This window comes from Antechinus flavipes, chromosome 2 (assembly GCF_016432865.1).
Source record: "Antechinus flavipes isolate AdamAnt ecotype Samford, QLD, Australia chromosome 2, AdamAnt_v2, whole genome shotgun sequence".
In the NCBI taxonomy this organism is placed as follows: Eukaryota; Metazoa; Chordata; class Mammalia; order Dasyuromorphia; family Dasyuridae; genus Antechinus; species Antechinus flavipes.
The window spans coordinates 179984915-180561630 of record NC_067399.1 but is presented as its reverse complement, the minus strand read 5'-3'; positions in this window follow the sequence as shown (position 1 = coordinate 180561630).

Below are 576716 nucleotides of genomic sequence, written 5' to 3'. Positions count from 1 at the left end.
AATGGTATACTTTGAGAACCTTGGAGCATCATATTTAAACAACCACTTTAAATAATTAACAACTTTAGCAAAGTTTCAAGATACAAGATATCTTCATATCATGAACAAAGCCCAGCAGCAGGAGATTGAAAAAGAAATTGCATTTAAAATAACTGTAAGCAATATAAAATATTTAGGAGTCTACTTGCCAAGACAAATCCAGCAACTAAATAAACACAAATATTAAATACTTTTTACAAAAATAAAGTCAGTTCTAATAATTTGGAAAAAATATCAATTGTTCATGAATTCTTTGAGCCAATTTAATAAAAAAAGACAATTCTGCCTAAATCATTTTAGTTATTCAGTGTCATGCTAAAATTATCTGATAGGGCTAGAAAAAGTAACAACAAAATTCAGATGGAAGAAGAAAAAAGTCAAGAATATCAAGGGAATTTATTTTGAAAAGTACTTTTCTTCAGAAATTTGTTTTTTACTCTCATCCCAAATCAGCATTCATATGTAAAACATGAATAGAAATTCATCCCTTTATAGAAACTTTATTGTTGTCTCTTAAGGAATCACCCTCCAGACTATTCCTCTTTAAATATAATGACTTTTTTTCACCTTCAAGTAGACCATTAATAATTTAGCTATATTTCATTCATGTATTTTTCAAGTCAACTGTTTTTCATATGAACTATTTCACATTTTATTTTTTTCATTCTTTTGACTTTGGTTGATTATTTCTTATTGCCTCATCCAGTCTTTAGATTTCAATTGACCAATTCTAATTCCTCTTGGTATTTCTCAAACTAGTTTCTATTAGAAAATAACTAAACAAATCTGCTTAGGATAATTGGCTTTCCTCTCACTTCTGCAATTTTACTATTTTGCCTTAGACCTATATATTTAAAAAGAAAATATATATGTATATATAGCCCCTCTGCATACACACATTTGTCTGGATATGAATATTTATGTGTATATATCTCTATATACCAAAGTTCTATATAGACAAAAGTTCTTTCTTCCATTTCAAGGAGATAACCTGCTAACAATCATATACAAAAAATATATACAAGATAGATTATAGATAATCAATAGAGGAAAGGCATTAGGGATCCAGAAATGGGGATGTAAAATAACTAATGACTCAAGTGACAGACCTAATGAGCATCAACCCTCTTTTGCACCTATTTTAAAAACAATATTGATAAAGATAATATCCTTTAATAAACCTCATTGTGCATTTACAAGTTCTCTTAATGTCACCTATTTCTTCCCTTATTGTGATAATGAATTTATCATATAATCACTCACATCAGAGGATAGTCATCAATAAATGTAGGAATATTGAATAGGTGAATATAATTAATTTTGCATTTTAGTTATTTATTGTATAACCTAAGTGAAACTTGTCATTTAAAAAAATAGGGTATTAAATTACTTAAGTTAGCTAAAAGAATGCTGTATACAGCTTTGTGCATTAGCCAGATAAAATCATTTAGCAGATAAATTGCTTTTGTCATATTTTTCTCCTTCTTAAATTGACTGTTTATACTAAAGTACTCCCAAGAATTACAGGATTCTAGATCCAATCACTTCTTACAAACCTTTGGTCAGGGACTCTGAAATGAATCTTCTCTTTTCAATCTGGGAAGAATTTACTCCCTACTTGTTTAATAACTAATGATTTGTTTACTTTGGACCTGAAATACTGTTTGGGATTTCTTTTTGAATATTCTTTTTATTTTATTTCTTTTCATATTCGCAGAACACTTTTAAATACAGTGCCCGATTTGGGATAGATTAGATGCTTATGGACCTTCAGAATCCTAGTAGGCTATATGTGCTCGCTCTGAATTTGATTTTCTAATCAAAGAATTGCCAAAGGTGGTTCACAATTAAAGTTAATTACTAATATGGTATATAATATCCTTTCCTTATGTTAATTTAACAATATTTGAGAAGACTTACATGATAATATTGTGTAGTACATTGGTGGTACTTTCCTGGGATATTGCATACTTATTCTTACTTAAAAAATGACTGTTCTCTCTAGTGATCATATGAATGGTCTGCTACAATAATTTTAATGCAAAAATGTGTCTACTAGACCATAATACATAAGAGTCTTACAATTGATAATCCCTGTGGTCACTGACTACTTCAGGAATTTGGTATTACTGTGACTTGTGGAAGCTTTTGGGGAGAGCTTTATGAGTTATCAAAGTGTCTTTTAAGTGGTTGATAAGGTGTGGGAGATATACCCAAAACCTCATTCCCAAAACATGAATACAGAAAAGCAATACTGATGACAACATTGAATGTATGAATAATTTTCTTCAAGATATTTTTTTTAATTTTTCAGGAGTCTAATCTGAGAAAAAATATCAGAAAGTGGTTGTTGCAAATCTAGAAGGTATTACTTATTCTGGAGGAAAATTATTTTCTTAATAATGAATTGAAAGCTTTTATAACACACATGCTTTTCTTAGAAGATCTACATTTCATTAGTACTTCAAGGGTTCATGGTTTGGATAGTGTTGACACTCATTTCATGGATGAAAACTTTCTACTGACTCTCTATGTTTCACATCCAAGTGTACATTCTTGTTACTTCTTATTACTTCTCCTCCTATGTTGCAAGCTCCTAAAAGGCAGGGAATATATTATTTTTCATATTTCATGGGGCTATCATAAGCATGATATGTACCCAATAAAGGCTTTTAAAATTGAATTACTTATTTAATGTTTGTACTTTGATAGATATACATAATGAATTGCTACAGTTAAAAAATAAATGTATTATTTATTGAACAATCCACTGAGCCTCCTACATTGTTGGTATTGTTGTTCAGTCATTTTAGTCATGTCTTGCTCTTTGTTACTTGGTTTTCTTAGCAAAAAGACTGGAATGGTTTGCCACTTCTTTTTTCTGGTCATTTTACAGATAAGGAATTGAGGCAAACAGAATTTAATGATTTGTCCTTGGTCACACAGCTTGTAGTCATCAATGCCAGATTTAAATTCATAAGTCCTCCTCACTTCAGGCCCAGTTTTTTATCCATTATGCTATACTTCACCTGATTTTAAATTGACAAGACAAACAAAACACTATTATTTTGGTATTTCAAGTCTATGTTTGCTAATATATGCAAAAGTTGAGAGATCATCAATTTATTTTCATCCTACCTTATTTCATAAATACAAAAAAAAATTACTGTTATCTATCCTAGAACTTTTTTCATTTCTTGAGAACTCCCTCTGGGGGAATATCCAATTACCTCTGAGACTTTCTAAGTCTGGAATATCCCTGTACACTTTTCAAACCTCCCCAAACACACACAAATATTTTCCTATTGGTGAGTTTCTGTCGAAGCTTCTGTTTCGTGGAAATGCTTAGACCAGACTTAATTTTCACTCAAGATGCTGTTCATGTCTTATAATCTTTAAAATGATGTCTGTATACCTGAAACCTTTATGCCTCCACTTGTTAACTATTTGATAGCATAGCTCTCTTTTATCTATTCTATTTCCCCATTGGGATCTTAGTTTTTTGCACATTTCTTTTCCCCCTTTTTTATTTGTACCCCATTGTTTAGCACAGTGATTAGCAAATAGTATGCACTCAATAAATGTATATTTCCTACTATATTTCGCTCAGTGGAAGACTTTATTGGAAGCCATCTTAGCTAGGTCCAGTGAAATAAATTGTTTATCTAGAAAACCATTTAATATTAACACAATAATTTCTCTTGATACTAATATAGCTACTCATATGTAAATAGTGTTGTATAGTTTATAAGATGTTTTCTTCATTACTATCTTCTGCAGAAGTAAGTAAAGCATTAATACCCCCATGTTAAAGATCAGGAAAAAAACCACAAAGGTTAACTTGGTAAGAATTTGTGCAAGCTGATAAAAGGAAGAGTAAAGTGTTAAGGAGATATGTTGTCTGTTTACAGATTTAGAGCTAGAAGGGATTTCAACTGTTATCTAGTTTAATCCTCATATTTCATAGAAAAGAAATTGGGGCCAAGAAAGTTTATTATTTGATGTGCTTGACCCATGCTTTAAGCTGCAATATCAGGTTTTAAAACCAAATTGTGTGATTCCAAATGGAATAGAGTATATTGCCTTGGGAAAAAATGGTTTCCTCTTTACCTAAGGTCTTCAAACATAGGCTAGGTTACCATTTTTTCAGGGACATTGAACATGATTTTTTTTAAATCAGGCATGGTATGCACAAGATGGCTGCTGATGTCACTTCCACCTCTTACTTCAGTATTTTCCTTAACTTATTTGTTCCTCACAATTTGTTCCCCTCCTTTGGGGAGATAATTAAACGGAAGCAAACTGATTCCCTGAGTTTAGATTTAGGAAAATCTACCAAATTAATAGGAACCTGACAGAGACAGAGTATGTGTATGTTTTAACAGATTAATCTCAGAAACTGGTCAGAGGGCACTTAAGAAAGCAAGCAATGTCCTTGCTACATGGACATCTAATGCCAGAACCTACATTTGGCTTGTAAAAGACCTAAGATCTAAATAAATGCTATGTTATTTCCTAGAACTGAGATAGTATATTGTTTCCCATTGGCCATATATACTGATACCACATAAATCCAGTTTCATATTCTCAAAAAGTGTATGTGTATCTAGATTCAACACTATCCAAATCTAATATGATTAGAATTATTTAGTAAAAAAAAGAAAAGAAAAAAAAAACTTGATTTGAAGCCAGAAGACTTGCTATTTCATACCTGATTTTATTATCCTTGTGAACCTCTGATAGAAGTTATTTCCTGATTTGTATAACATACATAATTGCACTTCAGTATCTACTTCACAAGATTGTTCTGAAGAAATGCATTACCAACCATAAAGCATAACAGATCTGTGTGGGTTAATATACTCTCTATGTTTATCACACTCTGGGACAATGAGAGTGAGAAAAGAATTATACTCAATATCTCTGCCATTCAATATGTTAGCTGCCCCTGCCATTTTTGTGTCACTTGCAAATCTGATGAATCACTGCTTTTGTCCAGGTCATTTGTAAAACAATATTGAATTTCACAAGACCAAATTTGAATCCTTGGGAAACTCCACTGGGAATCTAATGTCATACTGACATTAAACTATTCTTTAATTTAAGTCATCTAAGTAGTTATAGATACTTTGGATTACTTGCCATTTAATTCATATCGATTTTTACTAGAAGAAAGCTCCAAATAATCTATCAAATGCTTTACAAAAACCCAATTAAACCATATCTATAGCTTATTTGTCTATAACACAAAAGGAAGTAAGTGAATCCAGCACAACCTGTTCAAGGATAAGCTATCTTGGTTCTTTGCAAATATCACTTCCCTTTTGAAATATTCACTAAACATCTCTTTAATGAACTCTTTTAACTCATTGATATTTAGTTTGTGGCTTCTCTCTTCCTTTTTTCCCCCTGGAAAATCAGGGTATATTTATTTCTCATCACTTGTGGCACTTCTCTCATTTTAATACCTTCTCAATTTTTTATTGAATGGCTAAACAATCAGAGTCATGAATTCTTCTATATCTAAAGATATAGTCCATCCAATCCAGGTTTCAATTATTTATAGTGTACCAGATCGTTTAACTTAGACATCAGTTCACTTCTACTAAGTTTTAATGAAATATATAATGAAAATTAATTTTATTCAGTAGAAAAAAATAAAAAAGAAATGAGTATGTCTTCCTTCTCTCTGTTATGAGTTATAAAGTTATCCTTTTCACATCAAGCAAAGGTTTTACCTTTTTAAAATTACAAACCTCTTCTCTCCACAACCTTCTCCAAAGGAGACTTTAATTCCTATCAGAAGAGAGAGCAGGAGGTAAAAGGCAGGGACTGACTCTTCTATTAAAAAGAGAGAGAGAGAAAAAGAGAGAGACACAGAGAGAGAGAAAGATAGAGAGACACACACACACACACACACACACAGAGACAAAGAGGCAGAAAGATAGATAGAGAGAGAGAGAGAGAGAGAGAGAGAGAGAGAGAGAGAGAGAGAGAGAGAGAGAGACAGAGAGAGAGACAGAGAGAGAGAGAGCATTTGGATGTCTTTTCTTAAGAACTACTTATTCATATCCTTTGGCCTTTGGCCATTTTTAACTGGGAAATTGTTTTTACTCTTTTAAATTAGAATACATTTCTTATGTGGATGGGAAAAGATTACTTTTTAAAAATCATACTTGTTCCATTCCCCCCCCCCCTTTTTTTACCTTTGTTGAATTATTTGGGTTTGTGCAAAATTTCTTAGTTTTATTTTCCTATTTTTTTCTCAAATAATATTTTTTGTATATTTTCTCACTTTGTTGTTTTGGGACTGATATTTAGGCTTTTAAACATAGTAAGGAGTTAAGAAAAAAGTAATAAAAAGACAAAAGAGAGCTAAAAATTGTGCAGTTTGAACGGATCAAATTTTTATCTACTTAAACTAGTTCTCCCAAATTTAATAATACACTCAAATAGTCTAACCATAAAGTCTTTTTTTTTTCACATTTATATATGTTAAACATATAGTGCTAGTGTGTAACCTCCCACCCAGATTACTGATTGTCAATCTAACTTAATGTTGGGCCTTCGGACATCTCCAGCCACTGCTTTGTTGAGCAGTGGTTCTTTGTTCAACAGAGCACCAGAACCCTGGAGCTTGCAAGCTCAAGTCTTTATTGCACGTGATCACATCCTGTACTCCACTACTTCCTGGTCCCCACTGCATATATTGGGTCTATGAGGTCACATGCAGAGCCAATAAGAGAAGGAGACATTTCCTGTTGATAATGCATTCTCAAAACAACTAGAGTTCCTGCTCAAGAGAAGACGCAGTGCCTGCTAGCTGCAGAGATCGTATCCAGGTGCCTCAACATCAAAGCCTTTTACTTCCTTGTTGCCTTATGCTAAGTTCCTCTTCAGATCCTTAGAAATCTTTTTTTCTTGTTTAGCAGGGACCACTCATGGCATCAAAGTAACGTTGACATCAGCAATGTTTGCTTAATTAGTGAGATTACAAGGTGTATAAAAATAGGACAAAGACAAACAAAAAGAAAAATGGTAAGAGCTGGTCCTAGCAAAGACCAGAACCAAGAAAAGGTAGCATGGTGTTCACCCCACTCAAGAAAGCCACGTTCAGAGAGATAAGATGTCATCAGTCATGGACTAAATGAATACTGAGGTAAAGTTGGGTGGTTTCAATTGTATACACCCATTGGTAACCAGCAAAGTAAGACATAAGAGAGGGGTATATACAAGAAAAGTCATATTCTGTAGCACCGTCTCACTAACTTTTGCAGGTGGGTGTGTTGGTTTTTCACTCACTAATTTAAAGGCATAGCCTACATGTTGAAAGCAGGGCGAAGCCTCTCCTCAGCCCACTCTGACTAGTGGGAGGCCGTGGAAGAAGTGCCCAAGTCCATTGTCCAGTTTTGTCAGCTTCTAGACATTGCATCAACCAGGGCAGTCCAATTCAGCTGTGACACTGGTGTTGTTGTCACTGTCTTTGGTGTTATGGTCATGAGGGACATAGCATCATCAGTGTCTGAAGGGCTGCTGACATCCGGCTGATCCTTCTGGGCCGTTGTGGGGGATGATGTTGTCTGGTTCTTCTCTTCTTGATTCTCCAAATTGTGGTGAGCTTTTTTCTTCTCAAAACACAGCCAGGTGATAAGAGTTGAGATCTTTTATTATCTCCAATATAGCCCGGTTAGCTTAGAGGCCTATCTCTCTGCTTGGTTCCAAGAGCTCCCTCTGAATGTCGCCAAATCCAAAGGTTCTGTCCTTCAGCCTCTGCCTCTGCTTTCTTCAGCCTCCAGCCAGCTCCACTCTTCATGTCATTCCGGTGAAATCTCTCAAAGTGCTCTGTGTCTGCACCAGAGTGCTCCTCTCCAATGCAGCTGAACTCTCTTCTGCGACCAGCCAGCCAAGTGGAAAATATTCTCTCTTGCCTTGCCTCGGAGAGAGGGCTTCTGGCGTAATTCCACTGAAATCTGACCGAGAGCCTCTGTCTGTTTCTTTTATACAAGAGGGAGGAATTGTGGGATACGAGAGAGAGGGATTATGGGTTTTCTCCCATAGTGCTCTCTGGCCCAAAGAGCTTCAAGGGAGGTGTGAACTCACAAAGGTACAAAGTTTACTTTGTGAATCTGGCATACTTGTGAACTCCAATGAGTAAAGGTGCAAACACAAGCATTGTACTAATAGTTCTACTTAGTATCTTGTTTCAGGTTCTGCCCAAAACATCTTCTTGTAAGATTAGATCAACTCTAATTAGTTAGCAGTTTGTAAAGATTCCAGCACCAAGTCATAGATGTTCCTGGTTGGGATCCACTCCTCCACTGATGGGACTGCATCTGGAACAATAAGAGTATACCTGGATCCCCAAACCTAGATCCAACCCGGGCTCTTCCAGATACCATCTAAGCCCTTTCCCATTACTTTGGAGAGAGGGCTCTTTGTCCTTGTTGGCCAGTTTATTGTTCAACTGTGCTTTTTGCATGTACAAAAAAGCCTCTTTGGGGTAAGATTCACAGACTATGAAAATTACAGGATATTGTATGTATATTTTGCTGCATCTAAGTGAGCCTTCGTGAGACGGGTGAAGGGTTGTGCAAATGCCAATACTCCCTTTTCTTGTTTAGACAGGAGCATCTTGAGGGTACGGTTAGTTCATTCAACAATGGCTTAGGCAGTAGGATTATATATGCCAGTGGAATGAGCAATGCCTAATTCAGTGCAGAAGGACCAAAAGGCAGAAGCTGATCCAGTAATGGCCTTAAGTGCACATGGGACTCCTACAATGAAAAAGCAATGATAAACATGGCTGATTGTAGAGGGCCAGAACTCTGAAAAGGCATACTTAAGACTCAATATGACTGATTAGATAATGATTCTCTAGCTAATGATGTAATCACTCTAGTTAAGTACATATAATTAATGTGCTATGGTGATATAATGCTACACTTTGCACTTTCACAGTAATAGCTACAGTGGTCCATTCTCAGTGTGGTTGTGCATGCTCAGTGTGAGGTAGTGATATAATCCTACTGGAGTATTTAAAGGAAGTCTTAGACTCAGAACTCTCTCTCATTTGCAGCTCTCATAGACACAAAATGAGATGCCAGGTTCCAGACTCCATCTTTGACCAGCCATGTGGCCCTCCTGCCTCCTTCACTCCTCCACTAAGACCAAGCTCTTGGGCTGATCTTGAGGTACTCCTGAGAGCCAGTCCGTACATTACATTTTGGTGCCCATATGTGGGGCTCTAGGTGAGGTCCTATACAAATCAGCTCAATTTTAATCAGAAACACAGGCCCTTGCAAAGAAGGCCTTGCAAAATCAGCTAAACTGACAGGATTGTCCCAGTTCAATGGAGAAGTTCCCTGTGATATGGAAATAGGGTGAGTATAAAAATGGACAAGCAGGAAACTTTGGTAAGAGATAGTCACACTTGTTTTATAGTTGAAATGAAGCAAATACTAAGAAAAGATTTTCCCACACACCAAGGGAAGCATGTAGAATGTATAGTTAGGTTAATAAAGAAGCAAAGTTTATTGGTAACATGGAAGCAGATCATTGGACTCAAATAGATTGCTCATCTCCTTAGTTCTCTAAGGAAGAAAAATTAGAGCCAGATATGTGGGAATTAGTGGGAAAACAACTAATTGAATATTGCGAAGCTATGGGTACCGATTCAATTCTTGAAGAAACATTCCTTATGTGCAATATAATGCAGTTGGCTTTTTAAAAATTTTATAATAACTTTTTATTGAGAGAACATATATCTGGGTAATTTTTAATATTATACCTTGCACTCACTTCTGTTCCGATTTTTCCTCTCCTTCCCTCCACCCCTTCCCCTAGATGGCAAGCAGTCCTATATATGTTAAATATGTTGCAATATATCCTAGATACAATATATGTGTGTGCAGAACCAAACAGTTCTCTTGTTGCACAGGGAGAATTGGATTCAGAAGGTAAAAATAACCCTAGAAGAAAAACAAAAATGCAAATAGTTTACATTCATTTCACAGTGTTCTTTCTTTGGGTGTAGCTGCTTCTGTCCAACATTGATCAATTGAAACTGAGTTAGGTCTTTGTCAAAGAAATCCACTTCCATGAGAATACATCTTCATACAGTATCATTGTTGAAGTATATAATGATCTCCTGGTTCTCCTCATTTCACTTGGTATCAATTCATGTAAGTCTCGACAGTACTCTCTGTATTCATCCTGCTGGTCATTTCTTACAGAACAATAATATTCATATACCACAATTTATTCAGCCATTCTCCAATTGATGGGCATCTACTCAGTTTCCAGTTTCTGGCCACTACAAAAAAGGTTGCCACAAACATTTTGAAACATACAGGTCCCTTTCCCTTCTTTAGTATCTCTTTGGGGTATAAGCCCAGTAGCAACACTGCTGGATCAAAGGGTTTGCACAGTTTGATAACTTTTTGAGCATAGTTCCAAATTGCTCTCCAGAATGGGTGGATGTGTTCACAATTCCACCAACAATGTATTAGTATCCTTGTTTTCCCACATCCACCCCAATGTTGCACATTATCTTTCCCTGTCATTCTAGCCAGAGTGACAGGTGTGGGTGTAGTGGTATCTCAGAGTTATCTTAATTTGCATTTCTCTGATTAATAATGACTTGGAGCATCTTTTCATATTGATAGAAATAGTTTCAATTTCTTCATCTGAGAATTTTCTGTTCATATCCTTTGACCCTTTATCAATTAAAGAATGGCTTGATTTCTTATAAATTTGAGTCAATTCTCTATATATTTTGGAAATGAGGCCTTTATCAGAACCTTTAACTGTGAAGATGTTTTCCCAGTTTGTTGCTTCCCTTCTAATCTTGTTTGCATTAGTTTTGCTTGTACAAAGGCTTTTAAATTTGATATAATCAATTTTTTTTTATTTTGTAATCAGTAATGGTCTCTAGTTCATCTTTGGTCACAAATTGCTTTCTCCTCCACAAGTCTGAGAGATAAACTATCCTATATTCCTATAATTTATTTATAATCTCATTCTTTATGCCTAAATCATGGACCCATTTTGATCTTATCTTGGTATATGGTGTTAAGTGTGGGTCCATGTCTAATTTCAATGCAATTGGCTTTAAAGAATCACACAAGTTCTTTTCTTTTTTTTATAATAACTTTATATTGACAGAATCCATGCCAGGGTAATTTTTTTTTACAACATTATCCCTTGCACTCGCTTCTGTTCTGATTTTTCCCCTCCTTCCCTCCACTTCCTCCTCTAGATGGCAAGCAATCCTATATATGTTAGATATGTTGCAATATATCCTAGATACAATATATGTTTGCAGAACTGAACAGTTCTCTTCTTGCACAGGGAGAATTGGATTCAGAAGGTAAAAATAACCTGGGAAGAAAAACAAAAATGCAAATAGTTCACATTTGTTTCCCAGTGTTCTTTCTTTGGGTGTAGCTGCTTCTGTCCATCATTTATCAGTTAGGTCTCAGTTAGGTCTCTTTGTCAAAGAAATCCACTTCCATCAGAATACAACCTCATATAATATCGTTGTTGAAGTGTATAATGATCTCCTGGTTCTACTCATTTCACTTAGCATCAGGTCATGTAAATCTCTCCAAGCCTCTCTGTATTCATCCTGCTGGTCATTTCTTAACAATAATATACCATAATATTTATATACCACAATTTACCCACCCATTCTCCAATTGATGGGCATCCATTCAATTTCCAGTTTCTAGCCACTACAAACAGGGCTGCCACAAACATTTTGGCACATATAGGTCCCTTTCCCTTCTTTAGTATCTCTTTGGGAAATAAGCCCAGTAGTAGCATTGCTGGATCAAAGGGTATGTACAGTTTGATAACTTTTTGAGCATAATTCCAGATTGCTCTCCAGAATGGTTGCATTCGTTCACAACTCCACCAACAATGCACCAGTGTCCCAGTTTTCCCATATTCCCTCCAATATTCATCATTATTTTTTCCTGTCATCTTAGCCAATCTGACAGGTGTGTAGTGGTATCTCAGAGTTGTCTTAATTTGCATTTCTCTGATCAATAGTGATTTGGAACACTCTTTCATATGAGTGGTAATAGTTTCAATTTCATCATCTGAAAATTGTCTGTTCATATCTTTTGACCATTTATCAATTGGAGAATGGCTTGATTTCTTATAAATAAGAGTCAGTTCTCTATATATTTTGGAAATGAGGCCTTTGACAGAACCTTTAACTGTGAAGATGTTTCCCAGTTTGTTGCTTCCCTTCTAATCTTGTTGGCATTAGTTTTGTTTGTACAAAGGCTTTTTAATTTGATATGATCAAAATTTTCTATTTTGTGATCAGTAATGGTCTCTAGTTCATCTTTGGTCATAAATTTCTTTCTCCTCCACAAGTCTGAGAGATAAACTATCCTATGTTCCTCTAATTTATTTATAATCTCGTTCTTTATGCCTAGGTCATGGACCCATTTTGATCTTATCTTGGTATATGGTGTTAAGTGTGGGTCCATGCCTAATTTCTGCCATACCAATTTCCAGTTATCCCAGCAGTTTTTAATCAAATAATGAATTCTTATCCCAAAACCTAGGATCTTTGGGTTTGTCAAACACTAGATTGCTATAGTTGACTATTCTGTCTCGTGAACCTAACATTTTCCACTGATCAACTAATCTATTTCTTAGCCAATACCAAATGGTTTTGGTGACTGCTGCTTTATAATATAATTTTAGATCAGGTACAGCTAGGCCACCTTCATTTGATTTTTTTTCATTAATTCCCTTGAGATTCTCAACTTTTTATTGTTCCATATGAATTTTGTTGTTATTTTTCTAGATTATTAAAATATTTTCTTGGAAGTCTGATTGGTATAGCACTAAATAAATAGATTAGTTTAGGGTGTATTGTCATCTTTATTATATTCGCTCGGCCTATCCAAGAGCACTTAATATTTTTCCAATTATTTAAGTCTGACTTTATTTGTGTGGAAACTTTTTTGTAATTTTGCTCATATAGTTCCTGACTTTCCTTTGGTAGATAGATTCCCAAATATTTTATGGTATCAACAGTTATTTTGAATGGAATTTCTCTTTGTATCTCTTGCTGTTGGATTTTGTTGGTGATGTGTAAAATGCTGAGGATTTATGGAGATTTATTTTGTATCCTGCTACTTTGCTAAAATTATGAATTATTTCTAATAGCTTTTTAGTAGAAATTCTGGGGTTCTCTAGGTATACCATCATATCATCTGCAAAGAGTGATAGTTTGATTTCCTCATTGCCTACTCTAATTCCTTCAATCTCTTTCTCGACTCTTATTGCAGAGGCTAGTGTTTCTAATACAATATTGAATAATAATGGTGATAGTGGGCAACCTTGCTTCACTCCAAATCTTACTGGAAAGGTTCCAGTTTTTCCCCATTGCATATGATGCTTACTGATGGTTTTAAATATATGCTCCTGACTATTTTAAGAAAAAGTCCATTTATTCCTATGCTCTCAAGTGTTTTTATTAGGAATGGATGTTGGATTTTATCAAATGCTTTTTCTGCATCTATTGAGATGATCATATGGTTTTTGTTTGTTTGGTTATTGATATAGTCAATTATGCTAATAGTTTTCCTAATATTGAACCAGCCCTGCATTCCTGGTATAAATCCTACTTGGTCATAGTGTATTATCCTGGTGACGATTTTCTGTAATCTTTTTGCTAAAATTTTATTTAAGATTTTAGCATCAACATTCATTAGGGAGATTGGTCTATAATTTTCTTTCTCTGTTTTCAGCCTACCTGGTTTAGGTATCAGTACCATGTCTGTGTCATAAAAGGAGTTTGGTAGGACTCCTTCAATCCCTATTTTTTCAAATAGTTTATTTAGCATTGGAGTTAATTCTTCTTTAAATGTTTGATAGAATTCACATGTAAATCCATCTGGTCCTGGGCATTTTTTCTTAGGGAATTGGTTAATAGCTTGTTCTATTTCTTTTTCTGAGATGGGACTGTTTAGGATATTTACTTCTTCCTCTGTTAGTTTGGGCAAGCTATATTTTTGGAGGTATTTTTCTATTTCATTTAAGTTGTCGAATTTATTGGCATAAAGATGGGCAAAGTAACTCCTAATTATTGCTCTAATTTCCTCTTCGTTAGTGGACAGTTTTCCCTTTTCATTTTTAAGACTAACAATTTGATTTTCCTCTTTCCTTTTTTAAATCTGATTTACTAAGGGTATATATATTTTGTTGGTTTTTTCATAGAACGAACTCTTCATTTTATTAATTAATTCAATAGTTTTTTTTTTTTTTACTTTCAATTTTATTGATCTCTCCTTTTATTTTTAGAATTTCAAGTTTAGTGTTTGACTGGGGGTTTTTAATTTGTTCCTTTTCTAGCATTTTTAGTTGCAAGCCTAATTCATTGATGTTCTCTTTCTCTATTTTATACAAATAGGCCTCTAAAGATATGAAATTTCCGCTTATTACCACTTTGGTTGCATCCCATACATTTTGGCATACTGTCTCATTCTTATCGTTTTCTTGGGTGAAGTTATTAATTATGTCTATGATTTGCTGTTTCACCCAATCATTTTTTAGTATGAGATTATTTAGTTTCCAATTTTTTTTGGTCTACTTTCCCCTGGCTTTTTGTTGAATGTAATTTTCATTGCATCATGGTCTGAAGAGGATGCATTTACTATTTCTGACTTACTGCATTTGAGTTTGAGGTTTTTATGTCCTAATATATGGTCAATTTTTGTATAGGTTCCATGAACTGCTGAAAAGAAAGTGTACTCCTTTCTGTCTCCATTACATTTTCTCCAGAGATTTATCATATCTAACTTTTCTAGTATTCTATTTACCTCTTTGACTTCTTTCTTATTTATTTTGTGGTTTGATTTATCTAATTCTGAGAGTGCAAGTTTGAGATCTCCCACTATTATAGTTTTGCTGTCTATTTCTTCTTGCAACTCTCTTAATTTCTCTTTTAAGAATTTAGATGCTACACCACTTGGTGCATATATGTTTAATATTGATATTGCTTCATTATCCATGCTACCCTTTAGCAAGACATAGTGCCCTTCCTCATCTCTTTTAATTAGATCAATTTTTGCTTTAGCTTCATCTGAGATCAGGATGGCTACCCCTGCTTTTTTGACTTCACCTGAAGCATAGTAGATTTTGCTCCAGCCTTTTACCTTTAACCTGCATGGATCTCCCTGCTTCAGGTGTGTTTCCTGTAAACAACATATTGTAGGATTCTGGCTTTTAATTCATTCTGCTAACCGCTTCCTCTTTATGGGGGAGTTTACCCCATTCACATTTATGGTTAAAATGACCAATTCTGTATTACTTGCCATCTTGTTAACCCCTGTTTATGCTTTTCTCCCTTCTTTTCCCCTCCCCCCCTTTCCAGTATTAAGCTTGTGAGCACCACTTGCTTCTCACAGCCCTCCCTTTTTAGTATCTCTCCCTCCACCTTAGAGTTCCTCCCCCTATCTTACCCCTTTCCCTCCCAGTTTCCGTATTCCTTTCCACTTAGCTTATTCCTTCCCTTTTCACTTTTCCCTTCTCACTTTTCAATGAGGTGGGAGAAGTTTCACCATAAATTGAATATGTCTAAAATTTTTCTCTTAAAGTCAATCTGAAGGCAGTAAGATACCCAATATATTCATCCCCCTCCATTCTTTCTCTCAGATATAATAGGTTTCCTTTGCCTCTTCATGAGATGTAGTACCTCCACTTTACCCTTTTTCTGGTACAGTGTTCTTTCCACATCTAGTTTCTAGAACAAGGTATATACATGTATTCTTTATACATCTTTATAGCCAAAATATAGTTCCCAAGATTAATTTTTACCTTTTTAGATTTTGCTTGAGTTCTATATTTGTAGATCAAACTTTTTGTTAAGTTCTGGCTTTTTCATCAAAAATAGGTGAAATTTGCGTTGAATGTCCATCTTCTTTCCCTGGAAAAAGATGCTCATTCTAGCTGGGTAAGTTATTTTTGGTTGCAAAAACCAAAGTTCCTTAGCCTTTCAGAATATCATATTACAGGCCCTTAGATCCTTTAATATGGATGCTACTAGATCCTGGGTGATCCTTATTGTGGCTCCTCGATACTTGAATTGGGTTTTTCTTGCTGCTTGCAGTATTTTTTCCTTCGTCTGAGGGTTCTGGCATTTGGCCACTATATTCCTTGGTGTTTTGATTTTAGGATCCCTTTCAGTGGGTGATTGATGAATCCTTTCAATGTCTATTTTACCTTCTGTTTCTATGACTTCTGGGCAATTCTCTTTGATAATTTCATGGAAAATAATGTCCAGGCTCTTTTTTTCATCATACTTTTCTGGGAGTCCAATGATTCTTAGATTCTCTCTCCTGGATCTGTTTTCCAGGTCTGTTGTTTTCCTCAGAAGGTATTTCACATTCTTTTCCATTGTTTGACTTTTTTGTATTTGTTTGACTGATTCTTCTTGTCTCCTCGAGTCATTCAATTCCATTTGTTCAGATCTGATTTTCATTGAAGTATTTTCTTCACTCACTTTTTAAATATCTTTTTCTAATTGTCCAATTGAGTTCTTTTGTTCCATGGAATTTTTTTCCATTTCGCCAATTTTGTTTTTTAGAGAGCTATTTTCTGTTTCCAGTTCACTAATCCTATTTTTCAAGGATTTTATTTCTTTATCCACTCTCTCTTTAAGTGAGTGGGATGACTTCTCCAGCCTCTCTTGCCAAGCCTCCCTCTCCCTTTCCCATTTTTCTTCTAGCTCTCTTGTGAGAGCCTTTTTAATTTCTTCTATGAGGTTCATCTGTGCTGAGGAACAGATGATCTCCTCCTTTGGGGATTCACTTGGAGACGGTCTGTTTTTAGTCTCCTCAGGGTTTAGAGTCTGCTCTCTATCCATATAGAAGCTCAGGGGTTAAGGTCCTTTTCAAGTTTTTGCTCATTTTGTCAGAGTAGATTCAAAGACACACTAGCAAAAAGAAAAAAAGAAAAAAAACCTAAATGGAGTCTGCTTTTTTGGGGGAGGGGCTGGGTGGTGTTACTGAGCTTCCTCTACAGACTGCGGGGGCAGCAGCGAGGCATTAGCAGGACGGTGCTGCGCCTGCACTCTGAGACTCCGAGAGCGTGCTGAGACACTGTGGGGGAGGGGTTGCCAGGTCTGAGATATTCCAGCTGTTTGGGGTTGTATTCTTCACTCCTGGTGTTTTTAGCTTCTCTGCTGGGCTGCTGGCTTGCTGCCAGGGCAAAGTATCCAATCCTGTAGCAAAGCTCCCCCTGCAGAGACCGCTGAGATCACACCCCACTCCACTCCAGTCTTCTCAGCTATGAGCTGCCTCCCGTGCTCTCGCTGCCGCTGCCTGCCCTCAGCCTGTGCATGATCTAAAACCGTCCCTGCCCTCAAGCAAAAACAGACCTTTCCTGGGAATCTTAAGAATGTCTTCTCTTGGTAACTATTTGTGGGTTTTTTTTAAATCAAGTATTAATTCAGAGGCTTGTAATGAAATGGATTCTGAGAGAAAAACGCGGAGCTTACACAGCTGTGTGCCTCCTCTCCGTCATCTTGGCCAGAAGTCCCCCACACAAGTTCTTAAAAAAAAAAAAAAAAAAAGGACAAGTTTTAAGAACAGTCAGACAAGGAAGTGTGAGGAGAAAGGGAGGTGGGTATGGTAATGACAAAGCAGCTGAAAGTCATGGAGAGTTGCATCTTAAATACTATACCAATGCTTCTCACTTTCAGCACCCAGTTACACCCAAGCAGGCACCCTTAGGGCATTCCTCATTTCCTGACCCTCTCCCCTCAATTTCACCTTCATGGTTGGAGGGCGGGGAAGGGCAGTGATACTGTCAGCACCACTCATGAAGGAGCTTTGTCCATCCCCTATGACATTATTACAAGGGCACTAATAAAAGCTAAAAATGAAGGACAGGATATATCTGATTTAAAAATAGAAGCATACTGTTTGATTGAAGAATCTGACTCTTCAGATCAAGAAAAAAGAAAATACACTGCATTTGGAAATAATCAAAGTTCTGAAAAAGGCTTGCACACTTTATATGTCTACATTGTCTTATGTTAAGATGTTTTTAGAGAATTTGGCTTTTGAAATTTTAACCCCTAATGATTGGAAATTTATAGCAAGGACATGTTTAGAACCTGGACAAAACCTGTTGTGGCTTTCTGAGTACAGAAACCTCTGCAGAATACAAGCCCAATGAAATAGGCAACCTGTAGTTAATATACCAGTCATTTTTGATCACCTAGCAGGTTTAGGTCCTTATGCAGACAATTTAGCAAAGATTAATTGCCCTTTGACAGCATATGAACAAATTGCTTCTGTTGCTATCAAAGCATGCGGTACCCTCCCAGGAAAACAAGATAGAGGGGAAGTCTTCACAAAAATAGCACAAGGTCCAAATGAACCCTTTACTAATTTTGTGGGACATCTGTAGACAGTTCTCATACAAACTATTGATGAAAATGCAGCAATAGAAATTATGATAAGGCAACTTGCCAGAGAAAATACTAATGAAGTTTGTAGAAGGATTATCCTAGGACTACACAAGGATGCTCCTTTAGAAGAGATCATAAGATGATGTGCCACAATGGGCACAAATACCTTTTAAACCCAGGCTACAATGCAGACTTCTCAAGATGGAAAGACAGGGTCCCTTTTGCAAGGGACTTCCAGAGAGACTATCAATGCTTTCAATGTGGTAAAATAGGGCATCTGAAAGCTCAATGTTGCCACAGAATACAGGTTGGGAAAACAAGACCCAAAACCATATATCCAAAATGCAACAGAAGTTTCCATTGGGCATCAAGATGTAGAATGACACAGGGAAATGGGAAGTGAGGCCCAGCTCCAGGACTTCAGGCAAAAAACACTTGGGATAGGATTGCAGCTGATGTTACACCCAGAGAGTATTTAAAAGTTCAGTATTCAGACATGACCAATCATCTGAGAAGCAACCTCATGGGAGAAAGGGATTACAATTGGGGAGAATAGAGCTGTAGGCAGCTGGGACTAATGAGATATCCCCTGAAGAGGTGAAATCTGTCCCTGTCTGGCCTATACATCCTTTGCCTCCATACACAGTAAGCTTGACCATTTCACCTGCTGAGAGTGCTTACAAAACAGTGTCCATCCATACACTGATGTGGGAAATTGGGGAATGTGTAGCTAATATCACAGTCAGTGATACAGGTAGGCAATGTGTGACTTATCAACCAGAAGAAGTAATAGTATCAGGGTTATTGATACACATTCCTAAAAGGAAATCTGGTGATATTTACCTAGATTTTGATTCCCAGCAACAGAATCCAGGAATATTCTAGACTGCAACTGTTACACTTGACCAACCTATGCCCACTAGCTATGTAAATGGCACATCATTAGAAGGGTTAGTAGACACAGGTGCAAATCATACAGTCATTAGAGGTGACAATTGGCCCAGTCACTGCCCAAAGATTAAGGTACACATTTATATGTCTGGCATAAGAGGATCAATAGCAGCTAAAGTTAGTGCTACCCCTTTAAGATGGATATTTGAAGGTGAAACAAGAGTATATACTCCTTTTGTAGTTGAAAAAATTCCCACCAATCTATGGGGAAGACATATCTTACAACAGTTAGGATTACAATTGCGTACTTTGGCTTTTTAGGCAGGGCTGCTATTGAAGGCCTTCCAACACTCTCATCTGTTCCCTTTCAATGGAAAACTGATACACCAATGTGGGTAGAACAGTGGCCCTTAGGGAGTGATAGAATTCAGGCCTCATTAGATATAGTACAAGAGCAACTTGATCAAGGACACTTACAATCTTCTCTAAGTCCTTGGGATTCTCTTGTGTTTGTTGTAAAAAAGAAATATGGAAAATGGAGGATGTTGACTGATCTGAGAAAAGTAAATGAACAGATGGAAACTATGGGAACTCTTTAGCCTAGACTTTCATCTCCTATTCAATTGTCTAGATGCAGGGGTCCTCAAACTCCAGCCTGCTGGCCGGATGCGGCAGCTGAAGGCGATTATCCCCTTCACCCAGGGCCATGAAGTTTCTTTATTTAAAGGCCCACAAAACAAAGTTTTTGTTTTTACTATAGGCTAGCTCTCCCTGAGGGACAGTGAACTGGCCCCCTATTTAAAAACTTTGAGGACCCCTGGCTAGAGAATGGCCTTGTTGGGTTATAGACAATAAGGGCTGTTTCTATTCTATTCCTCTAGATAAAGGATAAAGATAAAAAATATTTGCCTTTTCAGTGCCCAGTGTTAATTTAGCTGAGCCTTATTAAAGATATGAATGGACAGTTTTGCCCCAAGGGAATGAAAACTAGCCCTACTATGTTTCAAATATATGTTGCTGCTGCTCTTACTCCACTAAGAAAAGCATTTCCAAAACTAATGTTGTTAACATTACATGGATGATATTTTATGGTGTGCACCTGAGTAGCAAATGTTAGAAGCATGTTTACAAAAGACCACAAAAACACTAAGGACTACAAATTGCATATAGCGCCAGAAAAAATTCAAATGTATGCTCCTTTTCAACATTTTGGATATGAAGCATATCCTAACATGCTTACAGTACAAAAAACTTTCTTTAACAATAGAGAAGTTGAACACTTTAAATAACTTTAAGAAATTGATAGGAGATATCTAGTGAATGCGTTCAGTGTTAGGCTTAACTACCTATCAATTACAATCATTATATGACATTTTAAGGGAAGATAATGCTTTAAACTCACCATGCCAGCTTACAAAAGAAGCACAAGAGGCTTTGAGAGAAGTTGAACTGAATTTATCCAATATGGTTGAAAGAGTTATTCAAAAACCCTTGGAAATATCAGTTTTTGCTACAAAAGAGTCACCCATAGCAGTCCTTCATCAAGGAGACAGTGTGATAGAATGGGTGAAACTTCTAGCACAGAGACTAAAGCCTTACTCCTTACCCAGTGCTTATGGCTAGATTCTTATTAAAGGTCATTAAGTGAGTAGTACAATTATATGGAATAAGACCTGAGAAGATATACACACATCTTTTATACTGATGCACAAATTAAGGTATGCTGTGAAACCATCCCAGACTGGAAAATTTTATTGATTTCAGCTCCAAATTTTATATATGGGTCTCCATTGAAGATAACCAGACTATTACATAATTGGCCATGAAATTTTGAAGAAAAAGTTTCTAAGGTTCGTCTTGAAAGACCAAGTTTCTTTACAGATGCACCCAAACATAATATTTTTGCTATATACTCTCATGACTTAACTATGAAGAGAATAGTCAGAATTTCCTTTCAGTCCACTCAACAGAATGAATTGTATGCAGTCATGATAGCTCTTACTTATTATCCAGGATATGTAAATATAATATCTGATTGGGCCCATTCAGTAAGTGTGGTACAAAGAATTGCCACAGCCCAAATAAAATTTGTAGCTTCTAATATATATCAGCTCTTTAAGGAACTTCAGGAGCAAGTGAGAAAGCTTCCAGATAAGATTTATGTCTTGCATGTTCATGGAAATTCAAAGGCAGATTGCCTTCTAACCATGTTAGCCAATACTCTTTTATTTCAGGTAGCCCAAGAATCTCATCCTAACTATAATTAAGCTGCTCAAGCTTTAAGTTTACAATTTGAGATAGCAAAAGAGGAAGCTAAGAGCTTAGTAAAAGTATAGTTTGCCTTCTTTTCCATGCTTCTGTGATCCTTCCAGGAAAGAACTCTTGTGGTTTGAAACCAATGAAATTTGGCAAATGGATGTGACCCATTATAAATCTTTTGGTTGTCTCCCTTTTATTCATGTGGTAGTAGAGATTATGTAGTAGATCATTATGCAGTGATATTTAAATATCCAATGATAACTAAATCCAATAAACAGGATACACAAAAAATAAAGTTTGACTTGTCCAGTATGATGTAGGGAAAATTCTTGTTAAATAAAGGTTCAATTCAACTCAAAAAGATGGTGGATAGAAGCCAGGGAGTTTCCTGAGCACTTTCCAGTTTCCCTCAGAAACAATGCTAAATCAAGCCTTTAAACAAATTCTGAACTGACAGACCCTACAAAAATTAAGAATGAAAAAATTTTCTAGCTTCAGATATATTGGAAGGACTTCATGAAAATTCTGTCCCTGTTTGGTAAAAAGGAAGCATAGCCCAGTACAGGTGTATTATAGGAATTTATCAGGAGAATTTTAGCCACAGCACAGATAAGTAGGAGAAGTCCCTCTGTCCTAGGACAGTAGGCCAGTAGCTGAGCAAGTCAGCTAAGAGACCTCTGACCCAAGTGCAGAAGGCAAATTGCCAGCCCCTTATCATCAAAGTAACAGGCAAGGCTAGACCATGCCAACCCAGAAGAATGGCAAAGCTAGCAACATTTCCAACCCCAGCATAGAAAGCCATTGATGAAGCCTTCACCCCCTTTCAAAAGCATATTGGGGCAGAAAAAATCAAATTTTTAAAAATGAACAACAACAACAAAACAAGAGCCCAGTCCATAGAAAATTATTATGGCAACAAGGAAGATTAGAACCTTAGTGTGAAGCCTTAAAGGGGAAAATGAATTACCCTCAGACTTAAAAGATCCTTGTGGAAGGGCTCAAAAAGAATTTTAAAAATAAAGTAAGATCAAAGCAAAAAAAATGAAAAGAAATGTGATCTATGCAGAAGAATTATGAAGAAGAAGTGAACAATTTGGGAAAAGAAACACAAAATTTGATGGGAGAAAACAACTCCTTAAAAATAGATTTGGCAAAATGGAAATATATACTGATGAAAACAACTATTTCAAAATAGAATTGGTGAAATGGGGAGATAAATAATATAATGCCTTAAAAATAAAATTGGAATGGGAAAAGGAAGTAAAAAATGTTTACCAAAGAAAATAAGTCAATAAAAATTAGAATTGGATAAGTGGAAGTGAATGATTCAATGAGACATCAAGAATCACTTAAACAAAAGTTTTCAAATGAAAAAAAAAGACAAAAATGCTAAATACTCATTGGAAAAACAACTGACCTGGAAAATATATCCAGATGAAATAACTTAAGAATTTTTGGACTACCTTAAAGTCATGATCAAAAAGAAAGCACTTGGACAACATCTTTAAAGAAATAATTAAGGAAAACTGCTTTGATATGCCAAAACCAGAAGCTAAAATACTGAAAAAAGGATTCCCCTCCTGAAAGAGACCCCAAAATTAAAACTCTAAGGAATATTATAATTAGAGTTATCAGGTAAAGGAATAAAACTGTTAGTAGCCAGACAGAGACAATTCAAATATTGAGGAGCCACTAATAGGATTACCTAGGATTTAGCAGCCTCTACATTAAAGAATCAGAGGACTTGGAATAATATATTCTGAAAGTCAAAGGAACTTGGACTGCAACCAAGAATTGACTACTCCACAAAATTGAGCATTATCTTTCAGAGGAAAAGATCAACATTTAATAAAAGAGGGGATTTTAATCATTTTTATGAAAAGGTCTGAGGTGAACAGAAAAATTGGTCTCCAAACAGAGGATTCAATGGAAGCAAAAAAAAAAAAAAAAAAAAAAGGTAAACAAGAAAGGAAAGTATATATTTAAAGGTTAAACTGTTTGCATCCCTTCACAGGAAGATGGTACTTATAACTTGTAAGAATCATATATGTTTCAAGGCAGTTAGAAGGGATATACATAAACAGAGGGTGTGGGTATAAACTGAATTTAATGTGATGATATAAAAATAGATTAATGGGTAGAAAAGGCTTTTACTGGGAGCTGAAGCAAAAAAAGCAGGTTAGCAATTCTGAACTCAGGTAAAGCAAATATAAATCTAATTAAAAGAGATAAGGAAGGAAATGGCATCATACTTATCTTGGCAATATATTCTGTTCTCATCTTTTACCTTTACTCCCTGTGTAATTCTTTGCTTCATATATGTTTCTGTATTCAACATATTTTAGTGTCCTAGCTTTTAATCCACTCAAATTTATGCAAGAGTTAATTTAATTCACATTCACGGTTATGATCATTAACTCTGTATTCCCCTTCATCCTATTTTCTCCATTAATATTTTTCTCTCTTTTTTCACTCTTCCGTTATCAGTGGTATTTTGTTACTGATCCTCACCTCCCTCATCTGTCCTCCCATCTATCAGCTTTCCTTCTTCCCTCTTCTTTCCCTTTTCTACCTCTATTTTTCAATATGTTAAGATAAATTTGTATACACAATGAGTATGTGTGTGTGTGTGTGTGTGTTATTCACTCTTTGAGCCTAATTTTGTGATATTAAGGTTCAAAAATGTTCCTCTCCCTCTTTCCCTCCTCTGTAATGTCATTTGTGCTTCTTCATACGATATAATTTAATTTATTTTACCTCTCCTTTCTTTTTCTCCCAGTACTATCCTTTTCCACTCCTTAATTTATTTTTATGTTATTATATTAAATTCAATTTATACCTACACCCTTTGTTGATGTGTACTCCAACTTCCCTGAAAAAGATACAATCATCATCTGTGATTATATACCAATCAAACTAATACAATTATTTGGAAAAACAAAAGATCAAAAATATCAAAGGAATTTAAAAACTGAAAGAAAATTGCCTAGCAAATGAAAATGAAAACTATCTCATTGGACCAACAATTGACCTGGAAAATAGATCCAAGAGAGACAAATGCAAGTATTATTGCATTATCTGAAAACCAAGATGAAAAAAAAAAAAGAGCTTAGATGACATCTTTCAAAAAATTATCAAGGAAAATTGCCCTCATGTCATAGAACCAGAGGGTAAAATATCCATTGAAAAAATCCATCAATAAAAAAAAAACCCAAAATAAAAACTCCAATGAATATTGTAGCTAAATTCCAGAATTATCAGATCAAAGGGAAAATACTGTAAGCAGCCAGAAAGGAAAAAAAAAATCAGAGAAGAGCCACAATCAGGAATTCTCAAGACCTAGCACCTTCCACTTTAAAGGATAAAAGGGCTTGGAATAAGATATTATCTTATGTAGGGTAAAGGAACATGGACTACAGTTGAGAATCAACTATCCAGCCAAAAAAAAATCTAGAATTGTTTTTTCAGCAAAAAGATGGAAATCCAATAAAAGAGGGGGGTTTTCATTTATTTTAGAGTAAAAAGGTGAACAAAAAATGTTAGTTTCAAATATAGGACTCAAGAGAAGTATAAAAAGGTAAAAAGGGAAGGGGAAAAATCTATTTTTTGAAGGTTAAAATATTTATATCCCTATATGAAAAGGTGATGTATTTAATTCTTGAGAGCTGTATCTTTGTTAGGGGTATACTTATAATATATAGATATAATTTGACTTTAATTGATTGTTGGAATCCTTACAAACTGCTAACTCATTAGAGTTGATCTAATCTTACAAGAAGATGTTTTGGGCAGAACCTGAAACATGGTACTAAGTAGAACTAATTAGTACAATGCTTGTGTTTGTACCTTTACTCATTGGAGTTCACAAGTTTGCCAGCTTCACAAAGTAAACTTTGTAACTTTGTGAGTTCACACCTCCCTTGAAGCTCTTTGGGCCAGAGAGCACTATGGGAGAAAACCCATAATCCCTCTCTCTCATATCCCACAATTCATCCCTCTTGTATAAAAGAAACAGACAGAGGCTCTCGCTCAGATTTCAGTGGAATTATGCCAGAAGCCCTCTCTCCGAGGCGAGGCAAGAGAGAATATATTCCACTTGGCTGGCTGGTTGAAGAAGAGAGTTCAGCTGCATTGGAGAGGAGCACTCTGGTGCAGACACAGAGCACTTTGAAAGATTTCACCAGAATGACATGAAGAGTGGAGCTGGCTGGAGGCTGAAGAAAGCAGAGGCAGAGGCTGAAGGACAGAACCTTTGGATTTGGAGATACTCAGAGGGCCCTAAGCTAAACCAGCTGTGTTCTGAGAAGAACACGAATTCCAACATTTGAACATTCCCCAGTGTTCATTGTGAAAAAGAAATCAGGAAAATGGAGGATGCTCACTGATTTAAGAAAAATAAACGAACAGATGGAAACTATGGGAACTCTTCAGCCTGGACTTCCATCTCCTACTCAGCTTCCTAGAGAATGGCCTCTTTGGGTTATAGACATCAAGGATTGTTTCTATTCCATTCCTCTGGATAAGGAGGATATGAAGAGATTTGCCTTTTCAGTGCCCAGCATTAACTTAGCTGAGCCTTATAAAAGATATGAATGGACAGTTTTGCCACAGGGAATGAAGAACAGCCCCACGTTGGGTGCCAAAATGTTGTGAGTTCAAATGTTGGAATTCTTGTTCTTCTCAGAACACAGCCGGTTTAGCTTAGGGCCCTCTGAGTATCTCCAAATCCAACGGTTCTGTCCTTCAGCCTCTGCCTCTGCTTTCTTCAGCCTCCAGTCATCTCCACTCTTCATGTCATTCTGGTGAAATCTTTCAAAGTGCTCTGTGTCTGCACCAGAGTGCTCCTCTCCAATGCAGCTGAACTCTCTTCTTCGACCAGCCAGCCAAGTGGAATATATTCTCTCTTGCCTTGCCTTGGAGAGAGGGCTTCTGGCATAATTCCACTGAAATCTGAGCGAGAGCCTCTGTCTGTTTCTTTTATACAAGAGGGATGAATTGTGGGATATGAGAGAGAGGGATTATGGGTTTTCTCCCATAGTGCTCTCTGGCCCAAAGAGCTTCAAGGGAGGTGTGAACTCACAAAGTTACAAAGTTTACTTTGTGAAGCTGGCAAACTTGTGAACTCCAATGAGTAAAGGTGCAAACACAAGCATTGTACTAATTAGTTCTACTTAGTACCATGTTTCAGGTTCTGCCCAAAACATCTTCTTGTAAGATTAGATCAACTCTAATGAGTTAGCAGTTTGTAAGGATTCCAACACTTGATGATTTTAAAAAAGTAGGGGTAGAAAAGGGATTGTACTGGAAGAAGCAGGAAGAGTAGGTAAAATAGGGTAAATTACATCACATGAAGAGGTTAAAAAAAAAAAAGAATTTCACTCTTTTCCCTGGTCTATTCAGGTCAGTGGGCAGAATTCATCTAGTAATGTTTTTCATTTTAATTCCTATTCCTCTCTTTAGTAGCTCACTATTTCAAATTCTGATTCTAATTCTGGTTGTTGAACTTAACTTATTTATCCTTAAGTGTCATGAATGTCATTGATTATTCCATATTACCAGATGAATGCTTAAGATATTCAGGGCCTTAATAGTGATGGAAATGTGATCTAAGAGAGCTGTTCTGGAACTGTTCTTAAATACTCCAATTTCTTTCCTCAAGGGAACTCAGCACATTTGCAAGATTCAACCTTACACCTTTTCGAAGGTTAATTCCTTTGTTTACTCACTTGGAGAGGTGATACAAATAGGTTAATACTCATCAGCATAGAAGATAAATGGGGAAAATTAATATTGATCAAATTAAGTTTGGTCACTACTGTAAAGCAAAATTTGACTTTCTTTAATTCCTTATGATAGAGGACCAAGGCACTCTTCTCTAATGACCAAATTTTCCTTTTGGACTCAACTAGGAAGTGTTAATATTCATTGGAGTTTTTGTTTTGGCCCAATCTAGTCTCTAACATTTGTTGGGTTATTCTCATGAAAATATGTTATTCTCATAAACTTAAACTCCAAAAAATTATCCTGCCCCATAAAGAAAAATATAGAAGTTGGGGAAAGATGGGTATATTGAATCACTGATCATACTTTTAGGCATATGATCTATAAAGGATTAAAATAAAATAAGTCTCACATATACCAAACTTTCTGTAGTAACCAGTTGGTAGCCAAACACTGTCTAAACAAATTATGATCTACAAAACGTAATGATATGTTATCATATTATAAGAACTTAGAAGTAACTGAGTGGTACAGTTAATAAATTGCTGGACTTAACATTCTTGGTTAGGAAGACTTGAGTTCAAATACAGCCTCAGATACTTCCTGGCTATGCCACCTTGAGCGAGTCATTTAACCTCAGTTTGGCATTGGATCAATGATCAAACAGAGAAAGAAATGACAAAACAACTTTAGTATCTTTTTGATGAAAACCGCGTAAACAGAGATCTACGGAGTCATTAAGGGACATATGGGACAATAAAGGCAAAAAAAAAACCAAAACTGACTTTTTTTTTTTTTTTTGCTGAGTCAATTAGAGTCAAGTGACTTGCCCAAGGTCACACCGCTAGGAAGTGTTAAATGTCTGAGGCCAGATTTGAACTCAGGTCCTCTTGACTTCAGGACTGGTTCTCTATTCACTGTATTACTTAGCTGCCCCAACACTGATTCTTAAATGGAAGTAGCTGGATTAAAAATTTCCCTCTGAGCCTCACTAGCTTGGGATTTGTGAATGTCCTGTAAACTCCCTGAGCTTCAGTATCCTCACCGATAAGATAAAAGATGTTGAATCAAGTGTCCTCCAAAGTATTTTCTTGTAATAATTCTGTTTGCCTCAGTTTCCTTATCTGTAAAATGAGGAAGATAACAGAAATTACCTCCTGGAGTTGTAACAATCAAATGATATATTATAAAGTGACTAGCACAGTACTTAGCATAGAGCAAGCACAATACAAACATGTCATCTCCATGTCACCATCATCATCATTTTTCATTATTATTATTATTTTATATACTCTTCTTATTTTAGAGTCTTCTGTATTCTTGGTAGAGAAATATGGTACTTTGGGATAGCTAAGTGGCACAGTGGATAGAGCACCAGCCCTGAAGTCAAGAGGACCTGAGTTCAAATCTGGTCTCATACACTTAACACTCCTAGCTGTGTGACCCTGGGCAAGTTACTTAACCATAATTGCCTCAGAAAAAGAGAGAGAGAGAGAGAGAGAGGAGAGAGAGAGAGAGAAAGATATGATACTAGACATTTCTAAAATACAGAATAGAAGAAGATGAGTATAAAGAAAGAAAAAAGAAAGGGAGAAAAGAGCAAGCTGATTGTTTACCAAAGTGAAGGATGAAGGACTACCATTTATTTTAGCAATTTAAAGGATTTAAAAGGGATTTTTGAAGAACATAGAAAGATAAGATTAGAAGGACATTGCATCAGTTTTATGGGTCTTTATGTGAAGACTTTAGTGTTATTCTTTTTTCAGAGTGCTTAATTAAACTTTATGGCTATTCTATCCAATTAAGTGAGATTAAGTTCTTAATCACATTTAATTAGAGTAACTATATCTTATGCAAAAAATATAATATGCCTATAATAATGAAATGCAATATTTTCAAAGACACCACTAAATCTGATGACAGACAAGGAGGTGATCATATTAGTGTAGTGCAGGTTTTGGCCGTTTTTCCCAATTTGAAAAAAATTGTTAAGTCCCAGAGATCAATAGTGTTACTTCTAATGAATTCTCTACATGTGATATATTTGAGTTTGAATCCAAGTTTTTCTGACTACATAAATTACATTTAAAGGTTATATTATAAAAGTTTAAAGTTTTTTAAAAATTTCAAAGAAGAAATCATACCAGGACTTATGAGAAGCTCTAAAGAATTTAATACTACTACACACTCATACACATATTTAAATGATTCCAGTAAAGATGAAAAAAAAAAGATGCAAATGCAAGGGAAACTTCAAGAAATCCAGGTTAAAAATAAAAGCACAAATGAAGATAACCAAAGACTGAATAATAAAATATAAATGATAAGCTGAAAATGACAGGAAATATATATTGGCCAAAAAATACAGGTTTTAGCTATGTTAGAATTTTAAAATTGAGGAAACTGAAGCCAATGGAGGTTAATAAGTGTCTAAGGCTAGTTTTGAATACAAGTCTTTCTGACTCTAATCCCAGCACTCTAGCTATACCTCAAAGACTTGTAGAAACTTAAGGTAACCTATTAGGGAGAATTATAGAAGTAACTAACTGATGTATCCAGAGCAAATCATAACTCTCGATTTCAAGCCTTAATGTTATCATTTGTCTTCAGAAAAAGTATCCTCTGCTATGAAGAGTCACTTATCTTTTGGAAAGTTACTGTTTTGAGGACTCAATTGCATTTTGCTACTTACTCTTAGACTACTGATACAATGCTATTTTATTAAAAGCATAGAATTGAATCCACTGATTTTCAAATATATTGAGTCTGGATCACTAAGGTATAAGGGATTTCTCCCTCTAAAATTATTGCTGAGAATAAAAATAAAGTTATGATTCTAAGAAGTTTCCATCTTTCAAGGTGCAGGTAGCAGTAAAGAGTTAAGCAGTCCAATACATTCCTTTTTCCAGAAAGTTCTTTAAAAGAACATTCTTCTTACCTCCAATAAGTTTTCAAACTGCTGAACTTAATCCAGTAAGATCAGGTCCCAGGAGCAGCAGTCTTCCATTCAGCTGAATGAAGTTTGATGTTTCTCCTCTTCTTTCTCTGATCAGCATCAATATCCCTTTGGTATTTCTCTGTTGGTTACAGATGGTGAAAAAATCCTTTCTCAAGGCAGAATCTTCTTGATTAAAATTACATTTCTAGTCTATACAATTTTTAAAAAAAAGTTAAGTAAAACTTAAGTTTTAAAAAAAGGCCATAGGAAGGTAAGTAGGAGGGGGACAGCATAGAGTCAGGAACACTCATCTTTCTGAATTTAAATCTGATTTCAGACAATTATTAGCTATGTGACTTTGAGCAAGTCAGTTAACCTTGTTTACCTCAGTTTCCTCATTTGTAAAATGAACTGGAAAAGGAAAAGACAAATCATTCCAGGTTTTTTTTTTTTTTTTGGCCAAGAAGACCCCAAATGGGGTCAAAAAGAATTAGACACTACTGAAAAGTATCAACAACCACAATTAAAATCGTAATTGTGCTCAGTAAATCAGGAAGTAATATTTGCTAAATCCTCATCTGTTCAAAGGTTTATGATGGGAAGAGACAAGATGACAGAGAAAAAAGATTCTTGATTGAGCTTTCCCAAATCTCCCTCCAAACAATTTAAATAATGTTTCAAAATGAATTCTGGAATGGCAACACATACAAAAGGAGGCAATAAAAATATTTTCCAGGAAAAGATAATGTAGGATGGCAGGAAAAGTCTGTATCAATAGGATGAAAGCGAAGTGCAATATAGCCCAGGTTATGACAATAAACTACCAACTGACCTTAGAAGCAATAGCTTCAAGAACTTTTGGCCCATAAATAGTAGGAGAGTGAGATATCCGGTCAAAGAAGTTTATGGGGTCCATTTTGCTGGCACTGCTGCAACACTTTACAACCTACAGTGGGTTGGTTGGTCAACCATGGCAGTTGATATGTTTCCAGTTGTTTAGATCTGATTTTATTTGTGTGGAAAGTGTTTTGTAATTGTGTTGGTAGTTTCTTGGTCTGTCTTCACAGGTAGAATCATAAATGTTTTGTATTATGTACAGTTATTTTTAATGGAATTTTTCTTTCTATCTCTTACTGCTGTATTTTGTTAATAATGTATGAAAATGTTGATTTTTGTGGGCTCATTTTATATCCTGCGAGTCCTAAAATTGTTAATTATTTGAAATAGTTTTTAGTTGATTCTTTAGGATTCTGTAAGAATACCATTATACTATCTTTTTTATAAAGCTTTTTCTTTTCTTCTTTTTTTAAAGCTTTTTATTTTCAAAACATATGCATGGATAATTGGACAACATTGACCTTTGCATAGCTTTGTGTTACGGATTTTCTCCTCCTTTTCTCCATCTTCTCTCCTAGATGGAAGGCAATCCAGTATATGTTAAACATATGAAAATATGTTAAATCCAATATGCATAAATATTTGTGTAATTATCTTGCTTTGCAAGAAAAATCAGATTCTCCCCCCCAAAAAAGCAAATGAGTTAGAAAATAAAATGCAAGTGAACAGTAACAAAAAGAGTGAGAATGTTATGTCCTGATTCACATTCAGTACCCACAGTCCTCTCTCTGGGTATAGATAGCTGTCTTCATCATAAAATCATTGGAACTGGTATCCACCATCTCTTTTTTGGAAAGAATCATATTCATCAGAATTGATCGTCATATAATATTGATATTGCTGTGTACAATAATCTCCTGGTTCTGCTCATTTCACTTAGCATCAGTTCATGGAAGTCTCTCTAGGTCTCTCTAAAATCATCTTCTTGTCATTTCTTAAAGAACAATTATATTCTATAACATTCATATACATAACTTATTCAGCTATTCTCCAGTTGATGGGCATCCACTCAGTTTCCTGTTTCTGGCCACTACAAAGAGAGCTGCTACAAACATTCTTTCCCTTCTTTAAAATCTCTTTGGGATATAAGCCCAGTAGTAACACTGCTGGATCAAAGAGTATGCACAGTTTGAGAACTTTTTGAACATAGTTCTAAATTACTCTCCAGAATGGCTGAATCCATTCATTACTTCATCAACAATGTATTAGTGTTCCAGTTTTCCCACATTCCCTCCAACATTCATTTTTTGTATTTTCCTGTCATCTTAGCCAATCTGAGAGGTATATAGTGATATATTGGAGTTGTCTTAATTCTCATTTGTCTGATCAATAGTGATTTAGAGCACCTTCTCATATGATTAGAAATAGTTTTAATTTCTTTATCTGAAAATTGTCTGTTCATATCCTTTGACCATTTATCAATTGGAGAACCATACCATTATATTATCAACAAAAAAGTGATAGCTATGGTTTTTCAAGGTCTATTCTAATTCCTTCAATTTATTTTTCTTTTTTTATTGCTAATACTAAAATTTATAGTACAATATTAAATAATAGTAGTGAGGATGGGCATCCTTGTTTTGTCCCTGATCTTACTGGGAAAGGTTACCCTCATTACAGATAATACTTACTGATAGTTTAGATAGATGTTATGTATCATTTAAAAGAAAACTCCATTTATTCCAATGTCCTATATTTTAATAGGAGTGTATACTGTATTTTTTCAAAAGCTTTTTCTACATCTTTTGAGAATGTCATATGATTTTTGTTGATTTTGTTATTTATATAATTAGTTATGCTGTTAGTTTTTCTAATATTGAACCAGTCATGTATTCCTAGTATACATTCCACCAATTTATAATGTATTATCATTATGATAAACTGCTGCAGTCTATTTACTAATATTTTACTTAAATTTTTTGCATCAATATTTGTTGGAGAAATGGGCATATAATTTTCTTGCTCTGTTTTGGCTCTTCTTTTAGCGATCAGCATCATATTTGTGTCTTAGGAATCTGTTAAGGCTCTACCTTGTTTTTTTCAACTAGTTTATATAGTATTAAAACTAATTGTTCTTTAAATGTTTGTGAGAATTCACTTGTAAATCCATCTGACACTAGATTTTTCTAGGGCTTCACTGATGACTTGTTCAAATTATTTTTTTCTAAAATTGGGTCAAGTATTTTACTTCCTCATCTCTTAATCTGGTTCTGGTGCTGACAGTTTGTCTTCTGTGCTGATAATGGAGGTCTCACATCTGGCCTGCTGTGCCAGTAACTTGCTGAATCAGCACTGAAGGTCCTTAGTTGCTGATCTGTGCTATGGCTAAGAGTCTCTCACAGCATTGCCTGAACAAAATCTGGGCTGGGAAAGTGTTCCCCTTTTATCCAAGTGAGACAGATCTTTTTGGAAATTCTTCTGATGTATCTTAACTTAGAAAATTGTTTTGATCCATCTTTTTGTGTTTAAAGGTTTGATTTAATGTAGTTTTTAAAGGAAGTTGGGGAAAGCTCAGGCAACTTCCTAGCTTTTTTCACCTATCTTGGCTGTGAATTGCCTCAACCTCCCCAAAATTCCTTAGTATAGACTTTCATTATCCTAAATGAACTAAATGAAGGTTATGTTTTCAAAACTATGGAAACCATTTAAAATTTTATATATAAGTAAAGGATTTACTGATCTTACCCTTTAAGATAGTATTATAAACTAATTTATGTCTTTGTATAATTTTTTATAAAAATTTTAATAAGTATATAGTCAATAATTTTATTATTATTTTCCAGGGGATTATGAGTTTTGATATAGAAGTATATTTGAACTTCTTGTAAGGAAAAGACTTCATTGTTTTATAAAATAGTAGTAAACTATAGTTCCATAGCATAAATGATTAATGAAAGAATAATACTTAGTAATTAATGAAGAATGTCAACATATCCCTGTATTGTTGCAGAACTCAGAAAGATAAGAATGAATATGATAACAAGTAAAATTTAATAACAATCCAGATTGAGAAGCAAATTATAAATGTGATAAGTAAATGAGGTTTAGCTTCAAACTCTGTTACATACATGTATTAAGAGAATTCAAAGATAGCACCAAAGATTCTACATATAAAAATTGGATGAACAGTGACACTATTTGATAAAAGCTGGGTGGTAGAAAATAGAAATTATATGGAGACAAATCTGTTTTACAGTGGGAGGTCCATGATAATCTATAGGTAGTTTTATATATATATACAGAAATTGAGTACACACTCTAGTACTAGAGACAAAGATTTTTGAATCATCCAAATAGAGGTATGCATGGTCAAAACAATGAGCAGGTGACCTTTGGAAAAGGGAAACAGTGAAAGAAAAGAATAAATACACTGTAACATTTATAAATTTATTGATTGATAATAGAACTTTCATTGGGAGCATTTCTTTCTTGAAAGCACTTTAAATCTAATTTCATTATCAGCCTATCTGTTCTTTAAATATAGATGTAGATTCCACAAGCATATTGCAAATGGAAGGGTGGGGAGCAGTAGTTAATATCCAAAGGGAGAATCCTGGAGTCTAAACATTGAAACTCAGAATCAATATTTTAAAGAGATAGTCAAGTTTTCTTAATTATTTAGATCCCTTTGTTTTAACAAACATTTTCTACCTAATATTCAAGAAAGCATATTATGTATGGAATGTGACTCTTGCCTCAGAATTGAATATAAAGGACTGGAAAGTAGCAAAGTATGACAGTTATCAAATAAATACTAATAAAATAAGGCACTATCAAGATAAAAATATTGTCTTCATTAAAGTTCTCACCCCAACCCTCATACTCCATCATTGAGTGGAGATGACACTGATCTCTTTGTAGGCTTTATCAATGGTGCATAACCTACAGCAGGTCTCTTAAGCAGGAAGCATTTTGATTGCTTATCTGGTGATGGCCCCTGTGCTGCTATCCAACATTGTGAGGAAAAAACACAACAACCCAGTGGATGTGATTGTAGAGTCATGAACAAAAGTTACAGCTGTATGGTGCAGTAGTTAAGAGTGAATTTAAGAGGACTTGAGTTCAGACCCTGCCTCAGACACTTAGCAGCTGTGTCACTTAACCTTTCATCTTGTCTATCCTTGGTTTTGTTGACATTTCCCAGGAGTTTCTTCTTTTTCTCCTTCATCGTCAATGGCTATCTCTATTGTCATCCCAAAAGGCTCTCTCAAATTTAGATATTTGGAATAGAAGGCTAACATTATTCCACTGTGCCAAAACCTACAATGTATTTGTGGTTGATTCATAAGAATTATGAACCAAGTAATATAATGTATCTTTGGAGGGATATATTCTTTCCTATTGATGAGTCAGGGAATGCTTTATGAATGAGGTAACATTTAAGATGTATCATGAAGAAAAAATAATATTTCAACAGGCAGAAATTGGAATAGGAGACAGGTTACTCTGTGCATAGAGAACTGAGCTTGGGGTCAGGAAGACCTGAGTTTAAATTTGGCCTCAAACCCTTGCTAATTGTGTGATTCTGGATTTGGATCTTGAGCAATGTTTATTTTAATCCACTGAGAAAGGAATGAAAGACCATTCCAGTATCTTTGTGAAGAAAACTCCATGGATAATATATTCCATATTGTTACAAAGACTCAGACACACCTGAATGAATAAAAACAAGAGACAGAAGAAGGAAGCCTTTCCTACTATTGGGAATGTTGTGAGCCAAGACACTAGGTCTAGGGATTACATTTTATGACTAACGTAAATCACATAATGAGACTACATTTTTGGATATATAAAGGGCAATAGTAGAAATAAAACTAAAAAGGTAGATACACACCAGACTTTCAGAAGATTTTGAATGTCAGCATAAAAAGTTACCAAGTTAGCAAAAGGGAACTACTGAATTTTTTTGTCCAGGGAGGACATTTTTAGAAAACATGGAGCTTCCACATGAGTTTATGATATAGTAGAGGAGAGTATGAAGTATTTAGAAAGACCTGAGTTTAAACTCTGCCTCAATTCCTTAGTAGCAAGTCACTTAACCTTTCAGTCTCTTTATGCTCCTTGTTTTTGTTGACATTTCTCAAGGTATTTTTTTTTTCTTTTCTGTTGCATCTCTAGTAGCTAGCTAGCTGCCTTGTCAAAAGATTGGCACAAACTTAGGCTTTCTGTAGCTAAGACTAATATTATTTTCTCTGGAGTTAGGCAAAAATGAGACCATTTTGGATATTATTAAAATAGTTTAAGTGTTTATCTTTTAATTTAAGTAGGAATGACAAGGATTATTAGATGTAAGAGAAATTGCAAGTAGAAACCACAGGACTTGTAAGTCATTGGATGTGGAAGCAAAAGGAGAGAAATGAGTGGAAGGCAATCTTTATTGTTTTGAGCCTGGGTAACTATGATGGTAGTATTAACAAGAAAAAATTATTTCTTGAATGAACACACTTTAATTTAAAATCATTTTAAAATTTAGACCTTCATCACCAATTGATGAATCAATCAATCAACCAGAAAGCACTTATTAAGTTCTTAAATCTATGCTAATCACTGGGGATACATACACAAAAGTGAGATAGCCTTTCCTCAGTGGAACTTAAGAGTGCACATCCTTTTCTCACATTATTTAAATTGACATAAAGGAGGGGAAGAAAAGAGAGGGAAATTTATAGCAGTGTATCTTAGAGGGTTAGGTTTTTAGTCACATGAATCTGAGTCTTGGTTCTCTCAAATACATAGTAATTGTATGACCATAGGAAATAAATGACTTAATAAGAGTAAATTAAAAAAAAAAAAACTGCTTACAATTCTGAGCTTACTACTGTATAACTATGTGCTACAGAGAATAATATAATAATTGAGACAGTCACTAAGTTAAAGCAGTTTTCATTCTAGTAATGGGATTCAAGACATATAGAGAAATGGTAGTAATAGATGTTCACAATAATGGATAGAACAATGGAGGAATTCATTTATTTCAAACCAATAATTCTACACTAACAAATAAAAGTTTTTAGTTTAGTTATGAACTGGTTAAATGTTATTTTAAAACATTTTGTAACCTTACCAACCAATTCATTTATTTATAATGCAAATAACTGGAGCCAAATGATTTATATTTGGTATTTTTAGAAGTAGTCAATATACTGTTAATGAATTAAAATTATAAATCATGAAATAATGTAATTTCAAATTATTTACACTAAAGATAACATCTCAGTATAATAGCTAACCAAAAAGAGTATCTTAAAAGCTCCTTGCGTATTTGCTTCGAATCAGCTTTGGGTCTTTATTCCGTTTTGTTTTTTTTGTTTTCATTCTTATATCTAAATGCAGCATTATTACTAAGTACAAGTTTCTCTTTTCCACTGTAAATGGTGCAAAGTAGTTAGGACATATGGCAAGCTGAAGTAATTTTCATAAAAAATTCTAGAGTTGTCCTAGAAAGAATCTTTCTGTATGTGTTGTGTCTACATGACTTTTTGGGAATGTTTACTATTTTTGTGTTTGATTGTTTGGAAAAATCACTTTTACTTAAATAAAATCATATCATAAGAATTAGTTTTCTTTTAATTTGCCTAATGCAGTATTCAATTATGGACTGACAATATTGATAGCCATACTTCTTCTCATTCCCTTTTTATTTGTCTCCAATTGTAAGAAGACATTTGCACAATAATGTTGGCAGATATAGTGTGAAGATGATAGAAAGGAAAAAAAAAGATTTATACATGATACTAATAATTTCATTTAAAAATTCTTTAACAAATCCCAATTTCCTATAGAAAAAGTTGCAACTACATATTCCAGTATTTTGGCCTAGTCTCAATCTATTTCTTGAGTTATTTTCTATCATTTTCTCCTCACATTGAATTTTTCACTATTCCTTGAATCTATCATGCCTTTGACCACCTCTATAACTTTCTAACACTGTTCTTTGTGTTTGGAATGCTCTTGCTCCAGGCTTTGTCCATCATTATCATATTCATATTTTGAGATTTAATTCAAATGTCATTACTTCTATAAAGCCTTTGCTGCCTGCCCAGAAGAAAGTAATCCATAATACCTCTATATTTACATCCTCTATTCTTCCTGTTTCTTCTTTCTCCTTTTCTCTTTCTCCCAAAATTTCAATCTCTGTGAGGCTTCTCCATTAATAATAATAACAATAAATGCTTTGTAATATGACCATATAAATCACATAAAATATATGGGTATCTTAGTAACCCTAAACAGCATCTTCAGACCATGAGTTACAGGGGAGATAGTTTGAGGGATGGCATATATAAAAAATCAATGGCATGATTATAAATATAAATGTCATTCTCATTCACAAACTAAGAAATGCAATTAATAATCAGCCTTGGAGTCTGAATATCAAGGTTTATAATCCCACCTTCAATATATTCTGCCTGTTTGATCCTGGGGAAGTTAACTAGCCTCTTAGAGCTGCTACACTACTCTATAATACTATAATTTGAAAACCAGGTACATAGCTTTCTTGGAAGACCCATTTTTTTTTATCTTAAACTCTTTATAATAATGAAATAATACATGGGTCAATGTATCTATATATGTATGACTTATAAATATATGATATGATATAGGCATGATACATATGTAAAAACTTAGACACCCATTATTTTATATACACACATATATATATATATATTTACTGTGTACACATATATATTTATGTATACACAAATATATGTGAAAATGTATGAATATTTGTGTATATTATATATGTTGCATATGAGCAAATGTAATAAACATATTTGTATATATTTAGATTAGTCATGTGATTTCATTGGGATAGGGCAATCTGTCTGCCTTTATGCAGTGAAAAATTAATTAATGATTGATGGTTATAAATTGGTTAGAGGAATTCATGGTCAATGAGGAAAATTTTTAAATTATTTAGTATAGTGCTATAGGCAGAGAGTAAGAAGTAGAAGGGGGAGAAGCAGACATCAAATGGGAAATGAAATATAATTAGTAAACCAAAAAACTAAATTAGAGGGTCATCAAAAACAGAAATGAAAAAATACTATACTATGTACTAGTAGGAAGGGAAAACTGTAATCGAGATGACAGGAATAACTAAGACCAAGAAGGAAGCAAAAAAACAAACAAACAAACAACAAACAACAACAAAAATGGAAGAGCGAAAGCTCAAGTTACTTAGAAGCTTGTATATACTTTTAGTATGATGCTTGAACACAGTATCTGCTCATAAATACTTACCCTGATTCTTCTTCTTGATTTTCAAGAAGTCACCTTCTCAAGAACCAAGATTCATAGATCTTTGTCAGAAAGATATTACAATTTGTATCTGGGCTTACAACTCATGTTTTGTGCCTTCAAGCTAAAGGATAGCCATTTTGTCAACTTCTGTTCTTATGAAAGGATTTTATTCAAAAATCTCTATTGTATGGGATAGTGACATGATTCAGTTTCTATTATGTTAAAATTTGCTTTGTTTTCTCATTTATCATTCTCAAATATGGTGGGGACAGATTCTAATTAATTGATCTTCTGCTTCCACCCTATTTGGAGATGAAATTACAGGATATAATAGACAAGTAACAATTACAATGATATGCTTGTACTTTAAAACTCTGGCCAATTTGCATCATAAAAATATGTCTTTTTCAGATTTTTATTGGCCAATTTGCATTTGAAATACTTTAGAAACTCTTCTGAATATTGCAAATATTGTAAGACTGGATGGAATTGCCCCTGGAGTGGGATAGGCTACTTGGAGTTTAAAAGCAATGGTACTGATAGCAATGGAGTAATAACAACAACTTCTGAGTTTATTTTAAATATCTTCCCTTATGCTTATATGAAGCATAAAGAGGTAAGAAGCAATTCCTCTCCCTACTTTTGCTTACTGTTTACAATGGTGTCATGCACATGCATCATCAAGGAAATTTTGAAGTCATACTTTTGAAGTAAAGTATGATGTATTTTCAAAAAAAGTCAAGAATTGGATACCTGGGATGTTGCTCAGGAGATAGCAGTTTCCAAAGTGGAGAGTATAGATTGTCTTAGATCATAATTTTTGGCAGTGCATTATTGTAGATGTGTCCTAGGTTTTTTGTTGTTATTGTTATTGTTGCTACTCAGTAAATTCTTCTGAAATTAGCTAAATATGTCATCTGACAGTTGAAAGTAAGCTCATCCGTGGGGTTCATGAGCTTTAGAGGTATGGACCTCTAAACCCTTGAAAATGGAATACATGCCCCCTAGGAAAATAAAGGATTAGCTTCAGAGGAATGATTACAGAAGATGCAAGGAAGTCCAAAATCCACTGGGTAGGGTTCCTATATGGGGAAGGATAAAGTAAGAATGGTAAAAACAAAAGGGTTTCAAGCAACATTGCTGGAGAGAACAATAAATTTGATGAGATCACAGATTTATTTAATATTTAAGTCTGATTCTTAGGAATCACGAACAAACAAGAAAACACACCAAAAAACAAGGTATCAAAACTCTTAGTGTAATTTAAAACTTTAATAGCTTACAATAAGCTTTTAAATTTTAATATCTTAAAATTGCACTCATAGTTTTGGTACAACATGTATATTCAAATAAAAACAAATAATTAATTGAACAAATATGTTCACATTTGATTCAAAACCATTAATGTTGTTATTTATATATTCAACAAAAGTTAATTTTAACAAAATAATAACATAAACATAGATAATCTGATTAATTTGTTTCTGTATTACTTTTTGATTTAGTCACTATCATCAGTCATCATTGTCATCTTGCATTAGTGGAATACATTCTAAATTCTTTTTTATTCACTGCACAATTTTTCCTATTATATTTTCCATGTCTTTGTTTTCTTCATATTTATCATTTCTCATGGCACAACAATAGGTTATAGTAATATAATAGAAATGGTTTAACCCTTTCCTAAACATTGGATATCACATTCCCCCCCTCCAATAAAAAAAGAATAAACTTTTCCTATTTTCAAAATTAATTCAACAAACACTTCTATGGGCAGATTGAAGCCTATATCTGGAAATTTTTCCCTTCTCCTGTAATTCTTTCAGTGGTCTTTTTTTCCAGATTGCTATATTACAACATATGTTTTATGAAATATTCAATCTTATATTTCTCCCATGAAGTGATGACCAGAAATAACTTTGATACATACCATAAACTTCTCATCACCACATAAACAACTTTTCAATGGCAGCACCTTGCCCAGTGGGTAAAGCTCTGGAGTTGACTGAGTTGCAGTACCAGAATTATTTAGGTTAGGCTCTGAAGTCAATATGATAGGGCACAACTTCCCAGTCACTTCAGGCAATGTGAAAATTGCACAATTTCATTGTAAATTTACAGAATAAGAAGTCTATCTGGGACAAAATACAGTGACATAGGAAAAGAAGCAGTTTGAGTGCCCTTTGCAATTGCTAGATGAAATAGAAATGGTATTTTGAGACCTGCCACTCCAAGAAGAGTGTGGCTTGTCCTGACTGAATATTGGATTTTTGATTCATTTTATTTAGGTTTTGCTTTCTGACCACATATATCATAAAAGTCATTAATGGAATTATTGTTGTTGAAACTAGGAAAGTAAATGAGAAACTCATGAAGCCTTTAAAGTAAAGAAATGACAGCCAGGGACAACTTTAAGAAATCTCAAAAAGAATGGAAGAAATAGTAGGTAAAACAACAAAGGAAATATGGGGAAATAAAGGAACTTTAAGAAGTGAGAGACAGGGAAGACTTGAGACATCCAAGACTTTTATAGGAAATGAATGGTTTTAACTTACAAATACAATGATTCAGCTGATGGAGTACTGAGTTTGGTAGTCAAGAAGGCTTGAGTTAAAATTGACCTCAGATCTTTACTTGATGTTTATCCCTGAAAACATCATTAAACCTTGGTTGCCTTAATCTAATGAAGGAAATGGCAAATCATTCCTGTATGCTTGCCAAGAAAACCCCATAAACAATATGGTCCACAGGGTGAAGAGGGGCAGGCACAATTGAATAATGACAAAATATTTTAAAGTTATTTATTTGGTACAATGTTCAGAATGCTAATCCTGAAGCCAGGAACACTCACGTTCCTAAATTCAAGTATGGCCTTAACCATTTACTGGAAAGTCACTTAATCCCATTTACCTTATTTCCTCATCTGCAAAAATGAGCTGGAGAAGGAAATGGCAAATCACTCCAGTATCTTTGCCAAGAAATACCCATATGGAGTCAAGAAGAGTAGAACGTGACTGAAAAGACTGAAGAAAAACACCACATGTTAGCATTTTTAAAACAAATATATTTTCCACAATACTCCTATCTCTGCCCCTCCTTATCCACTTGTCTCTTTTGCATTTCTAAATTATTTAGTACAAAGAGATACATTTCAAGCTCTTTCATTTTGTCTTTCTCAGCAATACATTTTCTTTTATGGCATCGTGTTCCATCAGTTTTGCACAGTTTCCTTAAGTCGTAATGTAGCATTCTCTGACATTCTGCTGTGTGCCAAGGGCCTGACCCTGGAAGTATGGCATCAATATTTTATAACTGTAATTGTTACACACAAGGGAAAAATATTTTGAATAGATGAAAAAAAATTTGCAATGTATGTCTCGAAAATCAACTTGTGATATGAGGGATTGGAACAGAGGGTCAGAAAGTTGGGCAAACCTTTTTGAGGACAAGCATAGGGCAAGATGTATAATAAGCCACCCATGAAGTGATGACCAGGAATAACTTTGATACATACCATAAACTTCTCATCACCACAGAAATATTTCATATATTTCACATATTTCATATATCTCCACACTTTTTACCATTTTGTTATTGCTATTGTTGTTGAATGGAAAGGATAGTTCTTTCTTTAGAAAACTGGTGTTTGAATCCCGACTACAGCAGTTATTAGTTATTTGGCCTAGAGAAAGCCAATTTTTGAGCCTTAACTTCCTTCTTTATAAAATAGAAACAAAAATCTGAACCTTTTCTTTCTCTGAAGAGTTTGTGAGGACCAGACAAGATCAAAACACATGTAAAAGCATGTCCATGCCCTAAAATGCTATACAAAGATAAAAATTAAAAAACCATTACTATTTTCTTTGTGGCTTAAATATTCTTCATTGTCCTGATACACATGCTTCACAACTAATGAGAAGTTTCTGTGGCTTTGGAGTTTAGAAAATGGAAGAGGTGACATAGTAAATTAATCAAGAGTAGAACCTGTCATTGAAGCAGGCCTTGGGGTAGGTAAAGAAGAATGAAAAATAGACAAACAAGCAAACACCATCAGCCCTGAAGTCATGAGGACAAGAGTTCAAATCCCACCTGAGACATTTACTAGCTGTGTGACAAAAATAAGAAAAAACAAGCAAAAACAAACAGCATGACCTAGAATAATCTGAATGAGAAAAGTGTTAGTCATAAATCGAGACACAAACCAAGTGGGTATAGCTTCAACTCCTACTTTGGTGCTTTTGCACAGAAGCTGTTCTCTTTTCTTAGGATCTCTACCTTTAAGTTCAGCTCATGTGCCATATGCAATAGTACATCCTTATTTGATAGTTTTTCCTCCTTTTATCATATATACATTTACTAGGTTACACATTTATATATCCTAAGGCACATTTTGGATTTGGTGGAAATTGAATCAAACTAGGAATTAAGAAAACCTAGTTTAGCGTTACATCCATTTCTTTCAGGTTCAGTGGCTTCAAAATTTTTCTTCACTGTCAAATCTCCCAACCACTCCTCATCCCTTCAGCTCATCTGAACTCTTCTTTCTCTCCTTTTCTTGATTAAAAAACACATTGCCATTTTCTCTAATTCCTTCCTCCTTTATTTCAGGTTCTGATAATGAGGTATCCTTTCTCACAAAGACCAAAACCTTGCCTTTTTCTTTGATTCCATTCTCTTTCATTTTCTATTAATAGATTTCCCTTTCTATCATTCACTCTTGGAAATCTTCAATCTTTTTCTATTTTCTGGTTCTCTTCTTATTAATATAAACTTTCCTACATATTCACAATCTTTAAGAAAAGACTTACTAAACCCTACCATCTCCTCAATTTATTGTTTTATATAATTACCTTATTTCTCATCCAAAATATTAAAAAAAAACTTGCTAAAATTACCCAAATTTCCTAATCTTTAACTTTTCAGTCCTTCGCAATCTGACTTTACACCATACCATCCAATGAAATCACTTTCTCAAAGTTACCAAGTTTGTCTTGTTAATTATGAAACTATTTATCATGTTTAATCCTTCATCTTAATGCTCCATCTGATTCTGTTGACTATTCTATCTTCCTGTACTTTTCTCTCATTTTCCATTATAATATTCTTATCTAGTTTTCCCCTTATTTGTTTAACCAGGTCATGTTTCTTAATCTTTCTGGAATCTAAGTATTTAAGTTGTAGAGAAAATATCAATCTAAATGAGTAGAGGGAGTTTCTTTATTGTGATGACTGCATATTTTAAAATCAGAGGGAGTCACGAATTCAGGTTAAGGGAAAATCCTTTATTCTTTGCGGAGGTGAGGGGGGAATGATAATACGAAATGAGAGCAGTTGTGACACGAATCCGGCCAGCAGTGCCCTGTCTCTCTCACTCCACCCACCAAATTGTCTCTACATCATTTCCTATACAACACAGCAAAACTTACACAGAGAGTGGGTGGGGCCATTCTTTCTCCAAGCATATATTAATAGAGTGTTGTCCAATTGCTATTTAGCCTCACGTGCTTGGGACCTCAGTGCATCAACTCAAGCTTCAACTCATTACACTTTACCTAGAATTTTTCTAAACCATTAAAATGACAAGGAGAATCATTATCTTTATTCATCTTCCCTTACTATGCAATAAGCATTGTATAAAACACTGGGGATACAAAGAAAGCACAGAAACCAAAATAAATAAATAAACAAAACATTCCCTAAACTCAAGTAGTTTAAATTCCAGTGAGATTAAAACATGTAAATAATTAGGTAAGTGCATACATACATATGTACATGGTTGTGGTATCATTTAATGATAAAAAGAGTAACTTTGCTACAATACTACCAAATTATTGCTAAGATGGAGGGGAATGCAGAAATACTCTCATCTTTAAGAAGTGAAAAATAATTCATTGCCAAGCATAGGGTTCTTCTATGTGTAGTTCTCTAAAATTTATTATAGTGCTATAGGCGGATAGTAGGAAGGAGAAGGGGGAGAAACTGGAAATGAAATATAGATAGCGAAACAAAAAACTACCATAGTAAAATAAAAAAATAGAGAGAGTCATCGAAAGCAGAATATATGAAAGTACATGAAAGCCTCTAAGTGACCTGATCTTTGGCTATTCCATGTTTTTTTCTGGCTTCCTGCTTTGTCTTGGTTATTTCTATCTTCTTGACCGCAGTTCTCCTTTTCTACTAGAACATAGCATAGTATTTTTTTTTATTTCTATTTTCTCTAAAAAAGTCCCATTCCTCAAAAGTGTCTTCTGCTTGTCCTAATTCATTTAAAAAAGTCTACTTTTTTCAAAGGAATGTGGCTTATTCTTGGACAACCAATCATTAGTTGCTACATAATTTGCATCATTTTTAAAAATAGAGTACTTCCTAGCTCTTACAGTAGTAATATATATATATATGTGTGTGTGTGTGTGTGTGTGTGTGTGTGTGTGTGTGTGTAAATTATATGTATATATGTTTGTGTATCTATAATTATAGATATATAATCCTTATATTATTTAAAGATCTCCATACTTCACTGTTGCTATTACTTGTCCTTTATATTTTTTTCATTTTATCAAGTGGACTGGAAAAAATACTGTCCTCATCAATTCAACTATCATCTTTGTATCAACTATTAATATAGTACATTACATATTGTATGCACTTAATAAATACTTGTTATTATTTCACATTGTTCACTTCTATTATGATTCACAACTTTTAAAATTACTGACAAATATAGACTTATGTATAGATCAAAAGTTCTTAGAATATCAAGTCAAATGCCTTCATTATACATGGGAGGAATTCAGCTCAAAGATCTTGTGAGTGATAGAACCAGGTTTATAATTCATTTCTCCTCATGCTTTGCTTAATCAGTGCAGAATTTATATCTCATTAAATGTTGAAGCAGTAAGGAGAATGTCTAGAGGACAAACCCTGAAGTCAAAAAGGGATGGTTTCAAGACATGCTTATTGATTGCATAAGCATGGGAAAATCAATTAACTTTTTAATAGCTCAAGGCAACTCTAAGACTGCGATTTACAAATAAGTCACAAATTTGTAGAAGTAGAAGGCAGTTCCATGCCTGGAGTTTCCTGAGTAGGTGAAATCTCAGTTTTAACTCACTGCAACCACTCAATATTATTACACTAATTACAACATAATTGCCAACAAATTAACATATTTATGGACTATATTTTATGCACATACATATATGTGCTTGTATCTATGCAGATACATACACACACATATATATGGTATATATATGGTATACACAGTATATTATTATATATATTTATACTATACATATATATGTGTATACACATAAGACTACATGGAATTCTAAAGCATGGAAAATATTATCCTGGAACTTGAGAACTGATTGGACTTTAAGTTTCTCATCCATGAAATAAGGTGTATTATTGTAGTGGAAGTCATTTGAGGTCACTTCAATCTATGATATACTATAGTTCTATGATTGCTATATTTATACCTAACTGAAGTACAAAATGTGTCTTGGAAGGAGATTACACCCTGCTAAGTGGGTTTTGAAAAGGATGCTTCTCACACAACAAACTGACCCAGCTCTCCCATAACATGATTATCATTATGCAAGTATAAGGAACTGATGAGAAACTTTCATTGTTAGACAGATGTTGGTAATTATGTCAGCAACCAGATAGTCAAGGAGTTCATGTGAGAGTGACAGTGATTTTCCTGAGAAAATTACCAGGTTGGTCCCTACTTTAGAAATGTGGGTTATTCAGAATGCATTCTTATTATTTAAGAATGTGTGTTTATGAGAGAGAGAAAGTGAAAGTAAAAGTGAAAAGGATAGAAAGAGTAAAAGATTAATAATATAACAGATATTGAAGGGATCAGAGCTGCCTCCAATTTTGAAGCCTGGGGCACTCTGTTTTCTAGATGATTAAATATATTCACTCAGCCAGTTCTGTACTTACACAAGCAGTCAGTTTCATTTAAAATAAAAATGCATTATTAAAGCAGAAGACTTCCTCTGTCCAAAAGCCATATCAAACCATTCCATCCTCTTCAAGGACATACAGCCTATCATAAGCCAAGTATTCTCCAAATGTCTCCTTTTTATCCTCTCTGGGATCTTTGAGGTAAATATGTCTGTCATCATCTCTACATTTTACAGAAGAGAGAATGGAGCAATAGAGAGCATTAAAAAATGAGCTATGATAAGACAGAAACAGTATAGTACAGTGGAAGGATAGTTGAATTTATGGTTAGGGGATCTGTATTTTGATCTGAACCTAGAGCTTACTGTGTGATATTGGCTCATTTATACAACCTATTTGGGCATCACTTTGCTAAAATGAGGAGGTAAGATTAGTTGACTTTCTCTACTATGTTCATGTTCTCTTGTATGGCATTCATATCTGTAAATTGTCCCTGTTGATAGGCATATATTTTATAGCAAATGTTTCCTGTATTTTTTAAAATAAAATTATGTGTATATATACATAAACACATATATACCTATATAATACATGTATATATTAGTATATTCATATAAATACACTTCAATAAATACATTTATTTTTTAAAATACAGGAAACATTAAATGTGAAAGAACAAACTGTAATTTTCTATTGTATTCAAGGGCATGGAGAATAAATATATTTACAAGCATGTGCAAGTAAAGTACATATCTATATATAAGTATGCACACATACACAACTTTTAAGAAATTACAAATAAAATTATACTATTCAACAGGAATATGCCTATTTGCCTTAATTTTACTTCCAGTTTTAAAATCATTTTTCAGTATTGTCTGCTATTTCATGACTACATTTTTTTCCTACCCAAAGATAGTAGATTGGTTTGCCATTTCCTTCTCTAGCTCATTTTACAAATGAGCAAACTGAAGCAGTTAGATGACTTGTCCAGGGTCACACAGCTAGAGTCTGGGGCCAGATTTGAACTCAAGAAATTGAATCTCTAAGTCTGGCTCTATCCTCTGAACTATCTTTCATAAATTGTTTTTCATGTCATTTAATGACTATATAGAAGGAAGTCTATACCATAATGGTGTCAATTAATAGTATGTGGCTTTTGTTTGTTGTCATTTTTATAAGTCTTGGATGAAGGCATAGAAGAGACATTTATCGAATTTGCAGTTAATATGAAGTTTGTAGGTAAAGTGCAGTTCAGCACAAACAATTCTATATTTAGGGCCAGAGAGACTGAATTCAAATCTTGTTTCTTCCAATTATTACCTCTATGGACTTATTTAAGCTCCTTAAGCTCCTTAGATTTCAGTTTCCTCATCTATAAAATGATTTTGTACTAATTGATAGCTCTATGTATTTGATCCTGTGATGGGAGGAAGGATTGCTAATATATAGTATCACAGACTCATTCTACTAGAAAATCTTGCAAACTAGAACTTTGAATTAGACACAATAGTGTAATTATAAACAAGCATTGTTTAACATCCCACCTTTTTTTTTCCTTTCCAGATACTATTCTTGTGGATAAAGTAAACCTGGGATATAGATAGTAGTATAGCTGGGAAGATTTGGAACTGATAGAATAAAGAGATATCAATAAATCAATATCAATTTGGAATGGTGTCTCTACTGAATAATCCCATTTGTCAGCCCAGTCAGTCAATCAGTCAGTAAAAAATTAGCAAATATTATTTATTATTGAATTTTATAAAATTAAAAATATTAAATTTATTGTTATAATTAAAATACATTTGAAATAATCAAAAGAAGCAAGGTACTCAAATGAGGAAATGTGGAAAGATTTCCTGTAATAGATAGGATTTCAGCTGATACTTGAAGAAAATCAGAGAAACTTTGCAACAGAGATGAAGAAGGAGAACATTCCATACATAGGAGCTAGGCAGTGAAAATGTTCAATGTTAGAAGATGAAATATTTTAGGATGACATTTGAGAACATTATGAAGATAAAATCAACAATGCTTAGGAATATATTGGCTATAGGTAGTAAAAGAGAACAAAGAATCAAGGATAACATCTATTTTGAGAGTCTGGATAACGAGTAACGGGTAATATTGTTGTCCTCAACAATAGTAAAAACATTTGGAAGGGGGACCGTTGTAGGAGTGAAAGTGATTACAGTTTTGCATATGTTGCATTTAAGATATCTATAGTATATCCTGTATGAGGTATCTAATATCCTTTTGGAGATGTGATACCGAAGATCAGCAAAACATTAGCACTAGATAAATGAGTTTGGGAATAACTATCATAAAGGTCATAATTAAAATCAGTAAATGAAACAGTATAGAGTGAAAAGAGAAAACAAGATGGACAACCAGGAGAGAGTAGTGCCCTAAAAACAGAAAAAAATCAAGGAGATGATACAGATTAAGACTGACAAAGACAGCAGAAAGGTCAGGAAGGATGAGGATGGAGAAAAAGCTATTATATTTGACAATAAAGTAATTTTAATTAGTACCTTGGAAAGAAGTTTTATTCAAGGATGAAGTCATAAACTAAACTATGTAGAGTTAAGGAGAGAATGAGAGGCAATAATGATGTATATTGAAGGGGATGTGGAAAAAGTGGGAAAATGATGCATTGTTGATGGATTTGTGAAATGATCCAATCATTCTGGAGAGCAATTTGGAACTATACCCAAAGGGCTATAAAACTATGCATACCCTTTCATACAACAGTGTCTCTAAAAGAGAGAAAAGGACCCACGTGTGCAAAAAACTTTTGTAGCAACTGTTTTTTTGGTGGCAAAGAATTGGAAAATGAGTATTATCAACTCAGGAATGGCTGAATAAGTTATGGTAGATGAAAATAATAGAATATTATTGTTCAGTAACAAATGATGAGCTGGCTGATTTCAGGAAGACCTGGAAAGATGTTCACTTATTGATGCTGAGTGATGTGAACAGAAGTAAGAGAACATTGTACACAATAATAACAAGATTATGCGATGATCAACGGTGATGGACTTGGTCCTTTTCAATAATGAAGTAATTCAAGGCCATTCTAATAGACTTGTGATGAAAAGTACCCTCCACATCCAGAAAGAGAGTTATATAGACTGAATGTGGATCAAAGTAAAGTATTTTCATCTTCTTATAGTTGTTGATGTACATTTTTTTCTTGTGTTTTTTATCTTTTGATCAGATTTTTTTTTTTGCATAGCATGATGAGTATAGAAATATGTTTAGAAGAATTGCACATGTTTAACTAATGGCATGTTACTTGGTGTCTTGAAGATGGGGAGAAATTTGCTACATAAGGTTTTGAAAAATTAAATGTTGAGAGTTATTTTTGCATGTATTTGGAACAAGAAAATATTATTAAATTTTTAAAGGTACACAATCTAGGCAAAGATAGCCTAAATTAGACAATATTACATCATTTGATTTGCAATATTAAGGAAACTAGAACCAGATTATCACTTCAATTGTTGAGGCATTGCCTGTTTAAAAAAATAAGGACTGCAACTCCAAGAATAGAATTAATTAAATAATATAATAGAAAATGCCTTATAATGGACCCTATTAAAAATAAGAATTTAAAGAACCACAAAGAATGTCTTCAAAGAATTGTTTTGATATTTTATAGAAGATTTATGGAAAGTTGTGTACAAGAGTTTTACATTTTGAGAAGGTCTGGTGTGAACTAGAATTTGTAGTGATTGAAGAATTTCCCAATCCAATTTAACCAAAAAAAAAAAAAAAAGAATTTCATAAGCTGTAATTATTCATTGTGCTAGATGGGTTTTAAACTTTAGTTTTTCTCTCTGTATTCTATATGTATTGTAGACTTTTGGGGGGCTGAAGGAAGGTAGTGAAACAACCCATCTTGTTATACCCTCTTAATAAATATCCATTTTAAAAGTTGTCTTACCACCTAAATGATAATCAACTGATAATCAATGTGGTTGAAATAAGGTGGGGAAGGTGTGGAACACCAGTGATGCCTGATTTAAAAGCAATTCTTAACTCCTGAAGACCCTTTCGAATACTGATGTGAGAAATAGCAGTTGTATTCTGGGGACCAAGTCTGTTAGTGCAAAGAGAGATTTGTAGAGTTATTATAGAGCCAGTGCCACACACACACACACATATACACACACACACACACACACACACACACCTGTGGAACTTAATTCTTGCCCTGAAGGTTCCACATTCTAATAGAAGAGACATCTTAACAAATACCTGTGTGCATACAAGAAATATACTGTGAAGGAGTAAGTGTTCTTAGAAGTAAGTGGAGGGCAGGAAATAACTTCCTGCAAAAAATGGGATGTGGGATATAAAATGAGCTAACCTTGAATGAAACAAAAAAGAACCTAGGAGTCTGAACTAAGGAAAGGCAGAATTCTGGAAATGAGTGACAGCCAATGTAAATCCATGAAGTCAGGAGATGGAGTATCCTATGTGAGGAAAAGTACACGGGTTGGTATATTTTGTTCATAGAGTGCAAATGGAAAATTAGATGTAAGAAGAGTGGATAAAAGGGGACACCATCACAAAGGATTTTAAATCCCAGAATTTTATGTTTGATTCTGGAAGTAAAAGGCAGATACAAAGTCCACAATGTATTGCTTTTGTATTCCAGTTATCAGCAAACTCTCTTTTAAATTTTACAAGTTAATACTCATATCTGTAACTCATGTGTGTCTTTGATAATGATTTGCTTTATAAAGATTAAACAATTCATTGATAAATGTTTTCCATTTGACATTCAGTGTTTTGGTATTTCATCTCATTTCAAATAAAAGCAATGTGATGCTGGAGCAGATTTAGACTCTGCCAACTTCTATTTTAGGTGGGAATGAAAACAAACCTATTTTTTTATATCCATATAACTAAGGAATTGTGGTATAGTTAGTGTGATATACAAACCTATATTGGGAGTAGATAACTGACAATACTAATTGTTAAAATGAACTCACAACATTGAATGTTTCTTCAATAAATCCAACTTTAGAAGTGTAATTTTACTAAAATAGAAGCCTGAGCAGAATGGTTAAAACTGTTCTATGTAGGACATTGAAAATTAAGCATTTAAGAAAACTAGGATAGTAGAAAAGTCCTATTTTTATATTTGGAACAGTTTTTACAAACATGAAGAATGCTATTGTATAAAAATATATTTTATATAAGAAAGAAAAGTCACTTTCAAAGATTATCATTTCTGAAGTAAAAAAGTAGGGATGGCAACTTCACTCCCACAACCCCTAACTGTTTCTTTCCATAAAAGGCTTTTACTTCCAAGCAACTTCTGCCAATATTACTGGCTGCCCTCAGGTGATGGTTCAAAGAGCATTGTGTAGATCTTTAAACAACAAGATGAAACATGAGAAAAATCAATTTCAATGCCCTAAAGACATAACTACCTATATAAGATGGCAGTAGACCCCAGTTGCTTCACAGCAATGAAAACTTGAATAAAAATCTAAAACAATTAAGTGACCTGTGGAATTCAGAACATGGATAAAGTAAGCAAGAAAAAAAAATCAAGCAAAAGATGAAATTTAAGTCAAGCACAAATATTTATTGTGATTATTTTACTCAAGTTTTATTTCACATTGTGATATGGATACGATACTGGTTAAGGCCTAGTACCTTTTACACAAAGCCTTTTGTTCAGTGTTTTTTTTTTTTTTTTTTCAGTCATAGAGAACTCTTTTTCACCCCTTTTGGGATGTTCTTGGCAAAGATAGTGAAGTGATTTGCCATTTTATAGATGACAAACTGAAGCAAACAGAGTTAATGGATGTGTCCAGGATCATACAACTATTAAGAGTCTGTGATTAGATTTGAATTTAGGGAGATTATTTTTTCTGACTCTAGGACCTTTACTATATCCACTATATAAACTAGCTGCCCTCACAAAGCCTACCTACTGTATTTATATAGCAGACAGCACATTCTACAAGCATAGTTCTCTCAGGCTTAAAGAGGAAAGACAAGGTTTAGCACTGACTATGTGGATATTGATCAAGGGAATATAATAATCATGATGATACTGATTAATAATGACCAATATTTATTTAGTTCTTTAATGTATGTAAAATGCTTTATATAATTTTGATCTTCATAGCAGTCCTGTGAAGTATGGGCTATTAATCATATTTTACAGGTAATAAAACTGAGGTTGAGAAAATTTAGGTTTTTTGGTCACAATCACATAGTTCTGAGTATCAGAAGTGAACTTTAAATTTAGGTTTCTATGTCTAGTGCCATATCCACTATTCTATGTAACTGAGAATACATTAATTGTCTCATTAAAATTGGATGTCATAATTTGTTGTTATTACTAATATGAATTATTAATTATTATTATTTTTTATTGTTATATCCTTTATATAGGACATCAAGAATTATAAAGTGCCTTATGTGTCATTGCTTTAATTCTCAAAATTCTATGACTTGGGTAGTATTATTATTCTTATTCTCTTCATATATAAAAAAAAAGTTAGACTCGTTGAAATATAAATTACCTAAAATTAGACCATCAGTAAAAGATTTACCCTTTTTTCCTCAGATGTCAGATAATTTGAATATCAAATAATATTTAGTCCCTCAGTAGTTTTTTACTCCTTCCACTAATATGATTTATCATTAGTCTCCAAGTCCATGATTCTTACTCCTGATCCTAATAATGGTCCTGCTAGAGCCAAAGAAGATTACAATAAGGACAAACAAACAAATATAAATGCAACTAAATATTATTGGTTTTGAAATAGAGGATGCCTTTCTTTGTTGTATGGGCCAGTCCATGTGCAACTTCATGCCAGTCCCTAGCAGGATCCCCAATTTTACCTAGGCTATCTTTTTTAACTGTGAAAATGGCTTAATTTATTGTCTTGTTATAAGACCTATTGTTACATATGTACATTTATAAATGAATATGTATTATAAATAGATAGAGACACAGAGGTATAAATATTGAGTAGATAAGTAAACAGATAGATAGATAGATAGATAGATAGAGATAGATCAACTCTCATACCTCTCCCTTTTCCCCTCAAATGTAATAGGCTTTTTTTTTTTGCCTCTTCATGTAATGTTTATGCCATTTTACCTCCCCTTCCCTCTTATTCCAGCACAAGCCCTTTTCTACCTCTATTTTTTAACATCGTCACACTAAAGTCAAATTATGCCTATACTCTTTAAGAATACCCTCAACAAAGAGACAATTCTCAAGAGCTAGACAGATAATCTTCCCATATAGGAATGTAAATATTTTAACCTTTAAAAAGTATAGGTTTTTTTTTTCCTTCCCTTTTTACCTTGTTATGTTTCTCTTATGTTCTGTATTTGAAGATCAAATTTTCTGCTCAGCTCTGGTCTTTTCATCAAAAAGAAATGAAAATTTTCTATTTCAATGAATATCCATCTTTTTTCTCTAAAAGATAATGCTTAGTTTTGCTGCATAGTTGATTCCCAACTACAGTCCAAGCTTCTTTGCCTTTTGAAATAGCATATTCTAGGCCCTTTGAGCCTTCAAAGTGGAAGCTATTAGGTCTTGGGTAATTCTGATTGTAACTCCTCGATATTGAATTGCTTGATCTGATAATTCTGGAATTTAACTACAATATTCCTTGGAGTTTAAATTTTGGTGTCTGTTTCAGGAGTTGATTGGTAGATTCTTTCAATGACTATTTTATCTTATGGTTCTAGAATATCAGAGCAGTTTTCTTCGATGATTTTTTGTAAGATGCTGTCCAAGGTTTTTTTTTTTTTTTTTTTTTTCATTGTGGTTTTCAGGCAGTCCAAAATTCTTAGGTTATTTCTGTTGGATCTATTTTCCAGGTTAGTTGTTTTTCTAATGAGTCATTTTGCATTTTCTTTTATTTTTTTCTTTCGTTTTGGTTTTATTTGTCTGATTCTTGATGACTCATTGATTCATTCACTTCCATTTGTTGAAGTCTAATTCTTAGTAATTTTTTTTTTCGGTTAGTTTTTTTTTTAACCTTTTTTTACATTTAGCCAATTGAACTTTTAAATAAGTTGTTTTGTTTATTGCATTTTTTTTTCCTTTTCACCAATTCTCTTTTTCAGGGAGTTGTTTTATTTTTTCATTTCGCCAAATCTATTTTTTAAGAAGTGGTTTTCTTTAATGTCTTTTTTTCCATTTCAACTATTGTATTTTTAAGCACTTTTTTTTTCTTCTAGACAATTTCCATGTTTCCTTTTTCAAACTCTCCGACAAAGTTCTCATTTCCTTTTCCAAGTTTTCTTCTAACTCTCTTTTAGAAGCCTTTTTGAATTCTTCCAAGAGATTCCTCTGATTTGGAAATCAGTTCATATTTCCCTTTGAGGTTTCATCTGGAGGCATTTTGCCTTTAGTATTGAGATTTGTTCTTCCCTGTCTTCAGTGAATGTCTTCATAATAGCTATCTATTGTCAAGGCTCTTTTTGCTTTTTTGCACATTTTTAAATGGTGAGGCTTGCTTTTATGATGAGAGGGAAATTTTCCTTAGCCTCCTCTATAGGGTAACAGGGGTTTTATGTTGTCTTGGTGTAGTGGTTCTGCAGGGTTCCTCCCTGAACTGGGTGGGTGTGGCCAAGTCCCAATTTTTATGCTTCAATTCAAGGGCTCACTATTTGCCTTCTGTAGTTTCATTGAAGTTCTCACAGCTTGTCTGCTGATCTATTGGCTTCTAAACCACGACAGCTATTTTTGCTATTGTTGCTGTATTTTGGCTAAGAGTCTCCCACTAAATTCCCCATGTGAGGCCTCTATGGTCTGGGCCTCCCTGCACTGAGCTTGGGCTGGGCCATGTTTCCCTCTGCCTGATTGAGACAGACCTTTCCTGAACTTCTTCCAAAAAATCTTCTGATGGAAATTTGTTACACTCCAAATATTTGTATATTCTGTCACTCCAAAACCAATTCAGAGGTTTAATATGGTGTTGATTGTGAAGGAAGTCAGGAACACCTCAAGCAAAAGTCTGTGTACTCTCTGCAATCTTGCTTCCACAATAGATTAATCAATGGATGATCTCTCCCCTTTAACTCATTATCAGTGGGTTTCCTAGGGACATTTCAAACTATATAACTTCACACCATTGTAAACTTAATGTATCTAAAAATAAACTCATTATTTCTTCCAAACATTCCTTCTTGATTTCTAGGTTAATAAATTTTGCATAGTCTTCAACTCCTTCATGTCCCTCACTCCATAGAGCTAATAATTGTCAAATATTATGGTTTCTACCTTCACAAGACTTCTTACTTCTGATTCTTTCTCTCCATTTCCACACCTATCCCCTTAATTCAGACCATCATCAGGCCTCACCTAGATTATTATAGGTATCTTACTCACCTTGGTGTCTGTGGTTCAAATTTGTTATCACTCCATTCCATTATTTCCAAAGTAATTTACCCTAAGTATAAAACTGATCATGTGTTTCTCTTAAGTCGAATGGTTTCCTATTATCTCTAGGTAAGTCCTATGTGACTTGGTCCTCACATAGCTTTTTAGCCTTATTAAGCTTTTTCCCTGCTTCTTTACTCAACAATCTAGCTAGACATACCCCCTTTCAGTTCCTTATGTATAATACTGCATATCCTATCTCTATGATTTTGCATGGGCTGTCTCTCATGCCTTGAACATACTGCCTTTTATATGTGCCTCCTAGACTATATCTCTTCCTATAAGTGCTGCTCAGTTACTATATTCTGCATATAGCCTCCTTCTGCTAATACTTTCCTTCCTCAAATACCATGAATTAACCTGCTTTTGAATATTTATATTAATTAAGATTATAAATCATAATTTTGTTAATGAACAATATATATATAGTTCTTGCCTTCCTTATTAGAATGCATAATCTTCTACAAATAGATACTGTTTTATTCTTTCTACTTTTTTTCCCATTGCCTAACATATTATCTGGCCATAGTAGTTCTTTAATAAATATTTATTGAGAGATTGATTGAACTTGGGATTTTTTATTGGCCTGTTAGTAGGATAATATCTGCCTATAATGAACATATATGTGTGTGTGTATGTGTGTGTGTATGTATGTGTAAATATATATATAGATAGAGAGAGAGAGAGAGAGAGAGAGAGAGAGAGAGAAAGAGAGAGAGAGCTAGTGAGTTAACTAAGTGAAAGATGATATTAATTAAGGAAAAAAAGAGTATTAAAGAGTATTATCATCAGATTGGATGAAAAACTATTAATATTTTGAACACAAAACTTCTCTGGGAGTGGAGTAGTTCAGAAAACTTTTGGCTGTCCAAATTTTTTTCACATACACACACACACACACACACACACCAAAAGAAAAGGCAAAACAGCATCTCAGGGCTGCAGAAATCAAGATGAGATAAAATCGTTATCCTCCTAAAACAATCTGAGAAAATTCCAGCTAAGACCCAATTTCCAGGGCTGAAAGTCTGGCCCAAGTCAAACACCCTCAAGCTGACTCTGAAGAATGAACAAACAGCAGGCCCACAGTTAAGAAATAGCCTCAACCTTAGAAACTTTCATTTTTAGTCTGTGTTGGGGTGTGATAGCTTAATAGGAGAAGACTGATGGATCTTACACTACTAAGGGACATTAAGTACAGGTGTGCTGACTAGACAAATCCCAGGCTGTGGCTATGGAAAGAAGGAGCTACCATACACCTGATGAATGCAAGTTGATGGGTTATCTATTGGCTGTGGGCATTTCAGGAGAACAGACTCCCTGCTTTGTGTTTCCAAGCATAGTGGACAGTGATAGTTTGAAGCCACCAGAAGGATTGCAGGGAATAAGATCATTTTTACAGTGTAGTTTGAGGCCCTAGCTGTGGTTTGGAAGTGGAAAGAAGATGCCAAGATGGGCCCAGATAGACCTCAGAAATTAAGAGTAAGAGGACCTGAGATTTGGGGTATTATTCCTTATACCTCAGAATACAATTTTATTACAATAACATACTGTATTACACTAGTATAGCTCTTAAAATAAAATCAATCAGTCAGTCAATAAATAAAAATGAGTAAGCAAATGAGATAGAACTCAAACATCTAGTTATGATGGAGATAGAGAAGATATGGGTTCATAATAAGAGGAAGATAATAGAACTAAAAGCAACAGCAACAATAATAACAAACTCCTTTTTCCAATGAGAAACATTAACTTTAGCCTTGCACAAAAAGCCCTCTTGGAAGAACTCAAAAAAGGACTTTTTATAATCAAATGAGAGAGACTGAGGAAAAATTGGGGGAAAATCAGAGTAATACAAGAAAATTTAAAAAAAATATGAAAAGAAAGTCAACAAACATGAAATAACGAATCAAAAACTTAAGGAAGAAAATAATTCCTTGAAAACTATAATTCGTTAAGGGGGAAGCTAATGACATTCTGAGGCACCAAGAAATCAAAACAAAAGCAAATATATATATATATATATATATATATATATATTAACTATAAACTATATAAAGTTTAAACACTTTATCAGCAAAGATTAAGGAGAATAGATTAAGGAGAAATAACATAAGAATAGTGATACTATCTGAAAAATATGATAAAAAAGAAATTTGAACCAATATTAAAAGAAAGTACCAATAAAAATTGCAAACAGAAATAAAGAAAAAATCCACTAATCACCACTTAAAAGGGATTCAAGCAGAAAAATTTACAGGAATGTTATAGCCAGATTTCAAAGATCCTGAATTAAGTAGAAAATAGAGTAAACAACAACAACAACAAAAGGAAAAAAAAGGGCAAAAAAAAAAACAATTTAAATATCATGGAGATTAAATAAGGATAACATAAGATCTAGCAAGTACTACATTGAAGAATCTTTGGTTTTGGAATATTTTAAAAAGTAAAAGATCTGGGGTTAACTCACTCAGCAAGATTATGTATTGTACAGAATGAAAAAAAAAAAAAAAAGAAGGGACACAGCAAAGTTAAAAATTTTCAGGATTTTGTAACAAAGCCAGCAGAACTTAAAAGAAAATTTGACATTTAACATTCAGAAGAAATATAAGGGTAAGTATCAAAGATCAATTATAAGAAACTCAATAACGTCAAATTGTTTATTTTGTATATGTGAAAGTATTAGCAGTACTCATGACTATCAGCATTATTTGGGTATTTTGAAAGAAATATTTGGGCTGAGCTAAATATAATGGAGTGATTTAAAAAAACTGTTTAGGGAGAAATAAAAACAAGTATTTACCTGATACAGATGAAGCATAAAAGGAAAAAGTGATACAGATACATAAAAAGCTAGTAGTGGGGAGAATGGATTAAAGAGGGATATACACACATACACACACACACATACACACACACACATATGTATGTATAAAAGTCTTCAAAACTAAGAAAGAAATGAGGGCAAGGGTACAGGGAGGGGGAAAGGATAGAGGAAGGACTTTTAGAGAAATGGTCAGGTAGAAATAGGATTGAAAGGTAGTGTGCATCCAAGACTAAAAGAACTTTAGAATTTTTTGGGGGGGAGGGGGGATACTTTCATAGATAATCTCTCAGATAGGATGTGACTAGGTTGGAATATTGCTATGGTATAGGAAATGATGACTTGTTTGATTTAGAAAAACAGGAAAAGACTTGGGACCTATGAAGAAAGAAGCTATTCACGTTCAGAAAAACAGATGATAGGAAGTATAGTACTATCTTAAATATTTGTTTATGAATGTATGTGTATATATGTGTATTTGTAGATATCTATGTATATGTATGTATATACATACACTCACACATATAGATAGATCTATATCTACATATATATACACACACATATATATGTGTATATATATAGCTCCATGCTAAAGTTTAACCTTCTGGGGGAGAGGATAAAAGAAAAATATATCCATGCTAATGTTTAGCCTTCTAGGGGAGAGGATAAAGGAAAAATAATCAGTGGAGTATGAAATAAAATCAAGAAGTTTTTAAAATAATATATAATATTGATATAAAAGCTTTCTTGAAATAGAAATTTATTGCTACATATTGTATCCTTTCCTATGCTCTTCTGTGTACATGATCATTTTTTTCTTTTCTCTTTTTATATTTAAGTTTAAAATTAAAAAAAAAACTTAGAAAAGGGAAAATAATTAGTGTCAATATACACCATAGTGAAATTTGAGGTCCTTAAGATTAGACTAATACATTTCAAATTGCATTACATTACATGCCTTTTTTAGGATAGGCAAGCCAGTCTTTCTGAAACATCGGGTAACCTTGAAATAGAGCAGAAGGCACTTAGTGAGGGGGAAATCAAACTGCTACCAACATCATGACTATCATCTCCCTTCAAATCAGATTGAGATAGCTCAGGACCCAGAAACCAAGAGTTTTGAAATAATAGGATACACATATTACCAGAATGGCTTACAGATCAGCCCCCATAGATTTCACTAAAAAGAGAAATCATTGTAGTAATATGATCTCAACACCACCAATAATAGTTACTGATCATTATCACCAATACATCAACCTAACACACAACACACAGGAGCCCTAGGAGTGATATTATATGCCAAACCAGTTTTTCCAACTTAGTCTTCATAAACATTATCAATGAAAACAACTACAAGATGTGGTCAGCCATCTTCTGCTACCAACCAACTACTATTCATAATAAAGGCAAACCAGGATAACTGAAAAAGCAAGGCACTCTAAAGGTGAGAGAAAAGCCTACCATATATCATGAATATCCAAGTACTTCCACTATGCTGATTCAGATTATGAAAGACAGCCTTGAAACCTGAATCCAAGAGCTTTATAATGATTTTTGCTTTTTACCCCAAACCATGATCTTGGGCAGCAATATCTGTAGAGATATAGCTAGGCAACTGCTCCTATAAATGTTATACTCATATCTATTAAAGATTCAGAAGAGAAAGTTACACTGTTTTGTTTTGTTTTGTTTTTGTCTTGTTTTAGTAGCAAAGTCCCTGGCATTCTCAGGTGGTTCAATCTCAAAACCAGTTATGATTTTATCAATGGAAATGACACTTTAAGAGTCATTGTCATTCATATTGTTGGTAAGGACAAAGCTTGCTTTCTATGAATCTTGCAACTGAATCCTTTTGTATGTCTTGTCTCACTCATTAGAATATGAGTTTAAGAGCAGGGACTGTCTTTTTTCATTTTTATCTCCAATTCTATTAACATTATAAATAATTAATGATAGCTTTATGTATTTACAATTGACTCATTCAAAATCATATGATAACATAAAAGGGGAAGCATAAAGGACCTTGAGTTAGAACTAGATTAAGTAATGTCCATATGATTTTGACCTTTTATATGTTTCTCATATATGACACTCTTATCTCCCTTCTTCGTCCCTTTGCATAGACAATCACTCATACGTAGAAATAAATATTCCCTACTGATTTCAAAAATGTAGAATTCCTAGTTAGTTTCAAAGTTAAAGCTAGTCACTATCTAATACATGAAGTCACTCCTTATCACTTCAAGTACTACCATCGCATACTCTACCAAAATTGTCTTTATTTATTGTGAAGGTATCAATATAAATACATATTGTTTCCCCAACAAAATTTAAGTATCTTAAGGAAGGGACTATTTTATTTTTATTTTCATATCTTCAGGAACTCTCAGCAGTTCTCAATCAATAGCAACTGATTGAAGACTGATTATATTTTTTTAAAAAAATTAATCCTATAGAGACTAATCTAAATTCCCTTAATGCAACAATTAATTAGCTAATTTGTCCATTTAGATCACCTTACAGAAGTTTTATTACTGCTAATAGTTCATTTCTCTTCACAGAATGTTTTAGTGGATAAAACACTAGACTTAAAGCAAAAATTTTCTGAATTTGAATGCTACTCTGCCACATGTTAGAATGATTTTGATGAATAAGTCATTTCCCCTTTCTTTGTATGAATTTCCTCATTTGGAATGGGGATGCTAAAATCTATACAATCTCATTCAGAAAGTGATTGTGAGAGTCAAATGGTTAGCATATTTAATTAACTTTGAAAAGTATATTACAATCTATTATTATTACAATTTATTATAGTTCTAGTCAACATTACACAATTAGAATTACAAAGTTATTTTTCATTAATAAGCTCTCTTTACTTATAAAATCTTTTATAACCATTTATTATATATGTTAAGCCAGACCTAATCATATAAATCATATATATAATAATCATATAAAAGTTTGTTTTAAAGGGCCATTTTATCCTTATAAATACTTATAAAGTATTATATAATTGGAAGCATATATGGAACACTATTTACTCAGTTTGCAACATAGGTCCAAATCAATGATGAATTATGATAAAGAAAGTACTTTCTGGGAATCAACTCCTCATCTTTCTGAGCTGAATTTATTTTCTTAGTCACTAAGGAACCATTTCTAGACTCCAAGGTGCCATTTAGTAAATCAGGTCCTCAAAGTGGTTGAATTGTGTAATGTCCAGGCTTGCTCTCTGGAGGTCTTCAGGATCAGTCAGAGTCACAATCAGTCAAAGCCCTTGGTCTTTAGCGGGAGAAGTGAAGGAGGGAGGCAAGCTGCCACATGGCTTGTCAAAGATGGATTCTGGGCAGGAGTCTGGAAGCTGAAGTCTTCCCAGATGAGGGTACTGCAGCATAGAGACTCTGACTCTCTCCCTTAGCTCTCCAATCCCTCCCTACAATTAACTCACCACACCACACTCAACAGGAGCCAATCCTGAGGAAAGCCATGACATGTCCATATCATCTAAGTATATATTTATAGAACCATTATCTCACATTGAGTAGATACTTAGCCTTAAGTACTCTACTGTTCTGGATTCAAGTACACATTTTCAGAGTTCCAGCCCTCTATACCTTTGTGGGGAATGCTTTTAGGCTTTTATTGTCTTTCAAATAATTCACTCAAATGTTTGCATAGTGGGACAGTTATGACTTTTAGGAGGTTATCATTCAAACAGAAGTGTACTTGGAATCATCATCAGAATTCCCTTTCTAAAATTCTGATGACAAATAATTGAGGATTCATTGGGTTGTAATAGGCTACAAAGATAGATTAGCACTACAACAAAGCTACGACTGTTTAATATTCACCAAGGGCCCAATTTCTTGTTTTCATATTTCATATAGAGCTACACACTTAAAACAATAAACTAAATAGGATGGATCATGGAGATGCTTAATGTAAATGAGTTTAATTTTCCAAGTTTCTTAATTAGAAATTTAATACTCATCCCTTCTCCTCAACCCAAATTAAAACTCTGTTGTTTAGGTCACTAGAATTTTCAAACTTAACCTTTCACAAATGTTTATAATTTTGTTATTTACACTATTAGAAAATAAAAGGAAGAAATATTCTCCAGACAAAGCAAAATTCTTTACTTTCCAACTTTCAAACTGTAGAAATTGGTAGCAAGTATATTTATTGTTATTAGTAGATCTCAAAATCTAACATCACACACAATCGAAAATCTAATATCACAGAATCAGGGAACCATTGTTGGTGCTCAAGGAGCAAGCAAATATTTCAGTAATACAATAGATATGTGATCTCTCTCTTTAATATGATAAAACATTTATGCTTTTCCACACTAGGTAATTTTGAACTTATCACTGCATAATGCTTCATAAAAGAAGGACCTACTAAATGCATTGGAAACATTCCTCATATTCTCTTAATATTTTATGAGTAAGCAAGGTTCCAATTAGTAAGAAAAACAAATTGCCTGAAATAGTCACATTATTTAAATTTACACTGCATATTTCTAGAGGGTTGAAACCAGTGAATATATATTTTATAACTATGCTTTTAAGTAGTATGAATTCAAATACATGTAATAACTTCAGGGTTTTGTTATTAGTACTAATTGAGACCAAACTGTGCAAATGCACCATTAGTTTTCCCTAGTGCTTAATATATGACTATATCAACTCAGTTTTTCCACTCCATAGAATAACCAGCAATACCAGTCTACAACACCATTCTCCAAGAATTATTCATTTAATGCTGAGAAGAAGGGACAGTGATAAAGTATGAGAATGCCATATTGTCTATAATCTGTCCGTAAGGGGTTTATGATAATACTGTGAAGGCAAAAAAGGAATTCTGAATCTTTAGCCATTTGGATCATAAAGAAACTACTTGATAGTCAATGACATTAGCCAATATGATATAAATAATTCTATAAATATTAGAAGTAAATGGGAAGGTATACAGCTAAAGGATATTCACATTTGGAATTGTGATAATGATTGACAGAGGTAAGAGTAAAACCACTTCATGTTCTAGTATTAACACAAGATATTATAGATTGTAACAAATCAATAATAGTGCTACTTCACATACTAGAAATGCTTTAGTACTGAATGTGCTGACCTCTGAAGTACAAAAATGATGAGCATGTAAGTATACTTTATTTTAAGCCATATAACATTTTTTAAAATAAAAGAATGTCAAGAATTCCAAATTCCCTTATTTTGCAAATGATAGAAAACTTCAAAATGTGGTAAAATGAACCCAAAGTAGTACAAAAAACAAAATAAAGAATTTAACATGAATCATAAACTTTGCTACATAAGTTTTAGTAAAGAAATTATAGATGAGCAACAATAATCAAGGAATGAAGATGTAAAAAACTTCTGATCATTCAAATGGTGAGAATTTTTTTTTTAATGTAAAGAAAAAAATGTACAAAGAAAGAAAAAAAAATGAAACTTTTTCAACATTAATATAATGAATGACAGACCACTAGTTTCAAGGGAGATGACTAAATCTAACTTTTCTGTGAAAATTGAAAATACTATAATCAAATAAGATAAATAACTATGAAGTCAATTGCTTCAGAGTAACACATAAGTTACCAGGATTTTATTCTCTTCCTTGCGGGGAAGAAAATTTGAAAATAAATATATAACTGTGCATACCCTTTGACCCAGCAGTGTTTCTACTGGGCTTATACCCCAAAGAGATACTAAAGAAGGGAAAGGGACCTGTATGTGCCAAAATGTTTGTGGCAGCCCTGTTTGTAGTGGCTAGAAGCTGGAAAATGAATGGATGCCCATCAATTGGAGAATGGTTGAGTAAATTGTGGTATATGAATGTTATGGAATATTATTGTTCAGTAAGAAATGACCAGCAGGATGAATACAGAGAGGACTGGCGAGACTTACATGAACTGATGCTAAGTGAAATGAGCAGAACCAGGAGATCATTATATACCTCAACAATGATACTGTTTGAGGATGTATTCTGATGGAAATGGATCTCTTCAATAAAGAGAGCTAATTCAGTTTCAATAGATCAAAGATGGACAGAAGCAGCTACACCCAAAGAAAGAACACCAGAAAATGAATATAAACTACTTTCATTTTTGTTTCTCTTCCTGGGTTATTTATACCTTCTGAATTCAATTCTCCCTGTGCAACAAGAAAACTGTTTGGTTCTGCACACATATATTGTATCTAGGATATACTGTAACCTATTCAACATGTAAAGGACTGCTTACCATCTGGGGGTGGGGGTGGAGGGAGGGAGGGGAAAAATCAGAACAGAAGTGAATGCAAGGGATAATACTATAAAAAAATTACCCTGGTATGGGTTCTATCAATAAAAAAGTTATTAAAAAAAAGAAAATAAATATATAAACAAAAAGCCAATAAATATATAAACAAAAGGCTAAATACATTGAGATATTGCCACCCTGAAATCAAAGCAATGAACATTTTTGGATAATAATGTTAATATATACTTTTGGAACCATAACAAACTTAGAAATAATACTGAAAAAACCCCCATACAATATTAACAAAATGAAAGAAGCAAAACAAACAGTCTGATTTAGAAAATTTAACATTTTATTAATAGAAAAGAAAATGGGTAAAATACAATTATAAGAAACATGCTAGACCATGCATGCATTTAAGAACCCATGATAAAACATCATGAACCAAAAAAGACAATGAAAATCTTTTTAAAAATACTTTTAAAACAATATATTATTTTATAGAGTAATACTAAAAAGCTAGCAGTAAGCGTACTTCATTTGTATGTGTCCAGTGTAAATGACACTGTTCAACTTCTCTGTATAAAACCTTTGAAATGCCTAAATTCCATGAATGTAACCCCAGTTGTACATTAGTAATATTTGCATGAACTCAGTCAAAAATATGGTAACAAAGAAATGTTGGGGGGAGGAATGTGTAAATTTCATTAGGGGATAGGATTTTTTTTCTTAAGTAAACTACTAATAGTATAAAATATTTAGGAATCCATCTGCCAAGGAAAAATCAGCAACTATATGAGCAAAACTACAAAATACTTTCCACACATAATAAAGTCAGACCTAACCAATTGGAAAAATATGAAATGTTCTTGGATAGCGGTTACCAAAACCATTTGTTATTGGCTAAGAAATGGACTAGTTGGTCAGTGGAATAGGTTGGGTTCAAAGAACAAAATAGCAAATAACTTTAATAATCTAGTGTTGACAAATCCAAAGACCCCAGCTTTTGGGTTAACTTTTTGTCACTGTTTGACAAAAATTGCTGGGAAAATTGGAAATTAATTTGGCAGAAAATAGGCATTGAACCACACTTAACACCGTACACCAAGATAAAGCCAAAATGAGTTCATGACCTAGGCATAAAGAATGAGATTACAAATAAATTAGAGGAACACAGGATAGTTTACTTCTCAGACCTGTGGAAGAGGAAGTAATTTATGATCAAAGAAGAACTAGAGACCATTACTGATCACGAAATAGAAAATTTTGATTATATCAAATTAAAAAGTTTTTGTTCAAACAAAACAAATGCAGACAAGATTAGAAGATTAAACTGGGAAGACATTTTCACAGTCAAAGGTTCTGATAAAGGCCTCATTTCCAAAATATATAGAGAATTGACTCTAATTTATAAGAAATCAAGTCATTCTCTAATTGATAAGTAGTCAAATAAATGAAGACAATTTTCATTCAAAGAAATTGAAACTATTTCTAGCCATATGAAAAGAAGCTCCAAGTCTTATTAATCAAAGAAATGCAACTTTGAGATACCACTACACAACTGTCAGATTGGCTAGGATGACAATGAAAGATAATGCTGAATGTTGGAGGGGATGTGGGGAAATTGGGACAGTAATACATTATTGGTGGAATTGTGAATACATCCAGCCATTTTGGAGAGCAATTTGGAAATATGCTTAAAAAGTTATCAAACTGTCCAAACCTTTTGACCCAGCAGTGTTACTACTGGGCTTATATCACAAAGAGATCTTTAAGAAGGGAGAGGGATGTGTATGTACAAGAATGTTTGTGGCAGCCCTCTTTGTAGTGGCCAGAAACTGGAAACTGAGTGGATGCCCATCAATTGGAGAATGGCTGAATAAATTGTGGTGTATGAATAATAGGGAGTATTATTGTTCGGTAAGAAATGACCAACAGGATGATTTCAGAAAGGCCTGGAGAGACTTAGACGAACTGATGCTGAGTGAAATGACCAGGACCAGGAAATCATTATATACTTCAACAACAATACTATATGATAATCAATTCTGATGGGCCTGGCCATCTTCAGCAATGAGATGAACCAAATTAGTTCTAATGGAGCAGTAATGAACTGAAACAGCCACACCCAGGGAAAGAATTCTGGGAGGTGATTATGAATCACTACATAGAATTCCCAATCTCTCTATTTTTGTCCACCAGAATTTTTGATTTCCCTCACAGGTTAATTGTACACTATTTCAAAATCTGATTCTTTTTGTACAGCAAAATAGCTGTATGGACATGTATACATATATTGTATTTGACTTATACTTTAACATATTTAACATGTATTGGTCAACCTGCCATCTGGGGGAGGGGTGGGGGGAAGGAGGGGAAAAGTTGAAACAAAAGTTTTTGCAACTGTCAATGCTGAAAAATTACCCATGCATATATCTTGTAAATTAAAAGCTATACAATTTTTAAAAAGGAGATAGGATTTTTGTGACAATTCAAAAAAGTTTCCTGGTACCAGAAATTTCTTAGAAGTATACTTAAGAAGACTGACTTAGTCCTAATGTAGATTACTCAAGAGATGATTAGAAACAACACAACCCCTCACAGAAAGCTATTAAAAACTTGAACTTTCCTCTATTGGGTTTGTATCCCAAAGAGATCATGAAAAAGGGAAAAGGACCCATATGTGTAAAAATGTTTACAGCAGCCTTTTTTGTAGTAGAATGGATGAATAAGTCGTGGAATATTAATGTGAGGGAATAATATTTGTCTATAAGAAACAATCAGCAGCATAATTTCAGAGAAACCTGGAAAGATTTACATGAACTGATTCTAAGTGAAGTGATAGAACAAGAGAACATTGTACATAGCAACAAGTTTATAAAATTATTAATTCTGATGGAAGTGACTCTTCAACAGTGAGTTGATTCAGCCAGTTCCAATGATCTTAGTTTTTTTTTTTTTTTAACCTTTTGGAAAGGAAGGAAGAAAGCCAGTTTTACTTTGTAAGGCATAATTCTCTTTATAATTTTTCCCAATTATATATCAAAAAAAATTAGCATTCATTTTTACAAAATTTTGAATTCCAGATTTTCCCTTCCATTGTTCCCTCACTTGTCATTTTCTGAAGATGGTAGGTATTTTGTTATAATTTATACATGTCTTATCATGTAAAACATATTTCTAAATAAATAACAGTTGTGAAAAAAGAAAAAAAAAAGATTTTTAAAACAGGACTAATAGAGTAAGTGGAAAAAAGTTTAAATCAGTATTCAGATTCCATGAATTCTTTATCTGGTTATAAATAGCATTTTCCTTCATGAGTCTCCAATGGTTTTATTATGGAGAGATCTGCACCCAGAGAGAAGACTGTGAGGATTGACTATGGATTACAACATAATATTTTCACTGTTTGTTGTTGCTTGCTTGCATTTGTTTACTTTCTCATTTTCCACCTTTTAATCTGATTTTTCTTGTGCAACATGATATTTTGAAATCTCTATGATGAGAGTATTGTGGCCACCAGGTCTTTCTTGGTAGATATTTGGTAAATTCAAGTTTTTCTTTTTAACTCTATTTTCATACAGCTTTTTTTATTTTCAGAACACATGCATAGATAGTTTTAAATATTCACCCTTAAAAAACCTTGTATCCAAATATTTTTCTCCCTCCCTTCTCTCCACTCCCTTCCCTAGATGGCAATTAAGCCAATATATGCTAAACTTGTGCAATCCTTTTTTTACTCATTTCCACAATTATCACTATTTTAATGACCTAGAAAAAATACAACAAAGTTCATATGGAAAAACAAAAGGTGAAGAATTTCAAGGGAATTAATGAAAAAAAAAATCAAATGAAGGTGGCCTAGCTGTACCAGATCTAAAATTATATTATAAAGCAGTGGTTACCAAAAACCATTTGGTATTGGCTAAGAAATAGATTAGTTGATCAGTTGAATAGGCTAGGTTCAAAGGACAAAACAGTCAATAATCTTAATACTCTAGTGGTTGACAAACCCCAAAACCCCAGCTTTTGAGATAAGATAATTTTTGTCTCACTGTTTGACAAAAATTGCTGGGAAAATTGGAAACTAGTATGGCAGAAACTACACATTGATCCACACTTAATACTGAACACCAAGATAAGGCCAAAATGGGTTCATGACCTAGGCATAAAGAATGAGATTACAAATAAATTAGAAGTGGATTTCTTCAACAAAGAGATCTAACTCAGTTTCAATTGATCAAAGATGGACAGAAGCAGCTACACCCAAAGAAAGAACACTGGGAAATGAATGTAAACTGCTTGCATTTTTGTTTTTCTTTCCAGGTTATTTATACTTTCTGAATCCAATTCTCCCTATGCAACAACAGAACTGTTCGTTCTGTATGTGTATATATATATATATGTATATATATATATATATATATATATATAGTATCTAGGATATACTGTAACCTATTTAACATGTATAGGACTGCTTGCCATCTGGGGGAGGGAGTGGAGGGAAGGAGGGGAAAAATTGGAACAGAAGTGAGTGCAAGTGATAATGTTATAAAATATTACCTAGGCATGGGTTCTGTCGATAAAAAGTTATTAAAAAATAAATGAATTAGAGGAACACAGGATAGTCTACCTCTCAGACCTGTGGAAGAGGAAGTAATTTATGACCAAAGAAGAACTAGAGACCATTACTGATCACAAAATAAAAAATTTTGATTATATCAAATTGAAAAGTTTTTGTACAAACAAAACTAATGCAGCAATAAACTGGGAAAACATTTTTGCAGTCAAAGATTCTGATAAAGGCCTCATTTCCAAAATATATAGAGAATTGACTCTAATTTATAAAAAATCCAAGCCATTCTCCAATTGATAAATGGTCAAAGGATATGAACAGACAATTCTCAGATGAAGAAATTGAAACTATATCTATCCATATGAAAAGATGCTCCAAGTCATTATTAATCTGAGAAATGCAAATTAAGATAACTTTGAGACACCACTACACACCTGTCAGACTGGCTAGAATGACTTGGAAAAATAATGCGGAATGTTGGAGGGGATGTAGGAAAACAGGGACACTAATACATTGTTGGTGGAATTGTGAATACATCCAGCCATTCTGGAGAGCAATTTGGAACTATGCTTAAAAAGTTGTCAAACTGTGCATACCCTTTGACCTAGTAGTATTACTACTGGGCTTAAATCCCAAAGAGATCTTAAAGAAGGGAAAGGGATATGGCACCCCTCTTTGTAGTGGCCAGAAACTGGAAACTGAGTGGATGCCCATCAATTGGAGAATGGCTGAATAAATTGTGGTATATGAATAATATGGAATATTATTGTTCAGTAAGAAATGACCAGCAGGATGATTTCAGAAAGGCCTGGAGAGACTTACACAAACTGATGCTGAGTGAAATGACCAAGACCAGGAGATCATTATATATTTCAACAACAATATTATATGATGATCAATTCTGATGGACCTGGCCATCTTCAGCAATGAGATGAACCAAATCAGTTCTAATGGAGCAGTAATGAACTGAACCAGCCACACCCAGCGAAAGAACTCGGGGAGTTGACTAAGAACCATTACATCAACTTCCCAATCCCTATATTTTTGCCCGCCTGCATATTTGATTTCCTTCTCAGGCTAACTACAATATTTCAGAGTCTGATTCTTTTTATACAGCAAAATAATGGTTTGGACATGTATACCTATTTTGTATTTATTTCATACTCTAATATATATAACATGTATTGGTCATCCTGCCATCTATGGGAGGGAGTGGGGGGAAGGAGGGGAAAAATTGGAACAAATGGTTTGGCATTTGTCAATGCTGTAAAATTACCCATGCATAAAACTTGTAAATAAAAAGCTGTAAAATTTAAAAAAAAAAGCAAAACTGGCTTCCTTCCTTCCTTCTCATCTTTACCTCCTTCCCTCCCTTCCTTCCTTCCTCCCTTCCTTTCCTCCTTCCCTTGTTCCTTCCTTCCTTCTTTCCTTCCTTCGTAGTTTTCTCCCTCTCTTTCTTTCTTTCTTTCTTTCTTTCTTTCTTTCTTTCTTTCTTTCTTTCTTTCTTTCTTTCTTTCTTTCTTTCCTTTCTTCCTTTTTCAGAAGGTGTTTATTGGATTCTTTCAATGCCTATTTTACCTTCTGATTCTATTACCTCTGGACAGTTCTCTTTGATGATTTCCTGTAAAATAGTATCTAGGTTCTTTTTTCATCATAATTTCTGGAAAGTCCAATAATCCTTAGATTATCTCTTCTAGATCTATTTTCCAGGTCTGTCATTTTTCCAAGTAGCTATTTCATGTTTTTTTCCAATTTATCTTTTTTTTTTTTTTTTTTTTTTTTTGGTTTTGCTTGACTGATTCTTGCTGTCTCAATGAATCATTGGTTTCTATTTGTTCAGTTCTGATTTTTAATGAGTTATTTTCTTCATTAGCTTTTTTTTTTTTTTACTTCTTTTTGTATATGTCCAATTGAGGTTTTAAATGAATTGTTTTGCTCTATGGAATTTTTTCCATTTCACTCATTTTTTTTTTTTAGTGAATTATTTTCTTTTTCCAATTCACAAATCCTACTTTCTTTTGAATTCTTTATCTTTTCCAATTCACAGTTCTTACTTTCCTGATTTTTTTTTTTTTTTTTTACTTTCTCCAATTCACAAATTCTGTTTCCCTCCACTTCCTGGAAATTTTTTACTTTTTCCAATTTATATTTCAGCAAGTTGTTACTTTCTTGCAAAGCTTCTCTTTCCTTTCCCCATTTTTCTTCTAACTCTCTTTTGAGACTTTTAATGGTCTCTTCTAGGAGAGCATTATGTAAAGGGGGGCAGGTAACATTCCCATTTTCGGTATTGTCTCGAGACTGTTTCCTATTAGTTTCCTTGGCATTGCAAACATGCTCTTTTTCTGTATAGAAGCTATCGATCATCCTTTTGATTTTTTTACTCATTTTTAAAAGCCTTTAGGGTCTGCTTTCATGGCAAGGGGGTTACCAGCTTCCTCTGCAAAGCAGGGAAAGATGTAAGTAGGCTTCAGGCAGCTAGGTATGGAAGTGCTCTGGGTAAAAATCTACCTCCCCCAACCAGAAGTGATTCAGCATAGATGAGCTACAGAAGTGCCCGGTGGAGAACACCACTGTATGGTTTAGTGACTGCCCTAAGATTAGGGACTAAGCAGTGAAAGTGTCACTACCCCAGGCCAAAGCCTAGTATTAGTGCTGACCAGGGAATAGCCCAGACCAGAAGTGTCTCTGCCTGGAAGCAAATTGTGCTGCAGCAGTTCTATTGCCCCAGGCTGAGCCCCACACTGTGCAGGTTAGAGGCTGACGCAGGCTGTGCTCCCTGCTGTGCAAGTTCACAACTGCCCCAAGGAAAAGCCCCATAGTGGAGGTTGGAGCTGCAAGGTTGTGTTGTGATCTGTGCTGCCACTTCCAGTTGGTTTTGGGTGGGTAAAGCCAGATCCTGTTAGGCTCTGGTATTTTTTTGCTTGGTTTTGAATTCTCTGTTGATCTACTGTTTTTGCAAACAGGACAGAGAAATCAGTCTATGCCAATGTCATCTCTGTAATTTTTCTAACCACAGAGACCACTCCCGCCCAATCTGCACAATATGCTCCTCTCTAGTTCTCTCCCTGCTTGCGCTGATCTTTTCCCCGGCTCCTCAGGACAAACCTTTTCTGATGAAATTCCAGATTATCTTCAGCTGGTGAGTTGTTGTACTTCTAGTTTTCGTGGGTTTTACCAGTCAATCACTATTTTTGAGGTTGAATTTAATGTTGGTCATGAAGGTATCAGAGAGCCTAGAAAGTCGCATGTGCCTTCTCCGCCATCTTGCCTCTGCCCCCCAGTTTTTTCTTTTTAAGGCATAATTCTCTTTATAAGTTTTTTATACATCTTTTTACATTACTTTCAGTTTATTTATATAATTTATTCATAGCTAATTAACAAAAAAAGGATCATGGCAATTAAAATGGATAATTTTGATTACAGTAATATTTTTTAAAGGTTTTACACAAACAAAGGTAGAGAAACCAAAATTAGAAGAAAATTAGGAAGCTGGGGGGAAATAAAGCAAATTTCCTTAATAGAGACTTCTTTTCTCAAATTTACAGAGAGCTTAGACTTTTTTTTAAAAGTCATTCACTGATAAATGGTCAAAGATAAAAACAAGAAATTTTAGCATCAAAAATCAAAACTCTCAATGTTCCTATAAAAATGTTCTAAATCACTAAAAATCAGAGCAATGCAAATTAAAACAATTCGAATTGCCACCTCACACCTATCAGATTAGCTAATGTGACTGAATGAGATGTAGAAAATTATACCCTTGAAGGATGACCAAAGAACTATAACTCTCTGTATATCCTTTGACTCAGCAATATTGCTGTTAGATGTATATTTCAAGATTATAAAAAATATTTATAACAGTTCTTTTTGTAGTAGGAAAGAATAAAAAATGAGAAGTTACCCATCAACTGAGAAATGACTGCATAAATTGTCATGGAATGGTGGAATGATACTATCTGACGTAAGAAATGACAAAGAAAATGGCTTCAGAAAATAAAAAAAAAAACTTTGAAAGACATATGAACTCATGCAAAATGAAGTGAACAGAACAAGAAGAACAGAACATGTAGTGTTCTGATTATCAACTGTGAAAGAATTAGCTACACTGATCAGTTCAATGATCCATAACAATCTTAAAGGAATCATGATGAAAAAAGCTATCAATCTTCTGAGATAAAACTCCTGAACTCTTGAATGCAGATTGCAACCTAATTCTTTTCCTTTCTTAATTTTTTGTAACAAAACTAATGTAAAAGTTTTGCATGATTGCATATACCTGCCTATACATGCATATATGTGCATATGTGTACACATGACTATCATATGTATTGGTTTTAAGGTAAGTTCAGAAGATTCTAGCTTAGGACAGGCAGAGTCTACATAAGCATTTGTAATAAAGATATATCTAAATTTGTACATAAAAATTTGGGATTTGTGTACATCACAAAATAGTTTTACTATGTGAACTTCTGTGATAGGTAAAGAGAATAAAAGGAGTTGGTCCCTCTATTGTTAATAAAGGGACCTCAAATCTGCCCTCCAAATCTGACCATATTTACCCCTAAGTGATATTTTACAAGATCTTCCTTGCAAATTTTGAGATTATTTGAAATTATTTTGGTATCATAGAGAAACATTTTTAAAACAATTGTCTACTTATTAAGATGAAGGAAGGCATACATAGAAGAGGAAGGCATGCTTATCAAATTCATTTGTCAGGATATTAATGAAGATCAATATAAAGAAAATAATTTAACTACAAATAATGAGTTTCTCCAAATGTTTTTGTTTATGGATATCAGTATACAAATTGCATAAAAAAGAAGAGAAAAAGAAATGGGGAATTCTTGAAATCCATGTTTAAAAGAGACCAAGCAAACAATCTCCATCAAAAAACAAACAAACAAACAAACAAACAAACCAAGGCAAACAAACAACAACCAAAATAAACAAATCCACAGCAACCCCAAAATAATTTCCACAGAGAAGTGTATGAATACAGATCTCTTATTTCTCAGGTTGTAATATGTAATTTTGTGGACAATGTATTGTGTAATTCTGTGCCCATAATTGAATAGGAACATGACATCATCAGGAAATATCATTTTTGATAAAATATACCATGCTCTCAACAAAACCAATTTGCTCTTTGCTATTGAAATTATAACTTTTATAACATTGATATTCTACTGGTGATGCTTTATAATTAGATTATGTATCTGAATTATAGGAGATTTAAAGTATCCCATGTGATGTGTGCAAGTGGAGGAATATATTATCAATAAATTCTTCATAGAAAGAGACATAAAAACATTGTTTTCTTATATTTTAAGGGCTACTTTTGTAGGTTAGAAAAGAACTTAGCTTCTCTTGATCTTTCCACAACAAAGTAACAAATATTCTTTAAATGACCAGTTATGTTGTTAACATTATTAAAGTTTCATTGAAATGGGAAAAGTATCCAATAAAATGTATATTCAAGTCATGCATAATGAAAATATAGTAAAACCATTTTAGTCTCAAGATGATCAGAAGATGTTGAAATATAACTGTTTCTGACAGTCTTTGAGGGATTCTGATGTTTTTATTTTTTCATATAAAAAGCCAATTCCTATGTTTTGGAGAACAATTAGTGAAATTTGAATCTAAGATCTTTCTTATAGAGAAATGTTTCACCTTCAATATGATTTAATGATGATCTTATTGATTGGGCAGGATATATGCTGAGCCTATGGACTATTTTTCTGATGTCATGATTAGTCTTTTGGGTATTTTAACTTTGGCACATATTCAATAAACTAAAGTTGATATGATCTCAATCAGGCATCCTTCCCACATCAGATTCTTACATCTATCTTCAAAATGACTTTGAAGAAATTAATATTAGCTTGAATAAGGGAAAAGCAAACAAAATAACACTTGTCACAACAGTTAAAATGGGCAAAACTTATTAACATTTAAAAAGGCAAGATACAATGTTAAAAATGAAAATTACAGACTTCAAAGAAAACTATTAACTCAATGTGCAGACATAAAGAGTTTTATTACCCGAACATTCTGGACCCATGGGGATTAGGTCACTTTCTTCAGATGTTCTGCTCAGTGAATTCCTCTTTGCTGGGCCCAGACATGCATTTTAGACTAGTTATGTTATTGAAGAAGGCAAGTGTCCAAATAGGGGAGCTAGACTTTCTTTTTTCAGACACTTTGCCTATCTTTATGTTCACATCTTCTGAAAGCCAATGCAGAGACTATACTCAACTTCCATGTAAGATTTCTGGAGTAATTATCAAAGGTTCCTCTCTTTCGTATCTAGTCATATCAATCAGAAGAACTCAAGATCAGCAAACCTCTAGAACTGAAATGGTGGCCTCCAAGCTTGGATAATTTTTGTTTGTTTGTTTTTATATTATGTACCAAGCTTTAGGCTAAATGTTAAAAATGTTTTGTTGTTGTTGCTGTTGTTATAGCTTTTTATTTACAAGATATATGCAAGGGTAATTTTTTATCATTGACAATTGCAAAACCTTTTGTTCCAATTTTCCCCTCCTTCTCCCCATCCCCTCCCCCAGATGGCAGGTTGACCAATACATATTAAATATGTTAAAGTATAAGTTAAATATAATATATGTATACATGTCCATACAGTTATTTTGCTGTACAAAAAGAACCAGACTTTGACATACTGTACAATTAACCTGTGAAGGTTAAAAACAAAAATAGAGGGATTGGGAATTCTATGTTGTGGTTCATAGTCATCTCCCAGAGTTCTTTCCCTGGGTGTAGTTGGTTTAGTTCATTACTGCTATATTGGAACTGATTTAGTTGATCTAATTGTTGAAGAGGGTCACGTCCATCAGAATTGATCATCATATAGTATTGTTGTTGAAGTATATAATGATCTCCTGGTCCTGCTCATTTCACTCAGCATCAGTTCATGTAAGTTTCTCCAGGTTTTTCTGAAATCATTCTGCTGGTCATTTCTTACAGAACAATAATATTCCATAATATTCATATACCACAATTTATTCAGCCATTCTCCAATTGATGGGCATCCACTCAGTTTCCAGTTTCTGGCCACTACAAAGAGGGCTGTCACAAACATTCTTGCACAAACAGGTCCCTTTCCCTTCTTTAAGATTTCTTTGGGATATAAGCCCAGTAGTAACACTGCTGGATCAAGAGGTATGCACAGTTTGATAACTTTTTGAGCATAGTTCCAAATCATTCTCCAGAATGGCTGGATATACAATTACACTAACAATGTATCAGTGCCCCAGTTTTCCCACATCCCCTCCAGCATCCAGTTAATGTTTTTGTATTCAATTGTTTACTTTAGATCAGGAAAGAAGAAACAGAAGGAAGCTAAAATGAAGAATCATTCTCATCTAGACAGACTTTATTTGTTATCTATTACAATTATATGGAGGATAAAAGAGAAAGATATTCTTCTGTCCATCGTTTATGGGACAGCTAGTAAAAGACAAGTATCACCCCAGGAGAGTAAAAGAGAGATAATAGAATCTCACTCTTCTTTCTAATTAGTACTAATGATTAATACTGTTGATATCATGAGAGAGGGATAGAAATAAAATAATACTACCTAATATTTATTTCATAATAAAAGTGATTAGTTCATTTTGTACTGAGTAATAAGCACATCTGATTATATGATATAAGGATTGACCTTATATCAATTATCCTAATAAGCACAATGATTCATAAGAAGTTTCTCAAATATTGCAATGAGATAAATAAATTTCTATCTCTTGTAAATAAAAAGATTATTCATAATAGTAACCTCTTACATATGTTACCTGAAAAATATGAGAGTTAGTCATGTAACAAGGGAAAAGGATGATAAAAAGCCCTAACATTGCACTAGTAATCATTAAATGAAAAACAATTTAGTAAAACACTAAAAGTTTACACAGTTCTATAAGTTTACAAATCCATAATTTGGGTAAATTTTCTCTTTGGGATCTCACAGGAATCTTATGAAGAAAATACTATAGTAAGGTATCAGTGACACCATATTACTTACCATGTTTCCATGATCATAGATATTGATTGTTACATATTTGAGTTGAAAAAAATTTCAAAATTAATGATTTATTGCTTGTGCTATGCTGGAAAATCTCTACTTTGTTAAAAAGACAATTTATATAGGATTTATGTATCTTAAAAAATGTTGTATATGGTTAAAAAAAAATAGCTTCATGTGGGTTGTGAGAAGAGTCAATGGCAAGAGTTCAAAATCCCTGAAAACAGAGATACAGAGAAATATCAACCCATAAAATTATATCTCAATAAAGTATTTTCTTATTCTTATTCTTTAATGGTAATGGTATATGCCCTTTTGCTATCTCTAATTATCATGAAATAAACCATAAAAAATTGTATGATGTGATGATATTACATACAACCTTTACTATTTGGGGCGGTATTTTTAGTGCAGATTTTTAAAATCATCATTATTCCAAAAGTCATTGCTATTGCTGTTTTAGAATCAACGGTCCTAATTATCCCAAAGGTAATAAGAATTAACAAGTATGAATCACAGTGGCTGAGTAATTTACTAGAAAGAACACTAGACAGGAAACCTTTGCCATGTTGGGTCTAATTTAGCCTCTTATACCAAGTGAATTGTAATGCTTTGGGTATCATTTTTACATCATAGTAAAATCCAGAGGTTATTGAAAAGGTCTAAAATTTATTTTATTTTCATAATCTTTTATTGTGTGAAATCATTGTACTTTTGTGATTCCAGTTAGGATGAAATTGGATGCAAAGGGAATGCAGAGTAGATTTTTCATAAAATCAAAGAGACTATGCATGATATTAGCATGTAAATTATGTTCAGTATGATGATTCTCTGGTTAAACTCATAAAGACTGGCTGATTAAAGGAGATAAAAATAAGTATCTCTAATACTTGATAGCACTTTAAATGAAAGTTCTTAAACATACATTTATTTTAGATTTAATCAAACAATCATTGTCAGTTCTCAATTCTACTCTCTTTCTCCCTGGAGACAGAATATTCATTTCCTAGAGAAGGGGAAACCAAATGTCTTTAAAAAATGTTTCCTATGGAGTTAGGAGAAGTAAGCTTTACAAATTGTAGGGAACCTTAATTCATTTTATTTAAGGAAAGAAATGTAAGTGTTCCTAAGGAGAAATTCGTTAGGTGAATAGGGGAAAGTAATAAGCATTTCTATGTGCCAAGCATTGGGCTAAATGTTTTACAAATATGAATTCATTATTCATTAATGTGATTTATCAAAATTAATAAAAAGTAATGAGTGCCTAGTTTGTACAAATATTCAAATAAATGTTCAAACACATTTAATAAGTTTTAATGTCATAAAATTATAATATCTTATATTTATATGCTACTTTAAGGTATACAAAATATATTTAACAAATATCTCATTTTATTTTCACAATACTACCAAAAGATAGATGTTAAAATTACCCCTAATTTACAAATAAGGAAACTGAGGCATAACCAAGCTAAGGGATTTGACAAGGATTATAACATTCCTATGTGTCTGAAATCAAATTTGAACTGAGGACTTCCTGACCCCACGTTCAACTCTTTATACATTGAGCCATCTCATTGTATGGCATATTAATGCATAAGCTATATCTTCTTTTTTTTATTTTATTTTTATTTAATAATTACTTTATATTGACACTCGTTTCTGTTCCGATTTTTTTCCCTCCCTCCCTCCACCCCCTCCCCTAGATGGCAAGCAGTCCTTTATATGTTGGATATGTTGCAGTATATCCTAGATACAATATATGTTTGCAGAACTGAACAGTTCTCTTGTTGCATAGGGAGAATTGGATTCAGAAGGTATAAATAACCCGGGAAGAAAAACAAACATGCAGATAGTTCACATTCGTTTCCCAGTGTTCTTTCTTTGGGTGTAGCTGCTTTTGTCCGTCATTTATCAATTGAAACTCAGTTAGGTCTCTTTGTCAAAGAAATCCACTTCCATCAAACTATGTCCTCATACAATATCGTTGTTGAAGTGTATAATGATCTCCTGGTTCTGCTCATTTCACTTAGCATCAGTTCATGTAAGTCTCATCAATACTCTCTGTATTCATCCTGCTGGTCATTTCTTACAGAACAATAATATGAATTAGATCTTTTATCAAAGAGATTTACTTCCATCAGAATACATCCTCATACAGTATCATTGTTGAGGTATATAATGATCTCCTGGTTCTGCTCATTTCACTTAGCATCAGTTCATGTAAGTCTCATCAATACTCTCTGTATTCATCCTGTTGGTCATTTCTTACAGAACCATAATATTCCATAATATTCATATACCACAATTTATTCAACCATTCTCCAATTTATGACGATCGATTCATTTTCAAGCTTTTTAGCCACTACAAACAGAGCTACCACAAACATTTTGGCACATACAAGCCCCTTTCCCTTTTTTAGTATCTCTTTGGGGTATAAGCCCAGTAGAAACACTGCTGCATCAAAGGGTATGCACAGTGTGATAACTTTTTGAGCATAGTTCCAAATTGCTCTCCAGAATGGCTGTATGTGTTCACAATTCCACCAACAATGTATCAGTGTCCCTGTTTTCCCACATCCCCTCCAATATTCAGCATTATCTTTCCCTGTCATTCTAGCCCATCTGACAGGTGTGTAGTGATATCTCAGTTGTCTTAATTAGCCTTCCTCTGATTAATAATGATTTGCAGCATATTTTCATATGTCTATAAATAGTTTTAATTTCTTTGCCTGAGAATTGTCTGTTCATATCCTTTGACCATTTATCATTTGGAGAATGGTTTGATTCCTTATAAATTAGAGTCAATTCCCTATATATTTTGGAAAGTAGGCCTTTATCAGAACCTTTGACTGTAAAAATGTTTTCCCAGTTTATTGTTTCCCTTCTAATCTTGTTTGCCTTAGTTTTGTTAGTACAAAAATTTTCAATTTGATATAATCAAAATTTTCTACTTTGTGGTCAATAATGATCTCTAGTTCTTCTTTGGTCATAAATTCCTTCCTCTTCCACAGGTCTGAGAGGTAAACTATCCTATGCTCTTCCAATTTATTTATAATCTCATTCTATATGCCTAGGTCATGAACTCATTTTGACCTTATCTTGGTGTGTGGTGTTAAGTGTGGGTCAATGCCTAGTTTCTGCCATACTCATTTCCAATTTTCCCAGCAATTTTTGTCAAATAATGCATTCTTATCCCCAAAACTGGGGTCTTTGGGTTTGTCAAACACAATATTAGTAAGGTTATTGACTGTTTTATCCTTTGAACCTAACCTATTCCATTGCTCAACTAGTCTATTTCTTAGCCAATACCAGATGGTTTTAGTAACTGCTGCTTTATAATATAATTTTGGATCTGGTACAGCTAGGCCACCTTCATTTGATTTTTTTTTTCATTAATTCCCTTGAAATTCTTGACCTTTTGTTTTCCCATATGAACTTTGTTGTTATTTTTTTCTAGATCATCAAAATAGTTTTTTGGGAGTCTGATTGGTATAGCGCTAAATAAATAGATTAATTTAGGTAGTATTGTCATCTTTATTATATTTGCACACCCAATCCAAGACCATTTAATATTTTTCCAGTTGGTTAGATCAGATTTAATTTGTGTGGAAAGTGTTTTGTAGTTTTGCTCATAAAGTTTCTGATTTTCCCTTTGCACATAGATTCCTAAATATTTTTATACAATCAGTAGTTACTTTAAATGGAATTTCTCTTTGTAACTCTAACTGTTGGGTTTTGTTAGTGATATATAAGAATGCTGATGACTTATGTGGGTTTATTTTGTATTCTGCAACTTTGCTAAAGATGTGGATTGTTTCTAATAACTTCTTAGTAGGATCTCTGGGGTTCTCTAAGTATACCATCTTATCATCAACAAAGAGTGATAATTTGGTTTCCTCAATGTCTATTCTTATTCCTTTAATCTCTTTCTCAACTCTTATTGCCAAAGCTAGCATTTCTAATGCAATATTAAATAGTAACAGTGATAGTGGGCAACCTTGTTTCACTCCTGATGTTATTGGGAATAGTACAGTTCGTCTCCATTACATATGATGCTTACTGCTGGTTTTAAATAGATGCTACTGATTATTTTAAGGAAAAGTCCATTTATTCCTATACTCTCAAGAGTTTTTAATAGGAATCGATGTTGGATTTTATCAAATGCTTTTTCTGCATCTATTGAGGTGATCATATGGTTTTTGTTAATTTGATTATTAATATGGCCAATTATACTGATAGTTTTCCTAATATTTTTTTTAATTTAATAATTACTTTATATTGACAGAATCCATGCCAGGGTAATTTTTTTAAAACATTATTCCTTGCACATGTTTCTGTTCCGATTTTTCCCCTCCCTCCCTCCACTCCCTCCCCTAGATGGCAAGCAGTCATATATATGTTAGATATGTTGCAGCATATCCTAGATACAATATATGTTTGCAGAACCGAACAGTTCTCTTGTTGCACAGGGAGAATTGGATTCAGAAGGTATAAATAACCCGGGAAGAAAAACTAAAATGCAGATAGTTCACATTCATTTCCCAGTGATTTTTCTTTGGGTGTAGCTGCTTCTGTCCGTCATTTATCAATTGAAACTCAGTTAGGTCTCTTTGTCAAAGAAATCCACTTCGACCAAAATATGTCCTCATACAATATCGTTGTCGAAGTGTAAAATGATCTGCTGGTTCTGCTCATTTCACTTAGCATCAGTTCATGTAAGTCTCGCCAGTCCTCTCTGTATTCATCCTGCTGGTCATTTCTTACAGAACAATAATATTCCATAATATTCATATACCACAATTTACCCAGCCATTCTCCAATTGATGGGCATCCATTCATTTTCCAGTTTCTAGCCACTATAAACAGGGCTGCTACAAACATTTTGGCACATACAGGTCCCTTTCCCTTCTTTAGTATTTCTTTGGGATATAAGCCCAATAGAAACACTGCTGGATTAAAGGGTATGCACAATTTGATAACTTTTTGGGCATAATTCCAGATTGCTCTCCAGAATGGTTGGATTCGTTCACAACTCCACCAACAATGCATTAGTGTCCCAGTTTTCCCGCATCCCCTCCAACATTCATCATTATTTTTTCCTGTCATCTTAGCCAATCTGACAGGTGTGTAGTGGTATCTCAGAGTTGTCTTAATTTGCATTTCTCTGATCAACAATGATTTGGAACACTCTTTCATATGAGTGGTAATAGTTTCAATTTCATCCTCTGAAAATTGTCTGTTCATATCCTTTGACCATTTATCAATTGGAGAATGGCTTGATTTCTTATAAATTTGAGTCAGTTCTCTATATATTTTGGAAATGAGGCCTTTATCAGAACCTTTAACTGTGAAGATGTTTTCCCAGTTTGTTGCTTCTCTTCTAATCTTGTTTGCATTAGTTTTATTTGTACACAGGCTTTTTAATTTGATGTAATCAAAATTTTCTATTTTGTGATCAGTAATGGTCTCTAGTTCATCTTTGGTCACAAATTTCTTTCTCCTCCACAAGTCTGAGAGATAAACTATCCTATGTTCCTCTAATTAATTTATAATCTCGTTCTTTATGCCTAGGTCATGGACCCATTTTGATCTTATCTTGGTATACGGTGTTAAGTGTGGCATGGGCCCACACATTAGGCATGGACCTAATTTCTGCCATACTAATTTCCAATTATCCCAGCAGTTTTTATCAAATAATGAATTCTTATCCCAGAAGTTAGGGTCTTTGGGTTTGTCAAACACTAGATTGCTTTAGTTGACTATTCTGTCTTGTGAATCTAACCTTTTCCACTGATCCACTAATCTATTTCTTAGCCAATACCAAATGGTTTTGGTGACTGCTGCTTTATAATATAATTTTAGATCAGATACAGCTAGGCCACCTTCATTTGATTTTTTTTTCATTAATTCCCTTGAGATTCTCGACTTTTTATTGTTCCATATGAATTTTGTTGTTATTTTTTCTAGATAATTAAAATATTTTCTTGGAAGTCTGATTGGTATAGCATTAAATAAATAGATTAGTTTAAGGAGTATTGTCATCTTTATTATGTTCGCTTGGCCGATCCAAGAACACTTAATATTTTTCCAATTATTTAAGTCTGACTTTATTTGTGTGGAGACTTTTTTATAATTTTGCTCATATAATTCCTGACTTTCCTTTGGTAGATAGATTCCCAAATATTTTATGGTATCAACAGTTATTCTGAATGGAATTTCTCTTTGTATCTCTTGCTGTTGGGTTTTGTTGGTGATGTATAAAAATGCTGAAGATTTATGTGGATTTATTTTGTAGCCAGCTACTTTGCTAAAATATTGAATTATTTCCAATAGCTTCTTAATAGAACCTCTGGGGTTCTCTAGGTATACCATCATATCATCTGCAAAGAGTGATAGTTTGGTTTCCTCATTGCCTACTCTAATTCCTTTAATATCTTTCTCGACTCTTATTGCCGAGGCTTGTGTTTCTAATATGATATTAAATAATAATGGTGATAGTGGGCAACCTTGCTTCACTCCAGATCTTACTGGGAAAGGTTCCAGTTTTTCCCCATTGCATATGATGCTTACTGATGGTTTTAAATATATGCTCCTGACTATTTTAAGGAAAAGTCCATTTATTCCTATGCTCTCAAGTGTTTTTATTAGGAATGGATGTTGGATTTTATCAAATGCTTTTTCTGCATCTATTGAGATGATCGTATGGTTTTTGTTTGTTTGGTTATTGATATAGTCAATTATGCTAATAGTTTTCCTAATATTGAACCAGCCCTGCATTCCTGGTATAAATCCTATTTGGTCATAGTGTATTATCCTGGTGACGATTTTCTGTAATCTTTTTGCTAATATTTTATTTAAGATTTTAGCATCAATATTCATTAGGGAGATTGGTCTATAATTTTCTTTCTCTGTTTTCAGCCTACCTGGTTTAGGTATCAGTACCATGTCTGTGTCATAAAAGGAGTTTGGTAGGACTCCTTCAATCCCTATTTTTTCAAATAGTTTATTTAGCATTGAAGTTAATTGTTCTTTAAATGTTTGGTAGAATTCACATGTAAATCCATCTGGTCCTGGGGATTTTTTCTTAGGGAGTAGGTTGATAGTTTGTTCTATTTCTTTTTCTGAGATGGAACTGTTTAGGATATTTACTTCTTCCTCTGTTAGTTTGGGCAAGCTATATTTTTGGAGGTATTTTTCTATTTCTTTTAAGTTGTCGAATTTATTGGCATAAAGTTGGGCAAAGTAACTCCTAATTATTGCTCTAATTTCCTCTTCGCTAGTGGCGAGTTCTCCCTTTTCATTTTTAAGACTAACAATTTGATTTTCCTCTTTCCTTTTTTAATCAGATTTACTAAGGGTTTGTCTATTTTGTTGTTTTTTTCATAGAACCAACTCTTAGTTTTATTAATTAATTCAATAGTTTTTTTACTTTCAATTTTATTGATCTCTCCTTTTATTTTTAGAATTTCAAGTTTAGTGTTTGACTGGGGGTTTTTAATTTGTTCCTTTTCTAGCATTTTTAGTTGCAAGCCCAATTCATTGACCTTCTCTTTCTCTATTTTATACAAATAGGCCTCTAGAGATATGAAATTTCCCCTTATTACCACTTTGGCTGCATCCCATACATTTTGGTATGATGTCTCATTATTATCGTTTTCTTGGGTGAAGTTATTAATTATGTCTATGATTTGCTGTTTCACCCAATCATTCTTTAGTATGAGATTATTTAGTTTCCAATTATTTTTTGGTCTACTTCCCCCTGGCTTTTTTTTTTTTTGTTGTTGTTGTTGTTGTTGAATGTAATTTTCATTGCATTGTGGTCTGAAAAGGATGCATTTACTATTTCTGCCTTACTGCATTTGAGTTTGAGGTTTTTATGTCCTAATATATGGTCAATTTTTGTATAGGTTCGATGAACTGCTGAAGAGAAAGTGTTTTCCTTTCTGTCTCCATTACATTTTCTCCAGAGATCTATCATATCTAACTTTTCTAGTATTCTATTTACCTCTTTGACTTCTTTCTTATTTATTTTGTAGTTTGATTTATCTAATTCTGAGAGTGCAAGGTTAAGATCTCCCAGTATTATAGTTTTACTGTCTATTTCTTCTTGCAACTCTCTTAATTTCTCTTTTAAGAATTTAGATGCTACACTACTTGGTGCATATATGTTTAATATAGATAGTGCTTCATTATCCATGCTACCCTTTAGCAAGATATAGTGCCCTTCCTTATCTCTTTTAATTAGATCAATTTTTGCTTTAGCTTGATCTGAGATCAGGATGGCTACCCCTGCTTTTTTGACTTCACCTGAAGCATAGTAGATTTTGCTCCAACCTTTTACCTTTAACCTGCATGTATCTCCCCGCTTCAGGTGTGTTTCCTGTAAACAACATATTGTAGGATTCTGGCTTTTAATCCATTCTGCTAACTGCTTCCTCTTTAGGGGCATTTACCCCGTTCACATTTATGGTTAGAATGACCAATTCTGTATTACTTGCCATCTTGTTAACCCCTGTTTATACTTTTCTCCCTTCTTTCCCCTTTACCTCCCTTCCCAGTATTAAGCTTTTGAGCACCACTTGCTTCTCACAGCCCTCCCTTTTTAGTATCCCTCCCCCCGCCTTAGAGTTCCTCCCCCTATCTTACCCCTTTCCCTCCCAGTTTCCATATTCCCTTCCACTTAGCTTATTCCTTCCCTTTTCACTTTTCCCTTCTCACTTTTCAATGAGGTGGGAGAAGTTTCACCATAGATTATGTCTAAAATTTTTCTCTTAAAGCAAATTCTGAAGTCAGTAAGATACCCACTATATTCATCCCCCTCCATTCTTTCTCTCAGATATAATAGGTTTCCTATGCCTCTTCATGAGATGTACTACCCCCACTTTACCCTTTTTCTGGTACTATGTCCTTTCCACATCAGTTTCTAGAACAAGGTATACATGTATTCTTTATACATCTTTATAGCCGAAATATAGTTCCCAAGATTAATCTTTACCTTTTTAGATTTCTCTTGAGTTCTATATTTGTAGATCAAATTTTTTGTTAAGTTCTGGCTTTTTCATCAAAAATAGGTGAAATTCGCTTACTTCATTGAATGTCCATCTTCTTCCCTGGAAAAAGATGCTCATTCTAGCTGGGTAAGTTATTTTTGGTTGCATACCAAGTTCCTTAGCCTTTCGGAATATCATATTCCAGGCCTCCCATCTTTTAGTGTGGATGCTGCCAGATCCTGGGTGATCCTTATTGTGGCTCCTTGATACTTGAATTGGGTTTTTCTAACCACTTGCAACATTTTTTCCTTCGTCTGAGAGTTCTGGCATTTGGCCACTATATTCCTTGGTGTTTTGATTTTAGGATCCCTTTCAGTGGGTGATCGATGAATTCTTTCAATGTCTATTTTATCCTCTGTTCCTATGACTTCTGGGCAGTTCTCTTTGATAATTTCCTGGAAAATAGTATCCAGGCTCTTTTTTTTTATCATGCTTTTCTGGGAGTCCAATGATTCTCAGATTTTCTCTCCTGGATCTGTTTTCCAGGTCTGTTGTCTTCCCCAGAAGGTATTTCACATTCTTTTCCATTGTTTGGTTTTTTTGGATTTGCTTGACTGATTCTTCTTGTCTCCTCGAGTTATTCAATTCCAATTGTTCAATTCTGATTTTCAGTGAAGTATTTTTTTCACTCACTCTTTTAAAATCTTTTTCTAATTGTCCCATTGAGTTCTTTTGTTCTGTGGAATTTTTTTCCATTTCGCCAATTTTGTTTTTTAGAGAGCTATTTTCTGTTTCCAGTTCACCAATCCTATTTTTCAAGGATTTTATTTCTTTATCCACTCTCTCTTTAACTGACTTCTCCAGGCTCTTTTGCCAAGCCTCCCTCTCCTTTTCACATTTTTCTTCTAGCTCCCTTGTGAGAGCCTTTTTAATTTCCTCCATGAGATTCACCTGTGCTGAGGAACAGATGATCTCCTCCTTTGGGGATTCACCTGGGGACTGTCTGTTTTTAGTCTCCTCAGGATTTAGAGTCTGCTCTCTATCTGTATAGAAGCTGTCAAGGGTTAAAGTCCTCTTCAGTTTCTTGCTCATTCTTTCTAATAATCAAAGACAAACTAGCAAAGAAGAAAAGAAAAAACTGGAATCTTTCTTTGGGGGGTGGGGGGTCGGGCTGGGTGGTGTTACTGAGCTTCCTCTACAGATTGCAGGGGGCAGCAGTGAGGCACTAGCCCTACTGTGCTGCGCCTGCGCTCTGAAATCCCAGAGCATGCTGAGTCACTGTGGGGGGAGGAAGGGGGGCGGCAGCCAGGTCCCGAGAGACTCCAGCTATTTGGGGTTGTATTCTTCACCCCCGGTGTTTTTAGCTTCTCTGCTGGGCTGCTGACTTGCTGCCAGGGCAAAAGTATCCAATCCTGTAGCGAAGCTCTCCCCGCAGAGATGGTCGCGATCACTCCCCTCCCCCTCTCCAGTCTGCTCCTGTGCTCTCACTGCCGCTGCCCGCCACCTGCCCCCAATCTAAAACCATCTCACCCCTCCAGTAAAAACAGACCTTTCTTGGCGAATCTCAAGGATGGCTTCTCTTGGTAACTATTTGTGGTTTTTTTTTTTTCAGTCAAGCATTAATTCAGAGGCTTGTAATGAAATGGATAGTGAGAGAAAACGCGGAGCTACACAGCTATGTGCCTCCTCTCCGCCATCTTAACCAGAAGTCCTAATTTTCCTAATATTGAACCCACCCTACATTTCTGATATAAATCCTGCTTGATCATGGTATATTATCCTGGGAATGATTTTCTGTAGTCTTTTTGATAATATCTTATTTTAGATTTTAGCATCAATATTCATTAGGAAGATTGGTCTATAATTTTCTTTCTCTGTTTTCAACTTACCTGGTTTAGGTATCAATACCATGTCTGTGTCATAAAAGGAATTTGGTAAGACTCCTTCATTCCCTATTTTTTCAAATAGTTTATAACGCATTGGGGCTAATTGTTCTTTGAATGTTTGGTAGAATTCACATGTAAATTCATCTGGTCATGGGGATTTTTTTTTAGGCAGTTGATTAATAGCTTGTTCTATTTCTTTTCTTTAAATGATCTATTTATGCAATTTATTTCCTCCTCTGATAATCTGGGAAGACTATATTTTTGGAGGTAGTCATACATTTCCCTTAGGTTATCAAATTTATTGGCATAAAGTTGGGCAAAGTAACCCCTTATTATTTCTTTAATTTCTTCTTCATTGGTGGAAAGTTCTCCCTTTTCATTTTTAAGATTACTAATTTGATTTTCCTCTCTCCTTTTTCTAATCAGATTTACCAAAGTTTTATCAATTTTATTGTTTTTTTTCATAAAACCAACTCTTAGTTTTATTTATTAGTTCAATAGTTTTTTTTTACTTCCTATATTATTAATTTCTCCTTTTAATTTTAGAATTTCAAGTTTAGTAATTGATTAGGGGTTTTTAATTTTGTCTTTTTCTAGCTTTTTAAGTTGCAGGCTCAATTCATTGATCTTCTCTTTCTCTATTTTATTCAAGTAAGCCTCTAAGGATATAAAATTTCCCCTTATTACTACTTTGGCTGCATCCCATAAATTTTGGTATGATGTCTCACCGTTGTCATTATCTTGAATGAAATTATTAATTGTGTCTATAATTTGCTGCTTCACCCAATCATTCTTTAAGATGAGATTAGGTATTTTCCAATTACTTTTTGGTCTATTTACACCTAACTTTTTGTTGAATGTAGTTTTTATTGCATTGTGATCTGAAAAGAAAGCTTTTACAATTTCTGCCTTTCTGCATTTAATTTTGAGGTCTTTATGTCCTAATATATGGTCAATTTTTGTGTTGGTTCTATGAACTGCTGAGAAGAAAGTATACTCCTTTCTGTCACCATTCAGTTTTCTCCAAAGATCTATCATACCTAATTTTTCTAATATTCTATTTACCTCTTTAATTTCTTTCTTATTTGTTTTGTGATTTGATTTATCTAAATCTGAGAGTGCAAGATTGAGATCTCCCACTATTATAGTTTTGCTGTCTATTTCTTCTTGCATCTCACTTAATTTTTCCTTTAGGAAGTTAGATGCTATACCACTTGGTGCGTATATGTTTAATATTGATATTGCTTCATTGTCTATACTATCCTTTAGCAAGATATATAATTTTTTGAGGGATGATAAGTAAGGTACTATGGAATAGTAAGTGCAACACACAGTACAGGAGTCAATGACATCAGTTATACTTGGAAAACAGAGAATAAGATACAAGGTGCATATTTTTAAAATATACAACTGTTTAATTAAATCCCAAGACCCCTTAAAAGGTATGGAATATGTCAATTGTGCCAGAAATGATCTCATCATTACATTTTGTCTATCTTTGCCTTAGGATCTTCAGATTTGCTGAAGTCCAATAGGACCTACCTTTGTATCATGAGATATACATGTATATTAAAACTTGTCCGTAACTGATTATTCTTTTAACCTGCTTTGTCCTACCAAAAACCAAAAGGGCAAGGAGAACGCTGTTACTTAATTTACTACATATAAAAATTATATCAATATGTAGTTGTTTGCATATTTTCTCCTCCATTAAACTGTGAATTTTTTTAAGAGCAAAGACTTCCCCCTCCAATTTTTTTCTCTCCTCTCTTCTCTTGTTCTTTGCTTTTAATTTTTTCTTCATTTTGTCTGAATTGCACCCAATAAGTACTTAATAAAAATATTTTTTCACTTTATTTACCTCTACCCAACATGACTGATGATAATTTCTGAGAAACAAATTTATTGATTATAGCTAGGAAATAAGCAAAGTGAGGTCTGTAGTTTTCTTGGAAATTAAAGACTACCCCCTCAAACAGTGAATGCATTTAAGTCTTTGGAAAGGGGTATCCCTGAGAATAGAAATGAATTCTAATTGATTGACAATCTGAAGCATTGAACATATGAATGAGGTGGTAGGCAAAAGAGTCATCACTTTGTCCTGCTAAAAATGTAACCTGGTCATGAGTCTCAGCTGCCTCCAGCAATCTGGACAAAATAATCCATCTCAATCCAAACTACTCTTGTTGGTTTTTCCCTTCATAAATGCAACCACCTATAATTCTAATATAAGATTACTAGGACAGGGGCTTATTTATTAAGGAAAAGTATTCCTCTAGACTGGATTTTGTTTGCAAAATCTTCAGTTTGGGGCAGGGGTGTCTCATCCAAGATTGAAAAGCATGTACCTCAAGGCAATCTCATCTATCAACAATGTTCCTCAGAGTTTGACTGAATAACCCATAGGGTCTAATTTCTGAATGAGGAAATAGGAAGGGAAGACCTTAATCCTAGTTTGATAATTGGTTATTCATAACAAGAGGAAAAACAATCATTTCTCACACCAGGAACACATAGCTAATTAGCTCCTGAGGAATATTTGCTACCTTATAAAATGATAAGGATAGTATAAAGAATAAGCAAATAAGAACACCAAAAGGAGAAGGGCCAGTGTTAGGCATAGCTTCAGGATATGGAGGTGAAATGGGTAGTTATAAGTCAACATGAGGTGATAATGTAACCTATAATTCACTCTCATAAGGAGGTTGGTATATGACCCATTTGATTTATTGCTCTTATACTTTGGAATCATGCCTTGTTCTTTAGGCCATTCCACAGTGACTGAGGGTACCCAGCCTGGCCCCCAAATTGGAGATTATTCTATCACAAAATTTATTTTAGCACAGACAAAGACAATATGTGTTGAAATAAATATATATCAAAATTAATGTAAGTGCATAATGAATACATTCATATATGAGCTATTTCTTGAGAAAAAGTATAAACATCTTTCTCATTTTCAGACCTGTAGGTGGTACAGTGGATAGAGCACCAGTCAGAAGTCAGAAAGATTCATATTCCTAAGTTGAAAAATATCTGGCTTCAAACATTATTCAAAGATTATTATTATGTGACCCTGGGCAAGTTATTTAATCATGTAAAATGAGCTGGAAAAAGAAATGGCAAGTCACTCCATAATCTTTGTTAAAAAAAACACAAATGGAGTCATGTAGATGTATAAACAAATTGAAAAACAAACTTTCTCATATATAAAGAATAACTAGAAAAGAAAATGTGTAAAGAAGAAAAATATAAAATAATACCAAATGGGATGGGAATGAGAGTCTTTAGTTTTTGAGAGTGTCACTGACACCCTTCAATAATTATCTGCTACCATGGCTAATAAAATGATTACCCAGAAAAAAATAAAATAGATGGGATCCAGATCACATTAAAATTTAAAAACAACAACTTTTTTTTTTGAGGAATTTTGAGATACCTTAAAATGTATTTATAGTTATCACAATATATAACTATCACAAACATATGTACTAGCACAATTCTTTCCCCATTCCATCTTTCACATTATTCCTCAAATTATCAAGACATTGATTTTGGCCACTTTGACCTATTTGTATTTTTAATGGTGTTTCTAATTGAGAGATTGAAGGGAAATACTCAGTATACTTTGATAATAAAGATACATCTTAAAATGCATTAGACAAGCATTTGTTTAACAAGATTTCAATTTGGCAAAACATTTTGGATAATTTCCCTTCAAAGCATGGTGAGAAGCAGTTCAATTTTATTAGAGAGAACCCTTTCCCCTATTCTCCCTTCTACTCTCTGCCCCAGCACTATGAGCCTAGAGATAGACTATGGAAAAGAATATTTACAGTACTTAGAAATCAGACAAGGAGACAGAAATGGCTTTTTTTTTTTTTTTACCAAGGGAACTTTTAAGTAATTTAATACCCTGAAATGGATAAACTGTGTGTTGCTTTCTCATGTCTGAGTCTTTATAAAAAATAAACCTCAGGACTTTCACATTGATGTGTACACATCATTTAGTCTCCTCATGGAGAACTTGTTTGTGGACATTCAGTGCCTGGGCAACAATAACCACAATCATTTTAATGGAGTAGTGTTTGAAAATGAGCCAGTACATTATCCCTTGTGTATTATCTGCTTGTCAGTAACATGTGCTTATTTTTTCCCCTCTCTAGCATTTTTGTAAAAGACAGATTTCAGGTAGACATTGATTTACTTCCATCAAGGGAAGAAATGAATCTAAAATGAGTCACCCTGACAGAAATGGTTTCCTTTTAAGAGAGAAGATTCTTTTTCTGAGTCATCTTCATGTGGCAATTAGAGAAGTAAGATTGCAGAGCTCTATTGGTTTTAAGAGAAAAACAGCCATGGCGTTTAAAAATATTAAAATAAATGATTTGGGAAGCTAATCAAAGCATAAAATGATATGAACTCAAACTATTTCTTAATTAATTGTTGAATAATTTTAGCTCTAGACTACTATTTGTAGAGCCATTTCTATTAAGGTGCCAAAACGTGCAGGTTTTAATTTTCTCCTGTCATTAGCTGTTTTAAAATCTGGGCTTATTGGATCATTTTTTCCTCTTAATTATCTTTATTCTTAGGATTATAATCTTAATCATTATATTTCATAAATTTATAAGGCCTTTTCATACCCCTCCACTTCTCAGACATAACTTTTTTCTCAGCACTAAAATTGGGCACCAAAATAAGCCAATAAATAATTATTTCATGTTGGAATCTTTACAAACTATTAAGTCATTAGAGTTTGTTGGAATCTTTACAAACTTCTAACTCATTAGAGTTGATAGATTATTGATCTGATCTTACAAGTAGATGTTTTGGGCCAGAACCTGAAACAAGGTACTAAGTAGAACTAATTGATACAATGCTTGTGTTCACACCTTTACTCATTGGAGTTCACAAGTATGGGAGAGTCACAAAGTAAACTTTGTAACTTTGTGAATTCACATCTCCCTTGAAGCTCTTGGGGCCAGAGAGCACTCTGGGAGAAAACCCATAATCCCTCTCTCTCTCGTATCCCACAATTCCTCTCTCTTGTATAGAAGAAACAGAGGCTCTTGGACAGATTTCAGCGGAATTATGCCAGAAACCCTCTCTCTGAGGCAAGAAAGATCTATTCAAGAATATTTTCCACTTGGCTGGCTGGTGGCGGAAGAAGAGTTTTCAGAGGAAGAAGCTGCGAGTCGAGAGTTCAGCGGAAGATTGTGAAGGCTCTCTCAGAGGCACAACCAGATTCATCTTCATCTCACACCTCTGTGGTGGCTGGGCTCCTGCACTTCCCCCTCTGAGACCAAGCTGGTCTGAAAGACTCGCCAGAAAGCTAGCCGAGCCCCAAGTGAAGGAGACAAGAGATTCGTTCCATCTTTGTGCTGGCTGGAGGCTGAAGGAGGCAGAGGCTGAAGGACAAAACCTTTGGATTTGGAGACATTTGGAGGGCTCTAAGCAAACCGGGCTATATTAGAGACAATAAAAGATCTGAACTTTTACCAGCTGGCTGCATTTGGAGTAATTATTGATTCGAACTGATACTAAAGCCGCCTCCAGAAAAACCTTCCCCAAGAAACCTACCCTCTCCCCCAGAGAGAACTATTCTACTTATTTTAAAAGAAGAAGATCACCACAAGAGTTGATAGAGACAATAATTATCTAATTTAGTATGATTGATGTGATCTTACAAGGAGATATTATGGGCCAGAAGAAACAAGGTACTAAGTGGAAGTGAGAAACAATGCTTGTGTTCACACCTGTACTCATTGGAGTTCACATGTTTTGGGAGATTTCAGGGTTTAGTATGAGATATCCAAATTCACACTTCCCTTGAAGCTCTTAGGGCCAGAGAGCATTCTGGGAAGAAACCCATAACCCCACTCTCTCATATCCCACAATCCCTCTCTTGAAGAAGGAGCATAAATAGAGCTTCAGTGAGCCAGTCAAGGGAGTTTTCAGAGTGGAGAGAATTCAGTTCAGAAGAAGTCGTGAGTCAGAGTTGAGCTAGAGCCAGGAGTTTTACTTCAGAACATTCCCAAGGGTTGGAGAGAAGCACTCTGGGACAGACACAAAGCATTCTGGGAGATTGAGAGCCAGAAGCTCTCTCTAGGAGGCAAGAGAGATTCATTGCATCTTCCACCTTGGTCATGGTTGGAGGCTGAAGGACAAACCTTTGGATTTGGAGACATTCAGAGGGAGCTCTTGGAACCAAGCACAAAGATAGGCCTCAACTAACCGGGCTATTTTGGAAGGAGAAAATAAATGTTTGCATTTTTGCCAGCTGACTGCATTTTGGGTGATTGATTACTCTTAATTGAAACTAAGGCTGCCTCCAGAAAACCTCTCCAAAAAACTCACTCGCAGAGAGAATCATTATATTATTTTAAAGAAGAAGAACACCACAATTTCATTTTCAGTTTTCACCTAGTGCTTGAATTTTCACAGTTTTTTAACCTACAGATTTTTTGAAAACCACATTAGTACCGATTTGAAACATTCTCACTTCTGTTTCACATGAAGCATACAATAAACTTTATTGTACAACTTCCTATTGCCTACCTTCTCTAATGAAGTATAAGAAGTATAGACAAAGTACACAAATAAAAGATCATTAGATTATTTGATAACTATAATATTTGCTTCTATTCTCTATCATCTACCTATATTAGGCATCTGGGTAAAGTTAAAAAACACAAATTGAAGTGCATATTTCTAGGTTCATTATTTTTTTTTCCTTATCAGTTCCTCTATGACTTAAGTGTACTGATTCAGTTAGAGAAATTTCATCATAACAAATACATATAGTCATACCTATCTCCCCACCTTCTCCCATATCCTCATGCCTTATTTTATTTTTTTAGTAAGTTTATTTATCCTTAATACAAATTGTTTTTTGAATCATGTTGGAAGAGAAAAATCAGAGCAAAAGGACAAAAAAAATTATGGGAAAGAAAAAAAAAAAAAAAGAAGAAGAAGTGAACAAAGCTCCCCGTGTCTTATTTTGACACCTCTAGACTTTCTTATGGGTCTACTTCAGATGATTTGCAAAATGTCTGATATCTTCACAGTAATTTGTGGCATAGAGAAACCAGGTAATATCCAAAAGTTTAGTTAAACAATCTGGCTTTGATCCAGAGCAACCAAATTTGGAAGGTATTGACAAGATTTTAAGTTTTAGAAATACCTGGCCTTTGTTCCTATTTCACAGATAATTTTAAGTGGAAAACCATAATATAGTCATGACTGAAATGTACTTCTACCTCATGGTGGCCTCCCAGACATTCAGGGGTCTCTGTCTTTCCCATATACATACATCATGTTATTTTTGAGTATCCCCTACCCATAGTTTACTTTTCAAAAATAACTTCAACATAGGTTTTTTTGTTGCTTATTTTAAGCACAAAAATGTCTGTTTTTGAACAAGATTAATTGCTATATTATCTATTGTGATGATAATGCAAATTTGTGTTGATCATGTGGGCAAGAAAGAGAAATTAAATCACTTGTAATTATTTATGGTTTCATGATTGTATCCTTACTTACTCTTAGATATAGTCTTACAGAGGTCCTCAAACTACGGCTGACAGGCCAAATGTGGCAGCTGAGGACGTTTATCCTCTTCCCTCAGGGCTATGAAGTTTCTTTATTTAAAGGCCCACAAAACAAAGTTTTTGTTTTTACTATAGTCCAGCCCTCCAACAGTCTGAGGGACAGTGAACTGGCCCCCTATTTAAAAAGTTTGAGGACCCCTGGTGACAAACACCAAGATTACATTTTTAAATAATTCCATTACCTGCTTGTTTAGGTTCATAGAATAAATATTTTCAAAAAGTTATTATCACTACTAAACTATAAATTCCTTGGGAGTAGAGATTATTTCACAGTCACATTATCTATTGCATGCAATTAAAACTTTAGATAGAAAATTAGACTTGGAGTCCAAATAGGTCTAAATTCAAAAAGATACAGAAGGCTCTCTGATCTGAATCAGTCATTTAACTTCTTCCTATGTTAGTTTTCTCATCTTTGAAATTGAAATAATAATAGCACTTAAGACACAGTATTGCTTTGAAAATAAAATGAGATATTATTTTAATACACTTTGCAAATCTAAAATTTTCTATTCATATGCTATGTAATAAGTATTTAATACATATGTGTTGTTTGAGAGATTAATTGAACTAAATTGAACTAAAAAATGGACAAAATATCGGCAATGAAATTATGGAAATGATGTTTTAGTTAATCAATATATTTAAAGAATTGTCCCATGAAAGATTTATGTGTTAGAAGATTTGCAACTGTTTAAATACTTCTAATAAGTATGTATTCTTTCTAATAAGTATGTATTTCTATAAACCTTTGTAAATGTGAAATACCATTACTGTCATCCTCTAAGATTTTCCTTAATTAATCATATTATATTAAAGATGCCATGAATAGACCTGAAAATTAAAGAAGAGGAATTTATTTACCTAAACTTGCCTTACAAGTGAGTATTTAAACAAGTATGAGATTTCCAACAATGTCATATAACTACCTGTCTTTGATATAAAAAAGGGAAAATCTTTTTAAAAAATGAACTTGTTTAAGTATAAATTCTCTACATGCAGTATACTTTTTTATATTTTTTATTATAGCTTTCCATTTAGAAGTTATATGCATGGGTAATTTTATAACATTGACAATTGCCAAATCTTTTGTTCCAATTTTTCCAGCCCTTCTCCCCATCCCTTCCCTAGATGGCAGGTTGACCAATACATGTTAAATATGTTAAAGTATAAATTAAATACAAAATAAGTATATGTGTCCAAACAGTTATTTTGCTATACAAAAAGAACCAGGCTCTGAAATAGGGTACAATTAGCCTGTGAAGGAAATCAAAAATGCAGGTGGACAAAAATAAAGGGATTGGGAATTCTATGTAATAGTTCTTAGTCATCTCCCAGAGTTCTTTCGCTGGGTGTAGCTGATTCTATTCATTCCTGCTCCATTGGAACTAGTTTAGTTCATTTCATTGCTGAAGATGGCCAGTTTCATCAGAATTTATCATCATATAGTATTGTTGTTGAAGTATATAATCATCTTCTGGTCCTGATAATTTCACTCAGCATCAGTTCATGTAAGTCTCTTTAGGCCTTTCTGAAATCATCCTGATGGCCATTTCTTACCGAACAATAATATTCCATAATATTCATATACCGCAATTTATTCAGCCATTCTCCAATTGATGGGGATCCACACAATTTCAAGTTTCTGGCCACTACAAAGAGGGCTGCCACAAACATTCTTGCACATACAGGACCCTTTCCCTCTTTTAAAATCTCTTTAGGATATAAGCCCAGCAGTAACACTGCTGGATCAAAGAGTATGCACAGTTTGAAAACTTTTTGAGCATAATTCCAAATTGTTCTCCAGAATGGCTGGATGTATTCTCAATTCCACCAATGGTGTCCCTGTTTTCCCACATCCCCTCCAACATTCTACATTATCTTTCCCTGTCATTCTATCCAATCTGACAGATGTGTAGTGGTATCTCAGAGTTGTCTTAATTTGCATTTCTCTGAGTGATAATGACTTAGAGCATTTTTTCGTATCGCTAGAAATAGTTTCAATTTCTTCAGCTGAGAATTGTCTGTTCATATCCTTTGATCATTTATCAATTGGAGAATGGCTTGTTTTCTTATAAATTAGAGTCAATTCTCTATATATTTTGGAAATTAAGCCTTTATCAGAACCTTTGACTGTAAAAATGTTTTCCAAATTTACTGCTTTCCTCCTAATCTTGTCTGCATCAGTTTTGTTTGTATAAAAACTTTTCAATTTGATATAATCAAAATTTTCTATTTTCTGATCAGTAATGATCTCTAGTTCTTCTTTGGTCATAAATTCCTTCCTCTTCCACAGGTCTGAGAGGTAAACTATCCTATGTTCCTCTAATTTATTTATAATCTCATTCTTTATGCCTAGGTCATGAACCCATTTTGACCTTATCTTGGTGTACAGTGTTAAGTGTGGGTCAATGCCTAGTTTCTGCCATACTACTTTCCAATTTCCCCAGTAATTTTTGTCAAATAGTGAGGTCTTATCCCAAAAGCTGGGGTCTTTGGGTTTGTCAAACACTAGAGTATAAAGTTATTGGCTGTTTTTTCCTTTGAACCTAATCTATTCCACTGATCAACTAGTCTATTTCTTAGCCAGTACTAAATGGTTTTGGTAACTGCTGTTTTATAGTATAATTTTAGTTCTGGTACAGCTAGGCCACCTTCATTTGATTTTTCCCCCCATTAATTCCCTTGTAATTCTTGACCTTTTGTTTTTCCATATGAACTTTGTTGTTATTTTTTCTAGGTCATTAAAGTAGTTTTTTTTTTTTTTTGGAGGGGGGAAGTCTGTTTGGTATAGTGTTAAATAAATAGATTAATTTAGGTGGTATCGTCATCTTTATTAGATTTGCTTGCCCTATCCAAGAGCATTTAATATTTTTCCAATTGGTTAGATCTGATTTTATTTGTGTGGAAAGTGCTTTGTAGTTTTGCTCATAAAGTTTCTGATTTTCCCTTGACACATAGATTCCTAAATATTTTATACTATCAGTAGTTACTTAAATGGAATTTCTCGTTGTAGCTCTAACTGTTGGACTTTGTTAGTGATATATAAGATTGCTGATGACTTATGTGGGTTTATTTTGTATCCCGCAACTTTGCTAAAGGTGTGGATTGTTTCTAATAACTTTTTAGCAGAATATCTGGGATTCTCTACGTATACCATCATATCATCAGCAAAGAGTGATAATTTAGTTTCCTCATTACCTGCTCTAATTCCTTTAATCTCGTTCTCAACTCTTATTGCCAATGCTAGCATTTCTAATACAATATTAAATAGTAACAGTGATCGTGGGCAACCTTGTTTCACTCCTGATGTTATTGGGAATGGTTGCAGTTTGTCTCCATTACATATGATGCTTACTGCTGGTTTTAAATAGATGCTACTGTATTTTAAGGAAAAGTCCATTTATTCCTATACTCTCAAGAGTTTTTAATAGGAATGGATGTTGGATTTTATCAAATGCTTTTTCTGCATCTATTGAGATGATCATATGGTTTTTGTTAATTTGATTATTAATATGGCCGATTATACTGATAGTTTTCCTAATATTGAACCAGCCCTGCATTCCTGATATAAATCCTACTTGATCGTGGTGTATTATCCTGGGGATGAGTTTCTGTAGTCTTTTTGCTAATATCTTATTTAGGATTTTTGCGTGAATATTCATTAGCTAGATTGATCTATAATTTTCTTTCTCTGTTTTTGTCCTACCTGGTTTAGGTATCAGTACCATGTCTATGTCATAAAAGGAATTTGCTAGGAGTCCTTCATTCCCTATTTTTTTCAAATCATTTATATAGTGTTGGAGTTAATTGTTCTTTAAATGTTTGGTAGAATTCACATGTAAAATCATCTGGTCCTGGGGATTTTTTCTTAGGGAATTGATTAATAACTTGTTCTATTTCTTTTTTTCTGAAATAATATTATTTAAGCAATTTACTTCCTTCTCTGTTAATCTGGGCAATCTATACTTTTTGGTATTCCTCCATTTCACTTATGTTATCAAATTTATTGGCATCAAATCAGAAAAAGTTATTCCTAATTATTGCTCTAATTTCCTTTTCATTGGTGTAAAGTTCTCCCTTTTCATTTTTAAGACTAACAATTTTATTTTCCTCTTTCTTTTTTATAATCAAATTTACAAAAGGTTTATCAATTTTGTTGTTTTTTCATAAAATCAACTCTTAGTTTTATTTATTAATTCAATATTTTTTACATTCAATTTCATTCATTTCCTTTTATTTTTAGAATTTCAAGTTTGGTATTTGATTGGGAGTTTTTTAATTTGTTCTTTTTCTAATTTTTTAGTTATATGCTCAATTCATTGATCTTCTCTTTCTCTGCTTTATGCAAGTAAACATCTAGAGATATAAAATTTCCTGTTATTACTGCTTTGGTTATATCCCACAGATTTTGATATGTTGTTTCATTATTGTCATTCTCTGGATGAAATTATTAATTGTGTGTATGATTTGCTGGTTCACAATGAGATTGTTTAGTTTCCACTTACTTTTTGGTCTATTTTCCCCTGGTTTTTATTAAATGTAATTTTTAATGCATTGTGATCTGAAAAAAAAATGCAATTACTATTTCTACCTTTTTGCATTTGATTTTGAGGTCTTTAGGTCTTAATATATAGTCAATTTTTGTTTAGGTTCCATGAACTGGCAAAAAGAAAGTGTACTCCTTTCTGTCTCCATTCAATTTTCTCCAAAGATCTATCATACCTAATTTTTCTAATACTCTATTTTCCTCTTTGCCTTCTTATTTATTTTGTCGTTTGATTTAAATAGTTCTGTGTAGAGAGCCAGAACTCTGGCAAAGCATACTTGATGCAAGGTGTTAACTCAGAGGACTTGGTAAGACAATGGTTATTTAGTTTAGCTTGGTGATTAATACTTCTCTAGTTGAGTACATTACTTAGAACTTAATATATTTCTACAAGATTGACACCTATTATACAAGATTGACACCTACAATGATGTAATTATAACAGAGTATGTAAGAGCCAACAAGGATTAGACAAGGAGACAGATTCAGAGAAAGAGAGGACTGGAGGCTGGAGCTCAAGGTGTTGGAGCCAAGAAGAGACAGACACTCCATCTGACACCACCATGGTAGCAGGCCTATTCTCCTGCTTCCCCCACTGAGACCAAGGCCCATCTGAAGGGTCTCTAGAAAGCTAGCCAAGCCCCAGGCTAGGAGACAGACTGTGAAGGAGACAATAAAAACTTTTGGATTTTATCACCTGGCTATTCTCATGGTAATTATTCTACTGAAATGAAGGTTGGTCCAAAGACCTCCAGAAAGCTAACCAGAACACTACAGTTTTGAGAAGGCAAGGTTGAGATCTCCCACTATTATAGTTTGCTGTCTATTTCTTCTTGCAGCTCTCTTAACTTCTCTTTTAGGGATTTCCATTATATATCACTTGATACAAATATATTTAGTAATGATATTGCTTCATTATCTATGATACCCTTTAGCTAGAATTTCCTTCCTTATTTTTTTTAATTAGATAAATGTTTGCTTTTGCTTGATCTGAGATCAGTATTGCTACCCCTGCTTTTTTTTTTTATTTCACCTGAAGCATAATAGATTCTAGCCTTTTACCTTTACTCTGTATGTATCACTCTGCTTTACATGTGTTTCTTATAAGCAACATATTGTCAGGATTCTGGCTTTTAATAATACAGTTTGCTATCTGCTTCTGCTTTATGGGAGAGTTCACCCCATTCACTTGTATGGTTAAAACTATTAATTCTATACCTTCTGCCATCTTATTATCTCTCAATTATGCTTTTCTTTTTCCTTTTCCCCTTTTCCTCTTCCCCAGTTTAACTTATGAGCACCACTTAGCTCAAGTAGCTGTCCCCCATTAGAATCTCTCTCTCTTTAGAGTCCCTCCCCCTTTCTTTTACACTTTTCTTACTATTTGTCTTTTCCTTTCTATATAGCCTACCTCTTCCCTTTTTTGCCTTTCCCCTCCTACTTTTCAATAACGTGAGAGAAGTTTCTCTGTAAACTAAATATATCTAATATTTTCTCTTTGCGCTTAATCTGATGAGAGTAAGATTCACACAGTGTTCACCTCCCTCCCTTCTTTCCCTCAAATGTAATAGGTTTCCTTTGCCTCTTTGTAAGATTCAATTTCCCTCAAGTCAACTCCACTTTCCCCTTTTTCTGGTATAATCCCCTTTCCACCTCTAGTTCCTTTTTTATATTATAACAGTAAAATCATATTATACATGTCTTCTTTATGCATACCCATAACAGAAATACAGTTCTCAAGATTCTTTTTATCTTTTTATGCTTCTCATGAGTCTTATATTTAGAGATCATTTTTTTTTTATTTAGCTCTGGTCTTTTCATCAAAAATAAATGGAATTCACCTGTTTCATTGAATGCCCATCTTCTTCCCTGGAAGGAAATGCTCAGTTTGGCAGGGTAGTTTATTCTTGGCTGAATTCCAAGTTCCTTTGCCTTTTGTAATATCAGATTCCAGGCTCTTAGATCCTTTAAAATGGAAGCTTCTAGATCCTAGGTGATCTTTATTGTGGCTCCTAGGTATTTGAATTTTTTTCTGGCTGCTTGTAAGATTTTTTCCTTAGTGTGATAGTTCTGAAACTTAGCCCCATTATTCCTTGGAGTTTTAATTTTGGAGTCTCTTTCAGGAGGTGTTCAGTGAATTCTTTCAATTGCTATTTTACCTTTTAATTCTATGACATCAGGGCAGCTCTCTTTGATGATTTCCTGAAAAATAGTGTCTAGGTTCTTTTTTTTTTTCATCATGGTTTTCAGGGTGTCCAATAATATTGAGATTGTCTCTCCAAGATCTATTTCTATTTTCTGGGTCAGTTGTTTTCTCAAGTAGGTATTTTACTTTTTCTTTCTTCTTTTTTTTTATTATTTTTAAATTTTTTTTTTGGTTTTGCTTGACTGATTCTTGATGTCTCATTGAGTCATTCATTTCCTTTGTAATAAAAATCAGTTCTGATTTTTAGTGAATTATTTTCTTCATTTACTTTTTTTTAACTTCTTTTTGTATTTGTCCAATTGAGTTTTTAAATGAGTTGTTTTGTTCTATGGAATTTGTTTCCATTTCACAAATTCTAGTTTTTTAAGAAGTTATTTTCTTTTGCAAATTCACTAAATCTGTTTTCCTGGGAAATTATTTAACTTTTCCAATTCACAAATTTTGTTCTCCTGGGAGTTATTTACCTTTTTCATTTCACAAATTCTGTTATTCAGGGAATTGTTTTCTTTTTCCATTTTGTCAAATCTCTCTTTTACTGAGTTATATACTTTTTCCAAACCCTCTTGCAAAGTTTTCCTTTCTTTTCCACAATTTTCTTCTAGCTCTCTTTTGAGATCCTTTTGAATTTCTCCTAGGAGAGCTTTGTGTGATAGTGACCAGATTATATCACCCTTTGGAGCTTCATTTGGAGACAATCTGCTTTTAGTATCCTCAGGTTTTGAAATCTATTCTTCTCTTTCTTCTTTTTTTCTTCTCTTTCTTTTTACAAGTTATATGCATGGGTAATTTTACAGCATTGACAATTGCCAAACCTGTTGTTCTAATTCTTCCCCTCCTCCCCCTATCCCTCCCCCCAATGGCAGGTTGACCAATATGTGTTAAGTATGTTAAAATATAAATTAAGTACAATATAAGCATACATGTCCTAACAGTTATTTTGCTGTACAAAAAGAATTGAAGTTTGAAATAGTGTACTATTAGACTGTGAAGGAAATCAAAAATGCAGGTGGACAAAAATGTAGGGATTCGGAATTCTATGCAATGGTTCATAGTCATCTCCCAGAGTTCTTTCGCTGCATGTAGCTGGTTCAATTCATTACTGCTTGCCCTGTTTGTAGTGGCTAGAAACTGGAAAATGAAAGGATGTCCATCAATTGGAGAATGGTTGAGTAAATTGTGGTATATGAACGTTATGGAATATTATTGTTCTGTAAGGAATGACCAGCAGGATGAATACAGAGAGGACTGGCGAGACTTACATGAACTGATGCTAAGTGAAATGAGCAGAACCAGGAGATCATTATATACCTCAACAACGATACTGTTTGAGGATGTATTCTGATGGAAGTGGATCTCTTCGATAAAGAGATCAAAAATTGATCAAAGATGGACAGAAGCAGCTACACCCAGAGAAAGAACACTGGGAAATGAATATAAACTGCTTGCATTTTTGTTTTTCTTCCCGGGTTATTTATACCTTCTGAATTCGATTCTCCCTGTGCAACAAGAAAACTGTTCGGTTCTGCACACATATATTGTATCTAGGATATACTGTAACCCATTTAACATGTAAAGGACTGCTTGCTATCTGGGGGAAGGGGTGGAGGGAGGGAGGGGAAAAATCAGAACAGAAGTGAATGCAAGGGATAATGCTGTAAAAAATTACCCTGGCATGCGTTCTATCAATAAAAAGTTTTTTAAAAAAAATTCATTACTACTCTATTGGAGCTTATCAGGTTCATCTCATTGTTGAAGAGGGCCATATCCATCAGAATTGATCATCATATAGTATTATTTTTGAAGTATATAATGATCTCCTGGTCCTGCTCATTTCACTCAGCATCAGTTCATGTAAGTCTCTCCAGGCCTTTCTAAAATCCTCCTGCTAGTCATTTCTTCCACTTGGAGTCTGCACTGCCCCATGGAGACCCACTCTGCCCTGGGACTGCATAGCATACTCTGGTGTCCTGGGCCTGGCCACCTCCCTCTGTGTCCTACCAAAACAGACCTTTTCTGGCAATCTTCAAAATTATCTTCTGCTGATAACTTGCTGTACTCACAATATTCATGAATTCTACCAGTCTAGACCTAATTCAGAGGCTGAATTTGCTAATTAATTGAAGTTCATTAGAGAAGGTCAGAAAGAGATGCGTGTCCTCTCTGCCATTTTAGTTCCATCCCCCGCACCCTCCATGATCAGATCTTTTTTTTTTTTCCTAGAAGCACCTTTCAATTTTGTAAAAGTTGGTCTCCAAGAAGAAACTGTTAATGTTGGTACTGAGTTTCAGTTTCACATATTTTAAAGTTTTATTGAGGTCATTTACATATTTCTATATATAGTACATTTGTTTTTCTTTTCATTAAAGACTATGTATCTAGTCCCTTTCCATTCAGTTCATTCAACTTTAAAGTTTAAACTTTTATGTGTCCTAATGCTATGGAGAATTCACAAGTTAATGAATTCTTACAAAGTGAACTGTACCAGAGATTAAAAAATACAGAGTTTAAAATAGCAAATATGCAGTTCCTTATTTTAAAAATGTCAGTTTTTATCAAAGGGAAATGATCGTAAAAATATCTTTCAATGGACACTCATGATGTCAAGAAATGGGAAAAATGTGTAAAATCTAAAAATAAACTTATTTATTTGAGAATGTCACTTTTTATCTAGCTGAGCTGTTCATGCAAGGAAAATTATAATTTTCCTAAACAGATGGGTCTCAAAATCGATTTAAACAACCCCAGAATTTGTAGAATTCAGAAGAATTCAAAGTAGAGTCTCTCAAATATGTGAACGTGATTAGTCATCTCTAATTAGTACACACACCAGGATTCTTTCACAAATTCAAATTGAAAGGGGGGAGGGGGGAAGTGGAAACTATAAGATTTCCACAAGTCCAGTTACACATTAATATAGTGTATAGATGTTTAAAGGTAAAGATGGATCATTAAAAAAATGAAAAACACATATTCCATCTTGGATTTTTAGTACCAGATGAGCCTCCCCAAGTTGGCAAGACTGTCCTAATTTTATAGATTTTGAATCCACTTCATAAAGCATTTAAAGCCCCCAAAAAGCTTGTCAGAGTTCAAACTTTGGACCACCAATCAGGTCCAGACAAATCATTCAACCAGAAATAATTCATGGTGAGAAATAGTCCTTAAAGTTACATTGTGCTGTTGTTTTCCAGGAAGATAAGGATGACTTTTTCATTTTCTAGTTCACATTTACTCACTGGCAATGATATAATTACCATCTCATAAAAAAATTAGCTTCCAGGAATTTGTGACCAGAGAAGAAATGGAGTACATTATGGAATACAAAATGAATAACTTTGATTATATTACATTAAAAATATTTTGTACAAACAAAACCAATGCATACAAGATTAGAAGGGAAGCAATAAACTGCAGGGAAAATTTACATCCAAGGGTTCTGATAAAGGCCTTATTTCTAAAATATATAGAGAATTGATTCAAATTCAAAAGAATTTAAGCCATTCTCCAATTGACAACTATGAACAGATAATTTTCAGATGAAGAAATTAAAACTATTTTGAGTCACATAAAATGCTTTAAATCACTGTTGATCAGAGAAATGCAAATAATGTCAACTCTGAGGTAATATTACATACTACATACATACATACTACAACATACGTCTCAGATTGGCTAAGATGAAAGGAATTATAATTAAGAATGTTAGAGGGGATGTGGGAAAACTGGGACTCAAACATTCTGGAGAGCAATATGGAATTATGCCCAAACACCTATCAAACTGTGCATACCTTTTGATCCAGAGGTGTTTCTACTTTGCCTGTATGCCAAAATGATTATTTAAAAAGGGGAAATGGCCCATCTGGGCAAAAATGTTTGTAGTAACCCGTTTTGTGGTATTAAGGAACTGGAAGCAGAGTGAATGCCCATCAATTGGAGAATAACTGAATGAATTATGATATATGAATGTTGAGGAATATTATTGAAATGATTAGCAGGATGATTTCAGAGAGGACTGGAAAGATTTACATAAACTGATGCTAAGTGAAATGAGTAGAAACAGGAGAACATTGTACATGGCAATAACAAGATTATATGATGATTAATTCAGATGGATGTGGCTCTTCTAAACAGCGAGGTGAATCAGACCAGTTCCAATAATCTTGTGATGAAGAGAGCCATCTTTCACCCAGAGAGAGGACTGTCAGTACTGCATGTGGATCATAACATAATAGTTTCACTTTTTTGCTGTTATTTGCTTGTATTTTTGTTTTCTTCCTTATTTTTTCCCCTTTAGATCTGATTTTTGTTGTGCAGCATGATAATTGTGAAATCTGTATAGGAGAATTACACATGTTTATCATATATAGGAATACTTGCCATGTAAGGCAGGAGGTGAAGGGAAAATAGAAAAAAATTGGAACATTAGATTTTGCAAGTGTGAATGTTGGAAACTATCTATGCATATGTTTTGAAAATAAAAAGCTTTAATTAAAAAATTAGCTTCTGTTTGTAAAGTGTTTTGAGTTTTAAATTTTTCTTACAGTAATGCTGTGAGCAAATAGAAAACAGGTTAATATCCCTATTTTAAGGAATTGAAAAGTAAGAGAGCTACATGAGGCAACATAACAAGGGTCAAAATTAGCATTTGAATTTAAGTTTTCTGATACCAAGGAAATTGCCCTATAGTGGCTTTCTCATTTTTAGGACACATTCTCTTGGTTTTTCATTCAATTATATGAACTTTGCCACACTTCAAAGCCTGGATATACTCTAACTGCTATTTTTTGACCATGATGATTCAACAGTTATTGTCATGTGATGAGGTGGTCTTTTAATTGGCTGCTTAGTAGAAAGTATTTGAATATTCTAAAGGAGCTTTCATATCCTGTCCCTCAGTGTTATTCATTCTTTCTGGCTGCTTGGTTTGAGGATCTTGTTTGAGACAGTTGAAAAGGGCAATGGCAGAAATCTTACTCCTATATAACCTTAAAGTTATAAAGAGCTTTTTTAATGTGGGATAGAAAGGACTATTATTTTTGCTTCCTTTCCAAACTACATGTTTAAACAGCAAATTCATGATACATTTGTTGTTGTTTAATAGTTTTAAATTGCGTCTGACTTTTTGTGACATTTTTGATGTTTTGTTGACAGAAACACAGGAGTTATTTGCCATTTCCTTCTCCAGCTCATTTTACAGATGAGGATCCTGAAGCAAATAGGGTTAAATGACTTGTTCAAGGTTACACAATTAGCAAGTGTCTGAGGGTGAATTTGAATTCAAGAATAGGAGTCTTCCTTACTCCAAGCTTGGCTTTCTATTCACTTAGCCACCTAGTGCAGTTCAAGAACCCTTTTGAAATCAGAAATGAGTTCTTTTTATTCATATAATTCATAGCAAGTCAATTATGGTTGAAGAAGCAGCAATAGAAGTGAAGTTATTCCAAGAAAAGATGCAAAATTGAAGAAATAAAAAGGTCAAGGAAAAGATTCTACTTGCAACATGCTTGATATTTGGCTGGATTCTGTGCCATAAGGCAAAAATATGAACTAGTTAAGCCTAAATAATTAACAAAACATAAAACAAAATAAAACAAAACAAAACAAAACAAAACAAACAAACAAACAAAAAACTCTCTATATTCCCATTGAAGCTTAGGTAGTGACTTTCCATCAGTATGATGTTGCTAGATTTTATTCTAATAATTTTATTATACTCTATTTTACTTAGCATTCTTTTTTTTATGTGAGAAAATAAATGACTTATTCCATATCACATTCAGGTTTTTACATTGGGAATATTTTATTTTATTTTATTTAGAACCTATGACCATTTGTATAATTAGCAACTCCTTAAATAACAACTTTTCCTGGAATAATAGCAGTGAGAGTGAAGAGCCAATTAATATGAACATTCTTTTATTCTATTTCCTCTATTAAAAAGTCAGCCTTCCCCCAGTGCTGAATCCTGAGCAAACTTTGATAACAGGTATAGATAATCAACTGACAAAAGTTATTAGTTACCATGTTTTCAGCCCAGCAATGTCTGAACTGGCCTTTCCTCCCTATCCACACATATTCAATAAATTCCATAGGCTCAACCTTACTTCCACAGTCCAACATAAAATCCTATATTTAACATCTAATGTTTTTCATAAACTGGATCTTTCTTACTTTCTAGTATTCTCTTATTTTATTCCTCTCCTACACCCTCTACAACTCAGGCACATTGCCTTACTTATTGTTCCTTGCAGGTAACACAGTATCCCACTTCTTGTGGGAATACTGGTCATCCTCATAATTCGAATGTTTTCCTTCCTTACCTCCAAGTCCTGGCTTCCGTCTAGTTTCAATTCTATCTAGCTTGTGATGTCTTTATTGGTTCCCTGGGCTAGTAATGTCATCCCTTTTGGGATATCCTTTCATCAACACAGTAGATTGATAGAATTTACAATAAATATAGATAGATAGATAGATAGATAGATAGATAGATAGATAGATAGATAAATGTAGGGATCAGATAGATAAAATATTTATCTAGTAAATTTCATGTAGTCTCCTCCATTAGAAGGTTATATCCTTGTGGAGTAGATTTTCTTTTTTTACATTCCCAAATTAGCACAGTATTCTTCATATAGTGAACACTTCAGTTATTTTTGGCTAATTGTTGATTGACTAACCAACTAACTTTACAACCATACTAGTTGTCTCATAATCCCATGTAAGAACCTAGGAGATGTTCCAGGAAAGATCTATTTGAAGGTCAGGGAAAAATGGTCACACCAACTAAAAATTATTCATAACAGGTTGGCAAGATCAACCAACTCACAGCTTAGAAATTTCATAAAAATGGCTATTTTTGTTAAACTATATATGTTAGCAAATTATATTAGTAAAAGCTATTACTTTTTACTCAAATATCTTCAGTAAAGATGTTTCCATATGTACATGTGTGACCTTAGGCAAGTACCAGAATGTGTCTGACCCTTGGTCTTAACATGTATATAAAATAAAGTATTTGTACTGAATGACTTTCCAATTCTAGAGACATAATATATATTTTCTAGATTCTATTAAATGTTATAACATGCAACATTACATGTTAGTAGTTTCCTGGTTTTTAGGAAAGTTTGAAAATATGTTTGATAAGGTATCACTAATATTTCCCAATGATATTTAAATGAATACTACTTGAGATTGTCTTCATTTACACTGATGGATTTATTTATATTTTTTCTGTTTCATTGTTCTGTACTATTTTATATTATTTTATATTTCTATATATTTTTTGCTTTGGGGTGTTCATATGGCAGAGTAATCTTATGCAGCTTAGTTACATCACACTTAGAATGAGGATCTAACTATTAATTTCACTCCAGTTAAAAAAATTCCTTATTTGATTGTGTTTGTTTCATATGATGGACAGAAAAAAATAACAAACAAAAATTTGGGTTTCTAAATTGTTGCTATTTCATAAGATTGACAATTCAAATGATTAGTTCCTTAAATTGTAAGATGATATAAATTCTAATAGAACTGGGGTAAAATCTGGTACTGCCTAAGAAATAGAGTAGTGGATCAGTGGAATAGGTTAAGTTCACAGGACAAAATAGTCAATAACTATAGTAAACTAGTGTTTCACAACCCCCAAAACCCCAACTTCTGGGATAAAAAGTCACTACTTGACAAAAACTGCTGGGAAAATTAGAAACTAATATGGCAGAAAGTAAGCATTGACCCATACCCAATACCCTGTAGCAAGATAAGGTCGAAATGGGCTCATGATTTAGAAAAAAAGAGTCATATTATAAGCAAAGTGGAAGAACATAGAATAGTTTATCTCTCAGATCTGTGGAGAAGAAAGGAATTTATGTCCAAAGAAGAACTAGAACTCATAATTGAACAAAAAATAGATAATTCTGATTATATTAACTTAAAATTTTTTTGTACAAACAAAACTAATGCAGATAAAATTAGAAGGGAAGCAATAAACTGGGAAAATATTTTTACATTAAAAGGTTCTGGTACAGGCCTCATTTCTAAAATATATGGAGAACTGACTTAAATTTATAAGAATTCTTGTCATTCTCCAATTGATAAATGGTCAAAGGCTATGACCAGACAATTTTCAGATGAAGAAATGCAAACCATTTTTAGTAATATGGAAAGGTGCTCTAAATCACTATTTATATTATTCTCGATGGGTTTTCTGGTAGTCTCTGAATAGCCTTCTTTTCAGCCAAGTGAAATCATGGCACGAATAGCCAGTTGTTAAAGTCCAAAGTCCAAATTCTTTATTATCTCCTTCAAAGTTCTATCTCCTTCACTTGGGGCTTGGCTAGTTTTCTGGTGGCCTTCAGATTGGACTTGGTTTCAGTGGAGAAAATGCAGGAGGCCAAGCCAGCCACCACAATCCTGATGAAGATGGAATGAATCTCATTCAGTCCTTGCTAGCTATTATATGTATCATTATCCTAGGTATGAATCTTGTGGAACTATATTAAGTATTAAATACACGTACTGAACTAGAGAATTATTAATCACCATGCTAAACTAGATAACCATTGTCTTTATCAATGCCACTGACTTAACATCTTGTAAGAATCCTTGTTTCAGAGTTCTGGCCCATAACAACTATTGATAAGAGAAATGAAAATTAAGACAACTCTTAGATACCACTACATACCTCTGAGACTGGTTAAGATGAAAGGAAAAGATAATGACATATCTTGGAGGGTATGTGGGAAAACTGAAACACTAATACATTGTTGGTGGAATTGTAAAGTGATCCAACCATTCTGGAGAACAATTTGGAACTATACCCAAAGGGCTATCAAAGTGTGCATACTCTTTGTTCCAGAAGATCCAGTTCTACTGGATCTGTATCACAAAGAGATCATAAAATAAGGAAAAGGACTCTCATGTGCAAAAAAAGTTTGTTAAAAACCTATTTTTAGTGACAAGAAATTGGAAACTGAGTGGATGGAAAATGGCTGAATACTTTATGTTATATGAATGTTATGGAATATTATTGTTCTATAACAATTAGCAGGATGATTTCAGAAAAGCCTGGAGAGACTTTTGTGAACTGATGCTAAGTGAAATGAGCAGAACCAAGAGATCATTATACACAGCAACAACAAGATTATATGATAATCAATTCTGATGAACATGACTCTTTCCAACAATGAGATGACTGATGCCAGATCTAATGATCTTGTGATGAAGAGAGTCATCTGCACCCAGAGAGAGGATGTGGGGACTGAGTGTGGATCACAACATAACATTTTCACTCTTTTGTTGTTTGCTTTGATTTTATTTTCTTTCCAATTTTTTTCCTTTTTGATTTGATTTATCTTGTGCAGTAAGATAATTGTATAAATATTACACATATTTTGATTATAACATCTATTTTTACCATGTTACAATAAACTAGATTATTTACTATCTAGGAAAGGGGGTAGGAAGAGGGGAGAAAAATTAGAACACAAGGTTTTTCAAGAGTTAATACTGAAAAATTATCCATGTATATCTTTTGAAAATTAAAAAGCTTAATATGCTCCAAATCATTATTAATCAGAGAAATGCAAATTAAGACAACTCTGAGATACTACTACACACCTGTCAGATTGGCTAGAGTGACAGGGAAAGATAATGTGGAATGTTGGAGGAGATGTGGGAAAACAGGGACACTGATACATTGTTGGTGGAATTGTGAACACATCCAGCCATTCTGGAGAGCAATTTGGAACTATGCTCAAAAAGTTATCAAACTGTGCATACTCTTTGATCCAGCAGTGTTTCTACTGGGCTTATACCCCAAAGAGATACTAAAGAAGGGAAAGGGACCAGTATGTGTCAAAATGTTTGTGGCAGCCCTGTTTGTAGAGGCTAGAAGCTGGAAAATGAATGGATGCCCATCAATGTGGTATATGAACGTTATGGAATATTATTGTTCTGTAAGGAATGACCAGCGGGATGAATACAGAGAGGACTGGGGAGACTTATATGAACTGATGCTAAGTGAAATGAGCAGAACCAGGAGATCATTATATACCTCAACAATGATACTATATGAGGATGTATTCTGATGGAAGTGGATCTCTTTGATAAAGAGAGCTAATTCAGTTTCAATTGATCAAAGATGGACAGAAGCAGCTACAACCAAAGAAAGAACACTGAGAAATGAATATAAACTGCTTGCATTTTTGTTTTTCTTCCCGGGTTATTTATACCTTCTGAATTCAATTCTCTCTGTGCAAGAAGAAAACTGTTTGGTTCTGCACACATATATTGTATCTAGGATATACTGTAACCTATTCAACATGTAAAGGACTGCTTGCCATCTGGAGGAGGGGGTGGAGGGAGGGAGGGAAAAAATCGGAACAGAAGTGAATGCAAGTGAATGCTGTAAAAAATTACCCTGGCATGGGTTCTATCAATAAAAAGTTAAAAAAAAAAGACAATTAAAAAGCTTTAATTTAAAAAAATAAACAAAACATAAAAAAGAACTGAATTATAGAATATAAGGCAATTGTAGTTGTGAAAATGCTATTCTCATTTCTGTCAATTAGTATTTGTTAAGTTAAAATTTTGTACTGTGCTAAGAATACCATGTAAATGTTCATGTTTCTTTTTCAATTTAAGATTTCCAGAGTAGCTTCTCTTCAATATTTCTTTGTGCTACATGAAATGTCATTATCTACATTTTATAGGTAAAGAAACTAATGTTTAGAGATGTAAAAATATCCCCAAATTCACATAGCTCCTCTAGCAGGAGATGAATCTTCATCTTTGTGTGGGTCTTCTAAATGCCAAATCAGGCACTTTTCCAGTGTACCATGATGTTTTTGCTTTCTTAACTCCTTTATGAGCCATCAATTTAAAGCTTTTTCCCAATTCATTTTTATTGTTCTATAATTTCAGCAAGAACTTGTTAAGATCTATGTAATTCTAAAAAGGATTAGAGAACATAAAGTAATAGTTTTAAGTTAGAAAGTACCTTAGAGGTTATGTAGTTAAACCACATTGTTTTATTTTCTAGGAACTCCAAATCTAGAACAATATCACTCTGTCCTATGAGAAGTTTTGCATATTCATTTTTAAAGGTCTGAATTTTTGATATGTGCATTTATTCACATTCAAATTCACAGTAAACATATTTTAAAATAGAAACAATTTTTTTTCAGTTATGATTATGTACTGATCAATACCTGTTCTATCAATAATATAACTACCTCTTCAGGTCAGGTCTCATTATAGCCAGGGTGGGAGGATATTCTAGATTTTTTTCTTTTCTATAAAAATTAATAGGCTTAGTGAGCAATAAATTAGAATACCAGAGAGGAAACCATATTTTAAATTATTCTCTAACTTAATACTATTTTTTTATTTTAAAAATAATTTCCTCGGAGGAATTTTGTCAAATTCAGAATACTAAAATGCTAAATTTATGATAAAATAACCAAGTAGTCATTTAATTTTTTTTCTTCCTGTATTCCCCAATTCCCGCAAGATTTTTGACTTATACCATACTAAATTAATTGAATTTATATACACAGGTTTAGTTGAAATGGAGAGCATAAAATAGTGTTTTAGAATGCAGTGTTTTCAATAGGATACTACTTCCCAATAATTTTCTTTGTTATCTTTCTTTCATTCATCTAGAGCTGGAAGAATCAGTGATGGATTTTGTTTGCAAAGACTGTGGGAGAATCTTCATTGTAATTTGTTCAGTGCTAGTGGACTCCATTATAAGAGATCTCCCTATATTCTTACCCAAACCCCAGAATCACAGAGATTGCCAAAGGAATTTTAATTTTGAGGGGGATAAGGGTGGAATACAGACAAGAAAACTCTCTCCAAGATCACTGAATTAGATCCTGATTATAGACAGAATTAACCAATTCACAGGAGGAGACTTTGGACAATAAAATATTCAGTGAAAATAGGATGGGGTCTAATCTACATAGCTGTAAAATTTTAATTGTGCTTGAGGCAAGGAAGGAGCAGTTAAATGGGAAATGATTCCATTGATGATAGAGGTGAGAGAAGCAAGAATGAGGAGATTGTAGCCAATATGGCTATGAGATTGTACTATTTAAAGCCTTATGAAAACTTAACTATCTAGTGTAACTCTTGGTTATTACAAATGAGGAAATGATGAGCCAGAGTATTTAAATGGCTTACCTAAGACTACCCATGAAATTAGCATAAGAATTGTGATCTAAACCAAAATATAAAGATTCACATACAACTATAAAATATGTAATTATATATAGCTTTAAATATAAATATATAGATCATATCTTCTCCCTGGTTTTGGTATGAAGTGAATGATTTGGCATTGAGGAATTTGGACTCATATCTCTAACATACCTTTTAATCCAAAATCTACAGTCCTAAGTGACCACTATATGCACAGCACAAAAACAAGGGAAAATAAGACAATTCTTGTCTTCAAGGCAGTGAAGAATACTGTTTTTGTGATCACTATGATCATCAAACACTTGCTCCTTAGACTACATAAAATATTCTTCCTTCCCCTCTTTACAAAATGGTGATTTAAGTTAACTTTACAATGTCCTTTTTCCCCAAATACCTTTTTCTCTTAGCAGTTCACTGACAAATCTCCACATTTCATAACTCTCATCATTCACTACCTTGCCTCTAATTCACATGAAGTTGAAGGAAGCTGGAGAAAATCATTTAAAAATGTGTATTAGAGTCAGTATAAATTAATTTACGTAATCTCAATTAGATCCTCATTTTACCTAGACAATCATATTGTACCTCCCGAATTGACTCACCATTCCAGAATACAATAACTCTTTTTAAAACTTTTCATCCTTTCTTATGTCTACCACAACCCTGCATTGTTTCTAATTTTTTTTTTATCTGAGAACCTTGCTTCATATTTCATTGAAAAAAATGAGACCAGTAATTGAAAGCTTCTTCTTCTTTCATCCCCATTATCTCATTTTATCCAGAAGCCTTCTTCATTTGCTCTCTTCTTTCATTTCTATCTCATATAGAGACATGCAACTTATACTTTTGGCAAGGAAAAAGCTTCCATATATATGAAGTTTCCCAGTCCATATCACCTTGTCAACATACCTTTATTTTGGTGTCTGAAACTGAACATATACTCTAGATGTCATGTAAGCAAGGCAGACCTATTATTTAAATAATTCTATATTTAATGATTCTCTTTAAGCATCATATTAACATGTCCTGTTTCCCTTGAAAACCACATGAAATCAAGCCTCTGAACAGAATGAAACCACTCTCCAGACTGAAAAAACTTCAAGAAAGGTCAGTTTTACTGGGCTGAAAAGAAATTTCAGCCCAGGTCAGATAGACACTGAAAAAAACTGGTGAGAGCATCTTAATCACAGCAAATCAGCAACTAAGACCTTCAATCCTGGCTCAGTAGAGAAGCAAATTAGTGAGGCAATTTCTGGTTCCAGTTCAGAAGGTAAACTCTGGGAAAACACACTGCTTCCTGAACAGAGCAGGCAAATCTGCCCCCTATAAACAAAAGGGACCCCTGTACTCAAAGCCAAGGATCAGAGTTGCACAGGAAGCTATGAGAGAGTGCTACTTTTACTCAAGAAGCCTTTACCTCCACCTTAAAAGTTAAAAAAAAAAAAAGATGAAATACCAAGAGAAAAGGAAAGAAAATGAGCGAGAAACAGAAAAATACTTTGACACCAAAAAGATATGCTGAAAGGGCAGACCAAAACATAAGCCCAGACAAAGACAGAATATGCACAGAAGAAATCTCAAGGAGTTAAATGAATCGATCTCAAGCCCAAAATGACTTCTGGGAAATGCTCATAAAAGACTTCAAAAGTAAAAGAAGAGAGGGAGAGAAAAAGTGAGAAAAGAAATGAAAGGTATTCATGAGAGCTGGAAAATGAATGGATGCCCATCAATTGGAGAACAGTTGAGTAAATTGTGGTATATGAATGTTATGGAATATTATTGTTCTGTAAGAAATGACCAGCAGGATGATCAGAGAGGCTTGGAGAGACTTACATGAACTGATGCTAAGTGAAAGGAGCAGAACAGGAGATCATTATATACTTCAACAATGATACTGTATGAGGATGTATTCTGATGGAAGTGGATCTCTTTGACAAAGAGAAGATCTAACTCAGTTTCAATTGATCAATGATAGACAGAATCAGCTACACGCAGAGAAGGAACACTGGGAAATGAGTATGAACTGTTTGTATTTTTGGTTTTCTTCCCAGGTTATTTTTACCTTCTGAATTCAATTCTTCCTGTACAGTAAGAGAACTGTTCAGTTCTGCACATATATATTGTATCTAGGATACACTGTGACATATTTAACTTGTATAGGATTGCTTGCCATCTGGGGGAGGGGGTAAAGAGAGGGAGGGGAAAAGTCAGAATAGAAGTGAGAGCAAGGGATAATGTTGTTAAAAAAAGTTACCCAGGTATGGGCTCTGTCAATAAAAAGTTATAATAAAAATAAAAAAAGATAAAAATTATATGTCATATAAAAAATTAAAAAAAAAAAAGAAAATTGAAGCACTTTCTGGAGAAAACCGATTTTTTTTTATTCCAAGATAGAAGAAATATGAAAAAAAGATATTCTTGGTAGGTTCAAAGTACACAGTGGGGATGGGTGGATCATAAGAAGGATGAAGGAGAGTATTGAAATGAAAAGGAAGGGAGAGGAAATATTGATTTATGTAGTTTAAATTATCAAGATTTGGAGGAATATGAGTTTCCTAGTACAAAGGAACTTGGATTCTGTATCATACGCTTACTAGCTGTGTGATCCTAGATAATTCATTTAAAGCCTATGGTCTCAGATTCATCTCTAAAATGAGGGGGTTTGAATAAATGGCTTTTAAGGTTCCTTCTGGCTCAAGATCTATAATCCTCTGAAAATTACAATTATAATACCTTGATGTTATCTAATTTCAACTGGTCCCTAATTGTTATATGAAAATCCTTGAACTCTTTTCCAACTGATTTACTATGACAATCCCAGAACAAATGTTAAAAATGTAGTATTTTCTCAACCAACAAACGCATTCTTTCCTTACAAACTTGAAAGCCTTATTTTTTACAAAGAAAATTAAAGTTATCTCTCTCTTATGAGTTTCTCTACTTTCCAATCCCATAACACAAATTCCCTCAACATCTCCAAGTTTCTTCTCTGTTCCATTTTCCTAGAATGATATGGAACTTTTCCTTGTCAGGGTGAAATTTTTGAAGAGGAATCAAATCTAACTAAACTGTAATTGGAAACACACTTAACTAAATAAATGAAAATATAATACAATGTAAATAATATTATTTTGTAATTTTAAGTTAATATTACAACTCACAGGAATCCATTTCATTTGAGATTGACTATACTGACCTATTGATCTATCTGATACTTATCTATTTATCTGCTGATGTGATGCTGGCATATTTTAAAATCAGCCAGAATCAGGAATTCAGGTTAAGGGAAAATCTTCAATCTTTATTCTTTGTGGAGGTGAAGGGGGATTGCGATAGCAATATGAGCATCTGCAACAGGAACCAGCCAGCAGTCTCTTTCCCCTCTCTCCCTGCCCCTCTGCCTCCACCCACCAAAATTGTCATTTCTTATATAACACATCAGGACTTGCACAAAGAGTGGGTGGGGGCCATTCTTTCTCCAAGCATATATATTAATAGAGTATGGTCCAATTACTATTTAGCCTCATGTGCTTGGGACCTCAGTGCATCAACTTGAGCTTCAGCCCATTACATTCTGACTCCTTATAAAATTACCTTTCCCTCCAAAATGGCCAAATTACCCTATTTACATTTCTCGTACCACCTTCTTCTAATCCTTAATATTCAAAACCATATATGCTTCCTCAAATTTTCCTCTTCTTTACATCATTTCTTACCTGAACAGTTGTCCAATTCTGCTAACTATATTGCAACTAACATCTCTTGAATTTATTCCCAATTTCCCAGTCACAGGGACATCCACCTGCTTCAGAGTCTTAAAACTATCCAACTTTAATACTAAAAATTGAAGTAGTTTTAAAATTGGTCTCCCTTCTAGCAAACTCTTAACTCTCTAATCTATGTTCAACACAACTGCCAAATTCATATTCCTAAAACATAGATCTGATAATGTCATTTCCCTTTTTCAGAGGTTCCACTTGTATTCAGAATTAAAACAGATTTCTCTGATCAGCATTTGAAGCCCTTGATCATTTAGTGCTAGCCTATTTTCTTAGATATATATTTCCCTTTGTTCCATATTCTACTCACATCAGCATATTTATTTATCCTTATATGCAATATTCTGTCTCCTATCTTTTTGCTTTTTCATAGGCTGTCTTTAGTGTTTCTTGTAAACAAAGCTTTTCTTCATAAATTACCCTGATTCACCTATCAGATGAATTTTTTCTTATCCCCTCCATTGTTAATTTCTTAGCCTTTTACACCTCAAAATTAGTATTTAATATATATTTGCTTAATGATTTTCATTTCATTTGACTGTTAGAATATAAGCATCTTAATGGCATGGACTGTTTCCTTACCACTTGGATCTCTAGGACATAGCACAGTATCTTGCAAATAATAAGTATGTAATAGATGTTTAAGGAATTAAATTGATTTAAATTAAATTCGACAAGCAAGCAATTATTAAGTGTCTATTACAAACTGATAGCTGTGTTAGGAGATGGGGATATAAAGACAAATGCAAAACAAATGCTGACTCTAAGCATTTAAATTTCCATGGGGGAAACAACAAGTACACTGATAAAGAAAGACACATTTATACAAATTGAACTGAAGGATGTAGTGGAAGGACTACTGAATAATCAAAAACATTTTACATCTTCCCTGGAGAAGGGGAGTGGTATCTGGGTCCCATACAATGAAGGGGATTCCAGGAAGCAATGAAGAGAGATAAAATAGCCTTCCTGGCTATCACCAGGTATAGGAAACTGCTTGTTATAATGAATAGAATGCATAGAATCAGTAAGACAAGTTACAATCCTGCCTCTTATTAGCAGCAAGACATTCCCTCCACACATTTCTGTAGCTTCCTTTAACTCTGGTATATTCCCCTTAAGCCTCCATTTTGAAGATTGGCCCACACTAGCCTTGTTTCACTCTCTGAATCTGTTTATATTCATATGCCCAGTGCTCAACACAATATCTGGTGCATTTTAAATAAAGGCTTATTGAATTAACTTAACTAAATAGATTACTTATCCAATCTCAGCCTCAGTGTCTTCATTTAAAAAACAGATATTATAGTGCTAGCAGATGTTTCAAGGTTGTTGTGAAGATCAAAATATATATATATATATATATATATATATATACATATATATATATATATGTAAAACACTTTTCGAAACTTCAAGTGCTATATAGATGATAAATATTGGATATGGCTGTAATTAGTCATAATTTATATCATATTTATATAAACATAGTTATATGTATTGTAATACTAGAGAAACTGAGGTAAGATAGAGATTAGAGAGTTTTTAATATTTTATTTGAAAGGAAGAGATTTATTAGGACCAAATGGATCCATGGTTTGGTCCCAGGGCTGAATAAGGCTATCATGTCCAAGAATCCAACCTCCAGCCAGCATCCAGCCATTGTGAGTTCTCAATGACATATTTATTATACACAGTAGCTAAACAAAGGCAGTGGGGTGAAGTCCAAATTCTGGTGGTTCTCCAGGCAGGAACCATTAATTCAGTTCTGACAGGTTGGTGGGGTAGGACCATAAATTCTAACAAACTAGGAGTTAAGAAAGTGTCTGACTACAGACACAATGTCTGGAGTCCCCCTTTCTGAATTTACACATTGACAATTTATAACCTTAGAGAAATAGCCCTGAGTTATATCAGTTTTTATGAATTGGGGGGAGGGGGTTGCAAGTAAGGAGATTGAGGCAGAACAATTAAGGAAAACAAGGCAGGACCAATTAGGGAAACTGAGCAGAACAATTAGGGAAACTGAGTCAGGATAATAAAAGAGAACTGTGGCACAACAGTATAAACATAGTATTGAACTATCCTATATAACGTATACAAAAATAAATATTAAAATCATTGCTTCTGAATAATTGTCAGGGTTATTGTTGTATTACATATCATATGATTCAGGTGATATATAAAATCGATGATATTATACATGTATGTGTGAATGTGTATATATTCACCAGTAAGCATAATATTCAAAGGTGAAGATGAAAGATTGAAATATCAACAATGGGAGAAGAGAGCAACAGAAATGCCACACTGTTCTTGGTGCTCTTCAAAACAAACAAACAAACAAACAAATAAAAAACCCTCCCATTTCCCATTTTTATGCCTTTGCAATGGCATTTGTCCATAACTGAAATTATTTTCCCTTCTTTTCTCCTACTCTTTAGGAGCCAGAAAGGAGGTAGAAAATAAAAATTTTTAGTTCTACCTTTCAGTGTGTCCATTCTTGGTGAAACTAATCTATTCTAACTACTTGTCTATTACTGCCACTTACATAATGGCTTTCTATTTAATTAGAAAAAAATGAATTATATCCTTGAGTAAACTATGCTAGAACAGGATCTGCACCGATTTCAGAAAAATCAGTACAATTATATAAATTACTTATGACCCATTTACTAGCAATCTGTTCAATGGAAGCAACAGTAGAGACTGAGAAAAAAAGGATAAATGTTTTTAATGTATGTTCACTCACGTTACCTTGAAGGATGTAAGTATTTAATCAAGATGAAATTGTGTGGTTATGATCAAAAGTTCTCAGAGAGAATGCCAATGACTTATTTATTTTATAACTGGCCACCTACATCCCTAAGTCACAAATATAAGATTTTTCAAATGATTATTAATATGGGGGTTCCCAGTAGGGGCTATTTAATTTTTCTTAAAGGAGATTCAACTATGGTTTCATTTGTGTGATAAAAAACACTCTTTCTAAATCAGACCATATAACTCATGCACATATACCAGAGAATAATAGTTTTAAAACTATATAAAACATCTCAAATATCATGTACTCCAGTGGACCCTAATATTTTGTTCTGAGGACCCTTTCAACAACAACAATAATAATAACCTGTTGCAAGCCTCCAGTATAATTGAATATACTACTCATAACTTTCTTTTAGACATATATGTTAAGATCATAAATTAACTATACTGATACAATCTGCTCAAAAAGCTGGAAATTTTAATTTACATATACACATATGCATATATGTGTGTATACATTTATATATAAATTATTTCACAGTGAAAAATACAACATATTTGAGCAATTACTAATCATTTAAGAAGCATTTTTTTTTAGCTTGAACCACTTGGAACCAAGAGATTAGTCTGCTCATTATTCAGCAGGAACCACCACTATACTATTCCATTATTTCCCCCACACAATTTCCTAGGCCCCTATGGAATAAATTTCCTAGTAATGTTACTAGGAAAGTAATGAGCAAGAGCATTCTGATAGAAAACAGTACATTTATAAGATCACATATTTAGGAATTGAATCAATCTTAGAAAGCATAGAAACAATGTGAAAAAAAAAGGCAGAAATGAATTTCCCTCTATTAAATTATGGCAATCTGGAAGGTAGTTGGAAGTGGAGAGAATAATGATTATTAATTGTTAATTTATCAAGTATTTAACTGGATTTAAAATTTTCCTATTCAAAATGAATAAAAGTATGAATTGAAAAACTAATTTTCACTGTTGTATATCCCAATAACTCTAACATTGACCCATTTCTATGTTACCAGTAATTATGATTTAGGTATCATATTAATCCCAGAACCTTCACACTATTAATTAAGCACATGCAACATATCCCAATTTCTTTGGAAATATAGTAATTGATTTAAATACCAGTACTTTAATCTTCAGTGTCAAAATCCACGCAATTAAAATTGAAAAAAAATTCTTACATATTGAAAACTCTGTTTATGGTAAGATGTTCATTGTGAAGTGGGATAAAAACTATGAATAGCAAAGACCATAAGTAGCTCATACTTACAAACAAAAGTTATAGAACCACAAGATTGAATGCTGAAATGTTACATTTTTTAAAAGTTTAATCCTTTATTCAGTCAGCAGAAGCATTATGGCCTAGTGGAAAGAAAATTATGTCTGTCTTTAGTATGATGATCTGGATTCAAAATTATCAGTGTATCCTGGGCTAAGTAATTTAAAACCTTGGAGCCCAAATTATGATTTCAATAAATTAAAGACCTGGGTCTTTTCTATATCTTTAGGAATTATGACCAAAATCCTTTATGGTAAGCTTTTGCTCTACCTAGAATTGTATTTGTTTTTCACTGATAATCAAGTAAAGTTAATAAGAATATGTGTTGTGCTAATTGTTGGCCATGAACAAATAGACACAAGATAAATTTGCCTTTGGAGGAAGTCATAGTCTAATTGGGGAGACAATGTGAAAATAATTATATGAGGACAAGATGTACACAAACTAAAACTTCTCAGAGAGAAGATAATAGAATTCAGAGGAATTGAGAAAGGGTGATGGAAGAAGATAAAACTTCATTTTAGCTGGGATTTGAAGGAAGCAAGGGAAGCATAGGAGGTAGAGATGAAGAAAATGGGGTAGCTGAAGAATATTCCCAAACTCAGGAGATGAAGTTATTTTGTGTGAGGAACAATATGAAAGTCAGTGCTATACAGTTGTATAGCATTTGGAGCATGATGAAATATATAAATACTGAAAAAGTAGGAAGGTGTCTGCTTATAAAGGCCTGTAAATAAATACTATTTAATCCTGAAGGTAATTTGGAGCTACTAGATTTCATTGAATTGAGAGGAGGAGTTATGACAGTGTCAGGTTTGATATTTACATAGATCTCTTGCATAGCTAAATAGAAGAGCAAAGTGAATCAGGAAGACCATGGAGGTTATTCTGACAGCGTAATATAGTATAACTAGTCATTGTATGATTACTTTAGGTTTTTAAAAGGGTGTGTTACATATATATATATGTACACACACACACACACACACACACACACACACACACACATATATATATATATATATATATATATATAATTTTATCCTCACAAAAATTCTGTGAAATAGCTATTTTGCAGATGAAAAAAACTGAGATTAATATAAACTTGTTTCAGCAATAATTCATCTAGTAACTCATCTGAAAGTGGGGATTTAGATTTAGATGTTCCTGGTTACAAAATATTCTATCTTTCCTGTAATGGGCTGAGGCTTGAGTTGATGCACTGAGGTCCCAAGCGCATGAGGCTAAATAGTAATTGGACCATATTCTATTAATATATATGCTTGGAGAAAGAATGGCCCCGCCCACTCCTTGTGCAAGTCCTGATGTGTTGTATAGGAAATGATGTTTTTGGTGGGTGGAGGCAGGGGAGTGGAAAGGGAAGTGGAAAGAGAGATTGCTGGCTGGCATCTTGACACAGTTGCTCGTATTGCCATTGTGACAGCTCTTCACCTCCAATTCCCCTTTGTTAGCTGGCTTCCTGTCACAGCTCCCCATATTGCTATCACAATCTTTCTTGCCCATATTGCTATAGCAATCCTTTCCTTTTTCTTTTCTTCTTTTTCCTTTACTCAGAGATTTAACATGAATATACATAAATATGTATATGTATATGTATATATGTAGCTATAATTCTAACTGTTTGAAATTTCCAGTAAGCATTCAGAAGTCTTATTATTTCCCATTTATTTTAAAAATTAAATCTTCAAATACAGGAATAATATCCTTATCCCCAAATGGCTAACATTATGTCCATATAACTGATATGTTTCTATGCTTAATAAGCTCTGATACATTAAATCAAATACTTAAAGATGTACTTTTATTATAGAATGAGGCCCTGATTTATATTCAATTTTTAATCATTGCTGAGTAAAATGATCTGAATTTAATGGGCGGATATAATACTTAAGAAGAAAAGGTAATACTATCAACATCTTTTGCTTAGAAAATATTTGAATATTTGAAGGTTAAAAATAATGTACCATTAATACTAATAGACAACAATCTGTCTGTGTCTGTCTCTTTCTTTCTCTTCTCTCTCTTTCCTTTTTAGTATCTCCTGTTTACTTCTCTGCAGTCTTCAAATATTCCCAACTTTTACTACAATAAAATAAATAAATGAAAACACATTTTCCCTGGGCTATGTCATTTTCTTTATCTGTCTTACTATTGCCAGCCAAATTCTCAGAAAAAGTTATTTAGATTTGTTGTCTATACTTCTACCTTTTGCATTCTGATTTCTAACTTCCTTATTCAACTGAAACAGCACTTTCCAAAGTTACCAAGTATCTTATTTACCAATCTGTTCTTTGCCCATTCTTTTTTAACTATAGTTGACCTATCTTTGGACACTCTCTCTTCTCTGAGTTTTTGTGACTGGTACTTCTCAGTTTTCTTTCTTGACTCATGATTTACATTGAACCTCTTTAAATCTGGATAAATTTGGATACAAAAACCAATTCTTTTCTCGTTCTATACTATCTGCCTTAATGACTTCCTCTTTTCCCATCTTCTTTGAATACACACACACACACACACACACACACACACACACACACACACACAAAGAGAGAGAGAGAGTTCTCAAATTCACCATATTCAAAACTGAACTTAATACCTGTTCCATACCCAGTCATCTTCTAACTGTCTTTATTTCAATTTAAAGGAACACTAGTCTTGCAGTTTCTCATGAGTAGCCTTGACATTTTTCTTCAACCTCATTTTCTCACTGTTGCTCATTCTATGTGATCAGTCACTTGGTTAAGATTGGCATTTATATCTCAATTACACTTATTGAATTTTAATTTTCCTCTATTCATAAGTCACCTCCTTTAATTCAAGAACTCATCATCTTCACTTATATTCATGTAACAGTCTTTGCATTGATCTGCCTGTCTCAAATATGTCTTCATACCCATTCATCCTCCAAATTGTTGCCAAAGTGATTTTCCTTAACTGTAGATATGAACTCAAACATAGATGCTTTGATCATCTTTGGTAATCTATGTTATTTTTAGGATAAAACATAAATTCAACTGTTTAGTTTTTAAAGCAATCATAAATTATTCCAACTTATCCTTCCAATCAGTTACATATCACTCTTCTTGCTTCATTCTATAGTCCTTTTAAATTAACCTTTTCTCTATTCCTATGTCTCCCATCTATGCAGAAGCCACCCTCCATTTTTGGAAAGCATTTCTTCATCACTTTCATTTCATAGTATGATTTTCTCCTTCAAAGCCCATCTCAAGGAAAATCATTCAATCTACAGTTTTTCCTACTTCCTTACCTCCTTTACTAATAAACATTTATTTTCTAATTCCTCTGTACATACTACTTATATACATATTTTGTTTCCTGCAGAATATGGTTTCTAAAAAGAAGAGATTAATTTTTATATTTTGTGGTGTTCTTTTCTTTAGTATAATATATGATGGTTCTCTGGGACCAGGTTTCTTGGGGAGGTTTTCTGGAAACAGCCTTAGTTTCAGTTCAAAGTAATAATCACTTCAAACGCATCCAGGAGTTATAATCCAGTCCTTTATTGTGTCCTTCAAAGTCTTGAGCTTCAGCCCCTAGTTCCCTCCAAATGTCTCCAGCCAGCACAAAGGTGGAATATAGAATGAATCTATCTCTGCCTCCAAGAGTGGGCTTCTGTGTCTCCCAGAGTGCTCTTTGGCCCTGAGAGCTTCTTGCTTATATGCTGTACACTGAGTACACACCAATCATTATATCACTGGGAAACCATTATTTGTTGTAGGATTAAATCAATTCTAAATTAGATTTAAACATTGTTTCCTCAATTCCACTTAGTACCTTGTTTCAAGTTCTAGCCCATAACATCCCCTTGTAGGATCAGATCAATCATACTGAACCATGCTAAATTAGACAATTATTGTCTCCATAAATTCTAATGACTTAACACTTTGTAAGGATTCCAATAATCTTTGTATTCCCAGATGTTTGACATAACACACATATATAAACACACATACATACACACACACATGCTTACATACACAAGTACACACATGCATATCATATAAAGAAACATGTATGCACACAGTATATATGTATATATATATAAACATATGTGCAACTCACATGGACATACATATATAAACATACACATGCACACACATGCATAATGACTACTAGGCTACCTACACCTTTTTGTTCAATCAGTTCAAGATCTGGGTGATAATATTTCTTTCCTTCTTAATAAATCCTGACCATATTCTAGGTATTTTCAACAAATATTCATACTTCCTCAAACACTCTAATATAACATCCTTCATTTCAATAATTTCCTATTATCTACTTCTCCACTTCAGCTAAGCTACACCCAAAAAAGTTCATATTCATGAACTGCATATTCAAGAAGTAACATTTCCTTATCTAAAATGTATTATCATTTCATTTCCCCCTCTGCCCTATAGTACAAAAACCTGCTCTTCCAGATATTTTATTTACTTCTTATACCTATCCCTAACTAGTTCTGGATTGAACATTAGCTAGAAGTACCTCTTTTGCTACCTGTATGATTCTGTTCAGGATATTTGTCAGAGATATGCCAAAGCAAAAAAAAAAAAATTCAGTAGAATATTGATGCAGTTATTTTCTTGATCCAGCACATTGGATTTATGTCTGCTCTTCAAGGTCTTTTAAACAATATTAGTGTTGATCCTAGAATGATCTCATTATGGTTATTTTTGCAAGAGGTGCTGATCTTTGAAAAAAATAAGTAGATATATATCCTTCTCTGGCTATGCTTTTGAGACCAACTAATTCTATCAAAACCTTTGCCTGACCAAATCTGGTAAGTTGCTGACGTGTTTAGTCAAACCACAATGTGATAAGGTAAAAATCTAGAGAGGCTGGACATATGAACAAACTGTTTTCAAAGTTCAAAAGGTTGTCCTACATAAATGCCCACTTCAAGATATAGATTTTGCTAAACCTAAAACTAAAACTAAAAACTAAACTTCTGATTCTATAGCCAATTTAGATACAGTTATCCCCAGAACGTAGAAGGAAGTCTTTCCCATAGTTGGATAAATGTAGGAATTTACACTGTGATGATGATAATGATGATGACAATTAGCAGCTCTATAAGTTTTGCATAGCACTTTATAAACATCATTTTATTTATAAATCACAGTGATCTTATGAGGAGAGTGTTATTATTATCTATATTTTCTAGACAAGAAAATAAAGCCTGAGAAAGAGAGATTTAATGATTTATGAAGCAGGATTTGAACACAGGTCTTCTCAGGTCCAGAACTTTACCATGCACCATGTAATTGACTATTTCATGGGTATAAAGATATCTCATGGTGGTAAAATTTAGGTTGATGTATTCTCTCTGATATACATATAGGGCATAACTTGTTTCAGATCACACAAACATTCAATGCCAGAATTAAACCTTGGTTTCCTGGCACTAAGACTAATCACTGCACCATGCTGTCTCCCATAAACATAGTAGATGCTTAATAAATGTTTGATGAATCAAATTATAGAAAGTTCTGTTCTCTAGACATCATCTGTGCCCCAGGCCCTGAAACATCCATAACCATACTCAGCTACAATACCAAGTGATATATGGTTCAAATCAAAACTCCACAAATGATATAATGAAATGAAATTCTTTTGACTAGTAATTTTCTCTTCCATATTTGTTCCTTTCCATTTCCTATGATGCTGGTTGTTTCCAGGGCAAGTGGACTGAACTATGGTCAATTTGGGCAGTCTTACTTTTAGGTAAGATAAGAGTATCTGTCTGATGCCGATGTGATGTTAGGAAATTGCTCCACCCAGTGTATGAGTTCACAAGTCATATTTTGAGCTTGAGTTGTTTATATTCACCTTACTTTGTGATCTAAAAGAACATGAATTCCATGAGAATCTTTGATTCTCTCTCTTTGTAATGAAGTGTACATGTTTGATGCCTTAATTATTTCTGCAACATATCTTTTAAACAGAACATGGGGAGATAAGACAGTGATAAAATTTGGTACTCTCTTTGGTGGTCAAGAAAAAGTATCTTACTTCCTAGCCTGATGAATTATTTGTAGGTTACTTAGAAACCTGATATTTAATAAAATGATTTGACCTAAAAGTCTGGTAGGAAAGATTAGAAAAGTAAATAGATACAAACTTTATATCAGTTGTATCAGGATCTCCTATGGCATGAAAATCTTTATATTTTGGGGTAATGTTTTATTACACAGCAAATAAATGCTCACCAAAAATGTTATTTATAAATGTTAAGTTATTCTTACTAGCCAAGAGATTTAAAACAAATTTCAAGCACACAGTTAACAAGTACCATGAGAGAAATATTTAATAATAAAATATTTAATTGAAGAAAATGACTATCAGAGAAATAATTCTTCACCATGAAGGTCTCTAACTACAAAAGTTCCCAATGCCACTATTGCAGTAATAATCTCTTATGCTATGTTGCCCTCAAGTCTTTATTTTCTCCAGAGAGCAATCTAATTATTCTGTAGCTTCCTAAACCAAGGTCACCTATCCCTTGTATTTTGCTGCTCATGGAGTCAAGTTGACTACTCTTTGTTTTATCTGCAATCATATATCCCTAGTCCCCATCTAGCTTTTCTTGCTCTGTACTTTCACAGACTCCAGAGGAAGTTATATGGTAAAGTGAATAGAGCTCTGGACATCCAGTTGAGAGGACCTCAGGTCAAAGGTGAATTCATATTTATTAGTTGTATTAATCTGAGCAAAACTTTTAACCTCCGATTGCCTCAGTTTTGATAGCACATATCTTCCAGAGTTGTTTTGAGGATAAGATGAGATAACATTTGTAAATCACTTAGAATAATAGTTGGCACATTGCAGACATTTTATAAATATTAATTCCCTTCTCCTTTATCCCTTTTTCATCATATATGATGCTGTAGTCCTTGAGTTGGAGCTGAAGATTGGGTTGGATCTAGAATCTGATGACACATAATGACATCTGTCAAAACTTCCCATTTTGCCACAACTGAAATGTGTGATACATTTCTCAGATTGACTAAGATGAAGGAAAAGATAATGAGGAATGTTGGAGGGGATGTGAGAAAATTAGGAGATTAATTCATTGTTGGTGGAATTGTGAATAGATCCAACCATTCTGGAAAGCAATTTGGAACTATGCCTAAAGAGTTATCAAGCTGTGCATATCCTTTGATCCAGCAGTGTTTCTCCTGGGAACTCCTGGGTTCCCAAAAGTATATTAAAGAAGCAAAGGGACCTGTATATGCAAAAATGTTGTAGCAGCCCTCTTTGTAGTGGCCAGAAACTGGAAACTGAGTGGATGCCCATAAGTTGGACAATAGCTGGATAAGTTAAGGTATATGAATGTTATGAAATAGTATTTATTGTTTTATAAGAAATGATCAGCAGGATGATTTTAGAGAAGCCTGGAGAGTTTTACATGAACTGATGCTAAGTGAAATGAGCAGAATCAGGAGATAATTATACACAGCAACAAGATTATACAATGATCAGTTCTGATGGATGGCTCTCTTCAACAATGACATGATTCAGACTAGTTCCAATGATTTTGTGACAAAAAGAACCATTTGCACCCAGAGAGAGGACTGAGGAAAGTGAGTGTGGTTCACAACATAGCATTTTCATTCTTTTTGTTGTTGTTTGTTTGAATTTTATTTTCTTTCTAATTTTTCCAATTTGATTTGATTTTTCTTGTGCAGCAAAATAATTGCATAAATATGTATGTATATATTGGATTTAACTTATATTTCTACCATGTTTAACATATATTGGACTATTTGCCATCTAGGGGAGGGGATGGGGGATAAGAAGGAAAATTGGAACATGAGGTTTTGCAAGGGTTAATGTCACAGAATTATCCATGCATATGTTTTGAAAAATAAAAAGCTTTAATAAAAAAAAGTAATATGTGGGTGGTGAGGTCTTGACAGCTGTACTGGTGACAAGAAATTGAGGAGTTATTCAAAGTTTGCTTCCATATGAAAAAGAACAACAAAAACAATTAGCACAGAGCTAATTTTTATCAATGGCACCTAACCTGCTTACTCTATTGCACAAAATTGAGCTTCTCCATTCTCTTTAGTTACTAATGAAGACACTGACAAAAATGTCTAATTCAGGTTCTTCACTCTTCCAGGGAAGGGGAAATGAGACAGTATTCTCAGAATGTAGCTAAACAGGGTATATTCCAAGAAACAATTATGATTAATGCAACTGGATGATCAGCCAATCAATAAGGACATATTAGTTATCTATTGTGTGCCAAGTACTGTACTAAGTTTATGGGAAAATAGTTGCTTTTGCCAGGGATCTCATTTTAATGAGAGAGGCTCTATGAAAACAAATATGTAAAAATAAGCTATACACAAGATAAGTCAGAGGTAATCTCAGAAGGAAGGGACATTAAGGGATATCAGGAATCGTTTCTCAAAGAAAGTAGAATTTTATTTGAGATTTGAAGGAAGCCAGAGAAAACAGGACACAGAGGTGAAGAAAGAAAATTCTAGGCATGAGGGACAGCAAACAAAACAAAATATTCACAGTTGGGAAAGTGCTGTTTTCAAGGATGTGTTCATTTTAAGTAAGCCTGTTTTATAAGATTGCAGATTATGTAAAATGAAGTAAAGAGCAAAATGACTGGAAAAGTAGTAAGGAACAAGGTTTTGAAAGATTTTGAATGATAAATAGAAATTTTGTATTTTATTTTGAAAATTTTATTGAATAGGGAGGTAATATAGTCAGATCAGACTTTTAAGAAGATAAATTTGACATCTGAGGGGGGAGACAAGCTAGACTTGAGGTGAGATAACCAATGAGTAAACAGACATAAGATGATGAAGGACTGTATCAGGGTGGTGACAGAGTCTCTTTAAGAGAAGAGAAGGGACATATATGAGAAAATTATGAAAGTAAAATTGGCCAAAGATTGGTTAAGAGGCAGGTAAGCTAAGAGAGGATGAAGAGTACAGAGTGATATTTAGTTCGTGAGCCTGGGTGAATGATAAGCTAATGATTCCCAAAGAAGTATTAGAGAAATTTAGAAGGATTTGAGGGGAAAGATAAGTTGCTTGATATTGGAATTTACTAGTTCCCTGTTTTCACAAAAAAAAGAGAAAAGAAATAATATGTCAACTATATGTTGTAGTGACAGCTATGTGTCTTTTATATTTGAGTATCTTCCCTCAAATTCAATATCTCATCAGCTATCTTAGTCATATGTAATATTTCCCTAGTTGCTATAATCTTGCTTACTGGCATTATGACGCCACACAATTTCAGGAAATAAATATAACACTTCCCCTCCCTGACATAATTTATGCCTTGTTCTGCTTTCTCTTGTCAGTTTAGGCAGGGAAGAGAAAAGACTGGGGGGAAGATCAGAGCTCAACAGAGCTTTCCCAGACTATCACACAAGGCAAAATATAAAAAGTACAAAAAGATAAAAAGATAACTGAATTCAAATCACTGAATTTCTATCTCTGCTCACAAATTTACCAGAACTATTAAAAAATTTTAAAAAAGCAAAGGACTGGGCAAGCTTTTATTTGTAATCAACCACAACTTTTCAGGTTAAGATTTACCAATTTCTTTTTTAGCATAGCACAGTGGAAAGATGATTTGTCTTTGGAGAACATGACTTGAATTTGAATCCTACCTTTTATACTTGTTACCCGAGTAACCTTGAGAAAATCACATACTAAACATGATTGTGATGATAATGATAATTAGCATTTATATTGCCCTATTAAAAATTTCAAAGAATTTTATAAATATTTTCTCAATTTATCTTTGCAATAACCACAGGAAGTAGATGCTATTATTATTATTCTCATTGTACATATAAAGAAATATAAATAGAAAGGTCTTAAATGACTTTCCAAGTTCATATAGCTAATATGTGAGGTCATATTTGATCTTATGTCTTTTGAACTCTAGGTCTAGTATTTCATCTACTGTGGAAACACTTCAGCTTTCTCAGGCTCAGTTTCCCGATAAAATGAAAGGGTTGTTATAGATGATTATTAATAGATTCAGTTATATCAAATAATTGAAACTCATCCTCTCCCCCTCTTTAATTTATTAAAAAACACAATCCTTTACATGATGCAACGTTCCTCACTATATATTACATATATGTACGTAATTCTTGACTAAATTCCTTTAGAAAGCTAACTATACTGTGTCTTCATGTTCTTTCTCATTTGATTCAAAAAAGTCTGTAATCTTGCATCTACTCTAATTATTTAACTTCATCTCTTTTCCAAAATTATCTCTTTATCTCTTCCTTTTTGAATATAATGATCTTTTCTTAGTGTATGTAATTCTTGACTCTTCTGTAACATTTAATTTTAATGATTGCTCATTTATATTGATTCTTTCTCATTTTACTAATTCTTTATCCAAGCTCCTACTCTTAGGTGTCCCCCAAATCTCTGTTTTGGGCCCTTTTCTTCCTTCTTCCTATGTTATCTTGTTTAGTGATTCCATAAACTCCCATGATTTCCATTTTGATCATTGTGTACCCACACATCACAATATCCAGCCCTGATATCTCTCCTATGTTTCAACTTCATATTTCCATTTGCTTTTTGAACATTTTGAGCTGGATAGCTCATATTAATTTCAAAGCAGAATTTTCCCTTTCTTCCAAAATTCTCTCCTCTTTAAAAATTCCCTATTGGTATGAGAATACCACTCTCTGCTCAGTCATGTAGTCTCATAACTTCCAGTATTATTTTCTACTTCTCTCTCATATCTGATTAACATGCCCAATCTTTTTTAAAATTTTGTGTTTTCTATATTCAAAACACCTATTATATACTTTACTTCTTTATTCAAAATTGCTGCCTGCTATAGGCCCTTGTCTCTTTAACCTTGGAATACCACAATAGCTATCTATTTTGTCTCCCCACTAGAATCCATGATGATTTTTTTTCCTAAAGTGTGGGTTGAACCATATCATATCCCTACATAATGAATTCATTAAATACCGCATATATTTACTCCTTTCTACTTACTCTAAGTTTCAGCATTACTGAAGTTCTTGCAATTTCCTAGTACATGAGATTCTGCACCTTGGCTTTTATCTTTTTTACTGACTTTTCGTCACACTAGGAAAAGTATCCCTCCACACATTGTCCTCTTTACTTGCCTGAATTCCTTCAATACTTAGTTCAAATCCCACATTCTTCAACTCACATTCCATGCCCTTTATCAGTTCTTTCTGAAAAAGATAACTTTCCAATTATATCTTGAATGTATAGTTTGCACATTGTCTTTCTCCTTAGAACATGAGCTACATGAGGTCAAAGTCTATGTCTTTGCTTTTACCTTTATTCCTAGCCTTTTATAAAGAGATTGACATATTTTGAATAATAATGTCAACAGAAAGGGTTTTTTTCCCCTTATAAGAATGTAAGCTCCTCAGTTTGGAACTATGGCCAAAGAACTATAAAACTGTGTACACCCTTTAATCCAGCATTATCTCTACTGGGTCTGTGTCCTAAAGAGATCAAAAAAGAGGGAAAAGGACCCACATATGCAAAAATATTTGTAGTAGCCATTTTTGTAGTAGTAAGAAACTGGAAATTGAGTGAAGCCTATCAATTAGGAAATGGCTGAATAAGTTATGGTATATGAATGTAATGGAATATTATTTTTCTATAAGAAATCATGAGCAGTTTGATTTCAAAAAGGTCTGGAAAGACTTACATGAACTGAAACTAAGTAAAGTGAGCAGAGCTAAAAGGATTTGTACACAGTAACACAAGATGTAATGATCAACTGTGATGGACTTAGCTCTTTTCAACGAGGTGATTCAATACAGTTCCTAAAGACGTCATGGAAAAAACCATCTGCATCCAGAGAGAAGAGACTGAATGTGGATCAAAACATAATATTTTCCCATTTTCTTGTTGTTCTTTCTTTGCTTGTCTTTTTTTTTCTTTTCTTTCTCATGTTTTTTTTTCCCTTTAGAACTGATTTTTCTTAATCAATATGACAAATATGGAAAAATGTGAATAATTGTACATATTTAATGTATATTGGATTGTTTGCAGGGTTTTTGGGGGGTACAGAATGGTGGGAGGAAGAAAAATATAGATCACAATGTTTTGTAAAGGTGAATGTTGAAAACGATCTATGAATGTATTTGGAAAAATAAAATACTACTAAAATGAAAAAAATGAAAGCTCCTCAAAGACAAAGACAAAGCTCCTCATTCTTACTGTATGTTTGACCTCAGAGTTTATCACAGTTCCTGACACATAGTATATAGTTAATAAATGCTTGTTGGCTGACTAACATGAACTTGGAAAGAAAAAATATAATCAAAAATTTTATAAGCAAAAAAAGAATCATGCTGATCATGTGAACAAAGCTGAGAGATAACTATAGAAGAGCACACTCTTTCTACTGGAATTTGTATGATGTCAAGAGAATGTTATGAAGATCACTTTGATTTTAAAAGAATACCTTGAGATGAACTTATGAGACCATGGGAAAAATAATCGCACAAGATGCTAAGATTTGGATAAGCTTAAATTTGAATGGTTAAATACAATACCTACACAAATGAGATGAAAAATTAATTGGAGTCTTTAAGTATTTCAGATTACCTCATTCAATTATTTTTCAGAAAGTTTTTCCCTCCCATTAGCATCATATGACTCATTAAAGCAGTCTTCTAGAAGACAAAAAATTTGTAAAAGTTTTAACTGAAAGTGTGAACAAGGGGAGTCTCTCAATTTCAAATGGTAGACACTAGATAAACATGAACAAAAAAATCTACTTAGAAAAGTATGGAATACAATTTGGACCCCAAATCCCAGTGGAACCCTTTTATCTATACCAGTTTTCTAAAGAGCTCATGAATTCATAAAACTTAATAAAACAAAGTAGGGTCATTGAAGACTTTTTCTAGATAAAACCAGTGATATCATAATGTTTCCCAGCAAATTCTTGGTCTTTATTATAAAATCTGAAGAAAAGAAGGCTTAAAGGGACAAGATAACTATTGTTGTTGGGTTTTTTTTCACTTGAGGGGTCAATTAAAATTCTTTTTCAAGGCCCTAGAGAACAGAGCTGAGAACAATTAATGAAAGTTGTAATGAAATATGTTTTTGTTAAGGACCACCTTAATATTGCAAAGGCTTCCAGAGCAAGCAACATTAATTAATCTATTAACTGATTAATAATGATAATTCACATTTATTTTGCACTTACTTTGTATCAGGTATTGTGATTGATGCTTTATAATTATTATCTCATTTGTTCCTTGCAACAACTCTGGGAGGAAAAAACAATTACTTCCTTTTTTAAAAAGAGGAAACTAAGATTTAAAAGAGGTTATGCGATTTTTCCAAAGCCACACAGCTAATAATTATCTGAGAACAAATTTGAACTCAATCCTTGCTGACTCCAGATCTGGTCCTTTAATATCCATTATCTATTTGCCTCTCATATAAGGTTTTAAATGAATTGCATATTATTTTAAAACATATTCACCATGTCAGAAGTAGGAGCAGGATGAATTAAATCACCTTTGAAATATCACTTGCATCAGAAATTGTGTGTAACACTGTGAATAAAACCACAGAATGACAAGATAGAAGGAACAAAAAGATAAGATAACTCTGCCATTTTACTGCTAAGGAAACTGAGGTCAAGAGAGAGAATTGTACCTCTTCAAGATTGTATTATTATACTGTAGGATTTGAGCATTCAAGACATTATTTTAGTGTGTTAAGTGGTTGTTGGCTTTTCTGTTTTAATCTGGAATAATGTAAAAGAGCCACATGGCTCTGCTAATGTGATTTTTTTTTCAAACATATATATATATCAGAACAGAGCTAGAAAAGGAGATTTTCAATGATATTCTGAAGTACTGGAAATAAAGATCAAACAAAAATCACATATTGTCAAAATAGCATTTCCCTTAATTTATTAGTAATAATTTGCTCAGTTATATTAGAAATGCTAGTTATAGCCATAAGACAATAAAAAACTGAAGAAATAAAATTAGCTAAAAGAAAACAAAATATCACTCTTTGAAGATTATATGATGGTATATTTAAAGAACTATAATCAACTTTAAAAATTTGAAACAATTAACAAGTTTAGGAAATGTATATGTTACAAAATGAAACTATATCAATTATCAGTATTTTATATATTACAAAAAAAAAGCAAGGAGAGAAAAAGAAATCCATTTAAAATAATTACAATAAATATAAAATAATTGAGAGGCTACCTATCAAGAAACACATAGTAACTTTATGAAAACAATCAAAATATTTTTCATACAAATAGATTCAAATAATTAGAAAAATATTAATTCCTCATAGATAACCCAAGCTAATATAATAAAAATTGCATTTCAATCTAAATGAAGTTAGTCAATGATATACCAATCAAAACACAAATCGTTATTTCATAAAGCTACAAAAATAAGACATTGCGTCAACAAAGTGAAAAGCTCTAGAAAATGCAGGGAATCAATATTTTTAAAATGAAATAAGGAGACCTAGTGGTGCCACATTTCGAATCATATTACAAAGTAATGATCATCAAAAAAATCTGGTAGTGGATGAGAAACAAAGTGATTGATTAGTGGAATAAATTAAGTGTTTAATATTTAACAGTAAATGACCACAGTAGTCTAGTGTTCTATAAACCCAAAGATTAAAACTCTTATATACAATGACTCATTATTCCACAAAAAAATATTTTTGAGAAAACTGAAAATAATTCTGGCAAAAATCAGACATAGACCAATAGCTCACACTGCATAACAAGATAAACTCAAACTAGATAGGTACATGATTTAAATATAGAGTGTATCATAAGCAAATTGGGTATGGGGTATAGATGGAAACAATTTTCTGTCATATGTAGGGATAAAGAAAGAATTTATGACCAAGCAAACACACAGGAGATAAAATAGATACTTTTGATTACATTAAATTAAAAGGGTTTTGCAAAAGCAACAGCAATAGCAATGCAGCCAAAATTAGAAGGATTGCAAAAAGTGGACAAGGGGTGAGTAGATTTTACAACAACTTTCTCTGATAAAAATGTCATTTCATATTACAGACAAACAAGTTTATGTGTGTGAGTATTTATATATGTGTGTGTGTGTATATATTTATACATGTATGCATGCACACTTATACATGTATGGAATCATGGCTAAAACTGAGATTAGTAAAGCTACAAAATATATGTACATATAGACATATATGGAACTGAGTCAAATTTATTCACATTATCAGCAATTCCCAATTGATACTTGGTCAAAAGAAATGAACAGGAAATTTCTAGAAAACATATAGTCAAATTGGTTAATTAATTGTCATATTAAAAATGCTCTAAATCCCTAAAAGAAATGCCAAATACAAACTTTGAGGTAGCACTAAGTACTTATCATATTGACTAATAAAACAGAAAATGAAAATGACCATTGCTAGAGGGGATGCAGGAAAAACCGGTATACTGATGCATTGTTGGTGAAGTTGTTAACTGATCCAACCATTCTGGAGGACTATTTGTATCTATGTCCAAAGGGTAATAAAGATGTGCATTCCCTTTGACCCAGCTATATACCTATTGTCTATACTCCATAGGGATAAAATTAAAAAAAAAACTACAAAGACATACACACACACACACACATATGTATATATATGTAACTTTTAAATTGAAGGGATGCTCATCAACTGGGAAATGGTTAAACATATTGTAGTATGTGACGGTGATAGAATACTATTGTGCTATAAGAAATAGTGAAGGGGTCAGTTTCAGAAAACCTGGGAAGACTTCTATGAACTGATATAAAGTGAAGAGACCTGACCTAAGTGAATATTATACATATTAATAGTAATATTATAATAGTAATCAACTGTGAAAGACTTAGTTATTCTGGTAATACAATGATCAACACCATTTCAAAAAACTTATGGTAAAAAAAGCCAGAGACAACATGTGTAATAATATTATATTACTTGCCCTCTAAGTTGGTTGGAGAGGGACTGGGAAAATGAAGAGAATTTGAAAATGAACTTTTTAAAAAATTAATATTAAAAAAGAAATGAAGTAAAAGTAACAGTGTAAGGGGCAGCTAGGTGGTTCAGTGGATAAAGAACCAGCCCTGAAGTCAGTAGAACCTGAGTTCAAATCCGACCTCAGACACTTAACACGTTCTAGCTTTGTGACCCTGCACAAGTCACTTAACCCCAGTTGCCACAGGGGAAAAAAAGTCATAGTGTATACAGCCTTTGTTCTTCCTGAATATGAGTTATTCTCCAGATGAAAGAGGAAAACTAGTTTTAAAAAAACAGACAATAGTTATATAGTTGATTAATTAAAAAATAAACTGGGTTCCAGACATTTCATATTTTTCATTTATCCAAATTCTAACCTGGCATCCCTTGTTCTGGCATCTGGACAACAGCATGTTATTTATTAACTAGTTGCTTCGTTCTAGTTCTGCCCATAGTGGTTATTTATCAACATTCTATCCACAAACTATTACAAGAATAAATAATACATAAATTATTGTTTGTAGAATCTCATTCATCAAATAAACTTTCGTATTTACAAGATCATAGGAAGAATGTAAAACACACAATTCTGCTTCTTTTCTTTCAACAACAGAAGCTTGTATTTTCTCCCATAATCCACAGGTTATTGCTTGTCTCATTTGAAGTGTCTGCGGTATTTCCTTCAGTCCACATGTATTTTTTTCATGTATTCAAATATCAATCTGGCATCCCTGGCTCTAGCATCTAAATGATGGCTCTCTTAACTAGGCAGAACAAAAGTTGAGCTGACTCTCAATAATAAATTAATGGACTGCCTTGTCCTGCCAATAAATATGCTACCAACTAAAGACAAAGCTCTTGACCTGCAATGCCTTTCATCCATCTTTTAAGGTATGACTTTGAGTTTATAACCAAAGTGTCATAAATGAGGGCCCTTCAGTGGTTGCTTAGTGAAAGGGTAGTTCAAGACTTAAAATGACAAAGAGAATGACTATGTAATCCCAAGGAAACAGCTAACAGAGATAGGACTTTATAACTTGTTTAAAATTCTAATACAGTTTAGAAAGCCATAATCTGAATAACTGCTTGATTTTGCCTAAAAACAGAAGTTAATGAATAAAGAAAAAGGGCTTGTATGGCCTTTCTAGAAACCACCAAGAAATGGAATTATGACTATAGTTCAAATTCTGTAGGATTTTAAAATTTTAATTGAAGAAGTCTACAAAACGTATGTTTAAAAAAGAAAGAGAAAGAGGTGGTGTAAAAATTTATATGTGTACTTGTATTTAAATTTTTGTCTTAATAATTGAGCTATTTTATAAGAACTGCCTTATATATTTCATTATCGAATCATGGCATGGAGGTGATTTCCAAAGATTTTCTCATTGCATCATAAACATGGAAGGTTCTATAATGATGTAAAGGTTTTGATCATGGCCCCAATTTTCTAGAGGTAAATTCACCTAAAACTAAAATGTTTTATCACTTATAGCAGGGGTCCTCAGGGATCCTCAGACTTTTTAAACAGAGGGCCAGTTCACTGTCCCTCAGACTGTTGGAGGGCCAGACTATAGTAAAAAAAAGAAGCTCTTTTATGTCTCATTCATCCCACGAATAAAAATTAGAAGTTATGCAGAATCACGGACATCATTGCTTTCTTCAAGTGGCAAGGAAAAATATGAAATTTATTTTATGGAGTTTTGCAAAATGGTGATGCAGATTGTCTCACATTTCTTCAATCCTCCATGTAATTCTAGGTCCTGAAAGACTCACTGTACTAAATAAATCGGCCTTCTCTGGACACATCTCTTTGACAAAAGAAAGAAGGCATTCTTTAACAAATTCTCCCTCCACGAATGGTCTGCCAGTGCGTGCTATTAGCTTGGCAACTTGAAAACTTGCTCGTAGTGATGAAATATTTAACTGCTTCTGCTTCACAAAAGTATTTTGCTGAGTTGTCAATGTATTTTTCAGTTTTAATATTTTATCTTTTCTCACTTCTCCAACCAAACAATTATATTTATCTTTATGTAGAGTTTTACAGTGTCCAGGAAAATTATATTCTTTGAACATAGACACTATATTCTGGCATATCAGACATAAGGCTCTTTCCTTGTACTGCATGAAAAAGTAATCATAAGTCCACTGTTCTTTGAATATCCTATACTCCGAGTCAATTTTTCTTTTTCTTGACATCATTATTTCCTAGGAATTCCAAATTGCTATTAGTAAAATACCAATATAGATATTTTTTATCTATATAAAAAACAATATACCAGCAATAACTTTGCCCACAGAGAGACATACAGACTCAATGCCCAGCTTCCTCCAAGCTGCCTCTGCTCTGTGATGCCTCCATTTCCCCGCACTCTCTCTCCCGCTTTTCTTGCTCCCGCTTCCAACCTTCACTGCGGCAGTGCATTCCCCCTGCAGTGGCGGGGACATGTGCAGCATGCACTGTACATCCCACGCCTGTCTGTTGTGGTGGCTGCCATTACTGTGCAAGGCCACGGGCCCTCAGTTCTCCGTCTTCTGCATCTCTCTCCCTTCCCCACACCACACACCCAGGCCTGGGAACTCACCTCACCTCGGTATCACCTCACACTCTGTCTCCACCGCCTCAGCCCAGTGCCGGAAGTGTGTGTTGCTAATGAGAGTTTAGGTCGAATGTCACTTCCGGTCTGATTTTGCCATAACCCTGCGGGCCTCATAAACATCCTCAGCTGCCGCATCTGGCCCATGGGCCATAGTTTGAGGACCCCTGACTTATAGGATGGATTTTTTTGGCACTTGTAAATCATAAGAGGAGAATCAAAAAATAGTCTTTTCCACAATCCCTCCACTTCTATAGTGACGTTGATAGTAAAAAGGGACAGAACATTATACACTTTTTAACATATTTTCAAATATTTACTTAGCTCTCTTTTAATGACTGATGAAGTGGACATAAAACTAAACTTAAAAATTATTTATATCAATGACGATATCTTCATTATAAATAAAAGCAGAAGAAAAGGAAGTGATATCTATATGCAAAGATAGTTCTTAGGTTCTCTGTGAATAGGTAAATAAATTCCAGAGTAGATTTTATCCTATTTCCAAAGGCAATGAATATAAGCATTCAATAGGATCTTTGCTTCTCTTATATCACAATGCTTATGATTAGCATTAGCAAAAGTATTATCCTGAAGATAATTGGAGCATGCATGCACACATCTGTTGCAGAAGATGAGTAGACCAACAAATTATATGAAGAACTTAATAGCTTTTGAAATGAAATCAACATATATGTTAAAAGTCAATGAATTCAATGAAAACTGAGCAAAGGTAAGTAAACATATGCATGCATGTACATATATAATATACATATTATAGGTACATATGCATATGTGAGTGTATACATATGCATAAATATAAATGCCTCAAAGGAGATATATATGTAAATATATATAAGAATGTGAGCATATATATTTTATCCCTTTATGTATATTTACACAGATTCTTCAAAATAAGAAACAAAAATAGTTGAAGATTTATAAACTACAGGAAAGCCATACATATATAAAATTTTCCTTTAAAACAGTGAACATCAATAACATCACAAAAATTGAAGGTAATTCTACTTTACCTGAGAGGAAGTAACTAGTTAGCATTGGAATTGAAAAAAAAAATAGATTATGTATCTACAATCAGACCATCATCTTGCTCAAACAATTATACCAAAAGAAGCAAATTAGGAGAAAGAATAAAAGAGATGGCATATGGCATGTTGTTGAGACAATTACAATCTGACCTATTTACATAATTTCTTAGTTAAAAAAGCCTAATGTATAAAGGAATAGCCCTATATAGGGAAAAAAAAATCTTATGAAGGAGACTGAGGCGGGGAAATAATCAGTATCACCTAAGACAATAAAAAGCAATGTGGAAGGGAAAACTTTTTTCCAGAAAGGTTGTTGAGCCCCCCAAAAATTATCCCTAGAAAACTTAAAGTTGAAGCTGAAAAAAAATCAAAAGAATATATGAAAATGTAGAAGAGCTCAACGACTTTGTATTATTTTCATTCAAGAAGTAATAGTGTCCCTGACATTTGAATTCTAATATCATAATCTCTAAATATACTATGCAATAAGCAACATAGTGGCTAAAGGGGGGAAAATTTAAAAAAAAAAAATCTCCTACTTCCTTCCCCTCTCTTTTTATGTGTAAGGTAAAAGAATAAGAAAGCATCACAATTGCTCATTTGCTTTCACCACCTCTTCTTTTCAATCATTCTTTAATCTCCTAATCTTTGTGAATTCATGGACTATCGCACTCCAGCACTTTATATCCTCTACTATCTCCTATCTATTCAAGCTCATTGCTTCCATAGCACTATTTAATTTGTCCCTTCCTCTGCCTTTCCCTTTTCCTTTTGCCTTCAATCTTTCCAAACATCAGTTTTTTCCCCCCTAAGGAATCCTGTCTTTTCATTACATGCCAAAAAAATATTTAAACTTCAGTATATGCAAAAAAGCATTTTAGCTTCACCACCAGTATTTTATTAATTAATATTCTGAAAATTTTTTTGAATATTGGCTGATTTTAACTCCTTGATGTCCAAAAGATTGTCAAAAGTCTTTTCTGCATCATACTGAACAAATATCAATTTTGTGGAGCTCAGCTTTCCTTAAAATTCAACTTTTATACATTGTGGCTGGATAAACTAAAGCTTTAACTACTTTGTCAACAAGGTGATGTCTCTGTTTTTTAGTATGCTATTCAGATTTGCCATAGTTTTCTTCCCATGGAACAAGCATCCACCATCTGCAATGATCTGTGTGCCCAAGATTATAAAATCAGACACTTTCTATTACTTCTCCCTGTATTTATAAGGAAGTGTTTTGGGTTTTTCTTCACTTTATGACATCAGAATGCTCTCATTTGCCTGAGATTGGTGATATTTCTCCTAGCAACTTTAATTCTGACTTTTGAGTCATCCAGCCTGGCATTCCAAATAACATACTCTTCATGTAAATAAAATGAATCAGGTGATAATATACAGTCTTCTTTTTCTGCTCTTTGACCATACAATTGTTCCATGTTTTGTTCTAACTGTTGCTTCTTGGTCCACATACAGATTTCTCAGCACACAATTAAGACTATATGGTACTCCTATCTCTTTGAGGACTTTCCACATTTTATTGTGATCTACATTGTCAAAGGCTTTAGAATATAGTAGCAGAAGTAGATGTTTGTTAGTTAGTTTGTTTGTTTGTTTTTTACTTGAATCCCTTTGCTTTTTCCATAATCCAATTAATGGTAGAAATTTAGCTTCTAGTTCCTCTGATTCTTTGAAAACTTCCTGCTCTTCTGGTAATTTTTATTCACATATTGCTTTAGTCCAACTTGCAGAATGTTAAGCATAAATTCCCTGGAATGAGAAATGAGTTCAGTTGTTTGGTAACTTCACCAATTATCTCACCCAATTTATAGAGGAAAATAAAGGGGACAAGAGGATTATATTCTGTCTTGAATTACTAAGTTATTGTCTGTTGAAAACATATTTTATTAAAAACCCATTTTTCCTTAGTAGAAGCTGGCAGGTCTTGTGACATTTTATAATTGTCATTCTTTGGTAATTGATTACAGTATTTTTCCCTTGGTGTGGGAATTTGGAATTTGGTTTATATTATTATTTGAAAATTTCTTTTGTTGATTTTTTCAGAAGGCGACTGATTCATTTTACAATAATAAGTCTATTAATATATCTTAGAAATGACTACTCCTACTCTGTAAATTTTAAGAGACATGGGTTCAAGGACCACAATTTTATAAGTATAAGGATGATTTCTCAATTTATTGATGACAAAATTTCCACCCTACAAATTATGGCACTGTCACCCTAACCTGAGGTTAATTCTAATCCCTCATCTTTGAGAGATAATGAGTATTGGCTTTAGTTTCTTGGTAATGCTTTGTAACATTAGGAATATATGATTTTTCTGCTAATTAAACTAGGATGGGCCATTATAAATTGGGCAGTTCCTTTTATGGATAGGGTAATCTTTATTTTGTGGAGCAATCATTTGTGAGCATTTGGGAATAATATCATAAAAATATAGGCAGAATTATCTTGGGACAGCAATAGTTGTGACTAAATTAACTATTTTTTAAACTATTGTTAACAAATTCTTCACCTGGGATTATCCTTGGACTAATGGAAGATAATATTGATGTAACTTTTTTGAAAGGGTCATATAGACTAAGACTTAAAAGACACTCATAATAGGGTATTTTCTGCTTGGTGATTTGATATTGATAAATATAGTTTATATGATCATGCAACTTAAATACAATCTGCATGATAGGAAGAAAGGCAAGCTCTCAGGGATATAAAATTATACTTATCCACTTGGAATTTTAGGATAATACCAATCCTACAAGACTTAAGGCTTAGTCAGAGATTAGTATAGTCATATAAGTGGGAATTATATAGAACTTGCCACAGGATGTGTTTTTGATGTTTTACCTCTCATCAGTGCCAGTGAGATCTAAGATTTTAAGTCATATCTTAAGTAGGAAGAGGATACCTTAGTTTCCTCAAGAAGACACAATCCAGACTCTCACTTTCCTAAAGTATTATCACACTGAATTAGACATATATGGTGTTTCAATTTCAGAGGGAGTTCTCTTGATCCAGTGAATATGAGCAATCATCAATATAGGGGAATATATAAGCCAGTACCAGATATTTGGTAAAGTCCATGCTTTCCTGATTATACTAGAGGAAATATTTTCTTTGGATCAAGAGCCAAGATAGATGAAACAGATGTTAATATTTGTTAATTCTATAATCTCAGGAATTATATTGACCTTAGTTTAGTAGTAAAGTAGTGAAGTTAGAGAATCTCAAGTTGATATAAAAAGGCACTGCTTTCAAAGGGTCATTTCTAATTCTCTTGTTGTTAGTACCTTGCTCCAAATCATTATATGTGTGTGTGTGTGTATAATTTATGTGTGTGTTCTGTATATATGTTTATGTATTTATACAAATACACACACTCATATATATGAATACAGATATTATAATACAATATATACGAGTATAATATATACCATACATAGATATAATGCATTACATCTTAACATAATGCATTATATTACATAATATAGATGTAATTATATTACATAATATAACAATTAATATAATTTAACATATATGGATATCACATATAAAACACATATAAAACATATAAAAATGTATAATAAATACATATGTGTATACTATCTATAATAGATACATATGCGTACACATATATGTTTTAGCACATAATAAAGGTTTATATTTCAATCAGTGAGTACTAATAAGGAGAAAGACTATTTTAGGGATCATGCATATAACAGAAAAGACTATTTAGAGAATATTTGATTAAGCTATAGACTACAAACAGACATGCATATGTGTATATGTGTGTATGTCTGTAGGTATGTATTCTAAATATAAAAAGAGATGGTGTAGAGAAAAAAGAACCTATCTTGGAGTCAGGAAGACCTTCCTTTGTCACATGTTGGCTATATGATTTGGAAAGGTCCACGACTTGTCAGTATACCCAAATGATTCTCTAAAACTATATAACACATACAGAGGATATCAATACTCATTGTTAGGAGTTTCCATATTGAAAGAGCCTTATTCCATGAAATCAAAGAAATCTAATCTAGAATTCTAAATTAACTTATCAATGAATATAGTAAACATTTTTGGTTGAATTAAACTCCTTGATAACAAAAGCATTCCACTTTTGTACTTATATTTCCAGTTTTAACCTAATTCCTGGAAAATACTAAGTTTTTAAGAAATGTTTATGATTGAGTCAGTGAGTGTTAGTGAAAAGGAAAATGGTTCGGGGAGGTCACTTTTTAAAGAACAGTTTGTCAGGTAGGGCAACACAATGGGATGAAAAATCAAACTGAACAGTTTTGGAGGGATAATCAACATCTATACAAAAATAATATTTATTCTTCAGTAGCCTGAGGTGTACAATCCATGCTTTAACTACTATCTGAGTTGACATACTTTTTTAAAACTTGAACCAAAGGGGGGGGGAATCAATTTTTCTCAAGATTTCTTCTTAAATAGATCACTTAGAAAAGTAACCTGAAGAAATAACTCGATTTTTTTTTAATTCCATGAGCCCAGAAGATCTTGTTTAGAGTGGTGTTTGTCTTTTGTTCTTGAAGAGGAACATGACATCAGAGAGGTGATGCCACAGCATGCAAGTTAATCGGATTTAAGTGAAAGAGGACTGGGCAAAGCCATCCACCTCACTTTTACTTCCAGAGCCATCTGGGTCCAGTATCAAATATAGATTGTCCTGAATGTTATGGGAGACCTTGGCTTTTTTAAGCTGACTTCTTCCACAGCTCTCAGTTTGACTGAGGCCATGTCCATTCAGTGATCAAGACTACCTATTTTATGAGAAGTCCCCATAAGACAAATTTATTAAATTTATGCCTCTCCCTCAAGTACAAATGCAATAAGAAAGGAAAATGCAGGATATGAGTGCATCTCTTTTATCAAGAGCATGAAAGTTTTTTAAAAATTTGTTTTATTTATTTTATTCTGATCCTTAAAAAAGAATCATTTTCATAACACTTTGGAAAAGGTGAAGGAGATGATTTTACAGGAAACTGCAAATGCATTATGTTGTATGTTTTTTTTTTATTTATGGGAGACATATGAAGGAGCAATTTTCTTTCCTTTTTACTTTCTCTTATTTTAAAGGACACTTTTTAATATTATTTTGATTTTCAATATTGTTTATAAAATATTAATAACCATCTAATTAGATGGTTTGTTCTGCAGTATGTATATGTATCTACCATAAATAGCATGCACACAACTTTGTTCTGCAATTCATTTATGTTATTAAAATATATTGTACTCAAATGTATACTGATTTTGATAATTAAAAAAAATTCTGTCTATGCAAGAAATTCTGACTATATTATCCACTATATTCAACAAAGATAGCAGAATCAATACATTTGACACTTTAATATATATTCACATAAAATAAAAATATTATAAATAATATAGGTATTTTCAATTACCCAGCTTGAGAAGTAGAAAGAGATGTTTGGTGTATCAATCAACAAGCATTTTTAATGAGAACTCTATAAGAAAATACTCTAATTTGACATAGTCTGAATTTAGAGATGACAGGGGATTGAGACTCAACTCTGCCATTAATTAGTTGTGTCATTATGCTCAGTCATTTGACCTTTGAATCTCATCTTTTCCATGTACAAGCAAGGATATATTTTATTTTATTTTATTTATTTATTTTTTTAAATTTTATTTTATTTAATAATGACTTTGTATTGACAGAATCCATGCCAGGGTAATTTTTTACAACATTATCCCTTGCACTCGCTTATGTTTCATTTTTTTCCCCTCTCTCCCTTTACCCCCCCCCCAAAGATGGCAAGCAATCTTATATATGTTAAATATGTTGCAGTATATCCTAGATATAATACATATTTGCAGAACCAAACAGTTCTCCTGTTGCACAGGAAGAATTGGATTCAGAAGGTAAAAATAACTCGGGAAGAAAATCAAAAATGCAAATAGTTCACATTCGTTTCCCAGTGTTCCTTCTTTGGGTGTAGCTGTTTCTGTCCATCATTTATCCACTGAAACTCAGTTAGGTCTCTTTGTCATAGAAATCCACTTCCATCAGAATACATCCTCATACAATATCGTTGTTGAAATGTATAATGATCTCCTGGTTCTGCTCATCTCATTTAGCATCAGTCTATGTAGGTCTCTCCAAGCCTCTCTGTATTCATCCTGCTGGTCATTCCTTACAGAGCAATAATATTCCATAACATTCATATACCACAATTTACCCAGCCATTCTCCAATTGATGGGCATCCATTCATTTTCCAGTTTCTAGCCACTACAAACAGGGCTGCTACAAACATTTTGGCACATAGAGGTCCCTTTCCCTTTTTTAGTATCTCTTTGGGGTATAAGCCCAATACAAACACTGCTGGATCAAAGGATATGCACAGTTTGATAACTTTTGGGGCATAATTCCAGATTGCTCTCCAGAATGGTTGGATTCGTTCACAACTCCACCAACAATGCATCAGTGTCCCCGTTTTCCCGCATCCCCTCCAACATTCATCATTATTTTTTCCTGTCATCTTAGCCAATCTGACAGGTGTGTAGTGATATCTCAGAGTTGTCTTAATTTGCATTTCTCTGATCAATAGTGATTTGGAACACTCTTTCATGTGAGTGGTAATAGTTTCAATTTCATCCTCTGAAAATTATCTGTTCATATCCTTTGACCATTTATCAACTGGAGAATGGCTTGATTTTTTATAAATTTGAGTCAGTTCTCTATATATTTTGGAAATGAGGTCTTTATCAGAACCTTTAATTGTAAAGATGTTTTCCCAGTTTGTTGCTTCCCTACTAATCTTGTTTGCATTCGTTCTGTTTGTACAAAGGCTTTTTAATTTGATATAATCAAAATTTTCTATTTTGTGATCAGTAATGGTCTCTAGTTCATCTTTGGTCACAAATTTCTTTCTCCTCCACAAGTCTGAGAGATAAACTATCCTATGTTCCTCTAATTTATTTATAATCTCATTCTTTATGCCTAGGTCATGGACCCATTTTGATCTTATCTTGGTATATGGTGTTAAGTGTGGGTCCTTGCCTAATTTCTGCCATACTAATTTCCAGTTATCCCAGCAGTTTTTATCAAATAATGAAATCTTATCTCAAAAGTTAGAATCTTTGGGTTTGTCAAACACTAGATTGCTATAGTTAACTATTCTGTCTTGTGAACCTAACCTTTTCCACTGATCAGCTAATCTATTTCTTAGCCAATACCAAATGGTTTTGGTGACTACTGCTTTATAATATAGTTTTAGATCAGGTACAGCTAGACCACCTTCATTTGATTTTTTTTTCCATTAATTCCCTTGAGATTCTCGACATTTTATTGTTCCATATGAATTTTGTTGTTATTTTTTCTAAATCATTAAAATATTTTCTTGGAAGTCTGATTGGTATAGCACTAAATAAATAGATTAGTTTAGGGAGTATTGTCATCTTTATTATATTCACTCAGCCTATCCAAGAGCACTTAATATTTTTCCAATTATTTAAGTCTGACTTTATTTGTATGGAAACTTTTTTGTAATTTTGCTCAAATAATTACTGACTGTCCTTTGGTAGGTAGATTCCCAAATATTTTATGCTATCAACAGTTATTTTGAATGGAATTTCTCTTTGTATCTCTTGCTCTTGGATTTTGTTGGTGGTGTATAAGAATGCTGAGGATTTATGGGGATTTATTTTGTATCCTGCTACTTTGCTAAAATTATGAATTATTTCTAATAGCTTTTTAGTAGAATCTCTGGTGTTCTCTAGGTATACCATCATATCATCTGCAAAGAGTGATAGTTTGATTTCCTCATTGTCTACTCTAATTCCTTTAATCTCTTTCTCGACTCTTATTGCAGAGGCTAGTGTTTCTAATACAATATTGAATAATAATGGTGATAGTGGGCAAACTTGCTTCACTCCAGATCTTACTGGGAAAGGTTCCAGTTTTTCCCCATTGCATATGATGCTTACTGAAGGTTTTAAATATATGCTCCTGACTATTTTAAGGAAAAATCCTTTTATTCCTATGCTCTCAAGTGTTTTTATTAGGAATGGATGTTGGATTTTATCAAATGCTTTTTCTGCATCTATTGAGATGATCATATGGTTTTTGTTTGGTTGGTTATTGATATATACACATTATGTTAATAGTTTTCCTAATATTGAACCAGCCCTGCATTCCTGGTATAAATCCTACTTGGTCATAGTGTATTATCCTGGGGATGATTTTCTGTAATCTTTTTGCTAATATTTTATTTAAGATTTTAGCATCAATATTCATTAGGGAGATTGGTCTATAATTTTCTTTCTCTGTTTTCAGCCTACCTGGTTTAGGTATCAGTACCATGTCTGTGTCATAAAAGGAGTTTGGTAGGACTCCTTCAATCCCTACTTTTTCAAATAGTTTATTTAGCATTGGAGTTAATTGATCTTTAAATGTTTGATAGAATTCACATGTAAATCCATCTGGTCCTGGGGATTTTTTCTTAGGGAGTTGATTGATAGTTTGTTTTATTTCTTTTTCTGAGATGGGAGTGTTTAGGATATTTACTTCTTCCTCTGTTAGTTTAGGCAAGCTATATTTTTGGAGGTATTCTTCTATTTCATTTAAGTTGTCAAATTTATTGGTGTAAAGTTGGGCAAAGTAACTCCTAATTATTGCTCTAATTTCCTCTTCGTTAGTGGTGAGTTCTCCCTTTTCACTTTTAAGACTAACAATTTGATTTTCCTCTTTCCTTTTTTTAATCAGATTTAATAAGGGTTTGCCTATTTTGTTGGTTTTTTCATAAAAACAACTCTTAGTTTTATTAATTAATTCAATAGTTTTTTTACTTTCAATTTTATTGATCTCTCCTTTTATTTTTAGAATTTCAAGTTTATTGTTTGACTGGGGGTTTTTAATTTGTTCCTTTTCTAGCATTTTTAGTTGCAAACCCAATTCATTGACCTTCTCTTTCTCTATTTTATACAAATAGGCCTCTAGAGATATGAAATTTCCCCTTATTACTGCTTTGGCTGCATCCCATACATTTTGGTATGATGTCTCATTATTATCGTTTTCTTGGGTGAAGTTATTAATTATGTCTATGATGTGCTGTTTCACCCAATCATTCGTTAGTATGAGATTATTTAGTTTCCAATTATTTTTTGGTCTACTTCCCCCTGGTTTTTTGTTGAATGTAATTTTCATTGCATCGTGGTCTGAAAAGGATGCATTTACTATTTCTGCCTTACTGCATTTGAGTTTGAGGTTTTTATGTCCTAATATATGGTCAATTTTTGTATAGGTTCCACGAACTGCTGAAAAGAAAGTGTACTCCTTTCTGTCTCCATTACATTTTCTCCAGAGATCTATCATATCTAACTTTTCTAGTATTCTATTTACCTCTTTGACTTCTTTCTTATTTATTTTGTGGTTTGATTTATCTAGTTCTGAGAGTGCAAGGTTGAGATCTCCCACTGTTATAGTTTTGCTGTCTATTTCTTCTTGCAGCTCTCTTAATTTCTCTTTTAAGAATTTAGATGCTACCCCACTTGGTGCATATATGTTTAATATAGATACTGCTTAATTATTCATTCTACCTTTTAGCAAGATATAGTGCTCTTCCTTATCTCTTTTGATTAGATCAATTTTTGCTTTAGCTTGAACTGAGATTAGGATGGCTACCCCTGCTTTTTTGACTTCACCTGAAGCATAGTAGATTTTGCTCCAACCTTTTACCTTTAACCTGCATGTATCTCCCCGCTTTAGGTGTGTTTCCTGTAAACAACATATTGTAGGATTCTGGCTTTTAATCCATTCTGCTAACCGCTTCCTCTTTATGGAGGAGTTTACCCCGTTCGCGTTTATGGTTAAAATGACCAATTCTGTATTACTTGCCATCTTGTTAATCCCGGTTTATGCTTTTCTCCCTTCTTACCCCCTTACCCCCCTTCCCAGTATTAAGCTTGTGAGCACCACTTGCTTCTCACAGCCCTCCCTTTTTTAGTATCCCTCCCCCCACTTAGAGTTCCTCCCCCTATCTTACCCCTTTCCCTCCCAGTTACCGTATTCCCTTCCACTTAGCTTATTCCTTCCCTTTTCACTTTTCCCTTCTCACTTTTCAATGAGGTGGGAGAAGTTTCACCATAGATAGAATATGTCTAAAATTTTTCTCTTAAAGCCAATTCTGAAAGCAGTAAAATACTCACTATATTCATCCCTCTCCATTCTTTCTCTCAGATATAATAGGTTTTCTTTGCCTCTTCATGAAATGTCGTACCCCCACTTTCCCCTTTTTCTGGTACAATGTCCTTTCCACATCTAGTTTCTAGAACAAGGTATACATATTCTTTATACATCTTTATAGCCGAAATAAAGTTCTCAAGAGCAATCTTTACCTTTTTTAGATTTCTCTTGAGTTCTGTACATGTAGATCAAATTTTTTGTTAAGTTCTGGCTTTTTCATCAAAAATAGGTGAAATTCACTTACTTCGTTGAATGTCCATCTTCTTCCCTGGAAAAAGATGCTCATTCTCGCTGTGTAAGTTATTTTTGGTTGCATCCCAAGTTCCTTAGCCTTTCGGAATATCATATTCCAGGCCTCCAATCTTTTAATGTGGATGCTGCCAGATCCTGGGTGATCCTTATTGTGGCTCCTCGATACTTGAATTGGGTTTTTCTAGCTGCTTGCAGTATTTTTTCCTTTGTCTGAGGGTTCTGGCATTTGGCCACTATATTTCTTGGTGTTTTGATTTTAGGATCCCTTTCAGTAGGAGATCGATGAATTCTTTCAATATCTATTTTACCCTCTGTTTCTATGACTTCTGGGCAGTTCTCTTTGATAATTTCCTAGAAAATAGTGTCTAGGCTCTTTTTTTCATCATACTTTTCTGGGAGTCCAATGATTCTCAGGTTGTCTCTCCTGGATCTATTTTCCAGGTCTGTTGTCTTCCCCAGAAGGTATTTCACATTATTTTCCATTGTTTGATTTTTTTGGATTTGCTTGACTGATTCTTCTTGTCTCCTCGAGTCATTCAATTCCATTTGTTCGACCCTGATTTTCAGTGAAGTATTTTCTTCACTCACTTTTTTAAGATCTTTTTCTAATTGTCCAATTGAGTTCTTTTGTTCTGTGGAATTTTTTTCCATTTCGCCAATTTTGTTTTCCAGTTCACCGGTCCTATTTTTCAAGGATTTGGTTTCTTTATCCACTCTCTCTTTAACTGACTTCTCCAGGCTCTTTTGCCAAGCCTCCCTCTCCTTTTCCCATTTTTCTTCTAGCTCCCTTGTGAGAGCCTTTTTAATTTCCTCCATGAGATTCATCTGTGCTGAGGAACAGATGATCTCCTCCTTTGGGGATTCACCTGGGGATTGTTTGTTTTTAGTCTCCTCAGGATTTGGAGTCTGCTCTTTATCTGTATAGAAGCTGTCAAGGGTTAAAGTCTTTTTCAGTTTCTTGCTCATTCTGTCTAATAATCAAAGACAAACTATCAAAGAAACAGAAGAAAAAAACCCTTGAATGGGGGCTGCTTTCTTTGGGGGGGGGAGGGGGAGATAGCAGTGAGGCACTGGCCCTACCGTGCTGCCCCTGCTCTGAGATCCGAGAGCATGCTGAGACACTGTGGGGGAGGGGTGGCCAGGTCCCAAGAGACTCCAGCTGTTTGGGGTTGTATTCTTCACCCTCGGTGTTTTTAGCTTCTTCCCTGGGCTGCTGACTTGCTGCCGGAGCAAAGTATCTAATCCTGTAGCAAAGCTCTCCCTGCAGAGACTGCTGCGATCACGCCCCACCCCCTCTCTGCTCTGCTCGGCTCTGAGCCGCCTTCTGGGCTCTCGCTGCCACTGCTGCCTGCAGTCTGCTTCTGATCTAATAACCATCCCCGCCCTCGCGCAAAAACAGACCTTTCTTGACAAGTCTCAAGGATGGTTTCTCTTGGTAACTAATTGTATGTTTTTTTTTTTCAGTAGAGCATTAATTCAGAGACATGAAATGAAATGGATAGTGAGAGAAAAACGTGGAGGTTACACAATTGTGTGCCTCCTCTCCCCCATCTTGGCCGGAAGTCCAAGGATATATTTTAATTAGATTTCTTCTCAGGTTCCTTTCAGCTTGACACAGTGATTAAATAATTTAATCATGTTTGAGTATATGTACAACCAATTTTTATTCTTCAAATTTAGTATGTTATATGGATCTTTTTATTTCAGTCATTTGGACTACTGCTTCATGTATTTGATGGGTTTTCTTCTTTAGAAAGTAGCACCCAAAGAACTGGAAATTGAGGGGTTACTTATCAGTTGGGGAATAGCTGAATAAATTGTAATATGGTATGTGTGGTGGGATATTAACATTCTGTGGGAAATGATGAGCAGCATGCTCTCAGAAAAAAACTGGAAAATCCTCCATGAATTCATGTAAAGTGAAATTTATTTGTACAAAGTAATAGCAAAGTTGTGGGATGATGAGGTATGAATGACTTTTCTCTTTGTAGCTATATATGACCAAGATTGCTCTGAAGATTTAAGAATGGAAAATGCTATCTATATCCAGGGAAAGAAGTGATTATGCATGAATACAAATTAAAAAGCATACTTTGAAAAAAAACCCTTTATTTTTCTTGAGGGCTTTTTTTGGGGGGGAGATCTATATTTTCTTCATAACATGACTTTTATGGAAATGTTTTGGATTACTTCATATATGCTTTTTCAATGGGTGAAGGAAGGAAGAGAATCTGGACCTCAAAGTTTAAAAAAAAAAAACTGTTAAAAAATTGTTTTACTTGTAGCCAGGAAAAATAAAATATTAAAGAAAAAAAAGAAAGAAAGAAAAGGGAGAAAGAATGTCATTGCAACTATCCTATGATCAAATGAATACAATATTCTTCTCCCTTTAATAGTCATCATTTGTTTCTTATACCATTACTCTGCTTGAACACCCAAATTATTAAGGATTTTTGCCTTCAAATCACTTTGGATTCTCCAAGACAAATTTACCTTGGGAGAGATTAAGGTAAGAATGAGAATACTAAATATGCTAAATTCTTTTCTCACAAAACAAACTATATAGTAGTCAATATACAAATATATAGATTTATCATCAATCTTTATCCTATTAAGTGTGAACATAATTCAATGCTCTGTTCTGGGCTCTCCTCTTGTTTCTCTCCATCTTCCTTTAATTACTATGTCAGTTATGTCTTCAATTGTTATCTCTAAGCATAAAAATCATAGACCTATATCTATAGCATTCTTCTCCTTTTTGAACTCCAGTCACAAATGTTTAACTACCTGTGTATCTCTATGTTGATATATTCTAGAGGCAACACCCAACATATCTAAAATAGGAATCTGTATTTCTCTCTAAACCTACTCCTTTCCTAACTTCTTTATTCATGTAGAAAATGCCACAATCTTTCAAGTCCCTTCACATTTGTAGCCTAAGAATCATCCTTTATTCTTTCCTCACCCTTCATATACTATATTCAATTACTTGTTAAATAATACATTTCCATATCTTTTTTATTCTTTTTCTTGCTTCACAAAGCAATTGCTCTAGTTCAGCCAAGATTTTGAGTAGCTTGCTATTTGTTCTACATGGTTCTACTCTTTTCATTTTTACATTCCACTTCCACATGGCTATTAAATTACAGTCTTAAAACTAACACTGACTATGCTACAATCCTACTAAAACAATATCAAGTTATTCCTTGTCACCTCTAAAACAAATTGCAAAGACTTTAAAGTATCATTAAAACCATTCAAAATAATTTCTTGGCTAAATATTTCCTTCTACTATTTTAGGAAATTACATGCAACCTCCTGCCCTGGATTTCTACATTTCATAGTAAGAATTTTTCATATCAAGATATCCCCAGACTCAATCCTTTATTCTAGCCATTTGTCTGTCAGATTCTGTTCATACCCTCTTCTTTCCACTCCTTTTGACTTTTTACTCTGAGAATAATAATCAAAATAACTCTGCCATTCTTTGAAAGAATGGCAGTAAGCTGTCTATGACTTCACTTACCATTATTTAATTTCCCTAACCAAAATACCTTTTTTTGTCCATCTATATGTATTGTCTTCTCTTTTCATTTTTTCTAGAATAGAATGAGTATAATAACTCCTTCTTTCCAGCATTCTTATGATAAACAGATATGTAAGTAAAGTAATTTAAAATCTTTGAAGCAGTTATGAGAAAAACCACAATGCAATAGAAATTTTCCTAACATAAGAATTATTATCAGTAGACAAAATGTGATATGGGGCATGTTTCTTTGTTCTTGGATTTTTGTTCCCTCAGTTTCAAATTAGTCTATTTATATTTGGTGACATTTAAACTTCTTGCTATCTTGGTTGTTCTATATTCTCTTCTGAGGGCTAAAATATCATAAATCCCAAACTATTACTTTGTACCTAAGGGCAAGTCATCTGATCTCTTGAAGTTTAAATTTTCTGACATCTACAAAAAGGTAATAATAGGCATAATGCTTGTTGGTCTAGTGTGGTGATTGTAGGAAAAAGGATTTTGTAAAGTGTGAATCTCTTTCCATGTTTGCATTGTAATCATTCCAAAAATAATTTTCAATTAATATCTTGTTTCCCTGAATGCTTGAAGAGAACTAGGTCATATGACTCTTTTAAAACACCTTCCAAAAAAATAATACTGCACTCAATCCATAATGTTCTATACCATGAATAATTGACAATTTTAATGTTTAATGTTAGTGTAATTCTACTGACAGCAAATTCTTCTGGGAAATGTAGTTTTTACTAATTAGTAAAAGTTTGAAGGAGAAGTGAAGGAGCAAATTGTCATAACTCACAGTTGTCTTTGTCTCTCTGAGTCACTGACTCAGAGAATATGCAATCTGTGGAACATTGCCATGAAAGTTTCATTCCAAAAGTTTGAAATTTGATGGAGAGGAGAATCTCACAAATTCAGGCCTTCCCAGTGACTACTTCATGATTCTTTAGTTACTCCTTTTATATTGTAAAAGTGAAACTTCCCAGAAACCCACTCAGAGAAACCTTCACTAAAAGCATGGCTGAAAATATGCCCCTTGGATCACCATCAAAAGTCTGATTTTCTTGTTTCACTGGAGCTTGTTTCATCAGATCTTCTATGTGGAAAGAGACACAGAGAAGGTACCTGTGCTACCTTCAGGGCATTGTAGAAAGCAGGAGGTCAAAAGGAGATAGAAGTTCAGAGAGATTGATTAGTAATATTTTCCTGCTCCCCCCATCTATATAGGTGCATATTTATGTGTGTGTGCATATTTGCATGTATACATTCACATATATGTGTGTGTGTTGTGTATGCATTAGTTAAAGGTGGCAGAGCGTTTAAATGATTTTCCACTAATTGCTAGGTCTGAGCATTTCTTCCCTTTCTTTAAGAAAAGGCTAAAGAAGTAAAGGAGCAAATTGTCACAACTCACAATTGTCTTTTTCTCTCTGAGTCACTGACTCAGAAATATGCAACCTGTGGAGCATTGCCATGAAAATCTCATTCCATAATGCTCAAAGAAATATGTAGAATAATTCTCTCCATGAATACATGTAGATCTATTTTATAGTTCCCAAGTCTAAGTAATAAGCTTATAAATGTTGACAAATATTTTAGGAATTATCTTTAAATCACAGCACATACAGAGAATCCTCTGAAATTTTGTAGGAAGGACTGCTCCATAATAGAAGGAAAAGACCTAAAATATTTTGCTTGTAGGGTTTTATGGCCAAAGTGTGGAATTAAGCTTCACTAATGGAAGTGTTTTGTACATAATGCCTGCCATTCAAGAAGATTGAACAGCATCTTAGAAACACTGACTTTGAGTGCAAGAAGCTTATCTATTTGATTGTGAATTTGATAGCATTTACAATGTTCAAACTCATTTAGTTCCATTGCCATTATATTCATTCAACCAACTTATATTTAATTTCCTCTGACAAAAACTGATGTTTATATGGCTTTAAAGGGCTGTAAAGCATATTTGAGCCTTAAAACAGTCTTGTGAGTAAAGTAGGTACTCAACGCATTAAGACCAGGAATAAGAAGTCACCTCAGAGACTATGTAATCCAATCTCTTCATTTTACACTTAAGGAAACTGAGACTCACAATGTTTAAAGTGTATAACCCTTGGTCATATCACAATTTAAAGACAGGATTTCCTCTGATCTCCCAGTTCTCTTGCTCCAGAAGTAGTGTGCATTACCATTTTATTGATATAGAAGTTCAGAAAAGTTATTATTTACTACTCAGATAATAAATGCCAAAATTGATATCTGAAACCAGTATTGTCTGCTACAAAATTCTGCCTCTCCCTGAAATATTCAAATTTCTCTTCAAGGGACAGCTAGATGGCACTGTGCATAGAGCAACAGTCCTTTTATCAGAAGGACCTGAGTTCAAATTTGACCTCAGACACTTAACACTTCCTAATGGTGTAACCATGGGCAAATCACTTGACCCCAATTACCTCAGCAAAAACAAGCAAACAAACAAATAATAATTTTTTTTGAAAAGTGAATAAATAAATAAAAAATAAATAGAATAAAATAAAAGATTCTCTTCAAGGTGAATTGTAATGAGAGAGGACAAAAATATTAATTAGAAATGGACTCTATTCAGAAGGTTGTAATCTTCTAAAGAAAATGAAACATCTAATTTTTAATCTTGACTTTGATAATTACATTGCTACATGAGTCCCCTCTCCCCAATATTGTAAAATGACATAGTAGGACAAAATGCTCTTCAATAACCCTTATAGCTTTAGATTTTATAAAACATGAAGACAAATATCCATAAGAGTAAGAATGATGAGTAAATCTCCCAGGTTTCATTTTATCTATTTCTATATCTATAGACATCTATCATGTCGTTTAGTTGTTTTTCAGTTAAATCTGACTCTTTCTCATCTATTTTGGGGAGTTTTCTGAGCAAAGATACTAGAGTAGTTTTCTGTTTCATTTTCCAACTCACTTTATAGATAAGAGAACTGAGGTAAACATGGTTAAGTGATTTTCACAGGGCAACATATCTAGTAAGTATTTGAAGTTGGATGTGAACTCAAGTCATGCTGACACACATTCTATTACTGAGTCTCACAACACTATTTACTGAGATGCTTAGCTAACATAGTTCTTATATTCATTATCTCTTGCCTAGAACAACCACAGTTCTTTTCTAAACCAGTTTCCCCACCTTAGCCTATCCTTCAGTAATAAATTTTATAAAGCACTGTAAAAATAATTTCATTTTCTCTAATTCTAATAATTTGAATGAATTGGAATTCAAATTCTAATAATTTGATAATCTTCCCCCCCCACTTTGATCCCACTAAAACAAACAACTTAACATATTTTCCCTACTTCCCAACCTCATTGCCTGATTTTCAAAGACTTTCATGGGTTTTCCTTAACTTACCTTTCCATTGGTAGATAAACTGCTCCTTTCAAGGTAGTCCATAATTAAGCTACATCACAGTATTGACAATTCTTCAAACTCAGTGAGTTTCCTATAATCCTGCCTTAACTTACACTATTCCATGTATATGAAACCCATTCTATCATTCAAAACACCAAGAACTTCAAACTTCTATACATTTAGTTTCTTTCAAACTCTATGCTGTCCACTTAATTGTTGTCCCCTCCAAGAATCTTTTTCAGTCTTCACTTTCCAAAGGCATCTTTTCCTCTTCTGTATAAACATTAGTATTTTCTTTTTGTTGTTCTGCCTTAGATAATTTATACATTTTGATTACCTGTCCACATGTTAGGTAATGTATTTGTATCTCTACATATTTCTATACCTATCTGTTTTGCTATGAAAATCACAGAATGAAAAATAACACAAAATATCTCTTAGTCTTAGAGAGCTATTTTCTGTTTCCCTAGAAAGAGCAGCAGAATAACTGAAAGGAAATCAAATGAAACCAGAAGAGGAAAGCTTTAAGTTCTTACTGTGTGCCAGTGCTAAATACTTTACAATTGTTATCTCATTTTTTTCCTGATAATAACTTTGGGAAGAAGGTGCTTTAGTTATCTTTATTGTACAGTTGAGGGAAATTAGACAGACAGGGATTAAGTGTGATCTGGATCATACAACTAATATCTTAAGGACAGATTTAAATTTAGGTCTTGACAGCATTATCACTTCTCTATTCACTAGATCACCTTGCTGTCTTTGTATACAGAAGTTGCTAAGATTTACAGATGCATTTGTCTGGTTATAATTATTTGAATACACCTCCCAACATCTGTTTAAACTACTAAATGATGTATGTGGGCAGAAACATTGTTTAGTTATGATATTTAGTATTTTTGCACATATAATGGACACTAAAAGTATTAAATGAAGTCCATATGAGAGGAAAATAAGGGGGTTGAAAATCTACAGTAAGGCAGTATTCTATTTAAAGAGCAATACTTTTATTCTTCTGAGAGTATATCTATAGTTCTAATTTAAGCATCAAAAAAATTTATAGCATCATAAGTAAAATTTAGAAACTTGAATCACTTCAAAGGTATATCTTTGACCCACTAATAACATAGGCACAATTATGAAACTTCACTAGAACTATTCATAATGTAGGAAGTAATGGTTACCTAAACCAACAAGTAAAATAGGTTTTATAATTGTACCATTAGTACAATTATGTTTTTGCATATAATTTTCAACTATGTTAAAAACATTTTAAAATTACCTTTTTTCAAGCAAAGTGCATAGTTACATTAAAAGCATTTTAAAACGTCTGTTTTTTTCAAGACAATATGATAAGATACTTTGCTTACCCTTGAGGAAAGAATAATTCAATTGGAACAGAAGCATTCTACTCAGAAAGTGATGTAAAAGCAATTAAAAAGCAAAAGATGAACAAGAATATGTGTCTTATTTACTTCAAATATACAAAGTTAAATGATCAGAACTGACCAAGATTAAGATTGAAAGGCTTCCAGAGGAGTTAGTTTTTAGATAGATATTTAAAATATTTAACAGCTAAAAAGAACTATTGCCCTAACCTAATACAGCCTTTTCATTTTGTAGAAGATGAAAATGGTGCTTAGAAAGGTTTAACTAAGGTTGTATAGTTAGTAAGTAAAAAAGTTATTGGACTCAAACCTAGGCACTCTGATTTAATGCTTTTTCCATTGTACCATAAAAAGGGACATATAATTAACTGATTTCTGGAAAAAGCTATAAGCTGGCAAATATATACGATTAGTATTATTGTCACCTTTTTGTCAAAATAAAAAAAATTGATACCAGTGAGCTAACAAAGATAAAAAAAATTAAAATTGATTAAATTAAGAACATGATAATGTTGGAAAGTCACCTGTTATGTGAAGTTAGTTAACAAACATTTGTTAAATTATTCCTAGGTAAAAAGAAATGTACTAAACTGAGGATGCAAAGCCAACTCTCCCTCTATTGGAAAAAACACACAAAAACAAAACAGTTCTACTCTAAAGGCGACTATAGTCAAATAGGGGAAGCAATATGCAAGCAACTTCTTACAAAGAAGATGTACAATAGTTAAGTTGGGGGTAACAGGGAAAACTTGTTAGCACCAAGCATGCTTTTGCAAGGAAATATTATTCTGTTTTGGACTTAAATGAAGTTATAAAATCTGCAGTATGGAAATGACAAAGCAGAGAATCTTGAATATTGGAGACTGTTAGGGAAAATGAATAGAGAGAAAATGAAAGATGAAATATTTTGTTTAAAGAAAGGCAAGGATAACAGCATCACTGAGTAGCATTCATCATTGTCGATTTTCATAATTAAAAAAATACCAAAATGACATTATAATGTTTGGATCAAAGCACAATGAGTTTGACTATGATTGATTAGAGCCCATGATTTTGTAAAGCTTTACCACAAATCAGGCACAAATAACCTGTATGAACATTAGGGAAGGAGATGTCTCTATTTTTTTTAATATTTCACATTTATTTTAAGTTATTGCGATTTTATTTTCCTTACAAAACACTTTACCTTCTTTGATGTGGGCATATCATAATGGATAATCCTGTGTGTGCCAGTGTCTCTAGTATAAAAAGAATAGAAAAGGAGGAGTGAGTTAGATTATGAAAGGCTTTGAATGCCACAGACATTATTTATATTTTATCCTAAATGTAATTAGGAGGTTCTGGAGCTTATTTTAAGGAAAGGGTAAAAGTGTAGGAACTTGTGATTTCATAAAATCCATTAGATACTTAAGTGAAAACCTCAATCTTCCACTCTCATCCTTAGACAAATCAAATCACAAAACAAGTAAGAAAGAAATTAAAGAGGTAAATAGAATATTAGAAAATTTAGGTATGATAGATCTCTGGGGAAAACTGAATGGTGACAGAAAGGAGTATACTTTCTTCTCAGCAGTTCATGGAACCTACACAAAAATTGACCATATATTAGGACATAAAGACCTCAAAATTAAATGCAGGAAGGCAGAAATAGTAAATGCTTTCTTTTCAGATCACAATGCAATAAAAACTACATTCAACAAAAAGTTAGGTGTAAATAGACCAAAAAGTAATTGGAAACTAAATAATCTCATCTTAAAGAATGATTGGGTGAAACAACAAATTATAGGCACAATTAATAATTTCACTCAAGATAATGAAAACAGTGAGACATCATACCAAAATTTATGGGATGCAGCCAAAGCGGTAATAAGGGGAAATTTTATATCCTCAGAGGCTTACTTGAATAAAATAGAGAAAGAGAAGATCAATGAATTGGGCCTGCAACTTAAAAAAAAACTATAAAAAGACCAAATTAGAAACCCCCAATCAATTACTAAACTTGAAATTCTAAAATTAAAAGGAGAAATTAATAATATAGAAAGTAAAAAAAAAAACAAACTATTACATTAACAAATAAAACTAAGAGTTGGTTTTATGAAAAAACCAATAAAATTGATAAACCTCTGGTAAATCTGATTAGAAAAAGGAGAGAGGAAAATCAAATTAGTAGTCTTAAAAATGAAAGGGGAGAACTTTCCACCAATGAAGAGGAAATTAAAGAAATAATAAGGGGTTACTTTGGCCAACTTTATGCCAATAAATTTGATAACCTAAGCGAAATGGATGACTACCTCCAAAAATATAGGCTTCCCAGATTATCAGAGGAGGAAGTAAATTGCTTAAATAGTCCCATTTCAGAAAAAGAAATAGAACAAGCTATTAATCAACTGCCTAAAAAAATATCCCTGGGACCAGATGGATTTACATGTAAATTCTACCAAGCATTCAAAGAACAATTAATCCCAATGCTTTATAAACTATTTGAAAAAATAGGGAATGAAGGAGTCCTACCAAATTCCTTTTATGACACAGACATGGTACTGATACCTAAACCAGGTAAGTTGAAAACAGAGAAAAAAAATTATAGACCAATCTCCCTAATGAATATTGATGCTAAAATCTTAAATAAGATATTAGCAAAAAGACTACAGAAAATCATCCCCAGGATAATACACCATGATCAAGTAGGATTTGTACCAGGAATGCAGGGCTAGTTCAATATTAGGAAAACTATCAGTATAATTGGCCATATTAATAACCAAATTAATAAAAACCATATGATCATCTCAATAAATGCAAAAAAAAGCATTTGATAAAATCCAACATCCATTCCTATTAAAAACTCTTGAGAGTATAGGAATAAATGGACTTTTCCCTAAAATAATCAGTAGCATCTATTTAAAACCAGCAGTAAGCATCATATGTAACGGGGACAAACTGCAACCATTCCCAATAAGATCAGGAGTGAAATAAGGTTGCCCACTATCACTGTTACTATCTAATATTGTCTTAGAAATGCTAGCATTGGCAATAAGAGTTGAGAAAGAGATTAAAGGAATAAGAATAGGCAATGAGGAAAGCAAATTATCACTCTTTGCTGATGATATGATGATATACTTAGAGAACCCCAGAGATTCTACTAAAAAGTTATTAGAAATAATCCACACCTTTAGCAAAGTTGCAGGATACAAAATAAACCCACATAAGTCATTAGCATTCTTATATATGACTAACAAAACCAAACAGTTAGAGTTACAAAAAGAAATTCCATTTAAAGTAACTGCTGATTTTATAAAATATTTAGGAATCTATCTGCCAGAAATTTTATGAGCAAAACTACAAAACACTTATCACACAAATTAAGTCTAATCTAACCAACTGGAAAAAATATTAAATGCTCTTGTATTGGGTGAGCAAATATAATAAAAATGACAATACTACCTAAACTAATCTATTTATTTAGTGTTATACCAATCAGACTCCCAAAAAAACTATTTTGATGACCTAGAAAAAATAACAACAAAGTTCATATGGAAAAACAAAAGGTCAAGAATTTCAAGGGAATTAATGAAAAAAAATCAAATGAAGGTGGCTTCGCTGTACCAGATCAAAAATTATATTATAAAGCAGCAGTTACTAAAATCATCTGATATTGGCTAAGAAATAGACTAGTTGATCAATGGAATAGGATAGGTTCAAAGGACAAAACAGCTAATAACTTTAATAATCTAGTGTTTGACAAACCCAAAGATCCCAGTTTTGGGGATAAGAATGCACTATTTGACAAAAATTGTTGGGGAAATTGTAAAGTAGTATGGCAGAAACTAGGCATTGACTCACACTTAACACCATACACCAAGATAAGGTCAAAATGGGTTCATGACCTAGGCATAAAGAATGAGATTATAAATAAATTGGAAGAGCATAGGATAGTTTACCTCTCAGACCTGTGGAAGAGGAAGGAATTTATGAGCAAAGAAGAAGTAGAGATCACTATTGACCACAAAATATAAAATTTTGATTATATCAAAATGAAAAGTTTTTGTACAAACAAAACTAATGCAGACAAGATTAGAAGGGAAACAATAAACTGGGAAAACATTTTTACAGTCAAAGGTTCTGATAAAGGCCTCATTTCCAAAATATATAGAAAAGTGACTCTAATTTATAAGAAATCAAGCCATTCTCCAATTGATAAATGGTCAAAGGATATGAACAGACAATTCTCAGATGAAGAAATTGAAATTATTTATAGCCATATGAAAATATGCTCCAAGTCATTATTAATCAGAGAAATGCAAAATTAAGACAACTCTGAGATACCACTACACACCTGTCAAATTGGGTAGAATGACAGGGAAAGATAATGTGGAATGTTGGAAGGGATGTGGGAAAACAGGGACACTGATACATTGTTGGTGAAATTGTGAACACATCCAGCCATTCTGGAGAGCAATTTGGAACCATGCTCAAAAAGTTATCAAACTGTGCATATATCCAGCAATATTTCTACGGGGCTTAAACCCCAAAGAGATACTAAAGAAGGGAAAGGGACCTGTATGTGCCAAAATGTTTGTGGCAGCCCTGTTTGTAGTGGCTAGAAGCTGGAAAATGAATGGATGCCCATCAATTGGAGAGTGGTTGAGTAAATTGTGGTATATGAACGTTATGGAATATTATTGTTTTGTAAGAAATGACCAGCAGGATGAATACAGAAAAGACTGGTGAGACTTACATGAACTGATGCTAAGTGAAATGAGCAGAACCAGATCATTACATACCTCAACAATGATACTGTATGAGGATGTATTCTGATGGAAGTGGATCTCTTCGATAAAGAGAGCTAATTCAGTTTCAATTGATCAAGGATGGACAGAAGCAACTACACCCAAAGAAAGAATACTGGGAAATGAATATAAACTGCTTGCATTTTTGTTTTTCTTCCTGGGTTATTTATACCTTCTGAATCCAATTATTCCTGTGCAACAAGAGAACTGTTCGGTTCTGCAAACATATATTGTATATAGGATATACTGTAACCTATTTAACATGTAAAGGACTACTTGCCATCTGAGGGAGGAGGTGTAGGGAGGGAAGGGAAAAATCAGAACAGAAGTGAGTACAAGGGATAATGCTGTAAAAAATTACCCTGGCATGGGTTCTGTCAATAAAAAGTTATTTAATAATAAAAAAGAAAGATTAAATAAATCATAATGAACCATGCTAAACTAAGTAGCCATTGTCTCATCAATTCTATTGACTTAATACCTTATTTCAAGTTCAGAGTTCTGGGCTATAACATCTCCCACTTTCTTTTGTTTTAGAACATAGGGAGTCATGCTCTCCTTGACTTCTCAAGGAGATGAAAATCCCAAAAAAGGATGTGATCACACCCTCCCTAACATCTCAGGAAAGGAGATGAAAACCAAAGGAAAATGGGAAACCAAATCACATTAGCTGGTTTCTGAAGGGTCTTAGTTGAAACAGGTATACATAATATCAACATGGGAGGTATTACAAATAATGGCATAAATTACATAAGCACATAGTAACACAAGTTAGTAGTGATGTAACAAATAACATCAATCAACATGAGGAACTATACATGTCCATAAGTCCTAGAAATAGCCTAAAAGGAATCTATTGTCCATTACTTCATGCATCTAGGGAATCCAAGGATTCCTGCTGGTTTTGAAGTTCTGCAACAGTCTTACCAACAATTTTTCATCTCAAAGAATCCAATGATTCCTTCTAGTTTTGAAGTTCTGCAACAGTCTTATGAACAATTTTTCATCTCAGGGAATACATTGATTCCTGCAGGTTTTAAAATTCTTTAACAATCTTATTATCAGCCATGCTCTTTCAGTGTCATTTGTTTCTTAGGTCTTCTCCTTTGTTTTGAGGTTATTCTCTTTTTCTGTCTCTCTCTGATGGACAAAGTGAATACAGCTTGTTGGCACCCATCTGGCTCCTCCTCCATACAAGCAAACCCTCTCCCCCAAGCAGTTAACCTATCTAGTCCCTTCTATTTACCACTTTCCAGATCTCTCCTCATCATCTGGCAAATACATTGAAACTGCTTGCACTGGACACTGCCCTTCTGTCTGTTCAAAAAGCCTATATTCTCTACAATTATAATCCCTTTCTCCCATCTGATTACTTTTTGGCTGATTGATCATGTAATCCCTTTCTTCCATCAGGTTGTTTCTCTGCTGAACTCCAGAAAGAATCCTGAACTTCTAAAGACTCTCTGAGTGTAACCTCGGCTATCATCATACCGTACCACCTGTTTTTTGTTTGAAGTTTTGGAGCTGGACCCCACCTTTCATTTCCATTGGCCAATCTACATTCTGAGGCCCAGTGGAAGCCTAAGTTGCATTTTGGACATTGGGTTTTGGGTCTTATTTTTTCACTGTCCTCTCACTCTATCTCTATACCTACATTGGGCTTTCAGATCCCCTATTTTTCCACACTGAAAGCACTGATGAATCTCTCTAGAAGTCCCTTGCCAAGAGGGACCCTGTTTTTCCATGTTCATCATCATAGCCTGGGTATAATAAGGATTTGTCCCACCATGGTATAGTGTCTTATGATCTCCTTTAAAGAAGCATCTTTGTGTAATACCCATATAATTCTTCTGCAAACCTCATTATCATTTTCCTTAGCCAGTTGTCTTATTACAATTCTTGTAGCTGCATTTTCTTCAGTGGTTCTTGTGACAGCTGTTTGCAGACATCCCACCAAATCAGCAAGAGTTTCATTGGGATCTTGCTCTATATTTGTGATGGCTTCCCTTCCATCTTTTCCTGGGAGGGAGCCCCATGCTTTGATTGCAGTAGTAGCAATTTGCTCATATGCTGCTATGGGGTAATTGATCTGTGCTGAATTGTCTGCATACTGACCTTTACCTTCTAGTTGGTCAAAGGTGATTTGTATATTAACTCGTTTGCCTATTTAGTTGGGCTTGTATCCTGCAAAGTTCACTATATTCCAAAAGCCACAAGTTTTGTGCAGATTCTAATCATGGCCTTGCTATATATTTCCAATCTATAAGGATTAAGATAGCATAAACCAAATTCTCTAGTAACATCTTAACATAAGACAATGTAGCCCATAAAGAGTGCAACCCTTTTTCAAATCCTTAATTTTTTCCAGATCAAAAGAAGTGTATCTTCTCCTTTGTTGATCTGAACAGTCAAGTTCTTCAATCACAGGGTATGCATTTATTAAATTAGATATACCTTGTCCTTTTTTTGCTTTAACTAATGCCTTTTGTAATCTTGTCATAGGCTGCTTCATAGGTGGTGCTGATTGTATCACTGTCTCTCCCCCTCCTCTTTCTCCCTCCACCCATGAAGGTTTAATTGAGGAGGATAGGTCAAGGAATGGGGAATGTCCTAATGGCTACTGCTGTGAAGCACCACACTCCTTAATTTTATCAGCTTCATAATTAACTCCATTCTTGTCCAATTCTTCATGGTTTTTACCTAGTTTGTCTGGATCCTCTCCCTCCTGCACTTTCTTCTTTTCCCTTATTTTAGAACATATAATTTCCTAAAGCCAATTGTATTAAGTTATATTTATAGAGTATTTCTTTGGAAATTGAATCAGGTCCATTATCATTGTAGTATTCACATAATTGCTCTCCTACTAATTTCCACTCATCTGGATCTAATTCTTTTTCCTTAAGAGAACCAAGGAGATGTGCATTTTAATATTTCAAAGAGTTCAATGATCTGCATCCAAGTTACAATCAAACCTTGGTTTTTCATAAGTATAACAATGCTCTCTACACATTTTCCTTGAATTGGAAAAGGCTCCTTTCTAAACATTTGTTCCATTTCAGCTGCAATACTAGTTTAGCCCTTTACAAAGTTTCCATCTTATATTAACTCTAATTTCTGGGTCACAGATGAAGGTTTTTTAATCCCATTCAGGCGCCAAAATCTAATGTTCTTGATTTCAGTTTCCTGGGATTTCTGGGAGCAGCCTTCATATCAGCTCAGTTACCACCAGAGTAGCCAGGAGTTAAAGTCCAAATCCTTTATTATTTCTTTCAAAGTCTTGTCTCCTTTCCTGGGGCTGGGCAGCTTTCTGCAGAGTCTTTCAGACTGGCCTTGGTCTCAGTGGAGAAACGCAGAAGGAGAGTCTGCCACCAGTGACCTGACTGAAGATAGAATGAATGTCTGTCCTTGGTTCTGAGAGCTTGAGCTTCCACCTGTCTTCTCTGCCCTCTGAAACTTTCTCCTCTATGGCTCTCAGTCCCTGCTTATATGCTCCACACTGAGTATAAACCAATATATCACTAGGAAACCATTATTTGATGTAAGATTAAATCAATCATACTAAACCATGGTAAACTAGATAACCATTGTCTTATCGATTCCACTGACTGAATATCTTGCTTCAAGTTCAGCATTCTGGCCCATAACATTCTTCACTTACTTAATAAATGGTGTATAAAAAGTACATTGGGGCTCAGAATAAATTTAGAAGTTTGAAAAGCAGTTAGATTATAATATATACAATCAATTATATATTCTTTGTGCATGGCATGGACTCTTTTGGTACTTTGGTGAAATCTAAGACTCCTCAGAATATGTCAAAATGCATAAAGCAGAATGTGTAGGATGACAAAGGAAACAAAATACATCTAAATGAAGATGTTTCTTTTAATTTCCATCCACATTTACAGATCTTGTAAACAAGGTTGAAAAACCTTGAAATAAGAATTTTAAAAGGTCATAAAATTTAATTTCCTCAACACCTGAATCATCTAAGTCCTAGCAGTCTATAGAAACCTCATAGGAGTTCTAAGAAACATATAATTTGATTTATTTAACTTTTCTTGCAAGCAAGTATAGGAGTATAGTCATTAACCCTAAGTTCCCATAGTTGCAGTAGTCCAAGTTACTATTTTCAGATCAAAGAATTTCATGGTATATCCCTCCCTCCCTCCCTCTTTTCCTCCCTTCCTCCCTTCCTCTCTTCCTTCCTTCTTTCCTTCCTTATTCCTTCCTTCCTTTCTTCCTCCCTTCCTTCTTTTCTTTTTTTCCTTCCTTACAATTGTGTGGGACAGTGACCTTAAATCAGAGACTCTTGAGGTAAAAAAGCAAAAAAAAAAAAAAATTGGATTTATTCCAATCTTGAAGAAAAAGGGCAACACACAACAGACAAGATGTCAGTAGAGGCTTGCAAAACACAAACTTCAAAACACTGTAGTGCTAGAGAAACTGAGGCAAGATAAAGATTAGAGAATTTTTTAATATTTTATTTGGATTCCTGAGAGGGAGAGATTGTGCTGGGGGCATGCTGCCCCCAGGGCTGATATCCAAAGCATCCAGCAACCAATGTGAGTTCTCAATGATTATAAAATAAAATATTAAAAACTTGCACATGGCTCAGCTACAGGGGAAAACCAAAATAGGGGCAGAGTCATAACACTGAGACAGGGAAGGGACTATCAATTTGGTTCTGACAGGGTGGGAGGAGACACCAGACATTCTGATAAGTTGGGATAAAGAAGAACAATGATAGGGTAGGTGGTAGGACCATCAATTCTTGATGACAGGAGGAGTTAGGAGCCAGGAAGTCTAAACTCCTCTTTATCTTGAGTTTACACATTGATAATTTGTAACTTTAGAGCAAGTAGCCCTGAATTATATCAGTCTTAATGAACCTGAGAGGGAGAGTGGGGGTTGCAACTAAGGGGATTGAGGCAGTATAATTCAGGGAAACTGAGGCAGAACAATTAGGAAAACTAAGTCAGGAACTTAAATAAATAAATAAAAGGGAACTGTGGCACAACAATACAAGATTAAATAGAGCCTGAAAGCAGAAACTCCTTTTTCTCTCCTCTCCTCTCCTCTCCTCCCCTCATGTCCCAGACCTTTTTTCCCATTGTCTGAGGGAGTCCAGGTTTACATTCTAAATGAAGAAATCTATCCAATTAAAAAAAAAAAAGATTATTAAACAACAAACTCTTCCCTAGGGAACTGCTATAAAAGATTCTTGGATGAGAGAATTCTGTTACCTGAATTCCCAAAGCCATAATCCCCTTTAAAAGAAGCACTTAAATGTTAATTAAGAGGTGAAGGGAAACAGGAGAAGGTATGTTCACCCAAGACAATTGAACACCTGGTGCATTTTAGCTATAGTTCAACTTGTTATTGGAAAGTTTCAAGTCACAGTTAGAATATAGTTCAGGGTCTCAGTCCCATGAGAGATATGCACTCAGTTTATGCCATTCACTTCTTTTCTATTTGTCTTTCTTCTTTTCTTCCTTAAACACAGGCATAGACAACCTCACCAAAAGCAGTTATTTATTCCATCACTGTGATTTCAGATGGTAGAGAACTTGATAGACAATTAAGTACAATAGAATTAACTATTCTCCTTACCCCAATAAACCATGTGCAAGTCATATAAGAGGGAGTGTAAACATCCCTCTTCCCCTAACCCACCCAGGATATTTCATAATTCAGCTATGAGAATTACCCTTTTTATCAGGGCATTAAAAAAAAATTACTATTACTGTTCATGAAACAATCAGAATTTTGTGTATTTGGTACACAAATTTGGTAAAATTTAGAGGAAATTGGAAGTCACTTTAATTTACATGTTTGGTACAAAACTAAGGAGGTCAAAATAATGTCTTAGAAGCAAGCCTTCAAGTACTTTCTTTTTTTAAATAATTTTATTCATTTTTTTAAATAAAAAAAATTCATTTGAATTGTTCTTAAAAGTAGGCAGTTGTCTCTTAAAGGCAGAGTTTTCACTAGCTCCAGGTCTTTGGCCATTATTTGGGATTTATACAAACAAATGTTTGCAATTTAAATCCTTTCTTCTTCCCTTTCTTCCTCTCCCATCCTACCTCTCTGTCTTTGCTTCTGTCCCTGTCTCTGTTTCTCTCTTTGTCTGTCTGAATGTCTCTCTCTGTCCCCCTTCATATCTCTCTCTCTCTCTCTCTCTCTGTTGTTCTCTCTCTCTCTCTCTCTCTCTCTCTCTCTCTCTCTCTCTCTCTCTTGTTCTCTCTCTCTTTCTCTCTCTCTCTCGTTGTATTTTTCTCTCTTCCAGGAAGGCAAAGGAAAAGGAAGGAAATTCATTCAAAAATGTTTGATAGAATCAAATTTTTGCTTTCTCCCTCCAAAAATAGTCATTTGTACAACTAAATATTGTGGTCCCCTCTCCAAATAGAAAATATATTGATGTACGTGGCCTCAGAAAGATAAATATGTATATTATAAAGGATTGCCCTACTTTTGCAGAGGAATAGGAAAGCAAAGATTGTGCCTGTGTAAATTTAATTTTTTATTGGCTCCATAATATTCTATTTCTAAATATATTTAAATTTGCTGGATTCTAAATATGGTTTATATTCAAAAAATAAAAGTAATTCACTCTGCCTTTTTTTCCTAACCAGTATATGAATCTTTCAGCACTATTTTTTCTATTTCCATTATTTTGTTCTACTCTGTTGAATTTTCATACACCCTCACATACAGCCTTCACTTTACTTTTCTTGATTAGCTCACCTTCTGCTCACCATCTCTCACATTTTACTCTATGCAGATAGTACCCTCCTCCCCTGACCAGCTCAGACTAAAAGAAAAATTATAAGGTGATCTAAGAAACTCTACCCTTCCCCCAGATTTCTGGGTTCTATGTAGCAGAGTGTTTCCTAGAAATATAAAGGGAGATTTAACTGAATGGAGCAATAGAGTAGAATGTTTGATGACTCCTTTGGTCTAAAAGAAGTCATTATATTTTCCTTCTTGAATTATGAAAAAAGATTTTATTTAGTCAACTGACTCATAGAAGTAAGCTAGACAATATGTGTAAGGACAAGTGATAATGCTTATGAACATTTTTATATCTCTGGAAGATAGATAATTAGTTATTATCATATTTTGATGATTGGGAGAGAACACATACTGTCTTGCCCATTAAAACTTTTATCCCTCTAAAGAAATATAGTTAGTCTGACAGGATACTATCCCAGATAAAACAAAACTCTCACTGCCTATTTGTCTGTTGATTTTCCTTAGAGAACTTTTGTGGTGAATTTTGGTAGACTTTCCTTCTAGTAAATCTGTTATGAAAATTGCAACTTTGAATCCAGGAATAGAGCCTAGGTGGCAAAGAAAATTAAGGAAGCTAACCCAGCTCTCCCAGTTTCCCTTGAAAACTACATGAAACCAAAAATCTGGACAGAATTTGAAAGAATGAAATCACATTCCAGCTCAAGAGAGACTGGAAAAACTTCAAGAAAGGTCAGTCCCACTGAAGTAAAAAGGGTGTTTAACCCAGGTCAGATAGACTCTAGAAAAGCCAGTGTAAGTGTCTTAATTATAGCAAATCAGCAACTAAGACTCTCAGTTCTGCCTCAGTTTCACAGCTTTCAATCCCTGCTCAGAAAGCAAACTCTGGGACACTAGGTTGTTACCTAAACAGAGTAGGGAAATTTCCCCCCCCCACCACCCTCATAAACACAAGGGACCACTGTGCCATAAGTCAAGGCTCAAAGTTGTTCATGTAGGTTGGGATAGCACCACCTTTATCCGAAGAGAAGAGCTTCACCTTAAAAGTAAAAAAAAAAAAAAAATGAAATACCAAAAGAAAAAGAAAGAAAATGAGCAAGAAACAGAAAAGAACCTTGACCAGAGAAAGATATTATGGTGAAAGGGCAGGCCAAAATATAAGACAAAGACAGAATGTCCATAGAAAAAATCTCAAAGAGTGATATGAATTGTTCTCAAGCCAAAAGAGACTTCTGAAAAATGCTCATAAAAGACTTCAAAAGGCAAATAAGAGAGGCAGAATAAAAATGAGAAAAGAAATGAGAAGTATGCATGAGTAAGTTAACAGCTTGGAAAAGGAAGGGGAAAAATTGTCTGAAGAAAATCACTACTTAAACAGTAGAATTAACCAAGTGAAAAAAGAGATACCAAAACTAACTGAAGAAAATCACCCATTAAAAACTAGAACAGGGCAAATGGAAGTTAATGACTTCCATAAGCATGGAAGTAATGCTTATCATGAGATAGCATGAATCAGTCAAACAAACTAAAAAGAATGAAAAAATAAAAGAAAATATGAAATACTTCATTGGAAAAACAGCCAATTTGAAAAATACATCCAGAAGAGACAATTTAAAAAATATTGACCTACCTGAAGCTCATGACCAAAGATCATTATGGAAAACTGTTCCAATATTCTAGAAATAGAGGGGGAAATATTGATTAAAAGAATGCATTGGAAAGAGATCCCACAAGGAAAACCTCAAGTTTCAAAATTCTAAAACAATTTCAAGGACAAAAAATATTGCAAACTTCCAGACCAAAAAAAAAAAAAAAATCAAATATCAAAGAGCAACAGGCAGGATTGCCCAAGATCTGACAGATTCCCCAATAAAGGACTGGAGGGCATGGAATACCATTTTCTGAAAGGCACAAGGCATGGGGCTACAACCAAGAATTAACTACCCAGCAAGATTCAGCATCATCGTTCAATGTAGGAGATAGAACTACAATGAAGCAAGAGGCTTTCAATAATTTCTACTGAAAAAACAGAACTAAATCCTAGATGGGAAAACAATATGTTAAACTTTTGAGAACTATATCAGTCATGAAGAAGAAAGAGAGGAACATCATATGGACTGAAGGTATGGTTGTGAATGACTCTGATGTAATGACATCAAAGAAAAAAGACTTTAAATGGTGGGAAATGGTCTATATTGGAAAAAGAGGAAAGGGAAAGTATAATGGGACAATTAAATTCAAATGAAGAGATACAAAAAACCTTATAAAATAGAGGGAAAGAAAGAAGGGAGATTGTCTGAAGTTTAATCTCATTAGTTTTGGCTCTAAGAGGCTCTAAGTTGGGTATAGAAATTTATATTTAAATTTATTAATTTTATATGTGTGTGTTTATATATATATATATATATTATAGATTATATATTTAAATTTATAGAAATAGACATATATAGAAATAGGAGAATGAGGGAAAAAAAGGAAGGTGCAGAATAAAAGGGAGAAAAGAAACACTAAGCAAAAAAATAAGAGCAGGGGTGTTAAGAGTTCAAATGTTGGAGTTTGTTCTTCTCAGAGCACAGCCGGTTTAGAGGCTTAGAGCCCTTCGGATGTCTCCAAATCCAAAGGTTCTGTCCTTCAGCCTCTGCCTCTGCTTTCTTCTGCCTCCAACAGAGATGGAAGATCTCTCTTATCTCCTTCTGGGGAGCCCAGCCACCAACTTGCTGCGGAGAGAGGGCTTCTGGCGTAACTCCACTGAAGTCCGTCAAAAGTGTTCTCTGCACCAGAGTCGTTCCTCTCGAGTCTAGCGCGATCAGCCAGCCAAGAGGAAAAAAATGTATTCTGGAATGGCTGTCTCGCCTTATATGTGAACCTTCTGAGAGAATGGGATTATGGGTTTTCTCCCATAGTGCTCTCTGGCCCAAAGAGCTTTAAGGTGTGGACTCCCTTGAGTAAAGGTGGGAACACAAGCCTTGGTCTTGATTAGTTCTACTTAGTACCTTGTTTCAGGTTCTGGCCAAAACAACTTCTTGTAAGATTAGATCAACTCTAATTACTTAGCAGTTAGTAAGGATTCCAACACAGGGGGAAGGTATGATAGAAGATTAAATAGTGGGTGAGGTGGGTTAAAAAAAAAGGGTAGAAAGAGAGAACAAAAGAAAGTAGACTGGAGGGAAATACAAAGCAGGTAATCATATCTATGAATGTGCATGGAATGAACTCTCCCATAAAACAGAAACAAATAGCAGAGTGAATTTTAAAAAATGGAATCCTACAATATGTAGTGTACAAGAAACACTTTTGATACAGAGAGACACATACAGAATAAAGTTAAAGGCTGGAACATAATTCATTATACTTCAGTTGAAGTAAAAAAAAAAAAAGGCAGTAGAAGCAATTATGACCTCAGATAAATCAAAAGTAAAAACTGGATCTTATTAAAAGAGATGGGTATGGTGGGTGGCAGCTAGTGGCACAGTGGATAAAGCACCAGCCCTGAAGTCAGGAGGACCTAAGTTCAAATCTGACCTCATACACTTAATACTTCCTAGCTGTGTGACTCTGGGCAAATCACTTAGCCCCAAATGACACAGCAAAATAAATAAATGAATACATAAATAAATAAGCAAATAAATAAATAGAGAGAGAGATAAAGAGGCAAAGTACATCTTGATAAAGGGTACCCTAAATAATGAAATAGTAATGATACCAAATTTGTGTGCACCGAGTAGTAGAGCAGGCATATTCCTAAAGAAAATATTATAGGAAGAAATAGACAGCAAAACTATTGCAGTGGGGAACCTCAACTTTCCCTGCTCTGAGGCAGAGAGATCTAACCACAAAATCAACAATAAAGAAACTAAGGAGGTTTATAGAATGTTAGAAAACCTAGATTTGATAGATCTCTGAAAAAAGTTAAATAGAAAGAAATACATTGTTTTCTCAACAGTGCATATCTACACAAAAATTGACTGTATATTAGGGCATAAAAACCTTGCAATCAAGTGCAAAAAGGCAAAAAATGGTAAATGTTTACTTTTCATATTACAATGCACTAAAAATTGTTTTCAATAAAGAGCCAGACTAAAAACCAATTAGAAATTAAATAATCTAAGTCTAAAAATGAGTGGGTCAAACAACAAATCACAGAGAAAATCTTTAATTTCATCCAAGAGAATGACAATAATGAGAGAACATATAAAAACTCATGGGATGCAGCCAAAGCAGTTCTTAATGGAAATTTTATATCTCTCATTAGTTACATAAATTGAGAAAGAGGAGATCAATGAATTAGGCTAGAAAAAGCTAGAAAAAGAACAAATAAAAAACCCCAATTGCATACCAAATTAGAAATTCTGATAAACAAAGCAAAGATTAATAAAATAGAAACTAAGAAACCTATGGAACAAATAAATAAAGCAGAGTTGGTTTTATGAAAAACAGCAACAACAAATAGATAAATCTTCAATTAATTTGATCAGAAAAACAAAACACAAAAACCAAATCACTAGCATCAAAAATGAAAATGAATTTAAATAAATAATTAGGAGTTATTTTGCCCAAGTCTTCGGGAGAAAGTTTGACAATATAACCAAAATAGATTAATAATTACAAAAATACAAATTGCCCAGGTTAAAATTAGAGGAAATAAAATACTTAAATAATCTCATTTCAGAAAAAGAAATTGAAAAAGGTGTTAATGAACTCCCTAAGAAACAATCTCCAGCACCAGATGGTCATAAGTGAATTCTACCTAAATTTAAAGAGCAATTAATTCCAATACTATGTAAAGTATTTAGAAAAATATGTAAAAAAGGAGCTGTCAAATTCCTTTCTTGACACAAATAAGGCACTGATTCCTAAATCAGGAAGAGCCAAAACAGAGAAAGAAAATTATATACTAATCTCCCCAATTAATATTGTTGCAAAAATTTTAAATAAAATATTAGCAACTTATTTGTAGAATAGTACACTATGATCAAGTAAGATGTATACCAGGAATGTGGGGCTGGTTCAAAATCAGGGAAACTATTAGCATAATTCACCATATCAAAATCAAATAAAACTAACTGAAAACTTATGATAATCTCAATAGATGCAAAAAAAGCTTTTGCCAAAATACAGCACCCATTTCTATTACAACATTAGAGAGCATAGAAATAAAGGAAGCTTTCCTTAAAATAATAAGCAATATCTATCTAAAATCTAAAGCACGTATTATTTGTAATGGAGAGAAACTAGATACCCAATAAGATCAGAGGTGAAACAAAGATGACCCTTATTGTCACTATTATTTCACATTGTACTAGAAATGTTGGCTTTGGCAATAAGTACAGAAAAAGAAATTAAAGGAATTAGAATAGGTCATGAGGAATTAAAACTATCACTCTTTGCAGATGATATGCTTAGAGAATCCCAGAAAATCATTCAAAAATCTACTAGAAACAATGAACAGTTTTAGCAAAGTTGTACATATAAAATAAACCCACACAAATTATCAGCAATTCTTTATATTGCTGACAAAGCCTATGAGTGAGAGATAGAAATAGGAATTCCATTTAAAATTACTGAAGCAAAATAAAATATGTGGGGGTTTATCTGCTAAGACAAACACAAGAACAATATGAACATAATTACAAAACACTTCTCACACAAATAAAATCAGATCTAAATAATTGGAAAAACATTCATTGTTCATGGCTAGGCCAAGCTAATATAATAAAAATTACAATTCTGCCTAAATTGGTCTACTTGTTCAATGTCATACCAATCAAACTGCCAAAACATTATTTCATGGAACTAGAAAAATTAATAACTAAATTCATCTGGAAGAACAAAAGATTCATAATATCAAGGGAATTAGTGAAAAAAATGAAAAAAGGATGGTGGCTTAGCATACAAAACTTAAAACTATATTATAAATTTACAAAATATTTTATACATGAATAATGAAATATTATCATTCTAAAAAATGATAAACAAGCTTATAGAAAGGTGTAGAAAGATTTATATAAACAGATACAGAATGAAACAAGTGGAATCAGGAATACATTTTACACAATAACAGCAACAATGTGTGATGATCAACTATGAAAAGCTTGGTTCTTCTCAGTGTTTCAGGGATTCAATGCAATTCCAATAGACTTTGAACAGAAAATGCCATCTGCATTCAAAGAAAGAATTAAGAAGACTGAAGGTAAATCAACCCATGCTATGTGTTCATAATATGTTCAATGTTATTTTTTTTCCCTTTTGTTCTTTTTTCCCTCTCCCAATATGATTCATAAAGTAATATGTGTTTTTACAAAAAGAAATTACAACTTCTTTGATGATACCTAATCATAAAATAATGTGATGAGTATATATTAATTGATCCAAAATTTCTTAGTATCAAGTGTGAAAGTCTGCATATAAATGAAGCCTGAGATTTAATAACTTGCAATAAAACATTTACATTCAAAAATGCTATATTTGCTAATAATATTTTTGGTTAATAAGCATAATTTCAATCTTCTCCAAGGAGTGCAACAAACATTGTATTTATATAAGCAAACAGTTTTAATGTGGTCTGAAGTTTTCAAAATGGTAAGCAACTGCCTAGTGAAATGACTTTTAGACTACAACTACTTACTGACAAAAATGATATATATAATCTATGAGCCCAAGCAGACTTTCAGAAATGTTCCCATCCAAGACAAATAAAATGAACTTAAGGATGAATAATATTATTCAAAATTTCTTCAAAACTTCCAATCTTCATAATTTTATGATAAATCTTCTTTCACTGTCATTGTGCTGCTTTCATTGACATTGATATAAAAACATCTGTGTTTTAGGAGATTAAGGACTCATTAAGCACACTTAAGGCGGGAAATTCACTACCCTTTGGCACATCTGGTTATAAAATTTTCTAAACAAGATAAGGATAATAAGGAGAGAAAGAAGAAGAAAAGATCATGACGATAAGCTCAAAATCAGACATTCCAGCTTTGTATTGACGTGAATTACCAATGATTTCAGTCTACTAAGTTAGCCTTTGAAACTAAGGATCATCTCCCTATAATCAAGAAGCAAGTACTGATTAATACTTGTACCAGGCCTTGAAGATAACAATGCAAAGAATGAAATAATGGCTACTTCTAACGAATTCACATATTAATGGGGAAGAAGTTAAGAATGTATGCAAGTATAAACCATATATATATATATATATATATATATACACATACATACATAAAGCTTAGAGATAGGATAATTTGAACAGTAATATTTTAAGAGAAAAATGATCAGGAAAGATTTGTCAAAATAGGTGGTGCTAATACCACATCTTAAAGGAAGGTAATCTTTCTTTCAAATGTAAATGAAGAATGAACACATATTAGGAATTATGGATAGCCTAAACTGAGAAAGGTATCTGAACCAAAAGTGTTAGGTAATTGACATACACTGCATAATAAGTAGTTATATCTACTGACTGAGCTAGCCGGGTGACTAGTGATAGTCTTTTCTTCTCTTTTCTTCGGCCATCTCCATGCCTCATTCTTGGAATCCAGTCCCTCAGGATTGTACTTTTTAGAATCTTTTTGTTCTATCAAGAGTCAGCTCAATTAAGGCCAATTCTTCGTCTTCTTGACCCCTACTTGGCTGATTTGTGTATGTTTTCAATGGATTGTCCTCTTGTCCAACTTCCATTCACACCTAGCAAAACCTGACCACAGGTTCACACTTTCACCCTTCTCTGCACCTATTTAATTGTGGCTGAAGAGGAAGCGAGAGAGTTTTGCGACCTGGCAAAGTGCGTTTGTTAGGAATTGACACAGTCTGGTGTAACCTGGGCAACTGAGCAGTCTCTATGAGGTAGTCAATGTTCACTGAAGGATCTTAAAAAAAAAAAAAACCCAAATGGGATCTGGATGTCCGGCACAAAATCGTGTTGATAGTGAGTGTGCCTTCCGTCCCCCCACCCCCCTTCCTCTCCACGACCCAGGATTTGGCGCCTTTTCCATCTTTTTGGACTCTAGCTGATGCTTCCATTCCCTGAGTACAAATGAGCCTTTCTTGTGGAACCGGTATGAAAGCGGAGAAAACTCCAAAGCAATGATCCCTTGCACGAGTAAGGCAAGAAAAAAATACAACATGGTTGGTACTTTAATTTTCCCTACATCAAAACCCACCTTCAAGGGCTTCTCTTTTAGTTGTCACTTGATCTTCTTCTATGCTTTTTCACTCACATCTCATCAGCTCCCATGAATTTAATTACCATCTCTATGCTGATGCTTCTTAAATCTATCTTTATTACTTTGATCTCTTTGCTGACCTCCAATGTCAAATTTACAACTTTCTTTCTGACATTTTGGGAATTGAATATCCAGTAGACATCTTAAACTATAACCTAGTATTTATCCTCTATTCTTCACTTTTCTTACATCTTAGGTACAAGATGTTGCCAAGGCATGTTGATTTTGCCTTTACAGCATCTCTCAAATATATCTGCATCTCTTCTCTAACACTGTCACCACTCTAATACAGGCCCTCATCACCTCACACTTGTATTATTAAAATAGCATTCTGGTGGATGTGCCTGCCTCATTTCTCCCCACTGTAATTCATTCAGCATTTCCGTACTTAAGAGATTTAACTAAAATACAATTTTGATGATGTCATCCCCTGCTCAACAAACTTTCTATTGCCTCCAGGAGTAAATTCAAAATGTTTAATTCACATTCAAAGCCATTTATAACTTATTCCTCTCCCACTTTTTCCAATCTTCTTATACTTTACTCCCTCTACTGCTCCACAAATCATCTCTCAACTCTGGGAATTATTTCTGTGCATAGAAATATTTTCCCTTCTAACTTCTTATTAGAGAGAAAGATGGATAGATGGATATAGATAAATATCTATCTATCTTATGTGTGTAAATAAAACATTAGAATGGACTTTTCCTCAGATTAATACCAGATCAAGCCTCTAATGGATTTTGGAGTGAAAGAACCCACATATATTTCAAGCATAACAAATTTTCAGCAGCAGATTTTTAGAAAAAACTTCAAGAAGGGTTTGTCTCAATCAGACAAAGAGAAGGGTTGAAGCCCAGCCCAGGAACAGCACAAGCAGGGGAACTTAGGACAGAGAAGCTTTCAGGAGCTGGAGAAATCTAGTAGGAGATTCATAGCTAAAATATAGCAGCATTGGTCACTCTGTTCTGGTTCAGAAGTCAGTGGATCAACAGACTAGCTGTGAGATCTCCAATACAACTAGAGAAGGCAAATAGTGAGCCCCTGAACCCCAGAATAACAAGTTGTTCTTGGCCATACCCACCAGCAGAAGGAACCCTGCAGTGCCATTCCCAGAGCAGTGTGAAGCTGTTGTTGCCTGTAGAGGGAGCTTAAAACAATCTCCCCTGGGACCTAAGAACAAACCTCAATCTTTAAAAAGAAGAAAAAGAGCAAAAAGAACTTGAACCATACATAGATTATATTTGAGATAGCTCAAATCCTGAGCACATTAAATGCAAAACATATCCAAAGGAACCTCAAAGGGTGATATAAGTTGGTCGTCATCTGACAAGATTCTCTTAGAAGAATTCAAAAAGGATCTTAAAAGAGTTCTAAGAAAAATGAGGAAAGAAAATGAGAGCTCTGGAAAAGGAAACAGAAATTGTCTGAAGAAAAATCACTCCTTATAAAACAATTTTGACAACATAGAAAAAGAAAACAACTCCTTGAAAAACAGTATTTGTGAAATGAAAAAAAAAATTCAATAAACAAAACAACTTGTTTAAAAGTTTAATTGACCAAATGCAAAAGGAGATTAAAAAGCTAACAGAAGAAAATTCACTAAAAATTAGAATTCAACAAATTGAAGTGAATGACTCAATAAGACATCCAGAATCAATCAAACAAATACACAAAAGAAAAAAAGAAGAAAATGCAAAATACCTCATTGGAAAAACAACTGATCTGTAAAATAGATCCAGGAGCAATGCTCTAAGAATTATTGGACTACCTGAAAACCACAATGAAAAAGGAAAAAGCCTAGACAACATCTTTCAAGAAATCATCAAGGAAAACTCTCCTAATATCCTAGAACCAGAGTGTAAAATGGCCATTGAAAAAATTCATCAATCACCTCCTGAAAGAGAACACAAAATGAAAACTCCAAAGAATATTGTGGGAAAATTCCAGAATTAGGAGGCCAAAGAGAAAATACTACAAGGAAAACAATTCAAGAAACAATTCAAATATTGAGGAGTCACAATTAGTATTATCCAGAACTTACCAGCTTCCACTTTAAAGGATCAAAGGGCCTAGATTATATTCTGGAAGGGAAACAAACTATGATTACAGCCAAGAACCAACTATCCAGCAAAATTAAGAATTATCTTTCAGTGGAAAAGATGGACATTTAATGAACTGGAGATTTTAATTTCTTTTTGATGAAAAGACCAGAGCTGAAGAAAATATGATCTTCAAATGTGAAACTCAAGAGAATCATAAAAAAGAAGAAAAATAAGTTTCTTAAAGATTAAAATGTTTACATCCCTATAAGGGAAGATGATGTGCTTTAACTCTTGAGAACTGTATCTTTGTTCAGGATGAAAATATAATATGAGTTTACTGTGATGTACTACTGAAAGAAGAGAAAGGGATAATAAAATGTGGTAAATTAAACCACATGGAGAGGCAAAAAAAAACCTGTTACAGTTGAAGGAAAGAAGGTGGGGGGTGGGCCTTGTGTGAACCTTAATTTAATCAGAATAGATTTTCTATCTTTTACTCTGTCATATGTTTTTGGAAAGTAGAGTGGAATTTATAAGTAGTAGATAAGAAGTAGAGAGAAGACAATTTTATGAGGAAAACTTGTTCTTATGTCACTTCTGACATATTACATGTATTTTAGACCAGTGGCATCAAACTCAAAGAGAAACAAAAGCCACTATCTGGACATAAGGATTCCTGCAGGCCACATTTTGACATTTTAAAAATGTGTTGTTATCTATATTTTATTATATTTTTATTTATTTTGTTAGATATTTCCCAATTACATTTGAATCTGTTTCATGAGTTATTGTGACCCCACCCACCCTGAAAGAGACCTTTTGATACTTCTGATTTAGACCCTTATTATCATTCCAGAAAGTTCTCTAATATTCTTGAGTTACAGAGTTGTCCATCTAGATCAGTGAAATTGTATTTTTTTCCAGACAAAAAGTTCAGGTTTACTTACTGTCCCTTCATCCATCAAAAGATCTCCTAGGTTTAATTGTTTCTTTTTAAAATTATTATTTGTATGAATGTAGTGAAATATTTCTATAGTTCATTGTTTAATTCATAGTTGAGATTTTTCCCTATGAAAATTCAATTGAATATTCATTTATCAAGCACCCATATTACTGTGTGTTTTACTTTCTAAGACATAAGGTAATAAAAAACCAAAAATATGATAATCCTTGTTCTCAAAGTCTTTACATTCTAGAGAAATACAAAGGGACAACAATATATAAACACAGTGTACATTAAATGCTAATGAAAACTAATATTTAGAAGATAAAAATGAAGATAGGACGTGGATTAAAGAAAGCTTACCTGAAGAGAACTAGGGAATACAAAAGTATAGGTAAGAAGAAAAAATAATAGGGGACAGCTTGCACAAAAGAGAAGAGGGTGGAGAGTAAGTATGTTATATAAGTAATAAGCTAGTTAGGTAGCTCTGTCGATAGAGGTTGGCATTGGGAATAAAGAATCCCCTAGTTCAGTTAGTTTCAGAAACTACTAGATACTATGGTTTATGCTAGGAAATCACTTAACCTCTGTCTGTCTCAGTTTCTTCATTTATAAAATAGGGGAAATATTAACACCAGAAATCAGGATTGTTGTAAAGATAAGTTGAAACAACATTTATTAAATGACTAACAATGTCTAAAATATAGTAAGCACTTAATAATTTTTGTGGGTTTTTTGTTTGTTTTTGTTTTTACTTAAATAACTTGAATCACAATTTCCCTGAAAAAAAAAGTCATATGGAGGAAACACACACACACACACACACACACACACACACACACACACACACACACATTACCATACTTTTAATACTAGCACACACAGAGATCTGCATCCACTATATCTGATTCTCTTTTTCTTCCTTTAAAATTTTTTAACGTTTAAAAAACATTGCCTTATAGCCTATACTTACCAGTTTGCTTACAAATTAACTGTTTTGGCAACAAAATATCTTCTTCTGCTCTGTGTGTGTGTGTGTGTGTGTGTGTGTGTGTGTGTGTGTGTGAGAGAGAGAGAGAGAGAGAGAGAGAGAGAAAGAGACAAGAGAGACAGACAGAAACAGAGACAGAGACACAGAGAGAGACAGAGAGAGAATGTCCAAAGGGCTATCAAACGGCCCTTTGATCCAACAGTGCCTCTATTGGGCATGTAACCCAAAAAGATCGTAAAAAAGGGAAAAGAACCCACATGTGTAAAAATGTTTGTGATAGCCCTTTTTGTAGTGGCAAGAAACTGGAAACTGAGTGGATGTCCATCAGTTGGAGAATATTAGAATAAATTATGGTATATGTATGTTATAGAATATTATTATAAAAGAAATGATCAGCAGGATGATTTAAGAGATGATTTAAGATTTAAGACTTATACAAACTGATGCTAAGTGAAGTGAGTAAAATCAAGAGAACATTGTAACAGCAACAACAAAATTATACAATAATCAGTTATGATGGAAGTGCCTCTCATCAATAATGAGGTGATTCAGGCCATTTCTAATGATCTTGTGATGAAGAGAGTCATCTGCATCCAGAGAGAGGACTGTGGGGACTGAATGTGGATCCCACCATGGTATTTTCATTTTTTTGTTATTGTTTGCTTGTATTTTGTTTTCTTTCTCATTTTCCCCTTTTGATCTGATTTTTCTTGTGCAGCATTATAATTGTTGAAATATGTATAGAAGAATTGCACATGTTTAACATATATTGGATTACTTGCTGAATAGGGAAGGAGGTGGGGAGAATGAAGGGAGAAAAAATTTGGTACACAAGTTTTTGCAAAGGTAAATGTTGAAATCTATCAATACATGTATTTTGAAAATAAAGACATATGTATCTATCTATATATCTATCTACATATATATGTATACGTATACACACACACGGACACCCACACACACATTTGTGTATAGATAGATAGATAGACAGATATAGATATGTGTGTGTGTGTGTGTGTGTGTGTGTGTGTGTGTGTGTAAAGAGACAGAGACAGAGAGAGAGAGAAGAAAAAATGCCTATCAGTATCACAATTCAGCACTCCCTTGCACCAGCGTCTCTGAAAAGATTGATGGTAAGTCCGAAGCAAAGAAAAAGAGTAAGTTAAACTGGGACTCATAGAAGCCCTGCTGACCAAAAAATCATACCCAATGAAAAAATCAATAGAACTGATTGGGCATCTAAAATGGATGCTGAACGCAATCATCAGGAATGCTTACAAATCAAACAAGAGCCAAAGAAAAATAAGTCACTGACCGGCACCATATCTGGTTTTTGAATTGACACAGAGAGAAGAATTCAAAAGAACAACACAAGGCAATGAAATTGAAAACTTTTATAATAAAAGACAAAGTCTCCAGGAGATCTTTAGTCCAAGTCAAACACCTTCAAGACAGATATGGGTCAAGTGTTTATTTTTTTTTAAACACAATTTGGGACTCCTTATTATAAACCTAAAGAATAAAAAATAGAACATCTTACTCAAGTCTCTATGTTATGTGTGCTTTTGGTTAATTTTTTCCATTGTCTTCAACCTCCAACAATATCATCGTGGGCTGTGTAGTACAAAGGACTTATACCACCTGCCAACATAATGATGAGACTAGATCTGAGCAGAAGAATAGGCATTTTCCTTTGTAGTGCTCAAGCAGTCTTCCTTTTTCTTTTTTCTAAGATCCCCTTATACTATTGTTTGTGTTATATGAAAAAAAGTACTCTTATCAGCAGAAAGACCTGTGGAAGCATGACCTAAATATTATTTGTAAAACTCCCATTTAGAAACAAATATGTTCGTGATATCTACCTCATAGAATTGTGAGTAATGCATCAGTGATGCAAATATGAACTATAAATTCCTTATTATTATGATTTATATTAACTCTAAGTCATATTATTGACCTGAATAATCCCTAGTTAGAATATCAGGATAAGTAAAGTAGATGAGGGACAGAGGGCCAATTGAGCTAATCAGACAAGTCACTCCTCAGTATTTAAAGACATATGAAGGGATATACCCAGATACCTAAAGAACATGTGTATACATCCCTATCAAATAACCACATCAATCAAGTTAATTAGCAAGCATTTATTTAATATTCAATATGTACCAGATACTGTGTTAAGCTCTCGGAATACAATTAGAAATAGAAAGTAAGATTGTCCCTCCATTCAAAAAACTAATATTGTAATCTGATATTCTAAGGGGAAGAGAATTCTGAAGGGTGAGGAGAAAAGGTATTCATTTGGGGACATAGCAGAAAAAGCAGACTGGAAACTTATGAGTGAGGTTCAGAGATGAATGGAGTGACTTTAGATCAGGGGTTTTTAATGATTTTATTTTGTGAAGAGTCTGGTGAAGCCTGTAGAAAATCCTTTCTGAGCACTTCATGGCCTGAGACCAATTCTTGGAAGCTTGGGATGCAGGAGCTTTGAGTTTGTGATGTTCTGAGTATTCATTTTGAGCTTCCTTGTTATGATGGTAACTTTATGGGGTCAGATTTTTTTTCTGTTATTTGTTCATTTTCCCAGACTATAACTTGATTTCTAGCTTTTTGTAAAAGTTGGACTTTACCTCCAGAGTGGAGGATGCATTATCCCAAACTTCGGGGGTTTTGTTCAACTGATTTCAAAAAGTGTTCTAGGGACCCATAACTTTTCAGTGTATTCAAATAAGTATGATATAACGTGAGGCATTTGTTTCTCTCATAGCCTATTCTTATTTCTGTGATGATCATAGGCTTTCTTTTCTGCCCTAGAATTGAAACTGATCCCTGCTTTCCTGTGACTGCAAACTAGAAGCTGTTCTAGTGCTTCTCCTCATCCTAGGACTGCATCTTCAGGACTGTGACCCCAAACCAAGTATGACCAAAGCAAGAGAATCCTGCCTCAATGCTTGTAAAGTGGCCCCTGTCATCTCTTTCTCCTCAGTTTTTCTACTCCATTACCATCTATGAATTGAGAGTTCTGGAAACTGCCACTGTAGTCACTAATTCAGTTGCTGTTTGAGTCTGAGACAATGCTCGCATAGGCTTTGTAGGTCTAAGCTTCACTCTTACCCTGGTGCAACAGACATTTCTTGCTGAATGTCTAAATTGTTCAGGGTTTAAAAATTGTTTCACTCTACTTTTTTGTGTGTTCCAATGCTGTACAATTTATTTAGAGTCCTTATTTAAAGACATCTGGAGAGGGACAGGGGAGGGAGGAGAATGGGAAGAGTCCCTGTCTTCTGTCATCTCAGTTCTAATTTATATTTTTTGTAAATAAATATCCTTTCACTTAGATTGTCAGATTTAATGGTATACAGTTGGGCAAAATATTTTAAAATTATTTTTATTTTTATTTTTCTCTTCATTGGTGGTGATTTCACCCTTTTTATTTTCTGATACTGGTTATTTGGTTTTATTCATTTGTTTTATTTTTAATCAAACTAAACAAAAGCCATGTTCTCATAAAATCATCTTAGTTTATTTTTACTTCAATAATTTTCTTAGTTTCAATTTTATTAATTTCTGTTTTGATTTTCAAAATTACGATTTTGGTATTTAATTGGGGATTTTTAGTTGTTTTTTTTTTTTTCTAGCTTTTTTAGCTTTAAATTGCATGATGAATTCATTGATCTCTTCTTTCTTTACTTTATTCATGCAAGTATTTGGAGAAATGAAACTTCCCCAAAGAACTGCTTTGGCTACATCCTATAAGTTTTAGTATGTTGTCTCATTATTGTCATTCTCTTGGATGAAATTTTGTGTATGATTAGCTATTTGATATTTCTTTAGGATTAATTTGTTTAATTTCCAAATAGTTTTAGTTCATCTTAATTATATTATAAATATTATTAATAAATTATATGCTTTTTTATCATGATCCAAAAAGGATGCACTTGATAATTCTGTCTTTCTGCATTTGATTGTTAGATTTCTGTGCTCTATACACAGTCAATTGTGTCTATGTGTAACATACCTAGAAAAAGATATTACTTTCTATTCCCACTCAATTTTTTTTTTCCAGAAGTCTATCATATCTAAATTTTCTTGAATTCTATTCACCTCATTAACTTCATTCTTGCTTGTTTTGTGGTTATATTGTGTAATTCTGAAAGGGAGAAATTGAAATTCCCCATTATTATGGTTTTGTTGTCTATTTCTTCCTGTTCCAGCAGATCCCAAAGTCCTGCAAAAGTCTTATAATTTCTCAGAAATCCAATGATTCCTGAGGGTTTTGAAGTCCTACAACAGTCTTATCATGTCTCAGAGAATCCAGAGGGTTTTGAAATCTAACAATTTTTGATGTCCATTAGTCAAATACCATAACTGCCATGCTCATTCAGTGGTGGGCACAGTCAGCAATGGAACCACCTGATGTTTCTTGGGTCTTCTCCTTCTTTTCAAGGTCTGTTCCATCTCTCTCTGATGGACAAGGCACATAAGGTTTGTTGGCATCCATCTGATTCCTTCTCCATCTATGGATATAGAAGCAAACCCTCTCCCCCAAGCAGTTAACCTATCTGGTCCCTTCCAATTACTTTCTGGGTCTTTCCACATTACCTGGCTATTATGTAAAGATAGTGGAACTGCTCACATTGGACACTGCCCTTCTGATGGGTTATAAAACCTGTCTGCCAGAGCCAGTGCATCTTTGTCAAAAATCAAGAAATTAATAGTATAAAGAGCTAGATTTAGAAGTTCTCTAGGGTTACCTGTAGCTCCCCCTTTCTTTTGTTTTTGAAGAAGCATCTTAATGTCTCTGTTTCTCCTCTCTACTATTGCCTGTTCTTGAGGATTAAAGGGTATGCCAGTAGCGTGTAAAATTTACATTGTGCACAAAAGTGTGCAAAATGTTTAGAAGTATATGCTGATCCATTGTCTATTTTTATGGCTTGTGGCACAGCCATAATTGCAAATGTTTGTATAAAGAATTCAGTGACCACTCAGGCTGTCTCTTTTGCTGCTGGTATTGCAAAAGTGAATCCTGAAAAAGTATATAACACAGCATGGATAAATGACAGATGACCAAAAGATTTATAATGGGTCACATCCATTTGCAAAATTTCATTGGGTTTCAAACCATGAGGGTTCTTCCCTGGAAGCAGTGTAGGAGCATAGAAAGGAAGACAATCTGTACAGGATTTTGCTATGCTCCTTGCTTCCTCTTTTGTTATTCCATATCGCAAACGTAAAGCTCGGGCAACCTGATGATATTTAAAATGAGATTCTTGGGGCTTCTTGAAATAAAGGATTATTGGCCAACATAGTTAGAAGGTTATCTGCTTTTGAATTATCATCAAGAATAGGACCTGGAAGTCCACTATGAGAGTGCACATGCAAGAAATACATTTTATCTGGATGCTTTCTCACTTGCTCTTGAAGTTCCTTAAAGAGCTGATATATATTAGAGGCTACAAATTTTATTTGGGCTGTGGCAATTCTTTGCACCACACCTACTGAACAGGCCGAATCAGATATTATATTTATATCTCCTGGACAATAAGAGCTAGAAAGATTGCAAACAACTCATTCTGATGAGTGGACTGAAAAAGAGCTCTGACTACTCTCTTTATAGTTAAGTCATGAAAGTATACAGTGAAAATATTATGTTTGGATGCATCTGTAAAGATAGTTGGTCCTTTAAGAGAAATATTAGAAACCTTCTCTTCGAGAATCCATTGCCAATTATGTAATAATCTGGTTATCTTTAATGGAGACCCAGTGTAAAATTTGGAGCCATGGCTCATAAAATTTGCCACTCTGTGATGGTTTCACAGCAAACATTAGTTTGTGCATTAGTATAAAAAGGTGTATATCTTGTCAGGTTTTATCGCAGATAATTGTACTGCTTCCTTAATGGCCTTTAATAAAATTCTAGCCACAAGCCCAGGGTAAGGAGTAAGGCTTTGTTCTGGTTGTGCTGGGATGTTCATCCACTTTATCACATTGTCTCCTTGATGAAGGACTGCTGTGGGTGTCTCTTGTGTAGCAAAAACCAATATTTCCCAAGGTTTTTGAGTGACTCTTTCAACCACATTGGATAAAGCCAGTTCAACTTCTCTCAAAGCCTCTTATGCTTGTTTTGTAAGCTGGTATGGTGAGTTTAAAGCATTATCATCCATTAAAATGTCATATAATGGTTGTAATTGATAGGTAGTCAAGCCTAACACTGGATGCATCCATTGGATATTTCCTATCAATTTCTGAATGTCATTTAAGGTTTTTAGTTTCTCTGTTCTTAAGGAAAGCTTTTGTACTATGAGCACCTTAGGGTACACTTCATATCCTTTTTTTTTCTTTTTTTTTTCCTTTTTTATTTAATTTAATTTTTATTTAATAATTACTTTATATTGACACTCGTTTCTGTTCCGATTTTTTTTCCCTCCCTCCCTCCCTCTGCATCCTCCCCTACATTGCAAGCAGTCCTTTATATGTTGGATATGTTGCAGTATATCCTAGATACAATATATGTTTGCAGAACTGAACAGTTCTCTTGTTGCATAGGGAGAATTGGATTCAGAAGGTATAAATAACCCAGGAAGAAAAACAAAAATGCAGATAGTTCACATTCGTTTCCCAGTGTTCTTTCTTTGGGTGTAGTTGCTTTTGTCCGTCATTTATCAATTGAAACTCAGGTCTCTTTGTCAAAGAAATCCACTTCCATCAAAATATGTCCTCATACAATATCGTTGTCGAAGTGTATAATGATCTCCTGGTTCTGCTCAATTTTCTCCAGAGATCTATCATATCTAACTTTTCTAGTATTCTATTTACCTCTTTGACTTCTTTCTTATTTATTTTGTGGTTTGATTTATCTAATTCTGAGAGTGCCAGGTTAAGATCTCCCACTATTATAGTTTTACTGTCTATTTCTTCTTGCAGCTCTCTTAGTTTCTCTTTTAAGAATTAGATGCTACCCCACTTGGTGCATATATGTTTAATATAGATAGTGCTTCATTATCCATGCTACCCTTTAGCAAGATATAGTGCCCTTCCTTATCTCTTTTAATTAGATCAATTTTTGCTTTAGCTTGATCTGAGATCAGGATGGCTACCCCTGCTTTTTTGACTTCACCTGAAGCATAGTAGATTTTGCTCCAACCTTTTACCTTTAACCTGCATGTATCTCCCTGCTTCAGGTGTGTTTCCTGTAAACAACATATTGTAGGATTCTGGCTTTTAATCCATTCTGCTAACCGCTTCCTCTTTATGGGGGAGTTTACCCCATTCACGTTTATGGTTAGAATGACCAATTCTGTATTACTTGCCATCTTGTTAACCCCGGTTTATGCTTTTCTCTCTTCTTTCCCCTTTCCCCCCCTTCCCAGTATTAAGCTTGTGAGCACCACTTGCTTCTCACAGCCCTCCCTTTTTAGTATCCCTCCCCCCGCCTTAGAGTTCCTCCCCCTATCTTACCCCTTTCCCTCCCAGTTCCCGTATTCCCTTCCGCTTAGCTTATTTCTTCCCTTTTCACTTTTCCCTTCTCACTTTTCAATGAGGTGGGAGAAGTTTCACCATAGATTGAATATGTCTTAAGATTTTTCACTTAAAGCCAATTCTGAAGGCAGTAAGATACCCACTATATTCATCCCCCTCCATTCTTTCTCTCAGATATAATAGGTTTCCTATGCCTCTTCATGAGATGTACTACCCCCACTTTACCCTTTTTCTGATACAATGTCCTTTCCACATCAATTTCTAGAACAAGGTATACATGTATTCTTTATACATCTATATAGTCAAAATATAGTTCCCAAGATTAATCTTTACCTTTTTAGATTTCTCTTGAGTTCTATATTTGTAGATCAAACTTTTTGTTAAGTTCTGGTTTTTTCATCAGAAATAGATGAAATTCACTTACTTCGTTGAATGTCCATCTTCTTCCCTGGAAAAAGATGCTCAATCTCGCTGGGTAAGTTATTTTTGGTTGCATACCAAGTTCCTTAGCCTTTCGGAATATCATATTCCAGGCCCTTCGATCTTTTAATGTGGATGCTGCCAGATCCTGGGTGATCCTTATTGTGGCTCCTTGATACTTGAATTGGGTTTTTCTAGCCGCTTGCAGTATTTTTTCCTTCATCTGAGGGTTCTGGCATTTGGCCACTATATTCCTTGGTGTTTTGATCCCTTTCAGTGGGTGATCGATGAATCCTTTCAATGTTTATTTTTTCCTCTGCTCCTATGACTTCTGGGCAGTTCTCTTTGATAATTTCCTGGAAAATAGTGTCCAGGCTCTTTTTTTCATCATGTTTTTCTGGAAGTCCAATGATTCTCAGATTGTCTCTCCTGGATCTGTTTTCCAGGTCTGTTGTCTTCCCCAGAAGGTATTTCACATTTTTCTCCATTGTTTGATTTTTTTGGATTTGCTTGACTGATTCTTCTTGTCTCCTCGAGTCATTCAATTCCACTTGTTCAAGTCTGATTTTCAGTGAAGTATTCTCTTCACTCACTTTTTAAAAATCTTTTTGTAATTGTCCAATTGAGTTCTTTTGTTCTGTGGAATTTTTTTCCATTTCGCCAATTTTGTTTTCCAGTTCGCCAATCCTATTTTTCAAGGATTTTACTTCTTTATCCACTCTCTCTTTAACTTTCTCCAGGCTCTTTTGCCAAGCCTCCCTCTCCTTTTCCCAAGCTTCCCTCTCCTTTTGCCAAGCCTCACTCTGCTTTCCCCATTTTTCTTCTAGCTCCCTTGTGAGAGCCTTTTTAATCACTTCTATGAGGTTCATCTGTGCTGAGGAACAGATGATCTCCTCCTTTGGGGATTCACCTGGGGACTGCCTGTTTTTAGTCTCCTCAGGATTTAGAGTCTGCTCTCTCTCTGTGTAGAAGCTGTCAAGGGTTAAAGTCCTCTTCAGCTTCTTGCTCATTCTGTCTATTAATCAGAGACAAACTACCAAAGAAAAACAGAAAAAACTGGAGTCTTTCTTTGGGGGGGGCTGGGTGTGTTATCGAGCTTCCTCTACAGACTGCAGGGGGCAGCAATGAGGCACTAGCAGGACTGTGTTGTGCATGCGCTCTGAGATCCCAGAGCGTGCTGAGTCACTGTGGGGGGGGAAGGGGGAGGCGGCCAGGTCCCGGGAGACTCCAGCTGTTTGGGGTTGTATTCTTCACCCCCGGTGTTTTTAGCTTCTCTGCTGGGCTGCTGACTTGCTGCTGGAGCAAAGTATCCAAACCTGTAGCGAAGCTCTCCCCGCAGAGACGGCTGCGATCACTCCCCACCCCCTCTCCAGTCTGCTCCCGTGCTCTCACTGCCGCTGCCCGCCGCCTGCGCCCGATCTAAAACCGTCCCAGCCCTCCAGTAAAGACAGACCTTTCTTGGTGGATCTCAAGGATGGCTTCTCTTGGTAACTATATGTGGGTTTTTTTCAGTCAAGCATTGATTCAGAGGCTTGTAATGAAGTGGATAGTGAGAGAAAGCGTGGAGCTTATGCAGCTGTGAGCCTCCTCTCCGCCATCTTAACCGGAAGTCCACTCAGTTTCTAGTTCCTTGCCACTACATAAAAGGTTGCTACAAAAATTTTTGTACACGTAGACCCTTTTCTCTCTTTTATGATCTCTTTGGAATATAGACCTGGTAGAAATACACTGCATGAAAGTGTACAAAGTTTTATATCCCTTTGGATAAAATTCCAAATTGTTTCCAGAATGGTTGGATCATTTCACAACTTCACCAACAATGCATTAGTGGCTAGCCTCTGCAATAAGAGTCGAGAAAGAGATTAAAGGAATTAGAGTAGGCAATGAGGAAATCAAACTATCACTCTTTGCAGATGATATGATGGTATACCTAGAGAACCCCAGAGATTCTACTAAAAAGCTATTAGAAATAATTCATAATTTTAGCAAAGTAGCTGGCTACAAAATAAATCCCCATAAATCCTCAGCATTTTTATACATCACCAACAAAACCCAACAGCAAAAGATACAAAGAGAAATTCCATTCAGAATAACTGTTGATACCATAAAATATATGGGAATCTATCTACCAAAGGAAAGTCAGGAATTATATGAGCAAAATTATAAAAAAGTCTCCACACAAATAAAGTCAGACTTAAATAATTGGAAAAATATTAAGTGCTCTTGGATTGGCCGAGCGAACATAATAAAGATGACAATACTCCCTAAACTAATCTATTTATTTAGTGCTATACCAATCAGACTTCCAAGAAAATATTTTAATGATCTAGAAAAAATAACAACAAAATTCATATGGAACAATAAAAAGTCAAGAATCTCAAGGGAATTAATGGAAAAAAAAATCAAATGAAGGTGGCCTAGCTGTACCTGATCTAAAATTATATTATAAAGCAGCAGTCACCAAAACCATTTGGTATTGGCTAAGAAATAGATTAGTGGATCAGTGGAAAAGGTTAGGTTCACAAGACAGAATAGTCAACTATAGCAATCTAGTGTTTGACAAATCCAAAGCCCCTAACTTCTGGGAAAAGAACTCATTATTTGATAAAAACTGCTGGGATAATTGGAAATTAGTATGGCAGAAATTAGGCATGGACCCACACTTAACACCATATACCAAGATAAGATCAAAATGGGTCCATGACCTAGGCATAAAGAACGAGATTATAAATAAATTAGAGGAACTTAGAATAGTTTATCTCTCAGACTTGTGGAGGAGAAAGAAATTTGTGACCAAAGATGAACTAGAGAACATTACTGATCACAAAATAGAAAATTTTGATTACATCAAATTAAAAAGCCTTTGTACAAACAAAACTAATGAAAACAAGATTAGAAGGGAAGCAACAAACTGGGAAAACATCTTCACAGTTAAAGGTTCTGATAAAGTCCTCATTTCCAAAATATATAGAGAACTGACTCAAATTTATAAGAAATCAAGCCATTCTCCAATTGATAAATGGTCAAAGGATATGAATAGACAATTTTCAGAGGATGAAATTGAAAGTATTACCACTAATATGAAAGAGTGTTCCAAATCATTATTGATCAGAGAAATGCAAATTAAGACAACTCTGAGATACCACTACACACCTGTCAGATTGGCTAAGATGACAGGAAAAAATAATGATGAATGTTGGAGGGGATGCGGGAAAACTGGGACACTAATGCATTGTTGGTGGATTTGTGAATGAATCCAACCATTCTGGAGAGCAATCTGGAATTATGCCCAAAAAATTATCAAATTGTGCATACCCTTTGATCCAGCAGTGTTTCTATTGGGCTTATATCCCAAAGAAATACTAAAGAAGGGAAAGGGTCCTGTATGTGCCAAAATGTTTGTAGCAGCCCTGTTTGTAGTGGCTAGAAACTGGAAAATGAATGGAAGCCCATCAATTGGAGAATGGCTGGGTAAATTGTGGTGTATGAATGTTATGGAATATTATTGTTCTGTAAGAAATGACCAGCAGGATGAATACAGAGAGGACTGGCGAGACTTACATGAACTGATGCTAAGTGGAATGAGCAGAACCAGGAGATCATTATACACTTCGACAACGATATTGTATGAGGACATATTTTGATGGAAGTGGATTTCTTTGACAAAGAGACCTAACTGAGTTTTAATTGATAAATGACAGACAAAAGCAGCTACACCCAAAGAAAGAACACTGGGAAATGAATGTGAACTATCTGCATGTTTGTTTTTCTTCCCGGGTTATTTATACCTTCTGAATCCAATTCTCCCTATGCAACAAGAGAACTGTTCGGTTCTGCAAACATATATTGTATCTAGGATATACTGCAACATATCCAACATATAAAGGACTGCTTGCCATCTAGGGGAGGGGGTGGAGGGAGGGAGGGGAAAAAATCGGAACAGAAACGAGTGTCAATATAAAGTAATTATTAAATAAAAATTTAAAAAAATTAGGCAGGGCTAACACTGGGACAGAGGTCAGTGTATTTTCTTTGAGGCAGGTACAGGGAGAGACAAGATCACCTGCTTTCTCTCTTCTGTGAATGAATGGGAGGAGAAAATTAATTCATGGCCCAAATACCTACAAATATGGGTTTTAGATAAAGAAATTTTATAGCTTCAGGAGCCTAGAAAGTTATGTTGTGGTGTGCAAAGGAAAGCATCTTTAAGATCTAAAGTACAGGGAGACTAACAAGGAACTAAAAAGCTTGTACTTAAGGAATTTTCAATCAGAGGTTGCAATCCCTCTCTGACCTCTGGCTTCATTGGGTATTAGTGCCTATGAGGCAATATGTTGGCATCCCAGAGGCAAACTAAAGCTGGGATTGATGAGTTTGTATCCCTTCAATTCCTGATGGTGATGAGGTTAGTGACAATAAGAGAGTTGCTAAAATCCCCTTTCAATCGGCTGCAGGTATAAAATGAAAGAATTCACTTATTCTGAATTATTATTAGCAAAATGAAAGTTTATTGTTGGATTTTGCTAAGAGACTGACTTCTATTAGGGAAATGGAATCTGGCACTGAGAATGCCTTCTCAGCAGGCAGGGTCCTAACAAAATGCTAGGGACTTCTGGGTCCCAAATAGGAATCTACTTTCTCCCAGATTACAAATGAAATATGGGGGGGGGGGCTTTGAGAAAAGCACAAAAAGTACTCCTGGAGGTCTGAGAAGAGACAGTTGAGTCTCCAGTTTCACCATTAAATCACCCTCACAAGGGGACAGAAATGATAAGAAAATGATAGGAAGAATTGATAAGAAAAAAAAAGTGTTTGAATAACAGGTTACCAAACTGACAAGAGAGAGGGAAGGTCTCAAAACAGTTGAATTCAATGGATTTACCTTTCTCATCCAAAGTTACCCTGTATTTTACCATTGTGATGGAGTAAGAGCAAGCCTGGCCAAACCGTGGGCATCTTCTCTCCTGGTCTTGGGGAGATTGGAGAACAGAGCATTGGGAAGAAGCAGTTCATTCTCACTATGGGCATTTCTTTTAGAGGGAGTGGTCAAAGAAGGAATTGAATAGTTGTAGTTAAATGTTATGTGAATTATTATGCTGGAATGTTAACTTTAAACTCTATTTCAATAAATTGTGACTTTTCTCTGTTCAGGAAAAAAAAAAAAAAAAAAAAAAGAAATGACCAGCAGGATGAATACAGAGAGGACTGGCGAGACTTACATGAACTGATGCTAAGTGAAATGAGCAGAACCAGGAGATCATTATACACTTCAAAACGATATTGTATGAGGACATATTTTGATGGAAGTGGATTTCTTTGACAAAGAGACCTAACTGAGTTTCAATTGATAAATGACGGACAAAAGCAGCTACACCCAAAGAAAGAACACTGGGAAGCGAATGTGAACTATCTGCATTTTTGTTTTTCTTCCCGGATTATTTATACCTTCTGAATCCAATTCTCCCTATGCAACAAGAGAACTGTTTGGTTCTGCAAACATATATTGTATCTCGGATATACTGCAACATATCCAACATATAAAGGACTGCTTGCCATCTAGGGGAGGGGATGGAGGGAGGGAGGGGAAAAAAATTGGAACAGAAACGAGTGCAAAGGATAATGTTGTAAAAAAAAATTACCCTGGCATGGATTCTGTCAATATAAAGTAATTATTAAATAAAAATTAAAAAATAAATAAATAAATATTTTTTAAAAAATCAATCCATTCTCCAATTGATAAATGGTCAAAGGATATGAACAATTTTCAGATGATGAAATTGAAACTATTACCATTCATATGAAAGAATGTTCCAAATCATTATTGATTAGAGAAATGCAAATTAAGACCACTCTGAGATACCACTACACACCTGTCAGATTGGCTAAGATGACAGAAAAAAAATAATGATGAATGTTGGAGGGGATGTGGGAAAACTGGGACACTGATGCATTGTTGGTGGAGTTGTGAACGAATCCAACCATTCTGGAGAGCAATCTGGAATTATGCCCAAAAAATTATCAAATTGTGCATACCCTTTGATCCAGTAGCGTTTCTATTGGGCTTATATCCCAAAGAAATACTAAAGAAGGGAAAGGGACCTGTATGTGCCAAAATGTTTGTAGCAGCCCTATTTGTAGTGGCTAGAAACTGGAAAATGAATGGATGCCCATCAATTGGAGAATGGCTGGGTAAATTGTGGTATATGAGTGTTATGGAGTATTATTGTTCTATAAGAATTGACCAGCAGGATGAATACAGAGAGGACTGGCGAGACTTACATGAACTGATGCTAAGTGAAATGAGCAGAACCAGGAGATCATTATATACCTCGACAACGATATTGTATGAGGATGTATTCTGATGGAAGTGGATTTCTTTGACAAAGAGACCTAACTCAGTTTCTTTTTTTTTATGATCACATCTTTTTTTCTGCTTTTATTCTCTCTTATGGTTTTTCCCTTTTTTTTTTTTTTTTGAGTTTTCTTTCCAAACATGATTCACAAAGAAATTTTTAAAATATGCATGCATTTAAAAAGGTTAAAAATTTTAAAAGTTAATATACATATATAACTTAAAAAAACACTTTTAAAAAGAAAGAGAAATAGAACAACAATAAAACCTACACTAACTCAGTTTCAATTGATAAATGATAGACAGAAGCAGCTACACCCAAAGAAAGAACACTGGGAAACGAATGTGGACTATTTGCATTTTGTTTTTCTTCACGAGTTATTTTTACCTTCTGAATCCAACTCTCCCTGGGCAACAAGAGAACTGTTTGGTTCTGCAAACATATATTGTATCTAGGATATGCTGCAACATATTTAACATATATAGGACTGCTTGCCATCTACGGGAGGGGGTGGAGTGAGGGAGGGGAAAAAATCAGAACAGAAGCGAGTGCATGGGATAATGTTGTAAAAAAAAAATTACTCTGGCATGGATTCTGTCAATATAAAGTTATTATAAAATAAAGTAAAATTTTTAAAAAAATTAGTCAACATGAAAAAAATGCATTAGTGTCTCCATTGTCCCACATTCCCCTCCAACATTTATCATCTTTTTCTGTCATTTTAGCCAATCTGAGAAGTGTAAAATGGTATCTTAAATTTTGTTGTTGTTGTTGTGTTCTATTTGTTTTTCCTTCTACTATATCAACATTACTACTCTTAACTTCTCCACTATTCCAGCTTCTTTTTACTTATTCTTATGTATATGTTCTTCTATGAGAAGTAAGTTTCTTGAGAATAAGAACTGTCTGTTTGTATTTGTATTCCCAAATCTTAGTACAAGGCCATATACACAGAAGGAAATTTAGAAATGATCTTTCATCTATCTATCTATCTATCTATCTATCTATCTATCTATCTATCTATCTATCTATCTTTTTATTTGTCTGTTTATCCTTTCAAATGAACCCAGAAAATTCAAAGAAATTTTTAAAATGTTTCTCTAATTCTCCCTTGATCTTTGATGCTATAATATGTAGACCACCATGCCATTTACTTTTCCATCTCATAAGTCTTCTTGACCAAACTCCAACTCTTTTCATGCACCCCTGTCTCCTAGTTCTTTACTCTCCTTAACTTTTAAAAGCTCTTTCCCCATTTTGTTTCACACAAGTACAGGAAAAGCCATACTAGTCTATCCTCTTACTGAAGTTGAATTTTTCCCAGGTACCAGAATTCTTCCTTATTGTTCTGTTTTAATTCTATTTTTATTAGTTTTTCAGGTCTTCAATTGGATTTCTTTGAAGTTCAGACTAATTTCTTTCCAGACTCTAATATGAAGAAGCCTGGAGAATTTTGCACTGTCAGGTGGTCGAAGTGAAGGAATTCTATCTTCCACATTGATGTCCCTCCCAACTGGTCCCTCAGAGGCTATGAACACTGAGCCTGATGGTTTGAGCAATGGACTTGAGTCAGGACTTCTATTCTTAGCTCTAAACTGGATGCTACATAACTTTGGACCAATTACTTATATTCTCTGAGCACTTACTTCTCTACTCTCTTTTTTGTCATAAGAAATTTGAATAGCAGGAGGTAATATGCAGGCTTGAGCTCTCTGAAAACTGCTGCTCAGACTATCTTTAGAAGTAAACAATCTTCTACTGGAGCTGGCTCATCAACATCCAAAGCACTTTGGAAGCTGGGTGAAGAATTTGAGCATCTTGCTTCATCACCACTTCTCAATGTTGTAATTAGTTAAATAAATAAATGAAAAGATTCTGTAGAGAATTGAAAAGATTCTATGGAGAACTTTCAGTGAGACTGCATTAAAATGTAGTCAGATTGTCAGAATGGAGTACAAATATAAATAAAAATATCTCTAAATTATATGTGAGACCAATATAAAAAAATAGACACAGGGAAATGAATTAAAATATTTAAAACAAGGACAATATCATCCTCTCTATAACTCTCCTCTCTTGCTGTCAAGTGAAGGTAAACATTACCTAATAAAAGCTGAATTAAAGTTGGGTTCAATTTGTAGCAATGTAGTTAAGAGAAAGAGATAGGAAAAATTGTCATCCCAGGACCTGATTTTGTAGATAGTAACAGTGAGGCACAGAGAGGTAAACTAATTTGCCTGAGATCATATAGAAGGTAAGCAACAGAGCTGGGACTGTAATCTTCCTTCCTTCCTTCCTTCCTTCCTTCCTTCCTTCCTTCCTTCCTTCCTTCCTTCCTTCCTCTGTTCTTTCTTTCTTAAAATTTAAAGGGTAATTTTTGTTTGAACATTTTTGTCTTAGCTTTGCCTCTACAACTTTTTTTTGACTTTATGTTATTCAGTTGATAAGGACTTATTAAGCACTTCCTAAGAGTGAAGCAGTATGCTAAAGGGGAAAAAAAAAAAACACAAAACTATGCCAGTGGATAGCTAAGGCACATCATCCTTATAAGCCTCAGTTTGCTGACCTGTAAAAATTATTTTGCCTATTTTATCACATAGTTATGAGTATGAAATGATATAATAGAGGAGTCCTTTGGTAATTAAAAAGTACTCTGTAATAGTGAGATGATGCTGCTGCTGATGTAGCTATTCAATAAATATTTTTCATTAATATTATATTCATAACATGAGCAAAAAAGGAAGAAGAGGGATTAGCAAGGAAAATTTTTTGTGAAAATGTCAAACTTTACACATGAAAGAAATGATAGAGAAATTAAAGAGAGTACAGACTTGCATCCTTTTGGGTATAGGAGACTATTTGTTTGACAATCAGTTTAAACTTTTACTTTTCTCATACAAAGTTTAGTATATCTAAGATACAGATAACCTCCTTAAAGGCAGATACCATACTGTATTGAATATTCCATGATTTAAGTCTTTGGAGGAAATACTTGAGATGCTCTGTGGAATTTATGAGCCTAGAAACAATATAAAGATAACAAGCAAAGCAGTTTTTAAAATCAAAAGCAGGCTGGGGAGACTAATGAACTTTCGAGAATTCTAGATTTAAATTGACATAAACTTTTTGAGTAGTCACAAAGGCATTTGAGGGAAACAGTGATAAGACACCCACCAAGTTATGCTCCAAATACTAGTGTGCAATGAAAAGGCAGGGCTAAGGTGGTGGAGTAAAGATAGGGACTCACCTCAGCTCTCCCCTAAATTGTTTCAAATATCTTTAAATATTTGATTGTGAACAAATTCTGCTGGAGCAGCAAAACCTATAAAAAGATGGAATAGAACAATTTCCAGCTCAAGACAATTTTGAAAGTTGACAAGAAAAGCCTGCTGCATCAGGGTAAGAGAAACCAGACTGGGCCAGCAAAGATAGGGTTCCTGAACATTGAGGTGAGATCAAGGTTACTGAATCAATGGCCTAAGTAGTAACTTCTCAGGTCACAGATGGGATAAGGTTCACACAAGTCAAAAGGAAATTTACAAGGGTCTCTTTACCAGCATCAGGAGCAGGACCCTGTTGCATTACCTATAGTTGGAGCCAGAACATTGTTTTGAGTCTTAGTCCCAGTGCAAGGAGCACAACAGAGCTTGTAGCCACAGGGAAAGAGGGACCCTGGTCAGAGTTCTAAGGTTTAAAAGAATGCTTGTACCTGGAAAGATTTAAATGAACTGATGCTGAGTGAAGTGTGCAAAATCAGAAAAGCATTATATACAATAACAGCAAAATTATGTGATAATCAATTATAAAAGACTTAATTCTTCTCAGCAATGTGGTACTCTGAGATCATTTCAATAGACTTAGAATGGAAAATGCCATCTGCATCCAAAGAGAGAACTATGGAGAATGAATATGAATCAATGCATAGTATTTTCCACTTTTTTTTTGTTTGCTTGTTTGCTTTTTTCTTTTTTATGATTTTTTACCTTTCAGTCTGATTTTTCTTACACAAGACAAATATGGAAATATGTTTAAAAGTATTGTACATGTATAACACAAATCAGATTATGTGCTGTCTTGGGGAGAGGTAATAGAGAGAGGGAGAAAAAAAATTGGGATGTAAAATCTTATGAAAACAAATGTCAAAAATTATCTTTATATGTATTTGGAATTTTTATTGAGAAAGATTGTAATGTCTGGCCTAGTTCTCTAATGGGACTTGGAACTCTGAAGGGCCTCAGGACTAGCCCAAGTCCTTGGTCTTTAGATGGAGAAGTGAAGGAAGCAGGAGAGCCACTTTTTGGCTGATCCAAAATGGAATGTGGAGTCTGATGTCTTCTCTCTGGCTTAAAGCTGCTGTTGAGTTAGCATGGCTGAAAGAGAGAGAGAGAGAGAGAGAGAGAGAGAGAGAGAGAGAGAGAGAGAGAGAGAGACCTTTGTGTCTGTACCTTCTTTAAAAACTAGGACGATTATGTCACTATCTCACACAGAGCATGCCCTACTATCCTTGAGCATGTGCCAACTTGTCAGGAGAGCCATTACATCACCATTATTACCTTAAATATATGTACTTCAATAGAGTGAATACGTCAATAGCTAGAGAATTATTATCTCATCAATTTCACTGAGTCTTAAGTATACCATTTCAGAGTTTCAGCCCTCTATATCTCCCGCTTTCTTTTGTTTTAGAACACAGGTAGTCATGCCCTCTCTGACTTCTCAGGGAGATGAGAACCTCATAAAGAAGGTGATCATACCCCCCTGACTTCTCAGGAAGGGAGATGAAAACACCAAAAGGGAAATGGGAAGTGAAAACAGATGTTGTAATGGTTTTCCTCTGGGCTAAACTTGAAACAGGAATACATAAATCCATCAGCAGGGGAGGTATTACACAAGCACATAGTAATATAACACAGGATAGTAGTGATGGATCCCCCCCACACACACACAGCTGGAGTAGGCTCCGTGGGGTATAACAAACATGAATTATACATACAAGTAGTAATATAACAAACAATATGAATCTACATAGTATTGTAAAAGATTTCCAGAAGGAGGGTATGTAAATAACACTCACACATACACTTCCTTCAGCAACTGAAAGATAATCCAAAAACAATCAATTGTCTGTTATTTCATATGTCAGGGAATCCAATGACTTCTGCAAGTTTTTGAAGTCCTGCAGCAGTCTTAACATGTGTTAAGAAATCCAATGATTCCTGAAAGAATCCTGCATCAATCTCGTTAAAAAATTTTGACATTCATGAGTCAGTTGGCATAACTGTCATGCTGTTTCAGTGGTGGGTTGTTATGAGTTCAAATGTTGGAGTTCTTGTTCTTCTCAAAACACAGCCGGTTTAGAGGCTTAGAGCCCTTCGAATATCTCCAAATCCAAAGGTTCTGTCCTTCAGCCTCTGCCTCTGCTTTCTTCAGCCTCCAACCAACACAGAGATGGAATGTCTCTCTTGTCTCCTTCTGGGGAGCCCAGCCACCAACTACAGTGGTCTGAGATGAAGATGAATCTGGTTGTCCACTGAGCTCTCACTCGTAGCTTTATCCTCTGAAAGCTCTTCTCTGCCACCAGCCAGCCAAGTGGAAAAAATGTATTCTGCAATGGCTGTCTCACCTTATATGTGAATCTTCTGAGAGAATGGGATTATGGATTTTCTCCCATAGTGCTCTCTGGCCCAAAGAGCTTTAAGGGAGGTGTGAACTCCCTTGAAGTTAGAAAGTGTACTTTGTGAAGCTAGCATACTTGTGAACTCCAATGAGTAAAGGTGTGAACACAAGCCTTGTATTAATTAGTTCTACTTAGTACCTTGTTTCAGGTTCTGGCCAAAATCTTCTTGTAAGATTAGATCAACTCTAATTAGTTAGCAGTTAGTAAAGATTCCAACAGTGGGTACAATCAGCAATGGAACCCCCTGATATTTCTTAGGTCTTCTCTTTCATTTCAAGGATCTTTTTTCTGTCTCTCTCTCGCCAATGGAAAAAGTGAATATGGCTCATTAATTCCTTCTCCATCTGTAGAGATACAAGCAAACCCCCTTCCCCAAGCAGTTAACCTATCCAGTCCCTTCCATTCTTCACTATATGGATCCCTCCACATCACCTGGCGATTATCTAAAGCTAATGGAACTGCTCCACTGGACATTGCCCTTCCAGTGGGTTATAAAACCTATCTGCTGGAGCCAGTGCATCTTTATCAAAAATTTAATAGTTTAGAAAGCTAAATTTAGAAATCCTCAAGGGATCCTGTGGCTCCACCTTATTTAAATATATATATATATATATATATATATATAGCTTTTTATTTACAAAATATATGCATGGGTAAATTATCAGCATTGACAATTGCAAAACTTTTTGTTCCAAAGTTTCCCCTCCTTCCTGCCACCCCATCCCCCACATGGCAGGTTGACCAATACATGTTAAATATGTTAAAGTATAAGTTAAATACAATAGATGTATACATGTCAAGTTATTTTGCTGTTCAAAAAGAATTGGATTTTGAAATAGTGTACAATTAGCCTGTGAAGGAAATCAAAAATGTAGGCGGACAAAAATAGAGGGATTGGGAATTCTATGTAGTGGTTCATGGTCATCTCCCAGAGTTATTTTGCTGGGTGTACCTGGTTCAATTCATTACTGCTCTATTGGAACTGATTTGGCTCATCTCATTGTTGAAGAGGGCCATATCCATCAGAATTGATCATCATACAGTATTGTTGTTGAAGTATATAATGATCTCCTGGTCCTGCTCATTTCACTCAGCATCAGTTCATGTAAATCTCTCCAGGCCTTTCTGAAATCATCCTGCTGGTCATTTCTTTTAGAACAATAATATTCCATAATATTCATATACCAAAATTTATTCAGCCATTCTCCAATTGATGGGCATGGTGTGGATTATTTCTAATAGCTTTTTAGTAGAATCTCTGGTGTTCTCAAAGTATACCATCATATTATCAGCAAAGAGTGATAATTTGGTTTCCTCAATGCCTGCTCTAATTCCTTTAATCTCTTTCTCAATTCTTATCGCCAAAGCTAGCATTTCTAATACAATATTGAATAGTAATGGTGATAGTGGGCAACCTTATTTCACTGCTGATCTTATTGGGAATGGTTCCAGTATCCTCATTACATATGATGTTTACTGATGGTTTTAAATCAATGCTACTGATTATTTTAAGGAAAAGCCCATTTATTCCTATACTTTCAAGTGTTTTTAATAGGAATGGATGTTAGATTTTATCAAATGTTTTTTCTGCATCTATTGAGATGATTATATGGTTTTTGTTAATGTGGTTATTAATATGGTCATTTATACTTATAGTTTTCCTAATATTAAACCAATCCTGCATTCCTATTATAAATCCTACTTGATCATGGTGTATTGTCCTGGGGATGATTTTCTGTAGTATTTTTGCTAATATCTTATTTAAGATTTTAGCATCAATATCCATTAGGGAGATTGGTCTATAATTTTCTTTCCCTATTTTCAACCTACCTGGTTTAGGTATCAGGGTCATGTCTGTGTCATAAAAGGAACTTGGTAGGACTCCTTCATTCCCTATTTTTTCAAATAGTTTATATAGCATTGGGGCCAATTGTTCTTTAAATGTTTGGTAGAATTTACATGTAAATCCATCTGGTCCTGGGGATTTTTTCTTAGGGAGTTGATTAATAGCTTGTTCTATTTCTTTTTCTGAAATGGAACTATTTCAACAACAATTTACTTCCTCTTCTGTTAATCTTGGAAGCCTATATTTTAGGAGGTAGTCATCCATTTCCCTTAGGTTATCAAATTTATTGGCATAAAGTTGGGCAAAGTAACTCCTCATTATTACTCTAATTTCCTCTTCATTGGTGAAAAATTCTCCCTTTTCATTTTTAAGACTAACAATTTGATTTTCCTCTTTCCTTTTTCTAATCAGTTTTACCAAAGGTTTATCTATTTTATTGTTTTTTTTTCATAAAACCAACTCTTAATTTTATTTTTTTCTTTTAATTTTTTTTAACTTTCAATATTATTAATTTCCCCTTTTAATTTCAGAATTTCAAGTTTAGTATTTGATTGGGGGTTTTAATTTGGTTTTTTTCTAGCTTTTTAAGTTGCAGGCCCAATTCATTGATCTTCTCTTTCTCTATTTTATTCAAGTAAACCTTTCAAGATATAAAATCCCCCCTTATTACTGCTTTGGCTGCATCCCACAAATTTTGGTATGATGTCTCATTGTTGTCATTATTGATTGTAGGTTCCTCATCCTATTTTTGTATGTTTTCATTTAAACATGTAATTTTTAATTTATTTAAATTTAAATATAAATACTTTGAAGGGAGTGACTGTCTGCTTTTATTTGTATTCTCTGAATTTAACACTATTCATGGTACATGGTAAGTCCATGGTAAAGTTTTCCTGTCTTCTTTCATTGATTCCTTCCCTCTTTTATTTTTTTTTCTTTTCCTTCTCCCACTATAACATATCTTCTCACTAGTGATTTTCATTTTACTAAAAATTTATTTATTCAAAATTCTTTCTTCAAATAACTAATTCACAAAAGACTCTTTAAATATTAAATAATTACTATGTGCCATGTACTTTTCAAGGCACTGGGGATGAGACAAGAATGAAATAAAAATGCTTTTATATGTTCGCATGGTTTTTTTTTTTTTTGGTTTATATTTTCCATTATAATTGTCTACATTGTGGTGTTCTTTTTTCTTCTTTAAAATAATATAATAATGGTTCTTTCTGGCAGCAAGTTCAAGTCCCTGTTCAGGTGCCAAAATATGGTGATTTTCTTCTTTAAAATAATATAAAGATGATTCTCTCTGGGAGAAAGCAGGTTTCTCAGGGAGGTTTTCTGGAGGCAGCCTTAATATCAGTTCAGATCAATAATTACCCTAAATGCAGCCAGGTGATAAACGTTCAGATCTTTTATTGTCTCCAATATAGCCCAGTTAGCTTAGAGGTCTATCTCTCTGCTTGATTCCAAGAGCTCTTGCAGCTTTGTCCTTTGCTTCTGCCTCTGCATTCTTATTCAGCTGAATTCTCTTGACTGGGCTTATATATGACTCTTCTGAGAGAATGGGATTATGGGTTTTCTCCCAGAGTGCTCTCTGGCCCTAAGAGCTTCAAGGGAGATATCTCATACTAAACCCTGAAATCTCCCAAACATGTGAACTCCAATGAGTAAAGGTGTGAACACAAGCATTGTATCAATTACATAGAGTTAACACTAGGATTCTAATATCTCCCTTGAGTTATCACCTTGTTTCAAGTTGAGTTAACACTATGATTCCAACACTATATATTTGCTTTTATATGTTCATATTATTTCCACTCAATAGAATATGTGCATCTCGAGATCAAAGATTGTGTTATTTTATTCTCTTCATATTCAGCACGTTAAATAATGCATACTATATAACATTATAAAGGTTTTTTGGTAGTTAATATTTAAATTATTAATTAGACTTGATAATAATTAATTGTCAGTGATTTCTCTCAATAACCAAAGACATCTCATGGAAAACAGGAATGCCTTAATTTTTTTAAAGAATGCCCCTTATAAGAAAACTCAACCCTGACTGATTGACATTTAAATGATGATATGAACTAAAAGTCCTCAGATTCTCCAGTTAAGAACCTGACTTGATCATGAGATTTAGCTACCTCCTGACTTCTAGACAGAGGAATCCAATTATATCCAGACCACTCTGATCGATTTTCTCTTTCATTAGCTGGGTCACCCTAAACATCATGGACATGCGATCCTCTACTAAGGTCAAGAATCTGCTTAGATAAAATTCTGCTTATACTTTGAATATAAACAAGATCTTCTCATTGGGTGAGGTCCTGCTCAAGATTAAAGAGTATGTATACAGATGATTATGGCAAACTCCTCTATCTGCCATGTTCTTCAGAAACTGGCTTAATGGAAGTGGCTTCTGAATGAGAAAATAAGAATTTAATCCTAATTTAATAATTAGTTGTTAATGCAATAGAAAAACAATAATTTATCTCAATAGTAAATTCATAATAAATACTTGGTGAATGAATACATATACACAGAATGAATGAATATACACAATACATATATGCATATAAATGATGGATATATATGTGTGTATATGTGTATGAGTGTGTGGAGAGAGAAGATACACAGAGAAATGAGTCACAGAGACAGTGAGAGAGACAGACACAGAGAAAGTCAAAAACAACAAAAGAGAGAACATGAGCACTTTAGTAGAGCTTTTGTTTGTTTGCTGTTTTTTTTAGGAATTTAGGGATGTTCAAAGTGGAAGTTATCAGGGAGTCCGGTCTTAAAAGAAAGAACAATTTAAGGAAAAGGCCCAAATACAAAAGATAGAATATTATATATGAAAAACACCAATGGATCATGTTAACTGAAACTTTAAAGTGTGCAAGATAGCAAAATGTTCATAAAACTGAAAAAATTAGAACTAAGTTATGAATGGATTAAATGCCAAAAAGTGGAATTTGCAATTTATCTTAGCTATAGGGAGATACTAGAAATTTCATGAACTAAGAATTTCATGGAATGCTAAGAATAATACTTTAGGAATTTCACTTTGACAACTATTTTGAGAATAGGAAAATAAAAGATTGGAAGCAAGGAAACTATCTGAAAGTGGTTGCAAATCTGCAAGTGGAAGAAATAAGGACATATGAAGAATACTGCATATCCAATCAATTGACAAATCTCCTTGAGAGGAATCAAGTATAACTATGCTCCCTTTCTCAGAAATAGAACAAGTTAGAAAAAGGAGAAGAATTGGCAAAAAAGACCAAAAAAATCATTTTGGATATGTTAAGCTTGAAATACATAGAAGCATCCAAAAGCATATGTTCATGTCAGAATAGAGTTGGGGCAGGAGGCCAGGGTTGGATATACAGATGATGACATCTACATAAAGAATATAGTTGATCCCAAGGGAACTGATGCTGTCACTAATAGTGTAAAGAGAGAAAAGAACTCATCAAGCGTTGGAAGTACACTTATATTTTGTCAGTAAAGCATAGGTAATGATCCATTCAGGAAAATTGAAAAGCAATAAGTAGAAGATGACAATATCACAAATCCCAGGGGAAAGAGAGAATGTTTATAGGAATAAAGGGTGCTTAATTAGGTCAAATGCTATAATAGTCTTAAGAAGGATGAGGATTGGGAAAATACCATGAGATTCAGCAATTAAGGAAAATTGGTAAATTTATAGAGGATAATTTCTATTGAATGACAACATGGGAAGTCAAATTAAAAAGCTGAGAAGTAAGCGGCTAGTACAATCATTTACTGTATATTTTAGGAAAGTGAAGTTTATAAAGTTGTCATGTGATGTAGTGCCACACTATTCAAATCATGTGGTTGATCAGTGGAATAGATTAGATACACACAACACTGATCAACCACTCTATTTCTTAGCCAATATCAAATGGTTTTGATGACTGCTGCTTTATAATGTAGTTGGAGATTTAGCACTGCTAAGTCACCATCCTTTGTGCTTTTTTAAATTTTTAATTTAATCTTTTAATTAATTTTAAAATTTTAATTAGTAAGTTTATTTATTTTTAGTACACATTGTTTTATCAATTAAGTTGGGAGAGAAAAATCAGAGAAAAAGGGAAAAACCATGAGAGAGATTAAAAAAAAAAAAAAAAAAAACCAGAAAAAAGAAGTGAACATAGCCTGTGTTGATTTACAGACTCCTTAAATCTTTTTCCATGTGCAGATTGCATTTTCAGTCTAAAGTCTATTAGAATTACTTCAGATTACTGAATCACTGAGAAGAACCAAGCCTTTCATAATTGATCGTCACAAATTCTTCTCATTGTTGCTTGCAATGTATTCCTGGTTCTGTTTGTTTCATGTAAATCTTTCCAGGCCTTTCTATAATCAGCTTGTTCATCATTTTTATAGAACAATATTATTCCATAACCTTCATGTACCACAGCTTGTTCATCCATTCCCCAACTGATGGGCATCTACTACTTCTCCAATATTTTGCTAACAAAAAAAAGAGCTGCTACAAACATTTTTGCATGTGTGGGTCTTTTTTCCTCCTTTATAATATCCTTGGGATACACACCCAGTAATGACACTGCTGGAGGAAAGGAAATGGACAGTTTTATAGCCCTTTGGGCATAGTTCCAAGTTGCTCTCCAGAATGATGGGATCATTTAAACAACAACCCATTAGTGTCCCAGTTTTCCCACATCCCCACCAACATTTATTCTTATCTTTTCATCTTAGCCAATGATCTAAGAGGTATGAGGCCATACCTCAGAGTTATTTTAATTTGCATTTCTCTAATCAATATTGATTTACAACATTTTTTCATATGACTATAGATGGCTTTAATTTTGTCATCTGAAAAGATCTTTCATATCCACTGATCACTATCAATTGGGGAATGACTTATATTCTTATAAATTTGGCACAGTTCTTTATATATTTTAGAAATGAAACCTTTATAGAAATACTGTCTGTAAAGATTTTTTCACAGCTTTATATGTCCCTTTTAATCTTATTCTGTGGTTTTTGTGCAAAACTTTTTTAATTTAACATAATCAAAAGTGTCTATTTTGCCAATTATAATGTTCTCTAATGCTTCTTTGGTCATAAATTGCTCTCTTCTCCAAAGATCTGATAAGTAAATTATCCCTTGTGCTTTAAATTTGCTTATGCTATCATCCTTTATCTTCAAACCATGTATCCATTTGGTCCTTCTTTTGGTATGAGGTGTTAGATGTAGATCTATGTCAAATTTCTGACATATTATTTTCCAGTTTCCCCAGCAATGTTTGTCAAATAATGAGTTCTTATTCTGGAAGCTAGAGTTTGGGGATTTATCATATACTAGGTAGCTATAGGCCTTGATTATTGTGTTGTGCGTATCTAATCTATTCCACTGATCGACCACTCTATTTCTTAACCAATATCAAATGGTTTTGATGACTGCTACTTTATAATAGAGTTGGTGATTTAGTACTGCTAAGTTACCATCCTTTGTACTTTTTTCATTAATTTCCTTGATAATCTCAACCTTTGATTCTTCCAGATGAATTTTGTTATATATTTTTTTCTATTTGTAGTTCTATAAAATAATGTTTTGGTTGATTGGTATGGCACTGAATAAGTAGACCAGTTTGGACAGAATTTTTATTTTTGTTATATTAGCTCAGCCGAGCCATGGACAACTGATATTTTTCCAATTGTTTAGATATGACCTTATTTGTGTGAGAAGTATTTTGTAATTGTGATCATATAGTTTTTGGGGTTGTCTTATCAGGTAAATGTGCAAGTATTTTATTTTGTCTACAGTAATTTTAAATGGAATTTCTCTATCTCTTCCTGATGGATTTTGTCATTAATATAGAGAAATGCTGATGATTTGTGTGAGTTTATTTCATATCCTCCAACTTTGCTAAAGCAAATTGTTTCCAGTAGGTTTTTGGATGATTTTCTAGGATTCTCTAAGTATATCGTCACATCTGCAGTGATTTTTCCTTATTTTTATTTCCTCATTGCTAATCTAATTCCTTTAATTTATTTTTCTTTTCTTATTGCTAATGCCAACATTTCTAGTACAATGTTGAATAATAGTGGTGATAATGTGTGTTCTTGTTTCACCCTTATTTTTTTGGGAATGTGTCCAACTTCTCTCCATTACAAATAATGCTCGCTTTATGTTTTAGATAGATATTGCTTGTTATTTTAAGGAAAGATCCATTTATCCTTATGTTCTCTAATGTTTTTCATAGGAATGGGTACTGTATTTTATCAAAGGCTTTTTTGCATCTATTGAGATTATCATATAATTTTTGTTTGCTTTGTTATTGATATGGTCAATTATGATAATAGTTGTCCTGATATTGAACCAGCCCTGCATTCCTGATATAAATCCCTCTTGATCATAGTATATTATCCTGCTGATAAGTTGAGATAATCTTTTTGATATTTTTTGCATCAATATTAATTAGGGAGATTGGTCTGTAATTTTATTTCTCTGTTTTGGTTCTTTTTGGTTTAGGTATCAGTACCATATTTGTGTCATAGAAAGTATTTGACAATTTCACATACTTTTACATACTATTGGAATTAATTTTTCTTTAAATGTTTGAGAGAATTCACTTGTGAATCTATCTGGCCCTGGAGATTTTTTCTTAGGGAATACAATAAAAACTTGTTAAATATGTTTTTAATGATATTTTAAGTATTTCATTTCCTTTTCTGTTAATGTGGGAAATTTCCTTTTTTTTTTTTTTTTTTGGTAAATATTCATCCATTTCTGTTAGATTGCAATACTTGCTATCATAGAATTGGACAAAATAGCTCTTAATTATTGCTTTAATTTCTTTTTCACTGGTGGTAAGGTCACCCCTTTTATTTTTGATGCTGGTAATTTGGTTTCTTTCTTTCATTTTAATGATCAAATTAACCAAAGGCTTATCTGTTTTTATTATTTTTTTCATAAAACAAACTCAGTTTTATTCAATAGTTCAATAATTTTGTTAGTCTCTATTCTATTAATCTCTCCTTTAAGTTTCAAATTTTCTAATTTGATATTTGATTAAGGAGTTTTTAATTTTTTCCTAGATTTTTTAATTGCATGCCTATTTCATTGATCTCTTTCTAATATAATTATCATATAATTTCTGTTTGCTTTGTTATTGATATGGTCGATTATGATAATAGTTTTCCTGATATTGAACCAATCCTGCATTCCTGATATAAATCCCTCTTGGTCATAGTATATTATCCTGCTGATAAGTTGCTATAATCTCTTTGATAATTTTTGCATCAATATTAATTAGGGATATTGGTGATAGAAAATTTTGATTATATCAAATTGAAAAGTTTTTGTATAAACAAAACAAATGCAGACAAGATTAGAAGGGAAGCAATAAAGCAGGAAAAGATTGTTACAGTCAAAGGTGTGGATAAAGGCCTCATTTCCAAACTATATGGAGAATTGACTCTAATTTATAAGAAATCAAGCCATTCTCCAATTGATAAATGGTCAAAGGATATGAACAGACAATTCACAGACGAAGACATTGAAACTATTTCTAGCCATATGAAAAGATGCTGAAGTCATTATTAATCAGAGAAATGCACATTAAGATAACTCTGAGATACCACTACACACCTGTCAGATTGGCTAAAATGACAGGGAAAGATAATGGGGAAAGTTGGAGGGGATGTGGGAAAACAGGGACACTGATACATTGTGGGTGGAATTGTGACTATATCCAGCCATTCTGTAGAGCAATTTGGAGCTATTTTCAAAAAGCTCTCAAACTGTGCATACCCTTTGATCGAGCAGTGTTGTTACTGGGCTTATATCCCAAAGAAATCTTAAAGAAGGGAAAGGGACCTATATGTGCAAGGATGATTGTGGCAGCCTTCTTTGTAGTGACTAGAAACTGGAAACTGAGTGGATGCCCCTCAACTGGAGAATGGCTGAATAAATTGTGATATATGAATGTTATGGAATATTATTTTTCTGTAAGAAATAGCCAACAGGATGATTTCAGAAAGGTCTGGAGAGACTTATATGAACTGATGCTGAGTAAAATGAGCAGGACCAGGAGATCATTACACACTGCAACAACAATACTATATGATGATCAATTCTGATGGACCTGGCCCTCTTCAACAATGAAATGAACCAAATCAGCTCCAACAGAGCAGTAATGAATTGAACCAGCTACAACCAGTGAAAGAACTCTGGGAGATTACTATGAGCCACTACATAGAATTCCCAATCTCTCTATTTTTGTCCGCCTGCACTTTTTGATTTCCTTCCCAGGCTAATGATACACTATTTCAAAATCTGATTATTTTTGAACAGCAAAATAACTGTTTGGACATGTATATTAATATTGTATTTAATTTCTACTTTAACATATTTCACATGTATTGATCAACCTGTCATCTGGGGGAAGGGGTGAGGGGAAGGAAGGGAAAAATTGGAACAAAAGGTCTGACAATTGTCAATGCTGTAAAATTTCCCATGCATAAAACTTGTAAATAAAAAGCTATAATAAAAAAGATTTAAAAATGATAGTATAAACAAATTCAAAGAACAAAGATAATCTACTTCTCAGATCTGGGGACAAGAATGAAATTTGTGGCCAAAGAAGAACAAGAGTATATTATGGAATGCAAAATGGATAATTTTGATTAAGCTAAAAATATTTTGTACAAACAAAACCAATGCAGACAACATTATAAAGGAGGAAATAAATTGGGAAAAAGTTAACATCCAAGGGTTCTAATGGGGACCTCTTTTCTAATTTATATAAAGAATTGACTCAAATTTATAAGAATACAAGCCATTCTCCAAATGATGAATGCTCAAAGGATAGAACAGACAATTTTCAGATGAAGAAATTAAAACCATTTCCCATCATGTGAAAAAATGCTCTAAATCATTCTTGATCAGAGAAAAGCAAATTAAGAAAACTCATAGGTATAACTGCACACCTTTCTGACAGGGTGAGATGCCAGGAAAGAATGATAATGAATGCTGGATGGGATGTGGGAAAACTGAGACACTGGTGCAGTGTTGGTGGAGTGAACTGATCCAACCATTCTGGAGAGCATTGTGGAGCTGTGCTCAAGTAGCTATCAAACTTTGAAAACCCTTTTGTCCAACAGTTTCTCTACTGGCCCTTTACCCCAAAGAGATTATAGAAAGAGAAAAAGGACACACATGTGCAAGGATGTTTGTGATAGACCATTTTGTGGTGGCAGAGAACTGGAGGCTGAGTGGATGCCCATCAGTGGGAGAATGGCTGAATTGGTTATGATGTATGAATGTTATGGAATATTATTATACCCTAATATAACTATCTTTGCTTTAAGTATACTTTTCTCAGAGTTCCCTAATACCTGTGGTCCTCTACATTTCACATTTATTGTCATAGTTTGCTTGCATTTTGTTTTCTTTCTCATTTGTTTTCCTTTTTCATCCGATTTTTCTTGTGTAGCATGATGGTTGTAGAGATACATATGGAGAAATTGCAAATGTTTAACATGTTTTGAATTGCTTGCCCTCTGTGGAAGGAGTGGGGGTGGGTGGAGAAGGAAGAAAAATATTCCCGCATAGGGTTTTGCAGGAGTGGCTATTGAAAATCATCTGAGCATGCATTTGAAAATAACATAAAATAAACTTTATTAAAAAAATAACTCATCTACCCTTTGCTACTTACTCAGCATGTTAGTATTATCTTTAAGTAAGATACTGCACTCTTCTTCATCTACCTATCCAGTTTTTTTTATTATTATTATTTCATAGCTTTTTATTTACAAGTTACATGCATGGGTAATTTTACAACATTGACAATTGCCAAACCTTTTGTTCCAATTTTTCCCCTTCTCCTTCTCCCCACCCCCTCCCCTAGATGGCAGGATAACCAATAGATGTTAAATATATTAAAGTATAAATTAGATACACAATAAGTATACATGAACAAACTGTTATTTTGCTGTACAAAAAGAATTGGACTCTGAAATATTGTATAATTAGCCTGTGAAGGAAATCCAAAATGCAGCATGCAAAAATATAGGGATTGTAAATTCAATGTAATGGTTCTTAGTCATCTCCCAGAGTTCTTTCTCTGGTTGTAGCTGGTTCAGTTCATTACTGCTCCATTGGAACTGATTTGGTTCATCTCAGTGCTAAAGATGGTCAGGTCCATCAGAATTGGTCATCGTATAGTATTGTTGTTGAAGTATATAAGGATCTCCTGGCCCTGATAGTTTCACTCAGCATCAGTTCATGTAAGTCTCTCCAGGCCTTTCTGAAATCATCCTGTTTATGCAGTTATTAACAGACATCATTTCAATCTCAAAAACTTCTCATTTCTGATCTTTTCTCTTCTTGAAGAGTTATCACTCTAACTAAATTCTTTTATTTGTTTTCTTTCCTCAAATATCTCCCCATTCTAGACCACCCTATTAATTTATTCCAGGGATTTGGCTTCTGTGCAGAAAAGAATATATCACTACCTAATTCAATAAACTCTAGTAGCTTACCTTTTAAAGCAAGCAGAGACTCCCATCATTAGAAACTATTTTCTCCTTACTTTCTGCAATCAAATCAAATTAGTTTTTTTTTTCATTTTTCTGTCCAGATAGCACTTATTTTCCTGTGTACATGACTCTTATTGGCCATTCCCCATGCCTGGAATACCGCTACCCTACCAATTATGCTTCAAAGAATTCCTCATATTGTTCAAGATGCAGCTCAAATATTATTTTCTGAATGAATCCTTTCCTTATCCTGCAGAATTTCTCTTTTAAACTACCTTTTATTTTACTACTTTGTATTTATTTGTTTTATTAATTTTATTAATGTTCTGTATATATTTGTCTATGTATTTATTATCTTCCTTGTTAAAATGTAAGTAACTTCCAATATTAGAACTATACTGTCTGGTCTGAAGACAAACAATGTGTATATTTGAAAGGGTGTAGAAGACTTTTTAATATGTTGAGATTTGAAAAAAAAAATCCTCCTCTGGGAGACAGGGGAGGAACTTTTAGAGGTAGGGCTGGAGGAGGAAGGAGCTCTGTAATGTTGGGGGAATTGAGAAGTTGCAGAGATCCCCATAAATTGGGAACGACTGAACAGGCTGTGATATATGTTTAGGATATGATATGTGATATAGTACTACTGTACTATAATAATTTATAAACTCATTGATCTTAGAAAAACATGAAAAGATGTGCATGAAATATGAAGAGTAAAATGAGCAGAAGCAAGAGAAAATTGTAGAGAGTAGCAACAATGTTGTTTTAATAACTATGAGCAACTAAATCACTTTAGTTTAAATACACAAATAAAAAATAAAGACATATAAAACCTATTATTTGGAGCCAGAGAAAGAACTGAAGAACGGAAAAAAGTATAAAACTTACATATATATATATACACATTAATATATACACATATACATGTACATACATAACTGCATATATGCATGTACATACATACATGTGTGCCTAAGTATATACATGTACATATGCATGGATGTGTGTGTACCTCAATTCCCTAGGCCTCAGTTTTTTTATATACAAAAGCATAGACCTCCAATGTCCTTTCAACTTTATAACTAGGATTATTAGAGCATACCCCAGTAATCTTTGGCATACATTTTAATGTGTTACTTTGATACATCTGAGATTGATAAAATGGTAGCTAGAGTGCTTTTGACCTACCAGGAAGAATATTATGATAATATATAGGATCTTAAGTCATCTGTTAGTTCCTAGAATAAAGCAAGTAAAAGGAAAAGTATAATTTGTTTTATTTTGCATAACCTCCCAGAATGTAATAGATACTTAGAACCATAGAATGGCAAAGCTGACAGGAATTTAACAACTCATCTTATCCAAACTCATAATTTTATAAGTGATAAAACTAAAGTTCTGAAAGGTAAAGTTACTAAAGTCACATTAGAGAGTAGCCGACACAAAACCAGAAGCTTGATATCAATTAAGCCAAGCAATACTTCGGCATAACACATAACAGGATAGTGAAAAGCACATGAACACAAATTGAGATGTGGTTTCAAAACCAACAATTATTAGATATATGATATTGGATAAGACTTTAGGTTATCATTTCTTCATCTATAAAAATAAGAATAAAATATATTTATCTACTTTACAAAGTTACTATTGGAAAAAAATTTCTAAGTATTGCAGTAATTCAAATTGTTATTATTAAGTTAGAATGCCCATCTCAAAATTATTTATTATCAGTATCTCTTATTCCACATTTTTTACAAAATAGCAACAATGAAAGTTCACTGATCAAGGTGTAAGTTCTTTGGTAAAGGTCTAAAAAAGATCAGTAGTTTCAGCAAAAATCAAAAATCAACAAAGAAACTACAGTAAGTACCTTCATCAACATCCCAAGATTAGGAACAGTGTCAAGAGCCTGGGGAATTGAGTTCAGAACCAAAGTGAAACTATTACATCCAACAATGAAGGAGGGATATAGCTTGCCCCAGCACTAACATCCTAATCTCAAAAAAAAAGCAATTGACCAAGCAAAAAATGAACTCCAAAATAGTCTAAGACTAGTTGTATTTTCAAATGAATTTAAACAATTATTCAATTTATTGCAAAAAGTAAATAGTACTTGCAAAAATTAGAAATTGATATATTTTATTCTTCTACATTCCTTTTATGATTAATATATAGTTTTGTCACTTAAGGGAGAGATAGAGAAAAGAAAATAGATTAATATCAAAATTCAATGCCAAAGTAAAAACTGAATAAAATAGTAGAGTACAACAACATACTAAAAATGTAATATGATCTAGTTTTATCAGAAATGAAAAAATATTTTGCTATTAGGAAAACTATAATTTGATAGATCATTATTAATATTTTTAAAACATATGAGATAACAACTCATTCAGAAAATAATTTTGATAAATTACCACATCAATTAACTAGCAGAAAAAAACCTGATAAGCACAGGAATAAATAGATACTTATGGTAAATCATATCTAAATAAACAAAGAATCAGTGCTATATGTAGGGAAAGAACAATAAAAGGCTTTACAATAATATCAAGGGTTATCAAGAATGTACATTATCACTTTAATATTTCATATAGTTCTAGAATAGCTAATAAAATAAAGAAACTGAGGGAATAAGAAAAAAACAAATTTTAAAAATTCTATTTGCAGGTTACATAGCAATCTACTTTTGAGTATGTTAGAAATCCAACTAAAAATAAGTAGAACTATTATTGGTGTCATTTTTTATTGACTTCGATCCTTCAGAATTTCCCCTTTCTCCAGAATACCTTGATTTCATTTTTCGCATATATTTGCCTCCCAGCTCTATGCCATTTTCTTGCAAACTCCTTTTTTAAACACAAATTAAAATTGATTTCCAAGGGCATCACATATTGTCAATAACTGCACTGTTACACTGCTTTATGGGACAATAAGTTGGTATACTAGTGGTTAAAAGCCAGTCATCAAGTTCATAGTTAATACACCAGGGAGATAGGTTATTGCATCATAAAACAACACAGCAATACTATTTTAAGTAAATACTAGGTAAAGTTCCTTAGTGTTGCACTTCTGATTTATTGGGTGAAAAAAAAAAGTCATTATGTTTAAAGAGTATCTGATCCAATGTCACTGGTAGGAGCTCGTTCTTCTACAGTTCTTAGGACAATGAAGTCAGGCTCAAAACTTTCTTATGACTCCTTAATTTTCAGTAAACATTCCAACTTATACACCTACTCCAAAAAAAGGTTATTGAATTGGAAATACTGTTTTATTAGAAATAAATTGCACTTAACTGCATTTAGAAAGCAATCTACATAATCAAAAACACCTGGTAAATTGACATTAGTCAAAGCTATCAACATATTCTATGGCAAATGGAAAGTGTGTTGGAAAAAAAAAAAAAAAAAAACTTGTTGCATTTACATATTTGCATGTGTAAACATATCAAACCCTTAACTTCTAGGATTTTTAGAGACCTTCAGAATTCATTTTCTCTCTATTTTTATATTCATTGAAATTATGAGAATATAGTATATCTTGACATAGTTATCAAGCAAAATATTCTACTATATTTGTCCATTCCAGCTAACCTTACAATCCAAACTCATCCTGTTCACCTACATATATGCTATGCTCTCCACAAACTACAATATTACTTTTATTTAAATCTTATCCTGATGTCTCCCATTTCTATACCTTTATTTTCTGGTACAAATTTTCAGTACAATTGTCTCCTAGTTATTATTGCAGGTTGAAATAAAACTCTTTCTTAAAAACCACGTTGGATTTACCTCTTCCATGGAGCCCTTACTATATTTTTCTTCAAGGAGGTGATAAGGGCATGTTACATGCATTTTTCCTTTGCTTTTGTCATTTTGTACATTTTATGTGGTTGTGTGTTAATGCTGTGGGTTGTGGGTTGTGTGGGTATGTATGGTTGTGGGTTAACATGTCTTTTGGTTCCTATTGGATTATAAGCTTCTCAAATATAGTGATTTAGTCACTTCACAGATCTGAGAGATAGACTATCCTTTGTTTTTTCTAATTTGCTTATAATATGAATCTTTATGTCTAAATCATGAACCTATTTTGACCTTACCTTGACATATGGTGTTAGGTATGGGTCAGTGCCTAGTTTCTGCCATACTAATTTCCAATTTTCAAAACAATTTTTTTTTTTCAAATAGTAAATTCTTACCCAGAAGCTGGAGTCTTTGAGCTTATCAAACATGAGATTACTATAGTCATTGATTATTGTATCTTGTGAATCTAACCTATTCCACTGATCATCTACTCTATTTCTTAGCCAGTATTAAATAGTTTTTATGACTGCTATTTGGTGATATAGTTTTAAATCTGTTACAGCTAGGCTACCTTCATTTCTATTTGTTTTTCATTAATTCCCTTGAAATTCTTGAACTATTGTTTTTCCAGATGAACTTTTTTATGATTTTTTTCTAGCTCTCTAAAATAATTTCTTGGGAATTTGATAGGTATGGCACTGAATAAGTAAATCAGTTTAGGTAGTATTGTCATTTTTATTATATTAGCTTGGCCTACCCATGAGCTATTTTTTCCAGTTGATTAGATCTGACTTTGTGTAGAAAAAGTTTTGAAATTGTGTTCATATAGTTTCTGACTTTAACTTGTAAGGTATTTTATATTTTATTTTATATTACCCCAAATATTTTATATTATCTGCAGTCATTTTAAATGGAATTTCTCTTTGTATCTCTTGCATCTGGACTTTCTTGATAATATATAACAATGCTGATGATTTATGTGGATTTATTTTATATCCTGAAACTTTGCTAAAGTTTTGAATTATTTCTTGCAGTTTTTTAGTTAATTCCCTTGGATTCTCTAAGTATACCATTATATCATCTGCAAAGAGATATAATTTGGTTTTCTCAATACTTTATCTAATACCTTTAATCTCTTTTCCTTCTCTTATTGCCAAAGCTAATATTTCTAGTACAATATTACATAGCAATGGTAATAGTAGGCAGCCTTGTTTTACCCCTTATCTTACTGGAAATAGTTCTAGTTTGTCCCCATTACAGATGATGCTTTCTGATGGCTTTAAATAGATGCCACTGATCATTTTAAGGAAAATTTCATTTATTCCTGTGCTCTCTAGTGTTTTTTGTTTGTTTGTTTGTTTTTTGCTGAGGCAATTGGAGTTAATGACTTGCCCAGAATCCCACAACTAGAAAATGTTAAGTGTCTGAGACCAGATTTGAACTCAGGCCCTCCTGACTTCAAGGCTAGAGCTCTATCCACTGTGCCACCTTGCTGCCCCTCTCTAGTGTTTTTCATAGGAATTGGTGTTATATGTTATCAAATGCCTTTTCTGCATCAATTGAGATAATCATATGGTTTTTGTTAATTTAGTTATTGATATAGTCAATTATGTCAATAGTTTTCCTAATACTGAACCACCCTTGGATTCCTAGTACAAATATTACTTGGTCATGGTGTATTATCCTGGGGACAACTTGCTATAATCTTTTTGCTAATATTTTATTTAAGATTTTTGTATCAATATTCTTTAGAGAAATTGGTCTATAATTTTTAATTAAATTTTTATTAAAGAAAGATTTTTTCCCCTATTTTGACCATAACTGCTTTAGACTTCAGCACAGAGTCTTTAGTAGATTAATAGCTTGTTCAATTTCTTTTTCTAACATGGGACTATTTAAATAATTTGCTCCCTCCTATGTTATGGGCAATGCATGTTTTTGGAAGTATTCATCAACTTCACTTAGATTATCAGATTTATTGACATATAATTGAGCAAAATTATTTTTCTTCATCCTCTCTGAGATTATAGGCAATATGATATGAGTTACATATATGCATTCATATTAGTCATTTATTAGTCATATATTAGTCATAGTAAGGAATAAAACTTATGGAAAAGAGAGAAAAAAGAAAAATATTATGGTTTGGGCTATATACAGATTCTATCACTCATCCATTTTTTATCATACATCTTTGGGTTTGTCTCAGATCATTGTTTTCCCAATAATAGATAAGTTATTTATAGCTGATCATACAATATTACTGTTACTTTGCACAATGTTTTCTCCTGGTTCTGTTTATTTCACTTTGGATCAGTTCATATAATTCTTTCCAGGTTCATCTGAAATCATCCTGCTTGTCATTTCTAGTATTTCATTGCAATCATATAAACCAACTTGTTTATTCTCTAATTTGTGGGCATCACTTCAATAATAAATTCTTTATCATGATTATGGGAGTTGCTTTAAATAAATTTGGTTCCTTTCTCCTCCTTTCTGATTTCCTTGAGATATAGACCCAGTAATAACACTGCTGGGTCAAAGGAAATGCACAGTTTTATATAAGCCCTTTAGGCATAGTTCCAAGTTGATCTCCAGGATGGGTTGGATTATTTCACAACTCCACCAACAATGCATTAGTGTCATGGTTTTCCCACATTCTCTCCAACATTTATCATTATCTTTTCCTGTTATCTTAACCAATCTGAGACATGGGAAATGGTATCTCAGGGTTGTTTTAATTTTCATTTCTCTAATCAACAGTGATTTAGAACATTTTTTAAAACAATTGTGGATGGCTCCATTTATCAATTGGAGAATGGCTTGAATTCTTATAAATTTGAGTCAATTTTCTATATATTATAGAAATGAGACCCTTATCAGAAACATTGGTTGTCAAAATTTTTCCCAGCTTTGTACTTCCCTTTTAATCTAGTCTGTGTTTGTTTTGATTGTCTAAAAAACTTTTTAACTTAATATAAACAAAGTTGTCCGTTTTGTCTTTCATAGTGTTCTCTAATTCTTTGGTAATAAATTCCTTGCTTATCCAAAGATCTGATATGTAAATTGTTCCTTGCTCTCCTGATTTGCTTAAAATATTATCCCTATCCCTAAATCATGTACCGATTTTGACCTTATTATTGTATTGGGCATGAGATATAGGTCTATGCCAACAAACAAAACAAAACAAAACAAAAATAAGGAGCTTTGTAGTTGTGGTGAATGGCATTCTTATCGTTATTACTAAATGAGTACCTGAACATTAACAAAACTTAAAACTTCTCAAAATCTTTTGGAACACCTATTAAAAAATGAATAAATACAAATAACCATAGAATGGTTAAATATATGGTAGATTGAGAGGAAAGGAATCAATAGCCAGGATGATGAAGAGAAGCTTCATGGATAAGATGATATTTGAAAAGTATCAATACAAGGACTTAAATCTGAGTCATCTGATCCTAATACTATTTCTAATACAACTTAATACTAAAAAAAAACTCAAACAAATAAAACAACAATAATACTAACAAAAATACCTCAAGTGAAACAAAGAAAGAAGTTTCTGTAATATGACATGACTACTGCAAAATCCAGCACATGCAAGTTGAGATGCTATGTATGAGGAATAAATAAAAGTTCAGTTGGGTAGATTATAAAGTGAGAAAAGGAAAGTAGTAGTGAATGATATAGTAAGAAAGGTGGAGCTGGCTTCTGAAGGACTTATGTACCTTTACAAAGCAGAATGTATTTCAGGCTAGAAACAGAGAACCATTGGGATTGACCATAGGAGACATGGTCATAAATATGGAGAATGTCTTAGAGAAAACAAACAGAAGTGAGAACCAATTAGGAAGAGATTGCAATAATTTAAATAAAAAATAATGGGAGCATTAACTAAATGGCAGCTGTGTGAATACAAAGAAAGGGTCAGCTATCAGAGATTTAATGAAAGTAGAAAGGGAAAAAATTGAGAATTCATGGTGTATGTTGGATTAAAAAGCTTGAGGAATCCAGGATAATGCCAAGATTATGAAGCTGGACAATTAGAAAAATAGTAATTCCTTATCATAAATAGGTAAGTGTGGAAAAGGACAAGAAAAACTTTCGAGATGAATTTTGAATATATTGAGATGCCTCTAATTTCAAATGCCAAGTGAGGGACTGAAGACAAGATACTTTGGGGGATATATGTATATATAGTTATACATGTCTTTATATACACACACATATATATTTGAGTAATATAGATATGATAGATTATAGTATTAATGCAGGTATAATGCAGGTATATAAATAGAATGTATGTACAGTAAGAAGAGAGACTAATGTAAAACCTTGGGGAACATTCTCAATTAAGGAACATTCAATGGATAATGTGCCAATACAGAAGAATGAGGAAGTGCTAGATATGGAGAAAACGAACTCATAAGTAGTATTGAAGATGTATAAGAAGAGATAGGGCAATATAATGGAGGATGAATAATTTCTTGTCTGGGAGTATGGCAAATAGGAAAACAGGAAAATTTTATGAATGTGAAAACATTTAGGATCATAATATCTTAGTGTTGAAAATAACCTTAGAGATAATCTATTCAATTCTTCCCTGATAAGAAAATTATAACTCCTCCATGATAAGAAAATTACAGTTCCAAGGTATTGTGACTTATTTTCCTAAGATTAAGAAAAACCATAAAAAACCTTGGTTTTCCTTAACACTTAAATGTTCTATTTTTATCTTTTCATTATCTTTCTTTCCCATTAAGATAAAAACCTTTTGCTTTTCTGTCCTTATATTCTCTCATAGGAATTTTATTCACTCCCATAGCTTTAATTGCCCCTCTATGAGGACAATTTCCAAATTTGTATCTCTACTTTTTATATCACTTTTTGCTCCAAACCCACATCTCAAACATACAGGAGGACATTACTTGATTGTCACTCTGGTACTGCAATCACAGCATATTCCAAATTTCCCCACAAAACTTTCTATTTTTTTGATCTTCCTTCAAAGGAACTATGCTTCATGAGGTCTCCAAATTTGTTGACTTTCTTTCCTTCCTTTCTTCTCTTTCCTTTTTCGTATGTAATCAGTTATCAAGTTCCTTCAAGTTGATTTGTGCTACATATCTAGCTTAGATTTTTTTTCTCTTTATAACGACTGCAACCATTTTAATTTAAAGTGTCAACATCGCATGTCTAGGCTACTCTAATACTTTTGAAGTTGCCATCAAGTCAGCTACCTGAGATTACAAACTAGGTACTTGGAATTTTTTTGTTCCTCTCATCTTTACCTCTTGATTTCCTTAGCTTCCTTCAAGTCTTCATTAAAATATACTTTATACAGAATGCCTTTCTTAAACTCCTTTAATTCTAGTTCCTTTTATGCTTATTATTAATCAATAAATATTTATTGTCTACTATGTGCTAGATATATATCTCTCCCATTAGATTGTGAGCTCCCCAAGTACTATTATCTTTTTTTGTAGTTCTATTGTTCCATAAGTTGCCTGATCAGATTCTTTGTTTTTATTTAGTTCTCTTACTTGTATTTGTCTCCTTGTGATCCCAATAGGGATTTTCTTCACAAAGATACTGAACTGGTTTGCCATTTCATTCTTCAGCTCACTTTGCAGCTGAAGAAATTGAGGCAAACAGAGTTCAGTGATTTTCCCAGGGTAACAAAGTTAATATCTCTAAGACTGAATTTGAATTCAATTATTCTTAACTTCAGGCTCTATTCACTATACTACATAGCTGGTCAGAAGTATTTAATAAATGTTTATTTACTGATTCATTACTTTCTTTTTTCTTTAATTTATCCTTTATCCCTGCTGAAATTAATTTTTCATACATACATACATACATCTATACATCTGTTTATCTTCTGACTGTCAAGTAAAGTTCAAGCTCTTTAGCCTGATTTTCTAGGCCTTCTTTTATTTGAAAACAACTTGCCTTTCCATTTAATCTTATTTCATTAAATGCTATGGCCAAACTAGATAACTTTCTGCCTGCCAAACATGCATTGTATTTTTGTGCCTCCTTCCCTTTTCACAGAGTTTTCCTAAGACTAAAATGTTCTCTCATAATTTTCATCTATTGGAATCCTATTCATTCTTTAAACACTGTGCATTTCAGCAGACCTTGCCTGATCTCTACCCATTTTCTTCTCCCTTCATTACTTCTCCTGATTTATAATGACCTTCATCCTGATATATTTTGTTATTGCATTTGCATCTCTTTAATGCACTAATTGTATAAAATTCTGTATGTTTGCAGTGTTGCTGCCCTGTTCCCTACTAGCTAACAAGCTTCTTGATGGCAGGAATCACCTTATTAATTTTGTATCTCTTTCAGTACTTAGTATAGCACTGTTTACATAATATAAGTGCTTAATAAATACTTTGATTTATTTGTTAGCTGCCGAGATTCCAAACATAGTAAACAGCAGAATCAGAATTTGATCTTAGGTCTCTGGTTTTCAAATCTAGTTTTAACTAGAATCTGCTAGAATTTGAAGGCAAAAATTGCATAAGCAAAGCTAGATAGTAGGGTTGGGGGACTGGCGTTGTTTGCAAAGAAAACTCTTATAAATGATAGTCATCCCTGTCAGAGATAATTATCTGAAACTATTTTATATTATCCTGATTAAAGGAAGAGTTCTATGACATGGAACACAGAATAATTTCTGTTAGCAAATTAAACTAATTTTAAATCAAATCTTCAAATTGCCGTAAATGTCCTTATTTAGTGCAGAAAAAAATTTTATTATATTGTCAAAATATATATGTTTTCCAGCAAGAATAAAGTGCTCACTTTATCTAATATGACACTAGCAATAAAATATGGAAAAAAATTCATTTCTATCCCTCCTAGGGATAGAGGTGCCTTCTAAGCCCCTATTATTACATCATAAAATTACATTTATTAAAATTTAATATTCTAGAAGTGAAAACAAACCTCTTAGAAATCAAGTTCTTTCATTCAATTTGATATTGGTTGAGTGGTTAATACTGGAAAATATTTTTGTAGAATGAGAAATTGGATTAACTTTGCAACCACAGGATTGTCTCAAGTACCAGATCCTCATTTTCTAGCTCTGTCATCTCCTAGCTTCTCAGTTTTTTCATATGCCAAATGGAGAAAAGAAAATTTAGTTAATACTAATTACACTGTTGTGAAATTCATTTATATTATAAAAGATGACATAAATCATAAAATCATACAGATTTAGAAATAAAGGATACTTAGAGACTAATGAGACCAATAGATGAGGAAACCAAGTCTCATATAAAGTATTTTATACAATATATTACAACTAATAAGTGTTTGAAGCTGGATTTGGGAATGTTTAGTTCAAGTTTTTGTACACTGCACAATCTAGTTAGTGCTCTCTGATAGCAATCATTGTATACAAATCTATTTTAAAGACTATGAGAAGTACTATGATGTCTAATGCACGGTTTTTGGCCCTCCAGGGGGAAAAAATGAATGTTAATTCATAAACAAATGAATTAAAAACCTATTTAACATAAAACAATATAATATTTGGGAAGGCAATGTTCAAACAAAGAAACTAAATATGAACAAATTAGTAAGCATCAAAGTAAGAGTTAATGGAAAGAGGAAGAAAGGTAGATAGTATATACTGGGACAATTTAGGCTTCAATTCATTAAAATTAAAAATCTGAACATTGGTTTTACAATTTTACAAAAATTTTAAAGAAATTTTTTAAAAATTCACAAGAGGAAATATTTTATACTTCATGGTACTGCAGAATAAATGCATCAAAGATGCATACTTAGGCAGTTGTTTGGGCAGTGTGTTAAGCATAGGAGCTGAAATCTGGAAGACCTTAAATCAAACCCTACCTGAGGGGCTTAATTAACTAATTAACCCTGATATAACCCTGGTCAAATGTGATCCTCATTTAATTTTTTCTGCCTTAATTTCCTCATATGTAAAATGAGGGTAATACTAGCACCTACTTCTCAGGGTTGTTATGAGAGTAAATTTAGGTAATACATGTGAGGCATTTTGCAAACTATAAAAGCATTGTGAAAGTTTGCAGTTTATTGTTATTATTTTATTATCATTATCATAGGTTTTGAAAATTGATGAGTTCCAAGGTGCCTTCCAATGCTAAATCTATGATTGGATTTTTTTTTATGACTCTAAGATCAGTTGATACATCTATGGATATTTATTATAGGAGATCTGTCTTCAGATATCAAAAGGGCTTCCAAATGAAAGAATATATTTGAGTACATGAGACAAAATTTGAAGCATGGGCAAAAGTTACTAAAATAAAGCTTTAGAATCTATATAGAGGAATAATTTCTTAAAGCATCTAAAAAGTAATATGGTCTTCCTCAGCACATATTATGAAACACCCTCACTTCAGATTTGCAAGTAGAAGCTGGATTACCATACATTGGGTATGTTATAGAAGGCATTCCTAGTTAGGTAAAGTTTAGATTGGATAATCTCTAAAATTTCTGATATTCTATGATTCTCTGGCAGTTGGGAAATTAAATAAGATAATATATGTAAATATGCTTTATGATTAAAAAGATTGCAAAAGTATATAATTTCTATTATCTAAACATGGAGACTGAAAAATAAAAAATGCATTCAATAATGTGCAGAAGGAATTAATATTATTTTAAGGTAGCCCAGCTGTGGTAACTTAAAGAAAATAGTCAATTATGATTACTAACTTTCAAGAAGTAGAAACAGCAGCTCTATTTTAAGCATTCCAATCTAGTGGAAAGATAAGCACAATATCCTAGGTAGAACTGCCATGCTTCTAATTTATTCTTAGTACACTGGCTCTGTAGGACCTCAGTAATTTCATTACTGCTAAAGGACAAGTCTATCAGGTATTCAGCATTTATTAATCACCTACTAAGTTCTAGACACTGTAGTAAAACGTGGAAATACAAAAAGAGGCAAAACACAGTTGTTGTTGTTGTTGTTGTTGTTTTTTCCTTCAAAGTACTTTTATTCTAATAAAAAAGAAACAGGTCAGAGAAAAGTCCATAGAATAAGATCTTCAAAAGAGCTGGAAGGGATTTTAAACAGCATTGAGTTCAATATACTCATTTTATTGATAATAACTTTGAATTGCATATTACTTAAATAATTTTGGAAGAATCATTGAGCTAGTAGAATTTGAACGCAGGTTATCCTGTCTTTTTAAATATTTTGTGCGAATTACTCTACAATCTTACAATCTGAAAACATCTCTGGATAAGGAAAACAAAAGCAGGAATATATAAATCATAAGAATAGTAAGTCTATATTGTTAAAAATTGTTCATTTTATGTTATATAAATATATTGCTCCTCATAAAGTAGACAGCTAATAAAAGTTTATTGAATGAGCACAATCAATGAAATATGAATGGATAAAAGGATGGATAGATGGAACACAGGCTTATGTAATGTAACATATTCATTTCATTCTATATAAACATAATTCCTTTGGTTAAGGCTCCAGTAATCATATCCATAAATTCTTTTAATATTTGTTCTATTGTTATCTATCCACTCCCTTGAATAAAGACATTAAGGACTCATTAAAATGTACATATGCAATATGACCTTCTAAAAATATTAAGACATTAACAGTTTAGTACTATATCATTTATCAGCAAAATATGCAGGGAATGGTACAGAGACTAGGAAAGATTTGATAGTGAAAAGGAAGGAAGACACTATCTGCATCCAGAGAAAAATAAATAGAAGTATATAAAATGATTTTACATATATATGTGTGTGTGTGTGTGTGTGTGTGTGTGTGTGTGGTGTTTGTATGTGTTTAATGGTAGCCATCTTTAGTGGGGGGAAGAGAAAAAAAAGAAAAAAGAAAGCACCATGATTACTATATATTTAAGAGAAATATCAGGTTTTATGTAATAGACTTTTTTCTATTCTAATATAGTAATACTTGTTTTATTTTTAAATTCACAATAAAATAAAATAAAATAAAACTTTTAAATATTGAAAAAGAAGGAAAGAGAAAAGATCATAAAATTCCAAAGGTGGATATTCTGAGGTGAGAGACCTTAAACAGAATTAAGGAGAACCAGAAAGGGGAGATGCTTTGAGAAGATGGGAAATATGGAATAAATGAAAGGAAGATTAAAGTTTTATTCTAGAAACAAATTTGCCTATTCCTCAAATTTTATTTGATTTTGTTTTTTTGTTTTTCCTAGTACCCATGTTTTTGTCGTCATCATTTGTACACAGGCATGCTTGTGTCAAAATCCATGAACACAAAGGTTCACTCTTTATTCTAACTTATAAATTCAGTTATTTATATACCTATGATAAATAAATGTTCTCTATCAAGGAAAGTCACCAACCTCAATTATTGAGGGATTTAAATAAAATAATGAGAAAGGAAGGGGTCACTTCCTAGCTAGCATGATGATCTGTAGTGCCAATGATATTGGAACCAGATGACATTCCACCTCCCTAATGTAAATGCTATTACAGCTGGCTAAATCACTATGTTATTTACTTTGTCTGTAAATATTCAAGTTCTCCCAACAATTGCTAAGTGTATGTGTGAAAGCGAAAAGTAAGCTAGGCATCTAGATTTAGAACCATAAAACTAGTTATGGCACCCACTTACTAGCTATGGGATCTTAGATCTAAGGCACACTGTCTGAAACTAATTTCTTATTTGTAAAATGATGATAATAATACCCACACTAATTACTCAGTGGGGTTATGAGTGAGAGTCAAATGAGATCAGTATGGAAAGCCCCTCGTAACTCCAAATCATTTCACAAGTACTCTATTAATTATTATAATTCCTTGCCTTCTGTTTTTGACATTCATATTATTTTTGTAACTATGAAGAAAAGAAGAAAAGGAATAAGAAGGGGAGGGAGAAGAGGAAATCAAAAAATAAAAGGAGAGAGTAAAAAAAGAAGGTAATTAGTGCTCCTTCATTTAACATTTGTTAAGCATCTATCATGAGCTAGTCACTAGACATAAAAAGTATGCTTACCAAGAAAGGCAAAAATAGCATGGTCCCTGTTTTTAAAATATCATAATCTATTTGGGAAGATAGCATGCAAAGAATTGTACATATGAGACAAATATAACAAGAAAAGCTTAATATTGATGCAGGAGGGAAAGGGAAAAATAGGAGCAGTCTCTTATCAAAGACAAGATTTGAGCTGAGAAGAGAAAGAATTCTAGACATGAGGAACAGCTAGTGAAAAGGCATAAAGTTAGTAGATAAAACATAGGAGGAAAAGGAAGAAGGCAGTCTTTCTGGATCATAAAGTAAATGTATATGGAGAAAAGTAAAAGATAAATCCTGGAAAGATAGGAAAGACTATAAATAGAAATTTTAAAAAAGTAAAGCAGTATCTTATCTTTGATCCAGATGGCAATAGAAAGATGCTTGAATTTATGGAGTCAGGAAGGAGATAGTGACATTGTTTGAAATAAGTTTTAGGAATATCACTTTCCCAATTTCATGAAAGATGTCCTCTACTAAGGAGAGAACTGAAGGACAGAGACAGACAGATAGATAGAGACAGAGAGTTAGAGAGATAGAGAGGCAGATACAAAGACAGTTAATCCGAACATACACCAAGGAAATTTACCTCTTTTTTTGGAAAGCTACATAGAAGATTTCTTTTTTGATAGACAATCATTCTCAAGAAGACAAAAAATAGCTTCATTTTCTTTTATCTGTTTGGATTAGTGTATTATCTCAAAGTTTGCCTAGATGACAAAAAGTTGTGAGCCTCAAAAAAAAGAGATTGAGGATGTGATTGATTACTTAAGGTTTCTATATCATCAGATAAATGTGATGAAAATTATATGTACTTCATAAGTAAGTTTTCAATTAAATTCTTTAAAGTTGCACAACAATAAAGCATATAGTCCAAAACTAACTAAAAGTGAAAATAAAACACACACACACACACACACACACACACACACACTCCCACAATTCTCTCTAGATAAATTGCTAAGTACCATTTTGGGGAGATACAACAATTATACTGCTTATGTTAATTTCCATTCTTATTTTGTATATAGTAATCCAGCATATATCATTTCATAACTATTCAATCAAGCAAAAGTTATCTCATAGCAACTGTTTTGACTAGTAATAGTAATATAATTAAAAACTATCCATCTAATTATAGCCTGGGAAAATGAAGGCAAAAAAACAGAAATATTAATCATTATCCAGTGGACGTCTACAATTCTAGAACACGCATGAAAGAGAACTCTGGATGAGAATCTCTCTCATGAGTTCCTACTGATGAATAGAGTACCATGATTATATCTTGGATGTATGCCCATGTTGTAGTTCCAAAATCAAAGCCTCAGTAGGCAGAGGAGAAACTCATATGTCTGGTATTGTTGAACGTAAAACTCTATAGAAATGTGAATTATAATAATTGAACAAACAAGAAACATCAAATATTGGATCTGTTTTTGTTTTGCATCCCATAAGACACATGTGTGTTCTCTGACATCACATTGAGAGGAAAGTGCTTTATTTTCTCTTTATATTAACAAAACATACTTTACCTTGAATATGACCATGCTGTGAAGAAAATAAAAAGTGATGTCAAATATATGAAATAAGGTGGGTCTTTTGAATTACGAAGTCAGAAAATAGTGGGGACAATATGGACTCTAAATCTAAAGATGATATGCTGTCCCTGCCTATGAGATTCCTAATTTAAAAGTGAAGTTAATCATGTATATACTACCTACATTACTTAGTAAATCCTAATGTTCCATAGACTGTTGATTGATGGTGATGATGATAACAGTAATGTTCATTGTAAGGACTGATCTATTGCTAGGCCCTAGTTAAGAGAAGTAACTTCTTATTCTAAAACTGATTTAATGGATTATGTACCAGGGAATTCCTATGTAAATGACTTATTTAGTGAGATTTGTTTATGCAAGGATACAAGGTTCTCCTGATTGTGATCAGTTTTAATATACTTCAATAATCCAGGTATGTAAGGTTAGCAACTTCTCTTGATTACAAGGTTCCTGTGACTGAAAAGTAGGATCACAGTCTGAGTCATTCACTAAATGACTCTCTCTCAGATCTCCCTCCCATTTGATTTTTTTTAATCTGCCTAGCAACAATAATTAAATATAATATCAGAGACCCAGAACACTGGTGCTTGCCAGTAGAGTTATGTGTCTTACTGTAAGCCTACAACACTACCTTGCTTGTGGTGGGTCATAGTGCTAGGGAATCACATGATTACCTATCTGTGAGTATTAAAATACATAAAATGATCTTCTACATGTTTATATTATGGCATTCATAATAAAGTCTGATGGAATGAAACCACTTTCCTCCAAGAAAGGTCAGTTTTACCTGGGAGGAAAGGGCTGCTCAGAACAACTCAGATGAGATCTCTGAAAACTGGGAAGAGGGTGTTAATCACAGAAAATCAGTCATGGCTAAGAAGCAGATCAGATAAGTAGAGCTGCCTCTAGTCCTAGTGCCAAAAACAAATTGCCAGCCTAGGAAACCAGGCTGTTGCTTGGAAAGAACAAGTAGGCCTACCCTCTGCTGTGAGAAAGACACCAAACACAAGGGGTCCCTGTGTTCATAGCCAAGGCTCTGATGGTACAATAAGTTTGGGACCGTGCCCCTTGCATCCCAGGAGCAGAGATAGATTGTAAAAGTTGCAAAATAGAAAGAAAAGCAGAAAGAAAGAAAGGGAAGACTGGAAAAGAGAGAGAAAGAGAAAAAGAGAGAAAGGAAGGAAAGAGGGAAGGAAGGGAGGAAGGAAGAAAGAAAGAAAATGATCAAGAATTAACCATAGAAAGCTACTATGATGACAGAAGACCAAAACACCAACTCAGATGAGGACAAAATATTCACATGGGAAATTTTAAAGGCTGATATGAAGTAGTCTCAAGCCCAAAGAAGCATCCCATAAAAGATATTAAAAGGAAAATAAACAAGAGGTGTGCAAGAGAGAGTCAATAGTTTGGAAAAGGAAAGGAATCCCTTAAAAATACAATTGGTCAATAACTATAGCAATCTAGTGTTTGACAACCCCAAATATTCCAGCTTGTGGCATAAGAACTTACTATTTGTCAAAACTGCTGGGAAAATTGGAAACTAATGGGGAAGAAACTAGGCATTGACCCAGACTTAACATCAAATGCCAAGATAAGATTGAAATGGGTGAAATAAGGTTGCAAATTGGAAATGGCTAGATCCATCAACTGGGACATAGATGAATAAGTTATGATATATGCATGTAATGGAATATTATTGCCTTTTAAAAATGATGAGTGAGCTATTTTTAGAAAAGCCTCAAAAGATTTATATGAATTGATGCTGATTATATGAATTGATGCTGATTGAAACAAGCAGAACTTGTAATACACTGTACACAGTAACAACAAGATTTTGTGATCATCAAGTATGATTGACTTGGTTTTTCTCAGATTTTCACAGATCCAAAGCAATCACAATATACTTTGGATAGGAAACATATATTGTTGTTTTTTACATGTAATTGTGGGGAAAATTTTAAATCTCTTTTTGAATTCATGCCTAGTCGTGACCTATCAAAGGATATGCATGATTGTATAGACCATTGAGCATAATTCATATCTTTTTATCATTTATTAATTGCAACATGGATTTTTTAAATATAATTTTTACTCAGTTCCTTATCCATTTGAGAAATGAGGCCTTCATCAGAAAATTTTGCCTCAAAATTCTTTTCATTATTAGTTATTACTAACTCCATTTCTCCACATTTATTCTATTCTCTTTCCAAAAGGAAAAAAAAAAAACCTGTTGCTCCTCAAAAGTGTTTTCCTTTTGACAATCCCCTCCCTTAATATGCCATCTCTTCTATCACCCTCCCCCTTTCTTGTATCACTTTCCCCTTTTTACTTTCCTGAAGGATAAGATAAATCTCTATACTTATATTAAGTGTGTGTATTATTTCCTATTTGAATCAATTCTGATGAGAATTCACCCTCTTCCACTCCATTGTGAAATCTCTTTCTTGCCCCCTTTTATAGCAGATAATTCTTCACTTCTTCCTTTCTCTTTCTGCCAATACATTTCTCTTTAATTTGGCTTTTTAATAGAGATTATCCTTTCATGTTTAACTCACACTTTTGACCTCTATATATTCTCCTTTTATTGGCCCTAGTTGAATAGTTTTCTTAGTTTCATTTTATTAATGAAATATATGCACAGCATGAATCTCCATTAATGTTCATCTAACCAAAATTAGCTAATACATAGTTGTTGGCTTAAATTTGTTTTGAATTGACACCAACTCAACTGAGCATCAATAATAACTATGTCGTTGAATTGAGCAATATTATTAACCAAAACTTATATGGATATTTATACCTAAAGTATTTTTTTCTTACAGAAAATATCTGGAGAAGATAATGCAAATAATCCAATAACTATTTGAGAGATTTGGAAACTGAGATACAAAGGTAAAACAATGGCTTAACTAACTTGTTTGATCCTGCAACAAATAAACCCTAAATCTAGCACTTAAACCTAAGTCAACAATATTGCAATACTGTTACATTACTGGCACACAGTAAGATGTTTTTTTTTTTTTTTTGGTTTGGTGCCATATGACTAAAAATCATGCTCCTGGACTATCAAAAAATTTTGAGAATAACCTTCCAACAGATAAGAAGCAGTTGATGTCTAAGATCAAAATATCACAATTTTTTTTTCTTTCTTTCAGCATTGCTCAAAAGCAGGGTGAAAATCACAAACTTCTAAGGGAAAAAAAGAGTGCCCAAATTGTGATTAAAATGTTGGCACTGTAAGGCCGAAAACAAATGTATAATCAAAGGAACTATTCTCCCTGCAAACACTAATTCTTTACCCAAATTGCTCCCTGAACAAGCTAATAATACATACAAAATTGAGTGAGCTGCAGGCATTGTCCAGCCTGGTTGGTGTGGTCATTTAACACATTAATCCTAGATTAAACCAAGCTGTGAGAAGTTTCAGTGACACCAAGGAACAAATTCGATATTTTCTCATGTATTAATTAAAGTCACTACTTCAGCTACATTGTAGGTCTTTGATTATTGCCCCTACTTCTCCTTAATTCTCTACTCATTTTGACAGTTTTCAAACATCTAAATAAAAGGCAAATCTAATAAGCACAAAATAAAATTTTTCTAGGTTAAAAAAGGACATTTTTTCAACTTATTCAAGATTTTATGTTGTTTTGTTTTCCTTCACAGTGATATTTGAACTGGCTGTGAAGAACTTTTGAATTTTTGGTAATTCAAATATTTTCTCAAGCATTGAATGACATTTTGTTTATTTCAGAAATTATGAAATTCCCTTTAATTCCAACTGCATCTTTGATTGAATTTATTTCTCTCAACAACAACAAAATAAGTCATTTTATTTTTTGAAATAGTTCATAGCATCTCAGAATCACTAATTTGGAAATACTTTCTGAAGTCACCTTGGTCAAACCGTGTAATAGCAAAGAACTAGAGTGGATGACCATCACTTGGGGAATGCCTGAATAAATTATAATATGTAAATGTTATGAAATATCATTGTTTTATAAGAAGTGACCAACAGGATGATTTCAGAAAGAAGCATTATGAACTGATGCTAAGTGAAGTGAATAGAACCAAAGAATATTCTGCACAGCAACAAGATAATGAGATGATCAATTCTGATAGACATAGCTCTTTTCAATAGTGAGGTGATTCGGTCCAATTACAATAGACTTGTTTTGAAGAAAACCATATGAATCCAGAGGAAGGACTATCATGACTGAAATGTGGGTCACAAAATAGCATTTTCACTTTTTTGTCATTTGATTGTTTTTTTTTTTTGTTTTCTTTTTCATTTTCTTTTGCTTTTTGATCTGATTTATCTTGTGCAGCATAATGAATGTGGAAATATTTGTAGAAGATTGTACATATTTAACTATATATTGCATTTATTGCTATCTAGGGGGAAGGTAGGAGGAAAGGGAGGAAGTAAAAAATTGGAACACAAGGTTTTGCAAGGGTGAATATTGTAAACTAACTTTGTATATATTTTGAAAATAGAAAGCTATTATTAAAAATGTACCTCCACGGAGAACTTGAAGCTCTTTTTTAGTTATTGGTTGTATTAGTTATGTCTATGTCTTTGTGATCATTTTGGCATTTCCTGGGCAAACTTACTGGATTGGTTTGCTATTACTTTCTCCAAATCATTTTACAGATAGGGAAACTGAGGGAAACAATGAGGCCAAGAAAGAATAATAATCAGAGATTATATAAGTAGTTTCTACTAGAAATTCCTGATTATGAATATTCTTTATATATTATAGAACTCAAAAAATGCAATTTTCTTCATGTGATCTGACCAGAGAATCAATCAATCAGTAAATAAGCAAGGACACACACACAGAAAAAGAGAGAGACAGAGAGAGAGAGAGAGAGAGAGAGAGAGAGAGACCGAGAGAGAGAGAGAGACCGAGAGAGAGAGAGAGAGAGAGAGAGAAGAGAGAGAGAGAGAGATTGGCATTGGATCCATTACACAAAACTCCTGAAATGCTTAAAATAAGCCTGAGTGGACAAGTGTAAATAAAATAGAAGATGGTATGAGAAATTAGGAAGAGTGTTAGATTTGGATACAAAGGTTTGACAATTAGTGGCTATGTTACTAATCTCTCTCAGGTTCAGTTTTCTCATATGTTTAGTGAAAGAATTAGACTAGAGAATTAGATTAGATAAACTCTTCTCCCACTCATTAAGTCCATGAGCCAAATATATGGTGAAGAGCTTTCTCTTTGTAAAATTTCATTGTCTTTCAGGTGAGCAATAATGATTTCAATCCCAGAAAAATTAAGAGACCCCAAGGGGTAAGAAATTAAAAATAGTTATACTTCCACAACTTCCATCTCTTTCTTGGTGACAGCTATTGGCATTACAACTGTTTTAAATGTCAAGAACAGTTTTCTGGATTCCATATGGTCATAAAAGAACTGAAACAAAAAGGCTTTTCTTCTTAACAAAAGAGAATAAGATCTCTTAAATGGCTTTTAAATTTTTTTCATCTTTGTGCCTTTTATTTTCAACTATCAGCATTTACTATTCAAATATAATAGGGCTATTTATCTATGCAACCTTTTTATTACCTCAGTCTATGTCTCAAACCTAGAAGGTCTGAAGATAAATGACTGGCTCTCGTTGATCAACCAGCCATAGTTTCCCAGAGGAAGTTTTACTTGGTTCCTGCTTGAGCCCTGATAGGTTCAGAATAAATGTATTGTTCCTGTTTTTGCCAGAAACCTCAGTCTTCCTCTCAGATTGATATTATTGTTTTTTGTGGGTTTGTTTTTGACTAGGTAAAAGAATCAATTTTCTGTTTCATTCCTTACCTAGCCTTTTGAACTCTGCCCAAGTCAAAATTAGACCTCTTAAAGACCTTAGCTGAAAAAGAGGGTATTTATGGGGAGATGGAAGAATAGGTCAGGAAATTCCAAGCTTTCCAGATTCCCACACAAAAAAAGATAAAATTGCCCCTCAGATGAATGTAGAATAATTAAAACATATATTAGTTGGGGAAGAATAGTGGTTCTTTTGAGACAATGGGGCAAAATCTGAAAAAAAAAAAAAAAAAGATACCAGAAAGGAGATTAGGCCCTGTGAAGTGTAAACACCTTCAGATAGCTTCACTGAAACAAGATGAGAACCCTGGGGTTAGCTGGGTTGGGAAGTAACCTCAGTCCATAGGACTTCTCAGACAGTATAGGCCCTATACTACAGGAAATCAGGGGTTTGACGCAGGGAAAATTGAGAAAACCTCTATGGATAAGGAATACCACATCCATCTATACTACAGATATGTGACCCCAGGCAAAAAGGAACACACATCAAGTGACTACAGAAGCAATGGAGTAGAAATTGTGTAGACTGGGGGTACTTATAGGAGATAGAATCTTAGTTTTGGGATTCTAGGCAAGAAAGAAGAACTAAAGGATTTCCCAAGGCCAAAAGTACTATTCCCTCTGCTACAGGGCTAGAAATAATTATACTAAAAAGCTTTTATTTAAAAAAAAAGAAAAGGCAAAGGATAAAGAACCTAAATGTAGAAAATTATTGTCGGAATAGAAAAGACCAGAATTCATCTTCAGAAAGTGATAATGAAGTTTTAAAAAAATCATCTTCTACCCCAAAGGAGTAATATTAAATGGTTACCTGCTCAAAAAAAATCATAAAAAACTCAAAAAAGACTTAAAAAAAAACAAACGTGAGAATCTGAGAAACTAAAAACAAAAAAGAACAATGCAAGAAACAAGAAGATTGTGGAAAGTCAACCAACTAGAAAAATAAATTTAAAGTCTTAAGGAAGAAAATGACTCTGAAAAATTCGATTTGGGCAGGGAGAAGTCAGTAAAGTTTGTTGTTTGACCAACTAATACCAAAGACCAAATAATACAACAAAATATAAGGAATGAAAAAATAGAAGAGCATGTGAGACATCTTATGATAGGGAATATTAGATCTGTAGAGCAGATCAATGAGAAGAAATAAAAACAGAAGAATAATTAGACTACCTGAAAACTATCCAAAAAAATCCCCCCAAAACAAACAAAAAAAAAAAAAAAAAACTTCATACAATGATAGAAGAAAGAATTAAAGACCTGAAGTGTTGTGACAAGAGAGGAAAGCAGAAATAGAAAAAAAATGCACACCACCTGAAAGAGAACCTTAGGAGGAAAAGTTATAAGAAATCATTGTTATAGTTCAAAACTATCAGATAAAAGAGAAAAAAGAAATTTACAAACAACAAGAAAATTCAGATATGCTGCCGCCATACAATTGGAAACATATAAAACCTATCAATGGCTCAATAAAAGACCACAAGTCTTTGAATACTGTATATTTAAGATTAAGACAAGTAGAGGTACAGCCTAAAATGTTATGTCCAGTAAAACTAAGTATAATATTTAATGAAAAAATGTAAATTAAATGAATTACCAGACTTTCAGGATTTTGTTTCAAAAAAGCATGAACTTAATAAAAAATCTGAAATATAAAAGCCAAGAGAAAAGGTAAAACTGAAAGACTAATTTCAAGAGACTTAACAAGGACAAACTGTTTTACATTTTAAACATGAAAATGTAAACTACATGTCTAAGACTGACATTTGTAATTGGCTAGTTAAAAAGAAAGAGCTGAATATAAAATGATTCTAAAAAGTAAAACTGTAGGAAAAGGAGAAAACAATAATTATGGTATAGGGATAAGGTGTGTGAGTAAAAACTGACACAAAGGAATTAGATGATGGAAGAAGGCTAGTAATTTTGAAATCCTATTCACATCAGAAACGGATTTAAAAGGAGACAATACAATATATTTAAAATGGCATAAACATCTTCTAAATTCAGAAAGAAACAAGAGGCTAAGAGGATCAGGAGTCTGGAGAGGATAAGAGAAAGATAAGACAGGGGTGTAGAAAGGTGTAAAAATTTATGAAAATGCATTAAAGAGGCAGGGAAAGAGTGGGAAGAAAGAATAAAGGAGGGATCCGGGGGGAAGTAAGGCAAGCTAAAAGGTAGAACTGAAGTAGAAGAGTTAGCAGGGATAAAAATTAAGAGATATATACAAACAATTATAATGTTTAGGAGGAGAATTTATTAGGAAAAAAGTAAGGATAGTAATTAATGGCCTTAGATAAAGTCAAAGTTAAAAGAGATTCAATCAGAAGAGATATGAATATTATATCTCAGCCATATTAATGTTGTTTTAGGCTATTCAAAACAATTAGTTTAAGATTGAAATAGTCCTTGTTTGTGGCAGCCCTCTTTGTAGTGGCCAGAAACTGGAAACTGTGCCCATCAATTGGAGAATGGCTGAATAAATTGTGGTATATGAATATTATGGAATATTATTGTTCAGTAAGAAATGACCAACAGGATGAATTCAGAAAGGCCTGGAGAGACTTACACGAACTGATGCTGAGTGAAATGAGCAGGACCAGGAGATCATTAGATACTTCAACAACAATACTATATGATGACCAATTCTAATGGACCTGGCCATTCTCAGCAATGTGATGAACCAAACCAATTCCAATGGAGCAATAATGAACTGAACCAGCTATGCCCAGTGAAAGAACTCTGGGAGATGACTAAGAACCATTGCATTGAATTCCCAATACCTGTATTTTTGCCCTCCTGCATTTTGGATTTCCTTCACAGGCTAATTGTACAATATTTCAGAGTCCGATTCTTTGTATACAGGAAAATAACGATTTGGTCACATATATTTATTGTGTATCTAATTTATACCTTAATATATTTAACATCTACTGGTCATCCTGCCATCTAGGGGAGGGGGTGGGGGGAAAGAGGGGAAAAAATGGAACAAAAGGTTTGGCAATTGTCAATGCTGTAAAATTACCCATACATATGACTTGTAAATAAAAGGCTATTAAAAAAAAAGATTGAAATATTCTTGTGACATAGGAAATGATGAGGTAATAGATTTACAAAAATATGGAACGTTTTGAACCTAGGAAGGATGATGTTATTTACCTTTAGAGAAACAGAGGACAAACAAGAGAATTCCATTGTTGCGTATGAATGTATATGTATTTATATATGTATGATTGTAAGTATGTATATGCAGGCATGTTTGTGCATATGTGTGTATGTACATATATAGAGTATGTGTATATACATACATACCCATAGATATATACATGCATGTGTATATACTATATACATTTACATTTATGTGTGTATACACACATACACACATATATATAAATATACATAAATATATGCATACTTAACTGTAGATTACTTGGGAGAGGTGGTGTGAAGGAAATGGGAAAAAAGAATTAGATAAAATCACAGAGCAGAGAACAAAAAAGAAAATACAAGGAAGGAAAGAAAAGATGAGCAATTCTTGTTAAAGTGTGTTGTTCTACTATTATGTATGATTACTTGAAATGGAAATTTATTGTTATCTATTTTGAATCCTATTAAACTGCTGTGCCCATGACAGTGCTTTTTTTTTTTTAACTTTTTTCCCCCAATTTTTAAAATAGATAAATATAATTTTTTAAAGTGCCTTAGCTTAAAAAGACCAGGGTTTCCCACTGCATTCAGGACTATTTCTAGTCATCCTGATCTGTATCTTGTCACCAGACCTAATGAGCGAATATTCATTGAATGAATTGACTGATCAGTGAAGGAGTTTTTTAAATGGCCTAAACAAAGATACAGATATCTTAGCAATCAGCCATTTAAGAAAGAATCAACTTCTAAGAGCATTGAAATATGAACTAGGAGATCTGGCTCAATCAATAAGCACTTGTTAATATCTTACTCTGAGGAGGGGAAATATGCAAGCACCAAGGATACAAATACAATAATGAAATAGTGTCTATTCTCTCTCATGCAGCTTAGCCTCCATTAGATTTGAGTCATTACTTTACAATGGTAGCTATGTGAACTCTGGGAAAGCTGATCTACTTTAGTGTAGTGTCTAGCATATATAAGTACTTAATAAATGATTAACTGAATGATGGGATCTCCCTTTCCTCAGATGTAAAATTAGATAATAGTACTAATGACAACAATTTCTTTCTAACACTGTTAACCTTTAGTTCACATTAGTATAAATGTTATAACAGAATGAAGGTTAGTATGAAGGTTAGTTTTTAAGATGAATGCAATTAAATCAAGAGATGGCATTGATGGTTGATTGTATGTCTTCTATTTTTATTGGTGGCTTACAATTTTACTATTATGATTTCTAGTATAGGTAATATCCAAATGCATATTACATTTATTAAAGAAGGGATCCCTCAACCACAAAACTAATACCTAATCAGGGTTAAGGTAATATCCAAATGCATATTACATTTATTAAAGAAGGGATCCCTCAACCACAAAACTAATACCTAATCAGGGTTAAGTAGCTATAAACTTGTACTTGTACACACATAAACACATTCCCACATATTCCCACATATGCATGTGTATGTATATTGGTTAATATGTGTGTGATGCAACCAGAAACTGCAAGATTAATATCGTTTCGTATTTTATGAATATTTTTCCATTTCATGGTAGCACATAGGCCTGGGTGTTACAGTCATTGTGGCTTTCATTGTAATCCATCATGCTATTTAAAAGCTGATTTGTTTTTATAAATTATGGCTGTCAGGATCCACTTTAGCCCTGCACATTATTTTCAGCACAGAGAAAGAAAATTTGTGTCATCCGAGCTTCCCAGAATAGTAAATAGGGCCACTTCTGGCATTTACAAATGCTGCCAATGAATCTGACACTCATGAGACTTTCCCCTACCCCTTTAGAAAGGCTGGACAAAGTTAAGCCCCTTTTATAATTTTTAATTTAATTATGGACATAAATAATTTATACACTTAAACATTTCCTAATTCCTTTTTCATTGAGTTTTATGGCCTCCCCTAGCACAGCTTCCTCCCTGCCTGACAGGCTCACTACCCTGTGTGAAAATTAACTGGACAGCCAGATAAAATATGAGCTGAGCACTACTAGATTTTAGAGAATTATAGGGCACTAATAGCACCTCTACCATGGAAGGCTGGGTGGGGATTTTCCTGATAAGCTCTGATTAGCTAGGCTATACTTTTTAACTCTTTTGAGTTGTTGGCCTAGACTACACAGAAAAGTGGCAGATAGTTTGGCTACGAGTCTTTTCTTGGGGAGGTCTGAAGACCTGCAAATAGATATTTCAGTGTAATAAAATGCTAAGAGATGCAATGCCAGACTTTAACACTCTGGATGCTTTAGTGAGGTATATCCTAAGAAAAACTGCTTATGGTTCAAATTTCTCTCCCCACCTACATTCTTCCTTACTACAGATAAGTGGTACAATAGATAGAGGGAAGGATTTAGAATTAGATTGTGTTCAAATTTGGCCTTCAATACTTACTAACTGTGGGACCCTGAGCAAGTCATTTAACTTCTGTCTGAAGCAGTTTTCTCAATTATAGAATGGGGATAAAACTATCACCTACCTCCCTTGGTTCTTATGAAGTTAAAATGACTTAGAAGAAAAAATCACTTAGCACAATGCCCGTCACATAGTTGGCATTAAATAAATGCTTGCCCCTTCTTCTTTCCTCCCACCAGTTTATGCCTCAATTTATCCTACACTTTTAACTCATCTTCCATTAATCCTACTGAATTTTTAACTGAAATTAAGGACATATTTCATTTATATGTTAACATAATGATTTGGAAGACTGAAAATCTTTAGTCCCAAAAGAAAAAGAAATTCTTATTAACAATTACCAAATTGGGAGGTTAGAGCAGAAGACCTATTGTTAGCTCTTTAGGATAGTCAAGTACCAATCTATTATAATAATTACTGACAGTTTCTTATTTATTTTAAGATTATTTAATTGTGTATAATTTTAACATATACATGAACGATAACCTTGTTAAAGAAGTTTTAAGCTTGGTATGTCCTGTGACTTCTTTTCTTTTAGGTGCAATCAGGATATACTCTATCTACTATTAACTTATTCTCTTAAATATTTTTAGCGATAAGATAGTAGACCTGTAGGTCAGTTGTTATTGATATTTTCTCAGTGTCTTTTTGTGAGGTCAGGGATAATAAAATCAATTTCTTAGCCAGCTTTAAAATCAATATCTCAACATCCTCAAAGTTATAGCCTTTATGCCAAACAATGGAAAAGATTCTTTGGTGAATCCTGGAGTTCCATTCAATAGCTGAGTAGAACAAGGAAGAAAAATCTAATCTCTTTTATTTGAAGTAGTCCATCCCTTCCCCCCATCTTTCTTTAATGTCATTTTCCTTAATTGTGCAGCACTTTAGAGATTTTAATGGCAAAGTTAAAACGTGATTCTATTGTACTTGAAAGAAAAAATATTTTGTTGAAATCAATACAAACAACAATAATACAAGTTAAAAAATGAGTACATGAACACAAGTCTGCTGTCTATGGGAAATCATAGAAGGTATCATGGCTATGGTAGCAACTGATCAGACTTTTAAGGAAACATAATTCAAATGCAGAATGAGAAGGAGGGAGAAGGAAAGGGGGAGAGAGAGAGAGAGCAAGAAAGAGTGAGAGCAAAAAAGCAAAAGAGCAAGTGAGAGCAAGAGAAAAAGAGAGAGAGAAAAAATGTGATGTTTGAAGCACAGAAAAGACAGTAAAGCAATATGACTATGTCAGCCAACAAACAATTCTTAAGTACTTATTATATTACAGAGATTAAACTAAATGCTTAGGACACAACCGACAGCAAAACAATCCCTTCTCTCGTGCGGTTTACAATCTAATGAGCAAGAAATATGTAAGTAATTAGGCACACACATGACATATGCAGAATGGAGCTAAGGCAATCTGAGATAGAACAGATGAGTCTCCCTGCAGAATGTGAGATTTGAGGTGTCTAAAGTAATCCAGGGAATAGAGGTTAAAACAAAACTGTAATGGGCTGAGGCTTGAGTTGATGCACTGAGGTCCCAAGCACATGAGGCTAAATAGTAATTGGACCATACTCTATTAATATATATGCTTGGAAAAAGAATGGCCCCGCCCACTCTGTGCAAGTCCTGATGTGTTGTATAGGAAATGACGATTTTGGTGGGTGGAGGCAGGGGAGTGGTGAGGAAAGTGGAAGGAGAGACTGCTGGCTGGCATCTTGACCCAGCTGCTCTCATTGCTATTGTGACCGCCTTTCACCTCCGATCCCCCTCTGCTAGCTGGCTTCCTGTCACAGCTGCCCATACTGCTATGGCAATCCCCCCTCACCTCTACTGAGAATAAAGATTGAAGATTTTTCCCCTTAACCTGAATTCCTGACTCCGGCTGATTTTAAATACTCGGTATCACATTTGGCACCCAAGTGTGGGAACCAAGGACCCTACTTTACTGAAGAAGTCTCCAGTGACCAGGAACTTAGGTGAGTATAACAGACTAAACTAGTAACCCTTTTTGGTTGAAATGGGACAGATCCTACGTAAAGATTCTCCATCCCCCACCCCAACCCCTCCACCCCCAGCCCCTCTGAGACATGATAAGATCGTTATAGGATTTGAAAACCCTCAGGAATCATTGGATTCTCTGAGACATAAGATTGTTGTAGGACTTGAAAACCCTCAGGAATCATTGGATTCTTTGAGAAATGATAAGACTCTCATACAAAACTATGGAATTTTGTGTAGAACACTTCTTTGAATGTTGGATTGATCCTTTAGGAAGATTTTATTTGGAATTTGTGGGGAATGGAATAGATTTCCAGAAGCAGATGAACAAGACCTAGATTATATGACTGAGGAAATATTGTAGCAAGTATATTAATAATAATAATATCATACAAATATCAAAGATTTAAAGTATAATGTTGTAGCTTTGTATTAAGATCCTTTATATATGTCATTTCAGTCTGATTTCATCTTATTAACCTTTGTTAATCTATTCTCAAGTTAAACTAGATCAGATGTTTTTTCTCTGATCTTATTCTGCTTTCTTTTATCTTCTTCCATTCCAGGGGCTTAAGTAACTTGAGACAGCTATCAATGGTTATGCTACATAAAAAATGTCAAGTTTTTGGCTAAGAGGTTAAAAATTTCACAAGCTGCCCTGAGAAGTTAAAAATTAAGAAACAAACAAAAAGTCATTCTTCTCTGAAAAAGAGGTTAATTTTCAAGAACAATCTACCTCAACTTTTATCTCAGGCTAAGAGCAAACTCATATCTCCTACTGAGAGCTATTTCTCCAATCTATATTATAGCTTCTGCGGAATGATATTGGGAGAAGGAAGTTATTTCTTGACACCTCCAACTTTCTGTACTTTGGGGAAAACAATGCAAAACAAAACAAAAAACAACAGAGAAAATAATGAAGGAGAGAGATAGGAATATGATCAAGTTATTTTTCTAGGATCTAGGGGCACTGAAATATTCTATCATGAGCCCAATTATTTTCAGATATTCAAATGTAAGTTGGTGTTTAAATCCATGTTTGCTTGTTTTTGTTGTTTTGTTTTGTTTTTGATTTTCCAAATCTAATATACTTACATTGGTTTTCTGAGCAAAAATGGGGAAGATGGCATATCTAAGAAGAACTGAAGGAGAGATTCAGGATGGTACCTATCTAGCTTTCAGATCAGACACAGTTAACGTAAGGCACAAAAAATTAAAAATGTCCAGGTCAGAACAGCTGCCAAGTTAATTTTCAATTTACTACTTTCCTTTATATGACAAGTGACGACAAGGATGGATTCCTGTGGCTCCATTATGCCTTCCATCTACACTACCATGCCAGGATGAGGGTGAAAATATAGTCTGTTGCGATGTTTCCAATCCACCAACTACATGAATTCTGTAGGAATATGCAAATTGCTATCTACAGCTGCATGAAAGTTACAGAATAAGGAAGGAATAAACTGCTCACTTAGGTACAGTCCAGATATCATCTAAGAATGAAATAGGCCGTCCAGTGTGTCACTTCTCTTTAAGTAGAAAAAATGAATCTAGTAACAGAAGAGCAGAACAATTGGGGAAAAAAAGAATATATTTTGTCAGTTTCATTTTTCCCAATCCAGTTTATATAAAAATAAATGAATAGACTAATAAATCAATTTGAGAAGTTCCCCTATCAACCTCTCAGTTGAACCTAACCAACTATTCCTTGCTGCTCTGTTTGATTCTGGCCTCTTCAGGCTGGCAGGCACTTAACTGTTCTGTTCTGGCTTGCCCCACCCCTCCTTCATCTCTGCAGGCTAGGAAAATATTCTGTTAGCTCCCTTCCTTTGTTAGACCAGTAAACATATGCCTAGCTATGGACCGTAACTGTGCACTTTGTTATAACTATCTTTTTCTATTTGTATGATGTCTTGTCATTTTGTCAGTGTTTATGTCTTTGTAAAGTGTAAAATGCCTATGTCATATATGTGTTGTGAATTAGATTCTGTCACCTTGAAAGATTTAAAATTCAGCCAGCCAGGAAAAAAAAAAAAAAAAAAAAAAAAAAAAAAACAACTCCTAAGGGTTATAGCCAGAATTTAAGACACTGGGAAAGATTAATTTTCACAATTGAAACAGTTGTTCCAGTAAGCAAGATTAACTCTCACTTTATTCTTTTTTGTGAGAGATTATGTTATAAAATGAGATAAAAATTTGTAAGACAATTTCCCCACTGTGATTTCAGCTTTGCCTTTGTAGAAATCTCCTTCTTCCTCCCAAAAATGTCATGTAAAGTTTATTAAAGAGCCATTAAAATATATTTGCACATTTTTGAAGGTTTAAAGATAAATCGCATCAAGATTTCTGGGAAGACAAATGATAAATAATCAAAATACACGAACACTTTTCAGGTGAAGTTATAAAAGCTATATATTGCAATATGAAAAAAATGCTTTAACTCACTATTGATTGAAGAAATATGAAGTAAAATAACACTGAGGCACTACTTCATACTTATTAGATTGGATAATAGGACAGTAAAGTAAAATGACAAATGGCTGAGAGGATGTGGGAAAAATGAGTCACTGATATATTGTTGGTGGAGTAGTGACCTGATTCAACTCTTTTGTAGAGCACTTTGAATTATGGTCAAGGGTTTATAAAACTATGCATAGTCTTTGACCAAGTAATGCAATCACTAAATCTATATGCTAATATATATATTTCCCTCCCCACTGAGGTACTTGGGGTGCTAGGGTCACACATTTAGGAAGTATTAAGGACCTAACATCAGATTTGAACTCAGGTCCTTCTGACTTCAGGGTTGGTGCTCTATCCGCTGCACCATCTAGCTACCCCTGTAAGATATTTTTTCTAAAACAAATTAAATAAAAGGGTAGAGCCAAGATGGAAGAGAGGAGACACATCTTTATCTGAGTTCTCCTGATCTCCTTCCCTCCATCCCTAGAATGAGAACTTTGTAAGAGGATTTGGAAAAGGAAACACAGAAATTATATGAAGAAATCTCCTTAAAATAGGCTTTTTTAAATGGAAAAAGCAAATACCTCCTTACAAAATAGATATGACAAAATGGAAAAAGAAAACTACTTGAAAAACAGAATTTGTGAAATGAAAAAAAAAAATCCATTGACCAAAAAAACTAATTTAAAATCCAATTGGCCAAATACAAGGGAGCTAAAAAGGTAACTGAAAAAAAAATAATTAAATAAAAATTAGAACCGAAAAATGGAAATGAATGATTCCATGAGACTTTAAGAATCAAACAAAACCAATTTTTTTTTCAAAAAATAGATGAAAATGTAAAATACTTCATTGGAAAAACAACTAACATGGAAAATAGATCTAGGAGAGAAAAATCTAAGGATTATTGAACTTCCTGAAAAACAATGATGAAAAAAATCTTTGACATCATCTTTCAGGAAATTATCAAGGAAAACTATCTTGATGTCCTAGAAACAGAAAGTAAAATAGCCATTGAAAGAATTCACAGATCACTTCCTGAAAGAGACCTCAAAATGAAAACTCCAAGGAATAATAAAGCTAAATTTCAGAACTATCAGATCAAGGAAAAAATATTGCAAGAAGCCAGAAACAATTCAAATATTGAGAAGCCACCATCAGGATTACCCAGGACCAAGCAGCTTCTGATTTTAATGATGGAGGGACCTGGAATCTGATATTCCAAAAGTCAAAGGAACTTGGATTACAGCCAAGAATCAACAATTCAGCTAAATTGAACATTATCTTTCAGGGAAGAAGATAGAAATTTATTGATACAGATTTATTGATACATTGATCATTTATTTCTGATGAAAAGACCTCAGCTGAACAAAAAAATTTCATCTCCAAATACAGAACTCAAGAAAAGCATAAAAAGATAAAAAGGAAAGAACTCTTGAGAACTATATCTTTCTCATGGGTATACTTAGAGAGTACGGTATAATTGGATTTTATTTTGATAATATAAAACCGATACTAGAAATGGAAAGGGAAAAAAGAGAGAAATGGAGGTAAAATGAGGGTAATTGCGTCTCTTGAAGAGACAAAGAATACCTGTTATAAAAAGAAGAAAGAAGGAAAAGAGATGAATATTGTGTGAATCTTACTCTCATCATATTTGGTTCAAAGAGAGAGAATATCATATGTATTTGTCTTCACAGAGAAATTTGTCTGACTTATAGAGAAGTAGTAGGGGAAAGGGGAAAGGAAAGAGAGAGGCTGATAGAGTTGAAAACAGAAGCAGTAGAGGAAAGATATGACAAAGGGGGAAGGGCTCTAAAGGAGAAGGCTTTTTGAGGGAGGTAGTAGTGAGAAGCAAAATACTAGGGAGGAGAAAAAGGGGAAAATGAAAGAGAAAATTATAACTTGGGGATAAATAAGATGGCAAGAAATGCAAGGTTAGTCATTTTAACTGTGAATGTAATTGGGATGAACTTTCCTATAAAATAGAAGTGGATTGAAAACTAGATTAAAAGCCATGTTGTTTACAAGAAATACATTTAAAGTGCACAGTAAAACATACAGATCAAAGATAAAATACTGGAGTAGAATCTATTATGGTTCAGATGAAGTAAAATTAAAAAACAAAACAAAACATGGGTAGCCATCCTGATCATAGATCAAGCAAAAGAAAAAATAGAATTAATTAAGAGAGATTAGGAAGGAAACTATATCTTGCTAAAGAATGCCGTAGATAATGAAGCAATATCATTGCTAAACATATATGAACCAAGTGGTGTAGTATTCCTATTTCTAGAGAAGTTCAGAGAGCTGCAAGAAGAAGAAATAGACAGCAAAAATATAGTAGTGGGGGAATCTCAACCTTGCTCTCTCAAAACTAGATAAATGAAACCACAAAAGAAATAAGAAAAAAGTTAAGGGGGTAATTAGAATTTTAGAAAAAAATAGGTAGATTGATCTTTGTAGAAAATTAAATAGAGACAGAAAAGAGTATACTTTTTTCTCAGGGCTTCATGGAGCCTATACAAATATTAACCATATATTAAGGCATAAAAACCTCAAAGTCAAATACAGAAAGGTAAAAATAGTAAAAGTGTCATTTTCGGATCATGATGCAATAAAAATTACATGTAATTAAGAGCCAGGGAAAAACAGAATTGTTTTAATTGGAAGTAATTGAACACTAAATAATCTGATTCTAAAGAATGAATGGATGAAACAGCAAATAATAGACACAATTAGCAATTTCATTCAAGAGAATGGCAATAATGAGACAACATATCAAAATTTATGGAATGCAGCCAACGCAGTTCTTAGGAGAAGTTTTATATCTCTGGATGCTTATTTGCATAAAATATAGAAAGAGAAGTTCAATGAATTGTACATGCAACTAAAAAAGCTAGAAAAAGAACAAATAAAAAAACCCAAGTAAATACCAAATTTGAAATACTGAAAATAAAAGGGGAACTTAATTAAATTGAAAGTTAAAAAAAAAAAAAACTATTGAACTAATAAAATAAGAACTGGTTTTATGAAAAAAAATCAACAAAATAAATAAAGCTTTAGTTAATTTGATGAGAAAAAGGAAAGAAGAAAATCAAATTGTTAATATAAAAAATGAAAAAGATGAACTTTCCACCATTGAACTGGAAATTAGGAACTATTTTGCCCAAGTGTATGCCAAGAATTTTGGTTATCTAAGTGACATGGATGATTAACAAAAATATAGATTGCCCATATTAACATAGGAAGAAACAAATTATTTAAACATCTCCCTTTTAGAAAAATCAATTGAACAAGCTATTAATCAATTCCATAAGAAAAACTCTTCGGGGAGACATGGATATGCATGATGTGAATTCTACCAAATATTGAAAGAACAATTAATTCCAATGCTGTATGAACTATTTTTAAAAATATGAAAACAAGAAATGCTATCAATTTTGTGTGTGTGTGTGACACAGACATGGTGCTGATACCTAAGCCAGGTAGGGTTCAAACAGAGAAAGAAAATTATAGAACAATTTCCCTAATTGGTATGGATGCAAAAATCTTTAATAAAATATAAGTAAAGAGATTACAGCAAATTATCCTCAGGATAATACATTATTACCAAGCAAGATTTATACTAGGAATGCAGGACTGGTTCAATATTAGGAAAATAATTAGCATAATTGACTATATCAATAATCAAATTATCAAAAGTCATATGATTATCTCAATAGATGCAGAAAAAGCATTTGACAAAATCCAACGTCCATTCCTATTAAAAACACTAGAGAGTATATGAATAAATTGAATTTTAAATTAAAAGGATCAATAGCAACTATTTAAAGCCAACAGCAATCATAAGATGTAATGCATATAAACTAGAACCATTCCCAATATGATCAAGGGTGAAACAAGGTTACCACTGTCACTATTATTATTAAACATTGTATTAGAAATGTTAGCTTTGGCAATAAGAGAAGAAAAAGAGATTAAAGGAATTAGAATAGGTAAGAAGGAAACCAAATCATCATTCTTTGCAGATGATATGATAGTATACTTCGAGAACCCTAGAGAATCATCTAAAAAGCTACTAGAAACAATTTATAACTTTAATAAAGTTGCAGGATACAAAATAAATCCACATAAATCATCAGCATTTTTGTATATTACCAACAAAGTCTAGCAGCAAAAGATACAGAGAGAGATTACATTTTTTAAAAATTGTAGATGATATAAAATATTTGGGAGTCTACCTCCAAGGCAAAAGTCAAGAAATATATGAACACTATTACAAAACACTTTCTCCACAAATAAAGTCAGATCTAATCTCTTGGAAAAATATCAAGTGCTGATGGGTAGACTGAGATAATATAATAAAAATTACAATACTACCTAAATTAATTTATTTATTCAGTGCTATACCAATCAAACTCCCAAGAAATTACTTCACAGAACTAGACAAAATAATAACAAAATTCATCTGGAAGAACACAGGATCAAGAATTTCAATGGAATTAATGAAACTAAATGCAAATGAAAGTGGCCTAACTGTACCAGACCTGGATCATGGTACATGACCTATCAGTGCTTATTATTTAAGCAGTGGTCATCAAAATCATTTGGTACTGCCTAAGAAAAAGGGTAGTTGATCAGAACAGATTAGGTTCACAGAACACAATTATCAATGACTATGGTAATCAGTGTTTGACAAACTCAAAGACCCCGGCTTTTGGCATAAAATCTTCTGGGAAAATTGGAAATTAGTATGGCAGAACTTAGACAATGATCCACACCTAACACTGTATATCAAGATAAGATCAAAATGGGTTCATGATTTAGACATAAAGAGTGATATTATAAGCAAATTAGAAGAAAAAGGATATTTTATCTCACAGATCTTTGAAGAAGGAAGGAATTTGTGGCCAAAAAAGATGTGGAGTACATTATGGAATGCAAAATGGATTATTTTTATTATATTATGTTAGAAAGATTTTGTACAAACAAAACTAATGCAGACAAAATTAGAAGGGAAGCAATAAACTTGAAAAAAAATTTGCATTCAAAGGATCTGATAAAGGCCTTATTTCCAAAAATATATAGAGAATTGACTCAAATTTATAAGAATCCAAGCCATTCTCCAATTGATAAATGGTCAAAAGTTATGAACAGACAATTTTCAGATGAAGAAATTAAAACAATTTTAGTCATATAAAAAGTGCTCTAAATCAATATTGATCAGAGAAATGCAAAATACTTCTCAGATTGGCTAAGATGACTGGAAAAAACAATGATGAATGTTGGAGGGGATGTGGAAAAACTGGGACAATAATATATTGTTGCTGCGATTATGAATTGATTCACCCCTTCTGGAGAATAATATGGAACTGGGCATATTCTTATATTCGGCAGTTTTTCTAGTAGGCTTGTATTCTAAAGATAGCATAAAGGAAGGAAAGGGACCCCCATGTGCAAAAATGTTTGTAGCACCCTTTTTGTAGTGTCAAAAAATTGGAAACTGAGTGGCTGCCCATCATTTGGAGAATGGCTGAACAAGTTATGGTATTTGAATATTATGGAATATTATTGTTCTATAAGAAATGATCAGCAGAATGATTTCCCAGAGGCCTGAAGAGACTTACATGAACTGATGCTAAGTGAAACGAGCATTACCAGGATATCATTATCTATGGCAACAGTAAGATTATCCAATGATCAATTCTGATAGATATAGCTCTCATCAACAATGACGTGATTCACACCACTTCCAATGATCTTTTGATGAAGAAAATCATCTGTACCCAGAAAGAGGACAGTGGGAACTGAATGAGGACCACAACATTGTATTTTCACTCTTTTTGTTATTGTTTGCTTGCATTTTGTTTTCTTTCTCTTTTTATTTACTGATCTGATTTTTCTGGTGCTTCATAATATTTGTGAAAATATGTTTAGAGAAATTGCACATGTTCAATATATATTGGATCACTTGCTGACTGGGGAGAGAGTGGAAGAAGGTAGGGAAAAATTAGAACACATGGTTTTGTAGGGGTGAATGTCGAAATTATCCATGTATATATTTTGAAAATAAAAAGCTTTAATAAAAACTAATTAAAATAAAAATAAATCAATAAAAGGAAATTAATCCAGATATACAAAATATTAATAGCAGCTCTTTTCTGGAGGCAAAGAATTGGAAATGAGGGTATGCACATCAACTGGGAAATGGCTGAATGAATTGTGGCATGTGATTATTATGGAATAATATTGTGCTATAAGAAATAATGAGCAGGATGCTTTTACAAAAACCTGGGAAGACTTCCACAAACTGATGCAAAATGAATTGTTCTGTTTATAAGTTAACAACAATATTGTAAGATGATCAATTATGAATGACAGCTTCTTCTCCCCCATGTCCTTCTCCCTATCCTTCTTTTTCTTCTTTCTCCTTCTCTTAGGTTTCCTTTTACAACATGGCAAACATGGAAATGTTTTATATGACTGCCTATGTGCAACATATCAAATTGCTTGTCTTTTTAATTAGAGTGGGTAGAAGGAAAGGAGAGAAATTCAACTCCCCAAATTTTAAAAAACAAATATTAAAATTGTTTTTATATGAAAATGAAATAATGAAAACAATATTTGTTTGTTTGTGTTGGAATCCTTACTAACTGCTAACTAATTAGAGTTGATCTAATCTTACAAGAAGATGTTTTGGGCAGAACCTGAAACAAGGTACTAAGTAGAACTAATTAATACAAGGCTTGTGTTCACACCTTTACTCATTGGACTTCAATGAGTTCACACCTCCCTTGAAGCTCTTTGGGCCAGAGAGCACTATGGGAGAAAACCCACAATCCCTCTCTTGAAGGAGCATAAATAGAGCTTCAATGGGCCAGTCAAGGAAGTTCTTCAGAGTGAAGAAGCTACAAGTCGAGATTTCACCGGAATGACATAAAGAGTGGAGCTGGCTGGAGGCTGAAGAAAGCAGAGGCAGAGGCTGAAGGACAAAACCTTTGGATTTGGCGACATTCGGAGAGAGCTCTTGGAACCAAGCAGAGAGATAGGCCTCTAAGCTAACCAGGCTATATTGGAGATAATAAAAGATCTGAACTTTTATCACCTGGCTGCATTTGGGAAGAAGATCACCAACATGTTTGTTTGTTTGTTTTTAAAGAAACAAGCAAGCAAAGATTGCAGCAAAGAACTGAAACTTTTCAGAACTGCACTCCTTTCTGAAATACATTAGCAAGTCTGGGATTACTGTTCTGTAGAATTTGTTTTAAGGAAAAATTGGGATTAAATTTTATAAAAAGTCAAAAGTTAACAGCAAGATTAATAGCCTTTCTATTCTAAAACAGGAATAATAAATAAAGGAAGACAGCTAATTCAGAAGTAATCCCAGAATGAAAAAAAAAAAAAAAACGGTAAATGATTTGCACTTTATAGCAGAGATTCTTAAACATTTTCCATTTGCAACCCCTTATTACCTAAGAAATTTTACATGATATAGGTATATAAAATAAGTATACAGATCAAACATTTACTGAATCATAATTTTGCAGCCATATATTCAATTATGAGACTCAATAGGAGATTATGAATTACTTATAGCAACTTCTTGTTATCCTTTTTTTGACATTTCTGAGCATGAAATTAGAGAAAAAAAATGCTTAAACCAAAGATTTCTTGTAACTTCCCTAGATCAGAGGCCCTCTCCCTCTCCAAATAAAAGTAATGAAATAAATTCTGGAAAACTGCAGGGAAGCTCAAATCAAGTTTAGTTTGCAGAAATTTATTAGCTGTATAATATTAGGTAAGTTATATTACCTCTGTTTGTCCCAGTTTCCAGATCTGTAAAGAGAAAAATGATAATGTTACTGACCTCTCAGGATTTTTGTGAAATCAAAATAATATAATAATTATAAAGTGCAGAACACAGTGACTGGCATATGCTGAGCACTACATTATTATTTCTTTAATTGAACATAATTTTTCCTTACCTGTTAACTTTAAAATGGTCTTAAAATGCCATAAGTAACAAGATCCTTAATTTTTATTTCCCCACTAGATGGAGGGCTCTAGTACATGTATCCTTGTTTACAAGTCATTTCCCTCACTTTGAAATTAAATTTCTTTTTGATTCCTCACTGTCTTGTCTGTAGTCATCTCTATTTGGTCTTGGCCGTCTTCTTGGCTAAAAAAACATAACTAGTGAAGGGTAAATGGAACTTAGTCTTAGGGCACCAAAACTTGGGGTAGAGGTTCTTAATCCCAAAGGACCAGTGAATAAATTTTAGACAGCCCATGAATTTAGATGGGGGGAAAAAAGAGTTATTTTATTTATATTAACCTTTGGCTTCCTTTTTAATACTATGTATTTTTTAAACCTTTAAAAATATTACTTTGAGGCAGACGGGTTTCTAGTAGAATTGAAAGTATATTTCCTAACTCTTTCCAAAACATCATTGCTGTCTATTGTCCTTAGCACAAGTTTACACATACATACACACACCCTTACATATATGTATGTGTGTGCATACACACACATGTGTGTAATATGCATGTAACACACACATATGTGCATACATATATCCATTCATATGTGTGTGTGTGCTTGTATATGTGTATGTGTATTAGTTCTGGTTTCTGTTGACCCAGGAAAATTGAGAAGACTTTATATCATACTTAAGATGCCCATTTATGTCAGTTAAAGGAGTTAACCATATGCAGAAGAAATCACAGATATTAGCATATGCAGGAGAAATCATAGGTGTGGAGGCAAAAAAAAATGGAGGGGAAAAAGAATAATAAGCTTTGGAAAAAATTAAAACAATATTAAATGTGAATTATAAAAGCAAGTAACACAATATAAAAATTTTATATTAGTAAAAAGAATCCTCTCCACACTACAAAAAATGAATCACTGGAAATCCACAAATCCAATGAGCAATTCTGATTTTTATCTGTTATGATGATTTCCCTATTAGTTACTTTATTCAATGAATTACCAAGCTGCCTAAGTGATTTGATAGAAGGAAATCCTTGTTTCTGCTAAGGATGAAATCAGATGAGCTCTGAGGTGTCTTCAGACTCTAGACTTTAATGATTTAGACCTTACTTTGACAGAATATATTTCAGAATAAGATTTTAAGAGACAGAGAAGCCAATTATTGGGGAAGGAAGGAAAAAGAGTAGATACATGGCTTTTGTTGGAAAAGAAGGACATGGTAAAAATCAGAGATGTTAGAACTAAAAGACACCTTACAAATCTAGTTCAACTCTCTTATTTTATGGATGAAAATATGAACATCCAGACAAGAATATTGACTTTTGTATGATGACACACATATGTAGTTAAAAGCTGAGACTGAATTCAAACCCTATTCATTTGAGTGTAGATCTAGAAATCTATTTATTATTCTTTGTTTAATTGGAAATAGAAACAGAATGAAGAAAAAGACAGCAAATTCCATGATTTTCTTTTTCTTCTGAGTATTCTGGACTATCTTTGATTAAAAGGAATATTATATATATATATATATATATATATATATATATTTCTTTGATTTAAAGGAATAGTATATATATGCTTTTGAAAAGGAAGGCCCTGAATTTGATGGCTATTGGAATTATTCCTCTAGTTGTGTTGTGTCTAATGAATGCTTTAAAGTCAATAGACAACTAACAGAACTTGTGCAAAGATTACCCATCATCCTGACACAGAAATCATGGATGGATTACCCATCATCCTGACACAGAAATCATGGATGGAACTGCTCACCTGACTGCTCATCAGATGGCTTCTGCATGGTTGTTCACTGGTACAACTGAGTACCACTCAGGATAGAAATGACAGCCACCTGCTGGGTTTACTGGCACATGAGAATGTCAGAGACTTCTTCACTACAGTGTGTTGCCATCGGTATTTGCTTAGCTGAGTAATCTTTCTAATACTTATGGAAATAGGCCTTTTTCTTTTCTCCAGCAGACATCAATAGATGTAAACACCCTTGAACTTCTTTTAGTTGATTTCTTTTTTCTACTAATCAAAAGACAAGATGTATCTATCTAACTTTGCAAAACCTAATCAACCTTTGTGGAAAAAAGAGATTGTATTTTTCAAGCAGCTGGTTTAGAGTTCTATCAGACCAATGGTTTTCTCAAATTTCAGAATAGATTTTTGAGGCCTTCTCGATAGGTGCTATTGGTGAGAAGCCCCTACTTTTTCAATTGATTTTTTTTTATTGCTACATCATATTAATTTCTGAATGTATCTCTTTTTTTTCATATCCAATAAGGAATGCTTTTTATTTTTTAAGGCATGCTTTTTAACAAAGATTTTTTTAAATGAAAAAAGATAATTCAGCAAAATCAACGATGTCTAAAAATGTAAAATATTATTTCACACCCATTATCCCTCACCTATCAAAGAAGGGAAAAAGATCTAATTTTAGTCTTCTCTAGGGATAAAAGTTACACTGAATTTGCCTTTAAATGTGTTAGCCATTTATAGATTTGGGAGACAAGGTTCACAATTCAATGTTTTAGAGTTACTTTCTAACAGTATTACTGCTGGGTTTTTAATCATTCACTGAAAAACTCTTTCAGTGGCTTGCTCACTAAGTGATAAATATTGTTATATCAAAAGCTTAAACTAGAAAGGCCAGAATTTAAGAATACTTCAATAGACCTCTAATGTTGAATCAAATTAACTTAATATATATGGCTATATATATATATATATATATATATATATATAGCCATAATGTAAACAAAATAGAGGTGGAATAAAATACACAAACACATATTTAAAGTAAAAATTTTAAGGAAAACTTATATACCAGCTCCTTTGTACACAGTACATTCCATTTTGCATAAGCTCATGGAAATTTTTCCAGGTTTTTTGGGGGAGCATCCTGCTCATCATTTCTTCTAACACAATAGTATTTATAACAACAATCATATACAAACATACCACACAGTTTCTTCCATCATTCTCTAGTTGATGGACAACTTCTCAATTTCCAATTCTTAGCTTCCAGAAAAGGGCTGCTATGAATGTTTTGTATATATAGCTATTTTTAATTGTATATATCTTTTGTAATACAGACCTAGTAATAGTATTGTTAGGTTAAAGAATATGTGTAGTTTTATAACCTTAGGCATTAGTCCAAAGGACTTTACAGAAAAGTTAAATCAGCTCATAAATCCTCCAACAGTGCATTAATATCTAATTTACCCAACAGGGCCGCTACCATTTGTTATTTTATTTTTCTGCTCTATTAGCCAATTTAATAGGTATGAATTAGTAATCAGAATTATTCTGTTCTGCATTTCTGCAATCAATTGTGAGTTAGAACATTTTTATATGATTATAAATTTCTTGGATTATTTACTCTGAAAAATATTCATATATTTTGATCATTTATCAATTGGGGAATGTTTCTTATTTTTATAATTTGATTCAGTTCTCTGTATCTTTGAGAAACAAGACCTTTATCAGAGAAGCATGTTCCAGTTTTTTTGCTAATTGTATTAATTTCCATCCTATCCACCCCACCCTATTTATTCTATTCTCTTTCTCCTTTCATCCTATCCCTCCTTAAAATATATTTTGCTTCTTACTTCCTCCTTCCCTAGTCTGATTTCCCTTTTATCACTACCCTTTCTTTCATGGGCTTCTTTTCTACTTTCCTATAAAGTAAGGTAGATTTTTACATACAATTGTGTGTGTGTGTGTGTGTGTGTGTGTGTGTGTGTGTGTATTATTTCCTCTTTGAGCCAATTCTGAAGAGAGTAAGCTTCCTCATTTACTCTTACCTCCTCCTCTTTCCCTCCACTGAATTGGCTCTTTCTTATCTCTTTTATGTGAAAGAATTTGCCTTCATTTTACTTCACTTTAGCTTTTTCCCAGTGCATTTCTATTTGTCATCTCTTAGTTTAATTTTATTTGCAAGATATTATCCCTTAATATTCAAATCATATCCATGCCTTCTTCTACATATATTCCTTATAATTATCCTAATAATAAGAAAGGTCATATGCATTACAAGTATAATTTTTCCATGTAGAAATGTAAACAGTTTAACATTATTAAGTCCTTTATGCTTTTCTTTCCACTTTACCTTTTTATGTTTCTGTTGAGTCTTCTATTTAAAAGTTCATTTTTTTTCCCTATTCAGTTCTATTCTCTTCATCAAAAATATCCATTTTCCTCCCTGAAAGATTATAATGAAGTTTTCCTGACTAAATGATATTAGTTATAATTCTAGATTTTTTTGTCCTCCAGAATATATAATTCAATCTCTTTTATTCTTGCATGTAGAAGTTGCTAAATCTTGGGTTATCTGACTATAGCTGCATAGTACTTGAATTGTTTATTTATGGCTACCTGCAATATTTTCTCCTCTGTTTTGCCTGATCTTTTAAGCAAACAGCCTCGTTTCCCATGTTTGCCTTCTCAGCTGCGACTAGAAGCTGTGCCCCTGGTCTGCCCCTCTACTGAGCCAGGACTGAAGGTCTTATTTGCTCATTTACTGTGATTAAGATTCTTGTCACCGACTTTCCCAGAGTCTGTCTGAACATAGCTGAATACCCTTTTCACTACACTGAGACTGGCCTTTTTCAAAGTTTTCCAGTCGTCTTAAGCTGGATAGTGGTTTCATTTCATCAGACCCTGTTAAGAGGCTTGATTTCATATGATTTTTGAGGGAAACTGGGAGAGTTTAAGCACCTTCCTGACTTTTTCTGTGATCTTGACTCTATCCCCAGAAGTTTTGGAAGTCCAATAATTCTTTTCCAGAGTAGTTGGTTTTTTCCAATTATATATTTCGCAATACATTTTATCTTTTCATTCTTATTTTTAAATTATTTCTTGATCTTTCATAGTCATTAGTTTCCATTATAATTTTTAAGCATTTATTTTTTATGGTAAGATTTTCTACCTCATTTTCTTTTTCTTTATTTTTTAAATTTTCTTTTATTGCTTTTTTAAAATTTATTTTATACGCAAATTTTTCAATCTCCCATATCCACCCACCCATCAAACAATTTCTTTTTTTATTGTTTTTTTTCTGGTTATACATGTACATTAATTTTTGATACATATTTCTTATGAATCATGTTGGGAGAGAAAAATCAGAACAAAAGAAAAAAAAAAAACCTTTGTGCCTCATTTTCCATTTGTCCACTTCTACTTTTTAATAAGTTGTTTTTCTCCATTGAATTTTTGTACCTGTCTTTCATTTGATCAATTCTGTTTCTTAAGGCTTTTTTTTTTCATTCATTGACTTTTCTATCTTTCTTTACCATTTGGACTAATGTTTTTTACAAGATGACATTTTCTTCATTATGAGTGTGTTTTGTTTGTGTGTGTGTGTGTGTGTGTGTGTGTGTGTGTGTGTCCTTTAATAAGCTGCTTTCATAACTTTATTACTTCATTTTCATTTCTATTTTTTACATTTTCTCTTTTTTTGTTAAGGGACAAGTCAATTCTCTGAGGGCCTCCACAGCTGCAAATCATAACATCTGAAGGAGTTACAAGGCAGCCTTTGCTGACACAGGTGTTGCCGACTGGAAATGAGATAAATTAGAGGGAGAAGGGAAGAGGAGGAAGAGGAGCGAGGTCAGAGAACAGCAACTGCCTCTTAATTTCCTTGTATCATCCTCTCACAAGAGAAGATCCATTCTGCAGGTCTAGGTTGGATTTCCAGCAGCCACTGTCAGGTGGCTCCCATGTCTTCCAATACTTTCTCTCTTACTTAATTTTCAAAATGCTTTTTGAATTCTTCTATAACCTAAGATCAATTAAAATTTTGGGGAATCTTGGGATGTAGGGACAAGGACTTTATTATCTTCTTCTGGGTATGTGTTTTGATCTTCCTTTTTTACCATAGTATCTTATCAACAGTCAGAATCTTTTTCTGTTGTTTGCTCATTCCTCCTGCCTATTAATTAATTAATTCTTTATTAAAGTGGGACTCTGTTTCCAGTGTGGAAAATGCACTCTTTCAGATTCCTGTTTTCAGAGATTCTTATAAGGTTCTATGAGTTTTCAGTTCTTCCAAGGCGGTATGATATAAAAAGAGTTATATTTACTACCCTCCTGGCCTATGTTCTACTCTGCAAAAAATCACCGGCACTGTTTTTCTTTCCTGGAATTGTAAAGATGATTTCTGCTCCATTGTGCCAGTGAGATCTGATATGTTAGTGCTAATCCTCTCCCTGGGACTGCCATTTGTCATTGCAATCAGCATCTGAGTATGGACAAAGCTATGGAGTCCTGATCCCATTTCTGTAATCTCCTTTTGACCAGTTATCCAATCTCCTCACCATCTCTAAACTGAGAGCTTCAGAATTAGCCACTGATGCTGTTAATTTCCTTGGACCCAAAGGCTATTCCTGGCTTGCTGAGGTTGTGTTGTGCTTTGCTAAACTGAGTTCCACTCTCACAGATCTTTCTCTGCTGAGTTTCTAAGTTTTTTGAACTCTAAAATAGTTTCACTTCATCTTTCTGTGGTGCTGAAATCCAGACTTGTAGTTTCTTCACTCTGAAGAACTTCTTCGACTGGCCCATTGGCCTATTTATGCTCCTTCCAGAGAGAGGGATTATGGGTTTTCTCCCATAGTGCTCTCTGGCCAAAGAGCTTCAAGGGAGATATGAACTCTTTGAACTCCAATGAGTAAAGGTGTGAACACAAGCCTTGTATTAATTAGTTCTACTTAGTACCTTGTTTCAGGTTCTGCCCAAAACATCTTCTTGTAAGATTAGATCAACTCTAATTAGTTAGCAGTTAGTAAGGATTCCAACACTGTGGATTGCTACTCTAGAATTTGTTTAATGTCATTGTTTAAAGGTTTTGGAGAGGTTTGGGAGAGAGCTTGAGTAAATCCCTGCCTTCCTTTGGTTCTGCCTCCTACATCTATTTTCTTGATGGTGAAAAGTTTATTTTTTTAAGAAATTATATAATTATGCTTATATTTTATTCATTTTTATTATACTTTCAGTTTTATACTTAAATAAATAATTCTTAACTATGTATCTCATCAAATCTTCTGTAAATTGGCCTTTCTTTCAATGATGTCCCAATATTTTTCTTTTTTTTTTTTAATTTTTTATTTAATAATTACATTATATTGACACTCGTTTCTGTTCCGATTTTTTTCCCCCTCCCTCCCTCCACCCCCTCCCCTAGATGGCAAGCAATCCTTTATATGTTGGATATTTTGCAGTATATCCTAGATACAATATATGTTTGCAGAAACGAACAGTTCTCTTGTTGCGTAGGGAGAATTGGATTCAGAAGGTATAAATAATCTGGGAAGAAAAACAAAAATGCAGATAGTTTACATTCGTTTCCCAGTGTTCTTTCTTTGGGTGTAGCTGCTTTTGTCCGTCATTTATCAATTGAAACTCAGGTCTCTTTGTCAAAGAAATCCATTTCCATCAAAATATGTCCTCATACAATATCGTTGTCGAAGTGTATAATGATCTCCTGGTTCTGCTCATTTCACTTAGCATCAGTTCATGTAAGTCTCGCCAGTCCTCTCTGTATTCATCCTGCTGGTCATTTCTTACAGAACAATAATATTCCATAACATTCATATACCACAATTTACCCAGCCATTCTCCAATTGATGGGCATCCATTCATTTTCCAGTTTCTAGCCACTACAAACAGGGCTGCTACAAACATTTTGGCACATACAGGTCCCTTTCCCTTCTTTAGTATTTCTTTGGGATATAAGCCCAATAGAAACACTGCTGGATCAAAGGGTATGCACAATTTGATAATTTTTTGGGCATAATTCCAGATTGCTCTCCAGAATGGTTGGATTCGTTCACAACTCCACCAACAATGCATTAGTGTCCCAGTTTTCCCGCATCCCCTCCAACATTCATCATTATTTTTTCCTGTCATCTTAGCCAATCTGACAGGTGTGTAGTGGTATCTCAGAGTTGTCTTAATTTGCATTTCTCTGATCAATAATGATTTGGAACACTCTTTCATATGAGTGGTAATAGTTTCAATCTCATCCTCTGAAAATTGTCTGTTCATATCCTTTGACCATTTATCAATTGGAGAATGGCTAGATTTCTTATAAATTTGAGTCAGTTCTCTATATATTTTGGAAATGAGGCCTTTATCAGAACCTTTAACTGTGAAAATGTTTTCCCAGTTTGTTGCTTCCCTTCTAATCTTGTTTGCATTAGTTTTATTTGTACAAAAGCTTTTTAATTTGATGTAATCGAAATTTTCTATTCTGTGATCAGTAATGGTCTCTAGTTCATCTTTGGTCACAAATTTCTTTCTCCTCCACAAGTCTGAGAGATAAACTATTCTATGTTCCTCTAATTTATTTATAGTCTCGTTCTTTATGCCTAGGTCATAGACCCATTTTGATCTTATGTTGGTATATGGTGTTAAGTGTGGGTCCATGCCTAATTTCTGCCATACTAATTTCCAATTATCCCAGCAGTTTTTATCAAATAATGAATTCTTTTCCCAGAAGTTAGGGGCTTTGGGTTTGTCAAACACTAGATTGCTATAATTGACTATTCTGTCTTGTGAGCCTAGCCTTTTCCACTGATCCACTAATCTATTTCTTAGCCAATACCAAATGGTTTTGGTGACTGCTGCTTTATAATATAATTTTAGATCAGGTACAGCTAGGCCACCTTCATTTGATTTTTTTTTCATTAATCCCCTTGAGATTCTCGACTTTTTATTGTTCCATATGAATTTTGTTGTTATTTTTTCTAGATCAATAAAATATTTTCTTGGAAGTCTGGTTGGTATAGCACTAAATAAATAGATTAGTTTAGGGAGTATTGTCATCTTTATTATGTTCGCTCGGCCGATCCAAGAGCACTTAATATTTTTCCAATTATTTAAGTCTGACTTTATTTGTGTGGAGACTTTTTTATAATTTTGCTCATATAATTCCTGACTTTCCTTTGGTAGATAGATTCCCAAATATTTTATGGTATCAACAGTTATTCTGAATGGAATTTCTCTTTGTATCTCTTGCTGTTGGGTTTTGTTGGTGATGTATAAAAATGCTGAGGATTTATGGGGATTTATTTTGTAGCCAGCTACTTTGCTAAAATTATGAATTATTTCCAATAGCTTTTTGGTAGAATCTCTGGGGTTCTCTAGGTATACCATCATATCATCTGCAAAGAGTGATAGTTTGGTTTCCTCATTGCCTACTCTAATTCCTTTTATATCTTTCTCGACTCTTATTGCCGAGGCTAGTGTTTCTAATACGATATTAAATAATAATGGTGATAGTGGGCAACCTTGCTTCACTCCAGATCTTACTGGGAAAGGTTCCAGTTTTTCCCCATTGCATATGATGCTTACTGATGGTTTTAAATATATGCTCCTGACTATTTTAAGGAAAAGTCCATTTATTCCTATGCTCTCAAGTGTTTTTATTAGGAATGGATGTTGGATTTTATCAAATGCTTTTTCTGCATCTATTGAGATGATCATGTGGTTTTTGTTTGTTTGGTTATTGATATAGTCAATTATGCTAATAGTTTTCCTAATATTGAACCAGCCCTGCATTCCTGGTATAAATCCTACTTGGTCATAGTGTATTATCCTGGTGACAATTTTCTGTAATCTTATTGCTAATATTTTATTTAAGATTTTAGCATCAATATTCATTAGGGAGATTGGTCTATAATTTTCTTTCTCTGTTTTCAGCCTACCTGGTTTAGGTATCAGTACCATATCTGTGTCATAAAAGGAGTTTGGTAGGACTCCTTCAATCCCTATTTTTTCAAATAGTTTATATAACATTGGAGTTAATTGTTCTTTAAATGTTTGGTAGAATTCACATGTAAATCCATCTGGTCCTGGGGATTTTTCTTAGGGAGTTGATTGATAGTTTGTTCTATTTCTTTTTCTGAGATGGGACTGTTTAGGATATTTACTTCTTCCTCTGTTAGTTTGGGCAAGCTGTATTTTTGGAGGTATTTTTCTATTTCATTTAAGTTGTCGAATTTATTGGCATAAAGTTGGGCAAAGTAACTCCAAATTATTGCTCTAATTTCCTCTTCGTTAGTGGTGAGTTCTCCCTTTACATTTTTAAGACTAACAATTTGATTTTCCTCTTTCCTTTTTTTAATCAGATTTACTAAGGGTTTGTCTATTTTGTTGGTTTTTTCATAGAACCAACTCTTAGTTTTATTAATCAATTCAATAGTTTTTTTACTTTCAATTTTATTGATCTCACCTTTTACTTTTAGAATTTCAAGTTTAGTGTTTGACTGGGGGTTTTTAATTTGTTCCTTTTCTAGCATTTTTAATTGCAAACCCAATTCATTGACCTTCTCTTTCTCTATTTTATACAAATAGGCCTCTAGAGATATGAAATTTCCCCTTATTACCGCTTTGGCTGCATCCCATACATTTTGGTATGATGTCTCATTATTATCGTTTTCTTGGGTAAAGTTATTAATTATGTCTATGATTTGCTGTTTCACCCAATCATTCTTTAGTATGAGATTATTTAGTTTCCAATTATTTTTTAGTCTACTTCCCCCTGCTTTTTTGTTGAATGTAATTTTCATTGCATCGTGGTCTGAAAAGGATGCATTTACTATTTCTGCCTTACTACATTTGAGTTTGAGGTTTTTATGTCCTAATATATGGTCAATTTTTGTATAGGTTCCATGAACTGCTGAAAAGAAAGTGTATTCCTTTCTGTCTCCATTACATTTTCTCCAGAGATCTATCATATCTAACTTTTCTAGTATTCTATTTACCTCTTTGACTTCTTTCTTATTTATTTTGTGGTTTGATTTATCTAATTCTGAGAGTGCAAGGTTAAGATCTCCCACTATTATAGTTTTACTGTCTATTTCTTCTTGCAGCTCTCTTAGTTTCTCTTTTAAGAATTTAGATGCTACCCCACTTGGTGCATATATGTTTAATATAGATAGTGCTTCATTATCCATGCTACCCTTTAGCAAGATATAGTGTCCTTCCTTATCTCTTTTAATTAGGTCAATTTTTGCTTTAGCTTGATCTGAGATCAGGATGGCTACCCCTGCTTTTTTGACTTCACCTGAAGCATAGTAGATTTTGCTCCAACCTTTTACTGTTAACCTGCATGTATCTCCCCGCTTCAGGTGTGTTTCCTGTAAACAACATATTGTAGGATTCTGGCTTTTAATCCATTCTGCTAACCGCTTCCTCTTTATGGGGGAGTTTACCCCGTTCACGTTTATGGTTAGAATGACCAATTCTGTATTACTTGCCATCTTGTTAACCCCGGTTTATGCTTTCCTCCCTTCTTTCCCCTTTCCCCCCCTTCCAAGTATTAAGCTTGTCAGCACCCCTTGCTTCTCACAGCCCTCCCTTTTTAGTGTCCCTCCCCCCGCCTTAGAGTTCCTCCCCCTATCTTACCCCTTTCCCTCCCAGTTCCCGTATTCCCTTCCGCTTAGCTTATTCCTTCCCTTTCCACTTTTCCCTTCTTACTTTTCAATGAGATGGGAGAAGTTTCACCATAGATTGAATATGTCTTAAGATTTTTCACTTAAAGCCAATTCTGAAGGCAGTAAGATACCCACTATATTCATCCCCCTCCATTCTTTCTCTCAGATATAATAGGTTTCCTATGCCTCTTCATGAGATGTACTACCCCCACTTTACCCTTTTTCTGGTACAATGTCCTTTCCACATCAATTTCTAGAACAAGGTATACATGTATTCTTTATACATCTATATAGTCAAAATATAGTTCCCAAGATTAATCTTTACCTTTTTAGATTTCTCTTGAGTTCTATATTTGTAGATCAAACTTTTTGTTAAGTTCTGGTTTTTTCATCAGAAATAGATGAAATTCGCTTACTTCGTTGAATGTCCATCTTCTTCCCTGGAAAAAGATGCTCATTCTCGCTGGGTAAGTTATTTTTGGTTGCATACCAAGTTCCTTAGCCTTTCGGAATATCATATTCCAGGCCCTTCGATCTTTTAATGTGGATGCTGCCAGATCCTGGGTGATCCTTATTGTGGCTCCTTGATACTTGAATTGGGTTTTTCTAGCCGCTTGCAATATTTTTTCTTTCATCTGAGGGTTCTGGCATTTGGCCACTATATTCCTTGGTGTTTTGATTTTAGGATCCCTTTCAGTGGGTGATCGATGAATCCTTTCAATGTTTATTTTTTCCTCTGTTCCTATGACTTCTGGGCAGTTCTCTTTGATAATTTCCTGGAAGACAGTGTCCAGGCTCTTTTTTTCATCATGTTTTTCTGGGAGTCCAATGATTCTCAGATTGTCTCTCCTGGATCTGTTTTCCAGGTCTGTTGTCTTCCCCAGAAGGTATTTCACATTTTTCTCCATTGTTTGATTTTTTTGGATTTGCTTGACTGATTCTTCTTGTCTCCTCGAGTCATTCAATTCCACTTGTTCAATTCTGATTTTCAGTGAAGTATTCTCTTCACTCACTTTTTTAAAATCTTTCTCTAATTGTCCATTGAGTTCTTTTGTTCTGTGGAATTTTTTTCCATTTCGCCAATTTTGTTTTTTAGAGAGCTGTTTTCTGTTTCCAGTTCACTAATCCTATTTTTCAAGGATTTTACTTCTTTATCCACTCTCTCTTTAACTTTCTCCAGGCTCTTTTGCCAAGCCTCCCTCTCCTTTTCCCAAGCTTCCTTCTCCTTTTGCCAAGCCTCACTCTGCTTTCCCCATTTTTCTTCTAGTTCCCTTGTGAGAGCCTTTTTAATCACTTCTATGAGGTTCATCTGTGCTGAGGAACAGACAATCTCCTCCTTTGGGGAATCACCTGGGGACTGCCTGTTTTTAGTCTCCTCAGGATTTAGAGTCTGCTCTCTATCTGTGTAGAAGCTGTCAAGGGTTAAAGTCCTCTTCAGCTTCTTGCTCATTCTGTCTATTAATCAGAGACAAACTACCAAAGAAAAACAGAAAAAACTGGAGTCTTTCTTTGGGGGGGCGGGGGCTGGGTGTGTTATTGAGCTTCCTCTACAGACTGCAGGGGCAGCAGTGAGGCACTAGCAGGACTGTGCTGCGCCTGCGCTCTGAGATCCCAGAGCGTGCTGAGTCACTGAGGCGGGGGAAGGGGGGGGCGGCCAGGTCCCAAGAGACTCCAGCTGTTTGGGGTTGTATTCTTCAGCCCCGGTGTTTTTAGCTTCTCTGCTGGGCTGTTGACTTGCTGCCGGAGGAACGTATCCAAACCTGTAGCGAAGCTCTCCCCGCAGAGACGGCTGCGATCACTCCCCACCCCCTCTCCAGTCTGCTCCTGTGCCCTCACTGCCGCTGCCTGCCGTCTGCGTCCCATCTAAAACCGCCCCAGCCCTCCAGTAAAGACAGACCTTTCTTGGCGGATCTCAAGGATGGCTTCTCTTGGTAACTATTTGTGGGTTTTTTTCAGTCAAGCATTGATTCAGAGGCTTGTAATGAAGTGGATAGTGAGAGAAAGCGCGGAGCTTATGCAACTGTGAGCCTCCTCTCCGCCATCTTAACCGGAAGTCATGTCCCAATATTTTTCAAAGAAAAACTGCTTATAATCTTTCCACCATCTTCTTCCATTAGAGTTTATGAATGAGTTTATGTTCTAAATGAATGTCCTCAGTTGTCATATACTTCCAGTTTGCACGTAAGTTTGCAGACTAACATAATTTTTAGAGTCCTTTGAGTTATGTTTTTACTATTGATTTTCATTAACTGGACTACTGTGTGAAATTAATGTGACTAATATCTATGTAATTTCTTCCCTCCATTCATAATCCATTTTTTATGATCAATAACATGTTTAGAAAGGTCAGAGTAGATTAGTTTTAGGCATTTAAGTGACATAATATATGGGATTTTGACTTGTAGTCTGAACGATCCAAGTTAAAATTTTGTTTCAGGCATTTACTACGTGACCCTGGATAAGACACTTAAGCTTTCTATTTTTTTGCAATTCTATAAAACATAAAATTCTATTAAAAATAGTGATAATAATAACATCTAAGGCATCTAGATGGTATGGTAGTTAGAGTACAATACCTAGAGTCAGAAGACTCATCTTCCTGAGTTAAAATCTAGGTTCATATACTTACCAGCTCTGTGATCTTGGGGAAGTGACATAAAGGTATTTGCCTCAGTTTCCTCATTTGTAAAAGAAACTGGAGATGAAAATGGCGAACCCTTCCATTATCTTTGTCAAGGACATTACAAATGGGATCACGATGAGTCAGATGCAGTTGGAAACCACTGAAAAACTACAAATAATATCTCCCTCACATAATTATTGTGATTTTCAGGTGAGTAAGAAAATATGTATAAAAGGGCTTCGAAAAACTGTAAGTATTACAAAAATCATAGGGATTATCATATTTTGGGGGGTTTGTGCCTAATATCTTTTCTCATTTTTGACATTTTTCTTATAGTCTTACCTCTAATAAGTTGATCTTTCCTAAGAGGCTATTGCGTTAGGAATGATTTTCACATTACCTAAGATTTGGAAAGTGACCAAATACCTCTCAGGTGGGGAATGGCTGAACATGCTGTGCTATATGGTTGTAATAGAATAATATTGTGCTATAAGAAATGAGAAGCAGGAAAATTTCAGAAAAACTTGGACAGACTTACATGAACTGATACAAAATAAAGTTAGCAGAAATAGGAGAAAACTGTACACAATAACAATAGTATTGTCCAGTGAAAATTGTGAATGACTTGACTATTATCAACAATACAAGGATGAAGAAAATACAAAAGGATTTATAGTGGAATATATTATCCATGTCCAGAAAATACAGACTGCAGCAAACTATTTTTATCTTTTTGTTTCCTCCTTCCCTCCTTCCTTCCTTCCTTCCTTCCTTCCCTCCCTCCCTCCCTCCCTTCTTCCTTCCTTCCTTCCTTCCTTCCTTCCTTCCTTCTTTCCTTCCTTCCTTCCTTCCTTTTTATTTCTTTCTTTTTCCTTGATGCTGTGCATGTCCTAATTAAAGTATTTGACAACATTGATGAAAACATCCTACCAAAGAGCATAGGAGCAACCACACATCCTTGTTTCACTCCATCTGTGAATGTGACAGTTCAAGAACATTGTTCACTATCCAGAACCTGGGTAAATATGACATCATGAAATTGACATACAATACTGACAAACTTGTTTAGGCAAACATATTTTTCCATAATTTTGCATAAGACCTCACAAACAGTAGTATAAAGGACTTGCCAGATCTAGAAATATGTTGTACTGTTCCTCAGTTATCTAATGGCAGAGGTGGTATGGTGGGGAAAGAAGTAGAAGAAGAATTTGGAATTCAAAATTTTAAAATGAATCTTAATTCAAGGGTTCTGATAAAGGCCTCATTTCTAATATATAGAGAGAATTGATTCAAATTTATAAGCCATTCTCCAAATGATAAATTGTCAAAGGATATGAACAGACAATTTTCAGATGAAGAAATTGAAATTATTTCTACTCATATGAAAAAGTATTCTTAATCAGTATTAATCAGAGAAATACAAATTAAGACAACTCTGAGGTACCAATACACACCTCTCAGATTGGCAAAGATAACAGGAAAAGGCGACAAATATTGGAGGGGATGTGGGAAAAGTGGTTCACTAATACATGTTTGATAGAGTTGTGAACTGATTCAACCATTTTGGAGACCAATTTAGAACTATGCCCAAAGGGCTATCAAACTTCCCATACTCTGATCCAGCAGTGTTTCTATTGGGTCTATATCCTAAAGAGATCATACAGAAGGGAAAGGGCCCCACGTGTGCAAAAATATTTGTAGCAGTCCTTTGTGTAGTGGCAAGAAACTGAAAACTGAGTGGATATCCTTCAATTGGAGAATGGTTGAATAAGGTATGATATATGAATGTTATGTAATATTATTGTTCTATAAGAAATTCGCAGGATGATTTCAGAGAGGCCTGAAGAAACTTACAAGAATTGATGGCAAGAAAAGTTAACAGAACCAGGAGATCATTGTACACAGCAACAGCAAGATTATACAATGATCATTTCTGATGGATGTGGTTTTTACAATAATGAGGTAATTCAGGCCAGTTCCAATGGACTTGTGATGAAGAGAGCCATCTGCACCCAGGATGAGGATTGTGGCAACTGAGTGTGGATTACAACATAATAGTTTCACTCTTTTTGTTGTTGTTTGCTTGTATTTGTTTTCTTTCCCATTTTTTCCCTTTTTGATCAGATTTTCCTTGTGCAGCATGATAATTGTGTAAATATGCATACAAGAATTGCACATGTTTAGCATATATTGGATTATTTGGTATCTGGGGAAAGGAGTTGGGGGGAAAGGGAGGAAGACAATCTTGAAAAACAAGGTTTTTCACGGAATAATATTGTAAACTACTTTTGCATGTATTTTTTTTTTTCTTTTTCTTTGCTGAGGCAATGGGAGTAACTTGCCCAGGGTCATACAGCTAAAAAGTGTTAAGTGTCTACAGCCAGATTTTAAACTCAGGTCCTCTTGACTTCAGGGCTGGTGTTCTATTTACTGCACTATCTAGCTGATCCTTTTTGCATGTGTTTTGAAAATAAAAAATATTATTAAATTTTTTTTAAAATTTTGAAAAAAATAAAATATAGTTATTTACTTTTTATGCCGTGCCCAATTAATTAATCTACACACATTGATTGAGAGCTTTCTGTTTAGCAAATACTGTATGGGGCATTAGGGATACAAATGCAAAAATGAAAGTCACTGCTGTCATAGATTCCATTGGGATAAAGATAGAAATATTAATTTACTTATGTACAACATACATGTAAATCAAATTACAAAGACATTCCAGTATAAAGGTAACAGTCACAGATTATAGAAGTGCTCATGTAAGAAGTAGTACTTAAAATGAATTATGACTGAAGCAAGAGACTCTTAGATATTTGCCATGGCTGGTTCTTTTTATTTTTTTTTCTAAAGAAGACATCCATAAAACATAGATTTGATGCAGTATTTTAACATACAAGTCTTTAGTTTTTCTCATTCCATGTTTTCTGATCCGTATTTTCTGACTCTTTTATTTTGCCATCATTTCAGATTCCGATAGCACAGAAGTCAGAACACATGTTGTATTAATTGAAAGCTATTATCACATTCTCATTCTTCAAAGAATGTGTCTAGCTTTTGCAATAAATTTTGCCTTACTTTCCATAAATATATATATGTTATATATATATATATATATATATATATATATATACATATATATATACACATATATATTAACTATACTTAATCCATAATTTTATTATTTTTAGGAAAAGAAGGGATGTACTTTCAAGTTAAATATATAAGAATAAAAATGGGAACTTGGTTCATCACACACTATATCTTTTTCATGATATATTTAAATTCATACATTAAGAGTATAGGAGGCAAGATTGCAGAGAAAAGCCAGGATATTGCCTGAGCTCTCCCCAGCTTCCCTCAGAATCACTTGGTCAAGTCTCTGACTGGATTTTAGAGTGACAGAATTGATAAACATTTGGAGTATAACAAATTTCCAACTTAAGATATCTTGAAAAGACTTCAGAAGAGGTCTATCTTAATTGTGCAAGGGGGAATGAGACCCAGCGCAGGTACAGCACAGGGGAGTTCCAGTGTGGGGAATCTAGCTGGAGGCACTTAGACAAAGTATAGCAATGTTGGCTATTCTGTCCTGGTTCAGATGCATAGTGGATTAACAGCTTAGTTGTGAGAGCTCCAATGCAACCATAGGAAGCAATTGTGAATTAACAAACCCTAGCATAACAGATGGGACCAGGTCAGACCAACCCAGCACAGAGGGAAAAACCTGCAGCACTACCAGCCTCAGTACATTGGAAAATCAGAGAGAAGCTCCATTCCTGTTACAAAAAACAGATTGGGATAATCTCTTCTGTGCTCTAGGAGCAGAACTCAGCTTTTAAAAATAAATCAAAAACAAACAAACAACAACAACAAAAAAGATCCCTGATCATAGAAAACTACTATGGCAACAATGAAGTTCAGAACACAAACCAAAAAGAAGACAGCAATGGCAAAATGTCTCAAAATTAATATTGATGCAAAAATCTTAACATATTAGCAAAGAGATTATAGCAATTTATTACTAGTATAATATACTATTACTAGGAATGCAGGGCTCAATCAGTATCAGGAAAACTATTAACTTAATTGACCATATCAATAAAAAATCAATAGAAATCATATGATTATTTCAATAGATTTAGGGAAAAAATGAAAAAATGCAAATGTCATTCTCAAAACAAACACTATAGAACATAAGAATAAATGAAGTTTTCCTTAAATTTATAAGTAGCATATCTAAAACCATTAGCATACCTTATGCGTAATACAGATAAGCTAGAAGCATTCTCAATAAAATCAGGGGTGATACAAGGTTGCCCACGATCACTACTAATATTCAATATTGTACTAAAATTAGCTTTAGCAGTAAGCAAAAAAAAAAGAAATTGAAAGAATTAGGGTAGGTAATGAAGAAATAAAACTGTCACTCTTTGCAAATGATATGGTGATTATTTAGAGAATCAACTAAAAAAATTACTAGATAATTTTTTTTTGAATTCATAACTTTTTATTGCTAGAACCCATGCCAGGGTAATTTTTTACAGCATTATCCCTTGTATTCACTTCTGTTCCGATTTTTCCCCTCCCTCCCTCCACCCCCTCCCCCAGATGACAAGCAGTCCTTTACATGTTGAATAGGTTACAGTATATCCTAGATACAATATATGTGTGCAGAACCGAACAGTTTTCTTGTTGCACAGGGAGAATTGAATTCGGAAGGTATAAATAACCCGGGAAGAAAAACAAAAATGCAAGCAGTTTATATCCATTTCCCAGTGTTCTTTCTTTGGGTGTAGCTGTTTCTGTCAATCTTTGATCAATTGAAACTGAGTTAGATCTTCTCTTTATCGAAGAGAACCACTTCCATCAGAATACATCCTCAAACAGTATCATTGTTGAAGTATATAATGATCTCCTGGTTCTGCTCATTTCACTTAGCAGCAGTTCATGTAAGTCTAGCCAGTCCTCTCTGTAGTTATCCCTCTGGTCATTCCTTACAGAACAATAATATTCCATGACATTCATATACCACAATTTACTCAACCATTCTCCAATTGATGGGCATCCATTCATTTGCCAGCTTCTAGCCAATACAAACAGGGCTGCCACAAACATTTTGGCACATCCAGGTCCCTTTTCCTTCTTTAGTATTTTTATGGGGTATAAACCCAGTAGAAACACTGCTGGATCAAAGGGTATGTACAGTTTGATAGCTTTTTGAGCATAGTTCCAAACTGCTCTCCAGAATGGCTGGATGTATTCACAATTCCACCAACAATGTATCAGTGTCCCTGTTTTCCCACATCCCCTCCAACATTCCACATTATCTTTCCCTGTCACTCTAGCCAATCTGACAGGTGTGTAGTAGTATCTCAGAATTGCCTTGATTTGCATTTCTCTGATTAATAATGATTTGGAGCATATTTTCATGTGTCTATAAATTAAAAATTACTAGATAAATTAACAACTTTAACAAAGTTGCAAAAAAAAATCACCTAAATCACCAACATTTCTACATGTAACCAATAAAGCTCAGCACCAGGAGATAGAAAGTGAAATCCCATTTAAATCACTGTAGATAATATAAAATATTTGGAAGTCGAAGTACCAAGATAAGGCTAAGAGCTATATGAACACAATTACAAAATTATTTTCACACAAATAAAGTTAGATCTAAATAACTTTGAAAATTTCAATTCCTCATGGATAGGCCATGTTACTATATTAGAAAGGTCCATTCTATCTAAATAAATCTACTTGTTCAGTGCCATATTAATCACACTATCCAAAAATTACTTTATAGAGCTAGAAAAAATAATGACAAAAATAACAGAATTCATCTGGAAGAACAGGTCAAGATTTCAAGGGAATTAATAAAAAATTCAAAGGAAAATAACTTAGCTCAACCAGACCTAAAACTATCATCAAAATCATTTGGAACTGGCTAAGAAAGAAAATAGTGGATCAGTGCAGTAGGTTAGATTCACAAGATAAATATTGAATGACTGTAGTAGTGTAATGCTTGATAAACCCAAAGACTTCAGTTTCTGGGATAAGTATTCACTATTTGACAAAAATTGCTGGAAAAACTGGAAATTAGTATGGCAGAAAATAGACATTGACCAACATATAACACCCTATACCAAGGTAAGATCAAAATAGGTTCATGATTTTGATTTAAAGAGTGATGCTATAAGCAACTTAATAGAGGAAAGTTATAATCAAAGAAGAATCAGATAATATTATGAAATGCAAAATTAATAATTTTCATTACATTAAATTTAAAAGTTTTTGCACAAACAAAACCAATGTAGCCAAGAAGGGGAATAGAAAACTGAGAAACAATTTTTACAGCTACTGTTTTTCACAGACCTAATTTCTAAATATATTTAATCAGAACTGACTTAAATTTGTAATACAAGTCATTCCCCAAATGATAAATGATCAAATGATATGAAAGAAAATTTTCAGATGAATAAATTAAAGTCATTTCTAGTCAAATGAAAAAATGCTCTAAATCAATATTAAGTAGAAAATTGCATTTTAAGTTAACTCTGAGATATCATGTCATATCTTTCAGATTGCTAAGATGACAGGAAAAATAATGATAAATGTTGGAAAGAATGTTGGAAAACTGGGACACTAATGCATTTTTGGTAGAATTATGAAATGATGCAACCATTCTGGAGAGCAATTTGGAACTATGCCCCCCAAAACTGTGTTTTTTTTTTTTTTTTTTTGCTTCAGCAATGTCTCTATTGGGTCTATATCCCAAAGAGGTCATAAAAGAGGGAAAAGGGCTGGCATGCAAAAATATGTGTAGCAACTGTTTTTGTTGGAGGAATTGGAAATTGAGTGCATGCCTATCAATCAGGAATTGGCTGAATAAATTATGGCATATGAATATAATAGAAAGTCATTGTTCTATAAGAAATGATAAGCACACTGATTTCAGAAAAACCTGGAAAGACTTACATGAACTGAGGCTGAGTGAAGTGAGCAGAACTTGGAGAGCATTGTACCTAGTAACAAGATTATGTGATAATCAACTGTAACAGGTTTGGCTCTTCTCAACAAAACAATCCAATAGATATGGATAGAAAATGACATTTGTGTCCAGGCAGAGATCTATGGAAACGGAATATGAATTGGAGCATAGTATTTTCACTATTTTAAAAATTCTAGTTACTGTTGTTTGTTTACTTATTATTTTTTTCTTGTGGTTTTTGCCCTTTTGAGGTGAATGAAAATATGTTTAAAAGATTATACATATTTTACTTATATTAGTTTGCTTTCTGCTTTGGGGTTGGTAAGGCAGGAAGAAAAAAAAATTGCAACAGAAATTTTGCAAAAGTGAATGTTGAAAACTATCTTTACATGAATGTGAAAAAAATACTATTGAGAAAAGAAAAAATATAGATAGGAGTCATAGGTTAATGCATCAGTCTGAATGGTGTTAGCTAATTTAAAAAATCGTTTTTGAAATCACTATCTAAAAATAAGATATAAGTATTCTTTTAGTTGAATTGCACAAAATAGTGGAGGCAGCTTTAAATTTATAGAATTTTAAGAACAGGAAAGGAATTTTGGAATTAGTAAACAAAGCCTTTGGCCTTCCAAATTTCAAGAATCCATGATCATGTTTATATTCATTCCCTTTACTAATACTTTTCATGTTCCAGCTATACATTTAAAAATTCTGCTCCTATAAAAATCTAAAAAGTGAAAATCCCCCAACCATATATTAATACAGTGCTAATTAATTATGTATCTAATCTTCAGATCTTTGAGGTCATAGACATGCCTTTCTATTTTGAGGGTTAACAATCATTTTAAGCTTCTCAAATTTGAGTATTTAAATGCAAAGGATGACATTTATGATAATCTTACAACTAACAGTCCTGACTTGAATAGGAACCTGACTTGTTTTCTTACTCAGAATTGAAGTATGGATTGAATTTCTTCCTCCAGAGAGGATATACTCCAAGGGGTGTGATTTATTTCATGGTCCTGCAAGGGAAGTGTTTCCTGAGGCTGAATGCAGAAACACCATCAGACTATGTGTGGTCATATTTTTCAAGCCTGTTTTCCAACATGAACTTGTGCTAAAATGTTCTAGGGTTTTAAGACAACAAAAGGCCCATGTTTCCTCACTAATGAAAGCTACCTACCCCCCTTCCAATCTACATAATCCCCGTAATTACATGCAAATGATGTGATTTTCAACTGTTTGGATAATCTGTTCCTATAATTAAGTGCAGTACAACAATGTTTTAAACAGTCATGCAGTTGTCACATGAATCATATGCATCCTGTAGAGCACCATTATCACAAACAAAACTCCCAGGACACAACAATATTGCACTAATCTTTTGGGGTTGGATTCAACAGTTCAGGCATAAATAATTCAGAGAACCATGGGAAGGACCTCAATGATTTCTTTTCTTAACATTATAAAGAAAAATGTTAACCTAGGGCTTTTATTATCAAGTATCTTAAGTTCCTGGAGAGACAGCATTTAATAAAGTTGTCAGGGACTGGCATTGGTCCAGTGAGAACTCTCAACTTAAAACCACCACAATTAAATTGGTTAATGAAGATACTCTGGCTTTGTCAAAAAAAAAAAAAATCTTCATAGTCCCATTTAAAAAAGGTTTAAAAAAAAGGTAATAAAGGAGGGTCTAAAGGAGGACAAGTTAATTCAATTACTAATTTTTTTTTCCTTTTGTTATTCCAATGGGGGAAAAAAAAGGAAGATCATTTCTTCATGATCAACATTCTGCACATTTCCCTAATTAATGCAATTTGATGAAATGAAACAAATTCATGATGTCATTAAGTGAGTTGTGCTTAATGAAGTTAGGCTATATGAAACATTAACTGCGGTGCAAAACCCATTCTGCTGGCCTGGGAAAGGCACATTTATCATCTCAGTACATTTACTCTGAAAGTACCAATCATGGAGCTTTATCACTATAATCATCATGTCTTGATAAATCAACATAAATTAACATTTTGATCAATGTTTTCATTAAACCCAGGCTTTAAAAACTGATCCTTTTGCTTGGCAGCAGTAATACTTAAGCATAGCCTGCCCTAAGTCAAAACTATATGCTCTATCTAGTATTCAACTATTACCTTTCAATTTAGATGTCTTTCTTCATCTTATCAGATATCTACAAGGTTTAAAATTTCTACAAGGTTTGTCTTGCAAAAGAAGAATTGTAGATAATTCTAGTTCTCTCATATGTAGTAGACAAGGGGACTTGTTTATGTTTTATGCAAAGTAATGCACCAAGAGAGAGAGTAGTTTTTTAGTATGTATAAGTGTCTTTTCTCTAAGGATCTCTGCTTTTGGGACTAGAAAGAAGCTTAGAGATTATCTTGTCTGATCCTTACTTTGTTAGAGAAAAACTGTGCCTAAGAGACAAGAAATGGTATGCCAAAGGTTATGGATACTTTCACATCAATGAAGGATTTCATACATCTCCAAATGTTTCCATTTGTATTGTCATCATTGTATTAAAAAAGAAAATACTCTTCACATTTCTATACCATTTTAAGTTTTACAGAACAGTTTCAAAATAATTCCCCATTATTTCAAGCTGTACAAGACAATGAATTTGAGAGGAAAAGATTTGGAAAGGATTTAAGGTTTGAAAATTTGGGTTCGTACCTTAAGTCTTCTGATTTTTCTGGTCCTTAATTCTTTCATCTCCTCAAATGAGTGGCTTTGACCAAATGACTCTTAAGTTCCTTTTCAGCTCAAAACACTACAAGGATAAATATGATTTTACAGTTAAGAACCTAAAGTGGTGGCACAGTGGCTAGGAAACCAGCCCTGAAATCAGGAGGACCTGAGTTCAAATGAGGCTTCAAACACTTAACACTAACTATGTGACCCTAGGCAGATAACAAGCCTAATTGCCTTATTAAAATTTAAAAAAAGAAGAAGCTAAAGCTCAGAAAGATAAAGTGAATGGATCAATAATAAAAACATGGTTGGACATGTCAGAACTGGGATTCAAACCTATATCACTTGACTCTAAGTAGAGTAATTTATGAACATTCCAATTTTTTTTTCCTTTTTTAATCACTAAAAAATTACCTTACTACCATTCAGTTATTCACATATCTGTTTCCGCCAAATACAAAAAGTAATTGTTATTTTTTTTTACATTTATTATCTGTCCTCTGTTCCTTCTAGTGATTCTTTTTATGAAAAAATAAAAAAAAAAACAAAGAATTTATATTTATGTTGTATTTTACATTTTTCAGTGACTTATATTTGATTATTTACAATAAATCTTTTTCATTTACATAAGAGAAATTTAATTAATTAAGTTTAAATTGAATGGTTTTAAAGTTTTTTTTTTTTTTTTTCTGAGAGTGAATTTTTCTTATTCTGTGGTCTTTGAGGTAGCACAAGTACTATGATCCTCATATCAACTTTGATAATGACTCAATTTTAATTGTCAATTCATTTTTATGTAATAGTCTAGATCATATGATGCCTTCATCACTTTGATTGCTTTTCTGTGTTTTATTAGACCAACTTTTTTTTATTTTAGTGGCCTCATTGAGGAAGTTCTATATGGTAATTAACACAATGCTATCAAGAAATAGGGACATCTAGATGACTATAACATCTATAAGGAATTTATCTTCTACAAGGATTCTATATAGAACAATCAGCAATGATAGTGTATTCACTTCTGGGGTTAACATACTTTTTGGCATTTCTCCAATCAATAGTTATTTGGAGCATTTTTTTCATATGACTAGATTGCTTTGATTACTTTATCTAAAAACTGTTGATTTTTTTTTTTATCATTTTTCAATTGGGGAATGGCTCTTTATAAATTTGACTCATTTCTCTATATATTGAGATGAGGTCTTTATCAGAGAAGCTTGTTTTATTTTTTTCAGTTATAAATATTAACTGCATTTTCCTTTATACTCTTTTTTCTTGTTTATTATATTCTCTCTAACCTTTCACTCTGTCCCTTCTCAAAAGTGTTTTGCTTTTATTGCCTCTCTCTATCCACCATCCCTTTCATTTCCATTCTTTCATGCTCTCCTCCTACTTTCCTCTAGAATAAAAGATATTTTTGCTCAAATGAGTATGTGTGCTTTCCTTTTTGAGCCAGTTCTCGTAAAAGTAAAGTTTAAGTGTTCCCACCCTATCTCCAATCTTCCCCTTCACTATAATAGCTCTTTCTTGATTCTTTTATTATTTAACACAATTTATCATTTTCTGCCTCTCCCTTTCCCTTTCTCCAAGTGCATTCCTCTTTCTCATCACTTAATTTTATTTTTAAAGCTAATATCCCATTATATTGAACTAACACCTAACTATCCTACTACTGAAAAGGTTTAATGTATTATTTTCTTTTATTATTTTTGCTTCCTTTACCATGCTGTTGACTTTTTTTCATGACTTTCTAACATCACTATCATATCTCTTCCCAGTTCTCCTCTATTTTTTAAATTGATTTTAAAAATCTTTTTCAGGCTCTTCTGTGGCTGAAACCCTATCTTATTTTTCTTGACTTTTGATATAGAAATGTTCACTTTGCTGTCTTCTTCTGAGTGTATATTTTGATCTTCCTTGTCACCATGGTAACTTTATGTTTGTAATTTTTTGTTGTTGTTGTTTTTCAATTTCACAGCCTTTTTCTTGACATAATTTTTTGCCCTGCTGGGTCTCTGCTTCCATAGTAGAAGGTGTACTGTGCCAAGCTACAGGGGTTTGTGCAGTTGTTTTTAGAAATACTTCTAGTCCTGTGAATTTTTAGTTCTTCCAAGGAGTTATGATGTAAGGAAAGGTGTATTTAAGACTGTTCCGGCCTGTAGTTTGCTCTGCAAGTGACCACAAGCACTCTTTTCTTTCCTGAAACTGCATGTGAAGGTCCCTGCTGCACTGTGGTAATAAGGTCTGATGTGCTAAATGCTCTTCCTCACCCTGAGACTGCCACCTGTCACTACAACTTCAACCTGAGTATGGCTAAAGCAAGGGAGTTTTGCCCCCAATGCCACCCAAAAGATTCCTGTAATTTCCTTCTGACCACTTGTTTGACCCTCTTACTGTCTATAGGCTGAGAGCTCCAGAAGCAATTGCGACTGCTGAGGATTCATTCAGTCCCAAAGGATATTTCTGAGTAGATGGGGTCTAGTTCGAGTGGACTGCACTGGACTGATCTTTGCTCTTACCTTCATTCAACAGACCTTTCCTGCCAAACTTTTAAGTTGTTTTTGCTCATCCTTTTGTGGGATTTTCCTCTCCAGGATTTATTTTAAGGCATTACCTAAAGGTCTTTATAGAGGTTTGGGGAAGAGCTCAGGCAAGTTCCTGCTTTCTCTCTGCCATCTATAACATTATTTTGTAGTCAAAGATGATCTGCTCTACACCTTTCACTTATTTGTGTAACTGAAAGGATGTAGCCAACTATAGAAAAGTATGTAAAGATATCAAAAGTGTACCTGGCAAGGAAAAAACAAAACAAAAATACCTTAATGTGGGGAAAAAAGAGAATAAAGAAAGATAAGAAATACTGCCTCAGACAACATGAATAGCCGTAGAGGATAACAAAAGCTGACAAGAAACTTGGTTTAAGATCCAATGAAACCTTATTAAAATATGATTAAGGGCACAAAAGAGGTGAAAACCAGTCTTTGGAAAATTCAAGAAGTAACAGGTCACTTCTAACTACAGGAAATGCTTTTAGTTTTCATTGAAAATAAGATACTGAAGTATAGTTTGGAAATGCTATGGGAGTGAACAGGGGATTTTGCCCAGTATGAGGCCAATCTTCACTAGGGGATGTACTTGGTCAACCTACTTTTGAAAACATTTGTCTCCTTCGAACATATGATCCTGACTCCAATTCAGGATATTTCATGACTGCTCCATTGTGGAAAAGCTTTATAATTAACCAAAAAGTATAAATGGGGAAGGCATATAAAATATTTTTTTAAAAAGAAAAAAAAAGAAACATTTTTTTTTGTTTTTTTTGTTTTTCTGGTGGTAATTGAGGCAAAAAATACTATGTCTCCAGTTGGAAAAAGTATAAGGATCTTATTTTCCTACCTGAGCTTCCATGTAGTGTGTGAATGTATTGTTGTTGTTGCTTTATTTGTTTTATTTGTCTTTATTGTGTTTATTTGTTCTGAATTTAAGTGGAAGATTATTGGAAACCAAATGACCTTTTGACCACAAATGATCAAAAAAGAAAAAGAAAATCTTACCGATTATTGAGAAACTAAGATTAAGATGTTTCCAGCCCAGAGAAGCAATGTTCACAATGAAACTAAATAGCAGAGTAACTTGGCAGAATAAGCACTTCATCCTGCAAGCAAGGGAGTGGCTTAGCCATTCACTATGTTATGTTCTCACCCAATGTTATCTTTTCCACTAAATCTTGACCTCTTTCAAACTTCCTAATTTCTATCAAGAATATCATCATTTCTCCAAGTTCCAAGTCCTCAAATTAGATGTGATTTTGACTCCTCACTCTAATTCTTCATATTGGCTGTCATTTTCACCTTTTGAATATCTTTTGAATACTTCACCTTCTCTCCTGTGATAAGGCCACCAATTTGATATGGAACTTCATTTCCTCATCTTGCACTATTTTTCTTATAGTGAGCACTTGCCTCAAGTCTCTCCCCATTTTGTTCTATTTTTTATTCAGCTACCCAAGTGATTTTCCCAAAGCACAAGTCTTGACCATATCACCTCCAAGTCAATAGATTTTTATAGCTACCCTTTCCCTACAGAATCAAATTCAGAATCTGTGCTTTGGATTTCACAGATCTTCACACCCTTCTTCCACAGTCCTTTCCTGGCTTTTTGATCCTTATACATTTCAAATTATATTTCATTCCAGTGACACTGACTTCCTTGTTTTTATTGTTTAGTCATTTTTGACTAGCATAAAAAATCATGTTTGATTTTTCTTGATGACATTTGGAATTTTCTTGACAGAGATAATGGAGTAGTTTTGCCATTTCCTTCCCCAGCTCATTTTACAGGTGAGGAAATTGAATCAAACAGGGTTAAGTGACTTATCCAGAATCACACAGCTAGAAAATGCTTGAGATTAGATTTGAAATAAGATTTTCCTAACTCCAGGATCAGCTCTCTATCTATTATGCCATCTAGCTGTTCACTGACTTTCTTGCAATTCCACAAACAAGTTATTGCATTTCTCAGCTTTTGATCATTTTTATTGTTCTCCATGCCCAGAAGTCTCTCCTTCTTCATCTCTCTCTAATGAATAACTTGAATTCCTTCAAGCCTCATAACCCACTTTCATCAGGAAATCTTTCCCAATGCCTCTTTATTACCCTGATTTTCCTGTATTGGTTATTTGCTATTTATCCTATATGTGGCATGTTTGTGCATATTTGCTTGTTTGTTGACATTCCTACTAAACTATTACCTCCTTAAGGATATGGGATATCTGTAGCCTTTATTTGATCATCAGTATTTAGTATAGTGCTTAGTTCATAATAAATGCTAAATAGATATTAATTGAATAACTGGTTGACACCATGAAGTTAACAATGTAGGAAATATTTTATAATCATCACTTTAAGTTTGTATCTAATATATATTGCACCCAAATAATGTAGAAAAGAGAGTGTTCTCAATGGGTCTGTGAATGTGTGTTATTAAATGTTATTTAGGTAGCTATATTTATATGTTTTTTGTTGTTTGCTTTTTGCTGAGGCAATTGGAGTTAAGTGACTTGCCCAGGGTCACAGAGCCATGAAGTGTTAAGTGTCTGAGGTCAGATTTGAACTCAGATCCTCCTGACTTCAGGGCTGGTGCTCTATACACTATAGCAACTAGCTACTCCTATTTATATCTTTATACAGTAATAGTCAATATGATATAAGTGAATATAATATAAATTTATAATTACATTTAATATATTTAATAAAATAACATAATATTTAATGCTATATATATTATATTTCATATAATCTATCTATAAAATATAATCATCTCCATCCTTGAGATACCTCCCTCTCCATTACATACATAAAAAGAGAAGATACAAACTTAAAATGATGATTAAGAAATATTTCTTACAAATTGTTCACTTCATGGTTTCAGCCAATCATTCAATAAACATTTATTAGGCATCTACTATGTATTATACACTATACTAAGTGCTGGGGATACAAAGAAAGGCAAAAGACCTTCCATGTCCAAAAGGAAGTTTCAATCTATTCAATCTAGTGGGAAAGACAACAAATAAGCACATATATATATATATATATATATATATATATATATATATATATATATATATATATATATATACACATATGCAATGTGTGTATGTATTTGTAAAAGTTAATCATTTAAAACTAGTAAAATAATAGTGGAGGATTAATCACTGGAATTGATATTAGCACCATCTGTGAGTTAAGAAGTGAAGCCAATAGCATTGAAAAGGTATTCCAATGCCCCAGACATATCCCTAGAACCTGGAAGAGTCAAAGATAATATAGCAAATACATAAGGAAATACATAATTCTAAGAAGTATTTCAGAGGTATTATTGAAATGACTTGGCTACCAAATTGTTTGTAAAGATTCAAAGATGAGTTTTTGTTTGTTTGTTTTATTTTGTTTTTTTTTTTTACAAGTATACTCTTATACCTACCACTATTGGTCTTAATTTCCTTGTTTTTCTTTTTTTTTAACCATTTAATTTTTGAGAGACTAGATATTAAGATCATAGTATTACTGCTGAGAAAGTACTTTAGAGATCATGACATACAAGCCCTTCACTTTGTGGATGGGAAAACATTTCTATAGAGGTAAAAATGACTTGGTCAAAGTTATAGAAGTTCCCAAATAGCAGAACCAGGATAAAAATTCTGGTGATATATTACAAAATCGAATGATTCTCCATCATAATATACAGAATGAAGGAGGGAAAGATGATTGATGATGCAGAAATGTTCTCAGCTGTACTTCCATTATTTTATCTTTCATCTTTGGAAGTTCTACTCTTCTGATCTTCTGAGGAAATATGCAGAATAACATTCCTTTATGTGATGGAAAGAGTCTTTATCTTCCTGATTTTCTTCTTATTCCATGTGTACCTAAACAACCATCATTTCTACCTATTTGCAGATTTGTCTTTCACTGAATCATCTAAAAGAAAGGAGGAGAAAAGAAAGAAAAGAGAGTTTAAGGAACAAAATAGTAGCCACTTGAACTCTGCCATAGTACTGAAGTATACATGATTCTATGTTTCAATATGACTGTCATTACCAGCCTTCAGGTGTTTTATGGGTTAAATAGACAGTCTCATTGGTGTGAAAAAGATACTCAGCTCAGCTCAGACAGTGTAACAGATCAACAGCTGAGACCCTGTGTCCTGGCTCAATAGCAAAGCAGACCAGTGAGCAGTCTCCAGTCCCAGAACAAAAGGCAAATTACCAGCTTGAAAAAAACAGGCAACAAAAGGAAGAACTAAGATTTAATAGGATTGCTGTGAGCCAAACAAACACAGGGAGAATCTGTGCTCAAACCAAGGCACAAAGCTGAGGAAGAAAGGAAGAAAGGAAGGAAGGAAGAAAAAAAACAAAGAAAAAGAAAGAAAGAAAGAACAGAAAGAAATAAAAAAAGAAAGAAAGAAACTGGGTTTTGAACATGAAGATCACAGAATAATAGATTTAAAACATTTAGAAAACTTAAGAGTCATGTAAGTCAAACTTAATTTTTCTGATAAGGAAATTGAGAGCCAGAGAGGATTCACAGCTTGTTCAAGGTCACATAACTATCACATGTTAAAAGTGGGTTTTGAACTCAGGCCACTTGACTCCAAATTTAGACTTTCGGTTCTGCAATACATTCAAACGAGATAATTTTATTTCCTATGCTGGGTAAGGATTAGTTAATTAAAAATTATGAAAAGTATTTGACTCTAAGCAAGCAGCTTGCAGGCTGTCAGCAAATATGACATTTAGTTCTATTTTCCATAGTTTAGTGAAGAATTTTTAAGAAGTCTACAGGCAAAGGATTTTGTGTTGTCAGGGAGCTTTTTTAAATACTCCAAATGTGGTTAATGTTGAAAATATCACCTTTCCTCTTTTTTTCTATTTTTGCAAAAAAAAAAAAAAAGATTTTCATAGAATGTAAGCTTTGATTTCAAATTGAGACCAGTAGACAATCATTGATGATAGTCCATATACTGGTTAATATGAAAAGTCTTATTTTTTTGTTTTTTTTAAATTTAAGAACATATTTATGTCAAGAAATCTGATATGTCTGTGTGAAAAGATAGGTGGTTCATTTAAGGTTAAAAGAATCAACAAAAAAATAACATAATATACTCAAAAGAATGCTCCACTTGGATTCACAGAATCACAGAATGTGAGAGTTGGAAGAGACATCAACAGGCATCTAATCCAACTTATAACCCTAAGGAATCTCCATTATAATGTAACTAGCAAGTGGTTATCCAACTTCCACTTGAGGACTTCCAAAGAGAAATAATTTTTCATTTTTAAGGCAAATAATTTCACATTATTAAGACAGCTAAAATTGTGTGAAAGACTTTAGTTTCATTTTGCTTTGTTTTCCTTATATGAAATATAAGTTAATCTCTTTGAAACTTCCTGGTTTGAAGTCAAGCAGAAAAAGCCTTTTCCACCTTCAAAACATAGACTTTCAAATAAAGGCTTGAAGACAGATATCATGCCTCCATCAAGTCTTCTCTTTTTGAGGTTAACTATCCCACAGTTCTTTCAATTACTACTCCCATGACATTGATTCAAATCTTTTTATCATCTTAGTAGCCTTACACTGTATACCCTTTAGCTTATCAATGTTTCCATTAAATTGTAATGTGCAAAACTAACTGCAACAATGCAAATGCTTTTTTTGTTATGGCAGACTACTATGGAACTATGATCTACCCTGTTTCTAAATGATGAGTATATAAACAAAGATGAGCCCCAGCTCTCAAGGTCAAAATTTAATAGGTGAAGCAACATACATTTTTCAGCCATTTCCAACTCTTCAGGAACCCGTTTAGAATTTCCTTGGCAATGATACTCGAGTAGTTTTCCATTTCTTTTTCCATCTCATTATACAAGTGGGAAAAGTGAAATATAATCGAGTGACTTACCCAGGGTGACACAGCTGGTAAGTCTCTGAGACCAGATTTCTACTTGTGAAGATGAAACTTCCTGATTCCATGCCCAGGACCCTATGGACCTAGATGGTTTGAATCTACGGATACAAGTTTGAATGTACAGAAAAATATATATTCAGGATAAATTAGATAATTAATAGAATAAATACACTGGAATTTAAGAGATTAGGAAAGGCAACAAAGCAAAAAGCAACAAAAGCTATGAGGTGGAAATGAAAAGAAAAAATTCTAGGCATCAAGTATAGTCAGTGAAAAAGCCTGGAGCTGGGAAATGTAGAGTCTTATATAAGGAATAAAAATGAGGTCAATGTCCTTGGAAACCAGAACATTTAAGGGTAAATGTGGTATAAATAGAAAAGTGTGTGTGTGTGTGTGTGTGTGTGTGTGTGTGTGTGTGTGTTTGGGACAACAGGTTATGATGGGCTTTGTATACAAAATAAAGAATGGATGATTTTGATTTGATTTTATTTTGAGAGAGAGGGGGATATCTTTGGATCTATTAATTAGGAGGATCACTTAGACAAGTGAGTAGAAGATGGAATGAGGAGATATTTGAGGCTGGGAGACAAACAAACATGGTAATGCAAGAGTCCAAACATGAGTAAATGAGAATCTGAATTAAGGTGGTGACAGTGGCAGAGAAGAGAAGGAGTTGTGGGGGAAACATATCATAAAGATAAAATTGAGAGCCCTTGACAAAAGATGGCTTTTAATAGGAATGTTAGCAATAAAGGAGACTTGAGGCCACAGAGATGATGAGTTCAGTTTTAGATATGTCAAAGTCAAGATATCTTTTCAACATCAAATTTGAGATATCCACTAGAATGTTGGAGACATGAGATTGGGTGTCAGGATAGACATTAAAACTATATTAGTACATTTGGGAACACATCAAATAACAAACTATTAGAATTAATGAGATCAACAATAATAGAAATGAAAAAGCCATCAGACAGAATTCTGTGAAACATCCTCAGTTGAAAGGTTTTTTTTTTTTTTTTTTTTTTTTTTATGGCATAGAGATATACTAAAAGAGGACATGAAAAGGTATGAAAAGGACAATCAGGTAGGTAGGAAACTGGGGGAGAATTGTTTCACAGAAACTTAGTGGGGGAAATCTTCAAGAGAAAAACAGTGATCAACAGTGTCAAAGACTATAATAATTGTTCTTTGTTCTCAAAGAGAACCAGAGTGACATGGTACTATCAAATCCCACTACTGCTTCCAGCAAAATGATTCTATGGCATGAGCCACCTGGGGGTAGGATTGTGACTACATCTTTCACTGTATCCATACCTGCTGCTTTCTTACTTGCCCATCACCACAGGACTTTGAGATAAGTAAATATGGTAAAGTGGTATGGGTGATGTCTTTTGATTTATGCATAAATTGGAGTTAAGTGAAGCAGAGATGAATAAAATCATTGCCCTTACTATCTCCTCCAGAGTCATCAAAATCCAATAACAAGAAAAAGTCAAGATTACTGGCTTGAGATGCAATGGATGATCTTAGTATCTTTTATATCTAATAAAGCTCTAAGTGCTCTATAGTATTTGAAATAAATACCTGTCTTCATGGCTCTTGGAAAAAAAAAATTGGTCTCATTGTCCATTTCACCAGGGGAAGACTTCATTTATTTGGAGCAGACATCTCCTTAACTCACTGAAGGCTGTAGGACTCCTTGGTTACCCTCTACCTTGTTTAGTCTGTCTGCTAAAATGATTTACCAAGGTATGGTTGCTGTATATGACAGTTTCTTAGAGCCACCGTTAATATTTAGGTGGATCGGGTAGCGACTAAAGGTTCAAAGTGTTTAGCAGCCCTCACACCAAAGGTACAAGTCCTTTACAAACACATCCTTTTTTTTTCCTTTTATCAACATTGTCAAAAGCCATAGAGTGCTCAAGAAGGGTAGTAACAGATAATGTTGAAGGGAGTTTTGGTTTGAGTGATATCCAAAATTAAATTATAGATAGAAAATTAAGGAGAAAGTTAAAAGAAAGTAATTAAAGACAGCTGTGGCAGGCAGAAGAGTAGAGTTTAGCTACAAAAAGAGATTTAGAATAAAGGGCAAAGGAGATGGATTGCTCCAACATGAACATTCTTATAATGGGGAAGATATGATTAAAGGCAGTAGCAAAGTAGGCAGTAGATTGGAAGAGATTGAAGATAAGTGAGAAAGTGAATTTGTTAGAAGAGATAATCATTTGTGGTAGATCAGGATAGAAGGGAATCCTTTGTTCTGATACATAGGTTTGCCTTGAAAAATGAAGAGATTCCTTTTTAGGTTAAGGTATAGGTGAAGATAGATGGTGGCAGAAGGAACATAGAATATGCTCTATGATTAGGTGAAAAAAGAAGTACCTGTCAACAAATGGCCCAAATTTTTTCCAGTTAAATATGCAGCATTGTTCTCAAAAGAGTAGTAGGAAGGGGAGTTATGAGAAGTTTGAACAATGATGAAGAAGATTCAAAAAATGGCAGTAAATGTGAAAATGGTCCAATTAGGGAGTTGTAAAAGGGTTGACTTTTTGCAATGAGGTTTCAGTTGAAATTATGTGACGCACATTTGGATTGGATCCAGTCACACAGGTTCATCATTTTCAGGTCTATGAGAAAAAAATACACACACACACACACACACACACACACACACACACACACACACACATATATATATATATATATATATATATATAATATATATATATATATGATGGGCAGACGTAACAGGACTAAGACTTGGCAGTATAAGTAATAGGATGAGGGAGTAAACCATTCAAAATAAAATGATACTTTGGAGCTAATTCATCTGATTAAGATGGGGAAAACAGGAGAGTATGGCCAGTGAAGTCTAATAATCTAGAGAAAATTAAGGATTCAAAATATTGGAGATTGTGTGACTTGCTGGAGATGAGAATAAGATAATAGGCTCAGTTGGAGGGAATGAAATATACCAAATCGGGAGATGGAATGAAGTAGCATGAGTTTTTTTTTTTTTGGTTTGTTTGTTTGTTTGTTTTTTATTGTTGTTGTTTTTTATTTGATTATTTTTAGTTTGGATTTCTTAAAAAAAAAAAACATTTCTCAATTTCTTTTGTGTTCTTGATTTTGTACTATAAAATTGCATAGTAGGCTCAGATAAGATTTTTTTTAATTACTTTTGGTTTTATTGTGGTTTCACTTTAATCATTTGCTGTTTTGTTAAATTGATCTTCTGTCCTCTTCTTTTTAATCAGGCTGGTTACAGTTGAGAAATTCTCCATGCTACAGAAAGTTGTAATTGACCAGAGCTAGGGGAAGAAATGAGGCCTAAAATTTATTGAGGCAGAGGGTTTTCCAGGCCAGAGTTTAGGACCAAGAAAAAAGTCTTACCCAGAAGTCATCAAGTTTATGCAAACTAAGTTCAATTCTTCCTAAAATTTTAATTAAAGCATTCTCTAAACTTAACTGAACTGGGGACTAAGACTTGAACCACCAACACAGGCCTCTGTTTGCTTAAGGTTTAAGAAGTTTAGCCACAATGGTTTGGCATCCTTAAGGGTTATTTACTGCCTTGAAAAAACAACATATCATTCTGAAGAGCCTCTCTCTATGTGATAGAAGGGAGGTGCATCTGTGTGAAACAACGTAGCATAAATGCTCAATACCCTTTTCATATTATTGCTTTTGTTAAATATCATATGGCCTATGAATGCTCATTTTATGCCATTTATGAGTCCGAACAACCAAAATGGCCCGAGTCAAGATTGACCCAGAGCAGCCTTCATGGAAGGTGAGAAACATTTGGAGGGTAAGGCTAAATAGGAGGGGAGATATTGGTCTATGACTGGAGGGAAAAAAAGGATGAATTCTTGGTTTAGGAACATAAAGATGGTAGTATCATACAAACATCAGAAGCAAGGATCAGTACTGACATGAAACAGAGTGTAAGGAGGGAAGAAATCACTTTCAGATTAGAAAATTCCTATTTGTTTCATGGTTCATCCCCGATTGAAGTGAGCTCTCATGCATCTGTGATCTCTCAACAGATTTAAAAAACTGCCCAAATGAAATCTTTCCTAATAGCTCCAAATATATGTGCTTTCCCTGAAAAGTTACTTTGATAATTTGTGTATACTCATTTATATACAGATGGTCATAGTTTCAGAGAATTAGGAAATCATAGAGAACAAACTCTTCATTTTACTCATCAGAAAAATCAAACTTAGAGTTCTTAAGTTATTCCTTCAGGTTCACATAACTAGGAAGTTCCTGACGTGATTCAAACCCAAGTCAGCACTCTGAACTGTATCATGCCTCCTACCCTAACTGAGTGAATGTAAGTTCTTATTAACTTGCAATTGCCATTTTTACTTTTGAATCCTTAAACTAGTTCTTGGTGCATTTTGTTTGTTGTTTTTCAATTGTATCTGGCTCTTTGTGACCTTATTTGAAGTTTTTTTGGCAAAGATTCTGGAGTCATTTGTCATTTCCTCTATAGCTCATTTTACAGATGAGGAAACAGAGTCAATCAGAGTTAAGTGATTTGTCCCAGTCATACAGGTAGTGAGTTTCTGAGGACTGATTTGAACTCAGGAAGTTGTGTTTTCTTGACTCCAGGCTTGCCCCTTTATTCACTTAGCTGCACACCTGGCACATAGTAGATTATTACAAAATGCCTGATGATTTCTTTGTTATTTGACTGAGTATCACATTCTGCTTTGTGTCAATTCTATTCATGTCCAGAACTTTGTCTAACCCACTAGTCTCCAGTTTCCTGTTGGCAAGGACCATGTTTTATTCATTTCTTAATCATGAGCAACACCTAGAACAAGTCCTCATACTTAATAGGCACTTAACACTTATTTGTTGAATTAAATTGGATTGAAAAAGGGAAAGGAATAGAAAAATGCTGAAAAACAGATGGAAAAAATCAAGATGAAGTCTCAAATTTGAATTTCTATCATTCTTTGCTATATAGATTATATATCTCAGCTGATGTGCCACAATGTAGCTTTTAAAAAATCCATGTAATTTAATAAAAATATTTTCAAGACATATGACATCTCAAGGAATGTATGATCTTTTTTTTTTTGATTAGTTTCATTTATCCAATTTCACTTTCCTTCCCTTTATGAAAAGAAGGGAACAATCATAAGAAATATAGTTAATGACTAGATGTTTCCCAAGAATGTTACCAAATTTCTTGTTTTCCTCTTCACACATGACAGAACTGCCATTAACAGTGTGACAGAAGCTCTGTTTTATCTTAGGAAACACAGTGTACTTGTGAACCGACCACTTTCACATTGATAATTACATCAAGTTAGACTGATATCTTTCTGACCTTGTGATCCAGAATGTTTAGTCCCAAGTTCTTTTTTGTCAGGTAACAAGAAATTTAATGTATACCAGAGCATGCATATGAATATTATTCTGCCATTTTTTTCTAAAATCATGATGAAACTTGACCCTGAGCTTTTAATTTTTTGAAATATTTTCAGATGTGCAATATTGTTTAAGCCTCATATCCTAGTAAAAGTAATACTACTACTATATTGCTAATGGAAATACTAAAACACAGACTGGCTAAGTGTCTTGCCCAAGATTTCATAGCTAGTTGAAGGTAGATCGAGGATTAGCACATGGACCTTCTGAATCAGGGCTTCTTAAACATTTTTCACTCATGATCACTTTCCATCTGAGAAATTTTACTTGATTCTGGTTATATAGATATATAAAATAAGTATACAAATAAAATATTTACTGATAATAAATCAGAATTTTGTGAACCTCAACAGTTTCAAAAAATTCTGTCTCCTGTGCAATGGGAAAATATTGTCTTCCCCCTGTCATACAAACCATAAACTCTGCAGAGCATGTAATAAATTAACATATTTTCAATGTCATGTTACTTATAGAAGTGCTTACAGGAAAATTAGGGACCATCTCCTCTTTGTCTGGGTCTCTCTTTCCATCCATCCCGAATTTTTTGTTGTTGAGACAATGAGGGTTAAGTGAGTTGCAGATGGTCACACAGCTAGTAAGTGTCTGAGGTTGCATTTGAACTCAGATCTTCTTGCCTCCAGAGCCAATTCTCTATTCATTGGGCCACCTAACTGCCTCTTTCACTCAAAATTTTTGAAGATACTCAGTTTTCTTTCATATATAGCAAATGATAGAAACTTTAGGTAGGAATGCCTTCTACTATATATCCTAAGTGGGATCCTTCTATCTTTGCCTGAATATCTTCAGGAATGGAGAACTCACTATTTATTCTCTGAAGCAGAACATTTCACTTTTGGATATATTGATCTGAAATCTCTTTCTCTGCAACTTCTGCCTGCTGGGACAATAAAGAACAAATGCAGGCTTTAAAAATTAAAATATTTAATTACACTGTTCATGTTCCCCCTAACTCTTTTCTTCTTCAGGCTAACTACACACTAACTAGTTCAATGGAGTCTGCTATGGCATGTTCTATATGCTTTCACATTACTTATACTCCTCTGGGCTATATGTCAATCTTTCTCCCAAATTGAAGTTCCAAGAACTGAATCCAAAAGTTTAAATCTGATCTGATTAGTGCAAGATATAGTAGAGCTATCACCTTCTATATTCTAGATATTAGCTTCTCTCACTCTAGCATAAGATCAAATTTTCATGTTAAGCATGAATTGATGATGTAGTATTTAAATGAATAAATGTTCGATTTAGGCATCATCAGTCATTTCATTCTTAACTTTGCCATTTAATATTTGTGGGAACTCTGCCAGATCAATTAACATCATTAGACTTCATTTTATTCATCTTTAAAAATTGGATGGATACCAGGTTACATCCTTACCACTTCTGGACCTACAATCCTAAAAACAATCCTGATTTTCCCCTCCCTCTAATACATACCTCATCCACGTACCATTCCTCACACCTTCAAGCTATTCCAATTACCAAGAAGAATTTCACTGAGTGTTTCTATCAATGTGCTTATGAGTTATTTCCCTAGCAAACTTAGCACCAACCAGTTTCTTCCTTATTCTGTGTCCTACTGGATGCCTCAGATCCATTTTTCATATGCTAAGCTGTTGTGTTGGGTGTCTGATAACTTATTTGATTTTCCAAAAGCAATAATAAACCAAATAAGGCACTAAGCAAATTCAAAAATTTATGTCCTGTTCTGAAATGGCATGTATCTGATGAATAATGGTAGCTAGTGAACCCAAGAATAGCCATTCTGGGCATATAAGATGCCTGCTTGTGCCAAGGATTAATGACTTCTATTCTCAAAATATGACTTTCTTTAAGTACAGAGAAAACAGGGCCTCAAATGGATTGAAGATTAGGGGATAACTGGGCACAGGCTGACATATGATGTATTATAATGAAACAGAGCTTTGAATCACCCCAAGGTAGGTCCAGACTATTTATAACCTCATTAACAGTAGTATTGTTACACAAGGTAGAATAGACTGAAATAATAGTTGTCTCCAAAAGGATTTCACAAATGTACATTTAAATGTGAGAAATCACCACTGACTTTTCTTCTAAACAGCTAATTCAAGTGATTTACAAAGCCAATTTCTTTATTGTGAATGTTCCTCTGTCAAATTGCAGTTTTTTTCAAGGCCATCTGCGTTATATTCTCAAATGATCAGCTGAGCCTTCTAAATTGAATTCAGTCATACCAGTTTTTCTTTCAGGGTACAAATTGGATTCCTGGAGTCTGTGCCACCTTAAATTCAGCTAAGAGATTCTGTTTCACATGAAGACCCAAATGGGGAATCCCACTTCCCAAGTTGCTTTCTGAGAGAGAGAGAGCCAGGAGAAAGGAAACAAATCCAACTTTTTTTTTAAAAGAAGTGTGGTTCACTTGGAGAATTACCAAACAGTTAGAAAATGAGAAGAAAGAAGAATGAATTGATCTATATCCAGAAGCTGATTATGACTCAATCAACACTGAATATTTTTTAAATCATGATGCACTGAAAAAATGAAAGTTATCTTCAAATATATCAGATTTCTCTCTACCACAAGATTTTTTCCTTACCTATGTAATGAGGATAATAATATGTACCACCTGTCACATACTTTATCAAATGAATACAAAAGACTTTTAATGCTTTAATGGGCCATATTCATATCAACTATATTCATTCCCTTTCAAAATATTATCTGTGCCTGTGTAGATATGTGTGTATGGATGTATACATGTATACCAGAATTGAAGAGATAACCTCCCAAGATATAAAGAGTGAAAATGGAAAAATAATTGTGTGTGTGTGTGTGTGTGTGTGTGTGTGTGTGTGTGTTCACTAAGAGAAACAATTGAATTTTTAATGGAGCATCTAAGAGTTTTGCTAACACGTGTTCTATTTCCCAAAAATAATAATATTCAAGAAAAAAGAATTATGCAACATGTTTCTTTTATATGAAAAAATAATCCTCTAAAGAGGAGCTATTCTGGCAGTTTTGGCATCCAGGAAGTAATAAATGGGACAGGTCCTTTCAGGGTCTTTTTCTAACAATCAGCACTACTTCCACACTGCCCAAGATAAACAAAGTCCCATTTAACTAAGTACAGAAAGGATCAAAAACAGTTGATTCAAATATTCTTCCCTCCCTTCTGAGTCCCACTGTACCCACAGAAATTATTTAGTACTCTAGCTTCATAGCATTATGTTTACTCAGTCATTCAGTTGCATCAAAGTCTTTGTGACCCCATGGATCAGACAGTCCAAGATACTGAAGAGCTTTGTCATTTCATTCTCTGGTGGATTAAGATGAATAGTGGTTAAGGGACTTGTCCCAGCTCATACAATTATTAAGTGTTTGAAATCAGATTTCAACTCAATTCTTCCTGACTCTAGACTCAGTACTCTATCCATAAAGCCACCCACTACCTCCTAGTAAACAGAGATTAAGTGACTTACCTCAAGTCACACAAATAGTACATACCTAAAACTTGATTTGGACACAGATTTTCCTGTCTTTAGACACAGTGCTCTATTTCCTGAGTTATCTAGCTGTCTCAGCATCATAGTGGTATCTTATAATATCAAAAACCTAAATAAAAATCAAAATTGGGCCATTATAAACAGAACATCCTATATTCTGATGAATATCACTTTTACTAAGAATAAAAAAGACAATTCCTCACATTCTGTTGTCATATTTTGATCCTATCAGTGAAAACAAGTTTACATCTCATAATGCTAAAATAAAAAATTTGAGAAGAGGATTCTGGGAAGATAACACAGTAGGTCAGAAAATTCCAAATTGCTCAGATTTCTTCACAAAACAAAACAAAATAGTGCTTCAGATTAAATGTACAGAGGTAAAAATAAACAAGAGATAGGGCAAAAGAGCAGTCCTCCTGAGAGAAGATCCAAAGAAAAATTAAGGATGGAGGTTTGACTTGATTGAAATATAAACACTTCCAGACCAGCTTCACTCGCCAGAAAGTAATTTCCTCAACGAAGACAGTAATGCTAAATGATAAACACTATATGCAGAAAGTCACAGGGACAAGAATAAACATTTAATTGATTATTAAATTTTCTGGAAATTCACATTCCAGTTAAATAAATTTGAATTATTATTATTTATTTCATCTAGCTCAAGCCCCAGCACAGTTGTTTGTTGTTGTTGTTGTTGTTTGTTTGTTTGTTTGTTTGTTTGTTTTTGGGACTTCTAAAGATCATTTAAATTAAGTTTGCACCTCACTAACATACCCAAAGTATATCATGCATTGAAATAGTAAAATATTTAACTTGGATGAAATCATAAGGCAAAGCAATAGAAAAATTATTTTAATAGAGCCTTGATTAAGTGTAAATCAATACCCAATTCCTAGCAAGTTATCTTAAAGAAAAAGTTCTTTGAGAATCATTCCCATGAAATGGACAAAGCATAAATAGTCCTTAGGACAATATATAGAAGCATAACTATCTTCACACAAATCTTAAACATTTACTTAGATTGTTAAGCAATCTCTTTTTCTTGCATGGAGTATGAGAAATATTTCAGAATCCCTATGTTCACAAGTATTGACACTGTACTCTCAGATACCAATCTGTCATTTACACTATGTTTCTATGATGTTCCCAATACCATTGAAGAAAACCTTTTTTTTAAAATACCCAGTTTCTAGAAAATCTCCATTGCCCTTCTGATATGCCTTTCTATGTTTTCAGAGCATAGACATCATTCTTGGAACTTCTAAGAAATATAGCCATTAGATCTATAGTCTCATAGAAAATTCGGTCCTGTCCCCAATGAAAATGACTACATTATTATGATAATGTTAATAATAATTTACATTCTATGTATTCTATGCATATAAAATTCTACGGATATAAAATAGTTATAGATTCTTTTTTAACATTATTTTATTTTTCCAAATACAAGCAAAAATAGTAACTAACATTTACCTCTGCAAAACCTATGATCCAATTTTTCCCTCTCTCACCCCTTTTCTACTCCGCAAGAGAGCAAGCAATCCAATATAAATTTAATATGTGAAATTCTTTTAAATATATTTCCTTATTTGTTATGTTGCACAAGAAAAATCTGATCAAAAAGGGGAAAAAAACACTAGAAAGAAAAATAAAGCAAGCAAAAAATAACAAAAAAGATGAAAAGACATTCTTTGATCCACATTTAGTCTCCATAGTTCTCTGAATGACAATGGCCCTTTCCATCACAAGTCTATTGGAATTGGCTTGAATAACTTCATTGTTGAAAAAAAACAAGTCCATCACAGTTAATCATCATATAATCTTGCCATTGTGTACTGTATTCCCTTGGTTCTGCTCACTTCACTTAGTGTGAGTTCATGTAAGATTTTCCAGGCTTTTCTGAAATCAACATGCTTATCAATTTTTATAGAACAATTATATATATATATATATATATATATATATATATATATATATATATATTTCTCAGAACCTATATAACTGTGACTAATACAAAAGGATCGGAATAAAAAATATTTTATTGCAAAGAAAACAGAAGGCAAAGAAGGTAATGTGTTTGTAGTATGGACTCTAACCATCAAGACTTGTGAAACTATCATACTGTCTTCCAAAAATATGCCAGGAATATCTCATGGAATACAAAGAGTAGAATTTTCTCACTTGTCCTTTTATATTCTCCTCCTAGTTGGGGCTTTAGTGAATATTGTGAATTGCCTATAGTGCTTCCTAACCCCATTCATTCTCATTCATAAGAACATTTTCCAGTGCTTGTAGTAAATGTAGGTTCTTAAGTGAGGTGACAAAAAGTACTATAAATATGATTCCTATGATGATGTTCCCAAACTATAATGGAGAAAATTCTCTTCCTTTGGCTATATTTGTTTCTTCCAGGAAAGAGATGAGCAAATGGATATAGTCCATGTAGGTTGCAGTTACTAAAATGGTAAGAAAACTGAAAAACTTACATACAAAAATTATAAGAAATTAAAATCACCTCCAATTGAGAATATTTATTATAAAGAAGAAAAATACTAAAGAGTTTAAGGGCATAATAGCATTCTTCAATATTTAAAGATGTCACATTAATGAGAGATTAGCCTTATATAGAAACATGCCCCCTGTTCCTAATGGAAAATAATCATGACCATATATGCATATCTTTAAGGTGTACAACACTATTTGTCTACATTTTCTTATTTGAGCCTTATAATAACTCTAAGGTGGTATTTTTAATATTATACTACACTATCTCTCTAGCACTAAGGTCAGTAGATCAATGAATCAGTCTGATAGCATCACTGATAGCAACAGGAAGTAGCTCCACTTTTCATATCTCCTTTCCTTTGCTTACTATCAGGTGACTAAAATAAGTCCTGCTGTTGCTTAGATCCCCCCTCCACCCAATTGTAGCCTAATATCACTAGGAAAATCACCAAGGACTATATGTTTTATTCAGAAGTACAAAGAAAATGAAATGTGTTGAATTTTAATGTCAGGAATGAATGTTGCTGCAGGTCTGAAGTCCCTAAAGATGTACAAATGTACAAATAGTTTTGACAGTATAATATACTGGAAAATAACTGGATTAAAAGTTAGCAATTATAAGGAAAGAGTGGGGATCTATTGAATTAATTATCAATTATCTAACTAACCTTAAAGAAATTAACAAAAATGATCTATTACTGATATTTTTTATCAGATAGCATTTTGATTGAAACAATCATTCAGAGATGAAATTATTGTTAACATTGAGTCATGCAATCTATCAATCAAGGACATTTGACTAGGTAAGAAAGAGGAAATCCTTATATTGAATGGATGAAATGAAATGATAATATACAGGAAGACTTTTTGAATTGGCTAAAGACATTGTTATACCTGGTAGGTTTTGTATGAAATAACAGAAACCCTTATAATCTGGATGATTCCAGTGGCAAGCAAGGGTAAAACAATTCTACGAAAGGATTTAGGAGGAATCATTTGGAGAGAGAATTAAAGTCAAAGATCTTTGGTTAAAAAAAAATACACCCCCAAGTAGAGCATGGCATTGTTAAATGGATAGAAAATTTGAACTTTATTTTTTTTCCTAGGAACATTGAAAAAACAACAGAGGTTAATGACAGTGCCTGTCTTGGAAGTTAAGGGCAAATTGAGAAAATGTAGATTCAAAATTCTAAGTATCCCAGTAGGAATCTACAATATATCTAAGGGAAATTTCACAAATAAATGGCTAAAGATTGAAAGTGACCTTAGTGTATGGAATGGAGAGATAAGATGAAAAACTTCCAGGAATGTTTAAATTCTTTTTCTGTATTTTATTATTCATTATTTCTATGTCTCTGTGACATGCATAAGTATGTTGTGTGTTAGCCAATATTTACTTAAACTTTAGATATATTTACTTAATCTGAAATGGTGACTTTTATCACTATTCAATGTTATCAATATTTAGACTATAAGTTGAATGCTGTTAGCATAGTAATCTAAATTTTGAAGATCTCATGGATGGTTCCTCTTGGAACCAGGGAAACTGAAAGCATTCTGTTCTAATCTGTTTTTGGCACCAATGTCTAACATTCAATTAAGGAGAGAGGGTACCTATTTCTTAATGCTCCCCAACTTATGATGTAATCCTTTGTAACAAAACCTATAAAAACTATATATCTTTACTAATTCTTTAGCCCTTCTACGAGCTTTCTTTCTTGTCCCCCTTGTGGTGGAATTGCTCATTCTCATGAGAATTTATGAATAAACAACAACTTTTATGCTTTTTGCTTCAAGAGGTCTCTGAGTAGTCATTTTTGGATAAGGTTTATTCCTCACACTAGCAAGAAGTTAAAAGTTATCATTTTGCCACATAAACTTGCTAAGGTTAAACTCAAAACTGATTAAAAAAATCTCACAGGCTTAAAGGGGAGAGTGTTTTTTTTCTTTTCTTTTCTTTTTTTTACTGTCTGATCCAAGAATATTATTTTAATAAATATTTTTCTAAAGTCTATTTATGAGTGACTAATATCAACCCATGATAATGCTGGGTAGTGGACAAAGGATCACTCAGGAGATAGAACATGAAAAAGAAACCCCAAAGCCCCTCACAGTTCTTTAGAGGATTGAGAGAAGTAATTTTCCTTCTGTAAACTTTTAGTTTTCTCCACTTGCTGCTTTTTTTTTTCTTATACTTTAGCTACTTTGGGCGAGGAGGGGAGCAGGTAGGTAGCTGAGTGGATAAAGAGCTTACTAACTATGTGATACTGGGCAAATCATTTAATACTATTTCCATCAGTTCCTCATCTGTAAAATGAGTTGGAGAAGGAAATGATAAACAAATGACAACCTGCTCCTGTACCTTTGTCAAGAAAACCGCAAATAAATCTTGAAGAATTAAATTGAAGAATTAAATGTGACTAAAATGACTGGGCAAAATAAAAAACAAAAACCACTTTCTTTGGTAATTTTTCTGGTAGATATATGGAAACAATCTTTCCCTCTCCTAATCCCCTTTCTTTTCTGAATAAATTTCTACAACATGGTCTCAGTTCTACTAGTCCTACCTTTATGTAACATTGAACAATTTTTTTTTTATTTCAGTATCAGCTCTGTTACATATTATCTGGGTGACTCAAGGCAAGTAATATGATCTCTTTGACCATCTCATTTCTTCATCTACAGCACAGATAATAATAACTCTTGCCCTTTGCACTTTAGAAGGTTGTTGTGGGACCAGAATAAGATAATAGATGCCAAATGTTTTGAATAGCTAAAAGCTACTATGTGATACTAATATGTGATATTAATATCATTAATCCTGTGTGCTCTCTGTTTTAATCATGTATCCTGCACATTCTGCACCTAGCTTTCTAGAGTTGTAAAAACAAACCAAATAAAAACCTTTTTTTTTTTTGCTTTGTTTTGTTTTTATTTTATTTGTGTCTTGGTAGCTTAAATATGTATAAATCTAATGAATGGCAATATATCAAGTAAGGATAATTTTGTTATATTTGAAACATGTAGGAATTCACACACTACAATGGAACAGAATGCCTCAAATTGAAAATTGACCTACATAAAATAAAATAATTCTTAAAGTTCTTATTATACATGGACTATCTTATGTGTTTAATGGGATAGTAATGTTGATGATGATGATGATGATGATGATGACAACTCACATTCTTTCATCAATTTAGGGAAGGAATTCTTAACTTTTTGTCATGAACATTTCTGGCAGTGTGTCAAAACCCACATGGATGAATTTCTCAAAATGTTTTTAAATATACAAAATAAAATGTAAGCTTAGAAAGGAAACTACTTATATGGGAATATATCAAAATTTTAAAAGTACATATAGTCCTGGTTAAAAGCTCTTATTAAGTTTTTTTATTTTTTATTTCCACATTATCTCATTTAGTTTTTTCATAACAATGCTTTCAAGTAGGAACTATTTTTTTCTTATTCTATCTCATATTAAAATATAGTCTCCATAAAATAAATTGCTTTAATGTGTACATTTGTATCCCACCACAGTGTCAGACTCATGGTAAGCTTTTTGTAAACACGTGTACTGACTGATTACATTGAGGAGAAAATGGGGGCTGAGATACATTTAGTGACTTCCAAGGGTCCCACAGTTACAAAAGTACCTGGCATAGGGTTTAAACCCAGTCCTTCCTTACTCCAGGTTCAGTGTTCAAAATTATTCCACAATGTCTCAATATGCCATGTTGCTTCTATATTAAGAGTGTCTCTGGTCACAAAAATCAATTCAAGTGGCAGTAACAAGAGTTTCAGAGTAATATATTTTAAGACCTAAGGTAAAGTCAAATCACAGGAAAAACCACATGGAAATGTGAGATATGAATTACTTTAATCATCATTTTTGCTTTGTAGTAAATAAATTTAGCAATAATTCAGAGATGATCATCAAAATTATCATTTGGAATTGATATTTTTGACTTGAATAAGTCATTAACAATAGAAACAATAATCTTTTGGCATGATAGGTGAAGCATTTACACAATTTTTGTGCTAAAAGAATGGAGCAGTTGGGAACATGATTATGAAATGCTCTCATTGTCTTTTTTCTCTATCTGGGGTAGGGGGAAGATAGCTATTGCAATTCTTTCCATATAAAATTTAGTTCCTTTTATTGAACTCTCCTTCCCCACCCTAAGACAAGGCTACATCTAAATTAAAATTTTATCTACTAGTTTAGTCTCAAGAAATGCTCCTTTTATCTTCCAAAGAATAAAGATAGAAAAATAAATTTCACTAATATCTCAATAATGAAACAAGGTGAATTTGGTAATATTTTTTTCCATGAAAAATTTACTTCTGGTAATGATCCAGTTAAAAATTCAATATGGAACCCTCAATATTCACATACACAAACAAATGGTATTTCAATAACTAAAATTTATAATTAAATAAAATATGGTGTACATGTTCATAGAGCATTACTTCAGCATCTTATCTAAAAATGTAATATATGGTAATAGAACACTGTTCTAAAATGTGGGCTCAAGACTTAACTGATGAATGGAAATATATCAAGTAAGGATAATTTAAGGATAAATTAATTTAATCAGTCATTGTTTATGTAGGAACTTGGATAAGTCATAAAACATACGCTCTAAAATGTATCAAATAATTCCTATACTGTCTGTCTTTTGTGCCCCTAAGACCTAGCCTTCATCTTCAGAGATAATTCTTGGCTACTCTCTAGAAATCTGAGTTTTTGATTGGTAGGAATTCAACTCAATTGACCTGAATTTATAGCCACTACAGATAATGCCACTATAATAACCACCTGTTCCTTCTAAGCACTTCTTTAAAAAAAGTTGGTGAGGAATTAAATACCATGAGTCAAACACGAGGAAATAATGGAGTGTTCCAGAGGTTTGTTGGACACAGAGATAGTCATTCCCTTGATTATTTCATCACCTAGAAATAAATCATTTCCAATTTTGTGAAGATATAGGCAGATTATTTATCTTAAATATTTTATAAAATCTTATGTTAATGACTATAGGACCATTAATTTAGCATTTTGAATGGATTCTTTCACTATTTTTATATATGTAGAGTTCATACCCTTCTTTTAAGGTTTGGCAAAGATATCTCCTCATTTGCAAAATACTCCAATTAATGATTAAGTGATAATAATACTAGATTTGGAATCTTAATGATAAGATGTAAACCTGTTTTATTTCTCATTGCCTTTCTGCTCTCATATAATTTTCTGTACTACTCTTGGCCTCTGCTTCCTTTGAAAAATAAGGGACTTATGCTAGGGTTTTTTTGAAATCCTTTACAATTCTAAATGCATGATCCTAGAGTTTTTGCTGAGGGCTTCCTATTTGTACTTGTGCAACTATTCCTTGCTTCTTAATTTTTATGCAAATGTCTTTCCCTTTCCCCTAGATTATAAACTTTTTGAAAGCAGGATACTTGTCATATCCAAACCAACACATAATACACTGTCTTATACATTGTAGGATTTACATAATAATTTTAATAATAATTCAAATAATACATATTTAAGGAAATGCAGTACAACATTTAGTTTTTGCTATACCACATGTAATGACAAGGAGAGAGTATTAAAAAGTAATCTTTTTTTCATGATTACTAATTCTTTCTTCTTCAAGCAAAAGATTTATGTGTATGTATGTGAGCATGAGTGTTTGTGAACATGTTTGTGTGTCTAAATGTTTTGCATGAGTTTCACCTTAGAAATATTGGTTCTTTCATGTGTTCATAGACCTGAGAGTTAGGAGCATTAAATTTTGTCATAAATTGTCTATGTAACCTTGGACAAATTTATTTCCTCTCAATCTTACTCTTTTCATCTCTAAAATGTTATCATTAAAGTTGCTTTTTAATTTTAATCATAACAGTTCCTTTTTTACTTTGAAACCTGGTATTGGTGTAGAATTTTTCCAAGTATCCTAGTAGACTGCCATGGTACTGTCTTCTTTTCATTGTCACAACTGCATCAGATTATCTTCTTTATCATTTACTATGTAGTGTTAACTACATAGTTAACTGGGAGTTAGTGAGTGGAGAAATTTTTTTTTTAATTTTCTTTAGCTAAAGTATTTTGTCTATTTATGGCTTAGATCCATATATTAGATGCATTAGTCTGGAATAGATAGAGGCAGGCTGGAGTCAGGAAGAGCTAAGTTCTTGTTCCAAATCTGATATACATGGCCCATTAGCCTAACTTCAAAGAGTTTTTCCTGGTCATCTTGAGACCTTGGCTTTTTGCTTTGGGCCATCATTTCCACTGGAACTTTGAACTCTGCCCTTAGAAGCACATTAAACTGACTGGCAAATTTTACCTTATTTGAGTGAATCTAGTCCTTCTCTATACTTCTGAGTCATCTCGACATGGTATTTCTCTCTCTCTCTCTCTCTCTCTCTCTCTCTCTCTCTCTCTCTCTCTCTCCTTTAACATCTTTCATTTCCAGTTTCCTTCTGTTGCCGTTCAGTCATTTCAGTTGGATCTGACTCTTTGTGACCCCATTTGCGATTTTCTTGGCAAAGATTCTGATTTGTTTGTCATTTTTCTTGCCAGTTCATTTTGCAGACATGAGGGAAACAAGGTTAATTGACTTAATCAGGGTCAGCTAGCAAGTATCTGAAGCCAGATTTGAATTCAGGAAGATGAGCATTTCTAACTTCAGGTCCAGCACTCTATCCATTGGACCAATTCACTGCTCTCAATTTCCTTACATATGTTTTTTACTCATTGAGGCTTGTCTTTTTTCCTTATATTTGTATCTGTAGTTACCATAGTGTCCAACACATAGCAAACAGTAAATGCTCTATGTATCTATCATTTTTAATCTATTTTCTACCTATCTCCATATCTATTTTCACATTTAAACAATTATAGCAAGATTCTCACTAGCAATTATGCCAAAGACATAAGATATAGAAAATTTATTTCTCTGTAGGGGGATAAAGAATGCCTTGGTGCAGAAATTCCCTATTTCAATGATATCACAAGTTCATTTAATGGACTATGGCTTCAGTTAGAGTGACCACTTTCCTTCAAAAAGCTCTTCCCCATTACATCCTTATTCTTCCCCATATGTCTCATTATATTATAATATAGAAATGAAAAAAAAGACATAGAATTGAAAGTTAAGATGTCTGAGGATTTCTAGATGTGATGGAATTAAAAGACATTCTTTTGGTTACTAATCTACTATTTACTGATTCTCACAAACAAACAAAACCTCCCAGAAAGGGTAAAAAGCAATCTCTTCTACAAGTAAATCAGATGTATGTTATATGATTCTCCCCACCACCACTACTACCACAATCAATGAGATAAGAATTTATGCTGAAATAATAAATCTGAAGTAAGAGGAAATGAGTTCAAATTCCACTTCGAGCATTCATTACTTACATGTTATTGGAGAATTCATTTGATGTCCCTGAATTCCAGCTTCCTCAACAGTAAATTCAAAGAGTGATAATAGATAACTTTCTGGGTTTCCACATAATTTTCACCTCTAATTCTATAAAAAGCTATTATCTTTTAATCAAGGCATTGATCCCTGAGTTTTCAGACTTAAGAGATGATCTCAAGGTCCTTTAACTTCTTTTTGTATTTATTTTTTTCTCTGTCTTTGTGTCTCTTTGTCTCTTTGTCTCTGTTTCTATCTCTCTGTGTGTCTCTCTCAGGCTCTGTCTCTATCTCTTTCTGCCTCTCTGACTCTGTTTCTGCTTCATTCTGTGTCTCTCTCTGTCTCTGTCTTTATGTCTATTCCTCTCTGTTTCTCTATCTCTATCCGTCTTTGTCTCTCTTTCTCTGTCTCTTTCTCTGTCTTTTGGTGTCTCTGTCTCTTTGTGTCACTATGTCTTTCTGTCTGTGTCTCTGTCTATCTTTCTGCCTCTGTCTTTACCTCTGTATCTCACTCTATTGTCTCTGTCTCTTACTCTGTCTTTCTGTGCCTCTGTTTCTGTCTGCCTCTGTCTCTGTTTCTGTTTCTATCTCTCTCACTGTTTCTGGCTCTGTGTGTGTCTCTCTCTATCTCTGTTTCTTTCTCTGTCGCTCACTCTCTCACAAAAAAAAAAAAAAAAAAAAACTCAATAAATTGTAACTTCTGACCTAAAAAAGAATCCAAGATTATGTTTGGATGAGATAAGTACTTCAGTGACAGCACTTCATAATATCCATAATACAATAGAAATATAAGCAATTATCACTAGTAGCAGAATGGTTTTAGTCTTATCTTATATTCAGATTTTCACTCTGCTTTGGATTTTAAATCATCCCCTGGAAGGCAAAAGAATTTTAATTTGTGTTTATAATTTCTCTACACTTTACTATAAAAAAGTTTCCTTCAGGATCCTTTACATGGGCTTAATAGTGAGATAGTCTTAGACCATAATAAAAACCATTTTCTAATCATTTGAAGAAGGTCTATTTCTTCATGAATCATACTAAATAATACATTCTTAAGGATTTGTTCTAAGGTCTCTGTAATCAAGAATATAATATTGAATTTGTCCTTTGCCATTACTTAATATATGTCATTTGTGTCATTTACAGAGAATCTTTTTTTTCCTGCTCAATCAAAAAAAAATCAAGAATATTAGAGTTGAGGAAATTTGATAGATCTTCTGGTTAAATCTCATTACATTAGAAATAGAAACCAAAGAGAAGATGAGTGAGAGCTAGACATTATCTTAGAGATTATCTTAAATTTATTCACTTGTGAGTAACTAAAATCCAGAGAGATTAGTGGTAAAAGCACAGTGAAATAAGGTACCCTTTAAAGAATCTGAAGAATTACAGAGCACTTTCCCCCATTCAGTCCACTGAATTAGATAGTGCAAGAAGTATGCTTTCCATTTTATTGAAGAGGAAACTTAGATGCAGAGAGATTATAAATTGCCAATAACGTTGTTTTTCAGTATTTTTAGTTCTATCCAAATTGTCTTGACCCTATTTGGCATTTTCTTTGAAAAATGTTAGAGGTGTTTGCCATTTCTTTCTTCAACTCATTTTGCAGATGAGGAAACTAAGGCAGACAAAGTTAAGTGACCTGTTCAGTGTTACAAAGTTAGTAACTATCTGAGTTCATATTTCAATTCAGGCTTTCCTGATTTTAAGCACTCTATTCACTGTGTCACCTGGCTGCTCTAGTTAATGATAATATAGTGAATAATTGGTAGAGTGAGGATTTAATTGCATCCAGATTTCTGACTTCAAGGTCAGTGTTTCTTCTTTACCACACTGCCTTTCTTGGAGGTCTATCCATCTATTCCAGATTTCCTAACTCTCTCTTTTTTAATATTTATTGATTTATTTTTAAAATAATAACTTTTTTTTTATTTTCAAAACATACAAAGGTCGTTTTCAATATTCACCCTCCCAAAACCTTGTGTTCCATTTTTTTCTCCCTCTCTCCTCCAGACAGCAAGTATTCCAATATATGTTAAACATGTACAATTCTTCTATACATATTTCCACATTTATCATGCTACATAAGAAAAATCAGATCAAAAAGAAAAAAAAAACAACAAACAACAACAAAAAAGGTGAAAAAATATGTTGTTATCCACATTCAGTCCCAATATTCCTCTTTCTGGATGCAGATGGCTCTCTCCATCACAAGAATGTTGAAAATGGTCTAAATCACCTCCTTGTTGAAAAGAACCAAATCCATTACAGTGGATTATCACATAATCTTGTTGTACAGTAATGTTCTCTTGTTCTACTCAGTTCACTTAGTATCAGTTCATGGCTTTTATGAAATCATCCTACTGAATGTTTCTTATAGAACAATAAAATCCTGTTACTTTCATATACCATAACTTATGTAGCCACTCCCCAACTAATGGGCATCCATTCACTTTCCAGTTCCTTGTCACTATAAAAAGGGTGGTTACAAACATTTTTGTACATGTGTGTCCTTCTCCCTTTTTTATGATCCCTTTGGGATACAAATCCCTAGAGATACTGCTGCATTAAAGGCTATGCACAGTTTGATAACCCTTTGGACATAGGGCCAAATTGTGCTCCACTATGGTTGGATTAGTTCACAACTCCATCAATAATGTATTAGTGTCCCAGTCTTCCCACATTACCTCCAACATTTATTTTTTTCTTGTCACCTTAGCCAATCTGAGAGGTATATAGTGGTACCTCAGAGTTGTTATAATTTGCATTTCTCTGATCAGTAGTGATTTAGAGTACTTGTTTATAAAAGTAAAAATGATTTAAATTTCTCCATCTGAAAATTGTCTGTTCATATCCAGTTATTTTTTAAAATTTATTTTAATAAGCATTGCTTTATAAATCATGTTGGGAGATCAAGATCCTTTTTGAATTCTTCCAAGAGAGCCTTGTGAGATGAATACCAACTTATATCACCCTTTGAAGCTTCATCTGGAGATGTTTTGCCTTTAGTGGGCTCAGAGTTTGAAGTCTATTCTTCCTTGTTTCTATAAATACTATCTATAGTCAGAGCTCTTTTTGCTTTTTTACTCATTTTCACATGTTGGGGGCTGCTCTTAGAGCAAAAGTGAAATTGTCCCAAGCTTCCGCTACAAGTGACAGGGGTGTCTTGCTACCCTGAGGCAGATGCTGCCAAATTCTTTCTCATGCTGGATGGGCATTGCCAGGTCCTACTTGTAATGCTGGGATTCAGGGGCTCATTGTTTGCCTTCTGTAGTAGTATTGAAGGTCTCACAGCCAGTTTGCTGATCCACAGGCTTCTGAACCAGGATAGTATAGCAATGTTTCTGTATTTTGCCTAAGAGCCACCTCCCCCTTACCTCATTGAGACTCTTCCTCAAGTTCTTCCAAAATATCTTCTGGTGGAAATTTGTTACAGTTCAAATATTTGTGGGTTTTGTCACTCTAAAACCAATACAAAGGCTTGATCTAGTGTTGATCTGAGGGAGGCAAGGAAGAGCTCAAAGACCTATCTCTTCTCTGCCATTTTGTCTTCCTCCCACCTAACCCCCTCCCCAGATTTCCTAATTCTCAATCCTGGGCTTTTACCACTAGGACATCTGAATTTATAGGAGCAACTTCTTGTCTACTATCAATTTCAAAGCATCACTGACTTGAAAGAGATGTCAGAGACCATTTATTATAAGTGAGAATTGAATAATGAATCTATCTCTATTATGCCTGGAACATTCTGTTGACATCCCTATTTCCCCATTAGAGCTGCTCAAAGGCAGTGATTGTTTTTAATCTGTTTGTGTATCTCCAGCATTTATATCATTGCCTGACATATAGCAGGCACTTAATAATTCATTATTGGCCAACTGATTCTTTTCCTTACAGCTACTCAAAAGCTGTTTTTCTGTAGCTTCTAACCCCTAGATCCTAGTTCTGTTCTCTGCAGACAAGTAAAACACATTGAATGTTCTTCTATATGGCATAGTACTGATACAAGGAAAGAAAGAACAGTTTAAATTTTGTCCCTGACTACCTGTATGACTTTGGATGACTCATTTCGTTTCCCCATTTATATAATGGGCATAATAACATCTACTTCCTATGATTATTATTACAGAATAAATGAGATCATACTATAAAGTACTTGGAAAACTTTAAAATCCACATAAATACTAGCTATTATTTATCTGTAAAATTGAGAAGGTTAGATAAAATAATTTCAAAGGTTCTTTCTATCTCTAAATTTATGATCTTATGATAAGGGATTTCTTTTTCTATTTTTTTAAAACTAGAATTGCTAATAAAGACTTTCTGAAGTATAAAATGCTGTATAAATGTTTAATAACATCTATGAAAATGTACTCTACCTCATTAACATTTAACGTTTTTATGGTTCTTTCACTCAGAGCTACTTCTTTTACCACAATAACTACATTTTGACTAATAAACCCCTTATAACTTAGCATTTGAAATGCTTTACTTCTATATAAATAGGCACCATCTAAATAAAGGATTAAATCTGCCACTTTAAAAATGGCTACACTTTATATTTCATAACTAAGATTCCAGTCATGAGATGTAACTCATAAGGAAGCTCTACAAGTTTTATTTGTTTCTTTTGTTTTCTACATGCATAATTTAACACATTCAAGAAAACCAAAATATAAGTTAAAGGGCCAAGTTATTTGGATATGTAAGGTAGTTTGAGATCTCAGTAATCAGAGTATTTGTGGGCAGTAGTCCCAATGGGAGTCAATTTTGGGACATGACAGCCAGAAAAAAAAAATGCAAACGTAGGTTGTATGCATAGAATGTAATATCCAATGTGGCAGAAGTGGTAGTCATGTTGTGTTTTCCCTGATCAGAATAATCTGAAGTAATGTGTTCATTTTTCAGTGCAACATGTTAAAAAGAGCAATAAGAGACTATAAATGCATGTAAAATAAGACACAGGGTAGTACAAAGACTAAATACCACGACATTCAACATTGGTTGAAGAGGTAGTTGATGGCCTTGAAAGAAGCAATTAAACCCTCTCATCTGGGAAAGGTTTTGGACTTATTCTCTTGGATACAAAAGGTATCAGGAATAGAAATTTCAGAAAGGCATTTTTTATCTGGGAAAAGAAAAACAACTTCTTAAAAACTAAAACAATCAAAGTATAATATTCTTCCTTAGGGGATATCGAGTCATCTGGATGGTATAGTAGACAGATTATTGGATTTTGAGACAGGAAAATCAGCATTCAAAACTTGCCTTAGACACAAATTAATTTTATGATCCAGAGTAAGCAATTTAACAACTCTCTGCCTCTGTTTTCTTATCTGTAAATTGAGAAAGTTAGACTAGATGTCATTTAATGTTCATACAATTCTAAATCCATGATTGTATTTTAATATTAGAGGTTTCCAAGTAGAGAATGCTCTATCATTCGTCATGAATGCTTTAGAGGAAATACTTATTCTGATTCACACAGAATTCAACGTTCTCTAAAGTTCCTTCTAGCTTTACTATTCAACAATTTTGTTAATATCATGAGATTTATAAGAGAATGTCAAAGCATTTCAGAATATTTCCACAACAGTTTTTCTAAATCTGGCTGGGAGCCCTGAATGTATTAGCACTCTCTGGGATCTTGAAATTACTCAGTATTAATGAGTAAATATGTATGATTACTTGCATATAAGTTGTATTCTATCTATCCACTCATCCCCAGCCTTTACATATATACACACATATACATATATATATATATATGTATATGTGTATATATATATATATATATATGTGTGTGTATATAAATATATATGTATATGTGTGTATATATAAATATATATGTATGTGTGTATATATAAATATAAATATAAATATATATATATATATATATAATTAGCACCAGTAAAAAAGAATCATTCATTTTTTCACTTATTTTTGGCCATTTTACTCTCAGTGCTTTCTGTTCATTAAAAGTTACTTAACTTTTTTTGAGACTTGATTTTCTCTTCTAGAAAATCAGGAGAAAGGACTAGATGACATTTTAAGTCTTTTCAAGTATTAACCCTATGTATAACCTGATGATCTATGATTCCATCAATGGTAGAAAGATCACTAGACCCCTATACCAAAATAAGGTTAAAATGGGTTCATGATTTAGACATAAAGAGTGATATTATAAACAAATTAGAAGAACAAAATATAGTTTACCTCTCAGATCTATGGAGAAGGAAGGAATTGTGGCCAAAAAAAGAACTGGAAATCATTATTGAATAAAAAAATAGATAATTTTGATTATAGTAAGTTAAAAAGGTTTTGAACAAATAAAACTAATGCAGACAAGATTAGAAAGGAAACAATTAGTTGGAAAAAAAATTTTTACATTCATTTCTAAAATATATAGAGAATTGACTCAAATTTATAATAATTCAAGCCCTTCTCCAATGGATCAAAGGATATGAACAGGCAATTTTAAGATGAAGAAGTTAAAACCATTTCTAGCTATATGAAAAGTGCTCTCAATCACTATTGATCAGAAAAATGCAAATTAAGATAATTCTGAGTTACTACTACACCCCTCTCAGATTGGCTAAAATGACAGAAAAGGACAATAATGGTGAATGTTGAAGAGGAAGTGGGAAAACTGGGACACTGATACATTGTTGATGGAGTTATGACCATCCAACCATTCTGGAGTACAATTTGGAACTATGCCCAAAGCACTATCAAGCTGTGCATATCCTCTGATCCAGCAGTGTTTTTACTGATCTTGTATACCAAAGAGATCTTAAAAGAGGGAAAGGGACCTGTATGTGCAAAAATGTTTGTGGTGGCCCTTTTTGTAGTGTCAGGAAACTAAATTAAGAGGTTGCCCTATCAGTTGGAGAATGGCTGAATAAATTATGGTATATCAATGTTATGGAATATTATTGTTCTGTAAGAAACAACCAACAGGATGATTTCAGAAAGGCCTGGAGAGACTTACATGAACTGATGCTAAGTGAAAGGAGCAGAGCTAGGAGATCATGTTACACGGCAAAAGCAAAATTATATGATGATTAATTCTGATGGACGTGGCATTTCTCAAAAATGAGATTATTCAGACCAGTTCCAATGACCTTGTGATGAAGACAGCCATCTACACCAGAGGACTACATAGCATTCTCACTTTTTGTTGTTGCTTACTTGCATTTTATTTTCTTTCTCATTTTTTTTTCCTTTTTGATTCGATTTTTCTTGTGCAGCAAGATAATATGTATGCATATATTGGACTTAACATATATTTTACCACGTTTAACATATATTGGGTTACTTGCTATCTATGGGTGGGGAGAAAGGAGGGAAATTTGAACACAGGGTTTTGCAAGGTTAATGTTAAAAATTTACCTATGCATATCTTTTGAAAATTTAAAAGCTTTAATTAAAATAATTAAAAAATAAAAAAGAAAGATCATTGGCAATCAAGTATGAAAATCTTAAGTAGAATTTCTTTTGCTGTCTAGTCTTGTCTTTTACAAGCTACTTATTTGCCAAAGATTACACAGGTTATGAATATTTACCATGTGTCAGTAACTTTGCTAAATTCCAAGAATATAAAAAAGACAAAATATAGTCTCTGCCCTAAAAGAGCTCACAATCTTATTTCAGTTTCACAGATCTTGTTTCCTATACTATCTGTGTCAAAAGATGGTTATGATGAGATTATTTTCTGTCCTATAAAGTTTATTATAATTATTCTCTTTTAATAGAAAGTGTTTATTAAACCAACCCCCATTTTCTCAAGCAAATAATTAGTTTTAATAAAAATAATCTTTTTAAATAATGTGAAACACCCCATTCTGCTACATTGGGTTAAATAACTGAAGCATTTCCCACCCAAAATATATAGCTACATTAATATCCTAAAGCATTAGATTTCTAAAGAATATAATTATTATGGTGAAATAGGATTAGTGAACACCTAGACTATGGCCCCAGATACTCAGAGGCAACAAATTATGCCAGCAATAATTGCATTAACATGGCCAGAGGCAGTTAGCACAAATTCTCATGCAGCATAAAATTTTTACATTTTATTATATCTATGTATACATTCAAAGTCCAAAACGCATTAAAAAAATGGCCAGGGTTTGCTTACATTGGTGAAAGAGAGGAAACAAATAACTACAGGTCACTGTGAATGTTGGTGGGGACTTCACAATGAGGTTGATCACACAATTAAATAATACACAAATTTTTTTTTAAGCATACTTATTACCAGGCACTGTGCTAGGCCTGGCAATAGAGACAAAATTAAAACAATCCCTGCATTTAATAAAACAAGGCAGTATGTGCATTTAAATGTGTGCCAAGGAAAGTCAAAATAAGTATTAGTAGTTTGGAGAGAAGGAACACCAAGTGTTGGGAGAGAGGATTAGGAAATTTTTCTTGTAGAAAGTGATATTTGAGTAAATAGAAGTTTGGACCTGCAGTCAGGAAAAATACAGTTCAAATCCAGTCTCAGGAACTTATTATACAATCCTGAATATATCATTTTAGCTCTACCTGACTCAGTTTCCTCATATAAAAAGGACATAAAAATATAACCTAGTTACAATGTTGTTATGAAAACAAATACTTATAAAGTGTTCTGTACCATATTATGCTTATTAAATTATTATTGTTATTATTAAAAGCATAAATGTCACTAAATGTGGTGTCCAGAATTTAGCACAGCATTGGAGATGTTACTTAACCAGAGCACTGATGGCACAGTAGGACCATTAGGCAACTAGTTGGCATTTAGGGTTATGGAGTTAAGAAAATTCAGTTTCTTGAAGCCAAATCTTGTCCTCAGGCATTGACTAGCTGTGTTACCCTGAACAAGTTATTCAACCTTGTTTTCTCCAGTTTCCTCATCTGTAAAATGATTTGAAGAAGGAAATGGAAAACCACTTTAGTATTTTCACCAATAAAACTCTATAAGACATCTATAACCCATGAAGAGTTGGACACAACTGAAAATGACTAGCCAACAGCAATAATAAAGTTTATGAATATTCCATGTATAGAAAATTTTGGTTTCAAGGATGAGTTAGCATTGGAGTACATGGCCTTTAATTTCCTTCCCCATTCTATAATATTATAATTCTGTATTACACATTGTGGGTTTTTAATTTTATCCTATTTTATATTGTTTTCCTACAGTTATCACATATTAGATTCCTTCTCCAGCAACAGATGCCATTAGTTTCTGTAGACAAAACAAATACACATATATATGTACATACAAGCATACTCAGTATTGAGCCCTCTGAGTATCCTCAGATGAGAGATATAAAACAATTGCAAGGCCAGTCTTAGAAGCCTCTCTGATTTAGAAGAGTCTAATGATGGATTCTTTCTCTCTCATAGCCTTCAAGAATATTGAGTCACCTCTTTATAAAAATGAGATATGGAAATGGGACTTTCTTAAAGGAAGAAGACAAATATACCCAAGTATTGAAATAATAAGGTACAAAATGTAATTAAAAAGCCAAAACATGGTGCAGACTCCCATGACAAAATTGCAAATCTTCAGAAAAGGAGGGGAATAAATTCAATTCATATTTGAACACCAGCAGTCAGGTACCTAAAATACAATCTATACCTAAACAGGAATGCATCTACAAATTCCTGAAGAGTAGTGTTCTCCAGGATTCAAAAGAATTCCTTCAAGCAAGAGGAAATCTACTGTTTTCTAGAGCTGTCCTTTTCATTTCTGCCTAGCTCCATATTTAGAAAGTATCATATTTGCAAGTACCAAAAGAGTTTAGAGAAATAGCAGATCTTTACATGTCAATCTGGAAATATCACAAATTGTGTAAGCAGCGAGGTAAAACATTAGATAGTGCCCTTGGCCTCCAGTCAAGAAAAGATGAATTCAGATCCAGTCTCAGAAATTTTTTAATTGTTTAATCCTAGACAAGTCACTTAAACCTATTGATTTCACTTTACTTATTTGTGAAATGAACTGGACAAGGAAATAATAATGAATTTTATTATCTTTGCAAAAAACAAACAAATAAAAGATTCAAACATGATTGAAAACAACTAAACAACAGCAATAATAATTAAATTATTTTCTGTGGACTAAATAAATTATATTTCTTAAATAAGCAGTGCTGTTGATAGAAGGCTAGACCTATAGTCAGGAAACACTCATTTCAAATGTGGCCTTAGCCACTGGTTGGATGATCCTGGGCAAGTCACTTAAACTCTCCTCAAAAATAAAATGGCATAATAATAGCACCTATTGTTCAGGGTTATAGTGAAGATTAAATGAGATAATAAAGTGCTTAACACTTTAGTTTGTGCTATAGAAGTTTTAGGTATTATTATTGTTATAATTATTATTATTCTTTTCACTTGTAAATTGATGCTGTTGTAAGTTCCCTGATGACTCATTTTGTTTCATTTTGGGTTTGAATAACACCCAGTACAATGTCTGAAACATAGTAGTAAAGTGATGTCTTTACTATGCTGAAATCTTAAATTAATAAGCTGTAAATTCATTTAAAAGTTGAACTTTTGGTTCAGTAGCTTTGTGGTATCATATATTTTTATTTTTTCAAAAAGTAAATATTAATTAAATCAACATTTATTAATGCCATATCTCCATGTTTGCATATACATGCACATATGTACACACATTTGTATACATATGTGCATACATACACATACAAAGCATTACACTAGGTTTCATAAAGAAAAATAAACAATACGCTTATTATCAAGGGGGCATCCAAAACATTTTTGCATATTAGGAAAGCGGCTTCATACTCATAAATTTGAGAGGCATTTGATGATATCTTTCAAGTTTTTGGAGAGGAGGGAAGAGGAAGAAAGAACTTAACCTACCTGATGGTAAACATGAAACTCTCAGGGAAATAAACAGACTTTATGAATGAATTTCAAACCTTACTTGATGCTTTGGGACAGGCCTAAATAAAGTTCATCTTGTGACTTAGATTTGAAATGCGAACAAAAACATACACCTTTTAAATTTAAAATTCAGTCAAGAAGTTGAAATAATAGCATCCAAGCAACATTCGTTAAGGACACAGCACCAATTCATTTGTCTATAGTGTCTTTGTCTCTCTCTGCTTTGATTATCAAAATGTGCCAATCACAAATGTGTGTCAAATCCGAGGAGGCAGCTGATTCCTTTTGTTCATACTTTTATACTTAGTATACAAAAAACCAATGGTTTAAGTGTTGGTCTTCTACATCAATTAAAATTGGAGGACAGTTTATTTATTTAAAATAAAATAAAAAGAAAAGAAAAGAAAAACTAGGCTACTCTATATGGGCTAGACATTGTTTCTAGATAACAGAGTCTATTTCCTTCTAATACTAAGGAATAAATAATGGAGGAATAATGAGAAGACAGAAGTGGGGGGAGAGTGAAAAATTGCTAGGAGTTATGAGAATGGAAACTGAACAATGTCTGTGTGGAAAAATTGTAAGTTTTCAAGTTCTGTATTATTCCTTGAGGGTATGAATAAGAGAAGAAATGCTTTGCATCTAAGGTACTTTGTTTTTATATCCCCATAACTTCCATAGTAGTTAGTCTATAGAACAAAATAATCAAAATATATTCTTCCAACTGTAATGATGACACAATGTACACAGAGATTAGAAGTACTTGTTAAACAAGGGATAGGAGATATTCAAAATTCCTTGTTTTGGAAAACACAAAGAAGGGAAAGATGTTTTTATTGATTGAAACTAAACCTTACAAACAATCTTTATGTAAAGATTACATATCATATATCAATACTGATGGTACTTTGGAATGGTATTATATAACAAGAATACTAATTTTGTTAAGCAACCATTTAAAAGAATTTGCCTCACTTAATCTGGTTATTATTATTTTTTTCATTTCTATGTTCTCACCCCATTAAAGTTTATACAGTGTTAAATTTATTGGGAGAGGCACAGATCTGGATTTCATTGGGCCAAGGAACTCCTTATGATAAAACTGCCTCTACTGTCTACTTCTCTAATATTTCATCATAGAGAGTTACCAAGGGCACTAAGGGCTTTAGCATAGATATACTTTAGAAGCACTCAAACTTCCATTTTTTGATTCAAGGATTAGCCATCTATATCTTCCAACATCCTGTCTCTCAATTTTTTGCAGTTATGAATTTTAAATATTCATTACAAAGAAAATCATATTCAACAATCTATTCTATATTTTGCTAATGTATCAATCTTTGAATTTTGAATGATTCATCCCCTTTTGCTTAATAATCTCCCAAATATCTAATACCTATACCATCTGCACAATTAAACACATACAAACATGAGACAAATACACACACACACACACACACACACACACACACATATATATATATATGTATGTGTATATATAATGCATGTTAGGCAATTTCTATCTTTAAAATTACTTCACATTTTATTTAAATGTTATAGGGGGAAAATCATTAAAAATGTTTTTCATTATCATTATTATTTCAAACTCTGAGATATATTTGTTCATGATGATTGAGGGTAAGAAAAAAAGCACTAAAATTTAGAGTAAAATTCAAACAGAAAATTAGTAATTAAATAATTATGGGAAAACATGCAACATTACTGGGCATTTTTCTATCTACTTCTCAATATATGGATGAGGCAAATTTTTTTAAACAAATAGAATAAACAACTAGATGGCTTGTTCCTGTAACTGAAAGTTACATTGATACTTAAACCAGACTTTGTCCAAGGGCAAAATTCTTCATAACTGTCATGAAATTATGAAAAGTTCAAAATGTGCACATATGCTGAAGAAAAAGTTTTATTCTTTTTTTGTTTGTTTTTTATTATTATAGCTTTTTATTTACAAGATATATGCATGGGTAATTTTTCAGCAGTGATAATTGCAAAATCTTTTCTTCCATTTCTTTCCCCTCCTTCCCCCCACCTCCTCCTCCAGATGGCAGGTTGACCAATACATGTAAAATATAACTTACTCCACTGATCAACTAGTCTATTTCTTAGCTAATACCAAATGGTTTGGGAACCATTGCTTTATAATAAAATTTTAGATCTGATACACCTAGGCCACCTTCATTTGATTTTTTTTTCATTAATTCCCTTGAAATTCTTGACCTTTTGTTTTTCCATATGAACTTTGCTGTGATTTTTTCTAAGTCATTAAAATATTTGGGAGTCTAATTGGTATGGCACTAAATAAATACATTAGTTTAGATAGTATTGTCATCTTTATTATATTTTCTTGCCCTATCCAAGAGCATTTAATATTTTTTTTCAATTGGTTAGATTTGACTTTATTTGTGTGGAAAGTGTTTTGTAGTCTTATTCATATAGTTTCTGATTTTCCCTTAAGTTACTTACTTTAAATGGAATTTCTCTTTGTAACTCTAACTGTTGGCTTTTGTTAGTGATATAAAAGAATGCCGATGACTTATGTGGGTTTATTTTGTATCCTGCAACTGTGCTAAAGGTATGGATTATTTCTAATAACTTTTTAGTAAAATCTCTGGGGTTCTTTCTCTAAGTATACCATCATCTCATCAGCAAAGAGTGATAATTTGGTTTCCTCATTACCTACTTTAATTCCTTTCATTTCTTTCTCAACTCTTATTGACAAAGTTTTTTTTTTCCTAATTTTTCATTTTTTTGTTTTGCTGCCTGATTCTTGATGTCTCAATGAATCATTCATTTCTATTTGTTCAATTCTTTATTTTAATGTGTTTTTTTCTTCATTAGCTTTTTTTAAACTTCTTTTTGTATACATTCAATTGAGTTTTTTCTTTTTTTATTATTATATCTTTTTATTTACAAGACATATGCTTAGGTAATTTTTCAGCATTGACAGTTGCAGCCAGATCTTGAGTGACCCTTATTGTGGCACTTCAATATTTGAATTGTTCTTTCCTGGCTGCTTGTGATATTTTTTTCTTTAGTCTCATAGTTCTGAATTTTGGCCACAATATTCCTTGGTGTTTTTATTTTAGGGTCTTTTTCAGAAGGTGTTTGATGAATTCTTTCAACACCTATTTTACCTTCTGTTTCTATTACTTCTGTTCAGTTCTCTTTGTTGATTTCCTTTAAAATAGTATCTAGACTCTTTTTTTCATCAGAATTTTTGGGAAGTCCAATGATCCTCAGGTTATCTCTACGAGATCTATTTTAAAGGTCTGTTATTTTTCCAAATAAATATTTGACTTTTTCTCTAATCTTTCATTTTTTTGATTTTGCTTGACTGATTCTTGATGTCTCAGTGAATCAGTCATTTCTATTTGTTCAGTTCTGATTTTTAGTGAGTCATTTTCTTCATTAGCTTTTTTATGTCTTTTTGTATATTATTTTAAAAAATAATAATCAGTCAAAGAAAAAAATAAAAACTCAATGAGTTGTTTTGCTCTATGGGATTTTTTTCCATTTCATTAATTTTTTTTTAGTGAGTTATTTTCTTTTTCCAATTCACAAATCCTACTTTCTTGGGAATTCTTTACCTTTTCCAATTCATAAATTCTGTTTCCTTGCACTTCTTGGGAGTTTTTTACCTTTTCCAATTCACATTTCAGGAAGTTGGTGCTCTCTTGCATAGCTTCTCTTTCCTTTCCCCATTTTTCTTCTAGTTCTCTTTTAAGGTTTTTAATAGTCTTTTCTAGGAGAGCCTTTTGGGTTGGGGACCAACAACTGTCTGGAGCCTGTCTGTTATTAGTCTCCTCGGGCTTGAAAACCTGATCTCTTTCTGTATAGAAACTATCAATCATCCTTTTGATTTTTTTACTCATTTTGTTAAAGCCTGTAGGGTCTGCCTTCAGAGCCAGGAGGTTACCAGCTTCCTCTGCAGAGCAGTGAAAGGTGTAGGGATGGGTAACTGTTGGGCCAGCCGGCTACAAAAAGCAGGGAGGTACTGGAGTGCTCTGGGAAAGAGTTCCCCACCCGGAAGTAACCCAAGCTCAAGTGTCCTGCAAAGAACCATGCTGTACTACGGGTTAACGACTACCCTGAGGCTAGAAGCTGGGCAGTGAAAGTGTCACTACCCCAGGCCAAAGCAACCTGTGGGGCTGTGGGTATTAGCAGCTGACCAGTGAATAGTCCTGCAGGGATGACCCCCTCATGGCACTAGCAGTGTCTCTGCCTGGGGAGCACAGTCAAGCTGCAGAAATTCTATTGCCCCAGGCTGAGCCCCGCACTGTGCAAATTAGAATCTGCCCTGGGCTGTGCTCCCCGGGCATGTAGATTTGTGATTGCCCCAGCCAAAGCCCTTGGTGCAGAATGCTGCTGCACAGCTGTGTTGTGCCCAGTGCTAGTTCATTCACTTCCGGTTTTGGGTGGGTATAGCCAGATCCTGTTAGGTTCTGGCATTTTTAGAGTATCCTCTACTTTGGCTTTAATTTCTCTGCTGGTCTACTGCTTTACAACCAAAAAAGAACAGCCCAATCTATGGTAGAGTCCTCTCTGTAAATTTTCCAACCACAGAGATCATCCCCATCCCTAGTCTGCTCAATATGCTAGCGTCTGGCTTTATCCCAGCTTGTGCTGGTCTGCTCCCGCCTGCTCAGGATAAATCTTTTCTGGCAATCTTCTAGATTATCTTCAGCTGGTAAGTTGTTGTACTTCCAATCTTTGTAAATTTTACCAGTCAAATGCTATTTTTGAGGCTGATTTTAATAATTAGTTAATGAGGGTATGAGAGAAGCTCAGAAAGTCATGTGTATCTTGGCTCCACCAAAAGTTTTATTTTTAAATAAGACATCCAAAGTGAGTTTATTTTACTCAAGATTGAGGAACCACTAGATTTAAATTAATCAGTGACTGATGACTAAATGTGGTAAGTCTGAATTAATGGTACAGGGACTAAATTTGGACTTAGAAAATTCAAGGTCAAAAAGTCTTTCTAGGTATTAGCTTTATCAACTTAAGAAAGGAAAGATTTAGATTAATGATCTCAGAATAACCTTCTCAATTTAACTGTTTAATTTCATGAAAGATAAAGTACTTAATTATACCATGTATGTTAATTTCTTTGAAATGGCTGGTTACTATTATTATATATGTATAAGATATTAATATATCTGTAGAAGTAGTTAATACTTACTCATATTACTGATTATTATTTTTTAAAAAGAAAAAGCATAGAAAAGCATTTTTTTCTCTTTTTCTCTTTCTTTAGTTTCTCTCACATCTGCCTCACCATGACCCCACTTGAAGTTTTCTTGGCAAAGATACTGGATGTTTTGCTACATCTTTCTCCAACTCAATTTACAGATGAGGAAATTGAGTCAAATAGGATTAAGCAAAGTACCCAGTGTCAGACAGTCCATCCATATTTGAGACTGGATTTCAATGTAGGTCTTATCCTGGTTTGCAGTCTATCCACTGAATGACCAGTTGTTTTGTATATATGTAATAAACAGAGAGATATGGTTTTATACACACACACACACAACTATATATATTTATATAGTTAGTTATTTTATGTTTCATTACCTCATTAGCATGTGATTTCCTCAAGGACAGATTTTTTTTTTTTTAACTTTTGTTCTGGCCCCAGTATTTAACATTTTGTCTCATATGTGGTGCTAAAAAAAAAAAAAAAAATCTTGACTAGGTGACTTATGGCCTCATACCTCCTATGACTTTGGGATTCTTATTTAACATTCCTAACTCTGTTTCTTCATATTAAGATGACTTTGAACTAGATGATATCTAGAACTCTTCTAGATCTACATCTATTTTTCAAAAATTGATAACAAACTCTTCTGCCAGTTGTGGATGAATCTTGCTTGTTTTCTTCAATTTTATGTAAAAGACCATATATGCCATTGCTATAGTTAGAGATATTTTAGAGTGATTTAAAAAAAATAAGCATGAGGTTCCCAGTGAAGAAGAGCATGTACCAAATCATGGAATCATTTCTCCTCCCATCCCTCCACCCCCCATCACTTGTTTTTTTTAAAGACCTGAATCTCTGAAAGTTTAATGAGATGCCCAGACTCATTGAGCCAGTACTTGCCAGTACTTTATGTGCTATACTGTATAGATCCTCCTTAAAATGAAAGACTTAGTCTAGAAGAGCTCTAAAATCTCTTAAATATTAAATATTCTCTTCCTATAATCCAGAATTTGTACTATAATTGCTGGAAGCAATGTGCTTCAGGGAGATAGTTATAATTACCTAAACTATTGTGATACTCATAACATTCTTGCATACTGATTGAAAAGTCAATAAGCTTTAAAATTTATCCTTTCACAAAGGGTACTTTGGGAAAATATGATAATCACACTTAAGTCATATTGAAGATGACTTTTTGTGGTTAAAGAAAGACAGAGGACTCAGGATTTATTTATTGCAATACTACTGGCATTTTTTCCCCTGTGTTTGGGAATATGAATTCACCTGTTTGTATTTTGTCCTTTCCACTATCCAAATTACAATTCAAACTCCATATCAACCAACCAACATGCTAATTCTCAGGATGCTGAGACATGGCTATGTCCAGATGTTAAGTGCCTGACTTAATTAAATTCATGCTTATATACATTGATTGCACAGAATCAGAATGTTTAGCACACATTCAGGAAGAGTTTGAAAACATGAAAATCATCCCTAAAGACTAGCTAATTTATGTTTTTATTTTTTTAATTCTATTTTTAATCATTTTTATTAGGGTGAAGGATGGAAAAAGAGAGAATGAATACTAACTCTATATATTTTTAATTATATTTATAATTTCTAGTACAGTGAACTACAGTTTTTGTTGTTGTTGTTGTTATTGTTGTTTAATCATTTTAGCCTTTTTCCTATAATTTGTGAACCCTTCGAGTGTTTTCTTGGCAATGATACTGGAGCAGTTTGCCATTTTCTTCCTCAGCTCATTTTACAGATGAGGAAACTGAAAAACTGAGGTTAAATTACTTGCTCAGGGTCACACAACTAATAAGTGTTCAAAGCTGGATTTAAACTCAGTTTTTGTTTTTGTTTTTGTTTTGACTGTAGGGCCAGCACTCCTGCTATTGTGCCACCTAGCTGTCAACAAGAACAAAAAATTCTAAAGTTGGATGGAAGTAATTACAAATATAAATGTCAAATGTCATTTTAAAAGAAATCTATTTCATCATCATCAGAATCCAGTAAGTGTAGAAAGGTCACTCACTCAGAAGTCTGCAAAGATCTGGATTCCAAAACTGTATTTGAGACTTAGTCAGTCTTGTGACCATATTTGAACTATCTCATATTTTAAATGCAATCAAAAGCTATTTGGAGTAAAAGTTGGTTAGGAGAGTGTATGACTCCTTGATTAGTGAAAACACTAATATTAAAACTTTGACGTAATATAATGGAGGAAGCCAGGACTCACAGGGTCCAAGATGTACATCTAATTTATAAAGAGAAATACATAAGAATTTATGATGTCTTCCTGTGTTAAATGGGCAAAAAACTTTTTCATGTATAGATATCCTTTGAACCTTTTGCAGGATAAAGTAAAGAAAAAAGCATCAGAATAAGGGTCAAAAAAAAAACTCTTTTGAGTCCTGATTCTCACTTAATATTTTTAAATTTATTTAAAAAGTTAATTTTTTTCTTTGAACTTTAGCTTTTCAATCTGTAAAATGGATTTAAAGGTTTAGAAAAACTAGTTTAAAAAATTGCAAGGATGGGCAACTGAGAACACATACGTAAATATTTTGTAAGCTGCAAATTGCTAGCCTTAAATTGTCATTAAAATAAAAAAAGTAAAAATAAAAAACCTAGTTTCAAGTATACATTGTCTGTGTTAACCTGAGCTAATCTCTTAACTTCTCAGTGACTGTAACAGCTTTTTTAGTGTCATTAGTTGTAGACAAATTATTCATTTACATTGGTTGAAAAGAGTTTCTTGACAGGGATTTCTTATACCAATGGATTAAAAAGTCTAGACCAATCATCTCCCAAAAATAATCACTGCTAAAATGCTTGAGAAACAAATAAGAAGAAAACAAAGCTGAAGAAAGATCTTGACATGAAATAAAATATGTCTGTCAAGTGAAGATGCTAGATTATAGAATTGCTATGTTCCCCACCAAGTCCAAATATTACTACTGTTTCATTTTTATATTATTAAATATTGCCTCAGGAAGTAGTATCTCCTAGTGGGTAAAGAGATACCATTGTATTGGTAGATAGAGAGAGTTTAAAATTAGGAAAATCTAGGTTCCTATCAGACTCACTCTGGCCATGTGATCATGAACAAATCACTAATATCTCCATGGCCCCAACAACTCTCTAGGATGCTCAATTGTAGAAACATTCTAGATCTGCATTGGTGTAGGAATTTTTGACACCAATTTAACCATGGAAAAATAATTCATAACACATCTCAACTCTTCCCAAAAATTCCCCTCACAAAACATTGAAAAACAATTAAAAAGAAAACAAATCTGAGGGGGGGGGGAACTTGACAAGAGATCCAGCTAATATAGATTGCCACTTAAAACATTGTAGATAAAATGTGAAGGAAATAGAGAACAGAGGTTGAATGAATCAATGTTAGGTTCAAAAATAGTGATCTCTTCTCATTAGTGATAATTGGGAAACAAATATATTTAAATACTGTCTTCTTAGTATCCTATGTACTCTATAAAGACCTGGCAAGTGGCACATATGAAGATAAAGCTTAGATGAGTATTTAGATCTGACATAAAGATTGTCAGAAAACAAGTGCTGGGTGTCTTATAATTTTCAAGAGATTCGAGGGTTAATTTTCAGTAGATGTTCAAGGGGGAATGATTTCAAATGAATAAAAATTAACATAGGACATTGACACCCTTTTACTCATTCTCTCCCATAAAAAGGGGGAACAAGAAAATATTGACATCTGATCCTTGTTCTTACTTTTTTTCTCTTTATAAATCTTATTAAAGTAGTTTATATAAGGATTAGGAAAATAAAAATATAAAGAGCACACATTTTTGAAAATACCATAAGGAACATGTAAGTTTTCATAAAGAATTTTTCACAGCAGACCACATTTCCAGTCATGTACAAGTGATTGACAAATATGATGAATAAGGCCCTATTCTATATACTATTTATTGAATTTTTTTAAAAAAGTTAATTTTATAGGAGAATATAAAAAAGAAAAAACTCTCCTAAAATAAAATGTCTTCTGTAAACAGGTTAAACATATAATAAATATTGTGCCAGCTATGATTATAAAGATGGCTTTTTTCAATAAAACAATGTGTATTAATATTCTGTTATCAAATAGTGTAAAGCAGAGAAACACATGCCCATCTACTGTGTCTTGGAGAATGTCTTAAACAATATCCAAAATAATAATAATAATAGCTACATACTACCTAGTCTATCTCACAGATTGTGTCATTGTTTAGTAGTACAATGTTCCTAAAACTATACCTCATGAACTCACTCGCCCTTCTCTACTTTGATATCTTTAATAGTCAGTCATTTTACAGAATTAGCTCAAATAAGAGGATTTATTGAAATGGCATAGCATGGACAGGAGTTTCAAAACTTTCTCCTAGCATCACAGCCTCAAATTTCCATAAATATACACAGATTTAGTAAAATAGTAGATGCATACAAATAGAGTATTCTAGTAGAGGGACACACATATTTGGCATATATGTGATCATGGCAACTCACACCCAAGGGCCCACAATGTCCTTTCTCTCTTCTTTCTATGCTTAATATTTCTTTAGGCACAATAGTTCCACTGGGCTCATCAAGTAACTCTCCAGATAACCTGGGCCTACTGCTCTCTATGCGCATCAACTCAATTCTACAGCAAAACCATCTGAACCAGTTCCCTGATGAAATGAAATGACTTGCTCATGTTCACACAGTTAGTAGTTCTAAATAATTCCCTATAAGAATAAGGTATTCCAGTTTTCCGATGACCTAATATTAGCTTCCAAATATTCTTAGTGAAATTCATAGTCCTTAAAAAACGATTGCCATTCATTTATATAAATGAGGGAGTAGTCTGCTGTCAAAATTCTTCTGTGAAAGCTTGTATCTTCCCTTATAGTGTTCTAATTTTTAAAAAATGCTCCTGATACTTGTATAGACTATTTTCATGAGATTTTATAAGATAAAAAAATACTGAAAACTCAGTAATGTTAAATAAATAGAGCTTGAAAAGAGAAATGGTGGGTGTAAGTGAACTTAGCATGTTTTCAATGATGACAGAGTTGTGAAAATTGATAGAAAAGCCAATATTTAAGATGTACATCATTATAAAGGGAAATATGAAATACTCATGTTCTGAGAATTAAAGAAAACCAGAGGTAACTGGATTGTTAGTAGAGTAAGCTTTCCAGGATGTTGGATGGCTCTACTTATAGAAAGACATGGACAAAAAATGAATAGGACAAATATGGCACAATGGGATTGTAATTTGTACCAGCTGACTAAATTATATTAATATTTTTATTGATCAATGACATCAAAAATTAGCAGAAAGTAGTAACTATTTGGAAAGATGATTGATAGGTTCTTCTTGATGAAGGCAATAAAGGGATTGTTGGAATAGATTTTATTGTGTATTCAAATGCAATAGTCATCTCACTCTGCAGGATTCATATTGAACAAGAGCAGCATGACTACTAAGAAGATAAATGCACTTCTTATGCCAAGATTTGCTGCAGAGAATAAGATGGAAAGTGAATTCTTTGAAGGATTTGATAGGGCCCATTGAACTGTTAACATCTAGCTTGGTATTCAATGATTTCAAAAAGGGGGTGAATATGGTAAAGACAGTGAAGATATATAAGGAAAAATATGGTTTAGGAATAATCAAAGAATCTAAAAACCTTTTGTTCTGGCACAGAGTAGGCACTTATTAAATACTTATTGTTTAGTTGATTGAATATTCTGAAGTAAGCAAATATGCCACCTAAATATAATGAATATTTAATTTAAATGCATTTATAATATCTTCTTTTTTATATCATAGTTACTTATATTTACCAAACACATCTTAGACTCAGCTTTTTCTTTTGACCAAACACACACAAACATACACACACACAAGATGGAACAAAATCATGTAATTTGAAATCATACAATGATAGTGATTTACAACATGTATAATATATTACCCAAGGGAGTAAAGTATATTCAATATATGTTCTCCTGGACCTTTAATTAAAGGGATTTTTTTTTTACTTCTTTTAGTGATTTTTTCATTTATAATAGGTATTTGTTGTACCCATTATTATCTTGGTTATTTGTTTCATTGTTCCATTACATGAAAAGAGTTCCATGTTACTTTGAATTTGTCATGCCCATTATTTCAAATTAAACAGTAATATTTCATTATGTTCATATTTTAGTGCTTTTGTCATCTGAACTTAAACTATTAAATAACTTTTTTTATTTACCACCACAGAATTCTATAACTAGGAATTTATTTAATATACATATAAATAACATAATATAAAATATATATAAATAAATACAAAAAATACATATAAAATAAAACATAAATAAAAATAGATTTATGATATATTAAATATATTTTGTCCTTTTCTTTCTTGGGAATATACTCCCAGTAATTGGATTTATGAGTCAAAGGGTAAAATCATTTTTAAGCATAATTTTACATTAAATTCAAGATAAGTGAGCTACTTCATATCACTACCATTGTGCCAATGCATTCTAAAATTTTTTGCTTTTACCATTCTCGTTTATTTATCATTTTTACTAATTTTAATGAAATACATATTTTTTTTACATTTTTCTGATTAGTCAAAGTGAATCTGTTTCTATGGTGATTTTCAATTTTTCTTTTTCTTATACTTCAGACTTTTAAATATTAATGAATGATTCTTGGTGTTATGCATTTATTTCAATTTCATTCAGATCCATGAAAAACTTTTATAATTAATATTCAACTAAATATTTTCCCTTCTTGGTCAATTATAATCTTCACTGAGTTTATTCATGTACAAACATCCTAAATTTATGGGATCAAACTTGTCTATATTTTCTTTCAGTATACACTTTATTTCTTGTAGGTTAAAAATTCCATATCACATACGGTTGTGAAAGACATGCATCTTCAGTTCTCTTTGTTTTGAGCTTTTAGTCATATAAGGATAGAAGTCATTGGCCTAAATATAATTTCTACTAAGCTGCTTTTCAATTTAGTAGCATTTTTTTTTCCTCCCCACAATATGGCAATGTGGCTTTCAAGGGTTGTATGATTCTCCAACTAATATATTTTACCAAGAATTTTGCTTTAAATCCTATTCTTTTACAAGTTCTGATGCCTAACTCAAAACATTTTAAATTATTAAACAATGATATTCATGAGGTGTTTTCTTCCTTGCCAAGCTAGCATAACCAAGAAAATCTCCCTTTTTTTAGAAGGCTAAATTCTGTTGTCACATTGCCTAGGAACTCTGTGTTCATGTATACACACATACACACACACACATACACACACACACACACACACACACACACACAGAGATACCACACATAAATACACAATCTATGTAGGAGCTTCAGGTCTAAGGACATTTTCCCTTAGGTTAGTCTTCAGAATAAATGACCATGCAAATTTCTTCTACTGTTAGCCTCTATATAAGATTTGATCCATACTCTTTGCCTTGTGAAGTATGCTCTTAAAATCTCCTCAGTTCATGTGAGCTCAACTCAAACATTTTGATTAAGTTCTGGGTAGTCTCATTTATATTAAGTGTATCCGTTAGCACTTAAAATGTGGACAAACCCAAGAAGAAATCCCTGCAGTCTTGCAAAAAATTAGGCAAAAATTTAAATTACCAGTGAATCCATAAAGTCCTCATTATTGTTGAAAATATTGTGCAGTAAAAACTGTTTTCTGGACTATTGTATAGATCAGAGGATGTGCCTAAACATTGCCTTAATGAAGAGAAAAATCAACTGAATTATAAATATTGTCTGGTTAAATTATTTAGCTAGTTCAAGGTTTCTGGAATGACTTTTTAAAATGCTAAAAACATAATCATTTACAAAAGTTATCTCATAATAGTCTCTCAGAGACATAAAGCACTGATGCAGTTCTCTAGGGCTTTCTTTTCGTAATTTTTCTTGTACAGCTTTTTCTTACTCAGCAAAAAGACAGGTTGTGATATTGATCATCCTCTCCTTTGACATATTATCTTTTTGAGTGACTACCAAAAAATTGACAGTCACGACAATCAGTCTTCTGTTGTTTGTTTCTATTGCCAACATGAGATGATGAAGTAAAACTATATTAAGAGAAGAAAATAAGCATTCAGTATAGTCAGTAAACAAGGATTTATCAAAAGTCAATCACTACTAAACTAAATGTGTGTGTGTGTGTATCTAGCTATATATAGATATACATATACATTCAGAGAGAGGGAGAAGAGAGAGAAAGAGAGACAGAGACAGAGACAGAGAGAAAAGAGACAGAAACAGAAAGATAGAGATGTGGGGAGGAGAGGGAGTTTATATATCCCTGAGCATCTTTAATATTTATTTTTAAAATGTTCTTTTTATTCTGGTTTTCTATGTTTCCTAAATATCAGATACATTTCTCGTCCTATTCTGTAGACAAGCTAACAGAAATCATATTGAGGAATCTGGACCAAACTATTGGGATTCTAACCTTGTTAGGTTAATGATGATCTAAGTAAAATAGTTGGGTATAGGAACAGTGAATAGATTCCCAGCACAAATGTAATTCATTAGCTACTGAGGTAGTATTTAAAACTCTTAAGAGAGAAAAAGAGAAGTATATCATTTATCTGTACAGATTTGTCACAGGAATGATTAACCCCAATTTTCTGAGGGACTATTAGTCATGAAGTGGACACATTACTCAACATTAGAAGATTGAACTGAATTTTGTTTACATGTAAGCACAAGATTTAGGCACTATTTTGGTTTCATAAATCTTTATAATAACCCACAATAAAAAAACAAAAAAAAACCCACTAAATTAAGGGTCAGGAAAATTTAAATTGAGTTCTAGCTTTATCACTTATTAGCTGTGTGACCCTTCCACATCTTATGTTTTCTGTCCCAACCTTAGGAAAGTCACTTGACCTACTGAGCCAAAGTTGCATCATCTCTAAAATGAGGGTGTTGAACTATATCACTTCTAATGTTCTTCCTAGCTCTAAATCTCTATTATATGATGCTAAGTCATAAGGCCTCTTTAATATCCAATATATTTTCTCTATAAAATAAAGGAGTTGGACTATCAAATCCTTTCCAGTTCTGAATCACAATAGTCAATGAACTTGTACTTAAATCCTCATAGGCTTGTGAAGAAGATAGAAAAAAATAAGTTTTTTTTTTAATTTATGAAAGACTGATTAAATCATTTTTCCACTTTTGTCCTACAGAGTAGAATTAATAGATGAGATGAATATTACCAAAAAAGTTAAATATGTTTTATATATCAAGCTTGAGGCAAAGATAGTAGTGGAAAAGAGAATCTTCTTACCAACTATAGTTAGCCCAAGTAGATAATCTGCTTTAGGAAGTAAAGGGCTGTCTTGACCAGCAGTCTTCAAGAAAAGTTTATGTGGGGCAGAGAGGGTGGGGGGAGAAGAAGAGGAAAAATTGGAACAAAAGGTTTTGCAATTGTAAAAGTAAATAAATAAGTAAACAAATAAACAAACAAACAAATAGGTAAATAAATAATAAAGAAATGAATAAATAAAAAAGAAAAGGCTATGTGACCACTTGGCACTATGGGAAATTCTTTTGGAAATGTGAAAATATAGGCTCGACAGAAGAGACACTGAGGTCTCTTCCAAATCTGGAATGCTATGATTTTTCAGAGATCTTTCCATTCAAATTCGAATTAACAGAATCTCAAAGAAGTTTTCATTGAAGGTCTTTTGTATTTTGCCACTAGACCCAGATGGCGCTGGAGAGGAAAGTGAAGCAGGTGACCTTGCACAGCCTCCCTCATTTAAATCTAATTTACTTCCATGTCATGGCATCACCTCCCTGATATCATCACACTCTTTGAGAACAAAGGATGAACACCAACCTTTGTGAGTAAAGCTGGCCCAGAAATTGGATTTGGTCAGTAGGAAGACTCATTTTTTTTTTCCTTCCTTCCTTCCTTCCTTCCTTCCTTCCTTCCTTCCTTCCTTCCTTCCTTCCTTCCTTCCTTCCTTCCTTCCTTCCTTCCTTCCTTTCCTCCTTCCTTCCACCCTTTCTTGCCTCCCTCCCTCCCTCTTTTCCTCATTCCCTCTTTTCCTCCCTCAGTATAGAGAGGCTCTTCAAAGCAATTTTTTTTCTCCCCTGCACCTCTGAACCCTCCCAAGATATCTTGGGGTTTTCTAGCTAGATTTCTTTTTTAAGGACCAAACCTTAAGCCAAAACCTGATTCTAATTAGTCACCATAGCTCCTAGGCCAAGCCACATTTGGTCATTGTTTGGGTCCAGATTGACTCAGATTGAATGTAAATACTGATCATTTCTGCTGTGGCCAGCAATGCTGAGGGTCTTCAGCTCCCAGATTCATGCATTTACTTATTCATATTTTTTTTGGACTAAGTGAAAGAGGAGATTCTTTGTCTCAATTATCATTTAGCCTTCATCACTGAATGGGTGTGGTCTCTGCCAGATTGAGACATGTTAAAGACCTTAGTTTAAAAAGGCCAAGGTCATCCAGGGTCATCACCAGTCATCTTGATTTACATTTTGCCACTGGACCCAGATGGCTCTGGAGGGGAAAATGGGGCAGGTGACCTTGTATACTCAAATGCAATTCAAGTGCATGTCATGGCATCACCACCCTGATGTCATGGTCCTCTTCAAGAGTGAAGGACAAACAACAACATCTTTTCTTGCTCAGCTCTTAAAAGCAATCTCTGTGTTAATAACATTTAGGATTACTGCTATACATTCTATTTAAAGAACACTTTCCTTGTGTGCCTACAGCTCTTCTTGCTGGAAATAACTACCTACTTCCTCTACAACTTTCACACCTGACTACCTTAGATTTCACTTTATGCAGTATCTGACACTTAGCTGAACTAATGGCCTCTTTTTAGCTCTATTCTTGTTAGTAAATGCCAAATGCCACTATTACAAATGTAGCAAAGACAGCAAGTCAAGCTTAATTATTCAGCCCAGTGTAGTCAATTACAGTTTTCAACTTTTTTTTTTTTGACTTGGGCACCAAGGGTGTATTATTTCTCAATCAATTAAGATTCATCAACTCAAGTCAGATTGATAGCAATTTGGAGTACATTTTATTATATGAGGAATATTTTTATATTGGCTTCTATTGTCATGGAAATTAGGAGATACTCAAAAAGTAATAAGATTAAATCATATACTACTTTTACTGTTGAAAATTTCATGTAATTTTAGGATATTAAAGTTGGAATATATAACCATATTCCTCATCTACTCAAGAACCTTCAATGATTCCCTATTGGCTCTAAGATACAGTATGGGCTCCTACTTTGGGGTATTTAAAGTCTTTGTTATCTAACCATTATCAATCTTTCTATGTTCATTGCCATTGTTCCCCGTCATTCTAGGTATTTTCTAACTAAGCTATTTTTAAAAAATATGTTCTAGTTAAGTAGAACTATTTATTGATCTCCATAATATTGTCCTTTTTCATATTACGTAGATGCATTTCTTTCATGGATGTAATGCTGTCCTCTTCACCTCTATTGTTTAAAATTCTAGTCCTCTTTAAAAGACGGATTAGGGCACCTTTTTTGCATATTTTCAGATATCTTGATTGTTACAGCTTATTTCCCATCTTCAAAATGATTTTGTACAAATTTTGCACATTTTTTATTTGTTTAAATGTACAATATAGAATATAAGTTCCTTGGGAGTAGTGATAATTTGGTTTTGGTTTTTGTATTATGTCATGTAGAAACTAATGTGGTTATATAACACAATTTCCTTACTCAATTTGAAAAGGACTTAAGAATTATCTAATATAGAGACCTTCTTCTAAAAATGGGTAAATTAAAACTTAGGAAAGGGAAGATAGCTTTGCCAAAGTTGAAATTAACAGACTTGTAATTGAAGTATCCATATAAATGGACCTTCACTGTGGCAAGGCCTTCCTTTTAAATTTCCATAATTGTGTCACCATTCCGTTCATCACAACATCTCTTTCAAAATTTTTATTCCTCTAAACAAGTTCTTATAACTTAATCAGTTGTACTGGGTACCATTACACAAATTTCCAGCATTAGATTTCATTATATACATACATACATATATATATATATATATATGTATCTGTCCATGCATATATGTGTGTATATAAATACACATACTTGTGAATGCATAAATAGAGGTTGATAGATAAAATTTCCACTTAAACCCCTCCCCAAATCATCTATTTTAAAAATTGCTATGCTATACAGAAATAAAATGTGAGATAGATACTGATCAATAATAAACTTTCAAGTCACATATTTACTTCCTTATATTTCAGGGACACCACGTTTATATTGAACAGTGAAGTGTCTTTTAAAAGTGAACTCAATTTAATTCAAACAAGCAAACATTTATTAACGTATTATAATGTGTAAAGTGACAGGTGTTGCAGTCCATAGAGTGCTGGGCCTAGAATCGGGAAGACTCATATTCCTGAGTTTAAATCTTGCTACAGACACTTACTGAAATGTTGTGACATGTGTAAAGCATTGTTTTAATTATCCATTTGGGAATCATCAGAGGCACCATAAATAGAGCACTTAGTGTGGAATACTTCATTTTTATGAGTTCAAATTCAGCCTTTGATTCTTACTATTTGTATGACTCTGGACAAGTCATTCAACATTTTTGCTCATCTGCTCCTTTGCTCATCTGCAATATTTCCTGGAGAAGAGAAACATCCAGTATTTTTTCCAAATAGGGTCATGAAAAATCAGATGTGAAGAAAATGATTTAACAACAGCAACATTAATGCAATTTGGAAGAAAAAATGAACTTCCTTGTTTTGAGCTTCTAAAGTGATCTTTATCTGGATGTTTCATTGTGTGACTATTCTTGGCAAAGATACTGGAATGTTTTGCCATCATATTACAGTTCATATTACAGACGAGAAAACAGAAACAAACAGGATTAAATAACTTGCGTAGGGACTAGCAGCTAGTGTCTGAGGAAGATGAATCTTCCTGACTCCAAGCTCAGCATTCTTTTCACTGTACCACCCAGTTGCTTCAAATTTCATTGAAAAAAAATTGAGGTCATTTAGTGAGAATTCTCTTTCCCATGTTATATAATTCAGTTACCTTCTATTACTAACTATTCCTTTATCTTTGTCTCAAAAAAAAAATAGTGGCACTTTTCCTTGTCAACTCAACTTCTTTAACATTAACAAGTGATTCTATTGTGTACAATCTTCTCAGTAGATTGCTTCCTCTATTTTCCCCTCTCATTCTTTCCCTATTTATTTTCTGCTTTATTAATGTCTCCTTAAATGTAAAAACAAACAAAACCTTATTTGATTTCTTCATTAGTATAATCTTTTCTCTTCAAAGAAGTCTGAATACATCACTATGTTGAGATCAAGGTATGATGTGTCTGACTGTAACTGATCAGACCGATCTGAAATTATCAGGCTTTGCCACAGATTGGGCACAAATAATCCATATGAAATTTTGGAAAGGAGAAGTCTTTGAATATGTACATCTCTCATTGCCACTGCAATTCTGTTTTGCTTTTAGAGCATAGAACCTTTTTTGACATGGGCAAAGCTTCTGGGTAGTCCTGTGTCAGTGCCTCTGAGGGCTCAAAATTAATTTCCAATTTCTTCAAAGAGATCTTGAAAGTGTCCTTGTATCAGTTCTTCTGACTTCCACTTGAGTGTTGATTTGTATGAATTTTCCATAAATAGATTTTTAAGTAAGCACACACTTGACATTTGAACAATAGTGAAGCCCATTGGAATTGCGTTCTCTGCAGTAGAGTTTGAATGCTTGAAAAATCAGTTCAAGAAAGGACTTCAGTGCTTGGTATCTTATATTCCAGGAAATCTTCAGAATCTTCCTAATACAATTCAAATAGAAGTGATTCAGTTTCCTGGCCAGATGGTATGCTGGTGGATAGTGAGGAACCTCTGTTTCTTGGTGTAAATTGTTAGGCCAAAACTAACACAAGCTGAAAAGAATTAAACCATACTTTCTTGCATCTCACCCTGAAAGATTTAATTGACTACATAATTAAGGTAAAAATGGCAAAATGGTACAAGTGATGTATTTTTACTGGCATATCAATTGAATTTAAGTGAGGCAGAGTTGTACAAAGTTCCTAGTTTCATTTTCTCTTCTAGGGTCATCAGAGTTCAGTGTCAAGACAAAAATCAAGATGACTATCGATGATTAAGTAAATGACCTTGAGATCTTTAATTTCTGAACAAGCTCTTATTTTGCCCCACAAGGCCTATTTACAGCTGCCTTCGAGGTCACTAAAACAAATTATTCTCATCTGCCCATTATATCAGGAAGAATTAACATACATGGGGGAATACCCTTCCTTTTAATTCACACAGGTTTGAGATATCTTGTTAACCTTAATCTTGTCTAATTTGTTGGCAGAAATGGTTTACCTGGATATGGCTAATGCACATGCTATAGTTTCTTGGAACCACATATGATAGAATTGGGTAGATCAAGTGAGCTGCTAAGGGGGAAAGGAGTCCTGGAAAAGAGCCGTCCAACCAAAGGAACTAGTCTTCCCTGAACATCCTTATGCTCTGTTTAGGACTATATCTATCTATTGAAAATCTTTTCATTCTTTGATGTCTAAACTTCTTAAGAAGATTATCCATAATGCCTAACTCTGTAAAGTCAGACTTTCTACCTTATTTTTCAATATGAATCCAGTTCTTCTATTATTTTGATTTTTTTTTTTTTTTGGCTAGGCAATTGGGGTTAAGTGACTTGCCAGTATCACACAGGTGCAAATGTCAAGTGTCTGAGTTCAAATGTGACTTCAGGTCCTCCTGACTTTAGGGCTGGTGCTCTATCTACTATGCCATCTAGTTGCCCCAAACCCAACTCTTCTTGACTCCATTCAAGAATTGAAAGATTCCTCAGTCCAATCCCAGTGTTCTATCCACTCTATCACCTAAATGTACATTTGTGATATTCACTTAATAAATGCTTTTGACTTAAGGTAACCAAGTCATTCCTTCATGCCAAACAACAACAAAGAAGAAACACTACAGTGAATGACTTCTTAGTTTCTCTAGGATCAACTATCATTTCCTTTTTTCTCTTATCCTCATTCAATTTAAACTTCTAAAAATATTTTAATGTACATAATTATCAACACAGTAATATATGTACATAATTTATAAATAAATAAATATTCAGTTAGTTGGCCTGCTTTCTCTTGCAGTTTGTCTCTTTTTGTCTGTCTCTCTCTGAAGACATGTTGTAGAATTAAAAATTCATTTTAAAGTAAGTATACTTAATATGGACATGACAATCACCTTCAAATATTTGAAGGACTATCATATGGAAGATAAATCTGATTTGTTTTCATTGGTTGTGTTGACAAGAACCAAGGGGAATCTAGAGAAGATTTCAGTTGCAAATAGGAAAAATAAATAAGTAATAATGAGATTGGTCCAAAGATATAAGACATCTTTGGAAGAAGATGGATTCTATCTCCCTGGAAAAATCGGAGAATGACATTATAACATGTGAAAGATATTGTGAGAGTGAAATAAGAGTCAAAATAATGTTTACATTGTACTGACTACTGTATATCTTTCCCTACACCCTAAACTGCTTTCCTCCCCAATTCCCACTAGTTCTTAACTGTCTTATATTGAATGATTTTCCATTAATTCTCAGGTAATTAGATCCCTGCTTAATTGTTACCACCTTGTTTGAAAAATCACAAATAATACCCCCCAAAATCTTAACAGACATTCCAAAGTAGAATTACATTTTTGGGATTACTGGGATGGGAAAAAAAAGCAAGGGGGTTAAAGAAAATATGGCTTTCAATAATTCATTTAAAAATATATCATCCAAAGAAATGGTATGATATTTTTTCCCCAAGACAGTAAAATGCCAAAAAAAAAATAAAAAGTTTCTCACTCCTTCCACTCTAGCTACTCAGTTTGGGTTTTATCCAAAGAGGTTTGAATAAGTAACACTAAGTCCTCTGAAATCATAAGCTAAATACTCTTACTCAGCTTCTCAGGGGAATCCCTTGATCGAAATTCATTGGTTGCCATCTGTCTGAAGCCAAGTTCTTTGAAGTAGCAGCTAAAATTAAATCAGTGAAGAGACAGACTCCCCTTCCTGGGATGCTGTCACCCCCTCCTTTAATTGAGGGCTGAGAAACTTCACCTCCTCCCTTTAAAAAATTTCCCTTCTGTGATATTAAACTATGCTCTGAGTCCATCCATAGGACAAACATGTCTGTTCAGTTAATTTTCTTTTTTCCTTCTCAAAAAAAAGAAAGGAAGAAAAAAGATAAAGAAAGGTTGTAGGCAATTAGAGCTGATTTAAGGTGTCCTTTCCATTAAAGGTAGGGTATTTTTTTTGGGGGGGGGTGTTTTGTTTGGAATCTATCCCAGGGCTACTTCTTAAGAATCAAGATTCTTTGTGTGTGTGTGTGTGTGTGTGTGTGTGTGTGTGTGTGTGTATCTGTGTTTCTGTGTATGTGTGTATGTATGCATGTGTTTGTATTTATGAACAAAAATATAAAATTATTCAAAGGAGACCAAAGCAATAAACATTTAGGGAACAGTAGGAAATAATGGATAGTTGTAAATGTGTTAAGCCTCTCACTTCTAGGAAAACAGAGATAAGAGAAGATAGGAATTCTATTCCTTCAGAACTTATGCATGGTGAGAGGTCCCAATAAGAATGGTTCCAAAAGACTTCTTCATAAATCTTTTCTCAACAATATACTTTTATTATCAAAGCAATTATATTAAAAATGGCTAATATTAATATTTTTGAGATGGCTAATTTCTTCTAATTTGTACAAACATGTATTCATATCTCTCCCAATTCCAAAACCCCAATTCAAGAATTGCTCTATTTAGGAACATGCCTGATAGTAGTTAGTAAAGATTTTTGATTCAGTCATTGATTGATGAATTGGCAGCTAGATTTTTGCTACTTGAAATAATTCAGAAAGGTTGGGATCTTTATAAGCCAATTTGTAAACAAATTGAAATTCCCCAGGTCTAATAATACTTTTCTGAATTTAAAATGACAAACCTTGATTCTTGTATTCTACCTCTTACTAATTTTGTTTGAATGGCTATTTTTTCTTTATTTTGTTCATTCTTTCTTGTCATCCATCCCTATCTGTAGTGTCTCAAGTGGCTTCTGTTTGAGGCTTCTAGCTAGAATTTTGGATTCTTCTTTAGAAGTAGTTTTATTTTTATATTTTTAATCAGTTACCTCTGATCACCATCAACCTCTCTTCATTGATGATATTTCTCACTGGACTGCACTACAATTTATGTATGTACTCCTTCCTGAAACTTCCCTCCCTATGAGACACCAGTCAGTAGGATATAGTCATTGAGGATATTGGATTAGATAATTTCTAATATATTTTGCAGTAGTTTTTATTGTTTGCTTATTTGTTTGTTTTTGATATATCGGTTTGTGGAGGCTTAGTGGGTCATTGCAGAAGCAGACTACCAGGACCCACCTCTGGGTCCCATCCTCCTTCTCATGGGTTTTTTGCCATTCTAAGAATCCCATAAAATCCATGTAAGAATAGTCCTTGACCATTAAGGACAGAGAAACAACCCAGACATTTGAGATGACATAGAAACTTTAGGGAATATTTGCTATAAATACTTTCAGCAAAAAAAGAAAAAAAGAAAAAACTTTCAGTAAGGATACTAAATTATGAATGCAGTTTCTCCTAGAGAACTGTAATAAATTAGTTTCTTTAAAAAAATAGAGAAAGGCATAGATTTGTATCTTGGTTTGTCTAAGTTATATTAAAATTATGATTTAGTTCAATTCTGTTAGCTCAGGGATTTAGGGAAGGAATTTTCAAACTTTTAAAACCACATAATCCTTGTTTTGCAAAAGACTAAACTTTGATCATGTAGAAAAGTTTTAATGATCCATTAAATGGTAATGCAACAAAAGTGTACAATTTGTGGTTAGCAGTCTATTTGAAGAGGGCTAGGAAAGGCAGTGAGTCTGAACAACCAGAATTCAAGTCTTCATTCTGACACCAAGTGGCTAAATGCTCTTGGGCAAGACCGGTTTCTTCCCCAAACCACAATCCAATTTTTAAATTGCAGTATAGGTACTTATCTACTTTGCCTTGAGGGATTTTGATCACCTAAGACATCCACACCACAATGAAATTACAGATCTTCAAAAATGAAGTCCATGGTGGAGAATGGGGGGAAGAAGATTGATATTGTAATGATAGTCATAGCAATTTAATAAATATATAATTGGTCAAGTTGGGGTGAAATGTCATGGATAATAATGATATATTTCTCCTTTTTATACTTTACTTTATCCTCACAAAGCTAAAATAAACGAAATAACACAAATAAAATGTTTTGCAAACCTTCTAGAATTGTAATAATACTCATGATATCAATATTATTCCAGCATTATATCAATGCATAAAGTCTTTATTTGGAATCTTTCCTTTGATTATTTATTTTCTTGTTGAAGTCACCCAAATATCAAAGTATTTTTTACTTGGAGTACTTCATAAAATTTTATCATGTAATAAGAATATTTGTAGTTAAGCTTCTATAATCTTCATCATGATATTTCTGTTTACATGTATAATCTTTACCATCAAACAATCTCATATCATGAAATGAGGAACCTTGATTCTTTAAGCAAAAAATAAAAACAATTGTGTTACTTTATTTGCCTGATTCCCTGTAGAAACCATGAGCCAACATTTCTTTTACATAATCTGATTTGTTTCAAAATGAAATTTTATTGACTAAAATTTCAGTTCCTTCAATGACATATTGATGTTCCTGTGTTAATTGAAGAATGAAAGCATACAAGAAGTGGAGTAGAATAGCATGAAGGTAACATTTGGAGCAGTCATTATCATAGTGATAATATGAAACAGGTCCAAATTAAGACCTGGATTTGGAGTATAAGAAGCTAGGTGCTCATCCCTGTTCTGACATACATCACTTGCATAAATGTAAACAAGTCACCTAACCTTCCCAGTGATTCTTTTCCTTATTTATGAAATAAAGGGCTTTCACTGCATAATTTGAGCAATGTTCAACTTCTAGATCCAGAATCCAGTGATAATATCTTGAAAGAAATGAGTATTCTGCTTTTATATAAATATTTATTAATTGTAATTCACTTTTTTCTTTTTATTATTCTTATTATTCTATTTTATTATTATTTTTATTACATCTTCAAAATCAGTTAACCTCTGAAAGGCATGACTGACTGATGAAATTGCTTCTTCCCCTCAAACAACATGCTCCAGAAATTTAAGCAGGATCCCACCCAACTAGAACACCTGATTTCTAGTTGGAGTATAAATAAAATCCAATCTGGGTGAGCTAGTAAAGGAGAAAACTATCCAGAGAAGTATGAATAGAGATGGCTTTCCTATCCACACTGCTGGAGACTGCTGAGTTTCATGATCAAGCCACTTTAAAAACAGAAGGAATGAAAAACGTTCAGCCCATCTAATCATTAAATGTTCACCATTCAAGGCTGATTTTTACTTGTTAAGGGAATTTTCACTTAGAAGGTATTTATATAAAGCATTTCAAAGTCTCCTTTAACATCCTTGGTTGCTAAGAGAAATCACTGACCATCAATTTATTGTTGCCAGCTAGCATAATTATTAAATTGACCACTAATTACTCAGAATATCTGCCTCAGGGTTTTGATTAATTACAATATAAAGATCTGTAATGAAGGATTAGACTCATTTTATTTGACCCCAATAGAAACAATGGGTGTAAGATATAAAAAGGTAAATTATGGGTGGAAATAAAGAAGAATTTCTGAAAAAGTGAAGATATTTTCAAACAAAAACTGAGTATTCTATCTTTGAGTGATGAGTTTCTACATAGAAATCTAAGCCAATGCTGGTTGACCATCCATCACATATTCTTTTGAGGGTGACTTTGCTGTGCTGTGGTTTCTGAAATCCTTTTCAACTCCAATTTTGGCAACTCTGATTCTTTTTTCCATTAAAAAATGAGCTAGATTTCCTTTCTGGTTTATTGTTTAGTTGCCTTTGGAAAACAAAGTACAATGAGTGTGAAGATCAGGAAGGCAAAGAGAAAGGAATGAGTGTTTATATAGTATCTATGATGTATGTGTCAAGTACTGTGCTAAGCACTTTACATTTGATCCTAATGTTATACTTGAGAAAATTGAGATAAACAAAAGTTAACTGACTTGCCTATAATCACACGTGTGGGTGTTTAAGCTTCATTTAAACTCAGGTCTTCCTGATTCAAGGCCCTGAGCTCTAGGCTCCTAACTACTGAGATTCTCCTAGATTCTAGCTATAAATAATGGAATTTGGAGATGGGAAAACACTATAGAGACAAATTCAGAAATGTTAATGTCAACACATCTTTATTCAGTAACTTCACAAAATTATTAAGCACTGAAACCTTTTGTAATATGTCATTAAACCCTCTAATCCTAAGGAACAAAGCTTGAATTTTGGATTTAGAAAATGATATTAAAGAAAAAAAAATAGGCAGTGTGTTCAATTCCTATCATCTTTTGGGAGCTAGATGTAAAGGAGAAAAACAAAGAAATAAGCAAACAAATTTTGATTCTACCACCCAAGACATTATACTAGTGACTTTTTTTTTTCTAAGTTGTGACTCTGCCCCACCTATTGCCCCTATTGTGCAATACATTAGTAGAATAAAAACTAAGGCTATTTCTAACTGATGACAGTCAAGTAACCCCACAAAATCAAATGTTTAGAATATATAGTGATATTATATATTATCTGATTCAGTGACTTTTAAATTCAAGAGTTCTATCAATAAATTTCACAATGTTTGTAATTGTATACTCAATCCCATATATGCATAGTGTATACATTCACACATATATTCAAAACCATTGATCATTTTTAAAACCCTATATCTTTTAAGAATGGATATATAATGCAATGAGGAAAAACTGGAACCTTTCCCAGTAAGATCTGAAGTGAAGCAAGGTTGCCCACTATCACCATAATTATTCAATATTGTATTAGAAACACTAGCCTCTGCAATAAGAGTAGAGAAAGAGATTAAAGGAATTAGAGTAAGCAATGAAGAAACCAAACTATCACTCTTTGCAGATGAAATGATGGTATACCTAGAGAACCTCAGAGAATCTATAATTCATAATTTTAGCAAAGTAGCAGGATAAAAATAAATCCCCATAAATCCTCAGCATTTTTATGCATCACTAACAAAATCCAACAGCAAGAGATACAAAGAGAAATTCCATTCAAAATAACTGTTGATAGCATAAAATATTTGGGAATCTATCTACCAAAGGAAAGTCAGGAATTATGTGAGCAAAATTACAAAAAAGTTTCCACACAAATAGTCAGACTTAAATAATTGGAAAAATATTAAGTGCTCTTGGATAGGCTGAGCAAATATAATAAAGATGACAATACTCCCTAAACTAATCTATTTATTTAGTGCTATACCAATCAGACTTCCAAGAAAATATTTTAATGATCTAGAAAAAATAACAACAAAATTCATATGGAACAATAAAAAGTCGAGAATTTCAAGGGAATTAATGAAAAAAAAATCAAATGAAGGTGGCCTAGCTGTATCTGATCTAAAATTATATTATAAAGCAGCAGTCACCAAAACCATTTGGTATTGGCTAAGAAATGGATTAGTTGATCAGTGGAAAAGGTTAGGTTCACAAGACAGAATAGTCAACCATAGCAATCTAGTGTTTGACAAACCCAAAGATCCTAACTTTTGGGATAAGAATTCATTATTTGATAAAAACTGCTGGGATAACTGGAAATTAGTATGGCAGAAATTAGGCATGGACCCACACTTAACACCATATACCAAGATAAGATCAAAATGGGTCCATGACCTAGGCATAAAGAAAGAGATTATAAATAAATTAGAGGAACATAGGATAGTTTATCTCTCAGACTTGTGGAGGAGAAAGAAATTTGTGACCAAAGATGAACTAGAGATCATTACTGATCACAAAATAGAAAATTTTGATTATATCAAATTAAAAAGCCTTTGTACAAACGAAACTAATGCAAACAAGATTAGAAGGGAAGCAACAAACTGGGAAAACATCTTCACAGTTAAAGGTTCTGACAAAGGCCTCATTTCCAAAATATATAGAGAACTGACTCTAATTTATAAGAAATCAAGCCATTCTCCAATAAATAAATGGTCAAAGGATATGAATAGACAATTTTCAGATGATGAAATTGAAACTATTACCACTCATAGGAAAGAGTGTTCCAAATCACTATTGATCAGATACCACTACACACCTGTCAGATTGGCTAAGATGACAGGAAAAAATAATAATGAATGTTGGAGGGGATGCAGGAAAACTGGAACACTGATGCATTGTTGGTGGAATTGTGAACGAATCCAACCATTCTAGAGAACAATCTGGAATTATGCCCAAAAAGTTATCAAACTGTGCATACCCTTTGATCCAGCAGTGCTATTACTGGGCTTATACTCCAAAGAGATAGTAAAGAAGGGAAATGGACCTGTATGTGCCAAAATGTTTGTGGCAGCCCTGTTTGTAGTGGCTAGAAATTGGAAATTGAATGGATGCACATCAATTGGAGAATGGCTGGGTAAATTGCGGTATGTGAATGTTATGGAATATTATTGTTCTATAAGAAATGACCAGCAGGATGCATACAGAGAGGCTTGGAGAGACTTACATGAACTGATGCTAAGTGAAATGAGCAGAACCAGGAGATCACTTTACACTTCGACAATGATATTGTATGAGGATGTATTCTGATGGAAGTGGATTTCTTTGACAAAGACTCAGTTTCAATTGATAAATGATGGACAGAAGCAGCTACACCCAAAGAAAGAACAATGGGAAACAAATGTGAACTATTTGCATTTTTGTTTTTCTTCCCGGGTTATTTTTACCTTCTGAATCCAATTCTCCCTGTGCAAGAAGAGAACTGTTCAGTTCTGCAAACATATGTTGTATCTAGGATATATTACAACATATTTAACATATATAGGACTGCTTGCCATCTAGGGGAGGGGGTGGAAGGAAGGATGGGGAAAAATAGGAACAGAAGCAAGTGCAAGGGATAATGTTGTAAAAAAAAATTACCCTGGCATGGATTCTGTCAATATAAAGTTATTATAAAATAAAATAAAATATAAGGAAAGCTCTATTCCTTTGCTTTCTAGCTTTGAAAAAATAAACAGAAATTAGTATTTCATTTTGTCAAAAAAAAAAAAAGAATGGCTATATAAATTTGAACAGAATACCAAAGAGGTCCAGAAAATGTTAAAAAGTCATGATCTGATCTAACCTTTTCATTATATAGGTAGCAAGCAAGAAGTCATTTAGTAAATAAATATTTAATGAGCTCCTACTAAGTGTCAGGCACTATGCTAAGTGTTGGAGAAAGAAAAGAGGCAAAAGAGAGAGTTAGTGTTAAATGTGTTAAATGTTAAATTTCTAATGGATAAATAAGGGCGCATAATAAGTACCTATTATGTATCAGACATTGTATTTTGTCTTTATAAATGATATTTCATTTATTCTCACAATAATCCTGTGAAATGATCTCCATTTTACAGGCTAGGAGACTGAGGCAAACTTCCCCAAGGTAAGCCAGCTAATAAGTTTCGGAGACTGATTTAAAACTCATATCTATCTTAATTTCAGGCCCTGCACTTTTTATATAGTGAGCTCCCTATATGCAAGCATCTAAGTACAAACAAGCTTTATACAGGGAGAAAATAGAAGTAATCAATGGAGGGAGAGCACAAGAACCAAGGAGAAGCTGAAAGGTATTCTATAGAAGTTGAATATTTAGCTAGGACTTAAAGAAAGCCAAGAAGCATGGACTGATGAAAACAGAAATTTAGCTCAGAAACAAAGTGAGAAGAATAAAAAAAAATCAAATAAAAGTAAAGTGAATTTGTGAAGTTAAAAGTGGGAAAACGTCATAGTGAGTCAAAACAGTAAATATGAAAAGAAAGAATAGACCAGATATTTCTTTTTTTCCCTTTCTCTTTTGCTAATTAATGATTATAAATCATACTTTAAAAAAAAAAAAAAAAGCAAATAGCTGGTGTCATTCCATACAATATCTTGGACTAGTCAGAACTTTTCCTCTTTCTACCCTAGATCTGCCCCAAATTTATCATGAATAATTCATCACTTCTATATCTTCTGAAGAAGTGTCAAATTGCCCTTTTGGCATGTCTGCAGTTTCCAAAGAATGTGTTCACACCTCATTATCACTTTGTGTTGGACTCCTGAGATTACTTAATTGCCTTCAAATTCAGGTCTTTGTCAGTTACTATACTATCAATACTCTACTGTATATAGAGTCTGAGGAATATAAAAGAGATGCACATTGCAAGTAAAGTAGAATGAGGGCAGTTTTCCTTAACAAATACTTATATTTCTTGTCTTTCTGTGATAGCTATCATTACAGATCTCATTTTACCCTTCTAAAAGGAATTCAAGATCATGAATATAGATAAGTATACCTATGTTACTCATATAAGCAGTAGTTGCCATATTTTTAATCCAAAATCACCAAATGTTGCCTGAGAAAGTATATTTTTTTGATAAAAAGAAAAAGAAAGACCATGAATAGATGTGCTTTTTCCTGAAATAATAACTGTATAGAAAAATCTCAGTGGTATGGTTCTTTGTGACTTTAAGAGCTGAAGAAAATGGAAGATTCTATGTTTTTTTTTTTTTTTTTGAGTTGAATAATACATTTGTGCAATCAAAAAATTTCCAAGGCACTAGAATATGTCTCACATGTTAAAAATCATACAATTATAATCAAGAAGGACTTTTGATGTCATCTTATCTAAATCCCACATATTAAAAATAAGGTAGAAAATTCCAAATGAGAAAAGTGGGCCATAGTCAAAGAGGTAAGTGTGTAAAAGTGCCAGTATTTAAACCCATTTCTTCTGACCAAAAGTTCATTGCTGTTTATCTTATTCCATACTATTTTTTATTACAATGTTGAAACTATGTGTGGGTAGGAAAAGGAAGTCAGCAATAAGAAGGTAAGAATAGCTGTTAAACACTAACAACGTGATAGAAGATGTCAAATAAACTATACTAGAGATTTCTGCTTGTCCTTAGGCTTTTAAGTATTTTTATCAATGATTTAAAGCATATGGCATCTTCATAAAAAATAAGATAAGTTCAAATATTTACATTTTGTTACTTTTATTTTGTGGTTCGTGAAAAGTTTGAGACAAAAGGAAATCTTCAATGCAAGATCTATTGACAGTAAGATAGATAATAATATCCATAAAATATGGGGTCAGTCATTAAATTGGATAAAACCTCAATCAAAGCCTAAAATTCCCTCTATAGAACTTCTGACAAATTCTTCATTCAAGCTTTGCTCAAAGACTTGTAGAGAATGGAAATCCAAAAATTCCTGTGGCTACTTATTTTACTTTCAAATATTTTCAATTGTTAGATGGTAGAAGTACTTTTTGTTTTCTCTTTATTTTTATAACATCAGATTTGAGGGAGGAGTAATACTTTTGGTGTAAGAGCCTTTCTAAGGCTGCTTATCCACTCAACTCTCACCTATGGTTCCAAGTAGCACCCAACAGGGGTCATAACCCAATAAAATGTTCTCTGCTGATGGGCTAAATTAGGTTAAATGATAACTGACAGTTTCAAATCTATCAGTGAGCTGGAGCATTTACGGGACTTCCACTTGTGGAATGGACGGATGAAAACAATTTATTCCAATCACCAGGAAAGCAGCTGAAATCAGGTACTATGGAGCACTTAGAGCTTGGTCAGACATCAAAGACATCAAGGTTATCCTCTATATCACAGATTATCCCGACTTCTGTATTGTCACTAGACTTTAATGACTGGAAAAGTAAATAAAGCTGTTAACTTTGAAAAACTCTACTTCACTTAAATCCAATTCACACATGATGTCATTATTCTTATACAAAATGAAGGACAAGTAATAGGAAGGAACAAATAACAAATAACAGATCTAAACTCATCAGTATAAAAATTATTTACATTTCTTCTAATTCTACCTTTGGGATGAAGCAGAACACATATCTAAATACGTTTCTACATGACTACTTTAAATACCAGGCGACAGTTACCATAATTTTGCCTAAGTATTTTCTGGTTAAATTTATCCATTTTGTTAATCCTCATAAGGCACTATATTCAAGTATATCAATTTTCTTTCTGAAATTTATTGCCAGGAACTGACAACAGTATATCAATATTTCTAAACAAGCCAAAGCATAACAGGAATATGATCTTTCTCATTCTGCATATTATCCTGAACTTTCTGTTTTCTTTATACTATTTCATTTGGTTGCTTCATCAGTTCCCACATAGATGATTTCCAAATCAAAATATTCTGTTCTGAGTGTCAGTTCGGCATTACCAATTTAGGTTAAACAATTCAAATTGGGTGTTTCATAGACATTTCAATTATCAGCATGTATAAATCAGGACTCAATATCTTTCCGCCTGAATTCACTCATCTTCTGACCTTCCTTATTTATATTGAATATCACTAATTTTCTAGTTACCTGGGTTAACACTTTCAGCACTACTCTTAACTCCTCGCTCTTCTTCATTACAAATAATTCATTGTTAAACTTAGTTTCTATGGCTCAAATATCCCTTATATTCTTCTCCTCATCACTCAAAAAATATCATCTTTTATCTAGGATATTGCAATGCCTTCATTCTTTCTCTTTCTCCCCACCCATCTTTCTGTCTCTCTCTGTGTCTCTCACACACACATACATGCACACATACAAAAAGTAAAAGATAATTTTATTCTTATTTTTGTTGTTTCATTCACCAAATTCTCCCCCATATTTTTGTCCTTTCTCATCCAAGAAAGTTATTCTATGTAACTAAGAAATACTTTAAATGAATAATAGGAAGAGAAAAAAACATCAAAATTGATCAATACTCTGGAAAAGTATTAATTCCCCATATCCATAAACCTAATCTCCACCTTTACAAGGGAATGGAGTTTCTTCTCATCTCTATTAATTGAGGTTATTCTTATGCTTTTTGAATTTGCCACATATATCTTCAAATGTTTTGTGGATGATTTTCTTTCTTTTTCCATGATATGATCATTGTATACATTGTTTTCTTGGCATTACTTATTTCAGTTCACATTAATTAGCTTGTGTAATATTTTTCATTTACTCTGCACTCATCACACTTACTTCTCATACCAGAGTAATATTTAATTATATTCATCTATCTCAATTTATATAACCTTTTACATTATTGGCATCTACTCCTCCCCAGCTTCTTTGCTATCACAAAAATGCAATTATATTTTTGTGAAAATATATATATATATTTCTTGTTATCAATGACCTCCTTAAAGTGTATGTTTACTAGTAGAATCATTGGTTCAAAATACATATCCATTTTAGTCCTACTTTTGTATAATTTCAAATTGCTTTCCAAAATAGTAGTTCTAATTTATTGCTCTACCAATAATGTATTACTGTGTCTATCATTTCCCAACCTCTCCAAAACATAAGTTTCCTAACTAATTTTTTCCTTGAGTCAAATCTTTTCCTACTCTATTCTATCTATGCATAATTACCAAACATTTTGATCTTAATTGTTGATATGATAGAACCAATTCTCTACTCAATAATCTCTGATGGATCTCTAATGACTGTAGAATAACATAGAAAAGCATCTGTTTGACTATCAAATCTTTAACAAGCTGTCCCCAACTAACTTTTCTAGCCACATTATTCCTTATTCCTTTTCTCATGTTATATAGAACATAAAAATTGACCTTGTTGTTATACTTTACACCCAGAATTTCATCTCTCTTCTCTATACCTTGGAATATATTCTATCCCAATGTCCAATTTACAGCACCCCTAGTTGCCTTTGAACCTTAGTTCAAGTAACACCTTATATCAAGTATCACATGATACTTGCATTCTTAGTATCCTTCCTTCCTACTTTGCCTCATATATATGGTTATTTATTTTATGTATGCATATATAAACTCTTTCCTTTCTACCTTAAGCTAGATTCTACTAGATTCTTACTATTGTTGGTAGGCTGGCTACAGAGAGAAGAGCTATCTGAATTTCCTCTCAAAATCTTGGAATAGATTTGAAGGTTTAGGGTTCACATTCAAGTTTAGTTATGTCTCCTATAAATATCCTAATATATAAACTTTATGAATACATAGAAGTAGATTTTCTGTGATGTGATTAGCTGTTAACTAATGAATGTAGGCATGAATTTCTACATGCAAAGTATATATGAGTATTAGGCTAGCATTAGTACTCTCTTTCTTTGTAGTCCTCACAAAGTTGTCTTTGCTTGTGGTTCTTTTTTAGTCTCTAAGAGTTAATCCCCATGTATAGTTCTAAATAAGGTTGTCTTTCAGGGGGGTAGGGTGAATGGAATGACATCTTTCTGAGTTCAAATCCAGCTTCAGATATTAGCTATGCGATTTGGGATGTCACCTAACCCTGCTTACCTTATCTCTAAAATTAGCTAGAGAAGAAAATGATGGACCACTGCAGTGTCTTTTTCAAGAAAACCCCTAATGGGGTCATACATAAACAAACATGATGGAAAGCACCAAACAACAAAATTTGTCCTCAGTGATATACTTAATAATATTTTCCACTTATTAGTATTTTTTTCAATTATGTTTATATAGCTTTCAATATTAAATCATATATGATTTTGAGTTCTGAATTTTTCTCTTCCTTCTTTCAATCTTTTTTTTTCCAAGAAAACAATATAATATAGTTTATGCATGCATAATCATATTAAATATGTCCACATTAATCATCAAATCAAAACAAAAGGAAAAAATTTGGAAAACAACAAAAGTGAAAGTAACATGCTTTGATTTGTGTTCAGGCTCCATAGTTCTTTCTCTGCATATGTACAACATTTTCCATCAAGAATCTTGGAATTGTCTTAGATCATTGTATTGCTGAAAAGAATTATCTGTAATAATTGATTATTGCACAATGTTACTTTTACTGTATACAGTGTTCTCTGATGCTGCTCATTTCACCAAGTATCAGTTTATCTGAGTCTTTCCAAGCTTTTCTGAAATCTGTTTGCATATCATTTCTTATAGTATAATAGTGTTCCATTATATTCATATATCATAACCTGTTCAGCCATTCCCCAAGTGATTTACATCCCCTCAATTTTCAATTTTTGACACCACAAAATATGCTATAAATATGTTTGTACATGTAAGTTCTTTTCCCTTTTTTATGAATTTTTTTGGGGAAAACTTATTGAAGGTATTGCTGGATGAAAGGGTATGCAAAATTTTATAGTCCTTTGGGTATAGCTCCAAATGGCTCTCCAGAATGGTTGCATCAGTATGCAACTCCAACAAAAATGCAATATTTTTCCAATTTTTCCATATCTTCCCTAACATTTATCATTTTTCGTTTCATAAATATGAGATGGCACATCAGAATTTTTTAAATTTGCAATTATCTAATCAATAGTGATTTAGAGCATTTTTTCATGATTGTAAAAAGCTAGATTTCTCCATCTACAACTTTCCTTTTCACATCATTCTTTTATTAATTTGTCAATTTTACTTATCAATTAGGGAATGATTTAGATTTATAAAAATTTGTATCAGTTCTCTACATATTTTAGAAATGAAGTCTTTATCAAAAATACCCATCTTTCTGCTTTCCCTCTAATCTTCTTTACATTGGTTTTGTTTGCACAGATTCATTTTGATTTAATGTAATAAAAATTATCTATTTTTTATTTCATAGTGTTTTCATCATTCTTATGAAAAAAAAAATCTTCCCTTCTCCATAGATCTGACAGGCAAACAGTTCTTTGTTTCTCTCATTTACTTGTGGTATAAACTATATAGTCATTGTGATCTCATCATAACATATAGTGCAAGTTTTTGGTCTATGTCTCATTTCTACATTACTATTTTCTAATTTCCCCAGTTGTTTCTGTCAAATAGTGAGTTCTTATCCTAGAAGTTGGAGCATTTGGGTTTATTAAACAGCAGATTACTATATTCATTTACTTTTGTGTTTTGGGTGTCCAACTTTTCCATTAGTCCACTTATATAGTAGCAAATAGATTCGATGATTGCTACTTTATTTTTATAACTAGATTGGTACAGCCAGTCTACCTTCTTTTGATTTTTTTCTTCATTAATACCCTTGTATTTTTGACTTTTTATTCTTCCAAATGAATCTTAATATTTTTTCTGGCCCTATAACATATTTTGGTAGTTTGATTGATATGGTACAGAATAAATAAATTAATTTAGGCAAAGCTGTCATTTTTATTATATTAGATTAGTCTACTGTGAACAGTTGATATTTTTCGAACTTCCGGGGGTGGAGCCAAGATGGCAGAGAAGGCACACATGACTTTCTAAGCTCCTGTCTTAACCATCACTATCAATATTATATTCAGCCTCAAAAACAGATCTTCACTGCTTAAATTCATGAAGATTAGAAGCACACAATTTACCAGCCAAAGTCAATCTGGAAGCTCGCCAGGAAAGGTTTGTCCTGAGGGGCCAGTAACAGACTAGCACAGGCAGCAAGAGACTAGCATCCTGAGCAGACCAGGAGCAGGGGTGATCCCTGTGGCTAGAGAAGTTATAGGGATCACTCTGCTATAGGCTAACTGCTCTGTCTTGACTACAAAGTAGTAAACTGGCAGAGAAATTAAAGCCTAAAACAGAGGGTTCCCTAAAAAAACGCCAGAACCTAATGAGATATGGCTGTAACCCCTTAAACCTGGAAGTGACTCAGGCAGACTTTACTGCAGCCCTGCGGCCACATCCTGCAGTTCGGGGCTTTTACGGGGCAGTTACAAATCTGCATGGCAGGGGGGCACAGCCTGGGCAGCCTGTAATTGGCAGAGTGGGGGGCTCAGCCTGGGGCAATAGAACCTCCCCAGCTGACTGTGCTTCCCAGGCAGACACTTCCTGTCCCTGCAAATCCATTCACTGTGCAGCTGCTAATACCCATAGCCCCAGGGCAGGATTTGGCTTGGGGCAGTGAAACTCTCACTGCTCAACATCTAGCCCCAGGGCAGTTGTTATCCCACACAGTGGGGGTTCTTTGCAGGGCACTTTCCCAGCTCAGCCCTGCAGACCTGAGTTACTTCCAGGTGGGGAACTCTTTCCCAGAGCACTCCAGTACCTCGCTGCTTTTTGTAGCCAGTTGGCAGGACAGCTACCCATCTATACACCTTTCACTGCTCTGCAGAGGAAGCTGGTAACCTCCTGGCTCTGAAGGCAAACCCTACAGGCTTTAACAAAATGAGTAAAAAAAAATCAAAAGAATGATTGATAGTTTCTATACAGAAAGAGAATAGCTTTTCAACCCTGAAGAAACTAATAGCAGACAGTTTCCAGACAATTGTTGGTCCCCAATACAAAAGGCTCTCCTAAAAGAGACTATTAAAAACATTAAAAGAGAGCTAGAAGAGAAATGGGGAAAGGAAAGAGAAGCTATGCTAGAGAGTACAGAAAAGGTACGTAACTCACTAAAAGAAAAATTTGATAAAGTGGAAAAAGAAAACAACTTCCTAAAATGTGAATTGGAAAAGGTGAAAAACTCCCAAGAAGTGCAGGGAAACAGAATTTGTGAATTGGAAAAATAAAATAACTCACTAAAAAAAAAAAAAAAATTCCATAGGGCAAAATAACTCAATTGGACATATACAAAAAGATGTAAAAAAAGCTAATGAAGAAAATAACTCACTAAAAATCAGAACTGAACAAATAGAAATGACTGATTCATTGAGACATCAAGTATCAGTCAAGCAAAACCAAAAAAATGAAAGATTGGGAAAAAATGTCAAATATTTACTTGGAAAAACAACAGACCTGGAAAATAGATCTAGGAGAGATAACCTGAGGATCATTGGACTACCCGAAAACTATGATGAAAAAAAGAGCCTAGATACTATTTTACAGGAAATCATCAAAGAGAACTGCCCAGAAATAATAGAACTGGAAGGGAAAATAGGCGTTGAAAAAATTCATTGAACACCTTTTGAAAAAGACCCAAAAATAAAGATTCCGAGGAATATTGTGGCCAAACTTCAGAATTTTCAGAGTAAAGAAAAAATTTTACAAGCAGCCAGGAAAAAACAGTTCAAATACCGCGAAGCCACAATAAGGGTGATGCAAGATCTGGCTGCCTCAACATTAAAAGACTGAAGGACCGGGAATCAGATATTCCGAAAGGCAAAAGAGCTTGGAATGCAGCCAAGAATAAACTACCCAGCTAAGCTGAGTATTTTTTTTCCATGGAAGAAGATGGACATTCAATGAAATAGAGGAATTGCATTTGTTTCTAAGGAAAAAACCAGACTTAAACAAAAAATTTGATCTCCAACAATAGGACTCAAGAGAAGTAGAAAAAGGTAAAAGGAACTCTTGAGAACTGTATTTCTGTTTGTGGATATACATAAAAACCATATGTATAATTTGATTTTACTGATATAACATTAAAAAAGGGAAGTAGAAATGGAAAGGGGATAGTGGCAGAAAAAGGGAAAAGGGGAGATAAAAACAGGGAAACTACATGCGACGATGAAGTAAAGGAAACCTATCATATCTGAGGGAACTTAGAGAGGGGGAAGAACATTGTGTGAATCCTACTCTCATCAGAGTTGGCTCAAAGAGGAAATAATTGACATATTTGTTTTACAGAGAATCTTCTCTCACTTCATTAAAAAGTGGGAGAGGAAAAGGGAGAAGGAAAAAAAGTAATAAAGGAAGGGTAAAAGAAAGGGGAAGGGATTCAAAGGGAGGAGAGAGGGATACTAAAGAGGGAGATCTGTGTGACGTTAGTGGGACCAATAAGTTTAATACTAGGGAAGAAGGGAAGGAGGGCAAGAAAAAGAAAAGTATAATCTAGGGATATTAGAATGGCAGGAAATAGAGAATTAGTCATTTTAACTGTAAATGTGAATGGGATGAACTCTCACATAAAGAGGAGGCAGATAGCAGACTGGATCAAAAGTCAGAACCCTATAATATGTTGTTTACAGGAAACACATTTTAAAAAGGGAGATACATACAGAGTAAAAGTAAAAGGCTGGAGCAGAATCTATTATGCTTCAGATGAAGTCAAAAAAGCAGGGGTAGCCATCCTGACCTCAGATCAAGCAAAAGCAAAAATTGTTCTAATTAAAAGAGATAAGAAAAGAAACTATATCTTGCTAAAGGGTACTATAGACAATGAAGCAATATCAATATTAAACATATATGCACCAAGTGGTATAGCATCTAACTTCCTAAAGGAAAAGTTAAGAGAGTTGTGAGAAGAAATAGACAGCAAAACTATAATAGAGGGAGATCTCAATCTTGCACTTTCAGATTTAGATAAATCAAAGTACAAAACAAATAAGAAAGAAATTAAAGAGGTAAATAGAATATTAGAAAAATTAGGTATGATAGATCTCTGGAGAAAACTGAATGGTGGCAGAAAGGATTATACTTTCTTCTCAGCAGTTCATGGACCCTACACAAAAATTGACCATATATTAGGACATAAAGACTTCAAAATTAAATGCAGGAAGGCAGAAATAGTAAATGCTTTCTTTTCAGATCACAATGCAATAAAAACTACATTCAACAAAGAGTTAGGTGTAAATAGACCAAAAAGTAATTGGAAACTAAATAATCTCATCTTAAAGAATGATTGGGTGAAACAGCAAATTATAGACACAATTAATAATTTCGCTCAAGATAGTGACAACAGTGAGACATCATACCAAAATTTATGGGATGCAGCCAAAGCGGTAATAAGGGGAAATTTTATATCCTTAGAGGCTTACTTGAATAAAATAGAGAAAGAGAAGATCAATGAATTGGGCCTGCAACTTAAAAAGCTAGAAAGAGACCAAATTAAAAACCCCCAATCAATTACTAAACTTGAAATTCTAAAATTAAAAGGAAAAATTAATAATATAGAACCAAAAAAAAAAACTATTGAACTAATAAATAAAACTAAGAGTTGGTTTTATGAAAAAACCAATAAAATTGATAAACCTTTGGTAAATCTGATTAGAAAAAGGAGAGAGGAAAATAAAATTAGTAGTCTTCAAAATGAAAAGGGAGAACTTTCTGCCAATAAAGAGGAAATTAAAGTAATAATAAGGGGTTACTTTGCCCAACTTTATGCCAATAAATTTGATAACCTAAGCGAAATGGATGACTACCTCCAAAAATATAGGCTTCCCAGATTATGAGAGGAGGAAGTAAATTGCTTAAATAGTCCCATTTCAGAAAAAGAAACAGAATAAGCTATTAATCAACTCCCTAAAAAAAAATCACCGGGACCAGATGGATTTGCATATGAATTCTACCAAATATTCAAGGAACAATTGGCCCCAGTGCTTTATAAACTATTTGAAAAAATAGGGAATGAAGGAGTCCTACCAAATTCCTTTTATGACACAGACATGGTACTGATACCTAAACCAGGTAGGTTGAAAACAGAGAAAGAAAATTATAGACCAATCTCCCTAATGAATATTGATGCTAAAATCTTAAATAAGATATTAGCAAAAAGACTACAGAAAATCATCCGAGGATAATACACCACGATCAAGTAAGATTTATACCAGGAATGCAGGGCTGGTTCAATATTAGGAAAACTATCAGTATAATTGGCCATATTAATAATCAAATTAACAAAAACCATATGATCATCTCAATAGATGCAGAAAAAGCATTTGATAAAATCCAACATCCATTCCTATTAAAAACTCTTGAGAGTATAGGAATAAATGGACTTTTCCTTAAAATAATCAGTAGCATCTGTTTAAAACCAGCAGTAAGCATCATATGTAATGGAGACAAACTGCAACCATTCCCAATAACATCAGGAGTGAAACAAGGTTGCCCACTATTACTATTTAATATTGTATTAGAAATGCTAGCATTGGCAATAAGAGTTGATAACGAGATTTAAGGAATTAGAGCAGGTAATGATGAAACTAAATTATCACTCTTTGCTGATGATATGATGGTATACTTAGAGAATCCCAGATATTCTGCTAAAAAGTTATTAGAAATAATCCACACCTTTAGCAAAGTTGCAGGATACAAAATAAACCCATATAAGTCATCAGCATTCCTATATATCACTAACAAAGTCCAACAGTTAGAGCTACAAAGAGAAATTCCATTTAAGTAACTACTGATAGTATAAAATATTTAGGAATCTATGTGCAAAGGGAAAATCAGAAACTTTATGAGCAAAACTACAAAACACTTTCCACACAAATTAAGTCTGATCTAACCAACTGGAAAAATATTAAATGCTCTTGGATTGGGTGAGCAAATATAATAAAGATGACAATATTACCTAAACTAATCTATTTATTTAGCGCTATACCAATCAGACTCCCAAAAAACTATTTTGATGACCTAGAAAAAATGACAGTGTTCATATGGAAAAACAAAAGGTCAAGAATTTCAAGGGAATTAATGAAAAATAATCAAATGAAGATGGCCTAGTTGTACCAGATCTAAAATTATATTATAAAGCAGTGCTTACTAAAACCATTTGGTATTGGCTAAGAAATAGACTAGTTGATCAATGGAATAGGTTAGGTTCAAAGGACAAAACAGCCAATAACTTTAATAATCTAGTGTTTGACAAACCCAAAGACCCCAGTTTTGGGGATAAGAATGCATCATTTGACAAAAATTGCTGGGAAAATTGGAAATTAGTATGGTGGAAACTAGGCATTGACCCACAATTAACACCGTACACCAAGATAAAGTCAAAATGGGTTCATGACCTAGGCATAAAGAATGAGATTATAAGTAAATTAAAAGAGCATAGGATAGTTTACCTCTCAGACCTGTGAAAAAGGAAGGAATTTATGACCAAAGAACTAGAGATCACTATTGACCACAAAATAGAAAATTTTGATTATATCAACTTGAAAAGTTTTTGTACAAACAAAACTAATGCAGACAAGATTAGAAGGGAAACAATAAACTGGGGAAACATTTTTATAGTCAAAGGTTCTGATAAAGGCCTCATTTCCAAAATATATAGAGAATTGACTCTAATTTATAAGAAATCAAGCCATTCTCCAAGTGATAAATGTTCAAAGGATATGAACAGACAATTCTCAGACAAAGAAATTAAAACTATTTATAGCCATATGAAAATATGCTCCAAATTATTATTAATCAGAGAAATGCAAATAAGACAATTCTGAGATACCACTATACACCTGTCAGATTGGCTAGAGTGACAGGGAAAGATAATGTGGAATGTTGGAGGGGATGTGGGAAAACAGGGACACTGATACATTGTTGGTGGAATTGTGAACACATCCAGCCATTCTGGAGAGCAATTTGGAACTATGCTCAAAAAGTTATCACACTGTGCATACCCTTTGATCCAGCAGTGTTTCTACTGGGCTTATATCCCAAAGAGATACTAAAGAAGGGAAAGGGACCTGTATGTGCCAAAATGTTTGTGGCAGCCCTGTTTGTAGTGGCTAGAAGTTGGAAAATGAATGGATGCCCATCAATTGGAGAATGGTTGAGTAAATTGTGGTATATGAATGTTATGGAATATTATTGTTCTGTAAGGAATGACCAGCAGGATGAATACAGAGAGGATTGGCAAGACTTACATGAACTGATGCTAAGTGAAATGAGCAGAATCAGGAGATCATTATGTACCTCAACAATGATACTGTTTCAGGATGTATTCTAATGGAAGTGGATTTCTTCGACAAAGAGATCTAACTCAGTTTCAATTGATCAAGGATAGAAGCAGCTACACCCAAAGAAAGAATACTGGGAAATGAATATAAACTGCTTGCATTTTTATTTTTCTTCCCTGGTTATTTTTACCTTCTGAATCCAATTCTCCCTGTGCAACAAGAGAACTGTTCGGTTCTGCACACATATATTGTATCTAGGCTATACTGTAGCCTATTTAACATGTATAAGACTGCTTGCCATCTGGGGGAGGAAATGGAGGGAGGGAGGGGAAAAATCGGACAGAAGTGAGTGCAAGGGATAATGTTGTAAAAAATTAACCTGGCATGGGTTCTGTCAATAAAAAGTTATTTAAAAAGAAAAATAAAAAAAAGATATTTGTCCCATTGTTCAAATTTTACTTTATTTGTGTGAAAAGTATTTTGTATTTGTGTTCATATAGTTCCTCGATTTTTCGTGGCAGGAAAATTACAAAATATTTTCTATTATGCAGAATTATTTTTAAATGGAATTTATTTTTCTATCTTTTACTGCTGTCTTTTGTTGGTAATATATAGCAATGCTTATGATTTGTGCAGATATTTATTTTATATCTTGCAATTTTGCTAAAGTTATTAATTTTTTTAAGTAGTTTTTTTTTTTAAATTTGAGTCTCTAGAATACTCTCAGTATGCTATCATATCTTCAGAATGATTGCTTTGTTTCCTCAATGCCTATTCCAATTCATTCAATTTCTTTTTTTTTCTCTTATTGTTATATGTAACATTTCTAGTAAAATATTGAATAATAGTGGTGATAATTAACATTCTTACTTTGCCCCTGATCTTATTGGGAAGATTTCTAACTCATTGCTATTACATATAATGCTTGGTGATGATTTTAGATAGATACTACTTATCATTTTAAGAAAACACCCTAAATCATTTATTCCTATGTATCTTACTGTTGTTAATAGGAATGGGTATATTATATTTTATCAAAAGCCTTTTCTGCATTTACTGAAATAGTCATGTGATTTCTTTTAGTTTTCATATTGATATAGTCAACAATGGTGACAGTTTTCCTTGTTTGGAAACAGCCTTGCATTCCTGATATGAATCTTATGCTATCATAGTGTAATCTCTTTGCTAATATTTTTATTTAGAAATTTTGAATGAATATTCATTTTAAAAATTGGTCCTTAATTTTCTTTCTGTTTTGGTCTTTCCTAGTTTAGGTATCAGCATTATATTTGTGTCATAAAATAATTTTGATAGGATTCCTTTTTCACTTATTTTCCAAGTAGTTTATATTATATTATACTTAATTGTTCTTCAAATGCTTAGTAAGATTAACTTGAAAATTCATCCATCATATTCCTCAAGATTTTTTTCTTAGGGAGTTCATTAATGGCTCATTCCATTTCTTTCCCTGAAATGGTGTAACTTAATTAATTTATTTGCACTACTCTTAATCTGAATCATATATATATATATATATATATATATATATATATATATATATATATATATACACACATATATATGTATGTATATATATATGATGTTGTCATATATATGTATATATGCATACATATTATGTGTGTATATATGTGTGTATATATATATATATATATATGTATATATATAATTTCATCTATTTAATTTAGATTGTCAGTTTTACTGGTACACAGTTGGAAACAGTAGCTTCTAAAATTACTTTAATTTCATCTTCATTAGTGGTAAATTTATCTTTTTCATTTTTGATACTGGTAATCTTTTTTTTTTACCAAATTAACCAAAACTTTATCAATTTTATTGTTTTTTTCCCTCCCAAAACCACTTCAATTTCATTTAATAGTTCAATAGTTTCTTCTATTTTTGATTTTCAGAATTTTCAACTAGGCAATTAATTGGGAATTTTCAATTTATTCTTTTTCTACCTCTTGTTGCATGTCCAATTCATTGAGCTATTCTTTCTTTATTTTATTCATGTGAGCATTTAGAGATACAGAATTTCATCTAAGAATTGCTTTGGTTGCATCCCATAAATTTTGATATGTTCTCTCATTGTTTTCATTCTCTTAAATGAAGCTATTGATTGCTTCTATAATTTGTTGTTTGAGTCATACATTCTTTAAGATTATACTATTTAGTTTCCAAATAGGTTTTAGGCTATCTTTCCATGGCCCTTTATTAAATATAATTTTATTTCATAATCATCTGAAAAGAATGCATTTAATATTTCTGCTTTTCTGTATTTGATTGTAAGGTTTTTAAGCCTTCATACATGATCAAATTTTGTGTATCATATATCACTGAGGAAAAAAGGTATATTCCTTTCTATCTTCATTTAATTTTCTCCAGAGGACTATCATATCTAACTTTTTAAAAATTCTTTTCACTTCATTAGTCTCTTTCTTGTTTATTTGATAGTTGTATTTATTTAGTTCTTGAGGTCTCCTAGTAGTATAGTTTTGATATCTATTTTTTCCTGTTACATTACTTCCTAAAAATCTGAATGCTATACCACTTGTGCTTATACGTTTAGTGTTGATATTATTTCATTATCTATGGTACCTTTTATCAACATATAATTTCTTTCATTTTCTCTTTTAATTGGGTATACTTTTGTTTATGCTTTGTCTAAAAACAGGAATTACTCTGGTCCCCCCCCCTCTTTTTTTTTTACATTAATTGATGCAGGATATATTCTGCTCCAGCCTTTTACCTTCACTCCGTGTATTTCCCTCTGCTTCGAATGTGTTTTCTTGTATACAGTCTATTATAGGATTTTTATTTTTAATCCATTCTACTATAAGCTTTCATTTTCTGGGAAGGTTCATTTAATTCACATTCACAATTATTATTACTGCATATTTCCTTTTATCCTTTCTTTTCCTTTTACTTTTTTCTTTCTCTTTTCATTATGTATCTCTTCATGAGTGTTTGTTCTGTCTACTATTTTCTTTAATTTGTCTTCCTGTCTATCAGCAACCCATTTCCTTTTTCTTTTTCCCTCCTACTTCTCCTGAGGGCAAATCTGTACCATCCTGAGTGCATATGTCTCTCTTGGCTCTCTTTGAGCCAAATCTAATAAAAAAGCAAGATTCAAGCAATGCTAATCTCTTCCTCCCTTCTTTCTATATACTCCAATAGGTCTTTTGCAAATCTTCATAGAATTTACCTTATTCTACTTCCTCCTTTCCTCTATTCTCTGTACAATCTCTTTTTAACCCCTTATGTTTTATATCATCACATTTAAATTACTTTTACCTGCAACCTCTCTCTATGTATAGACTCCTTTTAATTGCCCTAAGAAAGATACAGTTCTCAATAGTTACAGTCATCATTTATTTGTTGCTATGCAACCAGTTAAAACTTATTGAATTGCATTTTTTTTTCTTTTCCTTTCCTTTTACATTGTTATACTTCTTTTGAGTCTTGTATTTAAGACTTAATTTTCTGTTCAGCCCTGGTCTTCTTATGAGAAAAATTTGAAAGTCTTCTATTTTTTTGAATACCCATATTTTCTCTTAAAGATTATGCTTAATTTTGCTGGATATTTCATTCTTGATTATAATACAAGTTCCTTGCTTTCTGGAATTACAAGTTTTCAAATGCTTTAATGTAGAAATTGTTAAGTTCCATGTAATCATGACTACAAATCCTTGATATTTTTTTTTTCTTCTGGATGCTTGCAGTATTTTCCCTTGTCCTGTTAATTCTAGAATTTGGCTACAATATTTCTTGGAGTTTTCATTTTTGTGTCTCCTTCAGGAGATGATTGGTGGATTCTTTTAATGACTATTTTACTCTCTGGGTCTAGGCTATCCAGGGCAGGTTCTAGGCTATCCAGAGAGTTTCCTTGACAATTTCTTTTTTTTTTTTATTATTATAGCTTTTTATTTACAAGTTATATACAAGGGTAATTTTACAGCATTTACAATTGCCAAACCTTTTGTTCCAACTTTTCCCCTCCCTCCCCCAACTCCCTCCCCTAGATGACAGGATAACCAATACATGTTCTTCCTCATTTCTTCATAGATTTTGGAGGGTACTATTATATATGTGGGGGGGGTAGGGTGTGTGTGTGCATTGTTCCCTATTAAATTCATTCCGGATGTGAATAGATTTCCAGAATTACTAGCTCCCCCCGCCCCCCTCCCAAATGCCTCTGTGCAGGTTCTTCTACTGTACTTCATTAGTACATCACAATTACTATTTTTACTCTTTCTTAGACAGTTTTGCTTTTTGAGTCAGATAATATTCAACTCTGCCCTAATCTTTTTTTTGAACTACCCAATTACTAATGTCAATTTTAAACATATGGTTTACATTTCCATGTAAAAAATATAAACAATTTATCCTTGTTTAGTCCCTTTTGATGTTGGCTCTAATAGGTTAAATTTTCTATTAAGTTATGGTTTGGTTGTGACAAAGTCCTGAAAATCTGTGATTTCATTGGATTTTTTTTTCATTCAGTATTACCATTAGTTTGTTAAATATGATAATTTTGACGAAAGATACAGTTCTTTTGAGTGTGTGTATGTATGTGGATTGTTTAAATTTCTATTTTCCTCTCCAGGACAATTTTCTTTGATTACTTCTTGTATTGTTTAGCTTTGTTTGTTTTGTTCGTCTCTTTTGGGTCATAGTTTTCAGGTAGTACAATTATTTCTGTTCTCTGAAAATGAATCCCACTTTCCCTATTCCTATAGTAATATTTTTGTGATTTGGTTCTTTCTTCTTTGTTCTTTTTTTTTTCTTTATGAGAATATGATTGTAAGCACTTCTAACCCTAGCTTCACTTCAGCTCTCCCCTGTGACCTGGAACCCCAAACCAAAAGCTCTACCTTCCTGCAAGTGCCTACTACAGCCAGCATCATCCCTATTTCTGCACCTATCAGCTGGTCTGGTACCTTCTTACCAGGACTGGGCTTCAGCTGCAATGCTGAGCCTTGCATTTCTAATCAGCAGTTCTCTCAATCTTTTTGGACTCAATTTCCTGACTCACTGCCCTATTTGGGAGATAAAAGTCTCTGTGATTTAGATTGAGGCTACCTCTGAATCCAGCTAAAGTGCAGGACTCCCCATTTGATGATTTTTCATTCACAGTGGTTAAACTTCTGTCACAGGATCTTTCTTTAGGTCTTCTGGGGTTGTCTCAGGAGGACTCTTGTTCTGCCTCAAGTCTTATTTGTTTTATGGTGGTCTATGCTCAGCCTGTTATTTATGAGGGAAATTGTAGGACTTGGAATTTTCTGACTTACTCCATTATATTCCCAGAATCCTCCCTCCAATTAAATATTAAAAGTGGGATTTGAACATACCTTTTCTGATTGAAAATGCAATATTCTACACATTTTTTCTACTAAACAAGGAGGACTACTCAATTCCAGGTAATGGACAGGTCAAGTTAATCAATATTTATTGAGTCTATTATTATCCCTTTAAGAATTTTAATCCATAATTTTAGTAAAGTAATATCTGTAACCATTTGGTTTTCTTATATTATAAGAGAATTAGATGCTCTGGGAATGGAACAATAGGCATTTGGTTTGTCCAGAAAAATATAAGGTAAAACCCTAATTAAGCAGGGTTAACATAAAGGTCATAGAGGCATAGTAATGGTTGTTTAAAAGAGAAGAGGACAATTATGAATGAAGTAAACAAGAACTGGCTATTTCATATAATGACCAGTTCCATTGCACAGAAACTTTAATCTACTGAAAATTTATTTTCTTTCCTCATTTTTTCTCTTTCTCTCTTTACTTTTTTCTTCCTTCCTTTCTTTAGCCCTCCAGCCTTCCCTCCCTCTCTCCCATTCTCTCTTTCCTTCTTTCTTTCCTTCCTTCCTCCCTTTTTTCTTTCTTTCTTTTTTCCTACTTTTCTTCCTCCCTCCTTCTTTCCCTTCTTCCCTCCCTCTCTTCCTTCCTTCCTTTTATATTACATTCATATACCACAGCTTATTCTTCAATTTCCCAATTGATGGGCATCCCCTCAATTTCCAATTTCTTTCTACAATTAAAAGAGCAACTACAAATACTTTTGCACATGGGAGTACTTTCCCCTTTTTTATGATCTTGGGGATACAGACCTAATAGTGGCACTGTGAAGTGGAATTTTCCATCTGGGGAAAGAAGAAACTGAGAAAAACTTAAGGGAACTGAATTACACTTTGACAGCCTAACTCCCTCCAAAACCAAAAGACCCAGTATATTTGCACATCATTGAAATGTATAATAGTCTTGCCATGTAGGACACAAATTTCTTTGCTTCCTTATAGCATATTATATTAAAATTTCAAAATCTATTTAGAGATCTTAAACCATTATTCTCTCTCTTGGACTTTGTAAGGAGGACTTCACTAGTCCTTTTTTCGTTTGTTTGTTTGTTTGTCTATTGTTTTATGTAGACATTTTGATAAGTGTTCTGTGTAAGGGGAAATTTTTAAAAATACTGTAAGTGATATTAAAACCTTATTTTCCTAGTTCCCAGTCCTGCACTAGGATTCCAAAATGCTATTAACCTTCATAACACATATACTTGTGTCTTAAAAAATAAGAAGGAAAGAGAGTAATTGGGACATATTGATAATACAAAGGAATAATGAGAAACAGAAGAAAAAAGAAAACTATCCCTCATTTCCTTTGTCAACTAAGCAACATGGCAAAATTATCCAACTTGCTTTCTTTTCATTCTTTCCTATGGTTTAAAAAGCACATCAGTAGATCTGGGTTCATTTCTGCCTCAATATTTATTCAATATGTAATCTTGAGAATGTCACTTAAGAATTCTAAATCTCATTTTCTTTCAAGTTCCCATTTTTATACAATGGGGTTTTAAGACTTGCTTGGGAAACCTATTCCTCCCTCTTCTATTATTATAATTTTGCTAATTCTACCACTATTAGTACCTCATAGTATGGCCAAAATCGTATTAAGAACAGTGAATTTAGCTAAGCTGATCTATAAGTAGAAAAGCACAGATGGTATCCTTGTCATATTCTTCACAGCAAAAAAAAAATGTCAGAACTTGTGCTTCAGTGACCTAGGCTTTAAGCCATCATGATACATTGGAGAAACACTTTAAATAGTATTCTGATAATTACAGGAGGGAAAAAAATCACTGTAAACCAATTAGTTAAAGCAAATAGCAGATGTGAATATGTTGGATAAAGAACGTTTTAACTACTGTTAGGGGAAAAAATGAGATTTACAATTGAAAGCACTTTTCCATAAACAAGCAGTGTTATCCCTGTAGAAAATTCAATTCAGTTCAAAAAATCTAAATTACTACAACTTCTTCAAAACACTATTTCTGTACAGATGAATAAAAAAATATACAAGATCAAAATGCCACTAAATGCATTGTTCCATGCATCATCATTCCCCCAATTTTCTGAACACTTACTTATGGTGTATCCTATGCAATTTAGCATTTAATTGAATTCAATCTTGTAATGTTCTCTAATTGTCTTATGTGTACTGCTGACTTAACAGATAGGTCCTGTTCCTTTTAGTACTTGTATGTTCCCCACAGAGATGAGCAGATAGAAAGAACTCAATAAATGATTAATTGACTTGTTAGATAATTGGGAGGAGTACAATGAGACAGATTCTAATTAATGCTCTTGCTAAGTACATATTCAAAATTCACAAGGTTTATACATATTTGGAGGTATTTTGTATTAAACATTAATCTATGTTTAGCAAATATATCCCAGTCCTAACTACAAAGAAGATCATGAATTTGGAATTTAAATGAAATTTAAATATCATAAAATCCCCCCTTTCCCTTGCTTATAAGTGAAGTTATTAAAGAGAAGAAAAGCTAAGTGGTTTGTCCATAATCATTAAGATAATAAGCAGTACAACTAAAATATGAAGAGAATAAGATTCTATGACATAACATTTAGCATTCCCAACTAAGATTCAATATTCCTACTAACCAACATTCTAGATGTGACAAAAATAAATAAATCACAAAGCTACTGATTATAAACTACTTTATAAGGCAAATGACAGGTAAGATCAATAGAAAACTGCTCTCCTATTTCAGGAGGTTTTTGAAGTTTAAAAGGAGATGAGAGAATCTAGAAAGGGTAGGGAAGCAACAATGCCATACTTTGAAGGCAGGACAGTGTTTGATTTAAAGCAATATTTTTTCAGTATCTTAGAAATAGTTATTAGAACTTGAATAATCTCAACAGTTTCTCCCCACTGTCAAATCTATAAGAGAGATCATAGTGAGAATTTCATCATTTCTATGCATTTAATGCCTTTATATACGACTCATATTGCAGTCTCTTTAAGATTTACCCCCACATCACTAACTGTATATTTGTCATTTTAATCTGATATCTTTTTAACTTCAACAAGTCCAAAAATAATTCCTCCCAAAAAAGAATCTCCTCCCATAAATATACCTATACTTCCTTCAGGGAGTGGGAGAAAAGAGAAGTTGTATTTTTATATCTAATATAAATTGTTTTATCCCTCCTTTTTTCCTGGTTCATAAAATTGGCATCATCCTCACCAACTAAGTCCACATAACCAATCACTTTGAAGATCTGATATTCCTGATGCTAAAACACCTCTTGCAATTGTCTTCTCATTACTATATAATTGCTCCTCTGTGTCAAAATTGATGCTGCAATAAGGTCCCAATTGTTCTCCCCTCCACAAGTCTTACCAATCAATACTCAAAGCAGAGGCAAACACGATTTTACTAAAGGCCAAGTTTAGTCATGTTTGTCTATAAATTAATAAATTTCAGTGGTTCCCATTATTTCCAGGATCAAATATAAATTCCTTAATTATTTAATATTCAAAGGCCTTAACAATCTGCCTCTATCTACCCTTCTAGTTTATCTGTTTTTCCTTTTTGTACCATTTATAGTAGAACCAAGCTGGCCTGGCTGTTTCTCACAGATGACACTCTACTTCCAACTCAGTGCTTTTGCTCCAACTGCCCCAAATCCAGGAAACACATTCCTTCCTCATTTCTACTTCTTAGAATTCTTAATTCCTTTCCTAATTCAACTTGTCATTTTCTGTATGAAGTCTTTATTCATCTTGCAGTTACTTATATCCCTGTCCCCCAAAGCAGTTTTTGATTATGTGAATATATTTATATATGAAAATATTTTCTTCCCCAGTAGAATTTATGTATCTCGAAAATAGAAACTAAGCATTTTTTCTTTGTATTCTTTTGTTGTTGTTGTTGTTTTTGTTTGTATACCCAGAAAACAGTTTCTGGCACTTAATAAGTGCTCAGTAAATAATTGTTGATTGATGACACAAATTGGACCATCTTTTCTCTAGCATGTGATACTTTAATAGCCACTTACTTTCCAATATTTAGATGTAAAGTAATGAATATTATACATAATACCATTATAACTAGTAGTTGTAGCTTACATTGCTAAGATAGTCAAATGATCTTTCACAAAAATCCAGTAAGACTGGTAGTGAAAGAATTTTCTGTATTTTACATATAGGTAAAGTAAGGGGTTATCCCTATAATCTGAAGGGGACAACCATCTTCTGGAGAGCTAGCCTATAAGTGGTAATGCAAATTGGAAAAATAAGTCCAAGTTATATTGTTTATATGGAGGGGGGAAACAAAAAAACTTTCCCTGCAATAAGTCCATAAAGCCACAATCAAAATCTAGATTTAATGTATATATATATATAGATATATAAGCAATTAGAAAATACTACTAAAATAAAGATTGTTCTAAGATTGTGGTGGCTCTATTGATAAGAAGTTTGTCATATGAATATTTAAAAATATTTTCTCATCATCTTATGTTTGCTGTCCTTCCTATTTCATTTTTAATTTCTCATGATTATCAGATTTCATTTACTCTATTACCAACTTTAATTTTCCTTTCACTGCTTCTTGCTTTCTGTAAGGCAATATGGCTTATAGTCTTCCATCATCATTTTTAATGATATTTTGCAATGCCTTTATATTTTAAAACAGTAACTTTCTTTGTGGTAAGGAAGCAAAATATTTTCTAGTAAAAATTGGACTTCCAAACTCTTTTCATTTTTTTTTTTGGGTCATTAATTAATATAAAATAATATATCTGAGCAATGATAAGCTTTACTGATGTCCAATCTGATATTCAATTCCCTTTTTTGACATTAATAACTTCTTTAAGTAACTCATATTGACATTGCATCAGTTGGGAAACATAACTTCTCACTCTTAGCCTTTCTTCTCATCTGGTATTGATTTTAATATTTTCTCTAACAAGAAGATGGCCAGATTATAAATAGACAGATAATTTAGAATGACTACCATGTCAGTAAACAGTCATTTCCTCTCTTTTCTCTAATCTATCATCCATATAGCTGTCTAAAGTGATAGAATATAGTATTCCATTTTGGGAGGGTATTAAATTTATTTTGTTTCCTATGTCTAGCACCTTCTTACTCTCTTCTATTAGTTTAAATTCCCAAATTGTCTTGAATTATTTCTATTTTTTTTTTACCTTTTTATACCATGTAACAGAAGAAACAAAGAAAACCTGATTGTCAGCAAAAGAGTAGAAAGCATAAATTTGCCAAAAATGAAGAGAAAATTTTATTCATACACACACACACACACACACACACACACACACATCCCATATACACATATATAGCCTAGGAACTACTTTGATCAACAGTCTGACAATAAACTGAAAGTTTAATGAAATTGGTGAGTATTTATAGAAATATAAATTGCCCAGAATAACAAAATTTAAAAAAGAATACTTAAATAACCTCATCTTATAAAAATGATTGAACAAACTATAAACAATTTTTATGAAAATATAAAAATGAGGACCAGATAGATTTACATGTTAATTCCACCAAACCTTTAAAGAATAATTTATTTCTATGTTATATAGACTTTTAAGAAAAATAATAGGTAAAAAAGTTCTGCTGAATGTTTTCTATTAATATGGTCTTGATACCTAAATTAGTGAGAAATTTACAGACCAACTTTCCCTAATGAATATTTATATGAAATTTTCAAATAAAATATTAGAAAGGACTTTAACACAATATATGACAAAGGACTTCCACTTTGACCAGGATTCACTTATACAAGAAATGCAAAACTGGTTAAATATTAAACTGACCATATTAATAATAAAAATCACAAAAACCATAGGATTGTTTCAATAGATACCGCAAAACTTTTGAAGAAATACAATATTTATTCCCATTTCAAAAAAGAAAAGGGGAAACACAAAATAATCAGAGCTTTACTTTGTTGGAAGCCGAAGGCCCCCGCCCAGGTACCTTTCTCATGGTCCTAGCCCAGGTGCCCTTTCCCCACCCCTTGCTGCAACAGAATCACGCAGGTGGTCAAACAATCATGAGAACTGCAACCGGGCAAAATGGTCTTGAGAATCAATCTTGAGTTGTCACCACACTATGTTCCTGCTCACTGGACCAGCTATAGCCCATGTTCCTTTCCCAGACCACCCTACTTCTCTTTCCCATGCTTTTTCCTATATAAGTTGTATCCTGAGAGCAATAAACTGAGACCTTGGCAACAATCAGCCTCGTCTCCCTCCTCTTTCTCGCCCATTTCTCCTCAGGCTGGATCCCCCCTCAAAGCCCACACGAGTAACGAGGTCTCCGTGGACGAGACATTACTTAATTAAATCTATCTCACACCAAGATCAATTGTATCTGTAATAGAAATAACCTATAATACTTTCTAATGAGATTATAAGTGAAGAAGTATGGTCCTTATCATAATTACTCCCCAGTGTTGTACTAGAAATGCTGGCTTTAGCAATAAGACAAGAAAAACAAATTGAAGGAATAACCACAGATAAAAGAAGAAACAAAACCTTCACCCTTTGCAAAAGGTATGATTGTTTACCTAAAGAACCATAGAAAATCAACTAGAAACTTAGAAAAACAATTAGTATCTATCTTCATCAAAGTTAGAGGACATGAAGCAAAAATACAAATCATCATAATTTCTTTATATTGTCAACAAAATCTTGCTGAGAGAAAAATGGAAATTCCATTTAACTTAACCAAAGAGAATATAAAATACATGGGAATTTACCTGCCAAGAGAAACACAAAATACATATGAATTTATGAAACACCTTTCACACAAATAAAGATAGATCTTAGTAACTGAAGAAATGTTATTTATTAATAAACAGGTTGAGTCAACATAATAAAAATGACAATACTTCCTAAATTAATATACTTATCCAATGCAATACCAAACAAGTTACCAATAATTACTTTTTAGAGATAGAAAAAAAATCATCTGGAATAACAAAAAGTCAAGAGCATCAAATTAATCATTTTTTTAATAGAAAAAGAAAAGGAACAATAGTATTAGATGTCAACTATACTAGAAAACCATAATCATTGTATCAATTTGATACTGGCTAAAAAGTTGTTCAGTGAAACTATTAGGTACACAATATATGGGGAGGAGGGGAGAACATAATAGCCTACATTTGATAAACTTCAATACCCTAGATGTTGAGGCAAAGATGCATTAGATGACAAAAACTAGAAGTTGGGTGGCAGAAATTAAGCACAAAAATCCCATAATGAATGTCAATACAATTTCAAAATGTGTGCATGATTAAGATTTGTAAGATGAAAAGCATGCTTTTACAACAATGAAGAATTTTTTTTTTTCCAATTTATGGATAGAGAAGGAGTTTATAAACTAATCAGAAATGGAGAGGTTTATGGGCTATAAAATCAATAAATTTTAGTAAATTTACAATCCTATTAAGTTAAAATTAGTATAAGAACTTTTTTCAGGAAAATTTTGCAGCAAGTTTTTCTGATAAAAATCATGTTGCTAAAATACAAAGGAAACTGAAATAAATTTCTAAGAATAAGAACCATTTCCAGTTTATAAATGGTAAAAACATGAATAGACCATTTTCAAAGCTTCCTTTGAATGTTTTCAATAGCTATGTAAAATGATCTAAATAACAGACAAAATTGATTACTTTCTCCCTTTATCTTCCTTTTGTTGACAATTTTAGTTATATGTTTTTAATCTAGCGTCATTTCCTAAAATTCTTAGTTTTCAAGTATTTGTCCTTTTGCCAGGTCTGAAGCATTTGTCCTTTTAAGTGGTAAAATCGACTAGTTTTTGAATTGCTGAAGTTAAAAGAGATGGTGAAGTTAAAAGATGGTGATTTCAGGTCTTTCCTAATTTGCTACAGAGATAATCCTTCTCTTTAAATGCTGTGATACTTTGATGCTCTGGATTCAATTAAAGAATCAGTTTAAATTACCTGGTATTTGCCAAATACTGCCAGCAATTTAAATATAAAATGAACAAACAACAATGAAACATAAAGGTGTATAATTAGAATAACTCATCTTGAACCCCACAGGAAAAATGAAAAGAAAAATGTATTTTCTGACATGGTTAACATGCTGCTCATTTTTATTGGAGTTTTTGAAATTTATTTTTATGCTTTTATATGAGATTACATTCCTTATTATTGATAATTTTTGTAGAATTCCCAACTCCTTTACTGGTGTTTCATTCTTTGTTCTCTCAGAGAATGGGAAAAAGAAGGATATATTTGGAAATGCAGGTGATATAAAAGATAACCATATCAATAAAAAGAAAAGTAAATAGTCTTTGTCTACAAGAATTTTACATTCCATTTGGTGTCAGATTTAGCTGTGGAGGATCATACTCTTCATCCCAGCTGTGCTCTTCTTCAGTGGAATATAAATTCCTTGAAAAGAGGGACTATCCAATGATCTTGTGATGAAGAGATGTACCAGAGAGAGGACTGTGGGGATAGAGTGTGGATCACAACATAACATTTTTACTCTTTTTGTTGTTGTTTCTTGAATTTTATTTTCTTTCTCATTTTTTCCTTTTTGATCTGATTTTTTCTTGTGCAGTGCCATAATTGTAGAAATATGCATATTTCTTGCCAACTAGGAGAAGGGATGAGGAGAAGGAGGGGGAGAGGGGTTCGGAACAAAAGGTTTCGTAAAGGTCAATATTGAAACATTATCCATGTATATGTTTTGACAATAAAAAAGCTTTAATTTAAAAAAAAAAAGAAAAGAGAAACTATACATTAACTATATTTGTATGTTAGGTGCCTAACACAGGGTCTTGCCTATATTAAAAACAAAACATTTGTTAAATTTAACCTTGTTAACCTAGAGAAAAGTTAGATTAGAAATTGGTGTATATCAAATCCTACCGTTCTGGGTGTATAAGGAAATGAAGCCACCATAAAATATGCTGGGGACAAAACACACAATAGTTGAGAAACATATTAATCTAGGAGGATAAAACACATGCATCAATAAAGTTTATAGCAAGATGATAGCTGGAAGAAACAAGTTGTCTTTTAAAGTGATTAGGAAAATTCCTTACCTATGAAATTATAGTCAGATTGGAGGAATAGCAAGAACTTTGTAAAATGAGTTTTGAAAAAAAATTAAGTGAGTCTAATATGTTATGAATGTTGATTCAGCACTTTCTATGTGCTGAGCATTATACTCTCTGCTGGGAAGAATATAAAGTTCAGATAAATTAAGTTTTCTGACATAACATATAGTTTAGTAAGAGAATACAATTCCAGTGTAGAAAATTGCAATACATGTTATTATAGATAAGTCATAACATATCATTAAATGTTAATAAAATTTATTTTTTTTCTAGATATGCTAACAGACTCAACTATGGTCATTTTTTTTTTTTGGTGGTCAGTTGAGAAAATGTGGAATACATAGTTTTAGCCAGTTTTATGTAGTTGCTGCTATAAGAATATATGATCATTTGATAAAATCACAGGCCTGCACTATAGTCACTAATGACATTTTCTTGTATCCACAAAAAATAAAATAAAATAAACAAACCCTTGAATTTGCTCTGCTATAATCAGCCAATATCAAGTGGTAGCAAAGAACTTTACACATACACACACACACACACACACACAAACTATACTCTGCCCTAAAATTGTCAGAGGCCTTCATTGGAATATTTTGTATATATATATTGCATATATTATATTTGTATATATACATATACTTATTTGTATTTATTATAAATTTGAATATTTGATGTCTTTATGTCTTTGTTGAACTGTATTTTGCATCTATTTTAACTATCTGGGTTGATAATTCCTACCTGCTTCTCCCTGCCTTAATTATCTCATTATCCAACTTGTCTTACTATCACATTCTATCCAAATTTTAGAGGATCTGCTCCCAAATATTTTCTCCCTCCTTAATTTTCTATTACTTCCAAGTCATGATATCATGTCTGGAGTTATGGTAACCATTTGTTCTTCACAGTTTACTTCTTGGCCTCAATTTGTTACTTTCCTAGGCCTGTGACATCTATCAGACCATATTTACATAATTAGTCTCCTAGTGTTGGCCTTACTTTGCCAGCTGCTGTTTGTGCTCTGTAGTGATAGATAGATTATGTCAATAGAAAATATTCACTCCATAAACGTTTGCATTTCTGCTGCAGAAACATTTGTGACATTAAACAAGAATCACAACACAGATTTCATTTTTTTTTTGAGAAAATGTATCTAGAAAAAGTCACTTTTAAATAAGTGTAAATATACAAAGTCTTTTTTTTTCTTTAAATTTATTTATTTTTTTCCCAGTTATATTGAAAACAAATTTTTTTACATTTGTTTTTTGATTTCTGAGGTCTCAGTTCTCTCCGTTATTCCCAACCACAATTAAGAAATCACTACGTGAAGTTATGCAAAACGTTTTCATAAAAGTCAAGTTGTGAAAGAAAACATAGGTCCCTTTCTCCCAGTACCTTCTTCTCTTACCCCTTAATTTCATCATTTAAAAAAATGATTCATATTCAACTCATACTCATGCCCACTGTTCTATGTACTCCTTCCAACTTCCATAATAAAGAGAAAATGCAAATGAGTTACAAATATCATCCTCGCATGTAGGAATGTAAACAGATAAACTTTATTAAGTCCCTTATGGTATCACTTTCCTGATTACCCTTATGTTTCTCCAGAGTCCTTTTTTGAAAATCAGATTTTCTATTCAGCTATGGTTTTTTAATCACTAATGCTTGAAAATACTATGTTTCATTGAATGACCATCTTTTCCTTTGAAGTATTATATTCCCCCTTCCCCGGTTTTTTTCCTGGGTAGGTGATTCTTGGTTTCACTTCTAGCAACATTGCTCTCTGGGAATATCATATTCCAAGCCCTCCTGTCATTTAATGTAGAAGCTGCTACATCTTCTGTTTTCCTGATTGTGGTTCCATTAAATTGTTTCTTTTTGAATGCTTGCATTATTGTCTCTTTGATTTGAGAGTTCTGAAATTTGGCAATAATATTCCTGGGAGTTTTCATTTTGGGATCTCTTTCAGGAGGTGATTGGTGGATTCTTTCAATTCTATTTTACCCTCTGATTCTAGAATATCAGGATAATTTTCCTTGATAATTTCTTGAAAGATGATGTAGAGACTTTTTTATTTTTATTTTTTTTAATCATGACTTTCAGGTAAACCAATAATTTTTAAATTATATATCCTGGATTTATTTCCCAGATTTGTTGTTTTTTTTAATGAGATATTTCACATTTTTTCTTTTTCTTTTTCTTTTTCTTTTTTTTTTTTTTTTTTTTTTTTGGTTTTGCTTTATCTTGATTTCTCATAAAATCATTAACTTCCATTTGTTCAATTCTATTTTTTAAGGAATTTGTTTTATACTGTTACGCTCTGAATTGTCATGCCCTGAATAAAATTATTATAACTTGCCTTCCCCAACCCCAACCCCCTTCTTCCTTGCCATTAGGACTGGGAGAATTGAAAAACTTTGAATCCAGGAAAAATTTTGAAGCTCTGGCCACTTTACATACCATTGTATCATAAAAGCTCCAGATGGATTATCTCAATCCTTGCTGGGATAATTCCCCCTATTTTTGAGTATTGTCCCTGCTCTGACCTTCTTATCTTGACCCTAATCCTGTCAGGATTAAGTTACTATACTTTCCTGGAATTATGTCTTGACTGCTCCCCCTGTGTCCCCACCCTGCTTATCTGCCTTTTCCCCCCTATAAGATTGTGTACTTAGATTATGTATTATGTTTGCAAATCCTAGTTAGCTATATAAATTCTCTGTCTCAGTTCCTTGGAGCCAAATGAGTTTTGAACATGAGTTTCATTTCAGTTAGTCTAAAACTCTCCACATTAAAACCATTAAAACTAATCTCTGTCTTGCCTCAGTTTCTCTGGCATTACAACGCTTCCTTTCCCAATTGACCAGTTTTGCTTTTTAAATCTTTCTTCTCATCATTAGCTTTTTTTGTATTTCCTTTTGCATCTCTCTCAATTCTTTCCCTACTTTTTCCTCTAGCTCTCTTGCTCGATTTTTAAAGTCACTTTTTTGTTTTCTGCTCATTTTCCTAGCCTATTGCTCAGTTTTTAACTCTTTCTTTGTAGGGCTGTGTTTCCAGGGTGGAGGGTGCCCATCCAGGAAATCCTCCTAGGAATCTTAGCACAAACACTCTTTTCTGCCCTGGAGCTGATAGGTGTGTTCAAGCTCCATGGTAATTGTAAGACCTAGTGTGCTGGCCTAGGTTGGGGCTCCAATGACCAGGGCTTCACTGGAATTGTAAAATAGATTCCCACCCTGTTGCCACAGCCTCTCTCTCTCTCTCTCCCTCTCTCTCTCTCTCTCTCTCTCTCTCTCTCTCTCTCTGTCTCTCTCTCTCTCTCCATTGACCTCTGAGTCCTCCTTGGCGTCCCCAGGCTGAGAAATCAAGAAGACTCTAGCGCTCTGCTGATTCAGAGATTCTGCCTAGTTGACACTGGGGTCCAGGCCAGAGCTGGGGACAAAGCTGGGCCTGTTCTGAGATTGCTGGATTCCCACTTTGATTCCACAGACCTTTTCTGCTGACCTTCTAGATCATCTTTGTTGTCTTTGGTCTGAGAGTTCTGGAAGCCACCGTATTGCAGCTGATTCATAGATTGGGCCCAGCCTGGCACTTGGGCTGCACTGGTGAGCCCTGCACTGGTACTGAACGCTGGACTCCCACCCTGGTATCACAGACCTTTCTGCTAAGAGCTTATAAATCGCCCTTAGTTGGAAAATGTTTTAATCTGTCTTTTAGGGTGTTCTGATGCTCTGAAAATTTTTGAGTCATTAATTAAAGGAATTTGGAGCAATTTGGGGGAGAGGTTGGGCAATTTCCTGTCTTTACTCTGCCATCTTGGCTCTGTCCCCCAAACACAAAGTCTTATCAATTATAGTTGACCCACTTTATAATTTTACCCATACATATTTCACAAAAATTAGATTATCAACAAACTTGCAATCTCACGTGGAATACATCAGTAATTAACTTTGCAAGTTTAATTTTAGAACAAGTTAAGTATAAGGAATGCACTACACAGTTCTTTAACTTATTCCATTCCTCTGGAGAGTTTTGAGTTTATTATTTGATTTGTTAAAAGACTATGAATCCCCCAGACAAGAGTATCTTTTGCTTGCTCTTGGGAATGAAGAATATTTTTATTTGTTTCAAATCAGTACTCAGCATTCTTAAGTCTATTTCATCTTATTCAAACAATCCTACGGGGGGGAAAAATATTGGTTAAGTATTTACAAATATTTTCATAATAGCAATGAAATGTGGATGATAAAGGGAATTATAATTCCTCCTGTTCATTGTTAGTTTCTTCTAAAGAGAGCTATTGAATTTAATGAAATTATACTTTTTTAAAATAATATTGTAGGCAAAGTAATAGAAGATTTCTCATATCCCCAATCAGAGCAGATGGTTTGCCAATGTTCCTAAAAATAAGCCTCTCCCTGGTTGAAGCTTCATATGCCAAATTTGAGGCTAGAATCTTGAATATTTTTATCCTAGAGTTCAGCTTGAAAGCAGGTGTTAATAGGAGAGAAATGCTGATTTCATCTTAACTAAAGCACCTCAAATATAACAGTCTATTACATATTGTCTAGACTGGACATGTGTAACTGAGCATAACTGCTGAGTCCCCTGATAAATATCCATTTCTTCTCATCATCAACACTAATTTTTCCTAACTTAATTATTTTGTCATGAAAATGTTTTCCATTTCTGATTATAAATTTCTCTCATACAAGGAACAAAAATTCTGCTTTTGTATCTAATCTTATCTTCAACATCTGGAACCATATGTTACTAGGATTAATTAATCTACAAATGTTTGTGGAATGAAGACAATGCATCATAATAAAAAGTGAGGGCAGTTTACAATAAAAAAGATAGGTTCAGGTCAGGAATTTACTATTCACTATCTCCATGGTCATGGAGAAACCCTAACAACTTTGAGCATCTTATCTACAAAATAAAGAAGCTGAAATTAATTAGCTTTGTAGTCCCTTTCAGCTCTAAATAATATGATACTCTGAATGATGATACAACCATGAAGTCTAATGATTTGAATTCTGCCTATGAATCTGAGATCAACAGCTTTTGTGGTCCTACTATACAGTTAGTAACTTGTCATTTGTTCTCAGATTATCAAAATGACATTATCATGTTGAGGTTAAGGGACAGTGTGTGTGCAGTGACTGATCAAAGCTATGTAAATTTGGAAGGCTATACCATATATCAGGGGACAAATAGTTCATATGTATATTAAACATGGAGTTGTCAATAATTTGCACATTTCACATATGTTTTGAATTGCTGCAATTCTGCTTTGCTCATAGAACTAAACCACTTTTTTTCCTTCCATAGATAAGGAAATTTAGGATCAAGTAAATTTAGTTAACTTCCCTGAAATTCCATAAAGAAATAAGTAAAAGACTAAAAATTGGAATCTTCAAATCTCACTTTTATGCTATTTGGTAACTTTGTCTTGGTATTCTCGGTGTCTAGCATCTTGAATTTCACTTATTCTCTATTTAGCAAATGTTTGGTGAACTGAGTGGAACAAAATGTCAGTTATTATTTTTTCATCTGGTTTCTTTTGTAAAAGATATTGTATATATATATATATGTATATATGTATATGTGTGTATGTATATATATATATATATATATATATTTTTTTTTTTTTTTTTCCTATAAAGAGCCCTCTGGGCATTCAGATTGATTTCATCCAAAGAAGAGAACCGTTAAATATTCATCCATGATCCTTTGCTACTAAGCATTCTACTTTTCAGTTGGGAACCTGTACATCCTACTTTGTAGGTATATATCACATAGCACAGAGGAATTTTTTGTTATTTCCTTGATGTTTAATTTCTATTATTTCAAAGCCCAGTACAATCACTTCATTCTTATTTTTCATTATTCTTTTCTTCTTCAAAAATATTTTTCTTTTGAAATAAAGGAAGTAATTTCTTGTTCTCCTCAGACAAAGCTATTAGATGTATAAGAGTATATGGTTTATAATACTTGTAATTATATTAACCAAGAGGGTCAATAAGAATTTATTTGATGACATCTAGAATGAAAAGTTCATTCTTTTAAATTTGAATTCATAATAAGAAAAAAAAAACTAACTGTAGTGGACATCTGGATTTAAACTAGTCACAACTAAAGTTCTAAGGGCCAATTTAACTGAGAGATTAAATGCAAGGAAATGAGGAGTTTGGATGGCTAAATACAAGGGAGTGGCAAGCACATATATTCATAGTTCAAATTGGAAAAAGACTTTGAACATGGTTTAATTCAGTTTTCTCGTTTTATATATTAAGAAACTGAGGCTTAGAAATATAAATAAAATTACTCATGTATACATATCCAATGTTAAAATTGTGATTTAAAACCAGGTTCCTCTGACCCCTAGCCCTGGACAGTATTATAGAATAATTGATTTAAAAAGAGATTTTTTATTATAACTATTTAAAATTTAAATGAATCTTCTCATGAGATAATAAGCTGCCTATCAACAGAGGTCACTGTCTAGTATCTGAGTATCTTTGTCAGTAATGTTATAGAAGACATTATCATGAAAATTTTGTTTAGGCTAAATAACCTCTGAAGAGTGGAAGGATTCCAGTGCCATCTCTGGATTAGTTATTTCCTACTTAACCCATTTATAACTTGCTATCTATCTATTCATCTATATGTCTATCTAGTCTGCATAATATCTCCTTCATTAGATTGTAAAATCCTTTAGGACAGAGATTGTCTTCTACTTCTTTTTGTTTTCCTAGTAATTAGCACAATGCTTGACACATAATAGGTGGTTAATAAATGTTTTTTGATGGATTAATTGAAATAAAGCTAGAAGGGGCCTTAGGAGTCATCTAATTCAAATCCTTCATTTTTATAAATGAAGAAACTAAGCTCTAAAATAACACGTTCCACAAGGTCATGTAACTAACAGGTATCTAGACTGTTAGTTCAATGTCCCTTATGGTACATCTTGACCAAATTGACTGATCAAAGCTTCAATTCTACCCTATCTATAAATTCCTCTGACCATGTAAGTCTTCCTACTCTCTTTATAGCATTCTTTCCATAAGTTAATCAGTTAAACATTTATTGAGTGACAGCTTCAAGTTTGGCAATGTGTTAAACACTGAAGATAAAAAGAAAGTAAATAAGCAGTTCATGTCTTAAGCAAGATCACAATCTAATGAGGGAGACAACTGTAAAGACCTTTATACATGGAATAAGAAAACTTGGAGGGTAGCAATGGGCCAGTTGATAAAAGATTTTGGATGCCAAATATAGGATTTTATATTTTACCATGGAAATTACAGATAAGCAGTGGAACTTATTGGAGGAGGTGGCAATGTGATATGGTCAAATGAGTGTTAGGAAGTTCTTTTTGACAAGTAAAAGAATAGACTGAAAGAGGGGAAAATTGTGGCAGGGAAACTAATTAGTAGCCTTCTACATTAGTCCAAGTATGAGGAAAAGAGGGTGCTGGCTAAGTCAGAGGAGAAAAATTGTAAGCAAAAAAATTAATGAAATTAAATCATGAATGAAAACTGATAGCCCTTAGAATCAGATTGAATACTGCAGTAAAGGGGAATGAGAGAGCTAGTGAAAGATTATCAAGGTCATAAACTTTAGAGACTGGTTCTCACTAATGTTGTCATTTGTTCTTCACTCTTGAAGAGTACCATGACATCTGGAAGGTGACGTCAGGACACACGTTAAATATTGAGGAGACTCAGCAGCAATGTGATACAATTGGAGCAATGTATTATGTAAACTACAAAGGAGAACATGGAAACTGTGGATTCATGAGAACTAATTGTCTAATCCTGAATCTAAGAAGTTGATAGAAGAAGCTAGATATCTCCTCTCCCTGGACCTGAGGAAACTACCTAGCTTTTGTTAGCTGTATAAAATGACTGTGACTAAATAGCTATCAGTCTACCTTTATTAGACTAATCACCATAACCCTAGCCAACTGATGCTGACGAATTCAGGTATCCCTGAAGAGATAATTCCAGAAACTTAAATAGGCAGTTGCTATCAAAGATCACACACTCAGCATGGGACCAGCAGAATAATGCCCAATATAGACCACATAGGCAGAAATCATCAGCTGTCACTAACTACAAAATGAGGATAACATTAGCACCAATTTCTTAGTATTGTGAGGAAATAGTTATCACCTAGTAGATGTTATGTAAATGTCTCTTTCTTTCCATTTCCTTTTCTTTTTCCCTTTTCTCTTCACCTTTCTTTTACCCTTCTCCCATTTCCCTTTTGCTATTGCTTTCTCTCAAGCCCTGTCTCTTCTCTAACCCTACAAATGTCTGAATATATACAAAAAAAGGAAGAAAGGGAAGGAAAGGAAGAGGAAAATGAGGAAAAGAAATAAAGAAGAAGAAAATAGTTGGAGGAAATGTGAGAAGAGCTATGGAGGCAAATTTGGAAAGGTTTTCTTTATCCAGAAGAAGCAGGATGAAATAAAAACTAAAAAACCTACTTTTGCAGCCCTTTAGAAAATCCAATCACCTTCACCAATCCCTACTTCAGACCTAAGCCAAGAATAAACTATACTTTCTTACTCAGGACCCATTTTAGGAAAGAATAAAAAGTTTGATCAGAATATGATTCCAGAAGTGAAACAGCTATTTTAGATAAAGTTGGAGCTTCTCCTCAAAGAAAGATACCTCAATTTTGTCTTTTCTAGTCTGAACTTACCGAACCAATATGAAGGTATTTCGGGTTTTTTTTAATGTCTTTGTGTCTCCATGATAGCAGAAACCTATATTCTCTGATTATGTTTATATATATGTGTGTGTATATATAAATGTATTTGTGTATAAATATATAAACACATGCACACATATATGTGTATATAGAGAGACATATATACATATATGTGTGTATACACACAGAAAGGCTATGGATACTACTTAATAAATGCAAAAGGCAGAAGAAATAGCCAAAATGAGCATAAATTATCTATACTTCTGATTATAAAGGGCTATTCTCTTTATTTTGGAAACAACAAAACAATTGCTATTTCCACCAGATAAATGATTCATCATAAATAAAGCATACATTCTTGACAGGAAAAATAAATGACTTTATCCATGCTTACTCCTCCTCTTCTTCTCCTTAACAGCATATGCATTATGATTTCATAATATTTTGAAAAAGTATCCATTGAAGTCAACCTCATGGGGCCAAAAATCTTTCTTTGTTTTTGAGTCACTCACTTTACTAAGCCAGATCTTTAAAAACAACTCTGGACTTGCAAAGAGCTTTATTAAACTAATTGAATTGCAAATCAGTGCTGGGAGTTTACTTTGAGAACAGAATAGCTCTTTGGCTATTTTATCTCTTTGTTGACATTCTGACCCTACTCTTCTCTTGGGATTTTGAGTAATTCTGAATGCCATAGAGCTACAATTAGAAGGGACATCTAAGATAACTCCCTTATTTTAGAGAGGAGGAAACTGAGTCCCACAAATTAAGTGACTTGCTCAATGTCATATTGGTAATAAATATCAATAAGGATAGCTACTTCATGTGATCATAAAAATACATCTAGTTGAAGTAACAGAGAACTAAGAAGAAGGAGTTCATTTAATTAGGAAGTCATCAATGTCTTGATTTGTCAAGTTATTTCATTTTTTTTTTTTCTTTCTGGACTTGTAATTTTAGTTGTGTTAGAAACTCCTAGATGAAAAAACTCCATTTACAATTTTCAGTTTATCTTCAGCCTTTCTGAAATGTAAAGGCTTAAAAGTTTCCAAGAAGTACTGAGAGATGAGGTGATACATAATAAGATAACTAGTCTTATACATTGTTGTGACCAGATTAGCTCTCTGGAGGACCTTGGTACCAGCCTAAGTCCTTGGTCTTAGAAGAGGCATGAAGAGGCAGGACCCACGTGGATGGTCAAACTTTGGTCAGTTTATAATACATATATAATCTAATACCCTTATATAATTATAGCAACACTACATATGCACTATTTACTACACATGCAGGATCACATAAACAATATGCTATTATATGTAGATGGCTCTTTGTCACCTGGTATCACTCTTCAATTACAACACTGGTTGTCACTGCCCCCTGACTTCTCAGGAAGAAGGAGAGCTCTTAGGGGAGGTGGGGAGCAGAATCAGACATTGTCAGCAGATTCCCTCTGGGCTAACAGGTCTTATATCTTACCCAGAGTTTCCCCACTGTATGTAGCCCTCTATATGATGATGATGATGAGGAAATCAATAATAACTAACATTCATATAATGCTTAGTATGTACCATACTTTATCCACATTGTCTCATTTGGTCCTCAAAGCAATCCTGGAAAGTATTGTGCTTTTATTATCTCTATTTTACAAATAAGGAAATAGAAGCAAAGAGAAGTTGAGTGATTTGTTCAGAGCATACAACTAGTACCATATCATGGATGCCACTTAAGGAATGCAAAAGTCAAAAGAAATAACCAAAATGATCATAAATTATCTCCACTTCTGTCATATGAGACGAGATTTGAACTAAGGTTTCCTAAACCTAGCATTTTATATTATGACATGCTGCTTTGCAGACCTAGTTGTTCTGTGCTTGAAACAAGACCTGAATATAGTTCTTCTTAATTGACTTGCTTTATTACATATTTACCAATCTTGAATAACATTTTTATTGTTCTATTTTTTTCCTTTTTATATATTTACCAAAATAGGCTATAAGGACATTAATTTTTTAATCAATCATATGGAAAAATAGAGGGGCTATGATCCAAATGAAGTTTTCTGTCCATAGTGCACAAACTGACAAATAGGCAAATCATCATCTCTATTTATAATTTCTTTTTTTTTTAATTTTCTGTTCTTTTTAAAAAAGATCACAGATTTGTTGAACTAAGGAAAGCCTAGGCAGTCTCTTTTTTTTTTTTTTTTTCTCTTCCATTTTTATCTAAAGCTAAAGCAGACACAATAACCCCAGGATAATATTGGTGTTCCAGATGCATTTGCATTTTGAAATAATATTTCCAGAGAATGTTTGTTTTTTCTTTTCTATTTTGTTGGTATCCTTGTTGCCTCAAGAGATAGAAATTGTTTTATTTACGACTTTTTTTTTTCCTGACTACCTTTCTAAAGCATTTACTTCAATCTCTAGTTAAATCTGATTCTATGATTTCTCTCATTTTTATTCAGCATAAACACACACACACATACTCCAAGAACCAAAACATAAGTCACAATTGGCAGTCATTTTCTGCTAACATTGATCTCTTATTTTCTAGAAAATTCTGCTTTAACTGGCAATTTGGGAATTTTTTTTTTTTTGATAGAAAATAACTTTTAGGGTATGAACAAAATTTCACATATGGATAAAAGCTCATTCAAAATTTAAAGTTGATTAGTTAACAAACATTTATTAAATACTTAGTATGTACTAATAACTTTGCAAAATATCTAACATTTTGATAATTAATCTGCCTAAGAAGGAAGAGATTTATTACTACAACACTGATAACCAAAAGGTGATTTTTTTTTTTTTTTGTCCTTTGGCACACAACATTTAAACTGAACTATTAAAAATAAATAATTAATAGTTTGGACTAATAGTAATGTCACTTTTTGTGTATTCTTTTATATAATGTCTATAGCTTCTCATCTGAAGTAAATAGGGAGAACATAGTTTTAGGTAAAATAGAGGAATTGTGGTTCAAGAGATGTGAAACAGATATTTATCACAGAAACTAGAGAATGCTCTTTGTTACCTAAAATTGCTCAACCAAATATGACTAAGCAAGTCCGAATCACATAGGATTAATCAAATGTTCTTAGTTTCTTTAAAGTCTCAGAGAAGAGGAGAAGCAAGGGCAGGGTTTAAGGAACAAAGAGAGGAACCTGTGAGGAGGAGAAAAGTTAGGGAGAGGCTAAGGAGGCTCCAAGAAGGAACCCAGTCAAAATCTAGTGACCTCTATGTGAGAGCAGAAAGTAGACTGTGTTTCATTGTTACATTCGGTAAGAGCAGTATGGGTGGAATAAGGTTCTGACTATGGAGACCAGATGAACTGATTAGAATTCTAACTCAAGAATACTTCCTTTTGGGGTAGAGTAGATGTGGGTATCAAAATTTGTGTACTTCTGATAATGGAGGGGATAAATGAAGTGAAAAATGTTTGACATCTTAACAAACAGGGCATCTGGACTTCCAAGAATTAAAAAAAATAGATTCTACTATCAAACTAAATCAAATGATAACATCTTCCCCAATAAATGTTTCTTTCCTGAATAAAAGTTACTGATTTTAAAGCATTTTTTTTCTTTGACTGATGAAAACTCTGGATTTTGCACATAACATTTCTAAGATTTTTCTTTTCTTTTCTTTTTTTTTAAGGTGGTAATTTATGTGTTCATTATATCTTTATTTTGTGCTTTGGTTCTAAAATATCTATGAAGTTTTAATTTATAATTTCTTGAATGATGATGCATTTTTTGCATAAGATCCAATGATTATTGAATTGTTTTCCAGGTGTGCTTGTTTTTCATACCAGGTATCTTAATTTTTCTTCTCTTCATTCAATTTTTTTAAAATTTGTTCTAATGTTTTTGCTGCCTCATGAAGACATTGATATCTGTTTGGTAAATTGTATGATTCTAAAGTCTGCAATAGTATAAGATACCATTACCCTTCCAATTATTTCTCATTTGAAATTTTACTTTCTTCATTTTTCTAAGTATTAATATAGTTTTTTTTAACAAAAATATTTTCCCTTTAAGCATGTGATTGAACTTGTTATAGAATCATTTCATCTTTTTAGGTAATAAATGAATAAACAGTTTTCAGCTAAAGATATTAAAACTACCTATAGTCATATTTAAAAGCTCTAAATCAATTGGAAAATGCAAATTAAAATAACTCTTGGATATTACCTTATCATTAGCAGATTGGCTAATATGATCGAAAAACAAAATGTTAAATGCTGGAGATGTGGGAAAATTGGAGCACTAATATATTGTTGGTGGAAATGTGATCTGATCGAACCATTCTGGAGAGCAATTTGGAACTATACCCAAAGAGCTATAAAACTATACATACCTTTTGTTCTAGCAATTCCACTACTGTCTATATTTCAAAAAAATCATAAGAAAAGAACTCACATGTACAAAAATATTTATAACAGCTTTTTTCATAATATCAAAGAATTAAAAATTGAAGGAATGGCTATCAATTAGGGAATAAGTTGTGGTATACAAATGTAATGGAATACTATTGTATGTAAGAAATGATAAGCAGGAGGATTTCAGAAAATTCTGGAAAGACATATAAAATAATGCTGTGTGAAGTGATCAGAATCAGAAGAACATTATACACAGTGACTGAAACATTGTGTGATGATCAACTAATAGACTTAGGTCTTCTCAGAAATACAATGATCTAAGAAAACTCCAAAAGACTCATGATGGAAAATTCTATCCACATCCAGAATTAGGAAGTCTAAATGCAGAATGAAGCATACTCTTTTCACTTGTTTTTGTTTTTTCTTTCTCATGATTTTTCTCCCTTTTGTTCTTAGTCTTTTTTCACAACATGACTAATGTGGAAATATGTTTAATGTGACTGCTTGCCATACTGAGAATAGAGAGGTGAAAAAAGAGAGTGGTAGAAAAAAATTTGAAATCAAAATTTTATAAAAATAAATGCTAAGGACCAGAAGATCATTATATACTTCAACAACAATACTATACAATGATCAATTCTGATGGATGTGGCTATCTTCAACAAGGAGATCAACCAAATCAGTTCCAATAGAGCAGATTTGAACTGAACCAGCTACACCCAGTGAAAGAACTCTGGGAGATGATTATGAACTAGTACATAGAATTCCCAATCCCTCTATTTTTGTCCACCTGCATTTTTTATTTCCTTCACAGGCTAATAGTACACTATTTCAAAGTCCGACTCTTTTTATACAGCAAAATAACTGTTTGGACATGTATACATATATTGTATTTAATTTATACTTTAACATATTTAACATGCATTGTCAACCTGCCATCTGGGGGAAGAAGTGGGGGAAAGGAGGGAAAAAGTTGGAACAAAAGGATTTGCAACTGTCGCTGTAAAATTATCCATGCATATAACTTGTAAATAAAAAGCTATAATTAAAAAAAAAAAAGTAAATGCTAAAAACTGAAAATAAATAAATAAATGAATGAATAGATGGTTCTAAATAGTTATATGTTTAAAAAAAAAAAAAAAAAGGTGCCATTCAATCCCAAAAGTATCAAGTACAGATATATAACTCTGGCACCTTAGTACAAATAATTTAATTTACCTCTTCCCAAATTTTGTTTTGTTTTGTTTTGTTTTCAATAAGGAAAGTACAATTTAATGGAGACTAAAGAATTGTCATAGATTGCAATAGGAAAAAAATAAACCCCATCTCCTACCCAAATATATTGGTATTTAAATGATTTTATATGTCATTGCAAAATAATAATATAGATGAATAAAAGTATGAAAGGGTACATAGGCATCTAGGTGGCTCAGCAATAGATAAGAGCACTGGGCCTGGCATCAGAAGACCTGCATTCAAATCTGACCTCAGATACTCACTATCTATGTGACCTTTGACAAGCTACTTAATAGTTTTCCTCAATGCATCGGAGAAGGTAATTACTAATCACTCCAATATCTTTGCCAAGAAAAGCCCATTAGTAGTCATGCATAGTCAGACATGACTGAATGACACAACAAGAACAAGAACAAACATGTAACATTTCTAAAAAGAATCAGCTGGAAAAAAAATTTAACTTGAATTTTCCATTTGCATGCCATAAATCATATTAATCACCTGTATTTAGCCAGTTCATAAATTTAAACAAACCTGATCTGAAGGAATAGAGCCTTGCACTTATAGTACAAGATAACTAAATCTCAGCAAGAAAAAAAAAAAAATGATTTGTCCAAATTCATGGAGCTAGTAATTGTCAGAGACCAGAAAGTTGAGATTTCTGGACTTCAGGTCCAGTGCTAATTTTTTTCCCCAGTATATCAAAATACTTTTTCTCTAATAGGATATTGTTCACCCTTTAAAATATTGGTGATAAAGAAGATAAATCTATATCAACAAATTCTAAAAAAGAGCATTTCAATAAAGAAATTAAAACACAAGGGGATTATATGTGAAACTTGAATTTGTTATATATAGTAGCCTTTTCTGAAAGTATATAATAAATTTAAAATGTGATTTTTAGGCCGTGTTGCTTTTCCATATGTCCTTTTCAATTTTTTTTCTATTCTCTTCTGTATAATTTAAAAGATCTTAATGACCCTCTTTTATTTTTTCATTGTTTTTGTCATCTCTGTCATTAGCTCCTTTCTCCTATAATTTCTCAACCCTAAGGGAGGAAAAGGAAAATAAAATTACAATTCTTGTAACAAATAAACATGGTTAAAGAAACATAAATCCATACTTTTGTCATGTCCAAAAATGTATGTCCAATCCTGTACCTGGAGACAATTTATTCCCTGTGCTTGTAGATGGATTAACATTCTTCAGTTTGAGTGGTTTTTTTTTTTCCCTCTACAATATTATTGCTACTTGTAATTCATTCTACTGATTCTTTTCAGTTTACATAATTCCTATTATTTTTCTCTTAAATCATCACTTTTGTTATTTATTATAAACAATAATATTGTATTACTTTTCCTTACCATATGTTGTTCACACATCTCTCGATGGATGAGCATTCTTTCTCTGACCCAATTCCAAGTTATGTTATCATCATAATTTCATCTTCTATCAGCTTCTCTTTTGGGTTCAATTCCATGAACATCATAACTTTCCCAAGACAAACTCATCAGCTGAAAAATCTTTATCCTGGATATTGTTTCAGCTTTTCTACTCAATATATCTTTGCATCCCTCAGTTCGAAGTATGGAAACTAGAAGGTAGAGTAATGAACTCCTCCCAAGGCCTCCCTTTATAGAAGGCTGAGACTTGCATAAAATAAATTTCCCATCAGTTTTTCTGCTGAGTTTTAACTGCTTTCACATCATATCAAAAATAAAACCTGGAGTCTATCCCTTTCAATTTCATTATATATATGCATGTATGTATGTATATGTATATACATATATACATATACATACATATATATCATATAGATAGATAGATAGATAGATATTTCTTTCTTTCCATATTAGATTGCAAGTTCTTTAAGGGAAATGATTGCCATTATTTTTCTTATCTGCATCCTCAGTGCATGACACAGTGCCTCGCACTTGGGTCAAGTAGGTAGAAAAATGGGCTTGGAGTCAGGAAAATCTGAGTTCAAATCTGGCCTCCAACACTTATTAGCTGTCTGATCTTGGGCAAGTCACTTTACTTCAATTTTTTTTCAACTGGAAAATGAAAATAATAAAAGTATCTATCTTCCATGATTGCTACAAGCATCAAATGAAATCAAGGCAAATTGCTTAGCACAATGCTTTGCACATAATAAGTGATACATAGATGCTATTTAGCTACTTAATACTTACTGATTATGACCAGGTTAAAGTATATGTCTCATTTAATGACTTTGTGGCTTAGTTCTTAATTGCTTTCTAGATCTTTGATATTCATATTTCTATGATTTTCCTATGTGTTTAACATCACTCTTAATCATCATTATCTCCCTTCCTCCCTTTAATGTTTGAAAACTCATTGATTTCACCCTATTTTTGTCATCCAGGCTCTGTTTGGTTTTTGTCTTGAAGCTTTTCATTCTTTGGAATACCCTTGAAGGATACTCAAAACTTTATGTATTGTATATTGTACTGTGTAAATGCCACTATGGAAAAATTAAATCAGAATAACAGCAGAAACCAAGGTAAAACTCATCTCACAGATAATAAATAAGTGCAGATCGTTGTGATTATATACTAAGAAAATGAAATAAAAGAGGGCCTACCTATAAGATTCAATAGCCACTATGGAAAGATTTTTGCTCTTTAAAAAATTATTAAACATTGGTTGAACATGCAGTAAAAAGTAGGAAAATTCCAAGAATCAACTATAAATTTTACCTACATATTATTGCTATAATTTTATAGGCAATATCAGCAAAATGATATGCATATAAACATTGTGTCACAAAAACATCTGTTTCAATTAAATTTTTATATGAAAGCTAACCATTGATCCAATTAATAGCAAATGTAGGCCTAGAAGGAACCAGAAAAATCATTTATTTGGATCTCCTCATTTTATTTTATTTTTAATACAATATATAAATTTTAAAGCTTTTTTCTGCTTTTTTTATTTTTCACACTCCAATTATTGAATATTTATATTCATACAAATGTATATATACAGGGAGTATTTATATTCTCTGTCACTATTGAATATTGCTTCACATAAAGAAAAGGAGTTCATCAAAATGACATAAAAAACAATTTCTGGGAAAATATGCAACATTTTCTTTCTCTTTACTGAGAGTATGGGAATGTAAGTTTTTTCTGCATCATTGTCATTATAATTCATCTGATTTTGATTTTCTTTAAATGACATTTTCATTTATATTATTGTAGTAATTATATTTAAAGTTATCATGATTCTACTTCCATTGTGTATCACTTCATGTTTCTGAAACATATTCTGTTCAACCATTTCCCAATTGATTATAATCTTCTGTTGCCAATGGATCGCTACCATAAAAAGTACTGATTTAAATATTTTGGCATCTAATGTATATTTTGTTTCCCCTTTGGCTATCTTGAAACATACACATCATACTAGGAGGGTTAGAAGATGTAAATATTTAGTGACTTTTATACACAACTTCAAATTATTTTTGAAAAAAGATTGGGCTAATCAGATGTAGTGGTATGTATTTGTAATTTCTTATGTGGAGTAATATGAAGGTAGTAGACTTATTAAGCATAAGAATTCTGAACTGCAATGGACTAAGTTAATTGGAATTAAATTAAATTAAAATCTATAAAAGTTTGGTGAGTCTCTGTGGAGTGTGGAGGGTGGTGGGGAGGCATAGAGAATAGAAGAAAGGCAGTACAGTAAACTGACTAAGGAGAGACAAAACATTTGGATCAGAAATTCATCAAATTAATTGTCCCTACTATAGGACAAGGGCCCCAATCTAAAAATAAACAAACAAATAAAAAATGAATGAATGGATGGATGGATAGATGGATGGAAGAATAAATGGATAAATTAATGAATGAGCAAATAAATGAAAAATTGAAGATTTAATTTAAAAGTCCACCAAGTTTGGTAGTGAGTTTGTCTTCCCATTCGTATTCCAACATTTATTGTTTGTTTTATTCAACACATTTTTGTCTTTACAAAAGAAAGGAGTTTTTATTTACTTTTGTATTTGAAATGAGACGAACAAATTTGCTGAGACAATTTATTTTTGATTAACATGCAATACGGATGGATTGGTACAACTCTGCCTCTCAATGTAGTAACTGAAAGCCCCTTAATGCAATAGTGGACTTAAGAATAATTCAGTAATTAATGTTCATAATGAGAATCCAAATGCAAAATGACAAGTAAAAGTGATAGTGTAGGAAGATTTGTAATCCAAGGACTTCAGTTCAAATATAAGCTCTTCTGAGGAAGGAATTTATGACCAAAGAAGAACTGGAGATCATTACTGATCACAAAATAGAAAATTTTGAATATACCAAACTGAAAAGTTTTTGTACAAACAAAACTAATGCAGACAAGATTAGAAGGGAAGCAATAAACTGGGAAATCATTTTTACAGTCAAAGTTTCTGATAAAGGACTCATTTCCAAAATATATAGAGAATTGACTCTAATTTATAAAAAATTCAAACTATTTTCCAGTTGATAAATGGTCAAAAGATATGAACAGACAATTCTCACATGAAGAAATTGAAACTATTTCTAGCCATATGAAAAGATGCTCCAAGTCATTATTAATCAGAGAAATGCAAATTAAGACAATTCTGAGATACCACTTCACATCTGACTGGCTAGAATGACAGGGAAAGATAATGAGGAATGTTGGAGGGGATGTGGGAAAACAGGGACACTGATACATTGTTGGTGGAATTGTGAACACATCCAACCATTCTGGAGAGCAATTTGGAACTATGCTCAAAAAGTTACAAACTGTGCATACCCTTTGATCCAGCAGGGTTACTACTGGGTTTATATCCCAAAGAGATCATAAAGAAGGGAAAGAGACCTGTATGTGCATGAATGTTTGTGGCAGCCCTGTTTGTAGTGACCAGAAACTGGAAACTGAGTAGATGCCCATCAATTGGAGAATTGAATAAATTCTGGTATATGAATATTATGGAATATTATTGTTCAGTAAGAAATGACCAACAGGATGAATTCAGAAAGGCCTGGAGAGACTTACATGAACTGATGATGAGTGAAACGAGCAGGGCCAGGAGATCCTTATATACTTCAACAACAATACTATATGATGATCAATTCTGATGGACCTGTCCATCCTCAGCAATGAGATGAACCAAATCAGTTCCAATGGAGCAGGAATGAACTGAACCAGCTATGCCCAGCAAAAGAACTCTGGGAGATGACTAAGAACCATTACATTTTTGTATGAACCTATATTTTTGCCCACCTGCATTTTTTATTTCCTTCACAGGCTAATTGTACAATATTTCAGAGTCCGATTCTTTTTGTACAGCAAAATAACGGTTTGGTCATGTATACTTATTGTGTATCTAATTTATACCTTAATATATTTAACATCTACTGGTCATCCTGCCATCTGGGGGAAGGGGTGGGGAAAAATTGGAACAAGAGGTTTGGCAATTGTCAATGCTGTAAAGTTACCCATACATATAACGTGTAAATAAAAGGCTATTAAAAAAAATAAATAAATAAATAAACAAAAAACAAATATAAGCTCCCCCACTTGTGACATGGGGATGCCTTTTAAAGTCTTTTTATCCCTCTGTATCTTCACATGTAAAATGAAATGATTAGACTATATGTTGTCTAAGTTCTCTTCTAAGTCTAAAATTACAAATAAATTTACATTATATCTAAGGTGTTACCAATCAGCAATATTTCCATTCAAAAGGACTAAAAATTACTTGACACTTTCAGTGGTAAGCTTTTTGAAATGAAAGTTTTTCTTTCATGTCATATGGGTGAGAAACTATGCTGATAGAACATAAAATATAGAAAACAGCATCATGTTAGTTGAGTTCTAGCCCAACGTTAGGCTCCATGAACATCATCCTATACTTAACCCAGGTAATTTCAGTGAACTTCAGAAAAAGAATAGCCCCCAGTTTTATTGTTTGTTTATATATGTGTGTTCAGAGGGAGGTAAAGTGGAGGACAATGTGACCAATAAATATTACCTGCTAAGGTATGGAGAGGATTATATCTGTGTCAGTTTAAAGAATGTTTACAATGGGAAAATAAGATTATTAATCATAACTGATATTAATAAGATTCTTTAAGATTAAAAAAATGATAGACACAATTTTACTTTGTTTTCCCAAATACCTATATGGTAGATTCTATTATTATTTTCATTTTATAAATGATTAAATGAGGCTACAAGAAGTTAAGTGACTCAAACATGATCCTTTTTAGACTCGTGTCTATGAAGTGGTTGAAACTGTATTATGATTCATGCTTTACTGACCATAAATTCAGTTTTCCATGTCCAATGCCATATGGCTTCTCATCATTGATGAAATAAACTTCTTTTTTTTCCCTTACAAAACTTACTTATTAGGAAGATAGCATTTCCAGATAAATAAGATGTTACTGTAATTAGTACTTGGTTACTTGGTTTCTGAAATGTCCTTTACCTCACAACTGGAAATAATTGGAGCACACCAATAAAACACCTTGTAAACAATGGCAAATTAGAAAAGTCCAGAAGTTGTTGATTGTTTAGTTTGTTTGTTTATTTTTGTTGTTATTGTTATTGTTTTGTAAGAATCCTCATGGAAAAATCACAAACTAATATATTAGCAAAATACAAGAAAGATCTGCCAAGGAATTGAAATCAAAAGAATTAAGTCATGGGTATTAACTTCCAGGGATAGGTTTTGGAAGATTGATAAAGGATATGGCCACTGTATTTGGAAGAATGGGAGAGGAAACATCACTCATTATTATACAATTTCTAAAGAAGCTAAAATTTAGAAAAAAGTTTTATTAGTGAAGACAAGTTGGAGAGGAAGCAGACATTGTAAAGTTATGTTTTGTTTTGTTTCTCACATATAAAAAGAAGTAAAGCATAAATAAAGTTTTATGTATGTATATATATATGTATATATATACATAACTTTATACATTACATATAACATATTATATATGTATAAGTAACAACACGTTATATGTTATATATAACAAATATATATATATATATATATATATATATATATATATACATATATATATATATATATCTAGTTGCAGTCAACTTAGGATCTGTTGTGATTGTGTAAATATAAGAATTAAATTATATAGTCTTGTTCTTAAAGTTTAGTCTAGTAGAAGGCTATGTCTCAAATACATGGCTTAAAGGTACATTATTATATGAAAAACTATATATTGCAATGGGCATCCAATTTCATGGGAAAATCTAATTTTATCTAGATTTAAATTATAAAAAACATGTAAAATAAGTTAAATATTATTTTAAATATATATGGACATATATATGTATATATAGATACCAAGCAAAAATTGTGTAGAAGCAGAATTAAATCAGCATCATCCAATCCAGAGTATAATACTACATTTCCAACTGACTCCTCTATATCCCATTCACACTTCAAACTCAATTTTCCCAAAATAAACCCATTATAGGATCATTAGTGATATATCTAGAAGAGACATTACAATCCTCTGTTTTAAAGTCAGTGAGAAATCAACCAGAGAAGTTGTTAATTGCCTTCTTAGATTCTCATGAAAATTTATTTGTTGCCCTCCCAAATTTGTCTTGATATACTATTAGGATGAAAGTTTAGCAAATATTTCTTTAAACTGGTTATATTTTTTGAGGCAAAACAATATGCTATATCCATAATCCTTTATAAGATTTTATAAGGATTCAGAATTTTGAAGTGGTACTGCCCTAGGCTGTCATATCTTTTCTTTTGATACAATACAAATGTTTGCCAACCAAAGTCCTTCTCTGGAATTTATTTTGTCTTCTCATTATAACAATTGATTTACACTAATTAAAATGGTATATTTAATTAATTCATTCAATATCTATGCATTTCCTTTCTATCTCATATTTCATCATCAATAATATTCATATTAATCAGGTTTAGTTATTTTAGTGCACAAAATATCATTTTTAATCTTTCTTCTTATTTTCTAATAATTTTGATTTTTCCTCTAATAACTCTTGATTATAAACAGTAGTGTAATTTATTAGTGCTTCTCAGAAAAAAATAGTTTGTTCCTATCTGTTAAAATAGATTTAATTTAATTTTTGTGATAATTAGTGCTCAATATGTTTAGCATCTACTCTTTTTTATTTTTTATTAAAACTTGTTATTTACAAAAAAATGCATGGGTAATTTTTCAATACAGACCCTTGCAAAACCTTTTGTTCCAAATTTTCCCTTCCTTCTCCCCACCCTAGTTGGCAGGTAGTCCATTACATGTTAAATCCAATATATCTATACATATTTATACAGTTATCTTGCTGCACAAGAAAAATCAGATCAAGAAGAAAGAAAAAAATTAAGAAAGAAAACAAAATTCAAGCAAACAACCACAGAGAGAATGAGAATGCACTCGGTTTCCATAGTTCTCTCTCTGGGTGTAGATGGCTTTCTTCATCACTGAACACTTGGGATTGGTTTGAATTATCTCATTATTGAAGACAGCCTGGTTCTGCTCATTTCATTTAGCATCAGTTCATGTAAATCTCTCCAGGCCTCTCTGAAATCATCCTGCTGATCTTTTTTACAGAACAATAATATTCCATAACATTCATCAACCATAATTTATTCAGCCATTCTCCAACTGATAGGCATCCACTCAAGTTTCCAGTTTCTTGCTACTACAAAAAGGGCTGCCACAAACATTTTTGCACATACAGGGTCCCTTTCCCTTCTTTAAGTTCTCTTTGTGATATAATCCCAGCAGAAACATTGCTGGATCAAAAGGTATGCACAGTTTGATAACTTTTTAAACATAATTCAAAATTGCTCTCCAGAATGGTTGGATCCATTCACAGTTCTACCAACAGTGTATCAGTGTTCCAGTTTTCCCACATCCCCATCCAACCTTGGTCATTATTGTTTCCTGTCATCTTAGCCAATCTAACAGGTGTGTAGTGATATCTTAGAGTTGTCTTAATTTGCATTTCTCTGATCAAAAGTGATTTGGAGCACCTTTTCAAATGACTACAAAGAATTTCAATTTCTTCATCTAAAAATTGTCTTTTCATATCCTTTGACCATTTATCAATTGGAGACCGGCTTGAACTAATATAACTTTGAGTCAATTCTCTATATATTTTGGAAATGAGGTCTTTCTCAAAACCTTTGAATGTAAAAATGTTTTCCCAGTTTGTTGCTTTCCTTCTAATCTTGTCTGAATTAGTTTTGTTTGTTCAAAAACTTTTTAACTTAATACAATCAAAATTATCTATTTTGTGATCAATAATGATCTCCAATTCTTCTTTGGTGGTGAATTCTTTTCTCCTCCACAGATCTGAAAGTTAAACAATCATATATTCTTTTAATTTGTTTATAATACCATTCTTTATGTCTATATCACAAACCTACTTGACTTTATCTTGGTATACAGTGTTAAGTGGGTCAATGCCTAGTTTCTGCCATATTAGTTTCCAACTTTTCCAGCAGTTTTTGTCAAAAAGTGAATTCTTATCCCAAAATCTGAAGTCTTTGCATTTGTCAAGTACTAGATTGCTATAAGCATTGAATATTTTGTTCTGTGAACCTAACATATTCCACTGATTTACTTCTGTATTTCTAAAACAGTACCAAATGGTTTTGATGACCGTTGCTTTATAATATAGTTTTAGATCTCATAAAGGTAGGCCACCTTCATTTGCTTTTCTTTTCATTAATTCCCTTGAAAAGCTCGACCTTTTGTCCTTCCAGATGAATTTTATTATTATTTTTTCTAGGTCACTAAAATAGTTTCTTGGGAGGTTTATTGATATAGCACTAAATAAATAGATTAGTTTAGGTAGTATTGTCATCTTTATTTTATTCACTCAGCCTATCAAAGAGCACTTAACATTTTTCCAATTATTTAAATCTGACTTTATTTGTGTGGAAAATGTTTTATAGTTTTACTCATATAAATCGTTGATATTACCTTGGCAGATAGATTACCAACTATTTTATCCTATCTACAGTTATTTAAATGGAATTTCTCTTTGTATCTTTTGCTATTGGATTTTGTTAGTAATGTATAAAAATGCTGATGATTTATGTGAATTTATTTTGTATCCTACAACTTTCCTAAAGGTGTGGATTACTTCTAATAGAGTTATAGTTGTTTCTCTAGAGTTCTCCAAGTATACCATCATATCATCTGCAAAGAGTGATAATTTGTTTTCTTCATTACCTACTCTAATTCCTTTAATCTCGTTTTCTTCTATTATTGCCAAAGCTAAAATTTCTAATATAATATTGAATGGTAATGGTGATAGTGTGTAAACTTATTTCATCCCTGATCTTGTTAGGAATGGTTCCAGTTTATACCCATTGCATTATGATGCTTGGTGATGGTTTTAAAGAGATGCTACTGAGTATTTCAAGGAAAAGTCCATTTATTCCTATACTCTCTAGTGTTTTTAACAGGAATAGGTGTTGGATTTTATCAAATACTTTTTCTGCATCTATTGAGATAATATCATAATTGTTGTTGATTTGGTTATTGATATAGTCAATTATACCAATAATTTTCCTAATATTGAACCAGCCCTTCATTTTTGGTATAAATCCTACTTGGTTATAGTGTATTATTCTGGGCATGATTTTTGATAATCTCTTTGCTAATATTTTATTTAAGGTTTTTGCATCAATATTCATTAGGGAGATTGGTCTATAATGTTCTTTCTCTGTTTTCTTCTTACCTGTTTAGGTATCAGTGTCACAAAAGAAATTTGGTAGGAGTTCTTCATTCCCTATTTTTTCAAATAGTTTATATAGTACTGGAGTTAATTGTTTCTTAAATAGTTTGTAAAATTCTCTTGTAAATCTATCTGGTCCTGGGGATTTTTTCTTAGATAAATGATTAATAGGTTATTCTATTTCTTTTTTTCTAAAATGGAACTATTTAAGTAATTTATTTCCTCTTCTGTTAATCTGGGCAATTTATATTTTTAGATATCCCTGCATTTCACGTAAGTTGTCAATTTTATTGGAATAAATTTGGGCAAAGTAACTCTTTTTTTTAAAATTTTTTTTACTTTCTTTTTTTTAATTTAGAGAAATATATTTATATATAATATATATATAAATTATACATAAATATATATATAGAAAATATTTTTATAGAAAAATTTTCTTTATTCTTCTCCTGGTTGTTGTACAGATATTTTGGATTTCTTCATACCCTAGCAATCTTCTAATCCTATTTATTTTTTTTCCTTTTTTTTTAATTTTAAATTTTTATTTAATAATTGCTTTATATTGACAGAATCCATGCCAGGGTAATTTTTTTACAACATTATCCCTTGCACTCATTTCTGTTCCGATTTTTCCCCTCCCTCCCTCCACCTCCTCCCCTAGATGGCAAGCAGTCCTATATATGTTGGATATGTTGCAGTATATCCTAGATACAATATATGTTTGCAGAACCGAACAGTTCTCTTGTTGCACAGGGAGAATTGAATTCAGAAGGTATAGATAACCCAGGAAGAAAAACAAAAATGTAGATAGTTCACATTCGTTTCCCAGTGTTCTTTCTTTGGGTGTAGCTGCTTCTGTCCATCATTTATCAATTGAACTCAGGTCTCTTTGTCAAAGAAATCCACTTCCATCAAAATATGTCCTCATACAATATCGTTGTTGAAATGTATAATGATCTCCTAGTTCTGCTCATTTCACTTAGCATCAGTTCATGTAAGTCTCGCCAGTCCTCTCTGTATTCATCCTGCTGGTCATTTCTTACAGAACAATAATATTCCATAACATTCATATACCACAATTTACCCAGCCATTCTCCAATTGATGGGCATCCATTCATTTTCCAGTTTCTAGCCACTACAAATAGGGCTGCTACAAACATTTTGGCACATACAGGTCCCTTTCCCTTCTTTAGTATTTCTTTGGATATAAGCCCAATAGAAACACTGCTGGGTCAAAGGGTATGCACAATTTGATAACTTTTTGGGCATAATTCCAGATTGCTCTCCAGAATGGTTGGATTCGTTCATAACTCCACCAACAATGCATCAGTGTCCCAGTTTTCCCGCATCCCCTCCAACATTCATCATTATTTTTTCCTGTCATCTTAGCCAATCTGACAGGTGTGTAGTGGTATCTCAGAGTTGTCTTAATTTGCATTTCTCTGATCAATAATGATTTGGAACACTCTTTCATATGAGTGGTAATAGTTTCAATTTCTTTGTCTGAGAATTGTCTGTTCATATCCTTTGACCATTTATCAATTGGAGAATGGCTTGATTTCTTATAAATTTGAGTCAGTTCTCTATATATTTTGGAAATGAGGCCTTTATCAGAACCTTTAACTGTGAAGATGTTTTCCCAGTTTGTTGCTTCCCTTCTAATCTTGTTTGCATTAGTTTTGTTTGTACAAAGGCTTTTTAATTTGAAGTAATCAAAATTTTCTATTTTGTGATCAGTAATGGTCTCTAGTTCATCTTTGGTCACAAATTTCTTTCTCCTCCACAAGTCTGAGAGATAAACTATCCTGTGTTCCTCTAATTTATTTATAATCTCGTTCTTTATGCCTAGGTCATGGACCCATTTTGATCTTATCTTGGTATATGGTGTTAAGTGTGGGTCCATGCCTAATTTCTGCCATACTAATTTCCAATTGTCCCAGCAGTTTTTATCAAATAATGAATTCTTTTTTTTTCAACTTTTTTTTTAAATTTTTATTTAATAATTACTTTATATTGACACTCGTTTCTGTTCCGATTTTTTTTTCCCTCCCTCCTTCCACCCCCTCCCCTAGATGGCAAGCAGTCCTTTATATGTTGGATATGTTGCAGTATATCCGAGATACAATATATGTTTGCAGAACCGAACAGTTCTCTTGTTGCACAGGGAGAATTGAATTCAGAAGGTATAGATACCCAGGAAGAAAAACAAAAATGCAGATAGTTCACATTCGTTTCCCAGTGTTCTTCTTTGAGTGTAGTTGCTTTTGTCTGTCATTTATCAATTGGAGAATTGAATAAATTCTGGTATTGAATATTATGGAATATTATTGTTCAGTAAGAAATGACCAACAGGATGAATTCAGAAAGGCCTGGAGAGACTTACACGAACTGATGCTGAGTGAAACGAGCAGGGCCAGGAGATCATTATATACTTCAACAACAATATTATATGATGATCAATTCTGATGGACCTGTCCATCCTCAGCAATGAGATGAACCAAATCAGTTCCAATGGAGCAGGAATGAACTGAATCAGCTACGCCCAGCAAAAGAACTCTGGGAGATGACTAAGAACCATTACATTTTTGTATGAACCTATATTTTTGCCCACCTGCATTTTTTATTTCCTTCACAGGCTAATTGTACAATATTTCAGAGTCCGATTCTTTTTGTACAGCAAAATAACGGTTTGGTCATGTATACTTATTGTGTATCTAATTTATACCTTAATATATTTAACATCTACTGGTCATCCTGCCATCTGGGGGAAGGGGTGGGGAAAAATTGGAACAAGAGGTTTGGCAATTGTCAATGCTGTAAAGTTACCCATACATATAATGTGTAAATAAAAGGCTATTAAAATAAAAAAACAAAATCAAAAAACAAAAAACAAATATAAGCTCTCCCACTTGTGACATGGGGATGCCTTTTAAAGTCTTTTTATCCCTCTGTATCTTCATATGTAAAATGAAATGATTAGACTATATGTTGTCTAAGTTCTCTTCTAAGTCTAAAATTACAAATAAATTTACATTATATCTAAGGTGTTACCAATCAGCAATATTTCCATTCAAAAGGACTAAAAATTACTTGACACCTTCAGTGGTAAGCTTTTTGAAATGAAAGTTTTTCTTTCATGTCATATGGGTGAGAAACTATGCTGATAGAACATAAAATATAGAAAACAGCATCATGTTAGTTAAGTTCTAGCCCAACGTTAGGCTCCATGAACATCATCCTATACTTAACCCAGGTAATTTCAGTGAACTTCAGAAAAAGAATAGCCCCCAGTTTTATTGTTTGTTTATATATGTGTGTTCAGAGGGAGGTAAAGTGGAGGACAATGTGACCAATAAATATTACCTGCTAAGGTATGGAGAGGATTATATCTGTGTCAGTTTAAAGAATGTTTACAATGGGAAAATAATATTATTAATCATAACTGATATTAATAAGATTTTTTAAGATTAAAAAAAATGATAGACACAATTTTACTTTGTTTTCCCAAATACCTATATGGTAGATTCTATTATTATTTTCATTTTATAAATGATTAAATGAGGCTACAAGAAGTTAAGTGACTCAAACATGATCCTTTTTAGACTCGTGTCTATGAAGTGGTTGAAACTGTATTATGATTCATGCTTTACTGACCATAAATTCAGTTTTCCATGTCCAATGCCATATGGCTTCTCATCATTGATGAAATAAACTTCTTTTTTCCCTTACAAAACTTACTTATTAGGAAGATAGCATTTCCAGATAAACAATGATTTGGAACACTCTTTCATATTAGTGGTAATAGTTTCAATTTCATCCTCTGAAAATTGTCTGTTCATATCCTTTGACCATTTATCAATTGGAGAATGGCTTGATTTCTTATAAATTTGAGTCAGTTCTCTATATATTTTGGAAATGAGGCCTTTATCAGAACCTTTAACTGTGAAGATGTTTTCCCAGTTTGTTGCTTCCCTTCTAATCTTGTTTGCATTCGTTTTATTTGTACAAAGGCTTTTTAATTTGATGTAATCAAAATTTTCTATTTTGTGATCAGTAATGGTCTCTAGTTCATCTTTGGTCACAAATTTCTTTCTCCTCCACAAGTCTGAGAGATAAACTATTCTATGTTCCTCTAATTTATTTATAATCTCGTTCTTTATGCCTAGGTGATGGACCCATTTTGATCTTATCTTGGTATATGGTGTTAAGTGTGGGTCCATGCCTAATTTCTGCCATACTAATTTCCAATTATCCCAGCAGTTTTGATCAAATAAACTTCTTTTTTCCCTTACAAAACTTACTTATTAGGAAGATAGCATTTCCAGATAAACAAGATGTTACTATAATTAGTACTTGGTTACTTGGTTTCTGAAATGTCCTTTACCTCACAACTGGAAATAATTGGAGCACACCAATAAAACACCTTGTAAACAATGGCAAATTAGAAAAGTCCAGAAGTTGTTGATTGTTTAGTTTGTTTGTTTATTTTTGTTGTTATTGGTATTGTTTTGTAAGAATCCTCATGGAAAAATCACAAACTAATATATTAGCAAAATACAAGAAAGATCTGCCAAGGAATTGAAATCAAAAGAATTAAGTCATGGGTATTAACTTCCAGGGATAGGTTTTGGAAGATTGATAAAGGATATGGCCACTGTATTTGGAAGAATGGGAAAGGAAACCACTCATTATTATACAATTTCTAAAGAAGCTAAAATTTGGAAAAAATTTTTATTAGTGAAGACAAGTTGGAGAGGAAGCAGACATTGTAAAGTTATGTTTTGTTTTGTTTCTCACGTATAAAAAGAAGTAAAGCATAAATAAAGTTTTATGTATGTATATATATACATAACTTTATACATTATATATATAACATATATTATATATGTATAAGTAACAACATGTTATATGTTATATATAACAAATATATATATGTGTATATATATATATATATATATATATATATATATATATATATATATATATCTAGTTGCAGTCAACTTAGGATCTGTTGTGATTGTGTAAATATAAGAATTAAATTATATAGTCTTGTTCTTAAAGTTTAGTCTAGTAGAAGGCTATGTCTCAAATACATGGCTTAAAGGTACATTATTATATGAAAAACTATCTATATTGCAATGGGCATCCAATTTCATGGGAAAATCTAATTTTATCTAGATTTAAATTATAAAAAACATGTAAAAGAAGTTAAATATTATTTTAAATATATATGGACATATATATGTATATATAGATACCAAGCAAAAATTGTGTAGAAGCAGAATTAAATCAGCATCATCCAATCCAGAGTATAATACTGCATTTCCAACTGACTCCTCTATATCCCATTCACACTTCAAACTCAATTTTCCCAAAATAAACCCATTATAGGATCATTAGTGATTTATCTAGAAGAGACATTACAATCCTCTGTTTTAAAATCAGTGAGAAATCAACCAGAGAAGTTGTTAATTGCCTTCTAAGATTCTCATGAAAATTTATTTGTTGCCCTCCCAAATTTGTCTTGATATACTATTAGGATGAAAGTTTAGCAAATATTTCTTTAAACTGGTTATATTTTTTGAGGCAAAACAATATGCTATATCCATAATCCTTTATAAGATTTTATAAGGATTCAGAATTTTGAAGTGGTACTGCCCTAGGCTGTCATATCTTTTCTTTTGATACAATACAAATGTTTGCCAACCAAAGTCCTTCTCTGGAATTTATTTTGTCTTCTCATTATAACAATTGATTTACACTAATTAAAATGGTATATTTAATTAATTCATTCAATATCTATGCATTTCCTTTCTATCTCATATTTCATCATCAATAATATTCATATTAATCAGGTTTAGTTATTTTAGTGCACAAAACATCATTTTTAATCTTTCTTCTTGTTTTCTAATAAGTTTGATTTTTCCTCTAATAACTCTTGATTATAAACAGTAGTGTAATTTATTAGTGCTTCTCAAAAAAAAATAGTTTGTTCCTATCTGTTAAAATAGATTTAATTTAATTTTTGTGATAATTAGTGCTCAATATGTTTAGCATCTACTCTTTTTTATTTTTTATTAAAACTTGTTATTTACAAAAAATGCATGGGTAATTTTTCAATACTGACCCTTGCAAAACCTTTTGTTCCAAATTTTCCCTTCCTTCTCCCCACCCTAGTTGGCAGGTAGTCCATTACATGTTAAATCCAATATATCTATACATATTTATACAGTTATCTTGCTGCACAAGAAAAATCAGATCAAGAAGGAAGAAAAAAATTAAGAAAGGAAACAAAATTCAAGCAAACAACCACAGAGAGAATGAGAATGCGCTCGGTTCCCATAGTTCTCTCTCTGGGTGTAGATGGCTTTCTTCATCACTGAACACTTGGGATTGGTTTGAATTATCTCATTATTGAAGACAGCCTGGTTCTGCTCATTTCATTTAGCATCAGTTCATGTAAATCTCTCCAGGCCTCTCTGAAATCATCCTGCTGATCTTTTTTACAGAACAATAATATTCCATAACATTCATCAACCATAATTTATTCAGCCATTCTCCAACTGATAGGCATCCACTCAAGTTTCCAGTTTCTTGCTACTACAAAAAGGGCTGCCACAAACATTTTTGCACATACAGGGTCCCTTTCCCTTGTTAAGTTCTCTTTGTGATATAATCCCAGCAGAAACATTGCTGGATCAAAAGGTATGCACAGTTTGATAACTTTTTAAACATAATTCAAAATTGCTCTCCAGAATGGTTGGATCCATTCACAGTTCTACCAACAGTGTATCAGTGTCCCAGTTTTCCCACATCCCCTCCAACCTTGGTCATTATTGTTTCCTGTCGTCTTAGCCAATCTAACAGGTGTGTAGTGATATCTTAGAGTTGTCTTAATTTGCATTTCTCTGATCAAAAGTGATTTGGAGCACCTTTTCAAATGACTACAAAGAATTTCAATTTCTTCATCTAAAAATTGTCTTTTCATATCCTTTGACCATTTATCAATTGGAGACCGGCTTGAGCTAATATAACTTTGAGTCAATTCTCTATATATTTTGGAAATGGTCTTTCTCAAAACCTTTGAATGTAAAAATGTTTTCCCAGTTTGTTGCTTTCCTTCTAATCTTGTCTGAATTAGTTTTGTTTGTTCAAAAACTTTTTAACTTAATACAATCAAAATTATCTATTTTGTGATCAATAATGATCTCCAATTCTTCTTTGGTGGTGAATTCTTTCCTCCTCCACAGATCTGAAAGTTAAACAATCATATATTCTTTTAATTTGTTTATAATATCATTCTTTATGTCTATATCACAAACCCACTTGACTTTATCTTGGTATACAGTGTTAAGTGGGTCAATGCCTAGTTTCTGCCATATTAGTTTCCAACTTTTCCAGCAGTTTTTGTCAAAAAGTGAATTCTTATCCCAAAATCTGAAGTCTTTGCATTTGTCAAGTACTAGATTGCTATAAGCATTGAATATTTTGTTCTGTGAACCTAACATATTCCACTGATTTACTTCTGTATTTCTAAAAGAGTACCAAATGGTTTTGATGACTGTTGCTTTATAATATAGTTTTAGATCTCATAAAGGTAGGCCACCTTCATTTGCTTTTCTTTTCATTAATTCCCTTGAAAAGCTCGACCTTTTGTCCTTTCAGATGAATTTTATTATTATTTTTTCTAGGTCACTAAAATAGTTTCTTGGGAGGTTTATTGATATAGCACTAAATAAATAGATTAGTTTAGGTAGTATTGTCATCTTTATTTTATTCACTCAGCCTATCAAAGAGCACTTAACATTTTTCCAATTATTTAAATCTGACTTTATTTGTGTGGAAAATGTTTTATAGTTTTACTCATATAAATCCTGATATTACCTTGGCAGACAGATTACCAACTATTTTATCCTATCTACAGTTATTTAAATGGAATTTCTCTTTGTATCTTTTGCTATTGGATTTTGTTAGTAATGTATAAAAATGCTGATGATAATAATTTCCAATTGTCCCAGCAGTTTTTATCAAATAATGAATTCTTATCCCAGAAGTTAGGGTCTTGGGTTTGTCAAACACTAGATTGCTATAGTTGATTATTCTGTCTTGTGAACCTAACCTTTTCCACTGATCTTTATAGCCGAAATATAGTTCCCAAGATTAATCTTTACCCTTTTAGATTTCTCTTGAGTTCTATGTTTGTAGATCAAACTTTTTGTTAAGTTCTGGCTTTTTCATCAGAAATAGATGAAATTCGCTTACTTCGTTGAATGTCCATCTTCTTCCCTGGAAAAAGATGCTCATTCTTGCTGGGTAAGTTATTTTTGGTTGCATACCAAGTTCCTTAGCCTTTCGGAATATCATATTACAGGCCCTTCGATCTTTTAATGTGGATGCTGCCAGATCCTGGGTGATCCTTATTGTGGCTCCTTGATACTTGAATTGGGTTTTTCTAGCCGCTTGCAATATTTTTTCCTTCGTCTGAGGGTTTTGGCATTTGGCCACTATATTCCTTGGTGTTTTGATTTTAGGATCCCTTTCAGTGGGTGATCGATGAATCCTTTCAATGTTTATTTTTTCCTCTGTTCCTATGATTCCTGGGCAGTTCTCTTTGATAATTTCCTGGAAAATAGTGTCCAGGCTCTTTTTTAAATCATGTTTTTCTGGGGGTCTAATGATTCTCAGATTGTCTCTCCTGGATCTGTTTTCCAGGTCTGTTGTCTTCCCCAGAAGGTATTTTACATTCTTTTCCATTGTTTCATTTTTTTGGATTTGCTTGACTGATTCTTCTTGTCTCCTCGAGTCATTCAATTCCACTTGTTCAATTCTGATTTTCAGTGAAGTATTTTCTTCACTCACTTTTTTAAAATCTTTTTCTACTTGTCCCATTGAGTTCTTTTGTTCTGTGGAATTTTTTTCCATTTCGCCAATTTTGTTTTTTAGAGAGCTGTTTTCTGTTTCCAGTTCACCAATCCTATTTTTCAAGGATTTTACTTCTTTATCCACTCTCTCTTTAACTGACTTCTCCAGGCTCTTTTGCCAAGCCTCCCTCTCCTTTTCCCAAGCTTCCCTCTCCTTTTGCCAGGCCTCACTCTGCTTTCCCCATTTTTCTTCTAGCTCCCTTGTGAGAGCCTTTTTAATCACTTCTATGAGGTTCATCTGTGCTGAGGAACAGATGATCTCCTCCTTTGGGGATTCACCTGGGGACTGCTTGTTTTTAGTCTCCTCAGGATTTAGAGTCTGCTCTCTATCTGTATAGAAGCTGTCAAGGGTTAAAGTCCTTTTCAGTTTCTTGTTCATTCTGTCTAATAATCAAAGACAAACTAGCCAAGAAAAACAGAAAAAACTGGAGTCTTTTTTTGGGGGAGGGGCTGGGTGTGTTACTGAGGTTCCTCTCCAGACTGCAGGGGGCAGCAGTGAGGCACTAGCAGGACTGTGTGCGCCTGCGCTCTGAGATCCGAGAGCATGCTGAGTCACTGTGGGGGGGGGGGGGGAGGGACGGGGAGGCGGCCAGGTCCCGGGAGACTCCAGCTGTTTGGGGTTGTGTTCTTCAGCCCCCCTTCCCCCCCCCCCAACTGTGTTTTTAGCTTCTCTGCTGGGCTGCTGACTTGCTGCCAGGGCAAAGTATCCAAACCTGTAGCAAAGCTCTCCCCGCAGAGACGGCTGTGATCACTCCCCACCCCCTCTCCAGTCTGCTCCCGTGCTCTCACTGCTGCTGCCCGCCGCCTGCGCCCGATCTAAAACCGCCCCAGCCCTCCAGTAAAGACAGACCTTTCTTGGCGGATCTCAAGGATGGCTTCTCTTGGTAACTATATGTGGGTTTTTTTCAGTCAAGCATTAATTCAGAGGCTTGTAATGAAATGGATAGTGAGAGAAAGCGCGGAGCTTATGCAGCTATGTGCCTCCTCTCCGCCATCTTAACCGGAAGTCCAAAGTAACTCTTAATTATTGCTCTAATTGGTTTTTCATTGATGGAGACTTCTCCCTTTTCATTTTTAAGACTAATGATTTGATTTTCCTCTTTCCTTTTTTTAATCAAATTAACTAGAAGTTTATCTATTTTGATGTGTTTTTTTTTTTCATAAAACCAACTCATACCTTTATTAATTCAATAGTTTTTTGTTTTTTGTTTTTACTTTCAATTTTATTGATCTCTCATTTTTAAAATTTCAAGTTTGGCATTTGATTGTGGGTTTCTAATTTGTATTTTTTTAAAGTTTTTTAGTTGTAAGCTGAATTCATGTATGTTCTCTTTTTTCTATGCTACACAAGTAAGCATCTAGAGATATGAAATTTCCCCTTATTACTGCTTTGGGTGCTTCCTACAAATTTTTGCATGTTATCTCATTATTGTCAATCTTTTGGATGAAATTATTGATTGAGTCTATGGTTTCCTGTTTCACCCATTTATTCTTTAGGATGAGATTATTTAGTTTCCAATTACTTTTATATTTATTTTCCCCTGACCTTTTATTGAATGAAATTTTTATTATATCATGATCTGAAAACAATGCATTTACTATTTCTGCTTTTTTGCATTTGATTATGAGGTCTTTATGAGCTAATGTAGGGTCAATTTTTGTATAGGTTCCATGAACTTCCAAGAAGAAAAGTGTACTCCTTTCTGTCTCTATTCAATTTTCACCAAAGATATATCATACCTACCTTTTCTAGTACTCTCTTTATCTCTTTAACTTCTTTTATTTTGTGGGTTGATTTATTTAATTCTGAGAGAGCAAGGTTAAGATCTCCCACTATTATAAATTTGCTACCTCTGTTTTTTTTACTTCACCAGAAGCATAATAGATTCTGCTCCAGCCTTTTACCTTTACTCTTTATGTATCACTCTGCACTTTAAATGTGTTTCTTGTAAACAACATATTGTAGGATTCTGGCTTTTAATCCAGTCTCCTATTCACTTATACTTTATAGGGGAATTCACTCCATTCACATTTATGGTTAAAATTCTAACTAATTCTGTATTTCCAACATCTTATTAACCCCAAATTATACTTTTCTCTTTCCCTTTCCCCTTTCTCTCTTCTGCAGTATTTTACTTATGAGCACTACTTGCCTCAAGCAGTCCTTCCCCTTTACAGAGACCTTCTCCCTTTCTTATACCTTTCCCTTACAATTTCTGTTTTTCCTTCTATTTAGCCTACTCCTTCCCCTTTTCCCTTTTCCCTCCCACTTTTTTATATGGTGAGAGAAGTTTCTCAGTGAAACCAAATGTGTCTAATATTCTTTCTTTGACTGATGAGAGTAAGATTTACATAATGTTCATCACCTTCCCTTCTTTCCCTAAATTATAATAGGTTTTCTTTGCCTCTTCCTGAGATGTAATTTCCCTCATTTTACTTCCACTTTGCCCTCTTTTTCCAGCACAATTCCCTTTTCACCTTTAGTTTCTTTTTTATATTATAACAGTAAAATCAGATTATGCATGCACTCTCTCTCTCTATATATATATATATCCATAATAGAAATACAGTTCTCAAGAGTTATTTTCTGTTTACTTTTTTATGCTTCTCTTGATTTGTATATTTGTAGGTCATTTTTTTTTTTTGTTTAGCTCTGTGCTTTTCATCAGAAATAAATGGAATTCATCTTTTTCATTGAATATCCATCTACTTGCCCAAAAGAAAATGCTCAGTTTAGCAGGGTAATTTATTCTTGGCTGCATTCCAAGTTCTTTCACCTTTCAAAATATTAGATTTCAATCTCTTTGATGCTTTAAAGTGGAAGGTGCTACATCCTGAGTAATCCTTATTGTGGCTCCTCACTATTTGAATTGTTTCTTTCTGGCTGCTTGTGATATGTTTTCCTTGGTGTGATAGTTCTAAAATTTAGCCACAATATTCCTTGGAGTTTTAATTTTGGGGTCTCTTTCAGGAGGTGTTTAGTGAATTCTTTCAATGGTTATTTTACCTTCTGGTTCTGTGACATCCAGGCAGTTATCTTTGATGATTTCCTGAAAAATAATGTCTAGGCTTTTTTTTTTTCAATCATGGTTTTCAAGGAGTCCAATAATCCTTAGACTGTCTTCCCTAGATCTATTTTCCAGGTCAGTTGTTTTCCCAATTAGGTATTTTACAATTTTTTCTTTTCTTTTCTTTTCTTTTTTTGCTTTTGCTTGATTAATTTTTTTTTCTCTCATTGAGTCATTCATTTCCATTTGTTCAGTTCTGAATTTTAATAAATTATTTTCTTCATTTACTTTTTTTTTACTTCATTTTGTATTACTCCAATTGAATTTTTAAATGAGTTGTTCTGTTATATGAATTTTTTTTTCATTTCTCAAATTCTGTTTTTAAGGAGTTATTTTCTTTTTCCACTTCACAAATTCTGTTTTTTTAAGGAGTGGTTTACTTTTTCTGTTTCACAAATTCTGTTTTCCTGGGAGTTGTTTTCTTTTTTTCATTTTATCAAATCTATCTTTTAATGAGTTATATAACTTTTCCAAACCCTCTTGCAAAGTTTTCATTTCCTTTCCCCATTTTTCTTTTATATCTCTTTTAAGATCTTTCTTAATTTCTTCTAGGAGAGCTTGTGTGATGGCGGGGTTAGAACACTTTTGGAAGCTTCATCTAGATATTATCTGTCTTTAGTCTCCTCAGTGTATAAAATCTGTTTTTCTCTTTCAACATAAAAAGTGTCTGTGGTCAGAGTTCTCTCCTTTTTTACTCATTAAAAAAAAAAAAAAAAGTTCAAGGTCTGCTTTCAGGGCAGGGAATGTTTTCCAAGCTTCCTCTACAGCCACAGCTTTCTGTACCAGTAGCAGCAGCTATGCTGAATTAATTCTGATTCACTACAGGTCCTGGGTGGGCATGGCCAGTTCCTGTGAGACTCTGGTGTTTGGAGGTTCATTATTTATCTTTTGTGTTTGTGTTGCATGTTTTATAACTTCTCTACTGATCTACTGACTTGCAACCAAAGCAGAGTCACCAACACTGCTGTAGATTCCTCCCCATACATTCTCCATCTCATAGAGTCTGTACTTCCCCAGGATTCTGCACTGTCTGCACTGGTGTGTGTGCTCAGCGCTTGGCCTGCTTCCCTCTGTACTTGATTGAAACAGACCTTTTCTGAGGATCTTCAAAATTATCTTCTGCTGGTCATTTGTTGCATTCTAAATATTTGTGGGTTCTGTGGTCCAGAACTAATTCAGAGGCTGAATTTGCTAATTAATCTAAGTATTGTAGGAGAAGGTCAGAAAGAAATGTGTGTTCTCTCTGCCATGTTGGCTCTGCCCCACTAGCTACAATTCATCTTTTTTCCCCTTAAAGTAAGTAATTATACAATGAAGGTATCAGATCTATGTATTTTACAAATCATTGGCCCCACTCATTATTTATTAGTAATGTATATCTTCTAACATATTTTTGCTGTACTTACCTATTCTCACTTTTGCACTGAAATGCATGTATTATTTTAAGTTTGAAGATATTGCAAAGTTTTCCTTATATTTTGTCTGCTTCTTCAAGATACTAATGAATAAAGGATAATTATTTTAATGTTGGGGGGTTTTGCAATGGCTTTTCATAAGTACAAAAATAAAATATGATAAAATATTCCATTAAATTATATTTATCTTTTTATGTGCAATTAAATCAAATCCATTATTTATATCCACTAAGAATAACTTTAAGATCTATCCTTCCATTTATTGCCATTCTTCTTTTGTATTCTTGTTTCACTTGAACCATAGAAATAAAGGTTGCTAATAAATAATAATTATAAAAATAGCTAGCACTTATATAGTACTTTAACATTTGCAAAGCACTTCATAAATATTATCTCATTTTAGACAATGCATTTACTCCAATAATATGTATACTTTGATGTTGCAATTGTCTTTTGGATAGGATGGCATATTCTAGTTAATAGTCATTCTAAAAACTATGGAATTCTCTGTACCTTCTACTTATTTTACCACGTTTAACATTATAATGCAGAAGCAGAAGGGTGAATGTGTTGAGGGTATTTTTTTTAATATTGTTGCATGGATTGCCATATTCAAATATTTCATTATCATGTAGCTGCCTCTTAATGAAGAGTTTCTCCAATTTTACCACTTTTGTCTTTAAAAAGAGTACTAATCTGTGTAATGGCCTTTGACATATATATTCTTCTGCTCTTACAGGAGACTGAGATTAATAGATTACTTAAACTTAGGAGTTCTGAGCTGCATTAATGCTAAAATATCATCCATCTAGTACCTATACAGTGAGCCTTTGGGAGCAGGACACCAAGCTGCTCAAAAAGATTTGAATCAGATTAAATCTTCCTGACCAATGAGCTTTGAGCTTGGGTCCATAAATGGTTGTTTAAGTTATGTCAGGAGATATGTGGAAAACAATACATGGAACAAAGCAAAAAAGAGAACAAAAGATATATCCAAAACACTGAAAAGAGTTCTGAGTCTGCTGTCAGAACTGTCCTTGAAACATTTCCAGTATACTGGCAAATCTGATCAGACCATCAGTCAGTATGAAAATCTGTAAACACTTATTAAGCACTTATTATGTTCCAATCACTATACTAGCTATGGGCAAAAAACAAAATCAAAAAGAGTTTCTTGGATTTTCAAATTAATTAGAACCTATTAGCACTTACATTCCTGTGGTACAGGAAATAAATGGTACAAAGAATCTTTAAATAGTAATGATAAAAAATAATATAGGAATGGAAGGAAGTAGCCACAAGACAGACTAGGAAAAGTGTCCTCCAGATTGTGAGATTTAAAGTGCATCACAAAGGAAATATCTGTCAGAAATGAGGGAATGATTATTCCAGTCATTACAGGGAGCCAATGCAAAAGCATAGAGCTAAGAGATTGAGTATGCTATAGAAAAAGTAGCAATATACCCAGAATAGCTAGATCGTGGAGTGTGTGAAGAGAAGGAAAAAAATAAAGTAAGAAAGGCAGGACTTTTAAAACACAACAGATTACACATTTGATTCTATATTTAATAGTGAGACAATGAATTTTATTGAATTGAGAGATGACATCTTCAACATTGAGGGAAACTATTTTATTTGTTGAGTAAAAATAGTTGAAGAAAGATATGAGGAAGAGGCAACAATGAGAAAGCTAAGAAAGAGGTAATGAAAGGCTCTAACAGCATCAAGATTATTTATATGAATATAAAAAAGAAATAGACCTTAAATATGTTGTGAATTTAGAAATGAAAAGATTTAGTAAAAGTTTATATTGTGAGGTAAGACTGAAGAATTGATACCAAGGAGACAAAGTGAAAATTCTATATGACAAAGAGTAGAGTTGGAATAATGAGAAATAAATGAGAAAGTTTAAAAGAATGAAATGTTTTCAGCAGCATGTAATGAATTCTCTTTTGGACATATTAAGTTAGAGGTACCTAAAGGACATTCACTTTATGGCTGTCCATAAGGCTGGCAGGAAGCAGTAATGATGTTTAGGGGAGACTTGCTAAATGTAAATATAGAAAAATGAACTTAATTTGGAATGATAATTTAACCAAGGGGAAAAGCTATGATCATCTTGTAAAATAGAATAGAGTAAAAGGATAAGAGATTCCAGAATAGAGTATGGAAAAACATCTCCAATTATTGATCTTACAGTCTTATGGGATTGAAGAAGAACAGAGAGGTAGCTAGGAACTAAATCAAGAAAGAAATGAATACCTAGAAGGAAGAGATGCTCAAATATATTAAAGACTATAGATAGTTCAAGAAGGATGAAGACTGAGACAAAGCTATTAGACTTTGAAATTAAAAGAAATTTCAGACTTTGAAAGAGAGCAGCTTCAGTTAAGTGATGAAATCAAATCCAGGTTTTTGTGAATTAAAAAGTTAGCACAAGGAGGGCAATAGGAGGTCTCTAACTTATACAGTTTTCTTAAGGAATTTAGTCATGAAAGGGGAATATATGAATATAACTAATGGAGATGGTTGTTGTATCAGTTTTTTTTAGACTAACAGAAATGTAGGAATGTTTATGGGTAGGAGCTAGTAGCAGGCCATTATTTGTGATTCTTTCCTCTATGTTGAGTAGTACATTTAGGAGGAAAGAAAACAGATGTAAGAGTAATCCAGGAATTCACTTTATCAAAATATCAATAGTTATAGGACAACGAGACAAAAAGTTTAAGAATAAATGATTCAATAGATATGGACCAAAAGTTCAAGATAGAAGAAATAGAAGAACATAGCCAAAGGAAAGATGATGTCCTGGAAAAGACCTGAGGGGGGAAGTGAAAGTGTATCATGGTAAAGACAAAGAATAATGTCACAACGTTAGGCATAGCTAAGGGGAAAATTGGGTAATAAAAGATTATAATTAAAGACATTTCAGATGTATACATTGAATAAGAATGCATGTGTATAATGGTAACATTAAATCTATGACTGTTAGTGCATGTGACTGAAGTGGAGTGGAGTAGATCATGAGAACTGAATAACTCAAGGGCCTGAGAAATTGACTTTTTTTTTAGAGAGCATCATACTAAAGAATTTTAGCATAAAATTAGTAGTTGGCAAAGAAAGAGCATGTGCTAGGTGCTGAATACATTGAAAAAAGAATGAGTGCCCTGAACATTGACACATAATAGCTATCAAGAAATAAATTGTCTGAAATTTTGGATGTCATGAAAATCAAAGAAGGAAAATCTGTTGGATGATGCTTTTAGAAGAAGAGTTTGAAATGTAAAACAAGGACTATTTTTCTTTCTTCACCAAAACGGATCTGTAGAGTGTGAGAGAAAGTGTAGCTAGATCTAGAAAGAATGTACAGGGAAGCACTGTTACCAGGAGAGAACTAGGTCTTAGTGGGTGTCAAAAGATGGAAGTGAGAAATAAAGAGGTTTAAGGTTAAAGAATGCAATTATGGTTCATGAGTTCCAGAGAACAAAATGGAAAGGATAGACAGTTTTGGAGCAATAATTTGAAGGGAGAGGAGAGGTGAGTAGAGTTGAATATAGACTACTTATCAGTATTGTAGAGAAAAACCATTGTGGGGAAGTTGGGGAATCAAGCTTTCTTCCTCAAAAGAAAAGTGAAATCAGACTTTAGAGGAATAAAATGAAGTACTGGGTTAGTCACTCTGTAAAGTAGCAGGAGTCTAAAAGAAGCTGGGATATAAATTTTAAGAAACAAGGGTCACCCTTTAATCCATCAGTGTTATTACTGGGCTTATATCCCAAAGAGATATTAAAAAAGAGAAAGGGACCTGTATGTGCCAAAATATTTGTGGCAACCCTTTTTGTCATGGCTAGAAACTGGAAATTGAATGGATGCCCATCAATTGGAGAATGGTTGGGTAAATTGTGATATATAAATGTCATGGAATATTATTGTTCTGTAAGAAATGACCAGAAGGATGAATCACAGAGAGGTTTGGAGAGACTTACATGAACTGATGCTAAGTGAAATGAGCAGAACCAGGAGATCATTATACACTTCAACAACAATACTATATGAGAATGTATTCTGATGGAAGTGGTTATCTTCGACAAAGAGAAAATCCAATTCAGTTCCAATTAATCAATGATGGACAGAATCAGCTACACCCAGAAAAGGAACACTGGGAAATGAATGTGGACTACTTGTATTTTTGTTTTTTATTCCCAGGTTATTTTTATCTTCTGAATCCATTTTTTCTTGTACAACAAGAAAACCGTATGAATCTGTACACATATATTATATCTAAGATATATTTTAGCATGTTTAATATGTAGGAGACTGCCTGCTATCTAGGGAAGGTGGTGGAGGGAAGGAAGGGAAAAGTTGGAACAGAAGTGAGTGCAAGGGACAATGTTGCAAAAATTACCCATGCATATGTTCTCTCAATAAAAAGCTATAATAATAATTTTTAAAAAAAAGAAACCCAGGTCACTTCTATGTGATTATGAAGTCTCAGAGTAAGATTTTCTGAAGAAAGCTATCAATGTACTTTGCAAAATACTTCAGATACAGTTTTACTGGGGCAGAGTGCACTTGGACTATTACCTCCCCAGTTATAAAAAAATGATGTTTCTCTTCTCTGAGTTTTCAAGACAACTGCTCCACATCTAATATACTTCCTATACCCACTGAAAAGATTATTGAAAATGATACTACACATTTGTCTGGTACTTTTCCTCACCCAAGAACCTGTAATATGGGTCACTGGTGTAAGAAATCTAAATCAGGAAATTTTCTACTGATGTAAATTTAAATGCTCTACATCATATAGTCTCAGTGAGTTGTCTAGGGAATCTGAAAGTTCACTGACTTCCCTAAAGTCCCATATCACGTAATAATAAGAGATATCACTTAAACCCAGGTTGTCTTGGCTGTGTATTACCTATTCTTTGTGTACTATGCCTTGTTGATAATACATGTTTTAATTTACTTTTTTATAGCATGACACAATTTATAAGACATTTTTCAACATACTTTCCCTATGAGGTAAGGACAGGAATGACTATCCATATTTTAGAGATGAAGAAACTAAGTCTTGAAACTTTGCCAAGGCCAAACAATTAATAAAAATCAGAATGGCAAATCAAAGGTAGATCTCCTGACACCCAGTTCAGTGTTCTTTACAGCATAGTTCTTCCAAAGACCAGTATACATGGCATAACCTCCCTGAAATATTTTTCAATGCCCTCTGATACATGTGATTTCTTCATTTTTAAATTTCTTCAAATAATTTTGTATGAATTTCTTCTTTGCCCCCATAACAGTCTATTTTGTTTTATGTGTAAACATGTATATATATATGTATATATCATAGCATTTTAGTAGAATATAAGCTTTTTGAGGTCAGGAATTATTATAATTTTATCTTAATATTGATAGACATGTATGTAGATCTCTATATGGAAGATATATGCAATAAATTCTGAATTGAATTAAAGCATATAATAAAACTGAAAATTGTTTTGTTGTTTCCCTTTCTGTAGTCTTGGTTTGATTATTTTTTTAATATCCATGATTACATTGGATAGCAGAGAGACTACTAAATTCTAGCCTCTGACCTAACTAACATTATATGACCCAGCGGAAAGCCACTTCAGTTATATAAACTTGTTTCTTCATTTATATGAGTGATATTGATATTTTTTTTAAGTTTTCAAATCATTTACATAATACTAACTTTAGTAGCAAATAAATTATATTACTCAAAGTGTTTCATTAGTTACCACTACACTCACAATACCCATGTGTTAGTAATATTATCTTTATTTATTCTGTTATTCATTTAACAGAAGAGAAAATAGGGGTTCAGAAAGGTTGTGGCTTGTTGAAAATCATAGTTTGTCATGTTTGCTGGACAAACCTTGAATTTTTTATCAGAGAGTTTATGGTCAGATCCTACTTCTATCACCTCACTACTTGTTTGATCTTGACCAAGTTATTACTCTCTCTGAGTCTTGGTTTCCTCTTCGGTAAAATGAAGCATGGACTTGTTATTTTCTTAATGCAAAGAGACATTCCCTTGGAATTCAAGAGGAAATCAATTATTTTAAAAATCTTTATTCTCCCTGTTATTATCATGCTCCTCTGTTTAGTCTGATTGCTTCTTCTCTCCCTCCTCGTACTTACTGTACTTATTAGGTCTCTTCTCACCATAACTCATGCTAAATGAAGTACGTGGTAAAATGCTTGTAAAAGTAAAACAAAATTAATTTACTTTGACAGATATATACAAATACATTTATATGAAAAGCAATCTAATCGCTCAGGGAATTTGAATCAACAGAGCAAATCAAATGGTGGTTTAAAGAAAGGATAAAAAAAACAACAACAACAACATACTGAAGACAAAATTCAATGTCTATTTTTTTTTTTGGCCAGTAGTTGGAATTTATTATTTATTTATACTTTTATAAGATCTCTTCAATCCTCATTGATTTCAAGGTCTTTTCAAGATTTTTTTTCAAAAAGTGATCTTTTATTGCTTGAGTTAATGGTAAAAATTAAAAATGTTCATTAATATGATATATAGATAATAATAACTGAAAAAGATAAGAATGAGACAATAATAATAATAATAAGTATGTCAGACTCTCTTCAATAATAACTATCAATAAATTATTAGATTTTTTCCCCTTTTTCTTCCCTTGTTCATCCTTTACCTAACATACCAGGGAAAAAAAGGCTGAAAATAAGCATTTATTAAGCACCTACTCTGCGCCAGATATTGTTCTAGATCTTTACAAATATTATCTCATATGGGCCTTACTACAACCCCGGGAGATACCATTATTGTCTTGATTTCAGTGTTGAGACAACTAAGACTTATAGAGGATAAGTAAATTAACCAGTATCACAAAACTAGTAAATTTTTCAGGCTACATCTGAATTCAGGTCTTCCCATGTCTGGAAGCAGTGTTATATTTGTTATATCACTTTGCAGCCTAAAATGACTATGTAAACTATATTAGCAGGTTAAACATATTTTAATTGCTTATTATGTACTAGTACTCTTCTAAGAAAAATAACTTATATATGTTCATAAATTTATAAATCACTTTTCTCACTGTAATCACATCTAAGCATTATTACTGTCATAGAACAGATGAAGAAACTGAGGTTCACTGAGTCTAGTCACCCTATACAAGATCATACAATTAATTTTTCAATGTATACAGAATCATATTTAGAATCAGAGGAGCTGAATTTCAATTGTAGATCAACTATTTATTACTTGTGTGACATTAATGGGAAAATAACTTTCTCTGCTTAGGACTCAGTGTCCTCCTCTGAAAACTAGAATATTGGATTATAATCTCTAACTTTGTAAATTCAGATTTTAGTTTCCAATAAAGTGTCAATGATGGAACTCAAATTCAGGTCTTCTTACTCAAAGGCCATTCCTCTTTTTATAATACTTTGTACTACTAAAGACAAGATGGAGAGAGAAAAAAAAATCAGGCTTAAAATATACACAACTGGCAAGTCTGAATCACTGGATAAAAAGAGAAATAATATAACCTTCTTAAATCTCTCAATATTTTTTGGATCTCTCTAATGCACTTAAAATACCATAATTTCTATAATAGCTATTTGTTTGCTTTGTTATCTTACCCATACCACACTAGAAAATAGACTTTTTTATAGCAAATTCTTGAAGCCAACAAATGTGTTATTTTTTGGGGGGAAGAAGAAATTTGTTTTGTTTTGGTTTCCATAGTATCTCTCATAATATCTGGAATATAGTGGTTGCTTACTGATTGATCATAGATTATTAATTTACTATTTTAGTCCCTGATACAAAGCGCAATTCAATACATATGTGTTAAGAGTTCAAATGTTAGAGTTTGTTCTTCTCAGAGCGCAGCCGGTTTAGAGGCTTGGAGCCCTTCGGATGTCTCCAAATCCAAAGGTTCTGTCCTTCAGCCTCTGCCTCTGCTTTCTCCTGCCTCCAACCAAGACAGAGATGGAAGGTCTCTCTTATCTCCTTCTGGGGGGCCCAGCCACCAACTTGCCGCGGAGAGAGGGCTTCTGGCGTAGCTCCACTGAAATCCGTCAAAAGTGTTCTCTGCACCAGAGTCGTTCCTCTCGAGTCCAGCGCAATCAGCCAGCCAAGAGGAAAAAGTGTATTCTGGAATGGCTGTCTCGCTTTATATGTGAACCTTCTGAGAGAATGGGATTATGGGTTTTCTCCCATAGTGCTCTCTGGCCCAAAGAGCTTTAAGGTGTGGACTCCCTTGAAGTTAGAAAGTGTACTTTGTGAAGCTAGCATACTTGTGGACTCCAATGAGTAAAGGTGGGAACACAAGCCTTGTCTTGATTAGTTCTACTTAGTACCTTGTTTCAGGTTCTGGCCAAAACAACTTCTTGTAAGATTAGATCAACTCTAATTACTTAGCAGTTAGTAAGGATTCCAACACATATGAATAGACAACAAATAACTATTCTATTTAGCTAAATTAAGAAGTGGGAAAATGGGACCATAAGACATGAATTTTAGTTGTTTTCTTATGATTATTACCATCCTTTCTCCTATGATGATTCCAACTGTAAAAGAAAAGTACAGAAAGGAAATAACACCAATATTAAAATGGAGAAGAACAATTTGTGACACAGTGGCACCATGAATAATGTGGTATGATTGTGGCTCTGAATAAAGCACAATTGCAGTAATAAATAAAGATTGTCTAAAAGACATACTTCGAAGAGTTGAAATTTTCAACTTTTCTGTTGTTTCTGAATTATGCAAGCCTTACAATGCTTAAATTGCTTTTAAAGATGAATGGATCTAGCTCAATGATAGAGTTTTCTAACTTTAGATTTAGGCTAAATGCATAATTTCCCAAAAAGTTATAAGCAAGAGAAAAATGAAAGGATCATAATGGAAAATAATATATAATATTATATATGCTTACAAAGATACTATGTGTTATAAATATTGTGCATTCTAGAAGCAGATTTATTAGATTCATGGCCATTGTTCCTTTCCTGACTAAATAGCAAGCAAAGACATTATCTATATAAAGTATAAACAGAGCATAAAAGTAAACGAGTGTTTTACTTTTTAATAATATTCAGAAGACATCATGTAAATCAGTGTCCCAACTTCAAAGTAAAAGATATCTCTCATTCCCTTTGCTTCAAAATCTCCTGCTGATGCATTTGTATTAATCTAATTTAAAATCCGTTAGCTAAACACATGCATGCTCACAAACATATACTGAAATCCTAGTGAAATTAATGCCAATTTAAGCTTTGTCTTTAAAATAAAATATTAATGTTCCCATTCTCAACCTAGACAGATTCAAAATCCCGAATGCATTAATATTTTTACCATTTAGGGAGTGAGTTTGGGCATGGGAAAACACTAAAGACTTCAAATGGGTTTTAAAATGAGTTATTTCAAGCAATTGTAGAATTGTTAAATTTCCCATTTAACTGCATCTAAAGTCATCTCTACTGGTTATTGAATTCTACTATAAACAGTGTGATTCAACCAATATATGTTTAGCACAAATTCAATTAAATTCAACAAACATTAATGTAGTTGCTCTTCTATGAAAGGCATGTATGTGAAAGAAGCATCATATTTAGAAGGGACTGGAGGAGTTAGTCTTGGAGTCAAGAAAACCTGAGTTCAAATGGTGTCTCTTAAATCTAGTAGCTTTGTGAACATGAGGAAGTGTTTTAAACACTCAATGCCACCCAGACAATTCTATAAATCAGCAAGTTGCAGAAAAGTTGTTGATCTTAATGGATGGAGGGAGTATTTTCAGCACAGCTCAATAGCAACAAAAAGAGAATTCTAGATCCTTTCCCTTTACCAAAAAAGAAACAAAATACACACACACACACACACACACACACACACACATTTTAGAGTTTTTCTTCTCTAATTTGGATTTTGCACATATTTCATATTAAGTTATTTTTATATATGTTGTATTTCTCTCTGTCTCTCTCTCTGTCTCTCTCTCTCTCTCTCTCTCTCTCTCTCTCTCTCTCTCTGTGTGTGTGTGTGTGTGTGTGTGTGTGTGTGTGTGTGTGTTATGTGGAGGTAATGGATTCAAGAAAGGTCTCATATAAAATCAGGCACCTAAGCAGAATCATGAAGGAAGCTAGGGATTCCAAGAGAAGTAGGCAAGCTATATTTTTAAACCTCTGGGACAGCACCATGTTAAGTTTTTCTTACGTAAGGATAAAATTTTCATAAACCCTAATGCTTACCCTAATACCTATCATTCAATATTCTTAAAACAAGCAAGGGATTCAGAAAAGGAATTGATTTCGTTTATATAGACATTGTCACATAAAGATGAAGAATAGCATGCCATATACTCTTGGATTCCTTTGGTAAGTGTGTAATGTTGGTGACTGATGACCAAGGAGCCAATCAATTTGGGGGCTCCCCAAAAGGAAGGGAAGATTGATTTTCATGCTCTTTTGGGGAAAGTAGATCATGAATAGAAAGGGAGTCACGTTTCTGGAATGTCTGTGTTTTGATTGCTTGTGACTGAAATGGTGATCAGAAAAATGAAACTGTGCTTTAAGTAATATTTCATAATGTTGCAAGAGTTATGATGCTGTTAGGAGATTTATGAAGCAGGCATAGCATTAATAGGATCAAAGCAATCAACCTAGATTCATGGTTAAATATCTTCTTGGATCGGTTTTGTTTTTTTTTTTTTTTTTCCTCTCTTGTTGAACATAATAATTATAATCTAGCATCACATGGTTTTAGGAAACCTGTGTTATTAGATGATGATCTATATGCAATTATTTTTATGATGAACTGTCATTAAATGCGTGTTTTGCTTTTGTAGAATAGATAGCAAGTACTAGTATGAACACTGCAAACCTCAACTATTCTTAGTAAAACTTTATAAGTAGATAAACATAGACTTTCAAGTAGAGTTTCCTAATGTAACAATATGCACCAGCATGTTATTTTTAAGATATAGTTTGTTGGTATTTATTATATACATATGTGTTAGCATATATTGGTGAGTTAATATCCATTAGTATATATTCTGGTGAAGAAAAAGTCTTTATTATGCATATGTAGATATTTACAAAGTGCAATAAAGTACACTTAACTTTATGTATGCAGAAAGAATCCTGGAAGCATGTATATATAAAATATATGGATATTTGTAGGTGATATTGTATAGGAAAATTTTGAATTTGTAGAGTGCTTGACTAAATAATATTTATCTTTTTTCCAACTCAAAAAATCTATTATCTATGATTTTGATACTTTTCCTAATTTGAGATTTGGTTGGCTTACCTGCCTTAACTAGCCATGCATTAATGTAATTTTCTAAAGACAAAAATCATTCTTTTCCCTACTACACAATGAAAGATTGATTTTAGCTATCTCTGTACCAATGGAATTTTCTTCTTTAACCTGGAGCTGACTTGGCTTTCTGATGATATCATAGTATTGAATCCACAGGAAAATCCACATTCTATAGTAAAAAATCAAACAAACAAACAAATAAATAAATGATCATCTACATTTTTACTAAAGTTTGAAAACCTACCATTAGAAACTTTAATCATTTAGTTGAAGAATTTTACCAATAAAATTGGTTTTATAAAAGTTGAAAATTGGACTTGTATCTTTAGTTTGCTTTCCCTGAATTGATCACTATTTTTATAATATTATAGTCCATAAAGGAAACACTGAAGAATCCTTTCTGTCTTCTGTTATAATCTTTTCATTTTGGTTCATTTGGGTTCAGTGATTTTTTTCCTTTATTAAAGGAATTTGGAGAAATTAATTTCAATATAGATACTGATTTGTTGTTTATCAGCATGACATCATTTTCCTGTTTATACATTTTCATATTTTGAATCTTTCTTTTTTCTAATGTAATAATTTTTGTTTTCCCGAGGGACAGTGAATCAATTTCTAACATCTTTTATTTTTATTCTGGGTATTTCTTTGTTTTAGCTTGTATATAAACAAGAGATTGCTTTCTTATTCAAAATTACTCTTTAATTATATTGGCATATATCATCTCTTCACATTTAAAGTTCTAAGACAGGTATATTTTTTCTCCATTTTTAACTATTTCCTCCCAATATTAGATATTTGCCCTCTTCCTCCATAAATACAGTATATTTCTTCTTTTGTTAGTTTATTTTAAGGTTAGTTTGTTTATGATTAGTGATTGATGATAAATTGATAATTGACTTTTTTAGTCCCCAACACAAAATACAGTTCAATGCATTTGATTAATAAATAAATATGTTCAATTTAACTAAATTGAGGAGGAAAGATATGTAACCTTGAACCATAAATTTTAGTCACTTCCTTTGAAATTATATTTTCTTGATTTCTCCTAAAATGATTCTAATTTGGAGAAAAATATTGCAAAAATTCCCCCTTTTCTCACTGATCTTATTCCCTTTTTCATCAAGTCCCACTTTCTACCTATTTGCTACACCTTTCCCTAATTTTGGAGTTTTATTTAACTTATTAGTTCTATTCTATTTCTCTGTGTTTCTCCAATAGAGAAACTATTGGAGCTAAGTCATAAGCAGTAAACCTAGAGTTAGGAAGACAGCCTCAAAACTGTGACCCTGTAAAAATCGCTTAATATCTGTCTCTGTGTCCTCTTTAAAATGAAAATAACAATTGCACCTGCCTCCCAAGACTTGTTATGAAAATAATTAAATAATATTTGTAAACATTTTGGAAACTTAAAAGTATTTTATAAATATTATATATTATATATATATTATTAATAATAAATTATTATTATTTTCTCCTTTTCCTTTCTCAGTTCATCAAGTAAAATATTCCTCCTCAACCCCTTCAATTTATTTTTTTAAGATTTAAAATTTGGGGACAAAGAATTGGAAATTGATGCCCATCAATTGGGGAATGGCTGAATTAATTGTGGCATGTGATTATGATTAATATAATACTATTGTTCTATTAAAAATGATGAGCAGGATGCTCTAAGAAAAACCTAGAAAGTCCTCCATGAGCTCTTGCAAAATGAAATTTACTGTGTACAAAATAATAGCAATGTTATGGGGTGATCTGCTATGAATGACTTTGCTATTTTCAGCAATACAACAATCCACAATTACTCTGAAAAATTTAAGAAGTAAAATGCTATTCATACTCAGAGGAAGAACTTACAGTTGCTGAATACAGATTGAAGCACATTTTCTAAAACTTTATTTTTCTTAAGGATTTTTTTAGAGGGGGAATCTATATTTGTTTTTTGGAATGTTTTGCATTGCTTCATATTGCCCTGTCAATGGAGATTAGGTGAGGAAAAGAATCTGTAACTCAAAGTTTTACAAACAAATATTTGAAAATGGTTTGAAAAATGTAACTGGGAAAAATATATATTTTTTTATTATATGTGAATAGAATGCGGCACTTACAGTCAGAAAGATAACTTTCAGGATTGTTGTGAGCATCACACACAGCATCAAATGACATGATATTTGGAAAGCACTTTGCAAACCTAAAAGTTCTAGATAACTACTAGCAAAGATGAAAATGATGATGATGATGATGATGATGATGATGATGATGATAATTTTTAACAACTTTATCTTCCACCACTTCCCAGAGAGTCATCCTTTCTAATAAATAATTTTATTTTAAAATAGTGCAACAAAAGTTAGCCATTTTAACCAACTGTCTACCTTCCCTGATGGTATATGCAGTGTTGCATACCTTTATCTCAGGCCTACAAAGAATAGATGAACTTGTCTTTTCCTAGTTTTCCTAATTCTGCTTAATTACATTTGCATTATTTTAGTTGCAACAGGAAATATTCTCAAGATTCAATTTATCATAGTCATCATTTCTTACAGAAAATAATAATTCATTACTCTCAATTATTATATCTTTTTAAAGCGCTTGCCTAATTGATGAACATCTAAATTACTTTCAGTTAATTGCTTAAAATGCTGCAGTGAATATTTTGCTTAAAATGAAACTTTCTATCCTTTTTTTAACCTCCTTGGAGTATATGTCTAGTAATTGGATTTCTTGCTCAAGGAATATGGATATTTTAAGCACATCCTTAATACAATTTCTAATTGTTTTCCTGAATGCTTGCACAGTTCTTAAATCAAGAGCAGAGAAGTACTCTGTCAGAATTTTGTTTTTTATTTGATTTTTTATTTTAATTTTATTATACAAATTTTATCACCCCCCAAATTACACTCTTATCTCCTGTCTCTCACCCATTAAGAACACACACACACAGACAAAATCCATTACAAATATGAATAGTCATAAATTCCCATATTAACTTTATTGGGAAAAAAGGGTGATTCAATCTGTGGAGTCCATTAGCTTTCTACCTGAAAATAAAAAAGTACATTTCTTCATGAGTCCTTGAGAATTGTGTAAATCAGAATTAATCTTTACAAAATTGATTATCTTTACAATATTGTTTTTCTCTGCAGCATAGCTGGACCCAGTGTTCCTGATGAGCTGAGGTTTCCTCTGTCTTCCTAAACTCAGACCACCAATTCCTTATGCAATCCTGAAAGTTAAAGTTTCTCTGGTTCCTTTTGAGGTTCCAGCCAAACCCAGCTATCTGCAGGAGTTCTCATTTGCTGTTTCCTTGGAACCAGCCCAGAGGTGTTTACAATTCACACTGTTTAATCCCCAATTTGGGGTCTTTCTTCAGATCTTCTTGGATTGTACCAGGAGAACTTCTGTGCTGTCCCAATTCTTCTTGATTTTTCAACAGTGTACGTTCACTCTAAGAAGCAATTTTTTTTGGGGGGGAGGAGGGGGTATTCTGGAGATCTTAAAATTCAACAATCCACACTGTCCATCTGCCCAGAATTCTCTTCAAAAGGTGGATTCTTTTAACTTTTATTTTTCCACCTAATTCTAAGATGTCTGGGTAGTTTTCTTTTTTATGATTTCCTGAAAAATGATATATTATATAATTCTCTTTTTAATTCATAAATTTCACATTTCTAATGATGACTAACCATCTTTTCTTGATTTGTTTTCCATGTCAGGTGTGTTTCCTAAAAGATATTTCACATTTTCTTCACTTTTACTTTTATTTTATTAGCTTTTAACAATTCTAAATGTTTTGTACATCTTTTTCTCAAGATTGTCTTGCTTTTCTCATTTTACCTCAAGCTTTTTTCTACTTCATTTTTCCCCACTTACGATGTTAAAACAAAAAGCAACAACTTCTAACTTTTGTTGTTTTAGGAATTCTTGTTGAAATGGTATACAACCTACATTTTGCTTGTAGATGTTCCTGAGTTATGTTCTTCCCTATGTTTTAAGCTTCACTGTTACCAACATCGTTTACTGGTAGTATTTTTTTTTTTTGGTTGCTCATTTCCCAGCCTGCAACTTAACTTTTTACTTTATTTTAATTTTGGACTCCAAATTTCTGGGGAGGATGATCTGTTGTGAGCCTCTATCCCCTTATAGTCTGTTAGGATTACAATCTTTCAGTGATCTCAAAACTTTTGTGATACAAGGTAAGATCTATTTGTTGCCCTCCAAGTCTTAGATTTGCAAGTTCCTCACCCAGGTTTGGGTCAGTTGGCTTATTTTCTTTGAGGAGTTTCCTTAGACTGCTGCTAAATTCAGGCAGTATTTGTTCTCCAGAAGGTTCTATAGATTCACAGCGGCTGCATTGCTGGCACCCTTTGATTTGGATTTCTGCTTTAGTTATTCCACTGCGGGCTTGCATCTTGGGTAAAGATCAAAACTGATTTAACACTGTCTTTAAAACAAAAGGTATATAGCTACTATTTGCATATGTAACAGAGAAACTTATTCCTTGTTCAGTATACAAAAAGGATCTGTACTTATGACCACTCTTCTCCATCCTGGATCTGTGTGGGCCAGAACTAAGTGGTAACAAAGATACCAGATGGTACTCATTTCTGAATATAGAACTTTTTCATGAATTCATTGGCTTTTTATTCAGTCTTAGTGCTTCCTGCCTTGGTTCCCCATCTCAGAATTATTACTTCAATAATAAATTACTTAAATAGTCCTATTTTAGAAAAAAGTAATTAAACAAGTCATTAATGAAATTCTAAGAAAAAAATCTCCAGATTCACCACAAGTGAATTCTGCCAAACATTTAAAGAACAATTAATTCCAATACTATGTGTACTATTTGGAAAAATAGGTAAAGAAGGAGTACTGCCAAATTCCTTCTATGACACAAATATAGCACTGATACCTAAACCAGGAAGAGGCAAAACAGAAAAAAAAAAAAAATTACAGACCAATATCCCTAATGAATATTGATGAGAAACTTTAAATAAAATATTAGCAACAAGATTACAGCAACTTATCAACACTGTGACCAAGTGGGTTTTATAACAGGAATGCAAGGTTGGTTCAAAATCCGAATAACTATTACCATAATAGACCATATCAATAACAAAACCAACAGAAATCATGATAAATCTCAATAGATGCAAAAAAAAAAAATAATTGGACCAAATACAGCACCTAATCCTATAAAAACACTAGAGAACATGTAGATAAAGGAAACTTTTCTTAAAATTAAAATAAAATTTATAAGCATTATCTATTTAAAACCTACAGCAAGAATTATCTGTGATGGAGAGAAATTGGGCATATTTCCAAAAAGATCAGGGGTGAAACCAGAATGCCCATTACACCACTATCATTCAACATTGTACTAAAAATGTTGGCTTTCACAATAAGAAAAGAAAAACAAATTAAATGGATTAGAATAGGCAGTGAGAAAATAAAACTATCACTCCTTGTAGTTGATATGATGATATACTTAGAATATCCTAGAAAATCATCCAAAAACCTACTGAAAAAATTTAACAGCTTTAGCAAAGTTGCAGGATATAAAATAAAACCCACACAAATCATCACTGTTTCTCCCTATTAATGAAAAATTCCATCAGCAAGATAGAAAGAGAAATTCCACTTATTTGGAAAAAATTAAAGATTTGAAAAAGGGTTGCACTCTTTATGGGGCTACATCATCTTATGTGAAGATGTTACTGGATAATTTGTCTTATGAAATCCTAACCCCGAATGACTGGAAATCCATAACAAAAACTTGTCTAGAACTGGGACAAAATTTATTGTGGCTTTCAGAGTTTCATGAATTATGTAGGATTCAAGCCCAACGCAATAGGCAAACAGGAGCTATTGTACAAGTTGCTTTTGACCAACTAGTTGGAGAAAGTCAGTATGCAGAGAGTTCAGAACAGATTTATTATCCCATAACAGTGTATGAGCAAATTTCTAAGGCTGCAATAAAAGTTGGAATTCTCTCCCTGGACAGAAAGATGGAAATAATGCTTTCACAAAAATAGAGCAAGGTCCCAATGAACCTTTTGCAGATTTTGTGGGACGTTTACAAACAGCTGTAATAAGAACCATTGGAGATAATGCAGCAACAGAAATAATGACTAGACATTTGGCTAAGGAAAATGCCAATGAGGTTTGCAAAAGAATTATATGGGGACTAGACAAAGGTGCTCCTTTAGAGGAGATCATAAGGCACTGTGCCACAGTGGGCACAAATACTTATTATACCCAAACTATGATGAATATAGGAAGACAAGGTCCTTCTTGGCAGAGGAATTCTAGAGAAACTCGTCGATGTTTTCAGTGCGGAAAAGTTGGACATTTGAGAGCCCAATGTAGAAACAGAGATACAATGAGAAGACAGGGTGAGAGAAAACCCAAAACCCTGAAGTACTGCAAAAGGTCTCATCAACAATTTTTCATCTCAGGGAATCCAATGATTCTTGCTGGTTTTTCAAGAACTAAAACAGTTTCATCTTGTGTTAGGAAATCCAATGATTCCTGAAGATTTTAAAAAGTTCTTGGAATTCAAATGTGGGGTTCTTGTTCTTTTATAAAATATTATAAAAGTTCTCTCTGGGTGCCTTCCCTGGAATCAGGATTTTGTTTGTCCCTGTTCGGGCGCCAGCTCCACTCTTCACTCAGTGAAATCTGCCCGAGACCCTCTGTCTGTTTCTTTTATCCAAGAGGGAGGAATTGTGGGATATGAGAGAGAGGGATTATGGGTTTTCTCCCATAGTGCTCTCTGGCCCAAAGAACTTTAAGGGAGGTGTGAACTCCCTGAAAGTAGAAAGTGTACTTTGTGAAGCTAGCATACTTGTGGACTCCAATGAGTAAAGGTGTGAACACAAGCCTTGTCTTGATTAGTTCTACTTAGTACCTTGTTTCAGGTTCTGGCCAAAACATCTTCTTGTAAGATTAGATCAACTCTAATTAGTTAGTAGTTAGTAAGGATTCCAACAAAAACCCCATGTCCAAAATGTAACCGCGGCTTTCACTGGGCCTCTAAATGTATATTGATCCAGAGGAAGGAGAGGCAAGGCCCAGCTCCAAAGTATCAATCAAAGGACAGGTGGGGCATGATAGCAGCTGAGGTTACACCTAGAGAGACTTTAGAAATTCAGAACTCTGATGTCATCAACCAACAGAAAAGCAATCAGGATTACAGTTGGGAAGAATACAGGCCTTTTAAGACAACAAGACAATATCCAATGCAAACAACTCCAATGTAATTACCAGATGATGAGGAGAAATCCCAAATTTGGTAAATAGAAGGGAATTAGATTAACTGCTTGGGGAAGAGGATCTGCTTATATTTCCACAGATGGAGAAAGAATCAAATGGCTGACAATGAGACTGTTAAAAGAACTTTTTAAAATCTTCAGGAATCATTGGATTTCCTAACACAAGATGAAACTGTTTTAGTTCTTGAAAAACCAGCAAGAATCATTGGATTCCCTGAGATGAAAAATTGTTGATGAGACCTTTTGCAGTACTTCAGAGCTTACAAGAATTATTAGATTCCTGGCACATGAACTAATGGACAATGGAATCCTATTGGACTGTTTCTAGGACTTATGGACATGTGTAAATTTTCAGGATGATTCATGTTATTTGTTACATTACTACTAGCCTGTGTTATATTGCTATGTGCTTATGTAAATTATGTATAATGCCTCCCATATTGATGGATTTATGTATACCATGTATATCTGTTACAAAGTTCTGGCCCATATTGATGGATTTATGTGTACCCCCTCAGAAACCCCCTATGTTTTAAAACAAAAGAAAGGGGGAGATGTTGGAATCCTTACTAGGTACCACCTCACATCTTTCAAACTGACTGAGATGACAGGAAATAATATTGATAAATATTGGAGGGGATGTGAGAAAACTGGGATATAATGCATTGTAGATGGAATTGTGAAATGATCCAACCATTCTGGAGAGCAATCTGGAGATTGGAGAGCCCAAAGGGCTATAAAACCGTACACACCTTTCCCCCCAGCAATGCCATTATTAAATCTGTATCCTAAGGAAATCATAAAAGAAGGAAAAGGACTTATGTGCAAAAATATTTGTAGCAGCTATTTTTGTGATAGCAAAGAATTGGAAAAGGAGGATACCCATCAATTGGGAAATGGCTGAATAAGTTGTGGTATATGAAGGTAGTGGAATATTATTGTTCTATAAAAATGATGAACAATCTGATTTTAGAAAAGTTTGAAAAGATTTAAATGAACTGATGCTAAACAAAGCAAGCAGAATCAGGAATACATTGTACACAATAATAGCAAGAATGTGTGATGATCAGCTACTAAGATTTGTTACCTCTCAATGGTTCAGTGATCCAAGGCACTCCCAAGAGACTTTGGACAGAAAATGCCATCTGCATTTAGAAAAAGAACTCACAAGACTGAATGTAAATCAATACATGCTATGTTTACTTCTTTTTTCTTTTAATCTCTCCTGATTTTTTCTTTTTGTTCTGATTTTTGTATTCCAACATGTTTCATAAAGTAATGTGTATTAAAAACAAATACATTTACTACAAAAAAATTTAATTTAAAAAGAAAAATAAACAATTACATCAAAAAGTATCAGAATTATCCTTTGGACAAGGCAAAAGGAGAGAGTAAAAACTTGTAAAATCTATCTTACTCTTACTACTTTATTTTGTATCTTTTAAACATCAAGGTTCTCAGTTTATATTATATTTATTTGTTTCCACACATAAGAGGGAAAGTATAATATATTAGAAAGAATACTAGAGTAGGTATCCAAAGTACATCTAGACATCTAGGCTAAGCTACATCATCTTCTGGCCTTGTGACTTGAAAATACATTGTCATTTTCTTATATTAATGATAATTAGTGATCAATTGTGATATCATAGAAGCCCAGTTCTAATGAGGAATGAATTCCTAGATAAAGGAAAGCTATTTTCCAGGATAAACAAGTGTTGAGTCATGAATTCTGTAGTAGGAAGCAGATATCATTTTACATTTGGGTAATAAGACTCTAAGAGAAAAAAATCTACAATTGAAAAGCTTTCAGAAAAAATCTCAGAAAATTATATAAAAACTGGGGGAAAAAGCACTCCCAGTTCTGTCATCATCGCAATCACTTCCCCACTCCAAGTTTTCAGTGAACTCATACTAGTATGCTATTGTCAAGTAGTGATAAATTTTCTTTCAGAAAAAGCAATAGCAACAAAAAATTCCATTTCTACCAATAACTATTTATCAAATGTCTGTAGGTATATGTTTGACCTTAGCACATCTACAGAAAATGAGGTGAGTGGGGCAAGAAGACCTATGGGAGAGACAGCCCCAGCTGGGGCTAATGGCAGCTAATGTTTCCATTCAAAGAAGTCAGTTGCTGGGAGGGACAAGAAACTGATATCAGGAACCAACACAACAATGGGAAAGTCAGTCACTATGGAAAAGGAAAAAGAAGAGAGACAAGCTGATCCAGAGGAAGATTCCCTTGTACCTACCTCCATCATGCCAGGACCAGAGAATAGGATAAGGGAAGTCAGGCAGAATATAGGAAAGTATATTGCCTTGGTCCACGAAGAAAAAAAACAATCATTTCCCCTCAACATTGTCGACCATTAGAAGCAGAGCCTACAGACCTCTATGTCCTCAAGCAGGAATATAGAAATGTGGAAAGTGAAGGGACTTAGCTGGAGAAAAGGTTCTTTTTTTCTTAGCAATGCCAGAGAGAATTAATCCTATTTTTATCTCCAGGAGAACATAGGAAGTCAAAAGAAGGAAAGAATCCAAAATATGCTCTTTATTATTTATATGATCTTGGTCAGGTCATTGAAAATTATAGAATTTCACAACAAGTATAAGTTGGATGAATTATATGATTCTTCTCACTTTAAAAACAATTATCATTATGAAAATCATTGCCAATACAGTCAAAGGCAAAATAGCTTATACTTTGGAAAATGAGCTTTCCATTTTCCCTAGATTTTGTTTATTACATAAAGCATGGAATAAGTATATGCCATATGCCACAAATGTCAACTCATTTTTAAATGTAAGAAGCTATTTTATAATATTAATTAATATTTAATTTAGTTTAGCAAAATTTGAAAACAAAATTTTCCATTTTTATCAGTTACTTCCAAAGTAACTTTTATACTGAACTTTTATAAACTAAAAGTTTACTTAATTGACTAATAACTTGGAAGGAAAATATACAATGTAATTGTATTTGACCTCTGGTTTCTAGGAGGGAAATCAATCATTCTCTATTTAATATTTATTTACTTAGTAATTATTAATCAAGAAGTTTTACTGTTGTCTGGATTCAAAATCAACTGTGTTTAGGTTAATTGAAAAAATTTTAATTAAAGTAACTGAGCTCCATCTATCCAACTTTAAACATTGCCCCAAAGGCTACTTACTCTTGCTTAAAAAGTTCAAACAAAATTAATATTTGACACAATGCATTTACTCATTAGATCTGCAAGGAAAGTAAGTACAGAGGTTTGTAATGAAAATTTAGAATTTATTGACATAGTCTTAATTTCATTTTTTTTGACTAAAGATATTGATCAATTTAATTGGCTTCATTCTTCAATAATAGAAAGCTACCTGATTACTAGTAATAATAACATTTTCATAGAGATGATGTTACAGAGTTTTTCTCAGCATAGAGAATGAGAAAATTCAAAAATGTTTGTCTCATCATCCTGCCATATGATTAAATCATGTTATATTGCTCCAGAAGGCAGCCAGATGGGTTCTACATACAAATCAAAATGGGTTTTATTTGCCATGAAGCTTTCAAGGTCCAAACTTCCTCTTCACTAAACCGAAAATTTGAAAAAATTGAAATGTAATGAAGAAAATAAATACAGGCAACAAAGTGGACACCATGGTGAATGGTGTGGATAAGTGACAGATCACAAGTCACTAAGCAAAGGATGTGGAAGGCACAAGTTAGTAATTAATATCCTGATGCTGTCTGAAAGGCGAAGGTGCAAAGAGTGAGGTTGAAGAGCTAGCTGCAATCATAAATTTCACCTAATCTCAAGATAAATAGCCAAGATGTGTGCCATTAAACATTTTTTTTTCTGGTTTAATAACAAATTTTCAGTTCAATAATATATTAAAACCATATTTTGTTTAATGATAATTTTTCTTAACTAATGATAAGGGTCATCTCTATATGTTCACAAACCATATTTGGTAGAAAAAGCAATAGATTGAAACTCAGGATACCTATATTTGTGTTCTGCTTTTCTACTAAATAACTGCATTTTCATATATGTAACTTTAACCTTTGGGAAATCAACCTAAAATGAAGTGGAAGTAGACTTGAGGAGAGTAAGAGAGTAAATTAATTAAGATAAATTGACCTAAGTAAGCAGCAAAACAATTGTTGACACTTGCCACAAAAGTATAAAGGAAGACAACAATAAAAGGCAAAGAAATCCTACTCTATGCTCAATTTCATAGTAAATTAGTCCTTACTCTATTCATGAAGATTGTAATTATATATGTGGAATTAAGCGTATATTGACAGACATGGCCAATATCTTAATATGTTTTGCTTAAATGTTTCCTTTAGTGACAAAGTAGGTGACTGTGGAGGGTAGAGAAAGTAAAAAATGACAAAAGAAAAATTTTAAAATAGATGAATTGAAGAATAAGTTGATAAGATATAGAATAATTGAATAGATGGTTAGATGATAGATATATGATAGATAGATAGATCTGCCCTGCTCATATAACATCTGGAATATTTTGTTCAGTTCTGGATACTATAGCTTTGAAAAGACATTCACAAGATAAAGTCCCCCAAAGATGGGTAATTGATAACTGGAACCTTACTAGTAGCTGACATTTAAGCAGTGCTTTGAAGTCTGCAAAATGCATTACACGCATTCTTTTTGGACCTTTACATTAACTCTTTGAAGTTATACTAAAGTAATACTTTCATTTACCAGAGCCTTGTGCTGTGAGCCTGGCACTTGAAATCCTCTACAATTTGGTTCCAATTTAACTTTCCATTCTTATCTAATATGACTCCTTTTCACATATTCTAACTTTCAGCCAAACTGCTCTGACTTTTCATGCATTAGTGCACTAACTATACTACCTAACCTATTGAAATACTTTTCTTTTTAAAAATCATTTCCCATGAGGCCTTCCTTTCTTCCACCTCAATTCTGCACTGAAGAGAAGTATTCTTCCTCAAATTTTCTTAGAGAATTTTTGTCTCGTTATTTTCTTAATTATCATATCATTCTACCTTTTTCTCTGAATGGGGAATACCTTGCTCCATGTGATTTATATAATAGGTACAGAAATAATCTCTCTACCCAACCACCACCTGTACAATTTAAGCCCCTTATAAGCAAAAAGAAAAATGCTTTTCAGCTTTATATCCCCATCAATAACACAGACCTTGCACATGGTAAGAACTATGAAAGATATATTCCTTTTGCTTTTCTCAAAGATGTTACAATGATTGACTAGAATTTCTTTTAGGTGAGTCAGTAAAGAGAAAACAACAAGCATTTATTAAATTCCTACTATAAGTCACAAACTGTGCCAAGCACTATAGATACAAAAAAAAAGGAAAAAAAAACTCCTGTTCTCAAGAAGATCATACTATAATGGGGTGCTTGCTTTTCATTTCCATGGAATAGAAAATTAGACGACTTCCCAATTTTTATAACCATATAGTTACAGAACAAATGCACACACAAATTTGAGATGAAGACAAAATTGGAGTACAAGATTTTTTTAAATGTAACAAATAATAAAAAGTGCCTTTCAGTTGAGTAACATCTTTATTGAAAGAATCAGAAAGATCAGATTAATAAGGACTTCAGGCTAATAAGCCAGCTGACTAGCAAAATAATATTTAAATTTTTAAAAGTCATACCATAGGACAAAGAAAAACTTTTAATTAACAAAGTAAAAAAAGACCAAAAAATCAATAAATATGTGAAAAAGTACAAAAATGTGTGCAATGATTCAAAATCACAGAATCACACTTTCTGTACTCCCTGACGTTTCTGAAAAAAGAGCTAGGTGATAATGCCTTCTATTATTTTTTCCTTGGGACAATAAATATTCTTTGAAATTTTACAGCATTCACTTTTGATTATTGTATAGCTTTTCTTGCATTTAAATTGTTGTAGCCATTGTGTCTATACTTTTCTAACCTCTGCTTGTTTGGCTCAGGGTGATCCTGATTAGCTGATTGTCAGGAGTGAGAAATGAGGCTAGAGATTTCTCTCTTGTCCACAATAAAAAAAATAAGGGAGGGTAAGAGTTTTGGAATACAGTTTGTTTTAGGTTCCAGCTGGTCAGTGACTTTTATGAACAGGTCTTCTATCATGCAGGTGAAGGTCAGTGCATTACAGTGAGTCAAAAAGCAGTTAAGTAGCAAGGGGAAGAGACTACTAAACATAGAATCAGAGAAACTAATGTTCAAATCCAATTGAAAATACATATTATCTGTATGATTTGGGGCAAGTAACTTAACCTTTCTTTGCCTCAGTTTTCTCAACTGGGGATAATAATAGCACCTACCTGTCAGATTTCTTGTGAGGATAAAATGATATTTATAAAGTACTTAGTGTAGTGTCTGGCATATAAGTGGTAAAATAAGTATTTCGTTCTTCCTCCCTTCTTTGAATGAAAAACAGAATACATAAAATTATCTGTTTCAGGAGAAGCTATCATTTGTATCTCATCCACTAGAAAATGAAATATATAAATTCTTGAACAATGTGGTCTAGCTAATTTTTTCATTTCATTTTGTTTTTCTGAAAATGGATCCCTTAAAATAAATGTATCCAGTGACTTTTTTATTAGAATGAATGCTAGATCACAATAGAATGCCTATTTTGTCTTTTCTATGAGTCTGTATTGATATTATCTGTTTTCAAAAAACATTTTGACAAAGTATTTTTCGTGTCTATGTTTTAAATCTAAAAGATTACTTTATGATAGTGTTATATCTATAACTTTCTTGAATCAATATTTTGGAAAACATTTGGTACAGGCATTCATTACCTTGCCTCAATGCTTGTTGCTTTAATTTTCCTTAAGATATCTGCAGTGTGAGGCAATTGTAACATTGGAAAATTAGATCCTTTTCAATCTGAATGCTGCAGTTTTATGAAGTAGAACTATTACGCAATGGAGACTTTTGCTGAAAGATAGTATTCTGATTAATGATTATCTTAAAGATTCCAATATTTAAACTACAATTTGTTGATTAACTTCAATTTATTAAACATTATGGCAAATATAGAAAAGTTGCAAATACTAACAGTCAAATAAATAATAAACTTTTATTAAACATCTAATATATTCTTAGTACTGTTCTAATAATCTGGGATGCAAAGAGAGGAAAAAAAAACAGTCTCTGCTCTGAAGCAGCATTAAGCATAATGGAAGAAATAACACAAAAACTACTCCATACAAACAAGATATAAACAAGGATTAACTGGAATTAATAATGAGAGGGAAGACAACAGCAGTAAAGGAATAAGCAAAACCTCCTGCTAGGAGATAGGATTTTAGAGGGAACTTGAGAAATTCTAGGAGGAAGAAAAAATGAAGGAGAGAATTCCAGGCATGAGATGATAGCCAGTGAAGGTCAAGATTTGTCTTATCAAACAAATAACAAAAAGACTGGTGTCACTGAATCTCAGAATAAGTAGAAGTGAGTAAGATGTAAAAAGGCTGAAAAGGTAGGTTTTTATTCAGTCATTCAGTCAGGTCTGACTATTCATGATATAATGGACAATATCCTGTCAGTTCCTATTACAATTCACTATCTCTTGAAGTCTGTCCAAGTTTATGTTTATTTTCATGATAATAACTATTAATCTCACCCCCTAGACATGAGGGGTTAAATTACAAAAGATTTTAAAATACAAATGGAAAATTTCATATTGATTCTTTGGATAATATGGAGTCACAGGAATTTGAGTAAGGTAAGGGTAAGGGTAATATAGTCTAGCGTACTTTCAAAAGATCAGTTTTGTAGCTAAATATAGGATATACTGAAGTGGAAAAAGACTCATGATAGGGAGATCAGTTAGCAGCCAATTACAATTGTCCAAATATAAATTGATGACAGTTTGGTACCAAGATTTTTGCAGATGAAAAGAAGGAAAGCTATAGATGAGAAATGTCAGCAACAGATTGGATACAGGTAAGAAGAGAAGAGTAGAAATGAAACCTGTCTTCTGAACTAAGTGACTAGATGGCTTATCTTTTTGAAGATATTAGAAAAAGGTAAAAGTTTATTTTTTGGGGGGGAGAGATGAGTTTAATTTGGGAGAGTCAGTTTGAGATTTGGACTGGATAATTCAATTTGAGAATGATAAACATAGAAATGATAATTGAATCCACAGGAGCTAATGAGATCACCAAGTGAAACAGGGGGAGAAGAGAAGAGGAATCAGAACAGAGTTCTATGTGACACCTCCAATTAAAGGTATTGACCTGAAAGAAGATACAGCAAAAAAGAATGAAAAAAAGTAGTCAAACAGATAGGAGAATCAGGAGAATATCTATAGCAAAAAGGAGAAGCAGGTAAGTGACAGTATCAAATGCTACAGAGAAATCAAGACAGATAAGAATTGAGAAAAAGCATCAGATTTGGCAAGCCTTGGAAAGAGCAGATTCCATTCATATCTATCATAAAGCACGATCCAAAAACCAGGAAAGTTTCTAAGAGGAGGAATATTTAGAATGAAATAAAAAGTAAAATTAATTCTATTACATTTAAATGATAAATTGAGTGTTTAGTATAAGCCAAACTATATTGATAAAAAAAGACTTTTATATTTGTAATAATTAAATTTGCATTTAAAGATAGTTTACATCAAGTATAACTTCAGCCAATTGCCTACAGAGAGCATCTCATTATTATGAGAATTTCCATTAAGTGAAATAATGTGGAGGCACCTTCCTAAAGGAATATAAAATTCTTCGTCTGGAGACTGAATCTAGAGGGTAAAAAAATTTTTAAAAAAATTCAAGCCATGAACAAACTTGACCACTGAGCTTTGTTTCTGAAGAAGCTACATTTTATTCAGAGAATTTTTTCAGAAAAAAATTATAAGGCATTCTGAGAATGGCCAGGAAATTTAGAAATAGTGATCAAGACAGATTTTATAAGAAAGACTTATAACCACTTCTTGCCATACTAGAGTCAAAACAATTGTGACTTCATTCTACTTCTTTCAGACTTTCTTTCTATTAACCAATTAAAAGTCTTTGCAAATCACTGAACCTCTGTTTTCCTTCTTTCCTCCACTGTAAAATGGGGATAATTACAAAAAAGCAGAGGACTTCTCAGAGTTGTTGTGAGGATCAAATGAGATACTATTTGTAAGTTGCTTAGCAAAAGCCTGGGACTAACTAGTAGTTATAAAAAATATAAACTATATAACATTTTAATAACTAAATATAATATTTTATTTGATTATTTATTTATTTTTGATTATTTGATATTTTATTTATAATAAATAAAATATATAAAACATAAAAAATATAAAATATAAAAAGCCTATTCTTTCCCCATTCCATCCCTTCTACCAGACCAGCTCTCTTGCACCTGAGGTATTTCCCCCTTACCTTGTTTCTGCACTTGAAATGATGAAAAAAACCTGGTACATTTATTCTTATTATTTATGTAAATTTACCTGTATGCCATGTGTACATATATGTGTATGTGCATATATAACCACCTATCTTCCCTCTTTTGCCATTGTTTTCTACTTAACTGGATTATAATATGGTTAAAAATCTTCCCTTTTCCATTTTTCCTATTATTTTGCCTTTTAACTTTAATAACATTCATTGCTGGAATAATTTTTCAAAAAAGTAGCTCTGCATTCTCCTCTTTATTTCTATCTTTTAATACTTCTGAATTATAGTCTTACATTCATCAACTTTTTAGTTCATGTACCAAAATGGTTTACCAGGGTGTGGTTACTGCACTCTATAATTTCTTACAACCACAAGAGAAAATTAGGTGGCTCATGTGGACATCATAGGTGGAAAGAAATCCTGTAAAGAGGTTCAGCAATCCTGGAAAGCGGTTCAGCAAGCCTTACCCCAGTGGAATTACCCTTCCCTGAACATACCCTTCACCCTACTCTCACATTCATAGTGTATACCCCGTGTTTCCCCGATAATAAGACCTATCCCGAAAATAAGCCCTCCCCTTACTGTGTAAGATTCCTCTAAAATAAGCCTTCCCCGAAAATAAGCACTATTGAGATTGCTACTGTAGTGAAGGTGATCCCCTGCCCTACACGGTACCTTCTGTATACACCGCCCCACCCCTTCCCCCGGGTGAAACGCACTCCACGCTCCGAGCTGCATCCAATCAGAGCTGCAGCAGTGAGCGCGTCATCCTGTTCTTCTCCAGTGAGTTGCTTGCTGGCGCCATTGAGAGCAGTGCCGTGGAGGAGAACTGAGGCAGGACAACATAAAAACCCAGTATGTAAGCGGGAGTGAGGGGGCATGATGGGGGATAAAAGAAGAACTCAGGGGGCATGATGGAAGATAAAAGAAGAACTCAGCCAGCACTCACTGCGTTAAAGAAATGAAGAACTTCCTTTCAGAGAGAAGAATAGATCAAGTAACGATTCCTGCAGGAATGACTGCCTATCTCCACACCCTTGATACTGCAACAAACAAGCCATTAAAGGACCATTTGCGCATGGAAGTCAATGACTACATTGAAAATAGAATGGAAAGAAATCAGTGTGGAAACTTTGTGAAGCCCTGTCTGCAAGAAGTCATGACTTGGGTGAAGAAGTCATGGGATAAAATTACTGACAGCTGTGTCGCCAAGGCACTACGAGCAGGTTACCTGGACAAGACATGTTCATTTAAAGAGAGCTATATTGCTGGACATGACAGATTGGGTACACTTCTTCTGAAGGAAATAGAGGCACAAGACATCCAGGATGGAATTCAGGGTATGGACACTTATGATGATGTTGTTGAAGAAGATGACATGATCATTATTGAATAAAGATCCTTTTTTTGGTTCACATTTACCTGTTTATTAAAATTGCTGTCAATGTTCATTAAAATAAGCCCTCCCCTGAAAATAAGCCCTCTAGTGTTTTTATGTCCAAAAAAATAATAAGACAGTGTCTTATTATCAGGGAAACACAGTAGATTACACAATCCTTCTTAGTCAATTGTAATTTTCTCATGTGGATTTTTTTTTAAATTTTTGTCTTAAAGACAAAAGTTGAGCAAATTTATGGTATTATTTCTGAACTAGTGCATATAGAGCTCTCTTTTTCTTTTTCACAAGGGTTTGCATTTTGTGGAAGAATTTCTTTCCTCATTTTGCTGCTTCAGTTTTAATTATTAAGCATCAGTTGAAAACATGTTGAAAACACCTGTATTGTCTTTTTTACTAATACTACCGGCTCTTTATTACTAGTTTTCTTATGCCCCAAGGGGAGAATTCAAAGAATTCAATAAGATTTAGATCCTAAGCTCATTATTAGAAGACTTCAATTCCTTATATCCTTGCAGATACTGAAATAATGTGTTAAAGTTTAGGGATGACTCCTAAACTATCCATAAGGATGAGTAAATCAATAAAATTAACTCATTTCCCAGAAAATTTGAATCAAGATGCTATTCTTTGATGCCTTCATCACTGCACTACTGAATCAATCAGTCATATGATTTAAACTAGATGTGAAAATTTCCATTTGGATCCATTTAGATATTCTTGAAAGCCATTGCATAAAATGGAGCAATATCATACAGAAAATGTGTTGGGATTGCTTGTTGGATTGGTCTTACTGTTGGTCACACATAAAACTGGAGCATCTGGCAGAAACAGCTGGAAGCACAATGTTTAAAATATTTATCTGAATCAGGAAAACTTAAGTTACAAGATTGCCTCAACACTTTTTGGCTTTGAACAAATTGTTAGAGTTCAAATGCTGGAGTTCTTGTTCTTCTCAAAGCACAGCCGATTTAGAGGCTTAGAGCCCTTCGGATGTCTCCAAATCCAAGGGTTCTGTCCTTCAGCCTCTGCCTCTGCTTTCTTCTGCCTCCAACCAACACAGAGATGGAATGTCTCTCTTGACTCCTTCTGGGGAGTCCAGCCACCAACTACAGTGGTGTGAGATGAAGATGAATCTGGTTGTCCACTGAACTCTCCACTCGTAGCTGTATCCTCTGAAAACCCTTCGTCTGCCACCAGAGTCGCTCCTCTCGAGTCCAGCTGAGCTCTCTTCTGCGACCAGCCAGCCAAGAAGAAAAATGTATTCTGCCATAGATCCCTCATTGCTGGCCTTTTATCTGACTCTTCTGAGAGAATGGGATTTTGGGTTTTCTCCCATAGTGCTCTCTGGCCCAACGAGCTTCAAGGGAGGTATGAACTCATTGAACTCCAATGAGTAAAGGTGTGAACACAAGCCTTGTATTAATTAGTTCTACTTAGTACCTTGTTTCAGGTTCTGCCCAAAACATCTTCTTGTAAGATTAGATCAACTCTAATTAGTTAGCAGTTAGTAAGGATTCCAACAACAAATCATTTAGCTTCTGTTTCAATTTTCCCCAATATAAAGTGAGGATAATAATAGCACCTAACTTGCATGGTTGCTGTGAGGATCAAATGAGGTAATATTCGTTTAAAGTGCTTATCCCCATTTTTGACATATAGTCTGTGGTATATAAATACTAACTGCCTTCCCTAGAATGTATTCTGGCCATGCCCATTAGAAGGAAACAATTGATAAGAAGGAATCAAGAAGACCTATTAGTTCACTTTTCTTCAGTGTCAATCTCTTCCCTAACCTTCTGACCAAAAGAGGACCTTGTGAACTTTGAAGAGATGAAAAATTCTCAATTTCCAATAATCTTGTAACAGCTGATTTATAATGATGGATGGCTCATCATCAATGTTTTCACTGACAGTTAAACTCAAAATTAACATTCATGGGAAAGGATATTTCTAGGCTCTTTAAAGAACCTCATAGAAAAGTTATAATATAACTAGGAAGTTTATAATAACCAGGAGCTTTGAGTTGTCTTTGGCCACACATACACTGGAAACTTGAACCTACACTCTCCTGGTTTCCGTAGGTTACTATGGGAGAAGGTACCAGTGACTTTTGGGTGGAATTTCTTTTTTTTTTTTTTTCTAATCAATATTCTTATTATATGACCTTTGGAAATGTACCTTTCCACCACTAATTAAATTTGGCTAAATAATTGATATGTTAACTAACAATAATTGATATTCAAATAATAATCTTTGGGAAATCACACTTATGGTATTCATAAGCTATAGCATTAAACAATTATCCCCAACCCTTCAGGACTATGGCTAGATTCTGAAATACCAAGAGGAATATTTCAGCTACAGAGCCAGCTACTAATCTGAATAACAAGTGGGGAGAACAACTCCAGAGTATGTGCTACAAAAAAGAACAAGAAAATGCTTGATACTCACTTCTCATTACATAACTTTCTTTCATACTTAAAGTTTTCTAGACCTAAATATTCAAGATTAGTGTGTAGTATTGGAATACGAAGGTAAGGTGATGGATACACAATTTTAAAAAGTCTGTCAGAGAAGTTCTGTGTGAACACCTTAGAGGTGGAATTCCTTCAGAAAACAAACAAGGAAACTACCTCAGTAATTTTTTTTTCTCTAATTGTTTTTAAAAGCTTGTTCTTAAAAAAAAAAACATTTTCTTCAGATAAATAAGTAGGCACTTGGGCATTAGAGTGATTTAAGCAGAATACCAACTACAGAGAAGAACATAAGGTCAAACTATTTAGAATATGAATAAAAGAGAAAATAAGTCAACTGTGTTCATATTTGGGTTCATAAGAAAATATGTTTAAATAAAAATTTTATTAAAAAAGATTCAAAAAATTCTATTTAAAGTGTTTACATTATGAATAGTTTTATAATGCAAATTATTATATTTTATTTTTTGTGAAAATGAGGACTTTCATATATCATCTTTGAAACAAAGGGAAACAATTTTGTTCATTTAATTTTAGACATTTAACTTATGTGTTACAAAGATAGAGGGTGTCAAATATGTGGAACCCTGTGGTGCAAACAAGAGTTTAAAATTTACTTCATGCCATTAAGAAGCCACAGAAAAATTTTGAACAGAGTGACATGATTAAACCTATGAATAAACTCCATTTTTCTAACAGCAGAAGGAAGTCAGGAAAGAAAAGAAAAGGGATGGTCATTATTCCAATAGATTAAATAAATGGTAACAGGATAACACCAATAGAAATAAGAGATGAAAGAAGATTTTAAAATAATGGATTGATAGGCCTGAATAATATATGATTTGAAAAAAATTGAGGGAGCCAAGATGGCGGAGCAGGCACATACGACTCTCTAAGCTCCTCTCATTACCCTCATAACCAACTATTTAATCCAGCCTCAAAAATAACTCTTCAATGCTTAAATCCATGAAGATTAGAAGCACTACAATTTACGAGCCAAAGTCATTTTGGAAGCTCACCAGGAAAGGTTTGTCTTGAGGGGCAAGGAAAAGACTAGCACAGGCAGCAAAAGGCCAGAGTCCTGAGCAGACCGGGGCAGGGGTGATCTCTGTGGCTAGAGAAGTTATAGGGACCTCTCTGCTATAGGTTAACTGCTCTGCCTTGATTACAAAGCAGTAAACTGGCAGAGAAATTATAGCCTAAAACAGAAGGTTCCCCCAAAAAACGCCAGAACCTAACGAGATCTGACTGTAACCCCTCAAACCCGGAAGTGACTCAGGCAGACTTTACTGCAACCCTGCGGCCACATCCTGCAGTTCGGGGCTTTTACGGGGCAGTTACAAATCTGCATGGCAGTGGGGCACAGCCTGGGCAGCCTCTAATCGGTAGAGTGGGGGGCTCAGCCTGGGGCAATAGAACCTCCCCAGCTGACTGTGCTTCCCAGGCAGACACTTCCGGTCCCTGCAAATTCATTCACTGCTCAGCTGCCAACACCCACAGCCCCAGGGCAGACTTTGACTTGGGAAGTGAAACTCTCACTGCTCAGCATCTAGCCCCAGGTCAGTCGTTATCTCACACAGAGGGAGTTCTCTGAAGGGCACTTTCCCAGCTCTGCCCTGCAGGCCTGAGTTACTTTCAGATGAGGAACTCTTTCCCAGAGCACTCCAGTATCTTGCTGCTTTTTGTAGCCAGATTGGCAGGATAGCTACCCGTCCATAGACCTTTCACTGCTCTGCAGAGGAAGCTGGTAACCTCCTGGCTCTGAAGGCAGACCTTACAGGCTTTAACAAAATGAGTAAAAAAAAAATCAAAAGAACGATTGATAGTTTCTATACAGAAAGAGAACAGCTTTTCAACCCTGAAGAGACTAATAGCAGACAGTCTCCAGACAATTGTCGGTCTCCAATACAAAAGGTTCTTCTAGAAGAGACTATTAAAAACCTTAAAAGAGAGCTAGAAGAGAAATGAGGAAAGGAAAAAGAAGCTATGCAAGAGAGTACAGAAAAGGCACATAACTCACTAAAAGAAAAAAGAAAACAACTTCCTGAAATGTGAATTGGAAAACGTAAAAAACTCCCAAGAAGTGGAAGGAAACAGAATCTGCGAATTGGAAAAAGAAAATAACTCACTAAAAAAAAAAAAAAAAGAGTGAAATTGAAAAAAATTCCATAGAGCAAAACAACTCAATTGGACATATACAAAAAGAAGTAAAAAAACCTAATGAAGAAAACAACTCACTAAAAATCAGAACTGAACAAATAGAAATGACTGATTCATTGAGACATCAAGAATCAGTCAAGCAAAAGCAAAAAAAATGAAAGATAGGAAAAAAATGTCAAATATTTACTTGGAAAAACAACAGACTTGGAAAATAGATCTAGGAGAGATAACCTGAGGATCATCAGACTACCCGAAAATTATGATGAAAAAAAGAGCTTAGATACTATTTTACAGGAAATCATCAAAGAGAACTGCCCAGAAGTAATAGAACTGGAAGGGAAAATAGGCGTTGAAAGAATTCATCGAACACCTTCTGAAAAAGACCCAAAAATAAAGACTCTGAGGAATATTGTGGCCAAACTTCAGAATTTTCAGACTAAAGAAAAAATTTTACAAGCAGCCAGGAAAAAACAGTTCAAATACCGAGAGGCCACAATAAGGGTCACGCAAGATCTGGCTGCCTCAACATTAAAGGATCGAAGGGCCTGGAATCAGATATTCTGAAAGGCAAAAGAACTTGGAATGCAGCCAAGAATAAACTACCCAGCTAAGCTGAGTATTTTTTTCCACGGAAGAAGATGGACATTTAATGAAATACAGGAATTCCATCTGTTTCTAAGGAAAAAACCAGACTTAAACAAAAACATTGATCTCCAACAACAGGAATCAAGAGAAGTAGAAAAAGGTAAAAGGAACTCTTGAGAACTGTATTTCTGTTGTGGATATATATAAAAACCATATGTATTATTTGATTTTACCAATATAACATAAAAAAGGGAAGTAGAAATGGAAAGGGGATAGTGTCAGAAAAAGGGAAGAGGGGAGATAAAAAGAGGGAAACTACATGTGACAATGAGGCAAAGGAAACCTATCATATATGAAGGAACTTAGAGAGGGGGAGGAACATTGTGTGAATCCTACTCTCACCACAGTTGGCTCAAAGAGGAAACAATTGACATATTTGTTTTACAGAGATTCTTCTCTCACTTCATTAAAAAATGGGAGAGGAAAAGGGAGAAGGAAAAGAGTAATAAGGGAAGGGTAAAAGAAAGGGGAAGGGATTCAAAGGGAGAAGGGAGGGATACTAAAGAGGGAGAGCTGCATGACATTAGTGGGACCAATAAGTTTAATACTAGGGAAGAAGGGAAGGAGGGTAAGAAAAAGAAAAATATAATCTGGGGATATTACGATGGCAGAAAATACAGAATTGGTTATTTTAACTGTAAATGTGAATAGGATGAACTCTCCCATAAAGAGGAGGTGGATAGCAGACTGGATCAAATGTCAGAACCCTACAATCTGTTGTTTACTGGAAACACATTTAAAACAGGGATATACATACAGAGTAAAGGTAAAAGGCTGCAGCAGAATCTATTATGCTTCAGGTGAAGTCAAAAAAGCAGGGGTAGCCATCCTTATCTCAGATCAAGCAAAAGCAAAGATTGATCTAATTAAAAGAGATAAGGAAGGAAACTATATCTTGCTTAAGGGTACTCTAGACAATGAAGCAATATCAGTATTAAACATATATGCACTAAGTGGTACAGCATCTAACTTCCTTAAAGAGAAGTTAAGAGAGTTGCGAGAAGAAATAGGCAGCAAAATTATAATAGTGGGAGATCTCAATCTTGCACTCTCAGATTTAGATAAATCAAATCACAAAACAAATAAGAAAGAAATTAAAGAGGTAAATAGAATATTAGAAAAATTAGGTATGATAGATCTCTGGAGAAAACTGAATGGTGACAGAAAGGAGTATACTTTCGTCTCAGCAGTTCATGGAATCTACACAAAAATTGACCATATATTAGGACATAAAGACCTCAAAATTAAATGCAGGAAGGCAGAAATAGTAAATGCTTTCTTTTCAGATCACAATGCAATAAAAACTACATTCAACAAAAAGTTAGGTGTAAATAGACCAAAAAGTAATTAGAAACTAAATAATCTCATCTTAAAGAATGATTGGGTGAAACAGCAAATTATAGACACAATTAATAATTTCACTCAAGATAATGAAAACGATGAGACATCATATCAAAATTTATGGGATGCAGCCAAAGTGGTAATAAGGGGAAATTTTATATCCTTAAAGGTTTACTTGAATAAAATAAAGAGAAGATCAATGAATTGGGCCTGCAACTTAAAAAGTTAGAAAAAGACCAAATTAAAAACCCCCAATCAATTACTAAACTTGAAATTCTAAAATTAAAAGGAGAAATTAATAATATAGAAAGTAAGAAAAAAAACAAAAAAAACTATTGAACTAATAAATAAAACTAAGAGTTGGTTTTATTAAAAAACCAATAAAATTGATAAACCTTTGGTAAATCTGATTAGAAAAAGGAGAGAGGGAAATCAAATTAGCAGTCTTAAAAATGAAAAAGGAGAACTTTCCACTGATGAAGAGGAAATTAAAGAAATAATAACGGGTTACTTTGCCCAACTTTATGCCAATAAATTTGATAATCTAAGTGAAATGGATGCCTACCTCCAAAAATATGGGCTTCCCAGATTATCAGAGGAAGAAGTAAATTGCTTAAATAGTCCCATTTCAGAAAAAGAAATAGAACAAACTATTAATCAACTCCCTAAAAAAAATCCCTGGGACCAGATGGATTTATATGTGAATTCTACCAAACATTCAAAGAACAATTAGTCCCAATGTTTTATAAACTATTTGAAAAAATAGGGAATGAAGGAGTTCTACCAAATTCTTTTTATGACACAGACATGGTACTGATACCTAAACCAGGTAGGACTAAAACAGAGAAAGAAAATTATAGACCAATCTCCCTAATGAATATTGATGCTAAAATCTTAAACAAGATATTAGCAAAAAGACTACAGAAAATCATTCCCAGGATAATACACCACAATCAAGTAGGATTTATACCAGGAATGCAGAGCTGGTTCAATATTAAGAAAACTATCAGTATAATTGGCCATATTAATAATCAAATTAATAAAAAACATATGATCATCTCAATAGATGCAGAAAAAGCATTTGATAAAATCCAACATCCATTCCTATTAAAAACTCTTGAGAGTATAGGAATAAATGGACTTTTCCTTAAAATAATCAGTAGCTTCTATTTAAAACCAACAGTAAGCATCATACATAACAGGGACAAACTGCAACCATTCCCAATAAGATCAGGAGTGAAACAAGGTTGCCCACTATTACCGTTACTATTTAATATTGTATTAGAAATGTTAGCTTTGGCAATAAGAGTTGAGAAAGAGATTAAAGGAATAAGAATAGGCAATGAGGACACCAAATTATCACTCTTTGCTAATGATATGATGCTATACTTAGAGAAACCCAGAGACTCTACAAAAAAGTTGTTAGAAACAATCCACACTTTCAGCAAAGTTGCAGTATACAAAATAAACCCACATAAGTCATCAGCATTCTTATATATCACTAACAAAACCCAGCAGTTAAAGTTACAAAAAGAAATTCCATTTAAAGTAACTACTGATTGTGTAAAATATTTAGGAATCTATCTGCCAAGGGAAAATCAGAAACTTTATGAGCAAAACTACAAAACACTTTCCACACAAATTAAGTCTGATCTAACCAACTGCAAAAATATTAAATGCTCTTGGATTGAGAGAGCAAATATAATAAAGATGACAATACTACCTAAATTAATCTATTTATTTAGCGCTATACCAATCAGACTCCCAAAAAACTACTTTGATGAACTAGAAAAAATAACAACATAGTTCATATGGAAAAACAAAAGGTCAAGAATTTCAAAGGAATTAATGAAAAAAAAAATCAAATGAAGGTGGCCTAGCTGTACCAGATCTAAAATTATATTATAAAGCAGCAGTTATTAAAACCCATCTGGTATTGGCTAAGAAATAGACTAGTTGAGCAATGGAATAGGTTAGGCTCAAAGGACAAAACAGCCAATAACTTTAATAATATAGTGTTTGACAAACCCAAAGACACCAGTTTCTGGGATAAGAATGCACTATTTGACAAAAATTGCTGGGAAAATTAGAAATAAGTATGGCAGAAACTAGGCATTGACCCACACTTAACACCGTACACCAAGATAAGGTCAAAATGGATTCATGACCTAGGCATAAAGAATAAGATTATAAATAAATTGGAAGAGCATAGGATAGTTTACTTCTCAGACCTGTGGAAGAGGGAGGAATTTATGACCAAAGAAGAACTGGAGATCACTATTGACCACAAAATAAAAAATTTTGATTATATCAAATTGAAAAGTCTTTGTACAAACAAAACAAATGCAAACAAGATTAGAAGAGAAACAATAAACTGGGAAAATATTTTTACAATCAAAGGTTCTGATAAAGGCCTCATTTCCAAAATATATAGAGAATTGACTCTCATTTATAAGAAATCAAACCATTCTTCAATTGATAAATGGTCAAAGGATGTGAACAGACAATTCTCAGACGAAGAAATTGAAACTATTTATAGACATATGAAAATATGCTCCAAATCATTATTAATCAGAGAAATGCAAATTAAGACAACTCTGAGATACCACTATACACCTGTCAGATTGGCTAGAGTGACAGGGAAAGATAATGGGGAATGTTGGAGGGGATGTGGGAAAACAGGGACACTGATACATTGTTGTTGGAATTGTGAACACATCCAGCCATTCTGGAGAGCAATTTGGAACTATGCTCAAAAAGTTATCAAATGTGCATGCCCTTTGATCCAGCAGTGTCTCTACTGGGCTTATACCCCAAAGAGATACTAAAGAAGGGAAAGGGACCTGTATGTGCCAAAATGTTTGTGGCAGCCCTGTTTGTAGTGGCTAGAAGCTGGAAAATGAATGGATGACCATCAATTGGAGAATGGTTGAGTAAATTGTGGTATATGAACGTTATGGAATATTATTGTTCTGTAAGGAATGACCAGCAGGATGAATACAGAGAGGATTGGCGAGACTTACATGAACTGATGCTAAGTGAAATGAGCAGAACCCGGAGATCATTATATATCTCAACAACGATACTGTTTGAGGATGTATTCTGATGGAAGTGGATCTCTTTGATAAAGAGAGCCTTAATTGATCAAAGATGGACAGAAGCAGCTACACCCAGAGAAAGAACACTGGGAAATGAATATAAACTGCTTGCATTTTTGTTTTTCTTCCCAGGTTATTTATACCTTCTGAATTCAATTCTCCCTGTACAACAAGAAAGCTGTCCAATTCTGCACAAATATATTGTATCTAGGATATACTGTAACCTATTCAACATGTAAAGGACTGCTTGCCATCTGGGGGAGAGGGTGGAGGGAGGGAGGGGAAAAATCAGAACAGAAGTGAGTGCAAGGGATAATGCTGTAAAAAAATTACCCTGTCATGCGTTCTATCAATAAAAAAATATTAAAATTAAAAAAAAAGAAATAGCAAATCATAGACATAATTAATAACTTCACCCAAGAAAAGGACAATAATGAGACATCATACCAAAATGTATGGGATGCAGCCAAAGCAGTAATAAGGGGAAATTTCATATCTCTAGAGGCCTACTTGTATAAAATAGAGAAAGAGAAGGTCAATGAATTGGGCTTGCAACTAAAAATGCTAGAAAAGGAACAAATTAAAAACCCCCAATCAAACACTAAACTTGAAATTCTAAAAATAAAAGGAGAGATCAATAAAATTGAAAGTAAAAAAAAAAACTATTGAATTAATTAATAAAACTAAGAGTTGGTTCTATGAAAAAACCAACAAAATAGACAAACCCTTAGTAAATCTGATTAAAAAAAGGAAAGAGGAAAATCAAATTGTTAGTCTTAAAAATGAAAAGGGAGAACTCGCCACTAATGAAGAGGAAATTAGAGCAATAATTAGGAGTTACTTTGTCCAACTTTATGCCAATAAATTCAGCAACTTAAATGAAATGGAAGAATACCTTCAAAAATATAGCTTGCCCAGACTAACACAGGAAGAAGTAAATATCCTAAACAGTCCTATCTTAGAAAAAGAAATAGAACAAACTATTAATCAACTCCCTAAGAAAAAATCCTCAAGACAAGATGGATTTGCATGTGAATTTTACCAGACATTTAAAGAACAATTAACTCCAATGCTATATAAACTATTTGAAAAAATAGGGATTGAAGGAGTCCTACCAAACTCCTTTTACGACACAGACTTAGTACTGATACCTAAACCAGGTAGGCTGAAAACAGAGAAAGAAAATTATAGGCTAATCTCTCTAATGAATATTGATGCTAAAATCTTAAATAAAATATTAGCAAAAAGATTACAGAAAATCATCCCCAGGATAATACACTATGACCAAGTAGGATTTATACCAGGAATGCAGGGCTGGTTCAATATTAGGAAAACTATTAGCATAATTCACTATATCAATAGCTAAATTAACAAAAACCATATGATCATCTCAATAGATGCAGAAAAAGCATTTGATAAAATCCAACGTCCATTCCTAATATAAACACTTGAGATTATAGGAATAAATGGACTTTTCCTTAAAATAGTCAGGAACATATATTTAAAACCATCAGTAAGCATCATATGCAATGGGGAAAAATCTTTCCCAGTAAGATCTGGAGTGAAGCAAGGTTGCCCACTATCACCATTGTTATACAATACTGTATTAGAAATGCTAGCCTCTGCAATAAGAGTAGAGAAAGAGATTAAAGGAATTAGAGTAGGCAATGAGGAAACCAAATTATCACTCTTTGCAGATGATATGATGGTATACTTAGATAACCCCAGAGATTCTACTAAAAAGCTATTAAAAATTATTCATAACTTTAGCAAAGTAGCAGGATACAAAATAAATCCCCATAAATCCTCAGCATTTGTATACATCACCAACAAAATCCAATAGCAAGAGATACAAAGAGAAATTCCATTCAAAATAACTGTCAACAGCATGAAAATATTTGGGAATTTATCTACCAAAGGAAAGTCAGGAATTATATGAGCAAAATTACAAAAAACTTTCCACACAAATAAAGTCAGACTTAAATAATTGGAAAAATATTAAGTGCTCTTGGATAGGCCAAGCGAATATAATAAAGATGACAATACTCCCTAAACTAATCTATTTATTTAGTGCTATACCAATCAGACTTCCAAGAAAATATTTTAATGACCTAGAAAAAATAACAACAAAATTCATATGGAAGAACAAAAGATCAAGAATCTCAAGGAAATTAATGAAAAAAAAATTAAATGAAAGAGGCCTAGCTGTACCTGATCTAAAACTATATTATAAAGCAGCAGTCACCCAAACCATTTGGCATTGGCTAAGAAATAGATTAGTTGATCAGTGGAATAGGTTAGGTTCATAAGACAAAATAGTCAACTATAACAATCTAGTGTTTGACAAACCCAAAGATCCTAACTTTTGGGATAAGAATTTATTATTTGACAAAAACTTCTGGGATACTTAGAAATTAGTATGGCAGAAATTAGGCATGGACCCACACTTAACACTGTATACCAAGATAAGAACAAAATAGGTACCTAATTTAGGCATAAAGAACAAGATTATAAATAAATTAGAGGAACATAGGATATTTATCTCTCAAACTTGCGGAGGAGGAAGAAATTTGTGACCAGAGATGAACTAGAGACCATTACTGATCACAAAATAGAAAATTTAGATTACATCAAATTAAAAGGCCTTTGTACAAACAAAACTAATGCAAACAAGATTAGAAGGGAAGCAACAAACTGGGAAAACATCTTCACAGTTAAAGGTTCTGATAAAAGCCTCATTTCCAAAATATATCGAGAATTGACTCTAATTTATAAGAAATCAAGTCATTCTCCAATTGATAAATGGTCAAAAGATATGAACAGACATTTTTCAGATGATGAAATTGAAACTATCTCTACTCATATTAAAGAGTGTTCCAAATCACTATTAATCAGAGAAATGCAAATTAAGACAATTGTGAGATACCACTACACACCTGTCAGATTGGCTAAGATGACAGGAAAAAAATAATGATGAATGTTGGAAGGGATGCGGGAAAACTGGAACACTGATGGTGGAGTTGTGAATGAATCCAACCATTCTGGAGAACAATCTGGAATTATGCCGCAAAAGTTATCAAACTGTACCCTTTGATCCTGCAGTGCTACCACTGGGCTTATACCCCAAAGAGATACTAAAAAAGGGAAAGGGACCTGTATGTGCCAAAATGTTTGTGGCAAGCCTGTTTGTAGTGGCTAGAAACTGGAAAATGAATGGATGCCCATCAATTGGAGAATGGCTGGGTAAATTGTGGTATATGAATGTTATGGAATATTATTGTTCTGTAAGAAATGACCAGCAGGATGAATACAGAGAGGCTTGAACAAACTTACATGAACTGATGCTAAGTGAAATGAGCAGAACCAGGAGATCATTACATACTTCAACAACGATACTGTATGAGGATGTATTCTGATGGAAGTGGATTTCTTTGACAAAGAGATCTAACTCAGTTGCAATTGATCAATGATGAACAGAAGCAGCTAAACCCAAAGAAAGAACACTGGGGAATGAATATAACTGCTTGCATTTTTGTTTTTCTTCCCGGGTTATTTCTACCTTCTGAATACAATTCTCCCTGTGCAACAAGAGAACTGTTTGGTTCTGCACACATATATTGTATCTAGGATATATCGTGACATATTTAACATATATAGGATTGCTTGCCATCTGGGGGAGGGGGTAAAAGGAGGGAGGGGGAAATCAGAACAGAAGTGAGTGCAAGAGATAATGTTGTAAAAAAAAATTACCCTGGCATGGGTTCTGTCAATAATAAGTTATTAATAAATAAATAAATAAATAAAATGTTTTATTCAGCTAAAAAAAAAAAGTAACAAACCTGAAAGTTAAAAAAAAAAAGAATTATTCTAAAAAAGGATTCATCAGTCTCTCTCTCTCTCTCTCTCTCTCTCTCTCTCTCTCTCTCTCTCTCATACACATACACACATACTCACACACACATACACACACACATTAAGAATCTCTAAGCTAGAGCACAAATCTTAGAGTGAAGAAGACCTGGATTTAAATCATGATTGTAACATATTTCAGATTTATAGCCATGATCACATACTTTATTTTCCCAGTGCAACTTGACAACTATTAAAGCTATAATCTAGACAAGTTTCTGATTGGCTGTGGATAATATCAACAATGAAGATATCAAAAGATTAGCATAAAAATGATTATTACATACAAGTATGAAGATTTTCTTATATTTGAAGATTATATTTATTATAATATTTATCACCAGGCATGAAACATAGTAGTCAACCCTTCTTCCCCCAAGAAAAGAAAAGGAATTTTAACTGATATCATTCTTTGTCATATTCTAGATGGACAGAAAAAAAATATTTTTCTAGTATAAATACTTTTTTTCTTAAAGAAATATAAAGTCAGCTAAATAAGGGTCTCAAAGGCAAGACTTTGAGAGAATATTCCCTGTTTCTGTTCTAAAAGACAGTTGGATTTTTCTGAAAGCTATACAGCCACATGTATTTAACATTAAAATAATGGGAACGCCTTCATTCTTTGTATTATAATTGAAAATCAAAGAATATGAAGTCTTTTTTCTGTTTTTGAGTTTAGGTTTTCAATGAAAGATTTCTTGGAATGAAAGTTTCATGCTACTTCCTATTCCATTAAAGGCAGGGCCATAAACAGGATTTTTATGGAGGGTACTGAGAATAAGAGTCAAGGTAATCTTTTTTCCTTTTGAGGAATAGAGGTGCAAGAATACTGTTCTGAGAGTTGAATTATTGGGGAGTTTACAGCTATTATGACAAATGCTATAATTATGGTGTTATAGGTCAATCAGTCAACATTCTTTATGTGTATAAAAAGCAATATTTTACATTTTTGCTCCATGCTGAAAATTATTTTTTTTCCAACAGGGTCCTCTATGAACTGAAGTATGAAGGAAAGCAGCTTTCAGTCTAAGGTGAGAAGTATTTTTAAAGTGCCTACTATGCTCTATACACCAACAAAAAATGGAAAATGTAGAAATCTTTGCTTTAATGAAGACTAGCTACTATTGGCAAATATAACATTTGATTGATAAATAAATACATTATAATTGAAGAAGGATATAGTAATAAATCATAGAATAGTTAAAAGGTAACACATGGACATGAGCTTCTAGGGAGCTATGGATTCTAAGAGGCAGAGGTGTTAGAAAAATATATGCTAGAAGAGTACAGGAGGTGAAGATGGAGTTCAGAGTTCAGGAAGAAGTTAGTCTAGTTTGGCTTCATTAAATAACAGCATACAGGCATGAATTCTGTCATACTTTCACAATCAACAACGGAATGAAACAGAGCTCTGTAATTGCCCTTCTGTTTTAAATATTAAATTATTTTTCTTCTCCTATTGCTCAACCTAAAATTTCTAATACAATATTGAATATTAATGGGCATAATGAGCAATATTGTTTTCCCTTGATCTTATTACAAATGGTTCTAGTTTATCCTCATTACATATGATGCTTGCTGATGGTTTTAAACAGATGCTACCGATCATTTTAAGATAACTCCATTAATTCCTATACTCTCTAGTGTTTTTAATAGGAATGGGTGTTGAATTTTTGTCAAATGCAAGTTATGCATCTATTGAGATAATCATAAGATTTTTATAATTTTTTATTTTTTTTATATATTTTTATATTTTTTATATTTTTATATATTTTATTTTTTATATATTTTTATATTTGGCTACTGATATAATCGGTTATACTAATAGCTTTCCTTTTGTTGAACCAGTCCTGCATTCATAGTATAATACATTGATCATTGGTGTATTATCCTGGGGATAACACATGCAATCTCATTATTAATATTTTATTTGATTTTTGCATCTTGAATTTTGAATTTTGAAGATTTTTCATTTGGATATTCATTGGAAAATTGTTCTGCAATTTTTTTTCTCTGTTTTGACCCTACCTGGTTTAGATATTGGCACCATTTCTGCATAATAAAAGGAATTTGGTAGGACTCATTCTTTCCCTATTTTTCCAAATAGTTTGCATAGTATTGGACTTCATTAATAATTTGTTCCATTTCTTTTTCTAAAATGGGACTATTTAATTTATTTCTTTTTTCTGTTAATTTGGACAGTCTATATTTTAAGTATTAATCTACACTTAGATTATCAGATTTATTGACATATACTTGGGAAAAATATGCCTTAATTATTGCTCCAATTTCCTCTTCATTTGTAGAAAATTTTCCCTTTTCATTTTTGATACAGTGATTTTTTTTTCCTTTTTCTTATCAAATTAATTAAATCAAATCAAATCAAACAAATTATCTACTTGTTGGTTTTTCATAAAACCAATTCTTAGTTTTATTAATTCAATTGGTTTTATACATTCAATTTTATTGATCTCCCCTTCTATTTTTAGAATTTCAAATTTGTTATTTATTTGGGAGTTTTAAATTTGTTCTTTTTCTAGCGTTTTTAGTTGTATGCCCAGTTCATTGATTTTCTGTTCTTTCTCTATTTCATGTAAAACTTCCCTTAAGAACTCCTTTGGCTGCATTCCATAAATTTTGGTATGTTTTCTCATTATTTTCATTCTCTTGAATGAAATTATTTATGTCTATTTGTTTCACCCACTCATTTTTTAGGATTAGATTTTTTTTTTTAGTTTCCAATTAACTTTTTGATTTATTTTCCCTAGCATTTTACTGCATATAATTTTTATTGTATTGTGGTCTGGAAAAAAATGCATTTACTATTTCTGCCTCTCTGCATTTAATTTTCAGGTTTTTATGTCCTATTCATGGTCAATTTTTGTGTAGGTTCTATGTACCTTCAAGGAAAAAAGCATATCCAGTTCTGTCTCCATTAAAGTTTCTCCAAAGATCTATAATATCTAAATTTTCTAAAATTCTATTTACTTCAACTTTTTTCTTAGCTATTTTGTGTTTCGAATTGTCTAGTTCTGAGAGAGCCAGGTTGAGATCCCCCCACTTCTATAGTTCTGCAGTCTAATTCTTCTTGCAGCTCTCTTAACTCCTCCTATAAGAATTTGGTTGCTATACCACTTGGTGTACATATATTTAGTAGTGACAGTACTTCATTATATATGTTACATTTTAGTAGGATGTATTTTCCTTATCTCTTTTAATTAGATCAATTTTTGCTTTTGCTTAATCTGAAATCACACTGCTACTCTGCTTTTTTTTTTTTTTTTTTTTTTTACTTCATCTGAAGCATAATAGATTCTGCTCCAGCCTTTGACCTTTACTTTGTATGTATCTCTCTGCTTTAAATGTGTTTCTTGTTTTAAAAAAAAAACATGTTATATAATTCTGGTTTTAATCAAGTCTGCTATCCACTTTCATTTTATGATAGAGTTTATTTTGTTCATCTTCACCGGTAAAATGATTAATTCAGTTTCCTACCATTTTATTTTCCCCAAGTTATATTTTTATTTTTCTTTTCTCCTTTTCTCTCCTCCCCACTATTTTGCTTCTGATTACCACCTCCCTCGCCTTTTGTAGTCCCTCTCCCTTTCTTATACCTTTCCCCCTTTTATTGGTGTTCTCCTTTCTATTAGCCTCCCTCTTTCCTCTCCTTTTCCCCCTCCTATTACTCTATGGGGTGATCTCTGAAGCTAAATATGTCTGATATTCTCTCTTTGATCCAAATCTGATGAGTGTTAGATTCACTCAAACCTCCCCTTTACTTTTTTCACTCAATGGTAACAGGTCTTTTTGCCTCTTCATGACATGTAATTCACCCCATTTTACCTCCATTGTCCTCTTCTTCCAATATATTCTCCTTTCTACTTCTAGTTTCTTTTTTATACCATCACAATAGAATCAAATTATACCTGCATCCTCCAAGTATACCCATAGCAGAGATACAGATCAAGAGTTAAACACATCATCTTACTATATAGGGATATAAGCTTTCTAACTTTTAAAAGAAAATTATTTTTTTCTTTCCTTTTTATGCTTCTATTGAATTTTGTATTAGCAGATCAAATTTTCTAATCAGCTCTGATCTTTTCATTAGAAATAAGTTCAATTCACCTGTTTCATTGAATGACCATCTTTTTCCCTGAGAGATAATACTTAATTTTGCTGGAAATTTGATTCTTGGCTGCAATCCAAGTTCTTTTATTTTTCAGAATATCAGATTCCAGGCCTTTCAGTTTTTTAATGTAGAAGCTGCTAGACCCTGAGTAATCCTGATTGTGGCTCCTTGATATTTGAATTCTTTCTGGCTATTTGTAATATTTTCTCCTTGATCTGGTAATTTTTATATTTAGCTATGATATTCCTTGGATGCTTAATTTTGGCGTCTCTTTCAAGAAGTGATTGGTGAATTCTTTCAATGATTATTTTACCCTCTGGTTCTACGACATCAGAATAGTTTTCCTTGATTATTTCCTGAAAGATGATGTCTAGGCTCTTTTTTTCATCATGGTTTTCAGGAACTCCAATAATTAACAGATTGTCACTGATGGATCTGTTTTTCAGGTCACTTGTTTTTCCAATTAAATATTTTATACTTTCTTCTTTTTTTTTCATTTTTTTTGTTTTATTTGACGGATTCTTGAAGTCTCATTGAGTCATTCACTTCCATCTGTTCAATTCTAATATTTATTGAATTATTTTCTTCAGTTAGCTTTTTAAAATATCCTTTTGCATTTGGCTAATTGAACTTTTAAATGAGTTGTTTTGTTTTTTGGATTTTTTTTCCATTTCACAAATTCTGTTTTTCAATAAATTGGTTTAATTTTCAGATCTATTTTGTAAGTAGTTATATGCTTTTTCCTTTTCATCAAATTTATTTTGTAAGGAGTTACATGATTTTTCCATTTCACTAAATCTAACTTTTAAAAAGTTTTCTTGATAATTTGTGTTTCCTTTCCCAAACTCTCCTGCAATGTTTTGATTTCCTTTCCCCATTTCTTTTTTAACTCTCTTTTAAGATCCTTTTTGAATTCTTCCAATTCTTTTGCTTTTTTTCCTCATTTTTTAAAGGTTGAACTTTGCTCTTCACACAAAGGGCATGATGTCCCAAGCTTTCTCTACAAACCACAATCATTCTTTGTGAGGATGATTTCAGTAAGGCCTAGAGAGTCTTACATGAATTGATGCAAAGTGACATTAGTAGAACCAGGAGGTCATTGTACTCGGCAATAATAAGATTACATAATGATCAATTCTGATGGATACGACTCTTTTCAACAATGAGATGATCCAGACCTCTTCCAATTTTGTGGTGACAAAAGGCATCTGCTGTTGTTTGCTTTAATTTTATTTTCTTTCTCAACTTTTCATGTTTGATCTAATTTTTCTTGTATAGCAAGATAATTGTATAAATATGCATGCATATATTAGAAGAAGAGAAGGGAAAACTGGAACACAAAGTTTTGCAAGGATTAATGTTGAAAAATTATCCATGCGAATGTGTTGAAAATAAAAAGCTTTAATAAAAAAAAAAAATTAGAGGACCTTTCTCCTCCCCAAAAAAGAAAGCCTTGTGAGATTGGGACCTACTCGGATTACCCTTTGGGACTTCATCTGGAGATGATTTGCCTTTAGTATCCTCAGGTTTTGAGGAGGTATGTTTTTCTCTATCTTCATAAAAGCTATTTATGGTCAGAGTTTGTTAAGGACCACGCCTAAATAACCTTAAGTAGCAGGTCCTACTTCTCCATTTTTCAGAAAGTTTGGCTTCATTATAGACTATTATAATGTTAAAGCAAATTACATTTCACAAGATTCAAGAGCTGCTACAGCATCTCACCTTTCAAACATCTAGAAGAATGGAATAGAAAAGACTTTGATAGTGCTGTTTGCATTTCTCAGCATGTGAACTCAGCTAACAGCTGCTTTACAATATTGGACAAACTTACTATACTGTTGAGGGAAAAATAATCATGTTCCCATGAAACCAAAAAATGAGAAACTGTTAAGGACCACGCCAACGTAACCTTAAGGATCAGGTCTGTTCTTGAAGCCCCCACAGCTGTGAATCATAACACACTTGAAAGTATCAGTGTTTATTGATGCAGAGAATGTGAATTGGGAATGGAATAAATTGGAGTCAAGAGGGAAGCTAAGAGACATCAATTATTACCTTCTCTATGATAGAGATCTATTCTGCTGTTCAGCATTAGATCTCCAGCAGCCACTAGCAGGTTGCTCCTGTAGTAAGACTTCTTTTTGCAATTTTGCTCATTTTTTTAAAAGTTGAAGTTGGCTCTTAGCCCAAAGGGGAGAATGTCCCAAGCTTTCTTTACAGCCCACAATGGCTTCCTGATGCCCTGAGCCTTGTGCTGCTGACTTCCTTCCAGTGCTGGGTAGGCATGGCCATGTCCTGTATTGTTCTGGGTTTCAGGGGCTCACAATTTGCCTTTTGTAATTGGGTTGAATCTCTCACAGGTAATGTTCTAATCCACTGCTCTCTGAACTAAGAGAGAATAGCCAATGCTGCTGTATTTTGGCTCAGAGCTTCCCAGTAGATTCCCTGGTGAGCAGACACCACACATCGAATTGAAACAGAACTTTTCTGAATTCTTCCAAGTTATTTCCTGCTGGAGATTTGTTACACTGCAAGTACTCATGGGCTCTGTCACTCCAAAACAAGTTTAAGAGCTTGATCTGGTGTTGATCTGAGGGATTCCAGGAAGAGCAAAGATAAAGACCTTTCTAGTCTTTACCATCTTGGCTGTGCCCCTTTTTAAAAATTAAATTTCTACAATGTTGTCAGATGTCTTGAGTGAAAATAGCAATGTTGCAATAAATTATTTAACTTGAAAAAGTACAACCCTAGACTACAGTGAAGGGAGAATTGAGACATGATTGGATGATTGATTGCAATCAGTGCAATCTCTGAGACTGAGAAACATCAAAATATGGAGTAATTCTCTGCTGTTTGTGCTAATTTTGCCCTAACTATTAAACCCCAAAAAATATAGGTTCTAGGTTCTCCACGAGCCAGAAGCACATCATTCATAAAAATCATCAGTCACAGTAAATGGAGAAAATTTGAATGCTATAGATAAGTTCACTTATCTTGGCAATAATAATAATAATAATAATAATCCAAATATGGACATGTAGATGATGCAGTTGATGCACATATTACCAGAGCTCTCTGAGGATTTGGAAAGCTTAAAAGGAAAGGGTAGGAAAGAAAAGATATTAAACAATTTACCAAACTTAAAATCACTAGAGGCATTGTGCTGACATTATTGAATAAGCCTGGAAAGTCTCCTTTGAATTGTTTTAGGAAGATGATGAAAATTACCTTATAAGAAAAAGGTAATAGGCACTGAGGTCTTTTCTTGGACTGAACTGCCAAATTTTAAACTTTACTGCAAGGATTGCAGCCCTGATGGGCTGTCTGCATCATTCAAATGCCAAAAATACATTTGCCTACAATAATATTTTATGATGAGCTCACAGAAGGAAAATGCTCACATGGAAGAGAGAAGAAGTGACATAAAAACACTCTCAAGGTTTCTCCAAAGAACTCTGGAATTGATTGAGAGATATACTAGATACTATAACAAGACCATCCAGATTTGGCATGCCTGCATTAAAGAAGGAGCTATACTTTCTGAGGAAAACAGAATTCTAGTAGCTCAAAAGGTACATAAGATGCACATATTTAGAAAAAATTCTATTCTAAGGTTCACATGGATCATTTGTGACCAACCTAAGATAGGGTCTTCCAAATTCATACCGAGCTGATTAGCCACAGTTGGACACACTGTACCTTGACTCCAGTGTCATGGTCATTTTGGGCCTCTTCAAGAAAAAAAAAGACAATAACCAACCAGCCAGACAAGTTTGGCTATAAGGTAGTATGTGGATAGGTGAAATATGAAATGAAGTTCAATTAGTGACAGACTATAAAGAGTTTTGGATCCCAAGCTAAGAGTATTTTTTTCCTGAAGGCAATAAGAAAGAACCAAAAAAAAAAAAAAAAAAGAAAAATATAAAGATTTTTCCAGAGGCAAAATGGTTAAATGAGGGAAGAACTCACCTGAACTCTTCCAAACTCCCTCCCAAAAATCTTTGAAAAATACATGGAAACAAAGATTGAAGTAGCAAAGCATTTTTTTCTGGCTCAATACATTTTGGAGGGTCAGCAGAAAAGTTCTATCTCACTGCAACAGAAAGGGAATATGGTAAGGTATAGGTGATGTCAGCAAGCCAGCAGTAAGGTGCTGGCTAGGGATAAGCCAACATCCAACACAAATTGGTAGATAGACCCAAACCCCAGAGCAAACCAATAGGAAGGCCCTGATGTAGCAAAAGTCAGCAGTGAGGTCCCATCCAAATGGCAGTCAGTAGGTAGTGTCTATCATTTGTGAAATCCAGCAGAAAGGCATAAACTCTGGCACAAGAAGTTTGAGAACTTGCCTTTTCCATTCTAGAAGCACAGCTCAACTTTAACATAAAGTGAAAATTTGTGAAATAGACTTGGAGGAAAAAGGAGAAGGAGGAAGAGGAAGAAGAGGAGAAGGAGGAGAAGGAGGAGGAGGAGGAGAAGGAGGAGGAGGAGAAGGAGGAGGAGGAAGAGGAGAATAAAAGGGAAGATCAAAGCCTAAAATTAGAAGAGAACAATGTCAAAACAGCTACATGCAAAGGCTGAAAAAGAAATGTGAATTGATATGAAATCCAAAAAGAACTCAGGGAATGATTCAAAAATATTTTTAAGCAAAGAAAAGAGGTATAAAGAAAGAAGTGGGTCAAGAAATGAGATCAATGCAAAACAATCATGAAAAAAAGACAACAGCTTGGTAAAGAAAGCACAAAATATGGAAAATCATATAAAATTTACAGAAGAAAACAACTCAAAGTGGAAGTTTATGAGTCTATGAGGCATCAAGAAATGATAAATAAACAAATAAAGGAATTAATGAATAAACAAACAAATAAAAAACATATAAAGTAATGTGAAATTATTTATGGGAAAATACAAGTAACATAATCAGAACTAACATGAATAATTTAAGAATTATTTGACAATCCTAAAGCCATGGTAAAAAAAAAATCCTTGGCACTGTATTTCAAAAAATTATCTGCTATCCAGGAACTTGATAAAATAGAAATTGAAAAAATCCATTGATCACCATCTAAAAGAGATTTCAAAATGAAATCTTTCAGAAATATTATAGATAAATTCCATAGCTCACAGGACAAAGAGAAAATGCTATCAGCAACTTCTATATTAATTATTAATTATTTATTTATTATATAATTAATATATTATTTGAGAGCTTTTAACAAGATAATCTGCAAGACCTTAGAACTAAGGTTACAAGCAAGAATCACCTATCCAGTAAACCGAGTATAATTTGTCAGAGGGAAAAAAAACAAAAAACAAAAACAAATATTTAATAAAATGGAACATTCCTTTGTGGTGAGCTTTTTCTTCTCAAAACACAGCCAGGTGATAAAAGTTCAGATCTTTTATTATCTCTAGTATAGCCCGGTTAGCTTAGAGGCCTATCTCTCTGCTTGGTTCCAAGAGCTCTCTCCGAATGTCACCAAATCCAAAGGTCTGGTCCTTCAGCCTCTGCCTCTGCTTTCTTCAGCCTCCAGCCAGCTCCACTCTTCACTTGGTGAAATCTCGACTTGTAGCGTCTTCCTCTGAAGAACTCTCCGACTGGCCCATTGGCCTATTTATGCTCCTTCCAGAGAGAGGGATTATGGGTAGTTCTACTTAGTACCTTGTTTCATGTTCTGCCCAAAACATCTTCTTGTAAGATTAGATCAACTCTAATTAGTTAGCAGTTAGTAAGGATTCCAACATCTCCCCCTTTCTTTTGTTTTAAAACATAGGGGGTTTCTGAGGGGGTACACATAAATCCATCAATATGGGCCAGAACTTTGTAACAGATATACATGGTATACATAAATCCATCAATATGGGAGGCATTATACATAATTTACATAAGTACATAGCAATATAACACAGGCTAGTAGTAATGTAACAACATGAATCAACCTAAAAATTTACACATGTCCATAAGTCCTAGAAACAGTCCAATAGGATTCCATTGTCCATTAGTTCATGTGCCAGGAATCCAATAGTTCCTGTAAGCCCTGAAGTACTGCAAAAGTCTCATCAACAATTTTTCATCTCAGGGAACCCAATGATTCTTGTTGGTTTTTCAAGAAGTAAAACAGTTTCATCTTGTGTTAGGAAATCCAATGATTCCTGAAGCTTTTAAAAGTCTTTTTAACAGTTTCATAGTCAGCCATCTGATTCTTTCTCCATCTGTGGAAATATAAGCAGATCCTCTTCCCCAAGCAGTTAATCTAATTCCCTTCTATTTACCAAATTTGGGATTTCTCCTCATCATCTGGTAATTACATTGGAGTCGTTTGCATTGGATATTGTCTTGTTGTCTTAAAAGGCCTGTATTCTTCCCAACTGTAATCCTGATTGCTCTTCTGTTGGTTGATGACATCAGAGTTCTGAATTTCTAAAGTCTCTCTGGGTTAACCTCAGCTGCTATCATGCCCCACCTGTCCTTTGATTGATACTTTAGAGCTGGGCCCTGCCTCTCATTCCTCTGGGTCAATATACATTTAGAGGCCCAATGAAAGCCTGGGTTACATTTTGGACATGGGGTTTTAGGTTTTCTCTCACCCGGTCTTCTCACTCTATCTCCATATCTACAATGAGTTCTCAAATGTCCAATTTTTCCGCACTGAAAACATCGACGAGTTTCTCTAGAATTCCTCTGCCAAGAAGGACCTTGTCTTTCAATGTTCATCATAGTCTGGGCATAATAAGCATTTGTGCCCACTGTGGCACAGCATCTTATGATTTCTTCTAAAGGAGCATCTTTGTCTAGCCCCCATATAATTCTTTTGCAAACCTCATTGGCATTTTCCTTAGCCAAATGTTTAGTCATTATTTCTGTTGCTGCATTGTCTCCAATGGTTCTTATTACAGCTGTTTGTAAACGTCCCACAAAATCTGCAAAAGGTTCATTGGGACCTTGCTCTATTTTTGTGAAAGCATTATTTCCATCTTTCTGTCCAGGGAGAGAATTCCAAGCTTTTATTGCAGCCTTAGAAATTTGCTCATACACTGTTATGGGATAATAAATCTGTTCTGAACTCTCTGCATACTGACCTTCTCCAGTTAGTTGGTCAAAAGCAACTTGTACAATAGCTCCTGTTTGCCTATTGCGTTGGGCTTGAATCCTACATAATTCATGAAACTCTGAAAGCCACAATAAATTTTGTCCCAGTTCTAGACAAGTTTTTGTTATGGATTTCCAGTCATTCGGGGTTAGGATTTCATTAGACAAATTATCCAGTAACATCTTCACATAAGTTGATGTAGCCCCATAAAGAGTGCAACCCTTTTTCAAATCTTTAATTTTTCCCAAATTAAAAGGAGTGTATTTTCTCTCTTTTTGACCTGAGGAGTTGAGCTTTTCAATCACAGGATATGCATTTATAAAATCAGATATATCTTCTCCTTCATTTTTTGCTTTAATTAATGCTTTTTCTAATCTTGTCAAATTCTGCTTTACAGGAGAAGCTGACTGTGTTTCTGTCTCTCTCCCTCCCCCTTGTTCCACCCATGAAGGGTTAATTGCAGGGGGAGGGTCATGAGATGTGGAATCACCTAATTCCTCCTGCTGTGAAGTATCATGCTCAGAATTGTAATTAACTCCATTCTCATCTGATCCGTCCTCCTTTTCACCTAGTAAAGTTGGCACTTCTTCCTCCTGTACTTTCCTTTTCATCATTCTATCACTTAAATAACTTCTTATAGCCAATTGTATTACATTATATGTATTAATTATTGAGTTAGGCTCATTTTTATCATAGAATTGACAAAGATCCTCTCCAACCAATTTCCATTCATTTAGATCTAATTCCTTATCAAGAGAGAAACAAGGACATATGTCCTTTACAGTTTGTAAAAGTTCAGTGATTTGCTGTAAACTTATAATTAAACCTTGGCTTTCCATAACTTTGACAATGCTCTCTAAACATTTTCCTTGAACAGAAAGAGGCTGTTTTCTAAATATCTGTCCCATCTTAGCTGAAATTCTACTTTAACTCTTCTAACAAAATTTCTTTGTTGCACTCACCCTAATTTCTGAGTTGAAGAGTCTTTTCCACTGGATCAGGATCAGAGGCTTTTCCACTGGATCAGGATCGGAGTTTTTCCACTGAAATCCACTGAGGGGTCTGTCAGGGCACCAAAATGTTGTGATCTAGTTCAGATGGATCTGAATCGGTCCCTGTTCGGGCACCAAAATGTGGTGAGCTTTTTCTTCTCAAAACACAGCCAGGTGATAAAAGTTCAGATCTTTTATTATCTCTAGTATAGCCCGGTTAGCTTAGAGGCCTATCTCTCTGCTTGGTTCCAAGAGCTCTCTCCGAATGTCACCAAATCCAAAGGTCTGGTCCTTCAGCCTCTGCCTCTGCTTTCTTCAGCCTCCAGCCAGCTCCACTCTTCACTTGGTGAAATCTCGACTTGTAGCGTCTTCCTCTGAAGAACTCTCCGACTGGCCCATTGGCCTATTTATGCTCCTTCCAGAGAGAGGGATTATGGGTAGTTCTACTTAGTACCTTGTTTCATGTTCTGCCCAAAACATCTTCTTGTAAGATTAGATCAACTCTAATTAGTTAGCAGTTAGTAAGGATTCCAACATTCCTTTTCTTATTTTTCTCCAAATTATATGTAAAGATGATTTTAAATTCCAAGTTTTCTCTCTCCCTCTCCCCTCCTACTTCTACAAAAAGAAGTAAGTGGGATCAAAGGTATAGAAGAAAACACATGTAAATGTGTATGTATGTTTGTCTATGTATTTTTCCTCCTTGCAAATATGACTGAAAAGAAAAACTTATAAAAACAGTAGTTCCCTATTTTGAATTCTTGCCAACTACATTCTAGTTATGACATATATGGCTTGTTCAGGTTACATGTGAGAGAGGGGGACTTCAGACCAGATTCTGTACAAACCCACTTCTCCTTTCCACCATGAAGTATAGGGCTGAAATTTTGCTGTTATTTTTTTTTTCCAATCTCAAGGTTCCATTCACAAATAAGAGCCTTCCACTTGGTGACAGGGCAAATTCAAGATTTTCCCTCTTATCCTAGGATCAGAGAGGCAGTTGAGAGAGGTTTAGACACAGGGAACTATCATTACTCTTCATCTTTTCATGCCAATTCACACTTCCACTCCATTCCCATTCACATTTTTCATTCCTATTTATATTAATATCCAGTGTCCCTTTCTAGATTTAACTTTATTCCCAGAGTATGGAGAATAATAGTACTCAAAGAAGAATTGACTGATTTTAATTTTTCCAGACTCCAGGCTCTAAGTAGGGCTCATTACTGTGGCAATTATACCCTTTCTAACATTCCCTGCCTTCAAGGAGTTTCTAGTTTAAGGGATAAAGACAATATATAAGCAGAAAATGAAAAGAAGGTAGAGGAAACTACTCACTCAGGAACACAGAAAATATGAATGCATAGAAAGAAAGAAATAGGGAGAGGGAAAGGGAATGAATGCAGTCTGGGCAACTTTTCAAACTGGAATTCCTGAGAGAAACTCACCAATTAAAGAAGTTCATACTTGTAAAGGAATGTTCCAGAATGAGAAGACAATTGATCAATTGTTAAGATGATTTATTAGAATTAGTGACAGGAATGTAATGGATAAAGAAGAGTTTACTTTGCTTTTTGTCCTCTGATATGATAATTGTATTGTTGGCAATTTCTACTTTCTTAGAATATTTAAACAGCAACTGGAAGATGGGAGCTATGTACAGCATTTCACATCATCACTATTCTTATATAACATGATTCATATGAGAATTTCTTCTTTGGTTCTCTTCTTCAAATGAATATCCAATATACTTTCCTTTTCAAATATTGATGAAAAACAATAAAATAGTATAAAATTAGTCTTTTATTTTTAAAGCACTATCACTAACCCCATTACCATATAGTATTGAAATACATGTTCTTCCTCAACATTAATATGTCTTACCTGTATAGAATATAGATAGATAAATAATTCTCTCTCTCTCTCTTTCTCTTTCTCTCTCTCTTTCTCTTTCTCTCTCTCTCTCTCTCTCTCTCTCTCTCTCTCTCTCTCTCTCTCTCTCTCTCTCTCTCTCTCTCTCTCTCTCTCTCTCTCTCTTTCTCTCTTCATACATGCATGCATGCATGATGAGGTCATGAGTTATTAGGTGCCTTTGGCAGAGAAAGACTAAGGAGTAATGAAGTTGCTCCCTGAGACAAGCAGAAGAGGCTCTGATGGAGATCACTTTAACCCCACAGCCTCTATATGAAGGTCATGGGCATCTCCATTTTACTATGTCCAGTCAGAAATATGAATTACATCAAATCCCTGAAGTTAAATTTCCCCTATAAATATGTAGATTACATAAACTATCCTTGCCGAACCTCTTTTGAGTCAGTCCACCATGACATTGTGCCTCCTTGTGTCATTTCCCCAACCCCTGCCAGATATTTCTCCTCTCAACCCCAACCATGCCCCTAATTTTTCTCCTTCTTTTAGCTAACTCTTTTAGGGTGCTAAACTTCTCTATATATTTAGCCTGCCAGCTAAAGTCATACTCCAACCTCTTAGAGTATTCCCTTTCTCCTGATTAATTGTTAGTCCACTGGGGAACTTGTCTTTTCTATTGTTAATTACTAAAACCCCTTCTTTGCTAACTATATGCTCTCCCAAATCTATTTCATATTTACCATTCCTGCTGTCTATTGTATCTCTTCATTTTGTTGGTAACCTCTTCTCCTAAATAAATCTAACTTTATAAAATATGCATACATGTATGTCTATCTGTGGATGTATTTATTGAATTTAACTATCAGTCAACTTTTGGATTTGGATCACAATGTAATTCTTTTTTAGTATAATACAAATTTGTGAATGAGAAAATCAAAGAATCTTAACATGGAAAAAACATCTCCCTGATCATCTAGTTCAATCTATATCTAAAGTGAATCCTCATTTACAACTTATATGAATACTTGCTACTCAGACTTTACTGGATCACTACAGGAAAAGAAATCTAACAATTCTAAGAGCCACTTTGCTTTTTGGTGTTGTTGAAGGCTTGTTTAAATTTTGTCCAAATCTCTATGACCTCATTTAGGGTTTCCTTTGCAAAGATACTGAAGTTATTTGACATTTCTTTCTCTACCTCATTTTAGAGATGAGTAAGTGAGGTAAATAGAGCTTAAGTGACCTGCCCAGGGTTATATTGCTAGCAAATTTTTGAGGCTAATTTTAAAGTCAGCTCCAACATCAACACTCTATCCACTAAGCCACTTTCCTTATTGTTATTGTTGAGTTGTTTTTCAGGGGTGTCTAACTCTTTGGGATCCCATACTGAGATTTTCTTGGCAAAGATACTGGCTGGTTTGTCATTTTCTTCTTTAGTTCATTTTAGAGATGAAGAAATGGAGGCAAACAGAGTTAAATAACTCCTAGATTTGCACAGCTAGTTAAGTGTCTGAAGCTCAGGTTTGAATTCAGGAAGTTAAGTACTACTGACTTTAGGCCCCACCTTCTATCTACTGCACTTCCTGGCTGCCATATTTTTTATGTATAAAAATAAATTAGGGCTTTATAAGAAATGCCTTGCTTATCCAGCAAGTTAATAGACCCATCAGACTAAAACCAAGGTCTTAATATAAGGAATTAGTTTGCTTGGTTTGTTTTTCCTGATAAGCTATTAGATTTTGAACCTACAAAAGTTGATGTTTTAAAAATCAAATTGGCTCAACTATGACAACTTCAATATATAGGCTGGATTCAGAGTCATGAAAACTAAAATTCTACTTTTAATGAGAATTATTTTTTCCATAAAACAGTAGATATTTTCTTTTATTTCTTCCTTATCAGCAAAGAGTCTATTGGAACAAGCTCTTTATATTCCCCTATAGCATATGATGTGTCAGATGCACTGACGCAATGGCATACCATCTAAATTAAATCTTTCATCCGGGTTCCTATGTGCCTGACCAGTCCAAAATGCTGAACATTGAAAATGATCCAGAATTTAGTTTCCAGAAATATAGTAAATTTGAGTTGCTAATTTCTCAGAAATAGCAAGTAACTGATACAGTAGATCTACCTTTAAGTAGCAAATTTTCTATTAGCATTAATTCAGCAGGGTAAGGCTCCATCCCCTAGGGTGACACAATTATTTTCTCAAGGAAAACCTACAGGTACAAATTTCTCCTGGGGTCCAACCTGCTAACTTTTAGTGATCTGACAGTGATTTTGAATCTTAATGAGGGACATGCTATTTTTTTTAACCACAAAAACATCTCCTTTCTTACACTTTGTCCTCCTCCTCTCTCCCCAGAAATCCACATTCTTCATTTTCATTCTGACAGGATTTCTGGAAAATTAGAGGGAAGTTTACTGAAGCAAATGAGGAACAATAAATAAATTTGGCTTTGCCTGAAAACAAGGATACTGACAGTTAAGCAGTCTGCTAATGAAAATTGTATATGAGAGAAACACCTGGATTTTGATGTTGATCTATAAGTACTCATGACTTTACATATTCAACAGAAAAAAATCAGCTTGTGATTCTACAGTGGTATGGTGTACAAAATAGTTTCTCCCATCACCAACAATGAGAAGATGTGGCCAGATGGAGTCTGCCAGGTGTTTGCAATTAATTATTGATATACTTAGGGAATATGTAAAGAGGAATTATTCAATTCAGAATGCATGCCATTACCTACTTCACATTACTCTGATAGACAATGACTGATGGTTTTTTTTCCTTACCCTTTACACAACCTGTTTAAAAGATAATATCCTGCCCCAACCATCCACAAAAATAATAAAGATTTGCCCCAAGATCATGTTTGCAAGTGATCTGTTCTCATCTTCATTTGATATAAATTAGTTTAAGATGGGATTTTGAAAGAATTTGGTATGACTTAGACAAATATATCTTGTTTTATCTTAGGGCTGATTTACAAGCTTCTAAATATCACCATTTTACAAATGGCTATCCTTGTACTAGGAGAAAGAGCTCTGAATTAGAAATCAGAAAATGGGGGATTTAACAGCATCTATGAACTTGCTGGCTATTCAAAAATAACTTATCTGACTTCTCTAAGTCTCAGGGCCCTCATTAAATTTTATTTTTTTCCCTTTTCTAAATCCTCTCAAACACTTCAAGAAATTTATACAGTGGAATCCATCCCCATTCAGATGACTGGTTGGCTTTCTCCTTCATGAACTGGGTCATCCTAAACTCTAATGGAGGGGTACCAAGACAGGACCTCATTTTCTTTGTTAAAAAGTTGCTGAGATTAAATTGTGTTTATACTCTAAAAAGAAATTAGAAATCTTAGTCCTTTGGTATGGCCCAAGGTTCTGCAATGATTAAGAGTTATCTCAATCAGTCATGTTCTCCTTACCTTCCATAGGAGCTGGACCTTAATGAATAATGAAGAGACAATGGAGAAAAACCTGAATACCAATTTAATAATTGGTTATTAATATAATAGTAAAATAATTCCTCTCCCAAAAAAAGCTGACATCTTTATTTTTTAGCTATTTAAAGTTTCATACCATTTTTCTTACATTACACTAACATTAATACATCTCTTCATCCTTCTACTCAGGAAGTCATTTATATTTTAAGGTATTCAACAAAGCAATACACACTCATAGCACTTTTTATTCCCTCCTCTTGCTTTCTACATCTATTGTTGTTGCTATTATGGTTGGTAGTCCTTCCTTTTTCAAGAGGATCCCAACATCAAGAAGGTGATGCCATGACATACAGATGAATTGGATTTAAGTGAGGGAGGGCTGTGCAAAGTCACCAGTTTTGTTTTCTCCTCCAGAGCCATCTGGTTCCATGATAAGATATAGATCAGAATGACTAGAGATGATCCCAGATGAGGTGAGATTCATTGGTCTTTTTATGTGAAGGTCTTTAATAGTTATCTAGTTGACTTAGGCAAGACCAAATCAGTGATTAAAACTATGTAAGAAATGCGGCAGAGAATAGCCACTTCTACCTAATTTTAACAAAAAGTAATCTTGTATGGGAAGATCCTAAGGGTTTCTGGCAAACAAAACAAAAAACGATTACTATTTGCATTTACTCAGGGCCCAAACAATGACCAGAGGAGTTTGGCCTGGGGACTTACTGTTGATCAATCTAAAAGAACCGGAGTGATTAGGATTTAAGCTTTGGTCCTACCCCATAAACCCCAAAATATTTTAAGAAGTTCCAGTGATCAAAATTCACATTCCTTTGGGAAAAGCTCCCACAGTTATAGATATGATGATACCTTGTGTTTATAGAGGAAAGTTACATTGAAAAGAAAGAGGTATATATTTTCTCCAGGATCAAGCTTGATCCTTAAAGTAATAGAGCATTGTATTTTGACTTATTACCCATTTCAATAACATTGTGTATATTATTTCCATAGTTCTGAAAGGTTTGAAGCAATAGACACAAATTTCCTATGTTCCTCTAACAACTTCATAATCATCATTTCTTATAATATAGTATATTACATCTAGGTAGAGCAGTGTATTAAGTGACAGGCTGGGAGTCAGGAAGACTCATCTCAAGTTCAAATATGGTTTCAGATGCTTATTAGCTCTGTAACCCAGGACAAGTCACTTTAACCCAATTTGCATCATTTTTCTCCTCTTAAATTTTTTTTGGAGAATGTAATGGTAAACTACTTTAATTTTTTTTTTTTTTGCCAAAAGAATCAGATATAACTAAAAAATGACTGAATGACAAAATGTAATTATACTACATTTATTTAACATAAGGGTTTTTTTTTGTTTTATTTTTGTTGTTTTTGCAATTTCTAAATCAATAATGAACTAGGTTCTTTTGTGAATCACAGGATATCATTATATCAGAAAAATCATAACTATGTAGTTTCTTCAACAGAGGAAAATGAAAAATATATAGTTGACCATTCTGCAGTCAACAATAAGGTCTGTATTCAAAAAAAAAATACAAAGCAGATTATTAGGGACACTTATAAGCTAGGGATAGCAGTAACAGAGTTACTAAGCCTAGCAGTAGGCTTCCTGAAGTTGGAGAAAGATGTCTTGTCGTATCTTATCTCAAATACTTTCTAGCTATATAATCTTGTACAAATAATTTAACCTCATTTTCTCACCTATAAAATGATTTAATGATTTTGTCTAATTACTTATGGTAATTAATACATATACACGTGTTTATACAAATGTTTATCTATAAACACACATGCTTATACATATGCACACATCCATAAACATAACATATATATACACAAGTGTGTTTAATATATAGTTTGCTATGACCCTTAAATTATTACAGAAATATTAGCTATTAAGAAGATGATATTGATGCTGATGATGCATTTGTATCCAGAAAATTTTAAAAGAACTAGAAAAACATTTCCAACATGTTAAATAAATCCTCTAGGAAGGATTCAGTGAAAGGCATAGACAAAAATGACAGACTGAAAATTCTATTAATGTGCTTATGTGTGCATATATGTGTGTTATTTGTGGTGGTGAGAATCTTCATTTGTAAAAGGAAATCACAAAATGATGAAGTCCATTGAAGCATAAGGTGTTATCTTTACATTTCATATTGTCTTGGTTTATGATTTCATTTTTATGAAAAATTCCTAACAAAAATATTCCATTTACCAATCAAATCTATGACTTGTTTTAACTTCTCATGGAATTTTCAGGTAATTTTAGAGAGATCTTTGGACAAACTGAGAAGCTAAATATGTTTCTCAGGTTCTTCCATTCATGATTTGTCAGAATTTCAACTTTAACCCAGTTTTTTTTTTTTTTTTCCTGATGCTAAGGCATTTAATCTACATTATCATGCAATCTATTATCATCATTCCTTTTGCTTTTTTAAAAGCTAAATGGAGTTCAGCAGGCAATTTTCAGATGATGAAATCAAAGCTATCTATAAGCATGCAGAAGAAGTGTTCTAAATCCCTTTTGATTAGAGAAATGCAAATTAAAACAACTCTTGAGATACTGCCTCACTTTTACTAGATTATCCAATATGACAAAAAAAAAAAAAAAGGAAAGTTGTTGGAATCTTTACAAACTGCTAACTAATTAGAGTTGATCTGATCTTACAAGAAAATGTTTTGGGCCAGAACCTGAAACAAGGTACTAAGTAGAATTAATTAGTACAATGCTTATGTTTACACCTTTACTCATTGGAGTTCACAAGTATGCCAGCTTCACAAAGTAAACTTTGTAACTTTGTGAATTCACACCTCCCTTAAAGCTCTTTGGGCCAGAGAGCACTATGGGAGAAAATCTATAATCCCATTCTCTCAGAAGATATAAGGCCAGTGAAGAGAGATCTATTCCAGAATATTTTTCCATTTGGTGGCCGAAGAGAGTTCAGCTGGATTGGAGAGGAGCACTCTGGTGCAGACACAGAGCACTTTGGGAGATTTTAGCGGAATTATGCCAGAAGCCCTCTCTCTGAGGCAAGAAAGAATATTTTCCCCTTGGCTGGCTGGTGGCGGAAGAAAGAGTTTTCAGAGGAAGAAGCTATGAGTCGAGAGTTCAGTGGACAACCGGATTCATCTTCATCTCACACCACTGTGGTTGGTGGCTGGGCTCCTGCACTCCCCCCACTGAGACCAAGCTGGTTTGAAAGATTCACCAGAAAGCTAGCCGAGGCCCAAGTGAAGAAGACAAGAGATTCATTCCATCTTTGTGCTGGCTGGAGGCAAAAGAAAGCAGAGGCAGAGGCTGAAGGACAAAACCCTTGGATTTGGAGACATTTGGAGGGCTCTAAGCTAACCAGGCTATATTAGAGACAATAAAAGATTTGAACTTTTATCACCTGGCTGCGTTTTGAGGTGATTATTACTTTCAACTGATACTAAAGCTGCCTCCAAGAAAACCTCCCCGAGAAACTTGCACCTCTCCCCCAGAGAGAACTATTCTACTTATTTTAAGAGAAGAACAAGAAACACCACAGAAAGTGATAAATATTGGTGAAGATGTGAAAAAATTGGGATTCTAATGCATTATTGGTAGAGTTGTGAACTGATCCAACAATTTGGTAGAGGACAACCAAACTGTGCATATCTTTTGAAGCAGAAGAAGCACCATTAGATCTATGTTCCAAAAAGATTAAAAAAAGAGAAGAGACTTGTTATGTATAAGTATTTGCAACTCTTTTCACTGTGGCAAAATTTCAGAAAAACTAGGAAGGACTGATGTAAAGCAAAATGAGCAGAACTAGGAAAACACTCTATACAGCTTTAGTAACATCGTGTATTGATTAATAATGATTCACTTGACTCTTTTCAGGAACACAATGACCCAAGACTAGAACAAAAGACTCAAAATGCTATCCATAACCACAGAAAGAGCTGATGGACTCTAAATGCAAATCAAATCATATTTTAATTTACATTATTTTTTCCAATTTGTTTCCTTTTCATCTATTTCTTCTTTCATAACTGTGAATAGTTTGGAAATGTTTTTACATGATAGCACATGTATAGCCTAGATCAAACTGCCTCCTGTCTTTGGAAAAGGGGAGGGGAAGAAGAGAGCGAGAGAGAAAACTTTGCAACTCAAAATTTTGTAAAAATATATGTCATATATCTGAGGGAAAATAAAGTTTTATTACATATAAAAATAAATGGAGTCTGGGTAGAAATAGTCCTATGCCGAGTTACTATCTTGCTATTATTATTTTATGTTTAATATTCCATATATTATGACTCTGGTGGATAAAACTACTATTTTTATAATTAAAATTTTAAGATTGGGAGATTGGCCAAAGTCATGGAGTAAAGGGAAACAACTAGAAAATACAATAGACTAAGTGATGAATAAGAAATTTAAGAGAAAAAAAAGTGACTCATTTTTTCATTTTAAGTTACCAAAGAGAAACAGAAAGATCTTTTGCCAATAGGAAAAGCATCCAAAAAAGTTGCATAGAGTCTGATAAAACTGGAGTGTTTGAATATATCTAGTGCAATAGTGTTCCCAATTCCTATTCAGAAGAATATTTAGCAATTTAAAGAACAAGACCAGATGTTATCTAATTCTGTCTTTCATATCCTAGGTAATATTTGAAAATAGACTGAAGAGGGGACCTGCACTTAGGGAGAGCTGAATACTCATAATGAATTCTACCAAGAGTTAGACGTTTTTTAAAATGTCTTTTAAAAAAAAAATTAATTTTTTTTTAAATTGAAAAAAGTAGTCAAAAGCTGAAATATGCTAGCAGCTTGTAGTATTCAGACTAGGAGAGCAGTGATCATACTTTATCTTGAATGAAATTATTTTGTATGTAAATAAATCTTACAATCGCTACCTGAGCTGTCACAGAGATCTAAATATTTTAGCATTCAATACTAAAAGAAAAGTATAGCAAGACACAAACAGATGCATATAGTCAACACATCCACACAACCACATACACATATGCTCAAGCAAAAAAAAAAAAAAAAAAAAAGTACAGCACAGACATTTCTTCCAAAAATGTGCAGAATAAGACATAAATGCAAAAATCTGAAGTCAGGAATTTAGGAATGGAAGCATGAGCAAACAAAAAAATAATCCTATCATAAATATCTATTATAATGATAGGGATAACTCTTTACACAAACTTAGAAGACAATGTTTTCAAAATATCTACAAACAAAGCCTCAAAGAATAAAAGACAGATTAAACAAAATTAAAGGAGAATTACTAGAAGGGGAAGGATTGTAAAAACAAATACATAAATGGATAAATAAATGAAAAGTTTTAAAATGATTTAACAAAAGAAGGAAAGAAGAAAAATGGGAAAGAATAATAAACATATATGATTCTTGCAAGAATCAGTTAACCAAGAAAAAGTTAACAAATGGGAGAAGGAATAATAAAAGAAAATCCAATGACTGAAAAATAAGAAAATGTATGGTATCTTATATGAAAAACAATTACAATATTAAAGCACTATAACTAATCTTTGGATTCAATAAAAATGATGATCAAAAATTAACCTAATTAGAATATTTCAAGAAATAGCAACTGAAAATATCCTAACTCTTTTAAAAAGAGGGAACAAAGTGAAAATAGAAAGAATCCATCTGTTTCTTCTGGAAAGAAATCCCCAATTTGAAAACACCCCAAAAAATCATTATTAAAATTAAGAGCTTGCACATCAATTTTTTTTAAAAAAAAACAAAGCAAGCAGTCAAAAAACTTAATAAGTTAAGGATTTGAATACTATTTTAGGGGGGAGATGATATGACAGATCTTAGCTGATTATTGAATGAGAATAGAAAGAAGTATACGTATTTGTCAGCTGTAAATAGCACTATTAAAGAAATTTTCTTGAGGGGAGGATTGTGGGAAGAAGATAAGGTGGGCCAATAAATTCCAAGTTCTCCAGATTTTTCCAATAAACAGAACAAACAACTGTCCCAGGGCAAGCATCAACAATCAAAATAACTGGGCCTAAAGCTACAAATACCATATCCATCAAAATCATCCATGATATCAAATGAGAAAAAAAGGATATTCAACAGATTTTTAGGACTTTCCATCAACCAAATCCAAACTCAATAGAAAATATAACATAAAAAACCAATAAGAAAAAAAATCAATTTTAAGAACTTAACATAAATTGTTTATGTTGTTTACATGAACATATATACCATATGTTTAAGATTGATATCAGCAATTGGATAGCTCTAAAGAAAGATTGGGACAGTTAAGGTAAAAATATAAATTATATTACACTTATGAAGTGCAAAGGAAAGATAGACACAGAGGCATTGAGAGGTGGGAGGAGGATCATAGTTCTGAAAACCTATTCATATAAGGAATAGGTTAAATAGGCAATATATACTACATATATACCATGAAGAGTTTAGCCTTCTCCAAAATCTATAAAGAAATAAGGGAGGAGGGATGGGAAGAGAAGGGAATAAAAGGTGGGAGAAGACAAGGAAGGGACTCGAGTATTGGGAGATTAAATAATGAGGAGAGTTAAGGAGCAGAATTATAGCAAAAAAATAGCAAGGATAAGAAAGGTAGCTGTGTGTGTGTGTGTGTGTGTGTGTGTGTGTGTGTGTGTGTGTGTGTCTGCTGTCTGTGTGAAGGTAGGGAGATGTGTATATATATATTCATGATACTATACTCATTTCTGTGTAAAACAAATACTAATTAACAGAAATAAATGGATGTTTGTTTAATATAAGTAGTATCTATCTAATAAGAAGAATTAGCCTTATAGGAATTGATAACAAACTAAAGGTTTTTCCAATGAAATCATGAAAGAATTCTATTTTATATAATTTAAAAATGCAAATTTTAGCAGTATGACAAAAAAATGAAGTTAAGGAATAAGAATAGGCAAAGAAGAAATTCAAACATCACATTTTTCAGATGACATGAAGATTTTTAGAGAACCCAAGAGAGTCAATTAAAGTAAGTTGGAACACTAACTGGAAATCACTCTAGCAGAAATTATTATCTCTTACTATATACAAGGATAAATTCCAAATTAATGAATTTGCTATAAAAGGTAGGATGATAAATAATTTAAGGAAGTAAAGAAGAAAATACCTTTATATCTATGAATAAAGGAAGTTTCCTTTAGGACAGAAAAGATCATAAAGAATAAATTTTGACGATATAAATTTAAAAAAACATGAAACCAATTTAGGTAAAATTAAAAGGGAATCTAATACCTGGGGGAAATTATTTGTAACAAATGTATTTGATAAATATCTTATTTTCAAGAGAGAGAGAGAAATTTAAATTTATAATAATAACCTTTCCATAATTATAAAAAATTGTGTCTTCATACATATATATATATGTGTATGTATATGCCTATGTACATATACATGCACATGTGTGTGATTTGTTGACTGTTGTCCTTTTTTCTCAAAGAGGAACAAATTGATATAATTATGTTAGAATTAAGTTATAATATAATCTGACTAAGCTGATCAGACCAATATGACCTCAGAATGGTCTGCTACAGGTTGAGCACAAATACTCCATAAGGAAATTTGGGATGGATTCTCTTCCTTTGAGCAAGCATCACATGTTTCTTTTGTGTTTCTTAATACACACAGAGAAACCCCCCCCAAATAAGTGAAGGCATTAATTGCGGAATGACTGATCAAATTCTCATATATTATTATAAGGGGATACTAGTATTACAGAAGAAATAATAAAGAGGTTGGTTTGAAAAATATCTAGGAAGACCTATTTAAACTGATGCAGAATGTAGGTAGAAAATGCAGAACATTTTTTGTAATATAATATTCTAAAGATAGTTGTTGCTATTGTTTATCCTTCATTTTTGAAGACAACCATAACATGCAATTAATTGAATTTAAGTTAGGATGGGGTGCAAAGTCACCTAATTCCCTTTCTCCTCTAGAGCCATCAGTGTCCAAGGGCAAGATATAGATTAGGATGACTAAAGATGGCCTTAGATGCATTGGGATGCCTCAGCTTTTTTAAGCCAAGATCTTTAACAGGTCTTAGTTTTGATTAAAGCAGCACCCATTCAGTGATTAAGGCTGTTGTAGAAAGACTTAGAACTTAAAACTGATAAATGTAATGACTAAACATGATTCTGGAGAACCCAGTATGAAACATAATAACCACTTCCTGACAGAGAGGAGATAATTCAAGTTGCAGATTGAATTTATTTTTATCAGGTAGTATCTATTTATTGACATGCTATCATAAAATTATTTAGCATTTTTTAAATTCTCAGTTACATGTAAAAACTACTTTTAATATTAGTTTTTAAAATTGACATTTTGCTTGCATATGCAAATTAGTTATAAATTATGCCTTTTTCATTAGGAAGAAAAGTAGAAGTGAGGATTTTTTTTTAATTGTATGATACAAAACATTAAATAAAAGGGAAACACTGAACAAAAGTGATAGGATATAAATTCGTCTTCTAGCTCATTGAAAATATCTTCAGAACCATTACATATCAAAAAAAAGGAAAGGAAGAATATTAATTCTATCTGTGTTCCTAATGATTTTGACTTCTTCTGCTAGATATACATAAATTGAAAACTTCATTGTACATGGCATGAATATTATGAGTATTAGACAAAGCAATATTTATTTTTTAAATATCTGAATTGATATAAAATCTAAGCTATTAGAGACAATAATGTGTTTTTAATAATAGGAAGAGGGAAGAAGAGATGCAGTAGACAAAATACAGAACCTAAAGTCAGGAAAACTTATCTTCCTGAGTTCAAATTTGACCTCAAATTGTTAGCTGTGTGATTGTGAGCAAGTCACTTAAACTTAAAGGCAATGGCCTTTGTTAGGCATTTATAAAATGAGCGAAAGAAGTTCTAGTATCTTTGTCTATAAGTTCCAAATGGGATCACAAAGATTCATATAACTGGAAAAACCTGAACAATCAAAACAAAATCAATGATTGTACTACTGTTAATACAACCATTTCCACTGTTGCTGTGGTATTAACAGCTTTATACAGTAGCATAGTGTCCTAATATTCATGTGATCAATCTCATATTATTTTAAGTGTAAAGCAACATATAAAAATATAACATGACATGTTATTTTAATTACTAGTTCATATATAATTTAAATTTTTAAAATAATCTATCTAGTACAAGATTCTGGAGCTTAACCCTCCCTATTCGCTAAGCAAGATACAGTAAGACAGCAAACAGCACCTATTTTCTTCTTCTGTATGGCTTCCATAAAGAATATCAATCATCACTTGGGGGAACAAAAATACTTTAAGCACTCTGACTCTATGCAGAAAACAAAATTAATTTTTCATACCAGGGGCACCAAATATTTTGCTATTTTTTGACCTCTTGACATCAAATATTATGCCCCTTTCCCTACAGACTGAACCTTTTCTCACCCAGATAAATGATATAATCTATCTTTTCTTTCCCTATCACATATACTGAGTTATTTCCCTACTGAACATGTTTAAATATGCAGCACAGAATTAAAAGACACAATTCAATGCATAACCCCTAAGCTATCTATTCCTTCATGTATAGAATTATTACTTATTCTACACAACACAGTTCATGAGTTAAATGCTTCTGTTGTTTTCTCTAAAACCAGTATGGTACATAGGAGGATCTTTGTATTTAACACTTATTTTGTAAAATGAATACTGTATTCAGTTTTGTATGTGTATATATGTGTCTGTCTGTATGGATGTGTGTATCAGCATGAATAAAAATTGCATAATGAATAGATATTAGTTCTTGAGTCAGGTTATATGGGTTATATATACTTACATATCATAAAATTCAATTCAATTCAATATTCATTAATTAATTATCTGCCATATGAAAGGAATAGTATCAGGCATGTAGGATAGAAAGATTTAGCTTTTGAAAGTGCTTACATTGAGTTGCCATTGTGGAAAGAAAAGGACCACTAGCTTTGAAATCACAGAGATTTCTGTCAATCTACTACTTTTGTGATCTTGGGTAGATCATTTATCCATTCAGGGACACACCAGATGATATTTAAATTCCCTTTCAACTCTAAATCTAGCAGTTCATGATCCTATGTTGATGATGCAAGAATATAAATAAATATTTTTAAAGTATTACACAGTCATTAAAAGACCTAACTTTACTCTTTGAGCCAAAATAGCATTCAACATGATGGTAGGGAGCTCAGTTCCCAAACCCCTACTCCTGAAAAAAATGTGTGTGTGTGTGTGTGTGTGTGTGTGTGCATGTAACTAGACCAAACAATAATTTTAAAAATCTAATGAGAAGTTGTACTGAAACCCATGAGCAAAATAAAAGAGGGATTAAAAAAATTCATTGCCTGAATTCTGAAAACTAGCATTTCAGCTTTACCAGAGACATGTATAGATGAAATGTTTTGTTTCCAGAAGTAACAGAAGTGTAAAGCACCCCCAAAAAATTCCTGAAGCTATCAGTAGTAACCTTGAAGGAAACTAGCGCGGTATCAGGGACTAATGAGTAGAGTCATATTATTTAAAGATTCTACCACCATTTCACATTAAATATAGAGACAAGCAAAAGTTGAAATGGATCAAATGCTAGACTTCTAGAATGGAATACTTGAATTAAAATCCTGCAGACACTTTCTTGATGTGGAGCTCTGGAGAAATAACTTAGCCCCCTTTTTCTTTTTTAAGATATTTTCTCTTAATTACATGTTAAAAACACTTTAAATGTAAAATTAATTAAAACCCCTCCTTAACTTCCTTCTGTCTGAGATAGTACTCTGATATGTCAGAGTAGACAATACTCTGAGTATTAATCTTATAAAAACTTCCATTTTAGTCATTTTGTACAAGACAAAAATGAAACACCCATTTTCTGCTTTCTTTATAATCTTGGCTGCCTTGGTTTTGTTTATGCCTGTTATTGGGCATTCACTGAATTTCCAATTTTTTGCAATCACAAAGAGTTTCAATAAGTATTTTTATGCAAATAGGTTTTGCTCCCCATTTTTAAAGTTTGGGAAACAATCCTAAATGTGGGTATTGCTAGATCAAAAGCTATGCACAATTATAGCTCTTTAGGAACAGTTCCAAATTGCTCTCCAGAATGGTTAGATCAGTTCACAACTACACAAATAGTGTTTTTGTGTCCCAGTTACCTTACATTCCCTCTAATATTTATCATTTCCTTTTTTGTGGGGGGAGGATCATATTAGAAAATCTTATAGGTGTGAAATGGTCTCTCATACATGTTTTAATTCTCATTCTATAATCAATGGTGATTTAGACCATTTTATCATGTGATCAAAAATCATTTTGATCCCTTTGTCTGTAAATTGCCTGCTCATATCCTTTGATCATTTATCACTCAACAAATGTCTTGTATTCTTATAAATTTTATATGGTTCTTTTAAAATTCTCTGTATAATTAGAGGTATTTATTAGAGATACTTGCTGTAAATGTTCTCCCCCAGTTTTCTGCTTTCTTTATAATCTTGGCTGCCTTGGTTTTGTTTATGAAAAAAAAAAGTTTTTAAAGTTTAATATAATCAAAATATTCACTTTAAATTTTGTAATGCTCCCTATATTTTGTTTTATTCCAAAGTCTTTTCTTAATCATAGATATATCAGGTAAATTATTTCATGCTCTCCCAATTTTCTAATGTTATCACCTATAATGTAAAAATAATGATTTAACCATTTTCAAATTGAATCTCCTCATCTCTAAAATGTAGACAATAATAATAGCTATAATATACAAATATTGTGAGAATCAAGTGAGAAAGATGGAAAATATTTGGTAAAGCCAAGATGGTAAAGAGTAGACAGGTCTTTGTCTGAGGACTTCTTGGCTTCCCTCAGATCACCATCAGATCAAGCCTCTGAACTGGTTTTGGAATAACAGAAGTCACAAATATTTGGAATGTAACAAATTAACTTCAGAAAAGGTCTGTTTTAATCAGGCAGAAATGGAGGGGAGAAGCAGCTGGGACAAGGAGCAGAACAGAGCCCCAGGGTGGTGTGGCATCTGCACAGTGAGGGAATCTACTAGGAGGCTCTTAGCCAAAATATAGCAGTCTTGGCTACTCAAACTGGTTCAGAAGACAGTGGATGAGCAGACTAGGCATGAGACATTTAACATAATTACAAAAGGCAAATAGTGAGTCCCTGAACCCAAAACAATGTGGGACGTGGCCATGGCCACCCAGCACAGGAAGAAAATCAGCAGCACCACAGCTTAAAGACATGGTCATGTGCAGAGGAAACTTGAGAAAATCTTCCCTTTGCCCTATAAGCAGACTTCAGTCTTTAAAAATGAGCAAAAAAACAAAAAGAACTCTGATCATATATAGCTTTTATGGAGACAGAAAAGAACAGGCCTCAAACCATGATGACACTAAAGGAAAAATCATCTCCAGATGAAGCCCTAAAGGGTGATATAAGTTGGTCTTCAACTCACAAGGCTCTTGTGGAAGAATTCAAACAGTATCTTAAAAGAGAGTTAGAAGAAAAACAGGGAAAGGAAATGAAAGCTTTGCAGGAGAGTTTGGGAAAGGAAACACAGCAATTTTTTGAATAAAACTCCTTAAAAGACATTTAGAGAAATAAAAAAGCATATAACTTCTTTCAAAATAGATATGATGAAATGGGAAAAGCATATAAATCCTTATAAAATAGATTTGACAAAATAGAAAAAGAAACCAACTTGTTGAAAAACAGAATTTTTGAAATGGAAAAAAAAGTGAACAAAACAACTCATTTAAAAGTTCAATTGGCCAAATGCAAAAGGAAATTTAAAAAAAGCTAATTGAAGAAAATTCATTGTTACACATATATACATATACATATACACATGTATATATATGTATAACAATGAATTTATATATATATATATATATATATATATAAAAGCCACACATTATCATCATTACTATTCTATATTGTATTAGAAACATTAGGTTGAGCAATAAGAAAAAGAAATTAAAGGAATTAGACTAGGTAATGAGGAAACCAAATTATCACTCTTTTTAGTTGATATGATGGTGTACTTGGAGAATCCTAGAGAATCAACTAAAAACTATTAGAACCAATTTGTAATCTTAGCAAAGTTGCAAGATACAAAAATCATAAGCATTTTTATATGTTACAGCAAAGTCCAACAGCAAGAAATAAAATGAGAAATTAATTTAAAATAACTATAGATAATATAAATTATTTGGGAATCTTCATACCAAGGCAAAATCAGGAACTATATGAACACAATTACAAAATACTTTCTTCATAAAGCCAGATCCAGTCAATTGGAAAAATGTCAAGTGCTCATGGGTAGGCCAAGCGAATATAATAATATGATAACATCACCTAAATTAATCTAATACTGATCAATACCTCCATGAAATTATTTTATAGAGTTAGAAAAAATAATAACAAATTTCATCTGGAAGAACAAATGGTCAAGAATTTCAAGGAAATTAATGAAAAAAAAATGGCAAATCAAGGTGGCCTTGTGTACCTGACCTAAAATTATAAAGCAGTGGTCATCAAAACCATTTGATACTGGCTAAGAAATAGATGATTAATTGAATAGATAAGGTTCATACAACACAATAGCCAATGACTGCAGCAATTTAGTGTTTGATAAACCCAAAGACACCAACTTCTGGGATAAGGACTCACTATTTGACATAAATTGTTGGGAAAACTGGAAATTAGTATGGCAGAAATTTGTCACCAACCTGACTGTAACAAGATAAGGATAAAATAGATTCATGATTTAGACATAAAGAGTAATACTAGAAGTCAATCAGAATAACAAAAGATAATCTACCTCTTAGATCTGTGGAGAAGGAAGGAATTTATGGCCAAAGAAAAGCTGAAGTACATTACGGAATGCAAAATGGATAATTTTGATAACATTAAGGGTTTTGAACAAACAAAATTCAATGCAGACAAGATTAGAAGGGAATCAATAAACTAGGAAAAAATGTTACATCTAAGGGTTCTGATAAAAGTTTCATTTCTAAAACATACAGAGAACTGCCTCAAATTTATAAGAATTCAAACCATTTTCCAACTGATAAATGGTCAAATGATATGAACAGACAATTTTCAGATGAAGAAATTGAACAACTTTTAATCATTTGAAAAAATGCTCCAACTCACTATTGATCAGCAAAATGCAAATTAAGACAACTCTGAGATACCACTATATACCTCTCAGATTGCCTAAAATGACAGAAAAATATAATGATAAATGTGTAAGGGGATGTGGGAAAATTGGGACACTAATACATTGTTCGTGGAGTTGTGAACTGATCCAACCATTGTAGACAGCATTCTAGAACTATATGCAAAAGGCTATGAAACTGTGCATACCCTTTGGTCCAGCAATGTCACTATTGTGCCTTTATCCCAAAGAGATCATAAAAAGGGCAAAGGACCTATGTATGCAAAAATGTTTGTAACTGTCCTTTTTGTAGTGGCAAGAAACTGGAAACTGAGAATGGTTACTCATCAGTTGGAGAATGGCTAACTAAATTATGTATATGAATGTTATGGAATACCATTGTTCTATAAGAAATTATCTAGAAAAACTTACATGAAATGGTGCTAAGTAAAGTGAATAAAATCAGGAGTACATTATACATGGCAATGGCAAGATTATATGATGATTCAATGCTGATGGACATGGCTCTTTTCAACAGTGATGTGATTCAGGGCAGTTCCAATGGTCTTGTGATGAAGAGAGCTATCTACACCCAGAAAGAGGAGTGGGAATTGAGTATGAATCACAACATAGTATTTTCACTTTTTTGTTGTTGTTGTTTGCTTGAATTTTGTTTTCTTTCTCATTTTTTTTTTCCTTTTTGATCTGATTTTTCTGTGAAACATTATTGTGGAAAAATATATAGAAAAATTACATGTTTAACATATATTGGATTATTTGCACTCTAGGGAAGGGGGTGGAGAGAAGAGAGGGAAAACAATCAGAACAAAAATTGAATGTTGAAATGTTGAAAATTATCTGTGCAGTTAAAGGTTCTGATAAAGGTCTTATTTCCAAAATATATAGAGAACTGACTCAAATTTATAAGAAATCAAGCCATTCTCCAATTGATAAATGGTCAAAGGATATGAACAATTTTCAGATGATGAAATTGAAACTATTACCACTCATTTGAAAGAGTGTTCCAAATCATTATTGATCAGAGAAATGCAAATTAAGACAACTCTGAGATACCACTACACACCTGTCAGATTGGCTAAGATGACAGGAACCATTCTGGAGAGCAATCTGGAATTATGCCCAAAAAGTTATCAAATTGTGCATACCCTTTGATTCAGCAGTGTTTTTTATTGGGCTTATATCCCAAAGAAATACTAAAGAAGGGAAAGGGACCTGTATGAGCCAAAATGTTTGTGGCAGCCCTGTTTGTAGTGTCTAGAAACTGGAAAATGAATGGATGCCCATCAATTGGAAAATGGCTGGGTAAATTGTGGTGTATGAATGTTATGGAATATTATTGCTCTGTAAGAAATGACCAGCAGGATGAATACAGAGAGGCTTGGAGAGACTTACATGAACTGATGCTAAGTGAAATGAGCAGAATCAGGAGATCATTATACACTTCGACAACGATATTGTATGAGGATGTATTCTGATGGAAGTGGATTTCTTTGACAGAGAGACCTAACTGAGCTTTAATTGATAAATGATGGACAGAAGCAGCTACACCCAAAGAAAGAACACTGGGAAAGAAATGCGAATTATCTGCATTTTTGTTTTTCTTCCTGGGTTATTTTTATCTTCTGAATCCAATTCTCCCTGGGCAACAAGAGAACTGTTCAGTTCTGCAAACATATATTGTATCTAGGATATACTGCAACATATCTAACACATATAGGACTGCTTGCCATCTAGGGGATGGGGTGGAGGGAGGGAGGGGAAAAATTGGAACAGAAACGAGTGCAAGGGATAATGTTGTAAAAAAAATTACCCTGGCATGGATTCTGTCAATATAAAGTTATTATTAAAAAAAATAAATAAAATATTAAAAAAGAAAGAAAATTATCTGTGCAAATGTTGAAAAATAAAAAAGCTTTCAAAAAAGAAAATATTTAGCAAATTTAAATTGCTATATGAATGCTAGTAATAATTAACAATAATCAGTATAATTAGTAAAACCACTTGTAAGCATAGTTGAGAGTTACTGCTCTCAATGCAGGAGCTTTGTTTTCCTTTGCAATTCAACTGCCAATGTCGTGGCCCAAAGGATGAATTCAATTCCAAAATATACAATGCTACAATGACAGGCAAAAAAAAAAAAAAAAAAAAAAGGCAAGGAAGCTCCACACTTAAAAGTTGTATTTCAAAATGCCATTTCCATTATGCAGATTGTTTTAAATTTCTTAGATTTAGGACCTACCAGGACAAAAATAATTAAATTCTTTAGGGAAAATATATTGTTTTGTTTTGTTTTGTTTTTCTGATAAGAATATGTCACATACGAGACTCATTTAGCTATCACGCATATTAAATTTCTTTTAGCTTTGAGAATTCTTTTTTAGAAGCCATATAAAATTCTTTCCTACATCATGTAAAACTATTGCTATGTGAACATAAATATCCAGAACATCACAAAACATTTTAAAATTACCTCCATTATCTAACAAAATATGCCCAATGAGGAAGGCTTTATTTTTTGGTATGGACTCCTGAGGGAAGAAGTTTGATGCTCATCAGTCCTTCAGCAAGCAAGCAAGGGAGCTCCTAAGATATTAAATAAACTTGATGATTTCTGACAATTATTTCTGACCACAAGAAATATGAAAGTTAAAAAAAAAAGTAAAAAAGAAGATAGGTATGATTTTTATTTCCCCTTAAGCATTTCAATTTTTCACTTTCATATCTACTTGTTTTCTTTTACTTTATGCTTTTAATTTTAAAAACTGGTTCTCAATATTTAATGTTTTAAAAGTGTTTCCATTGATTTATCACTGACCTAAATATAATTCAATTTAGAAGGCATTTGACACAAAACTAAAGGTAATGAAAAAGCTAAGACTAAATTAACAAAGCAAACCTATAAAAATATGGATATCACTGCATATGGAGTAGACTCTCATGTAGAAACACTTTAGATTTTACATTTGATTTGGTGACTTAGATATGATGATAGTTGGACCAGTATTTTCTTTATCTAAAGACAGTTCATTATATTCTGGGATACATGATTTCAACACAATTATTCCCCACCAAGTCTTGGTCATTGCTTGACACAAAGGGGTCAGAAATGTATGAATTTATAAAGAAAACCAATTAGGCAAGAAAGTCATTCTTATGAAGAACCAAGGAATAAATTGTGTGCAAGACAAAAAATAAAAAATAAGAAATAATTAGTGAAATTGTCTCCTTGTTATAAATGCATGACTATAGTGATGTGCTAATTATTTGGGACAAATAGTAATTTTGATGTAGTTTGATTTTCTCACATTAGTGATTATATGTGGGCTTCTACTGACACTGACTGGGGTGATTCAAAATAACTGACTTCAATCTCTGGTTGTTATGCCATACCTCTAAATGTCATTACTGCCCTTCATTATGTTTCTAATTCTGTTTTTTTCAGAAAATTTATTATTCAAAGGAAATATAAAAATGGTATAAATGGCACACTTCAGCAACTGTTAGAAATGGCAGTTTGCTTGATGCCAGGCATTTCAAGGATCATTCAAACCCACAAAGAAATAGAATTCGTTGTACCAAAATGAAAAGGTTACTGTAAGTCAATACAAAACAATAATGACAATTAAGAAATTATGGACAAAAAAAATTCTAGAACACTCTTGTTTTTTATCAGTCTAATTATTAGTTAAAAACTTAAGCAAAGATTTTTGGAGTGATAGGCAGATTGTTAAATTATTACTCATTCCTTTAGAGCTATAATAATAACAAGAAGAGCATTATCAATATGCACACATGCAAAGCAAAAAAGACAGATACAGAAACAGCTCATCTTTCATATAAAGAAAAACCACTTGTTATGGACAAGAAAATATAGGCTGATATTCAAGATTTTATAAAAATATTTTTTCTTAATAAAAAACCCTTTTGTTTATACCAAATGATTAAGTGAAATCTAAAAATGTTTTTTAGAATATCATCAGATTATGAAATAACTCCTTCCCACCAAAAAAATGTTTTGAATATCTTATATATCTAGTGCACCTTGAAGCCTTGAATTCACTCTGATAAAAAATACTGATATTATGAAAAAAGCTCAATTATTCTGATTTATAGAAATTCCTAAATGAAGGTGAAATGTTGAAACATTTTTTTTAACATCAGACATTGGAAAATGCTAAGAAATATGTCTAAGAGATGGAGATTAACATATCTTGGGTTTGGGATTCATCTGATTTAATTATTGAATTAATTGCAAACCTCTAGTATAGAATCAAGTATAAAATTTGGAAAAATGTTCTGTTTGTCAATGGTGCATTTCATATCTATTCTTTCAGGATCAAGAATTACATTTATGTAGCAAAATTCTTGAGACACAATTTCAGATTATGTAATTTAATACAAGGTACTTCAGAAAGAACAAGATACGTTATATATTAAACAGTTTTTGAAGATGTAAAACAGTATAAGGTTTATTGTTTATCAACAAATTTAATAATTTTAAGTGCCTAGGAACTTCACTTGTCTCTATGTTGCCTTAATGACAAATTACAAACTCCTCTGATTGGATTTTAAAACCTTTAACCATCTTGATTCAACATACATTTCAGATTTTTGCACATTACTCTATTTTACAGTAAAATTTGCCTAGTTTTTATACTTTGTACAAGACATTCCATTGCCCATCTCTTTACCTTTTCATGGGCTGGCCCCCTGAACTGTTTGAAAAGACTTTCTCACCTATATCTCTTGGAATTCCTAACTTTTCTCAAAATTTGACTCAAACACTATGAATTATAGGAATCAAATCCATCCCATCATTATTGCTTCAGCTTTTGATTCCTCTCCTCACTAAAATAATGTTGTCTACTCTAAGATACCACTACATAGTTGTCAGACTGGCTAGAATGACAGGGAAAGATAATGCAGAATGTTGGAGGGGATGTGGGAAAACAGGGACACCAATACATTGTTGGTGGAATTGTGAATACATCCAACCATTCTGGAGAGCAATTTGGAACTAGACTCAAAAAGTTATCAAACTGTGCATACTCTTTGATCCAGCAGTGCTACTACTGGGCTTATATCCCAAAGAGATCTTTAAGAAGCGAAAGGGACCTGTATGTGCAAGAATGTTTGCGGCAGCCCTCTTTGTAGTGGCCCAAAACTGGAAACTGAGTGGATGCCCATCACTTGGAGAATGGCTGAATAAATTGTGGTAATATGAATATTATGGAATATTATTGTTCTGTGAGAAATGAGCAATAGGATGATTTCAAAAAGGCCTGGAGAGACTTACATGAACTGATGCTGAATGAAATGAGGAGGACCAGTAGATCATTATATACTTCAACAACAATACTATATGATGATCAATTCTGATGGACCTGGCCATCTTCAGCAATAGATGAACCAAATCAGTTCCAATGGAGCAGTAATGAACTAAACCAGCTACACCCAATGAAAGAACTCGGGGAGATGATTAAGAACCATTACAATAGAATTACCAATCCCTCTATTTTTACCCACCTGCATTTTTGATTTCCTTGACAGGTTAACTGTACAATATTTCAGAATCTGATGCTTTTTGTACAGCAAAATAACGGTTTGGACATATATACTTATTTTGTATTTAATTTATACTTTAACATATTTAACATGTATTGGTCATCCTGCCATCTAGGGGAGAGGGTGAGGGAAAGGAGGGAAAAATTGGAACAAAAGGTTTGGCAATTGTCAATGCTGTAAAATTATCCATGAATATAAATTGTAAATAAAAAGCTATTAAAAATAAAATAAAATAAAATAAGGTTGTCTTTGTTTTTGTATTATGTACAAATGTTTTCTCCAATGGAATGTAAGTTCTTTAAGAGAAAGAACTGTACTTTTTTTTTCATTATAGTCCCATTACTTTGCATACCACCTAGCATTTATTTGACTTTTAATAAATGTTTATTGAAGGAGTTAATAAATACAGCTGCCTACTGAATTAAATAAAACAATTTGTCCTTTTGTTTTGGCATCAAAAAGAATCCAGATGCTGATATCACTGCCAATCACAGAGTTATTTTCCCATCCTTGAAGATAGCACCCTCCCAAAAATGACTAATATGTTATGATATGAATATAATATGAAAGCAGATTCTAAACCTAGAAAACCCATAGATACTCCTTGGTTTATCTTAAAACTTCAAAGTTCCACAATTTCATGTGTCAGCTCCTCCACTACTGCTAAAAACAGCCATGAAATATTTTATTTTTTCTTCTATTTTTATATATTTTTATTACAGCTTTTTAATTTTCAAAAGATAGGGATATATGGATCCTTTTTCAACATTAACCCTTGCAAAACCTTGTGTTCCAATTTCCCATCTTCTCCTCATCCCTCCCCTACATAGTAACTAATCCAATATGTGTTAAACATAGTAAAAATATATGTTAAATCCAATATATGCATACATATTTGTACAATTATCTTGCTGCACAAGAAAAATTAAATCAAAAAAGAAAAAAAAAGCAAGAAAAATAAAATGCAAATAAACAACAACAAAAAGAATAAAATGCTATGTTATCATTCACACTCAGTTCTCATAGTCCTCTCTCTGGGTTTGGATGGCTCTTTTCATCACAAAATCATTGCAACTGATCTGAATCTTCTCAATGTTGAGAAGTGTCACATCCATCAGAATTGATCATCATGTAAACTTGCTATTGCTGTTTACAATGATTTCCTGGTTCTGCTCACTTCACTTAGCCGCAGTTCATGTAAGTCTCTCCAAGTCTCTCCGAAATCATCCTGCTGGTTTTTTCTTACACAAGAATAGTATTCCATAACATTCATATACCATATCTTATTCAGCCATTCTCCAATTGATGGGTATCCACTTAGTTTCCAGTTCCTTTCCACTATGTAAATGACTGCCATAAATATTTTTGCACATGTGGATTCCTTTTCTTCCTTTATGATCTCTTGGGATAGAAGCCCAGTAGAAACACTGCTGGATCAAAAGGTATACACAGTTTGATAGCCCTTTGGGCAGAGTTCCAAATTGCTCTCCAGAATGGTTGGATCAGTTCACAATTCCACCAACAATGTAGTAGTGTCTCAGTTTTCTTGAATTCCCTCCCACATTCATCATTTTCTTTTTCTGTCATTTTAGCCAATCTGAGAGGTATGTAGTGATATCATAGAGTTGTCTTAATTTGCATTTCTCTGATCAATTGTGATTTAGAGTACCTTTCATGAAATATTTTAATAATCTTCATGAGTGGTCAAAACAAGAATTAATTTTCCAAAAGAATTAGTCTGTTCCTCAAACAGCAACTACAATATAGCATGAGGCCTGTACTTTAAAGGTTTCCATTTTGGTAGAACTGACCAAACTAATGGTCTTTAAGAACCCATAAACACTTTCAGTTAAGATAAGTAAGAAAAATAAAGTTAGATTAGGTTTTCATAGCACAAACAAACTATGCAACTATTCTATCAAGCCACTTATCTTAAATGGACTATGTTTACTAATCCTAACTTTTATGTATACCCATTAGTCTAGGGATTATCACAGAGTAGATGGCTAGCTACTGCCACAATACATTGTTACTACTCAATTGTTAGGGTTATATGGATAACTCAGGCAAGGAAAATTCATCACTCTGACTCATCAATTTTGTTCTTCTCAATTATACACAATTAATCAAAAGAAAACCATTACCTCTCAAACATAAAATATTTAATATAATTAAAGCAATAAAAAGAATAATCATATTTTTAATAAAAGAAAGAAAAAGAATTTTAAAAAGCAAACTCATAAATATAGGATAAAGTCTCCCAGAAATGTTCCCAGTATTCTTAAGGCAGCACAGGCATGCAATTTCAAAAACCCTACAGAGAATCTATATTTATCTCATGTACTTGGCACAATTCAAAACTCTGGACTGTAGGCCTTGGTATCCTTGAGCTCTTTAAAAGAAACATTTTAAAAAGGCAAATTAAGACAACTCTGAGGTACCACTATATGCCTCTCAGAATAACTAAGATGGGAGGAAAAGTTAATGACGAATTATGAAAGGGAAAACTAAGACACTAATACATTGTTAGTGGAGTTGTGAACTTATCCAATCATTCTGAAGAGCAATACATAATTATTCCTAAAGAGCTATCAGACTGTGCATATCCTTTTATCCAGCAATGTTTCTATTGGGCCTATCCCAAAGAAACCATAAAAAAGAGAAAAAAGACCCCCATATGCAAAAATGTTTGTGGCAGCCCTTTTTGTAGTGGGACTGTCGAAGAAACTGGAAACTGAGTGGATAGGAAACAGTAGGAGAATTGCTGAATAAGTTGTGGTAGATGAATGTTTGGAATATTATTTTTCTGTAAGAAATAATCAGGAGGATGATTCAGAGAGGCTTGGAGAGACTTGCATGAACTGATGCTAAGTGAAATGAGGAGAACTAGTAGATCATTGTACACAACAACAAGAAGATTATACAATGATGATGAATTCTAATGGACGTAGCTCTTTTCAACAGCAAGGTGATTAAGGCCTGTTCCAATGGTCTTGCGATGAAGAGAGCTATCTACACCCAGAGAAAGGATTTTGGAAACTGAGTGGGAATCAGTATAGAGTATTTTCACTTTTTTGTTGTTTGCATTTGGTTTTTTCTCTTATTTTTTTTTTCTTTTTGATTTGATTTTTCTTGTGCAGCATGATAATTGTGGAAATATGTATAGTGGAATTGTACATGTTTAGTATATGTTTAATATATAATAGATTGCTTGTCATCTAAGTTAGGGGGTAGAGAGGGAGCAAAAGCTTGGGAACACAAAGTTTTCTAGGATGAATGTTGAAAACTATACACAGATTTCAAAAACAAAAAAAAAAAAACTTAGAAAAGACAAGAAAGAAACATCTGCAAAAGAAACATGCAAACAATCTGCATGCCACTCACTAAGTAAAATCATTTCTCTGTTACTCTTGGGGAGTTTCAGCTTTAACACATGACCACCCTTAGCAGGACAAAGAAAATATTAAGCTCTTTCTGTAAAAAAGAAAAGGAAAAAAAAATTAGCCATATGTTTCTAACAAAACACATTCCAAATTTTGCCTTTCTCCTCTCTTAAGCTAATGATAATAATTTAAAGTAACAAGTATCCCAGATAGGTTTCCCTCTTTTAAATTATAAATATCATAGGAAGACAATATAAACTGACAAACATCTTTGGATCTTCAGCAGCAAAAGTCTTTCTTCAATCAGTTTCCAGCTTCTAAAGATCTCTCCTCTAAAGATTTCTAAAGAATCTGTCTTTATTCAGCCTTTTAAACTAATTTAACACAAAACAGTTACTCTAATCTTTTCATTTTTTTGCATAGTTCAAGCAATATTGGGCAGTCTGTCATTAGCTTCCTTCTTCTGACAGTTGTCATATATTCTTATGACCTCTGGTTTTTCATGTTCTATTCTTTTGTCTTTATCAAACATTTATACCTCAAATCAAGATTCCCTCAAGAGGAAAGGTAAATTCTAACTTAGTTTGAAAACACACAGTTCTACTAGGTATGACACAAGAAGACAATATACAAATTTTCCCATAGTTCATAAGCATCTCTGTGATTTGTAATTTCTTAGATATTTATTTCAAAACATTGAAAATAGTCATATGCAAATGATCTGATGGACAACAATGTTTGGCAGCTGTCCCAAATTTCAGTCAAGGATTGTATCTTTCAAAAAAATTGTTCTCTCCCCAGTCCTCTGAAAAGAGACATGTTTTACTTCAAGCATTTTTATTTGCTGGATAATGTTTCATCTCAAGCTGTCTTTTCCCCCAGTGTTCCACTGGTTTAGTGTAGAGGTTAGGAACTCTGAAAAGGTGTACTTAAATTTAGGATAGCAGGGTATTTATAGTTAAGTACCTACTAAATGTGAGATAATGGTTCTCTAAGCACATACTTAATGTAATGTAATATAATGATGTAATCTATCTAGTTGGCATATACTTAGGGTAATATGGTGATGTAATGTTCTACAGTTGTGCATGCTCAGTATAATGAAGTGATGTAATCGTATTGCAGTATTTAAGGGGAGTCTCAGACTCAGAACTCTCTCTTGGCCACAGCTCTCAGCCACAGACACAAGAGAAGAAGCCATATTCCAGACTCCATCCAGATAGGTGGTTCTCCTGCCCCCTTCACTCCTCTAGTCCAGACTTTACAGATTAGCCTTTTTCTTCCCCTTTCAGGCATCAAAATGTCCACATACATAAGAGCCAATATCTGACTGGAGTATTTAAGTTTAATTTTTACAAATCATTTTATTCATTAAAATCTTGTCATGTAAGATGTATAATTATGATTGTCTCAACTGTGTGAATGAGAGGACTGAGACTCAAAGCCTGAAGTGATCTCCTTGTATTCACATGATTAATGTATTAGAGTAAGGAATTTAAATCCAGGATTACTAGGTATATAAAGATTTATATATATAGTATATGCACACATAAACATACACACATAAAAGTATATACATTATAATGTATAAAGTATAACATGTACTTATAAATCAATACATATATGTATATGTATATATATATATATATATATATATATATATATATATACACACACACATATATGTGTGCATTTGTACAGGTTTATATATATAAACTTCAGGAGATTTTGAGATGGCTTTAATTAACCTGAATGGCTTCCTTATAGAAATCTCCTATCTCTTAGTTTCATTTAACTAATCCAGATGAATCTCCATCTAAAGTAAGACAAGTAGGGGCAGCAAGAAGTGGTGCAATGAATTGAGCATCAGCCTTAAAGTCAGGAGGACCTGAATTCAATTCTAGTCTCAGACACTTAACACTTCCTAGCTGCATGACCCTGGGCAATTTACTTAATTCCAATTGCCTTAGCAAAATAATAATAATAATAATAATAATAAAATAAATAAATAAAGGCAAGCATCATAGGATCTTTGACTTAGAGCTAAAATAGATCTTAGAAGACATTTGAACCAAATATTTCATTTTGCACATGAGGAAATTAAATCTGTAAGAAATTGAGAGAATTGCAGAGTGAAATACAGACAGTGATCAAATTGGAATTTGAACCCCTCATTTGACTAAAAAATCTACTATTTTTTCTTCTATATCACATTTCCTTTCCTGCTCAGTTGTGTGGCTTTTTTCCTCTCTGACCCAACTAATGCTGCTTAATGAATGCTTTTAGATTTGTACATGTGGCCTAATCCAGAGGGTACAATTTTAGTAGTCCAAAGAGTAAATGATGACTACAAGCAGGGAAAATAGAGAATACATCATAGAATCAGGCCTTCCACAGCCTTCCCATACTGTGGGATTAGCATGGTTTGCCTTGCTATTCAAGATTAGTAGGATCAGATGACTCATATCTGATTTGAATCTTAAGTGAAGACTTAAACAGCTCCTAATGAAGATGAATGGTTCTCTGAAACCCAAGGCAGCATAGCTTTTTGAGGCCAAGGATCTGAGTCTCAAAAAAGAGCCAGTGATACAAAATAACTACAGGCTATTACTAGTACCAATTTTCTGAAATAAAGGAATGTAAAAAAGGTCATATTTATTATCCAGCCTAATTATAGTAGTACTCTAATATGTTGGAAACCTTAAGAAAAAGCCAATTGAATAGATTTGTGGCCAATGACATTTTAATTCTAAAATTTTATAAATGGTATAAATTATTGTTTAATCATTCATGAATATATGCTAAGTCCCCAATATAGGCCATTTTTCTTTTTTAGTTGGTGGGAGGAATGGCCAACTTTGATTTCCTTAAATCCATAAAGAAAAGCAGCAAGAGCTCTAAAACTAAGAACTAAACTCTGATTTTCCAGTTATTGTCATAAAATTTCTTCAATTATCAAGACAAAGAGTAAAATTGATAAAGCAGATTGAACACCTGCCATGTGTGAAGACAAAGGTGAGAGAACAATAAAGTACAAAAGTTCATTTTGTAGGTAACAAGTTTCAACTTGTGCCTTTCCCTGATGAAGTTTTGCTGTTCCAGGAACATGCTACAGTTGTGCTTCAATATCCACAACAGCTCCCATTGCAGAAATTTAGGGTAAGGGCCAATGTAAGAAATCTTTGCTATACAGATTCTTCCAATCTGTCCCCATTTAAGATTTTAACAACTTTGTAGCACTCACTCATGTATGATTTTCCATCTTAATAAGATATACTAAAGTATTTCGTGAGAATTTGGTGTTGGTGTCTTTGTGATAGAATTGGAAATTCAAGGGATGTTCATAAAATGGGTAATATCTAAACAAGTTGTGGCATAGCGCAGCAATTTAGAGAGATAAAAAGAGGCAACAGAACAGAACCTAAGGGATAGCTTTAGTAAGAGGGCCTTATCTTGAGGAGGATCCAGCAAAGGAGACAGAGAAAAAACAGTCAGATAGGTAGGAGAAGAAACAAGAGAGTGATGTCCTGAAATCCTAGAGAGAACAGAGTATCACAGAGTCAATTAACAGAGTTAAAGATTGTAGAAAACTCAGTAATATATTCCTATAATAATACTGTTTCTGTTGATCATCACCCAAATATTCATTATTATTTCTTAGCTCTTAGGTTCCTTGATTTCATCATGCGAGTATAAATTTTCATGGAGTTTTCAAAATCTTATTGTAGTTAGAAGCTATAATAAGGATTAAATAAGAAGCATCATCTACCAATTACCTTTTTGTACTCCCTCTCTCTTTTGGCCAAAAGCAGTTTGGGAATATCCTAGCTATTAAAGCTTTAAAAAGCAACAAGACTTTTGGAGACTCTGTGCAATTCTATTCACCTCTTTATCTAGTGTATTCTTTTTAAATAAGATATTCCCTTCTATAGAATTCTAATAAGGAGCTCTATACCATGAAATCTCAGCAATATAGCATAGATCAAATTTAGTCCTTTGTATTATGACATCTGCACATTTATATGAAGCATATGAGATCAAGGGTTTCCTTACTGAAGCATTTCTTGGATATTGTGTATTGTGAAATACATTTCTCTTTATTTAAAACATTTCTTCCTCTTTTATTATTCATGCTTTTGATTTCTGTGGCGCTAGTATTACCAAATCAGTATGAGTGAGTATTTTTTTTTCTTCGCCAATATGAGCAGTGGTCTTTGGGTTTGGGAATTTTAAAATATCATATTTCAACATAATTATTTTTCTTTGTAATGCCATTATTTTATTTTATATATATATAAAGGCAAATGTTTTTATCAGTACTCATTAGATATGCTTTAATGCTTGCCAATGATTATTTTTACATTTTAATTTATGGTTAAAAAATGCAAAATCCATTTTCAGGAGCCATCTTACTAGTGAGCAGTTCATTGCCTTAATTTACCTTTCTTTTTAAATCCCCTACTTTGGATCAGCAGAAGTGATTATGTACCACTTACACATCCCAAGGTCTTCATTTCAATGTTCAATACTCCATATTCCTTATAATGATTTCTACTTTGCTTCTGGTACTATCATCTGTCCGTGAATCACTAAGAATAGGAAAATGATCATCAAGATTGATGATTATTAAGACTCTACATCTTACCTCTCTCTGGGAATGTCTGTCTCTCTGTCTCTTCCTCTCTCTCAGCCTCATAATCCTCACACCAACACAGTCAAACCATTTGATTTTCCAGAAGAAGAAACTGAAATTCTGTCAGGTAAAATTATTTACATAGATCTGATAGTTCATAAATATCTGAGATGGGATTTGAACTCTTATCTTCCTTGTACCAAGTCCAGGGCAGTATCTCATAGATGTTAGTTTTGAAATGATTATATAAAACAAAGACCTTCCTGAATGCTTTTCCAAAATGTGCACCTGCACACGCGAGTGTACACACACACACACACACACAAACACAAACACCCCACTAGGTAACACAGTAGATAAAGCACTATGTCTGGAGTCAAGAAAACTTGAACTCAAAACCTACTCCAAACACTTACTAGAGTGTGTGACCCTGAGCAAGCCATTTAACCCTTTGTGCCTCAATTTTCTCATCTATAAAATAAATTCGAAAAAGAAATGACAAATTATTCTGGTATCTTTGCCAATAACATCCCAAATTGGGTCACAAAGTCAGATACAACTGAAATGAATGAATAGAAATAAAAATGTATATATGTATAATTGTATATATTTATATATATGCATATATATAAATATATACAATTATACATTATATATATATATATATATATATATATATATATATATATATATATATATATATATGTGGAGAGAGAGAGAGAGATTGATAGAGATAGAGATATGAACGTCAGGGTTCTGTCCTGTGACCTCTTCTCATGTCTAATTACTTCTCAATTTCAGCTGAGTTCATCTGCTCCCATGCTTATATTTACCATTTCTATGCTAATGATACCTTTCTTGCCCAATCATTCTGCTGTCCTTCAGTCTTGCATCTCCAAATTGTCTTTCTGGAATCTTGAACTGAATGTCCAGTATACATTTTAAACCCCATAGATCTAAATGAAATTCATTATATTTCTTCCTAGATACTTCCCACCTCCACCTTCCCTATTATTATAGAGTACAATCATATTGTCCCAGTCTCTCAGGCTCAAAACTTAATAAACATTCTTGATTTTTCACTATATTATTAAGACTCTACATCTTACCTCTCTCTAATAAGGAAAAATATTACATGATAACTTTTCTATATTTGGAGAGAATAGCAACTTTTACATGGTAGATTTCCAGCTTTGGATTTGTTCTGTGAATTGAAAATAATAATAATAAAAGAACCTGTTGAGTGACTACTTAAAGATACTGGAGGGGATCTTATTTAGGTACTTGTGTTATCTGTTTTTTTTTTTTTAATAATTATTTTGTCTTTGTATTTTTCTTATGCAGTACCATTTCTGACACATAACCTTTATTAAATTGAATTTAATGGAGATGCTAAGTCAAGATGGTAGAGTAAAGCAGCTCTCCACCAAAACCCTTTTAAATAATGACTCTAAACAAATTTTAGAGTTTCAGAACTCTAGATCCCTATAATTAATCTCTTGTCATGATCTTTATTCTATCTTTCAAATATGCCCCCTTTTCTAACATTAACACCATTCTAACAAATGATTTCTTCACCTTACCCCTGAATTATTGAAATAGACTGCTAGTGCATCTGACTTCCTCAAGTTTTCCTTCACTCCAGACCATTCTCCCCTCAACCAATAAAATGGATTTTTCTAATGTGCAGGTTCTATCATATTACCCAACCTACTTCACACAATAGGTTAGAAGAGATGCTAATTTTCTCCAGGACTGGTTATCAGAGTCTTTCATAACTTAGCTACCTCTTGCCTTTTCAGTCTTCTTCTACTTCACTCCATGATATACACTGTGCTAGTCCCTTGGCTATTTGATCTTCTTCAAGAATCCCTACCAACCCCTATTGCAAATGCTTTCACCTCTTTATCATATCTACAATTTGCTTTACATATACCACTTTATATGTTGTCTTCCCTATTAGTTTGTAAACTCCTTGAGGCAGGCAGGGACTTGTTTTGTCTCCAAAACAGCACAGTAACAGTGAGTAGTAACAGGTGCTTAACAAATATTAATTGACTGATTGATTAGAAAAGGATAAATGAAATGAAGATTTCAGGAAACACCATAGTTCATACACAGATATTTGATATTGTACTGGTGGGGGACTTTATCTGTCAATCATCTGCTACCATTCTCTGTCTTTTTGTCAAATATGAGTTAACCAAAGAATTGGTAATTTAATTGTCATTCCTTCTTTTATGGCAGAGAAAAAAGGGGAAATACTAGATTAAACCTGAAATTGACCAATAAAGAAGACAAGGTCTGACTCTCTTTAACAATAAGATGAACCAAATCAGTTCCATTTGTTCAACAATGAAGGGAACCAGCTACACTCAGCGAAAGAACTATGGGAAATGAATATGAACCACAACATAGCATTTCAACTCCCTTTATTTTTGTCTGCTTGCATTTTTTATTTCCTTTTCAGGTTATTTTTATATGTCTAAGTCTGATTTTTCTTGTGCAGCAAAATAACTGTATGGAGAGGTATACATATATTGTATTTAACATATGTTTTAACATATTTAGCATGTATGAGTCTGCCTGCCATTTGGAGAGAGAGGTGGAGGGAATGAGGAGAAAAATTGAAAAAGAGGGTTTTGCAAGGGTCAATGCTGAAAAATTACCCGTGCATATATTAAATATAATAAATATATTATATTTATAATATATTGTAAATAAAAAGCTATAAAAAAAGAAAAAAGACATGGTCACTGAAATACTAATGAAAATAACATTGGAAACAAGTGACATTTGTATTGAAGAGTTCATATTTGAAAAGTATATGTTAATTGGGTTAAATAAGCCTCATATTTTGGGAGAGCAAATTTCACAAGTTTCAGGAAAAGAATTGTCATCATTCATTGCAAAAATGTAACAGAAGATAAAAGAGAAGAAGTAAACCTAAGAATAATAGTAAAATCCCAAGAAGAAAATATTGAAGGTAAAAGCAAGAAAAAATACATGAATGCAATGAGAATAAAAGAAGAAAGACAAAAAACTATTGGAAGCATTGATTAAAATTAAATATAACAATTCCATAGAAAACAGATATGGAAAATAAAAGCAAACAGAACTATATATTAATAAATTAGAGAGTCAGACAGTCATGTAAAAATTCTGTCCGGAGCCCTAAAACCCCATGTTATTAAATACTCTTAATGTTTCCTAAGAATATAAGTGTGTATTTCTACCTTTCAATTTTGGGGAGTAGGTGGAAGAAGAAAAGAATCAAAAAGAAGATAAAAGTGTGGCTTTGAGTAAACAAGATAAGAAGATATTGAGAAAACAACTACTCAACTTCTATAACATTTGCTCTTCTGTAGATAATAGTCTTTGGATTGTGATGGATAGAACAAAGATTCTTGTAAAGAACTGGAAACCCACTATGAACAAGAAAACAATCATATATCATTGAACTACTTCAAATAGTTCAAGGCTCTTAACTAGAAGTATAACATCATAGAGTGCTGAAAGAACTAGTCACATCATTTGAAAGAAGGCAACTGAGATGGTGAAGTGACATTGTATGGAAGAAAAAGTTTTGTTTTGCTTTTTAGCTAAGAGATCAGAAATGGGAGTAAAATGTAAAAGTAGTAAGAGGGTAGACTTAGTAATAAGAAAAGTTTCCTAACCATGTTATCCAAAAATTGAATGGTCTGCATGGTGAAGAAGAGTGTCATTTTCACAGATAGCCTTTAAGAACATGTTAAAGAATAAAGTAAACAGAATCAAGAGAACATAGTATACAGTAATATCAAATTTTCTTTAAGAAGCACTTTGAGCAACTAAGTCATTTTGACTATTGTAAATAAACAAATTAAAAATAAAGGACATATGAAGGAAGATGTTATCTATAGAGGAAAAGTGACAAATAGATGTCTAGAATAATAAACATATACACATATTTCATATCTGTGTTTATTGATAAAAATCTCTAAAGCAGTAGAAAAAATAAGGAAAAATATTACATGATAACTTTTCTATATTTGGAGAGAATAGCAACTTTTACATGGTAGATTTCCAGCTTTGGATTTGTTCTGTGAATTGAAAATAATAATAATAAAAGAACCTGTTGAGTGACTACTTAAAGATACTGGAGGGGATCTTATTTAGGTACTTGTGTTATCTGTTTTTTTTTTTTTAATAATTATTTTGTCTTTGTATTTTTCTTATGCAGTACAATTTCTGACACATAACCTTTATTAAATTGAATTTAATGGAGAGGCTGAGTCAAGATGGTAGCGTAAAGCAACTCTCCATCAAAACTCTTTTAAATAATGACGCTAAACAAATTTTAGAGTTTCAGAACCCCCCAAAAAATGGAATGTTTCTACAACTGGAGATAACTTGGAAGATTAGCAGTAAAGTCTGGTGCACCAGGGTGAGAGAGATACACAATCCTGGGACAAGCCTCACCAGCACATTCCCAGGCCTAGCAAACCAGGAGTGGGCTCTGGGGCCTCTGTATCAGTAGAAGCAGCACTGATGCTTTCTAGATCTCTCATTCTAAAGATACCAAGGATGAATTGGAATGTTGACAGAAAAGGTTTGTCTCACTGGGATGAGAAGGCCTTGGGAACCACTGAATCAACAGTGGCAGTGGAAGTTGCAATAGCAGAGGGCAGCATAAGTAAGTGGCAGTACCTGTAGCAGTAGCAACAATGGCAACAATTTCCAAGTCAACTGGTCAGAAAGAGGCCTCTTTACTCATACTGAGGAAAGATTTTATTGCTTTCCCATTTCTAAATGGGAAAATAAAAAATTATTATTGTGGTAAAGAAACTCAAAATACATATTCAGAAAAAGACAACAAAGTCCAAGCTCTAACATGCATAAATCCCAAGAAAAATAAGAATTGGTCTCAGGCCATTGAGGAGCTCAAAAAAGATGTTGAAAATCAAGTAAAAAAGGTAGAGGAAAAATTGGGAAGAGAAATGAGAGTCATGCTAAAGGAAATACAAAAAGCTAATGAGGAAGAGCAGGTAGATAGTTCAGTGCATAGAGCACCATCTCTAAATTGAGGAGGATCTTCAAATACAGCTTCAAATACAAGATTTACTGGCTGTGTGACCTTGGGAGTCATTTAACCCCAATTTCTTCACCATGACCCCCTCAAAAAAACTAATGAAGATAGAGGAGCCATAATGAGGATAACACAAGATTTAGCAGCTTCTACATTAAAAGATCAAAAGGACTAAAATATCATTCTGCAGAGCAATGGAGCTATGATTACAACCAAAATTGCCTATCAAGCAAAATGGAGCACAATCATTCAGGGAAAAAGATGGACATTCAGTGACATAGAGGATTTCCAAGAATTTGTGATGAAAAGACCTGAGCTGAATAGAAAATTTTATTTTCAAATACAGGACTTGAGGGAAGCCAAAAAAAATGTAATCAGGAGAGGGAAATAATAAGATAGTTAATAGAGTTTAAAGGTTTACATTCCTACATCGGAGAATGATACATGTAATTCATAATACCTTTCTCATTATTATGGCAGTTAGAAGAAAAAATTATACATATATATATGTATATATGTATGTGTGTATGTGTGTACACACATATACATATATCTAAAGAGAAAGAGAGAGAGAGGAAGAAGGCACAATTGTAATTTGAATAAAAAGTGCTAATATCTATAATTTGGTGAGAAAGGAATTACTGGGAGAAATGGAAAGGGAGAGGTGGAATGGCGTAAATTATCTGCCATAAAAAAACCACACAAACAAACAAAAAAGCTTTTACAGTGAAGGAGAAGGGAAGTTAGTTCACAGTGGAAATAACAAATATGGGGTAAGATATATATCTTACTCTACAAGAAAGTAGGAGGGGAAGAGACAAAACTATTAGTTCAACCACATATTAAAATGATGTAATCACATTTGGTGAGAGGTTGTCATAAGCAAAATATTTTTGAGGAGGCAAATGATAAAAGGAAAGAGAAAACAATAAATGGGGAAAATAAACTTAGCAATAATAATTATGAAAATAATTTTGGAGCAAATTTTTTTTGAGGAAGGCTTTATTTCTCCAATGTACATGAAACTAAAATAATTTTATAGAAAATAAGATCCATTCCCCTTTTGGTAGATGTTCAAAATATATGAACTATGACCAAAGAATTATGAAATCACGCATATCCTTTGTCTAACAATACTACTAGTAGGTATGAATCCCAAAAGAGATTTTTTTAAAAAAAGGTAAATTATCTATATATACAAAAAGATTTATAGTTGTTTTCTCAGGGCAAAGAATCTGAAATTGAGAGGATACCTATCAATTGGGGAATGGCTAAATTATGGTATATAATTGTAGTGAAATATTCTGTAAGTCATGATGAGCAGGCTGCTCTCAGAAAATATCTGGAAAGTCTTTTAAGAGCTCAAGCAAAGTGTAATATACCATCTACAAAGTAATAGCATTGTTGTAGGATGATCAGCTGTGAATTACTTTGCTATTCTCATCAATACAATTATTCAAGACCACTCTGAAGGATTTAGGATGAAAATGCTCTCCATACCCAGAGATAGAATTGATTTTGCCTGAATACAGATTGAAGCTTACTTTTTAAAAACTTTGTTTTTCTTGAGGGAATTTTTCTAAGAGGGGAAATCTATGTTTTCTTTCACACCATGACTTTTTTGGAATTGTTTTGACTAACTTCATATGTGTCTTCTCAGTGGGAGCTTGGGAGGAAGAGAGAGAATCGAAAAAAAGTAAACAAATATTTAAAAAGTTTTACATGTAACTTAGAAAATAAAAATAGAAATAGAAAAAGAAAAAAATCCTCCCTGGGTTGTTGTAAAGATCAAGTAAGATAATTATTCAGTACTTAGCATAGTGCTTGGAACATATTAGGCACAAAATTATCCTTATTTCCTTAAAAAATAACAATAAATTGAATTGAATGAAATCTTTTCCTGGTTATCTATAAAATATTTCATATAAATTTCACTTATAACATGAGAGAAAATGATGACATAGACAATCATTTGGTCAACAAACACATTTATCTAAATTCCTCCTATAGTGCCTTCTTATGTTATTGAGAAGACTATTCTCTGAGGATATTCCAGTTAGGTTTACTCACCAGTAGATTTTGTCAAGATAGAAAGGTTGAAAGTAAAGAGATGAATTAGGGCTCTGCATGAAAAATTGAGTCTCTAAACAACCTCATACAGTAGGTGTTAACAGTAGAAGTATCTCCATTCTTCTGATGAAAAACTGAGATTTAAAACAAGTGAAGTGACTTCCCTGGTTGGTAAGTATAAGAGGAATGATCTGAGTTACAACAATTTTTGTTTTAAGTCCACAACTCTATCTACTAAGCCTTATTTCTCCTGCATGAAGACTCACTGTTACTGTCATCAATTCAGAGCTTTCAATATATGAAATGTACAAAAAGAACATTTACATTATGTTAGCATTTTTACCACCTTTAGCTATGATGACTTGATGATGTATATTGCTTCTTTGGGACAAAACTATTAGTTCAACCACATATTAAAATGATGTAATCAACATCAGCTGAGAACCAACAAAAACAGATGTTTATTGTATTGTATACAAACCAGTCTACAAAGGAGTAAGATATATTCTATAGATGCTACCATTGATTTCAAAGTGTTTAGGATATTTTCAGTGATGAATATTTTATATGATCAGAATCCACCAAACTCTCACCAAGCCCTCAGTCAAACTCAATAAGCTACCAGGAAAATGAACTACAAAGCAAAACATCTGCTCCCAACTTCTCTGTGGAAACTATAGCCAAACATTGATCCAATAAAATGGTAAAAAGTGATGAAAACTGATGATATTCTCTTCCCAAAAGTGGACATTAAAAAAAAAAAGATTACTATGGTAATAGGTTTTCAACTTCTGTCACCAGATTTCATGGTTTGTATAAAAAGAAATAATAAAAAAAGAAAACTAAGTATTTTTAGCCTAGGTTAAAAAGCATAACACCACTCCCCCTTTCTATACAAAGGGAAAAGTTAGTGATGCACTTAATTGAACAATGCAGAGAAAAGAAAAATTCAAATGTCAGGTGTAAAATTCTGTTATGTGTGATTTTAATAGAAATATTACACATAACTCAAAGATTTGCACAGCGTTTAGTCACAGAATGATGCCATCATAACTTTTTCAACGTGTGGCTTGTTATTGGATAAGCAACCTATTATAAAGCTTAGGCCTTAAAAAATCAAATGTTATTGATTTAATATATTCCTATACTTTTAAAATTGAGGGTCGATATTAGACATAGCCTATTCCTAACTCTTTCTTATAAAGATGAATAAACTGAGTCCCCCAAAAAGAAATTGGAAGAGTAGTGATTGTATTCTTTCTTTTGGTTTTATATAGCATTCTTTTCCTATGAGTTTTTCTGTCCAAGTCTTCTCATAAATAATTCACAGAAGATCTATTTAGTGCATTGTATATCTGCCTCTGGTTCCTTATTATTCCATAGATATCAATGGGGTGCTCAAGTTACTCATATGCTATCCCTATGTATATGACTAGCCTGATTCCTGTTCTGGCTATAAATATCACTGATCATATATTATATATAATTTCATTTCTACAAGCCATCATTGATCTTCCTAGCTACCAGCATCATTTCCCCAAAACATCTTGTATCTACTTAGTATATATTTATATTTGTACCTCTTATCTTCTCCTGATAGTTCATAAGTTATTTGAGGACAGAAACTGATTTTCTATTTTTCTTTCTATGGTGTTTAGTAATGAATTGTTTACTGACTTATTAACCACAAATCTATTTTTCTTATAATGATTTGTAATTTGAGTCAGTTAGAGATCATGTTGTTTCATGACTTTTAGTCATGTAGTACTACTGTAATAATACCAGTGTTTTAAAAATATATAGGTTTTAATTCAGAGTGGGATTATTATTCCCAAGTATAATATAGTGCAATATTTTCCTAATATTCATTTTGATTTATGAATCTAAGATATAGATACTCAATAGACTATAGATAGTTAATAGATTTACCCAATAAGTTATCAATTCAAAAAAAAGTCAAAATTTCTCACATCAATCACTAATATTGTATTTGTCTGTGTCTCTCATTCACTCTTTCTCACACATACACACACACACTCTCTCTCTCTCTCTCTCTCTCTCTCTCTCTCTCTCTTTTTCTCTCTCTCTTACTTTCTTACTTTCTCTTCCTCTCTCTCTCTCCCTCCCTCGTTCCCTTGTTTTTTTTTTCTCTCTCATAGAAATTTTTGGTGCTTCCTGCAGAAAAAAAAAGTTATGAATATTATTATTTATTACTTTAATCTATAAAGTATTTCTTTATTATTATTGGTAAAGCACTTTTGAATGATAGTAAGTTCTATGCCACAAGGGACTTTTGCAAATAATTGGCATTTGCTTTCATAATGAGAAACACAGATGTATATTTTGTCAATATGCATGCATTGACTTGAGTTCAATGATGCTTTTACAAAGACTGTAAGTTACTCGTCTATAGCAAAGGACAATCCTTTTGTGTCTTTTGTCTCTTTCCTCATCCTACATTGCTTATAAAGTATATACTTTCTTGTAGAATAATTAGGGCACTTTTAGATTTTAAAAAATTCTCTTTTTCTCAGCAGGGTCATCAAAGCCACCTATTTAAAAGCAAACTACCTCTGTCAGGCTTTCTCTGTCTCTCTGTCTCTCTGTTTCTCTCTCTGTCTCTCTCTTTGTCTCTCTCTCTCTCTAATTATTATTATTATTATTATTTTGCTGAGGCAATTGAGATTAAGTGACTTGCCCAGAGTCACACAACTAGGAAATGTTTGAATTCAGATCCTCTTGACTTTGGTGCTGGTACTCTATAGACTGTGCCACCTAGCTGCCCCTTATGTTAGGATCTCTTTAATAAATCAATATTCAATAACATTTTACTATCTTTTTTACATGGAGTTATGAAAATAAAGAGTGGTATGTACTCTCTCTCTCTCAGATTGGCTAAGATCACAGGAAAAGATAAAGACGAATGTTGGAGGGGAAGTGGGAAAACTGGGACAGTATTACATTGTTGATAGAACGGTGAACAACCATTCTGGAGAGCAATTTGGAACTATGCCCAAAGAATTATCAAAATTGCATACCATCTGATCTAGCAATGTCTCTACTGGGCCTGCATCCCAAAGAGATCTTAAAGGAAGGAAAGGGACCCACATGTGCAAAAATATTTGTGGTATCCCTTTTTGTAGCGGCAAGAAAATGCAAACTGAGTGGATCTCATCAATTGGAGAATGGCTAAATAAATTATGGTATATGAATGTTATGGAATATTGTTGTTCTATAAGAAATGACCGGCAGGATGATTTCAAAGAGGCCTGGAGAGTCTTACATGAATTGATCCTAAGTGAAATAAGCAAAACCAGGAGATCATTATACATGGCAACAAGAAGACTATAGGATGATCAATTCTAATGGAAATAGCTCTCTTCAACAATGAGATGATTCAAACTGGTTCCAATTGTTCAGTGATGAAAAGAGCCATCTATACCCAGAGACAGGACTGTGGGAACTGAGTGTGGACCACAACATAGCATTTTCCCTCTTTCTGTTGTTGTTTGCTTGCATTTTGTTTTCTTTCTCAGTTTATTTTTCCTTCTTGATCCAATTTTTCTTGTGCAACAAGATAACTATAAATATATTAGATTTAACATATATTTTAACTTATTTAACATGTATTTAACATATATAACATGCCATCTAGAGGAGGGGAGAGGGGTAAGGAGGAGAAAATTGGAACAGAAGGTTTTACAAGAGTCAATATTGAAAAATTACCCATGCATATGTTTTGTAAATAAAAAGCTTTAATTTTTTTTAAAAAAAAGAGTGGTATGGAAGAAAATAATTTATGTAGCTTTCATATAAGGAAATTATATTTTGAATTCCTCTATTATCTTTATTTTTAGCTATTCAATTATTCTGATTAAGACATTCAATTAGAATTCATTTTTCTCAACAATGGAAGTTTCCATTCTATACTAACTGAATTTGGAGGAATATGTCATCATTGTTATAAAAATTAATAAGTAGGGGGGGAGGCTGAGACAAATTGGCAGAGAGCAGACAGGTAAACTTTGTCTAGGCTCTTACTAGCTTCCTTCAAAATCAAACTTCTGAATGAGTTTTGGAGTGACAGAATATTTGGAGTATAAAATACTTTTAGCAGAAGATATTTTGGAAGAATTTCAGGAAAGATCTGCCCCTATCAGGAAGGGTGAGCTTGGTTCAATAAAGGTGCAGCAAAGGGAGACCTGGGGTAGAATGGCCTTTGCACATTGGGGAATGTACTGGGAAGTTTTTAACCAATATACAGCAGCATTGGCTCCTCTGTTTCAGAAGCCAATGGATCAGCAGACTAGCTATAAGACCTCTAACACATTTACAGAAAGCAAACAGTGAATTCCTGAATCTCAAGGTAACAAGCAGGATTTGGTTACACCCATCCAGAACAGGAAGGAAACCAGTAGCAGTGCTTCTAGAGCAGTATAAAGCACCTGTAGAGGAAGCTTGGGACAATCTACCCTTTGATCTAAGAGTAAATGTCAACTTTTAATTGAAGCAAATGAAGCATATGAGCAAAAATGTAAAAAGGGAGTTCTGACCATAGATGGCTATTATGAAGACCTCAAACTCTGAGAACACTAAAGACAAAATATCTCCATACAGAATCTCAAAGAGTGATATGGATTGTTCTCCAAATTAAAAGGTTTTCTTCGAAGAATTCAAAAAGGATCTTAAAAGAAAGTTAGAAAAAAATGGGGAAAGTAAATAAGAACTTTGGAAAAGAAAACACAGAAATCGTCTAAAGAAAATCACTCCTTTAAACAAGACTTGGTGAAATGGAAAAAGAAAACAAGTTCTTGAAAAATGGAATTGATGAAATAGAAACAGAGAACAACTTCCTAACAAACAGAATTGGTGAAATGGGAAAAGAAGGATAAGAAAAAATAAATTTGTTGTGAAAAAGGGATTTTACTGGGAAAAGAGGAAAGGGGAGGTAAAATGGGGTAAATTATGTCACGTGAAGAGGCAAAAAAGACCTATTACATTTGAAGGAAAGAAAGGAGAGAAATGAGCATTGTTTGAACCTTAATCTCAGATGATTTGGCTCAATATGGGAATAACATATATATTTAGTTTGGTATAGAAATTTGTGTCATCCTATCAGTAGGGAGTAAAGTAGGTGGGGGAAAGGAAAGAAAAGGGGAGGTTAATAGAAGGGAGGGTAAAAGTAGAAGGTGAAAGGAATAAGAAATGATATTGGAGAGTGAATGGACAGGAGAGGAGAGTAAAGAAGAAGAAGTAAGAGGAGGAGGAGAAAGGAAAAATTGAAAAAAGAAAATAAAAAATAGTAGAAGGAAAGAGAAGAAGAGAAGAGGGGAGAGAGGAAAAGAGGAGATATGCCTTGTAGAAACTACAAGGTTTTTGTGCTTAAAAGAAAGTGAGATGATAATGATAGAATAAGAGACTGAACAGAAACAGTCACACATTTACAAAAATAAAGATAACCAGACAAGAACAATCCCATGGAAACCAATATCTTTTAAATAGTTTTTGTTAACAGTATCAAAAGCTGCAAAAAGATTATGTAGAATAATAATTAAAAAGTTCAGGAGATATAATTTCTGGATAATTTAATAATATGGCTGATTCTCTCTTAGACCAAAGTCAATTATGGTAGCATGCTCATGGCTTTTATGTACTTTGAAAGAGGAGTGTTCCCAAGGGTGACAATCAAATCTGATTAAAAATTAATATCCAATTATTACAATTAGGGGATAATTTATTCAAAAGGACTTCACTAATGTAATTTACTTCTAAGTTACTCCTACCCCCATCTTGGGCAATTTATTCAAAGAATTTATCCCCATTCAAACCTGGTTTGTAAAGCACAATCGTTTCCCCACTTGAGTGAGGAATCTGAATACATCTTCATTATCACTGATGTGCTTCAAGAGACTGAACTTTTGAAAGCAGGACTTTAGAAAGAGCTGGGGAAGATTCTGGGTCTTCTCAGTTGATTTTTTTTATTAATAATCATTTTTATTATTCACCCATTAGATTCTAATGAGAGGTGCAGCCTCCTTGATGAATCCCTAAATGACATATGTACACTTTGTCAAAGATTTCTAACTGTGGGACTTATTTGGGGAGACAATGTAAGAGGAAAAGGGAAAGATGGGCAAGAGGCTTTGACAAAATCAGGGGAACAATCCCCTTTGATAAGTATACCTTACAGATAAGTTCAAAAAAGAAAAAAAACTAAATCATAAAATAAAAGTTTCCTCCCTCTGGTTCTTTGGAAACATCTGATCTAGCACTATGGTTTGGGTGAAGTGTCAGTTCTCTCTTGTTCAAGTCACTTATAGAAATGCTTTTCTCTGCCTACAAAATTGCCTGCAATTTTAAATTTACTTTGCCAATAACCAGATAGAGTAATGAAAGTTACCTCAAACTTTATATCTCTATTATTAGAAAATCAAATTTTGAATCTTTTAGAACAGGGAATTTAATTTTTATGTTATCTAATTTACATATTGACAGATCTAAGAAATTCTAATACAAACATAAAAGTAGAACCCAAATTTTTATAATTGGCATTATTCCTTCCTCAGTTAGAAAGATAAAATCCAACTAAGGAATTAATAAAATATTTTTATAAGAAAATGATCTTCCAAAACAAAAATGAATTAATTTAAAAGTTTCCAGATTAACTTAAATTGAAACAAAATGTTTTGGGATGAGGTATGTAAATACATTTAATAATCAATTTAAAAGTCATGGATATCAAGTAAATTATTTAATTATTTTAATAAAACATTTCCAATTTCTAGTCATGTTCAAAGAGATAAATACAGTGGATTTAATAATAATAAAAGTGGATATCTCTTTAAGACATTTACAAGATATCTTGAGATAACTAATTTTGCTGATATTCTTTTCATTAACACATAACCGAGATAGTTTTGATATTAACCTCACTAAATACAGAATTATATCCTGGTCTCTACATCAATAAGAACTGCATTAAGATTAAATACTATTACTATTTAACTGAATTTGTCTATATAGCTGCATGATTGCCTCCACTGGTGTTTGGTATCTTATGAAATGAGAAAATATTCATTCTTAGCAGAACTGAAGTTTGATAATTTGTGAAAGTTAAGGGACAAAAAGAAGGCAATTCAAGAACAAAGCATAGTATATAGATATCATGATTACTTGCATGGTGAAGATAATGTTCTGCCCCTTACTCCATCTCCTTTGCTCCTATTCATATGTTTCAGAACAATGCTGGAGGAAATCGTAAAAGTGAATTGGGTTCACTTGTCTCAGCTTCCTTGTGACTGCAGGCTCTTTCTCTGAGAATGAGTTTTTGTGAGGACCTCCTCTGCTCCCATTTTTCAGCTTTCCCTTTATATGTATGTCATCTTCCTCCATTACAATCTTTGCTGAGAAGAACAAAAATGAAACAAGGATGCTTGTTATCACCACTATTATTTAATATTGTACTAGAAATGTTAGCTTTACCAATAATAGAAGAAGAATAAAATGAAGGAATTAGGGTTGGCAGTGAGGAACCAAAACTATCAAGCTTTGCAGACTATATGATGGTATAATTAGAGAATCATAGAAAATCAACCAATAAACTACTTGAAACAATTAATAACTTTAGCAAAGTTGCAGATTACAAAATAAACCTGTATAAATCATTAGCATTCTGTATATTATCACCAAAACCCAAAAGACAGAAAGGAAAAGAAAAATTCCATTTAAAATAACTATAGAAAATAGAAAATATAGAGGTGATCTATCTGCCAGAAAACTGTATGAACACAATTACAAAATACTTTTCTTGAAAATCAGATCTAAACAATTGGAAAAGTATCAATTACTTATGGATAGGCCAAGTTAATATAATAAAAATGAAAGCTCTGCCAAAATTAATGTATTTACTCAGTGCCATACCAATCAAATTGCCAAAAAATATTTTACAGAGCTACAAAAATAATTACAAAATTCATCTGGAAGAAAAAAGTTTAAAAATATGAAAGGCATGAATAAAAATTGTGAAGGAAGGTAGCTCAGCCATACCAGACCTAAAACTGTATTATCAAGTGGTGACCATCAAAAGCTTTTGGTACTGAATGAGAAATAGACTCATGAATTAGTGGAACAGTTACCCAAGACACAACAGTCAATGACTATATTAACCTACTATTTCATAAACCAAAAGATTCCATCTTCTGGAACAAGAACTCACATTAGGACAAAAATTGCTGAAAAATAGTTACTATACATAGACCAATAGCTCATACCCCATACCAAGATAAGGTCAAAATGGGTTCATAATTTAAAAATAAAGGGAACAATATAAGTGTTTTAAGAAAGCAAGAGATAAAATACCTGTCAGATATTTGGAGAAGGGAGAAATTATGACCAAACAAGGGACATAGTTACAATATGAAATGCAAAATGAATAATTTTGAAGTTTTTACACAAAACAAATATAGCCAAGATTATAAGCGAAGCTGAAAGCTGGGAAACAATTAGTACAGCCAATGTTTCTGATAGAAGCCTTATTTCTAAAACTATAGAAAACTCAATAAAATTTATAAGGCTACAAGTCAATTTCCCAGTTGATCCATGGTCAAATAACAAAAAAATCAATTTTTAGATGAAGAAATTAAAGTCATGGGGAAAATCTCTAAATAACTCTTGATTAGAGAAATGCAAATTAATACAGCTTTGAGGTACTCACACCTCTCAGAATGGCTAAGATGACAGGAATGGATAATGTTAAATGGTGAGGGGGATATGGGGAAACTAAGATACTAATCCATTCTTGATAAAATTATGAAATGACCCAGACATTCTTGAGGGCAATTTGGAACTATGTCCAAAGGACTATAAACTCTGCATATCCTTTGATCCAGTAATGGCACTACTGGATTTCTATCCCAAAGAGATCACAAAAGAGGAAAAAGACCTGCATGTGGAAAAATATTTGCAGCAGCCCTTTTGGTGGTAGCAAAGAATTGACAGTTCAGTGGATGCTCATCAATTAGGGAATGATAGCATAGACTTAGTCTATAGCATAGCTAGTCTTCCCAGAGGGTTCTTAAATGCCCTTACTTAGCCACAAATATCTGGTACATTTATATTGATGTAAAAGTCGGGTAATGAATAGACCTTGTCCAAACAGAATTAGTTACAATGGAAATGGACATTTCATTCCATACCAATTGAAGTGGGAAGCCAGGCATGGTGACACATATTTGTAATTTTGGTTACTAACGACACCACAGCAATTGGATCTCTGGATGTAAAGAGCACTGACTTCAATACCTAAACCACTTAGGCCTCCAGATTAATTCTGTCATAATTATAGTAAGCACCTGGTTTAGTAATCATCTGTCTGCTTAAGGAGGGGCTGGATCTGACTAGATAATAAATGGCAGAGGTCAAAGCTTCTGTGATGATAACCAGTAGGATTTGACCTATAATAGATCCCAATATTTCCACGGTGAGCAAGATAGAGGAGGGAGAAAAAGAGAGGAAAAAGAGGAAAAATAGAGACAGAGTTAGAGACAGAAAGACAGAGACGGAGACAGAGAAAGAGGAAAAGATATAGGAAGAGGAATAAGAAAAAAAAAGCAGGCAAATTTTTTGGTCCAAATTTTGAATGTATTTTAGTGTAAAACCTAGAGTGAACTATTTCTTAGGAGATTAATATATTCTCAGGAATCATTTCTTGTTGTATCTATTGAAAAATCTCTGCACTGGACCCTTTTCAATCACCCCAAAAAAGTTATTGAAACCTTCCCAACTAATAAATGGTCAAAGGATATGAACAGTCAATTTTCAAATAAAGAAAGTAAAAACATGTATGCTCAAATGAAAATAATTTTAAAAAGGAATTTCTTTATGCCATCTTTTGTGAGTTTCATAGGAATTGTATACAAATACTGATGATTTATATAGATATACTTTGTATCTCAAAAATTTAAGTTAAAAATTGTTTCAATTAAATTTAATTGATTCTTTACAATTTTTAAAGTATGCTATCATATCAATTTTAAAATGTGATAAACTTGTTTCTTATTTTTCTGTAGTTATTCCCTCAATTTACATTTCCTTATCTTATTGCTATAGCTTTTTAAAAGAAAAGTATTCTAGATATCTCCATCACAAATAATGGCAGCTCTTGTATACCCACACCCCTATTATCCCTACATAAACAATTTTAAAGAAAGGTCTATTTTTTCCCATTATTTAAATCATAAGAATTTTTTTCATATTTTGTAAAATAAACATTTTGACACCTATTAGTATAATCACATTATTTTATTAATTTTATTATTACTATCATTAAGTTTATACTTTTCTTGATAATAAGCTAACTTAAATTCAATTTGGTCATCATGTATAACCTTCATGACATATTATTATTTAGTCTCTTTGCAAAAAGTTTATTTTAAAAATTTACATCTATATTTATTAGAGTAATTAGTATATTATTTTATTATTTCTCTTTTCATTATCCCTGGTTCATAGAGTAATACATCTCTGCTCTCTGTTTCATAAAAGAAACTTTGTAGAATTAATTATTTGGCTATTTTTGTAAACTATATAATATTAGAATTAGTTGTTCTTTGAACATTTGATAAAATTAACATATAAATTCAACAGTGTCTAGAAATTTTTCTTTGGAAGCTTATTTATAGCTAATTTAATTTCTTCTTCTGAAATTGATTTCTTTAAATTTTCTTTTTCTTTAGCTGTTGTTTGCATATTTTAATTTTTACAAATATTCATTTATTTTATTCTAGTTTTCAATTTTATTAATATATGGTTATTAAATGTTTATAGAAATATGTTCTTACACTTTGAAAATTCTACTTTTTCATCTATTATACTGGTTCTCTTTTTTTCTTTTTAATAAAATAAGCCAATGATTTATCTATTTTTATTGTTCATTTAAAAAGTCTTAGTCTTTTTAATTCAATGCTTGTTTTCAATTTTGTTATCTTTTTCTTTAGTTTTATGATTTCTATTTTGATGTTTAATTGTGGAATTAAGATTTGTTGTTATTCTAGAATTATTGTTGCCATTTTTCAATTTTCTTCCTCTTCTGTCTGTTCTTTCTCTTATTTGTTAAAGTATTTAGAAATATAAATTATTCCCTAAGGACTGTGTTTTCTGCATGTTCAAAAATTTGTAATGTTAATTCCTTTTTTTTTTATTAGCTTTATTGAAGATATCATTTCCATGAATTTCTTTTAACCTACAAATTCTTTAGAAATATGTTTTCCAGATTAGATGTGAATTTTAATGCTTTCTTTTTCAATTTTATTTAATGTATTTTTAATTTCATTATAATCTTTAATGGAACTAAGCTGCACGTTGAATTATTGAAATAATTCTTATTAAAATGAAAGTTATCAAATAAAAGTGATATATTAAGGTCCTACTAGCCATTAACTCCTTAAAATGAACTGAATTATAAGATCAATTTCAGTCCCTAGCAAAATTCTATGATAAATATCGCCAGACAAATGAGCTGTTTAGAAATGAGAGAATCAAGTAGAAGAGAGTAAATATGAGTCTCCACTATTAACCAAAGACAGACTGAGATAACAAGTCATAATGGTGTAAACCAGAGATGTTATAAAAACAATGTAGTGCAGAAGAAAGCATATTGAAGCCATTTTTACTTTTGCTTCTAGGTAGGGATCCAAGCTTCATCTGTTTTCTTAGCCTCACTTTTCAAATGAATAAAACAAAGACAACTATGGTTTGAAACCACTGAACGAGAACACAGAGAGGTTAAGGTACTGGACAAAGGTAATAAGTATGTGTTGGAGTGTGGAATTCACATATCCTACTTCATGGCAGACTTGATATCCAGCATGGCATGCATCCTCTCATTTAAAATAATAATAAAGTGGGGCAGTTAGGTGGCACAGTGGATAGAGCACCAGTTCTAAAATCAGGAGGACCTGAGTTCAAATCTGACTTCAGACACTTAACACTTCCTAGCTGTGTAACCCGGGCAAGTCACTTAACCCCACTGCTTCAGCAAAATAATAATAATAATAATTATTATTATAATAATAACAGTTTATTTCTAAAAGACTTAAATAATCAAAGGCTTAAGTGATTACAAAATACATTCTTCCACAAGACTCCTGAGAACTAGGTTGATTAAGTATCATAATCTTCATTTTAAATATAGAGAAGTGAATTTCAAAGAAGGAAAAAGACTTGCCTGAGGTTATGGGGTTAGTAAGACCAAGGAATCAAAGCTGGTCTCCTGATGTTATTTATTTCTACTTACCAAAGCTAATTCATCAATTTGATTTTTTTCACAATTTTGCCAAGAGCTGGATCTAATGGAAACAATCAAATGTCCCAGTGTTTCATATAAAATTAGATTTTTAGAGTACTTGTGGTTTCTGAAATTGCCAAACTGTGGTGTATAAATGTAATTAATTACTGTGGACTATATGAAGTATTTAGAGAAAGATAGAAATGTTATGAAGTAATTAAGGAAGAATGTAGAATAAGGGGAGTAATATACATTGCATATTATGCACAATGGTCACATTAATGTAAATTAATACCACATAAAAAGGGATCCAAACTCAGATAAAAATTCAATGATCAATCTCAATTCTGGAGAAGATATGAGAAACACATTTTCTTTTTTTCTTGCCAGAATAATAGAAGACTAAGTGGGGTGGGGCAGAGGGGAGGATCTGTTGCCTATGTTTTCAGAAAAGATTAATTGTAGAGGTCTGCAGGTAGTGGAGGAACTCTGGGTAATTAGAAGGTATAAGACCCTTCAGCTGGGAGGAAACCTGCTGACAATGTCTGGTTTGGCTCCCCATTTCCTTTTGGTATTCTCACTTCCCTTCCTGAGAAGTCAGGGAGGGCATAACTACTGTGCTCTACTTGAAGTAAGGAATACTTACTTACAGCAGGATGCTTATAGTTAGCACTTACTCAGTGTGATTGATGAGATAATGGTTCTCTAGTTCACACAGTGTGCTGTAATGATGTAATCTTATTGAGATGTTTAAGGGCTGAGAGAACTGGAAATGAGACTCAGATTCTATTCTTAATCATTCTGGTGGCTCTCCTGCCTCCTTCACTTCTCCACGAAGACCAAAGGCAGTTCCCAGATCCTCCAGAGAACTAGTCCCAACATTACATTTTGGCTTGAACAGGGACCTCCAGAAGGGCAGTATAGGACACTACACTACTAGTTTTTCCTCCTTCTTTTAATATTGGCGTATATATTGTAGAATAAAAACTAAAATATGTAGAAAGAAAAAAGGAAGAACCTTTAAGTAATGAGTTAGTGATTATATCCATAGATTTGGAATTATAAGATATGATTTTGAACCCCTCCCAGATCTGTTATTAGAAATTGCAATCACCTAACCTCTTTGAGACTCAGTTTATTACTGTAAAATATGGGCACTCTAAAATGAGTCAGTTAAATTTTCTGGGTCTCAGTTTCCCACTGTAATAATTGAGATTAAGATCAATTATTTTAAGGTCCCTTTTACACCAGATTTTATGAATTATAGGAATAAAGAATAATTCAAAAAAAAAGTCAGATACTATAATAACCCTCAGTAATAGATTCTGAACTTCTATGTTCCACTCTTAAGTCATTTCTGATTGGCTCTGACTCCAAAATACAGGCAGAATTGTTGCAGGGTTAATAGTTCAAAACCTTAGTACCATAAAACATTTCAAAAACCATCAATGAAAGTGCCTTAGAACTACCCCATATTCAAGTTTGAACAAAAATGTGGAAGCACAGAAATCTCAGACAAAAAGAGACAAAAATTATAAAAATAAATATAATAATAAATAACAATTTAAACATCCATTGTTTACTATAGAAGGTAGTCATACACAATATGCTACTTAGTTGTGTTAACTATAAGAGTGCTGAACTAGAATATCTCGATTTTAATATTGACAATCACATTTAGTTCAGATGATTGGTCAATTAACTGTGTCTCCATTTCATTATCCATAGAAATAGAGATAATTAATAATACTTGATCTGATTATCATACTGGATTGTTGGATGAGCAAATGAAATAAGTAAAAGTTGTTAATGTTTAGAAAGTTTTAAATCTTAGATTGTAAATGTTGTAATTATCATCAATGTTATTTGGAAGATAGATGCAGAGGAGAGGAAAGAGGTACAGAGAATTTGAAAATTGAGACCAAGAATTTATGTCAAAGCTTATCCGTGGTATGGGGCAAAAGGCATTGCATGATCTCCTCTATTCTTTTCCTGACATGTATATCTGGATGTAATAATTTTAAAATAAAAACCAAGGGCAATCATTCTATGGAGCACCAAGTTATACAAAGAAAATCACAGAAAAGCATATGAAAGATATAAAAGAATGGGCATTATCACATTCTTTTTGCCTTTATAATGTAGTAAGCTAACTGCATGCAAGTAGCTTTAGGATTGTAGAGATTTCATATACATTATTTTATCTGAGCTAAAGTTTAGAATGACTGGGATGCTCATAACCAATAAGACTGAAATTTTTTTTTTTTAACACTAGCTAAAAGAAGTGCTTCTTTATGTCTTATTTCACTGATAAAGTGCCCAATCATTTTCTGCTCTTTAAAAAGTACAGAAAATAAACAAATGAACCATGGAAAATATCTAACAATTATCCAAAAAGTTCAAATGAGAAGAACCTATTTTTAGTCCAAATATTTGCTCTTTCTGTAACTTTGCTGAAACTTTCACCTAAACCAAAAAGTAGAGTGGGACATGAATGATCCCAGTGATTTATTATATATATACTTCTCATTAACAATATGATGGGGAACAAACCAAAATGAAAAATGAAGAGATATTAAGGAAGTTTTACATGGGCATATAGATTTACCGAAAACACTTTACTCTTGTCTGGCATATTATTAATTATTAATTGGAAAAGGGGAAAGCATGAGCCGATTACTCACAACCTTAAGATATGCAAGGGAATAATTGGAGCAAGTATCAGCTTAAGCTCTTGTCTTTCAAACTTCAGTTACAAGCTGAAGAAAAATATTCCAAAGAACCAAGGCACACCAAAATAGTCATCCAAATGCAAAGCCTAGAGCAACATCAGTATCAAAGTTAATTGAATAATATTTTAACCAGGGACATACTATGGCCTTAATAAATGCTTCAACAATCATTCATCAATGTGATCATGAAAGCAATACAGACATTTAAAAAAAAAAGTAATATGCAAAAAGATAAATTAGTTTGCCTTTTTCTAAGAGGTTTTTTTTTCCCTGAGATTCTCTAGATTTTTCCAGGGATAATTTATTCCTACAGAGTTTAAATTATCTCTTAGCATATAAACATATGTATATGTGTGCATAACATAGTAAGATGTATGTATTATAGTAATACATGTTTATATATGTATTAACTTATGATCTTATGTGTATGCATCTGTATATATGTATGTATATAGTTATAGTTATTCTTATCTCTTGGATAATAACTGAAGTTCCTTGATTAGCAGAGGTTATGAATTATACTTCTCTTTCTCTCCTTCCCCACAACATTATATTATGCTGGATACTTAGCAGAGAATCATTTCTTCTGATTGTGCAGACTGATTGTGTAGGCAGAAATGGAAAATACATTATTTCACCACCATCACAAAATTACATTATTACACTGGCATTTTGTTTGTATCCCAACCAGCTAGTCAATGATTCTTTTTTAGCCCACAGTCAGGAATACTCTGTGCCAAAATGCATTAACATCTTCTCTGGTATTTATGATTAGAGTGCTTAGGCACTGGCAGATTAAATGGCTTGCCAGGATCATACGAGTAGTATGTAGAAAAGGAAATAAACCCAGATCTTCATAACTCCAAAATCAGTTGATTTTCTGTCTATTATACTAGAGGTGTCAAATTCCTTTAAGCACAACAATCCCACGTGTGCCTGCCTGAACCGGAATAAAATGTAACTGGGATATGTTTAAAAAGTAAAAGTACAATGAATTATGTGTTTGTGTGTATGTATATGTTTGTGTGTGTATACACAAGTATATATAGGCATATATAATACATGATATTTTATATATATATATATATATATATATATATAGAGAGAGAGAGAGAGAGAGAGAGAGAGAGAGACAGAAAGAAAGACATCCTTTATATTAAATGGCAAATCATCCTAGTATTTTTGCCAAGAAAATCTCAAATGAGAAAATCTCAAACATTATAATTCATTGTACATATTTAAACTCTAAATTTTGATGTATCGTATATTTTTCAAGAGAAATATTTTACCCAACAGCAAGAGATACAAAGAGAAATTCCATTCAGAATAACTGTTGATACCATAAAATATTTGGGAATCTATCTACCAAAGGAAAGTCAAGAATTATATGAGCAAAATTATAAAAAAGTCTCCACACAAATAAAGTCAGACTTAAATAATTGGAAAAATATTAAGTGCTTGTGGATCGGCCGAGCGAACATAATAAAGATGACAATACTCCCTAAACTAATCTATTTATTTAGTGCTATACCAATCAGACTTCCAAGAAAATATTTTAATGATCTAGAAAAAATAACAACAAAATTCATATGGAACAATAAAATGTCGAGAATCTCAAGGGAATTAATGAAAAAAAAATCAAATGAAGGTGGCCTAGCTGTACCTGATCTAAAATTATATTATAAAGCAGCAGTCACCAAAACCATTTGGTATTGGCTAAGAAATAGATTAGTGGATCAGCGGAAAAGGTTAGGTTCACAAGACAGAATAGTCAACTATAGCAATCTAGTGTTTGACAAACCCAAAGCCCCTAACTTCTGGGAAAAGAATTCATTATTTGATAAAAACTGCTGGGATAATTGGAAATTAGTATGGCAGAAATTAGGCATGGACCCACACTTAACACCATATACCAAGATAAGATCAAAATGGGTCCATGACCTAGGCATAAAGAACGAGATTATAAATAAATTAGAGGAACATAGAATAGTTTATCTCTCAGACTTGTGGAGGAGAAAGAAATTTGTGACCAAAGATGAACTAGAGACCATTACTGATCACAAAATAGAAAATTTTGAGTACATCAAATTAAAAAGCCTTTGTACAAACAAAACTAATGCAAACAAGATTAGAAGGGAAGCAACAAACTGGGAAAACATCTTCACAGTTAAAGGTTCTGATAAAGGCCTCATTTCCAAAATATATAGAGAACTGACTCAAATTTATAAGAAATCTAGCCATTCTCCATTTGATAAATGGTCAAAGGATATGAACAGACAATTTTCAGAGGATGAAATTGAAACTATTACCACTCATATGAAAGTGTTCCAAATCATTATTGATCAGAGAAATGCAAATTAAGACAACTCTGAGATACCACTACACACCTGTCAGATTGGCTAAGATGACAGGAAAAAAATGTTGGAGGGGATGCGGGAAAACTGGGACACTAATGCATTATTGGTGGAGTTGTGAACGAATCCAACCATTCTGGAGAACAATCTGGAATTATGCCCAAAAAATTATCAAATTGTGCATACCCTTTATCCAGCAGTGTTTCTATTGGGCTTATATCCCAAAGAAATACTAAAGAAGGGAAAGGGACCTGTATGTGCCAAAATGTTTGTAGCAGCCCTGTTTGTAGTGGCTAGAAACTGGAAAATGAATGGATGCCCATCAACTGGAGAATGGCTGGGTAAATTGTGGTATATGAATGTTATGGAATATTATTGTTCTGTAAGAAATGACCAGCAGGATGAATACAGAGAGGACTGGCGAGACTTACATGAACTGATGCTAAGTGAAATGAGCAGAACCAGGAGATCATTATACACTTCGACAACGATATTGTATGAGGACATATTTTGATGGAAGTGGACTTCTTTGACAAAGAGACCTAACTGAGTTTCAATTGATAAATGACAGACAAAAGCAGCTACACCCAAAGAAAGAACACTGGGAAACGAATGTGAACTATCTGCACTTTTGTTTTTCTTCCCGGGTTATTTATACCTTCTGAATCCAATTCTCCCTATGCAACAAGAGAACTGTTTGGTTCTGCAAACATATATTGTATCTAGGATATACTGCAACCTATCCAACATATAAAGGACTGCTTGCCATCTAGGGGAGGGGGTGGAAGGAGGGAGGGGAAAAAAAATTGGAACAGAAACGAGTGCAAGGGATAATGTTGTAAAAAAAAAAAAATTACCCTGGCATGGATTCTGTCAATATAAAGTAATTATTAAATAAAAATTAAAAAAATAAAAAATAAAAATAAATATTTTTAAAAGAAAAAAAAAGAGAAATATTTTGAGACAAGAAGAATGATTTTATTTTTCTTCATGCTAGTGTCTGGGGAAATAACCAAAAGAAAAAGGAGAATTTTGCCCATGATGAAAATAATTATTTCACAAAACTAAGACTATAATATAGATGTCACAAGGAAAATGTTTTTTCCCTGCATGGACCCAGAGAGCTGAAATAGGAACAAAGTTTTGAAATTCATTGTAGAGAACCAGTTCCACATAAGGAAAACTTCCAAAAACTTTTGTCACTTGAAAGTGGAATGATAGATTACCAAAGGTAGCAGATTCTTTCCTGTTGGGAGTCATCAAGTAGAGGAGGAATGGCTATTTTTGCCCAGATGTGTTGAAATTGTATCTTGTTCTGATCACCCTGACAACCCCCTATCCTATTCTTCCATGAGTTAATATAGTAAATTTATAAGTAACTAGTATAAGGTAACAATAATAGAAAATAATATCTCAAAGGGGAACTTAGAAGTCACTTGCAAGCTGTCCCGTAAATTAAAGGAATATAAGTTTCTTGTATGTTGTCTCACAAATAATGAGAACTGTTTTATAAACTAAAGTCACATACTGAGAATATGTGCTAAATTAGATAAAGTCACTTAGATCTTAATTTAAAGAAAGACCTCTTGGTCCTACTAACTAACTATAAGAGTCAGATGAGCACCATACATGTGCAATAAGACTAGCAAAACACCAGCAAAATATCATACTAATGAATAATTCCAAGGTGGTTGGTAACTTTGAGATTACATGAATATCTTAATGAACTAAATCTAGTGTAACATGGATAATAGTTGATCCATCTCTCACCACTAGAACTTTTAAAGATAAGATCACATATTCCAACCCCCCACTCATCCTGTCCAAATACTTCCAACTCAGACTTATGGTTACTAAATGAGATTGTGTCCCTTGCTCTCTCCATTTTCTTCCATGTTGTTGTTGATACCTTCACAACACCATGTCTTGTTTACACATCATCTGCCACTGTACCTCCTCATCATTTCCCTCTGTACTCTTTGTACCTTGTTAAAATGTAATTGAATCATCTAACCCTGCTTGCTGTCATTGTGATCATTCCCAGTGAAAAGCCAAATATACATATATATATATATATCAACCATACTTGCCTTCTTATAACCAGATGAGACCACTAGCAATTTCTTCCTTTAATCTTAAACTGAGAGCACCAGGACTGAGATTTTTTACTGCTTAGAGCTGCTGTTACCTTGGACAAGCATCGTGCAAAGAATTCATTGGTAGAAAGTTAGAGGGGATAGATGAACCTTGTGACCCTCATTTGGTTCACAATAAATCAATTAATAATTTTACAAATTAATTATTAATCCACCAAAATATTCCCGGGAATTGAATTAGGTGACTCTGAGATACTATCTCATTCTTAGAGTCTGTGGTTCTTATAATTTTCTGGTAGTGCAGTAAGGAAAAATGCAGATTAAAATTCAGAACTAAGGACAAAAGTATTGAGATGCAGCGAATGCTGATATTACAGAAAGCAATAACAAAGTCAGAAAGAAGGAACAGTGATCACTTTGGTTTGGGATAGTTTAAAGTTGAGAAGAAAATAAATAAACTTAGATATATAAATATCCAGATAAACTTGTTATACAAGAAATTGGAAAATGGAGATTGGGGTTTAAGCAAAATTCATAGCTGATGATAATACAGACAGAAGGGAAGGGCAACTGCATTGTAGTGATGGCTGAAACTATTGAAAATGAATCTTCCAAAAGAGAGAATAGAAAGATATGTGAAGAGGGCCAAAGGCGAACCCTAACGATACTCCCTTAAGGGAAAAGAAAAAGAACTAGGGAGCTGATGACAGAGACAATGAGAGAGATTGAAGATGCAGAAAAAGAAGCAGATGTTTGTAGTGTTGTCTATATCAAAGAAAAGAGAATTTGGTCAGTGGTACCAAATATGTTATAAAACTTAAGGGGGACAATTGAAAAAAAAGACATTAAATTGGCAATTATGAGGTCATTTGTGACCTTCAAGGGAAGTTTTAGGGTAAGAGCAATCAGGAGACAGATTGCAAAGAGCTAAGAGTGCATGTTGAAAGAATATAGAAATTAAATGTTGGCAATTTTGTCAATAATTTGACAGAGAAATGAAGAGAAAAGATAAGTACCTAATGGATCAGTGGAAGATTGATCATTTTGTCTTGTTTTTAAAGTTTGGGCCAGTTTATACATAGAAGGAAAAGAGTAAATTACAAGTAAATTACTGGAAGTGACTGAAAAGAGCAACAAAAAGAGGACAAGAAGAAAACTTAGAGTTGGCAAACAATAGAGATATATTTTCCTATAAGAAGGAAAGAGGAAAAGGAGAATGCACATGATGTCAAGAAGTTTAGAATAGAGCAGATGGGGGCTTGAAGTTGCTACCTACCAGAGGAGGACTTGGAAATAAAAATAATGGTTCAAATCTAAGTCTTGGCTTTGATGCTTACTATCCATATGACCTTAAGGAAGTTACTTAACCTTTATGTACCTTAGTCTCCACATCTGTAAAATAGAAATTATTACATATGCAAAACCTACCTTCCATTATTTATGATCAATGAATTTAATACCAAGCAAATGTGAGTTATAGTGACAAAATTGGAACAAATTATACAGTCATAAGCTTAACAGTGATGGGAAGCTATTTTCACATGTCAGTAACAAAGATGGAAGTAAAGAAATTTAGCAAGCATTTAACTTTTCCCCCTTCTATATCACAAAAGAGAAAACTGAAGTATACAGAGGGGACTCAACTGCCCCCAAACCAACCAAGCTTTACTTTTCACTGCAATTAATTCTCAGAAAACTTATGATACAACAGATTCTATAGGAAAGAGAAACAGGAAAATACGGTTTCATAGCTTTTTAAAGTTATGTTTAGGCTACCTATAAGCCTGCAGTTATGTCATGCTTCCACTTGATGGCAATCATATGCTATTGAGTCAAAATATGGGTTCAATATCTCATCAGTTGAAGATATTTCAAGGGAAAACATCCAAAAGTAGATTAATTGTAATTTTTATTACCTATATTTAAAAATTTTAGGTTTTCAAATTGCTTTATATATGTTATCTAATCTGATACAGAACTGTACTTAGCTAAGTGATAGTCAAAGAAGACCTGAATTCAAATCCACTGTCAAATGCATACTAATTGTGTGACACTAGGCAAGTCTATTACTCTACTTGCCTCAGTTTTCTCATCTTTAAAATCTTTAAAAGGCTAAAAATTAGGCACTGACATCCTAGGATTGAGGATAAGATGAGATAACAATTATAAAGTGCTTAGTACAGTGCCTAGCATATCATATACTCTCTATATATGTTAACTATTATTGTATTATTAATTATGATTATTAGATATGAAGGTGAAGCCCCTTGTTTAACAAATGAGGAGAATGAGGGACTTAAGGTGTAGAAAAGTTAATTTATAAGAGGATGTTTAGAGAGAAAAGTATCCCAGGAAATGTTCTTGTTATATCCCTACAATGGGGCAGAGCTTTAATGATGATCTGCTATTAGAGGATTAAGAATTAGATCTCCAATATATAAAAGAACTAGGAAGAAATAGGATCAGTAAAAACCTAAGAAACATAAAATATAAAGGAAGAATGAGTGGTCAAATGTCAAAAAATGTAGGGAAATCAAGATGAAGGAAGCCTGAGAAAAGGCCATTTAATTTAGTATTTAGAATCCAGATAGCAAAATAATGAAAGTAGGAAGTGAAAAAATGATTCAACAAGCATGGAAAAGTTCTTCTCTTACTTGACTTTGCTGAATCTATACTAGAATAACTTCCACTAATCCTAATATTCCACTAAGACTTTCTCCTGGGCCCTTATTTATTTATTTATTTATTTATATAAAAAGGTGGTTTTCTGGGGGATTTCATCAAACTGCATGAATTCATTTATAATCTCTATGTAGATAGACCCTTTTGCTTTTTTTTTTTTATTCTTCATCCTTATCCTCTCCCTTGATTGTCCTTCATTTTCTTTCTTTTTTTTTTTTTTTAAATAACTTTTTATTGATAGAACCGATGCCAGGGTAATTTTTTACAGCATTATTCCTTGCACTCACTTCTGTTCCGATTTTTCCCCTCCCTCTCTCCACCCCCTCCCCCAGATGGCAAGCAGTCCTTTACATGTTAAATAGGTTGCAGTATATCCTAGATACAATATATGTGTGCAGAATCAAACAGTTCTCTTGTTGCACAGGGAGAATTGGATTCAGAAGGTAAAAATAACCCGGGGAGAAAAACAAAAATGCAGATAGTTCACATTCGTTTCCCAGTGTTCTTTCTTTGGGTGATTGTCCTTCATTTTCAAAGAGGTTCAAAGAAATCATGAGAGCTATTTCCTGTTTCCTGCTTGAATTGGATTTAAATGAGCAGAATTGCAAAAGTCAGCAGTCTCACTCTCTCTCTTCCAGAATCATCACAGTCCAGTGACAAGATAAAAGTCAAGATGATTGATGATGGCCCAGGATGCAATAGATGACCTTGGTGTTTTCAAATGTCTAACCAAGCTCTAAGTGCTCTACAACACTTGATTCAGTCACCTCCATGGCATTTGGAACAAATTGTTCTCACTTGCCCATGCCACCATGTACAAAAGTCTTCATATGCTTGAGGTAAACACCCCCACCACTCCCACTCAATGACAGATTTGAGGCCTGTAAGTTACTTTCCAGCTGGGCCAGTCTATCTGTTGATATGATTTACAAGGGTATGGACATTGTATATGTCACAGCTTTGTAGAATTACAAGTCAGAGTTGAGTGCCAGGTAAATATCAAAAGTGAATGAGTAATCTTTTCAGGGTTCAAAAACCCAGCACACTAGAGGTGTTAGTCCTCTTGGAACACCCGATATACCATTTATTTAGCATATGAAGTCAATCCCTCTTCTCACAGACTGTATTTGCCTTCTGTTTTCAGAGTTACTATATATTGTTTGTCTTCAAACATTATAACTAAATTAATTTACTTTTGGTTGCCATACATGTCATATTTTCCTGGTTTTATGCCTTATGTAGGCTATCATACATGCTGAGAATAAACTGCCTCTTCATCTCAGTCCTTGCTCAGATGTTGACACAAGGATCACCATAATTGTGACAGAAAGAGAGAATAAGACAGAAAATCGTATTTAGTGTTTTCTACGTGGCCAGCACTGTGCTAAGTCATATTTTAGTCATAGATAAGAAATGGCTCTGTGACAAATAATGAAAGCTGCTTTTGGGTAAGGTAAGGGGAACACCCATCTATCAGAGCCCAGTGAACTTCCAGAGCAGCATCTAAGGTTACTATGTCTTAGTGAAACTATCTTCTAAGGTCTGGAAATGATGCAGTCTAACCCAATAATTATATTATAGTCCCCACAGAGATTATATCAGAATTTCTTAAAAAACCCTGAACTTTGGTATTTTATTGGAGTTATACTTTTGTTATTCTTGAACAAAGAATTTTTATATTGGGAAAGATAATATAGAAAGTCCTGTGACTAGAAGTCAGGGAATTAAGCTTCTAAACCTATTCAGCCCATCTGTAATTTTATGAAAATCATTTCATCCTTTTGAGTCTCAATATTTTCCTGTGTAAAACTAGATTGTTGGATTACATATTTCCTTAGACAAAATATTCAATGATATTGTCACTATGGAAGAATTAAAGAGAATCAAATGATTTTTGGTATTGTCAATACACTCATTTAGTGTGCTCATCAACTCATTAAGGTGGTTATTAAATTTCAAGGTTTTTGTTTTATTTTGTCTTTTTATTTCTTTTTTAATCAATGAACATAGTTTCACCTATGAGCAAAGCATTGGACTCAATTCTGGGGGTTTAAGTAAAAAAGGAAAGTAATCCTTGATTTTTATTTATTTATTTTTATTTTTGCTGAGGCATTTGGAGTTAAATGACTTGCCAGGATCACAAAGCTAGGAAGTATTAAATTTCTGAGGCCAGATTTAAATTCAGATCATCCTGACTTCAGGGCTGGTGCTCTATTCATTGCACCACCTAACTAACCCTACGGTTAGGGTTCCCTATTTATATGTGTGAATTTGTATGTGGGAAACCATAAAGAAAAGCACAAAGAAATTTTCATCATGAAATTCCAATAACAGTTTTCTAGTCATGTAATCTGCATTGTGATCATCCTTCTAATCTCTCCTCATTTACCATTCAGCTCCTGTATACAACTTCATGCCAAGAGTTATTATATTCATAATAACTCTCATACATGCCTGTTTCTCCAATCATCCTGGTATATGTTCTCAACATCTCATGTCTGGACTATTGCAATAGATTTATTTTTGATGGGCTTTCTGTTTCACTTCTCTCCCCATTCCAATTAATCCTTCTTTCAGCAGTCAAATTTCTAAATTTAAAGTCATTTTGCTAATCTATTCAATAAACTCTAGTAGCTACCTACTCCCTCCAATACCAGATGTAAAATGTTTGTGTTTATAAGTTCTTTATAACCAAATATATCTTATTTGTCCTCTTAGAACATAGCTGTTTGCATGTGGTCTCCCCCATTATACTGTAAGCTTCTTGAGATCAGATACTTTTCTATCTTTTCTATAAGTAGAGGGGAGCATGGGTGGTAGAGTATATAAGACTTTTTTTTTATCTTTCCATTAAATAATTTCTAGTACATATTGAGTGCTTAGTAATTATTTGTTGAATACCAGTGCAGAGCTGCATTTTTTCTCTTAAAATGTATATTTTTTTCCTAGACTGGGGAGAGGTTAATATATGAATATATAAATGTATGAAATGAAAGAAATTTCTGATCTTTAGAATATGGAAAGATTCTTATTTCCCTAGAAATAGGACTCCGAAATCTCTAAATAGAACTGAAGTATTTTTGAGACACTGTAGTTAAAGAGAGATGATAAGAAAAAGAAATCACTTGCTTCTTTGGGGAATGAATAGGTACAGGATAATAAAATTAGAGTTACATATCCAACAACTAATAAACTAATGCAACCCCATGATAGCAATCTAGAGGGAGATCAAGAAGCAAAGCTTTTAAAAATGGAATATGAGAAATAATCATATAGGAATTTCTACCAGAACAGCAATGCAACATTATAAATCAAAAATCCTGTGTAAACATCCTGACTTGAATAATATCAGCAATATCAAAAGTAAGGAGAAATTAAAAAGGCTACAGGAAGCATATTTGTATTTTTTTTTTTTACTCAGGTAAAGTATTAAAGACCATTTTAAATTAAAATGACTTTACAGGATAATGGAAAAATCAAAGACTTGATGAAAAGCCTGAAAAAGAAAACCACATTTTGGGATATAAGAGGACATTTCAACATACTAAATATAATTCTGACCTTAGCCTAAACAAAATGGATTTAGTCAAAGTTGGTGTTAGATTATTACCAATTTAAGGTTAATGGCAAACTCCTAAAAGCCCATAGAAAAAGGAACCTTGACCAAATTTCCTCAACACAGAAGAAAATACTTTGTTTTAGATAATATAGATAAAGGATTTGTAAAATAGAAGTGATAGGCAGTAATTAAAGGGGCCATATTCAATTTCAGAAGTGACTAAATTATCCAATCCTACTGTTTTGAGTATAACCACACTCCAGTTCCCTCTCTTTTGACCTATGATTCTTAAATAATAGCTTCAAGAGATCAATATGCTTAACATAAAAATAGTTATATGAAGCTTAAGAAGACATTATTGCAGAAAGGAAATGGATGGCTATGTAGATATAATCTATTCTCATTATTAAAGGTGTAATTTTAAAACATCAATACTAGAGAAAAAAATGAAGATGGCAGAGTACTGGATAGGACCCATGTAAACTCTCCCAATATTCTCCTCCAAAGATATTTTAAATAATTCCTCAAATAAAATTTTGAAGTAAAGCTAACAAAATATCCATGGCATGTATTTTTCCAGCCTAAGAAAACTTAGGAGGTCCTCAAGAGAGGTTTCTAACAATGGGGTGAATGCAGACCTAAAGTTCGAGCAGGAGTGCCAGTGATTGGTTTGGAAACAGTTACAACAGTAGCAACAGCATCTTTGGGAGTTTTTATCCTTGAGACATTAAGGAGATCAAAAAATTAGTCAGAAAAAAATTACAGGGATCTTTTTGTTGGCTCTGGGTACAGTTAACATTGTTACAGTTAACTTTGCTCTCTATAATCAATTTGAGGTCACATTTCCAGAATGGAGTGGATTACTTGTGATCAGTCAAAATGGAACAGGGATCTTGGTCATAGTTCTAGAGCCAAGAGGAACATTAGCACTTAGGATTGCAAAAGAGCAAAGAACTTGGTTGCGTATTCAGGGCAAAGAAAAACACTAGTAATTATAGGTACAGGACAGCATGGGTCCTTCTTGATTTAAGAAAAGGGTACAGAGCAGAATAGCAGTGATCAGACCTCTCCCAGGATGAAATCATTTTAGAAGCTTCAATAACATGAAGAACTAGCTCTAAAAACAGTGCATGAAAAAGCCTGAAGAACAGAAACCAACTTTAGCTTAAAGTTAAAAGTGAAGAAATGCTTGAAAAAAAAAAAAAAGATACACAAAGAGTAATAATAAGGGACTGGAACAGAACTAATATGCTTCAACTGAAGTAACATGTTGAGGTAACAATCATCTCAGACAAAACAAAAGCACAAATAGACATAATTAAAAAAGATAATTAAGGGGACTTTAGGTGATGAAACTTTCCATGTTTAAGGAGCAAGTCCTTAAACATAATTTGATACAATTAAATTTCTCTTTGTTTTTTGGCAGAAATAATCAAAAAGAAAAAAAAAAGATTTGGACTTGTAAAAACTATTTGCACAAATCCCTTCATATCTGTAATTTGTACATTTTTACTGGCTACCGTCTGTTCTTGGAATTCTCTTTTTTGTCTGTCACATAAATCGCCTGGCTTTCCTCAAGTATCAGCTAAAATTCCACAATGTGTAACACGCCTTTCTCAAACACCCTTAGCATTAGTGACATTTATTTAAGATTATCTCTACTTTGTCATTTGGGTGATCTTCAACTGCAGTTCTTTGGATAACATTATGTCCCATGACTTCTAGCCATGAAGCACCAGAAGAGAATGTTGGTGTGAAAAATTGACTTTTTTTTTTCAAAAAGAATCTTGGAATCATTAAAATCCTCTGTCATTTTCCAAAGATAACAGAGCCTTCTTTTATCTTCTTGTTTGATTTTACTCCAACTTATTGTCTATTTTCAGAGTATGTCCTACATATATATATATATATATATGTATATATATATATTGGTAGACAAGTTTATAAGTAAATCACTCAACTATTATAATATTTACAGTAGATAATTTTCCACAGTTTCTGATGTGGATTAGAACTACAGCCCAGAAAGTTTCAACTATTTACTTAAGTTCACAGATTGTTTCTACTAGAATTGGCATTTGAACTCAGGTCTACTGATTCTAAATCCAGCAATTTTCCTGTATGTCACTTTATAAATAGCACGATAGTAGTAACTTGCATAATCACACAAATTTTAAAAAGTAGCCATGAGAAAAAATAACATGGTATTTATGAGAGACAACTTGAACAATACTATAGTGGGAAGATGTGGAATGTCAGATAATCATTCATAGGCAAAGGTAGATGAATCTGGTAGAGGAATTATGTCAGTCAGAAAAGACAGCTTTATTCTTTATAATTTTTGAAATACTACTAGAGATACAGAATTTCAAATATATGGTTACTCCTTCCATTACTAGGGATTACAACTTAGGCCTGACTTTCTTGGATGATTCTTATCTGAGTCCTCATAAATTTGTTACAGGTATTTACATACTGGAAGCTTTCTTTTCAGTTTCTTGAGACTATATGTCTTAAAGTTTAATTTATTAAGTCCCTATAATGCGCAAGGCATTGTACTAAGCACTGAGTATATGAAAAAGAAAAAAAGACAATTTAATGGGGGAAGACCAGAAAGCTGAGGGGGTGACTACTTACAGGTGACTACACCTGAATGAAGGTGATGTTTCATGAAATGAAAACCAAGCAAAGGTGCTGATAGAAAGTAGAGAATACATACAATAAAGTAGGAATGACATCTGTGATTTTTCTCTCTCTTTTTCTATGACTATGTAACAAGCTTACATCTGTGTTAGGTCACACATTTTCTTGATTGTATCTGTTTTGTCCTTTCTACCATGTAACTTCTTGTCTATAAAGTATTGTTACATTTTTATACCCATATCCATTGCACTTTGGATATCTTGAACTTCAATTCTTAGAACAATGTAAAATTTCATAGCTAATAATCACACATCAACATCAGAGGAGGGGAGAAATGATATTAAAAAGGAAGACTGATATTCCAAGGAAAAATTGATTTCATTAAAAGAGTTGTGAAATTTCCCAATTGCAATTTACTTCACACCTGTCTGAGCCAATTTGGGGCTCAGTTCATTTTTTAAAATTTACTCTGGCAAAGTTCTAGGTTTGATGTAACTAAAACAATATCATCCATGAACAAAAGCATCTTAAGTACATCATAATAGGTAATCTTTTTTCCCTTCAATTTGGATTCTACGATGAATACCTTTTATTACAGTGATGACTGTGTTTAATAAGCACATCTTTATAGTTGATGTTTTATCTGATGTGAACAATCATAGCCTCACCAAACAAATATATCATTGGTGTTATGTATACTTGAGAATTTTGCATAATTTTGACTTAACTATGGGAAACATTATATAGGAAAAATTCTGTAATCAACCAATCAAAATAATATTTATTAAATGTTTATTGTTTTAACAAGCATTCATCTAAAAACTGAGGACACAAAGATGTAAACATATTCCCCAATTTTAAAGTTTTCACATTGCAATGGGAGAAATAAAAAGTATTTAGCTGGATACAATACATACAGAATGTATACAGAGTGGAAGGAAAATATTCTAAAAAGGAAAGATCTCTTCCTACAGAGAATAGAATTAAACTAAAAATTGAAAGAAGTCAGAGAAACTATTAGGTCGCATTGAGGAGGAAGATCATTCTATAGATATGGTCAATGCAAAGGCATAAGATCATAGATGAACTGTCATGGATGAGGGATGGCAAATACATCCAGGTAATTGGATCAAAGAATTCATGGAGAAAAATAAAATGTAAAAAAAAAGACTGGAAAGATAAGGAGCCAGATTATGAAGATATTTAAATCCCAAACAAAATTCTTTATATTTGATCTTGGAAGCAATTGAGAGTCACTGAAGTTTTAGAATAGATGAGCTAAATGAAAATTGGTTGTAGTTGGGAGATGAATCAAGGAGACTAATTAAAGATTTCTAAAAGTTTCCCCTTTTACATTTATTTGGTCCTCTTTTCTTCCCCATATGGAGAGGGAAATGCCTGTAACACATGTACCATACTTTTATCTCTGTAAATTGAAATACTTTTTTAACCTTCATTGACCAGATTAGATATTACCTTCTTTGTGGAGCTTTCCTTCAACACTTCATATGAAAGTGATCCCTTTCCATTTTATATTTTTCTGTCCAATTTCATTTTTTCTTGTGTCACAGTTATTCATTTATTTGTATACCCCATTCTATCCAATAGTATATAAACTTCATAGAGCAGGGGTTGTGTTGTATCTATCTCTTAATTATTTGTTCATAGAATAAGGCCTTGCATCTAGAACTTACTTTTATGACTCTCATGAAATGGTTTATTCACAGCAAAATAAAAAAGTCATATAGCACCATGCATAGAGAATTAGGGAAACATGAGTTGAAGTCCCATCTCTGAACTTACCAATGCCTGGCATATATTAAACATTTGGTAAATGTGTTAAATGTGCATTGATTGAATTAATGATTTATTGATGTATTGATACGCAAAGAGATTTAAGAACAGAGTATCCAGTACTGCAGTGAGTTCTCTATGCTATAACTTTCAGAACCCAGATTATTAATAGATGAGGTAGTCTGATACAGCAAAGATTGTATATTTGGATGTGAACTTGGTGGGACCAATGCTGTATGGAAACTACTTTAAGTCCACTCTCAAGGTTGGAACTTGGGTGGTTTAGGGAGATTGTACCCTAAATTGTTTGGAAAGAGATGCTTTTTATATCTAATTTTGGTATATTTATGAAGTGAATATTTCTTTGGAAAAAGTAATTGTTGATAATTGGTTAAATGGAACTAGGCAATAGTGCAGAATGGAGGACTGACTTGATAGCATGGAAGAGAAATATCTCCAAGCCCTCAAACATAATTCTATAATCCTGAGGGGGAAATATAATCATCCTTATTATGGAAATGTGAGGCAAGAATAATGCTAAAGTTTAATGAGTTGTTATAGAGGGAAAATGATGCCCTGATACACAGATTTTTGATAATGACCTACTTCCTACAAGGATAGATGCATTTTTCCTACAACAGATGGACATTTAGTAGTTGTCCTTTCCTGAAGCCTTGCAAACTTGGCAAGACATGTAAAAACTGGTACTCAAAAGTCAGAATTACTTCAAAGTCACAATAAGGAATATATCATTGAAAAGTTGCATCAAAGAGAAACTTAATAAATCTTCACTGACATATCTAAGAAATAGCTAGTTGGCAGAATTTCAGACCACCAGAGTGCTGTGGCTTGAGAATTTTTAATCTGAAAAAAGAGATTTGAGTGTTTTGGTGTACTATACGTTTGATAATAATCAATAATATATGATTATAAAAAAAATTGTATAAGTAAATATATCATTGTTCCCCATATAATGATTCAAGCAGCAATATTAAAGAATTGTAAATGGTGGTATTTCACTCTGAACAGAAAACAAACAAGGCAGACCATATATAAACATAATACAAAGAATTCAAAATTGAATACATACAGTGATCAAGATAAGTACTCCTTACCACCTTTTCCCAAGTACTTAACTGAGTTTATTTCTATTACTAAATATAAATCTTTCCATGTTTAAACTGTTTATCAATTTAAATTTGCTTGGAAATATTATCAAAAAGTGCCTCCCAATAATTTATGATCAGCTAGATTAAGATCACTACCTAACTTACATCTTTATGCTTCATTCTGAATCAAGATATGTCTTTGTTTCTTACTCTCCACCCATAACTATTTATTTCCCAAACTTCTATCCATGCTGAATGTATTTCTCATACAATAAAAATTAATATGGAGGGTAGGAGAGAAGAGCTAGGCAAACTTGAGCAGAGTTTCTTAATTAATAAGAGTTGCTTCCTTCTTGAAATCAGAAGCACTAGAAAAGGACATTATTTCTGAAAGTATATTTAGATTGTCTAATCACTGTCTGAATCATTACAAAAACAACCTCATTTGTTCTAGTACCAACAATATCAGTACCTCATTCCAGTCTCACAGAAGAGTAAAGCAGGAAATGGTTGGAGAATAATTCTGAATAAAAAGTCTAAGACATTTTTGATAAAGGTGTTTCCAGAAATGCAAGGATGGAAGGATATGAATTTAATTCAAAGAGAGAAGGCCAAACTGGAAGCAAAGAAAGTGTTTAGTATGTTAAGAAAAGTTACTTTCACTGAATAGTAGCCTCAACTTCAAAATCACAGCTTAGTTTCTCATAATTTTGTTAGACTGCTTAGAATACATCAAGTCCTGAAGTAAACAAATCAAACTTATACACAATTAGCAGAGCTTAGAATAAACAAATAAAATGTTTCATTGCAGAATGCCAGATAAAAAAAGAGGGAGAGGGAGATTGGTCAAGGGAGAAAAGGAGAATATTTGAAATGAAACTGGCAGGATTTATTATAAGAAAACATTTGATCTTCAAAGGCAGTAAACAATAAGAAGTTACTAAAATTTATATAATTGTTAGAGAAGTCTATTGAGACAAAACTGCAAGGTCTCTTATCTAAGGATAACAAGTAGTTATTACAAAAGTGAAGGAGACCATGTGCTTTGTCATCTCCTTGCACAAGATTTAGGTACTTACTAAAATTAGGCCACCAGGTAGTTGCAGAATTAGTCCATAAAGAACTTTTTGAAATAATCACTGTTCCTATTTCCCCCCATAGAATCCAAATGCCAGGATCCTTTCAGTACCTGCTGTGTGGGATGGATGCTAGACCCCCTTTACCAAATTAACTAATCAGAGACATCTTCAAATACAAGAGAAAGCATTTATTCAGTTCCTGCAGGGAGGCCCAGACTCACATCTGGGAGCCCATCCCAGCTCCCACCATGTGCTCATGGAATCTGATCAACTTCATGCTTGTTGAGATTTAAAAAGCAAAAGACCCAAGTCTTTTCATTGGATAGACTAAAAGGATGTAATTATCCTTGACCAATGGTCATCAATGGTGTCTGCTTCCTACAGGTCACATCACTTCCTGTCAATTCCTGTGACCTCCGGTTTTACCTTTTAGAGATCATGTGATAGCCTAGGTCCTTCTTGGACCCACAGTTCAAGACTCATCTTCAGACTCTGGGAATAGGAATCATGTGACTTAGTCTCAAACTGAGAAAACTTCATCCAATCAGTCCCGTTCACTGCTTACACATCCCAATGATGGGGAACAGTCCCTCTGATCAGAAATTCATGATTTATATTCTGCCAATATCTTTCAATCTTTTTAATCCTAGAAATCTTCCATAAGTACAAGTTCCAAAATATTATCAATTGGTGTACTTTCTAAGACAAGATCTATTTGAAAAGCTAATACTTCCATGGCAATATCAACATTACAAAATGTATCTTAAACTACATTAGACAAATCTAATGTACAAGTCTAGGCAGGTGGTAGTATAAAAAGATTTTGCCCTGGCTAGACCCTATTTGGAATTATACATTTATTTCTCAGAACTCATTTCAGAAAAGACTTTGATAAGCTTGAAAAGAGCCAAAGAGGAATTATTAAAGTAGTAAAGGGCCTTCATACCATCACATATGTATATAGAAGGAGCTAAAGGTGATTAAAAATTAGAAGAGATTTTAGGGTAAAATTCAAAAGTTGTCTTCAAGTTATCAAATGTCCATTAAAATGCAATATTAGACTTAATTTTGTATGGGCCCAAAGGGTTGGAATAAGAATACAAGATTGAGATTTCAAAGTGAGTTAGATTTATGTATAATTTGGGTGGAGGAAAAAAGGAGTTCATAAGCATTACAACAATTAAAGCTATTTGAAAGTAAAATGGACTATATCAGGTGACAGTATATTGTCCATCAAGGGAGATGACCAAAAGGGAGGTTGATAACCACTTGTCAGATACATTCAACAGGAATTATATGTTCCCTTTTAGATTTAAATAGATGGTATTAAAGATTGCTTCCAGCTCTGAATTTTTGTTATTCTGTGGTCAGTCTGTACCACAATTAGAATTTTAAAGAAAAAAAGGTAAAAGAGTAATCAAACTTATACGCTTTCAATATCAATAGCCTATAATGTAAAAGTTGACATTGGTCACATTTACAGGTTATCTATAATGACTCATTTGATATCTTTTCATTAGACACTAAGAAAGAAGTGTTCCATTACGTTCTAGAAATTAATCATTATTTCTAAATTCAGACCCAAGTAGTAGTACAAAATCTTTGTTCTCCTTATCACTCAAGGGAGCACTGACATATCAAAAAACACTAGACAACATTCTTCTAAGATCTTCAAAGGTATTGCTTTTGAATGTGAAATTGCCTCTGAGGCCTATCTATAGGCTACAGTAGTGCCATCAAAACTCATCAAGACAACATTTTCTGAACACTCTCTCATGTTTTCCACCCAATGATTTTCCTTTTAAAGGTCTCCCCTATGTAAATTATAAAATGTTGCAAAAATGTCATTTATTAGAGTTAGTGATATTATTTTTTTTTTTATTGATTTTAGCCCAGGTTCTAGGTTGCTGTTTTAGTTGTCGTCCTTCAATTTCAAAGAGGACCAAAATGACATCTCTATGTTACAGTCAAGTTACAGGGACTTATCAAATGAATATGAGCTCAGAATTCTCTAACACAAACTGGAGTTCATAGCATTATGCCACAGTTCCCTTTTAATGTCCTGACCTGGTTTCTCCATTGTCTTATTTAGTTACTCTGCCTCAGGTTATGACCTTCCCCTCTTAATATTGATGAGATAAAGGTTTTATATCTTTAGGCTATAATCATACCTTCTTAATGTTTGACAGGATAAAAGTCTATGCATTTTAGACATTATTAGAATATCAGTAACCTCTCCAGTACCTCCCTCCATTGTGTCATCCTAGGTGACTTCCCTCTTTAAATTACCCCCTTCCAGGTACTTCCCCCATTCATTCATTGTTCTTGTTATCCTATAAAAAATCTTGCTGTCTAATACTCAGTGCTGGATTATGTGGCCAGCCCAATAGAGATGTTCTCTCTGCAGTAGAATTGGAACATGTGGCAGTTTAATTTGAGAAAGGACCTCAGTGTTTGATATTCTGCCAAGCGATCTTCAGAATCATCCTAAAACAATTGAAAAAGAAGTGATTCGGTTTCTTTGCATGGCACTGGTAAATTGTCCAGGTTTCACAAGCACACAACAAAGAGGTCAGCACAATGGCTCTATAGACCTTCAATTTGTTTGCTTAATACCTCTCCTCTCCCTTTCCATTAAAGTTTTCCAAACAACAGGATTATTCAATTGGCAATCAGATTAGAGACTGAATAATCTAGCTACATCTCCCCAAGGATTCCAATGTTAAACCTAAAGAAGGAAATATGGAGGTAAAGTTTTTCTGTAATTTTACTCTTCATTTGCCTCACCAATGTAGTTACACTACTGAATTTTCAGAATACATTAATTAACAAGACAGACATTCTTCACTTTGTAAAACAGATAAAATTAATACAACTATTCCCTCTTGTCTCCTTTATTCCACACCAACCCCACCCCAAAATTACTTAGAATTAAGAGGAAAGCTCCGGCTTGGAGAATAAATGATAGTTCCTAATAGGTTGAAATTCTTTTTTCCTTTTCTAGGCTTCATCATACTCCTTATAGTTGTGATATAGATTTCTGTTGTTTTCCTTCTATATTTCTCAGGATGCTTTGCATATTTTTGTCTCGTCATGCAAAAAATGTATTTAGCTACTGCTTTTCTGAGTACATTATTGGGATGCTCAATGGAAATCCAAAATTTTCAAATTTTCAAAATTCACAAGTTCATCCTCAAATCTTATTTGGAAAGAGATGAAAATATTTGTCCTCTTTTTCCTTAGGGGCTTGTTTTACTGAAACTGCTTTTAATATCTGCTCTACCTTATTGTTTTATATAAAGTTTATATAAAGTATATGATTCAACAAAAGTGCTTTCACCTGATTAAGGTGGTTATTTTAAGTAACAAAAGTCAGTACCAAATGATTTTAATGACTGCTGCTTTAAAGATAATATAGTTTTAGGTTTGGGACTGCTAAACAAGTATCTTTTTTTTTTTTTTTTTCATTAATCCCTTGATGTTCTTGACTTTTTGCTCTTCCAGATAAATTTTGTTATTATTTCTTCTATTCTATATAATAATGTTTTGGCAATTCGATTGATATGGCACTGAAGAAGTAGATTAATTTTGACAGAATTGTCATTTATTTAAATTAGCTTGGCCTAGCCATGAACAATTGGTATTTTTCCAGTTGTTTGGATCTGATTTTATTTGTGTGAGAAGTGTCTTGTAATTATGTTCATACAGTTTTGGGGTTTGTTTTGGCAGGTAGATGCCCAGATATTTGATTTTGTCAATAGTAATTTTAAATGGAATTTTTCTTTCTATCTCTTGCTGATGGGTCAATTATATAGAGAAATGCTGATGACTTGTGTGTTTTTACTTTACATCCTGCACTTTTGCTAAACCTGTGAATTATTTCCAATAGGTTTTTGTATTATTTGCTAGGATGCTTTAAGTATATCATCATATCTGAACTAACTTAGTTCCAATGGAACAGGAATGAATTGAACCAGCTACACCCAGCAAAAGAACTCTGGGAGATGACTAAGAACCATTACATAGAATTCCCAATTCCTTTATTTTTGTCCATCTGCATTTTTGATTTCCTTCACAGGCTAATTGTACACTATTTCAGAATCTGATTCTTTTTGTACAACAAAATAACTGTTTGGACATTATACTTATTTTGTATTTAATTTATACTTTAACATATTTAACACATATTAGTCAATCTCCCATCTGGGGGAGGGGGTGGGGGGAAGGAGGGGAAAAACTGGAACAAAAGGTTGGAATTGTCAATGCTATAAAATTACCCATGCATCATCATACCATATCAACTACAAAGAGTTACAGTTTTATTTCTTCATTGCTTATTCTAGTTCCTTTCATCTATTTTTCTTTTCTTATTAATAAAGTCAACATTTCTAGTACAATGTTGAATAATAGTGGTGATAATGGACATCCTTGTTTTGCCCCTGATTTTATTGGGAATATATTCAGCTTCTCTCCATCACAAATAATGCTTGCTGTAGGTTTTAGATAGATATCATTTTTTTTTTTTTAAGGAAAGCTTCTTTTATCCCTATGCTCTTGTGTTTTTAATAGGAATTGATATTATATTTTTGTCAAAAGCTTTTTCTGCATCTATTAAGATTATCAGATGATTTCTGTTGGTTTTGTTATTGATATGGTTGATTGTGGTAATAGTTTTCCTGATATTTAACCAGTCCTGCATTCCTGACATAAATCCCACTTGGTCATAGTGTATTATTCTGTAATAAATTGCTATAATCTCTTTGCTAATATTTTATTTAAAATTTCTGCATCAATATTCATTAAGGAAATTGGTCTGTAATTTTCTTTCTCTGTTTTGGCGCTTCCTTGTTTAGATATTAGTGCCATATTTGTGTCACAAAGGAATTTGTCAGTATTCCATCGTTACTTATTTTTCCAAATAGTTTGCAGAGTATTGTAATTAATTATTCTTTAAATGTGAAGCAGAATTCACTTGTGAATCCATCTAAGATTTCTTCCTAGGATGTTTCTTAATGACTGGTTCAATTTCTTTTTTTTTCTAAAATGGAACTATTTAAATATATTATTTCTTCTTCTGTTAACCTAGGTAATTTATATTTTTGCAAATGTTAATCCATTTCAGTTAAATTGTCAGAGTTCCTGCCTCAGAATTGGACAAAATAGCTCCTAATTTTTGCTTTAATTACATTTTCATCAGTAATAAATTCACCCCTTTCATTTCTGATGCTGGTGATTTGGTTTTTTCTTTCCTTTTTCTGATCAAATTAGCAAAGGTTTATCTATTTTGTTAGGTTTTTCATAAAACTAATTCTTAGTTTTATTTATTAGTTCAATAGTTTTCTTAGTTTTTATTTTATTAATTTCTCCTTTGAGTTTCAAAATTTCTAATTTCATATTTAATTTGGGAGGTTTTAATTTGTTTTGCTAGCCTTTTTTAGTTGCATGTCTAATTCATTGATGTCCTCTTTATTTTATTTATGTAGCTATTTAGAGATATAACATTTCTCTAAGAAATGTTTTGGCTGTATCCCATAGATTTTGGTATGTTGTCTCATTATTATCATTTTTGGATGAAATTATGGATTGTTTCTATGATTTCTGCTTGATCCACTTATGCTTTAGAATTAATTTCCAATTGGTTCTTAGTATGCATTTTCCTGGCCCTTTATTGAGTACAATTTTTATTGCATTGTGGTCTGAAAAGGAAGCGTTTATTATTTTTGCCTTTTTGCATTTGATTGTGAGCTATTTGTGCCCTAATTCATGGTTAATTTCTTTGTAAGTGACATGTACTGCTTTCTTTCTGTCCCTATTTAATTTTTTCCAGATGTCTATTATGTCTAAGTTTTCTAGGATCCTATTAACATTCCCAGTTTCTTTCTTATTTACTTTATGATTAGATTTATCTGATTCTGACAGGGGAAGGTTTAGGTCTCCCACTAGAATAGTTTTGCTATCTATTTCTTCCTATAACTGTTTTCTCCTTTTGGATGTCATATAAACTGATTTACTAGATTAGTTTTGACTGTAAAACTCATACCTGCTTAATGGTGCTTTTCTTCGTTATAGCCATTCTAGAAAAATGTGTAGCCAGCTCTGATTTAAATAAGTTGTTCTTCTTTTGCCTCCTTTTGTTTTACTCTGGGCTGTCATTTGGATGCAATACATATTAAGTTCTCACACAACAAGAGTTGTTCATCTCTCAGATCTGGATTTTTTTGTTATCCATAAGTGTGTGCATATTTCATGTACTGTTGTTGAGTTGAATCAAGTTTGCAGAAGTTTTTGTATATTTTTTAGTGTTTCAACAGTAGGGTAGGATACTTACCTGTTGTGGTTAAGGCCAAGGTTGGGTAAGAAGACAATTTTTAGGGACCATTTTCCAGTTCCTTTCTTAAACTTGGAGGTAAACTCTGGAGGTGAGCAGTGCAATCCTTGCAAAGCTGCTCAAATACCCAGGGGCCTGCTGAATCAGGCTACTTCCAGTGAGAAGATGACCCTATGGCCTGGGACATGTGTGTAGGGTTGTGACTACATCTCCCATTGTAAGAACACTTGCTACTTCATCAATTACTTATTGCCACAGGATTTTGAGATTGGTAGAAGCAGTTAAATGGTATGATGATGACTTTTGATTCATGCATGAGTTGGATTTAAGTGAGGCAGAGTTGCATGAAGTTGTCAGTCTGACTTTCTCTTCCAGAATCATCACTGTCCAGTGGCAGGACAGAGTCAGGACAACTGCTAATAACTCAAGATACAGTGTATGACCATGACATTTTTGATGTCTTGTCAAGCCCTAAGCATTCCATAACACCTGCTTCACCTGCCTTCATGGTTCTTGGTACAATCACATCTACTAATTCTACCAGGGGAGGTCTTTATATGTTGTGGGTAGATACCCCCTAACTCATTATAGGGTTGAATCACCCTTGGTTATCCTCAACTTGGTTAGTCCATCTACCTAAACAGTTTACCAGAGTGTGGCCACCAGGCATTCTATGATTTCTTGAAGCCATAGATGATAGTAAAGTGGATCCAGCAGACACCAAAGGTGAAAAGCAGTCATGAAAAGGGCTCAGCAGCCCCCCACCCTAGAGGTACTTCTCCCATGAACATACTTTGCTCCCCAATTTATACATTTACTTAGTAGATAGATATCTCCATTGTTTCAAGTTCTTTACTGTGACAGAATTGATGCCATAAATATTTTGGTACACATGAGACCTTTGTTTTAAGCTTTGTCTTTTTTTTTTTTTTTTTTTTTTTTTTTACAAAATTTGCCTAGAAATAGGATTTCAAGCCAAGGATATGTTAGTGATTTTCTAAGGAAACAAAATTGTTTTTCAGAATGATGAGAAAAATCTATTACTCCCCCAAAAAGTGTTACTAGTATGCTATTTATTTCTCTTTTCTCCAATTCCTCTCCACATACTGCCTTGGCCTTCCTAGATTTTATAATCATGACTTTGCTGCTTTCCTAAACTGGAATTTCACTATACTCTTGGGATCTCAGTACCCTGGAAAAATCTGCTGTCTTCTTACTCTAGAATACTCCTCTACTAGGCCCTCCCTTTTCTCCCATTGGTGAATTCCTCCTGGGGTGTCCATTCTGTAGAAGTGTCTAGGTCATCAAATTTACATTCTCCTTCTGTCTCTATTTCTGACATTTTCAATGTCAAAACTATTTCTTTCTCTACTCACATCCTTAGTATTTAAGCTCTACTGTACATTTTGACTTCCTCCATTAAAATGTAATTTTTTGGAAATAGGGATTATTTCTTTTTTTTTTTTGCTTGTATTTGAATCAACTTTACTTAATACAGCAATTGGCACATTGAAAACATTTAATATATGCCTATTTCTTTCATTTTTTTATTTCTTTCTTCCCTTACCCAACATTGACTAGTCTCATCTTTGGCCATTTTTGTTTATTTGTTGCATGAGATGAATACTCAAGGTTATTTGATTTGCATTTTTCTTATTATTAGAGTATTATTTGCTATGATTAATAGCTTGAAATTTTAATTTTGTACTCATTATTCATATCCATTGACATATGAGCTACTATTACATTTGATATTGAGACAAATATACCTTCCCTTACCTTTGATTCTACATAGGGATCCTACTTTTTTTGCATTAATTTAAGGAATGTTCTCACTTTTCCTCTATATTATTGTAAGTTTCCTCCTCTTTCTGCATTCTATCAGTCTTTATCATTATGAATGAAATAAATCTGTATCAATTTTACTAAAAAGTTGAAATCAATCATATTTTGTGTATACAAAGAATTCTATTCCCTTTCCAAACTAGGTTCATGTGTTATGATGAATATACTTCAAATGTAAATGAATAGCATATAAATTTCTTATGCTAGTAGCAAGACAAATTAAATCATTCTCTAAACTCTTGATTTCTTCTCCTATTGACTTTCTAACTCTATGAAGATGGCAAATGAATTCGTTCAACTAACTTAACTGCAAGAACTGTGAAACATAAAATAAGTTGAAAATTGGTTTTCAAATTTGTAGTGCTGAAAAAGAAAATGCCCTTTTCCTGATCCTGCCTTTTTCATAGCAATTGCAAATGTTTTAAAGAGGGAAAAGACCAATAGGTTACATTATATACTGGATTCCATGCCACAATTCATACTAACATGAAGGAATAATGGTAAAATCAGAAAAAATGCCTTTAAATTTTTATTTTAACTACAAATTTATATTGTAAGCTTTTTTGGAAAAAAAGAAACTATATAAGTGCTACATACACATTATATATACATATATGTATGTGATTGTAGTGAAGAATAATAAAGAGAGGATGGGAATAGGCATAAGACTAAAAAGAAAGCATGTAATTCAAAGTCTAGATGGAGAAATTCTTTATTTACCAATGATAATAAAGCATAATTTACCACAGCTAAGCTAATTTCTATAAATAAGAAGTCAAAGGGATTTTTAAAAAATTAAGAGCTGAAATAAAGAGTCAGTTGTTAAAGATAAAACTGAAAAAAATATAATTTAGAAAATAGTTCATGTATTTTTGTGTCCCCACAAATTATCTACAAGAAAAAAGAAGGTTAAATGAAATGTGAAATTACTTGGGGATTAATGCCTTGATTTTTTTTTTCCCTTTAAAAGAAATGATCCAATCACTAACTGGGAACCAAGAACACTTCAGCTATTTTAAATTTACCATACATTTCTTGTGTGAACCCTGGGGGCATGTGGGAGTTCTAGTTGAGACTTAAATCTATGCAATGTAAGCACTAGACTCTCTTATTCTCAGGAAAGTGGAGGGGGGGGGTAGGGGAGGGCAGGGAGTGAATCAATGCTAAAATGCAAAATAAGTACAAAACACAGTTTTTGTTTTCTTTGATTACAAACTCTAAAGGTCACCTTATAAAGGACAATTGTGAGGGTCAAAAACACAAATTTATAAAATTGTATATGTATACATACATATACAAAATATGTAGTTGTATTTATCTATTTTAGAATTGTGCCAACTTTTCCTAAAAAGCACAAATTTTATGTAGATGAATGCATTCAAATTCAATGATTGTCCAATTTTTATGATTTTTATCATAAAAATAATGATATAAAATGGATAAAAAATAAGGAGTTTCTTCAGCGAAGAAAACAAAACAACACATATTGGTAGCATTTGTCTTGATATTTTTAGTAAATCTAATTCTTCCTAGATAAATACCAGGAATTATCATCCTAATTTTGACCATATTCAGCATGTCATAGAATAGCAATTCTTAATCTGAATTTTCTATCTTTCTGCTTTTAGTTTTAAACTTTTTATATAACTTTTTACTAATGTCTTTTGAATTTAATATGTCATTCTTAAATATAGCATCCTTTCAGCATGACTTTGAACTCTCTAACAGGATATAAGTAAAACCATCAAGTTAAATCTGATAGTGTAGGGACATCACAAATACAGAGTACACTAGGTGTACCTAGATTGAGAAGGCTTTCAAAGACCATAAATGGAGTTAGTGTTTTATTTTCAAGGCAAAAATAAAGTTTTTAATTAGAGGATAGACAAAGTGGCTATTGTAATTAGCATTTGTGAGAAAGGAATGAATTAGAGTGGACATATTGTGTAGATAGTAGGGGAGATGTGATAGCTCATAGAACAAGAATAAACAAATTTGACATCTTATTGAAAATGAGAAGTTAAGAGAAAAGAAATAGTTAAGAATGACTATTAAAAATCTGGATGACCAGGAGGATGGTAATGCCCTCAATATAAATTGACAAATTACAAAGAAGTAATGATTTGGGCATAAAGGAGGGAGAAATAATGTGCTCTGTATTGTACATATTGCTTTTGCTATAAGATATACATCTGAAGATGATCAATATTAAATTGGTTCAATGGAGACATTAAGACTAAACATGTAAATATGCCAATCATCTGTATATTGTTGGTAGTTGATCAATGGGAACTAATAGCAAATCATGAAAATATAAGATAGAAAAAGAAAGAAAAGGGGAACATATACAAAGCACCAACATACACCCAAAGATAAAAAATGGGGCATAATATATGATCTTTTAAAATGAGATTGAGTGACCAGATATGTGAAAAGCAAATCAGAAAAGGTCAACATTGTGGAAATCAACAAAAAAGGGAGTGTCTAGGAAGAGTTATGGTCAACAATGTTAAATGCTAATCAAAAAGAAATCAAGAAGAATAAGGTCAGACAAAAAGCTATTGAAATAGGCAATTACAGTAGTGAGTAGCAAAATCAGAAACTGAAGCCAAGACTTCTAAATTTAAATATTTTGCTCAAAGGAAAGAGGCATAGATCAAATACTTTATCCTTAGTATCTAAATTTCTGTTTTCAGATTATTATAATTAGTGTGAATATTATTAACTTGGTTCTATTTGTTTCAATAGGTATCAGTTTATATAAATCTTCCCATTTTATTTTATTTTTTTTACTAATTTCTTACTACAAAAATAATGTTTTCCCCACAGTTAGTATTTAAATATGCTATTATAATTGCCTTAGAAGTCATCTAGTTTAGTTCATTTCACAAGAAAAAAACAACTGAGTTTCATGAACATTATGATTTGATCAGGATCATTCAGTTTGGTCTAGCCATAAGTCAAACTCAGTTATTCTAGTTCCCAATGCAGTATTTTCTCTAATATACCACACTGTCTTATTGAAAGCAATCTCAAAGGTTCATTGTGAAATATATATATATATATATATATATATATACATATATATATATATATATGTATGTATATATATACATATATATGTACACACACACATACACACACACACACACATATATGTGTACATACATATATGATATTGCTCAAGGATGAAAACAAAAAAGGAGTTAAAAATCTCAAGGAAAAAAATCCAGTTGGAATAAAAGAATAATTTTTAAATTATAATTAAAATTATCCACAAAATCTGTTTGCTATCAGATAAAAGATAAGCCTGGGTCTACTTGATGCTTTTTAAGTGCTAAGTACTAGATAGCACTGGCATATAGATGATGAGTGCCAGAAGGATTTCATTTCAAGCAAGAATCAATCTCAATTCAGAATAATAATAGATTGAAGGGTTAGTAGGCATCTTTCTGCATAACTAACTGAATGTGGTTTCCCAGTGAATTTGGAATAGTCTGTAACAGAGGCTAACCAATAAACATAAATACAAAAAATATGTTAAAATTGGAAAGTTCCCTGCCATAAGTCTTTAAATCAGAATCACAGCTAAGCAGAAATTGAATCTGGGAAAAATTCAGCTCAAAGCCTTTGAAATTCATAGAAGATAGTCCCAAGATGGTGTGAACATGATGTTGTCCTGCCAAGTGGTATCACAAGTTGCATGAATATAAGTAAAAGAGGATTTTATTATCTTTCCTCCACCAAAGACTCAATTTATGTTGTTCTGTGTTTTCAAATATTTGAACAAATAGGAATTAATAACATGAAGAGGAAAAACAAATACCACCATTTCCTTACTGTGAATATCCCTTTGGCTCAAATAAATCACTGGAGTTGACAATTAAGATTTCAATATTTTCCCTTTTGTCCTCAAAATGTAAGTCATATTTCTTCTAAGCTTTCTATTTGATAAAAGTAAATTGAATGCTTGATAAAGTCATAAAGTGTAGCCAAATGTAATGATAAAATTAGCTAATATTTACATAGCATTGTTAAAATTTTCTAAGTGTTACTCAGTTTTCACAACCAAATCTTTAAGTATAGAATGATGTTCTCATTTTATAGAGTAGGAAATTCCTTTTGGGAGAGGTTAAATGACTTGTCTAAAGTCACATAGTTGAAATATATGAAGAAGGATTCAAAATCAAATTTTCTTGAGTCCTAAATTTAGCATTCCATTCACTAGATCACAAAGAAGACTTATGTTAGAAACTTTAAAGGCAACAACTTCCACCTCGACCACATCCACCACTACCACTACCCCCCATCAAGAACAATAACAAAAATTAAAGTTTAAAAAAAAACAAGGCCAAAGGCAAGAGGGAAAGGGTTTATCTCAAATGTAAACCATCGGTACTACATGTAGACTTATCTCTGCCATATGTGATAAAGCCTTTTGGGTGACAGGACCTGGAACAATAAGAGTGGACAGGATCAATAATTCTACCTAGTATGAGAACTTTAATGTTTCTTCTTTTTATTTTATTTTATGTCCCACACTGTGCCAGCTGTCATCTCTTGACTTACAATGTGCATTGTAATGGAGTGGGAATCTGACTGCAATAGAGTACCATGATCTCTTTTCAAAAAAAGATGACATATTGTGATTACTCACTTGGCCATTGATTTTTCATTGTAGTGTTCTCCAAAACTGGGGCTAAGGACTCCTGATAGTCAATTGTTATTTTGTGGAGCAAAGGGTTAACTCTAAGGGGTTTGTGATTAAACAAAGGTAGATTACCTGACTATATCCTACCTAGTATTCAATTTAAACAAAACAAAACAAAACAGACAAATGGAAATACTATCTTAGGCCTTATTCTAAGAAACTCCATGTTCTCTTTTAATAATATATGTTTCCTTCCATCTGCTACGCAATCTGCCAACCTCATAACATCTAAAATGTGTATATCTCTGAGGGGATTATAACATAAAGTTAACTACAGATGTCATTGGGAAAACTATAACCTCAACTTCTGTCCTGCTATAGCACATGCCAGTCTGAGAGTAGGCTTTGTTTTTGAAGGAAATGGCTATTAATATTGTGGCTAGAAAGTATAATCATCCATTTTTGGTCAGAAAGAATGAGCAAAAAGGATTAGCAAACCTTGATATATTGTGATTTGGATCTAAGACATATTTATTCTATCTAACCTTACTTATCTTCCAAACCTCCCCATTTTGCTCGAGGTTATCACCATTCTTCCAATCCTGCAGATTTGTACAATCTTCTTGTTAACTTTCACCTTGAACTTTCCTTCACCACCATCCCTCCAACATAACTAATCAGTTTCCCAAACAAACATGCCATTTTCCTATGCAATAAATTTCAGTGATTTTTTAATAACTGGAGGATCAATAACTATGTTATCACTATGTCATCCATTTTTAACTTACAACTTTTACCACAAAGATGTGAACTATCATGGAACTTAGGGAGCTACTAGGAAGCCTTGGTTTCAAATTTTGTCTCTAATTCAACCTTGGGCAAGATACTCTGCTTCTTAGTGATCTGGAGAAATCTAAGTGGCCAACTTTAATGATGTCAGTCGCCTAAAAGTTCAAAATACCAGTTATAATAGTTCTTATCTTATTTTGTGTAAATTATATGATATATGAATTTATTGGCAAACTAGTTTATGTATGTAATTTGTAAATCAGCAGTTTTACATATATATATACATATACATATATATATATATATACACATATTAAGATTCATATTCATTTCTTTAAAATGTAAATAAAACATTCAGACCACTAATTTACAATGTTCATATTCAAGGTAATAAATAATGACCTCTCATCCAAGGAAATGATCCTCTTTCATATTCCCACTTTACAGGTTTGTCTTCCTAGCTTCCTATTAAAATCTAAAACAGAGGTCCCTTTCTTGGCCTTGGAGTACAGCAAAACTGGAGAAATCCTGCCTTTATTCCACACTAGAACATCAATAAACCCTCGAGTCTACACTACTCTCGAGTAACACCAACTAAACTCTGTTCTTAACAAAATCTGTCAGTCAATATTTATTAAGCACCTAATAAGTATTAGGTACTTTGCTATATACCAAAAACACCTGCCTAAAAAGAAAATAGATTTTTTTTTTCCTCATGGATATTATGATTCTAAGAAAATAAAGTAACACATAAAGAAGCTTAAAAAGGAGAGAAAAGTATTACATATGAGAATATGGTGAAAAAGATCAAAGGAGGACAAATGGGTGGGAAATAAGAGTGCTTTGTTTTCACCTACCTTCAGCTCAATTTAAATATGTTTTGTAATTTTCAAAACTGTCCAATTCCTCATTACCTCTTTTGGGGTTTTATTGGCAAAGATATTAAAAGTGGTTTGTCCTTACCTTCTTCAATTCATTTTGGAAACTGAGGCAAAAGGACTAAGTGACTTGCCCAAGGTTATATAAGCCACTAAGTGCCACAGGTAGATTTAAAGTTGGGTCTTCCTGCTTCTAGACCTTGCACTCTATCCAATGCATCACCTAGCTGTCCTGATTTAAATATGTAGCTCTTTTAAAAAGATTAAGATTTCCTATTCTTTTACACTTAGAATTTATTAAAATGTCATTTACAAAGAAAAATTTAATGTGACCCTCTAAGAAAGGGATAAAGAACCTCTGACCCATGGAACATATAAGGCCTGTGAAATTATTTGCATAATCTACCTCACACATTGATGAGCTGAAAGCTAGGTAAAACAACATCCCCTGCTTAAGTAAATATTGATTTATATTGACAAAGGGAGTTTCTTCATCATCAGTTTATTATTTAAATAAAAAAAAATGCTTTGGGACCACCATTCATAAATTACCAACATATTGCTAAAGGGATCTTACTCAAATATTCACAATTCAAATGATTTCTGGATTAATCTCTCTCCTATTTTATGTAGACTTTAAACATAGTCATTTATTAGTATAGTAGTTGTATATCATTCAGAAATAAACAATTTTGCACATCACAGCGGATCACAGTGCATAAAGGAATAGAGTGTCATATCTAAGTTAGGAAAACCTATATTCCAATTCCACCTCTGAGGCCCTAACAAGAGTAAATCATTGAATTTTTCTAAGCCTCGGTTTCTTCACCTGCAAAATCAGAAAATAATACCTGTTTTAACTACCTAACATAGTAGTATCAAATATAATCATTTAGGTATGTGAAATACTTTGAAAACATTATGATGCTAAATAAATCAATCATACTGAACTAGAGGACTATTAATCACCATGCTAAACTAAATAACCATTGTTTTTATCAATTCCACTCAGTTAACACCTTTTTGTAAGAATCCTTGTCTCAAGTATATTTCTCCAGAGTTCTGGCTCATTACATACTAAAGGGGTAATGGTTATGACTTACAAACTTTACAAACATCTAAGAAAAAAAGGAAATTGAAAGGAAAATGACAAAGAGATAGATATATCCAACTGAATACAGAATTCCAGAGAACAGTAAGAAGAGAACAAAATTTTCATAAATCAGCACTGCAAAGAAATAGCAGAAAACAATAGAAAGAGAAAGACAAAATATATCTTGAAAAAACAAGAAATATCAAAGGAATGTTTCATGCAAAAAAAAATAATATGAGAAAAGACAAAAATTGCAAGGACTTAATATTAAGTATAAAAAATTAAAAAGTTGTTTTTTATATTGTTGTTATCAACATGTCTGCTTCCTCATGACCCCATGAACTATTATAGCAAGTCAGGCCTTTTTAGTCTCCACTATCTCTCAGTGTGTCCAAATTCATTTTCATTGTTTCTATGACATTTTCAGTTCATCTTATCCTCTGTTATTCCCTTTTCCTTTTGTCTTCAATCTTTTCCAACATAAGAAACTTTTCCAATGACTACCTTCTTCTCATTATGTGGTTAAAGTATTAAACTTTACTTTCAGTATTTGAAATTCAGGGAATAGTCTGAAGTAATCTATGAAGAAATTTTCAAATGCCTTCTCCAGCATCATAATTCAAAAGCATCAATTTTGTGTAGCTCGACATCCCTTATAGTAAGATTTTCAGAGCCTTATCTTGCTACTGAAAAAACTATAGCTTTTACACTCCAGGGTTTTGTAGGCAAGATTATTTCTCTGCTTTTTTTTATATGCTGCCTAGATTTTCCATAGCTTTCTTTTTAAGGAACAAGTATCTTTTTATTTCTTGGCTATAGTCACCATTTGTAGTTATCTTTAAACCTGCAATGATATCTCTTCCCATCCAATGCAATATCTTCAAATCACAGTAATACAAGTTTATACTCCAATCATATATGTGTGTGTGAAATATATAGATATATATATATATATATATAAAACTTCTCCCTCTGTTTGCCAGAAAGTGATGGGAAAAGGTGCCAAATTTTTACATGTTAAGCTTAAAGGTCCTTTTTCACCTTTTTTTGAGAGGCCTTTAATTCTTGGCAGATACTGTAATGATTTTCTATTTCCTTTTCCATTACATATTTACTGATGAGAAAACTGAGGAAAATGGAAATAAGTGACTTACCTAGGATCACTCAGCTGGTAAGTATTTGAGGCAAATTTGAAGTCAGAACAATGAGTCCTCTTACTGTTACAGCCAGTACTCTAACCACTTTACCATCTAGTTGCACAGATTAAAAGGAAGTAGCAATGATATACATAAGATCTATATAAAAAATATTTAACTTCACCAATATCTATGATGGTATTGTTACTAAACTGGAACCAGATACCCAAGAGAATGAAATCAGATGGGCTTTAGGAAACATTATTAACATTATAAGGCCAATGTAAGTATCGGAATTCCAGCAGAGCTATTTAAAAATCCTAAAAGACAATGCTGTTAAAGTGCTAGTCTCTATATGCCAACAAATTTGAAAAACCCAATGGTGTCCACTGGATTGGAAAAGATCAGTTTGTATCCCAATCCAGAAGAAGAGCAATAACAAAGAGTGTTCAAATTACTAAACAATTTCACTCATTTTACATTCCAGCAAGGTAGTACTTAAGGTTCAGCAAGCTTGTCCTCTCACTTGTCTCCTAAAGAAGGTCAGGAAGCAACAGTTAGAACCAAACATAGATCAACTGATTGGTTTAAAATTGCAAAAGGAAAACAACAAAATTGTATCCTTTAACTTTTTTTTAAAATTTAAATTGCATGCAGAATAATCATGTGAAATGCCAGGCTAGATAAATCAAAAGCCAAAATTAAGCTTGCTAAGAGGAATAGCAACAATCTCATGTATGAAAATGATACCACTTTGATGACAGAAAGTGAAGAAGAATGAAGCAGTCTATTGATGAGAGTGAAAGAAAAGAGTGTAAAAGCTGGCTTGAAATTTAGTATCAAAACAAACAAACAAACAAACACCCTACGATCTTTCTTGACAACTGGTCCCATTCTCTTCTACCTAAAAGGAGGAGAAAAGAAAACAGCCTTGTAATGTATCTTCTTGGGTTCAAAAATCACTGGCGACAGTAGCTGAAAGTATGAAATTAAAAGACATTCCTTGGAAGGAAACCTATGGATAATCAAACACATTAAAAACAAAAATATCACCTTCCTGCAAAGGTCTCTGAAAGCTATCTTTTTCTTTTTGTTTTTCAAGTATCAATATGTGGTTATGTAATTTGGATTTAAGGAATGCTGAGTACTCCAGAATCAATGCTTTTTAATCATGGTATTAGAGAAGACGTTTGAGAGTCCTTGGATAGCAAGGAGATCAAATTAATCAATATTTAAAGAAATGAATTCAGGTTATTCACTGGGAAATCAAATATTGAAGTTGCAGCTTAAATATTTTAACCACATGTTGAGATGACAGGACTTATTGGAAAAGTCCCTGATGTTGGGAAAGGTTGAAGACAAAAGGAAAATTGGATAAATGGTGTCATGGAAGCAATGAATATAAACTTTTATATATTTCAGGAAATAGTGAAGAAAAGAAGGTCCATAAAGTCATGAGTCAGACCAAATGAATGACTAAACAACAAAAAAGTGGTAAAGAATGACAGTAAGTACAAAAAACTTGTCCACACACACACACATAAATAAATAAAAAAAATAAAACCTGTGACATAATATTCTTCAAATATATACCGAGAATATGGGAAATATATCAAAGTTAAAGAGCATCTATGGCAAAGGAGAAATATACAACTTCAGTTTGCTGGCAATCTCTATCTCCCATTCATGGAATACTTTAAAAATTCCCCTTAAGCATAATGAAATGGCATTCTGTAAAAGGAAGGAACTTTGCATGATTAATTTAATCCTACAACTAGGTGTTAAATCAGTGGAATTCCTGTGATTTCCTGCCCTTTACAGCATTCAATATGTCCTTGCCTCACAATGAATCAGATATGGACCTGTAATACCCATGGAGAGAAGGAAAGATTAGAATCTTTCATCTTTTGAAGTTCATAAAGTCTTCTTTTAACCAAGTGAATGGAGGTATACTAAGGCTGACTTTTGTTTCTCCTTTCTCTCTCATAATTCAACAGTGAAGTTTTTTTTTTTTTTTCTTCTTTTTATTTTTGATGAGGCAATTGGGATTAAATGACTTGACTAGGGTCACACAACTAGTAAATGTTAAGTATATGAGACCAGATTTGAACTCAGGTACTCCTGATTTCAGGGCTAGTGCTCTATCTACTGTACCACCTAGCTATCCCCCAAAGTGATGTTTTTAAATAGAAAACTGCTGTCTATTCTCTAGAGCTCCACAATTTTAGCTAATTTAATATTTTCATACCAAGATAGAGGGCATATCAAAATACTCCAGCCACTTGGAAGACTCTCCAATATAAGACAATTTCACTTGGCTTTCAAAGATTTTTCACAATTATTCTAAAGCTTATTTTTGATTGTTTTGTTGGAACATTTTTAACCTAGTTAAGGTATAAAGGTCTAAAATAGGTTGGCAGTGATTTTGATTTTACATTTATGTAAAAATGCATAAACAGTCTCCAATTCCCATGCACATATACAGTTTCCAAAAATGTCTATAAACTACAAGTAGACACATACATATGTAAAAAGTAGTTGTCAAACAATATATTTTCCAATAACCAATGAAGCTAGCATTTTGCGCAGAAACATGGGGAATTTATGGAAAAGTCACAATAACTTATGATCTCTTTCTGCTTTATAATTACTAGAATTCTTCATATACTTGCCTAGAAAAAACTTGCTAGTGAGAGATTAGTAAGGGATTTCTAGACTTTTAGTATTTCACAGAAAGCCTATTTCTATACTACAGAATAGGGTAGTGGTCCATTTTTCAAACTGCTAATGCAGAGATAATTAGCTACTGAATTTAGCAGAGTTGGGAAATCTCAGCAGAACTAGTTGTATTGTTTTAAGATTTCTTCTGGTACTGGAGACAAATAAATTAGAAAATAAAAGGTACTTATCTATTTCATAAGATATATTACCCAGTTCATAAGAGACCCCTGCAGTATTACTCAAAATAAACTTTTTTTTTCATTAATAATATAAAAAATGTCCTCTTGTCTTTTAGCATGGGAATTTCCCTTAGGCATGAAATAATTCACTGAGCAGTTAATCTAATTCTTTTCTTTTTCATGATGTGGAAACTTTTGCAAAGATTTTACATAATAAATACAACAGTATTTGGTTTTGTCTGTGCATGTGACTATGTGCATGGATAGCTAGCTGTGAATGCAAGGGATAATGCTGTAAAAAATTACCCTGGCATGGGTTCTATCAATAAAAAGTTATTAAAAAAAAAATGAATAGCTAGCTGTGGTGGACAAAAGCAATGGACTTTGGGATTGAAGATGAGGTGTCTTCTGCTGGAAAGGGCAATGCATTTAGAGTTAGAGGATGGGGGTTCCAATTCTACCTCTACTTCTTACTATCTGTCCTAACTTTAAAAAAAAAAAAAAAACTTTTTTAATGAATTTAATTAATCTCTTTTTTTAAATGAGTGTCTGGAATATTTTGTCTTTTCGAAAAAAAGGTTTTTAAAATTATATATTTTTTTTAAATTGCATTTTTTAATTTAGAGTTTTATATTTGTTTTTGTTTTATTTGTTAACTTTCTAAATTTTTAAACATTTGAATGCTCAATTCATTTATCTTGTTTATTTTACATTACCATTATCTACTCAAATGTCCCTATTTTGCAGACAAGAACAAGGACAATCCAGAAACAAGAAATTGTTATATGACCACAGCATTCTCTTTGCTAAATCATGTTGCTAATATCCTGTTTTTTGTCTTTTCTTCTACACTTCAAGCTTAATAATTTTGTCATAGATAAAATTTAAATCAAAACCTAGCACTGTACTTGATCAATGCAAAACAACAGAAAACAAATAAATGTTAATAAATATCTATTGTGTTGTATAGTTAAGTTTCAAATATTTGAGAAAACGAGGAAGAGAATAGGGAAAAAAGTAAAATGAGGAAGAGAGGGAGAAGTGATGGAAGGAATGAAGGAAATGAAGTAAGGGAGGAAAGGCTATGTAAAATATTTAGGAGACTGAAATAATTAGTTAACACGCTATTAGGAAAAACATAACATTCATGGAAATAAATGCAAAGTGTCCACCAATAAAACCCCATTGTACTCTCATCATTCTTTTCTCATAGGATGTAAATATGAGATAAATGAATCCAGTAGGTGACATAGTGGATAGAGTACCAGGCATGGAGGATCTCAGTTCAAATCAAGCTTTAGACACTTAACAGCTATGTGACTTTGGACAAATTATTTAACCCTGTTTGCCTCATTTATAAAAGGAGTTGGAGAAGGAAATGGCAAACAATTCCCTTTTCTTTCCCTGATGTAGTCACAAAAAAAATCAGACATGGCTGAAAAGACAGCAATAACAATAAACCCAGAAACTATAAAATAATCCTTTTCAGCCTTTTATTGGAATGGTAGGCACCATTAGGGTTAAGTGCCCCATTCCCTGATCCAGAGTCTTCATTCCTTAGTACTTCATTTAAAAATGACACTTTTTTATTGGTTCTTGAGAATAAGAAGGCAGTCTCCAATTCATATTACACTTGCTTTTTATCTGGAATGATGTATAAGTTTGATCCAAAATAGGCTATGGTTCTAAACCTCGAGTAAGGATACCCATATTGTGTAACACTTAGTATGACCATGGAGGACAAATACTGTCTATACTAGTAGCTACTTTTCCCTTTTAAGAGACAATATCATTGATTAAACTATCTCTGAATGACACTTTTCATGTCAACTCCATTATATAAAGTATATAAAAATTATAACAATAATTTTAAGAGAGATAGCAAAGGAATCATGTGATAGATGACAATTAAACTGAATTATGAATGAGGTTAGGAATTTTTTTCAAATAAGTATGAGAAACAAATACATGGGCTTAGAAGTGGCCAGATGTAGAGTTGAAATGTTATGGGTGAATAACAGCTTACAATTCACATTGACTATAATAAATAATACTTCTTCCGGGACACTGAGACACAGACTTAAGGAGATTATACAACAAGTCAGAGGGAAGTTGTAGAGGTCCCTTTGCTGCCACTGGGGAGTAGGACTTTTGTTGTATTACTTATACTTACATCTGGTTCTCATCATCGGCCCTTGGTGAAGAGCATCAGCACACCAGAACTTGACACCTCAGGGGAGAGGGGACCATGGTCATATTTCCAGGGTAGAAAATAGTTCTTAGAGTGATTGACAAACCAAAGTACATACTACAAGAGTAGGAAATACATTTCTCTTTAGAAAATAGCACCTTGAGGAATGGAAAGCTTACAAACCACCAAAATTAACTGTGAAAACAGCTGTTTGGGATGGTGTCCCCTGCAACCCTAGAGCACAGTGCAACTTTAATATAAAGCTAAAAGTCAAGAAATAGTCTGGAAAATGAATAAATTACAACAAAAAAGATTCTTATCATCGAAATTACTAAGATTAACAGGAGAAATGAAAACACAAACTCAGGAAAAAAGACATAGCAAAGTCAAAAATTCTTCAACCAAAGCATGAAAGAAACATGTGAATTGTTCCTAGGAACAAAAAGAATTCCTTGAAGAGCTTTTTAAAGTTTCTTTAAAATAAAATAAGAGAGATAAAGGAAAAAATAAAGAAATGAGAGTGATGCAAGAAATCCATGAAAAATAGATCCAACAGCTTAGCTTAATAAGCAGCATGGGTCAATGATATAAAAGGAACATTAATTTATTGAATTTATTTCTGGAAAAATTGGAAAATAGTATGGTAGAAACTAAGCACTGACCAACATCTAATATCTTATACCAAGATAAGGTAGAAATGGTTTATGATTTAGACATAAAAGATGATATTATAAGTAAATTAGAAGAACAAAGGATAATTTAACTCTCAGATCTATGGAAAAGAAATGGATTTTATGGGCAAAGAAAAACTAGAGAACATTATGAAATATAAAATGGATAAATTTGATTACATTTAATTTAAAAGGTTTTGTACAAACAAAATTAATGCAGTCAAGAGTAGAAGGGAAGTAGAAAGCTGGGGGCAAGGGGATGACATCCAGGATTTCTGATAAAGGATTCCTTTCTAAAATATATAGAGAATTGACTCAATTGTACAAGAATAATAGCCATTATCCAATTGGCAAATGGTCAAAAGATATGAACAGACAATTTTCACATGATAAAATTCAAGTCATTTCTCATCATATGAAAAAATGTTCTAAATCACAAATTAAGATAATTCTGAGGAAACATTTCATACCTCTGAGCTTGGCTAAGACAAAAGAAAAAGATAATGATAAATATTGGTGGGGATATAGGAAAACTGGAATACTATTGCACTATTGGTGGATTTGTGAGTTAATCCAAACATTCTGGAGAGCAATATGAGACTATGTTCAAAGATTTGATTCAACAGTGTCTCTACTAGATCTGTATTCCAAAAAGATCATAAAAAAAGACAAAAGGATCCACATATGTAAAAATGTGTATAATAACCCTTTTTATAGTAACAAGGGACTAGAAAATGAGTGGATGCCCATCAGCTGAATAAGTTATGATACATGAGTGTAATGAAATATTATTGTTCTATAAAAAATGATGATTAGGCTGATTTCAGAAAAGCATGGAAAGACTTGTATGAATTGACGCTAAGTAAAGTGAATGGAACTAAGAGATCATTATTCACAGCAACAAGATTGTGTAATCAACAATGATGAACTGGGATCTTTTCACCAATAACTTGTTTCAAAGCAATTTCAATAGGCTTGTGATGGAAAGTGCCCATCTCTATCCAGAGAACTATGAAGATTGTGGATCAAAACATAGTATTTTCACTGTTTTTCTTCTTGTTGTTTTCTATTTGTTTTTGTTTTTTTTTCATCTTTTTATCTGATTTATCTTATGCAATATGATGAATATGTAAATATGTTTTAAAGAATTTCACATGTTAACATATTGGATTGTTTCCTATCTAGAGGAAAAGAAAGAGAGAGGAAGAAAATTTTGGAAAACAAAGCTTTGTAAAGATGGACATTGAAATTTATCTTTGCATGTATTTGGAAAAGTAAAAATTTATAAAAATAAAAATATGATGAATGTATTTAGAGATTTGGGAGACTTGCATGAACTAATAACCATTATCATAGGAATAATTTGAACAATAGCCAAAACAATACCTTAATAATAATTTTAATAAATATTAAAAGACTCAATAAATCTGATCATTTCAGTGACTATTTATGAATACTAAATTTTCTCTAAGAGTTGCTTTACTGCATCCCATATGATATGATATGTTCCATTTCATTATTGTTCTTCTCTTGAATGGAATTGCCAATTATTTCTATGATTTATTGTTGACTCACTCATTTTTTTAGAATTAGATTATTTAATTTTCAATTAGTTTTCAGTCTATCTTTCCCCAACCCATTAGTGCATATAATTTTTCTTACATCATGGTATGAAAAGGAAGCATTTACTATTTCTATTTTTCTGCACATTTGAATGTGAGGTTTTTATGTCTTAATATATTGTCATTTTCATGTAGGTGCCATCTACTGCTGAGAAAAAGATGTATTCCTTTCTGTCCCTATTTAATTTTCTCTAGAATTCTATCATATCCAAAATTTCTAGGAGTCTATTAACCTCCCCAGTTTCTTTCTTGTTTATATTATGGTAAGATTTGTCTAATTTTGTGAGGTCCCCCACATAGTTACTGAGTTAGGGGAAAAACCATGTTGGGGGAGGAAGATAAGTGGACATTGGGAAACTTTCCTAACAAAAATTGGAGGTGAGGAAATTCAAGCTTAGTTATTTAAAGTCCTGATGCTAGTTAAAGTGTTGTTAAAAATACCAGCAAATCTGAAAAATCCAATAGTAGCCACTGGATTGGAAAAGATCAGTTTACAAATACAATTCCAATATAAAAGAAGGGCAATTTCAAGGAATCTTCAAATTATTAAATAATTACACTTGTTTCACATGCCAGCAAGGCTATGCTGCAAGGTTGGTTTCAGAAATACATAAAGTAACAATTATTAAAAGAATAGGCTGGTTTTGGAAGAGACAAAAGGATCAGAGACAAAACTACCATTATTTGCTGGATTATAAAGAAAGCAAGAGAGTTCCTGAAAAAACAAATCTAATTCTACTTCATTGATAACAGGAAAGCTTTTGCAATAACAAAATGTGGCAAGTCCTCAAAGAGACAGGAAGACCAGACCTTCTTATTTGTCTTATGAAGAACTTGCATGATGTCCAAGAAATGATAGTTAAAATCAAACATGGAATACCTGATTGGTTTAATATTGCAAAAGGAAAACAACAAGACTATATATTTTAGCCTCATTTTAAATTATATGCATAATAATTAGATGAAATAATTAGGTGAAATTTAATTTAGATGAATTAAAAGCCAGTATTAAGATTCCTAAGAGAAACATCAACAATCTTATACTGACAGATGATACCAATCTGATGGCAAAAATTGAAGAGGAATTAAGAAGCCTCTTAATGAAGAAAAAAGAAGAGTATAAAAGTTGCATTGAAGCTTAATATAAAAACAACAACAATAACAATAACAACAACAACAAGAAAAAACCCTAAAATCTTTCTTGACAACTGCTCCCCTAATCTAGCTATTAGAGAGAAGGAATGGTAATAGCATCAAAATGTGTATCTTGAATTCAAAGATCACTGTAGACAGTGGCTAAAACTAGGAAGACACTCCTTGGAAGTAAAACAAAGCTATGGAAATCTAAGCAACATACTGAAAAAACAGAAATGTCACCTTGCCAACAGAACTCAGTATAATCAAATTTATGGGTTTTTTTGTTGTGTTTTGTTTTGGTTTTTTGTAACAAGATGTGACTGTGAGAATTGAACTTCAAGAAAAGATAAGCATTTGAAATCAACATTTTTAAATTGTGATGCTAGAATAAAGAGTCCATTGGAAAGCAGGAAAATCAAACCAGTCAATACTTAAAGAAATTAATGCAGACTATTTATTAAAAGTTCAAATACTGAAGTTTTGGCTTAAATACTTTGACCATATAATGAGAAGATGAGATTCACAGGAAAAGTCCCTGGTGTAGGGAAAGATTAAAGACAAAAGGAAAATGGATTAAATAGATGCATAATGTCATGGAAACAGTGAACATAAACTTAGACAGATTTCAATAGATAGGAATAGAAGAGCTTGATATGCTGTAATCCATGGAGTCATGAAGAATTGGACACAGCTGAATAACTGATCAACAAAATCCTCTCCTACCCCCTCAACTTGTTTTTATATCATTCCTTCATTATCATCCCTGTTTCTTATCCCTTAATTTTATTTTTTATATTACCCTATCATAATCAACTTACACTCATGCCTTATGTCTCTGACTACTTTTTCTAACTCCCCTTATAATGAAAAAGTTCTTAGGAGTTAAAAATATTATTTTCCCATGTAGGGATAACAAATTAACCTTATTGAATATCTTATGATTTGTTGTTGTTGTTTACCTTTTCATGTTTCTCTTGAGGCTTATATTTGAAAGTCCTATTTCTTACTCAGAAGAGGTATTTTCTACAGGGATGTTTAAAGGTCTTCTATTATTAAGTATGCATGTTTAGTTCTGTAATATTATATTCAATTTTGTTAGGTAGGTGATTCTTAAATGTAATCTGAGTTCTTTTCCCATCTAGAATATCATGACCTCTGATCCTTTAATATAGAAGCTCCAAAATCTTAGGTTATTCTTATTGTAGCTCTATAATATTTCAATGATATTTTTTTCTGACTGCTTACAACATTTCTTTCTTCATTTGGAATTTATGGAATTTCTGAGTATTTTCATTTTGGGATCCCTTTTAGGAAGTGATGTTAGATTCTTTCCATTTTTATTTTGTGCTCTGGTTCTAGTCTGTCAGGGCATTTTTTCCTTAATAATTTCTTGAAATATGATGTCTCAGTTATTTTTTTTTCTAGGCCAGATTTGAAGTCAGAAAATGACTTTTCCTGACTCTAAGCTCAAAACTCCTACAAGTATGGGAGATTCACAAAGTTAACTTTGTAACTTTGTGAATTCACACCTCCCTTAATCACTCCCTCCGGAGGAGGAGTCAACCTTTTATACTCAGCAGTCAGGACAGTTCAGAAGAAGCCACCAGTGGGAGTTGAGCTAGAGCAAGAGCACTCTGGGAGGAAACTCACAAGCTTTTATGTAACTCAATAATGCTTAAATTATGTCTATCTGATCAATTTTTCGGATCAGTGATACATTTCGTATTTTTCCTGTTTTTATTTTTTAATTCCTTTAATTTTGTTTTCTTGTTTCTTGATATATCATAGAGCCATTAGGTTCCACTTGTATAATTCTACTTTAATAGAGTTATTTTTTGCAGTGAACTTTTGTATCTCTTTTTTTCCATTTGGCCTATTCTATTTAAAGATATTATTTTCTTCAGTATTTTTTGTGCCTCTTTTGCTAAGTTTTTGATTCTTTTTTCTTCTAGATTTTCTTGTATCACTCTTATTTTCATATGTTTCTTCTTTGTCTCTTACTTGATTTTCAAAATCTTTTGAACTCTTCCAGAAATTATTTCTAGCATTGGATCCAATGAGCAGTTTTCTTTGAGACTTTGCTTATATCTATTTACACATTGTTGTCTTCTAAGATTGTATCTTGGTCTACCCTCCTTGTCATCATAACTTTTTTATGATCACATTCTTTTATTTTTGGTGTTTACTCATTCATAGAACCTATTTCTTCACATGGTAAAGATGTGATCTGCTTATCTGGGAATAAAGTGGCATTTTGTCAAGCTTTTTTGCACTGCTATTTTCTAAAAGAGAAAAGGAAACAAAATAGAAATAGGAGCTGAAGATCAGAATGAAAGGGGGAAAGATTGTGATTTTGAAGCCCCAAAACTCAATAACAGGGATAGTATGAAAAGCAATGATGATCTGAGCCCTTCCACAAAATGGTGGCTTCAAAAGGAACTTACCAGTGGGAGATGAAACATAGAACTTGTAAGTGAATTTTCCAGGGAATGTAAGCCATAGACTGGCAAAACATTCCAAGGTAATGAGACTTTGTTCCAGCTTTGTTCTAGCATAAGCTAGCAGTAGAGAAGTTTAGATTTATTGAAAAGTATATGTCCATAAAATATGTTATTGTTTTGGTCAGTAGTTTTTCAATCATATCTGACTACTTATGACCCCATTTGAGGTTTTCTTGGCAAAATACTAAAATTGTTTGCCATTTCCCCTTCCAGCTCATTTTAGAGATAAGGAAACTGAGGCAAACATAGATAGGAAGTGTCTGGGACCAGAGTTGAAGTCAGAAAATGACTTTTTCTTACTCTAACCTCAAAACTTTATTACTTCCAAGGAAATGTCAATAAACTTTGGATAGAAAACACTATCTGTATCCAGAAAAAGAACTAAGGAGATTGAATGTAAATCAACACATGCTAGCACTAATAGATGGAGACAGTACATGTGAGGGATTTCAACTAAGTTTTATGGGAAGACATAGGAAAATAGTAAAAATCAATAGTAATTTATATTTTCAATGTTATTTTCATAGAATTATCAGAACTGTTTGCTTTGAACCATTTATGTTACCAAAGACTTTGATGGGGGAATAATTTTCCTAGGATTTTTCTATCCTCTGGCCATTATCTTTACTGGGATATAGAAGAAGACAGTGGTTGAAATATCGAGACTTGGAATATATCATTTCTCTCCTTCTGGATATATATATGTATATATATATATATATATATATATATATATATATATAATATATATATATATATATATATATATTTTTGCTTCAGACACAGTTCATTTAATTAGATTAACTTGTTTGCCCCATTGGTGGCAATTGTCAGTAGAAGTTTCTGGTGGTGGCAAGAAGGGTGTTCCCTTTCTCCACAAGTCCTTTATGACTATAAGGGAAAGTATATTTGCTTTCAAATATAGTAAATTGTATTTTAATATAGTGAGTTCCCTATCACTGAAAATTTTCAAAAAGATATTAGATGATTTTTTTTTTTACCAAGAATGCTATAGAGGGAATTATAGCATTAAGGCAAGAAGTTGGACTAAAATGATGCTAAGATCCCTTTTTATACAATGATTCTATGAAAATTAGCAGACTGTATTGAAAGAACTGTGTTTTTTCCTACTCCATAATTCTATAATAAATTGCAAAGAATTGCTGCTTTAATCACTACTTTATCCTGCTTTTCTTATAGTACAAGTATGAGCCTATTCCATTCTAACTGAAGAGATTGTGCTATTCTATGTCTTAACATTTAACAATGATGGAAAATATGGTAAAAGGAAAAGTGAGTTTCGCAGCAATCAGACTGGCACCTTGAGAAGAGAAGTAACATTTTGAAAATTGAATTCTGGGTGCCAATTCTGTCACTCTCTCTCTGTGTAACCTACAGTAAGTAGTTTCCTTCTCTGGCCTCAATTCCCTCACCCATAAAATGAAGAGGTTTGAAGGGGCAGGTTAAATGGTCTCAAAAAACCCCACTAAAACAAAACAAACAAAAAAACCTTTTCTGTTTGCCAGGTCTGCTATAAGTAGTATAAATCAGAGACCAAAAGGATGAGTCTTTTGAGAACCTGACAAAGCTGGGAAAGAAGCTAGAAGAAGAGTGGGAAGAGTGAATGTTAACAGGATGCCCGCTGTGGCCCATGGGCTATTTGAGTAGACATTCCCTGGCAATTCTAGCTCTCCTGGGAGACTCAGATGCTGAATGAATTGTCAAAATACCACCTCAAGTGGGTAATTCTAAATCCAGGGTGTTACATTTGACATAGTGCAGGTTCAAATAGCTGGGTAAACAACAGAAAACAAGGCAAATAAGTAAAAATAGTGAAAAGGTGTCAAAGAAGCATTCCCTGTCTCTTCTTCCTGTGCTGTCTGCATAATATCAATAGGGACTAATTTTTATAGTATCCCTGTAATGTATCTTGAATAATATTCTTCTGAATTTTTGTGAGGGCATTGAGACAGAGAAGGAAAAGTTATTTACTGAAAGTTATATTCCAAAGCAGTTGTCCGCAGCTTTAGGACTTTAAGGTGTTTAAATTTTGTTAGGTGTGAAAATCTCATTATTTCACTTCAGCTTTCCAGATCACCTGTTTCATAAAAACAACTTGGAAAAACAATAACAACACCAAACTACTAATGTAGGTTTCTGCACTCTCAATATGTCCTTTGCAATTAAAAAAAAAAATAAAACAAAACAAAAGCTATTATTAAGTCTTCTCCAGGCTTTAAAATAAGAAGTCTTAGATTTTAATACCTGATCTGACCTTCACTTGATATGTATTCTTATTAGTTTCCACAGGGACGCTGGACTAGATGGTATCTAATATATCAAGATTAATGCAATTTAAAAGAATTTGGGGGTGCTTTTTAAGCTACTAAGTCAGAAAACTCACAGAACTTTGTTTTCCAATCTGGTTTCCACTCCACGCAGGATGAAGTCTGAATTAATACCATCTCCCTCAGTTTCCTTTCCCTTTGGAATGGAAGACTGAAGGATGGAATAACAAATTCTTCTCAATGTATTCTTTTATACTGGGCTTAAATTGGGCTAAGTTAACTCCACTTTGCATCAGCTGCTTGGCAGTTTTCAGTTCCTGGAACTAGATTCTCCTGGTGTTCCTGCCACCCTTTTGTCCTTACTCCTTTTGCTGTATTGTTTTCTCCTTTAGATAGTAAATTGCCTTAAGCAGGAACTGTCTTTTTTATTAAATACATACCTAACAACCTTGTTTAGAATTGGATTAGATAGACAATTTTGAACCAGGAATGAGAGTTATTTAAAAAGAAATTATAACTGCTCCGACCTTTAAGAAAAAATGTTCCTCAAGAGAAATGTGATAACTTCTTAGGCTAGTAAAGGTTTTTGTACACTCTATATATCCTCAAATGCTATATCAATTTTGAATTCTAGAGGTACAACCATGGTAACAAAAGAAATATACCATATAAATCTGGTCATATTCTTCTTTATTTCTTATTTTCCAGGAAATGTATTCTTCTAGCTAAAATCAGTGGCAGAGTACTAGGAGGGACCCTCAACCCCAGTTTCAAATTATTAGAAGATAACAAAGGGTCACTTGATAATTAAGATGTTTTAAATTATGATTGGAAAGACAAGGTATACAGTTTTATTGTGGTTCTGAAATAAACTTTTTGCTTTTAGATTTCATTTTATTTTTTAATATTTCTCATACTTTTACCCTTCAGGTTTCCTGATTCAAAGAGTTAAAAAAGAAGTTCCAACCAATCACTTTTTATCACTTAATAGGATGTCTTTCCATGATGCCTGCCTCCCCTTCTTGTCCATTCTTGTCCATTCTAATTGTGTAATATTTCTCATATTTAATCAAATTATATATGTAAAGTACTTTTGAAACCTTGAAGCACTATAGAAATGCTAACTAGAATTATTCCCTTTTATTAATTCTTCTACAACCATCTAATTTCAAACTCTTTCTACTTCTCTATTGTCATTGCCAACACTCTTTTTTCCTGTCTCTAAACCATTCTTCACATAGCCACTAGAGTAATGTTCATAATGTACCACTATGATCTCATCAGTTCTTGAGCCAAATGCTCTTAATGTCTCTACATTGTTTATAGAATAAAATTCAAATTGTTTATTTTGCCATTCAAGGCTCTCTACAATCTGAAATGTACCTTCCCACCTTCTGAGCCAAGCTACCTTCATCTATAAAAAGAGAAAAGAAAGCTAGATGATCCCTAAGATTTCTGCCAATTATAAATTTTATTAATTTATGGGAATAAAATATTATTAGAATCCATCTGACTTTTCTCAGTTATACACTAATCTCCTTCCTTAAATTTCTATTCCAGTCAAACTGGACTCAAGTTTCTTCTTGTCTTGAAGACTCCTGTACCTATGCCTTTATCCATTTCATTGTCCCAGTGAATTCATTCTTAATCCCAAAATTTCCTTTCCATTGAAGAATTAATACAGATGCTTCCTCAGTGAAACTTTAATCTTCATCCCTATTATTCTTTTCTGTTTCACCTTGTAATACACATTAATAAAACAGGAAAAGACTGATTTCCAAATTCAGAGAGTTTATTTTTCTTGATAAATTTTATTTACAATGTTAACAACCCCCCAAAAAAGTAAATATCCCATAAAGTGTAATTCCTAGAAACATGCTTTGTTTTGGTTTTTAATATAGAACAGCATGAAATATTGATTGTGAGTGATAGTAAATACATCTATGCCATTCATAGTCAAATATCTTTTTAAAAAGGAAGAATACATTATTTAAAATTGATTTTAAGACCAATATTATCTAATTTCATATATTTTATCACCATTTAAATTTTTCTTCATTCATATAATTGTGTATTATCACTGTGTTTATCATTCTTTTCTATATACTTTATTCAGTACAGATCACGTTATATAAATCTTTACAGATCCTTTTGAATTTTTCATACTTGTTTTTCCTTATGGCATGACAATTCCATTACACTCATAAATTTGTTCAACCATCTGTTTGAAAACATTTTGCTATTATTACAATGTTGTGATGAATATTTTGGTATAAATAGGTTTCATCTTGATTTAAACATCTTAAGAAAAAAAGTGAGATTTTAGGGTCAAAGGGCAGAAATAATGATTAAATGAGTTTTATCATAGATAACTTAAAATTTCCCTTGTGTAATAATTTTTTTGCCTGCACCAATAATCAGGAAAATCTGATTCAAATTCTGCCTCATATATTTGAGTGGTGTGTCTCTGAAAAAAATTATTTAACCTCTTTTTACCTCAGTTACCTTATCTGGAAAACTGGGTAATAGCCCTGTCTTTCAGGTTATTATAAGGATTATATGAGTTAATATTTGTAAAGCATTTCACAAATCTTGATGTACAATATAACTGCTAGCTATTATTATTAATAATTATTTTCCAAAATAGTTTGATTGAGTCATTATTCCACAAGTATTGAATTAATGTACCTTTTGCCCATAGGTCTTTCTATATTTTCTACATTTAATTTCTTCTTTGATTGATACTGATACATCTAAGTTGTTTTGATTTGCATTTCTCATATTATTATTATCTGTTGCATTTTTCACATCATTGTTGATATGTTTTTTTCTTTTGAACATGATTTCTTCCCAAATCTTTTATTTCTTGAGGAGTACTTCTGAACAACATATCCTATATATTTTCTACCTTTGATTGCAAAGCTCCTAAGAAGAATCATTTATTTTCTACTTTACTACCATCCACTCATACTCCAAATCCCTGCAATCTGATTCCTCTCCCATAGACCTCATTAGAACTGTTCCATCCAAAATCAATAATGATTTCTAAATTGTTTAACTTGTCCTTTTTTGAGTTTTTCTTTTTTCTTTTTTTTTTTTTGTTCTTGTTGTTGTTTGTTTGTTTGTTCTT